Source organism: Rana temporaria, chromosome 2 (genome assembly GCF_905171775.1).
Source record: "Rana temporaria chromosome 2, aRanTem1.1, whole genome shotgun sequence".
In the NCBI taxonomy this organism is placed as follows: domain Eukaryota; kingdom Metazoa; phylum Chordata; class Amphibia; order Anura; family Ranidae; genus Rana; species Rana temporaria.
In genome coordinates, this window is record NC_053490.1 from 182004879 (window position 1) to 182524028 (window position 519150).

At 42.0% G+C, this 519150-nt stretch overlaps 2 protein-coding genes across 3 annotated transcripts; one reads left to right on the forward strand and one right to left on the reverse strand.

Annotated features, from left to right (window-relative positions):
• Nucleotides 1–53904: 53904 nt before the first annotated feature.
• ABCC4 (ATP binding cassette subfamily C member 4) lies at nucleotides 53905–398122 on the reverse strand. Its single transcript, XM_040336098.1, has 31 exons — nucleotides 397924–398122; nucleotides 334297–334407; nucleotides 323761–323881; nucleotides 317897–318118; nucleotides 314961–315050; nucleotides 310468–310631; nucleotides 306982–307107; nucleotides 304173–304422; nucleotides 298780–298887; nucleotides 288463–288552; nucleotides 273064–273255; nucleotides 267751–267845; nucleotides 264655–264741; nucleotides 251608–251704; nucleotides 248386–248589; nucleotides 247492–247632; nucleotides 237727–237764; nucleotides 234219–234322; nucleotides 228615–228761; nucleotides 188809–188888; nucleotides 146669–146819; nucleotides 139096–139215; nucleotides 137287–137397; nucleotides 133370–133470; nucleotides 127740–127931; nucleotides 123419–123574; nucleotides 93093–93182; nucleotides 89797–89969; nucleotides 80190–80295; nucleotides 62443–62577; nucleotides 53905–57171 (listed from the first exon to the last, which is right to left on the reverse strand). Exons 1-31 carry the CDS (start codon nucleotides 397989–397991, stop codon nucleotides 57082–57084), a joined length of 3960 nt encoding a protein of 1319 aa, XP_040192032.1. The 5' UTR covers nucleotides 397992–398122; the 3' UTR covers nucleotides 53905–57081.
• Nucleotides 398123–445135: 47013 nt separating this feature from the next.
• Nucleotides 445136–501723, forward strand: CLDN10 (claudin 10). 2 transcript variants are annotated; one of them, XM_040336099.1, is made up of 5 exons: nucleotides 445141–445528; nucleotides 476698–476859; nucleotides 480961–481042; nucleotides 485042–485149; nucleotides 501383–501723. In XM_040336099.1, exons 1-5 carry the CDS (start codon nucleotides 445315–445317, stop codon nucleotides 501507–501509), a joined length of 693 nt encoding a protein of 230 aa, XP_040192033.1. In that variant the 5' UTR covers nucleotides 445141–445314; the 3' UTR covers nucleotides 501510–501723. The 2 variants fall into 2 exon arrangements, with proteins under 2 accessions (XP_040192034.1, XP_040192033.1); XM_040336100.1 differs by lacking the exon at nucleotides 485042–485149 and having other exon boundaries at nucleotides 445136–445528.
• Nucleotides 501724–519150: the final 17427 nt, after the last annotated feature.

Sequence of the window (519150 nt, forward strand, 5' to 3'; positions counted from 1 at the left end):
CCATGGAGACTGGATGAAAATTAAATATAGAAGTAACTGTTGAACATTATTGTTTGACAAACTAAGGCTGTGCTGTTGTTGTCAGCTTAGGTACAGTGGGAAAAGGTCTGCTTTAAGAAAAATATGGTGCTGCCATTCCCAGTTTCACATTCTACAGAGGTACTGAATACTGACAAAGCTCTTCAATTTACTAGAATAAAGGTTCACGGCCACAAGTGAGCTATGCTTATTGTTATAAAGTTAACTAGTTTGAATAGACGCACACATAGGAAAATACTTCCAAGTGCAGCCTGATCAATTCTCTGGACACAATATTTATCATTTTGTAATTATAGCAGTGGATATCCTTAGTTTTAAGAAAATGAAAATCATCCAAAGCTTTTTTTTTTTTCAATCCCATTGTTAATTTTGATGTTGCTACCTCATATAATAAGACATTCCACTGGTAAAGGAGAACTCCAGAAATAAATACAGGCCCTCTAAACGATAGCCGGGGAAATACAAGTGCTTTAAATGGCAAACTCTAAAATACATACAGTAAAACCTTGGTTTGCGAGCATAATTCACTCCAGAAACATGCCTGTAATCTAAAGCTCTTGTATATCAAAGCATATTTTTTTACAGGGTATAAAAGAGAAGAGAGGCACCTCTAAATGTAGCAATAAGTTGCTAAATGTTGTACCTTCATTAATCGTAACCACATTGCTACACTTAGAGGCTCCTCTCTTCTTTTTTATACTCAGTTGTGATATGACGCTACTCTTATATCAAGACATCGCTTGTATATCAAAGCAAAAAGGAGCTGCGGTGGCTCAACGCGATTGGCACTGCGCTGACAAGCCATTCACCTCTGCAGCTAGGGGTTCGGATCCCGGTCTCGGCTACATGTGAATTGAGTTTGGTGGTCTCAGCCTGGCTCCCGGTGGGTGTGCTATGCGAGGTAAGCCTGCGCTTAGTACGCCCACCCCCCTCCCACAAAAACCACCACACTTACACATGCACTCGAAATTGGGTTAACATGCACACAATTTGACCACACGGTCTCTAAAAAGAGAGACGAAGGACTAACGGGGCTGGTTGAGCGGGCTAGATCCTCTCACTCCCTTATAGGGAGTCCCTCTGCCCCGTTGGGCTTCAAAGCGGAGCAGGTAGGGCGGGCTGTGTGGGAGGACCCCCTCACACACCCGCCATTGCCACCCGGGGCATGGAGAAAGGTGGCAGATTGCCTCTGGGGGAGGTCTGCCTACTCCCAACTCCTGCAGTCCGGCTCCTCTGTACATGCACAAAATACACTTTAAAAAAAAAAAGTATATCAAACATTAAAACAGTTTGCTTGTCTTGCAAAACGCTCTCAAACTAAGTTACTCTCAAACCAAGGTTTTGCTGTATTTTTTATCTGATCTCACATACAGTGGCTGATGTCAGATAATATGGTTAGGAGGGATTACAACTGCAGCCTGCTCAACAACTAGCCTAACACAGATAGAAATGTGCTTATTGCTAAGTAAAATTAGGAATGATAAAGGACCTGGGTTAGACGGCATCTGTTCTTGTGTGGGAAAAAATTAGGCTCAGTAACTGATGAACTGGAAGCAGATGCTGTATAAATAATAAAATCAACGCATAGTAACTTTGTACATTTTTAAAATGTATTTCTGTATAGTCAGAATAATACATTAAAAATAAAAATAAAATTTGTCAGTTAAATGTGACATTGATTTCTTGTTAAAAAAAAAAAAAACATATTGCATATGGATATTATGTATTCACCTATTCGGACAGCAGGTGAAATATTAATTAATATTCCAATGTTTCCATAGCATTTTTGATGTAAAAAGCCTCCTTTCTCCTCCTCCACTAAACCACTCACCATAAGGTTTCAATAAGAGACAACCTGCCACAAAAGAGATAACTGATGCTCTATTCTATCTTTAGAAACCCCATTGTGCTCTGTGAATTATGTATTATCATGTATTAAATTCAAATTTGTAAAAAGAAAAGAAAAAAATTTAAATAAAATTAACCACCCACCATAATAATTTACCTTTTAAGGAAGGTAACAAACTAGATGAGTACAAATGTGGGTCTCCATTGAAGATACAGGAAAAAGACACCTCTTTTCTTTTGCATCTATAGACACAAGCCTACTGTACCTAATTATAAACCCAGTCCCAAAAATAGGCCTAAGAGCATGGGTGATGTTATTTGGGCTGTAGGCCCATTACTTTGAAATTTCCTAACAATGGCCTGGGGTCAGTTAAAAAAAAAAAAATGCCATATGCGTAAGTGTTAATTGTTTTTATCAATTTGTCAGTTTTTCTTTTTTTTTGCTCATGGTTCCTAAATAGAACGCACTTTGGTGTTATATAGACACCACTACCAATGTGATTTGGAGGTGCCACTGTCACATAGAGAGCCATCACATTTAAGGTTAAAGTTTTTTTTTCTAAATTAATATACATTAACACATTTCTCAACCATGGGGTTCCACATGAGGTAGTCAGGGGTGCTGTGGTATCCGGGTTGAGAAAGGCTGTCAGATCAGATCAAGATCCCATTCCTCTGCTGAACTGTACATCCGCACAGCAGGAGCTCGGTCAGACAGTAACTGAAGAGCAGTGAAAGGGAGAGGCGTCTTCCTGAGTCCTGACCTCCTACAGGGCAGTACCTGCAGTGAAGTACCCAATGCAAGTGCAGGTACAGTACTGCAGTTTTATGTATACATGTGTACAGTATGTGTATACATGTGTGTATATGTATGCCTTTTTAGAGCTCATTCACATCAGCAGCAAGTTCTTTCACTCCTAGATAGGTGATATGTTGCCTCCTCACTGCCTGTTTTATGCCCCTAAATGCAGAATCACCATACTGCAACTGCCTGCAGGGAGCAGTGACTGTTAATCGGTTAGGGGGAAAATTCCAGCCATGGCCTCAACATGAGTATGATCTAGGGTGGGAGCAGTTTGTGGTTTTACCATCCCCCAACCTTACGTGTTCACAAGCCCTTGATTCACAACTGTGCTACATTTTAATGGGCTTCCCTTCCCACAGAAACACAGGAAAGGAAGTCCCCCCCTTTTTTTTAAGTCATGCTGCATCAAATACACACTGTGCTTGCCAAAGCATGGGGGTACCATTAAGAATTGTTGACACCCCTGTAAATTCTGCTAAAGCGCAGCACGTTTGCTCACGTGTCTGGAATATCCCACGTTTCTCAACACACAGTAATGTCAATCAGGCCTGGCCTATAGAGATGCTAAACAACACTGCTTTTGATTTATTTTATTTTTTTAAATGGTAAAAACTAAAAGGACTAAGAAAAGCCAGCAGCTTCAGTTTGGTTCTTGGGGACAGGAGCCTTCCTAATTTTTCTGAATGGATTGTGCAGTATCTATATCAACACTGGGCTCTCCTGACCACCAAATTAATGGGGTTGTGTGACATCACTGGCTGCTAGAGATGCAGCAGGTGCCAGCACCCACTGCTTCCTTAACAACCCTTGACAGGAAACTGCCATACACATTATAGTAGTAATATGAAAAAATTGTACAATACATAAATTGGCTCCCTCCAAACGAGTTACGAGTCCAATGTTCAAACAAACAGGCAATGTTTAGTTTGAACTTGTGTTCAGACCAAACCCAGAGTTTGCCCTTAATTATCAGCATCTTAGGGCTAAACAGGACAATATATTCGATATTCAGGGGACCTTTAAATGTTTATTGAAGTAGTAGCAGAATGCATCATTTATTAGGAATCAAGGCAATTTTTTTCAGTTTTCCCTTTATATTTTATAATAGATAAATGTTGTGATATCATATAAACAGCATGAAAGGCCCTTTAAATTAAATTACTTCTGTCAGGGGGAACTTTATATGCAAATAAGCCATAGGATATCCAAAATAGCCTTGAGTGTTGCATTAACCTATTACTGAAACACAGCTTAAAGTGATCCTTTAAACAAATCCACCTCTGATCCATCATTTATTTTCCTCAGTTGGAGATGATTTTAGACATGAATACTAATTTTCTGATACATAAGGAATTTTAAAGCTGGTGGGAACATTTGCATACACTGTCATAAACAGCTTTGATGACTAATCGCGTGGTGTTTGATGGTAAATCTTGTACTGTAACTGACATGTGTAATCAAACAGTACATCTTTCTCATGCACAGCAGATTTATGTACTGGGTCTTAACTTCAGAGGCTCACGTACTAATACAAGGCAGGTGTTTAATGGTAACTGTCATTTAATGTATAACTAAAGGCAAATCTTGTTTTTTTTAGATTTGAATACAGTGGTGTGGGGTTATTAAGACTAAGATTCCTATTGTGTCCTGTGTCCACATTAGGGAGAATATTGAAAATGTTGAGTTGCCACCAGAAAAGGAACAAAGAGGAAAACTTTAATTGGGAAACTAGTTCCTGTGACAACAGTCTTTGAGGGTATTTACCCGACATTGGAAAGATATCCTCTCACTTCCTGTTGAGTCTACAGCACAGGGAGTGAAGGGAAATATCTCTAATATTCCCCCCACCACTACTTTATCAAAAATATAAATAACGTTTTGGCTTCAGAAATACTAGACGATAGGATATCGCATTAAATATTTTTGCCAGGAAACTCTGGGGAAAAAATTACATTTTAAGTGCAAATGCATACAGTATAAGTTGTATTGCTGGTGCCACTGGTTTTAAGAATTCTGTTATTTTATTGGGTCCTAAGCGATATGGTTGATGGCAAACAAGCCAAGCCAGAAATGGTCATAGGGCAAATTGATGGAAAGACTCAGAACTCTGAGCTGCTGCCTTACTGATTACAACCTTATGGACCCCTTACAGTCTAGCTTCCACCCACAACACTCCAGAGAAACTGCCCTCCTTGAAATCACTAAGGACTTACTAACTGCTAAAACTGCTCTCCCTACTCCATACTCATGCTATTAGACCTTTATGCTGCCATTGATCCAATTATTACCCACTCCTTCTCAAAAAACTTCACTCCCTTGGGCTCCAAGACACTGCTGTTTCCTGATGCTCCTTCTACCCATCTAAGCACTCCTTCAGTGCCACCTACAATTCTTTTACTAAAGCCCCCCCAGTGCTCTATTCTCATACCCCTTTGTTTTACATATCTACACCATCACCTTTGGTCAGTTGATAACTTTCTGTAGTCTCGGTTCACATCTACATGCTTTAGCTGTGGTGTGTTGTATGCATGTTTATATGCTGTAAATATGAATTCTGGTGTGCATTTTGCTGAAAACCGCATCTAAGATGCAACTGGCAGGCTTTTTCTAATGCCCTGCACGTATATCACATATAAAAAATTGTAAATGTAAATGGTCCTAAGGGGTTTGAATATTTCTACATCATCATGCAGAAAGTAAAGTCACTGTACAGAGAGGCTGTATGCCACTTAATTAATTAAAGTTACATATTTTCATATTTGACTGGTTATCACCTTTGAACTACACCTGTGCCAAAACTATAGACAAGTATTTACATCTTCTTAAGAAACAGTAGAAGAACTTTAAAACAAGCTGTCATTGACCTCTCTTGTTGCTTGTACTGTGAGGTAATTAATCCTCAAATATTCCCAAAGATTACCACAATGACTCTAAAGTCAGTTTTAGTGGCTGTCAAAGAATTCACATGTACCTGAAATTTGTTTACATTGGAAAGGTGGCAGCTAAGATTGTATTATCATTAGAAAGGAAATAGGAAACAGGGCTGTCATTTAAATGACTTTTTTAATTTGAAGATTAGTTTCTCCACATCGTGCAAAGCTACAGAGGTAAATCAGTGCTTGTTTTAAAGTGCTTTTACTGCTCATTTGGAAGATATTGATAATTTAGTATGCATAGTCCAGGCACACTTTAATATTGCAACTATTTCTCTACTTTTTTTTCTTCCTTAGTAGATGTTATACTCTCTACACCAACTTTCAAACTATGACAGATGTTGCCCATTTTAAAGTTTTCATATTCTTTCAAGTTTGCCAACTGAGAATCAATCAGGAAGAGCAAAAGCTTAAATGCATTTTAAAATTTCATCTTGAAGAACTCTTTAAATTTGTTTTAAATGATCTTTTTCTATCTGAACCAAAAATAAAATGTTTGTAAATCAACTCACAGAACTATTGCTCCACAAGGATTCAAACTCCTGCAGCTATTCTAGAAGCTTTTTGTCACACATGTATGGGCAGCAGTGTGGTTGATATAGCCCAGCTGTAAATAAATAAGGAAGAAAAGGCGTTATGCTTCAGGAAGCATACTAAAGTGTTAATACGTATTTAACATTTATTAAATACTTATAGTGAACTTATTCATGCCTTTTCAGCATTATAGTACCTTTCCTTGGAGATCTGCACTGTAAGACCGGCTTGGCACCACACAGCCTCTGGTTAAAATCTCTAGAATTATTAAAATAAGTATCTCTTATGTGCATTTTACACTCTGTTTGGCAGGTGGGCTTTCCATTTATAAAATAAAGCAGAGGTGAGGTGCTACAACCCAATAAGATGAGGGAGTTTTCCAGAGGAAAGGCAGTCACACAGCTGCAATCGCAATCATGAAAAGAGATAGTCTGCAACTCCTTGCTTCTCTTTAAAATCGTCATAATTTATCGGTTCTCCATAAAAGGCAGTGTCTAGACAGCAAATGTAGATGCTTTTTAGCCTTGTGGGCCTTGTTTGCAACTGTTGAGAACAGGGCTTTCAATTTAAAAGTGAATAGAGGCTGTGGCACCACCAGAAGTGTGCTAAATATGCTCTTATGCCGTGTGACGTTTTTCAGGCTCTAGAAGAAACAACGTTTTTTTCAACTTGATCATTAAAACGGGCTTGCCTACACACGATCATGAATAAAAAATGCTCTAGCAAAGCACGGTGACGTACAACACGTACAACGGCACTATAAAGGGGAAGTTCCATGCGGATGGCACCACCTTTGGGCTGCTTTAGCCGATTCCGTGTTAGCAAAAGACGATTCACGCTTTTCTGTCTGTTACAGCGTGATGAATGTGCTTACTCCATTACGAATGGTAGTTTTACTAGAATGAGCGCTCCCCTCTCATAACTTGCTTCTGAGCATGCGCAAATTTTTCACGTCGTTAAAGCCCACACACGACCATTTTTTACAACCCAAAAAACGACAACGTTAAAAACGTTGTTAAAAAATAGAGTATGTTCGAACTTTGCCCATTTTTTAGAACCCGAAAAATGCTCTGAATCCCACACACGATAGTTTTTAATGACATTAAAAAAAACATAATTTTTTAGAACCTGAAAAACGATCGTGTGTACGCGGCATTATGCTTTACAGTAAGCTGAACTGAAACAGAATGGTGAGGTTTAACAAAAAAAGAGATGAAAAGTCAATCAAGTCCAACCTATGTGTCAGTATTACATTGTATATCCCTGTATGTTGTGGTCTTTCAGGTGCTTATCTAATAGTTTTTTAAAACCATCGATGCCCCCCGCTGAAACCACCGCCTGTGGAAGTGAACGTCCTCTTTTCTTCTAATCTTAATGAGTGACCACGTGTCTTAATAAACTCCCTTCCACAAAAAAGTTTTATATCTATTGTGGGATCACCAGTATGGTATTTGGAAATCATATCCCCTCTCAAACGTTTCTTCTCCAGAGAGAATAAGTTTAGTGCTCGTAATCTTTCTTCATAACTAATATCCTCCAGTCCCTTTATTAGCTTTGTTGCCCTTATTTGTACTCGCTCCATTTTCAGCACATCCTTCTTGAGGACTGGCGCCCAGAACTGGACAGCATACTCCAGGTGAGGCTGGACCAGTGTCTTGTAGAGTGGGAGAATTATCGTTTTATCTCTTGAGTTAATCCCCTTTTTAATGCATGCCAATATTCTGTTTGCTTTGTTAGCAGCAGCTACAGTTGTGCTCAAAATTATTCAACCCCCCAATGCTGTAAAGAGTTTTAGGGAATTTAGTGTACATTTGTAATTGTACTCAGAATGAAATCCTACAAGGACTTCTTAAAGAACCATATGCAACTAAAATGACATCAATTGGTTTTGTAATACAGTAGTAAATGTTTATTTTGTGAATTCTTAATTTACACAATTATTCAACCCCTTAAAGACTACCACTCTGAAGAACAGAGGTTTATTGAAGTGTTTTCAATCAGGTATTGAAAACACCTGTGGATGTCAGGGAGCAGCAATAAAGCCTAATAAGCACCAATCAGGCAGCTTTAAAATGACTGTGATACTCAGCTCCTTCTAGACATTTTCTGGTGCGGTTACAAACATGGTGAAGTCAAGAGAATGGTCCGGGAAGACAAGTGAAGAGGTGATTACTCTTCACAGGAAGGGCAATGGCTATAAGAAGATTGCAAAGATGTTAAACATACCAAGAGACACCATAGGAAGCATCATTCTCAAATTCAAGCCAAAGGGCACTGTTGAAACGCTACCTGGTCGTGGCAGAAAGAAGATGCTGACTTCGACTGCTGAGCGCTACCTGAAGCGTAGAGTGGAGAAAAGTCCCCTTGTGACTGCTGAGGAACTGACAAAAGATTTGTCAGATATGGGTACTGAAGTTTCTGCTCAGACAATACGGCGCACACTGTGTAATGAAGGCCTCCATGCCAGAACTCCCAGGCGCACCCCCTTGCTGTCTCCAAAGAATAAGAAGAGTCGACTGCAGTATGCAAAAATCATGTGGACAAACCACAGAAGTTTTGGGATTGTGTTCTGTGGACAGATGAAACAAAATTAGAAGTGTTTGGGCCCATGGATCAACGCTATGTTTGGAGGAGGAAGAACAAGGCCTATGATGAAAAGAACACCTTGCCTACTGTGAAGCATGGCGGGGTGTCAATCATGCTTTGGGGCTGTTTTGCTTCTGCAGGTACAGGGAAGCTTCAGCGTGTGCAAGGTACCATGAATTCTCTTCAGTACTAGGAGATAGTGGATAACAATGTGATGCTGTCCGTCACAAACCTGAGGCTTGGGAGACGTTGGACCTTTCAACAGGACAATGATCCCAAGCATACCTCCAAGTCCACTAGAGCATGGTTGCAGATTAAAGGCTGGAACATTTTGGAGTGGCCATCGCAGTCACCAGACTTAAATCCGATTGAGAACCTCTGGTGGGACTTAAAGAAAGCAGTTGCAGTGCGCAAGCCTAAGAATGTGACTGAACCGGAGGCTTTTGCCCATGACGAATGGGCGAAGATACCCGTAGATCGCTGCAAGACACTTGTGTCAAGCTATGCTTCAAGTTTAAAAGCTGTTATAACTGAAAAAGGATGTTGTACTAAGTACTAAGATTGAATGTCAATTGGGGGTTGAATAAAACTGATAATGATGTGAGCACAGAAAAGACATTGTGGTTAATTCATTATAAATGTTATGTTATATTTGTCTGACCTACACGTGCCTCTTTAATTTAATTGTAAGCAGGATGACAGGATGATCAAAATCAATGTCAAACTGGGCAAAAAAATCTATTTCAGTGGGGTTTGAATAATTTTGAATACAACTGTAGGTATTGCATGCCATTGCTGAGCCTATCATTTACTAGGACCCCCAGGTCCTCTTCCAGCCTTGATTCCCCCCAAATGCATTATTTTGTATTTTTTCACATTAACCACTTAATAACCCGGACCATTATGCAGGTAAAGGACCTGGCCCCTTTTTGCGATTCGGCACTGCGTCGCTTTATCTGACAAACGTGGCTCCCAAACAAAATTGACGTACATTTTTTCCCACAAATAGAACTTTCTTTTGGTGGTATTTGATCACCTCTGCGTTTTTTTTTGCACTAAAAACAAAAATAGAGCGTCAATTTTGAACAAAATCAATATTTTTTACTAATTGCTATAATAAATATCCCCCAAAAATATATGAAAAAACATATTTTTTCCTCAGTTTAGGCCGATACTTATTCTTCTACATATTTTTGGTAAAAAAAATCGCAATAAGCATTTATTGATTGGTTTGCGCAAAAGTTATAGCTATAGCGTTTACAAAATAGGGGATAGTTTTATGGCATTTTTATTAATATTTTTTTTTTTACTAGTAATCAGCGTTTTTTTTGTGACTGCAACATTATGGCGGACATATCGGACACTTTTGACACATTTTTGGGACCATTGTCATTTTCACAGCGAAAAGTGCTATAAAAATGCACTGATTACTGTGAAAATTACAATGGCCGTGAAGGGGTCAACCACTAGGGGGCGCTAAGGGGTTAAGTGTGCCCTAAGGGAGTGATTCTTACTGTAGGGGGGCAGGGCTGGACATGTGACGTCACTGATCTTCGTTCCTTATAACAGGGAATAGATGATCAGTGACAAGCCACAGAGAAGAACGGGGAAGATTTGTTTACACTCACCTCTCCCCGTTCTTCAGTCCCTTCTATTGATTTTGGCCTACTCCAGGTTTCTAAATTTGGTTGCTTTTGATGTTGTGATCTGAGTTACTATTAGAGGGTGGCTACATTCGTTCTCCATAGTGGTGCCACTGTAGGAACATAGCCACCCTCTCCTGTTTGCTCCCATGATGCACTAGGAACTTTAGATTTGTAGTGTACATAGTGCAGTGCACATGACTGCAGCTAAAGTGCACTGCTCATTTCAAATAAACAAGAGTAAGGGCAGGGTTTAGAAGCTCATGGAAAAAATTATAAGGAGGCACAATAACGCAGTAAGAAACAGTTTCACAAAGAAAAGTTTACAGAGCTATTAGGTAGTAGATGTGTATCGATTGCTTTTGGCAAATAAGAATTTTTTTTAGTTAATCCCTCAAAATCCGGCCATTGTAAATCTGTGTCCTAAATTCCTCTGCATTCTGTGCCAGGACATGTGTACACAACTACACATATGCACATTTACAGTGGAATGACCAGGCTTAGACTAACTTGGATAGACTTGTGCCTTTTTTCAGCCAGATTTACTATGTAACTTACTAAATATTGCCATAGGAGGAGCTGGGAGGAAAACATTTTGGATCCAAGCTGATGATCAATGTCAATTAGCAGTGATCATCAGACGAAGATGTAACAAGCATCATTACATGTGCATGAGAATAAAATGTAGTGATTAAATTAAAGTGGAGTTCTACCCAAAAGTGGAACTTCCACTCATTTGACTCCTCCCCCCTCCGATGCCACATTTGGCAGCTTTCGGGGGAGCAGAAACCTGTCTTCAACAGGTATCCTGTCTCCACTTGCTGGTGTCCGGGCCGTGGCGAATTACGTCAGTGGCTCGTCACCCACCTCCTCTTCTCTCCTACTTCCCCCTCCACCAGGCCAGTAGGAGAGCACAGTGGTGCCTCACGCATGCGCCATAAGGATCCGGAGTCAACCTGTAGTGCTGCACTGTAAAAAAGGTGTGATAAGCGCTACACACTGTGGTGAAACTGATAACAACCACAACAGCCTAACAATCTAGCAACAACTAGTAGATAGGCAATAACTTGTGATGAAGTGTCTCATAACATATAAACAAATAAATAGCTAGTGAAGCAATAAATAGCTAGTGAAACAATAGATGAATAAATGCAAAATTGTGAAAAAACACAGGTGACCCAATGAATAGAATGGAGATGTGCAAAGTCCTAAATGGGAGAAAATGTCCTTCAATCTAGGAAACAGATACTGGGCATCAATGGGTGATTTTCAAACGATGGCTATAAATGGATCACAGTACAGATGAAGGGGTATCCATAACTAGTCTCCCAAAACTCTCACCTTGATGTAATGAAATATGGGCATGTAGCATGAGTGTGAGCTTATCCAGGGATGAGCACCAAGATGTTTCCCAATGATGTCCTCTGTGATGAACTCTTGCCGCTTTGGCTGACTCTGATCCCAAAATATGTGGCAGATCTGTATGCTCAAGCATAAGGGAGAGAGAAAGAGAAAAAAAGCTGCTGTAGTGCTGCACTGCCGGGTTCCCTTACTGGCAATGGCGGCTGCAGCACCCGACAGCTGATGGAAACATCAGCTGTGGTGCTGACATCGCTGAACTCCAGGACAGGTAAATGTCCTATTATTAAAAGTCAGCAGATGCAGTATGTGTAGCTGCTGTCTTTTAATTTTTGCAGGGGTGGTTGGACATCCTCTTTAATTTTGCCTGGAATCTGGGTCACAAAGGCTGAAATGCACCTGTTATTTAAAATGATTGTAAGGCTTATTTTATTTTTTTAATAACAAACATGTCATACTTACCTTCACTGTGCAGTTCATTTTGCACAGAGTGGCCCTGATCCTCATTTTCTGGGGTCCCCCGGTGGTGCTGGTAGCTCCTCCCCACATCGTATAACCCCCTAGGAGAAGCACTCTCCCGGAGGGTTACCTTGCGGGCGTGCTACCGAGTCCAGAATTTGCGTCCATAGACACAGAATGCCGGACTCGGCCCCCTGGCGCCAGCATCAATGGATTTGATTGACAGCAGCGGGAGCCAATGGCTGCAATGCTATTAATCTATCCAAGCGTCAAAACAACGGGCAAAGGGTAAGAGCGCGTCTTCGGCGTGGGGATTTAGGACTCACTAGGTGAGTAAAACGGGGGGGCTGGTCAGTGACAGAAGTTTTTTCACCTTAATGCATAGGATGCATTAAGGTGAAAAATCATGAGGGTTTACAACCCCTTTAAGAAATGAAAGGGAAATTAAAGTACATATTTTTGCTGATATAGAATTAAGGTTAGTGTTACAATGTAGTTCAAAAGTTAACTCTAGGTGTATGCATTATAAATAACTCACAAAGCGAGTTATACAAAGTGCCCAAACCCAAGATTTTCCACCGTTGATTTTTTTTGTGACTGCTCTTTAACAATACATTCTTGCCCCAAAACGTGACATATTTTCTTTAATATTAATAATAAAAAAAACAATTCTACAGGATTAATTAACACTACTGAAAAAATATATGAAAAATGTAATGTACTGTCGACCTGTCAATTCAGGCAAAAAAGAGAGCAGAGGTTTTAAGGCAACTTTGGCCTTTTATGGTATAATAAAGACTCACATAAATGGTATGTACAAAAATATACAAAAAAAAAACAGAGTTAAAAGTAGTCCTTTAAAGCAAGGATACAGAATACATAGTTTTGAATCTCTAAAAATAGGAACTATTAGGGAATAATAAACACAGACGTCGAACCATCCGTGTAGGGGGGGGATCAGATGTTCTACATGTTTCACGGTATGACTGCTTCTTCAGGAGTGTATTTTCAAAGTTTATATGTATGGATATCTCTATAATGGATAAACATATAAATATAAATAAATACACTTAGAGCCGGTTCACACTGGGGCGACTTGGGATCCGACTTGAAGTCGCCTCAAGTCGTCCCAAGTCGTGCTGTCGAGAAAAACAATGCAAGTGAATGGGAGCGGTGTTAATACACACGACTCGAGTCGCTTCGACTTCAAAAGAAGTACCTGTACTACTTCAATCCGACGTAGGCGATTTGTACCCATTAATTTCAATGGAAGTCGCCTCCAAGTCTGATCACTGTCTTAACTGAAGCGACTTTCCAGGAAGATAACATACATTTCTCAGGCAAACCTCTCCCTCCCCCTCCCTCCCCTAGAGCTGATTGTTGTTTGATTGGCCACTGGAAAGTCTCCTGTCCTGGAGATGACTTCAAGTCGTGTTGCAAATCGCCCCAGATCGCCCTGTGGTTCATGCTCAAGTCGTGTCGGAGTCGCCTCTGAAAGTCACGCTGGAAGTCGTGTCGCCCTAGTGTGAACCGACTCTTAAACACAATGAAAAAGAGCAAATACATATATCATAACTAGATAGATTTCAGACAAAATATGGAGCCACAATATGTCTGCAACAGCTGTGAACCAAGTCAGAAAATCAATCAAATTTCATAAAATCTATGATAGAATTTCACCCCATACACATGTCAATTCTACAGGTTTAACAAACTAGTTGAGTCACAAAATGCAGGCCTTTTCGAGTTGTTCCCTTGGTAAATACTGTTGAATTACAAGATAAAATATATATGCTGCTACTGATTTAAAATTTCAGATTGTAGCCTTTTTTGGTAACTTTTTATATTTGCACATTTTGTAGTATGCCAAATTTTTATTTATCTTTTTTTTTTCTTTCAGGAATATTTTATCTGACTATTAAGCACTACCAGACAAGGTGTTCATTAACAGATTGGTGCTGCCTGTAAATCTTTAAAGCGCTATACAGAGGATTCATGATGTGCTTATTCAAAACCTGCTCCCTGGCAGCGGATGCCTTGGGGAAACATATATTGAAGAAGCCCATTTTAATCATGCATAATGTTTACAAGGCTGGCTACCAATAATAACAGGATTAATTATTATAATCTGCAAAGTCGAAGTTTATACATAAATCGTGGCTGAGTTTTTTTTTCTCCGAAGATAGCCAGGAGAAAATGAATTTCAGTCTTTAGGACCTATGAGACCCCGGAGCCCAGCTGCTGAGTTACTGTCCCTCCCCTCATCCTGGCCAGCAGCCCTGACATCCCTGCACAAAGTAATCACAGATCACAGCATTTAATCACTGAAAACAAGCACTCCAGAGGACAGCAGTGTCAATATCCTACTCTCTCATTATCTGTTTGGATTGCACATCCACACTGTCAGATAAACAGAGTGGAAAATTAAGATTAAAAATATGGTAATTTCATTTCAGGCAGCAGGCTCCACTCACTGCCCCTATTATGCTATTGATTACCTCTGAATTCAATTTTTCTTTCAATGCAAACTTTAATCTGTTTGCTACCCAGCAATTCAACTCCCTAAGGGCTATTTGAGAGTAAGTAACCATTTAATCTGATGCTAACTGAAAAATCACCGTCCTTAATGAATTGTGTAAATCATTCAGCTCAAAAGCACCTTTGACTTGCATTTCATTTTTTATTTTCTACTCAATATAGGCAGGGATCATCGTATGAATAATTACAAAGTAGCAAGTATTTTCAAATAGAGCAAATATGATAAAAACCCCATTATAGTAGGGCATGTGTAATGAACAGTACTTTTTAATTTGAAAATAGCTATTCATTAAAACAAGAATAGCAGATTAAAAAGAGAAGCTCAAAGCTCAAGGTAAAAGTTGATAGACATTGCAATTACATGGTTAATTTCAAAGATTTATATGCTGTTATGATTTAAAAGGAATTTTATGACCTGACATTTTCATTTGAGAAGAGTTTTTTTTATTTAAAATTAATCTTCTTGCTCCTATTCTTAATTATTTCTTGGCAGGCGATAAATGGGAATACAAAAAAATTGCCTTTTTATATTTAAACAGAATATATTAATACAAATTGGTGAACCTTAAGAGAGTAGTTCTATTTATTTTAATTATTTTGCATTGAGAGTCTTGTCTATAGCAAAACAGTGTACAAAAATCAAGTAATTTATATATTGATTTAAAATAACAGAAGGCTCATTTTTAATTACTACAGATAAGCTTTAAATAGATGTTTCAATGTTTCCTTACTTTCTTTCTGCTAAAAATGTTTTAATTAATTTAGCAAATGTATTGTCTTTCTTTTGTCTTATTATTATGACTTTTGATTGTCAGCTTGGAATAAAGTACATGTTTAAAAAAATTATTCACAATTTTTTTTTCATTGCCCGTGATTTTAAGTTTTCAATATACCAGTGTAGCATTTTTTGCAACTGGAGAAAAATTCTTACAAAAACACAGAGAATTCTAATGTTCACGTTATAACTTTAAATTGCATTAAAAGAGCCAAAATACAACTTTCCATTATCAATCTTGTTTCACACCTAACTAATTTGTATGTTTTAAAATGTCAAATACAGAGTACATGCTCATGATGTTACTATAGATAATATAACTCATCTCTGTAACAGAAATATAATAAATGTACGCATCATCGACTAGGCTACAACCGGCACCTGTTGGAACTCATAAGCTAAAGACTCCTCATACTTTATGGCAGAATTTTAAATTACAAAATCTGTATGGCAATCACAAGACAGGCAGAAGCACAGATTTCTTTTTTCCCCATTTAATGCATACTAAGTTTAGATAAGTTGCTAATAGATTAGTAAATCTGAACCAGAAACAAAAGCCCAGTTATTATCATTCAAATTAAGCTTTTTTTCGGTCTCTCTTGGGTAAACTGCGCTCTTATTCAGTATGATGTAGCGCATAACTCTTCAGCCAAAGGTACATGTAATCCAAGGGATCTTCGGTTGTTAAATATTATAATAAGCGTTTACACTTTTGATAAATAAAAAAATCATATATAAAAAACAATATTCATATTTTGCTTATTTCAGGACAATATAGGTTACTTTAAAAAGCATTAATGAAGAGAAAGTGACTTCCTGATAACAGGTATACAAGTCAAATATAACTGAACTTATACTATGAATGTTACTATATTATTGTTTCTATTCAATGAAGATATAGCAATATTACCTTGCCCCAGGTTTGTATCCTGCTTTGCTGTAAATACAATGGGCCAGATCCACGTACATCGGCGCATATCTAGACCAGCGTAATGCATCTCATTTACGTTACGAGAGGCAATTTAGAGAGGCAAGTACCGTATCCACAGAGTATTTGGGTCCAAATATGCGCCGGCGTAACGTAAATTACGAGGTGTAAGGCGGGGTAATTGAAAGTGGGAAGGAAGTGGGCGTGTTCCATTGAAATGAGCCGTGACCCCATGCAAATGAAGGGCCGGCCGGACTGCGCATGCGCGCATGACGCTGACTATGTTCAGCGCCTCTCTGCGCATGCTCAGAACTCGGCCCGGCGTAATCAGTGAGATATGAACTAGGCCCGGCGTAATTAGTGAGATACGCCCAGTGCATAAATAGGCCCAGACATACGCCCTTCCATTGCAAAAGTACATCCATTTGTTTCCCACCCTGAAGCAAGGTGCTTTTTTTCCGTTGTCTGTTGCTGTTTTGTGTCGGTGTGTTGTTGGAGAGTGTTATTGGAGAGTCTTATTGGAGGGTGTTATTGGAGATTGTTTTTGCTGTTTGTTTTTGCTGTTTGTTTTTGCTGTTTGTTTTTGGTGAGTGTTTTTGCTGTTTGTTTTTGGTGATTGTATTTGGTGAGTGTTTGTTGCAGAGATGACAACAAGGAAGAGGAAGTTGAACTTCTCTCTGCGGGAGAAGGAGATCATTGCCAGGGCCATGACCCAATATGATCGTTACCTCCATGGGCCTGAGAGTCGGGACACTACCGCGGCCAGGAGGAAGGAGATCCTGCAGATTATTGCAGACGATGTAAATGTATCGGGGTGTGAGACCAGGACCCCCAATGAGATCCTTAAAAAGATAAATGATCTCAGGCTCCTGGTGAAAGGTAAGCTGGCAAAGATCGTGGCTCATGCCAGGGGCACTGGAGGGGGACCACCATGCAATATCAGGCTCACTGCTGAGGAGCGGCTGGTGGCCCAGTGCCTCCACAGGCAGCAAGTGGAGGGGCTGCCTGGATTTGACTCCATTGAGGAGCTCGTGAGGACAGGTAAGTGTGTTTTTTTTCTATCTGGTGTGTAGCATGTGTGGGGGGGAAGGGAATATGTGACAAGTGTGTGGATCCTCCAACCTGTGTATGTTTTGTGTCATCCACAGATGTGCAGGAGGGTGCTGGGCCATCTGGCCAGTCCGCACCATCCCCCGGACATCAGGCTGATGCAAACCCCCAGGAAAGCCTGGAGTCCTCTGTGCAGGGGAGTGGCTCCAGCTCTCCTCATGAGGAGGTTGAGGAGGAGGAGGTTGAGGAGGAGGAGGCTGAGGAGGAGGAGGTGATGTCAGGGAATGTTGTCACGCTCCATTTGGAGGAGGCTCCCCCTAGGGCTGGCACCAGTCAGGCCTCCATCAGGGCTAGCCCCTCCTACTCCTCCCCCAACAGGGCTCCCCCCCAAGGGGCTCCCCTTCTCCCAGGCCACAAGCCTCATCTGGAGGCAGGAAGGCGACCCACAAGACCAGGGGGCTGGCAGAGCTTCTGCCGGGCAAATCTGCGGAGGGACCAGGCCCTTCAGACCCGCCATCTGGGTCAGGTCACCCAGACTTTGGGCCGGATGGAGGACAGCCTGGCCTCCATCAAGGAGTCAGTTCAGGACATGGGCTGCAACTCTCTGGAAATGATTAACTGCTACAATGACTTGCAGACCCCCACAACAGGCATGGGTCAGGAGGTGCGTGCCCTGACCCAGGCTGTCCAGGCCAATACGGCAGCCCTCAATGTGGGCCTCACACGGATTGCCCAGGCCTTGGAGGGCAGGCCACCAGGTGGACAGAGACCAGGGGATGCTCCTCCTTCCCCTGATTCCCCCCCCCCATGAGTCTCCCCTGCGGAGCCGGGGCCGTGGCCGTGGTCGGCCCAGGCGTGGGTCACGCCAGCGGTGTTAAGTTTTTCTCTTTTTTTGTTTTCAGTGTTTTATTTTTTTTATTATTTTTTTACTGTGATTATGATTTGTTTTATGTTTGTGAATGATGTATGATTGTGGGGGTGACGTTCCTGCCGGAAAAGGGGTGTCACCCTCAGTTGTGGTGGAGAAGGGATCCCCAGGACCAGGGAGAAGTGATCCCCAGGTCCGTGTGAATGGTATATGAATGTACAGTGACATAATTGGAGCCTTGGCGTGGCGTTGCTGCTCCCAAGTCCTGCATGGTGGGCTTGTGCTAATCCAATTTACGACCTCCTCCTCTGGAATGGCGGGTTGGCATGCAAAGATCGCAGGTTGCCGACCCGCCATACCACAGCATCAGTGTTGTGAATGAAGCTGGTGGTAGAGGAAGAAAGGGGCTGCGGAGCAGAGCCCCATAAGCCGATGCTTCCTTTACAGCGCCGGCTTTTGCCACAGGCGGAGTCTATGGCAAAGTTCAGCTAACCCCCGGGATAGACACAGATGGGTAAACCGCAGCACATCAGTGTGAAAGCAGTCTTAGGCCCTTTTCACACGATCAACCCAACCAAATGGGACCCTCAATTCACCCCTACAGAGCGACAGATGTCCGTTTTACGCCTGCCTATCTCCAATCCGAAAAACACTTGTCCCTTTCCATCTGGCCGGATCGAAGGGCCTATAGAATAGCCGTGACCTGTCATCCATCCGCTCCGCTCATTGTGGCCCGCGATTGGTTACCAAGTTGCTTAAGTGGCCCTCGCTCTTCAAAAGGTTGGCCACCCCTGCCATACACGTTCTGTTCAAATTCCATTGGGATGGGGCTTTGACGGTATATGTAGCTGTCATGGCTGGATCCTGGGTGTTTGGCACAGACGTGCCATATGAGGCATTGGGCATCGACTATCACCAGTACGTTGATGGAATGCCAATGCTTACGATTGCGGTATAGGTGCTCTGCCTCACGGGGGGGGGCTGTAGTGCCACATGTGTGCAATCAATGGCCCCCACAGTGCGTGGGAATTGTGCAATTCTGTAGAAATCACGCATTGCCTTCACCCGCAGGTCCTCCTGGGTGGGTCTGATGATTTGGTTGGCCATGCGTCTGAGGATTGCAGGGATAACCTGGTGCACACATCTGCTAATGGAGGATTGTGCCATCCCAGCCACGGCTCCACTTGTACGCTGAAAAGAGCCACTGGCAAGGAAATGGAGTGTTGCCAGTACCAGTGGCTGCACTGCATGTGAGCGATGTGTTGGGCTGGTGATGTCATCCTGCAGGGTTGTGGTTAATTCCATGATGGCAGTAGGGGTGAATCTGAAGATGCGATACACCTCAGAATCACACATGCCAAAGACGTCTATGCGGGTGCGGTATATCCTCTCCCGTGCCCTCCTTCTCCTCCTCCGTTCCCTCTTCCTTCTGCGCGCATCTAAAGCCAGTAGTATAGCTATGACCATGGATGCCCCTGGCATGTTGGCATACAGATTGTTGTCCTGCAAGTGTGGCAGCTCAGCTCATCCCTAATGGTGTTGCTTTAGCTGACCTGCACACGTCTGGTGCAAAGTTAAAGCTGCTTTTATAAGGGATAACTTTAGACCGGACGTACAGCTGATGCGCACAGCGCGTAGCCTGCGCCGGTCAAACGTACTTTTGTGGATCGCCGTATCTCCCTCATTTGCATATTTGAATAGCAAAACAATGGTGCGTCTAGCGTATTTTTGCGCCCACGATGCACCGGTGTAATCTTTTTACGTCGGTCGAAAAAATCTGGTTTTCAGGCGTATTTAGTTTTGGGGATATGGCGCATAGATACGCCGGCGCATATTTACACTTACGCCGCACATCTCGAGACACGCCGGCGTAAGTGCTTTGTGGATCTGGCCCAATGTCTCTAGCCACCACTGGGAGGTGCTGTGCAGAGACAGGAGACTAGTTGTTGTGTTGCTATGGCCATTTGAATAGTGACTTTATTGCAATAATATAGAGTTAGGTTATATTATTTGAGACCATATGTTTTGAAGCAAGGCCCCCCCCCCCCATTGATATGTAAATAACTGAGACAGGATGTTCTTTGCAGAAAGTTGGTGTATGCAGGAAATGGGTGGGAGGGGCTTGGGGAGCGTTTGGAAAGAAACATGTGTTTAGGAACAGATGTGTTTGGAAGGACAAAGAGGAAGACATGGATGTGAGGAGCTCGAGAACTTTGTGAGTTGGACTGAGCAAAAGACCATGAAGGACTTGACCCCTAAGTTGAGTACCTGTTTAGTTCACTTAATGTGTACATACAGTACATGCTTATATGTGTAGGCATATTTTTGTAAGCTTTAAGTTGTGTTGTATTGTGCATCCTAAAGTTGTATGTGCAGGCTTTTCCCTGTTTAGTAAAGCATTGATACACTACAGAAGTCTAAGCTACCTTGGTTTTACTGCAAGAACTTAATAGATAGACGCAAGCATTACAGTTGTATATTGGGCTGAATAAGAAGCCCAGCTCCCAGGAGCAACTTGTTCCCAGCAGTGTAGATTGTATTATAGGGCCAGGATGCTGCCACCAATATTAAAAACAAGAAAACTAGGTAACCATATTGGCATTTTTAAGGCTGCAGGGCCACATACAAATGTATAATTTATACTAATGGGGTAGTTATACTTGGAGGCGAACCCAAGATGTGTCCATTGGATGAGGACAACTCTACCATGTAAGAACAGCTTTATGGGCATAAAAGAATAGTAAACTGAAAAATTCCCATGTACGAGTATCTTGTAGCGTATATACATATTTACTGTGCCCAATAAACCAGTTTTACAGTAGCAAGGTGCGTAAAAGTCTAGCCTAGTTTGCAGGAAGGTATGAACCCTTTGAAAAGATATGAGAAAGCATAAAAAAGGTCTGCAGATGAATTCATCCATCTATTATGCTTCTAGCTATACTAGCCCCATTTTAAAGTATAGTAAGTATACTATCCTATAATATACTCGTTGGACTCACCAGATGCTGATTTGGTACCAGATCCTGCATACTGATCACAATGATGAAAAAAATATCCTGGGGCATGTCACAGATGCCAATAAGACGACTTAAAAACCCAACTTTGGTCCCTTTTTCCCAGCCACCAAAAGTTTACCTTTTCTTTTTTATACTTACCTTTTCCAGATGTCTCAAAGCGGTTCACTTGACGTGCAGGAGGTTTTTTCCTCTCCAGATTTTTTCCAGTGGTGGGCAGTCCCTAATGATGTAGCGAGTGTCGCTGATGTTATGACAAGTCTCTACATCACTGCATGTGAAAGCACAGTGTTGTAGTTACACACTTATAAAATATACTTAGGGCCAGATTCTCATAGAAACCGCGGCGGCGTAGCTTAAGCCATTTACACTACGCCGTCGCAAATTACTGGAGCAAGTGCCGTATTCTCCAAGCACTTGCTCCGTAATTTACGGCGGCGTAGTGTAAATGGACCGGCGTAAGGCCGCGTAATTCATAGGGGGCGGCTTGTATTTAAATTAAGTGCGCCCCCGTGCCGATCAAACTGCGCATGCGCCGGGCGTAAAAATAGCCCAGTGCGCATGCTCCAGCTCACGACGGAAAACGTCAATGACGCCGACGTGAGCGTCATTGACGTAAAGTCCTATTCGCGGACGAGTTAGGAAAACGACGTAAACGACGGAAAAAGACGACGCTGACCCGACGCCATACTTAACATGGCTTAACATGGTAAACTTACCCCTCATATAGCAGGGGCAAGTTTACGCTTACGGAAACGTCTTAAATTAACTGCGTCGACCGCGCGTACGTTCGGGAATCTGGCGTAAATAGCTAATTTGCATAGACGACGGGGAAAACGACGAGGCGACACCTAGCGGCGGGAAAAAAAATTGCATTTAAGATCTGACAGCAAAAGAGCCTTACGCCTGTCAGATCTAATGGATATCTATGCTTAACTGATTCTAAGAATCAGTCGCATAGATACGACGGCCCAGATTAGGACTTACGACGGCGCAAATGGTGTTGCGCCGTCGTAAGCCCTTTGAGAATCTGGGCCTTAGTCTTTTGGGTTGACTAAAGCCTAGTAAACACCACTAGCTTTTTTCATTTAACACAGCAGGTTGATCAAAAAAAAAACTCACAGCTCAAGTCGGAGCCACTGTACCAACAATCTGATGTTAGTACAGTGATCTCCCCTGCTGTGCAGGCCCCCCACCAGAATACTCCAGTCAGTGCTCTCAGTCATTGGCTGACAGTGCTGATCAGGAGCTGGTTGGCTGCTGGTTTTCCAGCATATTCGTCCAACAGAAAGCAGACTGGACTGGCTGCCATACACACGGGTTGAATGCCGGCTGGATATTATTGATCAGCTAATGTCGCCCAAAATTCAGCCTGTGTGTACTAGGATTGATTCTGGGCTCAAAGAGTGATTTAGAGAACCCGTATGGAAAAAAGAAAACCATTTTGTCAGACCTCTTACAGAAAGAATCTATGCAGAACCCCATACACAAAGAGTCATTCTCTGCAGTATGCTAGCATGCTGGCAGGGGACAGGCTGTTTTGCTCAGGCTGTGGGTGCTTTCTAAAGAATTTTTTTTTTTGGAAACATTGGAACATCTTTTTTTTAAATGCATCTGGAATGTATTTAGGTGATTTAAACTGATAGTGGAGCTTTAAACCTGCAGTTTCTAACAGACTTAGCTGGCATAAGAGAAGCAGTGGTGAAATACAGATGATATTTACAGCTCTCCCAACAGACACCCTCATTTAGGCTCGAGGACAATAACTTACTACCCAGCTCAACCATTTGCAGCTCTGTTATTAAGCGTCTTTCAAAACAGCTCATGACCTCTCTAATTACATTATAATAGGCACCTAGATGGAAAATGAGTCCTTTCTCATCAAAAATGTTGTGTGTTTGTATACTTTTCATGCTGTTACATAGTATTCAGCACTTTAGAGAGAAGTAATATAAGCACTAATTATATGCCATGGCTTGGCATCAAGGAGTGTCTTTCTGGCCGACTAATGTGTTCTGCTTCCCTTCAGGTGTAAACATCTCTTCTAAATGTTTCTGTTTTTTTTCTTAGTGAGCAGAACTATCAGGGAGTACTTTGCTGATTAGAATTAACAGGTTTATTTATAGCTGTGTGTGCCTATGCTTAAACACATTGTTTGCTATCCTTTATGTTTGCTATTATTACTATGTTATCAGCATTTGATTTAAAGCGGAGGTTCACCCTCAAATTCAACTTTGTATTTATCATTACAGCAGCCATAATAAGTGCCTAAACCGCTGTGTTTTTTTTCCAGGTCTCTAAGCTTACCTTTATTCTGATCGATTCAGCCTCACTTCCGGGTCTTGTTCCCTGCGGGAGTAGGCGAGTCGCTCCTTTTCCCCGATGCCTCAAGGCTGTGTGCAATGTCTTCTGGAAGTGACGTTGTAACACTCACAGGAGACCATCCGAAATAGCCAGGCGTGTATTCTCGCGCTAGCTCGAGTGTCATGTGACGCGGGTCACATGACTCGCAAAGTGTGTCATGTGACAAGGGCGGATCACCGCATCCCAGAAGGATTTGCTTGTGGGCTTCAGAGTGCCCACAAGCAAGATGGAATTGTCCTTCTCTTTTTTTTATAAAACATCTTTTCTTGCTGAATGCCAATGCTCACGGCTCGAATATTAGGACACGCGAGTACCGGAATAACAAAGGTAACAGCGCCAGAAGCATGTTAAAAAAAAAGAATACCCGCGGAACCCCCGCTTTAAGGGTCAGTTTACCAATAGTTATTTCAGGATAATGTATACATATCAAATAAATGGCCACTGCCCCGACCTATAACTGGCCTTTGCAGCAAGGAGCACAGGTAAGGGCGATGCATGTCGCACATGCATTATAATGGATAGGCAGAGGGCAGGTAAGCCTGGAGGGAGCCCACCTCTTCTTAAAGGTACAGGAGCACACTGGACAGTGAAGGTGTTAAAGTGGGAGTTCACCCATAAAACATTTTTTCCCCTTAGATGGATGCTAGTTTTGTCTAGGGGAATCGGCTAGTTGTTTTAAAATATGAGCTGCACTTACCGTTTTCGAGATGCATCTTCTCCGTCGCTTCCGGGTATGGGTCTTCGGGAGCGGGCGTTCCTTCTTGATTGACAGTCTTCCGAGAGGCTTCCGACGGTCGCATCCATTGCGTCACTAGTAGCCGAAAGAAGCCGAACGTCGGTGCGGCTCTATACTGCGCCTGCGCACCGACGTTCGGCTTCTTTCGGAAAATCGTGACGCGATGGATGCGACCGTCGGAAGCCTCTCGGAAGACTGTCAATCAAAATAGGAACGCCCAGTCCCGCAGCCCATAGCCGGAAGCGGCGGAGAAGATGCATCTCGTAAACGGTAAGTACAGCTCATATTTTTAAACAACTAGCCGATTCCCCTAGACAAAACGAGCATGAAGCTAAGGGAAAAAAGCATTATGTATGGGTGAACCCCCGCTTTAAGTGCATCCCCTCACCAGTATACCAACAGCACAAACAAATGGCCACTGCCCCCACCTATAACTGGCCTTTGCAGCAAGGAGCACATGGAAGGGTGATGCATGTCAAACAAAATCAAGGAAAATTCCCAGCTCAACTTACCGACCAGTCTGCAACCACCCAAATTATCCAATCTAACCATAAGCATTAAAAACAGGGCTTTAGTTTGCACACATTTGCAAATACATGCGTAAGCTGCAGAGCCACTTCGCGGAACCCCAGTATTATCTGAATGAATGAATAACTTGTATACTGCTACAAACGCAAACTAAATCGCCTCAAGGCGCTTTTGCAGCCTGTGTCCGCCTGTGTCTTCAGAAGAGATGGGTCTTGGGTATCTTCCTGAAGGCCAGATGGTTTTCTTCCAAGTGAATGTCCGTGGGTAGAGCGTTCCATAGCCTGGGTCCTTGGAACGCGAATCTTCGTTCGCCTTTTGATTTGTAGCAGGTCTTGGGAATGTGGAGGAGGTTCTGGTTAGTTGACCGGAGGGGGCGATTTGGGTTGTAGTGCTTTATTTTTTCACAGAGGTACTGCAGGGCTTTTCCTTGTGTACATTTGTAAATGAGGCAAAGGGTCTTTAACCACTTGAGACCCGCGCTATAGACAAAAGACGTCCACAGCGCGGCTCTCAAGTGCCAAGTGGACGTCATTTAAAGTGCATTACCCGCGCGCACCACTGGTGGGCACTCAGCGGGTAAACACTGTCCTGGCGCATCGCTGAAGAGCCGATGCGTGTACCTGGCGGCCGCGATGTCCGCCGGGTACACGCGATGAGCGGGAACACCGCAGGGACGTGGAGCTCTGTGTGTAAACACAGAGCTCCACGTGCTGTCAGAGGAGAGGAGACCGATCTGTGTCCCTTGTACATATGGACACAGCATCGGTCACCTCCCCCAGTCACCCCCCTCCCCCCACACAGTTAGAACACACCCAGGATACACCATTTAACCCCTTCCTCACCCCCTAGTGTTAACCCCTTCCCTGCCAGTCACATTTATACAGTAATTAGTGCATTTTTATAGCACTGATCGCTGTATAAATGTGAATGGTCCCAAATTTGTGTCAAAGGTGTCCGATATGTCCGCCGCAATATCGCAGTCCCAATAAAAATCGCAAGATCGCCGCCATTACTAGTAAAAAAAATAATAATAAAAATAAATCAATTCTGTTCCCCATTTTGTAGGCGCTATAACTTTTGCGCAAACCAGTCGCTTATTGCGATTTTTTTTTTTTTTTTTTACAACAATACGTCGAAAAATACGTATCGGCCTTAACTGAGAAAAAAATATTTTTTTAAAAAAAAATTGGGATATTTATTATAGCAACAAGTAAAAAATATATATATTTTTTTAAATTGTCGCTCTTTTTTTGTTTATAGCGCAAAAAATAAAAACCGCAGAGATGATCAAATACCACCAAAATAAAGCTCTATTTGTGGGGAAAAAAGGACATCAATTTTGTTTGGGAGCCACGTCGCAAGACCGCGCAAATGTCAGTTAAAGCGACGCAGTGCCGGAGGCTGAAATTTCGCCTGGGCACGAAGGGGGTTTATGTGCCCAGTAAGCAAGTGGTTAATGTAACCCGATCCTTCATGGCTAGCCAATAGAGGGTCCTCAGGGACGGGGTGATTGATTCCCATTTTTTTTTCAATTTACCAGTCTGGCTGCTGTGTTCTGGACAACTTGTAGGTGGGAAGTTTGGTATTTGGGAAGTCCTAGGTAGAGGGAGTTTGCGTAGTCGAGTGGGAATTGATGATTGCTCCAACTACTGCTGCTGTGTCTCCTTCGGGGTTGAAGGGGATGAGTCTATGCAACAGACGAAGAAGGTGGTGAGATCCGCTGACTACTGATCCTATTTGTGCATCCATTGTCATGTCTGAGTCAAAGATGACTGAGGCTTTTGGCTTTAGTTCTGAGTGTGGGCCCTATCGTTTTTTTATCCATCGGTGAAAAAAAACAAAACCTGTTTTAAATTTTTCTTATGGTTAAAAAAACCGAAGGACCATTCTCATCGGTTAACCAATGAAGCTGACTGATGGTCTGATGTGCCTACACACCATCAGTTAAAAAACCGATCGAGTACAACGCGGTGACGTAAAACACAACGACGTGCTGAGAAAACTGAAGTTCAATGCTTCCAAGCATGCGTCGAATTGATTCTGAGCATGCGCGGGTTTTTAACCGATGCTTTTGCATACTAACCGTCGGTTTTGACCTATCGGTTAGGCATCCATCGGTTCAATTTTAAAGCAAGTTCTAAAATTTTTGACCGAAGGATAACTGACCGATGGGGCCAACACACCATCAGTTTGGACCGATGAAACGGTCCTTCAGTCCGTTTTCATCGGTTTTGACCGACCGTGTGTACGCGGACTTAATGTGCTATCTGCCCACATATCATGGAGGTATGCATTGGGCCCAATTGGAGTCCTCCACTTAGAAGTTTACATGTTAATATGAAATGTCTATTGAACTCATGTGGCTGGAGGGGTGGTCACCACCTGTGAAAGCCTTACATATGTCTGAACAATTGCTGCCTGTTTAGGGTTCTAACAAAGGCCCAGGTCTGTTGGCAGCAGTGACTCCTGGAATTGTAATTAGGAAGCACATTCTCTGTATGCCAAGAGACAGTGAGAGGCTGACTAGAAGTAAAAATGGAGTGTAGTTGCCCATAGCAAAACCTGTGAGGTCAGGGATGCTCACTATGTGACAAAGATGGCTCCTACAAAGGATTGCAGCAAAACAAAGATGGCAGATCAAAGTGAAGAGAAGGAAATAAAGTGGTTCCAGATCCAGCACACTCAAATGAAGATAGCAATGCCTACTGTGGTGGTGGGTAAGACTATTAGTGAGTCAATGCTGGAACTGCATTGACTCATATGGGAACTGACAGCAAGACTGCTTACTGGGAGTGAAAGAGACCCACTGTTTATTTTGAGAGAGACTTGCCTCTGTACAACACGTATACTGGTGAGGCAAGAGTTAAAAATGCATTAGACAATGTGATGGAGATTACTGATGATAAAAATATCAATGTGACCTTTATTGCTGCTGGGAATGGACCCGTGTCATGCAGTTTAAATGATGAATAAAGAAGGGTGAGAATGACCACTGAGCGAGATGTTATCTCCTATAGCAATAGTGTCAGCAGAGATGCCCCTGGAAACCTCCAAGGAGCACCCTTCAAACACATCATATGTGTTTTAGACCAGTGGTCATCAACCCTGTCATCAGGGCCCACTAACACGCCATGTTTCCAAGATAACTGAAATACATTACAGGTGATATCATTTGCTGCTCAGTGATTGCAGTATTCTAGTCTGCATCTCCCCAAGGTAATACATAAAACCTGGCCTGTTAGTGGGCCCTGAGGACAGGGTTGATGACCACTGTTTTAGACCACTCCATGCTCTCTTTTCACCGACTATCCTAGCTCATCTTGGCACCCTGCATCTGGGCCAGGCCCCACCCATCTCCCCCCTGACATCCCTCCCCATTTTTCTGTTCTATGTTTCCCCAGTTCTCACTACCCACCTAGCACCCTCCTTCCCCTGCACTTTCTATTCTCTTCTTACCATAGTCGTTTCCTGGTTTCTTTTGTGTTGACCCACCTCCTTGGACTTTCTCCCCAGAATTTCATAGGGCACATACTTCTAGACATTTTTATTTTATTTTTGCTTTCATACCATCTTCTTGTTCAATTAAAAAAGTACACAAGTGGTACAGGGCATTTATTGATTACAAAATATGGCTCAAAATAATTAGCAACAGCATACATTGAAGATCAGAATAAAAGAAAAAATATCAACTCTTGTAATAAATACCAGATACAACTGATACTTATTACAAGGAACTGCAGTGGAAGAATAATCATTTTAAGTCATAGTAAATTCCCTTTTTAATGCATGCTAATATTCATGCATGCTAATATTCTGCTGGCTTTGGAAGCTGCAGCTTGACACTGCATGCTATTGCTCAGTCTGTCTTCTACTAGGACCCCTAGATCCTTCTCCATCCTGAAGCCTTTAGAGGTTTTCCCCCTAAAGAGTAACTTGCGTTTATATTTTTACTTACATTTACCAGTATTAAACTTAATTTGTATGTAGTAGCCCACTCCATTAATTTATTCAGGTCCTCTTGTAAAGTTTTGCTGTGTTGTTATTGCCCTACATATTTTTGTGTCATCAGCAAAAACTGAGATCAAGCTATTTATCCCATCCGCTAAATCATTACTAAATTAAACAGCATTGGTCCCCCACTAATCACTCTAGACCATTCTGAGTATACGTTATTTATCACAACCCTTTGGACACGCCCCCGTAGCCAGTTTTCTATCCGGGTACATACCCTGTGGTACATGCCTACAGACCTCAGCTTGTAGATTAAGCGTTTGTGGGGGACTGTATCAAATGCTTTTGCAAAATCCAGATACCCCACATACACTGGCCTACCTTTGTCCAGGTGGCAGCTCACTTCCTCGTAGAATGTTAATAGGTTGGTTTGGCAAGAGCAACCTTTCATAAACCCGGGCTGATTACTGCTAATTATACCGTTTTCATCAGCAAATTCTTGGATATAATCCCTTATCATCCCCTCAAATGGTTTGCAAACTACCAACATTAGACTGACCGACCTGTAGTTCCCAGGAATAGATCTGTCCTTTTTATAATATTGGTACCATGTGGGCTTTCCGCCAATCAGCTGGTACCAATCCTGTCAGTAAGCTGTCCATGCTATGTGCTAAAACCTTACAACATTCATGATATGTTAGGTATAGATAAATCAATTTAAAAAATACAATGACTTTCCAAAACATGAATGAGCTACTGTATATTTTTACGAAGGATGTTATTGCTGCAATAGAATATTTAATAGAATATATTGAATAGAATAACTACATATAAAAAAAGTTACAACTAGTCAAAATGAACAAGGTACTATATTTTTGGAATTGTCTTTATACATAATATTGTTTACTACATTTGTGTTTTGCACAGTCTGTGCAGTTATGATCTCAGAAAATAATCTGGGTACAATATTTAATGTCCATTTTAATTTTCACCATCATTAGGAGCTCCAAGTAAGCTTGGAGTAGGATTAACTAATACGAACTCTTAATTGCTGTTAGAATTTATTTATACATATACTGTATGTTGGTCTCCCATATCTATGTTCATGTTTGCTTCTTTCAAAGAATTTTTACTAAACGAGAAATGGTCCTCTTTTCTAGAGAGCCTGCTACTTGAGTCTTTTCTTCTTGAGGACTCTAAACCCACACATACTGTCATACCTCTATGACCTCATGTACATGGACATGAAGGCCTTGTTCACACGAGTGTACTTAAATGTACACCGGTGCTGGGGCCAGATTTGCCTGCACAGGATGTACAGGTGTTCCATGTACAGTGTATCCGCATGCAGTCAGTCCCAATCATGTCTATTTGAGCAGTGGCTGCATGGACACAGCTGCTACTTGAGCAGTGGCTGCATGGACACAGCTGCTACTCCCAGTCTGACAATTTCTGAGTGCGGGTGTGCATCTCTGAACACAGACAGTATGAGTTTGGAGACACGGACCCACACAAATGGGAAACGGAGAGCAACGGCTATGTCCATACAGCTGCTGCTCCCAATAAATATGATAGGAACTGTCAGCATGCAGATACATGGAACATCTGTGCCTCCCTTGTGGGCAAAAACTTCCATTCACACTGAATTAATTACACTTAAGTATTCCCTTGTGAACAAGGTCTTAGCAGCTCCTGTGTGCTGAGGCATAAAATCCCCAGCACTTTCTGGCAGCTTGGGAGCCACATGTTCCATGCACAGCCAACAATACAAGCGAATAGTTGCACCTGGCTGTACTCAAGTAAATGCCGATGGATTCTGCATCACCATTTACCTGCGCATGTGCATGTGCATATTGTGCTTTTCACCAATCATGAAAGTCGCAGTGCGGAAGCCATCAGCATTTATCTGAATGTGACGGTTTATACTCATTCACTATTTTCGGCTGTATGAAGCATGTGAGGCTCCCACGGCACAAAAAATATTTTACATCTTAGCACACAGGAACAGCTGCGTGCCCACATGTATGACACTCAAACTGCTTCTTCAAATCACTATTCCTCACAGGCCAGCCTATAAAATAAAGTAAAAAAAAACAGCTATACATTATTCTAGATCCCACAGACTGGGAAAAAGCCTTCTTCTCACACAAGCTCTCATCTCTAGCAGACAGCAAGAACGCAATTATAAGATTTAAACCAGGTGGAATTCCATAGACATTCATATTTTTGACTAAACAAACTGGATACTTGCTGGAGGCACCATAAAGCATGTCTTATATCTGGGATGAATGCTCTTTAATACAACTGGCATGGGATAAGAACCTTGCTATCTATAAACAAAAAAACAGATAACCAATGACTGCTTTTTAGTTACAGCCCAAGCCAACATCTCTAGATATTGGAGATCACCAGAACCCCCATCAGTGGCAGAGTAGGTTTGTGAAATGAACTTAAAGTGTAACTCCAGTTAAAAACCTAAGCTTAAATATACTCCCACCCCCATTCTCAGTTTATTCTATTTACCCTGTAAAAGGAAAGATGTGTATATTTACCTAATCTGAAGTTGCTTCAGTCTGGTCACATGATCTCTCCAGCTGCAGGGCCAGGACGGATGCCCCTCCTCTACACTAAAGCTGGTGCTGAAAGCTGGTCATGAAACAGGACCAGAGTGACTTCAGAATAGGTAAGTATTGACTTCTTTCTTTTTATAGGGTAGATAGAGTAGGGTTAGCATGGGGATGGGAGTAGACTTTAGCTTATTTAGGTTTTGACTGATATTACACTTTAATCACTCAACCTGAGACAATTATTTCCTGCCAAGAGGACAGATACAACCAATATCCAATGATCTGGTTGCCACCTTTCTATCCAACCTGTAATAGATATGGAGCCATACATGTCTGTTCATTCCCCTCCCCCTTATTACATTTTTTCCACTCCCTTTCGGCCTGTCCTTTTCCTTCTTGTCTATACTCTACCTGTACCAGCTGTGACTCTTGTACAATTGCTTGTCCTCTCCCCTCTCTCCCTACACTCTTTCTATTCTACTTACACCCTCTTCCCAGGTTACCCAGTAGAACATTTCCACTTTCATCTAAGTGGAATCTATGCCTGAGGGATCTATGTGTGAGATCTATGCATGTAGCTAGCTAATTACAATAACTACCGGATTAACCAACAAAAACTGCTTGATGTTATGGAATGATTTAAACTTTTTTGGATCATCTTTGTCCTTACATATTTGCTGACCCATAATAGCAGTTTCAAATATCTTCACATTTTAATGTTCATATAAATCTTTTGGATCCTGAAACTATAGTCTGTTACATATTTACAAATTATTAGCAAACCATGTAATGCTTTTTCCATAAAACAAAATTAAACTTGATAAAAAAAAGTAATAAAGGGGTGTGAGGAGTGAATGTGTGATAATTATAACCCTACACAGGTACCATTCCAAAAGAACATATACAAAACTAGAGCAAGATTGAATTGGACTTTGCATGTACCTTGTAGGGTTTAATTAAATACAAAAAACAAGGAAATGAAAAAGAAAATTAACACATTTTTTATTCTACATATTGAAATACCAAGATAAAAATTATACAAAAGTTAAAAGTTAATTGGTTAAAAACACCATTTCAGTTGTATTGTCCAGGGTGCTGTTATCCTGGCTGAGGAATCCGAATGATCGGCCACCATTGCATGTACCTTGCATTTATTAAACCCTACAAGATACATGCAAAGCCCCACTCAATCTTGCTGTAGTTTTGTTATATGATAAAAAAAGGAACTTTCAAACATTAACCAACCTTGTGATACCCCTATTGCATATATGTAAATAATCTGCAATGTGTTTTTGTCATGGTAGCCCACTCATGGGAGTAGACATGCCACAGAAGTGATTTTCTCAAATTACAGAATGTGATTATCTTGTTTTCATTGGCTAGGGTAAGAGATCTGATCATATTGAGAGAAAAATATCAATTGTACATATTTTAAGAGCTTGAAATGACAGGAGGATCATATAAAGGTGGAACAAACAGAGACAACAAGGGTTGGAGAGGGAAGATGAAGGGGGATACAGTATAAGCTAAGCTCACCCAAATAAAGTATTGTCATGAAAAGTCAAAAATGGTAATTTAGTGATTACATTTTTATACTTTGATTTAGGAATAATAACCAGGAAAACTGGGTTTATGTACAGTATATTACTGTAGTCTGTCACAACTCATTAAAACCTGTTTCCTTGGCAAATATATAGTCAGTACTCTTAAGCCAATCTTAGGCTGCTTTCCATTTTTATTGAGAGACTGTTGACCTTTTGAAACTTTTCAGCAAATCAGTACTTTGACTAGGGATTTTGTTTTTTTTGGGGGGGGGGGGGGGTCTATGATCCATAAAGGCAGATTTTGGTTGTGGAGTTATTCTGTCCTAACTTAAAATGTTAAATTACATTTTTAACAGTCCAAAGTTGAAGACCATTTTTTTTCTTTAGGAAACAGTTCCCTGGGTTATGGATAGGGTGGAATTTACCCTCATGGCTTAACTCGTTACTAGGAAAGGTAAAAACAAACTGAACTTGACTAGAACAAAATAGGAACAGTACACACAGGCCAAATATCGGCCGGTTCAATAGAAACTGATGACATTTGGCCCATGTACAGCAGCCTGACTGGCAGAAGTCGATCCAACAACCAGCCATTATAAAACGGCATGATTCAGTTGTCATACCTTCTACATTTTTTATTCAACCCTTATTAAAAACGCATACAGTTTCCCTTTCAGTACTTAAACATTGTGAAATTATCGATTCCCCGGTCTGTATTTATTGGTTTCATACTTCAAATTCCTTCACTCCCAGCACCTTAAACCTCTTAATTAGCAGAATGTTTTTCAGGTTTGGCAAATGTCATGGTTTTGTGCCAAATAACTTGTTGCATCTGTAATCTATCCTAATATTTAATTTTTTAAGGAGAGATAGGGCTTTCATTTTAGTGCCGAGGATTGGATACACCTAATAAGATTTTTCTACTTACTGTAAAATCGTATTCTTGAAGTCCGTTGAGGTATACAAATAGGTAATAAGGCTTAGACTTGAGTTATACTGTGGTCTTCAGGACATTTGGACACTGCCAAACATAAAACATGAATCCAGCCCCCGTAAAACCTCACCTACAATGCCTCAGTTTTGTGAGCAAGCAGTATACAAGGCCATAACAAACAGGCAGGACCCATGTCCCTCAAAGGACTTCAAGAAACAATTTCATGCTTTGTACAAAACAATTATTTAGCTTTTACGTTAATAAGGGAAACAGAATGGTAGTAATTTTTAGACACTTGGGACAGAAAGAAAGGCTTAAAAAGACTAAAGCATTACAAGGACTGCCAGTCAACTTATTTGGAGAGAAGTGTGTGATCAAATGGGGCAACACTCACAAGGACAGATTTCTACCAAAGGTATAATGTCTGATTCAGAGATCCCAAGTTGCAAGAAACTCACACATTCTTAAAAAAAAGCACAATGGGGTTCATTAATGCCAGGGGGCCAAACAAAGCAACAGAAAATTGCACTGCATCATGAACAGGAATGCAATAAAAAGGAAATTTCCAGGAACAACCAGCTGCTGATCTGCAGTGGAATAAAGGGTGAAATTATATCTGTAAGGGCCTTTCTGTTTTGAGTTTGGAATAAAATAGAATTTATTTTCTTACTGGTGAAATCCTTTTCTTGCAGTACATTATTGGACACAAGATAGTATTCTGAAACAATGGGACACCCAAAAGCAACCCTTCTGAGGAGTGGGTAATCAAAATAAGGAAAGGCATACAACAGGGATCCTCAAACTATTGTAGCGCACTGATATTCACAGACATGACTAGGCATGATGGGAATTGTAGTTCCTGAACAACTGGAGGGCCGTAGTTTGAAGACCCATGGATTACAAGTTCACAAGGAGCAAACCAACAGGCTAATGAGTGGCTCAAGGTAGACTATAGTGCCGCCTGAAGAACCTTACAACTAAAGGCAGCAACAACTGAGGCCTGTGAACAGCAGATGGCTGTTTTCAAATCTGAGAAACAGATACCTGATGCTAAAAAAGCCAGGCTAAGGCCTGATTCACACCTATGCATTTTTAGTGCTTTTTCCATTTTGCAGATTTGTACTAAAGTCCATTTAACATGGTTTCCAATGGACCACATTCTGTAGTGCAAATCTGCAAATTGCAAAAAGTACTAAAAATGCATAGGTGTGTCTCACCCAAGCTCTCAGACAGATTGACTCAAATTTACATTATCCATCAGGCATATCTCACCCCCTTTTGGGTGGCCAGATATAGAAACACCCAATCTACCCTTTGTCAGATGAGTGGGAGGGAGGTGGGTACATTCTTTCACTTACTGTGGTCATGTCCCAAGATACAGGGCCTGTGGGCGCAAGTAGTAACCTTCCTACACGACCACATGGGTTCTCCGGTCACCCTAGACCCAAAACCATGCCTACTTAGGGTGTTCCCAGATACCATAGACAAATACACAAAGACGTTCTCGCATGAGACATTATTCTCGGTGCGGAAGGTAATTGCCCGACAGTGGATGCGGCCCGAGCCCCCTGGGTTGGTGGAGGTCAATAATAATTTACTGTATAAAAAGGTTATATACATTAACAGGGAATGCCCAACCAAATATGACAAAATATGGTATCGTTGGCTACAAGACTCTGATTCTTGCACGTAGGGCACTCTGGGTCTGTATTGCCTGAAGAGTGGCCTGCCTCTAGCTGGGTATACTGTTATGGGCCAGGGCGACCCCCACAGATGGCCCCAGATACTGCTCTTTCTTCTGTTATTTTTTATTCTGGTTTTCACAGGTTTCTTTTTCATGACGCCAGCATGGTACTGTATGTATTCTGATTGTTGCACACCCTCATGTTATCAGTAACAATGTGGTTGTATTTAATGACATGTATGCACCTTTTGTTTTAATAAATCTGTTTTAAAAAAATGCATAGGTGCGATTCAGGCCTAATTGATCTCTTGCAGTGCATTTTGACCAGAACAAGGGGAAACTTGCTCTTGAGGTCTCAAACTTGAAAAGACTGCCCAGATCACTTTTATCAGATTGCCCTTTGCTGGCTCTAGAAGCCGGTACAAAGCTCACAGCTGCAGTAGGAATAAGAAGTCACACATGGCATAAAATCCTAAACAGAAAAATGCATTTACAAATGTCAGTGTCAGCATCGGCATAATGATTTAGCGATTAGATAACTTGAGTGTCCTCCTGCCTAGTTGTGGTCACTATCCCTACTGGCAGAAACAAGGAGAGCTTCTATCCAGCAAACGAGATGCCACTTTCGGCTAGTGCTTCATTGGACTTAGTTTTTCTCTTTTGGAGCCAATTCTTCTTTGGAAGTTCCCAGCCATTGCATCATGATATGGACCTTTTCCTTAGATCCTTACTGCTTGTATGACCTATCCGATATATTTTAGTATAGGTCAAATGTAGAAGGTGAGTGTCAGGGGAGTGGGACTACACAAGTTTTTTTCCTTCACTTTAAGAAATGGTGTGAACGGACATTTATACTCAGGGAGTTTTATTTCTATACTGGTTATTTTCTATTAAATGTTGTACATCGAATATGAACACAGCACTAAAATGTTTGATATTTTGTAGATGGTGGAGAGTATACGGTTTTATGCTGAATGGACACTACATTAGTTGTACAGAGGTGTCGCTTCCCTCTGGCCTTGAAGTGACATCAATTGTTTTTTAAAGTTGTTGATTATTAATCAAAGTCCTTCTATCCACCTCTTTCCTGTATGGGAAATATCTCACGCAAAATGGCATGCCATCACAGATCACGTGACTTCCTCAGGGAATATTAGTAACGTGGCTGTGAAGAAACACGTTGGGAGGAGCCAATGATGTCATGCCTGTAAACAGGAAATCAACAGACAGCCATCTTGCGTTAGACATTTCCTATTGACTTACATGTAAACTGTTGTGCACCAGACTTTGAGCGTTATACTTTTTTGTTGATTTGAAATAAGAAAAATTAACTAAGTGGAGAACACTATCTATACCTTTCTTTTTCAAGCATTCCACATAATAACTGAAGGATTAGTGAGGATGGAGGTGGATTGAAGGACACCACACCCAAGCAGAGGGGAACAGCACTCCTGGTTTACAATACCCTTCTGAAAGGGGAAAGCATTACGAGACCTGATGTTTATTGGAAAGTTGGTGAAGGGATTTGAAAACTATAAAGGTGGAAGATACGTGAAGTCAGAAAGACTTAAAATAGAAAGAAGAAATAAAATATAAACATCATGAGTAAATAAATTAGGGATGGACATTTACTTTATAATTGAAGAACTTTTATTAATATTATTTATGGACATGTTGTGTTATTTGAGAGTGTTTTCCAAAAATAGAGTCATGTTGTGTGTAGAATTTTGTTACATAATACTGCACGGTTTAATTTATTATATATATATATATATATATATATATATAAATAAAACTTTGGTTGATACATATGGGAACTATATGCGTATATTTTTTTGAAGTATTATAATTAATTGCACACATTTTGAATTTTTTTTTATCATTTCACTGGAGATGGCCAAGGTTACTAACACTGCAGTGATTGTGCTTAGGTTTTGTTGGCTTAATATTGATTGTTTATGAGGAGGTAGCGCTGCATGTATGAGGGAAAATTATTATTTGCACACTTATGCCACACACAAGATTGGAATTTCCGACAACAAATATTCAATGGGAGCTTGTTGTTGGAAATTCCAACCATGTGTAGGCTCCATCGAACATTTGCTGTCGGAATTTCCAACAACAAAAATTTGAGAGCTGGTTCTCAAATTTTCCAACGAGTTTTGTTGTCGGAAATTCCGATCGTGTGTACACAATTCCACGCATGCTCGGAATCCAGCAGAAGACCTGCCTATTGAACTTTATTTTTCTCGGCACGTCATACGTCTTGTACACCACTGCTTTCTTGACGTTTGGAATTTCCGACATTTGTGTGACTGTGTATGCAAGACAAGTTTGAGCCAACATCCATCGGAAAAAAAATCCACAGTTTTGTTGTCGGAATGTCCGATCGTCTGTACATGGCATTAGTGTTTAACTTTAAGGGCAGCTTCATCTGTATGGATTTTGAGCATGAAAGGAATTATCTATTTTTTTTTAGTTTAAGAAACCTATATAGACAAAGAGGCTTATTTATTTGATCATGCAAAAATTGTTGTGTTTAATAATCTCCCTTAAGCAACTGAAAAAAGTTGACCTCCATTGGTTACTGCAGACCAACTGAAATCCAATGGAAAAATAGTAAACGAGTAATAAAATCACAGAAACCAGATAATAAAAATAACAACAAAAGGTGGTGCCTTACTTCTATTTTCCTTATTTGTTGTTGTCAGTGCAAACGGATCAGTTCCTGAATTCCTCATGAAATTATACAGCCATGTTGGTACATTTTATCAGCTACATTTAACCAATCTGAGCACATATGAGAAGTGACTGATCATCCACAAGGCAGCCTAGGCAGAAACCTATAACCTGATGGATGTTAAAGCGGATCTCCACTCTAAAGTGGAGTCCCGCTGATCGGCACCCTCCCCCCCTCCGGTGTCACATTTGACACCTTTCAGGGGGGAGGGGGGTGCAGATACCTGTCTACAGACAGGTATCTGCACCCACTTCCGGCCCTACGATGCGGGAAAAAGACGGGTTTTTCCCTTGCTTCCCGTCCGTCCCCCGTTGTATGCTGGGAACACTCGGCTCCCAGCACACAGCGGGAGCCAATCGGCGGGCGCAGCGCGACTCGCGCATGCGCCGTAGGGAACCGGGCAGTGAAGCTGGAGCGCTTCACTTCCTGGTTCCCTCACCGTGGATGGAGGGGGGAGCAGCAGGGTGACGAGCGATCGGCTCGTCATCTGCTGCGATCGGCGCTGGACTCCAGGACAGGTAAGTGTCCTTATATTAAAAGTCAGCAGCTGCAGTATTTGTAACTGCTGGCTTTTAATATATATTTTTAGTGGCACATCCGCTTTAAGTGAGTCCTACAACCCATGCTCCAGCAGTAAACCGGAATGATAAAGCAGTTGGTAAAGGTTTTGCACCCATCTGTCACTTCACAATGAAAGATGTATACACAGGTAGTTAATGTCTGGTGAGGTGGGCCATGCTAGTACAGACAATAAAACATAGAATATCTTCACTGCCATTACTGTGATCCTTGTCAATGTTAAAGGGACAAGGGAATCAAAGCAATTTTCTTGCCCATGGCTCAATTCTAACATTCATCTCTGCATATCTGTTAAAACAATGATCAACATAATGTAGCAATCTACATCTGTGAGTTGTTAACAGAGGAGTGATGGGTATTTGCTTGCCCAGATGAATATTAGCAAACAAATGTTTAGTTTAACTACAGTGGCAAATCGATTTGATGCACATTCCAGAACATAAACAGCAAATAAATGTGCAAGACAAAGCAAACTTTACCTTATACCTGCTTTTTCCATAACTACTACATACTGTATTATGTGTGAACAACCCGAACATAAGCGACCCTCGTGTAAACAACAGAAGAAAAAAAAATGAATGAAGGGGAAAGAAAAACTCTAATCACCTTCTTAAAAGTACTTACAAAAAGCACCACTTATTGTCTAATGAATTTTAACTGTGTGAATCAATGAGAATGTCACACAAAATTAATTGCCTAGTTGATAGACACAGTTTAACAATTATGCGTCAGCTGTCATACCATTTGAAGGTAATCCGGCTTTAAATTTATGACATTGTGAATGAAAAGTATGACTGTGAATTATGTGAAGACACCTGGAAATGCTATAAACATACCACATCCAGTGACAAGGCTATATACTGCTTACTTCATTTATTTGATCTCAATGTTATTGTTCTCACTCATGAGCAGAGGTTAACTGATCTGGTCTTTTTGATTTATTCTGCATCATAAAAAGGAGCCTTATTATCACTTATAGGAGGAAACCAAATATCTTATACCTTCTGCTTACTTATGTGTTAGTTTTCATACAGATAAAATAGCATAGCCAACGTATCCCAAAAAAACAGATCACTAGGTATAAAGTAAAGTATACATTATGCATGATGTTTTTAATGATTATATTCTCTGACATCATCAGAATATCCTTAAGGCTCTGGAGGATAACTTAGGGAAGGGCAGAGGACTCCCCCTGCAAGAACAGATTACAGTTTGAAAAATATCTGTTACTGAGGTGTGACCCATGAAGGATAAATGTAATTCAGGTTAACCTAAAGCCATCAGTTTTTTTTTTCATTTTGCCAACTGTGTCTCAGTATAGTGATTACACTTTAGTTATTGAGCTGTAGATTTACCAGGAAAGTAAAAGGATATCTATCAATATGAGGAATTACCCTGTTAGAAATATGTCATGGGATCAAGTGTTCCCATTGTAAGATTATCCCTCTATTCCTGCACCGGTGGCAACTCAACATTTTGGATTTACCATCATTTTCATTCCCATTGACATTGGTGAGCAGGTCAATTAGAGAACAAATCACGCTAATGGACACAGACAGCAATAAAAACCTGACAAGGGTTCTATCCACTCACCAGTCTTTACATTTTGACTTACCTGTAAATAACAGTATATAGTACAGTGGTCATCATTGACAACCCTGTCCTCAGGGCCCACTAACAGGCCAGGCTTGCAAGATAACTGAAATACATCACAGGTGATGTTTAGTGATTGCTGTATTCTAGTCTGCATCTCCCCAAGGTAATACATAATAAAATCTGGCCTGTTAGTGGGCCCTGAGGAAAGGGTTGATGACAATTGGTATAGAACACAGGCTGTAAAATCATAGACCCTGGGTAATAGGCTCATACCTTCATGTAATTGGACACTGGCAAAGCTTTTGGACATTCCCCCTTTGACATGCACTTGTAACCCCACCTCACTCTGTGAGACCATGTTTTTTTAGAACGCAATGCATAGTAACACGGGAACAGAGGGAAGGGTGACCTGTGTCTTATTCTGTACTTCTGGATATGGAATTTACAGATACATCAAAATTAATTTTATCTTAATGATACTGTTCAGGACACAGGCTATATATTCAGGACCATGGGTCATTGAAGCAATGAATCAGAAGTGTGGACAACAAGGGTCAAGAACTCAACTCTTTATTTTACCACTGAAAGAATCTTGTGACCAAAAGCTGCATTGGCAGAGCCCTGGACATCCACTTAGTAGACTTGGAGAAGGTATGAACTTAAGACTAAGTGGGGACCTTACAAAGAAGAGGAAACGCAAACTAGAATGAAAAAAAAAAAAGAAGAAACGCCACTAATCTTGTTCTTGAGTGAGCATGTAAGGTCACTGGAGGTACTGGATTCCTTTGGCGCATAAGCTCTTACAGTGAGTTTTCTTATTCATCTAGCAATAGTGGACATGCAAGTAGGGTGTTCTTCTTGAAAGTCTGGTGACAAGAGAAAAAGAGTATTTATCGGATGGAGGCCATGGTATTCAATTAGGTTCTGATAGCTCCGACCACATCCAAACAATGGACTGCAATTTCCTTGAGATGCTCTGGAGCAGGGCACAAGAAAGGAAGAACAAAGTTTTCATTGAGGTGGAAGGCTCATACTACCTTATGGGTAGAGAAAGGAGGATATTGGACGTAAAACCACGCCTTTGTCCTTGTGAAGAATCAGGAAGGGCTTGTTCGACAGACATTATAGTCACAAAGAAAGTTGTTGCAGGAGAGATCACTCAAAGAGTTCCCTCATCGGTTCTAAAGGTGGTTTGACATCCCCCTAAAAAGTGCCATAACGGGGGGAGGTCTGAGCCATGAGACACCTTGAATGGAGGTTTGAATGGAGGTTTGAAAGTGAAGCTAAACGCTTGTGGAAAAGAATGGACAAAACCAAAACCCTTCTCTTAAGAGTATACTTGGAGTACATTTTTGGTCAAGTTTAGACTGCAGGAAGGCCAGAACGCAAACTACTGAGTAGTCATTCTGGGGTTGAGAGGCTTGTGTTCACACCAGACAAAAAAGGATTTCCAGGTACGATAGCTTTTTCTAGAAGTGACTTTTCTGGCTTTGAATGATATGGGAATGACAGAGTAAGATATTCCCCTGTACTTAAAGATTTGTGTTTCAACAGAAATTCTGTTAAAGCCAGTGACTGGGAAGCAGGACGAAGCAGGGGGCGGATTGTTATGGAGAGGACAGGGGTCATGCCTTCTAGAAGTTTGAGTATGTGTGTACCAGGCTCTTTTGGGCCAGTTTAATGCAATGAGAATCACGGATTATAGGAAAATAATATATTAAACTTAAACAAAGTCCAGGGAACAACCAAAGCATCTGATGCCATTGCTAGAAGATCCTTGGTCCTGGTCACAAACAGGGTAACTTGTTGAACCTGGAGGCCAGGATGTTCACATTTTGAGGCTGCTATTTCCTACATAGAAGGCTGAAGATGTAAGGATAAAAGGGACCACTACCCTTGGTCCAGGCAGTATTGGGGGCCCATGAAATGGGAGACCCAGTTGCGCAAACTTAATTTTAATGGTCTGAGCCTCAAGATGTTAATAGGAAGCATAGGAAAGTCCAGAGGAGTGTTTGTTCCAAGACATCATAATGTTGCGTTGGAGAGGCCTTGAGTGGAACTGAGTAAAGGGAACACCCTTAAATGAGGCTCAGGATTCTCATGGAGAATCTAACTGAGGGATGTCTCTTGGGTTCGAAGGTCTGAGATAACTTTTACCTGGGCCATGTCGTGAATGAGGCCTAAGTATTCCAGATAACAGGAAGGCTGGGGAGAAGACATTTGAAAATTGATTACCCAATCAGAAAGCTAAAGAATCTGAATAGCTCTTTGGACATTTTCAGACAGTTTTGAGAGGGATAAATCCTTAAGAAGAACATTCTCTAGGTACCCTGTAACCTGGATGTCCTGAGTTCTTAAGAAGGTGAGCAGGAATGCAAGGAACTTTGTGAAAACTCTGGGTCAAAGGATAGGCAAAATAGCAGTGTAAAAAATGGAGTTATACTTACCAGTAACGTCCTTTCCAGTAGTCTTTCAGGACAGCCACAAATAGAGAGATAGGCTCCTCCTCTTCCTTTAGGAAACACTGCACAGCCTTCAAATTCTCTCCTCCCCCTGCTAGACCTCAGTTTTTATACGAGCACCTCCGGTCCGCTGGGGAGACACAAGAACATGTTAGTAATCCATAGTTTAAACATCAATATCATACTATGTTCCTGGACTAAAAACCAATCTTCCAACTTTTCGGGTGGGTAACCAGGGCTGTCCTGAAAGAGTACTGGAAAGGACGTTACCGGTAAGTGTAACTCCATTTTTCCCTATCCGTCTTTCAGGACAGCCACAAATAGAGAGGATAATCGAGTACTTACAATTAGGGTGGGACTACGGCTTGCAAGACTTTTCTCCCAAAAGCTTGTTCGCCTGCTGACACCAAGTCTACTCTATAATGCTTGACGAAGGTGGCGTAGCTGGACCAAGTTGCGGCTCTGCATATTTGATCTGGCGTTGCTCCAGCCCTTTCAGCCTGAGAAGTAGCCACCGCTCGAGTAGAGTGTGCCTTTATTCCTGTAGGGACTTCCCTACCAGTCAAGGAGTAAGCCTGCCCAATAACTAATCTAAGCCATCTAGCAATTGTGCGTCGAGACGCTTTCTGTCCCTTTCTGGCTCCGGAAAACAAAACAAATAAAGAGTCTGACTTCCTAAAGTTTTGGGTCAGCTCCAAGTATTGTAGGATGCATCTCCTGACATCTAGTGTACTAAACTTGAATTCCCTTTCACCTGAGGGATTGGAACAAAACGAAGGCAATACAACCTCCTGGCTTCTATGAAATTTGGAAGCCACTTTAGGCAAAAAGGCCGGATCGGTTTTAAAAACAACCCGATCCGGAAAAATAACGCAAAAAGGAGGTCGAATGGACAGGGCTTCCAATTCGCTGACCCTCCTGGCAGTGGTCACTGCAACCAAAAAGACTGTTTTAAGTGTTAAATCTTTTAACAAACATTTGTCTAGGGGGTTCAAAAGGCAAACCTGTTAACACCTGTAAAACTAACGAAAGATCCCACTTGGGGAAGGGGGGACCCTGAGAAGGTTTCTGTCTGGACAAAGCCCTAAAGAACCTGATTACCCAAGGATTAGAGGCTAGAGGGGTCTATAGAAATACACTAAGGGCTGAGACCTGACTTTTAAGGGTACTCACTGATAAGCCCTTATCCGCTCCGCACTGCAGGAACTCTAGAACGGACGTGTGGCTTTGTGCTGAAAAGGAAAACTCTCGGGACCATGCATTAAAGCGAAGCCAGACTTTTCTATAAATAGAACGCGTCTCCTTCTTCCTACTGTTAAGTAGGGTGGTAGTCAGTTTGTCCGAAAAACCTCTGGATCTCAGTAAGGACTCTTCAGTAGCCACGCCGCAAGGTTCCACCTGTGTACCTGTGGGCATAGGACTGGTCCCTGCGAGAGGAGATCTTCTCGAAGTGGAAGGAAAAAGGGAGGTTCTACAGTCAGTTGTTTGAGAACTGAGAACCAAGCTCTCTTGGGCCAGTGGGGCGCCACTAGGATAAGTGAGGTGTTTTCCCACTGAAGCTTCCTTAGGACCAGTGGTAGAAGAACTGGGGGTGGGAAGGCGTAACAAAGTCCGAAACGCCAGCTCTGGGACAAGGCATCTATCCCTCTTGCTCCCTCTCCCCTGCCCCGAGAGAAAAAACGAAGGGTTTTTGTGTTCTGTCTGGACGCAAAGAGGTCTATCTCTGGAGACCCCCATCTCTTGACCAAGAGATGGAAGACCTCCTGATTGAGGGACCACTCGTCCTCCCTCAGCTGGCTTCGACTGAGGAAGTCTGCTGTACTGTTTTCTATACCCCTTATAAAGATTGCTGATAAGGACAGGGTGTTTGTCTCGGCCCAGCGAAACATTTCTGTTGTAATGGCCGACAGGGCTACGCACCTGGTGCCACCCTGTTTGTTCACATAGGCCACGGCCGAGGCGTTGTCCGACCTCACCTGGACGTGATGTCCTTGAAGCTTCTCCTGAAAGAAAATGAGGGCTAGTCCGATCGCCCTCAGCTCCTTCCAGTTGGAGGAATGTCTCTGCTCTGCCGCTTTCCAAACACCCTGTGCTGGAAGGACCCCCAGGTGAGCTCCCCAACCTCTGCCGCTTGCGTCTGTGGTAATCACTTGTGGAGACTGGATATGCCACAGTCGACCCTGCGACAAATTGGTGCTCTTCCTCCACCACCAGAGAGATCTCTTTACCTGGCTTGGGATTTGTACAAGGACGTCTAGGCGTTCTGAGCTGTGATCCCAGATTTTTAGTAGGAAAGCCTGTAGGACCCAAAAGTGAAACCCGGCCCACTGGACCGCCGGCAGGGTGGAGGTTAACAACCCCAGTACTGACATCAGGAACCTGATTGAAACCTGATGGCTGCCCTGGAGAGCAGCTACCGACTTGTCCAGTTTTAGAGCTTTCTCTAATGGGAGAAAGACCCTTAGAAGGGTGGAGTCCAGGATGTACCCTAAATAAGGAATGCGCTGTGATGGTACCAGGCTGGATTTTTCCAGGTTCAACAGCCACCCTAGGTCCATAAGGGTCCTCTTGGTTAATTCCAGGTCCCTGGATAACTGCTCCGGGGACGCTGCAAAAAGAAGCAGGTCGTCTAAGTATGCTATTATGCCTACTCCTTGAAGACGCAGAAGGGCTATAGGTTCCGCCAGGACCTTTGTGAACACGCGGGGTGAGGAGGATAGACCAAATGGCAAGGCCTGGAACTGCAGGTGCACCACCGATGTTCCCAAGTCTATTGCTAGCCGCAGAAACTCCTGAGACCCCCCTTTAATGGGTACGTGCAGGTACGCGTCCCTGAGGTCCAGGGAGACCATAAAGCAATTCTGTGGTAGGAGGGCCCTCACCGTAAAGATTGACTCCATACGGAATCTTTTGTATGCTACTGACTTGTTCAGTGGTTTTAGGTTTAAGATTAACCTGTACTTTCCGGAGGGTTTCCCTACCACGAATATATGGGAATAAAACCCTTTTTTCTCTTCCACTTTTGGGACTCTGAGAACCACATTTTGGTCCTCCAGATCCTTCAAGGCCCCTACTAGAGCTTCTGCTTTTTCTTTGTCTCTGGGGAGTTGAGTGACCAGGTACCTCTGGGGGGGAGGTGATGAGAACTCCAGGGAGTACCCCTTTCTTACGATCGCCAAGACGTACCTGTTTGGGGAGATAGACTCCCATTGTGGGAGGAAGGCCCCCAACCTTCCCCCCACCCTGATCTGGGAGTCATTGTTTCTTAGGGGGCTGGTCAGGAGGGCGAAAAATCGCTCCCCTTCCCCTACCCCTGGGTGTCCAGATCTTTTTCTGATTTTCTGGTTTAGGGACCCCTGTGTGCCTTTGGGGACGAAACCCCCTCCCTTTCAGTGGAGTTTTACGTTTGAACAGAAAAGATTTTTTCTTATCCGCCGTGCGGTCTAAGACTGACTCCAGACCGGGACCAAACAGAAGATCTCCTGTAAACGGAATCCCACATAATTTGGACTTGGAGGCAATGTCTCCTGACCAAGTCTTGAGCCAGAGAGCTCTTCTGGCGGAATTAGCCAGAGCTGCCGACCTAGCCGACATGCGAACGGATTCTGCCGAAGCATCAGCAATATAGGCCACCCCTTTTAAAATTGTAGGGAAGGAAGCCAAAATAGTCTCCTTATCCGTCTCAGCTTCAATGTGTTCTTGGATTTTTGAAAGCCAGTGCTCCAAATTACGGGCCACTACCATAACTGCCAATTCCGGCTTTAAATTCCCAATTATGGACTCCCAAGCTTTTTTTAAGAGAGAGTCCATCCTCTTATCCATGGCATCTTTCAGGGTCTTGCCACTCCTTCTTAACAGTATCTATCAGAAGTTCGTGAACCGGGAAGACCTTGCCCTTGTGTTCCCCCAGACCCCTGTACATCTGGTAATGGAGGCTAAGAGGTTTACTGTCTGTGTGAATGCCCAGGGTCGTGTAAATGGCACCTAGCAATTCCTCAACCTCATCAAGAGATAACTTATATCTAGAAGACTTTTTGGACTCACTGTCCTGGTCCTCTTCACCTGACTCTGCCTGAGAGTCAGATGCAACATTCTCCAAGCAGGGGTGTTGTACCTGAGAAGGGCCTGCAATATCAACTGCCTCAGCTGAAGGATCAGGAGAGACAGGTGCAATACCCTGATCATCAGGCTGGGTTGTAACCTGTGTGGGTACCAGGGGGGACTGCACCCTTTCAAACAAGGATTTAAAGGAGGAAAAAGTAGAGGCCAACTCTTTAACGGAGGCTGCTAAACTGTCTTCCTGTTCTGCATCCCTTTCCCTGACTAGAGAGTTTATGCAGTCTCTGCATAAAACTTTCGTCCAAGAATCAGGAAGAGAGTCCCTACAGGAGGCACATTTTTTTCTAGAACTATGTGTCCTTCATGTTTTTTCTTGGCTTTTTTCTAGGCTTTTCTGAAAAACAATAGAAGACAAAAAGAACCCCACACATTAAAACAAGCCAACTAGCACAGCAAATTGTTTTTTTTTTTAAAACATTATGGTTACAACCCTCTGGGAACACTAGACAGACACTACTGCTAAGTGCCCTGCTGCCATTTCCTCCTCTCCCCCAACCACCAAAGGGAACCAGAGGAGAAAAAAGACAGAGTCTAAGGTTTTGGGAATCCCTCCCCAGGAAACCCTTACCTTAGACTGGCTGGAGGGAGCGTCCTTGGTCGGGTCCCGATCCGGAGAGGTCACCGACATTGCGAGGTGGTTGCGCTGTGCCTAACTCTTCTCCACGAGTATCCGACTTATCCAGCAGCACGCGTGGGTCCCTATCAGCGCCGCGACCCGGAAGTCGCGGGTCAAAGGGAATCCTTTCCGAGGCGCACCGGAAATGACGTCGCCCGCCACTCGGCCCGCGATTTTCAAAGGGAAAAAAGCAAAAAGCAAATGCGGCCTGTAAACAGGGCGCCCAGATCAGAACTCCCCCGCCGCGGTCCTGTGGACACGATAGGGACCCCCCACAAGCCAGCTGCCACGCTCGACACGGGTTGGGGTGGCGTCTTTGGCGGTAAGTCTTCGCCTATCATCCTCTAGGAAGCCCCTGCTCCCCATGAAATTATTATGGCCTACAGTCCCCTGACTGCACTGCCCTGGTTCCTCAGCAGTGTCTCCCCACCGGAGGAAACACTAAGAACTGAGGTCTAGCAGGGGGAGGAGAGAATTTGAAGGCTGTGCAGTGTTTCCTAAAGGAAGAGGAGGAGCCTATCTCTCTATTTGTGGCTGTCCTGAAAGACGGATAGGGAAAAATGAGAAGCGTTTTTATCCTACTGTGAAGTTCAGAAGGCGCTGATGAGATGGGTTAATGGGAATATGGAGGCAGGCATTTTAAATGTCTATGAATGCCAACTATTCCCCTTATCTCTGAGATAATAATGAGAGCAATAACGGACCTTGAAATTTCATGCAAAACCTGAGAACAGGTTGGTGCTTGATTAAAGAGTAAAGACACCAGTCCATCCAGTTCAACCTGTGGTGTGTGAGTTTATGTCAATATTGAATCCTATATCCTTGTATGTTGCAATCATTAAGATGCCCATCTAAAAAAAATTTAAACTATTGACGCTCTCTGCTAATACCACTGCTTGTGGAAGGGAGTTCCACATCCTCACCACTGTGACAGTAAAGATTAAACCTAAATGCTTCTCTTCCAGTTTCAATGAATGGCCGCATTTCTTTTTAAACTCCCTCCCACCGAAAAAAAAATTCCCTATAGTAGGATTCATATTATATCTTCTCTCAAACATCTCTTCTCCAGGGAGAATACTTTAATGCTTGTAATCTTTCCCCATAACGGAGGTCCTCCAGTCCCTTTACTAGCTTTGTTGACCTTCTCTGGAATCTCCCCAGTTCCAGAACATCCTTCCTGAGGACTGGTGACCAGAACTGGATGGCATACTCAGAGTCTTGTGGCAGAATTATCATTTTTATCCCTTGAATAAATCCCCTTTTTAATGCATGTTAATATTCTGCTAGGTTTGCTTGCAGGAGATTGGCATTGCTGAGTCTGTCATCTACTAGGACCCTCAGATCTCTTGTCATCCTTGATTCCCCCAGTGTCTCTCCTCCTAGTAAGAATTCCACATCTTGTTGTGAAGTTATTGCTCTGCTTAGCTTTGTATCATCAGCAAACACAGAGACTGAGATATTTATGTCAACCTCTATCATTTCAGAATAAATTAAACAAAATTGGTCCAAGGACAGATTCTTGGGGGACCCCACTTACCACTGCAGCCCATTCTAAATGCTCGCTATTTATTACCACCCTTTGGACACACCCCTGTAACCATTTTCCTATCCAGACATATACCCTATGGTCCATGCTGACAGACCTTAGTTTGCCTTTGCAAAATCCAGATATACCACATGCACAGGCCTACCTTTATAAGATGGCAGCTCACTTCCTCATAGAATGTTAACAGTTTGGGCTGGCAAGAATGATCCTTCATGAATCCATGCCGATTTCTACTGATATCGCAAATTCTTGGATATAGTCCTTTAATATTCCCTACAAAAATTTACAAATTGTTGATGTTAAACTGACTGGCCTCTAGTTTTCAGGAATAGGTCTCTGCCCTTTTTTAAATATTAGTACCACACTGGCCTTTCTCCAATCAGCTAGTACCATTCCAGTCAGTAAACTGTCTATAATAATTAAGAACAACAGTCTAGCCAACACCTGACTGAGTTGCATAAGGGCTCTTGGGTGTAAGGGGGCCTGTAGCAAAGCCCACTATTACTTTCCTATTCGTTTCTTCCCTTTGGAGCCCCAACCACAAGGATTCCACCTCCTCCCTTGCTCCATTAGTAATGTTGTCCTTCACATTCACATAATTCTTGATGTACAGACATACCCCTCCCCCTTTCCTACAATATAGGGAATACCCCTTAACAGTTGCCAGCTAGTGATGTGAACTGTCAAAAAAAGTTTCTGAAATTCCCACAAAATCAAAATCTTCCCTGTAAATTAGCAGCTCCAGTTCTCCCATTTTATTAGCTAGACTAACATTTGTATACATGTCTCTTAATTTTGTCTGGCCACATATTTCCTTGATAGTTGTTATGATGCTGCAATTGGGATTTGCCAACCTACTTACCTTTTGTTTGGTATTCTAGTCACCCTACCACTAATGCCCCCAATATTACCCGCTGAACCTTGCTCATTGCTGGCTAACACTACATCTGGCCCCTCCCCCCCAACACCTAGTTTAAAAGTCACAAACTTTATGGCCCTCTTAAGGGACAGGATAGGACGAATACCCCTGTTGAGTGTTGGTCTAGTGAACAGGTTTTAATAGAATCCTTTGAACCTATCTTTTCAGGAGGGACTGGAACAACAGCTACCTGGGACAAGAGATGATGAATCTGACTGTTCTTGGGCATACTTTGCTTGATTTGAGAGTAGAAAACAATGGTAGATTTTTAAACTCTAAAGCCTCGTACACACGATCAGATATCTGATGGAATCGAATCCGATGGATTTTTTCGTCGGATATCCGATGAAGCCGACTTTCATCAGTCTTGCCTACACACCATCAGTCAAAAATCCGACCGTGCCAAAAAACACTATGAAGTTCTGAGAAAAATGAAGTTCAATGCTTCCGAGCATGCGTCGACTTGATTCTGAGCATGCATGGATTTTTGACTGATGGACTTTCACACAGACGATCGTTTTTTTTTATCCTTAGGAAAAATTTAGAACATGTTCTATTTTTTTTTCACTGATGGAAAACAAACCGATGGGACCCACACATGATCGGTTTGTCCGATGAAAACAGTCCATCGGTCTGTTTCCATCGGACAAGCTCGATCATGTGTACAGGGCTTATTTTGTATCTCTTTGAAACCACTAACTGAACCCATAGGCCTGACACGTCTGTGACCCAGAGGAATGCAAGCTGTAACAGACATCTCTTAGGTGTGAGGATGCTCCTTTATTGTGAAGAAGGCTTTGGGATAGACTTGGTGGATTTTGTGTTCCAAGTCTTGAGCCAAAATGAAGGGCTGAATTTTGGATTGGAAGATGAAGCCTGATATGTTAGAGAAACAGACATTTAATTATACATGTATAACAATCTAGTAAATGTTATGGAGTTTTGTTGGAGAACACAACTTATAAGGATCCAGCCTTCTGGCCAATAAAACACTTTCTAAACTTCAAGAAATGCTTCTCAGCAGTTAAATGTCACCTGACCTCTGCAGGGGAAACTAAGCTGCTTTCATTTCGTATTTACATGCCCATTTTAGCAACTAAAACTTGTTTTTGAATCAACCCCAAATTGTGCAAGGCATATGCGCTTTTTACAGCATGTTAAATCACAAAGCCATACTTTTGTGTTCTGCATTGCCCAAAAAAAAAAAGAAAAGAAAAGGGAAGTCAGTAAATAATGTTTAGTTAGACAAAGTTAGCATGTGTAAACCTATTTCACTCTTTGGTGAATTGAGACTAAAATGTGCTGTGTGACATACAGGAATTAATGGTGGTGGTGACAAGTCTGTATACAAAACAATGTTGGGAAACATACAAATGTGAAAACCACGGTATAAATTATTTTATGTATATACTGTATTAACACAAGTATACTGTATTTCTATTCGTGCTCCACAAAAGGAACCCGTTTCTGAAGAATGTGTCAAAATTGTGTATGCACGTTATAAAATCAGCTTATCTAAAATACACAGAAGAAAGTTCATTGAAAGACATAATAAAAGAAAAGATTGATTACTTTAATTGAATTAAGGCATGTTTAGACAATACTTTACTTTTTTTATTCAAAAGGCCTCAAGAAGTGCTTGTCAACAATACAAAACATGTCTGTTGTCACATTGTAAAATAATGCTTAAAATTAAATAATGTAGATCAAAGTTACAGTATACTGACAGGTTTTATATTTATTCTAATCTTGTAAAAGTGCATGGGGTTTAAACCCATATGAAAGAGTAACAAAACATTCATAAACTGGAATTATAAATTCAAAGTCATACACCTTTAACCAACACACAAAGTCAAAGGCTGTTTTTTATAGAAAGAAATTACTTTGTCCCCCAAACCTTGACTTAAACAAACCTTTGACCCCTGTCCTTGCCGGCACAGTAGAAACTCGTGAGGGCACTATGTGGCTGTTTAAAAAATAAGCTGCTTAGGAGATTGTATAATAAACGATTAGGGGCTTCACTGGGAAGGCATCAGCTGGGGGCCACAGTCATCCAATACAAGTAAATATACAGCTGGGGTAGGGGAGGAGGGGTTAGTTTGGTCAGGTGGTGGAGAGCAAAAATATACTTGAACCTTTTTAGAAAGAAGTGTTATATTTTAACCACTTGCTGACCGCCGCCTGTAGATATACGTTGGCAGAATGGCACGGCTGCACAAAGCAACGTACCTGAATTTGCAGATGCGTGCTCCCCTGCCGCGATCTCTGTGACCGTGCCCGTGGACTCGATGTCCGCCATTGTCCCGAGATCATGTCACAGAGCTGCAGAACAGGGAGATGCCTATATAAACAAGGCATTTCCCTGTTCTGCCTAGTGACAGGGCAGTGATCTACTGCTCTCTGTCATCAGGAGCAGTGATCACTGTCATGTCACTCATAGCCCAGCCTCCCCCAGTTAGAATCACTCCTTATGACACACTTAACCCCTTCCTCATCCCCTAGTGGTTAACCTCTTCCCTGTCAGTGTCATTTACACAGTAATCAGTGCATTATTATAGCACTGTTCGCTGTATAAATGACAATGGTCCCAAGTGTCCGCCATAATGTTGCAGTCACGATAAAAATCTCAGATCACAGCCATTACTGGTAAGAAAAAAAAAATATTAATAAAAATGCCATATACTTATCCCCTATTTTGTAGATGCTATAACTTTTGTGCAAACCAATCAATATACGCTTATTGTGATTTTCTTTTACCAAAAATATGTAGAAGAATACAAATCGGCCTAAACTGATATATATATTTTTTTATATATATATTTTTGGGGGATATTAAAGCAAAAAGTAAAAAATACTGCTTTTTCAAAATTGTCACTCTTTACAGCGCAAAAAATTAAAACCGCAGAGGTACCACCAAAAGAAAGCTCTATTTGTGGGAAAAAAAGGACGTAATTTTGTTTGGGTGCAACGTCGCACAACCGCGCAATTGTCAGTTAAAGCGATGCAGTGCTGAATCGTAAAAAATGGCCCGGTCTTTGGGCAGCCAAATCCTCTGGGGCTAAAGTGGTTAAAGCAATCCTACATTTTTCTTTTTACTAATACCAAATCTCCTACATCTTGTACTTCACTGACTGACACTAACACTCCTTTAAAATTGTAAACAGATTTGGGTTCCCTGTATTACCAACTTATGTGTTGCCTTCTGGTTGCAGCTTGGGAACAGGAAAGAATATGTATGATGCAAAGATACTGATTGTCTGCGGAGGAGACAGCTAGTAAGTACCTCTGCTTCATACTGATCTCATGCTGCATCATGGCTTTAATCAGGAAGAGATGAGGAAGCATTTTTGTCTTGTAATGGTGCAAAACCAAACATGCTGATGGTATTTACTGGGTAAGCAAAGAGGAAGAAAAATAAAATTAACAGAGTTTAGGCCCACTTTGAAAGTTTAGTCCATCTAAAACTGATATTTCATTAATGCTTGGATGGGTTTTGGGGACTTCAGTAGTGAGACCTCCTCGCTGCATTAATCAGCTCTGGGTGATGGTGGTGGGTGATTCAACCTGCCAGGTACCAATATGGAAATATTTGTAGGCAGAGTGACTTTTTTAAATCCCAAATATTCAGACATATATATATTTTTTTTACAGCATTTTTATTGTCATAAATACAGATTTAACAGATGTATTTAATGCAGTGGCACTTGTCTTGGTTTATGGCACAACATGCTGAGCTGTAAAAAAATCTGCATGCTGTACTTTTTTTTCTGGTGTGAACTGACAGCATATGAAACCAGGCATTTTGTCTTGTCTATTTGTGTATGCATCGGGCTGCACAACACCGCATCTGGTGTGATAAAAGTCCTACCTATTAGGGTTTCCTCTAGCTGTTGCATCTGGCACAGCATTTCTTTGTCTACATTAGGCCTCCACTTAGCACCGTATGTAAAAGAATACACTATTTACACAGCTACTGTGTATGGTAGACTCAACTGACAATACTACATTAAAAAGTTAATGTAGCATTCATAATTTTTTTAAATAACAGCAGAGCCACCATACATACTAGTAGCCATGGGTTCAGATCCATTTTTCAAGAATCAGGTTGTAGACATCTTTTACATTTCATCCTACTTTAATCAAACTATGAGTGAATAAACCTATTACAACATCCTAGTTTTCTGACAGTTCAGTGTTACCATTTGTACTTAGTAGTATCCCACTAGGCAATGAACGCCAAAAGGAAAAAAAGAATAAATTAAAAATTGAATGACATATTTGCTGTAATGCTGTGCTAAACTTAGACAGTTACCAATATATGAGAGTTGAAACCATAACTACTATCAAGTAAACTAGAGGGTAACATAAAGAACAAGGGTAAGCAACTGTTGATGTTCCAAATTAATTATAAAAAATTATATTTTGATAACAGCGTTAAACGCTTTTACGAAACATTACACATTTAATAAACTCTATGCAAATTCAAGATAATGTGTGTCTCCTTGTGAGGATCAAAGGGAGTTGAGAGCCACGTTGCAGGGTAATATTGGTCAAACTTTTTTTTATATCTTTTGAAGACTAGAGACAACAGAACATACAGCTTCCTTTGCCTAATAAAAAAAATGCACAGCTATCAAATAATATAATTCCACAATTACAATAATTAGAGTAAATGATAAAACAATGGCTTTCCCTTTAGTTAAAATGATAAACCTGTTTTTTAAATACAGCATTTTTTTTTAACACAAACTTACAAAAGAGACAAGAATAAGTCATTGTAGTGTACAGCAATCAAGAACAACAAAACAAACACAACTGACATAAGTGCATTAGAAGGCCTTGATGATCTGAACAGACTGAATGCATATACTTTCTGTGTGTCTTTGGGGTACAGATCATAATTACAAGCATTTATGAATTAAGTTCAACTGATATGTTAGCATTAATCACAGACCATGAATACTAATTGCATTAATAGCATTTAACTGATTGTTTCTTGAAATACAGCGTGAAAGTCAAAAAGACTGAGATGGAAACATTTGCTAGCTGAAAATCCAGATCCCTTTCACAAAGCAATTGGGATAATCTGTAGTAATGTGTGCATATGTAGGTCACTATTAAGGTATCGACAACATGAAACCAGTTCAAATCAGAACAAAAAAACCTTGGTGTAAACATTAACACAGTTTCAGGAAAGCTTAAGGCACATTTCGGTTTGGTAGGCAACAGAAATGTTTCTTCTGCAGCTGCAAGGAAAGGCTGGTAAGAGTAGAAATTACCCTGAGAAAATCTGTAAAAATTCAATATCCTGCAAATAGGTTGTTCACATAAAAAAGTGAATTTTCAATTTGCATGAGAATTTTACTTTAGCTAAGTGAATGAGGTAAAGCTCAATCATCCAATCAATTATATGCAAGCAAAAGTACATTTTTTTCTATTTTCCTTGCACGTTACTAAATATTCTTTGCGAACTTTCGCCACAGTCAGAACACGCTCTACTCTTTTAGTAAATCAGCAAGGTGTCTTCTATTAGTATACCTGGCCAACAATGAAATCATTGTGCATGAAATTAAAATGAAGGTTTTAGTTTCCATTTGGTTTTTAAAAATGTATAATACAAGGCCATGTAAACATACATTTGATTATTATGATCAAAGGCTTGAATTCCATGAAATTCCAAATTAAATTATAAATTGATTAAAAAAAAAGTGGAACTGCAGGCAATCACGAAATACACAGATGAAATACACATATGGTATTTTTTTCCTGCCAAATGGTTCTTCTGTCTTGGGATTCACCCTTGCCCCAATACAGTTAAATGACAACACAATTGCCTATTCAATATTCCTGTCACCTGCATACTCTGTATTTTGCCCAGTTGGAGGGCAAGATATTTTCCACTCACTTAGTTGCTGCTTTGTGTGACCAGCCGAAACAAAACGACCTCCATGCTTCCTCACAATGCAGGGCTTGGTGCCTGAGCAGCCAATTGGCAATTTCACTGGCCAATGCAATCAGAAGAGTCAGAAGAGTGATGTTACTAATTCACTGTAGAATATACAGGCAGGTGAAAGAGGGAGCTACAAAGCGCAAATAGGGATCAGCGGGGTTGATTTACTAAAACTGGAGTGTGTAAAATCTGGTGCTGCTCTGCATAGAAACCAATCAGCTTCCAAGGCTTTTTAGTCAAAGCTTAACTGAACAAGCTGAACCCGATTGGCTACCGTGTACAGCTGCTCTAGATTTTGCACTCTCCAGTTTAAGTAAATCAACCCCAGTGATTTGGCAGTGTTGTGTGACGAGAGTGCCTCAACAGAATTTTCGAACCCTTTGCTAAATATATGTATTGAACTGTGTTTCATCGGTTTGCCTGGAGTTCTGCTTTAAGGACTTATCACCTTTCATTTTACAAACTATAAAAAAAAAAGTCAGGGAGTAGTTGAACATATTTACTTCTCACTGGCTGACTGATACTGGCCAAAAAACAGTACAAAGGTTTGAAAACAAACTCACAACTAGAGGTGGATGGAAACTCTTAAGAGCAGCAGTTTGACCATATGGCACTGCTGTATCAAACTTCAAGTCATGTGGCTAAACCATAATCCAACATTTCCATGCTACAACAAAGTGTCTAACAAGTACAGCAGTGATTATTTCAATACTGCTATTAACAACAATAGGCATGAATGTATCAAGAACACTGGCTTTAGTAAGGCATCTAATAAACCAATGGATAGCCCCGCCAGCACACACTAGGTGCCAAGAGGCGACCATTAATGCTACCTGAATGCACTTTAAAAAAAAAAAAAAAATACTGTCAAAGAGCAGTTTCGAAAATTATAAATGGTTCAGATGGGTCCCTGGAAATATTTTTCTTGTTGGCTTGCTGAGTTCGGTTCAAAGACACCTGAAATAGAAAAAATAAAAAAAGTCAGTAATTATAAAAAAAAAATCTGATTGATAAATGTAATATTAAAACAATCATTAAAGCGGATGTGCCATGGGAAAATAATATTAAAAGCCAGCAGCTACAAATACTGCAGCTGCTGACTTTTAATATTAGGACACTTACCTGTCCTGGAGTCCAGCGCCGATCGCAGCAGAGGACGAGCGATCGCTCGTCTCTCTGCTGCTCCCCCCGCCATCCACGCTAAGGGAACCAGGAAGTGAAAAGCTGCGGCTTCACTGCCCGGTTCCCTACGGCGCATGCGCGAGTCGCGCCCGCCGATTGGCTCCCGCTGTGTGCTGGGAGCCGAGTGTTCCCAGCACACAACGGGGGGGCGACGGGATGTGACAGAATGCACGTCTTTTGCCCGAGAATGCCGGGCCGGAAGTGGGTGCAGATACCTGTCTTTAGACAGGTATCTGCACCCCCCTCCCCCTGAAAGGTGTCAAATGTGACACCGGAGGGGGGGGAGGGTTCCGATCAGCGGGACTCCACTTTAGGGTGGAGAACCGCTTTAAGCACTTGAACTACGGAAAGGTTTTACCTCCTTTATGACCATAGCATTTCTTGCAATTCAGCACTGTGCTACTTTAACTGGAAATTGCGCACACTGTACCCAAATACATTTTTTAATGCAAATGGGGCTCTCTTTTGGTGGTATTTAATCACCATTGGGTTGTTTTATTATTTAAATGAGAAAAGACCGAAAAGTTTGAAAAAATAACTCCCCAAAATGTTCTACTTTGTTATAAAACATATTCATAAATTATGGCCCACATCTATTCTGCTACATGTCTTTGGTAAAAAAAAATCCCAATAGGTGTATATTAATTGCTTTGTGTGAAAGTATATATATATATATATATATATATATATATATATATATATATATATATATATATATATATATATATATATATATATATATATCACACACACACACACACACACATACTATATTTGAAAATTCATCAATCCTGATGTACTGATATTTTTTGAGGACCTAAATTTCCAGGACAGTATAGATGCCTCTAAAAGTACCCCTTTTTGCAAAGCAGACAGTCTAAATTATTTGTTAAGCAGTATGGCGGGTTTTTTGAAGTTGTAATTTTTTGTCACAACTTTTTGGAAAATTAAGAAATTATCATATGACTGATGTAGCAGTGATCAGGTGTCTAGTGACAAGCTCAGCAAGTGGTTAAGGTTAACAGAAGATAAAGGGGGGCAAGAATCCTTTCACTGATCGAAAACTAAAAAAAAACAAAAAAAAAAACATTATTTTTGCTTGCACATAATAATTGGATAATGGAAGTCAACAGAGCTAATTGACTAAGCGAAGGGAAAATTCCCTTGCAATGTGAAAATCCCCTTAAAAAGTAAACAGCCCATTTGCCTTTAGTAAACCCAACCCCAAGGTGTTAGGATAATGTGGGAATTGCGCACAGCTAAAAAAGACAACAAATATGCTTTCATGAAGAGAACCCCAAATTATTGCTGCACTTAAATTAACACCATCTTAAAGGACACTTAAACAGGCTTAGCTAATATGGAACAATTACAAAAAAAAAAATATGGCTCTGTGTATGACTAACGTAACCTTACTATGAGCTATACTTCAACCGAAATGTTCTTAAGTAAATTGTGTTTACAGATCATGATTTACTTGACTTTACTTTGCTTAATATCTCTGCCCACAATCTTTATATGGGGGCTAAACCAATTGCTTTTTGGATTTGTTGGGAAGCGACAGTTTGTGAATATCTTCTGGTTTGACAAAGATGATTCCTACACTAAAAAAAAAACAGCTATTGACATAAAACAAACAGTTTAATCTGTAAAAATCAGGAAATACCCCAGTACATTATCTGAACAATGGGCTGAATTAATTGCCAATAAACCAAAATGATAGACTAGCTGTTATCCTGATGTGTATTGATGCAAAGCGTGGACACATTACATTGATAAGACCAAGTCACTTTATGAACTGAAAACACGAAGATAAATTAAACAGCGTGACAAAAGCACGAGGAAACTAGAGTCAGCAAAAAGGTTTCTCATTTTCACACATAAAACCAAAACACAATGGATTTGGATGTTAATATCAGCTTGTAATCCTGATATTTTACAAACTGTGATTGACAAGCATTGAAACTTCAAGGTACATATATTTGAAAGATCAGAGTGTTTAATTTGTAGCAGAGAGCAGTTACAAGGCCCATAGAAATGTGATCTGTGGATAGTATAGCACAATAATAAAATGGAAGGCTAAGGCTCTGACAAAGCCTCATCCAAGCAACTTCTTTAAAGCGTAAGATGATCCCAAGTAATAGAAGAGGCATTTTTTCTTCACACCATGCTTTTCAGCAGCTGAATCCTAGCGATTTCTAGCTGAACTAGACGAGATACAGGTTCCCTGATAAATGTATAATCAGAATATAAAAGGAATGAAATGCTGTCAAGTTTCACTGTTACACAATCGGCAGTTTTTAGGAGCTGTATGGTATCTCTGTGCTTTGACAGATGCGCATAACAAAATGAAATAATGTCAAGACTTGTGTGCTCTTATCTGCCACTGTGTATGTCGGAAAAAAGGGACTTCAAATGCAATTTTTTTCTTCTGCACAGCTGAATGTGAAAAGTTTTGTTTGAGCCTTTCAAAAGGCAAATGCAATCTTCAAACGTTGACATCTGTCACAAGCTGGGCCAAAAATAATGTACAGCGTCTTGGAATTATGTTTACAAAATACATAGAGAGGAACTGCCATAAACTGATGTTTGACAATAATAAGCTTTCCTGTATGGTTTAATATGATTTCTCTATGTGCTTTAAAGTATATATTTTAGACTGCTGAATAGAGACAGAAATGGCCGTACTATGCAGCTACTAAACTATACTGCAGTGACTTGCCTAAAGCTTGTATAATGCATTAAACATGGTCAAAATTGAGATGCACTAGCATATTGCTATGAGACCCTGCTAAGCTGCTCCAGGGCTGAAAAGTCATTTTAATATTAACTTGCCTGAACTGAAAAGGATATATACATGCACCTATTAGCTATATGTTTGTTATTATTGTAAAACCAACAATATTACAGTAAGTAAAGTCATTCTAAGGACAAAAAAAACGAATTTTCCATGTAAAAAAGGCAAACTAATATGTTTACCATACTACTCATAGTACACACATACCTAGTGAGGGCATGGCATTGTTAGGTCATGTAAATTTATCACTCTTGCTTCCAGTTTATATGAATTACTATATTAAAGAGTTTGGGGAATATACAGTGCCTTGAAAAACTATTCATGCCCCTTGAAATTTTCCAAATTTTGTCATGTTATAACTAAAAACTTAAATGTATTTTATTGGGATTGACATATTTTTATGAGGTTTAGTAAAGTGAATTCCAGCCATTTCAGTGTTTTTTTAAAGTCAGCAGCTACAAAAAGTGTAGCTGCTGACTTAACCACTTCCCGACCGCCGCATGTATATGTACGTCCACAGAATGGCACGTACAGGCAAATGGGCGTACAGGTACGTCCTTGCCTTTCCGCGGGTCGAGGGGTCCGATCGGGACCCCCCCGCTACATGCGGCGGTGGGATTCCCGCGGGGAGCGATCCGGGACGACGGCGCGGCTATTCGTTTATAGCCGCTCCGTCGCGATCGCTCCCCGGAACTGAAGAAAGGGGAGAGCCGTATGTAAACACGGCTTCCTCGCGCTTCACTGTGGCGGCTGCATCGATCGAGTCATCCCTTTTATAGGGAGACTCGATCGATGACGCCAGTCCTACAGCCACACCCCCCTACAGTTGTAAACACACACTAGGTGAACCCTAACTCCTACAGCACCCCCTGTGGTTAACTCCCAAACTGCAACTGTCATTTTCACAATAAACAATGCAATTTAAATGCATTTTTGCTGTGAAAAGGACAATGGTCCCAAAAATGTGTCAAAATTGTCCGAAGTGTCCGCCATAATGTCGCAGTCATGAAAAAAATCGCTGATCGCCGCCAATAGTAGTAAAAAAAAGATAATTAATAAAAATGCAATAAAACGATCCCCTATTTTGTAAACGCTATAAATTTTGCGTAAACCAACCGATAAACGCTTATTGCGATTTTTTTTACCAAAAATAGGTAGAAGAATACGTATGGGCCTAAACTGAGGAATTTTTTTTTTTTATATATATATGTTTTTGGGGGATATTTATTACAGCAAAAAGTAAAAAATATTGCATTTTTTTCAAAATTGTCGCTCTATTTTTGTTTATAGCGCAACAAATAAAAACCGCAGAGGTGATCAAATACCACCAAAAGAAGGCTCTATTTGTGGGAAAAAAAGGACGCCAATTTTGTTTGGGAGCCACGTCGCACATGCTCGCAATTGTCTGTTAAAGCGACGCAGTGCCGAATTGTAAAAACGCCTTTGGGCATTTAGCAGCATATTGGTCCGGGGCTTAAGTGGTTAACAGACACATACTTGCCACCCCACTTATCTAGTTCTTTTAGTGATTAAATGGATTGAAACCCAGTACTGAACTGCCTTCTCACAATGCAGCGGTGGTTCCTGAACAGCCAATTGCCAGGTTGGAGTGATGACACATTAGAAAAGGGGGGGGGATGGCACCTCCTGTGTAGCTTCCAACTCTGACACGTTAGAACATACACATTGCTTTTGCGTGAAGCTGCTGCAGATAAACTTAGAGGCAGGAAGAATGCTTGGAAGGTACCTACAGTAAAACCTTGGATTGTGAGCATAATTCGTTCCAGAAACATGCTTGAAATCCAAAGCACTTGTATATCAAAGCGTTTTTTTACAGGGTATAAAAGAGAAAAGAGGCACCTCTAAGGGTAGCAATACGTTGCTAAATGTTGTACCTTGATTAAATGTAGCCATTTTGCTACACTTGGAGGTGCCTCTCATTTGTTATACTCAGTTGTGACATGATGCTACTCTTATATCAAGACATCGCTTTTATATCAAGGCAAAATGTATAAAAACATGTTGCTTGTCTTGCAAAACGCTCTCAAACCAAGTTACTCTCAAACCAAGGTATGTGCCTGATACCTTCCCAATTATAAAGCAAACCTGTTACTTTGCGTGAGGTGGGCAATATACAGCTTACATTTAAGCTATGGATAGCGTTAAAACTGCTGATAGTGTTTGGAGGACTGTCAGCTGAAAAAAAGATGGATGGGGAAAACCTTGAGCATATAGAAAAAAACATTTACCTGTTTGGCTATTTCTGTAAGAGAAGAAGCTTCTGTCTTCCCAACCTGTTGCACCATTTTGTGGAAAAGGCTTTCTTTATTTTGCAGCAAGTTGTATGGTTCATCAAATTCTTTAACTCTTCCTGAATCAAGCACCTATAGAAACATAATGCCTACAGTTAAACTCACAGCAAAAGTGAATCATTTCAATACAGGTCACACAAGAACAATACAGAATTGCACATAAGAGGTTGTCTTTGCACACCAAGTATAGAAAGGAAAATGAAAAATGATATACATTGCATATGGAAATTTTAGTTATACATCACTTCATTATTTTGAATAGAGTATACTGTGGTCGCAGCACTATAAAGTTCCAAATTGTATTAATAAAAAAAAAATTGCCACATTTACAAAGTCAACATCATATGGCTAGCCTCTCCTTTAATCTTAGAGTGTTCTCTGCAGTTTTATAGCTGATCTCCAGGTAAAATAAAACAAACACAATTGAATGCAGAACAGTATTCATTTATACACCATTAAAGGCATGTATAATTTGCATGCAGTGCAAGTGCCTGAAATTTATCTGGTATAAGCCTCTTGCAAAAACCTGAACAGCACAGTTCAGACTGGAAGAGGGAGAGGCAGCAGAAGGAGCCCGTCAGTTGTGCTTAATTGCTTATGTGCTAATATAGAACAATCTGATGAAGTAAGCAGAATGACAGAGATGCGTTATCAGTCAGCTGCTTCTCCTTTCATTTAGTAACAGGCTCATGGAAGAAGACCTTTAAGTGTTGCTTACTGGAGCAAATAAAAATGTGGGACTGTGGGACTCTGCAAGCTCTACAATGGGACTACATTTTTTAAATTAGATGTGTAGCGCAGGCCACACTGTGGAGTAATACCATTGTGTCCAGCAAAGAATGGATGGGGTATTATTCTGGTTTTAACCACTTAAGACCCGGACCAAAATGCAGCTAAAGGACCCGGCCAGGTTTTGCGATCCGGCACTGCGTCGCTTTAACAGACAATTGCGCGGTCGTGCGACGTGGCTCCCAAACAAAATTGGCGTCCTTTTTTTTGGTGGTATTTGATCACCTCTGCGGTTTTTATTTTTTGCGCTATAAACAAAAATAGAGCGACAATTTTGAAAAAAATTCTATATTTTTTACTTTTTGCTACAATAAATATCCCCCAAAAATATATAAAAAAACATTTTTTTTCCCTCAGTTTAGGCAGATACGTAGTCTACCTATTTTTGATTAAAAAAAAAAATCGCAATAAGCGTTTATCGGTTGGTTTGCGCAAAATTTATAGCGTTTACAAAATAGGGGATAGTTTTATTGCATTTTTATAAAAAAAATACTTTACTACTTATGGCGGCGATCAGCGATTTTTTTCATGACTGCGACATTATGGCGGACACTTTGGAAAATTGACACATTTTTGGGACCATTGTCCTTTTCACAGCAAAAAATGCATTTAAAATGCATCGTTTATTGTGAAAATGACAGTTGCAGTTTGGGAGTTAACCACAGGGGGCGCTGATGGGATGTGTGACCTCATGTGTGTTTACAACTGTAGGGGGGTGTGGCTGCAGGTGTGACGTCATCTATTATGTATAAAAGGGATCACACGATCGATGACTTCGCCACAGTGAAGAACGGGGAAGCCGTGTTTACACACGGCTCTCCCCGTTCTTCAGCTCCGGGGACCGATCGCGGGACTGCAGCGGCAATCAGGTCCCGGAGCTTCGAACCGCGCCGCGCGCCCGCGACCCACGGCTGGACAATAGCACAGCATGTACCTGTACATACATGTGCCCAGCCGTGGCATTCTGCCTACGTAAATGTGCAGGAGGCGGTCCTTAAGTGGTTAAATTGGCTTGATGATCTGCCTTCCTATACATATTCAGGGGATGAACAAGGGAAAGATTAGGTAGAATGAGTTAGAAAAATGTTTATAATATGTAATATAAGTATTTTCTTTTACAAACCATATTCATATTTTTAGTACAACTTTGCTTAAACATTAAGAAGCAAAACTTCATCTAAAAATGGAAGTACTGCTTCATCCCCGGCTCTACTCCTCCTCTTTTTTTAGTCCCAGCGGAAATATTTTGTTGTTACATAAACAATTAGGGGGAAAAAAAAGAAATCTTGAGCGTGCATATATATTCACCCCCTTTGCTATAAAGCCCTGAATAATATGTGGTCAAACCTGTGTGCTATCAAAGTGCCACATGATCCGACACATGGGGGGAGATTTACTAAAACTGAAACACTCTCTGGTGCAGCTGTGCATGGTAGCCAACTTCAGCTTTTTCAGTTAAGCTTTGACACTAAATCCTGGAAGCTGATTGGTTTCTATGTAGAGCTGCACCAGATTTTGCATGCCCCAGTTTTAGTAAATCTCCCCCTGGTATCAGTATAAATACAATACTCATAGGTGTGCGCAGCGCATTGCATTAGAATGTGCACCCCAAAGCCCAAACACACACTGCCGATCACTCACATTGTTCATTCAGAAAGGGAAGGGGCCAGTAAATTACATATTTACTGGCCCCTTCCCCACTCCTAAAACATCCCAGCAGCAACAGCCGATAGGAGAGGAGGGAAGCGGTCAGCGCTGGAGGGGAAAAGATGTAAGCCAGATCAGTAGAGGGAATCTGTGCTGCACAGGGTGATTAGGGTGTGCCTGGGCACAGCTGGCACACCCTGTGCACACGCCTATGACAATACTCCTGTTCTGAAAGGCCCCTGGGTCTGCACCACCAACAAGCAAACAAAATGAAGACCTTCAAAACAGACCAGACCAAACACAGTTGAAGAAGAGAAGTACAGTTCAGGGTCCTAAATATAATACTCCAAAATTTGAACATCCCACAGAACACCATTAAATAAATAATAACAAAATGAAAGACTATGACGCCACTACAAATCTGACAAGAGAAGGATGCCTACCAAAACTCAGACAGGGCAAGATAAGCAATAATTAGAGATGAGGGCACCAGAAAACTGGTCAGGATGAAAGGACAGATGAATGGCACTTAATACAGGGTAAATTTTGATGTAAACCTGTATTAATCTCCCAGAGATTTGAGACTAGGACTGAGGTTCATCTTCCAACCAGACAATGAGCATAAACATACAGTAAAGCTACACTGAAGTGGTTTAAAAAGGGAACAATGTAGGCCCCATGCACACTGGAGGTTTTTAACGCTGCCGTTAGGGGCATCTAGATTTTATCCTGGCCAATAAAATAAATTAACGCCCAAGTGCTTGACATGCCTAAATGCTTTACACATTTACAAGTGTCCAGTGCTTTTTCTGCAAAAACGCTGCTGTCAGGAGGAAAGGTGTATAGGAGAGATGTGTACTAGGAAGTGCAGAGCTTGAATAAACTATGGTAAGTGACAAAACGTACACACTAAATAAACCAGTGTGTATAAATGTAAACTCACCACTCAGCATCTTTGACCCCGATGATGTGCTAGAGTGAGAAAAAATGTAGGCAGAGCAAGAGTGCTGATGCCATTGCTGCCGCATGGTTTGTATGTGGTGGCCATAGTTGTAAGTCCAGGACAGAGTTTGTTTTTGTTATATTCTGTCTGTCTTTAATACTTTAATACTAAAAAAATACTATGCTATAAGTCTTCAATTTGGCTCCGCTTTTGGTGGGCACTTGTTCCACACAGTCCTGCCATTTGCTTGGGCGCTGGTACGTGACACAATTTCTGGTTGGTGCTACATCAAGAAAATTCCCTCAAAACGAACCACTCGAGGGGTGGATTGCCATTGTGCCTGCTTGCTGTTAACATGGTGTCTGGTGAGTGCATTGGATTGTTGGTGGTGCACACTGTGGATCCTTGCATATACTGTAATTATACACCTCTTTTTAATACTATATTATGTTTTTATATTATCACATTTATTTCACATCTTTTTTCATCAATACTACACCATATATATATATATATATATATATATATATATATATATATATATATATATATATATATATATATATATATATATATATATATATATATATATATATATATATATATATATATATATATATATATAATTTTTACTTTTGGGGAGCACTTGTCCCTACTCCAGTCCCACCATCCATCTGCTGCTTCCACTGATGGAATAGTATGGTTGCTGCCATCTCCAAAGGGTTATCTCCTTAAAAAGATAGTTCGGAAGGATTCACTAGCCTTGGAGGATGTTATTGAGCCCAGATTGCTGACTAACATGCAGCATTTCTTTCTGGTGAGTGCATTTGGATTGATGGTGGGACACAATTATTGCTGGAGCATCTGGAAAAGACCGATACATCACTGAGGAGTGTTGCCATCTTATGAACTATAGATTTCCATATTTATGGACTATTTGTATACATTTATTTAGTATGTACATTTTGACACTTGCCATTCAATTGATGCACTTTCTAGTAGTTTTTTTTGCAAAGGTTTGGGCATATTAACCTTTTAGTGCCAGCAGCTGTTTCACTGCCACAAAGTGCCAGCTTTTTCGCTATATTTATTGTCTAGGAGAGATGATCAAACGTCTGGTGTGCAGGAGGCCTTACAGTGAATGTCTTGGAATGGCCTAGTCAAAGTCAAGACCTCTCTTTGCTGAGCTTCTACATAACTTAGAACAGCAGAACTAAAAATCTTGAGCACACATACTGTACCTCTGTGACACACGTGACAAAACATATCTTTATGATTTGTGGTAATTTGGAAGCCAACCCTAAAACAATTAAGGAAATAAAATACTATCTTCCCATCAACATGTCATTTTATTTATTGAATATAACAAGTCTTTGGTTGTCCAAATGACAAAAAGATGATGTTTGTGGGACAAAAAGCTTCAAAAGTCTTTTTGCAGCCAGGTAACTAAAACGTCAGTTGATTTTTTTTAAAAGCAAGCAACTGCATTATTTCCAGTTGTTTACAGCTGCTGAAGGGCAAGGAGGGAGCAAGATTCCATAACTGTGATTCATGTCTCTCACAATTTCATTTGCATTTTTACACTTGAAGAAAAAAAATAATGTTTTGTATGCCAGTGAGCTTAACAGCCTATCCTGACCTAGGTTAAAGTTGAAACTCACAGCAATCTGTAATTTTGGATTGTAAATCATAGTCAAAGCAATTTTCTTTAAAGCATTTAAAAGTAATTTGATCTTTTTTATCTGCCCACACAATAATTAAGACATCCTATAATTTGACATTCCAATTTAGCAGAGCTATAATGCGTAATTTTGTGTTGTTGCTTCTTTCTTTTTAGTAGATGACAGCAGTATGTCAGTACACACAGAGCAAATGACACTGGTCTTTCTATTTAAACTGAATCACATTAAAAAACTTGTTCTCTCCACATTTTAACTTGTATAGTGAGAGAAAAAACTGCCATGCAATTTTTTGGTGAAACCCTCATAACAACACTTTAACCACAAGGAATTATAAAAAGCGACTGTCTCAAAAAAAAAAAATAGATGCCACCTTTAAACAAGAAAGAATACACTAATGCCCTGTACACACGATCAGTTCATCCGATGAAAACTGTCTGATGGATTTTTTCATCAGATATCCGATGAAGCTGACTTTCATCAGTCGTGCCTACACACCATCGGTTAAAAAAACGATAGTTTCAGAACGCGGTGACGTAAAACACAACGACGTGCTGAGAAAAATGAAGTTCAATGCTTCCGAGCATGTGTCGACTTGATTCTGAGCATGCGTGGATTTAAAAAGGGATGGATAAATAACCGATGGGGCCCACACACGATCGGTTAGTCTGATGAAAACGGTCCATCAGACCGTTTTCATCAGACAAACCGATCGTGTGTACGCGGCATTACTTCTCCTACTGACCACTTCTGCTGGTCTTCTGCAGAAACCAAATATTCTGGGAGTGAAGATTTCCTGGTCCCCTGCAATGCTCTCCATTTCATCCTGTTGACCTCAAAGTCACTACAGAGCACAGCAGCGTTGGTTTCTGCAGAAGACTTCAAGCGAGGATTTCTCTGGATCAGTGCAAGCTGCAGGAGAGGTACAAATATGCTTTCCTCTTTACAAAAACAAATTATAAGCATTTTTATTTTCAAGACAGGGTTGCCTAAAGATATTTATATGATCAATATACTTACAAATAAAACAATTCTAAATCACTCAGGTCAAAAATACCCACTATCAGCCTTAGTAAATAAACAGCTCAAATCCTTAAATTGGACCTAGTGTCACAAAATGTTTATACACGTCAAATTCATAACTGCCAAGAGATTTAGGTCCCTTTCACACTGGGGCGGGAGGTGCGGTGGTGGTATAGCGCCGCCATTTTTAGCGTCGCTATACCGTCGGAATTGCGGCGGTATTCGGCCGCTAGCGGTGCGGTTTTAACCCCCACTAGCGGCCGAAAAAGGGTCAATACCGCCGGCAATGCGCTAAACCGCCTGAAAAACTCCTCAGTGTGAAAGGGGTCTTAGGTTGTGCAAGCATTTTATTGCTTCTATCTGATATCGCTATAGTCCTAACAATGCCTTAACCTGGCTCTCTCTAGAAGGTCAGTTGTTGGCTGAGTTGACAAGATATCCCACAGATCCGCTCCCTGCTGCAGCCTCCCATCTTGTGCCTTGCTACAAGGTTACAATGGTACAGTCCAAGTGCTCAGCGGGGAAAAGCAGACTGAAGAAATGCTTCTTCCTGCTTGCAGCAGCAGACTGATGACTCATTTTCCTCTGCAGCCAAGTCATTATAACTGGAATGAAGCTCAAAAATGTTTTTCAATGTAGAGATTTAAAAAAAAACTACACACAGTGCTCAGCATAAATGAGTACATCCAACACATTTGTCAGAAAACGGTTACTATCCTTTCAGAATCAACATTTCAATATCGAAGTAAAAAGGATATCTGGGAACTGGAGAAAGTGCAGAGAAGGCCAACCAAACTGATAAGAGGCATTTTTCATCGCAGAAAGTGATGGTGTGTACGCGGCATAAGAGTTATCTTAAACTCAACAGTTCCAAAACAGAACTTCTTATGTTTAACGCCAGTCGAAAGAGTCAACTGGCAACAACCTGGACACCGCCGCCCATTCTGGGCCAAATCATCACCCCTAGCTCCAAAGTCAAAAGTCTAGGAGTCATTTTCGACGCCTTCATGACAATGGACGCACAAATAGGGTCAGTAGTCAGCGGATCGCACCATCTGTTGCGCCTTCTACGCAGACTTATTCCATTTGTCCCCAAAGAAGACGTAGCAGTCGTGGTGGGAACAATCGTAAATTCCAGACTGGACTATGCAAATGCCCTTTACCTAGGACTCCCAAAGTACCAAATCTCTCGTCTGCAAGTGGTACAGAATACGGCCGCCAGACTTGTGACTGGGAAAAAACCATGGGAATCAATCTCACCTTCACCGAGAACCCTTCACTGGTTGCCAGTAAAAGACAGAATTGCATTTAAAGCACTCTGCCTGACACATAAGTGCATCCATGGGAAGGCTCCGCAATATCTTTGCGACAAGATAGAACCTCACAATTCCAATCGTGTTCTGCGATCCACCGACCAAAATCTGGTCAAGGTACCAAAAACCAAATACAAGTCCAAAGGAGAAAGAAGGTTTGCTTTTCAAGGTCCTAGACTATGGAACGCTTTACCAACCAGCATTCGAATGGAGGAAAACCACCTGACTTTCAGAAGATGGATTAAAACTCTGCTCTTTTGATGTCATTGAGACACGAACAACTAGCGCCCAGAGGCGATTCAGTTCGCATGTGCCGCGCTATATACGTTTTTCATTCATTCATATAAAACAGGAAAGGGATATAAAAAAATACCGAAGGAATTGAGAATGCCAATCAGCAGTGTTCAAACTAATCAATAAGTGGAAAATGGTCAGATAGACCAACTAAATATTCAGCCACAACTGCCAGGAAAATTGGGATGCAAAGAGAAACCCACAACTAACTTCAGGTGAAATACAGGACCTCTCTTGAAAACGTGGTGTGGTGACTTCAAGATGCACAATAAGGAGGCACTTGAAGAAAGATGGGCTGCATGGTCGAGTCACCAGAAGAAAGCCATTACTACGCAAATTCCACAAAGTATCCCGCATACAATACGCCAAACAGCACAGAGACAAGCCTCAGGCCTTCTGGCACAAAGTCATTTGGAGTGATTAGACCAAAATTTTGCTTTTTGGCCACAACCATAAACACTACATTTGGAGAGGAGTCAACAAGACCTATGATGAAAGGTACGGAGGTGGATTGCTGATGTTTTGGGATGTGTGAGCTACAAAGGCACAGGAAATTTGGTCAAAATTGTTGGCAAGATGAATGCAGTATTTTATCAAAAAATACTGAAAGAACATTTGCATTCATCAGCTAGGAAGCTGCGCATGGGAAGTACTTGGACATTCCAACATGACAATGATCCAAATCACAAGGCCAAGTCGACCTGTCATTGGCTACAGCAGAATAAAATGAAGGTTCTGGAGTGGTCATCTCAGTCTCCTGACCTCAATATCATTGAGCTAATCTGGGGAGATCTCAAATGTGCAGTTCATACAAGACAGCCCAAGAATTTACAGGAACTGGGAGGCTTTTTACCAAGAGGAATGGGCAGATTTACCTTCTGAGAAGACAAAAGAACCTCATCCACAAATACCACAAAAGACTTCAAGCTGTCATTGGGGCAATACACGTTATAAAGAACTGAGGTAAGTAAACTTTTTATCAGGGTCATTTGGGTAGTTTCTGTAGCCATTATGATTTAAAGAGAGTAAACAGTTGATCGATAAAAAATGGCTTCAGCCAAACACTGACCATGAGTGAAAGAAAAGTTTTTGTCCCGTCATTCATATTATCTGAAAAATGGCCAATAAATCGAATTCTGCCAGGGTATGTAAACTTATGAGCACAACTGTAGTAAAGGTTTTCTTTTGGGTTTAATACGGTTTTAAGGTTAGCCTGGTAAATGTGAAATGGTGATTAGTAATCTAACTGGTGGTTTGAAATAGTAAGAATTTAAGTAGTCTACTGAAACATTTCAGTTACTGGACAAAAAAAAAGCTGCCAAAGTTTAACAGTTTAAATAAAAGCACACAGTGTACATACAGGAACTGCACATGAGACCTGGCAGTTGATGTGCAAGGCTCAAAGATTTTTACAAAGATGCATTTCCATAAACATTTCCCTGGATAAATATTTCCAAATGGCTTGCATTAAGAGCTTATAAAAAAAAAAAAAGTCAAAACTATGTAAAAGAAAAAAAATCAACCTAATTGAAAATGGCTAAGGAAAAAGAAACATGACTGAGCTTAACTTCTTACAGAAAATTATGAATTAAAACTAGATGAATCCCTTTAGAAAACCAGCAAGTAAACAAGAGTCATAATAATGCTATTAATTATTTAACAGATGTTTCCATATATTTCTTTTGTTAGTCTTCATAATAATAAGCAACAAAAAATACATCCCAATTGTATTTATGGGGAGAAATAATCCAGGGGAGAACAATGAGCTTATAATGAGTTTAACAATAGTAATTAAGTGATGTTATGATGACAATGCTAATGCTGAACAGCTTTATTGGCAAATTGCTTACAGTACTTGACTAAAGAGAAGCTGGCTTTCTTAAGATCAAAGCAACAATTATGAGTTTTATCTTTGCTTTATAACTGCTCTGAATTACTGTACTGCACTTTAAACTTCTTGTCATTATTAACTGACAGAACAAAAATTACTGCATTTCAATCAAGTGCGTTTAATCTCTAAAAGGGTTGGAATTCGCAACTATAAATTGCATAACCTATAAAGTGCTGGTCATTATGCATGGAGTATATAAATACAGGGTAAGTTGTTGCCAATGAATTTCCTTCCAATTCAATTACACCATATTTGAATGCAAATAAACCACTTTCTAAGATAAAATAGGATTGTTGTATTCACTGCAAATCTTTTTCTTGGAGTGCAAAGGATAGTTTGCATGGCAGGGCTACCAACTAAAAGTGAAAGGGACCCACAAAAGCAAAGGAGTCCCTGATGTGCTGGAAAAATGGGGACATGAATGTATTTGTCTGGACTTCTGGAACGCAACGAAGACTTATGATCAAATAATGGGCGAATGCCCCCTTTTTATGATAGGGACTGTCAACAGATTGGAATAGAACCCCTGGAGCCATTCTTCTACAGGGCTGGGGCAATGACTCCCTGCTCCAGAACTCACAAGGCTGCAAAGACATCTGCTGATCTGTGTGGCGACATATGAAGGTTGGAATTAATGAACTGGGGGGGGGTTGGGAGCGAGCCTCTACCTTGTAGTCCCTGCAAATCACCTTCTGCAACCAAGCACCTGAAATGCAAGCTGTCGCAGTGTTTGCAAAGGCCAACATTTGCCCCACCCCCCCAGTTTAAACAGTGGGGGCACAACCTCACTCTTGCGAAAATTTCTCTAGGGTTTTGGGGAAATGGACTACGTGCCAGGCTTGGATTATAGACCTGGAGTTTGAGGCCATGGAGTAACAAATAGGAATTTTCTAGGCCTCGGTCAAGAGGTGTGATCCCAGACTGAGCCCTAGGCTTATTTTGCTTAAGATAAGTATTTTTACTACCAGTGGTATCCTTGCTAAAGGCATCTGGACAGCCCTGGATAAGTGTTGTGCCTTGAAGGTCATGTGGAGTAAATGATTTTTGAATTTGGACTGTGGGCCCAACACTTTAGCCAAAGACTCCTCCTTTTCTTCACAGACAGGAGGATTCATGTGGGTGACCAACGATTTATCAAAATTACAGGCATGAGTTCCAAACACTCTATGACTAAAGGATCAACTTCCATAGTAATCCAATCCATTCCATTAGGCTTTGGACCAGTCAGTTTGGGTTTGGCAGAATAAGGTAACAACCAAGACAGGTTTTAGTGCAGGACAAGCCAGGAGGAACAGATCTTTAGAAAGGGCTTTCAGCCGCATGTCAGTGGAGTTCTTACAAACAGGAGCAATATCCACTGGAATTGTTTGTTAAGATGGGGCACTACCAGATCCACAGAAGTGGCAGCCAAATGTTTAATAAAATCTTCCCCAAATGAGTACAAGGCTAACAGACGCTTAGGTGTATACAAACATCCTGCCAGGATTTGTCCAGTCTCCATAAAGGAAGTCTGCCAACAGTGGGTTACTAGAAAGGTCTGGCCAGTCTTAGGAGCCCTAAAGGAACACAGACTAAGGATAGAACTGGTAGAGGCCAGAGGGTGCTCTTTAAATTTTAAAGTTTGTGTACCACAAATAAGTATTTTTTCAGTTTAAGAATATGAGCAGAAGATTGCGATTCCTCATGCGCAGGTTCATCTATGAAGTACTAAGGCAACTCGGCATCAAGAGTATCAGTGACTAAGAACTTGGAAGCGATGGGCAGGTCAGGATTCTGCAGGCGAAGGCGTGGTAGCATGCTTATGGTCTCTGCGATGAGTTAGCCATTATTAGAGTCATTTTGTCCATAAAATCTTTGCTGACTGCAGTGAAATCCTCCTTGGATATAACAGAAGAGGCAGCCTCACCAATAGAGCTAGTATAGTCTGAAAATTGTATAGATTCTAGCAGAGAACAAAATTTAGACCTTCAGTGTCAAACACCTCAGGAGGCACACTGCTGGTAGCACCAGAACTGTGAGTGGAATGTGTTGGAGGCACCATAGTGGCTGAAGAGCTACAGAGACATCAGCATTCAGTCCCTCAGTGTCAAGGTACCTTGTTATGCAAATAGTTTGGTAGCTTCTGATGCTTCAGCACAAACAACCTTACCCAGCAGAGTGAGTATTCAGAGTCAGGGAAAACACTGTGGCAAGGTTTGCCCTGACACTCCCCAGCTCACTTGTATACAAAGAAAAGCACCCCAACGTGAAAACTGGTGCCCAAAGGTTACATTCCAGGCTAAATCCACCCCCCCCGCCAATTTCCAGTACAGTGCAGTCTGTGTACAGGACTCCCAAATCAAGATGATTAAAGTATGATGCAGATACCTGTATACAGAGATCAGCTCAGCAGCAACATAGCAGAAAACTTGATTCAAGAAAAAAATCAAAGGAAGGAAGATGGTAAAAAATCCTGCCCCTCGTCAGCCCAAATGAATATCAGCTGGTTCAGGCTTAACTGGTAGCCAATAAAAAGGTGTCTCATTACCATAGTGTCACATAAGAAATATCTCATGATTGGCAAAGAGCTCTCTCACTACCTTTGCAACCTTATTGTTGCAAAACATACCGATGGCATTGGTTACAGAAGGATTTCTAAACTTCTCAATGTTCCAGTGAGCACTGTTGGGGCCATAATACGGAAGTGGAAAAACATAATTTCACCATAAACCAGCCATGACCAAGTGCTCTTTGCAAGATTTCTCACAGGAGTGAAAAGAATTATCAGAAGAGTTGTCCAAGAGCCACTTGTGGAGAGCTTCAATAAGATCTGGAATTAGCCGGTACAATTGTTTAAAAGAAAACAATAAGCAATATGGCCTGTATGCACGCTCACCACACGACTCTGAAGAAAAGCATGTTGAAGCTTGTTTAACGTTTGCTGCACAATTAGACAAGCCTGTGAAATACTGGGAGAACATAGTCTGGTCAGATGAGACCAAAATTGAACTCTTGTGATGCCATAATACACAACCCAAAAACACCATACCAACAGTGAAGTTTGGAGGTGGAAACAGATGACTGGCTCAGCAATGGCATGCAATGCCAAACTGCTGCAAGCAAAGTAAACATAATATTGGCATGCATTAAAAAGGGGATTAATTCCAGAGATAAAACAATAATCCTCCCACTCTACAAGACTCTGGTCCAGCCGCACCTGGAGTATGCTGTCCAGTTCTGGGCACCAGTCCTCAGGAAGGATGTGCAGGACCTGGAGAGTCCAGACAAGGGCAAAAAAAAACTAATAAAGGGACTGGAGGACCTGAGTTAAGAGGATAGGTTACGAGCACTGAACTTGTTCTTTATGTAGAGGAGACGCGTGAGAGGGGATATGATTTCAATGTACAAATACCGTACTGGTGACCCCACAATAGGGATAAAACTTTTCTGTGAAAGGGAATTTAGTAAGACACGCGGCCATTCACCAAAACTAGAAGAAAAGCGGGTTAACCTTAAAGGGGTTGTAAAGACAAAAAAAATGTCCTCCTAAATTAAAGTCTGATAGTAGCTGATAAAGTAAAAGGTAATGTTTTGCATTATAACTAGTTTGATACCTGTTGAAATCGAGCTGTTTTATTCACCTCCGTCACTCCTGAATCATTATTTTCACTGACTTCCTGGTTTGTGGTGCGCATTCATTCTTGCTACATCACGGCCTAATGGGAACTACAGTTCCCATTAGGCTTAGCCTCCATGCCTGTGAGGGATAAGAGAGCATCTTCACGCAGGGATGTAGTCATAGGGAGGGGGTGAGCACATTCTGCTTTCCACCATGCAAAACAGCTCAGATGCTGGTGGAAAGCAAGAAGAGGAGAGACAGGAAATGGCATTTTCAAACCAGGATTACTGTATTTTGGAGGTCAAAAGGAAAAACGAGGTAAGTGATATTTAAATGCTCTAGCTTACAGCAATCAATTGATCTAATAAAAAACGAACCTTTAGTGTTCCTTTAAACTGCGTAGATGGTTCTTTACTGAAAGGGCAGTTAGGATGTGGAATTCTCTTCCACAGGCAGTGGTTTCAGCAGGGAGAATCGAAAAATTCACAAAACTATTAGATAAGCACCTGAATGACCACAACATACAGAAACATACAAAGTAATACTGAAATCACACACATAGGTTGGACTTGTGTATTTTTTCAACCTCGCCTACTGTGCGGAGCGGTGTGCATGAATTGTTACCAACATGTGGTGAAAATGTCATGTGAATAGCACCTTTAGAAATCTATTTACCTAGAAAAATTATAACGTGTTCAATACTTATTTTACCCTATGTATATTAGTAATGGCAGCGATCAGCGACTAATAGTGGGACTTTGATATTGCAGCAGACAGTCTGACACTAATAGACACTGTGGGAACCACTAACACAGTTATGTGTTATAAAAATAAAGCTGGAAGAGGTTAAACATCTAGGGCGATTAAAGGGATAACTGTGTGCCTAACCAGTGTTTGTGTTTACTAGGTGTACTGCTTTTAGAAGGGAAGTAATGGATTTTATTACCTGCTGATTGGCTTATGCTGTATCAAATCACACGCACGCCCCCTACCCAGAAGTGCTGGATCACATACTAGGTACGTGATCTGGCGCAGAGCGGGCGCCCTGCCATGATATATGTACGGTGGCTGGTCCACAAGCAGTTAAAGTAAAAGGAAACATGAAGTTCAGCTTGTGATAGAGTGAGCTCTGAGAAAATAATGTTCTTCTCTGGAAGGAGAACTTTTTTTGGGATGTATCCGAGACCAGACCCAAGTATTCCAGGTAAATACAAGGCTAGAAAATAGGAGGTTTTTGGAAATTGATCACCCAAAGCCGCTTATATCTGCTTTACTGCTCCTCTAACACAGAACCCAGATGCAGCTATCATGCAGGGAAGAATCAAACAGAAAAAATCTCATAGTGTATAGCAGGGATATGCAATTAGCGGACCTCCAGCTGTTGCAGAACTACAAGTCCCATGAAGCATAGCAAGACTCTGACAGCCACAAACATGACACCCAGGGGCAGAGGCATGATGGGACTTGTAGTTTTGCAACAGCTGGAGGTCCGCTAATTGCATATCACTGGTGTATAGCATCTTTATTTAAAATCTGTGAAAAACTACTAAAAACACGCTCACATTTTTGGGTGCCCATCCCAGCACCCAGGAATTATCTGCCAGATGTATGTGTATGAACCGCTGCTGTCACTCTGCTATGGAAGATAGTGTGCTGTCATTCACTGATCGGAGACCAGAAAGGATATGCTCGCCCCTACATGTACAGGTTTCGTCTCAACTTAGACATCATCAGGAGGCAAATTTTCTTGATCTTTTTTTACTTTATTGCAGATTTATAATTTTTTTGCCTATTATTTTTAGTTGTTCTAGAGCATCCACACAAAAGGGCAGACCAGGAGGTAATTACTGTGATTGCCCAGTTAAGGCACAGTCCTGGAATACGAAATTGTGTTGCTTGGTCATTGTTTTAGTCCAGTTAGTGGCAGTTTGACAGACAGTAATCACAGCGATAGCTGGTTGGAGAGCTTCTAAGTGTAAATCAAACTTCCTACCTATAGAATCTTTGAATGAATGTATTATATATCTTTAATTGGTACAGTGAGATTTTGTTTAAGACCGAGGTGGCAAGAACATGAACGAGATTTTTTTTTTAGATTTAGCAGGTCTCATTGTACTGAAATAGGCATGGTGAGACTAAGGAGATTCAGGAGCGAGAATGCAAGGCTTTTGCACACAGCAGAAGTGGATCTGCATTAGCATGCATATTGCTTGAAACTATAACTCTAGGTGTATAGGAGTCTGAGGGTGAGAAATGTGCCGCAGGCCTCCTCTAACACTGCCTCCAGGTCCTCTTCATTCCCTTCTATGCAAACCTCTTCTAAGCCAGGCATATCTGGATCCAACTGAGGTAGAGATGGAGGAGCTGGAGAAGTTCTCCCGCTGATTTGGAGAATAACAGGACAGATCTCACTTTTGTATCACGCAACACCTTCTGCGAACACTTACCACTAGCTTAACACTTATGCATGCTTTCACATACCCCCTAAAATGAACCATTAACTTACCAGAATACTTGAAGTGTACGTTACGCTAAAAATTCATATTACTGCACAGTACTGGAAGATGCCTTCACATGTATAGTGGGAGAGGCTAATTGGGTATTTTGGACACAGTGTGAAAAAGACCTTAGGAATGCAACTTATGCCCTGAAACATCAATGAACTACAGAGGATGTATACCATGTACAACTCCTGCTGGGAGTTGCTCTATTTTACAGCAGCAAAGAGAACCATTGTTCTTCCGAACACTGTTAGAAAGCTTCATTTAGAAATACAATGTAACACCAATGTTGTACTTACTTCACTCTATCATTCTTAAATCTACAGATCAGGGGTGAAGCATATCATGTAATTTAAAGCAACCCTACCAGTAAAATAAATATTTTTTTTAAATAAATGCCTTAAAGTGTAAGGTAAGGCTTGCGTTTAATAATCCCCCACAATCATTTAAGCATTGTAAGCCCATCTATATGTATAAAATTGTTTAAAGATGTTTGCTGGAACCTTTATTTCTTTATAAGGCACTGATTTCACGTGAGAAAAATGCCTGTCTGTTCATACTGGAAGGGTGGCTGGTGGGTGTGTCTCTTGTGGCATCACAGAAGTGACATGCCTGCTCCTCTGTAGCTGAATCATATTCCTGTCTAGGTCTTTAATGAGTAAGAGCGCTTGTGCGCCCTTTCACACTGAGGCGCTTTACAGGCGTTAAAAATAGCGCTTTTACACTGGGGCGGTGCGCTTGTGGGACGGGAAAATAAATCCTGCAAGCAGCATCTTTGGGGCAGTGTGGGAGCACAGTATATAGCGCTCCTACACCACCCCTGCCCATTAAAATTAATGGGTAGTGTTTCTGAAGCGCCTGAAAAGCGCCTTTCTAGTGGGGCGCTAGTGGGGGTTTAAAAGCGCCACTAAAACTAGCAGTGTTTTACTGGTAACAAACCCGCCCCCCCCCCGATGACTTTACAGATAAGGTGGGGCTGGGTGGTACAGGGGCGGTGACGGGCTGCAATGTGCTACTTGCACAGACACTGAAAATGGTACACAGTTGTCAGTGAAGCAGAGAAGGATTGCTGAATGTTTAGATTAGACTGTTTCTATTCAGACATTTAGCAATTTCAGTGATGCATAATATAAATGTTTATAATATTAATAGAAATAAAGTTTTTTTTTTTTTTTTAACCTGGGATTTTACTTAAATAAAACTAGACTACCTACATTATCAGCCCTATTCCTAACTTTCGTGAAAAGTATTGGCACACAAAGAATTTTATGCTGAGTAAAATAATGCCTGTATTAGAGTGCCCCCACTCTGGATTAATGAGCACAGATGGCACCTTTGGACAGTAGCACTGTCAGACTCGCGGGAGGCGAGTTATATGTACTAGCAGATTTAAAAACACTAAAAAATTTAAGCCAAACTCCAGCTAAAATTTTATAAGCAGTTACAGCAAACTTTTTTCCTATCGGGATAAACGTTTTACATAAATAAAAGCCGATCATTGTACGCACCCCTGCTAGTGTTAAATGATTTGTCTCATCTCCGTAAATGATACATTCTGTTGGAAAGCTTGTTCTTTTGAAAAACAACAGACTTACTGGATGAAAATAGAAAAAAGAAAAGCCTAGAAAAGAAAATGCAGCCATCACATCTATGAAACGGTAAGCTGCAATACAATAAAATGTCTGCTTTTGGTTGGATCTTATACCACTTTAAAAAAGGAAAGTATGATCTCAATATGGCCATGTACACAAGAATCTAAAACAAAACCTATATATATATATATATATATATATATATATATATATATATATATATATATATATATATATATATATATAAATAAATAAAACACATGCCAGCCTTTCCTTAGTAACACAAAAGCCTAGTAACGCTTTTCTGGAAGAGATTTCATGTTTTGTGTTATAAATGTAGGTAATGCATTAAGGAAAACATATTCCCTAATGATAAATTGCTGCATTCAGTATGTAAAAGGCATACATAAATACCATAATTTTATCACTGTCGATGATGGTGTTCAGCCTGTGTGCAATAGTTAGTACTGTGCACTCAGCAAACTTTTCCCGAATCGTCTTCTGAATCAGTTCATCTGTTCTGTAAAAGAAAAAAAAAAAGAAAAAAAAAATGAATGTAGAGCAGTGTTCATTGTACAGTGCATGTGCTAAAGAATTTAATAAACTACAAAAGTTAAAAAGGTTTGCTACCTATGTACCCCATTCTGTTTTCACCAAAAGGAATGGCAGTGCACTACGCAACTGTGTGGCAGTATGTCCACACTTTATTCCCCTACCCCTTGGGTAGTATTATTGTTTCCTAATAAGCAAGAAGCATACTTCTTCCTTAATAGATTGCAGATGTCATAGGGGGCAGTGATTCTAGCACCATTGTCTTAAAAACAAGATCTATGTGGTTTTGACAGAAGACTTGTGGTCATCCAGTGAGTGGAGAGGTCCTGTTAAACTTGCTGCAAGTTCTGGACATTAGTTGAGAACTTCATACCATATAATCGATGGAAAACACTATCAGCCAGTTCATAGATTTAGGTCTTTGATATGTCAATCTTTTTTTAAAACAGTGGAGCTCTTTAATCTCTGACCCTTGGGTTATAGTGCCACCCTCAGGAGAAATACACTAGGCTTAAAAACATAAACACTGTCTAAGAGCAGGTCCCGACAATGGCCTAACCTCCCAACTGCTGGAAACAGCTCAGTTCATCACAAAGCAGTACATAGAACAACAACTGATCAAAAACATGACAACCAGAGGGGTGGATGCTGTGTCTTTCAATGAACGAGAATTCTACTGCGAGTACAAAAAATCCTGTTTTCTCTTCCGTTTACAAGAACACAGCAGAGCTCTTAAATTTCTAATCCTTGGGAGAGCCCAAATCAGGATCTAATGAGGGGTGGGAATATCCGAGAAGAGACAGACTTTAGAACATAAAGAATGACAAAGATAAACCCGCAAATATTAACCATATCTAAAAAGTAACAAAACTATTTTGTAGGATGCACAGGAGCTAAAACAGTATGGGAGCACCATATCCCACATGAGGCAGGAAGTCTATACCACACCAGGAAAGAAGAAAGCTCTGGGCATCTATACCACTTTACCCCATGGTAGGAACATGACAAGACCGACAGTGCACAAAAACATGCCATGCAGGGGTAAGGCAACTTTAGAAGAAAGGGAGAGAGCAGGGTGTGGGTTATGTACGCCTGGGGGAGCCACGCCCCCTGGAAGGAGCGGCACGAAGGAAAGCTTTTAACTCTTTAAGTGCTGTTAAATTCTGCCTAAACTCTCCTGGAAGGAAGGTGCATAACCCTACTGTCAAAGAAGGCTGTGTCTGTCTATGAACGGAAGATTAATTACATTTTAAGCTTGCTTTGTATACGCACATTTAGGGCCCATCCACATCAACAGCTGTGCTACAAACCAGACACCAACTTTTTTTTTCTATCTAACTTTATTAAAATGTCACAAAGCGACTTTTCATTCAGTTCTAATCACTGCAGTAATATTGCAATATGGTGTACTGTGATGTAATCAGCTGTGGTGAAAAAAAGAAGAAGTGCATGTTGTACTTTTTTCAGCTTGCACCACTGCATATTTCTTTGTCTATAAGTCGGGCCTTGCACTTGGAAAAGCTGTCCAAGGCAGAACAACACACTTGGCGTAGCAAGGCTTTAATAACTGCATTCAGATGCTTAAAACATACATTGAAAAGACCATCTCTTGTCCTGAAACGGTGTCAGTCATTTATAAACTGTGCCCAATTAAACGCTGTAACCTAACAGCAACACATTTAAGCATGAATAACTTATATCAGACTAAAACATATAGAAAAACTTTTTCATGCTAACAATGAGAATACTTTGTGAAGGACAACTATTGTGAGCATTCTACAGAAATGAAGAGGTTAGCCTAATATAACCCAAGACTTCATTATCATTTGTAGCTACTTTCAATGGGCAGTAATTGAATGTGGGTAGCAAAACAATGAATTGCACTGTAATGCACAACAAGATAAACCTCATGTCCAAGGTTTTGGAACATTACACATTTGTATCTGCCTCTGTCTTTAAGGGTTGCTATCTATTCAAAGGTTAGACTATGGAAAGAGACATTTTACATGCCTGCATTCAATTCATATCTGCTGTAAAAATGGAAATGTATTAGATTATCCTCTCAAGAACAGAAAGGTATACAATAGGGGAACAAGAGAGAACAAATATATTTGTACAAATAGTTTGGTATGAAAAAACTTTTGCCACACAGAATTCAAGGTTTGGCTAATACAAAGGCAAGTGCTGCCTATTAAAGGTTCTGTCACAATCTACAGTATAACGATTGGAACTGCAAGTACTGCTATACAGCCCATGTTCACAATATAGTTGTCAAATGCTCTAACAGTATACGGTCAAACACAGTTTTTGCTCACAAAATAAAACAAATGTCTTATCTAAGCACAAAACAGCTGTTAATAAACCACCATTTAAATGTCAATCACATAGATTAATCTTCAAAAGAAATGTAAATTCCTCACAAAGTTTCTCATACGCCTCAATTAATGGAGATTTTAAGCTGTAATGCTTGAAGGAGAGTGATTCATGATTCCTAATGCAAATGTTGAGGATTAAATTCTACTTTTAGAAACAAAGTTTTTTTTTTTTTTTTAACTGTGCTTTAGTCTTCATGCGACTGTCATTTATTGTTTCATGCTTAGAAGAAAATGCCGAAATTGTGCGAGATTTACATTTGCAATTGTGATAGTTAATTTTTTCCTAAATACTTTTTGTAGAGAGATCGTGTCACTGTGCAAAAAAAGTTTAATATTTTCAACTTAGCTTTATATATAGTACAAATTGATAATTGAACATTGGTATCTATCTAGTAAAGATCTTTTATTCTGTAAATTAGTAATTATAAAGTCCTCTAATGAGAGGACTTTTTAATTACTAATTTACAGAATAAAACAATGGTTGCATACACACCAGCTGGCTGATTAAGACAAGCAACGATGTTCAGATTTTCTGCTTACGAGTGATTTTCTCGCTCTGCCTAAAGTAAAGAAAGACAGAGCAGGGCAAGTAACTACCCTCACTAACACCTGTGTAGCATTATTTAACCGACCTGCCAACCGTATAACTTCCATATATGGCAGCAAGGCGGCTCTGCTACACAGGATCACATACCTAGTACATTGATCCTGCTCTACTGGGTCTGGGGCGCACACGTGTGCCATCGGCGGGAGCAGACTAGTGGGTACTGGCCAATGCTTTGGTACAGAAGCAGAATGGGCGATCTGCTTATGTAAACAATGCAGATTGCCATTCTGTCAGTACAGAAGGCATGGATCCTGTGTTCCTGTAAAGCAGTAACACTGATCCATGCCTTCCACTAGTAAAAGCACCTTCCCATTACACTGAAACACCAGCTAGGCACACAGTTAACTATTTGATCGCCCCAGATGTCAACCCCTTCCCAGCCAGTGTCCTTAGTACAGTGACAGCGCAAAAATATGTAGCAGAATACATATTGGCCTAAATGAATATTGGCAACATTTTTCTTTTTGTTGTTTTTGTTTATAGTGCAAAAATGATAACCAAAGAGGTGATCCAATGCCACCAAAATAAAGCTCTATTTATTGGAAAAAAATAACAAATTGTATTTGGATACAGCATCGTTCAACAGCAAAATTGACAGTTAAAGTAATGCAGTGCCGTATCGCAAAAAATGGCCTGGTCATAAAGGAGGATAAATGGTCAAATGATTAATTTGTAAATGACCTGAGGTACTCTCTGCCCATCAGTGTTGCCTATCAGTGCCACCTATTAGTGCCCATCAGTGCTGCCTCAAAAAACAAGGATGAACAACTTAACTATGCATAAAAACACAGGAACTAGAAGAACAAGGAGGCTGGGAAGTGATTGTTTGAACCCACAGAGCCCTGATCTCAACATCATCAAGTCTGTCTGGAATTACATGAAGAGACAAAGGGATCTGAGGCAGGCTACATCCACAGAAGATCTGTAGCCAGTTCTTCAAGATGTTTAGAATAACCTACCTGCCGGGTTTCTTTAAAATCTCTGTGCAAGCGTACCAAGAAGAATTTATGCCGTTTTGAAGGCAAAGGGTGGTCACACCAAATATTAATTATTTGATTTGGATTTCTCTTCTGTTCATTCACTTTTCGTTTTGTAAAATTGCTAAAAAAAAATTACCACTTCTTTTTCTGAAAGCAGTCTTAATTTACAGCATTTTTTCACACCTGTCTAAAACTTTTGCACAGTAGTGTATGTAAAGTGGTGTGACATGTTGGGGAATTTGTAGCTCATTGATAGCGCCACACCAGAAGTACATTTCAGGGCTTTATCTGCCCGCTTTTATTTAAAACAAAGCAAAAAGTGACCATTAATGCAACAATACATAGAATTCAGCCTTGTGGCTCTCTTTGCAGTTTAACTGTTGAGATCTCATGCATTGGTCCTCCAGACCGACAAAGACAGTCCCAGTGCTCTTGCACAAAATGCTGTACCTTTGTCAGCTTGACTATTTCTCCTGCAGCTCCCAGCTGCTAAATCCTTGCAGGCTCAGGCCTTTGTCTGTCCTGACCTGGACAGTACATGGCAATGTGCACCTCACAGCTCCCTTTCACACACTGATCTCCAACTCTGGCTCTAACATGAATGTAGCACACACCTGCATCATCAGTGTGCTTGCTTCCCAGAAAGCCTGGCCCAGACTGCCATTTCAAACAGTGGCACAGGCTCAACCTGCCACAGTGGATTTTGGAAATGAACGATATATAATTTCATATGCATAATGATGCCCGCATTCATTTTTAAATTATCATTTTTTTTGTATATGTAATAAAGTACAATTGTATGAATTTATATGATCTCAGACTCTTACGTGGCACCTTTATAGTACCATCCTAATTAAGGGTGTAGATTTCCTTCATATCAAAATAATTTATATTAGCCTACAGAGGCACCTGAAGAACCCTAAGGCTGAAGCCAGCATCAGATGAGGCCTACAGGAACAAATCAGGAGTCAGACAGTCTAAAAGGAGCTCAGAGATAGAAGCGAACAGCATGTACCATATCCAAACAATAGGGGGAAATTTCCTTTGGGTACTTTGAATTAGGACATTAAAGCGGAGTTCCACCCAAAAGTGGAACATCTGCTTAATTGCTCCCCCCCCCCCCTCCGATGTCACATTTGGCACCTTTCAGGGGGGAGGGGACGACAGGTATCTGCTTTTGAAGTTCGGCCCCCTCTTCCTTCCTCCGCCGCTGGGCCAATCAGAAAGCGTAGCAAGCTTCACAGTAGGGAAACGGGCGTGAAGCCGAAAAGTCTTCACTGCCGGATTCCCTTACCTGGAATGGTGGTGGCTGCACCCAACAGTCGATCAGAAGATCGGCTAGGGTGCTGACATCATGGGCTCCCTGGACAGGTAAGTGCCCATAAAGTAAAAGTCAGCAGCTACAGTATTTGTAGCTGCTGACTTTTTTCCCCCCAATGTAGAACTCCACTTTAACTTTGTCCTGGTTAAAGCGGAACTAAAGTCCACACTTTTCCTTCAGTGGTTCAATCCCTCTTGATGTGGCTGATATCTTCTACCTGGTTTCTTTCAATTGCCAAGCTGCAGCCGTTGTAATTGGCTGGTGTAGGATGATATCATACCTGCACAGGCGCATGAGTTTAGTCATTCCGGCACACATAATCTGTGCCAGAATTTAAACTGAGCTCTGAATGTGCAACATGTGGTGTACATTCTAAAAAAGACTGCATGCAGGCAGGAATGTGTATTTTATTGCAGAAGAGTCATTGCATATCACAGTCTTTAAAATTGAGACTAGTTTCACTTTAGGGTGAAAGCAAGAAACCATTTTGGAAATAATATAGTACCAAAAAACTGTGCTATCCTAAACAAACAGAAAAAAGAAAAAGATAAGAAAGGCTGCAGTTAGGTGGGATAAACACAGAATATATAGACAGAAAAAACTGCGCCAGCAATATTAAATCAACAACCGGAAAAGTTGGGGTGATAAAATATAATAAATAATGTCCCAAAGTGCAATGGATAGGTCTCAATATGTATCCATAAACATGATGAATGCCACCACTGTGAATCTTGGAATACGTGAGAGCCCGCCACCTGCTGGAAAGCCGCTTACCAGAAGGGCAAGCTTAACCAGCGTTAACACAATGCCCGGCCGTGGTCTCTGTCCACAGGAATACAGGAACCCCAAACAGAACTTCTTTTGATAATGAGGGTGCTAGGCTCTTACATACATGCAGTCCATAGGTCATAGGCATATGAGAGGAAAGGAGACTATAGCATAATTCCATATAAAACGATTCATTAAAAGTAATGTACTTACAAAGGTCATCTTTAAAAAAAGCATGTAAACAATGCCGGCCAGCACTAAAGGAGCCCTTCCTCCTTCAAATTGACGCGGTGACGTCACTGTACGTGACGTCAGTGATGGAAAAAGGATCACTCCCTTATGTCGGTATTTTGTTGGCTCAACGTTTACTTTAATTACAGCCTTTCGGGGCTTATTTACTACAGGCAAATCCACTTTGCACTACAAGTGCACTTGAAAGTTCAGTCGCTGTTTATCTGAGGGGAAGATCTGAAATGAGGGGAAGCACTGCTGATTTTATCATCCAATCATGGGCACATTAAAATGCTGTTTTTTATTTTCCTTGCATGTCCTTCTCAGATCTACAGTAACTGCACTTCCAAGTGCACTTGTAGTGCAAAGTGGATTTGCCTTTAGTAAATTAACTCCTTAGTCTGTTGGGATATGTCTCTACTAACTTTGCACATCTAGACTTTGCAATATGTGTCCACTCTTCTTTGCTGAACTGCTCAAGTTCTGTTAAATGTAATGGTAACCATTTGTGGACTGCAGCCTTCAAGTCATTCCACAGATTTTCAATGGGGTTTACAGTGCCTTGAAAAAGTATTCATACCCTTTGAATTTTCCACATTTTGTCAAAAATGTAAATGTATTTTATTGGGATTTTATGTGACAGACCAACACAACGTGGAACATAATTGTGAAGTTTAGGGAAAATTATAAATGGTTTTAATTTTTTTACAAATAAATATCTGAAAAGTGTGTCATACATTTGTATTCAGCCCCCTTTACTCCGATACCCCTAAAATCTAGTGAAACCAATTGATTTCAGAGTCACCTAATTAGTAAATAGAGTCCACCTGCATGTAATTTAATCTCAGTAAAAATATAGCTGTTCTGTTAAGTCCTCAGAAGTTTTGTTAGAGAACCTTGGTGAACAAACAGCATCACGAAGGCCAAAATAACACACCAGACAGGTCAGGGATGAAGTTGTGGAAAAGTTTAAAGTAGGTTTGGGTTATAAAAAAAAATCCCAAGTTTTGAACATCTCACAGAGCACTGGTTAATCCATCATCTGAAAATGGAAAGAGTATGGCACAACTGCAAACCTACCAAGACATGGCCATCCACCATAACTAACATGCCAGGCAAGGAGAGCATTAATCAGAAAAGCAGCCAAGAGGCCCCTGGTCACTCTGGAGGAGCTGCAGAGATCCACAGCTCAGGTGGGAGAATCTGTCCACAGGACAACTATTAGTCGTGCACTCCACAAATCTGGCCTTTATGGAAGAGTGGCCAGAAGAAAGCCATTATTGAAAGAAAGCCATAAGAAGTTCAGTTTGCAATAAGCCATGTGGGAGACACGGCAAACATGTGGAAGAAGGTGCTCTGGTCAGATGAGACCAAAATTGTACTTTTTGGCATAAAAGCAAAAACGCTATGTTGTAGAAAACTAACACTGCACATAAACTTGAAACATGGTGGTGGCAGCATCATGTTGTGGGGATGCTTTTCTTCAGCAGGGACTGGGAATCTGGTCAGAGTTGATGTAAAAATGCATGGAGCAAAATACAGGGCAATCGTCAATGTGCATTTAAGGTGTCAGATGAGACTTGCATTGAATTACTTGGCCTCAACACCAAACCATATGTCTGGCAGAAATCCAAAGCAACAAAAGATATTTTAAAAGGGGGATGATTATTTTCTATATCCATTGTATACAATGTTTGGGGCTTTTAAGTAATTTTCTACCAAAAAAATGCTGATTTTTACATGTATGACAGAAATATCAGAATTGGCCCAGACTGGAAGTGGATAAAGAGAACCCGTTATTTTTTTTTTTACCAGCACCTTCATCTATATATGTGCGCTTATACAAGTATAAAACTGGTATAGACATTTCCATCTTTCTTTTCTCTGCCTGAGGGTATTCTGCCTTAACCACTTGCCCACCGGGTTAATTCTGGCACTTCTCTCCTTCATGTGAAAATCACAATTTTTTTGCTAGAAAATTAATCAGAACCCCCAAACATTATATATTTTTTTTTAGCAGACATCCTAGGGAATAAAATGGCAGTCATTGTAATACTTTTTGTCACACCGTATTTGCGCAGCGGTCTTACAAGCGCACTTTTTTTGGATAAAAATCACTTTTTTGAATTAAAAAATAAGACAATACATTTTGCCCAATTTTTTTATATATTGTGAAAGATAATGTTACGCCGAGTAAAATGATACCCAACATGTCACGCTTAAAAATTGCGCCCGCTCGTGGCATGGCGTCAAACTTTTACCCTTAAAAATCTCGATAGGCGACGTTTAAAAAATTCTAGAGATTGCATTTTTTGAGTTGCAGAGTAGGTCTAGGGCTAGAATTATTGCTCTCACTCTAACGATCGCGGCGATACCTCACTTGTGTGGTTTGAATACCGTTTTCATATGCGGGCGCTACTCGCGTATGCTTCTGCGCGCGAGCTCGTCGGGATGGGGCGCTTTAAAATTTTTTTTTGGGGTTTTCTTATTTATTTTTATTTAGTTTTATAATTTTTTACACTGAAATAATAAAAAAAAAAAATTGATCACTTTTATTCCTATTACAAGGAATGTAAACATCCCTTGTAATAGAAAAAAGCATGACAGGTCCTCTTAAATATGAGATCTGGGGTCAAAAAGACCTCAGATCTCATAATTAGACTTAAATGCAAAAAAATAAATAAAAAAAAAAAAAAGTCATTTTTTCAAATGACAAAAAAAAAAAATGTTTCTTTAAGAGGCTGGGCGGGACTGACGTTTTGACGTCACTTCCGCCCAGCAGAGCTATGAGGACGGGTGAAGGAGATTTCTCCTTCAGTCCCGTCCCCGCTCAGCTGCCGGACACATCCGATCCCCTCCGCCGCTACCGACGGCTCCGGTAAGCGGCGGAGGGCGCGGGAGAGCGGCGGGAGGGGCCCTCTCCCGCCACCGATAACGGCGATCTCGCGGCGAATCCGCCGCGGAGACCACCGTTATCGTGTACACCACCGCCCCCTGAAAAGATGAATATCTCGGTTGTGGCAGGAGCTGCTGCCGTTATCGAGATATTCAACTTTAAAAAGAGGACGTCTTTTTGACATGGGGCGGTGGTCAAGTGGTTAATGTGTGTATTTTACCGAAATAAAATAAGCAAAATTATTACTTTAAAATTGTCCCAGAAAGTCTCTCTAAATATATATTTACATACCTGGGGTCGACATTGGCTGTTGCTTCATCAATAATTAATATCCGATTCTTCCTCAAAATAGCTCGAGCAAGACAAACAAGCTGCCTCTGTCCTACACTGAAGTTGGACCCAGATTCAGCCAACTGAGTCTCTATTTTACCAGGCAACTCTTCAATGGCTTCCTTTAGCTGCACCTGGGACAAAACACATTCATTATTAACATTTTCAAAGCAACAATTATCCCTAAAATAAAAAATAAAGTCTCTGCTTTCACTTTAGGAGATGCATTTGATAAAATTGTCAAGGGTCTGATTATACATGCAACATGTCTACATTTTTGTTTGTCAAACAATAATATTCTTGTTTTGGGAAAGAACTTGAATGTGCTAACATATTGGGTTAAATAAAGTGTATTTACATCAGTTTTATTAGCTTTATTTAAAGTGGAACTCCACTCAAAAGGGTAAATTCCGCTTCAAGTCCTCCTCCTCCCCCACATTTGGCATGTAATTTTTTGGGGGGGCGCATCTAATTTTGATAAGTTCTACTCTCCCTCTCCGCAGTATTCTGGGACTAGTCACAGGTCCCAGAAGACTGCAGAGCCATTCACAAAGCACAGCGTGTCTTGCACATATGCAGTGGCCAGCTGGTTGTGATGCCGGCATCGGATACCTGAAGGCTAGTGAAGAATTAGCCCAGGTGAAGACAGTGCTGGTTTCCTGAACAGGCAAGTGTCCTTTTATTAACCCCTTCAATACATGGCTTTTATACCCACCTCCATACCGGGCCTATTCTGGCACTTCTTTCCTACATTTTTTTGTAAAATATGAAAGATGCTTTCACGCTTTAAAATTGCACACACTCATGGAATGGCGCCAAACTTCGTTACTTAAAAATCTCCATAGGCGATGCTTTGAAAACGTTTACAGGTTACCAGTTTAGAGTTACAGAGGCGGTCTAGTGCTAGAATTGTTGCACATGCTCCAACGCACGCGCCAATACCTCACACATGTGATTTAAATATCGTTTACATATGTGGGCGGCATTTGCGTGTGCGTTCGCTTCTGAGCGTGAGCTACCGGGGACAGAGGCGTTTTAAAAATTCTGCATTATTTATTTTACTTATTTATTTTTTTACACTTTTTTTATCCACTTGTATTCCTATTACAAGGAATGTAAACATCCCTTGTAATAGGAATAGTGTGACAGGTCCTCTTTATGTAGAGATGCGGGGTCAATAAGACCCCACATCTCTCCTCCAGGCTGGAAAGCATGAGATCGTGAAAAGAAATTCACCGATCTCATGCTTACAAGCCGCAATCACAGCTTTGTTTACTTCCGGGTACTCGGGCGTGACATCATATCGCGCCCGGGCCTCCGAAGGTCATAGAGATGACTGGTGACAACCCCACCAGCTCACTTTAGGTAGCAGAGAGGGTCAGATTTGTTTTTTGTAACAGGGCTTCCCATGGGCGAGGGAAATGTGCATCCAAAACTGTATCGCCTTGCGGCATGAGCACCATGTATGGAAAAGAGTACCGTGTTCCCTACAGCCCTGAAAGCACAATGGTGAGGCAGCAGGGACAAATTTAGAAATACGATCAGGGGTCATGTACCAGTGCGAGAAGACTTTGTAGGCGTTTTCTTGGGCCAAGATGTTGCAAGAACATTTTGAGGTAGAGAGCGAAAATTTGTTCCAGGTGCTTTGGTCTATGCAGGGAGGCAAGGTCTTTTTCAATTTTTTTTCAGCGTTGGGGAGCGGGCAAGAACTAAAAGTGTCTAGGAGGGAGGAGTAGACGTCAGAGAATGTAAACACACTGAAAGTCTGATCAAAATAGGGTCACAATAGTGTGAACATATACTAAAACAGCACCAAATCGTAAACAACCTGAAGTGTGCCCCTGGAAGTCTGTAAAGTTCCCTATACAATTTGATTGTAAGGCAGCCATTCAAAATCAATGGTCTGCCCTATGTGTGTCGCAAATAAAATAAGCCAAAAACCCCCACTACACTAGGTGTGAATGGGGCCTGAAAGTGAAATTGGTTTGTTTATGCAAGAAAAATGAGATTCCATTCATATCTGCCCGTCTCCAAATGCATAACAAACTGCACAGAAAGCGCATGCTTTGCACGTTAAACGTTAACGGCACCCAAAGCACGGGTAGCAGGCTTGGATCTGCTGTGCGACAAATGCAAAACATGCTTACTAAAAAGCACAGTAGAAAATGTGCCACGCTCCGCTCTGAAAAGTTCAGAGGCTTTTTGGGGCGTTTGCCACTTGGAAGTGCAGCCCATTCAAGTGAATGAGCTGCCCTATGCGTGAAAAGTGGAAACTCCTCAAAACACTAAATGTGAGTTCCCGCTGAGCATAGATGTGAACGGGGCATGACAGTGGAGTGTCTCTTTCCACTCCTTCCTATGTACGTTTATACTATGGCATACACTATGTACATACACTATGGCATCCGATTATACAATCTTCTTTAGATTTACCAAAACTATGGAATAGGGGGACCTACCTGAATAACCTATTGATTTTGTATCAAATCAGACAGGCCCTTGCACTACATTGCTGATGGAAGATCTAAGCAAGAATGTTTAATCAGATTGTAATGTGCATGGTCACCTTAAAGGAAGAAGTAGGAAAGTGGGTGGAAATAAAAAAGAGGTGGCACAGTACACGAGGGAGGTGTGGCAATTCAAACCCTATTCTGTAATGCACTAAGGCAGTGAGTGCATGATGGGATATGATCTACAGGAAGTGATGGAAGCAGAATTATTTTTTCAAAATGTCAAACTGAGAGGTAAGTGACAGATAAGCACACTGGGATGGCCTGGGCAGAAAAGACATGAGAAAAGACTTCTATTTATTATGAAAAGTGAAATTCTGCCCAGAAAGGTTTACTTAGCTCGTAAGGTACGAGGATGGGAAGTTTGTCTGAATCTAATCCAGATTGAGGCCCTCCTCTCTCTCACTGTCTGCCTAACCAAGGACTACCCACAAGTGATATCAGAACAAAGGCTGGGTACTGCTTTATACCACAATTATATCACTTACATTTTTAACATAGGAGCTTGAATTAGTATTCTTTTCACCCTAAATATTTTTTTTTTAAATGTTGCTTTTAAATACACATTTTTTTTAAGTACAAAAGAATACTGGGTATGGGGAGCAACTTAATGAATCCATTTATAATAAAACAGCCCTAGCATTAAAGCTGCATAAAACAACAGATAAAATGCATTAGGGAAAGACATACCGATTTTCTTTAAAATGTCTAAAAATAAAAAAGATACAGGTTTAATGTGTTCAATACCTCTTCTAAAGCATCCCACAGTTCCTCATCAGTATGCTCGTCAAAAGGATCAAGGTTTTTCCTCATTGTCCCGGTGAATAACACAGGCTCCTGTTATTTAAAAATAAAATGAAATATGTGAAAGAAATAAATCATACAAATAAATGATTGTATTATGGAAGAGAACGAAATAGCACGATCTTTCCTTTGTAAGGAAAATCTATTCTTTTTTGTTTGGTTCTGATGGTTTTCTACTGTCATGGTAATATTTTCCTATTCACAGTCTATTCATTTGTATTTGCACACATAATCTTGTAGAATAAATGTACTACTTAATTGCCTGCCGTGATATAATACACTGAACAGCGCCGGTCTGAAACAGGCCTGTTATCTTAGGTTAGGTATGTCTGTTTTTCAATCGATAAATATCCTGACTACATTTTTGCATGTGATTTTTTTTTTTTTCCAAAGGCTCAACTAAAAGCAGACTTTGAAGTTTTCAAGCACATAGCTTTACTACTTGGGGCTTTGACTCTGCATCTGGAAGGAAGTTGAAATCACAAACCCGATTTATAAATGTACTTTTGTGATGTTATACACTATCACATTGTTTCCATTTTTTATTTTAAATAATACATTTACAGATTTTATATAATAAACTAAATTTATTAAAAAGAAGTTTATGACAGCTGTTAACAGGCCTAATATGAAAATAATCTAATCATCCAAGTGCTATTATATATATTATACTACAAAGTGTCAAGCCAGCAGTATGGATAATTTGTATTAATTTACAAAATGCAAAGTGTGTGAACAGAAGAAAATACTAAATCAAACAATATTTGTTGTGAGTACCCTGTGGCTTCAAAGCAACATCAAGTCTTACACACTTGCAGGGATTTTGTAGTATTAGAGTCAGGTGTATGATTAACAAATTAGCAGGTGCTAATGATCATCAATTTCATATGTGGGTTGAAACACATTAACTGAAACAAACTGTGTAGGAGGCTTAAAACTGGATGAGGAACAGCTAAACTCTGCTACTAAGGTGAGGTTGTAGAAGACAGATCAATGTCACAGGCCATACACCATGGCAAGCCTGAGCACAGCAGCAAGACACAAAGTGGTTATAACGCACTAGCAAGGTTTCTCTTCTGCAAAGATTTCAAAGCAGACTGAGGTTCCAGGATGTGCTGTTCAAGCTCTTTTAAAAAAGCACAAAGAAATGGCCAATATATTGTGGAACGTCAGCCAAGTAAAATAATGCAGCAGATGTAAGACACATTATTCTCACATCCCTTCAATGTTGGAAGATGTTCAGAAGTGCCATCAACACAGAACTTGCTGAAACCAGTGGGACCCAGGTACACTCTACTACTATCCGAAGATGTCTGGCCAGAAGTGGTCTTTCATGGAAAATTGCAACAAAAAGCAATACTTCTGACATGGAAACAAGGCTAAGTAACTCAACTATGCACAAAAACAGACATTGGTGCAGAAAAATGACAGCAGGTGCTTTAATCTCGTGAGTCAAAATGTGAAATATTTGGGTTGGAGAGCGGTACAATGATTAGTGTCTGCAGGCAACAGTGAAGCATGCTGGAGGTTTTCCTTGCAAGTTTGGGGCTTCATTTCTGCATACGTAGTTTGGGATTTGGTCAGGATCAATGGTGTCTTCAATGCTGAGAAATACAGGCAGATACTTATCAATCATGTCATACCATCAGGGAGGCATGTAACTGGCCCCAATTTAGTGGAAACAAACTAAGGGAACTTCAAGTAATCTCAGGGGAAGCATGCAAAGTATCCCTGGCGGAAATAGTAATGCCACAATGCTGCAAGGCAAGAATACTGATTAGACACCATGCCGCTAACCTTCTGCTTCAACCACCCATCCAAGTATCTAGGCTTCCAGACATGGTTAACACTAAATGAAGTCTGCAGCAATATATTTTAACCCTTTCTGCAATAACACATTGTAACCCTATGAATTTGATTTATGCATCCATCCAAACAAGACTTTATGTTAACATTTGAGCCATGGTCCACTTTAACATTCATAAATGTTTAGCATTGTAAAAAAAAAAAAAAATCACAAGTATCTTTTTCAGGTCTCAATCTCTTTCCTCTACATTTTTTGTAATGTGATCTACCTGAAATGCAGCTATTGGACATTTTGAAATGCAGCTATTTGAAATTTTTTACCTCTGCAAAATCTTCCAAGTCCTTCTTTCCACCCAAGTTGAGAGCTTTCAGTGAGCTTTGTTGAAGCTTTTAAAGTACTATTCAGCTCCTAACACAGAACATATTGGGAGTGGCGATTATTGAAAGCGGCTAAAAGGCTTCAAATGTTCTTGAAACTTGTTGAAAGCCTATTAAGGCTTGCCATCAGCTTGTTTAAAGTGTCAGTCAACACTCCCATTAGGATCTGTGTTCAACATTTACAAACTGGAGCTGAATTGTACTTTAAAAAGCGCCAACAAAGCTTGCTGAAAGCTCTGCAAATGGTTTGTCAAAGCTTACTGTTTTCACGGCTCTTATACAAGCTGAAGCCCATGTTAAACAGATCGTAGAAAGTTTAAGTTGAAGATCCACTTTAAGGTTCTATATGTCGGTATTGCAGGATGGATACATAATTTCATAAGCTAAATTCACAAAACTGACATGGTGAGAAGCCTTTCAAAAAGTGAGAGTTATTTTAGTCAAATGAAATTTAAAAATGACAGTCACATGGCTAAAAATAAAGATTTGTATCCTCTTGTTAAGCAAGTAAATTGTGCCCCATGTATCACAAATGACAAACAACTCATGTATTTCTGGTGACAAAACATTAGCCTGTAAAAGGTAATACTGTATCAAGCAATAAAAAAATTCTGCACAAAATGCACCAGGTGTAAAATTGGCATTTTTCGATCATGCCTCTAGAACAGTAATGGCGAACCTTGGCATCCAAGATATTTTGGAACTACATTTCCCATGATGCTCAACTACACTGCAGAGTGTATGAGCCTCATGGAAAATGAAGTTCCAAAACATCTGGGGTGCCAAGGTTCGCCATCACTGCCCTAGAAGCATAACCCCAATAAAATAGAATTTTCTTAATTGGGGTATAAAACATTAAACACTTTAAAACTGCATCTCTAAAAAGGCTTGCAATTTTTTTGTAGATGACATAACCAATTGCTTTAAATTGAAAGTCGACAAATCAATTTGCTTTTGTTTGATATCATAATTGTGTTTATTATTTTCACATGTTAATTTGTACTTTTCAAACATGACATGTTTAAGCAATTTTCCTTATTAAGTAAAAATGTCATTTTTTAATTATGATATATTTTTAAATAAGACAAATATGTACATAGTTTTAATCTTGTAATTCACTGAAGTGTTTTCATATTGAATTAGAGGCATATTAAACACATTACAAAACATGCAAATGTTTTATTTCCTTTGTTGCAACATGCCACAGATTTAGTTCCAATGTTTTTCTTTTTTTTTTTTAATTAGTCTGACTTCAATCAAAACCTGTGTAGCAACAAATAAGCTTTTGCTGGTAAACACAATAATTTCCTAAAGGAAAGCATGTAAGCAATTTATTTAATAGACAACTTGCTTTTATGTACAGTATATTTTAAGTACTTTACTATGCTGTGCTTATACAAAAAAACGCAGACAGACAACCTGTGGCTCTTCAGAGAATAAGTTTGATGGGACTTGTAGCTCAGCAAAAAACTGTAAAATTGCAAAAGATGACACCAGACCAAGCTGGATTAAAAATATATAGAGAGAAGCAGATATAGTATGCGACTGTAAAAACTGTCTATCTTCATTAAGGTAGCAAAATGCATGCAATGCTTATGCAGCTTTTGACTGAATGTTGGGTACAAGAAGATATCCACATGGATCAGTTCCACACCATTGGCCATGTGACTCTTGCAAGTGATGCCTAAAGCAGATTTCAACAAAATTGTTAAAATCTTATATAATCTTATATAATCTTTAACAAATTATTGTAATTATAGATGTATTTTTAAATGTTTTAAATCTACAGAATTTAATAAAATAACACCTGAGGATCCTGGCATTAAGGACATTGTTTAGGCATTTCCTGTTATGGGATAACAGTCTCTCTGTACCTGTCTCCCTACTGTGTTCCTGCAAGCCACCCTGTCGCGTGCATTTCCAGCGAAAACAATAAGTGGCCTTACCAGTACTCATTGCACAGGCATGTTTTACTGTTGTCACTCTCAAGCCTCGTGCACATGCTCGGTTTACTCGGCAAGAACCAGCAAGAAAACTGCTGGCAGAGCTTTCTTGCCAAGTATACCATGTGTTTGTATGAGGCTTTCAGGTTTCTCGTCAAGAAAAATGCCTAAAGATTTCCTGCCGAGAAACCCGATAGTGTGTATACTTATCTGTCGCCGTGGAAACCCGCGTATGCTCAAAATGACTTTGACGCATGCGTGTTAGCTTCCTAGGCATAGGTAGGGTGCAGCAAGATGGCGGCGACGGCATTGAATGTGACAAAAGCATTCTCGTCATATGCAATGACGTCACTGCGTTCTTGCCATTCAAAAGAACCTTGTTTTGAATGGAGTATCTGTACACTCGGGCAGCAAGAGATTCTTGACAAGAATCTCGTCAGGAAAAACAAAGTTTTTTTTGTGACGAAATTCTGGCCCGTGTTTACAGGGCTGCAGGCCTGGCCTAAGAAATTAAGTGAGTCTATGTTGTAGCCCAGAAGAAAAAAAAAGGTGAACACAATATTTTCTAAGGAAAGAATCATACTTACAATATATGTAAACATACAACAGATTTAACCACTTAAGGACTGGAAGTGTTTACCCCCTCAATGACCAGACCATGTTTTTGCAATATGGCACTGCGTCGCTTTAACTGACAATTGGTCATGCAATGTTGTACACAAACAAGATTTATGTCCTTTCCCCCCCCCCCCCCCACAAATATGGCTTTCTTTTGGTGGTATTAGATCACCTCTGCGGTTTTTATTTTTTGCACTGTTAAAACAAAAACAGCGACAATTTAGAAAAAAATAAAAAAATAAATATTTTTTTACTTTATGCTATAATAATAATAATAATAATAATAATAATACAAAGTCTTCATCAGCTTAGGCCAATATGTATTCTACATAGTTTTGGTAATTTATTTTTTGCAATAAGCATATATTTATGCTCATTATGCACAGAGCAAAATTAAAAGAAAAATATGGCGTTTTTTTTAAATTGTAGAACCATACTTACCTAGGTGGATGCAGCATCCGCCGCGGAGACCACAGTTATCGTTTACAGGACCGCTCACAGTAAAGACGGATATCTCTGTTGTGGCAGCAGCTGCTGCCGTTACCGAGTTATCCATCTTTAAAAACAGGACGTATATAGTCGTGAGCAGGTCCTTAAGTGGTTAAAGTGCAAACAACGCTGCATATAAAGTGCTAACAGTCCATAAAGTGCAAACAGTGCTTTAACTACTTTAATACAAAGCCATAGTAATAGGACATCCACAGATGGGATTCTACCATCCTGGACGTCCCATTACAGTACCTGTCACCGAGAATGTGTTTCCAGCACGACGGCATCGCGCTGATTCTCGGCGACATGGTGCCGACATCTCGCACTCGCTGGAATAGGAAAAGCACATTCCAGCGAGCGCGTCATAGAAGCGACGGGGATCCGACTTGGATTCCTGCCAAATCTAGCCGCGGCGTTTGGTATGAATCATGAGGGGGAACTCCACGTCAAATTTTAAATAAAAAAAACGGCATGGATTCCCCCCCAGGGGCATACCAGGCCCTTAGGTCTGGTATGGATTGTAAGGAGAACCCCCTACGCCGAAAACATGGCGTGGGGTTTCCCCACAATCCATACCAGACCCGTATCCAAGCACGCCGCCCGACCGGTCAGGAAAGGAGCGGGGACGAACGAGCGCCCCCCTCCTGAAGCTGTACCAGGCCACATGCCCTCAACATGGGGGGGTTGGGTGCTCTGGGGCAGGGGGGCGCCCTGTGGCCCCCCCACCCCAAAGCACCCTGTCCCCATGTTGATAAGGACAGAGCCGACAGCGGAGAGCGAAGAAGATTCCCCAGAGAGTAGAGAAGACCCCCCCGGAGAGCGGAGAAGACCCCCTGGAGCTGACTAATAAATTACTTTAAAACCCTGTGTTGTGTGTTTATTTTATTTTACACTTTTCCTCCAGGTGAATGGGTAGGGGGACGATGTACCCCATATTCATTCACCTAGGGTGGGGGGCCGGTATCTGGGGGCCCCCTTATTAAAGGGGGCTCCCAGATTCCGATAAGCCCCCCGCCCGCAGACCCCGACAACCAACGGCCAGGGTTGTCGGGAAGAGGCCCTGTCCTTAACACGGGGACAGGGTGCTTTGGGGTGGGGGGGCCGCAGGGCGCCCCCTGCCCCAGAGCACCCAACCCCCCCATGTTGAGGGCATGCGGCCTGGTATGGCTCAGGAGGGGGGGTGCTCGCTCGTCCCCACTCCTTTCCTGACCGGCCGGTGTGCTTGGATACGGGTCTGGTATGGATTGTGGGGGAACCCCACGCCGTTTTTTCGATTTAAAAGTGATAAAAAAAAATGTAAAAAAAGTTAAATAAATTAACCACTTACCGCCCAAGGATGTCATATGATGTCCTGGACTTTCAGTGGGGATAGCTGAAAGATGCCTGCAGCTACAGGCATCATTCAGATATCCATCTCTTCAGCCGGCGATTCTGTACACCATAAGATCATAGCGGCAGTTCCACCGCTTGAAAGTTCTTATAGGCGGCGGGAGGGGACGTCCCCCCCTCCCGCCGCATCTCCGGCCTCTCCCATGCCATAGGAGACCCGGAGAAATGATCTGCCAGCGCCGGATGGGAGGCATAGAGATGACTGGTGACCAGATGGTCACCAGTCATCTCTATAATCGTCGGAGGCCCAGGCGCGATGTAAAAAAAATGTAAAAATTTAATAAAAATTAGGAAAAATAAAAAAAATAAAAACATTTTTTTTTTAAACGCCCCTATCCCCAGTAGCTCCGCTCAGAAGCGAACGCACACGTAAGTCCCGCCCACATATGTAAACGCCGTTCAAACCACACATGTGAGGTATCGCTGCGTGCGTTAGAGCACCAGCAACAATTCTCGCACTAGGCCTCCTCTGTAACTCTAAACTGGTAACCTGTGAAAAAATGTTTTTATTAACCTCTTTCCCACCGGGCTTGTTTTTCAGATTCGGTGTTTACGAGACTAAAACATTTTTTTTGCTAGAAAATTACTTAAAACCCCCAAACATTATATATTTTTTTTCTAACACCCTAGAGCGGGGATATGCAATTAGCGGACCTCCAGATGTTGCAGAACTACAAATCCCATGTGGCATAGCAAGACTCTGATAGCCACAAGCATAACACTCAGAGGCAGAAGCATGATGGGACTTGTAGTTTTGCAACAGCTGGAGGTCCGCTAATTGCACATCCCTGCCCTAGAGAATAAAATGGCAGTCATTGCAATACTTTTTGTCACACCGTATTTGCGCAGCGGTCTTACAAGCGCACTTTTTTTGGGAAAAAAAACACTTTTTTTAATTAAAAAATAATACAACAATAAATTTTGCCCAATTTTTTTATATATTGTGAAAGATAATGTTACGCCGAGTAAAATGATACCCAACATGTCACGCTTAAAAAATTGCGCCCGCTCGTGGCATGACGTCAAACTTTTACCCTTAAAAATCTCGATAGGCGACGTTTAAAAAATTCTACAGGTTGCATTTTTTGAGTTACAGAGGAGATACCTCACTTGTGTGGTTTGAACACCGTTTTCATATGCGGGGGATACTTGCGTATGCGTTCGCTTCTGTGTGCGAGCTCGTTGGGACGGGGCGCTTTAAAAAAATGTTTTTTTTGTTTTCTTATTTATTTTTATCTAGTTAATGATTTTTTACACTGAAATAAAAAAAAATTGATCACTTTTATTCCTATTACAAGGAATGTAAACATCCCTTGTAATAGAAAAAAGCATGACAGGTCCTCTTAAATATAAGATCTGCTGTCAAAAAGACCTCAGATCTTATATTTAGACTTAAATGCAAAAAAAAAAAAGAAAAAAAAAATTGAAACTGCCATTTTTTTCAAATGACAAAAAAAAAAAAGTTTCTTTAAGACGCTGGGCGGGACTGACGTTTTGACGTCACTTCCGCCCAGCAGAGCTATGGGGACGGGTGAAGGAAATTTTTCCTTCACTCGCAACCCCAGTCAGCAGCCGAGCGCACCCGATCTCCTCCGCCGCTACTGACGGCTCCGGTAAGTGGCGGAGGGCGCGGGAGAGCCCCTCTCCCGCCACCGATAACGGCAATCTCGCGGCGAATCCGCCGCAGAGACCGCCGTTATCGTGTACACCACTGCCCACTGAAGAGATGGATACCTCGGTTTTGGCAGAAGCTGCTGCCGTTACCGAGATATCCATCTTTAAAAACAGGATGTCTTTTGGACATGGGGCGGTGGTCAAGAGGTTAAGCGACGCCTATGGAGATTTTTAAGTACTGAAGTTTGGCACCATTCCATGAGTGTGCGCAATATTAAAGCGTTACATGTTGGGTATCTATTTACGTGGCGTAACTTCATCTTTCACATTATATAAAAAAAATTGGGCCGTTTTGTTATTTTTTCATTTATGAAACCGTTTTTTCCCCAAAAAAAGGCATTTGAAAAATGATTGCACAAATACGTGCAAGATAAAAAGTTGCAATGACCGCCATTTTATTCCCTAGGGCAGGGGTCTCAAACTGACGGCCCTCCAGCTGTTACAAAACTACAAGTCCCATCATGCCTCTGCCTGTGGGAGTAATGCTTGTAACTGTCAGCCTTGCAATGCCTCATGGGACTTGTAGTTCTGTAACAGCTGGAGGGCCACCAGTTTGAGACCCCTGCCCTAGGGTGTCTGCTAAAAAAACACATATAGTGTTTGGGGGTTCTGAGTAAATTTTCTAGCACAAAAAATGATGATTTTTGCATGTAGGATAGAAGTGACAAAATAGGCCCGGTATGGAAGTGGTTAAATAAATAATAAAAAATAATGTAAAACGCCCCTGTCCCCGGTAGCTCGGGCTCAGAAGCAAACACACGCAAGTCCCGCCCAAATATGTAAACGCCGTTCAAACCACATATGCATCGCTGCGTGCCTTAGAGCGAGAGCAATAGTTCTAGCACTAGACCTCCTCTAACTCTAAACTGGTAACCTGTAAAACATTTCAAAGCGTCGCCTATGGAGATTTTTAAGTACTGAAGTTTGGCGCCATTCCATGAGTGTGCGCCATTTTAAAAGTGTGACATGTTCGGTATCTATTTACTCGGCATAATATCATCCTTCATATTTTATGAAAAATTTAGGCTAACTTGCAAATACTGTGCAAGATAAAAAGTTGCAATGGCTGCCATTTTATTCCCTAGGGTGTCTGCTAAAAAAATATATACAATGTTTGGGGGTTCTGAGTAATCAAGAAAGATGATTTGTACATGTAGGAGAGAAGTGCCAGAAAAAGCCCTGTATTGAAGTGGTTAAATAAAGTTCCTCCTGATGACAGCCTTGTGACGAACTGCATAAATGGGCAGACGCACAGCACTATGTCACTTCCGCTAAGTGGAACACACACTGGCTCTGATGTACAATGGAGGAACAGAACAGCAGCGATGCAGTACAATTTGAGGGCAGATCAAATTGCCAGGGTAGGCACCAGACATTGAGTGTATTTATATTTTTTTAGCTTTTGGGGATGTTTTAATAAAACCGTATTATGCGATGAGAACTCTTCTGGTTCCTTTTATACATATATATGGAGCATTGCGTTACTGTGGATGGTGACCGAAGGTCATAAGAGCCTGACCAGAAATACCAACGCATTTTGACCTACCTCAGTGTAAACTCAGGAGGTCAAAAAACTTGTGATGAGTTTGGTCCTAGGAGGGTTTGGTCCTAGGAGGGCACTGAAGTAGTGATAGGACATGAAGATTATTGTTTTCAGCACGGAGCAGTGTCACATTTGGTCAAGAAATGCAGCACCTCTGTGCCGCAACTGCATGCATTACGTGTTATATTGCAGAGCAGTTGCTGAGTGACACCATTCACTTGAATAGGTCGCGTTCGTTAGTTGTACCGCCTACTGAATGTGATGGGGGGCATAATTTCTGCATTGGTTATGAAGCATGGCAATGCAGCTGTGGCATGTTTAGATTTGAAAATCCAAAGCAATGTCTATTTTTTATTTCTTCTCACCAAAATAAATAAAAACGACTAAGTCTTTAACAAAGAGTAGTGAATTATTTAACCATAGTCTGTTTCTAGGTGACTTGAACTTATTCATACTGTGTTAATCTGCTACATTTGTTGAATGGTAAAGGCAGCTCACGCAGGAATAGTGCACAAGCACATGTGGATCTAAGGAGTGAGTGATGTAATGGGAATACATGGCAAGGCACACATGTGGCAGATCCATGGGAAAAATGTTGTGTGTAATGTATTCCATGGAAAGACTTATCCTTACATGTGCTTTTTCTTAAACGTTAATAGGAAAAGGAAAATACAATTTAGACTTTTGATAGGTGCTAAAACAAAAATTTTAGGCACTAGCAAAAGAAACATGCTGTATGTCAAGCCTGTACGCATCATTTTTGTTTAGAAGGTGGTATCACAAATATTGCTATACTAGGAACCACACATTAGGATACACAGTAGACAATAAACTGGCAGTTGCATCAATCGCTGTCAGGTAACCAATTTTAAGGGCACTTCTTTAGCCAAAGTTTCAATATACTGTTGTGTCCACATGGCTCCCGTCTTCCTGCATATTTGTCTGTGCTATGAGCAAATGGACTCGTTACACCGGCAGAGGTGCTAAATTCTAGTTCATCAGTGAGGATTAACCTATTGATTCTACTTCTGAAAATTACAAGCTACCTCCGGAAGTAGTAACTTCAGTTCCCTTGCCGAGGGTAGGAATCATTAGACATAGCCATTCTCAGATCCAAATGCCCTTGCATTTCAGTGAGATGTAATAATAAACCCAGGTTACAATTCTTGGAACAGAAGTCGAATTACTACGAGCAAATCCTGGGATTTTGACATGCATATGCATTCCAATACGTATTCTTCTATCCTTCCTGGCTGCTCCAGGTGGCCAGGAGTAGAGGGGAGAGCCTGACTGATCACTTGGGAGTTAGCTGTTGCTAGGTTCAGTGCCCCTTTTCAAAAGCCAGCATCAATTCCCAAGTTGGTTAGAAAAGGCAGATGGCCATGTTTATTGTCAGTGGAGGGTGGTTCCGCTGCTAAAAGTATATATAAATGAAAAACTAAAAAAATTGTCTTTTGAAATGAGTAGTAAGCACTCATTCACATATTGGTGCTTACAACTTCACAAGCAGGAAGAATTTATTCACATATGTGCCACAAGTTAATAAAATAAGAGTTTACGTGAGAGAGCAATAAGAGAAAACAGGTAAAGGCAAGTGGTTTGAAGATAATGCATCTGTTAATATGGAAGACAGCTTTTAACTACCAGCATGTCAAGAGTTGCCTGTGCTTGGTCTTGGCTGTGACGTATTCAAGTCATGTCATTTTGAGATAATGTCCAGCGTTTTATTTCTAAATACCATATGTACATTCCAGCATAACACACACACACACTTGCCAAAAAGCCGCTTTTATTGTACGGCGGCAGGTGGGCTTGTTCCCGCAAATCACGGTCATTGTATGTCGGCTCGGGAACTCTATATTATCGCCGTGCGCACGGCGCCAAATGTCCATTCAGGCAGGGGAGATCACACAGATCCTGTCTTTCTGCTATGTCTGAAGACAGATCTGTGTGTTTCCCCAGGCAACCTATACAGTTAGAGAAAAAACCTGCAGGGAACACGTTTAACCCTTTGCTCGTCCCCGATGTTAAAGTGACACTAAAGGTTCGTAATTTTTTTTTAAACAACAAACATGTCATACTTACCTCCGCTGTGCAGCTAGTTTTGCACAGAGTGGCCCCAAACCTAGTCTTCTGGGGTCCCTTGGCAGCTGTCTCGGCTCCTCCCCACATCAGATAACCCCCTCTGGGAAGCGTTTTCCCAAAGTGGTTACCTTGCGGGCACGCTCCAATTTCCAGCATTTGCATCTATAGACACAAATGCCATTCTCTGCCCCACCACCACATCATTGGATTTGATTGACAGCAGCGGGAGCCAATGGCTGCGCTGCTCTCAATCTATCCAATGAAGAGCCGAGAAGACCGGGCCGAGAAAAGCGGAGAAGCCAGCGGGACTTTCCAGTGCTCAGGTAAGTAAACCGGGGGGCCAGTAATTAGTGGATGATCTATCCCCTATTTTGTAGACGCTATAACTTTTGCACAAACTAATCAAAATACAATTATTGCGATTTTTTTTTTTTTTCATATTTAAATTCTTTATTTTCTTTTGTTTAGGATCAGGGTTATACAAAATTAACATCACCTTTAGCCTGTACATATATTAAACATGGGGTTACATAGATATTGTCCCTTCGAAACTTCTAGTAAAAGGCTAATCAACCCTAGGGTTCTGAAGGAACCTTAAATAAAGGAGAGAAAGGAAAAAAAGGAACCCCAAAAATTAAGGGTTATCGTCCTTATCATTTATTATGGTCTTATTATATATATATATATATATATATTTTTTTTTTATACCCACCTCTTTTCTTTTGCCTCTTATAGTATTCCCCTAGGGCCCCTGTGTTCTCCCCCGGCTATGTCCCCCTCTAATCCCTAATCCTTTTATATTCCCTACCTACTCCCCCACCCCTCCCATATATTCAACACAACAAGAGATCCCCCATAATAAATAAAAAAAAAAAAAAAAAAAAAAAAAGGAAAAACAGCCCCGAGCTGGACTCCCATCTCTTCCCCCCTGCCCCGCAGCGGGGCACCCCCACCTTTTATTTCAACCACAAAACCCTCTTACACACTTCTGATCGCTTGGGCTCCCCTCTCTTCTCCCTACTCCTCCATTAGCCTCTTCCCTTCTTCCGTATTTATAAACGGATTCCATCCTATCCATGTTTCTACATACTGTTCCCTTTTATTCCTGGAGGAAAGGATCAAGTCCTCTATGGCTCCAATTTCTCTGACTCTATTAAGCCATCTTGCAATGGAAGGTGGTCTACTATCTCTCCACTGAAGGGTTATTCCCATTTTAGCTGCATTTATCAGGTGTCGTAACACCGACTTTTTATACTCCCCTAGTGGAATTTGAGAGCTATGGAGTAAGAATAAAGCTGGATCGTCCGGAATCTGAGACGTCGTAAATTTTTGAGCAATTCTCCGTACTTCCCTCCAATAACCTTTCACCTTTGCACAGACCCAAAAAACATGCAGCAAAGTACCCTGCTCCGAACCACATCTCCAGCAGTACTCTGAATTTTCTCTAGAAAGTTTGTGTAATTTTACTGGAGTATAGTACCACTGGGACAGTAATTTGTAGTTACATTCCTGTATCCGTGTAGATACTGAAGATTTTAGTGCTAGACACACTACATGTCTCCGTTGGGTCTGTGTAAAGTTTGTCTCCGTTGGGTCTGTGTAAAGTTTCTCCCCAGATCTCTTTCCCATTTAATAATTCCTGGGAGCACAAAATCGTCCTGAGGGGAATTTAGTATTTTATACATTTTTGAACTCGCTGTATTGGTTCCTCCTCATCGCAATATTTTTCAAATTTTGTTAACTGTCGCCGGAAGTCAGATGGTTGTCCCAAAGATCTTAAAAAATGTCTAATTTGTAACGCTTGCCAGAAACTTAACTCGTAATTTCCCCCTATCTTCATCAAATCCTCAATTGATGGCCACGTGTCTGTTTGTAAAAAATGGGATACCTGTACCCTGCGCCTCTCTTTTAATTTGTTGAATACTGCTCCCACCGTACCTGGTGTAAATCCTGGATTCCCTAATATAGGGAGTAGGGGTGAAGAGTTTGATGAGAATTTAGGGTTTTTACAGATTTTGGCTGCAATAGACAGTGTTGGCCCAATTATAGGATGTTTCTTCATCGTACTTGGTAATAATTTATAGCACCAGGGGGCCCTACTTAATGCTATTGGGCAGGTCTGCTGTTCTACCTCAACCCATCTTTTATATTGTCTGTTTCTACACCAATCTATCAGTCTCGTCAAGTGGGCTGCTTGATAATATTTGGCTATATCCGGAACTGCCATCCCTCCAAAGCTACGGAGGGGTAGAAAGTTTATTTTAAAGGTTTCTTTTATGTTTGCTGGAATTAGGGTACCCAAGAACTTTAGCGCGGCCCTCCATTTAAATCTCTAGTTTCGTTGTAAGATTTTCTGCATCTGAGGTGACACTGCCACACACATTGCTTCAGATTTTGCCTGGTTTATTTTTAGATTAGTAAATTCGCTGAATTTTGCAATTTCTTTGACCAGATTGGGGAGAGAAACATGTGGGTTGGATATAGCGAGCAGCAGATCGTCCGCAAATGCAATTACCTTGTGTCTGCCCTCACCTATTTGAATGCCCTGTATATCTGGGTTTTGGCGGATTTTGTTTAGTAGTGGTTCCAAAGATAGTACATAAAGTAACGAGGACAGGGGGCATCCCTGTCGTGTCCCATTAGTGATTGGAAATGTTTTAGAGAAAATCCCATTTACTCTCATCGCGGCCCGTGGGTCTGTATAAGCACTTCCAATCCATCTTATCATGTTCTCCCCCAGGCCCACGTGTCGCAGCACAGAGAACAGGTACTTCCAGTCAAAAGCCTTCTCGGCATCAGTATTTAGGAACATGGTTGCCTTTTTAGTTGCCCCTCCTTCCCCTTAATTTGTGGGATATACGTTAGTTGGTTCTTCTCTTTCAATTTCCCGGCTAATAGTTTACTGCACTTGTCCCCAAATTCATAGTTTGTTTTCTTTCCCCTTTGTATTATTGCTTTGGCCTTGTACCGTAGAATCTCTGTAATCTGCCTCCTCAGATGGCTCAGTTCTCTACCTGTTTGGGGGTATTGCGATTTTTTTTAACCAAAAATATGTAGAAGAATATATATCGATCTAAACGGAGGAAGAAATAGGATTTTTGTACCCACCGTAAAATCCTTTTTCTCTGACGTCCATAGCTCCTTAAATCTTTAACAGTGGGTTATGTTCCCTGTTTACAGGAGAGGACTAGGCAGAAACATGTTAGATAATTAAATACATGTTATTTTAACAGAGTTGAACAGCCCCACCCAGGGGACGGTCCCTCCAGACATAACCCTCCTCCCTGGAGTATGCAGCCTCATTTCGTAACAAGCAGTACAAACCTAAAAAAGGAGGGGAGGGTGCCGTGTCCGTCCATGGACGCCAGAGAAAAGGATTTTACAGTGAGTACAAAAAAATCCTATTTTCTCTTACAGTCCATGGAAGGACACAGCTCCATAAATCTTGACAAGTGGGACGTCCCCAAGCAGTGTCAAAAACGAGGGGTGAGAACAGTATCAGTAAAACGAATTAAACTTCACCCCAAAAACAAGTAGAGCTCCTCAACAGAGGAGTTGCAACCTTAAACAGCCGCCTGCAAAACCTTGCGTCCAAAAGCAGCATCAGAAGATGCCCTCACAACAACCTTGTAACATTTGGAAAAAGTGTGAACGGATGACCAAGTCGCCGCCTTGCACACCTGTGAGACAGACGCACGATGTCGGAAAACCCAGGAATCACCCATTGCCCTGGTCGAAAGCGCCGTGACCTGAAAGGGGGCGCCCACCCCCTAAGAACATAGGCCTGTATGATGGTCTGTCTGATCCACCATTAATGGTGGTTGACGAGACTGCCAGGCCCCCTTTTGTGGACCAGACACAAAAGGAGCGTCAGATGTCTAAAACGGAGCAGTAAAAGGCAGGTACACCCGCGAAGCGCGTACCACGCCTAAAGTATGAAACGCAACCCCCGTAGGATGCGCTGGCCGAGGACATAAGGATGGAAGAACAAAAAGTCCTCATTTAGGTGAAAGGCCGAAACCACCTTCAGAAGAAGGGAAGGTCGCGGGTGCACCATCTCCACCTAATCCTTATGAAGGATCAAGCATGGCGACTTGCAAGACAAGACCGCAAACTCAGAAACCCTTCTGACAGAAGTAATGGCCACTAAAAACTGCCACCTTCTGAGATAGTGTCAAGGGAAGAAGCTCTCTGATGTTTCCATAAGGAAGGTTCCTGAAGAACCGAGAGCACCAGAGACAAAACTCATGGGGAAAGAAGAGGGCCAAAAGGGGGAAGCATATGACAAACCCCCCTGCACAAAAAGGTACCCAACAGGGAAAGGGCCGCAAAAAGCCACTGAAAAAACACAGCCAAGCCTGAAATCTGCACCCAAACGGTACTTATGGCAATTTTTAGATCCACTCCAAGCTGTAAAAACAGCAGGACCCCGGACACCGAATACGTCTGTGGACGTCACCCCATCTCTTGGCACCAAGAGATGTAGGCCTTCCAGGTGCGATGGTAGATCCTCTGGGAAGACGACTACCGTGACCTCAGCATGGTGAGATGACCAAGACGGACAGACTCCAGTCTCTCAAAACCTGGCTTCCAATAGCCATGTCGTGCAAGCCAGTGACTGTACAACAGGAGGAAGTATGGGACCCCGAGACAGAAGGTCCTCCCGTCTTGGCAGCCGCCAGGGTACTTCCGCCACCAGGCGCCCAAAATCGGTGTATCAGGGACGCCAAGGCCAATCTGGAGCGATTAGAATCCACGGGATCCCCTGAGCAGTCGAGGAAGCAACTACAATGCTGGGAAGGTATAAAGTAGCCGATACTGACCCCACAGGGCCACCAACGTGACGGAGGCGTCTGTACAGGATCACTAGACCTGGCCACGAATTTCAACACCTGCGGGTGAGACCAGCGGCCAGGAGAACCATGCCTTGTGAGTTCCACCTCCTGCAAGGGAGCTGAAACACCTCCAAGTACAAAGACCAGTTGCTCTGGTCCAGCATCTGGCGACTCCTGTAGTCCACCTGCCAGTATACCTGATGGTAGACCGAAGCCACGGCTGTGGCGTTGTGCGGCTGAATCCAGATTGGACGACCTTGCAACCTCCTCGACCACGAGGAGAGGTATAGCCTGATTGCCCAAAGTACTAGGACAATGATCGGTAGACAGGATTTACAGCATCTGGTATTCCCAGGTGGTCTCCTATCCAAGTACTAACCAGGCCCGATCCTGGGTAGCTACTGAGATCAGACAAGAGTGGGTGCACTCAGGGTGGTGTGGCTGTAGGCCCCCTAGAGTCCAGCGACTCTGAGCCGACTGGACCCCCCAGGCGCTCCCCTCAACCCATGAGGCTGGCGTCCGTCGTAATCACCGTCCACTGGAAGGGAAGAAACGACTTCCCGGACCGAAGAGTCTGGGATCTCAGACATAAATTCAGAAAGACTCTGACCAGGTGGCACACCTGAATCTGAAGATCCAGAGATTTGTACCACTCGGACAGTATTTCCCTCAGGAAGACACGAGTGTGGAGCTGGGCATACGGTACTGCCACGAAGGCGGCTACCAACAGGCCCAAGACTCGCATGCAAAATGGAGAAAAGACTGATTGTGTGATGCCACTGTCTTCACTGCAGACTGAAGTCTGCAATTTCCACAGGGGAAGAAAGACATTCGCCAGCGAGGAGTCCGGGCAACCCTAGGTACTCCAAACGCTGAGTCGGACCAGGACCGACCCCAAAAATGTCTAATGCCCACCCAAATTCTCAGAGGGTCTGAATGGCTACAGACACATCCACCAATTCTGAGCCAGAAGCTGCACTCAGAAGGAAGTCGACTAAGTAACCCACAATGGCAAAACCTTGCAGTCCTAGCAAAGCTAGGATAAGTGCGAGCTCTCTGGTGAAAACTCTTGGTGCTGACGCCAGATCAAAAGGAAGGGCCACAAACTGACAGCGGTCCTCCCCCCTCGCAAAGCACAGAAACCTCTGAATTGCGCAAAATGGGACATGCATGTATGCGTCCTTGATGTCCAAGGACGCCAGAAAGACCCCCATAAGGGCATTTAGGGCTTGAGGCCCAAAATTGGACGGACCCCGTCCATCTTTGGGACCGAGAACAGTTTAGAATAGAAACCCTCAAACCTCTCATTCTGCAGGACAGGTAAACTTACCCCGCAACCAAGCAAGTCCCCCACTGCCCAGGGCAGACCGACGAGCTGGAAGGAGAGGGAGACGGGTGGGGGAAGGCTACATACATTGGCGGGTTTGGGTGCCGGCGTGATCGGCTTATGCACCCAGGGACGTTTTAGTTCCCCAACCGAGCCTTTGTCGGCCTGGGAGGGTTTGCCTGACTGACGAAAATACCACTTCGGCGTGGGAAAAGAAAGGACCCAGCCGACAGCGGGGCTCCTTCACCCTGGAGGACTGAGGGAGGAGAGTGCTCTTCCCTCCAGTGACATCCTTGATAAATGTCGTCCAGCGAAGACCCAAAAGGCCTCTCACCCTTGGAAGGTAAATCAGCCATGGCATAGGTTAGAGGTCTGGTCAGCAGACCAGCATTCCAACCAGAGGAAGCGGCATAAACCCATCTCTGAAACAAAAGCCCTGGATATTAAGGGCGCGGCATCCAGTGAAGCAACACAGACATAAACAAGACCCTGGACCAGCTGGTCCGCTAGCCTAAACTTTGGGAGAGAGCCGGTGCTCCTCCACAGTCTGGTGCAAAATGCTTACTCAGTGAGTGACAGACTCTAGAGTAGTAGCCACAATAGGCCGCAAGGCAGACCCCAGCATGTTAAACATGGAACGGGTCAGTGCTTTGGATCTCCTATCAGTCAGATCCATACAAGGAGGGGTTTCCGGAATAGGGAGTGGGTACCTTATAAACCCTGGCAACCGGAGGGTCCACCATCGGAGGAGAAGCTCACTTATTTTTTAAAGCCCCTTCTCAAAGGGGTACCAAACCGCCGGGCGGTGATGGACTACAAAGGCCTTCTGCGGCTTTTCCCATTCCGCATCTATGAAATTATCAAAGAAGGGCACAGAAGGAAAAACCTGCACAAAACGGTCTGATTTGTGTGACCCAAAAAAGACCGAGCCCTCAGCGGAAGCCCAGCTGCACTATCCAGCTCAAGGGAGTCCCTTACAGCAGTGAGAAGCGCACCCACAAGTGTCTTGTCATGCACCGACCCAGGTACCTGGTCCATGGCTCCATACAAAACAGGACCGGGATCCGCTAGGTCCCAGTCAGATACAGAGCATTCCCCAGGGGATAGCGGGGGCACTCTTAACCCCCGCATGTCCACCCCCAACCTGGCACAAAAGTGTCCAGGACTAACAGTAAAGCATCTGTGGGAATCCCAGGTGCAAACACCTGCTGCCACCACAAGCATGTTGGGGAAGGAACCCAGATACTGACTCCAAAACAAAACAGAAGCTCCTAGGGCCCTATTCAGGCAAGACTGAAACCCACCCTCTTGTTGCGCTAACCAGGGGGTACCCAGGGGACTCACCACAGGAGGAGACTGCACAGCGCCGCCGCCCTCCCTCAGTACACCGTGTGGAGAGGAAAAAAATGTGAGGCATCTTGTGAGGCATCTGAAGAGACCTGTGTGTGCCGTTGGATCCGGCACTAGAGGCCAGGATTCCTCAAAGATGGCCACCGAGCGTTCAGAACGCGGCCACAGGAAAATGGCCGACCGCAATGTAAGCTGCACCACAGCGCGGCAACGACAAAATGGCCGCCAATTGGAGTTTTTAATGTAATTGAAAACCCCCCAAAAAATTGCACCAGCGCCGCCAAAATGGTGGCAAAATGGCGTATTTAAACAGGGAAAGCCTATCTAAGGCTTAAAAGTGAAAAAAAAACTCACAGGGAAAGTACCCCCAGTACAAAAAAATGCAAGCCAGATGCACCACAGTCCCCTCAGTAAGGCCCCCCCCCCCCCCCCCCCCCCCGACAGCAGCAACATTAGCAATGCAGCATAGGGAAAAAGGAGTAGGGAAGGGAGGATAAGAGTATCCCCAACCCTCAGCCGTACCAACCCACCGAAGAGGGAGGGACTGTACTTACCCTTCCAAGCGAGGACTCGCTGACACATTCCTGACAGACCTACAACCGCAATGGAGGTAGCTGTCGGCCCGGTCCACTGTGAGTGAGACAACACCACAGCTCAGTCATATGTGGACCTTGGAGCGGAAATCTCACCGGCCACTCCAGGAGTCATGGGGTATGTCGTGGCAGACCCAGCCTCTTTGCAAAGGTGTGCTCACGCTCGCTGGCCGGACTGAGTAGACTACAAGGATCTATATATCCAGCCTGTCTCTCAGCCGACAGTTGATAGAAGATTCTTCAAGAAAAAAACTAAAAGAAAATGTCTCCTCAGGGCGCTGGGCCCAAAGGGAGCCATACATCCTTCTCCTTTGCTAGGCAGAACGAAACTGAGGCTGCATACTGCAGTGAGGAGGGTTATGTCTGGAGGGACTGCCCCCTGGGCGGGGCTGTTCAACTTAAAATAACATGTATTTAATTATCGAACATGTTTCTGCCCAGTCCTCTCCTGTAAACAGGGAACATAACTCACTTGTTAAGATTTGAGGAGCTGTGTCCATCCATGGTCGATAAGAGAACATTTTATTTTATTTGTTATAGCTAAAAGTAAAAAAATATTGCTGTTTTTTAAAATTGGTTATTTTTTTAATAGCACAAAAAAAAACAGGCAGAGGTGATCAAATACCACCAAAAAAAAGCCCTATTTGTGGGGAAAAAAAATTATATCACTTTAGTTTGGGTACATGCACGACCATGCGATTGTCAGTTAAAGCGATGCAGTGCCGCATCACAAAAATGGCCTGGCCATTAAGGGGGTACATCCTTCTGGTGCTTAGTGGTTAAAATTTTGATTTCATACATATAAAAGGATGTTGGCACTCACATGGCCACCACATGAACTCGATGTGGCGGCATGTAATCAGCACACAAGGCTCTGCCTAATGCGTTTTGTGCCACAGCACGTCCTCAGGGGTCAAAGGTGCTGACGTATCGCTGCCATAGTTAAATTGTGTACATAATTTCACCCTGCCTTGATTAAATGATACAGAAATTTTACTTTATCATTTACTCACTCATATAGCCGCGCTGCCATTTCATTACAGAATGATTTCTACCATAATGATCCAATGAAGTTTTAAGAAGATGACTTCATCTCTTATTGGACATATTAGTCTAGGTTCAGTAAAGAGAAATAATGAAATAATGCCAGGCAGTGTTCTCAGGAAATCCTGTCATGTATTAAATGGTTGCATATTAAACAAGGATTGTATAAAGATAGTAAAGCAAAAAATTAAATTACATTTTTACACCCATAGCCCTTATTCGCACTATGTAGAGTGTCATTTTTCTGTGATTTGCCCATAGGGAAGCCAATTTATTTGAATGGGCTACTCTACATGTGACAAATATGGCAAGGAACCTCAAGTATCTTTTTTGCGCATTGCACGTTTTTAAGCTGTGCGATTGCCCATGTTTATTGTGCATATAATCGCGTTCAGAAGAGGTACATCTAGGCAAAAAACGCAAACGTGACAAAATCACGTTACTGCTTTTTTGCCACGTTTAGCCTTTATCTGCTGTCAGGAGAGTTAGGTTTAGGGGTGGCCAGTGTGCATGTAGCCCTTGGAGCACCACGTCACTAGCCAGAGAATTACATCAAGTAGAGTGATAAAAGAAAGGACTGCCAATTTAAAAAATGTAAACGTTATGGTAATGTTACCTATAAGGCTGCAGTTTTTAATTTCAAATTTGCCACCATTCTGCTCGCGATTGTGAATGTGTGAATGACAAATCACGTGAATCACATTTGAGGTGCTATTTATTTGAATGACAACCAAAATCGAGATGCTGGTCTGCCGCGATAAATCGCACTGCAATCCCAGGAACCCGCATCACGGGAAGCATGTCACCCCAAAAAAGTTCAGGAGCTACTTTTGGGTGACATGCTTTCCGCTATGCGGGTTGCCGCGAGTGCAGCGCAATTTATTGCACGTCATTAGCGGCAATTCGTCATTCACACATCTGCGCTTTCAAATCACTTGCAGAATTGCGGCAAATCTGCCGTGATTCAAAATGTTGTGTGAAAAGTGTGAATGCAGCCTAAGTCTGCGGAAACCAAACAATAATAGTCAGGGAAAAAACACTAAAAGTGTAACCTGTTTCCTCAAAACCACCTTTGTGCCCAACACTGCAGTATGTCTTGTAGCATACAAGGATTTAGTGTAGTATCTACTACGGTTACATTGTTAGTGAGCCAAAAGGCAATAAGCAGTTAGATCTTCTCAGCAATGTCAGTCAAAGAAAGAAGGAAAATTTGGTGAAAAATAGAAAAACATCTTCATTGAATTGCCATGAATGGGTTGCATTCATAACAGCTGTGATTACTAGTGATACGTGTCTGGCTACAGCTAATCACATGGTACAGGGAGCTGTGATTGGCTCATATACCATGTGATAGCTGTGGGCCAATCACAGCATCACTGTATAGAAAGCACAGCTGTTATGAATGACATTCATTCATAACAGCTTTGTTGACATTGTGATCATGTGATCGAGTAGCAATCACATGATCCCAGGGCTACTCAAAGCAATTGGGTACCGGGAAGTGGACACTGCGGTTGCAGGAGCGGCTCGCTGTATGCCCCAGGCTGGATCATGTACATGTACATAATGCAGCCTGCTCGCACCACAATTATTAAATGTGGCTGCATATGTTTTCTTATTTAGGCATTTTTACTTTATTTTCACCTGATGATGCAGCCAGTGAGTCTGTTTTTCAATGTACGTTGTCCAGTCAAAGTAGAAGGAAAAGGGTTGAGACAAACCATTGGGTCAGCTTTTATTTACTTGTGTAAAACATTTATCCCCAAAAAACATATATGTAACGGTTTTCTGTAAGTGTTAGCTTGGGTTAAGCTTGAATTTATTAGTCAAGTCCACTGCCTGCTTTACTACATCATGCAGAATGCAGAGACTCTAAGACAGGAACTGTGTTACTGCCTGGATCATAAAGGGATAAAAATCCTAAGAAAGAAAACTAATGCAACCATTACATCTAAGGATTGGTAAGCTGCTATAAATTACACTTTTATTTTGGGGTTTAAAGTGATATTAAAGGCAAAAAACAAAACAATTTTTTTTTTATACTTGCCTACTCTGTGCTGTGGTTTTGCACAGAGCAGCCCCGAAATTGTTCTTCTCGTGTCCCCAGCCAGCTCTCCTGGCCCCCACAGCATGCAGCTAGCAATGATGGCACCCAAGCAGGCGCACCCCCGAGCCGCCGCTCTGTGCGTCCATACAGACATGAAGCTGCAGCTCAGCCCCGGCCCATCGCTCTCCTCATTGGCTGTCTGGCTGTGATTGACAGCAGTGGGAGCCAATGATTCCTGCTGCTGTCTTAGCCAAAGAGAAGGCAGAGTCCGGAGAGCAAGCTCTTATTCACATCGCTGGATCGAGATGGGGCTCAAACAAGTATAATGGGGGGGGGGGCTTCTGCACACAGAAGGCTACTTTTAATTTACTGAGCTAAGCCTGTACATGTATCTACTGGTCTCTAGTAACTCCGATATAAAAATTGGACTACAGAAAAGGGTGGCTTTCACTCATTTACAGTAACAGGTCCTGTTGTACAAGTTTTCAGCATACAATATAAATTTACAATACCATTTAGAATACAAATATAGAGGTATGTTCTAATGATTCACTTAAAAATTAATGTCAAATTAATTGAAATTGAATTTAAATTAAAATAAATGTGAACAATAGACACATGCATCCTGCTGGTGGTCCGTAATTAAAAACTCTACCAGTTACAGATGTGCTGAAATCTAAACAATGAAGCCAGAGGGTGATTAGGTTTTTCCATTTGTTACAATAACATGTGCATGGGCAATATTATTAGTGGCATGAACAGTTTGCAAAATAATCAGTTCTTTAATTGAGTCATATTAGCACAATGTGTTTGAAATGCTGGCCTCTCCCATTTTGATTTTGTTTTCATTTGATTTATTACCATTTTTATATGCAAAAACGTGTCATATAACAAAGAGCGATGCAATGCCTGCTTGGCATTCGTATATTTATGAATCATGACTTGAAACTGTCAAGTTAATAAATGGTTATAGGGCACAAAATCCTGATCAAACAAACTACTAGTACGTGTGCCTATGCCTCCATATATACATGTGATGGAAAGTTGCCCACAGAGCTTGATGGGGCAGAAAGAAAGAAAGAAAGAAAGAAAGAAAGAAAGAAAGAAAGAAAGAAAGAAAGAAAGAAAGAAAGAAAGAAAGAAAGAAAGAAAGAAAGAAAGAAAGAAAGAAAGAAAGAAAGAAAGAAAGAAAGAAAGACTGGTGTACAGAACCCAAGTGCCTTAAAGTGGAACTGTGACCAGGAAAGGACAATTCAGATAAATACATATTTTTACAAGCAGTTATTAAACTTTAAAACAAGCGGTCACAGACTTATGTACCTGTAGCCGCTGTGGAGTAATTCACCTTCAAACTTTTCAGCTGAAACCTTTTAGTTTCAGTTCCCCTTTGTCTCATTAAACCAACTCTTGTCAACAGTGATCTGGCAGCAGGCCATCTTTCCAATTGCTAATATAGGAAGGCGGCCAGAAAGAAGGGAGAGCGCCGAATACAGAGTCTCAACTTGAATGACATAGAGACTTATTTTAAAGTCTTTTTACTGCTTGTTAAAAAGGAGTTTCAGTTGTTTTTGTGTTTATTAAAAGTCAGCATCTAAAAAATTTGTAGCTACTGACTTAACACACACTTCCCTGTCCCACGGTCCGTCAATTTTGCCCCCCGAACCCTCGCTTCTCTCCCTCTCAACGCCAGCATCACAAGTGTGTGCAGCTGGCTGTGACAGCTTGCGGCTCCTCAATGGTCGGGCAATCTTCTGGGACCCGTGATTCTTTTTCTAGCGAAAGATCCAGTCCAATTAATGGAACACAGGATGATTCTGTTAACACCACAATAAGAGTATGGTTGGATGGTGAGACGCCTATCTCTAGTCCAGCAGATGATTTATCTGGATGTCCTATTCAACACAGAGGATTGAACAGTGTCTCTGCCACCTCAGAAGGTGATGACGAACATTCAGAAAATGAGGACTCGGTCTTACCCAACAGCCCCAAACTGTCTCACCTTAATAGGCATAAGGACTTCCTGTATCCCAATGGTCCCATGGACACATTCCTGAGTCAATGGAACAGACACCTGCTGTCCCAGTCCATACACCTGACAGATCCAATGCACGAGAGCCTGCCCTGGTAGACAAAGAGGGAGATGCTTTTAAAACCGCATCCATAGGGGCATGTCTCATGGACCTCAATTACTACAGACGCCAGTGCAAAGGGCTGGGGGGCACATTGTGAACAGGTGTCGGTTAAGGGAAGATGGCCAATCAGCACAGTGGGCATTGTCTCAGTAATCCTGGAAATTCTGGAGGCCTATTGACAGCCTTGGCCTCTCAGATCAAGGGCAACTCGGTTCCGATTCAGGTAAAGAACAGAGCCGCAGTGTCATACATTCAACAGCAAGGAGAAACCCACAGCAGTTCCTTGCTGAGGGAAATGGAACCCATCATCTAGGCAGAGAGGAATCTGAAGGACTTAAGAGCAGTCTACTTTTCAGGCCACTTAAACAAAAGGGCCAATCACCTATCCCGAAGACTCCTAGATACCAACAAGTCGTCTCTACACCTGAAGATATTCCATTGGATTGTGGACCAGTGGGGCCTTCCCAAGCTGGACCATTTTGCTACAGCAAGCAATACCAAGCTATGGAAGTTTATTTCATGTCTGCCACAACCTAGAAGTGACAGATGCCCTATCAAGCCCTTAGCTGTGCAATCTAGCCTATGCATTTCCCCCCGGCCTCATCTTGAGATTTCTCTTGAGACTTGCAATGGAAACAATAACAGGGATAGCAGTTTTGCCGTATTGGCCCATAGTTTCCTTTGGCAATAGTCTTCTGTCTTAAGGCTATCACACTCATCAACATACACAGCCATGTTTTGATAAAGTTGGTGAGCTTTTTTAATGCTTCATAATGCTTCATTTTCTGTATGTACCATTGTTTTTTTTTTATTAGGATGAAGATACTATATATATATATATATATATATATATATATATATATATATATATATATATATATATATATATATATATATAGTTATGATTGTAACAATGTTTTTCTTTCAATCTAACAATAACTAGATATATACTGAGTTTCCCTGAAGAATCGGAGGTACAGCTCTGCAAAACACATTGGATCACCATCAGTGAACTCAAATTATACACATGCTGGAAACAAGTACCAACTATCAAATCTAGCTCTGTGTTACTGTTTACACATTGCAACATGTTTTTATACTTTTCCAAGTAATTCTAATCATTTTTGTCCAAAAATAAATACAATGCTTAAAATTTTTATGACTTTGTGCTCACCTCAGTGACAACCACACACCCTCTAAAGTCATATTCTATATGGGAGTATATCTCCTTTCAATTTGTTTCTGTCAATAGCAGGATGTGGATGTGATGGCTGTCCATAGAACTGGATAACTATAGTTCAACTATAGAAAGCTATATCTGTCTAAAAAAAAATTATATATATATATATATATATATATATATATATATATATATATATATATATATATATATATATATATATATATATATATATATATATAATCATTTGGGTACAGTGTTACATGACTTCGTAATTGTAATTTAAAGTCTGACAGGGCTGAAAAACCTGGACAGGAAGGGGTGAAAGTGTCTGGTATTGACGTGATTAAATATGCCTTTACAGGTACTTTCCAGTCAAACATAGATATTACGTAAATTGACTGTATTCATATCCAGGACATATATTAGGTGCAGCTTTAAAATATAAACCTCTGTATTCTAAGCAAAGTAAGAAAGCATAATCATAATGGAACCAGCAGCACACAATATCTGTATAGACAGTAGCACATTATGTGCACATGTTCAACTCTGCACTAGTGAGATTGTGGATAAAAAAAATCTTGAAGGCCGTAACCTCTTCCAATAAGTGTTTTTCTTTCTTTTTCATGTAATTAACACTTCCAAATGACAAGTCCCATTTATGATTTCTAAACCGTCTGTCTGAATCTACGAACCTAAAGGGAAAGTAGCAGCGTTTATTCTCAGTAGAAAGGGGATATTGTTCACCAACAAAGGCTAAAGAATTTAAGTCTATGTAGGGTCTTCTTTGGAAATGAAAGGTCACTAGCTCTGGTGAGCAGCTGCACAGTGCATTAATGAAGCCTTTAGTATACGGAAACAAAGATCAGCATTAGGCTACCATCCATTTGTACTTATTTGCAAGTAACAGCATACCTATCTAACTCTGCCCATTGACTTATGTTCTTCCTATGCAAGACTGGGCTGGTAATTAATCAGCCAATATAAAAAGGGATTGTTTTTAACAAAATGCACATCACATCATATATCAAGCTTACATGAATAAAGACAGCATCCCAGAAAACACCTGCTTTACCTTCTTGAACAGTGCACTCCTACCAACATGTCTAAATACAATTACTTTTAAGTGACATGTATGTGAGTGCATTTGCCTCACAGTCAGAATTAGGGCTAATTGGAAATCCAGACATATTGTATATGGATTTTACGCTCCCCAACTTCTATCTGTTAATTTATCAGGAAAACTGGATTCATCTTATACACTTGTCAGTCATCAGTACTTCTTGTCTAAACAGGTCAATTTGGCTGATAAACTTCCTTTGCATGCACAGTTTGAGCATTGCCTGTGCAAAAGATTTTTTCAATAACAATTCATTTATTAATTTGTATGCATTAATGCACAAACACACAAATGTGCCTAAACACATCTAGCATCTATGTGCATGTGGCATTTTTCTGCTCAATAGCTCCTCTCCTAAACCTACATGAAAGAAGAAAGAAAAACACTTATTGGAAGAAGTTATGGCCTTCAAGATTTTTTTTTGTATCCACAATTTCACTAGTGTAGAGTTGAACATGATCTTTCTGAGCATAAATGCTTCTATTCAAATATGCCTGTAAAAGCTTATATGTCCATGGACACATATGCTAACAGAGATGGGCTTATAGGTAAAAAAAAAAAAAAAAACCCATCTGCATGAGCGCTTAGTCTAAAGAAGAAAAACCCTATCTAACTGGAGAACAAATGGACATAACTTGGAGGTGAGGTATAAGGAAACCTGCCAAGTGCTCCTAGCCTCTAGTACCCATCCAAAAGTTAGCCTGCTCATAGAGCTGGGCCAGCTCAAGAGGTTTAGCTGCAGAATGGGTTCCATTATGTATTTATGTATCATTTAATGATTCTCATGGAGATCAAAAGATATAAAAGATGTCAGTTATCTGCTTTAAGGGTAGGAGTACAACTCCAATTCCAAAAAATGTGAGGGTGGGGGGCTTTATAAACATCTACATAAAAACAGAATGCAATGATCTGCAAATCTCATAAATCCATATTTTATTCACAATAGAAAATAAGGTAATTTTGAAATTGATGGCAGCAACACGCCTCAAAAAAAGTTAGGATAGGGCAACAAAAAGCTGGCAAAGTAGTACTAACAAGGAACAGCTGGAAGAACATTTTGCAACTAAAAAAAGACCCCTTTCACACAAGCGAACCGATCAGGTGCGTCTGTCAATTTTTCAGGTGGACCTGATCAGACTCTTTATTCTCTTCTATGGAGTGGTGGGTATACACATACATGTGTCTACCTACACCTGGTGACATCCAATCCAATAAAAACATGGATGGGGATCCTCTTCTGTCTACCGGATTGGATTGTATTGGGTATAAACCGACTGCCGATAAAGGAAAGTAAGCTGTGTCCGCTCTGCATAAGTGGAGCGAACACAGACCAGCCATCCGCCTGCTCAGTGGGAATTCGTGGACAGATTCTAGCAGAGCCTGCTCGACTGGATACTAACTGAATAGATTTATTGGGTAGGTCCTTATATTACATAGCTTTACAGGGGAAACGATCTGCCTAGCTCAGAGAGAAAAGCTGAGTGTAATGAGACCTGAGCAGAGGAAAGGGACACCCTCCTCTATACAATCTCATATGGAAACAACTGAGGTTGTCAATCACATGTGTGTTGGAGTTCCTCTCCCCTGTCCCCTTCAATCCCTTGGAGTCAGCAAACTCTGTCAGATAGAGAAACCAGACTGCAGACAGAAATCAGACTCTGTGCTTTGGATTGATGCAAACACACACTATAGAAGAACATGCTTTGTTCTTTTTTCATGTTAGATGTTTACAACCACTTTATTCATTTTAGAATTTAAATAGTACAGACAAATATTTTATATTTTACACATCAGCAATCTGCCCATAAATAGGATTCTAGGGGGTCTAAACCTATGGGTATTTCAATGCATCATAAAGGCACAGTTTGACACAGTATATTTTACGAAGGGTTAATTTATGCTGGCACAAGTAGAATCAATATCACTAACCTACATGTTAGATTACCATGCAGACATAACCAAATATATCATTGAAGCACATGCTAAAGGTATAGATAGCCAGGAAAGTAATGCTTGTGTTTACCAAGGTGCACTAGAATGCTAGCTTACTCTATGGGGTTGATTTACTAAAAGAAAATAGACTTAAATTTGCAAAGGCAGCTGCAGTATGCAAGGCATTTTCCCTCCAGAGCTTAGTAAATATGGAGACATTTTACTTGAAAATTATTGGATGATGGAAGTCAACAGTGCTTAACCTCATTCACTAAGCACTTGGGAAAATTCCTATGTGAAGAGAACAAGAGCAACCTCAACTCTCTACAGGGATCAATACCAAATATCCTGCCCAAACTGATGCAGCACAAACTAAGTACACAGTGTCAGGCTGAGTCGCTTGTTCCGACTTGGATGCACATGTACATAAACCATTAAAAGAGTTTGGTCTGAATTAAAAGTGTAAACAGGCAATAAACTTAAAACAAAGCTAAACTCTTTAATCCTTTACAGCCAAGAAAGCTGCCATTTAAGCCTCTGTTTGATCCACAGTTGCCATGGTGCTGTACATGTAATCAGTTATGACAACAGCCATTTAATGGGTTGAAAGTTCAGTTAGGAGAACAAGAAACTGACCGTTATTATTCAGGGCATTTACCACAGGTAAATCAATTGGTTTAGTTTCACTTCCTAATAATGCAAACTACTTTTTTGGTGTTTGATATTAAGACCTAATCAGGACGAAGGCAAAAAAAAAAAGTACATACCCATAATTAAATCATACCTGGGGTATTATAGACATCTTCTGCCTCAAATCATGCAAACCAATTTCAGATGTTAAAATTTTATCAATCCAAATTTTTCCTTCAGGTTCAGCAAGACGAAAAAGAGCCGAGATAAGGGAACTCTTTCCAGCTCCCGTTCTTCCTACTATTCCAACCTGTAAATTAAACACATTGTTTTGGCAATCTACATCTTAACCCTCCAATTCATAAATATACAGTGCTGAGCATAAATGAGTATACCCCTTTTGAAAAGTAAGATTGTAATCAATCTCTCAATGAACACAATAACAATTTCCAAATTTTTGACAAAACTGAGTTTTTATAGAACATTTGTTTAGCTTATTACATGAAAGTAAGGTTAATAATATAACAGATTACAAAATCTTCAGTTTTACTCAAAATGAGTTGATGCAAAAATGAATACACCCCACAACAAAAACTACTACATCTGGTATTTTGTATGACCTCCATGATTTGCAAGGACAGCACCAAGTCTTCTACATAGTTAATCAGGTTGAAAAAAAAAGACAGTCCATCTAGTTCAACCATTAAAATAAATAAAAAAAGAATATCAAACAATCCCATATACACAATCCTATACCCCCACAGTTGATCCAGAGGATAGCGAAAACCCCCAGCAAAGCATGATCCAATTTTCTACAGCAGGGGAAAAAAATCCTTCCTGATCCCAGAGAGGCAATCGGATTTTTCCTGGATCAACTTTACCTATTAATGATAGTACCCAGTTATATTATGTACATTTAGGAAATAATCCAGGGCTTTCTTAAAGCATTCTACTGAGCTTGCCAGAACCACCTCTGGAGGGAAACTATTCCACATTTTCACAGCTCTTACTGTGAAGAAACCTTTTCCATATTTGGAGGTGAAATCTCTTTTCCTCTAGAGCAGCGGTCTCCAAACTGTGGCCCTTTGCTTGCCTCTATCCAGTCCTTGGGGCACTATTCCATCCACAACTGACACTAATGATGGGGCACTATTTCTGCCACTAAAACCGAAGGTGGGGCATCTGAGGCTGGTGCATTTTCTACTAGACACGTGCAATTAGTTTAGTTCCAAATTTTTTCTCAACGAAAAATTCAACATTCATTAATTTGGAAAGGTTCGAATAAACAAAAACCAGTTTAACAAATTTTTCGGATAATCCTAAAGAAGGAATAGCCAAAGCAACGAACATCCGAAAGAATGAGCGAATGTCTGAAAGAATGAATGAATATCCGAAAGAAAGAACAAAAACGCAAAACAACCGAAAATCCGAAAGAACAAAAATTTCAAAATCCTGAAAATTCAAAAGAATGAAAATCTGAAATTCAAAAATCTGAAAAGAACGGAAATCCGAACATTCAAAAGAATGAAAATCTGAAAAGAACAAAAAAGACACTATTAAATTATAAATGAGAATTTCCTTTCAAATTTGACTGTTAGTGAACGTAACGAATACAAATTTATCTGAAGTTACGAATTATCCGAAATAACGAATCTAAATGAATGGAACATAACAAATTAATAATAAATAATAATTTTTTATTATTATTTTGTTACGTTGCGTTCGTTATTTCAGATCATTCGTAACTTTGGTTAAATTCGTATTTGTCACGCTCACTAACAGCCAAATTTAAAAGGAAATTTCAATACCTATAATTTAATAGTTAGTTATTATTCGTTTGTTAGTTATTATTTCTGAATTTTTACAAATTATTAAAATCACAAATACTGCATCTAAATGAATGGAACTTGACAAATTCAAATGTTTCCAAAAAGTTATAAATCTATTCCAAATAACGAATTACGATCATAAAGAATTACCCGAAAATCGACAAAAAATTTTTTTAAGCAAAACACATTGCCTATTTTCTACTCCCACTGGCCTTATTCCGGCCCTCCTAATCTCTAAAAGGACAATAAACTGGCCCTTTATTTAGAAGGTTTGGAGGCCCCTGCTCTAGAGTAAAGAGTGCCCCCTTGTCCACTGTGTTGACCGTAAAGTGAATAACTCAACACCAAGTTTACTATATGGATGCCTTAAATATTTGTACATGCTGATCATATGCCCCCTTAACCTCCTCTTTTAAAGAGAGAAACAATTCAGTTCCTCTAATCTTTCCTCATAGCTGAGCTCCTCCATGCCTTTTATCAGTTTGGCTGCCCTTCTCTACACTTTCTCCAGTTCCCCTATATCCTTTTTTGGAAACTGGACAAAACTGAACTGCATCTTCCAGATGAGGTCTGACTAATGATTTGTACAGGGGAAAATGCAAAATGATCTCTGTCTCGAGAGTCCATACCTCCCTTAATATATAAGAAAAGAACCTTGCTTGCTTTGGAAACCGCAGCTTGGCATTGCATGATATTATTAAGCTTATGATCTACCAAAACCTCCAGATCCTTCTCCACTATGGATTCCCCCAGTTGTACTCCCCCTAGTATGTATGATGCATGCACATTCTTAGCCCCCAAGTGCATAACTTTACAATTATTCTAGGCACTGAATGAACAAGTTGGCGACATATTGCAACATCTATCTTTTTCCATTCATCAAGACCGACCTCTTTTAGAGCCTGGATGCTGGATGGAGATTGATGCTCAATGTATCTTCAGAATTTCCCATAGGTGTTCGATTGGGTTCAGATCAGGAGACATACTTGGTCACTGTGTGTTTTAGATCATTGTCATGTTGAAAAAGTGCATGACGACCAAGAACACAGAGTGATGGTAGCATATTTTCTTTCAAAATAGATCAGTACATCTGTGAATTCATGATAACATCAATGAAATGCAGCTCCCCAACAACAGCACTCATGCAGCCCTACAGAAGGACACTGCCACCAACATGTTACACTGTAGGCACCATGCATTTTCTTTGTATTCTTCACCTTTGCGACGCCATACAGTTTTGAAGCCGTCAGTTACAAAAACATTTATGTGGGTCTCATCACTCCAAAGTACAGAGTCCCAGTAATCGTCTTCTTTTTCAGCATGGGCCCTGGCAAATTCAAGGTGGGCTTTTTTGTGCATGGGCTTTTGGAGAGGCTTTCTTTGTGGATGACACCCATGCATGCCATTCCTCTGCAGTCTATGCCATATTGTACTTTACAGTACTGGTGCTAGTTAAATTTAGGGGTAGATCAGAGTAATTAAACTCTGATCCAGATTCTTAAATGCAAAACAGGGTTCTCTGTCTCAGCTTAGCTGTGCTGTGGGCTTATTCTGTTGTACTGGGGTGTTCTTCCAGCCCCGGTGCTGCAGGTGGCAGAAGTGGAGTCAAGGTTTGGGTGCTCTTTCCCAGCAGCCAGCTATGCATGCTGGGGAGGGGTATTTATGAGGCGGATGCCATTCGGTCTGGTTCTTCTTCGTCCCAAGCTGTACTGCTGTTCAGGGGGGGGGGGGGAGTCTGAGGAGCGCCATTGAGAGGCTGGCGATCCAAAAGGGCCTGAACGAGACCATAGGGGATCGAGGTAACCGGACACCGAGGGATTGATCACCTGTCAGTCGGTACCTGGGCGACAAGTTGAAGGAGATCCAGACGTAACTCATCCAAGGAGGGATACCTCAGAGAACTCAATCCAGAAGGGGGCTTGTGGCAAAAGTACCTTTCTGAGGCTCAACGAGGGGAGTTTGTGGTAGAGACTTTCTCCTCAAATTCAAGTTCACCAAGGAGGGTCTGTGGCAGAGACTTTATGCTACAATTGTCCGAGTGATACTCTGGCTGCCAGTTCAGTGAGAGAGGCCTGTCCAGGTATGCTAAGCCCATTCCGGCGGAGTGGCGCATAGAAGGGTTACTTTTGGGAGCAGGACTGTTTCCTATTATCACGCCTAAATCTGCTATTCCCCATTCTTCTTCAACTTTACTTTCCTCACCATAAGTTGCTGTTTTTACCTGGCTGGGTAATAAAAGCACTGCAAAGAGCACCTGTCGTGGACATTCCTTTACTTCTACTTTATACAATATGCAACATTAACCCCTAGGAATTTCGGAGGAGCCATGAGGCAATATGCAGCCCAAAAATCCAGCAGCTCCTCCAGGGGTAGTGCTACATTTGCTATAAGGTGAGCAGCAAGGATGCAAGCATTGTTATGTTAGCTTTAGTCCCAACAGTTCTGCTAGCTAATATAAGACATATATATGAAGGGTCCTTTTCGAATTTGGGCCTCATACATACTATGCTCAATGTACAGTAAAATATATAGCATAATAACTTTTTGTAGCAAGCAGGAGACATTTCAAAGACAAAGTTACAAATTAATTATCAATGCATAATTATTAGAATGGTCTCTCCCAGCATTAGGATGTTGACAAAATACCTTTTCCTTTGGTCGAATTAGGGCAGTTAAATGTCTCAGAACCAACGGGCCATCCAAACTGTAGGCGAAATTGACATTTTCAAATGCTATCATACCCTTGCTTGGCCAGTCAAATGGTGGACGTCTTTTAGATTCCCACTCAGCTTCCTTTTCCAACTGGGTATACTCCATGACTCGTTCGACTGAGATCATCTGCAATAAATAATGTACATTATATCAGGTTACAGCAGTATTACTATTATGGTTGAGTCTGTGTTAAGACCTTATGATCATTGCTATATTGCAATTCACCCTTAGCAGCCACCTTGAAGGCACTTCGTATGTGTGACCTGGTAGTTGGCTGTCCCTTAGAAATTTAAAGCCCAAGTGATTTCATAGAAATACTCAGACAGACACCATACTAACAGCCTCTATTATTATAGTGTAATCTCAACTCTCCTGGTACAACAAGCAACCATAACATTATGACTACTGACAGGTAAAGCGAATAACAATGATTAGCTCATTACAATGGCATCTGATAGTGGGTGGTGAGATGTATTTGACAGTAAGTGAATATGTTGTCCCTAAAGTTCATGTGTTGAAAGAATAAAAAAGGGCAAGCTTAGGGATTTGAGTGACTTTAACAAGGTCTAAATTGTAATGGCTAGATGACTGGTTTAGAGCTTCTCCAAGACTACAGCTCTTGTGGGATGGTCCCAGTTTGCCATGGTCAGGAGCCACCAAAAGTGGCCATAAGAAGGAAAACCAACAAACTGGTGACAGGATTATGAGCAGTCAGGGCTCACTGATGCCCATATGGAGCGAAAGCTGGTCCATGTATTCTGATCTAATAGAAGAGCCATTGTAGCTCAAATTGCTGAAAAGGGTAATGCTGGTTTTGGTAGAAATATATCAGATCACACAGTACACCACAGTTTTTTGTTTATGGGGTTTATTAGCTTGATGATAGTGCCAAAACAGAGAGTTTACTGCCCACCTTTGTTTAAAAGAAAGTCAAAAAATTCATACAGGTATGTCTTCCCACACAGGGTGTTCTCCCCATTACTATGAATCAAACAAAACATTCAGCCTCCTGGCTCTCTTGAGGCAGCTTTACTGCTCAGAATACCTCTTCAGGATTATCGACCATTAGTATATTTTTGGTCCTCCTGACTTCCTAGCTGCTGTGTCCCTCATGGACTCTCTCGCAGGCTCGGACCTTGCTCTGTCCTGCCCTAGACACCATGATTCACACCCGCACCACGGCTGCCTTCACACACGGACCCCCTCAAGTGCGTGGGGCTTTAAGCGCCAACTCTCATTTGAAGCCAATACACACCTGTGCCATTAGTGTGCCCATTTCTGACAAAATCTGGTATAAACCACCATTTAAAAAAATATGCACAATATATACAGTATCTCACAAAAGTGAGTACACCCCTCACATTTCTGTATATTTTTTATTATACCTTTTCATGTGACAACACTGAAGAAAGGTCACTTGGCTACAATGTAGCAAGTGTACCCAATTAGACATTTTCCCTCCCCGGTGTCATGTGACTTGTTAGTGTTACAGGGTCTCAGGTGTGAATGGGGAGCAGGTGTGTTAAATCTGGTGTTATCGCTCTCACTCAATCACACTGGTCACTAGAAGTTCAACATTGCACCTCATGGCAAAGAACTCTCTGAGAAAAATAATTGTTGCTGTACATAAAGATGGCCTAGGCTATAAGAAGATTGCCAAGACCCTGAAACCGAGTTGCAGCATAGTGGCCAAGACCATACAACAGTTTACCAGGACAGGTTCCACTCAGAACAGGCCTCGCCATGATCAACCAAAGAAGTTAAGTTCACATGCTCAGCGTCATATGCAGATGTTGTCTTTTTGGAAATAGATATATGAGTGCTGCCAGCATTGCTGCAGAGGTTTAAGGGGTGAGGAGTCAGCCTGTCAGTGCTCAGACCAGACACCACACACTGCATTAAATTGGTCTGCATGGCTGTTGTCCCAGAAGGAAGCCTCTTCTAAAGATGATGCACAAGAAAGTCCCCAAACAGTTTGCTGAAGACAAGCAGACTAAGGACATGGATTACTGGAACCATGTCCTGTGGTCTGATAAGACCAAGATAAACTATTTGGTTCTAATGGTGTCAAGTGTCTGTGGTGGCAACCAGATGAGGAGTACAAAGACAAGTGTGTCTTATCTACAGTCAAGCATGGTGGTGGGAGTGTCCCATGAATGCCAACGTGTACTGTGACATACTGAAACAGAGCATGATCCCCTTCTTTTTCAGAGACTGGGCCACAGGGCAGAATTCCAACATGATAACAACCCCAAACACACCTCCATGATGACCACTGTCATGCTAAAGAAGCTGAGGGTAAAGGTGATGGACTGACCAAGCAAGTCTCCAGACCTAAACCCTATTGAGCATCTGTGGGGCATTCTAAATACTGAAGGTGGAGAAGCGCAAGGTCTCCAACATCAACCAGCTGTGTGAAGTCATCATGGAGGCGTGGCAGAGGATTCCAGTGGCAACCTGTGAAGCTCTGGTGAACTCCATGCCGAAGAGGGTTAAAGTAGTGCAAGAAAATAATGATGGCCACACAAAATATTGACACTTTGGGCCCAATTAGGACATTTTCACTTAGGGGTGTACTCACTTTTGTTGCCAGCAGTTAAGACATTAATGGCTGTGTGTTGAGTTATTTTGAGTGGACAGCAAATTACACTGTTATACAAACTGCACATTCACTACCTTATATTGTAGCAAAATTTTATTTCTTCAGTGTTGTCACATGAAAAGATATAATAAAATATTTACAAAAATGTGAGGAGGGGTGTACTCACTTTTGTGATTATATACAATACACACAGATATTTATAATATTAAGTGAAATAATAACCAACTGAAAAAAAGTAAACGTGCACAGATGAATGTCAGGTCATTATATTCCAGCATCCCACACTCCTTGGCACTTAAGGCACTCTAATTCCATCTATCAAAATATAGCACATACGACTCCCCATTAGGAGAATTCATTTCTTTATCAGTGGCATTTTTGGAACACAATTATTTTGTTTTCAATGGGATATACTATCTGCAGTGCTGTTGGGCCTCGATAGGGGGGTGCATTTTCCCCATCGCTGGCCAACCTCTATAGGAGCTGGTGGGAGGAGTGCTTTCTTTTTTCATGTCGCAATCTATATGCTTCCCATATCTTTTGGTATGGGAGGTATATAGATGACCTGATCACGATCTGGAATCTCACACATGCTGCAATGTTCATTTGTGACGTATTTGAACGACAATACTCTCAACCTTGAATTTACATATGAGCATAGGAAGGACACCATAAACCTTTTAGACATCACACTTCGAGGCAGACAGGAAACAGATTATTGATACCAGAACTTTCCGCAAACCAAGTGCAGGAAATTCCCTACTCCTGCTACAAGCTGTCACCCCTCCCACACTATTTGGTCGATCCCAGTTGGGGAATTTATTAGGGCCAGGAGAAACTGCTCCACCTTGGATAGCTTCTAAAAAGAGTGTCAAAATATTTCTAAACTTCTTAGAAATCGTGGCTACCAACAGTGGAATATAGATAGAGCCATTGCCTCCAATAAGAATAGAGATGATTTAATCTCCAATAGAAGTAAATCCAAGACAAACTATACGAGAGGCAATGGCAATCACCCTGTAACATTTGTAACTACCTTCTCCAATCAAATTAAACAAATAGTTAATAAATATCTCCCTGTTTTAAATGCAGATGGTGATCTGGCAATGGCTGCAGATTTTCTTGCCGCCTGGCATGCACCCTGGACAATTCACTTTTCCCCAGCTATTATAGGTCAGCCTTACCTCCCAAAACCTGGCTTAGTACCACAGGCTCATACAGCTGTGGTCTGAACGCCTGTAGATACTGCAGTAAACATAATAAGTCCATTACTTCATATCACAATGGCAAAACATTTAAGGATTAAGGATTTTATTAATTGCAGTACAAAATATGTGATATATGTAATTGATTGCAGCTTCTGCAGGTTACAATATGTAGGATGCACTACAAGGTCTCGGTGGACTAGGATAAGTGAGCATTATAATGGTACTGCCTCAAGCAATATAAAAAAGATGTCTAATGTATCAAAATATTTTAAAACAATGCATGATGACAAAATGACCCAATTTTCCTTCTGGAAACAGGAACAGGAAGTGAATTACAGATGGGATGTGGACTTATTCCTTAAATAATGCAATCCCCTTCCCTCATTCCTTTCTGTCATTATGCTTTTCTGTCTCAGTTCCTAAATTTCTAGTCTTCACTAACTACATAGTATTTTTGACTTTTGGTGAAACATGTGGTACAAGGTCCTTTGTCTCTCGTCTTATACACAGTGGTTTAACATAATGTGATATAAACAATTACACATGGGCTACATGTACCAGCATACTGATTATTTTTTTCTTCTATGATTTATCATTATTGATTGTTTTTTGTGACCTGTGTGTGTAGAATGATCATGTATTTTATTCCACTGTGTTTTTATATCTTTTGAAACATGTCATGTGATGTATATCTGTTGTTTCAATCCTTTTCCTGCATTTTCGCACTTTGATATTAACCTCTTAATCGCTCAGTTAATTGCTTCAATTTACCATGCAAATAGATTTTGGGGTGGAGCTTATACAAGTATAAATGAATTATAATTTTTATATTCCACCTTTCCTATATAAGGCTGTTGCCGAAACGCATCAGCTGTTTGGCTTGTCAGTTTTTGTAGCCAACCATTAAAATCACTATATGGACTACAGAGTTGACGACTCAATCCTTTTAATTGTGCATTGATGAATGTCCAATAGAGAATGGGCTACAATAACTAATTAAAGGTGCTTTAGTATAACAAAGTGCTTCATTAATAAAGTGCTCTTATAAACTGTCCAGTGCTTCAAACACAAAGAGCTTAGTGCTATGCCTGTTATTATTCTTGTCCTCAATAGTAACAGGTGTTCCTCCCAAATCCTAAATTTATGTTGCTGCCATCAATTTCAAAATTAAATTTTCTTAGTACATTTTCCTATTTTGAATATTTTATATGTATTTCTATTGTGAGTAAAATATGGGTTTATGAGATTTGCAAATTATTGCATTCTGTTTATGTAGATTTTACACAGCATCCCAACTTTTTTGGGATTGTACATATGAGACACATAGTAAAACATCCAATAAAGAAATCCACTTTTTGTATCCATCTATCTTTGTTTGTATCTTAATATTGTCTCAATGTGGAGAGGGGATTTTTGCCAGGAATGGGCGATTTTATGCTGGTGAGGTTTCTGGGGCAGAGAGCTATTTGATGGAGCGATTACTGCTGTGGGGGTACTTGTGGGAGGAGCTTTTTTTCCCCAGGAGATTGCTCTTGATTTCTTAGGGCTTGAGTGGTTCTAATGGGAGGAGCTCTTTGCTGGAGTGAAGTTTCAAGTAGAAATGGGATTTAAACTGGAAAAATATAGCTTTTTATAACATTTTAAAAGTAGCATAGAAGGCATTTAGTGCAAACATCTGGATTTATACATCTTACATATTCAAAAGGCATAATAGTTGGCCAATATCTTCACACATTACATTTAAAAAAACTTACTAGATTTTCAACTTCTGCGCTTTGCCTTACTCCCCACTGGAAAGATCCCATAATTGTTATGGCGTAAGAGAGCGCCAAACCAACCTGTCCTGCTTCGAGAGCTGTAGGAATACAAATTTAAAATTTTAACATTTCACATTAAAGGCTAAGTTCACCTTTTTTTGGAACATATTACATGTTCTACCCATATTTATTATAACAAGCTTAGGGTAGGCCATAGAGAAGGAAATTTAATTAATTAGTATCGATATTCCCATCGCACACTTTCCTGGATAAAGCTATTAGGAGTAACGGGTGCTGTAGCAACAACCAGCTGGAACGGAAAACATCTCAGATCAAAAGCACATATTCACCAGCACACCATGAATGATTGTCAATTACGCCCAAATCTTTATTGAAGAATGATCACATCACAGAACACATAGTCAGGCCTGTGATATTCCAGTTTTACATACCTATCACAACCCAAAGTTATTCTGGTAACTGTGATTCCCACAAAAAAAACATGCTAACACAGTAAGAACATAGAAACCACATACAGATAGTAATCCAAGTAATCAAACTTAGGACTTATGACTACAAGGCAACAGTGCTAAATATTTAGCCATCATATGTGATACAATAGAAAGTAATAGCAATTACAACATATCACCAAGATAGGTCTGGCACAGCAGGCGGTGTGTCAGACTGCTGTAGAGATGACTACTCCACTCACAGAGTGAAGTTGTCCTCTGTTGCTGTTGCAGAGTAATAAGAGAAAATTACTTTTCTAAAGGGGAGAAGAGGGGTGATTTATCAACTTCCCCCCCCCCCCCCGCACCCAAAAAAAAAATGTGTGACATAATACTGCAACTATATTGTTGCCCACTGATTTAATTTATACTATTTGTACTGATACTTCAAATTGTGATTTAAAGATGTAAGCTCTGGCCAGCTAGCAGGGATTTACTTTTAACTTCTACTGTAATTCTTAATTAGACGCAGCAGAGCAGTTTTGCACATGAGACAGTGTCTAGGAAACCTCCATTCTTTTTGACCCAAAAGTACCTATCAGTCTCTTCACATCATCATATCCAAGAAAACCAAAAAGGTGCCAAAATCATATAAGTGCAAGCAGCAATATGTGTAGTGACTGTTAAAAAAAAGTGTAAAAAATAAATGTAAAATCCATAGAGGAACCAAGTTAAAAACAGCAGCTCTCAGTGTTTCAACGAACAGCAGAAACATCCAACAGCGAGGAAGTCTTCTCAAACCAAAGTGAGCGGTCAACAGAGAAGAGAAACCACCAAATACCAAGGCTCAGATGCACTACAACACCCAGGTGTTACAAGCAGGAGCTTACCAGAACAAATTGACCACTATGATATAGTTGGTTATAGCGTGAACATTTTTTTTTTCTTTTATATAGCCATATCCTACTTATTCCTGTTTTGAGAACTGGATTACACCAATGTTGTTGCTACAGGGGGGGTTCTAGGAATAGAAAGAACTACCTGTTGATAGCTTGCACCTCAACCGATATGGATGCTGCCTTGATTGCTTTAAGTGCTATACTATTAACAACTGGCTTTCTGTCTAAACTAAAAGGTTGCCTGAGTCAGGGTCTGCTTTAGGGCCAACAATTCTCTGAAGTTCTGAAACCCCAGAGCAAATAAATAATTTCCATGACTTGGCCAATGACTTACTCATCTATAGTTTTTAACATATATATAATGTTATAGTTTCTCACAGCCAAACTGGTTCTAAGCATTTTATCATAACCTCATTCTAGACAATTGTCATATATTAACAAAATTTATAAGCAACTCAAGTATCTGTTGAAAATTAGTTCCAATCATTGAAACACACACAATCATTTAATCACTTGAACTTGTCTTAAATAAACATTTGTGGAATTGATGGAGCACTCAACTAACAATATAAATATCCAAACTATCAATACTGATTATTCATTTGTTTTTGAACAGAAAAAGTTGAATTGCCTTCTGCTGTAGTACTAGAAAAACTGCAAAGAGGACTGAATGAATAGAAATCAATACTAAATTGATTAAACCGTGCTCCTTCCGTATTAGAGTGCAAACATGCAAAAGTGATTTCAACTGAGCACCAACATAATAGTATGATAATGTGTATAAAAAAATCCAAAACACAAAATAAGTTCATAAGGGCAAATAGTGAATATTCAAACAATGTATCAAAGTCTTCAGACAATGTATCAAATTCTTCAGATAGTGTACACAATCTTCAAATCCCTGCTGGACAGTAGGCAAATTTGACTGAAATATCTTCCACCACCATCACCTGTCACGCATCCTACTCACCAGACTTCCATGACCCTTAAGGGTCCTTTCACACGTGCGGACCGTTCGTCCGTTTTTTCATACGTCCGTTTACAGACTGCAATGCTTTCCAATGGGACAGCGTACGTTAGCGGATGAGCATCCGCTAACGTCCGTTAACATCCGTCTCCGTTAAGCTCCGTTTTTTTGAACGGAAGAAAACCCTATTTTTCCTTCCATCAAAAAAACGGAACGGACAAAAAACGGATGTTAGCGGACGATCCGTTTAACATCCGATCCGCTAACATCCGTTTTTCATCAAAATATGTAATAAAAATAAAGTTCTAACAACAAAAAAAAAAACGGATGAAAAAACGGATGAAGAAACGGATGAAGAAACGGATGAAGAAACGGATGAAGAAACCGATCAACTGATGATAAAAAACTGATCTAAAAAACGGTCCGCTCGTGTGAAAGGACCCTAATACAGGTAGTCATAAAGCACATATGGGTATGTATATCCAGCATGAGTTGTGCACGATCCCAATGATGATCCCAACGTTTAGCCGACCTCCAGGACCCACACACCAAAGTGAATCCAGATCGCTTGAGCACGTTCCCAGGAAAAAATAATTTGAAGGGAGTTGTCCAATGGTTAGTGGGAAAAATTAAAAAGAAAAGGCTTCCATAGTGAAGTATGCCACAGTTTTATTCCAAAAAAACAGGTAAAAACAAGATAAAAACAGCAAATTCTTGCAGCTTAAAAATCCATGTCCATGGAAACGCTGTGGTGCGTTCCAGCTGCGCTTTAAAAACAGGTTGACCCCTGAAGACGGTGTGCACCAACGAAACCAGTAGGGTGCTTGATTGTGATAAGTCATTTCCGCCATTTTTGAAGCGCAGCTGGAACGCACAGCGTTTCAATGCACATGGATATTTAAGCTGCAAGAATTTGCTGTTTTTATCTGTTTATTTTGGAATAAACTGTGGCATACGTTACTTCACTATGGAAGCCCTTTCTTTACGATTGAAATTTTTCCCACTAACCATTGGACAACTCCCTTCAAATCGTTTTTTCATGGGAACGTGCTCAGACGATTTGGATTCCCTTTGGTGTGTGTGTCCTGGAGGTCGGTTAAACGCTGGGATCATCATTGGGATCATGCACAAATTTTTTATATACATATTATCATACTATTATGTTGGTGCTCAGTTGAAATCACTTTTGCATGTTTGCACTTTTTTTACGGAAGGAGTGCAGTTTAATCAATTTAGTATTTCTATTCATTCATTTTCTTTTATACAACATGCTGCTCCTTACCAACATTCACCTGTTTAATTACTCTAGTTGTTGTTACTAATTATCCTTCCACTTTGCGCTGGTTCTGGGGTTTTTAACCCCTCATTAACATGTAGAGGACTGCCAAGGTTCTAGTTCTGACATCTAATTTTATAGTAAAATAAATTGACTGATCATAAGCTCCCAAGGCAGTAAACTGTTCCGTTAAATGTGGACAAACTGTCCTCTTTATAAGACGAGTATGAACTACAGTGCATCAATTTAAACAGAATTACCATTACTTAGAATATGTATTTAAAGAAAGGTTCGTGCCATAGTCCTTGCAAAACACAACTTACTTTTTGAAAGAATTAGTGAACCAAAGGCAATGGCTATAACAAACAAGGCGCATATGGCATCCAGACGCACTGCAAGCCAACGGGATGTCGTCAGGAATAAAAACCAGGCCTCTAAAGAGAAAGCAATGAGTGTGATATAATGTGCAAAACAGTGCTCAAAAAACAAATGTTTCATTGAAGCCAAAATATGTTTGACATTTTAGTTTTTTTCATTTACACTTGTGGCAGAAGATGCTTTGTAATTTAACAGATGAAATGGCACTGACGTGTACATAAAGCTATGCTGACAGCCTACAAAGAAATAGAGGGACTGAAATACCAACTTTTTGTAAGAAAATGCTGAATCACACAACTGAAGCCCTGGGCACTTGGTCACATCATTTTTGTCAAGTGCTTGGACCTTCAGACATCTGACCAACATTAAAGCATGCCTGGAGCAACATTTTCCTCAGAAAAATGTGTATATTCCAGTCCTTTTTGCAAACCCCCCAATAGGATGGGATATATGTTTGTTTATTATTCCATAAAACCCAGCCTTGTGGGTGTCTATTTATAGTTGTCTTTCTCTCTAGTTCAGAATCTCTGCAACTATGTTGTACTTCAGAAGAACAACTGACCTCCTAGTTACTTCTCTGACTAATGCTCTTCTTGCCATATCACTGAGATTTTGATATTGTGGTTGAGCAATATTCTTTCCATATTTTTAAAATGGATTTACTGTTGTTCTGAAAGATGTTAAAAGTTTGAGATGCATTTTTATAACGTGACCTTGATAGTGGCTTCCTCTGAACTTTATCCCAGATTAGTTTTGATGGCACCTTGGTCCTAATGATGCTGTTTATTCTAAGATCATGTGACACTATTTACACATAGGTGGATTTCTCTCAATTATGTGACTTTTCAAGACAACTGGATGCAACATCTAGGAATTTTACATAAAGGGTTGAAAATATGTAATTGGGATGTGCAGTTTTTTTTTTCATTTTCAAATAATTTTGAAAATGGTGGATTTTTTTTCCTCTCTTTGAAATTTTGGAATTATTTGTATATAACAATGACAGAGTGATAATTAAATAAATTTTAAATTACAGAAGTATCCTTATTTTTGAAAATAAATGTTTGCATTATCAGTGGTAAATTCTAAGGTAAACACAGGGTAGACAAGAGTTTTATAGATAACCTGATACTAAGCAGTGGCTCAGGCATGTTCAGATAATATCCTTTCCTGCTGGGCAACTGTCAAAGCTGACAGCAAGTCATTGGTGGCAGAGGCGTTTACCACACTGCCACCACATGTATGTATCTGTACATGCGGCTGCAGGACGGGGAATGCCAGCAGGTAAGCTCATGCAGGTTTGTACTAATGTCTAAACTCAAGTAGGAAATTCATTCCTACTCACAAGGTTCTTAGGGTTAGCTCCAATTCCTTGTTACAACCAAGGGAAATATGCTAAAAATATGAAAACCAATGATTATGTGTTATGCAGCGATATGAATATAAACACGTCCTGGACTAAGCTCAGCTCAGCTTTTGCTTTGATCAACTCCAATGTTGCTTGCAGTTAGGTTGCATACAAACGTTACGTTTACACTGAGCAGCCGTGCAAAGCAAAACTTAGCCTACTAAGTGGGCACTAATGTGACTGCTGTGATGATTGGGAGCCTGTCCTACTGGCTTCTAATCAGAAGACAGGATGTGAAGAGGACACAGCTGGAAAAGAAAACCCTTCCTTACTTTATACACTCTTCAGATCTAATTTAATTAGTACATTTATACAATACTGTAAAAATAATAGTCTTTGTACACACCAGAATGAAGGTCTTGCTGTGAATCAAATAAATGCTGAAATCGCTCCTCTGCTTTAAATGCCCTAATGGTCCAAAGTCCTTGGAGAGAAGAGGACAGATGGGAGAACACTGGACTTCGAGCTAGAAAAGTTGAATGTCACCTGTTAGTTTTATATCTCTTGTACAAAACATGACCCAAATACAAAGCAAAGGAAATTAGAAAGGAATCCACCACAGATTTGCCTAGTCTGTTTCATAATCCAAATATACACATCAGCTAGTATTTTTCTTACCTATAACCTTGGTTCACACTGACAGCGGGAAGGAAATGATTCCTGCATGTCAGTCCCGACTTCAGGGGTGATTTCAGAGACATCTGTGCCGGTTGCTGCACAGATGTCAATGGAATACACACTCCAAAAGTTGTACAGAAACTACTTTTGGGAATCAGTGCGGTGCCATAAATGAGGCGTTGCATTGATTCGGACAGTGCCATTGCTGGCAATTGCAACTGATTTGACATGTCAAATGGCATCGATGTGAACCAGGGCTTAGAGTAAGTCTAAGGAGGCTGCCAGTGCTGAACTTGAAAATTTTAGCTGACTGGTTGTCTCTGCCATCAATACTCTGAAATAATGTACTGAAATAAACATGCAGCTCAAGAAAATTTAAGTGAAATACCAACTTTGAATCTAGGTTAACGTAATAGAATATCATAAATGAATAGGATCAGGTCATCATAAAAACAAGGAAACTTGTATTTTCTGGAATGGTCAGCAAAGGCTGCCTCTTTACTCTGGATTTCCTTATATTGATTTTTATATTGATTCATATACAATGGGTTAAACCTACCTTTAAGTTATTGAACACTGGAAAAAGCTCTGATTGGATCCATACCCATCTCCCCCCCACCCCCATTATACCCCCTATGGGAACTCAAGGAATTAAAGATGCAGGGAGATCTCTGGGGAGAGTCTGTAGAGTGGTCATATAACTGAAGATGTTTGGTGAGAAGGGCAGGCAAGTGCTGAGTTACATACAGACCGCATTTGGAGGTGAAACAAGAAGATAAGAGGGGTACTTGTTACCAGAGGCAATAGCTCTTTCCAGTACTATGTGGGCAAAAGAAGTTGACCTGTGCCAAGGCCAGTTCTTTTTAAGGAGGTGAGAGCATAAGAACTGCTTAGCTTGTAAAACAGGAAACTCTACAGGAGATCATCCAGGGAGCTGGTCACTGCAGTAATTACAAAACAATTGTTTTTGGGAGCATGATGGAAATTCCATTGTTGAGTAGATAAGGGTCCATGTGCAGATAAAAAAGAAGAGAGGACAGCAATAGAGATTTGTCATGTACCTCTCTGAAAGACAAAGTGAAATAAGAGACCGGGACACGTTTGCAATTGTCAATCCCCCTTTCCTAAGGGGTGGGGGCAAATCTTTACTGCAAATAAGGTTTTTGAGGTCAGCTGGGATTAGCAGTGGATGCTCTGCCACAATGCAAAGGACCTGCTGTACATGAATTCCTGAGGAGGTGAACAGATCTCATCTGTATGGTAGAGGAGGCCCATTCAATAGGGAAGTGGAGGATAGTGGGGTAGGAACCTCCTTCTCCAATTAGCTGCCTCTATGTATTCCTCAAGGGAGTTTCCAAAGAGAAGCTCACATTCAAAGGGCAATGTGCAAAAGGCACCTTTCATAAGGGTGTTCTGCCAATTAAGCTTTAAGCCATAAGATTCTGAGAATACACATAGAAAATAAGGGCATTCTGGAATTGTGACAGATCACATTCTCCATAGTGTTTACCAAGAAGAGCAGTGTTCCTTCTTTAGAGCAGGTCATATCGGTAGTAACAAAATGAGAAAAGGGGGGGCTTTACTGCTCTAAATAGATTACTTTGATCCAAGAATGCACATTAGGCGCCATCACTACAATTGTGCACAACATAACCTAGACCTAAACCCTTTCTTTGAAAATAAGTGAATAAGGAGCTAGTCATAGATGATTCATTTTTTTTTTTCATTCAAGCAGCGGGTTGAACGGAAAAAAAAAAATGTGCCGATTCCCCCCATTCACAAATTTCATGTGAATGGGGGAATATCACTTATCTATAATGCCATACAGCAATAACCTCATAAGCAGATCTTTTAATCAATATGTTGGCATATCTGTCTCTTATCTTCGGAATTGGGGAGATATACAGCCATGGCCGAAAGATTTGAAAATTACACAAATATTAATTTTCACAAAGTCTGCTGCTTCAGTGTTTTTAGATCTTTTCGTCAACTGTTACTATGGAATACAAGCATTTCAGAATTGTCAAAGGCTTTTATTGACAATCACATTAAGTGTATGCAAAGCAGGGCTGTGGAGTCGGAGTCGAGGAGTCGGAGGAAATTTTGGGTACCTGGAGTCGGAGTCAGCAAACAATGCACCGACTCCGACTCCTACTAAATTTAGATTGGAATTAAAAAAAAAAAAAAGCAAGTTTAAATGTCCCAATTCACAAAAAGTTATAATTAATGACTTCTCTACTGTAAGAATAAAGACCAATGCATGCAGTTCCTCACGTAACCGCAAAACGAACACGTTAAGTGACCGTGAAGAAGCATGCTTTTCATGTGCTTCACTATATGGCACGCAACGCACAATTAGGAGCTGCAATACTTATACTTTCCATAGTGTTGTGTTCTGCTTTTACAGGGAACGCATGTTAGAGAACCAGTAAGTGTCCAAATAAAAAAATTCCAACAGAAGTTTTATAAAGCACTAAAAGAAGTTGAAAAGTATGATCGCTCATCAAAACTTACTGTTGAAGAAGCCATCCTTGTTTATCCAGAGATCAATAGTGATGTGGCCAGAATAGTTACTGCAATGCCACCCACCCAAGTCAGTGTCGAAAGATTATTTTCAGCCCTAAAAATAATAAAGTCTGACTTAAGAGCCTCTATGAAAGAGGATCTGGCAGAAGCAATTCTCTTCCTTAGAACTCTACATTGAATTGATTTGCATTTGCTAAGCCTATAACTACATTTCAAGATTAATATAAACCATTTCTAGGTTTTACAGATTTTGTTTTTGGTTCATTATAGATAAGCTTTGTTTTTGTTCTAAAACAACCAAATAATGTGGTTTGTATTTTTTAACTGGTAAAGATCCTGTTCCTGATGTTTATGCCTGCTGCTACTATCCAGCCACTTGATTGTTTTCACTGTGTTTGCCTTTTGCTTAAACTGTGCAATACAGTAGACTGTTGGCTTCCCAGCCAGTAGTCCTGTGGTAGGTTGCGTTTCTTTCCCTCAAGGAATGTATAAAATACATTTGCATATTAATACAGAGGAGTCGGAGTCGGGGAGTCGGAGGAGTCGGAGTCGGAACATTTATCTACCGACTCCACAGCCCTGATGCAAAGCGTCAATATTTGTATTGTTGACCCTTCTTTTTCAATTTTAATTTGCCCTGGCATGCTGTCAGTCAACTTTTTGGGCCACATCCTGACTGATAACAGCCCAATCATGCATAACTCACTCTTGGAGTTTGCCAGAATTTGTGTGTGTGTGTGGGGGGGGGGGGACCCACAAGCTCTCAATGGGATTAAGGTCTGGGCAATTTCCTGGTAATGGACCCAAAATGTTGAGGTTTTGTTTCCCAAGCCACTTAGTTATCACTGTTTCCTTATGACAAGGTGCTCCATCATGCTGGAAAAGGCATTGTTCATCACCAAACGGTTCTTGGACGGTTGGGAGACGTTGCTCTCTGAGGATGTTCTTAGGCAAAATTGTGAGTGATCCTACTCCCTTTTCTGAGAAGCAACCCCACACATGGATGCTTTACTGTTTGCATGACACAGGACTGACGGTAGCACTCACTTTTCCTTCTCTGGATAGTTTTTCCTAGGGCCCCAAAAAATCAGAAAGGGGATTCATTAGCGAAAATTACTTTAACCCGGTCCAATCCCTGTACCTTTTGCAGAGTATCAGTCTATCCCTAATATCCCTAGAGAGTTGTGGCTTCTTTGTTGCCCTTCTTGGCACCAGACTCCATCCTCCAAAAATCTTCTCCTTAATGTGCATGTAGATGCATTCTCACCTGCCTGCTCTCATTTCTGAGCAAGCTCTGCACTGGTGGTGCCCTGATCCCACAGCTGGATCAACTGCAGTAGATGGTCCTGGCACTTGCTGGACTTTCTTGGCTGCCCTGAAGCCTTCTTCACAAATGCAGTGGACATGTTTATGGGATTAAGTTAGTTTTCATGGCAAAGAAGGACTTTACAATTAATTGCAATTCATCTGATCACTCTTCATAACATTCTGGAGTATATCTAAATTTACATCATAAAAACTGAGGCAGCAGACTTTGAGAAAATGTATATTTGTGTCATTCGCAAAAACTTTTGGCCACAGCTGTACTAAAACTAGAGCACTCAGAATCTGGTGCAGCTGTGCATGGTAGTCAATCAGCTTCTAACTTCAGCTTGTTCAATTATGCTTTGACAATAAATCCTGAAAGCTGATTGGTTTCTTTGCAGAGCTGCACACTACTGTTTTAGTAAATAAACCCCTATATTCTTGCCAACCAAAACAATTTTCTATTTTTACACAGTCAGATGCTAAAAAAATCCATTAAAAACAATTATAGAAACAAATAACTTCCATTTACACACCAAAAATCAATGATGTTTAACAATATGTTACCAGCATGCTGCAAGGTTTATTCAGTTGTTTATACAGATACCATCCATTAAAATTCATACTAAAATATAGCATGGCATACTTGTAAGTCTAAACATGCACGGTTATCGATTTAAGTTGTAAGTAGCATTAGGACACAGGGGTAAACAAATTCAGAAAAGAAATAGCCTGGAGTTGGGGTTGATTCACTTAGTACAAAACATTACCTTTTAAAGCTCACCTCTGGGTCAAAAAAAAAAACCCTACCTCCCCACGCTCCCACCAACCTCTATCTGAATGCAAAAAAAAAAACACTTTCATAATACCCTCTCTACTTACCCAAACTATTCTACAAATGTATCATTTCTACAATTATCTGGTTGGGAACTGTTTGGGGCACCTTTAAACAACCACCACCTCTTTAAAAGGTCTATCCATTTGAGAGTGGGCTACACAGAGCCATTCCTTGCAAAGAAACAGGTGGCCTGAATTTGGGACATTCTCCGAACTCAGACCAGTTTGACTCATCCTTACAAAGAAAAGACAATGAAGGATGTGCCTTAAAAACCAGAGCTGAAAAGCTGCATGCTACATTTTGCTTAAAGCAGAGTGCCACCCTAAAGTGGAACTCCCACTGATCAGAACCCTCCCCCTCTCCGGTGTCACATTTGACACCTTTCAGGGGGGAGGGGGGTGCAGACACCTGTCTAAAGACAGGTATTTGCACCCACTTCCCGCCACACAGTCTCGGGCAGACTGGGGGCATGACGCCACCTCCCGTCCCCGTTGTGTTCTGGGAACATTCGGCTTCCAGTACACAGTGGCAGCCAATCGGCAGGAGTAGCGTGACTCGCGCTGTAGGGAACCGGGCAGTGAAGCCGGAGCGCTTCACTTCCTGGTTCCCTCACCGAGGATGGCGGGGGGGGGGGGCAGCAGAGTGAAGAGCGATCGATCCTCTGCTGCGGACGGCGCTGGACTCCAGGACAGGTAAGTGTCCTAATATTAAAAGTCAGCAGCTGCGGTATTTGTAGCTGCTGGCTTTTAATATTTTTTTTCAGCGGGCATCCGCTTTAAAGGATGTCTAAACCCAAAAACAAAAATATAATATACTACAGCCTTACCAGTTTATTGATGAAATAAAATATTAGGACAGGTTGTATTTGTCTTAGTTCATTTGATTTTAAAAAAAAGTATTTTACATGCATATAATTTGTAGAACTATTTTTTGGAAAGTTCAGCTCATATACAGTAAAAATGTAGTTACATATGGGCATGCTATTTATTGTTTATATAGAGAACACATTTTATAGTGGTGTAAATTTATGAGAGCAACAAGGACTAACAGTTTCTGTACATTTCCTTCAAGCATCATGACTGCGATGCTCACTTATTAATGGAATATAAAGTGACAGCAACCGGCTGTGCGTGTCAGCAGGTAAGACAGTTCTACAATGGAGGCATTATGAAGCTCTTTCATACTACAGTAGCTCCTTTTCTCTCTTCCTTTCACATTCTTTATTTTGCTTTTATTCAATGGTCACTTTCTCTATAAAAATAAATGTCACCTAACATGAACCAGACAACAGAAGGCATGTCAATCATTCCACTTTTGAAAAAATACAAACATTAGTTATTTATTTATTGTGAGAGCAGCTATGAAAGGCACTCTGATTAGCGTCTTCACACAACAGCTAAAAAAAAAATAGAATTGAAAAACCTATACAAGAACACATACAAACACACACACACACACACACACACATTAGACCACAGACAAATTGAAACCACCTTTTTAGGTACCCTTAAAGCAACTGTAAAGGCTAAAATATATTTTTTTCTAAAACAATGAACATGTTTTAACTTACCTGCTCCCTGTCGACACTCTTGGCTCCTCCTCTTGTGTGTGCCACCACAGCAAGCTGTATGCTATGGTGGCACACCTGTGGGCTCGCTCCCAAGCCAGGCTCTGTGCATCAATAGACACATACAGCGCGACTTGGCCCCCTGCTCCCCCCTCACAGGATTTGATTGAAAGCATCAGGAGCTAATAAATCCCACAGCTGCCTTTGTGTGCTGTGAAGGCAGGGAGAGAGGAGAGAGTCACTACAGATGGGAACAGTGCAGGACTAAGTAGAGGACTCAGTTAAGTATTTGGGATGGGAGGGATGCATACAAATACTGGGACATTTTTTACCTTAACCGCTTCCCACCCAGCCAACGTCATATGACATTGTCGATTATGAGCATTGATATCTGAATGATGCCTGCAGTTACAGGCATCATTTCTAGAATATGCCTGTATTCTAGAACCTAGAATATGAAATAGATTTTCAGTTGTTTCATACTTTTTTGTTATGTAGAATTCCACATGTGTTAATTCATAGTTTTGATGCCTTCAGTGTGAATCTACAATTTTCATAGTCATGAAAATAAAGAAAACTCTTTGATTGAGAAAGTGTGTCCAAACTTTTGGTCTGTACTATATATATATATATATATATATATATATATATATATATATATATATATATATATATATAGTATTTATTGGCGTATAACACTCACTGTTTTACCCTGAAAATGGAGGGTAAACTGTGCCTGCATGTTATACACAGGGGGCTGTGGGAAGTTTTTTTCCTGAAACTTCCATCTTCAAGTTAGGGTGCGTGGTATACGCAGATAAATATGGTATATATATATATATATACGTATATATGTGTATATATATATATATATATATATATATATATATATACACACACATACATACACACATACACACATACACACACACACATACACACACACACACATACACACAGTTTCTTTCAGGGGTTTAGCGCAAATATTCCATCCTGCCAAAAAAAAAATTCTTGCCTTTACAATCACTTAAAATTACTCACATTTCACAAATTTTTAAAACTTACTTGTTGATTCCAGTCGTTTAATATCACGTGACGTTTCGAGAAAATACCTCCTCAAGAAATAAAATGCAATAACAAGAGGAAGCAAGGGAATTAATATCCAAGGAATGACAGCGATGGCAACAGCAATTACACCTAAAATTTGAAGAAACACCTAAAAGAAAATAAATAAAAAATGAAAGATATCAGCAAGCTTTAGGAAAAAATTCATGTCAGTGGAGTAAACATGCAGTATGTGCTATTCTAAAAGCTGGTTTACACACACTCTAAGGCTGCCCACAGAGCAGTGGTGGCTGGTGCGCCAATTTTTTTTTGGGGGGGGTGGGGGGCGCAAACAAACTAAAAATGACTGAAAAAAACCCCATCAATTGCAGCCTCACTGTGCCCCATCAAATGCAGCCACTTGTGCCCCATCAAATGCAGCCACTTGTGCCCCATCAAATGCAGCCACTGTGACCCCTGCCCGCCGTATGCCAGGCACTTAACCCATCTTAGTGAAGGATCAGGCAGCAGGTAGAGGCGGCGAGCTGTGGGATGGCTCCTGTGTCCTCCATGCTGCCCCTCCTCTGCTGTTCTGTTTTGCTAGGCGTCTAATCGGAGTGCCTCTGCTCTTAGCCAATCGGGTAACAGGTATCAGACCCGCGCTACCCGATTGGTGGAGAGGCGGTTCAGTGTTAGAAAAGCAAATATTAATTTGCTTTTCTAACACATCTGGGTGGACTGCAAGCGCAATGCTCTGCGCCACGAGTCCACCTAATTTGAAGCCTATTAGAGCCTATGACCGAACGCCTGAATATGGGGTTGCAGCAGCAGTCATGAATAGATTTATGCAATGCATGAATCTATCCATTAGTCATAGAGGGGGTGGCTGGAAAGAGGGGGCGGCGCTCGTGTGCCCTTAATGAATGGGCCGCCCCTGCCATAGAGGATTCCATTTTTTTTCTGTTAAACTGATGGGTTGAACAAAAAAACTGACTTGATTCCCCCATCCACACATTCGAGGTGGATGAATCCTCCGTGCTGTGTCTTTGTATTCTGACAGTGGGGAGACGTCACAGCTCTCAGAATACACAGATCAGCAATGCAGGCTATAGCCTGCAGCACTGATCGAGTGGGAAAAAATCACACACAGGTGGTTGTACATAAGTCGATCAATACGTCTGTACAACCAAGGTGCCCATATATGGATTTAAATTAAATAACCCCTGCTGAACCGGCCAAATTTCAATACATGTATGGTCAGCTTAAGAAAATATTTTAAACATAAAATTAGGGTTGTCCCGATACCGATACTAGTATCGGGACCGATACTGAGCATCGGTATCGGGACCGATACTGAGCATTTGTACTTGTACTCGCGCAAATGCTCCCGATGCTTCTGCCGATACTTTTTTTTTTTTTTTTAGGTGACGAGCGGGCTGAGGGGGCGGAGAGCAGGGGTCTGAGAAGGGGCTGAGAGTGTGCTAAGAGTGAGCGGAGAGCAGGAGCCCCAGCAAGATCCCCACCGCGGAGTGCAGCTCCATCATCCGATCCTCCTCCATCCTCCCCACAGACACCTGTCATCCCCGGACTGTACAGTACATCCCCGGACATACCGCCAGTACAGACCAAGGAGGGGGCGGGGGCCACACAGACTGGAGAACTCCCGAATGTCAGAGGAGCGGGGCGTGTCTGAAAGAGGGAAATCCTGGCCAGCCAATTGGATGGACGAGAGGTATGCACTCACCAATTAGAAGTGTGGACTGGGCAAGGCATGTCCAGAACTACATTTCCCGTCATTCTCCTAGACATATGATGTCACGGCCCATAGGTGACCCTCCATGGACGCCTCAGATGGCAGCCAGGGAGAGGACACACACCGGCTCAGCAAGTTCCTCCTGTCCGCCTGGGTCGAGCTAGGTACTGGCACTGTGTGTAGCATGGGGAAGGGGGCGTGGCAGGTCTGGGCAGAGCTCTACACAAGTTTAGGGATTGCTGAGACTTTTAGTGCTGCACGATGGTAATGACAGACAGTGTGCAGGAGTTCTGTAGAGCTGGGAAAGTCGTAATAGAAGACCTCTGTAATCTATATACATGGGGGGAGGGACTGTGACTTAATGACCTCTAACCTCGCACTGACCGTAAAGTGACCCTATCGTTAAAGGAGAATCGCAGCCGAAGCAGTTTTTATTTCATATTAGAGTATCTTTTTAACCATTTCAGCCCTGGACCATTTGGCTGCCCAGTGACGGGCCATTTTTGGTGATTCGGCACTGCGCCGATTTAACTGACAATTGCGCGGTCGTGCAACGTGGCTCCCAAACAAAAGTGCTGCTTATCAGTGCCATCTAACAGTGCCAGCCACCTATCAGTGCCCATAACTGCCGCCTATCAGTGCCAGCCACCTGTCCGTGCCATCAGTGCCCATAACTGCCACCTGTCAGTGCTCATAGGTGCCACCTATCAGTGCCCGTCAGTCAGTGCCATCTATCAGTCCACATCAGTCGGTGCCACCTATCAGTGCCCATCAGTCGAACTGACACTTGGCATTAAAAAAAGTATCGGTAATCGGTATCGGCGAGTACATGAAAAATTATATCGGTACTTGTACTCGGTCCTAAAAAAGTGGTATCGGGACAACCCTACATAAAATGCATTTTCCTACAGTGCATTTTTTATATACATTATATTTATAACTAATAAATAGATGGATGTACACATGCGAATCTCGGGCATATAATTAATGCCACAAGGATACAATTTGGTTGTCTAAATACGATCAATGCACTGGTGTATGCATACAATGATCAGCAATGACATTATGGCCAAAAAAGTGAGACATCAGTTCTTAGCGGCAAAGAAGAAACAACAGCAGCTAGCACTAAAAAGGCCAACATGCCAAAACCTTCCCCGTAAACAACAAACTATGACATAAAAAATATAAATGAAAACACATGAGAAAAATTAAAACTAATGAACACTGTCCCCTTAAATAACATACAATTGTGTATGAATTTTACGTGATACTCAGTTCATCACAATATCATATTATCCGTGACAAGTCTGTAAACAAAAATAAAAGTGATTTAAAAATTGTTTTAGTGCGTCTCCTTTAAATGATATCCAGATGATTTGGATCCTCATACACCTTTCCACAGTGATGACCATTACCAATAGACTGCACTTACCCAAAAAATATGGCTGCTTAGACTATAGGCAGCATTTATGAATTTTGATCTCTCCCAAAAGAAATAGGTTACAACTTGTCCTCAGGAACGGTCCCTTTAAGTAAAGTAATCCTCTGCTAATGGCATCAGTAAAGCTGTCACCTCCCAGGGCCAGATGGTATATAGTGCAGCTGTGTGGATAAAGTGCTCACCACACAAGTAGTAATGTATTAAAAACAGGGCTTTAACAAGCATAGATTTTCAAAATGATATGCATCAGAACTCACAAAGATGTCCACCGCCATACAGACCAGGCGTGATGTCAGCACCTTAAGTGGCGGAGCTAACAGTGCTGATGTCACGCCACCACATGGTTTGTATGCAGCGGCTATATATGTGAGTTCTGTGCATGTCATTTTAAAAATTACAGTTTTTAATAAATTACTACACTATATGATTACGTCTGGCTCCTGTGGTGAGCATTTCTGCCACACAGCTTCATTATATACTGTACCTGCTGGCCCTGGGAAGTGACAGCCTTACTGATGCCATTACCAGAGGGTTACTCTCCTTAAAGAGACTGTTCCAGAGTACAATAAGTTTTGTATGTCATAGTTTCTGCTCACATGCCCATTGTAAGCGCTTTTGGCTGTGGACATGGGTCAGCTTGGGTACCCTGACCTGTTTCACACATTTGAACTACAGTAGCTCTTCTACTCTATTGGACTACATGGGCCAGCCTGTGATCCCAATGTGCATCAATGAGCCTTGGCTGCCCATGACCCTGTCATTAGTTCTTCCTTGGACCAGGTTTGGTAGGTCTTGACCACCACAGACTGGGAACCTCCCAAAAGGGCTGCAGTTTTGGAGTTGTTCTGACCCAGCCATCTAGCCCTACAATTCTGTCCTGCAAAGTTGCTCAAAACCTTACGTTTGTCCATTGTGTTTTTTGCTTTCAACACATCAACTTTAGGGACAACATGTTTACTTGCTGCCCAATATATCCTAAATATACCACTCACTTTCAGATGCCATGGTAATGTGATAATCAATCTTATTCACTTTAACTTATCTCAGTATATCAGGTCCTACAAGTTTTCACCACTTGTGGGCTGACATTCATTTTGGATAGAGTTATAGGGTTATAGCCCCTGTTAGTTTTTTCTTTCCATCTCCTGTCCCATTAGGGAGAATTCCTTTCACTTCCTGTTCCATGGTCAAAACAAAGTAACTCTAAAGTAAGGGAATCCCTGATTGTCACCGGAGTCACCAAAACAATACTTTGGAAGATTCCCCCTCTATTACTTTTCTGGAGAAAAATCCACTTTTGAAGATAACCAAAAACAGGACAAAATAGAAAGGGGGGCTTCTCTCTAACAGGGGCACAGACAGCAAAGATAAATAAAAAATAGGTGTTCTAACCCCTCTCCACGCTTAAACTAAAAAAAAATGTTGTCGTTCATTATACTATAAAGCACATTTTACTGGCGCTTAGCCTTCACTGTATTCCAGTGTATATATCTTTGACATGAGCAAACCTTTAAGGAGATTGAACGAGACCCTTCGAAACGTATCATTGCATCAAAAATTACAAGTTATGATTCATTGTCAACTCTATAGAACACGAATCACATTTTAGGCCAGGGGTGTCCAACTTGCAGCCCAAGACAGCTATAAATGCGGACCAACACAAAATCATAAACTTCTTTAAAAATGTAGATTTTTTGGGGAATCTTTTGTAAAAAGGTGTTTACATTCAGCGTACGCATACAAAGGAAAATTTGACAGCGTCTTTACTGGACTTTTAGAAGTTTTATCTCTCCAAAGAAAAAAATATCCCACTCTTCACAATCATGCCATAATTATGTGATCAGTTTGCGGCAGCATCTCTTTTCAAGGATGAAAATGTATGAAGAGCACCTTGAGAAATGCTACTACATCCATTGAACCAGATATTCGTGCGTTGCTTTCGTTTACCAAAAACAGTGTCAAATATTGTACTAGTTTTACGTGGCCCTCTTTTACTTTTAAAATGAAAACAAAGGAGTTTATTACCCAGATAGGTACATTATATAAATAAGTGATCATATACAGTGCCTTGAAAAAGTATTCATACTCCTTGAAAAGTTCCAAATTTTGTCATGTTACAAACAAAAATGAAAAAAACTTTTGATCAGGATCATTTGGGTAGTTTCTGTTGTCATGGTTTAAAAAGAGTAAACACAGTTGATTGATAATAAATGGCCAAACACCAACTATGAGTAAAAGAAATGTTTTTGTGTTATTCATATTCTCTGAAAAATGACCAAGAAATCAAATTCTGCCAAGGTATGTAAACTTATGAGCACAACTGTAAATACATTTATTCTGTGAAGCCCTCAGAGGTTTGTTAGAAAACCTTAGTGAACAAACCGCATCACGAAGGCCAAGGAACCCACCAGACAGGTCAGGGATACATTTCTGAAAACGTTTAAAGTAGGGTTAGGTTATACAAAAATATCCCAAGCTTTGAACATCTACTGAAGCACTGTTCAATCCCTCATCCAAGAAAATGGAAAAAGTATGGCACAACTGCAAACCTACCCAGACATGCCCGTCCACCTAAACTGGCAGGCCTGGCAAGGAGAGCATTAATCAGAGGCAAGAGGCCCATAATAACTCAGAAGGAGCCGCAGAGAAACACAGCTCAGGTGGGAGAATCGATCCACAAATCTGACCTTCAAGGAATGGTGGCAAGAAAAAAATCACTTGTTAAAAGAAATCCATAAGAAGTCCAGTTTGCAGTTCGTGATAAGCCATGAGGGGGACACAGCAAACGTGGAAGAACATGCTAAGGTCAGAAGAGATAACGTTTTGGCCCAAAAGTAAAATGCCATGTCTGGTGTAAAACCAACACTGCACATCACCCTAAACACACCATCCCCACCGTGAAACATGGTGGTGGCAACATCCTGTTGTGGGACTGCTTTTCTTCAGCAGGGACAGGGAAGCTGATCAGAGTTGATGGGAAGATGGATGGAGCCAAATACAGGGCCAATCTTGGAAGAAAATCTGTTAGAGTCTACAAAGAGACTTGAGACTGGGGCGGAGGTTCACCTGTCAGCCGGACAATGACCATAAACATACAGCCAGAGCTACAATGGGATGGTTTCGATTAAAGCATATTCATGTGCTAGAATGGCCCAGGCAAAGTCCAGACCTAAACCCAATTGAGAATCTGTGGCAAGACTTGAAAATTGCTGTTTACAGACACTCACCATTGAATTTGACCGAGCTTGAGCTATTTTGCAAAGAGGAATGGGTAAAAATATCACTGTAGATGTGCAAAGCTGGTAGAGACAGATGAAAAAAAGACTTGGAGCTGTAATTGATGCAAAAAGGTGGTTCTACAAAGTATTGACTCAGGGGGGCTGAATATAAATGCATGCAACACTTATGTGTATTTGTAAATAAAAATTGAAAACCATTTATACATTTTCCTTCCACTTCACAATTATGTGCCACTTTGTGTTGATCACATAAAATCCCAATAAAATACATTTACTTTTTTGGTTGTAACATGAGAAAATGTTGAAAATTTTAGGAGTATGAATATTTTTTCAAGGCACTGTACTTGTGGATCTGCCTGACTTTTTCTGCTCATCCGCTATCGGTTTATTGTTCGTGAACTTTATGTGTGGCCCAAGACAATCCCTCATCCAACGTGCGCCAGGAAGGTCAAAAAGTTGGGAACCCCTGTTTTAGGTTAATAATAATGTTTACAGTTTTAGTATTCCTGGTGCACATAGAAACTAATCAGATTCATATTTAAAGTGATTGTAAAGTCTCGTCTTTTTTTTGCTATAAAATTAACAAACATGTTATACTTATCTGCTCTGTTGCAGTGGATTTTTACAGAGCAGCCTGGAACCTCCTCTTCTCAAGTGCCTCTTCTGTGCTCCTGGCCCCTCCTTCCGGTTCAGTGCACCCCGCAGCAAGTAGCTTGCTATGGGGGCACCCAAGCTGAGTCATAGCTCACTGTGTCCATTCAGACAAGAAACCCCGACCTGGCCCCACCCTCTCTCCCCCATGATTGGCTAGCTCACTTTGATTGACAGCAGCAGGAGCCAATGGTGCAGCTGCTGTGTCTCAGCCAATCAGGAAGGAGAATCTGGGATGGCTGTGACACTCGTGGACTTCGCTGGACAGAGAGGGACCTCATGTAAGTATTAGGGGGGCTGCTGCACACAGAAGGTTTTTTATCCTAATAGAAAAAATGGAATTCATTAAGACAGGGGTGGCCAACCAGTGGCCCGCAGAGCCCTCTGAGGTGGCCCGCGACTACCCTGCCCTGGAATGGCGGGTTGGCAAGCACAGATCGCAGGTTGCCGACCCGCCATACCACAGCATCAGTGTTGTGAATGAAGCTGGTGGTAGAGGAAGAAAGTGGCTGCAGAGCAGAGCCCCATAAGCCAATGCTTCCTCTACAGCGCTGGCTTTTGCCACAGGCGGAGTCCCCTTCCATCGGGGCGGATCAGAGGACCTATAGAGTAGCTGTGACCTGTCATCGGCCCGCTCCACTCATTGTGGCCCGCGACTGATTACCAAGTTGCTTAAGTGGCCCTCGCTCTTCAAAAGGTTGGGCAGCCCTGCATTAAGATAAAAAACCTTCTGCCTGTATTTCCTTTTCAAACACGTTCTATACTGGAGACCTGTTGCTTTTGTTGCAATGGAAAATATTATTTTGCAGCTAAAAGGACATCCAGTATGTAAAAAATTAATAGTGATCAGCATCAAAATCATCCAATGATTTTATAACCTAATTAGCAATACATATTTTACAGTAAACCACATGGATAAAACTACTTTACTTACAAAGAGTCCACAATCATTTAACATTGTTTGATTTTATGTCACGCCTGCAAAAATATGTATAATTTGAGCACCAGAACAAATATTGCTAACAGCTAACTGGCAAGACACAGAGCAAGTTAAAACAATTCTTACAGTGAAAAGAATGTCCTTGCTACTGTAACTATAAATTAGTATTTACATCTCCTTATCAATCTCCCAGTCTTACACATACTATCAATCTTTCAATCTGACAGTTTGGAAAGATATTTAATTAAACAAAAGCCAAACCACCACCCAAATAACCTAGATTCTGCACGTCTAGAACAAAGGGAGCAGAGATGATAGCATTAAAATGATAGCCTTGTTTAGTCCCTGAGTGCTTCGATTAGCCTCTTGTTAACGTTTAATGGCACTATTGTCGCTCTCATGCTGAGAATGACAAATTAGGCCTTTGACTGCAAGCAGAGCAGGCGCGGAGGATTTCAAACTGATTAACTGCCGCTCTTCTCGCCTTTGTGGTTTTATTTTTGGGAAGTTTTTCAAACTAAAGCATCGGATTCAGATGCAACTGTTGATTTTTAAAGAAAAAGCAAAAAATGAAATTGTAAGGCAAATTACACAAACAAATCTTTGTAAACGTGATGTTTAAAAGAATGAATTAGTAATTTACTTTTCATCCACTCTTAGGCCAGGGTTTGACAAATTTTCTTGGAATCTAGGAGCCAGCTAAAAAAGTTAGGAGCCAGATACGCGCCCAGGTCCTGCCGAGCTCGCGCGCAGAAGCGAGCGCATATGTGAGTAGCGCCCGCATATGAAAGCGGTATTCAAACCACACATGTGAGGTATCGCCGGGATTGGTAGAGCGAGAGAAATAATTCTAGCCCTAGACTTCCTCTGCAACTCAAAACATGCAACCTGTAGATTTTTTTAAACGTCGCCTATGGAGATTTTTAAGGGTAAAGGTTTGTCGCCATTCCACGAGCAGACGCAATTTTGAAGCGTGACATGTTGGGTATCAATTTACTCGGCATAACATTTTTCACAATATAAAAAAAATTGGGCTTTACTGTTGTCTTATTTTTTAATTAAAAAAAGTGTATATTTCCCAAAAAAGTGCGCTTGTAAGACCGCTGCGCAAATACAGTGTGACAGAAAGTATTGCAACGACCACCATTTTATTCTCTAGGGTGTTCGAATAAAAATATGTATAAATGTTTGGGGGTTCTAATTAGAGGGAAGGAGATGGCAGTGAAAACACAGAGGAAGCTCCATTAGTCTGGTCATGCCAACAGCCACCACAAGATGGCGCCAGATCACAGAAGGAAGCATAGGCCTGCGGAGGGCCGCAAAGCCGCGGCCTCAATTACAGGCTGGCGCGATCGCGCGGCAGGGGAGATGTGGGCGCACGGAGACACAGGATGGGCTTTCTGCAGGCCTATGCTTCCTTCCCAATGCACCAGGTCGCTAATTCAAGTCGCAATTGCAACCTGGCGCTCGAAATTTCGTCGAGCCTTGTTTTAGGCCCCTTTCACACCAAGGCATATTTCAGGCGTTTTAGTGCTAAAAATAGCGCATAACCAACGCCTGAAATAATCCTGCCCCAGCATTCTCAATGTGAAAGCCCGAGGGCTTTCACACTGAGGCGATGTGCTGGCGGGAGGAAAAAAAATCTCCTGCAAGCAGCATCTTTGGAATGGTGTGTATACCGCTCCTTCCCATTGAAATCATAGGGACAGCGCGGCTATACCCTTTTTTAACCTTTTTGGCCGCTAGTGGGGGTTAAAATCGCACCGCTATCGGCGGTATATACGATGGTATAGAGGCGCTAAAAATCGCAACGCTATACCGCCACCGCACCTCCCGCACCCAGTGTGTAAGGGGCCTTACGAGTTGCTCTAATGCAGATATCCCCCTACCTGTTGAAACGCCAAGAAAACTAATAACTGGACAACACACCCAAGAATAATGGTTTCATTGTGCTAATGGGGGAGTTGGTAAAAAGCTATTAAAACTATTATTTCATAACTAAAATTTGCACCACAAGTCAATGAAAGTATCCAGCGTAACAGAACATATACGTTTGTTTTTAATTATTATTTCAGGGCAATAAGCAGGAAGCAGAGGTCCCCTTTTTGCAGAACCACAGGTCTGACTCAGGAGGGGGTGCGTGGGATAGATCACTGATTACACACACACACACACACACACACATACACACACACACACAGAAAGGGTTCTTCTCTGCAGCATGCTGGCAGTGGACAGACTTTTCCACTCATGCTGTGGCTGTTTTCCAAAGGAAATGAACTGTAAAGACTTGCAAGACTGTAGGGCTGATATACTAAAACTAGAGTGTGCAAAATCTGGTGCAACTGTGCAAAGAAACCAATCAGCTTCCAGGTTCCTGTGGCACAGAAGATTTTTTACCTTAATGCAAAGAATGCATTAAGGTACAAAAACCTTAAGCCCTGGTTCACACTGATGTGATGCAGAAAATGCACAATCTTCGCTGGGTTCCCCCGCATTACATCGCACTGCATAACAATCACACGGCATGCAATCTGCTGTGGGTTTCAATGTTAGATTAACGACACTCCCAAACAGATTGCAAAATGCAATGCGATTTGGGTGCAAAAAAAAGGTCCTGCACCATTTTGGTGTGGATGCGATTTGAGCAATACAAAAAAAAAACGTATGTCTCAAAATCGCATCGCAAAGACATAGCATTGGATGTGCACAGGAATGCGGTGTGATTTCTGTGCGAATCACATGCGGGGGTACCGCACGCACCAGTGTGAACCTAGGCTGAGGCTTTAGAAACCCTTTAATTAAACAAGTTGAAGTTAGAAGCTGATTGGCTACCATGCACAGCTGCACCAGATTTTGCCCTCTCCTGTTTATTAAATGAACCCCTGTAATGCTGCCCATATACGGTTAGAGAATCATAAAAAATAAAACGTTCAGATTTCTAAAGCTCTGTCGAACATGCGTACAAAAACGCTATCATTGTATGGATGGATATGCGTCACCCAATTACCAAATAATATTAATCGATAACAAACGGTCATTTTTTTTTGCTGATCGATTACACTACAGGGAGTGCAGAATTATTAGGCAAATGAGTATTTTGACCACATCATCCTCTTTATGCATGTTGTCTTACTCCAAGCTGTATAGGCTCGAAAGCCTACTACCAATTAAGCATATTAGGTGATGTGCATCTCTGTAATGAGAAGGGGTGTGGTCTAATGACATCAACACCCTATATCAGGTGTGCATAATTATTAGGCAACTTCCTTTCCTTTGGCAAAATGGGTCAAAAGAAGGACTTGACAGGCTCAGAAAAGTCAAAAATAGTGAGATATCTTGCAGAGGGATGCAACACTCTTAAAATTGCAAAGCTTCTGAAGCGTGATCATCGAACAATCAAGCGTTTCATTCAAAATAGTCAACAGGGTCGCAAGAAGCGTGTGGAAAAACCAAGGCGCAAAATAACTGCCCATGAACTGAGACAAGTCAAGCATGCAGCTGCCAAGATGCCACTTGCCACCAGTTTGGCCATATTTCAGAGCTGCAACATCCTGGAGTGCCCAAAAGCACAAGGTGTGCAATACTCAGAGACATGGCCAAGGTAAGAAAGGCTGAAAGACGACCACCACTGAACAAGACACACAAGCTGAAACGTCAAGACTGTGCCAAGAAATATCTCAAGAATGATTTTTCTAAGGTTTTATGGACTGCTGAAATGAGAGTGAGTCTTGATGGGCCAGATGGATGGGCCCGTGGCTGGATTGGTAAAGGGCAGAGAGCTCCAGTCCGACTCAGACGCCAGCAAGGTGGAGGTGGAGTACTGGTTTGGGCTGGTATCATCAAAGATGAGCTTGTGGGGCCTTTTCGGGTTGAGGATGGAGTCAAGCTCAACTCCCAGTCCTACTGCCAGTTTCTGGAAGACACCTTCTTCAAGCAGTGGTACAGGAAGGAGTCTGCATCCTTCAAGAAAAACATGATTTTCATGCAGGACAATGCTCCATCACACGCGTCCAAGTACTCCACAGCGTGGCTGGCAAGAAAGGGTATAAAAGAAGAAAAACTAATGACATGGCCTCCTTGTTCACCTGATCTGAACCCCATTGAGAACCTGTGGTCCATCATCAAATGTGAGATTTACAAGGAGGGAAAACAGTACACCTCTCTGAACAGTGTCTGGGAGGCTGTGGTTGCTGCTGCACGCAATGTTGATGGTGAACAGATCAAAACACTGACAGAATCCATGGATGTCAGGCTTTTGAGTGTCCTTGCAAAGAAAGGTGGCTATATTGGTCACTGATTTGTTTTTGTTTTGTTTTTGAATGTCAGAAATGTATATTTGTGAATGTTGAGATGTTATATTGGTTTCACTGGTAAAAATAAATAATTGAAATGGGTATATATTTTTTTTTTGTTAAGTTGCCTAATAATTATGCACAGTAATAGTCACCTGCACACACAGATATCCCCCTAAAACAGCTAAAACTAAAAACAAACTAAAAACTACTTCCAAAAATATTCAGCTTTGATATTAATGAGTTTTTTGGGTTCATTGAGAACATGGTTGTTGTTCAATAATAAAATTAATCCTCAAAAATACAACTTACCTAATAATTCTGCACTCCCTGTATTGGGGTTACATTTTATCACACGCATGCGCTGTAGATTTTTTTAGAGCGGTTTTCGAACGATTCCACTACTAATGTTTAGAAAAATTGATCGTTTATTAATAAATCGAACATACCTGTGTTTTTTTTACATAAAATGTTGCATTTCTATAATCCAAATTAGCCCAGTAACGTTTCGAAAGTCAAACAAACAATCGAGCATATCAAAAGTATTTTCGAAAGATTTTCTAACCCCGTATTGCCAGCATAAATCTATATTAGTAAATCTATATTTAGTTGATGTAAATTAAAAGATCAATGAGCTTTGAATTCCTGTACACTTCCTGGATTTACACAGACACACAGAAGCACACCTCCAGCTCTGCAGCTCTCATTGGCCCTCTTATGACTCATTCCCCTCCCTTCCTAACAAACTCACAAGAGTTAGAGAGCTGTGCATGATGTCATAAGCCTAGGCTTTTTACCAGACAAGAAACAGGAAGTGGGCTGTATAAGGTATTTACTGGAAGAAAAAAAATGTTTTATTATCCAACGTTAAAAGTGCAGAAGATTTAATAAATGGAAAGTTGAAAAAAATGACTGAAGGTGCACTTTAAGGTTTTCATGTACTTTTGGGCGGCTCAAAGCGGGGATCTGGTGTGTCCCCATTCACCGTTTCAGGTCCAATTTCAGCCCGGATTTTTGGCTGAATTTGGACCTGAAACGAACCAAAAGATACAATTGTACAATTGGCTCTGGAGCCGCTGCTGAGATGTGTGAACCAACTCGCAATAGTGTGAACCCAGCCGAAAGACACAACCGACAATGACTCTGCCAAAGCAATACAAATTTACAATGGACTGCTTTAGCCTCTTGCACACTGCAGCTTGAAAAATCCCAGTACAGTGTTTTTAAAAAAAATATGGGGTAGATTCATGTAGGAGATACGACAGCGTATCTCCATATACGCTGTCGTATCTCTGAGTGTGCGGCGTCGTATCTATGCGCCTGATTCATAGAATCAGTTACGCATAGGTTTGACTAAGATCCGACCGGCGTGAGTCTCTTACGCCGTCATATCTTAGTTGCAATTTTAGGCTGGCCGTTAGGTGGCGCTTCCGTATATTTACGCGTTGAATATGCAAATTAGGTAGATACGCCGATTCAGAAACGTACGTTTGCCCGGCGCATTTTTTTTACGTTGTTTATGTTAGGCTTTATCCGGCGTATAGTCACCCCTGCTATATGAGGCGTATCCTATGTTAAGTATGGACGTCGTTCCCGCGTCGAGTTTTGAAAATTTTACGTTGTTTGCATAAGTCGTTCGCGAATAGGGCTGGACGTAATTTACGTTCACGTCGAAAGCAATGACGATTTGCAATTTCACATTTGAATTACGCGGGCTTACGCCGGACCACATACGTTACGCCGCCGTAACATAGGGCGCAAGTTCTTTCTGAATACGGAACTTGCGCCCTAAATTACGGCGGCGTAACGTATCTGAGATACGTTACGCCACGCAGATAGATACTCCATTGTATCTGAATCCGGCCTTAGATCTTTTTTTTACTCTAAAATCCAGCCCCCTCGTTTACAATGTGTCTGCACACAAGGGGGTGTAAACAAGTGCTGTGTAACAAAAAATCGAATCTGCATTTTTCACTGGTACTCCGAAATATGTACATACGCAAGTATAGGCGTGAATACAACATTTTGAGAGCTAGAACTCGAGTATAATACGTGCATACAAATACACGAAGATGTGCACAATATGTTCAACATAAAAAGCCTGAAATGACATCCAAAAAGCATATCTAAAAAAACATTTTATTTTCTGACACCCAAAAAGCAGATGCTCAAACACCAGGACTGTGTGCAGTCGGTATACGGTATATGACGTTCAATAAGACCCCTTTCACCCCGCGGTGTTAGAAGGGGTTAAACACGCCCATGTTGCGGTGCTTCCGAATCGCTGCCAATTAATTTCAAAGGATAGGGCATTTTAAGAGCGCTAAATACAGCGCTCCCAAACTGCCCCAAAGATTCTGCTTGCAAAACTTTTTCCAACGTCCCGCAAGTGCACAACCCCAGTCTGAAAAGTCACACAAATGAATCGGAGGTGGTTTTCAGGCGCTTTACAGGCACTATTTCTAGCGCTAAAATGCCTGAAAACCACTTCAGTGTGAAAGGGGGTCTAAAGGCCCGTACACATGATCCGAAAATGGGAGGTAAAATTTTGTCCGATGAACCATCTGCCAATTTTCGGATCGTTAGTACGGTGCTTTCGACAGCCGGTTCCGTTTTTTCGTCAGACAAAAGCTGAATGTGCAGGTGCCATTTCACTAGCAGGTGCCATTTTCCCCTTTCACACTGTGGTGGTTTTCAGGCATTTTAGCACTAGAAATAGCACCTGGTTGCCAGGCGTTTTAAAAATGTTGTCTTACGTATATTCAACACCCGATTTTCGTTTAATCAATATGGTTATATACGAAAAAAAATCAAAAGAGCATGCTCAGAAACGAAAGAATGCATGCAAAACTAGTCAACACATTACACACTTCTGAAGTTGTATTCTGTCGTACGAGAATTTTCGCATTGGTGAGTAACCTCTTCATTTTCGACATGAGACTAGCATGCAACAAAAAACGGACGATCGGTCGTTCGAAAATCTGATCGTGTGTACGAGGCTTAAGACTACTGGTTTCACAAATGTTATACATACTATTTGTATTTTTTATTAATAAGGCTTTTCCAAAAAATGTCTACAAAAAACTGCAGACTAACTTTCCACGTACCAAAAAAAGAAAAAATAATCCAACAGTTTACCGGGAAAAAAAAAAAAAAAAAAAGACATTGTTAAAAGCAAATTCCTTCTACACACTTTCCCTGACATTTCCACACAAGAAAATGCAAGGGTCACTGGTAGAGAATCAAGGCACGGCAGTTCCAGTCTTTTGCTCTTATGAAAGTAAATGACCTCAGCTATTATTCCTGTCTTAGGCACTTTTTGTTCTCAGTGTCCAGATGCAAGGACTATTCTTTCAATGAAATAACTGTGGACAGCTCCTTCACATTTCCCTTTCCCTCAGTGTTTTCACTTCATAAAGCTGCAGTCAATGGATTTTGTGTGTGGTGAGGACGTGGAGGGAGGGGAATGGCACATTCACTGGTGGTCTCAGCCATACCCTTCATTGCTGGCTCAAGTAGTCCCAGGATTAGGCTTTTGTTTGTGATGAAAGCATCTGAAAAGTCAGTTATTTAAAATTAGTCAAGCTGTTGATTTTAAAATAAAAGGCTTTTTAGATCTGCTCTCTTTAATAAATCACTAGATGGATCTGAGGGCAGCTGTAGGATGTCTCACATATTCTCCATGAACGTCCTGCCAAGGCTTACCTTCTGCTCTCCCAAATCTTCATGTATTTTTTTATACAGGAACCAAAGTGAATCCAGCATTTTCCTCTGATTTTCAAAACCAACTATACAGATTTAAACAGATTTTTTCTGCCAATGGTAAACACACTGGGGTTGATTTACTAAGGCACATTACCAAGAGCAGAGCTAAATGTATTGTATGCTTGCACTGTGGGCCTGCATGAGCGTATGGATGTATGTGCGCAGCACAGTGGCAATCCCGGGTACTACATAGGTGATTATACACTGATGTTAAAAGTGCGTGGTCCTAGTTTGCTTTCCTTGATGAAAATTTGAATAATGCTGCTTTTGTGCACGAAGGTCCCTCTGGCACAGGCACCTCCGTTAAGCAGGACCCGCTTTGCCAGCGGGAGATCTCTCTGCTGATCCCCGCTGAGCAGGCGGATGACAGGTTCGGTATGCAGAGTGGACACGGATACAGCCCGCTCTCGTCTATGGGGCAATTGGATGGAAATGGACCGCATGTCTGTTTCCGTCCGATCCACCAGACAGATGGGATATAGGTCCCCCATCCGTCTTTTTGGCAGACAGGATCAGATGGAAGGGCAGCTCCATAAAAGGAGACTGGGGGGGGGGGGGTCCTATTAGGTCTGCCTGAAAAACTCACTGGCGGACCTGATCGGACCACCCATGTGAAAGGGGCCTAAGGCATGTGTGCAACATTTTGTGGACACAGGATTCAATCGACTGCCAAGCAAAGCAGCAGGTCTTTAAAAAGACAACTGTACAGTGTGCCATCAGACCAACAGTGACAGCGTATGTATGGGTATCACTGGGATCTCAAGCACCAGAATATGAAATCTTGCACACACAAAAGATATATGTTTATGTGTAGTACAATAACCCCTGCAAAGGTACAGTTCACTTTTCACATTTTTTTTATCTCCTTAAGTGATATGTGCGTGCACTGCATGCACTTTTACTCCTACAATGTAGCATGTTTAAAAATGTTAAGTAGACAGACCCAAACATTAACATTAAATATCACACGCTATATTTTAGATATGCCATGGCTTAGCCAGGGTACAATCAGGGCCATCTTAATAGCATCATGGGCCCCTGGGCAAAGTAATGTACTGGGGCTCCTACCTGTCTGCCCAAATTTATGCACCTACTCTAAAGAATTAAAGTATAAATAGTTGATCGAATTAAACATATATTTGTTAGTACTTTTAATAAAATACATTTCAAACAATAAAAAATGCCATGATTTAAAGACTTATCAACACAAAGGGCACAGTACGGGGGGAGGGAGGCAGGCACAGTACGGGGGGAGGGGGAAGGAAGGCACAATGCGGGAGGGGCGGGACTGGAGGGGTTCAGTGCAGGTTCTGTGACGCTGTCCGGGACTCATGGCTATCCTAGACCGATTTAGTAAAAAGCGTGACTGTCGCAGCAAATCCGGGACAGTTGGCATGTATGATGTGCCCATGTATTAAGAAGGCTATGGGTACAATGGCACACTGGAGCAAGCATTTCATAGCAAACTTTTATATACAGTTCACCGTATATACAATGTAGCCTGTGCACATGTGTATGAATGCATGAGGGATAGGATTCGACTATCCACACACTACTGAGACACTGGTACACACTCATTAATATTTAAAATATGAAAGCGGTATTAAACACAAAAACAAAAATGTAATATATAGCAGCTTACCAATCATTAGATGTGGTGGCTACAATGGCTGTCTTTTCTTAGACTCTCCCATCCCATCTGTTTTCACCTGGTGATCTGACCAGTAACACATCTCCTGTATTAGAGTGCCTCCACTTCAGATGAATAAGCACAGGGGGTACCGTATTTATCGGCATATACCGCGCACTATTTTTCCCTGAAAATCAGGGCAAAATCGTGGGTGTGCGCGGTATATGCCGATAACCGCTTTCCCGCCACGAGTTTGAATACTGCGCCGGCATATACCGAGCGCAGTACACTCGTGTATCTTCGGGCAGTCTCGGCGCCTCTCGCGCTGACGTCCTTACGCGTACAGGACGTCAGCGCGAGAGTTGCCGAGCCTGCCCGACGATACACGAGTGTACTGCGCTCGGTATATGTCGGCGCAGTATTCAAACTCGGCGCGGGAAACGAGCAGGGAGGAAGCGAGGACGCCGCAGAAGGATGCCGGACCCGACGAAGAGGACACCCGAAGCCGCAGAAGGACGCCGTACCCGACGAAGAGGACACCCGAAGCCGCAGACGGACGCCGCGCAAGACACCAAAACCGTAAGTACAAAAAAACTTTTTTTCCACAGGAATCGGGGCAACTTTAGGGGTGCGCGGTATACGCGGGAGCGCGTTATACCGCGATAAATACGGTAAGTTTGTAAAGCATACATTTTAGTCTGCGGAAAGGAGTAATGGACGTGCATTTTACTGAATGAAACTGATTCAGTCTGTTTTGTTGTGATTAGCTGTGATTGGATTCTTTAAAAGCCTCCTTTCTCCTGCTCAGTAGGTCCTATATTTGCTGCCCTCTTTCCGGTTTTCGAGTATCGCCTTGCCCTAGCAGGGTTCTATGGTGACACCCATAAGTGAGCATGCCCAATGTATGCCAGTCAGCTATAGTGGGCTAGACAGAGCATGCATGCGCAATAGTCTTATGCACTCCAGAGAAGGCTGGACAAGGTGCAGAAGCATTTTGGCGCCTGGCGTCTTGAAACATGTAGTCCTGAGAACAGCGAGTCAAGGGACTTTCAAGAAGTGCCGAGGGTGCACTTTTGGTTGGAAGTTCGTAAAAGTAGATCACACAAACCCAAAAGGCTGCAATAGTGATTATTCTATTCGTGTTTCTGGATTTTTGTATTCACATGCATTTATTGTCCAATGCTCAGCACCAGGCCTATTCTGACACTTTTTGTTTACAAGAAAAAAATCTATTTTTTTTGCTAGAAAATTATATAGAGCCCAGAAACGTTATATATTTTTGCAATATTTTTTATGTCACACAGTATTTGCGCAGCGGTTTTTGAAATGCATTTTGTTTTATTAAAATACACTTGAATGAATATTCATGCAAAAGAATTAAAAATTGTAAGCCAATTTGTTTGTAAAATATAAAAGATGATGTTACGCCGAGTAAATAGATACCCAAAATGTCACGCTTTAAAAATCGCACACACTCGTGGAATGGCGACAAACTAGAATACTTAAAAATCTCCATAGGCGAGGCTTTAAAAATGTTTACAGGTTATCAGTTTATAGTTAGAGGAGATCTAGCACTAGAATTATTGCTCTTATTGTAACGCATGTGACAATACCTCACATGTGTGGTTCCGAACACTGTTTAGATATGCGTGCAAGACCTACGAATGCGTTTGCGTCTGTGTGGGACAGGGGCATTTTTTTTATATTTATTTTATTACTTTTTTTTATTTTTTACACTGTCCCCTTAATTTTTTTATTATCACTTTTTATTCCTATCACAAGAAATGTAAACCTCCCTTGCGATAGGAATAAGGCATGCTGGGTCCTCTTTATGGAGACATCTGGGGTGTATAAGACCCCAGATCTCTCCTCTACTCTGGAAAGCATGAGATAAAAAAAATGGAAGTGTTTACATATTCCCTAACCGGAAGTGAAGTAATATCGTTGCTTCCGGTCTCCTAGACCATGGAGAAGGTCAGAGACCTCCAGTCCTTGGCCAGCTCTATGATAAGCCAAGAACTGCCGGATTAGACACCGGGAGAGCCCGGAGAGGCATAGGTAGGAGGGGATTTAAAAGCAATCCAGGGTCTAATCAGATGCTAGGATTGCTTTAAGATAAAAGAGCATCGCAGTCTGAAAAAATAAATACTGGGTTTATGGCATATAGCTGCAGCCATAAACACGGTATGACCACTTGAAGCCAATCATGTACATTAACATGTATGTGATTTGGTGGCTAATGGCCATATATGCAGCAAGGCTAAAACAAGAACAATGCAGCAACAATTATGTTTAGCAAACAAGGAAAACTTGGGAGCATTAGTTTCAACAACCCATTCTACTATAGTAGAAGTATTCGTAAATGCATCATGCTTTCACCTTTCATGTGTTTAGGTCACCACAGCAAAAGTCCAATAATGTAAAACCTCATGATTTCTTGCCTGCTAATATCTGGCCTGTTACCAGCTACTTGATGTCAGCAGAATAAAATAAAACTAAAAGCAACACATCTAAGCAAAAACTGTCTCATGTAAAGCATTAAAGTGACTAAAGTGAGAACTTTCGTTTCTTGGCTTAAATGTACATTTTCACAGAGCTAGTCTTTGAGGTTTAATGCTGAAATGTTGGGACAATGGCATACACCTACTAAAACTGTCAAGTTATTGTTAAAAAAAAAATAAGTTTTTTGATTTGCCAGCAATATTTGTACAGTAACCATGGGTTATATAAAGCTACCTACAGGTGACTGGGGAAAAAAAAAAAAAGGTGCAGGGACATCCCCTATATAACAATTCCCACACCCAACTAGCCTCAGTTTTCAAACAAGCAATAGGAAGATAAAAAAAAAAAAACACACACACAGGTGAGGGGTCCTGTATTATACTCCAAGAAAAGGATTTTACTGGTTAGTCAAGGTTCCTATTATCTGTGGGCAACACAGCAAACGAATGGCAACAAGCTCAACGAATAAAAAAGGCTAAGAATTGCGTAGCAGGCCCAGAGAGCTGGAAGAACAATTTTGCAGGTCAGTAACATCGAGTTGATTGGGTATAAAATCCTCTAACCCTTTAATTGGCTTGCGCTGCGGTCAATCAAATCCAATGACGCGGCACGTCGGGGGCGGGTCACACACTTGGCGGCTATGGCCGCCTACTGTATCACACGGGAGCGCCCCTGAAGGTAACCCCCTCGGGAGAGAGCTTCCCAGAAGGGGTTAGCTCTTGCGGGGAGAAGCCTCGAGAGCCACGTGGGACCCCAGGACAATCGGGGCCACTCTGTGCAAAACTAACTGCACAGTGGAGGCAAGTAGGACATGTTTGTTATTATAAAATAAAAATTCAAACCTTTAATATCACTTTGAACCAGGTATTGGCGCTTTTGGCAGTGTGGGAAGGTGCCAAGTCCTGCTAGAAAATGAAATCAGCATCTCCATAAAGCTGGTCAGCAGAGGGAAACATGAAGTGCTCTAGAATTTCCTGGTAGAGGGCTGCACTGACTTGATAAAACACAGTGGACCAATACCAGCAGATGGCATGGCTCCCCAAATCATCACTGTCGAAAGTTCACACTGTGCCTCTTCTCTTCCTCCAGACTCTGGGACCTTGATTTTCAAATCAAATGCAAAATGTTCTTATTACACCTTACACATAAGGTTTTCACTTTCGTGCTCGACTGTAGGGATGGTGTTCTTGGGGTCATAGTCAGCATTTTTTTCCCTCCAAATTCAGCAAGTCCCCCTCCTCAAGAAGGCACATGTACAGTCATGCCAATGAACATCTAAATGATTCAGAGTAGGATTGGGAGAAAGTGCTGTGGTCAGATGAAACCAAAATTGAGCTCTTTGGCATTTTTGGAGGAAGAAAAATACTGACTATGACCCTATGAACACCAGTCCTACAGTCAAGCATGGAGGTGGAAACATGATGCTTTGGGCGGTTTCTCTGCTAATGATACAGGCGGACTTTGTTGCATTGAGGGGCCAATGGACAAGGCCATGAATTGTAAAATCTTGGATGAGAACCTTCTTTCCTCCAAAACATTGAAGATGGGTCGTGAACGGGTCTCTTCCAGCATGACAATGACCCAAAACATACAGTCATGGCAACAAAGGAGTGGCTCAAAGAGAAGCACATTAAGGTCTGGAGTGGCTGGAGTTGCCAAGAGACAGCCAAAAAAAATTAATGATTGAGAAAAGACCTGTAAAGAAGAGTGGACTAAAATCCCTCCTGAGATGTGTGCAAACCTGGTCACCAACTTCAAGAAACATCTTACCCCTGTGCTTGCCAACAAGTCATGTTTTGCTTGGGGATCAAATACTTATTTTGCTCACTGAACTGCAACTTCATTTATAGCATTTGTATTATGTTTTTTTTTCTGGATTTTTTTTTTTTTTCTGAATTCTCTATCATTTAAAATACACCTAAGATAAAAATTGTAGACCCTTCATTTCTTTGTAAGTGGGCAAACTTAAAAAATCTGCAGGGGGATCAAATCATTTGTTTTCCCCACTGTAAAATGTAAATCAGGTGCAAACGTTAATATTACGTTAACGCAAAAAACATACCGTACATACACAATGTGCATAAAACATTCCTTTAGAAATGATAGCAAATCCTTTTAGGTATACCGAGTATACAGAGCACAAAGCCATTTCCAAGTACCTGAATCCTACACATAAGTTGTACCAGGGTGAAAACAAAGAAAAAAACTTTTAGCCAAAACAGGGAAGTTTCCAAAGGCTGAAAGTGACCCTAAATGTACCTCCACCAAAAACACTTCTTCAATGCAAATCCTCTCAAGAAATGCTCCAGTACAAAGAATGAGATGAACCAGTCACTGCATTGTTTATCAAGTTTCACTTGATTCCTCCTGACAACCATTTAAACAATGAATGTTGGGAAATATCCCTCAAAGAATCAGCAACAATGGCAAGGATCAGAGCCTTTATATTTACTTAATACTCTTTAAAAGAGAGAAACTATTTCTTCCTGAAGGGATTAGAGGTCGTCTTATAAAAGACACCTGCAAACAAAACAAGTGTCAAAAGATCTTTATCATAATTGATATTGCCCTTGTTGAAATGCAGATCTACAATGATAGCTGATACAGCATGTTACTTGACTTGGATGTAAAAATACCAGGTGAGTGCCAATATCCAACATCGTTGCTATTTGGCTGAGAAACAGAAGTAAAACATACTTCCATTGCTGACAAAAAATTTGCATGCACAGCTATACTTAATATTTTCTGTTAAAATATCTTCTCCAATTATCCCAGCAGTCTTGCACTATGTCAACCTTTTATATCTAAAGATCAACCAATTATTTAACGGTGTCATGTAAAAAACTATAAAAGTAATTGGGAGTAGGCCTGCCGAGGGAGCCGACAGCAAATCCTTTTTTATGAACATTTACACAAAGTTCTATTAAGTATTTAGGGCGTTAAGAGATGATTACAAACACTTATAATTATAGCCCATAAAATTTCTAACCAGTTATAGGTATATTGCTTGCAAAAAAGCCTGTTTGTTTACGTCTGATATTACACTGGTGCAAGTTAGGCAATGAAAGCCAACACCTGATTAAGGTGCTTTTATGTACCGATCCAGAGGAATTTACAACGTAGCTTCCTCAGTAACAAGTTTAATCTCAGATTTATTTAGCTCGGATAACGTTTAAAAAAAAAAGTTATATTAAAATATATTTAAGAAGCATAACCAAAGCCCATTAAAATAAACTGCACAGGTCTGACTTAAATGCATCTTTTTTTATTATTATTATTCAGATTGTAAGCATTTTGAAGCAGTTGTTTTCCCTCCCGTGATCTGGAGCTTAAAGCGTTTGTTAACCCCCCAAAAAAATTTAAATAAATGGATCCTGCTCATTTAAAGCATGGTATATGACATAGTGCTTGTCCTGTGTCATTTGGCCCCCTGTAACACCTAAAAAACCTTGCTGGTCCTGACAGCTTCTCCCCACCCCTCTGTAAACTGACCACAGCGTATCATGGCTTCTGAGTCCTGACGCCGTGGTCAGTTTACGTGCATCTGTCATCAGCAGCCTGCTATCCTCTCTGCTCCTGTGTCCTCCTCCCCCCCTCCCTGTCTGTGTGTGAGCTGCCCCTTCTGCTGCTCTCATAACACTAACCTGTATACACCATCAGCACTGCCTCCTATTACAGTGTTCCACTGTGAATGATTTATAAATATAAATGCTTTAAATACCCAATTTAAGGGCCGAGATTGTGATCACATGACGAGCCAGCTCTATCCTCCTCTCCTCCAGACTGACATCAGCAGGGGAATCTCAGAGGAGGAAAAGAGAAAACTTGCAATCTCGGTAGTGAAATTAGGTAGTTGCAAAATGTATTTTTAAAAAATCACACACAGAGGGGGTACTACAATAGGAGGCAGTGCTGATGGTGTATACAGGTTGGAGTGGCTTAACAACCACTTTAAGATGACCTGAATATACAGTATGCTTTGTTTTTGCTGTTATAATTGCTATTTTTGTTAAGGGGTGAATCACGATTTAAAGGTTGTTCTGGTTTCATAAAAGGAAAGTAATATGCATACCTCTTGAAGATTGCAATGTGTCCAAGTGAAAAGTTATTTGTTGCGAACTGGGGACTGTAAACACAACATAATGCTGCGATTACGTGAGTGTTTCTGAGCTGATATGAAGACAGCCGTGGAATGACTTCCATGGCATTTAAGTGGTTGTAAACCCTTAGGCCCCTTTCACACAGGCTTTCCGATCAGGTCCACCTGTCAGTTTTTAGGCAGACCTGATCGGAGCCTCTATTCACTCCTATGGAGCGGTGAATGTCATTAGTGACATGTCCGCTGACACCCGCTGCTATCTGATTTTATCCTGTCAGTGAAAGCCAGACAGATGGTGACCCAATTTTCCATCGGTCTTTCGGATGGGATCGAATGAAAACTGTTTTTATCTGATCTTCCCACAGAGGAGAGAAGGGCTCCGAAATGTCCGTCTCTGCATATTGAATGGATACGGACCTGTTGGCCGCCTGCTCAGCAGATCGATCCCCCGCTGAGCAAGCGGAGTCTGCCAAGCAGACCAGCCCGTGTGAAAGGACCCTTACATATACTATACCAAGCTAAGAGAGTAGCCTGAGGTAAGTAAGAGAGATGAAACATATCCTCCTAAGTAAGTTGTACCTGTGTCTGCAGTCTTGTCTTCTCTACATTGGTTTGAAGTACTGAAGTATAAAGCTTGTCTGATAGGTCACACAAAAAAAGGAGTGTAGAGATGAAATTACACACTGCAGAGCTCAGTGAGGAGAGGTCTGAGAGCTGATTGGAGGGTAGGGACACAGACCCCTTCACACAGCACACAGGAACAGAACCAAGGCTGTCAATCTGCTGGAGGTCCCTCCCCAGTAATTTTTTTCTTGGTGTCAGGAAAACGTGCAGACACTACTGCAGCACAAGGCCTATTGCCTTGTCTATGCATTGGACAAGGCTGCCCAATGTATATGGTGTGAATAGGTCCCAAACATTTCTAGTAAGGCAGAATGGATACTTGAAAAGCTTGTAAACTGAACTCTGGACAAATATTTTTTTTTTTAACACATTATGCCCTTAATGCTTTTCTGGGGTCCCCCGCCATGACTCCTGGCTCCTCTGCTGTCCCCCAAAAAAAACATAGAAATCCACTTTCTATGGGGGCATACGTGTGGGATCTGTCTGTGTCTATTGACAATCCCCCACACACCTTCATTGCAGTATTTGATTGACACAAAAGTTTTTTTTTTACCTTAATGCATAGAATGCATTAAGGTAAAAAACCTTTAGGCGTTAGAACCACTTTAATATGGCCAGGCCAATAAAAAATATTTTGGATGCTAGGAATTAAACATTCTTTGTCCCCACCCTCTTCATTACATATGTCCTGGGATACCTGGTAAAACGTATTTTACTAGTACATACACACATTTTATCTGTGGAACAAACTGTGCCAAATTGACTTGAAGAATGAAGGGTTGACATGGATGGACCTGTAGAAGCAGATCATTTGTCTATATATGCATCCGGCTTAACAGTTACCACCTTCCAGATTTTGCAGCATCACATGCTGATATAGATGTTGTTTAGTCATATTCTAACCCAATTATTGACAAACTAAATATATATAACTCTTCTCAAGATACAGATAAAGATGTTTCAGCCAGCCGGTTGAAAGGAAAAAAAATTTGAGATGGGGAAATCTTCCCAGCTTTGTCATTGTACTTGGACAGCGGAAATCCCCCGCTGATCGAGTGAAAATATACCAACAAGCCTGTTATATTGAATGATGACTCATGAACAGGAACAGCCATACATAGTTCGAAATTCAGATGGTTGTCGACCCAGCTGAATTTTAAAAGATGTATGGCCAGCTTTAATCCAAAAACATTCATTTATTAGGTGCCTCAGAAATTAACTGTTACAAAAAATTTGTACTGGTAATGAACATACAAGTTATATATTTATATAGAAGGGACATCTTCCATAGCCCACTAAAATAACGTGAACATAAAGCGTGAGAAGACAATGTCATTGGTGCTGTGTATTGTGATTTATGAGCTTTACTAAATTGCAAATGTAATAAATGAACATCCTCTCCACCTATTTAGTTCTTAAAGCATAACACCTTTGAAACCTATCACTCCTTAGAAGACGTAATTAGCAGTGGATTTACTGCACGCACACACAGCCCAACCCCGTGTATACTAGCTGCTACCCTTCACTTGCCACAGCGATCCAACTTGATGGTGGAGTACTGCCTTTGCCACAGGCAAGACTAAGGGGTTAACAGCAGTCATGATGAAGAGCTGTGTTTACAAGCCTATAGAGCTCCCATATTTACATTATGATTGTTATAAATCTAGTTGTACAGGTTAATGATACTTATGTCGTATACATAAAAGCTAGAACTGGAGCGGCAGCCAATAGCTTTATATTCTAATACCTTTGATCTCTTACAATCTTCTTGGCATATACATCTTTTGTGTCTTTGGAGATTATTATCTCAAGCTACAGTTTTTTCTTTTATTCCTATTAAGACATCATTATTTTTATTTATTATTGCTAATCTCTTCTTTCTTAACACATGACCACTCCTGGTTTTGTTCAGAAAGGTGCAGTAAACACAGGCTATGCAAAGCCAACACACATTTCAAATTTGCTTAATCTTTGTAATCGTTCCGTGAGAGCGGATTGTTTCTACAAGGCTCTGACATTTCACAATGCATCTCTTAGCTTGCCAGACTGCTGCAAGGCAATCCAGTAGAAAGCAAAGTGATAAAATGAGAGAAAAGATATGTAACTTGTACAGTCTACATTGAGATGTAATATCAGCCCCTAAGCAATTACTCCTATCTAGAAACCACAAGTCACACTGGCACTTTTATAGCAGATTTGTTGCTAGCAGTGACATCAAGCAATTACTATATCTAAGAACAACTCTAGCCAAACAATTAAATACAGATTTAAACACACATGTATGTTTTTTTGCAGTAATTGAACATAATCTGAGGTTTCTCCTCCCGTACAGCCACAAAAATGCATACCTTTCTCTTCCACCTGCCTACAGAAAAGGCATTTCCAGTGCAATTCTAAACTTTTAAAGATGGTATAACAATTTACCCAATTTCAAGGATTGCACCAATTTATTAGTGTTACTCCAGCCCAAACATATTTTGTATGGAGTGTTGTAGGATCCTAACCCCTGTCAGGTTCTTACTGCGATCCAGGACTTTGTTGAGCCTCATACACACGATCCAATTGTTGGCCAACCAAGCATCTGATTTTTGTCCAAAGGGCATGTGCCTGGATTTTGTCTTGCATTCCAACGGTACACAGTTTTTGGCCAACAAACACGAATGTAGTAATGTACTACAGGGAATTTTAGCTCTTGAGCGCCACCCTTTGGGCCCCTTCTGCTAATTTTGTGTTTGGTGAGCATTGATTCCGAGCATGCATGTTTGTACTTTCGATTTTTGTGTTATGGACTTATGTATTGATGATACGTAAATCAGACAACAGACTGTTGTCCATTGAAAATTTACCAGCCTGCCATCCAACATTTGTTGGCCAAAAGTTGGACAACAATTGTCAGAAGGTCAAACAGTCTGTCAACAAACATCGGATCGTGTGTACAAGGCTTTACAGATGTGACAGAACCCACTGTCACTGTGTGGTTTGGAAGGGACTGTGGTCTGGCCTCCTACCCACAGATTATGGCCCAGAAGAGACTGGAGACCTGGGAACAAGCTGGCATTGAGATAATGTAATGCTACATCCCTCCCCCCCCCCTTGTTGCTGTGTCTAATTGTGTTGGTAAATGGCACATAGACAATGGTCTGGACTGGAGACATCTCTCCACAGGGGATGTGTATTGAGAGGCTGCCTGCTTACCATAATCCCTTTATGTTTAACTGTAGTCTGTTTCAATGTACAAGTGTTCAGTTCCCATTGGTTGTTGCTTGTCCCCTACCCCCTCCCCTCTATAACAAAGCTAAGGGGAGTGTCCCTAACTGTGTGTAAAAGTGTATGTCTTGTATTTAACCACTTCAATACAGGGCTTTTATACACACCTCCATACCGGGCCTATTCTGGCACTTCTCTCCTACATGTACAAATCATAATTTTTTTGCTAGAAAATTACGCAGTACCCCCAAACATTATATATGTTTTTTTAGCAGACACCCTAGGGAATAAAACGACGGTCATTGCAACGTTTTATCTTGTACGGTATTTGCGCAATTATTTTTCAAACGCCTTTTTTGGGGAAAAAAATAGTTTCATGAATTAAAAAAATAACAAAACAGTAAAGTTAGCCCAATTTTTTTGTAAAATATGAAAGATTAGGTTACACCGAGTAAACAGATACCTAACATGTAACGCTTTAAAATTGCGCACACTCATGGAATGGCGCCAAACTTTGGTACTTAAAAATCTCCATAGGCAAGGCTTTGAATTTTTTTTACAGGTTACCAGTTTAGATTTACAGAGGAGATCTAGTGCTAGAATTATTGCTGCCACTCTAACGCACGCGGCGATACCTCACATATGTGGTTTAAACATATGTCGGCGGGACTTGCGTGTGCGTTCGCTTCTGCGCGCAAGCTACCGGGGACAGGGGCGTTTTAATATTTTTTATTATTATTTATTTATTTTACATATTTATTTTTTTACACTTTTTTTTTATTTTTGTATTACTTTTATTCCTATTACAAGGAATGTAAACATCCCTTGTAATAGGAATGTGTGTGACAGGTCCTCTTTATGGAGAGATGCGGGGGGGTCAATAAGACCCCACATCTCTCCTCCAGGCTGGAAACCATGAGATCTGTGAAAAAAATTCACTGATCTCATGAATAATGTGGCTTACAGCCGCTATCGCGGCTTTGTTTACTTACGGGACCCGGGCGTGACATCATCACATCGCGCCCGGGTCCTCTGACGGTCATAGAGAGGACTGGTGACCATCTGGTCACCAGTCATCTATATACTTCCTGCCAGCGCCGACGATTCTTTCTCCGGGCCCCCGATGACACGGGAGCCCGGAGAAGCACCAGATGGCGGCGGGAGGGGTGGATGTCCCCTCCCGCCGCCTGTAAAAACGATTTAGCGGCAAGACCGCCGCTATGATTGTTCTTCTGTTGTGCAGAATCGTCGGCACAAGAGGTAGATATCTGGATGATGCCTCTCGATGCAGGCATCATTCAGATATCCCCCTTCAACGTCCAGGACGTCATATGACGTCCACTCTGGATGGTAGAGACACTTTGTGGACGTCATATGACGGTGGCTGGTATTGAAGTGGTTAATAAACAGTTTATGCTCTGCATGTTTAACCCTCAACACCTGTGTGAATTGTCTCGTGATTGAGGGGTTAAGGGCTGGTTATGTTGAATCTGCAGGCGCATTTGGAGGACAGGAGACACAGGTCTGGCAGATGTGCCCACCTGGGGTATGCGAGATCCGTCACAACCGATATTTCTCACTTGCTGTCAGAGTGAGAACAGTTTTATCAAAGAGGAAGTGATTAAACAAAAACTGCAACTGGGACACAGAAAACAATAAAAGGTTGACCAGATCTATAGCCTTCCACTATCCTTCAATAAATACATAAATACATTTGTGATGGTGTTAAATGATTTTCCCTCACTTCACATCTGGTGAAATCATGGTCACTCGGACAAGAAGTGAACATTTAGCAGAGCTTTTTATTCTTTCCTTACTCTACTCAAAACTTTTGGTTGGACACACAGTTTAATAAAGACACATTTATTCATATACATTATTTTATAATTTGTAAAGGAACACCAAGAAATTTCACATTTAAGCCAGCTTTATAAGCAGATACATGCATTTATGGAGTTATGAGTTTGTAGACCTCAGAGGCATGGAATACATCATGGCCATTTTATTCTATCAAGCCTATCATATGTGTTCTGAGCATTCTAATTCAACCCACTAATCCAGCCAAGTGCTGCCAAGTGAAAACTAAAATACTAATACAAAATATCAGGTGTATTTCAAATGTAGTTATATCAGATGCTCTTTGCTCAATAAGTAAACATAGCTAAGAATCCAACACAAATTCCCAAGTCAGTATGACATTTTTATAAATTCAAACATTCGGAGATTGGATTTAATGGACTTACTAATTGAAATACTCACTAAATTCTGAAACATTCGCTGAAAACGTTATTTAAATACAACACTGTGGCATGCTATTACTCCGGCAAAAGAAGCTTTTCTGTGGATCCTGACGTAATCATTATTCATTTAAAGTTCTCTGCTTTACAGTTCTTTCTCTGATGAACTTGTGGGTATGAAGCCTGAAAGTTAAAGTATATTAAAAGCCAAACCTTTCTTCTATTTTGGAAAGACTTGGGTATATTACCACTTAAAGACCCGCTCATGTACATATACGTTGGTACGTTAAATATGGATATCTCGGTAACTGCAGCAGCTGCTGCCACAACCGAGATATCCATCTTTTTTTTGAGTGGTCCTGTAAACGAGAACGGTGGTCTCCTCTGCAGATCCTCTGCAGATTCGCATCCTCCGCCGTTTCGCGGAGCCGTCAGCAGCGGCGATCGGGTCCTTCACTCTGCTATGTGTAGATACGAGTGAGGGCAAGATGGCCCCAACCCATCTCCATAGCATAGCATTTTTTTTTTATTGCATTTTAGTCTAACTATGAGATCTGAAGTCTTTTTGACCCCAGATCTCATATTTAAGAGGACCTGTCATGTTTTTTTCTATTACAAGGGATGTTTACATTTCTTGTAATAGGAATAAAAGTGACCCATTTTTTTTAAAAAACATTTTTATAAAATGTATTAAAATAAATAAGACATTTTTTTATTTATTTTTAAAGCGCCCCGTCCCGACGAGCTTGTGCACAGAAGCGAACACATACGTGAGTAGCGCCTGCATATAAAAATGGTGTTCAAACCGTACAAGTGAAGTACCATCGCAATCGTTCGAGCAATAATTCTAGCCCTAGACCTCCTCTGTAACTAAAAAAATGCAACCTGTAGAATTTTTTAAACGTCGCCTATGGAGACTTGTAAGGGTAATAGTTTGACGCCATTCCACGAGCGGGCGCAATTTTGAAGCGTGACATATTGGGTATCATTTTACTCGGTGTAACATTATCTTTCACAATATATTAAAAAAAAAATGGGCTAACTTTACTGTTGTCTTATTTTATTAAAAAAAAGGGATTTTTTTTCCAAAAAAAGTGCACTTGCAAGACCGCTGCGCAAATACAGTGTGACAAAAAGTATTGCAATGACCGCCATTTTATTCTCTAGGGTTTTAGAAAAATATATATAATGTTTAGGGGTTCTAAATAATTTTCAAAAAAAAAACTGTTTTAATCTTGTAAACACCAAATCTGAAAAACAGGCAAGGTCCTTAAGTAGTTAAAACCTGTTAGTTTTTTTTTGCCAGGTTTAATAAGTCAAAGAGAGCACCAAATAAAAAATCCTTGGGAGTCCAAAGTCTTTATTGTTCAACTGTTTAAAACAAGCAGTGCAAAAGACAGCCAATGCATTTCAGTGGCCACAAAATCTCCTTTCATCAGGGCTAGAGAAAACGGTAAAATGTTAAATGAACTCAAAAGGCCTTTCCACTTCTACTGTGAACACCAGCATTGACTGTTTAGAACATTCTCCGTTTGTAGATCAGTCCACTTAGAAGTACTTTTGAGTACATTTAAGATTCTTGTAATAGGAATGGTGTGCGACAGGTCCTCTTTATGGAGAGATGCGGGGGTCAATAAGCCCCCACATCTCTCCTCCAGGCTGGAAAGCATGAGATTGTGAAAAAAAGTTCACTGATCTCATGCTTACTAGCCACAATCACAGCTTTGTTTACTTCTGGGAACACGGGCGTGACGTCATCACATCGCGCCCGGGCCTCCGACGTTCATAGAGATGACTGGTGACCATTTGGTCACCAGTCATCTCTATGCTTCCCATCTGGCGCCGGACAATTCTTTCTCCGGGCCCCCAATGGCATGGGAGAGCCCGGAGAAGCACCAGATGGCGGCGGGAGGGGGGGGATGTCCCCTCCCACCGCCTATAAGAACGATCAAGTGGTGAAACCGCCGCTATGATCATTCTTATGGTTGGCAGAATTCACCTCCGGCAAATAATGATATCTGAAAGATGCCTGTAGCTGCAGGCATTATTCAGATATCCCCTCACAAAGCCCAGGACGTCATACGACGTCCATCCAGGATGGGAGATCCCATCTGTGGACGTCATATGACTATGGGCCAGTATTGAAGTGGTTAAAATACACTCAGTACTTTAGATTATAGTCAACACACCCCTACTTCTGGATTCTCTTTTTCCAGCCCAAAAGCAACCTCTAAATTTTCTGTTGCCTGGGGACAACGCACTTCTGGGAACATTGTACTTTACTTTGTTATACGCAGCATTAATCACACAGCTAAACTCTCCCAATTAACATTAAAGTGAAGCTCCACTGGTTTTTACAGGTACCCACTCAAACTTCCGGCTCAGATCACCATGGCGATCTACGAAGATCTTCGGCTCCTCCTCCCTCCCCCTAATTCACACACAGGTCCCAGAAGACTGCAGAAGGCTTTACTGCTGCTTTCCCTTACCCAACACGCTGGCTCATGCACCTGAAGCCGACTAAAGACTTGGCTCGGGTGCCGACATCGCTGGATCCCTGGACAGGTAAGTGTCCTTATATTAAAAGTCAGCACCTACTTGTACTTGCTGATTTTTTTTTATTATTATTTGTCGAGACTGGAGCTCCTCTAAGTAATTTTTAATCCTTATGCTGGCAGCATTAGTAAATAGACAGGAAAGTATATTATCTTTGTTTTAAACTTTTTTTTTGTTTTACATTTCTTCAGTTGTTTCCTGGCCTAGACCAAAATTATATCCGACATCCCGGGAATGTTCATGGGTATGTTTTTTTTCCTATCATTTGGAGGAGAGGAGGAAGCGATTTCTCAGTTAAGCCTAACCTCCTACCGGCATGATTGATCTAAAGGCAGGTGGATTCCAGAAAGTAAAGATATATGAATCTCCTGCCTATACTCAAGATGGCCACAGCTAGAAATGTAGGGGTGTGTTGTTAAAAGTGATTTCTTAATAAAAAAAGCATGGAGACATGGATGTGGGCGTTTGCTTCGAATATTAAAAATGAATTAAATAGCGTTTTCAGTTTGCGCTGCTCAGATACAAATTTTGTTCTGCTTTAACCACTCAAGGACCGGAAGGACACTTTTTTGGGACAGCGATCAGAGCTAAAAAAAAAAAACACTAATTACATAAATGTCACCGGCAAAAAGGGGTTAACACTAGGGGGTGATCAAGGGGTTAAGTGTTCCCTAGAGAGGCATTTCTAACTGTGAGGGGAGCGGACTGGCTGGAGGAGGAGGAGAGAGATCGCTGTTCCTGATTAATAGAACAGCAGATTCCTCTCCACTCTCCTGTCAGAACAGGGATCTGTCTGTTTACATTGACAGATCCCCGCTCTGTCTCTCTGAGGAGCAACTGCAAGTGGCTGGCAAACATCGCGGCCACGCGCATCGGCAGCACGCACGTCCCCTATAGTGTCTTAAAGCACCCAACATATAATAACGGTGATTCGCACAGCCGTTATTATATGTTGGGTGCGACGGCTGGTCGGCAAGTACTTAATAGAAGAATGACTTGACAATGCTGATAACAGTGATCATGTGTGAACATTCTGTGGCATTTTTGGTTTTTGCACCATCGTATCCTGACAGGATAAATGTCCATGTGCAACTACACCCCACATCCCACTACATAGATATGTATACTCACATATGAGTGGGCATTGAATATACCTGTCGGGGCTAACAGGACCATTTGGATGTGCGATCAAGTACCGTAACTGAATTACCAGCTTTGGGAAATTGAAGCAGCAAGTAAAACTTTTTTTTAGAGCGTTTGGACAAAAAGATGAAAGTTATTTTCCCAAATGTAAAAACATTCATACACACATCAAAATGTAATTTAAAGCATCAAGTCTGCTGGGTGGCATCAGTGTTTTGCTTTTACCCCATAGACCAGGCCTCTGTTTAATTCTCTGTCTATTTGACGAGTTTTAAAACTCTTCATTAAAGGGATGTACACACAAGCAATCTGGGCTATCATTTACACAATACATCATGAACATGATTAGTTAACTAGAACTAACAGTTCCAGTCATTAGATGATGATATGCAAATTTATGGTAAATTATCAGTATAATCATTATATTCAGTCTAGATATTAGATGTTATAATGAGCTTTGTGCAAACCTGGTACCACAAATTGTTGCATTTGTTTTTATAATTTATTGAAGGTTATTCAGGTTTATAGCTCTCCCATTTGTACAAACAGGAACGACAGGCAGATAAAGCGGACTGCTTCAATAAAGATTCTCACATTAGTCAAAGCAGGTATATTTACTTTAGTAAATCCTGTCAAATAGACCGTTTACTTTGCAAGGGAAGTTGCCCCAGAGCTTAGTGAATGGTGTAAAGCTCTGCTGACCTCCATCATCCAATCATGTACAAGCAAAAATGTGGTTTTCTTTACTTTCCTTGCACGTGATTGGGCATACTTTGCAAAGTGAAACTTTACCACATTCACTAAACTCTGGAGCCATTGCACAGTGCAACTCCCTTGCAAAGTGGGGTTGATTTACCAATAGCATATAGACTATTCAAAGTGTCATTTTTATTTAGGTCTAGAATTTTAACCCATAAACATACCAATTGTTTCATACATTTTAAAATTTAACTGCAAAAACATAATTTATTCGATATATGTACCTATTAACTCTTTCGCTGCCAGGTCTGCAGTCACAAGGAATGTGGCTGCCAGATGGAAGCAGCATGATGTCTCTGTAGGGTGCTTGATTGCTTCCAAACACACACCCCCCCCCCCATGTTAACCGGGCTCCTCTTGCCCATCTGCGGGCCTAGTGGGTGCTCCTGGGTAGAGGAGTGCGAGATAAGCGGACATGCATTCACTCTCCTCCCCTTTTTGTTAATATGGAGAAAGTTGGCGGCACACCATGCTGTAGAGATGCCAAATCTTTATTCCATATGTTAATCGAAAAAACAATGCAATGATAGAGTGGCCAGAGCTATTACCGCATTTAACACGTATGCCTGTGCTTATTCATAACAAGTCTTTTAGACCCTGGATGTCCCATTAGAGAGAACAACTGTTCTGTTGTAAAAAATGTAATTTACACTTAAGCACATTAAATCCCCCCCCCCCCCCAAAAAAAATTTGAGGCCCTCCCCACATATGTAAGTACAAATGTGAACATACACATTGGGGGCACCTACGCACAAAAACATTGATTAAGACACGCATTACATATTGGCGCGCGGATATTTCTAGGACCAGACCTCCTCTAACACTGAACTGATGACCTATAGGATGCTTTTAAAGCAGTGCTTATGGATACCATATGGTACTGAAGTTTGTTGCAGTTTCACGGGAGCACACAAATTTAGTATAAGAAAATACAATCCACGCAAAAAGTATGCAGTAAAAAGCAGCTGGCCACTAATCTTTCACATAATTCCAAAAGGCAATGATATAAAAAGGAGTGCAGCGCATATCAGGGCTCAATAAAACATGAAAAATATGATAAAATATGATAAAAAATCCAAAGAAAATCAGAAGGTGGACCAACAGTCCCAGCAAGCACTGAAAAAATAATCCACGTGAGAAGACAAATCCAATGTAAGAGTGACTTTCCCTCCTCCTCAAGAGCACTCACTTCAACACATGTCCCATGTGGGTTAAACCTCCAGGACCTCCCACCGATGTCCCCAGGGATATGTATGGCAAGAAAAAAGCAAATACATCAAGTGCTCACTGATGTTGTTTTTCAAAGGCTTTATTAAATAAAACGGATACTCAGAAGGGCTTGGTTATAACAGCGCATAACAGAGCAGACACTGTGGTGTAGGATTCCAGGATGGCAGCGGGTGACATCAGGACTTGGCTCCTCCCCATACGTGTTATGTTCACAAGAACCTTGTCAGCAGGGTGGAGCCAACGAGTGTCACTCATCCTGTTAAAAGCAATCCTATAATCATGGAAACATGACGCACTCGGGAGCAGCGGTGTGAGACACTCCTCTCTCCCCCCCCCCCCAGGCTAAACCAGAGAAAAAGACACTGTGAAGCAGCATAACCACAGATAGTTGCAATCTTACATTGCTAAAAACCTAAAGACTGACCCCTACTGGCCACTTCAGAGAAGACATTATTCTTAACATTAAGATCAACATTCTATTCACAAACTACAGCACCCGCTACCATCCTGTATACCCGTACACCAAATTACAAGGTATTATTTACAATAAAGAACATTATAAAAAATATTATAAATAAAAAAGTATATAAAAAAAAATAAACTACTATCAGAAATTAAGCAATTCAAATCAAAATCAATATTTCAGGCTGTAAACCTTTGCCTCAAATTCTCTCTGGCTGAGGCAACGGACATAATTACCCCCCCTCCAATGTCTGTCGACCTTCTCTATGCCCCAAAACCCAAGACTCCTAGGGTCCCTATCATGACAGAAATGTTTAGAAACACTGTGGGATCTTAATTCCCTTTTGATCTTAATGTCCAATGCGTACGCTAAGAGGTCTGGACATTCTAATATACACTGAAGACCAAAATTGCACTCCAGCATATACACAACCCCTACTGTACTGCATTTAATCAAATTATTAATCAGATACTTACGATCAGTAGAGGTGGAAGTGAATTCTTTGCGTTTTTTGATATTATATTTACATTGCGTACATGCTACACATCTACCGTAAGCATAGAAGCCTGATAGGAAAGAAAACATTATATTTTCTCTAACAATGGGTGGTCCAATCACTCCAGGGGCAATGACGTCTCTTAGCATCGGGGCTCTTCTGTAAATAAATTGGGTTCAAACTTCCTATCCTTCTGTGTTGACCTGCTCGGTTTGGTACTCCTTTTGGAGAAATCTATTCGCCAAGACCAATGATTGCTCCTCATAATCAGAATCCAAGGCACAATTATGCTTCAGGCGAATAAATTGGCCCCTAAGGATGTTACACAGCCAAGTGTTATGACAACAGCTGTTTAGTGGGATATACCTATTTCTGTCTGTTGGTTTGAAATAATGACGGGTTCTATAATGATCCCATTCCTTGAAAATTTCCAAATTAAGGAACACCATACGCTCTGTGTCAATGTTTCAAGAGAGGGAAATATTTTTGGTGTTGTTCAGTCTGATCAAAAATGCTTCAAGGCTAGGCAAATCACCATCCCAGACCATGATCAAATCATTAATGTAGCATTTATAACATACTAATTATTGCCCAGGACAGTTATGGAAAATGGACTCCTCCCACAGGGCCATGAATAAATTTGCCATACTGGGGGAAAACTTGGCCCCCATGGCCAAGCCCATGATTTGGAGAGAAAACTGTCTATCATACCACCAGAAGTAGTTTTTGGTGAGGCAGAATTCTAAACACTGGAGAAGAAATTTCTTATGTGAACTACTGAAAACTGTTTTTTTTTTTAAGCCCATCTAACTGATACTATGGCCTCCCAGGGGGAAATTATAGTATATAGGGTACTGACATCAGCCGTAACTAATATGCTACCATAAGTACAAGGAAGGGCTTCAAAAATCTGTATAATGTGCTTAGTATCTCTAAGAAAAGCAAAAGTATCATACACTAGGGCAGTGCTGGCGAACCTTGGCACCCCAGATGTTTTGGAACTACATATCCCATGATCCTTAGCTATACTGCAGAGTGCATGAGCATCATGGGAAATGTAGTTCCAAAACATCTGGGGTGCCAAGGTTCGCCATCACTGCACTAGGGGTTTAAGAAAAAAACAATATATTGTCCAAGGCGTGAGGACACCGATTCAATGCCAATGCTTGTGAATTTTGGGCAGACAATATATGATCGGTGTCCTACACACACTTGGATCTAACTAATTGGCCTCCCTTGGTGAGAAGCTTACGCCTCAAAACATTTTGAACCGAAAGGGATAATTCCTCTTTGTACTGAAAAATCGCTCTCAAGTATTTGGTAGGTATTATGATCGCCTAACAGTCTGTGCATTTCATCCCTATAAAAGGATTTGCTCATTACAACTAAACCACCCCCCTTACCAGCAGGGCAGATCTCTACCTTCTTATTCTCCAAATCACCAATTATAATATTCCTAAACATATCTATATGTTTAGTATCCACATGGGGGGGGGGTTAAAAACTGAATTATTACCCAAATTGGAGTGTGTCCCACAGGGACTAAAGAAAACCTTTAGACAGTCTTGGACAGAAAGTACTTCCTTACTAACTTTTGGAGGTTGACATATGTATGAAACTTGCTAAATTTATGAACTGGGGCAAACTTGAGGTCTTTATCAAGGACTCCAAGTTCGTCCTCAGAAAAAACAGAACCACTTATATTGAAAATACTTATACCTAATGCGGCCTTTTCCTTTTTTGCTCTCCTTCCTGTTCGTCTTCCTCTCGGTTTATTATTTCCCTCCCAGTTGCTTTGTTGCACAATTGCAGCAAGTCCGCATTGCATGAATCTCAATCAACTTTATTTGTTACAAATTGACATGGGGAGGTGGAACTTGTGTGGGTGGAACTCCAAAGGGAAGAAACAAGTGGGAAATTAATAGTGGGGGTATGTTACATGCCTCCTAACCTGAAGGAAGTTTTATCTCCTATCACAGGTAGAAATGGCAGCAAGGCAGGGCAAGGTCATCATAATGAAGCACTTCAACTTTCCAGATATTGGATCATAAAAAACTCATACTCATTAAAGGCCTGTTATTTCTTAAACGTCTTACAGGACATGTCCCAATTGGTGGGTTCCCCAACTAGAAAGAATGTATTGCTAGACCTTTTAACTACAAATGACTCAGATTTGGTTGCAGATGTGGAAATATGGGACAACTTGGGAACTAGCGATCACAGGAAAATTATATTCCGCATAAATCATAGGAAAAGGAGGCACAAGAGTAGTACAAGGACACTAAATTCAAAAGAACCAAGTTTTCTAAACTGTGCTCCACACTACAAGATATTTAATGGGACTAAACCCTAGAAACATTGAACACTGAGGGGGAAAATGGGAGTGCTTTAGGATCATATTTAAGTTATTATCCAGTGTATTCTAATGGGCTGACTGACCACAGTGAAAGCCTATGGTTCCCTCTGCTGCTTGTGTCTCCTGCGAGACCAGGGAGTGGTGTTGCAGCTAAAACCGCACTGTATCGTGAGCAGGTAAGTCTTTAGGGGCAGGGGGCTAAGACAGGTAGTGGAGCTTTTTCTTTACCCTGATGCCTAGAATGCATCAAGGTAAAAATATATTTTGACTTTAGAACCAATTTAAACATCACCTGTTTGTTTTAGTTATGACCCTATAGGAAACAATGGAATATGTTACAAATGTTTTGGATAAGAAAAACAATTATAAAATTCCTGAAATCTCTGCAAATGTATGTCTGAGGCCTCATATTAATATTGTATCCAACTAAACAGTAATTGAACGAATCCATGTCTTTAAAAAACCGAGGGGCATATTTATAGATATAGATTTATATATTTTTAGAATAAAACAGGCTTAAGATACTGCTAGAGAGCAATACCCACTTTTTCACACTCAAAGAGATAAATCATTTGATACATAATCTGCACAGAGCAGGACAGCGGTGGAAGCGCTTGATAAAATATAAAAAAAGAAAAGACTGGTATGAGTAGTGTTTATGCATGCTGGGTTTCGGGTGTCTCAACTTTGAGTCTGTACCTTAACCACTGCAAGGTTTTTTTTCCCCCTTCGTGGCCAGGAAATGTTTTGCTATTCGGCACTGCGTTACTTTAACTGGCAGTTGCGCTACTTTAACTGGCAACGCTGAATGCCAATTAAATTTATGTCATTTTTTTTCACACAAATAGATTCGTTTTGGTGGTATTTGATCACCACTAGGGTTTTTATTTTGTAAAATATAAAAAATAAAAAAAAGGACTGAAAAACAAAAAAAATATATATTTTCTATTATAAAACATATCCAATAAAAAAAATAAAAAATTAGGCCATAATGTATCCTGCTACATGTCTTTGGAAAAAATAAATACTGTACTAATTACACTGGCTGGGAAGAAGTTACCATATAGGGGCAATCAAGGGGTTAACTGTTTGCCCAACAATGTGTAATATGTGCAATATGTGCTGCTTTTACAGCCAGTTTGCTGTTCACTGCACACAGAATTCTGTGTTTTTGTAAACACAGAACTCTGTCTGATTGGACACCGCTGAACAGCTGATTTCAGCTGAAATAATTGGCCGACATTTGCTGCTAAACTCATGCCGTGTCTGCATGAACGCGCGCCGAACTCGGAAGACAGACGGCGACTGTAAATCTACTGTGGGCAGGGGCAAGCAGTTAAAGCAGGTATCAGGTAACCCCTAGGTAAACTGGATTTTAATTCAGCCATAAAGCTCGATTTGTAAAGTGTGATTAGAAAGCACTCTTAAATCTGAGCTACACCCAAAAAGGGAAGCTCCGCTTGTTTGCTCCCCCCCTCTGGTGCCACATTTGGCACCTTTTGGGGGGAGCGGGGTACCTGGTTTTGACAGGTACCCGCTCCCACTTCCGAGAAGCGGCCCCTCTCCTGCTGCCCCAGCCGCTTTGCGTATGCGCAGAAGAGAGCCAGCTGAGAAGCTGCAAAGCTTCACTGCCAGTATCCCTTACAAGAAATTAAAGTGGCAGCACACGAGAGCCAAAAGAAAAATTGGTTGGGGAGAAGACACCACTGGATTTGTGGACAGGTAAGTGTCCTATTAAAAGTCAGCAGCCTGGAGCTCCTCTTTAATGATTCATGGCTTCTACTTTATGTTTGCAAAACTATAAGAGCCAGTTCACACCTGAATCCCACAGGAACACCGTGCACGTTCCTGTGCGGTGTGATTTTCAGCCCATTTATTTGAATAGGTTAGGGGCTCGTTCATACCGAAGCGCAGTGTGAGAAATCTGCGTTCTGCACATGTTCTGTGTGCTACAGGTGTCAATATAATCCAAACGGCACCCCCAAACATAGATGGCAAACGCAGTGCATTAACCTGCACCAGTACTGGGGTACCATGTGATCTGGTGCAGTGCATTTTTAAAAGGTAATACATGCACCACACTAAGCCACACAGGAACACGGACCACGATTCAGGTGTGAACTAGCCCTGAAATCATACAAGATCGCACCAGTGTGATCCGACTCTGAAATTGCACTGCGGTACCATGCGATCTGGTGCAGACAAAAGCACTACGTTTGCAATCAGCGTTTTTGGGTAGGATTAAATTGATAACTGCAGCAGATTGCACACTCTGTGCATTTCAAACATGGTGCAGGAACTGCAGTTTCCCGCATTGTGTTCTGGTGTGAAGGAGCCCTTATGCATTTTACTGGAGTGTTGGAGAGGCAGTACTGAGTACTCATCAGTACTCAGTACTGCTTGGACATTGAAGAAGGGGACATACCCGAAAGCTTGTCCTGATAAATTGTATATTAGTGCAAATAAAAAAGTATCACGGACAGTACTCAATTTTCTCTGTCACAATTACACCAATACGGCTACAATCACATCATGTACTGAAGTGTTAAAAAGCGAAGCAGGTTTTATGCAAGTCCTGTCTGCTAACCTGCAGAGCTGAACATGAGCAATATGTTTGTTTTATCCACCAGCAACAATTATGAGATTTCTGTTCCACTTATATTTATAACAAATTTAAAAAAAACATTAGTTACCAAGCATATGCGAATTATTTGAAAGTATCATTTTGGCACCGATAAATAAAAATATACAACAGAAGGGTCAGATAAAAAATACCTGCAAGAAGTCCAAAAATGTAAAAGGCAGCAAGTCATCCAGATGTCCAATATCTTTGGAGAATCGGTTCAGAATCCTTCCTGCAAAAAGAAAAAAAAAATGACATGTACATATTAAAAGCTTAAATGCCAAAGTTGAAACTCAATGCTTCCCATTCAGCAATGTTTTTTCTCTAACAACCAATGTATTAGGTTTCAATTCAGGAGTTAAACGAACAGAAAGCATTAGGGGCTCTTTGTGTACACTCCTAGAGAGTAAGCGAGTAAAAGAATCATCTAAAAAGGTACAAAAGTGAAAATAAACTGGAATTACACCTTCCTCTTTTTCATCTTACCACAACCTTTTAATCAATAGTCCTTTAGTTCAAAGCAGGACTGGGTACTGAAAGCATGTACGATGCACAATACCACAGAGTGTCCTTTGGTTGCTTATTTATCACCCGAGCAAAAAGTGTTAGAAGGTAAGTGCCACACACAAAATTTAAGAGGCCAATAGAAAACACTGGTAAGAGCTCACTTTATGAGTCTCTTCAGAAGGACATATAGTGTCACTATGCTTTTCCCTAAAATCTATCACATTTCATACTGTAAGACAGAGTTGTGAGGTAATAAACTTTGCAAACTCTATTTATTACCCATCATATTTATTTCTGTTAGTGCAGCCTCTGGAGGTACTGGAATCTCTCAGATGTTTTCCTAATAGTTAATATATTATATTTAGATAATATCATGTTTCCCTACACTTAAGCTGGGTGTACACAACCAGCAGCTTGAACGAAAAAAAAACTGACAGATCCCTACATCAACACAAGTGATGTGGAAGAAGGGATCTTCCCCCGCTGCGCTATTGTATCCTGACAACAAAATACACTGATCAGCACTTGCAGCCACTGACTTTCCAGCAAGACCATTCCACAGAAGCCGGTTGTTAAATCGACTTCTGTTGAACGGAGAAGATTACACACATACTATAAAGTGTTTTGGCATTTGTGTACACGACTTTACAAACAATTACGCATGAATGTATAACAATACATATTTAGATGAACACAATATGCAGGCAAGAAGAAAAGGGTTTGAAAGAAAATAGAAAAAGCACAAAACCTCCTGCGCTCTGGTGTTTCGCCAAACCGCGTACAGCAGTGTAGTCTAACGGCAAAAATCAGCAGTCTTGCAGCCCTCCACAGAACAAAGGGTGTTCATATGGCTAAAACGAAACAGAAAAGAAAAGGAGGGCGCACCGACCTTGTGCATTACCACTTAAATTTTTAATTAAAACAGGATAAAAAGCAATGGTCCTACTCACAAGACAATCGTAAGTATGCGCTTTTCAGACAACTGGGCCTCGCGGCACCTGCCAGTGGAACTTCAGACATCTGAACGGCTGACGCGTTTCTGGGGCGTACCCCCTTCTTCAAAGCCTGGATAGTCCGTGATACAGAGTGCAGAGTCCAGTTGTCTGAAAAGCGCATACTTACTTGTCTTGTGAGTAGGACCATTGCTTTTTATTCTGTTTTAATAAAAATTTTAATTGGTAATGCACAAGGTCGGTGCGCCCTCCTTTTCTGTTTGAAAAAAAATAAACATATATTGCATTTTAGAAAATAATTGGATTCTTTCTTTCACAGTTGCGTATTTCAGAAGAACTCAAAAATCACAGGCTGGGTCTGACTAGTTGCCATGAACCTGGACCACTCTGGTATGGAGAAACGCAAACCTTTTGGTTGGACTACATCTGAACACAATGCCCTGAAAATTACTGTGTTACAAGCTATTCGCTGTTTTTTTCACATTTCACATTTGTATTGTATTTTTTGGTAATATATTTGACTTCTTTAAAAAGCACAGACTATATATATTTTTTAGGGCTGTTACTGATCAAAATGTTTCTGTTCGATTAATCGTTTTTTTTTTTAAATCGATTAATCGACTAATTTCGATTAATTATAACGCACATACAGATCCAACTACTTTTAGCTGATCTCCTTGCAGGCTGATTCCCAGTGCAGCTACCAACCACTGGAAAAATGGATAGCAGGATACAAAAAACACACAAAAGGCAGCGCTCGATGGGAATAGCATTAAAACTTTTATAGTCTTCAAGTAGGTAACCAAATAAATATTGCACTGGAGATAAAATCGATGCAGCTACATAAACTGTAAAAATGGTGCGAGAAATACCAAACGGTAGCAAAAGCAGTCATGAAAACATGTAACCAAGTAGGATACTGGTATAAAAATGTGTACAACGATACCACTGCTGAATCCAGATAAGGAGAGGTTAACATCAGTCCGTCGGCATGTAGATGTCCCGTGAAGGGAACTATCACAACTCCCAGTGGATGGCTGTAAAATCCCAGTTTGATAGAGGGAAGTGTAACAGACCTTGCGTGTGGCAGATAGTAAGGTCCCGCCGGCATGCAGATATGAAGGCACAGCAAAGGAGCCCTTTAGATGGACACGGCAAGCCCCGCCGGTGTCCGTGACGTTGCTGGATCTCAGACGAAACTCCCTGAAGGTCCAGAGGCCAGCGGAGAGGCGAGTACCAATCAAAAGAATTTTAATCGATCAAAAAAATTCAAGATTAATCGATTAATTAAAAGTTAATTTGCACAGCCCTAATATTTATTTATTTCAGATACTTATATATGTCCGTGAATTTACACAGCACTTTACATATACATTGTACATTCACAACCGTCCCTACCCTTAAGGGGCTTACAACCCAAGGTCCCAAACACATTCATACATATACTAGGGGCAAATAAGGCAGGATCCAATTTACCTACAAGTCTGTCTTTTAGAGTGTGGGGGAGTATGCTGATCAAACAGAAATTTTCTAGCATACTTGTTCAAGGAGGAGTTGACAACTAGGACGAATCCTCTCAAAACGGGAATGGTCATGGTCATTGATCAAAATTTGTCTGATACCTTCTAAAGTGGCCAAAACTCGATCCATCTATGGTCAGCTTCAGAGCATGAAAGCTGAACATCTAGAAACCCAGTTTTAAATTCACATCTGAGTGCAAACTCACTTGTAACCCAAGGTCTATCACTCAAAAAAATAAATAAAAAAAGTACATGAGCTTTTTTTTTTTTCATGCCAAATCAACCTTTTTTCAGCACCACAAATGTGATGGTTTCATAGACTTCAATGGATCTAAAGTGTGTATTGAAAAATGCAAAATGCACCAGCAATATGCAAACTGCAACCAGCATAGGTGTGAACTAGGCCTTAAAGCATTCTAAACCCAAAAATAAAAAAATATTATTTTGCAGCCTACAAATCCTTGAATGTGGTGGTTGCATTGGTTTTCTTTATTTTTACCCAGTGATCAGGCCAGTAACACTCTCCCTGTGTGTTAGGGTGTCTTCACAGATGGAGGAGTAATGAGGACCCTCTTGGACCATAGCGCCTCACATCTAAATGAACTTAATAAAAGCTAAACACTTTTTAACCACTTTTGGGTCACTTTTATTCCCATTACAAGGAATGTAAACATCCCTTGTAATAGAAAAAAAAAGCATGGCAGATTCTCTTAAATATGAGACCTGGGGTCAAAAAGACCTCAGATCTCATATTTAGAATAAAATGCAATAAAAAATGTATGTTATTCTTAAAAAAATAAATAAAAAAATTTTGCTTTAAGAGCATTGGGCAGGAAGTGACATTTTGACGTTGCTTCCGCCCTGCAGTGGTAATAGAGATGGGTGGGGGGGCCATCTTCCCCTCACTCGTCTCCATACCCAGCTGGCAAGAGGACGTGATTGCCTCCGCCACTGCTGATGGCTCCAGTAAGCGGCAGAGGGCACCGGAGAGCCGCCGCCGATAAAAGCGATATTGCGGCGTATCTGCCGCAGAGACCACTGTTCGCTGAAAGAGGACCGCCCGCCCTTAAAGAGGGTACCCGAGTTATGGTAGCTAGCTGCTACCATAACAACGGTATTCCTCTTCAAAATATCGACGTATAACGATGGAGGGCGGCCCATAAGTGGTTAAGCAAGCAGAGAATTTCTTTTTTTTCTTTTTGTATAAAGTTTTTATATACATGAATAAAAGCTGACCCTTGTAAGCACCTCTGTGGTTTGTCTCAACCCGCTAAATATGACTTTTGCTGGACAGCCTGGTCTGTTAAAGGAGGCTGACAAATTACAGACTTACTGGCAGAATCATCAGGTGAAAATAAAAGAAAAAAGCCTGTCAAAATCTATGATAGTGGACGCTGCATAGATTTATTAAGGCATACAGTAAGGTGACCAGATTTTTAAAATGAAATCCGGGGACATATTTTTTCTTTACTAGTAATGGCAACAATCAGCGACTCTCTGCCCGTCGCCGCCCGCCTCACAGCCACCCAAGTTTTACTCTTCGAGGCCCCGGCTACTACTGGATGGGGAGCGGAGGAAGATCACTCCGCCAGGGAAGGCAAGGAGATAGGCAGGTGGCTAGCCAGGATTTAAGCCAAGGCAGAAGAACATGCGAGTGGAGCTGAATGGGAAATATTCCCTCCACTCCGACCAGCACATGATCATCAGAAGGGGGCACAGATAATAGGAAAAATACAACCCCCCTATGCTAGTAGGCACGGTGTGTGCGTAATTCTAATTTTTTTATTTTAATTCTGCACTGACTGTCTTTGAAATTGCCCCTGTCCCCTATTAAATCCAATCTGGGGACAAAACCAGGGACAGACTTGGTCCGGGGACAGTGTCCTCAATCAGGGGACTATCCCCTGAAACTGGGGATGTCTGGTCACCCTAGCATACAGCCCTAAATGTAAATACCACTTGATATAGTGTCTAGCTACCACATGTTTCAGCCTGTGATAAATTTGGACAGTCTGCTGGCAGCAAGATTGCACCCCTCCTAGGCGTGTGAAAACAGATTTGACACTGAGGGACCAAACTGCCTGTGTGCATGGGGCCTAAAAATGAAAACTAAAGTAGCCAACACATGCAAGGATTGCTAAACTACAACTTGGTACATTTTTTTCTTTTGTGTTGTATATATACATTGCCCAAATAGAGAACAAAAATGATGGGTACTTTAATGAGAGGCATAACTTACTCTGGCAATTGTGGGCCTTACAATAAGCTGAGTGACAATCAGGGAACCTTGGTATTTAAGGAAAATGGTTTGTAATGAGTTTTTAGGCTAGATAAGTGTCTAATAAAAAAAAAAAAAAAAAAAAGCAATTATTCAAGTTTGAGCATCCTTTTTAAAAAATGGGTTTACAGAGGCTTAGTAACAAGGACTACGATGATGGAAAATCTCTTTTAAACCAGTTGCCCCCAAAGAAAACTTCACTGTGATTTTACTGAAAACTGCATCTTTCCATCGATAGCGGATGAAGTAAACACACTTAGCTGCATAGAAATGTAACTAGTATACACAGACATGTACACATAGGTGCTCCTCCACGCTAAAAGTAGGACACAAAAGTGTGCTAGAATTGCTGAATTAAGCTCCATTTCAAGCACAAGCTCAGGTAGAAAGACCAAATCAGAACGAGATAAGGTTAATAAAAATCAAGAGTTGGATGGTGAGATTTCTTCGGGGCAGGGGAATTGCTAATTGAATGCCACAAACTTGAGGATGGAGCTTAAATCTTCAGAATGTAATTTACAGTTGTACCTATATCAGAAATGTTCTGGGATTAAAAAGGATAACCTCGGGGAAAGAGGACTCTTCTTAAAAGAACAACACAGAAATGTGATTAGGCCTTTAGAGCATTTAAACGTTATTTAAATGCTTATTAGACCCAAAATAAAGTTGCATTTGAGATATTTTTCATCTTTTGATAAGCAAAAGATCAAAAGGATTGTTACCAATTTGAGCTCTTCTAATGCTCAGAAAAAAATAAATTGCATGGATTAATGAATATTTAGATAATACAAAAAATCTACAGTAGGCCTTTAAATACTGCTCTTTCCTGCTGTTAGAGATGACAGTTCCCTTCTCTGCAGGCAAACACCACTGTTCTACGTGTGACACTACGCATAGCAAGGCCTTTACACGCGTCATACGTAATTAGGACCTGGATTACATTGCATTAGGAAAGATTATTTCACTGCACTAGCTTCAGTCAACTGGATGAAGCCCGATTAGAAGCTTCTTCAGCATCATGTGTATATTGCCTAACAAACCTGCCTTCACCACGTAAATACAAGCTGGCTTTCACAGAACACAATAATACCCTCAATGACTAGAATGCAATATCAGGTTTCACCAAGAGGTGGTGTGCAAGAAAAACATGAAATCTCAGATCTCGCTGAAGTAAACAATATAATAGGGGGGTTTAAAGCACAATTCATGGTTAAACCTAGTCCATTTTGTCATCTATATTTATTAAGGTTATCCTGCTCCTTTGTTACTGGTTAAAGGTTCACTACTCCTGTCAATGATTTTTAATTCAGTGTAACTGAGACCGAGTACAGGAAGCAGCTACATCTGGCTTATAAATTACAGTACTAAGAGATGTCTTGTGGCATCCTACATTGAAAATATGCCAGGCCAGGAGAAGAGTTGTTCCAGAGCTTACAACTGACGTGTGTGCGACATGCAACTTAGTCAGGACTTCATCTCCTGCTATGCATTTAAATACCTAGGGGTAATTATGGGGACAGAAGGAGCAGATTGAGCAAGATACCAATGACCCTGCCATCACTGGTTGCACAGGCACATTACGCAGTATTATTTGCTAGAGACAACACTAAAGTATGTGTTAAATTACACATCAGCATGCATGATCAAAGCAAACAATAGGGGATATTTACTAGAAACTGGTGAGTGCAAAATCTGGTGCAGCACTGCATAAAACCCAATCAGCTTCCAGGTTTTATTGTTAAAGCTTAATTAAACAAGCTGAAGTTAGAAGCCGATTGGCTACCTACCATGCATGGCTGCACCAGATTCTGATTGTTCCAGTAAATCACCCCCAATGTGTTGCATAAAGTTTCACTTAAAGCTGAACTCTAGGCAAAGAGAAAATTACACAGATAAAATACATGGCTGTTGCACTTACAAAAGGACTTGTATTTCTGTCTACCCAGTCTTGTGATATACACCACCCTGCCCCCTTTGTTGCAGTTAATAACACTTACGTGCGTTTCTCCCCAGCCTATGACTAGACATGAAGACGTTAAGCAGGATACTGTGGAGCTCATCTCTGTCCCTCTGCTCTCTACTCCTACCAGCACACTTCCTCTTGGTATATGAGCACAGCAACAGAGCTGAATGGCTGTAATTTGAGCCCTGCAAACGATTGCAAGAGACCGATACTAAACCTACAGTCACACTGAGGGCAGAACGCGCACCGATTTCAAACCGGCATTTCATTCCAACTTCGGGGCCGCTTTGACAGACATCTGTGCAGGTTCATACACAGATGTCTATTGAAATTGCCCCCGAAGTTGCCAAAAGTAGTGCAATAGGCTCAGATTTGGCATGCGATTTGACATGTCAAATAGGGCCAATGTCAACATGGGCTTTACCGCTTCAGCCCTAGAAAGTTTTACCCCCTTCCTGACCAGAGCACTTTTTACAATTTGGCACTGCAACACTTTAACTAGTAATTGGAGAGGAGACATTTTGCTGTTCCTACTTACTAAGAACAAACGACATGTATCCTCTCCTCTGACAGAACAGGGATTTGTGTTTTTACACACACAAATCCCTGTGCTGGCTCTCTTGCACGCTATCGTGCGTGGCCACGTGCATCGGGACCCCCGCTGTGCAGCGGGCACGCACCCTCTGGTGGCTCCTAAAGGACGGTGTTTCAGGCAGCTGTGCCATTGTGCCGCAGTATATGTGCATGAGCCAATTAATCAAAGTCAGAAACGTACACTGCTTGCATTAAGAATAAAAAATGCACAATGATTTATGAAGGTTTTCAGAGCTACATTATTTTTTGACTTTTATATCTGTCTTAGTTTAGTAAACCAGCAGTGTCATTAATAAAAGCGTGTGAAAAGTGCAGTTTCCTACCTGAGTAAGCTGTAAAATGTAACAACTGGATTGACTACAGGAAATTATACTGCATATTACCACTTTGTTCTGTATTATCTGTCCACAAAATCACGCAGTTGAAATGTTAATATTGACTGGTCAGCAAGTAAAACTCAATAAGCAATTGTATTCAATCATTTATTTTAGTCATTATGCATTATAGGTTCCTAAACAGCACACTTAAAGGCTGCAGTTCATTTACAAGCTAATAAATTATACTTTGACTTCATTGTAAATAGCTGTATATTTTATATTTTTCCTAGTCATTTTTACTTCCTAGTCTCCTACTTTAGGTTCAGTTAATCTCAATGAACCCAGGTGTGACAAGCACCTTTAGTACTGTAGGTAATATTCTATTGTCAAGAACAGCAATGTGTATCCTATAACATTAAAAAAAACTTAATCAGAATACACACTGTTCTTAGATTTCTCTTCGGGTAATTAAATAATCATTGAATGGCAATTAATCATGGTTAAATACAAGACCTGTGAAAGACGTGCTATGTCCACATCTAAGTCTACTTAATACTCAAATACTTTGACTATCTAAGTCAAACAATGATTCATTAAACCTCCCTTTCTACATAATGGCGAGGCTCAATCTGAAGTGAATAACTTGCAAATCTTTTGTTCCTTAATAAAAGACATCAAACCGCAGAGTGTATTATTCTTTCCATGCTAATGCTGAGAAATACTTTAATTGCGTGAACTGAAATGTGTTCAGGTGCTCGCTATCCATTTTTACCTTCACAGGTGTTTTCCGTCATTTGCAGTCAATTTGTTAAAATCTTTTGATCTAAGTGCGAAAATACTTGACATTGTACCACACCTGTGTGTTTTTGTACCAAGTTAAGCCTAGGCTTTGCTTTGTACTGTAGTCCAGAGCATGCTTAGAGTGATAGGCCGGTTTATGTGGTTTTTGCTTTTACGTATTATAATTTTAAGCTTATGTTTTGTTTTTGTTAAGTATTGCTCACAAAAGTTTTATTATATACATAGCAATACATACATTTATTTATTTTATTTAAATGCTTAGTTCCTTTCTTTTCACACATTTTAGTTTCTTTATTTTAATCACATATATGGTGCTTTTTTAAACCACTTTAATGGCCCGTACAAGAAAATCGGTCGAACATTTTCACCCGAGGAACGATCGTATCATTTTCTGATAGTGTGTATTATTTCGACAGCCGTTTCCGACAGGAACAAACATACAAAATATCCAATGGAACAAAAAACGGCAAAAATGTTCTCTTACGGAACAGACTGAATCATTTCCATTTAATGTTTACCATTTTTGCACGAGAAATAGTAGATACGAAAAACTGCGCCTGACCAAAAACAACAAATCACAAAGAATAAAAAAACAAAAAAAACACGCCTTTGTCGTAAGAGAATATTCACACATTTCAATCCTCGGTTTTGACTTGCTGTGATACATCGAGGAAAACCGGCCAATCGTTTGCCCGATTTTCTCATAGGGGTCTTAAGTCTGGACTGTGTAACCACCCTCCAGTCTAGGCTATTTTTCAGTTTTCAGCGCCGTTACATTTTTAATGACAATTACTCAGGCATGCAACATTGTACTCAAATTCATTTTATATTGCTTTTTGAGACAGATAGAGCTTTCTTTTGAAAAAGTGTTCAATTTGAAAATATATTTTACATACACAGCATGGGCATTTTTAAAATTACAACACAAAACACATTTTGCTACACCTCCGGAGTAAGGTCATACAACATGTGCGATACATTTTCACTGTTTGGACTCGTTATTTACAGACACTGTATCATGTGCTGTAATGGTAGCCTCTCTATAAAAAGGAATATAGCTTAGTGTAGTGTCACCTTTAAGCAAAGCAAGCCTAGCCTACTGCTACATGGCTCCCCCCAGGATTGCCACATATACTTCTCAGAAAGAACAGGAAGTTGAAGAAAGGTAGAACAAAAAACTTCCTGTGGTTCTAGGAGTGCAGTTGTCCGCAGGGGATGGCTGGGACGGGTGTCTCTCAATAACATATTTATTCAACCATCCTGAAAAGTCAGATCAGGCATCAGGCAGAGACATAGTCAGCAAACAGGCAAAGAATTGGCCCAAGTATAAACATGGTCAATAAACAGGCCAAGGTTAGTACAGGCTGCAGGCAGAGGCAACACTGCACTGGTGTGACAGCAATCAAGAATACTTTTTCTGGCTTACACCAGTCTAGCAACACTGGAGACTAGTGTGACAGAGGCAACACTGCAATGATGTGGCAGTGATCAGGAACATGGTTGCTGGCATACCCTGATCTGCCGACACCGGAACTGGTGTGACAGTGACCAGGAAAACTGTTGCTGGCTGCACTGGTCTGGCAATCAGGAACATGGTTTTTAGAAACAATAGTCTGGCAATTCTGTAACTGGTGTTGTGGTGATCAGGGATAGCCCCTGGTCCCCTGAAGACGTTCCCTGGTAACAAAACGCATCAAGCAGAGCTGATTTATGACATCATCACGCACATCGGCTTCTATGCAGAGGTACCGATATTGTGCTAGTCTTTGCTGCCAACGTTGTGAGTACATTAATGTGTTTTATTTTACAGGCCATCATCCATCATACTCAAAAGGTATTACACAATGTGGCTTGTTTGCTTTCTTTCTAGTGTTGCTACTTGTCGGCTATACTGAGGAGATATTGAGACCTAAAGCCATAGGGTGGGAGCCCCCTAGTGGTGGAAGGAGTTCTGTGCGTATCACAAACTGCTGGTATTGAGATTGTCGGTATCAATGAATGCTGTTATGACCTCCTATTACTTAGAGCAGTGTTTCTCAACTCCAGTCCTCAAGGCGCCCAACAGGTCATGTTTCAAGATTTTCCTCAGATGAAACAGCTGTGGTAACTACTAAGGCAGTGAAACTGATCAAATCACCTGTGCAAAATAATGGAAAGCCTGAAAACATGACCCGTTGGGTGTGTGCGTGTATATATGTACAGTGGGGATCGAAAGTTTGGGCACCCCAGGTAAAAATTCGTATTAATGTGCAGAACGAAGCCAAGGAAAGATGGAAAGATCTCCAAAAGGCATCAAATTACAGATTAGCCTTTCTTATAATATGTCAAAAAAAGTTCGATTTTTTTCCATCATTTACACTTTCAAAATGACAGAAAACAAAAAAATGGCGTCTGCAAAAGTTTGGGCACCCTGCAGAGTTAATATCTTGTAATGCCCCCTTTGGCAAGTATTACAACTTGTAAACGCTTTTCGTAGCCAGCCAAGAGTCTTTCAATTCTTGTTTGAGGTATCTTTGCCCATTCTTCCTTACAAAAGTCTTCCAGTTCTTTGAGATCTCTGGGCTGTCTGTCACGCACTGCTCTGTTGAGGTCTATCCATAGATTTTCAATTATGTTGAGGTCAGGAGATTGTGAAAGCCATGGCAAAACCTTCAGTTTACGCCTCTTGATGTAATCCCCCGTGGATTTTGAGGTGCGTTTAGGATCATTATCCATTTGTAGAAGCCATCCTCTCTTTAACTTCAGTTTTTTTTTACAGATGGCATCAAGTTACCATCCAGAATTTGCTGAAATTTTATTGAATCCATTTTTCCTTCTACTCGTGAAATGTTCCCTGTGCCACTGGCTGCAATATAACCCCAAAGCATGATTGATCCACCCCCATGCTTAACAGTTGGACAGAGGTTCTTTTCATGAAATTCTGTGCTCTTTCTTCTCCAAATGTACCTTTGCTCATTCCGGCCAAGAAGTTCTATTTTAACCTCATCGGTCCACAGAACTTGTTTCCAAAATGCATCAGGCTTGTCTATATGTTAATTTGCAAAGTTCAAACACTGATTTTTGTGGTGAGGACGTAGAAGAGGTTTTCTTCTGATGACTCTTCCATGAAGACAATATTTGTACAAGTATCTCTTTATAGTGGAATAGTGTACCACAACTCCAGTGTCTGCCAGATTTTTCTGGAGGGATCGTGCAGTCAAATGTGGGTTTTGAATTCCTTTTCTCACAATCCTGCGAGCTGTCTGTCTGATATTTTTCTTGGTCTTCCAGATCTTGCTTTAACTTCCACTGCTCCTGATGACTGCCATTTCTTAATTACATTCCGAACAGAGGATATTGACATCTGAAAACGCTTTGCTATCTTCTTATAGCCTTCTCCAGCTTTGTGAGCGTCAACTAATTTCAGTTTCAGTTTTCGAGACAACTGCTTAGAAGAACCCATGTGGCCGATTGTTGGGGCAAGGTCAGATGAGTCTAGGCATTTAAAACCTTTGAGATTGACATCACCTGGTCTCCCAGATGATGATTGAGAACAATCCATGACACTGGCAGGTCTCAGCTTTGCAAAGGGGCAGTGCATGCTATAAATTCTGCAGGGTGCCCAAACTTTTGCAGACGCCATTTTTTTGTTTTCTGTAACTCTGAAAGTGTAAATGATGGAAATAAAATCAAATTTTTTTGACATATTATAAGAATGTCTAATCTGTAATTTGATGCCTTTTGGAAATTTTTCCATCTTTCCTTGGCTTCGTTCTGCACATTAATACAAATTTTTACCTGGGGTGCCCAAACTTTCGATCCCCATTGTATGTAGTTGGAGTTTTTCCACTGTAAGGTTGTTAAAGCGAAGGTCCGCCAAATACTGCAGCTGCTGACTTTTAAAATAAGGGCACTTACCTGTCCAGGGCGATCGCGATGACGGCACCCAAAGCCGGTCTATCGCTCGGCTCTCGTGTTTTGCGGACGGCATCTTTCTGGTTCCCTACTGTGCACGCGTGACTTGTGCTGCGCTATCCCACTGGTCCCTGCTGTCTTCTGGGACCTGTCTCTCCCAGAAGACAGCGAGGGGACGGACGAAGGAAGTGGCATAGATACCCGCGGGTATCTATGCCCGGAAGTGGGAGCAAATACCTGTATTACAGAGGTATCTGCTCCACCCTGAAAGGTGCCAAATGTGACAACGGAGGGGGGGAGGTTACCGAAAAGCGGAAGTTCCATTTTTGGGTGGAACTCTACTTTAAAAGGGACAGCACACCTATTTTTTGATTTTTCTATTTCATGTATTTAGTATTCAAATATATGGATTCTGCAGTCTTAGAGCAACATGCATCTTTAGAGGCGTAGTGAAGCCATCTTAATATATGCCATTACATAGACTAGCCTGTAGTCCAGTTGTGGGCTGACATCTATTGTCAGTCTAGCCTCCAGTTCTCGGTTTGAGAAATTCTTACCTCTTTGCTGCAGTGGTTCCAATATATCTGTGATTCCATGTACATGTACTGCTGACTTCTGTGTTCACCTATGGACATCGCCTGCTCTACTGTAGATTTATAGCCCTTTCCCTTCTATCACTTCCAGACCCACTTCCCAGTCTGCTTATATATATATATATATATATATATATATATATATATATATATATATATATATATATATATATATACATACACACACACACACACACACACACATACACATACATGCTCAGTGCAGCTCAGGTTACCTTATTACCTTCCTAGTTTCTCTGTGCTCCTGGTTTGCCTTATTACTTGTATGTGCCCGACTATCCATGAACCAACCCTGGATTTGTCTACCATTTTCACTTGCCTGCCACTAGCCCTGACTTCAGCTCATCCAGGGATTCTCTCCCGTCTCCTGCCATCTGTATTCTGCACACACGAGTGCTCTCTGCATTGTCTGCATGGCCTGGGGGCTGTGACCTGGTTCCAGTTTGCTGCAAGTCCATCCTCACGGTCAGGTGTTCTGGGGAGGAATCATGCTGGAGCTTAGACTCCGTGGCCTGAGGGATTGGAGAAACCCGAGTTGGCTTTCTACAATGGCTCACTACCATAGAAACCTGACATCTTTACTGTAAAAATGTCTACTTACTATTGTGTAATCTGCACAAAGATCAAGAAACATTTTGGGTAATTTAATTTGAGCTTTAGAATAGAGATACAGAATCTGCCACTGACTTGTTTTTAAGGGTTCAAGCTCCAGGGCTGCCATCCTCATCCTTCCTTTATGACTCTACCTAAAGTGTATTTTACCTGAAATTAACATTCAACCATGAAAGTTTGAAATGTTTGAGCTCTTGTCCCGCAGTTATTCACTATATAGAAAGTGCAGGATAAGGATGATACCCACCATGGAGTCTTCACCTTTAAAAATATGTATATTCTCATGTTACCTTTAAGCCAAAGAGTTCATCCTGCTGACTCAAAGAGTATAGCTGCGGAAGTTGAGCAAACTGAATCTTTGGCTATGCTAGCCCCCATTGTACAGTACATGCATGCAACTACATGGATTTCAATATTTGCCCTCTGCCAACAGTACAGTCTATCTTATCTTTATGGTGCCCAATAGCTGGTGGGCTGCACACAGAGGTTCACATGCAGCCCACATGTTGGGCACCAAGGCACTAACACTTTCATTTTAAGATACTCACAGGCACAAGTGCAAACCTCAACGGGGAAATAAAAAAACCTCAACAGGGAAATAAAAAAAAACATTCAGGCATAGCTTGTAGTTCTCTGCACAGCAGAAAATACAACACTAATGGTAGAAAATTTTACTTTTTCCACTCTTATTGGGTGGATGCAGGAAAAAATAAAAGTACTGAATGCTCAAGAAAAGTCATTATTTTTACCATCATATTAGAAGGGTTGTTCAACAAACGAATAATGCCTGGAAGTCACAGAGCAAACACAGGTGTGAAAATTCAAGTCCTTGGTTAAATAAACAGCAAGTGATGATAATTATAAATGAAGTTAACAGTAAGAGCAAAAGATTAAGTTAGTACATAATATATCAAGTCACGTACCACAGATATCAAGTCATGTCACGTTCAATATATGACACAGCCAGAAAAGTTAGACGATATAGAAAATAGACAAAACGCAAAAATAGTTATTTACATTTACAGCTTTAAGAATAAATTAGTATGGATATGGAATAAGAAATCAGAAAAATTAAAAAAAGTCTAGGGTTTCACTGTAAAAATCCAAAAGTTGAATATAATAGGGGATAGGGTACTGTGTTTTTCCTTTGTTTCATTATTTAAATTTAAAAAGACCAACAAATTCCACAGCACTTTCCTGGGTACACAAACCATTGTCCCCAATGGTGTTTTGGGAGCACACCGGTAAACCTAGCAGTAGATTTCTGAGTTGCGAGAGGAAAATGGACGACTAGAGGAACACACAAAAACCTAATAGCACATTGTAAACCTATTTTAAAACCAACACTGCAAGACAATTCTAGTTGGGCCACTGTGCTACTTCTGTATGTAAAAAGGAATCAATCTGTGAAGTGGAGTGAGGTTAATTTGATGCAACAATCCAAGAATTGTTACAAGTTTTGCCAGTTTTTCTATGCTGTGCAACCTCTCTCTATTATATCTGTATTGATTTTTATTTTTGGTATTTATCAGATGGTATGAAGCAGCGACATAGTAATTTTATTTTCTGTATTAATGAAATGTGCAAAATAAAAAACTCCAAAAAAAAGTGAAGCGAGTGGAGTTTTACATTTTTTTTGGTCAGTAGCAGCATTTTCAGTATATGAAATTACAGGTGACTGGGGCATTGTCTACATTTAGGTGGCCTGAAGTACTCAACCAATATGAAAATCCAACATTAAAAGGTAGATTGGCTGTGTTCTGTTTATGCTCAAAATATTAATAAAGGGCTATAAGTTTATCTGGTGGAACTGGAGAAAAGTAATATGTATACAGTAAAATGGCGCAACCTGCTCTGACAATCATTTTGGCTGCAAAAAATAATAATGAGTACTAACAGAGAGATCAGATTTAGTATAGTGAGCCAACAAAAAAGGTTTCATGATTGGTTAAAAAAAAAAATTGCTTGCACTTTGTACACTGCTCACTCTTTTAGAAAAAATAAAGGCCATAAAAGCCACTATGGCATTTTATGTATTTTGCGCCATAAAACAGAAGTCATATTTCTGTTTCTTGGCCGAAATGGAAACCATATGCCTACCTATCCACTTCCATCTTTCCTGGGAATCTTTAGTCTATGCCTGGGTTAATATCCCTAAGCTTTCTAGTCTCTCTTCTTCCGGAGGATTTTGTAACACAGTGAGAAGCAATGAAGCAAGTTAAGCTGAACGCAAATTGTCGAGCAGTGAAAATATAGCCAAACAATGGCATATTGTAGTTCATCTGACCCAAAATCATGTGCCACAGCCTCTGGGATTTACCTTCACATTAGGTAAATTGTCCCGAGCATCTTACAACTCACATTTCTTGGAAGATACTCTTTTGAGCTCAGGAGGATGCAGTTACAGTAATCCTTTATCCAAGCCTGGACAAGTGCCATGTCATTTTTATTCGAACAATACGCCGCTAACAAACTGATTGAACTCTAGAATCTCTCTTTTGTCTGCCTTTTTCAAATTAATTACCTAAAAAGAGACACCAGAAAACACACTTCGTTTAGCTATCAGAAACTTTAGCACAGTGTTTATTAAGGTTCCCATAGCTTGTTACACAGGTTAGATCTTTGCTATAACTATATACAGGTAGAAAGAGAAAAACTGATATATTATATGGCGTCATTACTGGGTTATTAGCTTATATAGGTTATTAAGAAGAGTAAAAAAATCTCCTCGCAAAAGCCTTCCAGGTTTATTGTTACTTTAAAACAGTTTGTTGGGACCAAGCTGGGTCAAACAATTTGCTTTAGTAGCATACAGTATGTGTCCCCTGGGAATGCTGTATAAACTGTATTTAGCATCAGCTATATCAAGTATACAGCACTGTGTTTTGGCAGCGGGATGGGGACTTCCTGTCCCAGGCCAGAACAAAAACTAGTCAGTTTGGGCGAGGCTCAGCCATTCACAGGAAGCAATACAATCTTCTTCTGATTGGCTTAGATGGAGATTGTGACATAATTTGCCTGCCTCTCCATCTCAGCCAATCAAAGGGAGCCCTGTATTCATTGATGAAATACAAGGCTTTCTGTGAATGGCTGACCAAGCCAGAGATTTTGTTCTGGAAAATGAAAGTCTGCATCCCGCTGCTGGTGTATATTGCATGTAGCTGAGGCTAAATACAGTTTATACAGTGCTCCCAGTGGATGCATCGGTTAGTGAAGAAAGTAGTTTTTTTGGACCAGCTTGGTCCAAACGATCTATTTAATATCACAAGTAGTCAGAGAAAATGCCTCCTGTGCATGAATGTGGTAGCCTGGGTGCAAGTATTGGAGATAAATTCACATGACAGGGATATACTTCAAGCTTTGCTGCCCTTTAGGACTAGCGATGTCCCGAAGTCACTACAAGAAACAAACCTAGAAAGGGCACACCAGCCTAGTGCATTATCCCACAAAAGCATTTTATTAAAGAATAGTCATAAAATGTATTCGTAAACATACGAATAGAAAACGCTTATCGCGCATAGCTTAACAATCATAGATAGAGAGCACTCCAATCTACAGGGGGACCCTGCTGGGGCTCAATCTGGCTGAAGCGTTTCGAAGGTCAATCTACTTTGATGGCTTGGCGCTGTTGAAGAATATGCGACCTTCGAAATGCATCAGCCAGATTGAACCCCGGCAGGGCCTCTGTAGTTTGGAGTGCTCTCTATCCATGACTGTTAAGCTACGGAGGAGCAGCTTGATAAGCACTTTCTTTTCATACGTTTGCGAGTACATTTTACAACTATTCTTTGATGAAGTGTTTTTGTGGGATAATGCACTAAGCTGGTGCGCCATTCTATGTTTGTTTCTTGTAGTAAAGCCACAAGAAACCTGGAGTTAGGCTTTAAAAGTAGAAGTCCAGCCTGGGCTCATCCGGCTGGGCTTCACCTATGGGTCACAGGAGTGCAGTACGTCACCAGGATCAGCCCAGGCCCCGCGTCATCCCGACTTCAAAAGTCTGGATCCACCAAGTGCCTAGACTGATGGCAGTCTCAGCCTCTCAGTGAGCCACTGAGATGGCCGCTCTGTGTCCCTCCAGAGCCCAGCGTTCCAATGAGCGTGGAGGAGCAGAGCAGGAGAGATGCCGACTTACAGGCAGCAGCTCTCTGCTCAGGGAGGTGAGAGAACCGAGCCATCTGCGGTATTCGGTGGCTTGGTTCTCAGTGCAGAGGCCGTGGGGGACAGATACAGCATCAGTTCGATGCTGCATCCACCTAGGCAAGTATTATTATGGGATAAAAAAAATACAATAATTCTCTTACGCTCTCTCAGGAGGTCACATGCGGTAGTTCCAGTGCTATAGAAAGAAAAGGAAAAATGAAAGAAATGTGGGGTTGCCAAAAAAGGCTTACTGTATAGTCATACAGATCCTCTCACTCCAGTAGTTTGGGTCACTGACCAACAAGAAGCATGCATATAAAGCTTTGTCTCAGAATTCCTGCATACTTGTTCAGGTCAGTGAAGGAGAGTATATCTTCACCAGGACATGCCTTTGACTTCAGTGACTGGATGCTGCTCAGATTTTAATGTTTGTAACTGATTCAGGCCAGAGACTGTCTAGATTCTTATCAGCAAGCTCAAATAAAATCTTCATGGTGTCTCAATAGTGTGTCTGGTTCTCCTGTTTTATCTTGTACCTCTTGGATTTCTACCCTAAAGTGCCCCATTGAGACTAAGGCCCCTTTCACACGGGTACCTATGCTAAGCAGAATTCACTCGCTCAGCGGGGGATCTATCCACTGACCAGGTGGATAACAGGTCCGTGTCTGCTCTGCTATGCAGAGCAGACATCGACACAGTCCCGCTGCTCTCCTCTATGGTGTAATCGGATGGAAACAGACTGCCTCTGTCTGTTTCCATCAGATCTGATCTGTCATACAGATGAGGAATAGGACCACCATTCATCTGTTTTTGGCAGACAGAATCGATCGTATGGTGACAGGTGGCAGCGCTCCATAGAAGAGACTGGCGGGTCCGATCAGGACTGCCTGAAAAAAATGACAGGCAGACCTGACCGTATGAAAAGGGCCTTGAGGCGATTTAGTTCGCGTTTGTAGCGATATACAAGTTACTCATTCATCAAAGCAATTGAACACTTCAGTATGTTTTATATCTCGAGTGTGAGATTGATCTACATTTGGTTTGGATGCCTCCTATCTCCCATTTCTCACAAGGTATTTCTCACATAACAGGTTTACATTAAATCTGGTCCATCTGCTCACAAAACTGACTGGAAAGTATTCAAAGATCTGAGTCATTTTGTGAGTCAGGTCTTCTGAAGTAAGCAAGCATTCTAGGATTTCTAAGGCAAAAGGGAAGGTCAGAAAACAGAAAAAATTTTCATTTTGGATAGAGAACGGTAGTGTTATAACCCTGTCAAGTTCTTGCTTTCTTTCCTGCCATATGTGTTCCATTGGAGAGATTTCCATTCACTTCCAGTCAAATATCAAAACAAAAAGTAAGAGGAAATCCCTAGAAAGTGACTGAATCCCTGGTTGTCACCAGGGTCATCCATTTTGATATTTCCTTATCACGTTTACTCTGTGATAAAAGTAAACAGAACAAATTGTAAAATAAATCCCCTTTATTTGGGATGGGGGGGGGGATTAAAAAACTGACAGGTGTTCTAATCTCTCTTCACTCTATTTAACAAGTTTTTTCTTTAGTTATACTTTAAGCGGTAAAAAAATATACATGTATTTCAAGCCCAAATACACTCCTGCAGTATATGAAAGATGGATGGGGCATTGGTGTGGTGTATTAGTTCAAAAGGCACAAGTAGGTTAATCAGCTATGTAAAGTACATGTCATTTTTTCAAAAGTTTGTGAAAAAATATGTTGAAATATGACTGTTCTGAGCGACATTCTTGTCTGCATTCATCAGTGTATGTAAAGGGTGAACGTAGCCTTTAACTAAGGGAAAAAACATTTGCCATAAAACTTGATTCCTATAAAATATTAAATTGTAACCAATTCTTTACAGAATAGCCATGCAGAAGTCAGCTGGGAATGCACTGACATTATCATTCCTACTATAGAAAGAGTAGCTTTGGAAAGTGGTCATAGATGTGTGTACCGTAAAGGATAAACTCAACACAACTACAGCTGGTATCTATAAGTGGTTTAAGATATATTTTAAATGTTATTTCTACTTTGAGGAAGTGCCACCCATACAATGTATTGTATAAAATTGACAACTGTGCTCTTTTAGCTGACAAGCAAGTCAAGCGCTCGCTTTATTAACTTGAACCTTGCGTTAATGGTAGTGTGAGGCTTTTTTTTATTTATATATCTTTATTTTCTACACAAGGTAAAGTTAAGCCTGTAAATTTAGCTGGCAGTGCAATTTTAACTCCACTTACTACTATATATATGTGATTTTTCTCTCACTCGGTCAACCTTTCTTTTCCATTTTGCTTTTTTGACCCTGTGTGCATCTGAGTGCTTATCTGTGGAGGAAGAGTTGCATTCGCTTTTACACTATTGCCATTCAGTCAACAAGACATGAAGAATACGTAGAGCACATAGCTGAAATGCTGACACGGTACTCCCCCTAGTGTCTGTGCTTGTACTTGCAAGTGACATGACCTGTTGTATCATCAAGAGGTGTATGTACAAAACCAAGATTTATTCCCACACATTCTGGAATGAGATATGCTTTCTCCGGATTTTACCAGTAACATACATACATTAACAGAAAAAAATCTAATTGTTTCACCTGAGCGATTCCAGGTAACCTGTATGGATTTAACAAAATTGTCTAAAATTACAATTTTTTTTTTTTTTTATGTAAAAAATAAAGAACATTGCTATTGGAATAAACAAACAAGGCAAAGTAGGACAAAAAGTGATATATGCACAGGTAAGGGTAAAATACGGTTATAGTAAAAAAAAAAAGGGGTTTTCATTAATAATTTTGTTAATATTTGTAATAATTTACCTATTGATCTAGTATTTTGCAACCAGGATGACTACTATTTTACTGATGACACAATTGCATAGTAACTGTATTCCATTTGTATCATACATAATACAAGTTGCTGGGATTACAAGAAACAAGTTATGTGAATAGAACTGTTGGCCTGCACTGGTTCCCTGTGACTACAAAGTGACAGCAAAACAATTATCCGCTTTAACATGGCCATGCAAATAATTTCAAGTGGCTGCTAGAATAAATTAGAATGTACACAATCTAACTCTGAAAAATTGGGAAGGGGAGGGGACAAGTAATAGTAGGGAATTATAATCTGACATTTTCTGTCGGGAACTAGGCTTAGACCATTTCATTTAGCATGATACAAAATAATCTTTATAGAAGACATCTGAGCACTAGCATCACTATGCAAAAAGATATGTAAACTATAATGAGAGGCAGCCTCCTGGGAGTAAGAGCTAAACTGAGATTCTGGCTATTTCTGTAGGGAAAATAGGCAATCAGATGTTTTTTATTAAAAGCACCTACCTGGCTGTGCCACCTCAAGGCCTGGTTAAATGGACAAAAACAACTCACATCAAAGGAATATCATAATTACTTCAGTTAAATGGAAAATTGGAGTAACTGCATCTAAATGTTAAAATCTAGCCGACGTAAAACTATTTATCAGACCACTGTAACAAATATCAAAAAGATAATCGCAGCCTGTAAAATTTAAGACTTCTGTATGTACAGTGTTAACCTCCCTCCCTTCTAGTAGAGAAATCTAAAAAAAAAAAAAAAAAAGAAGGCCAATCGTTGTAAAAATATATATATATTCACTGATGGCAGCTGGAATGTTTTAAAGCTCCTGACATGAGAGAATTTAATACTAAGTATAAATCCCATTGAGGCGCGATGAATCATTGGGGAGGTTTAAATTAGATTAACAGCTCGGAGGAAGCACAATACAGAAGGTGATTGCCTATGAGGAAATAATTTATTGCCCCTAGTGGCAGATGCCTGAACTTTAAGAGATTTTAGACTAAGCTCTTTATCTAAGCCCTCATGACAGGAACCCAATAGAAGTGAAATGATTTCCCTAAAAGGACCCAACTTCAAGACATGCAAACATGGCAAGGCATTCTCAAACTTTAGAAGATAAAAACCGACTGTAAACTGTCCTGACTGTAAACTAAAGGGCACGAGAATACTCTGAATGGTCCAACTGCTCACTAGGGGCATTAAGGGTCTCATGTTCCTTAGGCCAATGCACGATCACTCAACTGTACAAATAAGAGGTTTTTATCCATATATTAATTGCATTCAAAATATCCATTCAATTAAAAATTTACTCTTTTTAAGAGTTCCCCGGAGCCACATTCAAAAACTTCCTACATACAAGACAGGCTCAACTTTCCAATATGTTTTGTCCCGCAGAATGCTTTGTGATAGCACCGTTGAACACTATGAAATATGTTGAAACGGCTTTTGCTTTTCCACGATTGCTTGCTGTTAATAAGTAAATAGAAAAAAAAAAAAGCACCTGCTTGACCATTTTACTCCTAAAGCCTCATACACACAGTACGATTGTTGGCCAACCGACCGTCAGATTTTTGTCAAAAGGGTGTGTGCCAGGATCTCGTCTTGCATATCAACGGAACACAATTGTCGTGCCATAAACACGAACATAGTGACGCACTACGAGGAATTTCAGCTCTTGAGCGCCACCCTTTGGGCCCCTTCTGCTAATTTCGTGTTTGGCGAACATCAATTCCAAGCATGCGTGTTTGTACTTTCAACTTTTGTTTGATGGATTTGTGTACTGACCAAACGAAAATTTTACGTCAAACCATTGTCCGCCGAAAATTTGCTAGCCTGTCATCCAACATTTGTTGGCAGAAAGTTGGACAACAATTGTCAAAAGGAGCGTGCTAATGGTCAGATTTTAGGACAACAGTCTGTCAACAGACAAGCCCCGGCCAACAATCTTATTGTGTGTACGAGGCTTAACTGACTGCATGCAGTATGTTCTCATCACTGCTTAGTGCCAGGAAACAGAGGACAATTATTGGCCATGCGCACATTAAAATTGGTTTGAAAATGACACTAACAAACAATAAACACTGGGCGCAGCACAATGCATATGGTGTTAATGTGCCTAAAGAAATTTTGTAGAAATAAATAACACCTGTGTTGTAAGGCCCCAATAGAAGCAGCCAACCCCTTACTCATGTGCCACATAAGGCCTCATGCACACTGGACGTGTGGCCAGCTTTCCTAGATGCCTTTCCTCCTGGTAGCAGCATTTTGGCAGAAAAAAATAAAACGCTTGACATCTGCAAACGCATGTAACATTATTGGCTGTACTTAGGAGTGTCAAGCACTTGGGCGTTAATTTATTTAATTGGGTAGAATAATAATTGAAATCTATTCATTAAACAGCAATATTGCGTACTTTCAGGCCTCAAGTATTTTTCCTGCCAAAACACTGCTGGTCCTGGAATCTGACAGTGGCATTTTTTATTTTTTTTTGTTTGCCTCTAAACGCCTATGTATGCATAAAAAGACAGGCTAACATACAGGGGCGTTTAGAGAAAATAGATAAATAAAATTCTGACACCCTTTACAGCAGCATCAAAAATGTCCAGTGTGCACAAGGCCTAATGCCGCATACATGATAATTTTTCGGGTTGTAAAAAACTAAGTTTTTCAGGCTATAGAAAAAATAATGTTTTTTTTTCCAACTTCATCATTAAAACGGCCTTGCCTACACACGATCGTGAAAAAAAATGCTCTAGCAAAGCGTGGTGACATACAACGGCACTATAAAGGGGAAGTTCCATTCGGATGACGCCACCCTTTGGGCTGCTTTAGCCGATTTTGTGTTAGTAAAAGACGATTCGCGCTTTTCAGTCTGTTACAGCGTGATGAATGTGCTTACTCCATTACGAACGCTAGTCTTACCAGAATCCCATCTCATAACTTGCTTCTGAGCATGCGCGGCTTTTTCACGTCGTTAAAGCCCACACGCGACCATTTTTTATAACCCGAAAAACGACAACGTTTAAAACGTTGTGAAAAAATAGAGCATGTTCGAGAAAAAAATTTGTCCGTTTTTCAGAACCCGAAAAATGCTGACGCTCACACACGATCATATAACATTTTTAAAAAACGTTTTTTACAACCCGAAAAATTATCGTGCGTACACAGCATTTTAGTTCTGAAGCAGTGAGGCTGCTGTATATGCACTGCACACTGTGTGTGTGTGTGTGTGTGTGTGTGTGTGTATATATATATATATATAATATAATATATATATGTACACACACACACACACACACACACACACACACACACACCCCGTATAAATGACTCTGTTGCTTACCAAGGTTGAAAACTTGATCCTAGGGCTTATCCATCCCAGATTTACAGTATACACACCTTGGAAGACAGTACAAATATTTACGTACACTTCAAATTTGACAAGCTAGACATGAACTGTCTCAATTTCTAACATAGATGAGTCAATAATAAGTAATTTTTTTTTTAAAGAAAACTGAAACTGGTATTTTTATTATTGCCTATTCAGAAAAAGTTTTTATGTGGTCCTGAATAATATTTACCAAGACACCTACAATCATGGAAGATGTCAAAACAGTTTCCTGGAAAAACACAATGGGTATCACAGGTTGTAAAATATTTTTCTTCATCAATGCATCCCCGAGCAATATTCTGTTTTACAGATAGAAGAGTCAATTATAGGATAAGGATGAGATCAGAATGAAAAGAGCAGCATAATGATGATTTGTTAAAAAGACAGGAAAGAAAATATTCATATTTCCTCAAGCAAAAGAGAATGAGACGCGATGTTCCTGAGGGCAGAGATTCATTTTTCTGTATTTGGTATGTATAACATACAGGCGATGGGTACAATTAAATTGTACTGTGTCCATTCTGAAATATTTTTTTTTTTAATTGTAATATTTTTACAACATTTTTAGCATGATTCAGCTCCAAATTAGATTGTAACTACGCACACCGGTAAACAATTGCCTTGCAATATCAAAAATGTGATACATAATCTCTTATGCTATTCAAGATGTGTCTCAACATGACATGTACTTTATTTTTTTCAACAGGCAACAGAAATTACTAAAAGATAAAATGATAGATAGACAGAGAGACAGATACATCAATTGCAGAATGAAGATACATAATTTTAAATATTTTGCCCTTAAAAGTACTGGAAGAAAAGTGAACTACCTAGTTTGACTTTACTACTTTATTTTTAATATTTTTTTTTACTGTACAGTCATTATCTATTCCACTGAAAAGAAAAAAACATTGCCATTCTAAAGAGGCAGTATTAGCCAGCCATGCACTGTTCTCGTAAGATTGTGCTGTGCCCACTTCACATGAATATTTAATTCATTTAGTTATTGAATCAGAAACGTCCATTTTAAATACATAATTGTCCTTAAAATGCTTTTTGAGGGTCAAAAGCTGCAGATAAATTAAAGCAGTATTAAACCTAAAACAATATATATTAATTAGACGCAACTCTGTAGGAATGAGCACAAGAGGGGCAGCAGACAGGCACAGCGGTTTCCTATGGGGGCACTCTGCGAGGGTTTAGGAGCCAGGAGCGCCAGGTGGGATACCCGGGTCGGAGTAGTATCTGGGCTGCTCTTTACAATCACAATAACTACTTCAGCGCAGGAAGGTTTTACCCATTTCCTGACCAGGCCATTTTTGCGATATGGCACTATGTTACTTTAACTGAACTAACTGTACATCGTGCAACACTGTACCCAAATAAAATTGATGTCCTTTTTTTTTTTTTATCACAAATAGAGCTTTCTTTTGGTTGCATTTGTTCACCTCTGCAGTTTTTATTTTTTGCACTATAAAACAACAAAAAAAACTGTCAAGTTTGAAAAATAAATAAATAATAATAATAATTTTTTTTACTTTCTGCTATAAAACATATCCAGTAAAAAATAATCTAATTTCGTCATCAGTTTAAGCCAATATGTATTTTGCTACATGTTTTTGGTAAAAAAAAATAATCCCAATAAGCGTATATTGGTTGGTTTGCCCAAAGTTATCAAGTCTACAAACTATGGGATATTTTAATGGCATTTTAATTTAGTTTTACTAGCAATGGCAGTGATCAGCGACAGTGACATTATTACAGTGAACATTGCTAAAGAATAAGCACTGTTCTTGTAGTAATGACACTAGCAGGGAAGGGGTTAACACCAGGGGCGATCAAAGGTGTTAAAGTGTGTCCCTAGGTGGTGCTTGCAAACTGTGTGGGGATGGACTCACTGGATGAACATAGAGATCAGTGTTCCTGCTTAGCAGGAACAGATGATCTCGGTGTCCATCTAAAGCTTGGCGATTTTCTCCCCAAAAAAAATCTGCGACCTCGCGGACTAGGCTGAAGCCGCGGCCTCACCTTAAAACTCCTGCCCGCAGCTCCTCAGGACCAGCGTGGTGTCAGCACTGGTCCTGGGGGGCTACGGGCAGGAGTTTTTAGGCTTCGGCCTAGTCCGCGGCATCTGGCCTCGCGGACTAGGCCGAAACCAGGGCCTCGCCTAAAAAAACTCCTGCCCGTAGCTCCCTAGGACTGGCGCGGTGTCAGCACCGGTCTTGGTGGAAAAAAAACCCGATTTGCTGAAAAACTGAATCAATTTGATCGCGCAACTCGTTTCACGATTCAAATCGATTTTTTCCCCAGTCCTTCCCTGTCAGAACAGGGGTATGCTTTGTTTACATATGCAGATTCCCGTTACACCTCTGTGGAGCAAGCATGGGATAGACAGCAGGTCTGCCAGACCCACCGATTGGCTCCCCCCATGCATCCTCACTGTCTATTGCATAAAATGACGTACAGAGCCGACCTGCCGCAGTATATGTACTGTGGCGGGTTGGCAAGTCGTTAAGGTAAAAAAAAAAATATTCTGCATTGATTGGCTCCCCCTCTGGACAATCAGCGTGAATGCACGTCCCCAATCCTCCCCCGCTGTCTATTGCATGAAATGATGTACAGGTACATTGTTTTAGGAAATAGAGCCGCCCTGCCACAGTATATTTACTGTGGCCAGTTGGCAAGTGGTTAAGGTAAGAAAATGTCTTGCCTTGATTAATTCCCCCACTGGCCAATCAGCATGTGTGCACGCCTTCAGTGGCGCACGTGCCCCCACTGTCCATTGCACAAAATGACGAGCCATACTGTGGCTGGCAGGCAAGTGGTTAAATGTAATTAGCACATAAGCTAAAGCCAAACTTTAACTCATACTTTATAAACAGTTACAGCAAACTGTTTTTTTTTTTTATTTCGGGGGAAAAGGTTATGCGTAAATAAATAAAAGTTGATCACTTTAATCACCCATGCCAGTGTTAAATGTTTTGTCTCGTCCATGTAAACTAAAACATTATGTTAAAGTGTTTGTTCTTTTGAAAAACAGCAGACTCGCTGGCTGGATCACCAGATGAAACGAAGAATGTCTAAAAAAGGAAAATGCAGCATCGCATCTAAGAATTGGTAAGCTGCATTATAATAAATGTTTGCTTTTGGGTTTAATATTGCTTTAATGATTTTGAAAAATACCTAAAGAATAAAGCAAATAAGTGGCAGTCATTATTTCTCTGGACTCCCATGTATAGAAGGTAACACGTTTCTGCTGTAGAGCCGAAGGAACGCTTCCTCATTTAAACACTCATTAGTTTCTGTAATCAGCTTATTGTCCATAATGATTGAAACAAAGCAACACAAATGTAGCAAGAATCATTGGGTTATCTTGGAAGATAAGCATGCAAACACGCCAATCTAGCAGGGTGTTGACACGACTAAAGCAATCAGTTTGTAAAAAGGTGAGCAGTGTGAATACAATGAGAATTCTAGTGTGTGCCACTGGAAGACTATTGAAAGGTAATAAGAGCCATTATGATACTACAAGGCGCAAATGGACAACGCCCGTTGAAATATTCAATAGCACACCCTGATAAGCACTGCGGTACACAGAGCTGCTTATGTAGGAAAACATTATGGTGTTTGTCAAACATGCTAAGTCATACAGCCTTTTCTTTGACACACCTACCAATGTTATTAGCTACTCCATTCAAACACCCAAAAATAATATTTAGGGTGTCATTTTGTGGCCACACAGAATGATTGTGACTGATGCAACCTTTTGTTCTGAAATCAGTCCGTCACTTGCAGTTATTAATACAAGCAGGCTTAGTAAGTATACGTGTGCAGCCACCAGGTAATGACCAATGATTATTCGAATGGCTGGCTCACCCTGCTGACAGTACAGCTCAAATTGCATAGGAAAAACAGCACCAAGTTGCCCATTTACACTGAACGGACATCTGCCAGAGAGGAAAATGACAGCGCTGTACCTGTCCCACAGCTGTCCGTTCTGACTGCGGTATGGGCAATGCGGTGGGTGATTTAGCACTTCACTTCAATGTTATACATTGAACTTTATTTGAAGTATATAGTATAAAAGTACACTTCATGTCACTGCGCAGCGGCGCGATGCGTTGTGCTTCTGTACAGACACATGCAATTTTGAATAGCCCGCTACAAGAAAATGTAGCATGTGTACATTTTAGCGCAGCTCCAGGCTGCGTTGCAGCGTGAATAGAACACACAGAAAACAATAGTTTTCTGTGTGTTCTTGCTCTAAATAGCATTTTCCAATACAGTAAAATGCCGTTCTCCACACATTCCCACCGGCTTGGCTTTATTACAGCACTGTCACTTCCTGAAACTGCTTCATCCACTTTGAAGACACACAAAGGCAGGCTTCTCCAGGCCTGTACACTCTGCCTACATACCCTCTCGGTAAGCCTGAGGCCCCGTACACACGTCCGAGGAACTCGACGTGCCAAACACATCGAGTTCCTCGTCAAGTTCAGTGTGGAAGCCGCCGAGATCTCGGCGGGCCGACTTTCCTCATTGAACAACGAGGAAATAGAGAACATGTTCTCTTTTCGGCCCGACGAGTTCCTCGTCGGCTTCCTCGCTGAAAAGTGTACACACGACCGAGTTTCTCGGCAGAATCCAGCTCCGACCGAGTTTCTGGCTGAATTCTGCCGAGAAACTCGGTCGTGTGTACGGGGCCTTAGAACTATGGGGTCCCCATATGCAAATTTGTGTATGCCAAGCTTTTGTCTATAGTATATGTTTTGTATGTCATATGAGTCCTGGATTATTTTTGGGGTGATGCACACTGGTTGAAGCAGGTATGCAATTGAATGCCGTGCATGGCATCGACATGCATGCATTTGCTATGCGTGACATCAATATGGTTACATGTGTGAACATATATCAGGCCTGCTGGGACTTTTGGTGGCTGCCACTGCTGTTTCATTCAGTGGTTCCCATACTAACCTCCTTATATGGGCATCTAGGTGTGCCATCCCCATGCTGTCTGGATGGATTCTACTGCTAGTTTTTAACTTTATTTGGCTGATGTACAAGTAATTTCACTCTGAATAGCATGCAAGTGCAAAAATAAAAATGGTTGTTTGCATTGTAACGATTTTGGTTGCTTATATATATTTTTACAGGATGTCTCCAATTTACAAACCAACCTCAATGCACTGTCTAATTGGGCAACTATGTGGCAGATGAGGTTTAATGTTGATAAATCAAAAGTTTTGCACTTGGGGGGGTAAGAATATGCATACATCATACATACTAGGGGAGCACAACTGGGGGGATCCGTAGTGGAGAAGGATCTGGGGGTTTTAGTAGATCATAAGCTTAATAATATCATGCAATGCCAAGCTGCGGTTTCCAAAGCGAGCAAAATCCTTTCTTGTATTAAGACAGGTATGGACTCCAGAGAGATAGAGAGAGTTTTGCCCCTGTACAAATCATTAGTAATACCTCATCAGGAACATGCAGTTCAGTTTTGGGCACCAGTTCTCAAAAAGGATATCGGGGGAGCTGGAAAAAGTGCAGAGAAGGGCAACCAAACTGATAAGAGGAATGGAGGAGCTCAGCTATGAGGAAAGATTAGAGGAACTGAATATATTATTTTTTTAAAAGGAGAATAAGGGGGATATGATCAACATGTACAAATATATAAGAGGTCCATATAGTGAAACTTGGTTTTGACTTATTCACTTTACGGTCAACACAAAAGACAAGGGGGCACTCTTTACGTCTAGAGGAAAAGAGATTTCATCTCCAAATTTTCTTCACAGTAAGAGCTTTGAAAATGTGGAACAGACTCCCTCCAGAGGTGGTTCTGGCAAGCTTAGTAATTTGCTTTAAGAAAGGCCTGGATACTTTCCTAAATGTACATAATATAACTGGGTACTAACATTTATAGGTAAAGTTGATCCAGTGAAAATCTGATTGCCTCTCGGGGGATCGGGGGATCAGGAAGGATCTTGATCCAGTGCTGTACCCAGGAGCAGTGTTTCTCTCTGCTCGCTCCCTCAGAGGGCAGAATGATAAAAGTGGGAGCCATTGGCTCCTGCTGCTGTCAATCAAATCCTGTGACGGGGGGGTAGGATCGAGCAGATCTGTGTGTGTCTAAAGATGTAGGCAACTCAACCTTGAATCCCGCCCACTTGAAGAATAGGTGTAGCCAGGAGTGCCTGCAGTGGACCCTAGAAGAGAAGGATCAGGGCTATTCTGTGCAGGACCACTGCACAGAGCAGGTAAGTATTACTTGCTTATTAAAAAAAAAAAAAAAACACACACACAAAAGGTTTACAATCACTTTAACTACTTCTGCTATCTGGGCATACATAATAGCCATGAGCCTGTAACTGCATCCTTTAGCCAGCTCCAGGCTTTAATGTAAAAGTGATCTAGCTGCTGGATCACTTTTACATCACTAGCAGTGTGCCTGAAAATATTGTAACTACCATCTATTTGATCTACGGGACCTCAGTGTTCAGAAAATAAGTCTTTAAGTAATTGTATAGCCAAAACTGCAGAATTTAACATGTGTATGAAAAAATTGGTCTAGAAAGTAACTGGTCAGAATATCCAATTGAAAAGAAAAAAAATGTTTTGGATGGGTTCCTATCCCTTTGCACATTAACATTGCTCGTTTCACTCCTTTGTTATTTTTGATAGAGATTATATATATATATATATATATATATATATATATATATATATATATATATATATATATATATATATATATAAAAATAATCACACACACACACACACAAAAGTGACAATAAGTGCTTTAGAGCCGGTTCACACAGAGGCGACTCAGCCGCCTGACAAGTCACGCTCTGCTCTGTTCAATGGAACCGTTCTAATAGGAGCGACTCGAATCGCTCCAACTTCTTGTTCTTGTGCGACTTTGGGGGCGACGTGCATGGACTTCAATACAGAAGTCATTTCAAAGCCTCCCAAGTCATCTTGAGATCGCGAGTCGCCCCCAAAGTCATGCCGCCCCTGTGTGAACCGGTTCTTAACATTTTAAGCTACAAAAGTAAATCTTTTTTTTTATTATTTATTTTTTTAGAAAGGCTAGGAATCCCTTCTAAATTAATAAAGCTAAATTAATGTTAGAGTTATTAAAATATAAAATGTACTGATATTATCCAAGCTTGCTGGAATTATGACAGTGCTGGAATCCTATTCAGAAAAACAGCTGCAACCTGTTTTAAACATCCCGAGAAGGAAAAACAATTAGCTAGACTCCACCTTGGGAAGGTAAAAACACTTCTGAAACATTGCAAAGTGACACCCCAAACAAATGAAATTGGACGTAGTTGTTTGGAAGTGTTGCAATGTTGTCATGGAGAAACAAAGCCAAAAGATCTGCATGCTTTATAAATGAACAGTGACATGAAGGCTGAATGTTGCTGCCCTCTTGTGACAGAAAACTTGGAATACAACGGAATTTATGTTGTAAAGCAGGACTGAAGTATACCAATATGGTAACAAGATTTGCTTTACTTGTTTAATGATATATCTATCTGAACTTATATCCAGCATTTTACATCCAAAAATTCTTAGTAAATAAACAATTCACAGGCTATCTGGTATGTCACTATCTTTAGAAATTCTCAGATAAAATTCTGTTAACACTTTCAGGATGCAGCCATCATGACATTTCTGGAGATATAATGAAGAAATATTTGTATTTTTATCCTAAAGTTAGAATAAAAAGTGCACACAATAATTTCAACAAATAAAAACAAAGGGGTTGTAAAACATTTCCGTTTTTCACCTTAATGCATTCTATGCATTAAAGCGGGGGTTCACCCAAAAAAAAAATTTTTTAACATGACATTCAGCCGAGTTATCAGAATGACAATCGGCTGTGTTTTTTTTTTTTTTGATTGACATCCTTCCGACCGGCGCATACAGCGTGTCACGAGTTGCCGAACGTCGATGCGCAGGCGCTGTATAGAGCCGACTCGCAGTCCGGCTTCTTTTGGCAACTCGTGACACGCTGTATGCGCTGGTCGGAAGGATGTCAATCAATTAGGAACGCCCAGCCCCGCAGATTACATACCCGGAAGCGGCGGTGAAAATACAGTATGTACGGCACTGAAATAAAAAAAAACACCCGATTGTCATTCTGACAACTCGGCTGAATGTCATGTTAAAAATTTTTTTTGGGTGAACCCCCGCTTTAACCACTTAAGCCCCGAGGCCTGTTTTTCAGACTCGGTGTTTACAAGTTAAAAACAAGTTTTTTTGCTAGAAAATTACTTTGAACCCCCAAACATTATATATTAAATAAGAGAATAAAATGGCGGTCATTGCAATACTTCTTGTCACACCGTATTTGCGCAGCGGTCTTACAAGCGCCATTTTTTTGGAAAAAAATCACTTGTTTTAATTAAAAAATAAGACAACAGTAAAGTTAGCTTAATTTTTTATTGTGTAATGTTATGCTGAGTAAATTGATACCCAACATGTCACGCTTTAAAATTGCGCCCGATCATGGAATGGCGTCAAACTTTTACCCTTAAAAATCTCCATAGGCGACGTTTAAAAATCTCTACAAGTTGCATCTTCTGAGTTACAAAGGAGAACTAGGGCTAGAATTATTGCTCTCGCTCTAACAATTGCGGCGATACCTCACGTGTGGTTTGGACACCGTTTTCATATTCGCTTCTGCGCGCGAGCTCGTCAGGACGCTTACAATTTTTATTTTTTGTTATCTTATTTATTGTACTTAATTTTATTTATTTTTACACCGTTTTAAAAAAACAAACAAAATGGGTCACTTTTATCTATATAATAAGGAATATAAATATCCCTTGTAATAGAAAAAAGCATGATGAGATTTGGGGTCAAATATACCTCAAATCTCATTTACACTAAAAGGCAATAAAAAATAAATGGTCATTTGAAATCGACAACAAAAAATGTGCCTTTAAGATGTATTGCGACGTTTTGATGTTGCTTCTGCCCTGCTATGGTATGGAGACGGGTGGGGGCCATCTTGTCCTAACTCGTATCCATGCCACAGAGGGAGAAGGACCCGATCGCCTCCGCCGCTACCAACCTTATACTTGCCTTGGCCCCATAATTCCCACGGGGGGAACGAACACACCAGCTTCGGCCGGTGTTCTGAGTCCCGATTGGATAGATTGATAACAGCGCTGCCATTGGCTCCCGCTGCTGTCAATCAAACCCAATGATACCGGTGCGGGGGGTGGAGCACAGTGCTGCCGTCTGTCTACAGACGCAACAGCAGGACAAAGGAGCGCGCCCAAAACGGTGTCCACAAAGGAGAGCGCTTCTCCTACATGGCACTCGAGAAGAGGAGGAGCCAGGAGCGCCACGGAGAGACCCCAGAAGAGGAGGATCGGGGCCACTCTGTACAAAACCGACTGCATAGCGGAGGCAAGTATGACAGGTTTTTTTTTTTTTTTTCTAAACAGAACCTTTACAACCACTTTAACAGAGCCACCCAATCACTGTACAATAACTGTATATCCCTAATAAAGTACTTCAAGTGGTTGTTAAGCCACTACAATCTATTCATCCCATTTCCTCTGTTATATGACAATGTGTCCTAGTGTCTGTGCTGTATAAAAAAGATGCAGATTGTACCTTATATCAGAGCGTGAATCCTCGGCTCTCTCCTTTCCCCCATCTAACAGCTATAGCAGGAGGGGCCGAGAACTCCCACTGATGTCAGAGGAGAGAGCATCGAGCGGTCACGTGAGCGCCAGGAGACGCTCTGATATAAGGTATAATCTGCATTATAACATGTAATGACATGTATATAAGGTAACGGCAACCCAAGTGCAGCAAATGCACCAAAAACTGTAGTAACGCACCATGTTCCATCCTAAAAAAAGTTCTGGAGCTTCTCTAGGCCGATTGTTGCATGTAGGGCAGCCGATTTAATTGAATAGGCTGCCCTACGCTTGACGAGTGAAAACACTCCAAAACACCCAAAACAAACACATGCAGGAATTTGATTTTTTGCTACATGGAAGATGTGAACATGCTCTGACAACTGTCTCCATCCACTCCCTCCTACAGTATGTTGTGTAAAGATGGCCAAACACTATGCACTCCGATTGTACAATCTCTGTACAATTCCCTTTAGATTTACCAGAACTGACCAATCCATTCAATCTATAGCAAATCAGACAGGCCCTTGTACTACATAACTGATTGGAGATCTAAAGGAGATTGTATAGGAAGTGGGTGGATGGTGGTATTGTAATGAGGGAGGTGTGGTCCAGAGTGGTGAACACGCCCTATGACACCCTCTTCTGAATCCACAAGGAAGTGAAGGCTTCTGGGAGATGACCCAACAGGAAGTGAAAGTAATGGAATCTGAAAATTATTATAAAAAAAAAAAAACCAGACAAGATTTTAAACCTCCTGTAAATAAGGTAAGAGAAAGGCACATTGGGATGGCTGGGCCAGAAATGGCATTATACAACGCTTTGATTTACTACGAAAACTGAAATTCTGCCTAAAAAGGTGAACTTATCCTTTAATATCTGTTACCCCATGATCATGCATCAAAACCTTTCCTGCTGTAACTGCTTTAAAAAGATTTATATTCATTTAAAAATATATATATATATATATATATATATATATATATATATATATACACAAAGCCAATAATAACAAAGCTACTAAACCTGCTTAAAGGATTCAATAACAAATCAGCTATATAATTATACTAATTGGAGAGAGCACAACACACAAAGCAGTTCCAGCAACGCCAAGAATGCTTTTTTGTGACCATAAAGGTAGTGTAATGATATTATGTGCTGTTCGTGTTGCTTGGTTATTGAAGTGGCCCATACAAAACAAAGGTCTGCCGTAAATATTCTTTATAATTCTCATTAGCCACAAAGTCAACATGTTAAAACAAGAAATAACTCCTGCTGCGTTTGTTGTCTATTTTTAACCTGTTTTACCCTGGAGGGGTTCAGGTGAGCTCCGTGACATGACGTCTGCGACTAAGCTGAGCAAAGAGAAGGAAAATAGAAGGGTCAGAGTGACAAAACTATTTTTGATATTCAATCCTGTTGGCATATTGGAACACAAAAGGGAGCATGTAAAGTAAATAGACCAATGAAAGGCATATTTACATGTTACACTCAGCGCAACAAAGACTTTCAAGCAAAGCGGAAAGAAAGTGAGGTTAATAATCAATCTGTACAAAAGGGCCAGGGATTCAAGGGACAATGAGAATTCTTTACTCTGGAGCCTTATAAGCAGAAAACACTTCACACCATTGAACCTGCAAAAAAAGGCCTTATGTATCAAAGTGTCTGTGCTTAGAAGTGTTATTAGTTCTCACAGTCACCAAACTCAACCATTCCACGCCTGAAAAGGACACAGTAGTTGGGAGAGAACTGAAAAGTTTTTCATCATGAAACATTCATACACTAGGCTCCTGGAGAGTTGCAGCATTCAAATAAGTGGTAAAATATACTGTATACTTACACTGGCCACACAATTAAACATTACAAGTTAATTACATAGAAATAATTAGACTTTTAGTTGTTTAATATACAGAACAGAAAATAAGAGTAACCAATCAGGTTTCCCTATTTATTTTATGGAAACAAAAAATTTCAATTGGTATTTACGGGCAACATTTTTTATTTAAATTCAGATTCTCTTTTTTTCACTGTATATAAATAAGCTCCTACAGTGTTAGTTTTAGTAGGTCACAAAGGCAGAAGAGGAGCTGAAATTCCTATACCACTGGAAAGATTTTTCCCCCCCAATTCCTGCCAGGACAGGAAGCAATGGAAAACCTCTCCAACATACATAATTACCTGTAATGTCCATAGTTTGGAGTACAGTATAGGATACAAGTTGGATGTTCATGGACCATGGGTAATAGACTGCTACCTTCAGATGACTGGACAATGGCAAAGCTTTTGGACATGTTCCCCTTGGGCATAACCCCCTTGCGGCAACCCTCGGAGCACATTCTTTGGCACAAAACACATTAGTGTTAATTTGTTGAACTAGATGGACTTGTGTCTTCTTTCAACCTAAGTGTGGGGCCTTAGCTGTGACATCATGACGCTGGTGAAGTCCAGCAGTGCGGTTTGTATTCTATGCCTCTATTACTACTGCGAGTATATTATGAACATTTTAATAAAATAATTTTAGCATACTACACTATGGGGTTCACTCTTCTCTTTCCTGAGATTGTTCCACATAGTGTTGAATATTCATTGAAGAACTTTACCCTCCATACTGCAAGAGGTTTTGAGTTATCAGACCAGATGATTTCATTGCAAGCTGTGAGCTTCTAAACCACCAGATCGGATGATTTTATTGCAAGCTTGATCAGACCTCTGAAATGTGGGGTCTTATTATTATTATAAAGGATTTATATAGCGCAAACAGTTTACGCAGCGCTTTACAATATAAAAGGAAGACAATACAGTTACAATACAATAAAATAAAATATAAGAGGATTAAGAGGGCCCTGCTCAGAAGAGCTTACAATCTAATATGCTTTGTGATACACAGCTTTTTCGAGCCATGATGGTGGTAATTTTGGATACACGCATCATCACTTTTTCACAAGTGGATTCATTATTTTGTATTGGACTTTATATGAGAACTTTTATTTTCTGACACAATAGTGTTTTGCACGTTTTAGGTAAGCATAACAGTGCAACACATTAGGTGTATATAATGCAGAGTAGTACAGAAACAGATTGAGGGAGGGGAGGGTGGTTTGAGCCCCGTTCCAAATTTTTATATATGGATTTACAGGCAAGTCAAAATTCCCTTTATTTTAATTGTAGAGGACATAGGCCAGAAATTCATAGGCCCTGGCAAATCCCCAATCAATGAACCATAGGGGTGGGAAACAATAAGGCAAACAGAACAGTGTCAATGGGCCCAACAAGGCAGATAAGAGTCAAGGACCCAACTCGAGGCCTGGACATCAACCTGGTAGAACTTAGGAGAATGTGAAACTGATGACTAGATGGCAGTCTTAAAAATTGTTAACCAATAGACTCTTAATGTTGGAATGCCCAGAAAAGAATGAGCCTGTCAGAATACTGGAGATTCTTTATCCTTTGGGGGAGGGGTGTCCAACTTAATTTCCTTGTGGGCCACATCAGCATTATGGTTGACCTCAAAGGGCTGGTTGTATCAGCACCTCACCCCCTTACAGATGTCAGGAGCCCCCCACCATCCCTTACATATGTGCACCCCTTGCCTTGTGCTGCTGCCAGGAGGGCTGAACAGAGAAGTGCAGGATATGGTGGAGGAGTCCTGTCCTCTGTTGAGACTAGTTGGGGGCGGAGATAAGGGGGCATATGGGCCACATGAAATGGCAAGGCAAAAAAGGAGAATACCTTATTTGGGTAGAGGCCAATGTCTACATTGAGGTTGAATGCTGATACCATCTTAGGGAGAAAGGAGGGTCTCAGACAAACGTCCGCTTCATCTTTGTGAAGAATTAGGCAAGGGCTCCTTACAAAAAGGCTTCCAACGCTGAAACATGTCTGACAGAAGTAAAAGTCATAGAGTAAACAACTTTGCAAAAGAGAACACCCAAAGGGAGTTTCCTAATGGATTCAAAGTGTGGTTTCTGCAGGACAGAAAGAAACAGATTGGGATCCCCATCCCAAGGAAGCACAAGGTGCTATAATGGGCATCTAATCTGTGTGATGCCATGAATAAAAATGTTTGTTTTTTCAAATGAGAGTGAAGCTAAAAGTTTTTGAAATGCCCCTGTTTAACCCAAACGAAAAAGGACGAATCTCCAGATACAATAATGGATTTTTTAAGGAATATGAAATGCTGGGTTTACATACTCTAATCCATATGATACAGTACCTAACAGTAAAGCACAAAAGATAATACTGAAGTGGCTTATTAAATAATGTGGAAACGACAGAGCCAGATATACCCCTGTCATACCCCTGTCATTCAACAGCCATAGTGTTAAAATCAGTTAATGAAAAGCAGAATGGTAGAGTGGGCCATGAGACAGCATGCCTGGTCTATTTTGAAGAGGTCAGTGGTCATCTCCTAGAAGATTTAGTTAGTCTGTGTACCAGGTAATTCTGGGCCAGTTTGGTGCAATGAGAATCACAACTTTCTTTTATCCTCTATTTTGCCAAGCAGTCTAGGAAGAATCCCCATTAGAGGGAAGGCATATTTTAACCTGAATGGAGCATCCTGTGCCCAAAGCAATATTACAGATAAAGGAAGCTATAACATTTCTATTGCTATCTAAGCTTTCCAGTTTCTGACTACCACACCCCTCAATGTCACAGGGACAGGAAGTGATGGAAAATGTCCCCAAAAGGGATCTGAGAAAGAAATAGAAACCACTTTTAAATCACCTGAACAGAAGCATTCAAACTGGGACAGGGAGGGACAGGGAGGGTCAACAATTGAGCCAATAAGGTGTGCTGCAAGTACAACAGCAGACAAGAAGCATGATCATAGGCTGGGCAGGGAGGAAACCTAGCTGTATGGTTTAACTGCAGGAAATATAGGATTTTTTGTACAGTTGACAGGAAGTCGAAGTCTTAAACCTTCCGTTAATACTGCAGTCAACAAAAGTATTAAACATTGCCAAAGAAAACACTGTAGGCAGGCCCAAGTAAACCACCAACAAAAGCAGTAGTAAAGTAGTATTGAGAGTATGGAAAAATATATAAGAGGAGTGGGCTCCGTGTCCCTAAATGGACTCCAAGTAAAGGATGTTATGGTGCATACAGAAAAAATATATATATATTTAGTTTCTGATTCATTCAGAAACATAGGAAGTCCTAAACTGTTGGGTATCTAACAAAAATCCAACTGCTGGGTGGGCAAAAGACTCAAGGAAACAGACAACCAGGGGCTGCCTGCAGTTCAAAGAGCCACCAAAGGATCTTATGCCCAAAGCTGCCATCAGATGAGGCCACAACGTCCACCTAGCAGAACTTAGAGAATGTGTGAGCAGAAGACCAGGAAACTTTGAAAATCTGGGAAACAGATGCTTGACACTGAAAAGGCCAACATGCACTGGCAGATCAAGTAGAGTGCGCCTTGAGTGATGGGCTGTTGGGTCACCTACAAATGGTGAAACACAAAGGGCACTCACATGGTCCAGCAGCAATGTAAACAATGTTGACAAAAGAAGAAAATCCCTCTCAAAAAAATAAATAAATAAGTGCTATAAAAAAAAAATTGTCTTCACACAACAGAGCTGAAGAGACAAAGTGTATCCTCTTAAGACAGAAGGAAAAACTAAGGCATGTTGGTAGTGGGAGGAGTTGTCCTGGGCTGGCCTAAAGGTTTTTTGTTGGCCAGTATCCCACATTATGAAGGCAACAATATAACCCGAAGGTATAAATCTTCCTGTGTCCCTCACTGAAGCAGAAAGACAATACAGTATATAGCTATGTATTTAGCAATTTGCCTAGAGTTAATTGTTGTTTACTGTACAGGTAAAAAAAAAAAAAACAGGGCACAAACTTACCAATTGGGTTCCTGTCGAAAAACAACACTGGTGCACGTAGGAGTGACTGGAACATTTGGTTGTGCAAAGCCTGAGCAGCAGAAACAAGGACTTGAAACACGAGTAAGCTACGGAGAATCCCAAATATGATGGTAGCCACAGTTAAACCTGAAAACATACACAAACATGTCATGTACTTCACACATTAGGAGCAACATGCTGCAATATGTGACATGCAAAATCTTTATTTAAAAAGCACACAGAGTTTATTAGTTTTATGTTCACTAATCTAATGCCTGGTGAAGGCAGCAACATCTCATGCGTTTGTTATTTAACTTATAACATGCACGTTTTAGCCTATGTGTTTTTGATTAGCATAAAATACAGCAAAATAGCAAGAGAAAGGGGATGGATGTGATCCTTGGCATAGAAACATATGACTTCAAACTCACTTAGAAAATACCAAACTGCATTTTTGTGCTGAAGATAAACTAAATATAAATTCTGCTGTATTAAAATGTATGGCAACATAATGCTCTCTGCCTTTAGAAAGACACATGGGGGGGGGGGGGGATTTACAAAAACTGAAGCACTCATAAACTGGTGTAGCTGTGCATGGTAGCCAATTGGATTGCAACTTCAGCTTGTTCATTTAAAGTGGATGTTAACCCACTCTCATCATTTCTAAATTACGTCCATAGTGCTGATCTATAAGGACATACATGCCTCCTGCATGTATCCTTACCTGTCAAATATCTCCCCTTTATCTGTTTGGAGCCCGGCAATACTCCGGATTCTGTGGGCAGGTCTGTTGTCCAGTGCTCGGTGGGTGGAGTCGTGAGGTCAGTAGACTCCACGCCCACCTATACACACCCCTTGGCCAGGCATCGATATTTCTTACACTGAACTTTTGCTGGTCTCGTGGATTATGCCCCATGATCACCAACATCCAGTCAAAACCCAGGAAAGTCACCACATGACTTCAGCATTCAGCATGAGGAGTGGAGCAGCCAATTCTGAGAGAGCTGGAGAAAAAAGGAGGAGGGATGTGTAGTACTCAGAATTCCTCTCCCACCACTAGTGTATGAGATAAGGAAATCACCTGTCACTCACAGCAAGGGGGAAGAAACAGACACCTATTTCTGTGTGTGTCTGTTTTTATCTTACTGAAGAAAGATAAGAGGATTGCTCAGAGCTGGATTAACTCTTTGTGGCAAAACTGAACACAGATGAAATTACATCCTCTGCTGTAACAAATGAGTCTTAATTAAAAAAAAAAATTTGTGCGTTTACATCCACTTTAAGCTTTGACAATAAAACAAAAAAGCCGATTAGTCTCTATGCAGAGCTGCACCAGACTTGTCACATTTCAGTTTTAGTAAATTTATGATATACAGTCATGGCCAAAAATATTGGCACCCTTGCACTTCTATCAGATATTGCACCACTTTGACCAGAAAGATGTTGCAATTACAAATGTTTAGGCATTCATGTTTATTTATTTTGTTTGTATTGGTATGACACAAAAAAGTGGAGAGAAAAAAAATATGAATCTGACACATTCCACGCAAAACTCCAAAAGTGACCCAAAAAAATTGTCACCCTCAATTTAAGATTTGGTAGCACACCCGCTAGAAAAAAAACTGAAATCAATCGCTTCCTGTAACCATCAATGAGTTTATTACACCTCACTGCTGGAATTTTGGAGAAACCCAACTTTCTGACATTGGGCCCTCCATTGCACCCCAGAGTTCTTTGGTCGTCTTCAGATTTCATAATTCCATACACATCGCCAAGACATCCAGTGCCTGTAGCAGGAAAGCATCAGTTAACCTCCACTATGTTTGACTGTAGGGACTGTATTCTTTTATTTAAAGGCCTCATTTATTTTTCTGAAAACAGTAGAATGATGGTCTTTGCCAAAACTTACCCGAGGAAGCCAAAATCCTTTTGGGGATTTTTGGTAAAGACATTTGCTGCCCCAACAGACTCACCCAGCATGATCGTAAGGCTCTGATGGAGCCTAGCAACAGGGTCTGACTTCTGTCTGATGCTCCATAGGTCATTGAGACCGCAAGGCCAATGTGATCTCACTGTAATCGGGAGGTATGATACTCCAGCGTAGACATCGTGCACTAACCCGGAGTGGGGAGAGCCTTTGGGTAGACCTTTACTTTTGATCTTGACAGTATCGGCGATACTGTCAGACATTGCTTGTATCTGCTTCACGACAGTGATATGCAGAGTTTGAAAATACAGACACACCTGCAGTGTATTGCATTCTTTGCCCTACAAACTTCATCATTGACCGATCCATGCTGTGGCTATTTAGCTACTAGCAGGCTCTCTTGCTTAAATATAGCTGCAGCATGAGTACTGGACTTTACCAAGTGCCGTGGCTCACTCCTGGATTACTGTCTAGGGTATACATAAACCTAGAGGAAAAATACCCGGACACTGCATAGCTGCTGTTCTGCTGTAATGTGCACAGAATGAAGATTGTCCATTACATTGAATAAGTGTGAATTTTACTATTGAAGGCCATTCATTTTGCAATACAGCTGTGCTAGACCGTGCCTAATTACTGAGTGAGCAAAACGACATGAAGAGGAGTGCCTTGCCTGTCCATTATTATACAGTCTAGCCATCTTTCATGCCCCATCCTGGCTAGAGCAAACTTGCCTTCCGGCCACACACACATGCTCAGGTGGATCTATAGGACTTCCTTGACCCTTATTAGTTAAGTTACAGGGATGCCATTTTAATCCGGCATCGACCCGAGCGTGGAATTTAGCCCTGTCTCACCTTGTGCTCCATATTGCTGTATGGGTTACCATCGGTTTGCATCTGTACAAGTCTGGGCCCTGTTGTGCGTTTTTATATTTGAGTGGCATCATCCACTTACTTTTAAATTGGTGTTTGGAGGGTGTATGGCCAATCTGGCTGCTCTTTTTGTAATAAATTGTAATCTAAAAAAAAGATTTTTTTTCTAATTAATAAACACTGTATTTGGTTCTTTGAGTGATCACTCTACAACTCCTCGTTTCTTTGTGGATATACTTTCCAGTTGTTGAGGTACCCCACCACACTGGTGAACCGGTGACTTATACTGGGATTTTCTTTTTCTCTATGGAGAAACCCCAAGCACCCTGCTGTTTTTTTATTTTTTTCATTCTAGTTTTGGCAAACTCCAATCTGGCTTTTTAACCGGCCATTAACCGCTTGCCGACCGCCGCACAAACTTATACGTCTGCAGAATAGCACGGTTGCCTAAAAGGACTTGTATATTTACATCCCCTTTAAATTGCCACCGTGTGGTCGCGAGCGCCGTGACTGTGCCGTGGGACCCGCGGACTCGATGTCCACCGGTGTCCTGCGATCATGTCACGGAGCTGAAGAACGGGGAGATGTTAGTGTAAACACATCTCCCCGTTCTGTCTAGTGACACGGTCACTGATCGCGTTCCCTGTCATCGGGAACAGTGATCAGTGACATGTCACGGCAAGCCACGCCCCCTAACAGTCACTCCCTAGGTCACACTTAACCCCTTCAGTGCCACCTACAGGTTAACCCCTTCACTGCCAATGTTCACCATTTTTACAGTATTCAGTGCATTTTTATAGCACTGATCGCTGTAAAAATGACAATGGTCCCAAAATGGTGTCAAAAGTGTCCGATGTGTCAGCCATAATGTCGCAGTCATGATAAAAATCGCTGATCGCCGCCATTACTAGTAAAAAAAAAAATAATAATAATAAAAATGCCATGACTCTATCCCCTATTTTGTTGACGCTATAACTTTTGCGCAAACCAAACACTTATTGCAATTTTTTTTACCAAAAATATGTAGAAGAAAAAGTTTCGGCCTAAACTGAGGAAAAAAAATATTTTTTTTTATAGATTTTTTTGGAGATATTGATTATAGCAAAAAAAAAATTTTTTTTCAAAACTGTCATTCTATTTTTATTTTTTGCGCTATAAACAAAAACCACAGAGGTGATCAAATACCACCAAAAGAAAGCTCTATTTGTGTGAAAAAAAAAGGGACGTCAAATTTTGTTTGGGAGCCACGTCGCAGGAACGCGCAATTGTCAGTTAAAGCGACGCAGTGCTGAATTACAAAAAGTGACCTGGTCTTTGACCAGCCAAATGGTCCAGGGGTGAAGTGGTTAAGATCTCTGGAGGTGGACTTGAGATTGCCCATGCTTTTCCACAATTTTTGTCCTCAAATCCTCAGACAATTCTTCGCTACTCTTTCTATTCTCCATGCGGCGCAAAGAGCCACACAACAGAAAGTGAGAGTACATTTTTCCCCATTTTTACAGTTTTTTGGTCTGATTTCTATTTTGTCAGCACCTATTAATTGATAAAGTAGAGTATATTTACAAACTTCAGGAGGCATCACAAACTTGGAATGTCAATTATTTCTTACAATTTTAAGAAGGTGGAAATATTTTTTTCCAGTTCATTTTTGGAATTTTGCATGGAATGTGCCAGATTTGGCTTTTTTTTTCTCCACATTTTTGTGTCTAACCAATACAAACAAAAGAAATAAACATGAGATTGACTAAAACATTTGTAACTGCAACAATTTTCTGGGCGAAGTGGTGTATTATCTGACAGAAATGCAGGGGTGCCAAATTTTTGGCGACGACTCGAGTGTGTGTGTGTGTGTGTGTGTGTGTGTGTTTATGTGTATGTGTATACATACATATACACACACACACACACACACACACAACTATATTATTATATATACACAGTGGGGAAAATAATTATTTGACCCCCCTGCAGATTTTGTAATTTGCCCATTTACAAAGTAATTGAGGGTCTATTTTTATCATAGGTGTATTTAAAAATGATAGAAACAGAATATCAACCAAAAAACACGATACAAATGTTATAAATTGAGTTGCAGTTCAGTGGAAGAAATACAAAATAGCCAGTGGCTTAGGGGACAACTCTGTTGAATGTCCTTAAGTGGACCAGCTAGAGCCAGATTTAAAACCTGATTGAACATCTCACGAGAGATCTGAAAATGGCTGTGCACTGACAGTCCCCATCCAACCTGATGGAGCTTGAGAGGTCCATGCAAAAGAAAAATGGAAGAAACTTCCCAGGTGGTGATAAGGTGCTTCAACAAAGTATTTAGCAAAGGCTCTGAATACGTATGGACATGTGATTTTTTTTTGTTTATAATTTTTAATAAATTTAAAAATATTTTAAACAAATTTCTTTCACGTTGTCATTATGGGGTATTGTTTGTAGAATTTTGAAGAACATTTTTTGGAATAAGGCTGTAACATAACAAAATGTGGAAAAAGTGAAGCGCTGGACTTTACGGATGCAAAATTGTATCCCATTCACTTCAATGCAAAAGAGACAGCTACTGTACATTAACTAACTTTAAAACATCATTTTTTAAAAACTGTCTGTTTCAGTTTTCAGCCAAGTGCATCCTGAATTTTTGGTTTCAACACTGGAATTCTCATTTCACCGCTAATATATACAAATTTGTACAGCTCCAGTTTATTTAATAATGTTATATTATTGCATGCATAAAAGTATGTATCATTCACGATCATATAAAAAAAAAAAAAAACACAAAAGCAGATAGTACATTACCTGCATAGACTCCTAGATAAAATGTATTATCTAACTTCTCTGTTTCGGTTACATTGGTTCCCTCAATGACATTGGTGACATTCAGCTTCTCTTGTTCTGATGCCCTAACACATAAAAACAGAATAATCTCATCAGAACTCTCATTGGAAACATGCCACCATCAATAGTATTTAGCACATGATAAAGGAGGCTACAGTGCGGTCAGCATTACTTTTAGTCTCCCTACACACTGCATTAAATGCATGTACCTTGCCAAAACTTAAAAAAAAAAAAAAAAAAAAAATATTCATATTTAAATAAAGACATATTCTAAACAAGCCGTAAGTAAGCCTTAAAGCAGAGCTCCACCCTAAAGTGGAACTCGCGCTGATTGGAACCCTCCGGTGTCACATTTGACACCTTTCAGGGGGGAGGGGGGTGCAGATACCTGTCTAAAGACAGGTATTTGCACCCACTTCCGGCCCGGCATTCACGGGCAAAATACGGGCATTGCATCACATCCCGTCGCCCCCCGTTGTGTGCTGGGAACACTCGGCTCCCAGCACACAGCGGGAGCCAATCGGCGGGCGCAGCGCGACTCACGCATGCGCCGTAGGGAACCAGGCAGTGAAGCCGGAGCGCTTCACTTCCTGGTTCCCTCACAGTGGATGGCGGGGGGGCAGCAGAGTGACGAGCGATCGCTCGTCCTCTGCTGCGGACGGCGCTGGACTCCAGGACAGGTAAGTGTCCTAATATTAAAAGTCAGCAGCTGCAGTATTTGTAGCTGCTGGCTTTTAATATTTTTTTTTGGCCGGACATCCGCTTTAAAACAGGTCTTCACTGACCTCTGTGCAGAGGCGTAGCTTGAAGCTTGTAGGCCCGATTCAACGTTGACCTGGGCCCGCCCACTACCACCCTCCACTTCCACCGTGGGTGCAGATACACTCACAGAATGGAAAGATACTCAAAGTTGCTTAAGAGTTTTGAGTGCCTCCTTACATCAGAGGACAGGGATCACCGCTGGAGAATCAGAGGACAGGAAATCACACCCCTGGCAAGTCACTTAGCAGAGCTTCTTTCCTATCCAAGCACTGTATACAGCTCTGTGTTTTTAGCCCTGCGGAGGAGGAGCAGTATAGAGTAATGTAATAAAAAAGTAGATCAGCAGCTGGGCATAGCATCCAGGGTGGAGGGGATGGTCAGGGGGCTTGGGGGGGGGGCAAAGCCATGTGACACAAAATCTGGAGCCTGCAGCCCCTCAGGAGGTGTTAAGGGATTTGTTTTAGCAATTTCTGAATGTTTCTCTGTTTCTCTGTCAGTGTTGGGGGAAGGTCATCTCCTGAGGGTGTGTGTCTTTTCCCCAGTTGTCAGGGAAGTGGTGTAAGCGGACATCCCTGGGTGGGGGATACAGGGAATACCAGCTGGTGACTAGTAGACAATGAGCAGTGTCTTACCTCACCAGTGACAGCAGTCCTATCGTGGCTACAGGACGGCACTCTCCTCCTCTTAAAGCGGGGGGTTCACCTTAAAAAAAATTCTAACATTACATCCAGTATACTAACGATATGTAAAGTATGCTGGTATTTTTTTTTTCTCCGTACATACCGTTTAATTGTTATTTTCGCCCAGGCTTCCGGGTTCTGATTCCCGCGGGACTGGGCGTTCCAATTGAAAGCTTAGCTGATTGACGTCTGGTGAAAATCTTACCATGGCGCATAAAGCCAGTCACCAGTTTTCCGTAAATAGACGACCTGCGAGTCGGGCTCTATAATTTTCACCAGACGTCAATCAGCTAAGCTTTCAATAGGAAGGCCCAGTCCCGCGGGAATCGGAAGCCTGGGCGAAAATAACAATTAAACGGTATGTACGGAGAAAAAAATAAATAAATACCAGCATACTTTACATGTCGTTAGTATGCTGGATGTAATGTTAGAATTTTTTTTAGGGTGAACCTCCACTTTAACTCACTGAGCTCGGTTACCATTCCATGTAACACACAGCACAGACACTTTCCCATGCAGGGCTGTTCTCACCCCGTGGACCTCTCCATTCAGGAAATGGTTCACAGCTTCTCCCCAGAAAATGAGATTAGAGAGGTGTGGACTGTGGAAGGCAAAGTGGAAGCCCAGTACTGGAGCATGGCTGTGGGGCCCTAGGGCAGTTTGGAGCTGGACTTTGTGGAGGATGAAATAATATCATCACAGGGGGGCTGCAGGGGCCCCCGGAGCTAGGGGCGGGGTTGCGATTGTGACCCCTGCAACCCCTTTTGCTAGCCCCAAGCCTCTGTGGCTGCGGACACTGTGGAGCAATTATTTTTGCAACAGAAGCACTGAAGTCTACCAGGTTGGCAGATGAGCTCACTTTGGCCCCAATTCACCTCCTCTGTATTAGAAGATTGAAAAGCTGAACTACATCAGTGCTAGGAGGGCTGCGGGTCTGAAGAAAGTGCACTGTGTGGTCCCAAAATGTTGCTTTTGTGGTCATACAAGAATAAAGAGTTTTGCAGTTTGAAATAAGCCTGTCAGCGTACTGGCATCATATTTCATCTACACTATGTTGTACACAGTGACCAGATGGGAGTTGTTGCAGCCACTTTTTAGTCACATGGTTGAATCCCATATGGTGTGCAAAAAGGATCTAAGCAATTCTGTTGTGAATTCTGAGAATGAATTGCACTAACGTGCATGTAGCTACAGAGGGCAATAAAGGGGCTGTTTAAAAGCAAATTAACTGTGTTTATTTAAATGTCCATAGCCTGGCCAGGGTTACATCTAGGGCTTGTTCACACAGCCGATTACTTCCACGTGGCTGCATGGACACAGCTGCTGTGTCCTAATGTTACATCAGTGCATGTGCATCCAGGGTGATTTCAGGGACACGCACCCACACGGATATCACATTGGCACACAGCAGTGTCCATGCAGCCACATGTTTTAATCTATGGGACTGCCTGGACAACAATGCACGCAACACCTGTGCATCCCTGTGCCTGTGCAGAACAGGCTCTGCATGGCACACAGAAGTAATCAGCAGGGTGAATAAGGCCTTAGGGCAGAGATATGCAATTAGCGGACCTCCAGCATTTGCAAAACTACAAGTCCCATCATGCCACTGGGTGTCATGCTTGTGGCTGTCAGAGACTTGCTGTGCCTCATAGGACTTGTAGTTCTGCGAAAGCTGGAGGACCACTAATTGCATATACATGCCTTAGGGCTTTGTTTCAATATAAGAAGCTAGGAGGATGTTTTAAAATGACATGTTTCATTACGTGCTTACTGCAATTTTTCTCATTGGGAATGCAAGAGCTGCTTCCTGTTTAGCAATGCTGCACACTAGTTGTACTTTGCTATCCTCTCTGCTTTACCATTTCCTGTTTTGGTGACACCTTGTGTATAAGGGGGGGGGAAAGTTAGGACAAAAAGTGAGGGGATATTTTTTAAATACAGGAATACCCATTTAAAGACTAAAAACAAGACATATTCAATTCTTTAATCAACATCTTTATCTATATAGTCTTTAGAAGTATTACCAGTAAGAAAGCCACCAGTCTTGCAAAACATAGGCCACCTGTATGAGCATAATAAATTAAGTTAGATTCAAACCTATACATTTTTCATAAATAAAGAAATGCCTCAGTCATGGTACTGGTCAATACATACTTTAACAAGTTTAAAAGTAAGTATACTTTAACACTTTAAAAAGTGGTAATTCTGAGTAAAGAAATTTTTTGTTACACACACACACACACACACACCCCATTGGTTTTTACAATTTCATTGTCTTATACGGCGCTAAAATAAGTGGTGGACCACCATAGTGTCTGATGTGAAAAAAAAAAAAAAAAATCGAATTTTTCTTTCACATACTGATAAATGGCAGACAAGGATAGCATTGCAAGATCATGCTTTAGGGGTCCCCTGCAGCAAGTAGAAATAATTGGCGTACAAAATGCACAGTCACTGATTGTTGAGGCTTTAGTGTACTGTTCCTCTTTGCGTTTATGCTCCACTAAAAAAAAAAAATTTGAAAAACACAAACCATCAGAACAACAATGAAGCCGAAATAAGAAAAAATTCAGTTCCCACTTTACTATATCCACCGTAAAATTGTATATTTTAATTGATTTACTAAAAATTATTTTTGCGCTGCTCAATAACTTTTATACCTCTAGAGTAGCATTCCCCCTTCTTTGTTCCATGACACATGTACAGTATGTGTTGCAGCCTTACATAGTATGCATTGCCTGGTTCTGCACTTTACACAGCACAGACCTCCCTATAAACAGCAACTACGGTGTAAGGAACATACTAATCCTTACTATTAAAAATATGACAATTTGTAAACATCTGACATAATCTTACTATTTACCCAATATTGTGTAAGGAACATGATAAGATTACAAATGGACCCCATGACCACCGAAGTTCTCCTCTTTACTAGTTTAGCTAGTGAGTAGCTGAACTAGTGAAGAAAAGTTTATCATAAACTCCATCAGCCATTTTGTAAGAATCGGTTTCCCAACTGGGTGTCCAGGCAGTTTGGGTTGTGCGTGCTCTCTAAAATGAGTGTGCAGTATCACAATAGTGACATAATGGGCTACATTCACAAAAACGGTATCTTACCCCATCTGAGTATGCGGTAATATACCGAACAGCGTTAAAAAAATAAAATAAAATGGCATTCACGAAAAAAACGCTAAAATACTACATGCGTTATTTTAGGGAGTCATGAGGTATTTTAGTAGTGATAGCCTGCAGGAAAATTACTGCTGGCAGTAGCCGCATCCTTAACAAACACTGTAAATAGCTGGTTGTTGAGGAGCAGGTGGTGGCTGGCATCCTTGGCAACCATGATTACTGAGCGGGTAGCCACCAAGTCTTTAACAACCGATGAGTCATCAGCTGTCAGTGGGGTTCCCGCTGACAGCAGATTGTAAAAAAAGAATCGGCAGCAATGAAAAATTGAGAAAAAAATAACAGTGTGGGGCACCCGCCAATCCATACCAGGCCCTTCAGATTTGTCTGTAGGCCTCCGAGACAGGATTGTATCGAGGCACAGAAAAATGTATGCAGCATTGAAGGTCCCAAAGAGCACAGTGCGCTCCATCATATGTAAATGGAAAAAGTTTGGAACCACCAAGACTCTTCCTAGAGTGGGCCGCCTGGCCAAACTGAGCGATCGGGGGAGGGGGGAAGGGTCTTATTTAGGGAGGTGACTAGGATCACGATAGTCACTCGGACAGAGCTCCAGCGTTTCTCTGTGGAGAGAGAACCTTCCAGAAAAAAAACAAACACTGCATCAATTAGGCCTGTATGGTAGAGTGGCCAGACATAAGCCATTCCTCAGTAAAAGGCCCATGACAGCCCTTCTGGAGCTTGCTAAAAGGCAGGTGAAGGACTCTCAAACCATGAGAAACTAAATTCTCTAGTCTGATGAAACAAAGATTGAACGCTTTAGTCTGAATGGCAAGCGTCATGTCTGGAGAAAACCAGGCACCCTCATCACCTGGCCAATACCATCCCTACAGTGAAGCATGGTGGTGGCAGCATCATGCTGTGGGGATGTTTTTCAGTGACAGGAACTGGGAGACTAGTCCGGATCGAGGGAAGGATGAATGCAGCAATGTACAGAGGCATCCTTGATGAAAATCTGCTCCAGAGTGCTCTGGACCTCAGACTGGGGCAAAGGTTCATCTTCCAACAGGATAATGGCCCTAAGCACACAGCCAAGATAACAAAGGAGTGGCTTAGGAGACAACTCTGTGAATGTCCTAAAGTGACTCAGCTAGAGCCAGTGGCGGTGCGTCTATAGAGGGAGCTGGAGCGCCGCCCCCTCTAGCTCTCGCACCGCCACTGATTACAATAACATAGATTCATGCATTGCATGAATCTATGTTATTGTTGCCGCTGCCGCGACTATTCAGTTGGCCGGATGGTGAGCGCCGGCCACCTGAATAACGGCAGCTGGTTGGCTGTAGTCGGCTTTCGGAAAAGTATCTAAGGGACGTACAGGGGGTGTGTTCCTTAAATAAGACTGACAGGTGTTCAGCCAATCAGGTTCACCAGTTCTGGTTACCGGTAACCTGATTGGCTGAAGCGTCATCGAGGGCGGGAGAAGACATCGAGGGACGTGGAAGGAGGATGGACGACCCTCAGAAAGGTAAGTGCCGGGCAGAGGCATTTTACAAGGCACAGCGGCGACAATGGGCACAGTGGTGACAACGGGCACCGTGGCTGCGTTTGATGGCATGGCACCGTGACTGCGTTTGATGGCATGGCACCGTGACTGCGTTTGATGGCATGGCACCGTGACTGCGTTTGATGGCATGGCACCGTGACTGCGTTTGATGGCATGGCACCGTGACTGCGTTTGATGGCATGGCACCGTGACTGCGTTTGATGGCATGGCACCGTGACTGCGTTTGATGGCATGGCACCGTGACTGCGTTTGATGGCATGGCACCGTGACTGCGTTTGATGGCATGGCACCGTGACTGCGTTTGATGGCATGGCACCGTGACTGCGTTTGATGGCATGGCACCGTGACTGCGTTTGATGGCATGGCACCGTGACTGCGTTTGATGGCATGGCACCGTGACTGCGTTTGATGGCATGGCACTGTGACTGCGTTTGATGGCATGGCACCGTGACTGCGTTTGATGGCATGGCACCGTGACTGCGTTTGATGGCATGGCACCGTGACTGCGTTTGATGGCATGGCACAGTGGCTGCGTTTGATGGCATGGCACAGTGGCTGCGTTTGATGGCATGGCACAGTGGCTGCGTTTGATGGCACAGTGGCTGCATTTGATGGCACAGTGGCTGCATTTGATGGCACAGTGGCTGCATTTGATGGCACAGTGGCTGCATTTGATGGCACAGTGGCTGCATTTGATGGCACAGTGGCTGCATTTGATGGCACAGTGGCTGCATTTGATGGCACAGTGGCTGCGTTTGATGGCATGGCACAGTGGTGACAATTGATGGCACAGTGGCTGTGTTTGATGGCATGGCACAGTGGTGACAATTGATGGCCACCACCTCTGACCCACAGTAAAAACAAAAAAAACAAGGGGTCCTGCTGTTTGCCAGCTCCACCGTTAAATAAACTAAGGGGCAGGGCCACTGGTGGCCCCTTCCCTTGTGATGCCACAGACCAGGGCATGCTGGCTCTGCCCTTTTGGTTATTTAGTGTTGGGAGGCAGCGGAGTGGTCAGATGATGGGAGCCTTCGCCGGGAGCGGAGATTTTTTTATCATATTTATTTGGGTCGGCGGTGGCAGCGAGCATCGTGATTGCTGATGGATCAACACAGGAGGAACATTTTTTTTATTTTAGTTTTTTAACCACTTGAAGACCAAGCCTTTTCTGGTATTTTTTGCTAGAAAATGACTTAACTTAATTACTGTAATTACTTATACGGTATGTGGTTTGAACATTGTTTACATATGCATGCGCAACCTATGTGTTCGCTTCTGCGGGATAGGGGCGCTTTACTTTTTTTTTTTTTACATGCCGAACCCCTTGTACAAATGTACTCACCAATGAATGAGTTGCCAAAGGTCGCTGAAAAAAGACAGCCAAGGCTGATATCTGCCCCTTAATGGTGCTTAAGGCAACTCTTTGATCCACTCCACGCTGTAAAAACAGCAGGATCCTGTAAACCAAATATGTACGCGGACGCCACCTCATCTCCTCACACATGGAGATGTAGGCCTTCCACGTGTGATGTTAAATCTTCTGAGAAGCTGACTTCCGCGCCCTCAGCATGGTGGAAATTACCGAATACGACAGACCTCGGTCCCTCAGCACCTGGATTTCAACAGCCATGCCCTTAAAGCCAGCGACTGTAAAGCAGGATGCAGTATAGGACCTTGCGACAGAAGGTCCTCTCGCATCGGCAGTTGCCAAGGAACATCCGCCACCTGTATCACAATGTCGGTGTACCAGGGACGCAGAGGCCAATCTGGGGCAAACAGAGCCCCCATGGAGCCACCAAAACGTCCGCTCAGGGATCCTTGGACCTGGCCACAAACCTCTGTACCTTTTGATTGAACCGAGACGCCAGGAGATCTACATCTGGCGTTCCCCATCTTTGGCAAAGGAGCTGAAAAACATCCGGGTGCAGAGACCATTCTCCTTGGTCCAGCATCTGGCGAATCAGGTAGTCCGCCTGCCAGTTTTCCACGCCCGGAATGTATATGGCCGACAAGGCTCCTTTCTGCCCAGGCTCCTTTCTGCCCACCTTAGGATGTGAGCGACTTCTGATGCTGCAGCCGAACTTCTTGTTCCCCCTTGATGGTTGACATATGCCACCGCCGTGGCGTTGTCCGACTGGATCCTGACTGGACGCCCTTGTAGCCTCTGAGACCATGTGGAGAGGCACAGCCTAATCGCCCGAAGTTCCAGGACATTGATCGGCAAGTGGGAATCCTCTGGAGACCAGCGACCCTGGGTCGACTGAACCCCCCTGATTCCCACCCAATCGGTAAGGCTGGTGTCCGTCGTGATGACTATCCAGTGATAAGGAAGGAACGACTTCCCGGACAGAAGTGCCGGTGAGGTCAGCCACCAACATAGGGAGGTCCTGACTAGGTGGCTCACCCGGATTTGATAATCCAAGGATGATGGGTACTTGTCCCTTCTGGACAGAATTTCCTTCTGTAGGACTCGCATGTGAGATTGCGCATATGGTACCGATTCGAAGGAGGCCACCATGAGGCCCAGGACACGCATGCAAAAGTGGAGTGACGACCATTTCTGGGATGTCAGCTGACGCACCGCAGCCCGGAGGGTCTGCAATTTTTCCACAGGGAAAAAACCTTTGCCTCTGAGGAATCTAGAATCAATCCCAGATATACTAGGCGTTGAGTCGGTACCATTACTGACTTCTGAATGTTCAGTACCCACCCAAAGTGTCTGAGGGTCTGACAGGTTATAGATATGCTCACCTCTAATTCTGAGGCTGAAGCAGCCCTCAGAAGCAGGTCGTCCAAGTAGCCCACAATATGGATGCCACGTTGTCTTAGTAGGGCAAGAATAGGGGCAAGCAACTTGGTGCCGATGCAAGGCCAAAGGGGAGAGCCACAAATTGATAGTGGTCTTCCCCGACCACAAAGCGCAGGTGTCTCTGATGTCTTGTGCATATGGGAACATGTAAGTAGGCGTCCATGATGTCCAGGGATGCCAGAAAGTCCCCTGGGTGGAGGGCAGTGACGACAGAGCGCATCGATTCCATCTGGAATCTTTGTACCTTCACAAAGCAAATGAGGGCCCGAGGTCCAGAATTGGACGAATGCCCTCCTTTTTTGGTACTAAGAACAGGTTGGAGTAAAACCCCTGAAACCGTTCCTGTACTGGGACAGGAATAACCACCCCGCATTCCAGCAGGCCCTGAACTGCCCCAAATAGGGCTTCCCGTCGAGTCAGTTGAAGCTGGAGGTTGGAGGGAAAAAATCTGTTTGGTGGGAAAGATGGAAATTCTATCTTGTACCCTGAAGAGACTACCTCGCAAATCCACCGGTCGGGGGCCTGAAATGTCCGCCGTGTCGCAAATTCGCGAAGACGTCCCCCCACCTGAGAAATGGGTGGGGGCAAACCTTCATCGGGAAACAGTCTTGTTTGCAGGTTTGTGAAACCAGGGACGTTTCTGTGCCTGAGCAGGCGCTTTAAATCGGCCTGAGGTCTTTTACCTGCAGCACCGGGCGGGCGAAAAAACGCTTGTGCGCGGTGAAGAAGGACCCTTGTCGCGTGGCGTGGCTCCTTCCCCTTTTTGGATTGTGGGAGCAGCGTGCTCCTACCTCCTGTGGCATCTTTAATAATATCATCCAGGGAAGCTCCAAAGAGTCTGTCGCCTCTTAAAGGGCAGGTCCATCAGGGCCTTTTTGGAAGATTGGTCCGCAGACCAAGTCTTTAACCAAAGTAGATGGCGTAACACCACCGCATGGCCCTGTACCAGCTGGTCAGCTAGGGCTATCTCGTCCGGGGAAGGAGGACGTGCCTCTAACCCATTGAGCAGCATCTTTGCCCAATCCGTGAGTGTCTGAGACACCAGGGCCCCAACTATGGTTGGGCGTACCGCCGAGCCTACTACCATGTATAGGTTTGCGGGTGATCGCCTCAGCCTTCTTGTCCGCAGGGTCTTTGAAGGCAGGAGCCCCTTCCACCGGTATGGTGGTTAGCTTGTTTAGTCTGGACAAAGGAGGTTCCACTATCGGGGGCGAGGTCCATTTCTTCAAGAAACTCTCCTCAAGAGGGTAACGCACCACCAGATTTCTAGGTCATGAAAAAGTCCTTTGTGGTTGTCCCACTCTTTGTATAACAGTTTTTCCAAGTAAGACACACATGGGAACACCTTAGTAGTGCGGGTCGCATTACGGAACCCAAAGGGGACCGGCGCTTCTGTTGCTTCTACAGACCCCTCTATCTTTAGGGTATCTTGCACTGCGGTGATAAGGTCAATCACCAGAGCCCTCTCGCGTGCTGACCTGGGTTGGAATTAGGGCAGAAACAACTAATCGATTAATCAACAACTAATCGATTAATCGACAACTAATCAATTATGAAATTAATCGATTACAATTTTCATAAACGATTAATCGGCCAGTAACATAATGGGGTTAAAAACACAAAAAATAGCCCTTTATAGCACAAAAAAGCAAATCGCTACTGTAAATATTACTTTCACTGTCCCACAGTAAAAAAATGAATCCCTTACAGTAGCAATTATTTGCTCTTTTTGTACTTATTTTTGTTTTTTTAACCCCATTATGTTACTAAACATCTCAGGCCTGGGTTCACACCTCTGTTTTTTGGTGCTTTTTGCAGAAACACGCTACAGTTCATTTACATGTTTTCCTATGGGACACGTTCACATCCATGATTTTTTTTCAGCTGCTGCGTATTTGGAAAGGGCAAGGACTTTTTAACGCAAAGCAGTGCCATTTTTTTTTTTTTTTGGTTCAATATACTTCAATGGAGAAGCTGCAGAAAAGCATGTAATCCGTTTTTGCTGCAATTTGTGTTTTGTAATCTGCCCAACAACAAATTGGCCCAAAAAAATTACAAAATTCAATTTTTTTTTTTAAGGCCATTACCTGATTAATCGAAATAATTGGCCAACTAATCGAAGATGAAAATAATCGTTAGTTGCAGCCCTAGTTGAAATCATCCTCAATGTCTGGCCAATCTAGAGCCAGGGTCCTGAGTCGTAGCTGGACCCGGCTCCGCATCGGTGTTGTCCACAGAAGATGGAGGGGGCACATTCTAGCCCCCGTTTTCCCACGCGCTGCTTCCACCTTGGCAACCAAAGCATCTAGGATTGCTGACATGGCGTCCACCTATACATCGGGTGCAGGGGCATCAATTGCCAGCTCAGGTGTCTCAGGGGAAAAAACATCTGTTTCTGACGCCCTGCTGCCCACACGCCTGACACAGGGACTCCCAAGCAAGGTACAGTAACCCACCCTCCTAGCTGCAGCAGAGATAAGGGGTTCCGCCCCAGAGGACTCACCACCCAGGAACCAGTAGTACGGTGCTGTTCTTTAGCTGAGCTGCTTCTTGTCCGCTGAACACTAGCAGAGATTGTGTCTGTCGGTCTGTGCTGTTTTAGTGATAGATGCTAATAGGGCTGCTGCTTTTGTCAGCTGCTTAGTTTGAATAGTCCGCAGCGTGTCTGTCTGACTGTGTTTAAATAATGAAGATGGCCGCCGCTCTGACACTAGAGGCCAACAGGCCCCAAAAGCATGGCCGCCAGTATTATGTATAATAGATAGTGGCTACAAAAATATGGCCGCAGAACGGCAGCTAGATTCCCCGACCTCGTGGCAAAAAGGCTGCAAGCAATGCCACTGCTATAGCGCCGTATTGGGGCATACTGCGCAGGCCGCCGAGCGACCGATAGACGTGGTACGGCCCTACAAACTATGGGCGCCGAGCGTGGATGCAAGATTGCCAAAATCCTATGAAAAATGGCCGCCGAGGTGGCCGCTAGAGGCAAAATACAGTGTGGCCACAAGAAGATGGCCACCAGTGCAAATGTAACACCAGGAAGTAAACATGCAGAAATACCAAAAGTATGGCCGCCGAGCGTCAATAGAGGCCAATACAATGCGGCTACAAGAAAATGCCCGCCAGTGCAAGTAAATAATACAACATGGATCACAGGGAAAATGGTCGTCGACAGCATGGAGCAGGACACAGATAAGCAATCTCTCTTGGCACTTTTACACCAATTAAATGAACGTACATGGTTCCCCCCAGGTGAAGCTCCCCAGGGGAAACCCCGCCCCAGCAGCTGGCTCAGGGAGCCTGGGGAGGAGGGAAGGAAGGGGGAGAAGGGAAACATAGAGCCCTTTACTCACCACTCCAGGAATGCCCAGCTCCGGTCTTCTTGCTGAAGCAAGGTAGTAACTACTTACCCTTCCTGTGGGTTAATGCTGGAAGCATCCTAGACAGAGCATCTCCCCGCATGGTAACGGAGGTGACTGTTGGCCCGGCTGCTGCGACTCGGCCCTCTAGACTGGTCATATGCAGCCCTGGAGCATATAGCTCATCGGCCACCCGGAGAGCGACGGGCATGTCGTGGATGACCCAGTGCGTAGTTATGGTCGGCACACGCTCGATGGCCGAAACTGGGGGGACTACAAGGATCTGGGATCCAGCCTGTCACCCAGTCGGCAGTTGATCGAAGATCACAGGAATGATTAAAAACTTAAATAAATAAAAATCCAAAAATAAATTTGAACTAAAAGCCTCCAGGCCTATGGGTCCAAAGGGAGCCATGTCTTCTCCTTAACTAGGCAGAAAAAAACGGAACCGCTTGTTGCAGGCTGAGGGGATATAGCCAGTAGGACCACCCCCTGGGACGGGGCTGTTCAGCTTTGAAGTTGTTAACACTTTCTGCCTAGTCACTCCTAAAGGAAAGCTATTTCAACTTTGTCAAGATTAAGGCTGTGTCCGTCCATGAACGAAAGAGAAATTTAGTATTGTATATAGAAAGCATAGCCGTGAAGAAGAGGTAGTATTGTGTAAAGCATAGGCCATGAAGAGGAAAGGGTAGTACTATGCACAGCCATCATTCTGGTGAATGGAATGAGGAAACGGCAGTATTACGCAGAGAGAGCATAGCAAAGAAGGAAAGAGCACTATTGTGCAAAAAATTGAGAGTGAGAGCATAGCGATAAAAGAACAAAGTTGCAGGAGAGCAAAATTTAGCAAAGAAGGCAGAAAGTGTATAGAATAGTAAAACAAACTTGTGAAAAACATGGAAGCTGCATTTAATCCTTACACACGTACCTGTGCTAGGATGTTTAGGAATAAAAAAATAAAAATCATCAGATAACTGGACCCAGACAGGAAGTATTTCTTGTAGACCTTGAAGCCCACAGTTCCCTCAGATCGGCTCTCCTCTGGAACTGCAGTCAGCACAGGTTCAGTCTGTTACAAAAAGACACAAGCACCACAAAAACATGTCACTAAACCCATAACCGTACCATTTCAATACCCGAAAAAGGATAATTTATCAAAACTGCCAGCTACGGCCCAATTGTATTATTTGTTTAATTTTCGCAAAAATGTGAGACCCATTGCTATGGTCAACCCTTCTAATCGTGTTTCCTATTTTATAAAAGCCATTTACTGTGCTTGATTATTTATATTTATATATATATATATATATATATATATATATATATATATATATATATATATATATATATATATATATATATATATATATATATATATATATATATATATATATATATATATATATATATATATATATATATATACATACACACATACACATACATACACATACACATACATACACATACACATACACACACATACACACACACACACACACACACACATATATACACACACATACATATACACACATACATACAAATTTACTTGTTGTATTAAAGTACATATGCAAGAGGCAGGCAACCATATTTAGGGTGGAACATGTAACATGTTCCAGCTCCTGCCTTCTCTCCCCCCGACCCCCCCCCCCTTTACAACTTTTGGGTTTAATAATGCTTTAAATTGTTTAAGCACAAGGGATATCACTTTGAAATTAATTTATTGGCTGTTTATTGTCTCCCCTCATACTATTACTGTGCAAGGACAAGTACAATTTGATGACCATGTTTTCCTATACATTAAGCTTCCTGAACTTACCGGTAGTGTGTCTGCGGCCCCCTCTTTCTGTGACTGTACAGAGGATTCTTGTGACCACACTGAAGACTGAGAAAAAGTCCGGATTCTGGAGGACTTTACCAGCTGCCCTTCAGGAAGCTCTTCGTCCCCACTTTTCAGGAGGGATGCAAAATCGACACCCGACTGCAGCAGTTCCGCAAATGTTCCCTTTCCTACCATCTGGCCCTTGAATTTCAGAGATTTTTTTTACATTTTACTAACTCGTTAAAAAAAAGAAAAATATATATGCAAAAAAAACATTAAAACATTTTGTCTACATTGTAACAAAGGACCCAGACAAATAATGGGCGTAATTATCATCCTGCACCCTTAGCACCTGGCTACCACTTAAGATAGTACACTTTCCCTCTCTGAGCCCAACGCATCCAGATTCAAACAATGTCGTAGTAGGTTGCAAGCCCTACACTCCACAAGCATGGGGGTATAGAAGAGGGGATGAACCCTTAACTGAGTGGAGTAAATGACTTTAGCACAGATACATACTGTATGTGGAATCATAAATAAAAGCAGCTGAGCGTTCAATTGAGACGGATTTACTAATAAGTGAATATTGCCTTTATTTATCCAATTATGTGAAAAGCAAATCAGTTTTTTTTTCTTATCTGCAAATGATTGGGCATTTAAAGTAAACAAGAATTCACATGAGTGAAGACTTTTACCAGCCTCATTATGTTTCCTGGAAATGTTCTGTAAATCTCTGTATTCATGATAACACAGGAGCTTAGAATATCGTCTTTGTACAGGCTCCTTTATTATAGGCTCTCAACAGAAGGATAACAAGTGGGAGGCCATGTGAAGGCAACATGGGCTCATCAGGGTTGATTTACTAAAACTGGAGAGTGAAAAATCGTGTGCAGCTGTAACGGGAGGACCTGTAGAACCCAGAAGCTCTTAGAAAGTATGAGCCAGAAAATAATGGACATTCAGAATATGTCTTGGATTGCTTTAAAATGGGTCTGTAATGTTTATACCCAATATCTCCCAGGAGTGACTCATTCTAGTGTGACTGCTCTGCATCTAATTGTGGCTTGTGCCAATTGCCCCTTTAATTGTGTGAAGGTGTATTTATGATAATATGTATTGTAAGTTAGCAGACAGCCATTCTGGGAAGCCTAAGACCCCTTTCACACTGAGGAGTTTTTCAGGCGGTACAGCGCTAAAAATAGCGCTGCTATACCGCCTGAAAAACTCCTGCACTGCATACTCAATGTGAAAGCCTGATGCGCTGGCGGGAGATAAAAAAATCTCCTGCCAGCAGCATCTTTGGAGCGGTGAGAGGAGCGGTGTGTATACCGCTCCTTCCCATTTAAAACAATGGGAAACTGCGGCAGAGGCGCATTGCGGGCGGTATTAACCCTTTGTCGGCCGCTAGTGGGGGTCAATACTGCACCGATAGCGGCCGAATCCCGCAGAAAATCCGACGGTATAGCGCCGCTATACTGCCACTGCGCCTCCCGCCCCAGTGTGAAAGGGTCCTTAAGGTCATGTGTCTGAGTCATCTGTGTAGTGTCGGTAGCTGCCTTATGTTCGGAAAGGGAATATCCTAAATGGCCTTAACCCCTTTTGCATTTGGGGTGCTGTTACAATAGCCAATCGGCTTCTAACTTCAGTTTGTTTAATTAAGCTTTGACGAAAAAAAACAAAAAACTGGAAGCTAATTAGTGTCAAAACTATCAGATTTTGCACTCTCCAGTGTTCGTAAATCAACAACATAATGTCATGCCTTACAAAATCAGTGGGTGAGGCATTCACTTACATACCTGCCATTTACTCTGATGAAAGTTATCCCTTTGGAAAGACTCTCAGGAAACTTTATCTAGTGTATTTCTACGGTTATTCTGAATTATTCAAAATATAAATTAAAGTGATTGTAAACCTCAGACATGAAATATGAACAAAGCATATCACTCTAAGGTGTGTGCTTGTATCAATTAAGAGCACCAAGTGTCACATCTCAGTGACTTATGTCAGTATGAGTCACATCTGATAAGTTTTCAGGACATCAAGAGAAAAATACAGACAGGGGAGGGAGCTCCAGCAGTTTGACAGCCTCAGCTCTGTTCCTGTTTGGAGGGGGTGTGTCCCTTCCCTCCAATCAACTCTCAGAGCTCTCCTCACTGAGCTTTGCAGAGTGCAACTTCAGATACCCCCCCCCCCCTTCCTGACAGCTCAGACAAGCTTTATAAATTCAGCAAATCACCCACCATCCCCCTGGTCGGTCGATATCGCCAACCCCCCCATCGCTCGTCCGTCCACCAGCCTCACATTTACCCCATCTAGGTTGTGTGCAGCTTTAGCCCCTTCCTACGTCTCCTCCTCCTCGGGGGGTTCACAACATCTTTCCCTGCGTCTCCTCCTTCTCGGTAGCTTGCTCCTCGGTGGCCAATACAGTTGCTTCTCCTCTCAGCCAAACACTTCCTGATTGGCCAGGAGGAGAATCAGGAAGACAATAGCGAATATTAGGGGTTAAAAAGGTTGTTTTTTATTTTCTAAATAGGTTCCTTTAAGCTAGTGCATTGTTGGTGTACTTACCTTTTCCTTCGATTTCCCTTATAAATGTTTTTTTCTTTGTCTGAATTTCTCACTTCCTGTTCCTCCTCAGTAATCTTGCCCCCATCATCCGAGCGGTGAACACAGCATCTCCCCACAGGGATGTAGTCGCAAGGGAGGGGGTGAGCAAGCCGACTAACCCCCAGCCAAAACGGCTCGGATCATGGGGGCAAGCTTACCGAGGAGGAACAGGAAGTGAGAAATTCAGACAAAGAAAAAAAACATTTAGAAGGGAAATCGAAGGAAAAGGTAAGTGAACCAACGCACTAGCTTAAAGAAACCTATTTAGAAAATAAAAACCGTTCAGAAACCTTTACAACCCCTTTAATTTGCTATGGTCACAACAACTGAGTGGGCTCAGGGCACAGTGCTCTGTACTCCGAGCCAAGCCTTTTTGAAGGCAATTAGAGCCTCCAGCGCTAATCATGTGCTTCGGAAGAAAAAAAAAACATTGGAATCAATGCGTCAGGTGCCCTGCATGTAGATTAGTGGCCGGGAGCATGTTTTATGGGGGTGGCACCCCTGAGCTCTTTATGCACTGGATCCATGTATGGTCAGCTTTAGTTCTCTTATTTGCAGAATTTGAGCCCAGTGAAAATGTCAGTTACAATGACCTTGAGAATAAAAGCATACCTCTTTAAGGATAAGAATGTGTTTGGCGGCAGTCAGGTACTGAAGCTGATGGGTCACCAAGATGCAGAGCTTCTTACGAAGAGCCTGGGAGATGCACCTTCCAAGAAGGAGACAACAATTAAGTACAGTGAAAATTCTAACCACACAAAAGCCCAAACTTTGGTCTAAATCAAACTAAAACAAGCTTCCATTATATACAAAGAAAATCATTACCAGTATTTGCTCCTGAAGATCATCATTCATGAAAATCACAATTTGAGAAAATAAACTCATAAGACTATAAAAATGTAAATATTAACTACAAACAAAATCTTAATTCTGCTGTACCCCTATGAGTAACCCGATTTCCTGCTACAAGCAAAAGAAAAATATTCTGATCTGGATCCACATGAAATGGAGCTAAAGCTAATCATTAGCAACAATGACTACAATGGAAAATTGATTTACAAAGACTGGAGAGTGCAAAATCTGGTGGAGCTGTACATGGTAGCTCATCAGCTTCTAACTAACTTCGGCTTGTTCAATAAAGCAAAAAAATGGAAGCGAATTGGTTTTTATGCAGAGCTGCACCAGATTTTGCAGTTTTAGTAAAGCACCTCTTACAGCAGGGGTGCCCAATTGTTGGCCCGCAGACCACATGTGGCCTGCCGTGCCCTTCTGCTATGGGATGGTGGGTCGACGAGCCCAGATAGTGGGTTCTCAACCCGCCATCCCGAGCATCAGTGTAAAGAACGGAGCCGTCGCTAGAGGAAGCAAGGCCGATGCTTCCTGTCACAGGCAGAGTATTACCAAATGCACTCTGCCTGGGACAGCAAACACCTGCAGTACCTGCCAGGCATACTAACCAAGGGGGGCAGCCAGTAGCAGCCACCAGGCATACCCACCTGGGGGACAGCAGCAGCCGCCAGCCGCAGCCGCCAGCCATACCAGCTTGGGGGACAGCAGAAGCCGTCAGCCATACCCACAGCCAGCAGCCGCCAGCCATAGCCTTCTTGGAGACAGCAGCAGCCACCAGCAATACCCGCCCTGAGGGACAGGAGCAGCCACACCCGCCTAGGGGACAACAGCAGCCAGTAATACCTGCAGGAATACTGAGGAAGAAGTGAAAATTGAGGTCAGTTTTTAATTAAAATCAAACAGAAATGGTCATATCTGTACTCTACACTGGTACATTAGCTACACTGGGCTGCTTTCAAACTAATTTGCAGGTGCAGTGCACCTGTGGATTACCTGCACTGAATCACAGACTTCGGTTATTACCTATGGGTTTGGTGCACTATCAGAAAGTGCACCACACCTGCAAGATATAGTAGAATTCTATGGCAAAGTGCAGCTAACCCACAGGAAAGTAACAGGTGCACTGCGCTGCACCTACTGTGTGGGTAAACTACAGTGCATTAGTGTGAAAGGCAGCCTTAGGACCCTTTCACGCCATCAGGCCGATCGGGTCCACCTGCCTGTTTTTCAGGCGAGCCCAATCGGACCCTTCATTTACCTCTATGAAGCGGCAGATGTAAATAGATTTGTGTCCCTTTACACCCGCCTACCTCCAATCCAATACACATAAAAAAATAAAAACAGAAGATCTGTTCCCTTCCGTCTGGCTGGATAGGATTGGAGGGGCCATAGAGGAGAGCGGGCTGTGTCTGTGTCCACTTCTGCATATGCGGAAGTGGACACGGACCTGTCATCCGCCTGCTCCGCTCATTGTGGCTGTGACAGGTTACCAAAGTTTCTCAAGTGGCCCTCTTTAACCACTTCCATACAGGGCACGTATACACCTTCCCGCCCAAGCCAATTTTCAGCTTTCAGCACTGTCGCACTTTGAATGGCAATTGCGCGGTCATGCTACACTGTACCCAAACAAAACTGGCGTCCTTTTTTCCCCACAAATAGAGCTTTCTTTTGGTGGTATTTGATCACCTCTGCGATTTTTTTTTTGTGCGCAACAACTAAAAAAAGACTGAAAATTTTGAAAAAAAATATGTTTTTATTTTTTTCTGTTAATTTTTTTGTAAATAAGTAAGTTTTCTTTCAATTACGGGCACTGATATGGCGGCACTGATGGGCACCGATGAGATGGCACTGATGGGCATCGATGAGGTAGTACTGACGGGCACAGATGAGGTGGCACTGATTGGCGGCGCTTGTATGTGGCACTGATGGGCACACATAGGCGGCACTGATGGGCACACATAGGCGGCACTGATGGGCACACATAGGCGGCACTGATGGGCACACATAGGCGGCACTGATGGGCACTCATGGGCGGCACTGATGGGCGGCACTGGGCACTCATAGGCGGCACAGATGGGCACTCATGGGCGGCACTTATGGGTGGCACTGATGGCTACTTATGGGTGGCACAGATGGGCACTGATAGGTGGGCACTGGGCATGGATGGGCACTGTGGGGTGGCACTGATGGACACTGTAGGGTGGCACTGATGGACAATGTGGGGTGTCACTGATGGACACTGGGGCAGCACTGATTTAGCTATGTGGTCCAGGGTGGGCTTCCCTGGTGGTCCATGTGGCGATCCGAGGGGGGGCTGCGCTGATAAACAATCAGCGCGAGCCCCCCCGTCAGGAGAGCCGCAGATCGGCTCTCCTCTACTCGCGTCTGTCAGACGCGAGTGAGGAAGAGCCGACAACGGCTTTTCCTGTTTACATCGTGATCAGCCGTGATTCGACACGGCTGATCACGTGGTAAAGAGTCTCCGTGAGAGACTCTTTACCGAGATCGGTGTTGCGGGGTGTCAGACTGACACCCCGCAACAACGATCGCCGCGATGCGCGCCCCCGGGGGCGCGCAGCGGCTCAGAATCCTGAGGACGTCATATGACGTCCGGTCAGGATCAGACAACCACTTTGCCGCCGTCAATATGTCATTGGCGGGCGGCAAGTGGTTAAAAAGGTTGGACACCCCTGTATTAAAGTATGCCTTTAGTGGTTTCCCTGGAGTTTCATTTTAATGCTCACCATTTAGAGAGATTTTCAACAAATAAATCCTTTGTTGAAGCCTTGCTAATTTACAGACAGCATTGGAAAATGGTTTTACAAACAGTACCATTGAAAAATGTATCCGTTGAAATGTCTGTCGGAACATGCAGATGACTCGCTGCAATTTGACTATAAAATAAAGGTTTACGCTGACGTTTTACAACTATATGAAGCTCGGCAAGAATAACACACAATCATCGTTAATAATGGTTCCTATTAATCGCAGATCAAGGCCTTCTCAACAAGCATACAGTAGACGCAATCTGAAGGACACCGAATTTCTATAGTTAATAAAAACGTCACTGACAACTGTATTGATACAAGTCCAAGGCCAGAATCCCCCTTCACACACACAGAGCCCACGTCAGGGCCACACACTTATTCTTTTAATAAAAACGTGTCGTTAAGAAGGACGGGTGTTTTAATTCCATTGTGCGGATGATTCAAAGCAGCGTTTTTGAAAACATTCAGCAAGAATACACTTCTATTGTACAGCGTACAACTGAAAAAAGAAGAATGTTCCGTTTCAAGAGGACTCTTGACAGATCGGAGATAGGGAACATTTTCAATCATTTCTCGTCTTACATTCTGAGTCGATAAATAATAAAAAAAAAAGACTGGGATAACAAGCTGCCATGCCTTAATTTAAGCGCTTTGTTTGACACATTTCATGTGCAAATTCTTACAGTATTGCTGAACTGATAAATGTTTTATGTCCCTGGGCCTCGGCAGCTAACAAACGCGATCTGTATAGTGAATATGTTTCACGGCATAATCAAGGCATTGAGCATCGGTTCACTTTGTGGGAATATGAGAGGGAGACGAATCATCAAAGTAACTCTCTGTGCATTGTCATACACTTCAGAAATCTTCTGTCTGTGTCAAGAAAACAAATGTCTGAATTTATTTAGATAACGCTGCTGTTTAGAGGAGAAAACAAAACATCAAAGACAGCAACAGAATTCGTGACCAGGGGGAAATACAAAGTTTGTGAAATAAACAGATGAGAGGATTATAGCGCACTGCACATAAAGAACAACAGATATTCGGCCAAGAAAACAATATTTCTACACACAAACACACTTATGCTGGCAATGTATCTGTAAAACCTTGCATACCAACTACTACGGGACTGGCGACAAGGAGAATCTTGTGTCTCGTATGCCATATATGACTAGGTGGATATCAAAGGAAACCTGGAATAGCCTCTCATTACTGGCCTTGCCTAGGGGTCATGCTGATCCAATGGCTTCAATACATTCTGCGTCACTGACCCATAACAAGCATGTAGATCAGGCGGACGTCTCCCTGACTTTACTTTCTGCAGGTTTGATCCAGGCCAGCAACACATACAAATACTAAAGCCAGTGGTGGACAGCCAACTAGCATTGTAAGAAAGTCGTCATCAACAACAGCTTATTTTCTCTCTAAAGGCTCGTTTTTATATAACAAACATTATACTTCCCGGCTCTGTGTAATGCTTTTGCAGAGAAGCCCCGATCCTCCTCTTCTCGGGTCCCCCGTCGACACTCCTGGCTCCTCTCTCCCACTGAGTGCCCCATAGCAAGCTGCTTACTATGGGGGTACTCATGCTTGCTCGCTCCCAAACCCTGATCCGTTTGTTAAGACACACAGAGTGGGGCTCAACCCTGCCTTATCCTCCCTTCTCATTGGCTGCGATTGACAGCAGTAATAACGAAAAAAAAAATGTTTTATCCAAAGCATAAAATGCATTAAAGCGGACCTTCAGTCATTTTTTCACCTTTCAATGTATTAAATCTTCTGCCCTGGTTGTTTTAACTTTGGATAGTAAAAACATTTTTGTGCCAAAAAATAACCTTATACAGCCCACATCCTGTTACTTGTCTGGTAAAAAGCCTAGGCTTATGACATCATGCACAGCTCTCTTTAACTCTCAATTGAGAGTTTGTCAGGAAGGGAGGGGGGATGAGTCATAAGATTGTCAATGAGAGCTGCAGAGCTGGAGGTGTGTGTCTGTGTAAATCCAGGAAGTGAAGAGGCAGCAGATCCAGCTGCTCACAGTTAAAATGGATGCAGCCAGACTTAGCGGATGGATATTTCTGAAGCATATTTGGAAAGTACAGAATCACAGTATATATAAAATAATATGCAAAGTGGTTGGAGGGAAGCTTCAGAATGGCAAAAAAGTTTTTTTTACAAATTATGTGAGCAGACTGCAGTTTCTCTTTAACCACTTGCAGATATACATATACAAACACACACACACACATACATACATATATACACACACATGATCTTACACGTCCGGTTGGCAGGCACAAATGTGTGCCACTGGTGGCTCACTACTGCTGTGATTGTACACAGCAGGATCCATTCAGCTGGTACCATGGACTTGATATCCACTGATCATACAGAGATTGTCGTTCCGTCAGTAGAGAAGGCATGGGCCCTGTGTTCCTGCAAAGCAAGGATAAGGATCCATGTCTTCCCCTATTAAAAGGGCCTCCCACACTATACAAAAACACAAGCTAGGCACACAGTTAACCTTTGATCGCCCCTGATGTTAACCCCTTCCCAACCAGTGTCAATGTAATGTAATGACAAAACTGCCTAATACTAGCAGGGAAGAAGAATTGTCAAAACTGCCATCTTGTGCCAGCTGTATATGGCATTATATAAAATACATTACAATATAATTAGTGATTGCATCACTAGATACAAAAAAAAAAAAAGCTTTCGATTCCGTAGAATGGGTATATCTTTTCCCGGCATTGACTAGGTTTGGTTTTGGATCTAGGTTTATCTTCTGGGTAAAGCTTTTATATTGTGAGCCTAGGGCTCACATTGAAATTAATAGGCTCATATTGAATGCTTTCACCATCTATAGGGGGAACCAGGCAGGGTTGCCCTCCATCGCCTCTCTTATTCGCACTGGCCATTGAGCCACTGGCTGCGAAGTTGAGAGAGGATGTAGACGTATAGGGCCTGCAAATATGGTTGCTTGAAGAATGCATACCCTTTTACGCAGACGATTTGCTATCATCTTTAAAAGATTCTCATACTTCATTGTCCAAGGCCATCTCGCTTATTCAGGAATTTGGGGATTATTCAGGCTTCAGAATAAACTGGGCTAAATTCGTTGTCCCCCCTGGATGGCCAAAAGACTATGCCGCCCATTAGCGGCTGTCCTCTGGCAGTGTTGGATAAGTTTAAGTATCTTGGTGTGATTTTATTAGAGTCCAAGGTCTCTTTCACACATGCGGACCGTATGTCGGCTTTTTCATCCATCCGTTTACAGATGAAAAAAAGGGACATATATTGATCCCTATGAGATTGCAGGTGTCAGCCGATGAACATCCGCTGACACCCGATCTCATCCGCTGACACCCGATTTCATCCGGGTCCGCAATCCTCCGATTCTGCAGACGGAGGAAAACACTATTTTTCCATCCATCTGCGGATTGGATGAACACGGACAGATGGTCCGTGTTAATCCGATCCCCCCATAGGGGAGAGCGGAGATCTGACAGGGCGGTCCCTGCACAGTGTGCGGGGGAAGCCTTGTCATCAGCCGGCTCAGCAGAGCGATCCCCGCTGAACAAGCGGAGGTTCACGGGGCGTATCATCAAGGTTCCGTCCCGTGTGAAAGAGCCCTAATATAGTTTTACAACTGCCGGTGACTAAGGGCTGGTTTGGCCTTACCCAACCTGCGTATGTAATATGTTGCTTCACAGTTAGTGTATGCACATTGGAGAATGTTTCCTCAGCTAAATAACACAGCCATGTTCGTGGAAGCAGCTGTAGCCACATCTTCTGAGACACTATTGAATTTATTTTACAGAGGAGAGGTATGGCTGTCTTGGCAGCCTCTAAACGGATTCTAGCAATATGTTTGCTTCATCTTGGTTTCCAAATGCCCCATTTTGGTATAATCCTAATCTAGGATAATTTTATAAGTTGAATGAGGGGTCGCGCTGTGCACAATATGGGGTGAAATATGCTCATCGCCTATACGAGGTCAGAAAGTTTAAACCCTTTTCTCAACTGCAAGCAGAATCCGGTATACCTTGTGGCATTTTCAGTATGTGCAACTTAAACATGCTGCACTGGCTTAGCATGATTCCGGTATGTGTCTTTTGTGAACACCAAGATAGAAGCCCTTTTACTGCAGCCAGAACACACTAAGCTGGTATCTGACTATTATTCAGTACTGGCTTTTGTAGGCAGTGTTATAAGGCACATGACTGACGGTTGAGTTTAATTTCCGATTTAACAGAGGAATTATGGGTAGATGTACTTGTGACTCACATTAGGCATTGTTATTTCTTCAAGGGACAAAATGATACAGATACATTACTTGCATTGAACGTATTATACACTGCAGCGTCTATTTAGAATGGATAAGTGAGAAACAGACATGTGCCATGAATGTCAAATCTGCAGGGGATCTTTTCTGCATATGGTTTGGGAGTGTCCTAAAGTTAGGCTTTGTGGTCAAAAGTTACAGAATTATTAGCTGACAGGTTTGATTTCCCAAATATATGTTTGCCTTTTTGGGGTGCTTAAAGATGAAGAGGGACACCGCTACTAAGCTTTTTTTTTTAAAGGGCTCCTGTTCTTTTATGCAATATAATTAATAGCAACTAGAAAATGCATTTCCTGCAGAAAATGAGTGGGAATGCTGAATAGTAGAATTGCTAAGCCCACACCAAAGCCATTCACTATAACCACTACACTATCTTTAGGACATACAAGCAGTACTTATAAAGCTTCTCTTTGATCATTAATCCCCACACCTAATGAGTGAGAGACAATGTGAGAGAACCCTTCAAGAAAACCTTAATAAATCCACAACAGTACATGCTATCGAAACAGCGACTTCACTGTTAGAGACACACGGCCTTTGTGAACCCATCGTATACAATTGATGTTGATAAACATAAAAATGTGGGCATGTCAGCGATTTAAAAAAAGAAGTTCACTGTGCGTTTCGCTGGGAAATCTGAAGAATTTTATACAGGACAGTCAATGGAAGATAGTGTGGAATTTTTGTCATTTGGAAGCTCAACCAGCCAAAAGTAAGAGACGTATCACAAAAGCACATTGCCTGAAACTAGACAAAAATACCTAAGTTTTGATGTATAAATTGTGTATGACAAGTAGATCTTGTGGGTGTGAGAGCAATTTATAGAGAAGGAACAAAGATAATTTTTTTAAAGCTCTGTGCTGTAGCGATTACATCATCCACTCTAAGCAACCCCATAGAAACTGTGTTAAAATCGATAACATTTCCTGAAATTATCACTAAACAGCTTTTTCACAAAAACTGTAAAAGATATCAAACTGAAAAGATATAGCTGGATAGCTGAATATTTTGTGAACATTTTAAATTGTGTTTGGCATCTGTAGGTGAAAGAATGAAGGAGCTGAAACTTTTGGAAGCGGAAAGAGATTTGAAGCATGCTCTCATTGACTTCAATGTAAAAAAAAAAAAAAAAAAGTGTTAAAAAGCTTAATATTTTAAAAAGTATAAATAGAAAAAAAGTTGAGGTCCCATCATTAGCTGAACATTTTAAAAGTTGAATGGGTTTAATAGCTGAAAGTATGCAGAAGTTACACAGAGCTAAAAAAACGTATGGAATAAAATTAAAGTTAAAATGAATAAGAATAATAAACTAATAACAAAACTGGGAATGCTATTGAGCATTCCCACTAATTAAAACTGGATACGTACTGATACTCTTGAACTGGCAGCCTGGAAAAAACTGGGTAATTCTGATCACTCTATGAGAGGACATATGAGGCTAGAAGGTGCCCAAATTGTTTTAGAAAATGTGGCACAGATGGGCGGATTCTTCTGCAACGGTAACTAATAACCCATAGAAATAGTAGAGGGGGACAGTGGCATAAACTCAGGTGGTTGGTAAGGTGTTCTGCATGTTGTATAATGTTACTTATTTGAAAGAGTTTTGAGACTATGAGGTGTTGTGCAACTCTGGATTTAGATGCAGGGATGGAGGGTGGGGTTCACTCCGGTAAGGTTGTGGGTTTTGTTCATTTTACCCTAGTATTAGGTTTGTTGGGATTGCCTAGAGGTTTGTTCGTTTTTTTTTTTTATATATAAATATTCACACTAAGAGCCGGTTCACACTGGGGCAACATGACTTCCAGCACAACTTTGGGAGGCAACTTGGACACGAGTTGAGTATGAATCATCAGGCAACTTACAAGGCAACTTCAAGTTGCCTCCAGGACAGTACAAGGCAACTTCAAGTCGCCTTCAGGACAGGAGGCTTTCCAGTGGCCAATCAAACAACAATCAGCTCTGTGGGAGGGAGGGGGAGGGAGGGGTTTGCCTGAGAAATGCATGTTATCTTCCTGTATTGTTGCTTCAGTTAAGACAGTGATCAGACTTCTGAGGCAACTTCCATTGAAATCAATGGGTACAAGTTGCCTAGAAGTCGGATTGAAGTAGTACAGGAACCTTTTCTGAAGTCGGAGAGACTTCAGTAGTGTGTATTAAGACGGCTCCATTCACTTCCATTGATTTTCTCAACCACACAACTTGGGACGACTTGGGGCAACTTGGGGCAACTTCAAGACTGATGCCAGGTCGCCCCAGTGTGAACCGGCTCTAAATGCTATATGTGAATAAGATGATTTGGTTGTTCTTTATGGGGTAGCAGCGCTCATAACGTAACCCTTTAGGATGGTCAGCTTGGGTGGAGTACACATACTGTGTAAAATTACTATGAGGTGTGCATTTGTCAGTGTTTTTTTTTTTTTTTTTTTTAATGTTCAAAGTATATTTGTTCTGTATTTTAAAATATACCATCTTCTGAATGTTCTATTGTATACCTATTCACATGCAGCAATAAAAATTGTTAAAAAATGTATGAATATTAAAATATAATGGACAAGATACACAGATTTACTACCCAGTTTTCTAACCAGATTTTACAGACCCTGTCACTATCAAAGCTCCAGAACTCCTTGTTCCCCCACTGCCTCTAAAGCAGGTCCTTCTGCTACTGTAGACATTCCTCTCCATTCCACCAATTCACCTGCTTTGTGCTTCATATGCGCAAAACGACAGCACAGATCAATCCCATAGAGTGACAACAAGGATGCACACCAATCAACAGGGTACCCAATGCGAAATAGGAGATCTAAAAGGCGAGTAGAGAGACTGGCAGAGGCCTTTTTTTACTTTGCCGATGTGGTTTTTACTCTTATTTTATGATGCCACTACTTTATAAATCTGTGTAAAAGTTGTTCACACATACAAACAACACATATAATATACAACCCAAGCCCAAAGTGTCTGCCTAACCATATACTTTTTTTAAAGAATATTTGTACCTTATATATTTTTGATAAAAATCCCATAAAGCCTGCTATTAGGAGACACAAACACCATATGAAAAAGAAATGTGAAATTGTAGTGCCATACACCTAGCGATGGCCCTGCGTGGTTGCTACGTGTTAAAGCATCCACACATTTCACCCTGCGGCCAGACATCCATTAGACACACTTCTCAGTCAATGAGCAGTTTCTTTCTTATTTTTTTGTTGTTTTTATAAGGGGATTAAACTTGGTTGGGAAAAAGGGACATGGGATGGCCATAGGATAAATTTATTCTACAAAGTAACTGCACCAAACTTCTCAGAACAAAATGGCTGACCCTAAACTTGACAGACTTAAGTCATAACACTTCTTCCAGCACGCTACTTCACTGTCCAACTTTAGTACTCCTCTCACACCATCAGCACATGACTAGGACTCACTCTGAATAGGACCCAGTGTCTTTACTTGATAGCCCTTTGTAGGCCGGGCCTGCAGTACTCTTTTGTGGTAGCAACCGATTTACTCAAGAATAAATATAGATGGACTACTGATTCCAGCAAGTTCTGACTTGCAAATCCTGCCCGCCCTCCTGGCTGCAGTGACTTGACACAAAACTCCCACAGTCTCTCCCTCTGCCCTCTGGTTCTACATCCAGCTCCCTTGGCATGTCTCTTCCAGAACTTTCCACTGTGCGTTCCACTCACCAACACAAAGACTTTACTCCGGACATGCTTACCAACCGTCCTTCCAGCTCCTGTTCCAGGACACCTCTCCATGACCGTTTAAGGAGAGGCTCCCGCCCAGCTCCCAAGCTCCCTGACTGAGATACACCCCCACCCCCCTCACTAAGGGGGTTCCCTCAGACATGACAATCCAACACCCCATCATCCAGTTCACCCTGCCATCAACAACTCCTCCAGAAGGCCGACCATGGGTATATATGTAGGAGGCCTGCACCCTGCCAATCCTAGTTGGGGGATTGGTCAGAGAGCCTCACATGTACCCCACATCACTCCAGCTCTTTGCCCTGCCCCTTTTCCAGAACATGTTTTCCAGAAACAGAGGAGGTGCCCAAGAGCTGAGGCACATGTCAGTCACCTACTTCTATACTAAACCACTCCCCTGCCCCCAGATCAAAACAAACAGGCCTAGATCACAGCATAGGCATGCTTAAATTTACCTGTGCTGGCAGCTTACACAAAAACCTACACTAGCACCTACCTGCTTAAGGTAGAGGGTGCTACATACATACACTGAATGGGGATTCAGAGGTTATGTACTTTATCTATTCATTTTTAAAACAGAATTAAGCCCGGGAACCCAACATTTTACTGTACAATTTCCATGGCAATGTAATTTTAAAAGTTATTTATACCCTTTAAACATTTTGCAGCTTTTATTGAATTAAAACCTAGTGAACCTGCCATGAAGGTCCTTATTAGGCCCTTCCTGTTAGGGGGTGGCAGTTGTCCCAAATTTGCTGCTGTGTTGTCACCTAGATATATGCACCTCTGAAGGTACCGTATTTGCCAATGTATAAGGCGACCGGGTGTATAAAAGACGACCCCCTAATTTTACAGTTGAAGATTTTTTGCCTGTACTCACCGTATAAGACGACCACCCTTCCGACTCTTTATATTTCTTCCTTCTGGAGCCATATTCTTCATTCTTGCTGGAGCCAATCACGGCGAGCGATGTATTCTATTAATGAATACAAAGCCTGCTTGGATTGGCAGAGGCTGGAACATCATCAGCCCACGCTTCTCTGACTCTCAAAGTCAATCCGAGCAGGCTACTGTATGTAGCCTGCTCGGATTGGCAGAGGTTGTTACTCCAATCCGAGCAGGCTCTGTACTCCATTTGAATAAATCGCTCACTGGGATTGGCTAAGCGGTATATACTGTATGTAGCCGAAGCTACATACAGTATTACCGCACATCCAGCAGGCATCCGAGCAGGTCACCCGGCGTATAAGACGACCCCTGCTTTTTGCCCATTTTTTTTAGGTGTAAAAGGTAGTCTTATGCGCCAGCAAATACAATAACTGGAACATTGAAGGGTGCACTGTTTTCACTATATGGAAGGCAGTCCTGAGCAAAAATGAAAAACTAAAATTCCTTTAAAGTTGAACTCCAGACAAAAAGTTTTTTTAAGTTTTGAAAGACTGAAGAAGGGTTAGAACCCCTTTAAAGGTTTTTAGTGATGTCTGTGTCATGAAACCAAAAGACATTTGCCAAATTATTGTTATTTTCAGCTCTCGTAGGAAATAATAGATTTAAGTTAAAGCAATTGTAAAGGTTCACTTCTGTTCAATGGTTTTGCACAGATCAGTCCCGATCCTCCTCTTCTGGGATCCCCGTTAGCGCTACTGGCTCCTCCTTGTCTTCTTTGTGTGCCTTCCATAGGAAGTTGCTTCCTATGGGGGCACACAATGGTTCGATTTTGAGGCAGGCTGTGTGCATCTATTGACACTGCATTTTCTCTCTATGCTAGAAGGGTATTTACAAATATTATATCTTTCCACAATTAAATCATTGGGGGTTATCAGTTCTAGGGATGCTCCACATATTTTTTTTACCACACCTTTTTTTATTGCATACCAATTGTAACTTATTCTTTCAACTATATAACTTGAATGTTTGTATTAATCTAATTAACTTGTAATGGAAAGGATACTTACAAAGACATACATCGAAAGCAATATAGTATACATACTTTTCAAACAAATGCCTCCCAACCTCAGCATCAACAGCACTCAGGGGATCATCCAAAAGATAAATGTCAGCATCTTGATAAACTGCCCTGTAGAACAAGAATAAGTTCATCAATGTTTATATAACACATTGGGCTTGATTTACTAAAGGAAAATCCACTTTGCACTACAAGTGCATTGCAAGTGCACTTGGAAGTGCAGTCTCTGTAGATCTGAGGGGGACATGCAAGGGGAAAAAAAAATGAATTTTTGCTTGCATATGATTGGATGATAAAATCAGCAGAGCTTCCCCTCATTTCAGATCCTTCTTATCAGATGTACAGTGACTGCACTTCCAAGTGCCCTTGTAGTGCACAGTGGATTTGCCTTTAGTAAATCAACCCCATTGTCAAGCTGTGCAGAGGATGGGGGGACAATCCTTTTTAAGACCAGCAAATTATCAACCTTCAGGGAACATGATCTGTATGCGAGTACTTGGATAGCAATATTCATTGGTAATGCTGCATTAAAAAAAAAAAAAAAAATTATATCTTTTGTTACCTACACAAAAATTCCACATTGCAGCCTAAAAGTCCAATATACTCCATCACAAAACTGATTAGATTTCAAATAGAACCTTGCAAGCTTAAGGTGTTACTAAACCCAGGACCCTGCATTCACTATATCTGGTTTCTCACAGAACATGGAAATGAAATAGTTTTGGTAAATATAAACTGCTAAATAATACCTTTTCTCATCAGCAGTATATAGCAGTCTTGTGACTTCTATCAGTGTCGCACTGGTTAAAGCTTGTAGGAGGTGTTTTCATTCTCCCCTCATTGTCCTATGAGGCTGCAGGACCCCTGACCCTCTGTCTGGACAGTGCCGATTGGCCCTGTAATGATCACATGCACTCTCCCAAGAAAAAAAACTCAAGCAATACACACCAAACTGAGAATGTGCAGCTTGCCCCCAAGGTTCCGTTTTTACATGAGATGGTTTGGGGACTGTGGAAGAAGTGGAGGATCAGAGAAGACCGGATCAAACCGCCTTTTTTCACAATGCAGAGGATTACCCCCTTAGGTTCCACAGTGAGTATAACAAGTATGCTTTACTGCATATGCATATACAGAGTGATTTTAGTGCTGTGGGTTTATTAACACTTTAAGCAAAAAAGCAATATAACCAGTAGTTCCACATCGTGCTTGTGACAACTGCTCAAATCATGTGGGGAATAAAGCAAATGGTCCAAGATGTACATACATACCCCAATGGGCAGCTCATACACATGCAAATCATTACAAGAAAACTTCTAAAATAAGTATTCTATGCAATAAATCTGAGAATGTATTGGCCCATCTTTCAGGTATCTTTCAGATACCCAAATACAGTTCAGTCAGATCAATGTAGACTATACAGTGGAACCTTGGATTGCGAGTAATGCGGTTAACGAGTGTTTCGCAATACGAGCATTGCATTTTTTAAAAGCCTAACTTGGTTTGCGAGTGTTTTCGCAAAACGAGCAGGATTCAAGCGGTGTGCAGTACTGCGTTTGTCCTGAGGTGGGGGGGCAGAGCCGAGCGGAGCCGTTTGGAAATGCTTGGAAACACTCGGAAATACTCAGTTCCAGAGCCTTTCCAAGGTTTTCTGAGGTCAGCCGAGTGCTCGGGCCTTTCCGTGTATTTACAAGGCTCTCCAGCACCCCACCACCTCTGGCCACATGCGGCATTTCATGCCATTGAAGTCAATGCGGAACAAATTATTTTAGTCAACATTGACTTCAATGGGGAAACTCGCTTTGATATGCGAGTTTCCCTGTAACTGGAATGGGTACGAGGTAGAGCAACATATTTCAAGCTTAAAGTGAATATATACAGTAGAACTGAAAACAGTGACTTTAGCCTGTTTATGAGCATTTACTGTATTTATTGGCGTATAACACTCACTTTTTTACCCTGAAAATAGAGGGTAAACTGTGCCTGCGTGTTATACGCAGGGGGCTGTGGAATTTTTTTTCCCTGAAACTTCCCTCTTAAAGCGGGGGTTCACCCTTAGAGGGCACTTTTCCCCCTTAGATTCCTGCTCGTTTTCTCTAGGGGAATCGGCTATTTATTTTAAAATATGTGCAGTACTTACCCGTTTACGAGATGCATCCTCTCCGTCGCTTCCGGGTATGGGCTTCGGGAATGGGCGTTCCTTCTTGATTGACAGGCTTCCAAGAGGCTTCCGACGGTCGCATCCATCGCGTCTCGATTTTTCGAAAGAAGCCGAACGTCGGTGCGCAGGCGCAGTATAGAGCCGCACCGACGTTCGGCTTCCTTCGGCTACTAGTGACGCGATGGATGCGACCGTCGGAAGCCTCTCGGAAGACTGTCAATCAAGAAGGAACGCCCGCTCCCGAAGACCCATACCCGGAAGCAACGGAAGAAGATGCAGCTCGAAAACGGGTAAGTACAGCTCATATTTTAATACAAATAGCCGATTCCCCTAGACCGAACGAGCAGGAAGCTAAGGGGAGAAAATTTTTTTTTTTACAAATGGGTGAACTCCCGCTTTAAGGTTAGGGTGCATGTTATATGCCTGTGGGTGTTATACGCCGATAAATACGGTATGTACTGTGGGTTCAGATTTTCTGCGTTTGCCCAATCTGGTCATACAGTATGTGTGGGTGAAAGAAGTATGGAGAGCTTTAAGTTTGCCACACTCTTTAAAATCCAATTGTACAATCTCCTTTAGATCTAACCAACAACTATGTAATGCAAGGGCCTTCCTCAATGGATATAAATGTATTTCATTGTTGCGGCAGGTCATTATATTACATTGTTTTGGCAAAATTAAAGTGTATTATGTACATTCAGATTGTGTACAGTGACTCTTCCACATTGGGAACAGTGAATTAAATTCTGCCAAAGTGGCGAGAGAGAGATAGGCAAATTTATTTTACACCATTTTTCAGTACTGCGTGTGTTAGCTTTAGTTAGAAGATGGTATGCTGTAAATATCCCATAGCCATTCTGAACTATGATCAAGCACCGCAAGCATGCACATGTTACATTGTTACCTATTATATCTGGCCAGCTTATACTACACTGTTACATATTACATAATAAGTGACCTACCTGGCTAGATTCACACGCGCTTTCTGTCCTCCACTTAGTGTAACACCACGATCTCCGATCATAGTCAGGTCACCGTCATCTAACTGCAGCATGTCCTGTGAGGGTTACAGCAACAATTTTGTAACTCAGTCTTAATACAACAAATCTATACACAAAAGTAAAATGCACAGTAAGGAAAAAAAAAAAAAAAAAAAAAAAAGAAGAAGAAGAACACCCTCCTCTGTGAAATATTAGATTCATAAACAAGGAAATCTTTTATTTCCACATTACACAGTATCTGCAACTTTCTGTGGGGTTTATCCAAAAATGTTACAACTTACAATTTGTTTTTAAGAAAAACGTTTAAATGTCTTCCTTCGGAAGCAGAATATACAGGGCTATGGGAATTGTTCGAGAAAAATAATCACACACACACATAGGTTGAACTGGAGGGACCTGTGCCTTTTTGTTCAACCTTATAATCTATGTAACCAATCAGAAATGGACATGTATACAAATCTTCACTCTTAAAACAAATTTGTGGTTGAATTGACTGCTGTCCTCCCCAACAATACAGACTTACTATACCTTGGCTTCCCTCTTGCTCCATTTGATTATCAAGGATAAAAGAGAAATATATGTTAATTCTAGGTATAAGTAAAGACAGCATGTTCAACGCACTCCTCTTACTTACAGCACTGGTGCTTGGTGATGGCCAGTCAGGCACCTAGCACTGTAAGATGGGGAACCAAGAGGGTCCAGAGCCTAAAGATTTCAGGAACTCAAACAAGACTCCATCCATCGCCTCCCAGTGGCAAAACTGGGTAATAGGGAAGCAAAAAAGGAAATTGCGTGCATCTTGGGACAGTGGCAGTTAAAGTGAAAGTGAAACTTAACTAAAAAACTATAAAGTTCCCCTCCTCCTTCTCCTCCTCAAGCGATGGCAACGCTCCACCATCAAGCGATGGCATCGCTCCACCATCAAGCTATGGCAACGCTCCTCCATCAAGCGATGGCAACGCTCCTCCATCAAGCGATGGCAACGCTCCTCCATCAAGCGATGGCAACGCTCCTCCATCAAGCGATGGCAACGCTCCTCCATCAAGCGATGGCAACGCTCCTCCATCAAGCGATGGCAACGCTCCTCCATCAAGCGATGGCAACGCTCCTCCATCAAGCGATGGCAACGCTCCTCCATCAAGCGATGGCAACGCTCCTCCATCAAGCGATGGCAACGCTCCTCCATCAAGCGATGGCAACGCTCCTCCATCAAGCGATGGCAACGCTCCTCCATCAAGCGATGGCAACGCTCCTCCATCAAGCGATGGCAACGCTCCTCCATCAAGCGATGGCAACGCTCCTCCATCAAGCGATGGCATCGGAGCAGCATATCTTTTTTTTTTAAGAGAGCAGGTACCTAGTTTTGTCAGGTACATGCTCCCTACTTCCACTGGAATTGCCCAAGTGATTCCAGTGGGAGTCCCCCCCTCTCTGCAACCTTATGGGATAAGTCACCGGTCCTAGGACGCTACGGAACCATTTACACAATGCAACGTAGCTTGCACAGTGGGGGGGGGCAAGTTGTAAAGCTGCTTCACAGCAGGCTTCCCACTCTCATCATGGTGCCCCGGGACCCGAATATCAGTGAAGAACAAGCCTGAGTACGGTGCTGGATACAGTGCTGGACAGGTAAATGTCAGCAGCTACAGTATAGATGTGTTCAGCCATGAGGATAACCAGAAGGTGTATCATATCAGACATTTTATTAACTGTGGTATCGCATGGGTCCTCTATATTCAATTCGGATCCACATCGGTGAACACCATGACAGTATTAGGAACAAGGATGATGATAGTCCAGTTGCACAACGCTTTGCGGCCTTCCTTGAAGTGAAAGGCTTTTAGGGCCAGATTCACATACATTTGCGGCGGCGTAACGCATGTCATTTACGTTACACCGCCGCAAGTTTTCAGCGCAAGTGCTTGATTCACAAAGCACTTGCCTGTAAACTTGCGGCGGCGTAGCGTAAAGCCGTCCGGCGCAAGCCCGCCTAATTCAAATTCTTGCCGTGCTTTGCGCGAAGTGACGTCGCACCAACGTAATTTTTTGAACGGCGATGTGCGTTACGTCCTTTCCTATTCCCGGACGTCTTACGCAAACAACGGCCATACTTTAACATGGGCTGTCTATTTTTACACCACCTAAATAGCAATCGCAACTTTACGACAGGAAAAGCCGACTAGCGACGACGTAAGAGAATGCGACGAACGCGCATACCTTCGTGGATCGCTGTAAACAGCAAATTAGCATACCCGACACGGAAAACGATGCGAACTCCACCCAGCGGGCGCCGAAGTATTGCATCCTAAGATCCGAAGGCGTACGAAGCCGTACGTCTGTCGGATCTTAGCCAAATGCCGTTGTATCTTTGTTTGAGAATTCAAAATAAAGATACGACGCGGCAAATTTGAAAGTACGCAGGAGTATCAGCATATACTCCGGCGTACTTTTTCTGTGAATCTGGCCCTTAGATCTTAAAATTATTCAGCCGCAGAGGAGACTTTAATACGGTCCTTCTGCATTAGGAGAAAAAAAAAATATGTTTAGGTTGGGTTCCCTAGTTTCCAAAGGGACTTTATAATAAAGAGGAGTCTGCAAGTGTTTCTGGACCCTTAGCGCTTTTCCTGTAATTTTCTCTGTGTGCTGAGCTTCTGGGATTACCCAATGGGACTTTATTGTATTATTGAAGCAATAGTTTAGAACAGTGGTCTCAAAACTGTGGCCCAGGGGCCGAATGTGGCTCTTTATCCGGCCCTTGGGGCACTTTTCTTCCCACTGATACAAGACCCTATTCCTCCCACTGACACCAACAATGGGGCAGAATTCCTGCTACTGACATTAAAGCAGGACTTCAGTCATTTTTTCATCTTTTCCTCTATTAAATCTTCTGCTCTTGTCGTTTTAACTTTGCATAGTAAAACATTTGTTTTCTGCCAGTAAATACCTTATACGGCCCACTTCCTGTTTCTTGTCTAGTAAAAAGCCTAGGCTTATGACATCATGCGCAGCCCTCTTACTCTTGTGAGAATTTGCCAGGTAGGGAGAGTGGATGAGTCATATGAGGGCCAATGAGAGCTGCAGAGCTGGAGGTGTGTGTGTGTCTGTCTGCAAATCCAGAAAGTGAACAGACAGCAGCTTCAGCTGCCCACAGTTAAAATGATTGCAGCCAGACTCCGTAGAGGGAGATCTCTGCAGCAGCATATTTGGCAAGTACAGAATGACAGTATATATAAAATAATATATATAAAATGGTTGGAGGGAAGCTTCAGAATTGAAAATATGTTTTTATTACAAATTATGTGAGCAGACTGCAGTTCCTTTAACAATAGGGCACCATTTCTCCCACTGATGCCAAAAATGGGGAACTTTTCCTCCTACTGATACCAATGATGGGACACTATTTCTCCTGCTGACACCAATGATGGGCACGATTCCTCTCACTGACACCAACAACGGGCTGCTATTCCTCCCCTTAACACCAAAGATGCTTTTTTAACTCCCACTGACACCAGGATAAATTTCTACCCGCAATTGCCACACTCAAGCCCCCCAAAAGTTTGAACGGTAGTAAACTGGCCCTTGGTTTAGAAAGTTTGGAGGCCCCTGGTTTAGAAGGTTCAATAGTCTGTAGGTGGTACTCTGGGTTGAAAGGTTAAAGGAAATAAGAGGGTTTATACCATCTAGGATCCATGAGGGACCAATCTACTCTTGCCTTTACTTTGCATTGAAATTGTTGATGGCTATCTTGTGGGATGGGAGTCCCTGCTAGGGGAAATGTTGTAAGTGCATCTGGGAGCCTTTAGACCAGCAGATCTAATGATGCTTTGTCCAGAGGAAGCTCACATGACCAGTGAGCGAAACAAGTTGGCATGATCATGTCACCACACCCGCACGCCAGGTTGCCTGTCCAACCTGCCATTCCACACTAATCGCAATACCCGAGAGGATGGATGCATGGCTAATGTGGCGGAAATGATCACAGAACAGCACTGACAGGAGATAAATCAGCTCCGATTTCTGGAGGATGATTGGTGCCAAAAGGAGTAGTGAGCTATATATACACACCAATGCTGTTCAGCAACGTCTTGGACCGAGCTATGTACCCCAGGACTGTCATGTTTTGCACTTGAGACTTGTATTGTGCAGACTGAAAATTGACACAGCTGTCAATGGCAGTTTGAGCTGTAATATGCAAGTTTCCTGGCTGTTCCTGTTTTGATTACTGCCAGTTATTTGCTACCACTCTGCTACTATCTTGCCAACTGTCTGCCACTTCCCTGCCTATTGTTTCTCTACTTTGCTGCTGCTGGACATTTAATTGCTTGCCGACTACTTTTTGTAAATTAATCAGTGGACTCTTATGCTGAACCATTAGTGCTACATACAGGATAGCCTGTCATTTATTAACTTCAAGTGGAGGACTAAGCTGAACCTTCTGATCAAATCAACTAGGATTTCTCTATGCCTGTCAACTTGCTATCCATAACGTCCATTTGGGATTATCAGTAATTAGCCTGTTAACTAAACGCTGGGTATTTGCTGTACTATCAATACAATTTTTTTTGTAATAATGCAAATTTTAGGCCCGATTCACACCTATGCATTTTTAGTGCATTTTGCACTACAGAACGTATTCCATAAGAAACCATGTTAAGTGGACTGCAGTGCAAATCTGCAAAATGCACTAAAAATGCATAGGTGGGAATCCATTGTTCTTTGATGGAACTACTTTGTATGGTTGACTGGTCTTGGTCTCCATTTGCTGTTTGGTATTGTAATCAGAACACAGGGCCGCGCCCGGCTTAGTGTTGTGGTAAGCTGCATAGTAACAAAAATAGTGCAATTCTGGTCCACTGAAGTGTGTCGACAGCCCACTTAAAAGAATGAGTGCCTTGATGCACAGCACAAGAACATACAAGATAACGAACATTATCACGCATGCATTGCATCAAACAGCACAAGTGTTTCGGTTTTCACAGCCTTACCCCTCAAGTGGTATGTGTGCTATTGTTAACAGGGGTGCATTTAGTGCTGTGATACATTACAGTGTAGTGTTCATTGTACAAATAAAAGCTCAATCTGGCAAACACTACTATAACCGCAGTCATGTGAAGCTCTGGTTTCCATGACACGCTCTAGGCAGTTCTGTTTAAGATATCTTTGAATCACAACTGCTCTGTCTGTTTCCAAGAAAAACTAAATCACAATCCTGATAAAATGCCTGAAACACCATTAGCACAAATCTGCAGCAAAACACCTTGTTTAGATAAATACCTTTTTCAGTGCACACACCCTCAGGACTCTTTCATATTTCTCTCGAATGTATTCCTTCCCAAATAATATGTTACTTCTGACAGTGCCTGAAAACACCCAGGGCTGCTGGGAGACATAGGCGATTCTTCCTCTGATGTCCACAAAGCCTTTATCTTTTGGTAATTCACCCAGAACTGCACTCAGAAGAGAAGACTGCGCAAAGGTAAAATAAAAGATATATTTGTCAATACAAATTAATAATTAGGTTTCACAGGATTTTTTTTTCCAACTGCATCATATCTGAGATGAAATATCATACCGACATTTGACTGAGCAGTCAAATATTCAATAAGTAAATATTTAGCTATTGTTTTCCTCTTTGTTGGAAACACAAATATAAAAGACTCCAAGGTGCATAGCTTTTCAATACAGAAAAGGTTCCATATTTGTACAATATTTTTATTTTAGAGAATTCTAAATGAAATGGCTGGTGAAAAGAATGCACTGATTTTTTTTCCTTACTGTATACAGCTCTGTTACGGTTCAAAAATATTTATCTGACCTTTTTCTATCGAATGGAATACTTTCTTCCTTTCTGTCAATTCCTATACTTCTTGGATGTGATGTTTTGTACCCCTGGATTAGCTATTTGGGTAATGATCTTCTGATGTGTTGAGGAAATATTACCATCAAGGCGGCGTAGAAGCAATGAACCTTTATATGTTATTTACTACTTTGAATTTAATGTTGGCTGATTATGCATGATAAACGGCTTTTTCAAAAATGTATATATGTTTTTTATGTACCGTTTAAATAAAAGTTATTGGAAACAAAAAATAATAATATTTACCCATGTAGATGCTTATGTACCTGTAAGTGTGTTAAAGTGTTACTTAAACCACAACCGTAAAATCAGTATGTATAGCATGCTTATTATATTCATTGTGGAACCTAAAGGGTTAATCCTCCATACTGTGTAAGGGCCCTTTCACACACACGGACAAACGGTCCGTTTATTACAAGTCCGTTTACGGACTTGTAATGTATCCCTATGGGATTGCAGACGTTAGCAGATGATGCATCCGCTAACGTCCGCAACCATCCGCAAAGATCCGCTTTTGCGGACGGAAGAAAACCCTATTTTTCTTCCGTCCGGCGGAAAGGATCGGATGAATACGGACACACGGTCCGTATTCATCCGATTCCCCATAGGGGAGAGCGGAGGAGAGACAGGGCGGTCTCTGCACTGTGTGCGGGGACCGCCCTGTCCGCCGACAGCTCAGCGGGGATTAACGGAGGAATCCCCGCTGAGCCAAACGGGCTAACGGAGCGGATCAATACGGATCCGCTCCGTGTGAAAGAGCCCTAAAAAGGTTGTTTGATCCGGCCTTCTCTGATCCTCCCTTTCTTCCACAGTCCCAAATCAATCTCCTGATTGTACAGAGCCTCGGGGGCACTCTGCTCAGTTTGGAGTGTATTGCTAGAAAGGGGGTCAGGGGTCATGCAGCCTCATAGGACAGAGGAGAAGTTTTAACCAGTGCTTGGCTGGACACTAATAGCAGTCACAAGACCGCTATAAGTTTATATATATAAGTTTATAGCTGATGAGAAAAGGTATTTAGCGGTTTATATTTATTAAAATAATTGCATTTGCATGCTGTGTCCTGTGGGAGATCAGATTTAGTGAATGTATAGTCCTGGGTTTAGTAAGACTTTAACCAGTTCCCGACCACCGCATGTACATATACGTCCACAATATGGCACGTACAGGCACATGGGCGTATAGGTACGTCCCCGCCTTACCTCGGTTCGGGGGTCCGATCGGGACCCCCTCCGGTACATGCGGCGGCCGGGAACGGTGTACGGGAGGTCCGGGAGGAGGGGGCGGCTATTGGTTTCCAGCCGTCCCCTCTCGATCTCCCTCAGCGAATGAGAATGCAGCAGAGCCCTCCCTGCCTGTGTAACTGTAAACACAGGCAGGGAGGAAGTGACGTTTTCTCCCCTCTGGCGGTCTTTTCGTTTGATTCCAGAGGAGAGAAGACGTCAGTACTGTGAGTTGCACCAACAGCACACTGACACAGCACACATAGGCACATAACCCCCCCCGATCACCCCCCCAGCACCCCCAGATCACCCCCTGTCACAGTGTCACTGATTGCAGTGATCATTTATTTTCTGATCACTGCTTTTAGTGTCAGTGTGACAGAAAAAAGTGTCAGGGCAGTTAGGTTTAGGCCCCTTTAGGTCCAGGGTAGCCCCCTACCCCCCCCCCAATAAAGGTTTAACCCCTGATTGCCCCTAAAGTTAACCCTTTCACCCCTATTGCCAGTGTCACTAAGCGATCGGTTTCTGATCGCTGCATTAGTGTCACTGTTGCCGCTAGGCAGTTAGTTTTTTTTGAGGTTCGCCGCCAGGTTTATATAGCGTTAGGTACCCCCATAAATAAAGGTTTTAACCCCTGATTGCCCCTAGAGTTAACCCTTTCACCCCTATTGCCAGTGTCACTAAGCGATCGGTTTCTGATCGCTGTATTAGTGTCACTGTTGCCGCTAGGCAGTTAGTTTTTTTTGAGGTTCGCCGCCAGGTTTATATAGCGTTAGGTACCCCCATAAATAAAGGTTTTAACCCCTGATTGCCCCTAGAGTTAACCCTTTCACCCCTATTGCCAGTGTCACTAAGCGATCGGTTTCTGATCGCTGTATTAGTGTCACTGTTGCCGCTAGGCAGTTAGTTTTTTTTGAGGTTCGCCGCCAGGTTTATATAGCGTTAGGTACCCCCATAAATAAAGGTTTTAACCCCTGATTGCCCCTAGAGTTAACCCTTTCACCACTGATCACTGTATAAGTGTCACTGGTGACGTGGTTAGCCAGTTAGTTATTTAGTTATTTTAGGTTCGCCACCAGGTTTTTAGAAAGCGTTAGGTACCCCCATATATTACCGAATAAAGGTTTTAACCCCCTGATTGCCCCCTAGTTAACCCTTTCACCAGTGATCACCGTATAAGTGTTACGGTTGACGCTGGTTGGTTAGTTTGCTGTTTATAGCATCAGAGCACCCGCCGTATATAACCCAATAGGTTTAACCCCCTGATCACCCGGCGGGTGATATAAATTTAATTTTAGCGCCAGTCAGGGTCTGCGTCACCCCAGGCAGCGTTAGGTTAGAGCCAGTACCGCTTACACCCACTCGCTAAGCATACACCCCCCTTAGTGGTATAGGATCTGAACGGATCGATACCTGATCTGATCAGATCTATACTAGCGTACCCAGCAGTTTAGGGTACCCAAAAACGCATTGTTAGCGGAATCAGCCCAGATACCCGCTAGCACCTGCGTTTTCCCCCTCTGCCCAGCCCAACCCACCCAAGTGCAGTATCGATCGATCACTGTCACTTACAAAACACAAGACACATAACTGCAGCGTTCGCAGAGACAGGCCTGATCCCTGCGATCGCTTACAGTTTTTTTTGAAGCGTTTTCTACATTTGCTTTTCTATAGTCAGGTGCTTTTTTTACCTGTGAATCCTTACCATTGTACCACTAAATTTAGAGTCCAAAATGGCAAACCGAAGGTACAATGATAAGCAGGCCTTTGAGTTCATGTGCATGTCAGATAGTGAAGAGGAGGAGGTCACGCATCTGACAGATTCTGGCTCAGAATATGAACCCATTTACGACAGCGGCTCCATGTCAGATAGCTCGCACGACGAAGTTGAGGTCCCTGCTAAGGCCAGGCGTACCCGATCCCATTCTGATGTTGTTGAGCAGCAAGAACCGCAGGACCCTCGTATGGAGCAGAGATCCAGTACTAGCGCCGCTATTCCTTCTGGTGAATTGGCAAGCACCAGCGGCCTAGTACACCCTGGTCGTTTATCCAGCACTGCAGTAACACTTGGTGACGTGGCGAGTCCCATAAGTGCAGTTGAAGCTGGCGATGTGGCAAGCACAAGTAGTGTCCCGCTGCCACCAAGAAAAAGACAGAGACAGGCCCGTCGTGCCCATAGTGCCCTTCCTGTAGAATTTGCCTATCCTGATTGGGTCCCCACCACTTCTACAGCACCTGTACTTCCCCCATTCACTGGCCAACCCGGTATTCAGGTGGATACAGCGAACTTTATGTCACTTGATTTTTATTCGCTGTATTTCACGGAAGATCTCTATAGATCTATTGTGGACCAGACCAATTTATATGCTGGTACTTACATCGCCGCTAACCCCCAGTCTCGCCTTGCCAAAGAATGGAAACCTCTCGAGGTTTCCGAATTTAAGACCTTTCTGGGCCTTACCCTCAACATGGGCATACACAAATTTCCGTCATTGCGGATGTATTGGTCCACACATCCCATTGACCATATGTACATTTTCTCTGCTCACATGGCCAGGAGACGATACGAGGCGATCCTGCGGTTCCTGCATTTCAGTGACAATGCACTTTGTCGTCCACGTGGAGACCCTGAATTTGACCGGCTCTACAAAATTCGGCCCCTCGTAAACCATTTCAACGAACGTTTTGCAGCCTTGTTTAATCCCCAGCAGGTTGTATGCGTTGATGAGTCCCTGATTAAATTTGCTGGCCGCTTGTCTTTCAAACAGTACCTTCCCAGCAAGCGTGCCAGATACGGGGTCAAGCTCTATAAGCTCTGTGACAGGGCCACAGGCTACACATGGAGCTTTAGGGTTTACGAGGGAAAAGATAGTCAGGTAGAGCCGGAAGGATGCCCAGATTACATGGGGAGCGCTGGCAAGATTGTTTGGGACTTGGTGTCACCCTTATTCGGAAAGGGGTACCATTTGTATGTGGACAATTTTTACAGCAGCGTGCCACTTTTTAGCCACTTATTTGATCAACAGATTGGAGCATGTGGCACCGTGCGACCTAATCGCCGGGGCTTCCCCCAGCGGCTTGTAGATGCCCGTGTTAGGCCGGGGGCGAGAGCCTGCTGCAGATGTAAAAATTTGCTCGCTGTGAAGTGGCGGGACAATAGGAATGTTTTCGTTCTTACCACCCTTCACGCAGACACGACAGTCCAAATTCGTACGGCGACTGGTGTTGTGGAGAAACCCCTCTGTGTCCACGAATATAACCTTAATATGGGAGGGGTGGACCTCAACGACCAGTTGATGGCGCCGTATCATATTGCCCGTAAGACGAGACGCTGGTACAAAAAAGTGTCTCTACATTTATTTCAATTGGCTCTACTGAATGCTCATGTCGTATACAGAGCTTCAGGACGGAATGAATCCTTCCTTCAATTCCAGAGGGATATCATCACAGAACTCCTGTATCCAGGCGGTATTGTACCTCACCATCTCCTACCAAATGCAGTAAGCCGACTGCATGAGAGGCATTTTTCTTATGTCCTCCCGAGTACCCCTACCCAACGAGCCCCCCAAAGAAAATGTCGTGTCTGTACCAAGCGCGGATTTAGGCGTGACACCCGTTATTTTTGTCCCAAATGTCCTGGCAATCCTGGTCTTTGTATTGGTGAATGTTTTGAACGCTTCCACACACACGTTAATTATTAGTGTAGGGTGAAACATTTCACAGGCTAGGCACACTCACACAGGGTCTCCCAAGATGCCATCGCATTTTGAGAGACCCAAACCTGGAACCGAAAAGTTGAAGTTACAGTTCACAGTTACAAAAAAAAGTGTTAAAAAAAAAAAAAAAAAAAGTAAAAAATAAAAACACACAAAAAAATATAAAATAAAAAAACCAAAAATAGTTGTCGTTTTATTGTTCTCTCCCTCTCTATTCTCTCTCTATTGTTCTGCTCTTTTTTACTGTATTCTATTCTGCAAAGTTTTATTGTTGTTATGTTTTTTCATGCTTGCTTTTCAGGTATGTAATTTATTTTACTGTTTTCAGGTACGCCATTCAGCTGTTGCGCGGACTTATTTATCTTGACAGCAACAGCGTTTGCTCCCACGATATATAAAGCCGCGACTCCAGTGCTGTAGGAGGTGATTTCACCACCACAGTTAAAAAAAAGAGCATATATGCCGAAGCATGCGGGCAGCAGGGGCGGAGGAGCGATTTTGCTCCTAATGCCGCGTACATACGGTTGACATTCCTACGGAGGCTTTCCCGTGGAAAAGTCTGACCATGTGTACACGGCATAGAAAAGTCCGACCGTGTGTACGCGGCATAGAAAAGTCCGACCGTACGCGGCATAACTTTTTTGCGGGAGGATGCCCCCATGCTTTGGCATATATATATATTTTAGGCACAGGTTGCGTTAAAAAATGTTTTATTTTTTACTATGTTTTTTTATAGGTATTTGCTTTGCAGGTATGGTATGATCTTACTGTTATACTGGAATGTTACTTTGTTTTAATGTTAACCATCATTTGCTTAGCAGGTACGCCATTCAGTTGCAGTGCGGATTTATTTAGCGTGACAGCAACAGCGTTTGCTCCCACGATATATAAAGCCGCGACTCCAATGCTGTAGGAGGTGATTTCACCACTACAGTTCAAAAAAGAGCATATATGCCGGAGCATGGGGGCATTAGGGGCGGAGGAGCGATTTTGCTCCTAATGCCGCGTACATACGGTTGACATTCCTACGGAGGCTTTCCTGTGGAAAAGTCTGACCATGTGTACACGGCATAGAAAAGTCCGACCGTGTGTACGCGGCATAGAAAAGTCCGACCGTACGCGGCATAACTTTTTTGCGGGAGGATGCCCCCATGCTTCGGCATATATAAATGGTGCATGTATGCCCATCATTAGAAGTGGGTGGATGAAGGGAGGTATTCTAATGGTGGGCATACCCACCGATCAATCTTTTTTTTGTTCAGCCAACAGACTGCATGAAAAAAAAAAAGATTACAATACATGTCCAACAAGAACCATCAACGTACTGGTATGTTGCAGGACTTTGAATGGTTATACCAGAATGATGCCTGCGGGTTTAGGCATCATCTTGGTATCATTCTTTTCAGCCAGCGGTCGGCTTTCATGTAAAAGCAGTCCTAGCGGCTAATTAGCCTCTAGACTGCTTTTACATTCAGTGGGAGGGAATGTCCCCCCCCCCAGATATAAACGGCGCCATTGAGAATATGGGAAAGCATTTTATCACACCGATCTTGGTGTGGTCAGATGCTTTGAGGGCAGAGGAAAGATCTAGGGTCTAATAGACCCCATTTAAAAAAAAAAAAGAGTACCTGTCACTAACTATTGCTATCATAAGGGATATTTACATTCCCTGAGATAACAATAAAAATGGTAAAAAAATAAATAAATGGAAGGAACAGTTAACAAATAAAATAAAAAAAGCGAAATAAATATATAAAAAAATAAAAAAATAAAAAAAAGCATCCCTGTCCCCCCCTGCTCTTGCGCAAAGACGAACGCAAGCGTCGGTCTGGAGTCATATGTAAACAGCAATTGCACCATGCATGTGAGGTATCACCGCGAAGGGCAGATCGAGGGCAGTCATTTTAGCAGTAGACCTACTCTGTAAATCTAATGTGGTAACCTGTAAAGGCTTTTAAAGGCTTTTAAAAATGTATGTAGTTTGTCGCCACTGCGCGTTTGTGCGCAATTTTAAAGTATGTCGTGTTTGGTATCCATGTACTCGGCCTAAGATCATAATTTTTATTTCATCAATAATTTGGGCAATATAGTGTGTTTTAGTGCTTTAAAATAAAAAAAAGTGTATTTTTTCCCCAAAAAATGCGTTTGAAAAAACGCTGCGCAAATACTGTGTGGAAATTTTTTTTGCAACACCTACCATTTTAATCTGTAGGGCCTTTGCTTTAAAAAAATATATAATGTTTGGGGGTTCAACTTTACTTTCTTGCAAAAAAATAATATGTTTTTATGTAAACAAACAGTGTCAGAAAGGGCTTTTTCTTCAAGTGGTTAGAAGAGTGGGTGATGTGTGACATAAGCTTCTAATTGTTGTGCATAAAATGCCAGGACAATTGAAAACCCCCCCAAATGACCCCATTTTGGAAAGTAGACACCCCAAGCTATTTGCTGAGAGGCATCTTAAGTCCATGGAATATTTTAGATTTTGACCCAAGTTGCGGGAAATATAAATATATATATATATATATATTTTTTTTTTGCGCAAAGTTGTCACTAAATGATATATTGCTCAAACATGCCATGGGCATATGTGGAATTACACCCCAAAATGCATTCTGCTGCTTCTCCTGAGTACGGGGATACCACATGTGTGAGACTTTTTGGGAGCCTAGCCGCGTACGGGACCCCAAAAACCAATCACCGCCTTCAGGCTTTCTAAGGGTGTAAATTTTTGATTTCACTCCTCACTACCTATCACAGTTTCGAAGGCCATAAAATGCCAAAATAGCACAAAAAAAACCCAAATGACCCCATTTTGGAAAGAAGACACCCCAAGGAAACTGCTGAGAGGCATGTTGAGTCCATTGATTTTTTTTTTTTTTGTCCAAAGTGATTGAATAATGAGAAAAAAAAAAAAAAAAGAAAAATGTGTCACTAAATGATATATTGCTCACACATGCCATGGTTATATGTGGAGTTGCACCCTAAAATACATTCTGCTGCTTCTCCTGAGTACGGGGATACCACATGTTTGGGACTTTTTGGGAGCCTAGCCGCGTACGGGACCCCGAAAACCAAGCACCGCCTTCAGCATTTCTAAGGGCGCAAATTTTTGATTTCACTCCTCACTACCTATCACAGTTTCGAAGGCCATAAAATGCCAAAATAGCACAAAAAACCCCCAAATGACCCCATTTTGGAAAGTAGACACCCCAAGCTATTTGCTGAGAGGCATGTTGAGTCCATGGAATATTTAATTTTTTTGCCCCAAGTGATTGAATCATGACCAAAAAAAATTAAAATAAAAAAATGTACAAAACATTGTCACTAAATGATATATTTCTCACACATGCCATGGTTATATGTGGAATTGCACCCCAAAATACATTCTGCTACTTCTCCTGAGTACGGGGATACCACATGTGTGGGACTTTTTGGGAGCCTAGCCGCGTATGAGACCCCGAAAACCAAGCACCGCCTTCAAGATTTCTAAGGACATAAATTTTTGATTTCACTCACACAAATCTTGAAGGCAGTGCTTGGTTTTCGGGGCCCCGTACGCGGCTAGGCTCCCAAAAAGTCCCACACATGTGGTATCCCCGTACTCAGGAGAAGCAGCAGAATGTATTTTGGGGTGCAATTCCACATATAACCGTGGCATGTGTGAGAAATATATCATTTAGTGACAACGTTTTGTATTTTTTTTTTTTTGGTCATTATTCAGTGACTTGGGGCAAAAAAATTAAATATTCCATGGACTCAACATGCCTCTCAGCAAATAGCTTGGGGTGTCTACTTTCCAAAATGGGGTCATTTGGGGGGGTTTTGTGCTGTTTTGGCATTTTATTGCCTTCGAAACTGTGATAGGTAGTGAGGAGTGAAATCAAAAATTTATGCCCTTAGAAATCCTGAAGGCGGTGATTGGTTTTCGGGGTCCCGTACGCGGCTAGGCTCCCAAAAAGTCCCACACATGTGGTATCCCCGTACTCAGGAGAAGCAGCAGAATGTATTTTGGGGTGCAATTCCACATATAACCGTGGCATGTGTGAGAAATATATCATTTAGTGACAACGTTTTGTATTTTTTTTTTTTTGGTCATTATTCAGTGACTTGGGGCAAAAAAATTAAATATTCCATGGACTCAACATGCCTCTCAGCAAATAGCTTGGGGTGTCTACTTTCCAAAATGGGGTCATTTGGGGGGGTTTTGTGCTGTTTTGGCATTTTATTGCCTTCGAAACTGTGATAGGTAGTGAGGAGTGAAATCAAAAATTTATGCCCTTAGAAATCCTGAAGGCGGTGATTGGTTTTCGGGGTCCCGTACGCGGCTAGGCTCCCAAAAAGTCCCACACATGTGGTATCCCCGTACTCAGGAGAAGCAGCAGAATGTATTTTGGGGTGCAATTCCACATATGCCCATGGCATATGTGAGAAATATATCATTTAGTGACAACGTTTTGTAAAAAATTTTTTTTTTTTTTTTTTTGGTCATTATTCAATCACTTGGGGCCATAAAATTAAATATTCCATGGACTCAACATGCCTCTCAGCAAATAGCTTGGGGTGTCTTCTTTCCAAAATGGGGTCATTTGGGGGGGTTGTGTGACATCTTGGCATTTTATGGCCTTCAAAACTGTGATAGGTAGTGATAGGTAGTGAGGAGTGAAATCAAAAATGTATGCCCTTAGAAATCTTGAAGGCGGTGCTTTGTTTTCGGGGCCCCGTACGTGGCTAGGCTCACAAAAAGTCCCACATATGTGGTATCCCCGTACTCGGGAGAAGCAGCAGAATGTCTTTTGGGGTGCAATTCCACATATAACTATGGCATGTGTGAGCAATATATCATTTAGTGACAACTTTGTGCAAAAAAAAATCAGTTTGTCATATTCCCGCAACTTGTGTCAAAATATAAAATATTCCATGGACTCGACATGCCTCTCAGCAAATAGCTTAGGGTGTCTACTTTCCAAAATGGGGTCATTTGGTTTTTTTTTTTGCTATTTTGGCATTTTATGGCCTTCGAAACCTTGATAGGTAGTGAGGAGTGAAATCAAAAATTTGTGCCCTTAGAAATGCTGAAGGCGGTGCTTGGGTTTTGGGGCCCCGTATGCGGCTAGGCTCCCAAAAAGTCCCACACATGTGGTATCCCCGTACTCAGGAGAAGCAGCAGAATGTATTTTGGGGTGCAATTCCACATATAACCATGGCATGTGTGAGAAATATATCATTTAGTGACAACTTTTTGTAAACATTTTTTTTTTTTTTTTTTTTTCGTCATTATTCAATCACTTGGGACAAAAAAATTAAATATTCAATGGACTCAACATGCCTCTCAGCAGTTTCCTTGGGGTGTCTACTTTCCAAAATGGGGTCATTTGGGGGGGTTTTGTACTGCCTTGCCATTTTAGCACCTCAAGAAATGAGATAGGCAGTCATAAAATAAAAGCTGTGTAAATTCCAGAAAATGTACCCTAGTTTGTAGACGCTATAACTTTTGCGAAAACCAATAAATATACGCTTATTGCGATTTTTTTTACTAAAGACATGTGGCTGAATACATTTTGGCCTAAATGTTTGACTAAAATTTAGTTTATTCGATTTTTTTTACTTTTTGTTATAAGAAAAATCATTTTTTTTCAAAATTTACGGTCTTTTTGCGTTTATATCGCAAAAAATAAAAATCGCAGAGGCGATCAAATACCATCAAAATAAAGCTCTATTTGTGGGAAGAAAAGGACGCAAGTTTCGTTTCGGTACAACATTGCATGACCGCGCAATTACCAGTTAAAGCAGCGCATTGCCAAATTGTAAAAACACCTCTGGTCTTTAGACAGCGTATTGGTCCGGAGCTTAAGTGGTTAAAAAGAAAAAATTTGCTGATAGCTACATGCATTTATATCCAATACTATTTCTTAAAAATAAACTGTCAAAAAGCATTTACAAATTGCAGGGTCCCCATTCATCTACAAGTAAGGTACATGTGGAAGAATTATAAATGAAGCCTTCTGTTTGGCCTTCTCAACATGGTATAGTTTAGCAGGTGTCGCCTTTCCTTCATTATCAAGGGAATTTGAATTATTTGGCATCTTAAGTAATTTTAAAATTAATGCTGCTAAATCATATTGCTTAGGATATATAACTTTCTACAAGCACCCAAGATTCTACCGCAGATACATTTCCTTTTCAGTGGGCAGAGCACTCTATCAAATACTTATGAGTCCAAATACATTCACAACTTCAAAAGCTGTACAAGCTTAATTTCTGCCCACTCTTGCAGCAGCGCATGGTCACCAATGCGTCATACTTGGCTGGGGCAAAAAATAAAAAATTCAATATTTTTTTTTTTTTAAGGCTATTATCCGATTAATCGAAACAATAATCGGCCAACTAATCGATTATGAAAATAATCGTTAGTTGCAGCCCTAAATACAATTATGTTAATTTTCCTTTTCTATACCAGAAATATGGGGTTTGGACAAGTAAATGAATTAAGTAATATACTATACTATTATTATCATTAGTCCTTTGTATTTATCCAGCCAGTTTTACCACTTGCACATAGAGGGTTTTGGTTGAGTTGAATAAGTCATAAGATCTTAAGGATCATAAGATCTTCAGGAAAAGGGCAGTCATTTCCTGATGAAGCTATGCAGCGAAATGCAGAGAGGTCGGATTGCCTTAGCTATTCCCGTGGACCGCTTGTCACGTCACGTCCGTTTGAGCAGTGAGACGCACGTCAGAATCTGGCGAGACAGGCGGCGTCTTTGTCTTACACTGTAACGGCATTATCCTTTGAATTAAAATGTTTATGCTGGTCCAGCTGGTGTCAGTCTGGGCACCCTGACATGTAAGCGTATATATCTGGGGATTGGTTTTAAAGGGGAACTTGTTGCATGATCACTGTGTTTATCTTCTTTCTTGGTGATTGGTGTATATCCTGCTGAGGAGAAGCAGCGTCTGAGATGTAGAACAGAAAACTTGGAACCCCATACTGGGAGATCATTTATTACACGCTTTGTGGTCCAGCGGGCCTTTTGGCTCTGGTGAGGGTTTAGCATGAAAATAAGCAAAAGTATGTGCGTTTGTGTGCTGTGGAGATATGAATGCAGCCCAAGACAGGAAGTGTGTTACTGGCTGGAAATAATGGAAAAAAAAAAAAAAAAAGAAGAAAAACAAATTCAGCCACCACAACTAAGGATTGGTAAGCTGCAACATATTACACCTGTTTTTTGCTTTATTACCGCTTTAAGTCAACACGATTTAGTGGAAGGAGTGGGCACAAACCCCTTACCTTGGGCATCCGTTACTGGGCAAGTCATTTATTTTTTACATTTATTACAGGTAATTGTATAGCACCGTCAATTTACGCAGCACTTTACATATATATTGTACAATCGCATCAGTCCCTACCCTCGTGGAGCTTACAAGGTCCCTTACTCACATACATACATACATACATACATACATACATACATACATACATACATACATATACTAGGACCAATTTAGACAGAAGCCAGTTAACTTATCAGCATGCCTTTGGAGTGTGGGAGGAAATGGGGAGATGCCTATGTAAACAAGGCAGTTCCCTGTTCTGCCTAGCAACATGACAGATCTACTGCTCCCTGTCATCGGAAGCAGTGATCTCTGTCGTGGTAGTGAGACCATCCCCCCTACAGTTAAGCCTCGTACACAATTGGATTTTTATTGGTCAAAGCGTAGGATTTTTGTCCGAAGGGTGTTGGCCAGGAACTTGTATATCATAGAAACGGCAAAGAATTGTCGGCCAACAAACACAAAACAACGTGGTTTTTCAGCTCTTAAGCGCCACTCTTTGGGCAACTTCTACTAATGTTGTGTTATGGTGAGCATTGCTTCCGTGCATGCGTGTTTGTACACAGACTTGTGTACACACGCTCTGAAAATGGCGGAAAATTTTTAAAGCATGCTATCCCACATTTGTCCACAGAAAATCCGACAACAATTGTCCGATGGAGCATACAAACGGTCGGATTTGCCAACAGCCTGTCATCACACATTTCCCGTCGGAAAATCCGATCCTATGTACGAGGCTTTAGAATCACTCCCTAGAACACACTTAACCCCTTGATCGATCCCTAGTGTTTAACCCCTTCCCTGCCAGTGTCATTTTCACAGTAATCAGTGCATTTGTATAGCACTGATCGCTGTATAAATGACAATGGTCCCAAAATAGTGTCAAAAGTGCCCGATGTGTCCGCTGCCATGTCGCAGTCACGATAAAAATTGCAGATTACCATTACTAATAAAAAATAATAATAAAAATGCCATAAATTTATCCCCTATTTTGTAGACACTATTAGCTAGATTCAGGTACAATGGAGCAAACTTGCGGCGGCGTAGCTTAGCGTGTTTAGGCTACGCCGCCGTAAGTCAGCTAGGCAAGTACATGATTCACAATGTACTTGCCTGCTATCTTACGGCGGCGTAGCCTAAAGCGGGCGCTTAATTCAAATGTGTTTGAGGGGGCGTGTTTTATGTTAATGAGGCTTGACCTCACGTTTTGTACGTTTTTTCGAACTGTGCATGCGCCGGGCGCCTACATTTCCCAGTGTGCATTGCGGCCAAGTACGCCGCACGGGCCTATTGATTTTGACGTGGACGTAAACAACGTAAATCCTGATTCACGGACGACTTATGCAAACGACGTAAAAAATTCGAATTTCGACGCGGGAACGGCGGCCATACTTGACATTACTATTCCAATAGGGCCTAGCTCTAACTTTACGCGGCCTATCTCTTACGCAAACGGCGCAAAAGTACTGCGTCGGCCGGGCGTACGTTCGTGAATCGGCGTATCTCCTCATTTACATATTCTACGCCGACCGCAATGGAAGCGCCACCTAGCGGCCATCCAAAATATTGCAATCTAAGATAGGACGGCGCAAGCCGTCGTATCTTAGATATGTTTAAGCGTATCTCTGTTTGAGCATACGCTTAAACATAAGTCAGCGTAGATTCTGAGTTAGGTCGGCTTATCTACTGATAAGTCGGCCTAACTCTTACTGAATCTGCCTATATAAACTTTTGCGCAAGCCAATCAATATACGCATATTGCAATTTGTTTTTTACCAAAAATATGAAGAATACATATCGGCCTAAACTGAGGAAAAATTTTATATATTTGTTGGGGGATATTTATTATAGCAAAAAGTAAAAAATGTTGTTTTTTTTAAAAAATGTCGCTCTTTTCTTGTTTATAGTGGAAAAAAAAAAAAAGAGGTGATCAAATACCACCAAAAGAAAAAGCTCTATTTGTGGGAGGGGGGGGGGGCGGGGGAAAGGACATCAATTTTGTTGGTGCCATATCGCAAAAGGTGCTCTGGTCAGGAAGGGGGTAAATCCTTTCGGGGCTGAAGTGGTTAAAACAGAAATCATCTTTGAAAATAATTCAATTTTAAGCACAATAAAATTGTATTGTGCATCTGTAATTGACATGAAATGACTCTCACAAAAGCATTAAACTTGTGTTCTATCCTTGTATCTATCATTTCATCAATCATTTCAGCCCACGCTAATGCACTATTTTCCCTTTCACTGGAAAACATCAAACAGCCAACATCCCATAAGAAAATACAATACATCAGGGTAAGGTAAACTAAGCGGACTATTGTGTCTTCACAAAGAAGTAACACCCCGAGCAGTTTTTGCTGGCATTTCATCACCCATTTGGAATGCATTGGGACAATCAATGTAAATACATGTTCTCTTTCACCATGAGCCCAATGACAGACTCTGAATGCAGCCTACAGAAAGTATCAGCACTTTCATTATGCTGGAAAATGACAGTTTAGCAGTATGTAGAGCGCGAGGAGAGAAAGAGGGAGAGAAAAATGATACTCACTTTCCCTGCTCCAACAGGTCCGATTACAGCCAGCAATTCCCCAGGTCTCACACTGCATGAGATATTCTGAAGGGTTGGCATTTCCAAGGTCTGCAAATAAAACAATATTTGATGTAACACCAATGTAGCCAAGCAAAAACTATTCAAACTTGTGCAATCTCTTACACTCTGAACTGACAAACAGAAATTGCATTTTATATACCAATAGACAGAATAATAATTGACAGCATCACTTTGTTTAATTAAAAAAAAAAAAAAAACCCAGATGGTTTCCCTTACAAGGAATGGCAGCGGTGGCAGCACCCGAGAGCCGACCCGAAAATTGGCTGGGGAGCCGACATTGCAGGAACAGGTAAGAGTCCCAATATTAAAAGTCAGCAGCTACAGTATTTGACGACTTTTATTTTTCTTTGTGACGGGGGTGAATCCTCTTTAATAGGGTTGATTTACTACAGGCAAATAGACTGTTCACTTTACAAGGGAAGTTGCACTTTGCAAGGGAATCATCAAAGCTTGGTGAAAGAGGTTGGGCTCTGCTGACTTCCATAATTCAATCATGATTGAACTCAATTCTTTAACATTGCAAAGTGGAATTGTACCACATACACCAAGCTCTGGAGAAAACTTATTTGTGGAGCGCAACTTCCCTTGCAAAGTAAACTCAGCAAACAGCCAGAGTAAATCAACCTCATTGAGTGTTTGGTGTAGAGCAGGGATAAGCAATTAGCGGACCTCCAGCTGTTGCAAAACTACAAGTCCCATCATGCCTCTGCCTCTGGGTGTCATGCTTGTGGCTGTCAGGAGTATTGCTATGCCTCATGGGACTTGTGGTTCTGGAACAGCTGGAGGTCCGCTAATTGCATATCCCTGGTGTAGAGTAATCAGTCAGCCTTTTTCCCACATAAAATGGAACATCGCATACTGAACATGCTGTATTCGAATACCGACTATGATACTATATAAAGTTCCGATTTTTTACCCAAAATCTCAATATTCACTTCAGTTATCCATAATGTGAAAAGTATCTGTACAATATTGGGTATTCAAGGAGAACAGGAGTTTTCTAGCACAAGATTGGATAAATTAAAGTGGTAGTATACTCTGTACTACCACTTTAACCTACAGGTAAGCCTATAGGACGGCTTACCTGTAGGTATAAAGAAAATCTCCTAAACCTGTAAGGTTTAGGAGATATTCCCCCTGCAATGCGCTGCTGACTTCAGCGGCGCATGCGCAGCGGAGATCCTTGACGGGGAGAAGCGACGACTTCGGGGGGATCCTTGACGACTTCGCCGCTCCAGCCAATCACAGCGCTGGAGCGGCGATACCCATAAGACACGCCGAGGAAAGATGACATCTCCCTCGGCGTGGACCAGGTAAGTTCCTCATCTCGTTCGGAGGCAAATATTTCATAATGAGCTAGTATGCGGTGCCTGGGATCACATAGAAGCGGTGCAGGAAACCACATTTGAGTCCGACAGGAATCGCCCTGCATTGCTGTTCAAATCACATGCAATTATTAGCAGTGCTATTTGAGCCCATTTGTTTTGTATGGGCTTAAATCACACGGCAAACGGTATAGATTTTAGGTATCGGAGTACAAGTACTTGTGCAAATGCTTAGTTTTGGCCCCCGATACCAGTATCAGTGCAACCCTATTAATAACTTTGTATTAAAAAACAAAGCTAAATCTGCACTATCATAGTAGTGAGCAGCCACAAACAGTCTGGTGAAACAAGAAAGCAATATGTAGTATACAAAGACATTTTTTGTAGCGCTAAAATAAAATTTTAAAAATAAAATAAAAAAAAAAGACACGAGAGTCTATCAACACTAAATAACAGTGTAATCAAAAGTAAGTCCATGTATGTGCATAAACTTGATAGATGAATGAACCATGTGCAGAAATTTATTCCAAACCCACAGTGATTCACGATAAACTTAACGTGTGAAAACAACCACCACCACCAAGAGGGGAGGCTTACCAGATATATTGAACCCAAGTGAGCATACGCTCAAAGGGTCAATAAGGCTGAATGTAGGTAGATGGAGGTCGCATCAGCAGGAACTAAGTATGCAATCGGCAGGATACACTGAAGACATCACTTGAACCAGGAAGGAGGGGGGGGGGTATCAACAACTTGGAGATGAGTGCATAGAGGAAATGAAAGGCACATAGTGTGATTCCGTAAAAACATGGAAGGTTTAATGACATTAAAAACACTTACAGTTGGAAGAGTAAAAAAGGACATCAATATAGAAATGTGCATGGCAGCAGTAGAGTCCCGATGCGTTTCGCAATATCTTGCATCATCTGGGGTTGTTTTCACACGTTAAGTTTATCGTGAATCACTGTGGGTTTGGAATACATTTCTGCACATGGTTCATTCATCTATCAAGTTTATGCACATACATGGACTTACATTTGATTACACTTATTTAGTGTTGATATAGACTTTTTATTTTTCAAATTTTATTTTACCGCTACAAAAAATTTCTTAATAACTTTGTATTGGATAATAGGGGGAGAAGCACCTACCCTAGGATTCGATTGCTGCCTTTGACCTCTTTAGGGAGGTTTTTTTACATACTTCCTATGTGGTGGCCAGGGAAAAAGGGGATTTTTTTCTCACAAGATACACAAAGCATTTAAAGGACTTATTTGTAGTTGAAGGGAAGGCATACAAATTCCGTCTGTGTCCCTATTGAGATGATGCCTTTGATTTCCCGTGTGGGCACAAGACAGGATAAAAAAAAAAAAAAAAAGAGGTACTCTTCCAAAGCATGTAGTAAGAAAAACCTAAGCCACACTCTATGCATAGCTTAAAAAGTAAAAAAATAAAAATAAATAGCTTTTGCTGAGATTTAAATACCAATGTTTATCTGGCTTACAAAGCTTGCAGCCAAATAAGGCTTGGTAATAAGTGACAATATAAACTATGCCAAAGCTAAAAAAGAAAAAGATGTTAGCTATCACCTTGTCAAAATACACTGGGGGGCAGGAAGGTGCTGTTGGTTGAGAAAACAGCAATAATGAGTAAGGAAGACAAACAGGGATTTGAGCTTGCAGTTAAAACATAGGCTATGTTCCAGCGCGTTCATATGAGACAGTTTGTCACAGTCCTGGCCCCAATATCTACAGGCAGATCATTCACCAGATAGAACTGAAAACATGATATGCGTGTGTTCTTAGAAATCTGCCAAGCACCAAGTAAAGAACATCATACATTGCTTTGCACTTACAAAATATTGTTTGGTCATGAGGTTTTCAGAACAAAATGTTGTCTATTTAAGCCTTAAAAAAATGTGACAAAAATATTTCACAAGAGATATTGTATACAAAACTAATTATAATGACTTTATAGTTCAATTGAAAATGGAAAAAATGACATGGCGTTTACTTTGAAGCAGAAAAGTAACACTGCATTTTAGTGTTCAATACAGAACATGCCCCCTGGCATTGGTTAAGAAATGAGTACTGGTTAAAAATTAGACCTTGTAAGAAAATGTATTGTGAAAAAAAACTATTAAAAAAATGCAATGCTCTGTACACACGATCGGAAATTTCAGAATGGCCTAAAATCCAATGGAATTTTTCATCTGACTTCCATCAGTCTTGCATACACACTGTCAGACAAAATTCCCACCGTCTAAAACGCGGTGACGTAAAACACTACAACGAGCCGAGAAAAATTAAGTTCAATGCTTCCGAGCATGCGTCGACTTGATTCTGAGAATGCATGTTTTTTCTCTGTCGGAGTTCCATACAGACGATCGGAATTTCCGCTAGGATGTTTTCTATCGTCCAACTTTCTATTTCTAAACACCAAGTCCGATGGGGCCCACACACGGTCGGAATATCTGGCGAAAAAATTCCGTCTGACTTTTTTCATCGGAAATTCCGATCTTGTGTACAGGGCATAAGACGTTTCCACTTCCAGGATTCCATCCAGGTATTTTTACACTCATCATAAGATGATCTCCTAGATACAATATACATTGTTCTAGACTACATAAAAACAATTCACAGATGTTTTAAAAGTTCTGCTAATGTAAAAACATCACCGATCAGTAGAAATAGCAATTACTTCCATGATCTTGGTGATATTTCTTTTACATTAATGTTAATAATTGCAAGACACATTTTCACACAGGCCATAAACTTAGGAGAGAATATTCAGAATGTATTCTACAAAAGTACCAGTAGGTGGCAGCAAGTCAACAAAAATAGATCAGGTAAACTGAAAAGTAAAAATCCTGTATAACAAGAGAACAAGATGATCAATATGATGCCTGCGACTGTTCAAGAACTGCTACATGCTGCATGCATGTTACTCAATAACCTTAAATATTATGGGGAGCTGGGGGGGGGGCAGGACACAACTTTAAACCCATAGTATTTGCCCAGACTAAAAAGTGCACATTAGAATACCAACCAAATATTACTCCTGTGAGTTTTTACACAAGTCCACGAATCAGACAGAAAAGCAAACTGGAACATTGCCAAGTGATATATTTTTTTTTACTAAGTGGATATTCCCTTGGACTTTATTTAATAACAGAATGGTATAACACATAGCAATCAATTATGTACCCACGTGTAGCAGTGTTCTGTTATCTACTGTACATAATGAACAACTAATTAGTTGCCATGAATATATGTTTGTGCCAGGTAAAAATAACACCTCTTTCAGACATCAATTAAATATCACAAGAAGCCAAGTGCTGTAAATATATCAACCAATTAGTGAAACATAATTTATTGACATGGATTTACACTCGGCACAGTTTTTTTTTTATTCTCTAGAAAATACATGTTTATGTGGACTTTTTGTATTCAAGGAGAATTAAACCCATCAATTTACCAGTTTCCATAAACAGTCAAGGTATATCATGAATGATAACCTTCACAGTTGCTTGTGCTCACAACAAAACTGTCCAGCCATGAAATGGCTGGTGCAATAACTGATCACATGTGCAGCATCATGGCAAATGCAGATCAAATAGAGGCTAAAATGGCAGCTTCTGTGACTGTAAAGGAGAGGAAGGTTTAGTTATACTTCAAGTAAAATATCAGATGCCCCTGCACGTCTGGGAAGTGGTTTCGTTACCCTGACTGGACGTCATCGCGGCGATCGGTGATGCGGTATGTCAGTCTGACACACCACTACACTGACCTTGGTAAAGAGCCCCCGGCAGAGGTTCTTTACCATGTGATCAGCCGTGTCCAATCACGGCTTATCACAATGTTAACTGGAAAAGCCGCAGATCGGCTTTTCCTCACTCGCGTCCCATAGACGCGAGCAGAGGAGAGCTGATCGACTGCTCTCCTGACAGGGGGGGTTTGTGCTGATAGTTTATTAGCGCAGCCCCCACTCGGATCACCGCACAGGACCACCAGCATGCCACCCAGGACCACCAGGGATGGGCATCCACACTGGACCACCAGGTATGCCCCCTAGACCACCAGGGAATGCCAATCGGTGCCAAGGTAGCTGCCAATCAATGCCCAGGCAGCTGCCAACCAGTGCCCATTCAAAATCCCTGCCAGTGCCACCAGGGATACCTATCAGTGCCATGTATCGATGCCACCCATAAGTACCCACCATTGCAGCCTTTCAGTGCCGCCTATCAGTGCCACCCATGAATGCCCATCAGTGCCGCCTATCAATGCCCATCAGTGCCGCCTATCAGTGCCACCCAACAGTGCAGCCTACCAGTGCCCATCAATGCCGCATTCTAGTGCCCATCGTCAGTGCCACCCCATTGGTCCTGCCATATCAGTGCCCATCAGTGAAGGAAAAAATTTACTTATTTACAAAATTTTAGAACAGAAAAAAAAAAGAAAAACTATTTTTTTTTTCGAAATTTCCGGTCTTTTTTTATTTGTATAGCAAACAATAACCACCAAAAAAAGCTCTATTTGTGGGAACAAAATGATAAAAATTCTGTTTGGGTACAGTGTAGCATGACCGCGCAATTGTCAAACAGCGACAGTGCAGAAAGCTGAAAATTGGCTTGGGCAGGAAGAGGGCGAAAGTGCCTGGTATGGAAGTGGTTAAAGGTAAATATTAAGGGGCCACTTAAGTGATTTGGCAACAGGTGGCGGGCCACAATGCAATATAAACGAGCCCTTTCTCTCCTAAGCCACCTATATGACCCCTTTCACATGGGGGTGGAATCTGCTTGCTCAGCAGGGGATCTGTCCGCTGCTCTATGGGCCCTCCAATCCTCTAGACTGAGAGGAATGAATTGCCTTCCTTTTTAAGCAAATCTGATTGGAGGTAGGCAGGATGAAATGGACACAAGGGGAATGGAAGGTCTGTTTGGGTTTGAAGGCGGACTTAATCATACGTATTGTGCGAAAGTGGCAGTGCACCTACGGCATTTCCTGGGGGTTAGCTGTTATCTTGGAGGTGTGGTGCATTGTCTAAAAGCGAACCAAAAATCCTGCCTTCAGTTGTTTGGGTGCACTTTCAGAAAGTGCACCAAACTTGCAGGATATAATAGAAGTCTATGGATCAGTGCAGCTAAGGCTGGGTTCACACTACGGTTTTCCCGTCCGTCAGCCGCATACGATTTCAGTATTGAAAACGTACGGGCACGGACGGGAAAACGTATAGATAGACAATGCATTGCAAATCGTATGCACTCAGATGCATCCGGGTGCGTACGATTTGCTGGCAAAACGTTTTTTAAACGTACGCAAAACCGTGTTCAACCACGGTTTTGCGGTCGTTTTTAAAACAGTATGGCAACCGCATACGTTTTCCTTTAACATTAATGTCAATGGAAAACGCACATATGTGCGGTTCCATACGTTCCCGTCTGTTTCAGCCGCATACGGTTTTTCATATAAATCGTATGCGGCTGACGCACGGGAAAACCGTAGTGTGAACCCAGCCTAACCCGAAGGAAAACCGCAGGTGCACTGAACTGCACCTGCAGATCACTGTAAAAGCAGCCTAATAACCCTTCTTTAAAAGTGCTAACATGCATATGTTATTTAATAATGCCAATGTTATTTAATAAATAATATGCCCATTGCAAAATTAACGGACCTTTTTCAGCTTCTGCCAGCATCACTAGGTTCCTGTTCCAGACAGAGTGATACCAAATGCAGTAGAAGCCGGCACTAGAGAGGAAGCATCGGCTTATATAGCTCTGCTCCTTCCGCAGTTACTTGTTACCCGTGTTCCTTCCACGCTGATGCGCAGGGATAGCAAGTCAGCATCTTACTGGTAACTGTTTTCACGACAGCTACATGAGAGATGATTGGCTCGGCTCTGCAGTGGTTACTAAACTACTTTCCAACGTCCATCTTACCACCTGCCCTCTGGACCCCGTTCCCTCGCAAATGCTACGTTCATCCTCCGGCTCTATTCTACACTCTCTAACCCATAACATCAGTCTCTCCCTCTTTTCTAACATCTTCCCCAACTCTCTAAAACATGCACTTGTCAGCCCCATACTTAAAAAGCCCTCACTGGACCAATCCAATCTTAACAACCTACACCCCATCTCCTTGCTCCCCTTCTTATTCAAACTCCTTGAACGTCTGGTCTACAACCGATTGAGCAACCACCTTGCTGATAATAGCCTTCTTGATCCCCTTCGATTTCGTCCTCAACACTCCACAGAAACTGCTCTCCTAAAACAACGGATCTACTAACGGCCAAAACCAATGGACACTATTCTGTACTCCTATTCCTGGACCTCTCTACTGCCTTTGATATGGTTGACCACCCCCCTGCTCCTCAAAAAAAACACACCTTTGTTCTCCGTGACTGTACTCGCTGGTTCTCTTCATACTTATCCAACCGCATCTTTAGTTTTGCTTACAATTCTACTCTCTGTTGGGGTCCTAGGTTCTGTTCTTGGACCTCTCCTATTTTTCAATCTACACCTCCTCCCTGAATCAGCCGATAACCTCCCATGGTTTCCAATAACGCCTTTATGCTGGCGATACCCAAATCTATTTCTCTACCCCTCAGCTCACTCCTTCAGTCTTCTCACGCATCACTAATTTACTATCAGATATATCAGTCTGGATGTCACACCACTTTTCTCAAACTTAAAGCGAGTGTTCACCCAAAAAAAAAAATTCTAACATTACATCCAGCATACGAACGACATTTACAGTATGCAGGTCTTTTTTTTCCGCCGTACATACCGATATAGTGTGATTTTCTCAAAATACTAACAACTACTTACAAAGCCATCCACAACTCTGCCCCCAGCTACATCACTGACCTAGTTTGGTTTTATCAAAGTGTAATTGATCAGTGAGTCTAGACTGCATTCTTACAAGAAAAGCATTGGCTGCAGAGGGGTCAGTGAGAAAAACCTATGTAAGAGATCTCAAACGTTCTTCCGTCTGTTGAAGTACAATCTTGGAGGAGGCCTTGTGCCTATTAATACATGAGGAAAGGATTGTGAGGGCATGTTGTGTAAAGGATTCCCACACCACCCTGACCGACGCAGACCCCTGATTGGTGTGAGAAAAGTAAACCTATTCTCGTTAGATACTCTCCAGGTCCGACATGGTGGTAAGCCAGAAAGGATTCGGCTTCCATATACAGACCGTGGGGGGAGCAGGCAAACGTAGTGAAGCCCAGTATGGGGAGTGGTCACTGGTCAGACTGTCTTTTTTTATTTATGGCGCAAAAAATTTAAACCGCAGAGGTGATCAAATACCACCAAAAAGAAAGCTCCAGTTGTGGGGAAAAAAAGGACATAAATTTTGTTGGGTCGCACGACCACGCAATTGTCGGTTAAAGCAACGCACTGCCGTATTGCAAAAAATGGCCTAGTCATTAAGGGGGTAAATCCTTCCGGGTGTGAAATGATTAAGGTATCAAAGTACGTGATACCAGCAGTATAAATGAATATAAATACGTGAATTATGCCACAGAGGTGATAATCTTTCAAAGGTGGCCAGTCTGTTGAGCATAAGCCATCATGCACTGTGTTAAGTCCAGGGTGCATACAAAAATAAATGTGTTTAATATATACATAAAAAAACATAAATTACTCTATGGAATAAAATGCATGGTGCCTACAATAGTCAAAAATATATCCTATGTGAGCATGAAAGAAAAAATAAAAAAAAACACAGTTCATAAATCCATAAATATATAAAGTCCTAAATAAGCCAGTGCTTATATATTGGTGCGGCATCCAAATGCTAACAGCATCCTCAGTTTAGGTACACTTGTCTCCCCCTCCTCTCATCGGTCTTCTGTCTCTGCAGGCTAATGCGCAAAGTAAGCGGACAAAGGCAAGCCTCACAGTGTAAATCCATGTGTGTTTTTTGTTTGTTTTTATTGAAAGCTTGAAAATTACACTTACATTTAGACAGTGTATAATAGATCAGTCATGCAATGCAATACATCCAGGACGCAACGTGTTCCACGAACTAAAACCGGAAGTGACATGGTTACGCCAGAAGCTTTGCCCTATGTGTTTCGTCAGAATGACAGGAGCGGCACCATCATGCTTCACCCTCTAGTGCTTAGAGTATGCGAATGTGCGTGTGACTTTTTTCATTAGCTTTTTTTAATCAGCTAATGCATTTGCAGTGTTCTAATAATGAAAGTTGCACTATCAGCACCCCTTCAAAATTAAGTAACCCTTTGGGAGTGAGTATCTTAACAAAAATTCGATTTTTGCTGCAGAGAAGACATAAAATCTGATTTGTATCTTAGTGCGGACTTCTGGGAAAATCAGCGATCCAATCACACAAGCAGGAAATTACATTTATGGGGACGCTACCTACACCAACTGTGTACAGAAGGCTTCAAGGTTGCCATATTTGCTTTGAAATTTATTTTATATACACAATTTTTTTATTTGCAATATTTTTTCCCACAAAAGTTTACTTTTAAGGCTGCAATCCAGGCAAACTGCTGGATATCAGATTTACAGGCTCACAATGGTCAAACTTTCTCAAGACGCTGTAAACTAATAGCATTCAATAAAAGGATTAAATGATGTGACTGTACTGAAGGCCATTCTTCAAAATGAAATCATACTGCAATTACACAAGAGATTTATCATTATAAACAGCATGTTCCAGCAAGAAACCAGCACCTGAAGCCTCACCCATCTAATTGCATCTATTATTGACATGCAGTGTATACTTCGTTCTCACTGTGACCTCCTTATAAGAAAACAGTACACACATTGCATCAGTCCCCACATTACAGGCCTCAAATAAAAGCTCTCACTACTTGTAACTTGAGATGAGAGATTTTCTCATTATATCTGGACAAATTTATTGTGAAAGGTACACATCAATGTTCTTTAAACTCTTACCTTGTCCCAGTAACAGGTTAGATCTTGAATTTGTACCAGCAGGTCTTCCTCATTTTCCTCTGGTTGGTATACAGCTGGTTTTGAAACCTCATCAAGCAACAAAAAGTTCTAAAAGTGAATGAACCAATAAAATTAGGGACCCACAGTAAATTATCCTATTTTAATAAAACAGAGGAACACAAATAATAAAGTTTCATTAAACCCATATGATTAAAAAATATGAATACTGTATTACATGCTGTTCATATTAACTCCGTCACTATGAGATTCACTTTCTGTATTCTGTAAAAAAAATCTGTTTGATTCTGCCGTTCTCTGCATCCCCCTGTCTATGCCCCTACTGCAATTCGGGATTTTGCAAAGCAGTGTTGGCAGCTAGTGTGCATGATTATTTTTCAGTGTGGTTCTATGCTAAACATTTTTCTCCTTTATCACATCTGAGCAGCCCGTGAGTCTATCCAGTCACACATGTGGGCATATACACAGTGGTAAAGGACAGCCCACTCCCTCCCTCCCTCCCTCATTCTCCATGCCCACTAACCAGCTAAACACAATAGGGTTGAAATATTACATCTTGATTGATGGAGGCTTCACCTCCCTTTTATTCAAAACACAGGCTGGAGCCGGTGACACAGCCTGTAATTGGCAGAAATCCACTCACATCATGGTATTGCCAAAAAATAATAAAGATTTGATTTCAAACATATATTTGCGAGACCATTTAAATTAGTTTATTCACTCTGTATTCCAAATGCAGATTTTTTTCGAATTTGAACATGAGACCAGCAGTAGAGAACTAGAAGCTCCTCCTACCAGTTTCCCTGCAGACAGACTGGGGAAGAGCTGGGATATGTGACAGCTGTGTGTCGATTAGGAAAGAAGGTACCTGAATTTGTTTATTACAAACAATTAGGCCGCGTACACACGATCAGTCTAAACCGATGAAAACGGACTGAAGGACCGTTTCATCGGTCCAAACCGACCGTGTGTGGGCCCCATCGGTCAGTTATCCTTCGGTCCAAAAATTTAGAACTTGCTTTAAAATTCAACCGATGGACGCCTAACCGATAGGTCAAAACCGATAGTTAGTACGCAAAAGCATCGGTTAAAAACACGCGCATGCTCAGAATCAAGTCGACGCATGCTTGGAAGCATTGAACTTCATTTTTCTCTGCACGTCGTTGTGTTTTACGTCACCGAGTTGGACTCGATCGTTTTTTTAACTGATGGTGTGTAGGCACATCAGACCATCAGTCAGCTTCATCGGTTAAGCGATGAAACGGTCCTTCAGTCCGTTCTCATCGGATGGACTGATCATGTGTACAGGGCTTTACATGGCCATCATCCATATACAGACATAGAAGGGACAATGTAAATCACATAGTATCACTTTAAGACAGCTAGCTAAATCTGCTATGAGAGAAACATGAAAACTACCACATAAACCCCCCTGTAAGTAGATCTGTTGCTGTCTGCGTCCTGTTCCTATCATGTCCTGGAGTCCTAACAAGAATTGAGAAGCAATCTTTACAAAGTGAGGGGAAGTTCCCTTCTAAACGGTTGTCATAAGAATGAAGGACTTCATTGGAAGCATTCCCCTCACCACTTGTCCTATTCAAATTCATTAATTATTTTATTGTATTAGATGACAGTAAAGAGATGATTTAAGAATCAAAAGTAAAATAAACCAGTTAGGCTACAAGATTTCTCTGTAAGGTATTTGCTGTCCATCTTAGGACACCAGCAAAAAACTGAGACTCAGAGTGGGGTAGGGTAAGCCAGTAAACCGCAGAGACAAATAATGGTCTGGCTGCCAGTTAAGATGTGGACCTATGGATGGAGGCTTTATCCCACCCAAAGCTCAAAAAAATCTCATGCCTCCAGGGCCCAGAATAGCACTTATTAGGATCTGAAAATACAAATTCTGTTTTCTCCATTACAGACACAAATCCTGGAGCCATGTGCCATCTGTAAGTGAAAAACCTGGGTGACAAATACACTGCTTACAACCCTGCCACTCAGTTTCCACATATAATTTTTACTTTTCTGCTGGTGTCTCCTCCAAGACAGCAAATCATTGCTTTGCACAGAATCACATGATCCCTCATCCGCCAATCGCTCATTAAACAGGCAGAACGGCAGTCTGCCTATGTAAACAAGGCAGACTGACGTTCTGTCAGTACAGAAGGCATAGATCCTGTGTTCCTGCAAAGCAGGGACATGGATCCACGTCTTCTCCCTGTAAAAGCACCTCCCACACAGTAGAAAAAACACAAGCTAGGAACATAGTTAACCCTTTAAACGTCCCTGATGTTAACCCCTTCCAAGCCAGTGTCAGTACAGTGAATTATTTTAGCACTGATCACTGTATTATTGTCACTGCTTCCCAAAAAAAGTGTCAATATAATAATAAATATATACAAATTCCATAAATATATTCTATAGTTTGCAGACACTATAAAACAGTACTGAGATTTTGTTTTACCAAAAATATAAAAATATGCAGCAGTATACATATTGGCCTAAATTGATTAAGACATTTATTTTTTATTTACATTTTGTTTATTGGATATGTTTTATAGCAGAAAGTAAAAAATTATGTTTTTTGTTTTTTTACATTGTCAGTCTTTTTTTGTTTATAGTTCAAAAAATAAAAACCACAGAAGTGATCTATTTGTGGGGAAAAAAAAAGGACATAAGTTGTATTGGGTACATCGTTGCATGACCACGCAATTTTCAGTTAAAATAATGCAGTGCTGTATCGCAAAGAATGGCCTGATCATAAAGGGGGGTAAATCTTCCAAAGCAGTTAATTTAAGGGAGGGGCGAGCACGACACTCCACACCAGGGAGAAAGCCTTGCATTACTGTGTGTAGTTACAGACAGAAGAACAGGAAGTGAGCATTTCTCAGACGAAATAAGGACATTTAAAAGCAAAATGGAAGGATGAGATAAGTGAAGGAGGACTGCACTAAGGTAAAGGAAGCTATTTAGGGAAAAAGTTTTTTTACCTTTACAACCCCTTTAAAGTATTTTAGTTTTACCATGGCAGAACCTCTTATTTTGTTAGAAATGTTTAACCTACATATGTCGATGCCCAATTCCAAAATGAGTAAAAAGGTTAATCTGGGACAGGCTCTTATAAATGTTTTATATATTACCTTGGCACATAAAAGAGATTAGTCAATTATTATTTTTATCACCTGAGCCTTGAAGTCACTAGATTCGTCTCTTTTGTGTATTAGTCTTACTTGGTGACTTTCTGAATTTCTGATATACGAATATTAGCATAGTATATTTTTCTGTACATGGACCACTTAAAGTGTAACTAAAGGCAAACAAAACTTTTTTATTAATTTTGGATAGAGTAAAGCCTAGTATACACTAGTAGTTTTTTCATTCAACCCAGCAGGGCTGAACAAAAAAAAAAAAAAAACCTGAGAGCTCAGCTTTTGCCTTTCGTTACACTTTACCAACTTACAATCATTTTTTATGTAGTTGTTCAGATGCATTGATCTTTTTCATCTATTTCTGGAAGGCTAGATTTTTTGCTATTTATACATGTCGTTTTTTGTTGTACTTTTATGGTTCTAGACACGGTGTTATGCTTTTACCATGTATGCATTGAAGATATTCTTAAGCCATGTATTTCAAATAAATTAAATAGTGCACCCTAATAAAATAAACCGTGTTTACCTAGTACCTCCTGAAATCAGTCACCCTTTATAGAGTACCCATCAAGTGTGTACTGCCAACAATAAAAATTGTGTTTAAATAAAATATATATTCAGGTTTGTTTTACAATTGGTTTATCATTTGTGAAAACTTAAAAACAGAAACTGAGGTGTAATGGGGTACACAAACTAGTATTGAAGGTCTACCACTAAAGTCAATGTCCGCTTGCGTTAAATAAAAAAAAAAAAAAAAAAACGACAATGCACACAACTAATTACAGGCAGCGAGACATTTCCCGGTTCACAGCTGCACAAACTGGGAAATGTCTCACTGCCTGTGATAGCCGTTTGCATTGTCGGCTTCCTGGCGGGATCAAGCACGTGGGATTTCGAACACGCCTGAGCCCATCTCTTGACCAGTAGCTGCACAGTGGGAACCTTGCTCTCTGTGGAGAAGTTATCTCTTGCCTCTGCATGAGTCAGAGAGAGAGCTTCCCAATCAGTGGGCTGTATGGGCTATGAGGATTGCAGAGCCATATGTTTTACTTAGTAGGTGTGTCAGACCTCTGCAATGAGATCGCGGTTTACCCAAAGAAAACAAGGGTCTCACTCTGCAGCATGCAAGCAGGACACAGGCTTTTCCCCTCTGGCTTGTTAAGTAAACAAATCGTCAGACTTTGCAAACCTTTTGAACCTGCACTGTATTTAGCAATTGAAAACTGAAATTGGCATTAACCACTTGCCTACTGGGCACTTTTACCCCCTTCCTGCCCAGGTCAATGTTCAACTTTCAGCGCCGTCATACTTTGAATGACAATTGCGCGGTCATGCAATACTGTACCTAAACAAAGTTTTTATATTTTTTTACACACAAATGGAGCTTTCTTTTGATGGTATTTAATCGCAGCTGGGTTTTTTATATTTTATTAAATTAAGGAATGAAGAGCAAAAAAAGAAAAACTTTAATAGTTTGATAAAAAATATAATGCCAACAGATAATTTCTCCTTTACGGATGTGCACTGATGAGGCTCGACTGATAGGCACCGATAGGCTGCATTGATAGGAACTTGAAAGATGGCACAGATGGGCAATGACAGGCAGCACTGGTAGGTGACACTGATGGGCACTGATAGGCAACACTGATCAGCGGCACCAATTGGCAGCACTGCACTGATAATCAGGACCCCGATTATCAGTGTAGATGTTCCTTTAAGAGAAGCCGGTTATCGGCTCTCTTCTCCTCATACTGTCAGCATGAGGAAGAGTGCGGATAACTGGCTTCTGTTGACATCCGTGGTCAGTTGTGACTGGACAGCCAGTCCCCAGCACAGAATGCTCCCTCTGTCGCTGTCATTAGTTGCTAGAACAGCTGGCATCCTAGCAACCAATGATGTCATGTGTGCCCTGCATCTTGTTTCACTTCCCAGCTCCCACCCTCTGCATGCTTGGCTATAGTTGGCCATACATTAAACCATTTTCTTATTCAATTTCCATTAGATTGACCTTCAAATATGAAGTAACAAGGCCTGCCTGATTGCATAAACGTGTTGAGGTTTGACCTCATATTACATTCTATTTAACGAAGGAGACATTTGCAGGCAACAGTAAGACAGCTGAGTCAGCATACAAAAAAAAAAAAAACTTTGTCCACCCAACTATATAGCAATGAAGGAAGTGAAGCCAAGAATTATACGTCTAAAAAATTTTCACACACATACCTTAATCCTCCTTATGCTGACTTTGGCCTCAGATACCCTCTCAATAGCTGAGGGGAAGAAGAGAGTGACAGTGAGTCTCACTGCACTATAAAGGGACACTGCAACAAACACTCGACTGGCTGTGATAACATTGCCAAGCAGAACATACGTGGTGAAAGTTACAAACACGATGATTTTGCTTGCAACAAAGAAAGAGGCCAAGTTGAGTCCACGCAGATAAGAGCTTAGAAGGACTTTGGAAATCTCCTTCCTATAATAAAATCAAGAAAAGCAAACAGAATACATTTAGAAACACGCACATCAATTAAGAGAAGAAAGCGTACCCTTTAAAAATACTCTAATAATATACCTTACTACATCAGATACATGATGGCAACATGAATCATACAGAAATTATCAAACTACAAAGAATAAAAAGAGGACAACAAATGTATGCGTTGCCCTTATGAACTATTAAGGAGCTCAATGTATAACAACCTCTGAAAAATGACAATTGTAAGCTGATTAGCTCCTACATGCAGCACAGATACCGGAACATGGAGCACATGCAGATTCCCTAGGTTATTTTTATGGTACAATGAAAATCAAAGATAACACCTGATTGGTGGCTTTAGACAATAAAGTCCCTCTAAAAATCACAGATTTAACCACTTAAGCCCGGACCATTTTGCTGGTCAAAGACCGGGCCACTTTTTGCGAATTCAGCACGGTGTCTCTAACTGACAATTGCGCGGTCTTGAGACGTGGCTTCCAAACAAAATTGATGTCCCTTTTTCCCCACAATTAGAGCTTTCTTTTGGTGGTATTTGATCACCTCTGGGGTTTTTATTTTTTGCGCTATAAACAAAAATAGGGCGACAATTTTGAAAAAAAAAATTCAATATTTTTTACTTTTTGCTATAATATCCCCCAAAAATATATAAAAATAATATTTTTTTTTCCTCAGTTTAGGCCGATACGTAGTCGACATATTTTTGTTAAAAAAAAAAAAAAAATTGCAATAAGCATTTATTGATTGGTTTGCACAAAAGTTATAGCGTTTACAAAATAGGGGATAGTTTTATGGCATTTTTATCAATAATTTTTTTATACTAGTAATGGCGGCGATCAGCGATTTTTATCGTAACTGCAACATTATGGCGGACACATTGGACACTTTTGACACATTTTTGGAACCATTGTCATTTTTACAGCGATCAGTGCTATAAAAATGCACTGATAACTGTGAAAATGACACTGGCAGTGAAGGGGTTAACCACTAGGTGGCGATGTAGGGGTTAAGTGTGCCCTAGTGAGTGCTTCTTACTGTAGGGGGGATGGGCTGTGTGTGACAAGATAGTGATCACCGCTTCCAAATACAGGAAGCAGTGATTACTGTCATTGTCACTAGGCAGAGCGGGGAGATGCTTGTTTACATGAGCATCTCCACGTTCTTCCTCACCGTGAGACGATCGCGGGTATCCCAGCAATGATCAAGTGCGCGGGACCTGCTTTTTGTCTCGCGGTGCGGGCGAGTCCGCAATGCTGCTTCCTTAACCATTTAAGACCCGGACCTTTATGCAGGTAAAGGACCTGGCCAGTTTTTGCGATTCAGCACTGCGTCACTTTAACTGACAATTGCGCGGTCGTGCGATGTGGCTACCAAACAAAATTGGCGTCCTTTTTTTCCCACAAATAGAGCTTTCTTTTGGTGGTATTTGATCACCTCTGCGGTTTTTATTTTTTGCGCTATAAACAAAAATAGAGCGACAATTTTGAAAAAAAAAAAAAAAAAAAAATTTTTTTTACTTTTTGCTATAATAAATATCCCCAAAAAAGATATCATTTTTTTTTTTCTCAGTTTAGGCCGATACGTATTCTTCTACCTATTTTTGGTAAAAAAAAAAATGTAAAAAAATCGCAATAAGCGTTTATCGATTGGCTTGTGCAAAATTTATAGCGTTTACAAAATAGGAGATCGTTTTATTGCATTTTTATTAATATTTTTTTTTTACTACGAATGGTGGCGATCAGCGATTTTTTCGTGACCGTGACATTATGGCGGACACATCGGACAATTTTGACACATTTTTGGGACCATTGTCATTTTCACAGCAAAAAATGCAATAAAAATGCATGGTTTACTGTGAAAATGACAATTGCAGTTTGGGAGTTAACCACTAGGGGGGCGCTGAAGGGGTTAAGTGTGACCTCATATGTGTTTCTAACTGTAGGGGGGCGGGGCTGGACGTGTGACGTCATTGATCGGGTTTCTCAATAACAGGAAACACACGATCAATGACAGCGCCACAGTGAAGAACGGGGACGCTGTGTTTACACAAAGCTCTCCTCGTTCTTCAGCTCCGGAGGACCGATCGCGGGACACTGGCAGCGATCGGGTCCGCGCGTACCCGCGGTCACGGAGTTTTGGTCTGGGTCGCGCGACCCCACGGCTGGGCTTAAAGGGCAACGTACAGGTAAGTGGATGTGCCCAGTCGTGCCATTCTGCTGGCGTGAAGGCGTCCTTAAGTGGTTAAAGGGGACGTACAGTTACATCCTTTTGCCCAGGAGTGCCATTCTGTCGACGTGTAAGTGCATGCGGTGGTCGGCAAGTGGTTAAATAAGAAATTGTGTCAGGCAAAGTGTAAAGAGACAAATGTATTTTGGACTTATAGATGATATAACTAACTTGAACAACGTGATCTATGACTCGGACAGAAGAAAAAAGGTAGAGCAGAAACAAAAGTAGAAAACCTGGTAACTAAAACACGACATAAAAATAAAAGTGAAGGTGCTATGAAATAATACTTTAAAGGTCAAAGTAACTTACTTTCTATTTTCATTTACAAGTTCTGTAAATGGCTGTTCCCAAGCATACATCTTAATTATTCTCATTCCAGATATTACTTCATTCATGGTTCGGATTCTGATGTCGGTGATGGCTGCTGTCTTGCCCCTGGGAATGGAGGTAGACAAGATGAAAAAGTAGTACAAGTCCATACAAAAGACCAACACCACACTTGTGAATGCTGTACTCTGTCTAAGCCTAAGCATAGCTTATTTAAAGTGGTTCTTAACCACTTGCTTACTGGGCACATATACCCCCCTCCTGCCCAGGTGAAATTTCAGCTTCCGGCACTGCGTTTTAACTGACAATTGCGCGGTCGTGCGACGTGGCTCCGAAACAAAATTGACGTCCTTTTTTCCCCACAAGTAGAGCTTTCTTTTGGTGGTATTTGATCGCCTGTGCGGTTTTTATTTTTTGCGCTATAAACCAAAAAGTGCGACAATTTTGAAAAAAAAATACAATATTTTTTACTTGTTGCTATAATAAATAGCCCAATAAAAAAAAAAAAACCCTTTTTTTTTTCTCAGTTTAAGCCGATACGTATTCTTCTACATATTTTTGGTAAAAAAAAAAAAAATCAAATCGCAATAAGCGCAAAAGTTATAGCACCTACAAAATAGGGGACAGAATTATTATTTTTTTTTTTACTAGAAATTGCGGCGATCTGCGATTTTTATTGGGACTGCGACGTTATGGCGGACACTTGACACATTTTTGGCGCCATTCACATTTATACTGCGATCAGTGCTATAAATATGCACCAATTACAGTATAAATGTGACTGGCATTGAAGGGGTTAACACTAGGGGGTGAGGAAGGGGTTAAATATGTTCCCTATATAGTGTTCTAACTGTAAGTGGGGGGGGTGACTGGGGTGTCCAAGGGACACGGCCAACACAGAAGTTCCCCACTGCGCGCTCTGGAGCGCGCGTGGGGAACGCCCAAAGGGGCAGACGTCAATTGACGTCTAGTTGGATTTTGAGATCCGCGCTGTAGCCGTCATTTGAATATTGCGCGGGTCTCAGGAGGTTAAGGCTAAAGTTTTTTTTACCATTCTCTGCATTAAGCTAAAAAACCTTCTGAGTGCAGCTCCTCCAGCACCCCCTTATACTTACCTGAGCCCGATTTTGATCCAGCAATTTGCATAAGAGCAGCGACTCTCTCAGCTTTCTCCCTCTCCACAGGCTCAGACACAGCAGTGGGAGCCAGTGGCAATCACAGCCAATGAAGAGAGAGCAGGGGCAGGGCCAAGTCACGCTCTGTCTGTGGAAATACAGAGCCGGCTCTGGAGCAAATCTGCACGAGTACCCCATAGTAAGTGGATTGCTATGGTAAAGACAAACCCTTATTTCAAACTGTTATGTCAATTAAATCATGGGTCTTCCAACTATGGCCCTCCAGTTGTTCAGGAACTACAATTCCCATCATGCCTAGTCATGTCTGTGAATGTCAGTGTGTTACAATGCCTCATGGGATGTGTAGTTCCGCAACAGCTGGAGGGCCGTAGTTTGAGGATCCCTGAATTAAATTATAAATACAAGGCAATACGTATTTAGTAAATTTGTCTACTAGATTTTTTTTTAAAAGCTCTAATGGTAAAATTCACACCAGATGCGGTGGGACTGCGTTGGGCGCTATTTCAGTGCAGTCCCACTGTATGAACAAGAATGCCTTGTGCCCAGTTCACCTCACTGCACTGTGTTGCATTGGTGTGCGGGCACGGTGTGCTGTGAAAAAGTTTTGCAGTACTTTTTATCAGCATAGTGCGAGGAAATCCACTTACACCACATGACTGACCATTGAAATGTATAAGATGTACAAGATGTCTGTGTGACATCCCATTAAAGTTAGTAAAAAAAAAAAAGTGCTTCATTACTGTACAGAGCTCAGTCGGATCGCACTGCACACCAGCCACTGTTCTACAATGTGGCGGCTGCTGTGAACCAGCCCTAAGGGAAGGAGGAGTAGAGATGGTTTATTTAGCAAAATGATTGTTCATTGAGCTTTTGAGATGCGTTTGTCATGCATTTACATAGACTTGTGAAAAGTAAATCACAAACCCAATCTAAATCTGGCCATATATGGAATGAAATTCGGCCATATTCGGCAGGAATTGGGCAAATTTCAATCCATCTCTAATCTTTCCCATTCTAACTTCTCATGAGAGATCCTGCTGGAAAATTTCCATTCGATCAGCGCTTCGATCAGTGTATTGTGACGGCAGGAGAGTCCTGCTGCCGGAACACATTGACAGAGAAATTAGGATTTCTGCATCCACATTGGGAGCAGACAAACTGTCTGACAGGTTTTAGCTGTTAGTGAAAAGCCTTGATAACAAAATACGTATTTGTGAAGAATCATCTACTGAAGAAAAGTATGGAGTGAAGGCAAGTAAAAATATAAAACCTTACATTACCTCTGTTGCTCAGACTAACCAAGCTTGAGCTTCCATGCATAGCTCATAGAGGTGGACATCAGTAAACAGTATGCCCTAATATACATGGGCGTACATTAGGGCATGCGGCTGTATATAGTACATTTTGCCTCTTGCTGCGGTCAGTGGTGTATTTAGGTTTTGTGCTGCCCTAGGCCTGACGAAACTCTTGCACCCCCTAATTTAAATCTGACCCACCCCTTCCCTGTCAAGGCCACACCCCCATTTAAGATCCGCCCTGACATTTTCCAGTGGGGACACTAGTTTTGAGGACCTAGGGGGGCACTAAAGTCCCTGAATTTGCAGGGATTTACTCTGACTTCCTGTTTTGCTATGGAGCCCGTCAGCTGACTTTTTGACAGTTTTTAGCTTCCCGACAAGGCATCCGTCTCTCTATAGCTGAGAACTCAGGTGGGAGATCCACTGTTATGATAGGACAGTCAAAACTAGAAGCGATGCAAAGCCCCCCCCCCCCCCGCCCCGAGTTGCGGAACACCGCCCGCCCACACAACAACCCATTGGTTGGGGTCTACCGCCCTAGCCTCCTCCATGTGTATGGGCTGTCCCTTCCCCCCAGATGGTGGCCCTGCCAGTATTATACCGGCAGTAGTGCGGCCGCTTTATGGGGGCACTAGACTGATTTGCCTCCAGGCCCAGTCCGCCCCAAGAGTGGCACTACACTAAAAGCATAGCGCAAGCCACTGGGACTCTTTTCGTGCTGCCCTAGGCCTGGGCCTTGTTGGCATAGGCCAGGATACAGCATTGGCTGCGGTGCCAAGTAACCACAGTTGCAGTGTAATTGTGCCCACCAACATAGATAATAGACTATGCTGTGTGAAGCTATACACACACACACATTCTATAACTGCTGGAAATTGCATTTATATGTACACAGTATGGGTATTTTTTTCAAATAGTAAGTTTTCAAAATTTACATATTTTACTCTACATGGTTATACACCCCAAATGTACGACGCATGTGCAAGAGCCCTAAAGATGACAACAAGCTTAAAAAAAAATAAAAAATATGTTACCTCAATGAAGTAAAGAGTTTTCCAAGACAAGTTTGCAGAGGCATCAGGATTATCAGCACTGCCATTCCAGCCATACAGGAGGGCCCAATCTCTAACCAAAGAAGAACTGTAACTGCAATGGCCTGCAAGGGTCCAGCCCATAAAAAGTGCAAGAATATGGTCACCTGCAAAATAATGATTGAAAAGTATGCAAATGGGATGTTCACATTATATTTCATAAAGAGGTTTTAACAAAACCCAAACCTCATATCAGTATGACAAGTTACTACTCAGTATAAGGACCTGTTCACACCTCTGTGTTGTATTAATGCACTGAAAAAAAGGCGTTTCAAAATACTCTTAGATGGGCATCTTAGCCAACACAATATACAGGGATATGGGAAATGGTAGAGACATGAACACACACCCAAACGTTGAACTTGTGTCTTTATTCAACCTTACCAACTATGTTTACTGTGTCTTGTTGCAAATGCACAGCAATGCATGTACTGCCATTTATTTTGAATAGAACTCCAAAACACTAGCACAACGCATAAAATGAAATGTACCACAGATGTGATCAATCTGTGCGGTATGGAGTGCCGCTTTAAGAAAGTGTTCCATACAGCATCTTTGGTGAAATACGGTCTCCTCAAAACAAATTAACTTCTTGTATCAGCCTGCCACCATGTACATAAAATAACTGAGTACTAAGATTTGTAGGTAAAGTTGATCCAGGGTAAATCCGATTGCCTCTCGGGGATCAGGAAGGAATTTTTTCCCCTGCTGTAGCAAATTGGATCATGCTCTGCTGGGGTTTTTTGCCTTCCTCTGGATCAACTGTGGGTATGGAGTTGGGTGTATGGGATTGTATTGTGTTTTTTATTTTGTTTGTTTATTTTTTTGAGGTTGAACTGGATGGACTTGTGTCTTTTTTCAACCTGACTAACTATGTAACTATGTAACTATGTAACTATATATACATAGACTTCCACATACAGTTCATTTTTTTAACATGTATGGTATACAAAACAGCTCTATCAGAAGGTGCACAACTATACACCTGCAAATAAAGCAGAGGATGTGAAAGCCTGCTTAGGACAGCATTGCCTTAGGACCTGATCATCTGCCTCATCATAAAACATCTTCTATACAAAATCTAACTAGAACATGTTTCTAACATTTAAAGTTGAACTCGACCAAATCTTTAGGACTTTTTTTATTTTTAGGAACTGTGGAGAAGGTTTGAAATCTGGGACAGGACGTGTTGGGAACCTCCATGACGGTGATACAGACAGCAATAAAAATCCTTTTAAATACTGTATATCAAGTCCGGGGGCCACTGTCTTGTTTTATCGACAACATATTTCAGGCCACACACAATATTTTTAAACCAGATTCTGTTAAAGAGGTTGCAAAAAAAAAAAAAAAAAAAAGTTTTAAAAGGACATTCACACTTATATCAAATTGCATATCACCATAGCAAATAAATAAATGAATAAATAAAATACATACATCTTCATTTAAAAATTCTAAAAGATACATTTTGAGATACGTCATTTCCGATCAGCTGGAACACAGGTGGAGTGCAAACCGGCGATTCCGATACAATACATGCTGATCCCTGTCTTCTTTGATGCAAGTGCAATACAACCTTCTTTTTTATTATTTGAAATACTGTACCACAAGTGTTCTTTCCTCTCCCTCTCTATATGGCAACACTGGAGCTTTTAATACGCTATCTATATATATAAATAAATATATATATATATAATGGATGGTAGCAGCGGTTTGAATTTATTCCTGTGACCTCATGTATGACATCTTGGATTTCCCCATATGAGTAATTTGACCCCCTGTAATAGTTAAGCCACTTTGTTGTCTCAACATAACTCTCTCCCCATGTACATGCTTTGCCCCTGTGTACATGCTTTATAAATATAATTCCGTTGTATATACCTTATTATAGAGCGCCTCTCGATGCTTATGTGACTGGCTGCCTCTCCCGATCTGACTGCTACAGGGGGAAGGACCGAGAATCCCCCACAGACATCATTCTCTACCTTATTAGAAAGGTCACTTTCTCTAATAAGGTAGAGAACAGAATTTTATTTATTTATAAAGCACACACTCTGGAGATTTTGTCAGATTTTGTCAGGGCTCAGTAGCCATGATAAACTGTGGTCAGTTTACAGGGAGGAGGGCAGAACCAGACAGGATCAGACAGGTATTTTAGGTGACAGAAAGGGCCAAATTACTCAGCACTATGGTGTATAACATGCTTTAAAGGAACGGGATCCATTTTTTTTTTTTTTTTTAGGGTAACAAACGCTTTAAAGTCTGATGACTGCATAGCACGTCTGTATGCTGGTGGAGAGGAATCTTTCCTATACTCACTGAGGACGTTATTCATGTGTGGGATCTATACATCGACTTAACAATTTTAATGTATCCATTATAATTTAAATGAAGATGTATTTATTTATTCACTATTGTGATATGAAAGTTATGATATAAATGCAGGGTTTCTTGGTTTCTTTTCATGTTATACGGTAGGTGTTTTTTACACTTTTTTGGGTTATTGATTTGCACGAGTTTGGAACCTATTGATTCCTAGGTGTTCTTTTAAAGTATATGGTCTATGATTTAATACAGAGAAATATTGATTTCTATGTTTTTTTTTTTTAAAGAATATGGACTTAAACCTCAAAGGCGCATTTACAAATATAGTGGAACCTCGGATTACAAACATAATCCGTTCCAGAAGAAAGCTCGTAACCAAAGCACTAGCATATCAAAGCGGGTTTCCCCATAGAAGTCAATCGAAACGAAAATAATAAGTTCCGCATTGACTTCAATGGCATGCAATACTGCATGCGGCCAGAGGTGGGGAGCTTCGGAAACGCCTGGAAAGGCTCGAGGACAGCTCGGCTGAACTCAGGAAACCTCGGAAAGGCTCGGGAACGGAGTATTTCCAAGGTTTTTCGAACGGCTCCGATCAGCTCAGGCGCCCCCCCCCCCCACCTCAGGCCAAACGTGGTACTGCACACCGCTTTGGCTTGAATCCTGCTCGTTTTGCTTTACAACACTCACAAACCGAGTCAGAATTTTTAAAAATACAGTGCTCGTATTGCGAAACGAGCGTTACTCACAATCCGAGGTTCCACTGTACCATCATTCAATAATCATTAGAAGGAGCTTTTTTCCCCCGCACATTAGACTCGGGTAGAAAACTGCTGCGGTCAAATCCTGCTAGGAGGAAGCAGGGGATGTGGCCAAGGCATGCTGTGTGCATCTTTGGACACACACAGTCCAGCTTGGGAGCGAGCTCGCACAGACACCTCTAAAGCACAGGACTTGATATGGCGACAACATTCTTGCACAGAGCAGACAAGTATAAACCTCTTATTTTTATTTATTTTTAAATGACCCTAAAGAATTACTTTAACTTATACTTTTGTAACTTGAAAGTATTATATTGACTTTTGTTATTACATGTCACTTCTGGTTGTGCAATTGTTCTTGTAACCATGTTGTACTCAAAGTATTGGCTGGAGTTTAGCTTGAATTTGTTTTGTGCATCTAAATCTGTTAGTCTCTCCCCCCACCCCCAACCCAGACCAACAATGCTGCTGTCCAAAGGCACCTCTATGCCGTTTCATCCAGACTGGGGGCAACCTAGTACTGGAGGTGTGTTACTGATCAGATCACCAGGTGAAAATAAAAATAAAAGACAGAAGAAAAAAAATAATGCAGTCACCACATCGAATAATTGGTAAGCTGCAATATATTACATTTTTGCTTTTGGTTTTATTACCAATGTAAGAAAAAGGACTGCAGAGCAGGCAAGTATTAAAAAGGAATTGCGCATGCATATGAGAGGTGCAAACAGGTTACTCTTTATTTTAGTGGAAAAGTAAAAAAGATAATTGTCTTACCCATAATTGTATTATGTAACGTGTATCGTTTAGGTAAAACATAATTTGTCAAATAACATGTAAAGTGTCTTATACTGCTTTGCACATGATTAATAATAAGGTTTATAAATAATCTATTTATTGGTAAAAGTAGCTAGTCTCCTAATCATCTTGTCCTTCACTGAAGACTGAAGACCTAGGCAGCCACAGATAATTTCATGTTGTTTTGTTCTACAAGATATATAAAAATCAGACAGGCGACAATATATCCAAAACAAATAAAAAATGACCAGATTAGATACTGTATGAAGGAAAATATTATAACCCATTGTGATTACTGGAGGCCAAGTGTCTGATAATAAATAAAGATGCCTTGAAAGCATTGCTATGGTTAGATTGGCACCATTTCATTAATCTGACTTGTCTGTAAACATTACTTCAGGGCAACTTTTAGATACCACTGAGGATATTTGATCCAAAAACAATAGAATTTATTGTACAGGTTTGTGACAAAAAAAATTAGCAGGGAGAAGACCTGGGAAAATGTTATACAGATTACAATGCAAGCTGAATGGGAGCGGATGTGAATAAAATTACCTGATCAAACTTATTGACATCATTTGACAAAAGATTGACAATTTGCCCTGTAGTTGTTTTTCCCATGGCTGTGTTACTGAGACGAAGGGCCTGAAAGAAGAAAAAAAGTATCAGTAAAGAAAGGAAACAAATAATTGACCTTGTGCACTGGTATTGCTGCTGGTGTGGTATCACCACAGGGCCAAGGGCAGATTGTAGAACTGCCAATCAGCCAGAGTTTTCCAATCATTGATGTATAACGGGTACTCATTTGCTAGTCCAAATATTGATTATGAACTTGTAGAAAATTACATTTAGGAGCAACTGGTAATGACATCCTATATAAGCTTAACCACTTCCAAACAGGGCACTTACGCACCTTCCCGCCCAGGCCAATTTTCAGCTTTCAGCCATGTCGCACTTTGAATGACAATTGCGTCCTTTTTTCCCCACAAATAGAGCTTTCTTTTGGTGGTATTTGATCACCTCTGCGATTTTTTTTTTTTGCACAAACTAAAAAAAGACTGAAAATTTTGAAAAAAAAAATAAAGTTTATTTTTTTCTGTTAATTTTTTTGTAAATAAGTAAGTTTTCTCTTTCAATTACGGGCACTGATATGGCGGCACTGATGGGCACCCATAAGGTAGTACTGATGGGCACCGATGAGGTGGCACTGATGGGCGCTGGTATGCGGCACTGATGGGCGCTGGTATGCGGCACTGAAGGGCACTCATAGGCGGCACATATGGGTGGCACTGATGGGTACTTATGGGTGGCACAGATGGGCACTGATAGGTGGGCACTGGGCATGGATTGGCATTGTGAGGTGGCACTGATGGATCCATGTTGCCAATCAGTGCCCATTTGTGGGCACTGATTGGCATTCTTTTTTTTACTGTCTTTTTTTTTTATTTATCTTTTTTTACTATTTTTTTTTTCCCATTTTTTTTTTTTTTTTAATTCCCTGGTGGTCCAGTGTGGCGATCCGAGGGGGGGCTGCGCTGATAAACAATTCATTGCTGTACTTAATTATAAAGTGTAAGCTGATGTTTAACTTCAATTAGTGTATTAAATAATTATTTTTAAATTATCTACTTTATCCAGAGTGTAGGCACACTAATACAGAAGGTGTGCTACTGGCCAGATCCCCAGGTAAAAACAGAGGGGGGGGGGGGGGGGAAGGAAAAAAAGAAAGCCTTCTCCTGTGTGCATGCCTGAGCTAAATACAGTTGGATTCCAGGAAGAAAACACTACATGAATCTGCCCTTACTCAAGATGGCTACTGCCAGAAATGATAGGGGGTGTTTTTCGCAAAAAAATAAATAAAGCGTAGAGACATGGATGGACGATTTAATTTTTTTTTAAATATTAAAAATAGCATTTTTGGTTTGTGGTGCTCAGATGAAGTGTGATTCCACTTTAAGCCTAGGTTCACATTGCTGCGGGTTAGAAAATTGCCAGCTGAACTTGCACGATTTCCACGCGGCAATACAGGAACTACTTTTGGGAACCGGTGCGGTGACGCAAAATCGCCGCCGCACTGATGTGGACGGTGCCATTGCCGGAAGTAGCCGCCGATCTGGCATGCGATTTGACATGTCAAATCGCATGCCAAATCGTACCAATGCGAACCTAGGCTAAAGCAGAGTCCCAGTCTCCTGTGGAAAAAAATAAGAGTCAGCAGATACAAAAACTGTAGCTGTTGACTTTTAAAAAAACAGCCACTCACCTGTTCCTTGATCCATCGGTGTGCTCACTGCAGTCGATCCCACCCACTGTCTTCTTTCCTTGACACCAACATCTTTACTATGGGCACCCGGGTGTGACAGCTTGGGGCTTCACAGCCGGGTGCACACTGCGCATGCGCGAGCAGCGCTGCCCATCGTGAATGGTGGATGCAGTCTTCTGGGACCTGTCACATGCCGAAGAAGACTGCAGGGGGAGGGAGAATTTCTGCTTCGATCGTCCGACGTTCAGAGTGAAAGTGGGAGCGAGTACCTGTCAAAATCTGGTACCCGTTCCTCAAAAGTGCCAATTGTTCAAGGGGAGCGGGGGACGAGCCCTTAAAGCGGAACTTCTCTTTTTGGGTGGAGCTCTGCTTTAAGCGAGAGCATTACCAAACCAAAGGACTGATTGCAGAGGAAACAAAAACGATATGAATAAAAATGAAAGAAGGGAATAAGTAAAAGATCCACATAGAGAGCAAAGAGTATTGCAGACAATTAAAGTGGATGTAAACCCACTCTCATCCTTTCTAAACTACTGCCATAGTGCTGATCTATAAGGATATACATGCCTCCTGCATGTATCCTTACCTGTCAAATGTCTCCCCTCTGTCCGTTATAAGAACTGAAAAACTGCAGATTCTGTGGGTGGATCTGTTGTCTGGAGCTCGGTGGGTGGAGTTGTGATGTCAGTAGACTCTCCACCCACCTCTACACTCCCCTTGTCAACATGCATTTTTTCCTGTGTATTACTTACACAAAATTCTGCCATGATCACCAACATCCAGTCAAAATCCATAAAAGTAACCACATGACTTCAGAAAAGGAGTGGGGGTGGGAATTAAAAAATAATGCCTGTCTGAAGCTAGTGCATGAGATTAGTAAATAACCTGTCACTCACAGCAAGGGGGCGGAACGGACCAAGGTTTTTCTCTGCAAGTCCGTTTTATTTTACTGAACAATAAAAAAGAGGATTGCTCAGAGCTGGATTAACTTTGTGTGACAAGACTGGGCACAGATTATAGGAAATCTTATACTGTACACTGACATAAAAAAAAATATACATTTCGGGTTTACATCCACTTTAAAGAGACAATATCATGAAATAAAGTAATAATGGCTGGATAGAACATTACATAATCTATAATATAGCTTGATATAAAAGAAGGCAATATTGGTTTATTTGTTGATATCATAATGCAGGGTATTACAGGCTCAGAAATAAACCCTCACCTTTCTATAGATCATATGACACATAGCAACACGGAGTTTCATGCCAGCTCGAAGAACATGATAGAAATAAATATGATGAAAGACTGCCAAAAGCAAAGTACAGACGGACAAGGCTGCAGCGTTTATGTAGGCACTAGCCAGGGCGGCATCACTGGGATTATCCATTTCAAAGTAACTCACAACATTTCCAAGGAAAATTGGCTGGATCACCTTGACACTTTCCTTGAGGAAAAGAAAAAACATAGGGTCATATTTTCATGTTTATTCAAATGAACTGAGAAAATAAAAACAAAAATAATTATCAAAGCATATGAGGATGTTACAATCTAATCAGTGTTACATTTCCAACGATATCAATTAATGCTTAAACCAGCCCATAACAAGCATGGAGGTTCAGAAATTATACCTTATAAAAGCTTACCCTCGTCTTCATTTTGATATTAAAAATATAAAAAAAAGGAGATTAAAATGTAGAAATAATAATAATAATAAAAAAAAATTAAACAGCCAAATAGGATGGACAGCAACATGTTTTCTTACCAGCAATCTCATAATAAAAAGATAAAATATTGCAGTTAGTCTTTATATTTTCTCAGTATAGGTTTCCTATAAGCCACAGACATTATTGAACCAATTGCTATGGGTTAAAGCAGGTATCCTCAAACTACGGCCCTCCAGCTGTTGTAGAACTACACATCCCATGAGGCCTTGTAATGCACTGACATTTACAGACATGACTAGGCATGATGGGAATTGTAGTTCCTGAACAACTGGAAGGCCGTAGTTTGAAGACCCATGGGTTAAAGCAATGTCAGCCCACTGTCCTTCAGACTTTTAAAGGTGCAGACTGTAGCCAGTGGGAGTAGAGAGCACTTTGGCCTCAGTGGTCAGCCATAGTGAACAATGCCCCAAGGGTTCAAAGGCAATGGGAGTAAAAAAGAACCTAGGACAGGTTTGTGGGAGTAAAACATGACCTGGGGTTGGTGGCGAGTGGGAGTGAAAATTACCTAGCAGCTGTAGCCAGTGGGAGGAGGAATAACATCCAATTTATAGTGTCAGTAGAATGGGCTGTGCTAGTGCAAGGAATAGTGAACAACATAGCAAAATTCCCCTATTGTTGATTTCAGTGTGTAAAGTGGCGCCCCATTGTTAGTTTCTGAAGGAGGAACTATGCTCCATCAATAATGCCAATTTTTGGGGTCATTGGGAAAAAATGTGCCCAATCAATGATGTCCATTGTTGGTAACCATGAAAGGAATAGTTACCCATCAATGATGTCAGTGGGAGGAATAGTGCCCCATTAATGGAGCATTTGGGAGGAATAGTACCCCATCAGTTGTTTTAGTGAGTAAAATTGATCAAAGTTACAGTTAAGGGAAAGGCGAGGCCACATTTGGGGACCACTAGTCTAGTGAAACGGTGGGGTAGATGGCGGGACAGATACATATTGATTTTTTTCTTACTGTGGGGATACTTTTTTTTTTAAATTATTATATTCTTTCAACCATTCCCTTTAATCCGTGTTCTCTGTTATCTACTGCACAGGCCCCCTCAGTGTCAGTGAAAGGGAAGTAGCAAAGTATTTACCAATACATGCGCTATGTAACTTCCAGCGTCTCCGATTTCCACATCACTTTCAAAATTGTAAAAACTGGGCTGAATTTGATTTGTGGCTTGTTAATATTAATTTTGTTTACATCAGGTTTTCTGTATGTGACAGGCAGCAAGGTGTATGTTCCAATATCACAAGCAGGTGTGCTCTAGCACCATCAGATTAAGCCGTCTATAACCTGGGACCACAGGTTGAATGAACAAAAACAAAAACAAAAAAAAAATCTACCAGTGTATGGCCAGTTTTACCAAAAAAAAAAAAAGAAGAAGTGTAAGGCAGCCTGGCATACTACACTAATGAAAACGAAAGTCTTGAAAGGTTAGGCTGTGCCCATTGGCTGCATCTTGGGGCATATGTTAAGTTGAGTTTAAGGTAGCAATAAAGGATATTTTTTTATTTTTATAACAAACCTTTTCTACCTACCTGCTCTGTGTACTGGTCTTGCATAGAGCAGCCCCGATCCTCCTCTTTTTGGGTCACCTGCCAGTGCTACTGGCTCCTCCACCTCAGCCAGCGCATCCAATAGCAAGCCACTTGCTTTGAGGGCACTGGTGCGTGCTCGCTCCCAAGTCCCGCTCTACGTGTTCACAAGACAGGCAGTGCCGCGGCTCCGCCCTGCCCCATGCTTTTTCCTCATTGGCTCACTGGCTGTGACTGAAAGCAGCAAGAGCCAGCCTATGAGGAATGAGAGACCCAGGAGAAGCTCAACTCTCATGCACATCGCTGGATTGAGACGGAGCACAGGTGAGTATTAGAGGGGGCTGGTAGGGACGCTGCGCACAGAAGATTGTTTTACCTTCATGCAAAGAATGCACGGTACAAAAAACCTTGAGCCTTTAAAACAACTTCAACCAAAACCAATAGGAAGGTTTAGAAAATGCTTGCGAGTAATGGAATGGGAATGGTCAGGCATTCTAAATATTCCACTAAAACTCCCTCACTTATGAGGCAGAATATGTGTTTACAGAAGAGCTACATTTATATGAACATTATAAAAGTCAACAGGAAAAACGTACTTTCAAGAAAGCCTTGCAATAAAACTGAGGGCACATGCCTACTGAAAAGGCACAATAGTCTCCAGTAAAAAGTATCACAAAATTATAGACTATACTCTGGACCACATTTTATTGCAACAATCATCCAAAATGTAAAACTGGTACACCAAGAAAAACAGACTACTGAAAGTATTTTGTAAATGTTCATTACAACACACCTTGAACAGTCCCTTTGTTATTTCACTTCCATGGATGTGCTTCTAAGCTGAATAGGCCATTGTTTTCATGAAAACCTCCAACAGCTTTGCCAGTTTTTCCTCAAGAACCCGTCAGAAAAGAAAGATGGGAGCTGCCGCTGATTGCTTGTTTTAAAAAGGTGTACTCTGTGGGGTAATTATGCTTGCTGGTAGGTCACTGACCTGGAACATGTAAATATATCGCAGGTACTGGGACAGTGATTCATAATGTAGTAAAAGAAGAATAAGAATAACAGCACCCGAGTATACACCTTCAAAAACAAGTCAGCAGTTGCATTTTCCATATTCGTTTGCTGACAAGTTAGCTGTAATTCCCTGTACACACAAATCGGATTTCGCGCCGGAATAAACTCCGGAATTTCATCGGAAAAACATGTCGCTCAAGCTGTCTTGCATACACACGGACACACCAAATTCCGGACACAATGCTTACGAGCATGCATGTTTTTTTCTCCGTCGGAATTCCATACAGACGAACGGAATTTCCAATCTCTTTTTTTCCGATGGAAAAAAATTCTAATTCTTTCTAAGTTGGATGGAATTTACGACTGAAGGTGTCCGATGGGGCATACACACGGTCGGAATATCCGATTCCATCTGACTTTTTCCATCGAAAATTCCAACCGTGTGTATGCGGCATAAGGGCCTGTTCACACCACATGCAGTGGAGTGCTTTTTTTCTAAATCAAAAATGCATGGAAAGTCAGTTGTATGGGTTCCAATGGCATAATTCATATCAGTGCAGTGCGTTCCAGAAAAAAAAGTGCAACGTGCTACTGTACTGAAACACATTGAAAAGAATACAAAATAACCTGTTTGCAGTTTGCGAGAAGCCATGTTGGGGACACAGCAAATATGTGGAAGAAGACGCTCTGGTCAGATTAGACCAAAATGTAACTTTTTGGCCTAAAAGCAAAACGCTATGTGTGGCAGAAAACTAAAGCCTCATACACACGATCGGATTTTCTAACGGGAATTGTGTGATGACAGGCTGTTGTCATGTACGCTCCATCAGACAATTGTTGTCGGATTTTCCGATAACAAATGTTGGATAGCATGCTTTAACGTTTTCCAACAACAAATGTGTGCTGTCGGATTATCCAATCGTTTATACAGAAGTCCTTTGGAGAAAATTCAAAGTACAAAACATGCATGCTCAGAAGCAATGCTAACCATAACACAACATTAGCAGAAGTTGCCCAAAGGGTGGTGCTAAAAAACATGTCGTTTCAGGTTTGTTGGCCGTCAATTCTTTGCCGTTTGTATGCAAGACAAGTTCATGGCCAAAAGTCCTATGCTTTGTCTGCGGAAAATCCGATTGTGTGTACCAGGCTTAACACTGCACATCACCATGAACGCAGCATTATGTTGTGGGATGCTTTTCTTCTTTACAGGACAGGAAAGCTGGTCGGAGTTGATGGAAAAATGGATGGAGACAAATACAGGGCAATCTTAGAAGAAAACCTGTTAGAGTCTGCAAAAGACTTGAGACTGGGGCGGAGGTTCACCTTCCATCAGGACAACGACCCTAAATATGCAGCCAGAGCTACAATGGAACGGTGCATATCAAAGCATATTCATGTGTTAGAATGGCCCAGTCAAAGATCAGACCTAAATCCAATTGAGAATCTGTGACTTGAAAATTGCTGTTCACAGAAACGCTCCATACAATCAGACAGAGCTTGAGCCATTTTGCGAAAAAGAATGGGTAAAAATGTCACTCTGTAGATGTGCAAAGCTGGTAAAAACATCCTCAAAAAAGACTTGCAGCTGTAATTGTATTGAAAGGTGGTTCTACAAAGTATTGAATACAAATGCAAAGCACACTTGACACATATTTGTAAAAAAAAAAAAAAATATTGAAAAACCATTTATCATTTTCCTTTCACTTCACAATCATTTGACCCTTTTGTTGGTCGATCACATAAAATCCCAATAAAATACATTTATGTTTTTTGGTTGCAACATGACAAAATGTGGAAATTTTAAGGGATACGAATACTTTTTCCAAGGCACTGTACATGCTTGATTTAAACATTGACCCAAAAAACTATATTTTTTTCCGAAAGCACAGGACCTAGAGAATAAAGAGATGGTAGCCTCAAATTTTAATGTCACACAGTATTTGTGCAAATGTTTATAATATCTATATGTTAAGTAAAAAAATACACTTCTTTAATAAATACACAATAATATGTAACTTTTCCATTAATTATAAAGGAAGAGATGATTTTGGCAATTTTAAATCCCGTAAATCGAGTTTTAAAATTGCATGCACTTGCAAAATTGCAAAAGATAGGATACTCAAAACTGAAAAATATCAGAATATTAAAAACCTTACTGTTCATTAGTTTAGTTTAGAGCTAAACTTATTTTTTATTTTAATTATTTTAAATATTTTTTTTGTTTACTTAAGTTTATTACTATGACAGAAAAGCTGACAACCCCCACGTTTCAGCGAAGAGGCAGTGACAGGTACTTTTTATAGATTAATCAGGGGTCTATTAGAGCCGGCAGCTCATGCGGACTGAGGGCACAGAATTCCTGAGCTGCAGCTTCAGCTGGCCAGTGCAGCCAGGATACTGATACTGTATATGTAGAAATGCTAAGAGTTGAACATTTCTAGGATTTACCAATCTGCTGTTGCTCTTCATTTTAAGTCCTGATCCAGTGGTCCAGGGCTCAGAGGGCACAGGTAGTGGGTCAGAAGCGTAAATTGCCACTTGTCAGCATGTTGAAAATATTAGGTGGCTTTACACTGCAGGCAAGTTGGCCATCAAATTTTAAAACAAGCCAATGTCTGCTGCGGTGGCCTGCATCAGTCACAGACTTTAACAACTATGGTGGTGACAGTAAATAGGCTAAAATATAAATCCAGAGTTTCTAAAAAGTCTGAGGTAACAATGAAAATGCCTGAAAATAGATTTTCTGCAGGTCGGGCAAAAAACACATGAATGAGCACTCAAAACAAAAGCTACTTTGGTACCGATAAATCCATACCTCAATTAGAGTAAAAAATCCTAGGACAGAGTAGGCCTTCCAATGGCATTGTATAATTGCTTTGGTTAAACGTGGGGCTCGGCCTTCCTTCTGTGCTTTTTGTAATTCTTCATCCCAGAACCTAAAAAAGAATGACATAGTATGAAATGTACAGTACTCAGAAATATTTTTCAGAAAATGTTCACATCAAAGGTGGGCTGTTTCCTGCAACCAAATACTTCATGCTATGTAGGCATACAGGGATGTGACATTTGTTGTCAATTGCCAGTCCCATGGGAGACAGTGCAGTCTAAAGATGGAAGGGAAGCAAAAAGAAAACAATCCCACAAGGGATCTCTCGCTTTACTATAGTAGTACTTGTTTTTTTTCCTCCTCCCAGACAGCAATGCTTCACTCAGCGCCTTTGAGCTGGAGAGAAGAGTTTGTATCTTTCCTTCATATGTAAAAGTTTGTTTTTTGCATAGGAGTTATATACGACGGTGAGCACTATGGTTTGATTTCTTTGGCTCCGAGTTTGAAAACCACCTGATACATATGAAAAGGCTGGGCTTTGTGGTTCCTCAAAACAATGTTTTTTTGGCAACACATGCAAGCAGGATTTAATGGAAGATGATTATGTCCTGCTTTTAATCCGAGAGGTGCTTGACATATATGCCAATTTGTAGTGAGGGTCAACAGTGGACATGAGAATTTGCCCTTTGGGGGACAGTAGAGCTTTTTTCTTTTGCAGCACATCTGATCACAGCAAAAGGAGTGGATTTTGCAAATGTTGGGACTGTTCACAATATTTTGGGACTTTTGTCCATTATATACAAATTAGTTCAATGTGTTTTTTTTTTTTTTTCAAAGTTTTTTTCAATGATTGTGTATACACATAATTGTAGACTATAACAGCATATTTTATGAATATGATATGGCAATTATAACTTTGTGCATTTGAGGACAAGTCAGTAGTGCAGCATGTTAGAAACCACACCAAAAAGATGCAATAATCAGGATAAAAACTGCAAAGTTTATTTCAATTGATAAGCGTGAACTGTGCCTTTCTCAGCAGGTACAAGTTCATAAAATGTCACAAAGCCAAACCGGGAGAAAATGCATGTGCCACTGGCTTTAATTTGCGATTGTTTTTTTCAAATATTTTTCATGAATGGGATGCACGGTTGACTTTATTGCAGCTGCCATGAAGTGCATTTAATATTATACAGCAGAGGAGTGGTATAAGCAACAATCAGAAAATCAGGAAGACAACCAGGTAAAGTTAATCTTTCCTGAGAGACACGTGGGGCTGCCATTGCTGGCCCCTTTTGAGGATGGAGAGCTCTCTGACTAGTACCCTAGCCTATTGAGTTCAATAATGTTTGATGAACTAATTCTCTGACCTACTGAGTTCAATAATGTTTCATGATGCTGTTAGATCTCTGGCTAGTACCCAGGCCTACCAAGTTCAATAATGTTTGATGATAATGCCCTTTCTCTGGATAGTACACGGGCCTACTGAATTCAATAATGTTTGATGATGATGCTAGCCAACTCTTTGGATAGTACACGGGCCTACTGAGTTCAATAATGTTTGATGAGGATAATGCACTCTCTGGATAGTACCCAGGCCTACCGAGTTCAATAATGTTTGATGATGCTAGCTAGCTCTCTGAATAGTAATTGGGCCTAGGAGTTCAATAATGTTTAATGATGATGCTAGTACCCTGACCTATTCAGTTAAGTAATGTTTATGATGATGCTAGTTCTCTAGCTAGTACCCTGACCTATTCAGTTCAGTAATGTTTGATGATGTTAGTTTTCTGGCTAGTACCCTGACCTACTGTTTAATAATGTCTAATGATGCCAGTTCTCTAGCTAGAATATGGACCTACTCAAGTAGGTTTACTTGAGTTCAGTCATTTTTGATTTATTTCATTTTTGATTCACTGACCCGAGACATGCATCTGTATAGTTAGAGTAACGTCAGACATCTTTAGTTGCATATTTGTTCCAGGTACAGTAAAAAAAATACACAAAGCAAGAGGATATTCATGACAGCCAGGAATCTAGCATTTGCAAAATGAGAAGTGTCAATAGCAGCTTCCCTGCTGTTCTCAGGAAAGGAGTCCTTTAAAGAGACCAGAATTGCACAAGCAGCGGACATGCATTTCAACACTCAAGGCTATAAATGTCATTACTTATTCCCATTATTTCTGTTTTATGATACACAAATCCTTTAACACTGAAATAATCTCTTCCTGAGTTTCCTAATGAAGGAAATGTGCTTCTGTGATAGTCATCTAACTGCAAAAATAAATAAATAAGTCAGATAATTAATCCAGACTTGTCAGTAAGTAAAACAGGAACTGTACGAGCTCTGTGACATGCTGTCAGCCCTTTATTCTTTAACAACCACAGATACCCTCCTCAGTGGTTAAGGGGCAGCAGGACCAAATGTTGGCCATTTTTTAACTGCCTGTTGTCTCGACATTTGGCTTGTGTGTACCCGGCTTTAGTGATTCTAGTCTCGTACTTGCCTTCTAGACTAAATCCTAATTAGATGCATCCGTAATTACTAGTACATACAATCAAAAAATTGATTTTGAAGCGATCATACAATAATCCGATCTCTAGCTTTGAAGTGCCGATCGCGACAGTTCATGCAAAATTATCCAGAAGGGACAAACACGAAAAATGTTCTTGTACGATACTAGAACGTACGACTTTTCTTTGCCAAGAAATGACAGAATACATTACGTCACTTTTAAAGTTGTACTCTGTCATATATCGAAAATGTAACTAGAAGTTACAGAAAATCTTATGAGACTAGCATGCAAAAATAAAAAACAGACAATCATTCGACCAATATTCTCACCCTGTGTACGATGTTTTAAAATCCAGCAGAGACCCTCATGAACCAAAAAAATAGCAACTGCACCAAAACTGAATTTTGTTTACTCACCCGTGTCTTTACCAACACAAAGCAGGTAATCAATGGGTAAAGGAAAAAGCAAAGCGTTCCTTTCGAGGAATGCAAGTCTTGTATTATACTTTGTATTACCTAAAATCTAAAGTAAAATATGATGCCAAACATACTGAAAAATAGATTTTGGGCTGGAATACACTAACAAATAAGACTGCAAAATATGCAACGCGCTAAATGCACTTGTAAGATAAATGTAACCTTGGTGGTTAGAAGTTATCTAAACAAAAAGAAAACAAATTATCTGTGAAAAAAGCTAAACTGATTAACAATTCCAATGCAGAATGTCATGTACCAAGTTGAAGTAAAGCTATTAGAATGTAAAGAATCTAACACCAAAACAATTTAGATAATATTATTAGAACTCCCTAGTACATCCACAGGAAACCGTGATATTAATGGACAGATTTCTATTGCTGCGGTAAGTAACTAGAGCTGAGAACTTACAGGGTGGCGATAAAGTCGGCTGCAGATATTGTTGCTTCAAAAACATCCATCCATATAAAAAGGTATACCACAAATAAGAATGAGTGTATACTCATTTGTGGTATACCTTTTATATGGATGGATGTCCTGGATGTTTTTGAAGCAACAATATCTGCAGCTGACTTTATCACCACCCTGTAATTTCTCAGATATAGCCGCTTACCTCAGCAATAGAAATCTGTCCATTGATATCACTGTTTCATGTGGATGTACTAGGGAGTGTTTCCAGAATCATCTGGCCAAAAATAGCGTGATTGAATTAGCCTTTTCTACTTATCCTCATATGGGATCTCCAATGGCTTCCAGGACAGCTCTTTTTGGCTGGCTTTAAATCTGCCTGATGGGGACAGACACGTTCATCTTTGGACTGTGTGTCCCCAAGCGTGTCAAGATCCTACGGAGTAAAATGACCGCACCAGCCGGGAAGACACTGGCTGCAAAAAGCACCTAGAGGCGATTCAGTTCGCATGTTTAGCGCTATACAAGTCATTCATTCATCTTACAAACGCACTGGTAGAAGATTTTAGTGATTCCGTGTTGGGGCTTCTTTTGGTATCTTTCTTGATTCAATCAACTACAGAGCACTTGCCCTCCTCCTAAAAGAACCCCTGAAGAAGCTTTCAGGCGAAACGCGTGGGGGTAGAGCTTTTTTATGTATTGGCATTGGTGCATGTCATGGATGTCCATGGCCACATATAAGCTATAATATAGAGATATTAGCCTATCTTGATAGGGGATGAATTTTAATACTTACACATACTGTTTGTTGGGGGATATTTGCTGTCATGTCTATTTTTCTGTTGTAGACTTTTATAATAAATTTCATACATTTTACATCACTTTGCCAGTATTATTCCACAAGGAGGTTTTGGCACCTTAAAAGTCCCACTATCCAACCAATTTTTTTTCAGGATGTGGTGTCATTTATCAACTGACATACTTTATTAATTTAAATTACATATCATGGAGTACAGCACAGGACTCAGGCAAAGTATACATAGCCCCTGGGTTATAGGCTCGTACCTTCAAGTGACCCGTCACTAGCAAAGCTTTCCCGGACACTCCCCCTGGGCACTCCCCCTGTAATCCTACTCCACTCTGAGTCCTTATTTTTGTAACCAAGAAAAGAAAGGAAGGGTGGCATGTGCCCTGTACTGTACTCCAATTATTTAAATTTACAGGCAAGTCAAGAATTCCTCTTATCTTAATCTTACAGTACAGGACACAGGCAAAGTACAGACCCTGGGACCTCCCCAAGCAATAAAGGCGAATAGGGGGCATTAACTAGGTAAACAAAACTGTGCCAACAAGTTAAAAAAAAAAAAAAAAGGGTCAACAGACTCGACTTCAGAATCCTGCTGCAAGAACCTTGCGATTAACTGTTGCATCTGCAGAAGTCTGGAAATTCACCTGGTAGAACATTAAAAACGTATGAACAGAGGATCAGGTGGGGACCTTAAAAAGCCCAGGAAACATTCTTATTGGTGTTGATGGTTGTGATTGATCGTAAAAATATGTATATCCGAATGCCTTGATTAAATAAAGAATGAATAAAACAAAGCCCAGAAAACTCCATTGATCTGGTAGAATGGGTGCATAACTCCTTCTTATACATCAATGATGGACTTGGAAGCAGGGTATCCCATGTGAGGTCCTAAGGACAGGGCAAAAAGGCACTTCATCTGTCTGATCAAAGCCATTACTTTGAGATGGATTATAATAGCTTGGACTACGTCCAGGCAATGAACAGAACATTCCTTTGGAAGCTTTGTAATAGGGAATAAAGATAGTTTGATTATGTTCTAACTGAAATTAAAGGCTGATAACACCTGAGAAAGAAAGGATGGTCATGGACATGTTTTAAAGCGGTGTTCCCTCTGATTTTTATCTTTTTTAGAGGGAGGCCACTATAACCAACATCTCCCATTATTAGTGAGGGAGTGAGGGTGCCCCTTCATTGTGAAGAGGGCCTTAGAGAAAATTAGTGGGTCAAGTCTCACACCAAAAGGAATGACTGAACTTGAAGCTGAAACCTGGGTAAAGCAGTTAGGTGCTCTGTACTCTTAGGTGCTCTGTATTTTGAGAAGGTAGAGGTCTCCTGAGGAGGGAGGCTTAAAAACCTTCTGCTGTGGAAGCAAAACCCTTTCTCCTGACGCCTTTGATAAAATGGTCACGTGCCTCCCCAAAAAGGACATCTGGCTTAAAAAGGGCTGATGTGAGAGGTGCTTTTTGCTGGCAGGTGTCAACTGTCCAGTCTTTAAGCCACAAGAGTCTGCGCATGTGAATGGAGATTAGAGCCATTGTGGAAATTTGTGTTATCACATGATCTAGGCTAGGGCATCCACAGAAAACGGTAGAAGAAAGTTGCTGTAATTGCTCAGTTAAAGCTTGGTCCTTGAATACAGGATCATGTTAGTTGTTCATTGCACTAGTCCAGTTTGCTGCAGTTTGACGCACTCAAATTGCAGCGAGAGCTCGTTGCAGGGTTGGGTTTGCAAGAGTAAAATTTAGGAGCATCTCAAATGTACTACCTACAGAATCACTGAATGAAGCAACATCCTCATTTGGTACAATTGGATTCAGTGCCCAAAGCAACATTACAGGTTTTACCCAAAGCCAGAGATGCCAATTACTGGTTTAATGATCATGGTATCACAGTGCTTGATTGGTCAGCAAACTTGCCTGACCTAAACCCCATAGAGAATCTGTGGGGTATTGTCAAGAGAAATCTGGGAGACACGAGACCCAACAATACAGATGAGCTGAAAGCCGCTATAAAAGCAACCTGGGCTTCCATAACACCTCAGCAGTGCCACAGGCTGATCGCCTCCATGCCACACCGCATTGATGCAGTAATTCCTGCAAAAGGAGTCCTGACCATGTATTGAGTGGATACTTTACTGTACATAGACATACTTTTCAGTATGGCTCTTTCTTTTCCCAGCAGGTTGGCGTGGCTATGGGGGCTAAGTTTGCCCCCAGCCTCGCCAACCTGTTTATGGCTGAGTGGGAGGACAGGCATGTTTTTCATAACCGGAGACCCCAATTATTATTTTATCGGAGGTTTATAGACGATATTTTATTTATATGGGAAGGATCACAACAAGAAGCACTCCAGTTCCTGGGAGAACTCAATAATAATTCCAATAATATTAAACTGGAATACACGATCAGTGGAAATACTGTCAATTTCTTGGATGTGACTATTCAAAGAGAAGGAAATAAATTAAAGACTAAAGTGTATTTTAAAACCACTGATCGGAACAGTTACCTGTCCATTAATAGTGGACACCATCCAGCGTGGATTAAAAATATCCCTAAGGGGCAATTTTTAAGAGTTCGACGCAACTGCTCAGATGTCACTGACTATCTCTCACAAGCACAAATACTCCAGAATAAATTTGTTCAAAAGGGATATGATGAGCCAGCTTTGAATACTATGATTGAAGACATTGCTGTTATCCCTAGAGATAAATGCTTGGAGAAGAAGGCAGAAGAGCCAAACAATAATTAACACCAATGCGGATTCCTGTCTGGGTTTCATGCCCAATATAGGGAGGTAGAGGCCATTTTTAAAAACCACTGGCACATCTTGGGTAAGGACAGACACCTTGCCGAAATTCTTCCGAGTCAACCACGATTCATCTACAGGAGGGCTCCTAATTTCGGTGATAAGGTGGTTCGTAAGATTTTAGATCCCCCAGACCAACAGGCCCTTAGAATAGATCTTAAAGGATTTTTCTCCTGTAGGAAATGCATCTGCTGTAGAACTGTACGAACAAGTAACAGGGGTAAACAACAGGTCATGAGTAGTGATGGGAAGAGTTTTTCTATTAAAGAATTTATTACGTGTAACTCTTCTTACGTAGTATACCTGATCTGGTGCCCCTGTGGGCTACTTTATGTAGGGAGAACCAAGCGGTTATTGCGGATTCGAGTGGCTGAACACCTTGCGAATATTAAGAAAGGCTTCGAGTATCATAGTGTGTCAGTCCACTTTAAAGAAAAACATAACCAAGACCCCTCGTTAGCTCAGTTCTGCGGTATTGACTGTGTGTACCCTTCGTGGAGAGGCTCAAATAGGGTGAGAGACCTGTCGCAGCGCGAAACTCAATGGATCTTCCTGTTAAAAAGCCATTTTCCGAGGGGACTAAACATAGAACTGGATGTGAATTGCTTCATTAGCAATGCCTAAATTATGAGCAATAGATTTGAGACATGTGTTTTTACATATATAGGATGATCATGAGCTATGTTTATATAAGGGGGCCAAACAACTGGGCTACCCGTCATGATCAGAGTTTTGATGAGTGCATGCATATGGGGATGATGTAGTACACCCACTTACGTCTAAACCAGAGCATTTATTTGTTTTACCAACGTATATTTATACACATGTCATTTACAGCTCATGGCCCAGTTTATTATCTTTTTCCAGTATTCATTTTAATATAATGTTTTTAAATAATTTTAACATTTTTAAAAATATATGTATTTTATATATATTGTTTATGCCTATTAATATCTTTTAACTTATATTTTTATGCATTTTTAATATGGATAACAATATCTGCAACTCTTTTATATACAATTTTTAAAATATCATTTATATTTTGTATATACACTTATTGTCTAGAGATGTGTTTGTAGATTTTAGAGTGCTATATAATATATATTTTATATATGTATACATGTCATTCATAACTATACACACCATTAATTGGCTGGCTCTTGTGCTTAAATAATGAGAGCCAATGTACTCTGTGTTTCTGAATTTATACTGCTATACTCTGTATGCATAGACCTAGAGGTAACTTGTGGTCATAGGGACATCCGAAAAGCTGACAGTCAGCAATATTTGGTTTTCATCCCTCCATTATGGAATACACTGCAGGCAGGTTGAGTGTCATACCCCAGTTTAACCATCGGGGTTAGACATTACATTCGATACTAGGCAGTGGGATGTGGTGCAATACACCGACGTCGCCACTGAGGGCCTCCACCACGTTGGAAGAATGCCAGCTACAGCGTCATGACGATGATGCTGCTCTGATTGGATGAGCGGATCAGCTGCATGTTAGCATGGCTGGGAGGAACGTAAGTCCACTCAGCTGCAGCTTGTTATCATCAGTAGGCACGCATCAACACAAGGGGGGAGGGAGGACCCTGGCAACTATATAAAGCGGCACTAGACAGCTGGTAAGTAACCCCATGAAGAAATCATTTCGATGAAACATGTCGGGGAGTGATTACTGAAGTCATAACCGCACACCTTAACTTTCTAAGCTTGAACGTGGAATGGTCTAATCTGCCACCAGCTCAATTACCTAAGCAGCGGCTCCAGTACACCTGCACAAGGGCTGTAACACTTGGGCTATTCGTTGGTCCGCTGTGACCACTAGTTCACCTGGAGGATATCTTTATTTTTTGTTTTACACCGTGTCAGTTTTTGGATTTATACACTGCTTGTAACAAGAGTTACCTTTGTGAGTGCATTCTTTGGGAGATTTGTAGTGTGTTATTAAAAGTTGTGTTACAGTATCACACTATTGTGCTCTCTTTTTCTTATTTGCATATGGCTGTTATCTTGGAGTTTTCTTTTTGCTTCGGATCTCCATCTGTTTAACTGAATGCTCCACTCTATATGAAAAGAAGGAGTTCTATCAACTAAACTGAGGGGGTCAGTTAACAAGCCTGTGTGCCTAAACACGAGAGTGTCAGGCCATTTGTTGCGGTGAGTTTGCATTTCTGATGGGTGGTGGAAGCACGCAGTCACTGTGGTGTGGTGAAAGCACTTATTGAAGATCGGGAAAGATTTTTTCTTTTCCTTTGCTCTCCATTTATGAACTATTTATATATATTTTTGTTCACTTAGACCAGGGATATGCAATTAGCGGACCTCCAGCTGTTGCAGAACTACAAGTCCCATGAGGCATAGCAGGACTCTAACAGCCACAAGCATGACACCCAAATGCAGAGGCATGATGGGACTTGTAGTTTTGCAACAGCTGGAGGTCCGCTAATTGCTTATCCCTGACTTAGACAGTTCATGGACTTTATTTGCCAACCTGGTATTTTTTGATGCGATTTTTGCACGGATTTTTGGACACTTATATATTGACTCACTTAGAGGGTGGATTATTTATTTATTTTTCACTATGTCACTGTACCAATATTATATTTGTTGATTTACATTTTCACCTATTTTTTTGAGCGCTGTTTAATATCACATTTGGCACCTTATTTATAATAGGTATCACTGTATTTGCATATTAACTATTTTGGATTCTATAATTTTTAAAGCAGCAGCTCTTGCATATTTATTAATTTATTCATTTATTTTATAAATATCACTAGTGTTCACATTTATTCTCCAGCTACGCGCAGTGAGGGTGGCTCACATTAGACGGCCCTTATCTCCACCCCTTTTTTCTATACTTTTCAGTAAGCCAACATTTCTGTATTAAAAAAATCTTTTATTTTTATTTTTTTATTATTGGTCTCATGTAATAATCTTATTTTCTGAAATACTGAATCTTGGGTTTTCATCAAAATTAAAACAAAAGAAATGCTTGAAATATATCACTCAATATTGGTTCTGCTATACAAAACATTTCAATATGTTTTTATTGTTACCAAAGAAAAAAGTGTTGGGGACAATAATGATAACCCATTTATAGTTAGTGCTGTAAAAATGTAATGCAGGCTTATGTTCTTGTTGTGAATTAAATCTGGCAGCACTATGGTCGTCGGTTAGAACCACTACATGCCTGGAGTTTGCATGTTCTCCCTGTACCCGTGTGGGTTTACTCCGGCTTCCTCCCACACTCCAAAAACATGTTGGTAGGTTCATCGACGCCTGCCTTATTAGGCCCCTAGTATGTGTATGGATGCGAGACAGGGTCCTTAGATTGTAAGCTCCGTGAGGGCAGAAACTAATGAGAATGTAATATATATATATATATATATATATATATAGCGCTAAGTAAAATTGATGAACCTGTAATGAATAAAAAAAAAAAAAAAAGAAAGAAAAGAAAGACTATATTTCAACATTCTAACACCAAAGAGAAGAAGCCTCTTACCACTGGAGTTCTTCTCCAAGTCTCTCTGAAGTGTCTTCTGGTAGCACGTTATACAAGTCATCTTCTTCGAGCTTCCGTTTGTGACCAATAAGAAATAAAGAATTCAACCAGCTTAAAAAAAAACAAAAACGTATTACTATATTTGCGCTATAAAATGCATATAATACACAAGAGACAAACAACTGTAAAAACAAATTTCCCAGTTTGTTGAAAGGCAATATCACTACTACAAGACAGTATATTAAGAAATTAGTGGGGCTGGTTACATTATAGGACTCATTTTAAAGTTGTCAAAGAATGTGAACATCTGGAAATAAATAGTTACTGCTTCACAATAAAATTTGTGCAAAAATACTAACATAGGAACCCTTTTAAATTCTGCTTAAAGTTTATTTTAGCATTTAATCTGTGCATGAGGTGAAAGAAACTGGCCAATAAATTAAGGCCTAAAACTAAGTGCTTCCATTGTGATCCGAGTGAAGAAGAAGTGTATATCACATGTAAAACAGCCCCAAATCTCAGATTTGACCATAGCCATATATGTGTCAAAAAGCTGGCTGCAATGGGACCACCTCCAGGTCCCCCTTCCCAAACACTACCCCTGAAAAAAGAAACAGCAATGTTTACATCTACTGGTACCGAAAGTGACGTCATGACGTTGCTTTTGGCCTCCGGGAGTCAGAGATGACCGGGCACCATCTCTTTAATGGGCAGCTGTATGGCAAGCCACCGGCAGATTCATTCTCCGGCTCCCTGATCGCACGGCAGAGACCGGAGCAGCACTGGAGGGTGTCGGGAGGGGGTTTGGGAACACCACTTGTAAAATCAATTAAGTGGCTAAAACAGCCACTATGATACGATGGCTTTTACAATGTAGGGAATCGCCAACTAAGAAAAAAAGCTATCTGGATGATGCCTGTAGCTGCAGGCATCATCCAGATATATTCACTCAAAATAAATGACGTCATATGACGTCTACCCGGGGGAAGTGGTTAAAATGTATTTATAACCATAACAATCCGTCATCAAGCAGTTAAACTGTATCAAACACGTAAAACGTATCAAAAATAGATAAAGGGCACATCCAATGTTCCACATCTTACCTAAACAGCCAAAGTAAGTAAAAGAAGCTTGCTTGCCATTTGATAAATATTTAGACTGCCGGTAACCTGATTTTGGGCATGCTAGCTGCCTGGCTAACGCTGATCCTCTGGCTTCAATGCTTTCTGAGACCCTGACCTGGAACCAGCTACAGACAGGGTAGTCAACTTGAAGATAGAGCTCTTATTTTGCATACTTGACCTGGGTCATTGTTGTGGGAAATATTGAAGTGCAATTAACACAGGACAGCCTGGCAGCTAGCATAATAATAGGCAACAACTCTGACTTGGCAACATACCCAACAATCATATTTAAAGTGCCCTGCCTTGCATGTTTCTCTCACAGAATCTGTAAAAAAACAAAGGATAATAGCAGTTGTCCTGAAGTATTTTTAACCACTTCAGCTCTCACCCAGGTACACTGCCTATAGGCCAGAGCAATTTTTACATTGCTGCTATGTGCCTATTGATTCAGTAATGAGTTTTCATTACTAGAGATAACAACGTAACACATATATTGTTTTACTTATGCTGCTAGCATTAGTAAATAGACAGTATATCATATTTACTTGACATTTGTTCTGTTACTTCCTAGTTTGCAGGCCTAGGCAAAGATGTCATACATCCTGAGTCTTCAGGAGGGCAGGATGGGTTTTCTCAGCTAAGCACACCTGAGCCAATGACAGATGGATTCCAAAAAGTAAATACTACATATAGCATCTGCCCTTACTCAAGATGGCTATGGCTATATATGTTGGGGGGCGTTTTTCAAAGTGATTTCTTAGCCAAATAAAGCACAGAGACATGAGTGGATGGGTGAGTTTGCTTTGAATATTAAAAATGAAATTAAAAATCAAATTCGATAGACTTTTTGGTTTGTGGTGCTCAGATGCAGTGTAGTTCCACTTTAATTAATCAGGCAGGCCATAGCACTACATACAGTAGCTGATGAGAAATCTAAATGGGATTGCACAGTCATACTGTATTGTGTATGGTAAACTTAAAGTAATACTAAACACATGCTGTTTCATTTACATTGTCCCCTCTATTTCGGAATTAGGATGATGGCACAAATTATTTTAATCTAAAAAAAAAAATCGAAGTACCTTTTGCCTAATCAATATACAGCTGTTACATGACCCCAATCTTTCCCAGCCTGTCTGCAGGGAAACATAAGCCCGAGGAGCTTCTAGTCCTCTGCTGCTAGCCACATGTTCAAAATAGAACTGTCTTTGGAACACAGAGTAAAAATGAATAATTATTATCAATAAATAGTTTTAAATTGTCATACAAATAGACACTTGAAATCAAATCTTCATTATTTTTTGGCAATAGGATGGTGTAGGTGGATTTCTGCCAGGCAACAGGCTGTGTCACACCCCTCCAGCCTGTATCATAGAATAAGAGGGAGGTGATTCCGCTGTTAATCTACATGCAATATCCCACCCCCATTGTATTTAGCTGGTTATTGGACATGGAGGAGGGAAGGAGTGGGCTGTCACTTACCACTGTGTATACGCCCACGTGTGCGACTATATAGTCACATAGGCTGCTCATATGATATGGAGGAAACGCTCAGCATAGAAGCTCACTGAAAACTGAGCATGTGCAGAGCCGACAACTCTGGAAGTAAAATGAAAAGAAAAAAAAAAAAAAACAGCACCACTAAGTGCAGAAGTAAAACGTTATATTTCCCAAAAGGGTTAAAAAAACATACAAAAGGGTGGATGGGCAGGAGCACAACATATGTGCTTCTACCCATCCATCCTTTTGCAAGTGTTTTTAACCCTTTTGGGAAATAAAGTTTTACCTCTGCACTTAGAGGTGCCTTTTTTTCCTTTTCATTTTACTTCCAGAGTTTGCTTCTCTCTTCAAGTGCTGCCACAAGTGCATGAAGATCTTCTTCTATTTCTACATAGACTGATATCTGCTTGGTCTGTTACTCAGAACGCCCTTATACACACACACTTATCTAGAGCTGCCAACGCTGCTCTGCAAAATCCCCAACTCCAGTGGGGACATGGACAGGAGGGGGGACATAGAACACCAGGATCAGCCAGTTTTTTTGCAGAATAACAAATCTCATAGTGACCGAGTATGAACAGCATGTAATACGCCATTTATTGATCATTTCTTATGATGTGCGCTTAGTGACACTTTAATGGTGGCCACATGTTTTTATGATAGTTCAGTCATTTAAATGTGGCTAACTGGTCCAACTGAAATCAAATTTCTAACCAAAAGAATTGTATTGGTTAGGTGAGCCATTAATCATTTTCAGCTCTGCCAAGTCAATCGGCCTTGGTAGAACTTTTCCAATAATTGTAATCAATCAAAAAATATCTGCATTTGTGTTGGTGAACCGGTCATAATATAGATCGATTAAATGCTTGTTTTAGTGGCCAGTTAGATCTTATTTTCATTCATATTTTCAAGCGATTACCAAAGTGTGAAATACTGCATGTATTAAAATGTTCAATATTTTAATTGTGTGTGTGTATATATAAAAAAAAAATGCAACAAAACTTCCCATACAGACACATGTAGCTTTACAAGATCCTTCAGTGAAGCTTCTCATCTGAAAGCTAAAGATTCAGTTTTAAGTACATGTGAAATAAAATAAACAACACTGGTTTTATTACTGCCATCACTTGCCTGTTCTGCAGCACATCAGACTGCCAAAGATGCCACTTTCCAATTGTTTTTTCGAAGTCATACAATCCGTAATATAACCATGGAAAAATCTACCAAATATCCTCTTAAAATGACAACTTGGCTTCTCATTTCTTTATCCGGAGTTAAACAGGATAATACATCTTGTAAATAAGGATATGACTTGCCTTGTTCCCAGAAGCTGAACATTTACAAACGTTTTGATGTAACTGTAAGCCTGCTGCTTTTCCTGAAAATTTGGGCTATTTTATGGAACACAATACTGGCTACAGAAAGAATGTTCACAGATCCCCAGGACACGGCTCCATTGTAAAAACATCTTTATTTCTGCTCCACCATAGCAGTCTTACTTTCTATGATGTACATAAACTAAAAGCGGTATTAAAACCAAAACCAAAATTGTAATATATTGCAGCCTACCGATCATTAGATATGGTGGCTGCATTCATTCCCCCCCCCCCCCCCCATTTAATAACTCAGGGTAACAAATGACATCAAATACAAGGTATGACAAAATTAATTCCGTATAGGAATTACAAGGCTAATGCCGCGTACACACGATCAGTCCATCCAATGAGAACGGACCGATGGACCGTTTTCATCGGTTAACCGATGAAGCTGACTGATGGTCCGTCGCGCCTACACACCATCGGTTAAAAAAAACGATCGCGTGAGAACGCGGTGACGTAAAACACAACGACGTGCTGAAAAAAACTAAGTTTAATGCTTCCAAGCATGCGTCGACTTGATTCTGAGCATGCGTGGATTTTTAACCAATGGTCGTGCCTACTAACGATCGGTTTTGTTCTATCGGTTAGGAATCCATCGGTTAAATTTAAAACAAGATGGTTAAATAACCCCTTGGTGCACACACACACGATCGGTTTTGACCGATGAAAATGGTCCATCAGACCATTCTCATCGGTTTAATCGATCGTGTGTTCGCGGCATAAGAAATACTAATAAAGTATGACAGGGAAAGGACACTTCCCCCCCCCCCCCCTTCTCGTCTCTTTTTGATGGGGGAGAGGGGGCGAGAGACCATGGGAACCTTAATAATGTCGTTGAATGTTAGGGGATTGCATACCCCCTCAAAAACGCTGCATGTTACTATAGGATCTTAGGAGACAACAGGTTGATATTGCCTTTATTCAAGAAACCCATTTTAGAGAAAATAATTTATCCTTACTTAGGAGTAGAGACTATTCAGAGGTGTACCGTGCAATTAATCCAGATGCCAAGACTAAGGGGGTATCTATCATGATATCTAATAGAGTGGCCTGGGATCATAGGGATACCCTGGTGGATGCAAGAGGAAGACATCTGTTTACTAAAGGAACAATTGGAGGGGTTAGAGTGACCCCGGCATCATATTATGCCCCTAATGTGCAACAAGACATATTTAAAAAAAACGGTGGGCAGCCTTATGGAGTTCACGGAGGGGCAGTTAATTTTGGGAGGAGATGCAAATGTTCCGTTAATACCTAGAGAAGACACCTCACTGGGGACATCATCAGTACCGCCTAATATAAGGAAGGGGATCACAATAGTGATGACAGAAGCAAAACTAGTGGATATATGGCGGTTGCTACATCCAAAAGGAAAAAGATTTTTCCTTTTCTCTAACCCCCATAGGTCATATTCACGTATTGATATTTTTTTAATCCCACACAAACAACTACACTCAGTAAAGGAAACTTCCATTGGTATATCACTTGGTCAGACCACGCACCAATTTTTTTAAAAATACAAATTAGTAGAGAGGAGCTATTCAGCTCCAACAATGTGTAAACTCAATGAAAGCCTCCTCCAGGACCCGGTGGTGATGGAGGATGTTCAGAAAGAAATTAAAATGTTTTTTTCATGAATGATAGTCCAGAAAGTAAATTGGGGACAATTTGGGAAACGCATAAAGCTGTAATACGAGGCGTATTGATTAAAACACGGGTCAAGGATTAAGAAGGAGAGGGAGGTTAAACTAACAGGGTTATTAGAGAAGATTCAGTCTCTAGAGGCACAACATGAGCAAGCCCAAACAACAGAAGTAGAACAAGAACTATTAAAAAACCGGAGACAAGTGACAGATCTACTACAATACAGGGCAAAGATGGCTTTACAGATAGGGTGTAAATGCAGCTACGAATCAGGTAATACGTGTGGTAGACAGTTGGCAAGAGCTCTAAGGGAAATACAGGCAAAGACATAAATACCCTCAGTTAAGAATAAGGAAGGAATAGAGGTCCACATGCCTGGACAAATTGTAGAAGGATTTGGGGATTTCTACTTCTCACTTTACAACCTGGGTATGGGGGAACCGGATCGAGCAGAGATGAAGGAATATCTAACATCAAGTGGAATGCCGTGCCTGCCAGAGGCTGTTGGGGAGTAGTTGGAATTACAATAACATTAGAAGAAGTTCAGAAGGTAATACAACTAGCAAAAAGTGGAAAAGCACCAGGACCAGATGGATTTACGGCTCAGTATTACAAGTCATTTAGCTCTGAGTTAGGGCTTGTTTTGGTTAAATTGTTCAACGAGATGGGGGACACATCTTTTCATTCAGAAACAGTGAAGGCCATAATAGCTGTGATACCAAAAGCGGGTAAAGACCCAAAGCAGTGCGGCAGCTATAGGCCAATATCATTGCTAAATGCGGATTTAAAAATATTTAGTAAGATACTGGCCCTTAGGCTGCAACAGCAACTCCCTTCCTTGATTCACCAAGACCAAGTGGGATTTATCCCAACAAGAGAGGCAAGGGATGATACCATCAAGGCCATGAATGTGATGCATATAGCCAATTTGACTAGGACTCCTTGCATCTTCCTTGGGACAGACACAGAAAAGGCTTTTGATCGGGTAGGGTGGGGGTTTATGTTTTCAGTCCTACAACATATAAAATTAGGAGAGAAAATGATTAGATGGATTGCTAGTATGTACAAAGGACCCACAGCCCAAGTGAAAGCAAACGGAGTAGTCTCTTCCCCCTTTAAAATATCAAATGGGACAAGACCAGGCTACCTACTATCACCTTTGATATTCGCATTAACTTTGGAACCCTTTTTATATAGAGTATGGCGGAATAAGGATATTAAAAGAGACTTTAAATAGGGGGAACACAACATAAAATTGCAGCATATGCAGACGATATGCTTTTCTCAACGACAAACCCGATAGTGTCATTACCAAATTTGATTAGAGAAATGGAGTGGTATGGTAGACTCTCGTACTTTAAAATAAATTGTAGTAAATCAAGAGGCCTTGATGGTATCAATCCAGAAGTAAATGTTGAAGTCAATAAGCCGAAGTTATAAATTTAAATGGGCAGACCAAGAATTGAAATACTTAAGTACAATCATTGCAGAGAGTTCCTTGAAAATGTATGAGCTAAATTTTGTGCCAATGTTAAACAAAATACGTGGACTGCTGGAGAAAAAATGGCATAGGGGGGATGTTCTCCTGGTTTGGAAGAAGTAATATAATCAAAATGAATATTCTACTAAAAAACCTATACCTTCTCCAGGCAGTACCAAGATTTTTTTTCTAAATGTGCAGGTAAACAACCAAGAATAAAGAGGACATTGCTTTCCTTACCAAAACAATATGGAGGACTGGCCGTTCCTGATATATTTAGGTACTATCAGGCAGTTCACTTAGGTCGACTGCTGGATTGGTGCGAACACAGGGACACAAATATGGCCAAACATAGAACAAGCTCTGTGTAAGGAACTATTAAGTAGAGCTCCTTGGTGCTACAGAGAGGTTACAGCTAATATTAAGATGCACCCAACAATAGGAACTACATTGCGGGTCTGTCATAATCTCTTTTCAAGGGGGCAAATATCTACTTATAATTCACCCTTGACGCCTATATTGGGCAATCCACAATTTATACCAGGTACACAGAAAGGACCCTCTGCAGCTCTAATTGAAAGAGGAATATACTAGACTTTGCATTTTAGGACTATGGATACCTGGCCAACAATACAGGATTTGATGAATAAAAATGGCCCTCATCAATTAGAGTTTTGGCAAGCAGCACAATTAATACATTTCTTAAAAACTAAAATAGTACCACACTATCAGGAGCATAAGCAGACAACATTTGAGAAACAGTGTATGGAAAAGGAGCCAAGTAAGCATACAATATCTAAAATGTATATCGCTATTAAACTATCAGTTACTTTTTTTTTTTTATAAATGGGAAATAGATCTGGGAAGGACTTTTATAGAAGCCCAAAAAAACAAAATGATACAAGCTATATTTGGGACAGCAACATGCACAAAAATACAGTAAAAAAAAAAACTATAAAATAATTTTACAATGGTATAGAACCCCAGAAAGGTTACATAGGTACTATCCAAACAGAACGAGTAATTGCTGGAGATGTCAAGTAGAACGGGGCACAATGGTACACATCTTCTGAGCTTGCCCCAAGGTTAAAGGGATTTTGGGGGAAATTCAGGGAGATCATCCAAAAATTTCGTGAGGTGGCAATACCGGAGGATCCAGCCATCTTCCCCCTGCATCTATCGAAGATACCGTGGAGAATATACAGGAACTCCATCTTGTGTCACCTAGTGAATGCTGCTAAAGCATGCATACCGCTTAAATGGAAGCAAGCACAATCTCCTACTGTGAGCATGTGGCTCAAAAAAGTGGAAGAAGTGAACAGGATAGAAGACCTAGTATGGACAAGTAGAAAAAGAAGAGAAGTTTATCAAAAAATTTGGTCACCCTAGAATATCCTCAGAGGAGGGTGGGAGGCTGACGGAGGAGAAGGGAGAGGAGATACTGTGGAGGGGAGGTTTTTTTTTGTTTGTTTTTTTTTGGGGGGGGGGAGCGGGGGGAAGGGTACAGGGAAAGGAATGGAACAAGACAAGGACCACAAGCATAGAGGTTGAGAGGGAGTGGGGTAAGGTATTAGCAATATGTAGGGTCTGGGGATAGCATCACCCCCATGACCAGACAATCTTTGTTTTATGTATTTTTCTTTATTTTCTACTGCTCCCTCTCTTATACCCGTTTAAGCACTGAGAATGAGGGGTTCACTACGTCGTCGCGACCCCGGTTACCTTGGACAGGGGGGAGTCGAGAGGATTGGGGTGAATCAATGGTGCTAATGTATCCTTTGATGAAATATAAGATGAGAGTTTATGTAAAGGTGATTGATTGATTATTGTTATTCTTATGTCAAGATTGATGTCATTCCCTTTTTTGTATAAATGAAAAGAAAACTGAAAAGAAAGAAATTGTAAAAAAAGAAGCCTACTAATGCAAACATTAGGGTTCTGAGTAATAATAAAGCAAAAAGCAAACCTTTTCACCCCTAGAGGAACGAAGTGTAAATAGGGCTGCTAGAAGAGGATGCTAGCTAATAAACTATTGAGACACAGGGAAGCGGATAATGTAATTAATGGGGGTAAGTAAGCAGCTCAATACAATAAGAAAAAATTCAGTATCGGAGAAATTGATTACAGTAATAAAAAGTAGAAGTACAGTTCTGTCAAAAATTTTAGAGGCTGTGTGGTAGTTGATCCATATATGCCAGCGTTTCTTAAAGTGGCTTATATCATAGTTTTTTATTCGGTAGTAAGGCAGAGAGATGTCAAAGGTCAATACTTAAAAAGGCCATGGCTGGTGAGATTTTTTCGGTTATCTGTAAGAGAGGCAATGAAGGTTGATACAGGGTTCCATAAGCTAGTCAAAATTCTTATAGCTCCTTAGGGCCAGATTCTCAAAGGCGTTACGACAGCGCAAAGCCATTTGCGCCATCGTAAGTCCTAATCTGGCCCGGCCTATATGCAACTGATTCTTAGAATCAGTTACGCATAGATATCCCTTAGATCTGACAAGCGTAAGGCTCTTACGCTGTCAGATCTTAAATGCATTTTTTTCCCGCCGCTAGGTGTCGCCGACGTCGTTTTCCCCGTCGCTTATGTAAATTAGCAATTTACGACGTTTCCCGAACGTACGCGCAACCGACGCAGAGAATTTACGACGTTTACGCAAGCGTAAACTTGCCCCTGCTAATATGAGGGGCAAGTTTACGTAGGTCCGTCGTATGCCATGTTAAGTATGGCGTCGGGTCAGCGTCGGCTTGTTCCGTCATTTTCCTAAGTCGTCCGCGAATACGACTTTACGTCAATGACGCCCACGTCGGGGTCATTGACGTTTTCCGTCGAGAACTGGAGCATGCGCACTGGGCTATTTTAAGCCCGGCGCATGGGCGCGCTTAATTTAAATACAAGCCGCCCCCTTTGAATTACGCGGCCTTACGCCGGGCCAATTACACTACGCCGACGCAAATTACGGAGCAAGTGCTTGGAGAATACGGCACTTGCTCCAGTAAGTTGCGGCGGCGTAGTGTAAATGGCTTACGCGACGACGACGCAGATTCTACAAGAATCTGGCCCATAGTGTGTGAGACAGGGACCCAATTTGGTCATTACAATGCCAGCATAATAGGGATGAAGTAGGAATTGTTTCTGCCAATTTAGACGCAAATCTGTTCAAAATCTTTTGGGAATTATCTCAATGTTCAATACAGGATGTGGCTGTGTTGTTGATTCTACCAACATTCCTCAGAGAATGATTGATCCAGATCTTTTTCCCCAGATAGTCATATTATGATGTTTCTCATACTGAGGATATTGAGAAAATGGCTCACAGAAAAAAGCTATACTCTTAGACTTCTCAATTTTGTGGATTGTGAAATGTTTCCATATAGAAGGATGGTATGTTAAAACCTTTATTTGGTCTAAAATATGTCAGATGATCGTACTTATGTAAGTTAGTGATTAATATGGGGGTTATTTACTAAAGGCAAATCCACTTTGCACTACAAGTACAAAAGTGCACTTGAAATTGCACTTTGAAGTGCAGTCGCTGTAGATCCGAAGGGGGACATGCAAGGAAAATAAACAGCATTTTAGCTTGCACATGATTGGATGATAAAATCAACAGAGCTTCCCCTGATTTCAGATCTACCCCTCAGATTCACAGGGACTGCACTTCCAAGTGCACTTTCAGTCCAATTTCAAGTGCACTTGTAGTGCAAAGTGGATTTGTCTTTCGTAAATAACCCCTATGTCTTTGTTTTCATTGGAGAGGTGATCAAAAAAATTACCCAAAGCCCTGGGTAATCCAATTCATCGAAAGGGCTCTGCAATACTCGAGGGCTCTCAGAGGGATAGGTATATTCTGTATTTCATCTAAAATATGACATTTTGAGATTAGAAATTTCCATGCTGTCAATGAAGCTTTAATGGATAGTAGTCTAGGTATTAGGAAACAGGGTATTGAATAGAGGCGTTCCGCCACTGAGTTTTAAAGCAGCAATAATATTACAACTTGTTAATTATATAAAAAGGTCTTTATTTAAGAAACAGTTAGAAACACTGGTAGACATTACAACATGAGCTCTGGTGATAAGGCTAAAATACATATACCAAAATACAGCGATAAGAGCAAAAACATAACATTACAGTGATGCACATTCTAGAAGCCCCGACAGGTTTCCTGTGCGTTCGGGTCCAGTTGCGGTGGCAATTCAGGGAAAAATTTGCACCTGAACCGATGAACACAAACACACAGGACACCAGACTGCAAACTGCAGCCGGACCCGTGTGAAGCCAGCCTTAAGTGGTTTGTCTCATACATGTAAACGGAGATATTCTGCTGGAGAGTTTGTGCTTTAAAAATATATATATTTATAGATCTATATATATATATATATATATATATAGATTTGCTGACTGGATCACCCAATGGAAATAGAAGAAATCCTAAAAAGGGAAACTAATTCAGCCATCGCATCTAAAAATTGGCAAGCTTCAACATAAGCGTTTGCCTTTAGGTTTAATACTGGTTTAAAGTGACACTACGTTCTGATTTAAAATCAAAAACCCGCTATTCAGGCGTATATTCTTAACCCAGAAAACAACTTTATAATTGATGTTAGAGGGTGGATAACTTTGTTCTCCCTAGTCTCACTCCTGAGATGGATTAGGAACTATGGACTACGGCACACGACTGCAACTAGCATGCACTGCTTGTGGTGAGGGGGGTAAATTAGTGGTTCAAGAGCTCATGGGAGGATGTTACAAGGAGGCATTAAAAACCGCAACAAACAATTAAACAAAAAATATACAGGAGCATTAAAGTGAGATTGTGAAGGTTTTTTTTTTTTTTTTTTACAAACATGCTATACTTACCTGCTCTTTGCACAGAGCAGCCCCAATCCTCCTCTTCTGGGGTGCCCCGGCGGCACTTCTGGCTACTCCTCTTCATCTGGTGCCCCCGCGAAGAGCCGATTTCCCTGGGGGGCACCATTGCAGGCGTGATCACTAGTCCCGCTGCTGCGTCCATTGACACAGACAGCAGAACTTGGCCCCGCCCCGACTCCTGTGTCACTGAATTTGTTTGACAGCAGCGGGAGCAGATGGTTCCTGCCGCTATCAATCTATCCAATGAGGATCCGAGACAGTAATTGGAGCTGCTGGGCTTGGGCTCGGGCTAGTCTCTGGTATGATCGGGTTCAGGTAAGAAAAAAGGGGGGCAGCTGAAGCACACAAGGTTTTTCACCTTAATGCATAGAATAGAATGATAGGAGATAGGGTCTCCTCCAGCCCCTCCCACTTCATTCTTTACCAGTCAGCTGACCTCTAGTCTCTGCCCCCCAGCCATGCCATGAACTGAATGGGTGGCTGTGAAGAGGCTGAGTGGGCGGCCGCAGGCTCCAGGGACAGCCCTGCTGGGCGACTGCAAAAAGACTAAGGCCCCATACACACGAGAGAATTTATCCGCGGATACGGTCCAGCGGACCGTTTCCACGGATAAATCCTCTCAAAGATTTCCGCAGATTTCTATGCGATGGAGTGTACACACCATCGCATTGAAATCCGCGCGGAAATCCTCTGGCGATGACGTGTCGCGCCGTCGCCGCGATTATGACGCGGCGACGGCGCGACGCTGTCATATAAGGAATTCCACGCATGCGTCAAATCATTACGACGCGTGCGGGGAATCCCTTTGGACGGATGGATCCGGTAAGTCTGTACAGACGAGCGGATCCATCCGTTGGAATGGATTCCAGCAGATGGATTTGTTGTGCATGTCAGCAAATATCCGATCTGCTGGAATCCATCCCAGAGGAGATTTCTCTGCGGAAACAGATCCGCTGGCGTGTACACACCATAGGATCTATCCGCAGAAACCCATTTGCTGGGATTTATCTGCGGATGGATTCTATCGTGTGTATGGGGCCTTAGAGAGCTGTGCGGGCTTCAGGAACAGCCCAGGATTCGGTGACCCCTGGCAAATTGTCATTTGACCCCCGAGGGTTGAGAACCACTGCTTTAAAAGGAGGTAAAGAGAAAAAAAAAAAAATTGAATGGGTGAGAAGTGTGACATATCTGGACTTATTTTTGTTATCTGCATTGATGTATTCTAAATTTCCCTAACACTGGCATTAGGGCTGCAACTAATGATTACTTTCATAATCGATTAGTTGGCCGATTGTTTCGATCAATTGGATAATGGGCTAAAAAAAAAAGTTTAGTAACATAATGGGGTTAAAAAAACAAAAAGAAGTACAAAAAGAGCAAATAATCGCTACTGTAAGGGGTTCATTTTTTACTGTGGGACAGTGAAAGTAATATTTACAGTAGCGATTTGCTTTTTTGTACTATAAAGGGCTAATTTTTGTTTTTTTTTAACCCCATTATGTTACTGGCCGATTAATCGATTATGAAAATTGTAATCGATTAATTTCATAATCAATTAGTTTCGGCCCAAATTCTGAAATGTACGTAGATGTGGTCACAGTGTGGGCAACGGGTGCAAAAAAAAAATACTCTGCACGGTACCGTAAGTATGTTTACACAATCAATTCAGGACAGCTGATATGACAGCACAAAAGAAATCTATTCTCAGCTCGTGAACAAACTCAATGAAACAAAATGTAAAAATAACATTTGCTTATACATAAAACTAGAGGATTCAGCAAGAGAAATGAACAGCAACTCTAATGTTTTATGAGATGACAGTCCACTTTACACGTATACGCCTAGTCAAACATAGACATATACAAAGTCATAAAATGTATACTCATTGGGTCTGTAGAGCGCAAACTTTGACTAGAATAGTGACTTGCTGGCACAGCTCACCAATACTCATATTTAAAGAACATAATATATTTTCATACCAAATGAGCCCACAACATGGGATTGTGATCGCCATATAGTTTATAACGTTTTTGTTCTGAATTTTGTCAATATTAAATAATAATAAAAAAAGAAGAGTTATTGTCACAGGGCTTTGAGCGGGAACAACGTGAGGGCACAGGTGGCTGGAGGTTATACGTATAAGTCACCTGTGTGACAGGATTCCTCACAGCAGCCCCTGAGGCAATTAGAATCGGAGCTCCTCTTCCCTCCCACCCTGTCGCTGGCACCATTATGTGGTTATGTCACCCTTGGATCAAGGGGGGACTTTGGTTTATCAATTTATTCATTATAGCTCGAGTCCTATGACTGAGCCGGTTTAGAATTTGTTTGAAAAGTTATATATATATATATATATATATATATATATATATATATATATATATATATATTTAAATTTATTATATATTTATATTTTCAATGATTGATATTTGAATAAAGATTTATTTATTTATTAATTACCAATAAAGGTGCCGCGGCCGTTTAAAACACTAATTTATTTGTCTTGCCTGTTATTTACTGGGTTTTATAGATAAGTGCGATCTACAATCCCATGCGATCTACAATCCCATGTTAAGACAAAATACTGTTACACTTTTGAAAGAATGTGGTGACTATGCAACTATGTAAATTTGTGTTATAAAAACATCTTTGCCATTCTGAAGCTTCCCTCCAACCACTTTGCATATTATTTTATATATACACTATGATTCTGTACTTGCCAAGTATGCTGCAGAAATCTCCCTCCACCGAGTCTGGCTGCAACCATTTTAACTGTGGGCAGCTGACGCTGCTGCCTGTTCACTTCCTGGATTTACACAGACACACACCTCCAGCTCTGCAGCTCCCATTGGCCCTCTTAGGATTAATTCCCTCTCCCTTCCTAGCAAACTCCCACGAGAGTGAGAAAGAGAGCTGTGAATGATGTCATAAGCCTAGGCCAACGACCAGACAAGAAACAGGAAGTGGGCTGCATTAGGTATTTACTGGCAGAAAAATAAGGTTTTACTACCCAAGGTTAAAGGGTTTGAAAACCCTAGTGTTTATGTCATGGCGATGGAAACAAATTACAAGGTCCCAACTCAGTGGTATCTTGTACCAGCCAGAGTGGCCAAATATGCACCTACACACTCAACTCTTTGTTTCAGGGGCTGCTCAGAAATAGGTACTCACTTGCACATCTGGTGGACATGCCCGATGGCACAATTCTTTGTAATGGCCTCTAAAAATGTTCCGACAGCAGATACAACCGGACCCATTTACAGCAAATATTTAACCTAAAACTGGACGGTTTAACATATTTTCAATTTAAACTTCTTATTCCACTCCTAACTGCTGCAAAGCAAACCATGGCTAAAGCTTGGAAAACACTGGTATTAGGGATAGCAGAAACAAAACATAGAATGAACATCACAATGTCACACGTCAAAATGATAGCCATAGATGGGGACCAAATCCCAAAATTCAAAAAACTATGGCTTCCATGGATAAAACACTATTTACCTCCGGATTTTAATGACACGGTCCTTCTGCCATTGTAGCCGATTAACGGTTTCAAAACAAATCATTACATGCCTATCTACTTACTGCATCATAAAAATCACGCACCGTACTGGTTCCTGGATCGACCTTGTGGACTTTCTCCCTGCCTTACCACCTTCTTTCTTCTCTTTACTCTCGCTTTTTCATTTTACTTATATCGTTTTTACCACAGTTTGTATGATCTGTTATATCACAATTCATGTGCATGTCCCAGTGGTAATTTAGTTAGAATCTATATCACTGAAGTTATGAATATAACACTGCCCACCAGCTGTTTAGATGGTGAAAGATCTCAATTTGTTTTTATCTGTAGTAATTATTAATGTAAGCTCTACCATCAGTATCATTGTATAGGAAATTAATGTACTTCTTTATTTAATGTGCAACCAATAAAAACTTTTGCCAAGGAAACCCTTAGTGGTTTTTCACCTTAATGCATCCCATGTTTGTCACACTTCATATATATTTCAGTGACTTATTTTGGGCTTTAAAGTACACCCATCGTGGGAGAAATATGAAGGGTGCAATTGCTTACTTCTCTAGCTAAAACAAACTGCCTAATGCAAAAAAAAAAAAAAAAAAAAAAGTGTTCAGCGTTGAATTCGCATTGAAAATCGCTACAATATGTTGCAAATTATATATATATATAAAAATGTGTGCTAAATAATGATTGCATGTATATAAAAACACACAATATGTGCAACCTAAAAGGACAAAAAAGGGTGGGTGGCCCACAAACTACACATGAAAAGCGGACACTGATGGTATAGCTTATATGGAGAGGGAACTTTGTCTATATACCAAAGACAAGAAGGGAGGGGAAAACAACGCAAACGCCATAGTGCATCTTTTATTAAAAAGACCAAGAGCTCTACTCAAAGGGTTAAAACATCAGGAATAGAACGACACCTCTAGGCACCTTGACCATAGATGTACAAAGGGATGGATGAACAGTGTCTGGACCTCTGTCATGTAATCGAGGCTGGTGTGGCCGCAGGGATCCTTCGCTCCGACCCCCCCCAATTGACATCACCACTGGAGTTTGGGGGCCAGTAGGTCAGAGTGAAGGTCATCTTTGGTTCATCCACCATCACACTTGGTTACATGACAGCAGTCCAGGTGCCGTTCATCCATCCCTCCCTCCCTACATCTATGATCAGGGTGCCTGGAGGTATCAACGATCCACCCCCCTCCATCACAGTTCCGGGTTTATTTACTAAAACTGGAGTGTGCAAAATCTGGTGCAGCTATGCATGATAGCGTCTGACTTCAGCTTTGGCAAAACCTGGAAGCCAATTTGTTTCTATGCAGGGCTGCATCAGTTTCCGTACTCTAGTTTTACTAAATCAATCCCAGTGTCTCTTCTGCATTAAAAATCTTGTCTGTTCGCAATCAATTTTTTTTAAAGCTAAAGTTCCACTTTTAAGCTCTACTGAAGTGAAAGAAATATAGTAGATATTATAGCGTCCGATATACATTCTACCAACAACCGCCATTTTTTTAGTCCTACCTTTACTTTTTTGTTGGGAAATGGTTTCAAGAGCACAGGAATAAAGGCTAGGTGAAAAGAGAGCTCCCTGTCTGTAAATCCTTTCTACTTACATTCTGCAAATTCAGGCAGGGGTTTTGGAGAACCTGGAGAATAAAACTTGAGGAGGAAATATAAAAAAAAGCTTTTATCTACTTTTCCAATATAAAAATGCTATTCATTTTCAAGCACGAATATTGCCTGAAGTGCTTTGGTCAAGCTTTAGTATTACACTTGATAATCCCACTTAATATTATATTTTAAAAGGGAATGTACAGTGACCCGTTCTATATTTTCTTTTATTATAGTCCTTTGTCAAGCAGATATGAAATATAAGTATTTTTAGGCTCCATTCACATCTAGGCATCCCAGATCGTGGGAAGAATTGCTGCGATTTTGCCCACGATCACAAATTACGGCAAATGACGGGACATCTGTGCTATCCCTGTTACCTGTGGACCTACTGAGTAGGAGGAAGGAAAACTTCTGAAAGAAATACAAGCAGCAGCTAATGCAAGTCATGACCTCTGCTGTAGGAAAAAAAATGAATTTAACCACTTAAGCCCCGGACCAAAATGCTGGTCAAAGACCAGAGCACTTTTTGCGATTCGGCACTGCGTTGTTTTAACTGGCGGACACTTCGGACACATTTTTGGGACCATTGGCATTTTTATAGCGATCAGTGCTATAAAAAATGCATTGATTACTACAAAAATGCCACTGGCAGGGAAGGGGTTAACACTAGGGGGCGGGGAAGGGGTCAAGTATGTTCCCTGGGTGTGTTCTAACTGTAGGGGGGTGGACTCACTAGGGGAAAGGACTGATCACTGTTCATACATTGTATGAACAGACGATAGGTCATTTCCCCCCCTGACAGGACCGGGAGCTGTGTGTTTATACACACAGCTCCCGGTTCTCGCTCTGTAACGAGCGAACGCGGGTGCCCAGCGGTGATCGCGATTCGTGACCACCGGGCACGTGCGCGGGAGTCAGGAGCGGGGGTGCTGGGAGAGAGGACGTAGATCTACGTGATCTCGCCCCGCAGAGCCGACCTGCCGCCGTAAAACTACGGCGGCTGGTCGGCAAGCAGTTAATATTTCTCTAAAAGCAATGAATGGAATAACTTCTGCTGAATGCTCTAGTTAGAAAGCCCATAGTTCTCGGAGATTCCTTTGTCACAGGCATAGCATGCATTCATTTTTTTTCTAAAACTGAATGTAATATTAAAGGCTTAAAGTTTTTTGTTTCTTTCTTTAATTAAAAAACATGTTATACTATACACTATACCATGGGTGCTCAACCTGTGGCTCTCCAGCTGTTGCAAAACTACAATTCCCATAATGCCTCAGCCTTTGGGAGACATGCTTGTACCTGTCAGCGGCTTGCAATGCCTCATGTTAATTGTAGTTCCGCAACAGCTGGAGAGCCACAGGTTGAGCACCCATGCACTATACCAGTGATGGCGAACCTTGGCACCCCAGATGTTTTGGAACTACATTTCCCATGATGCTCATGCACTCTACAGAGTAGCTGAGCATCATGGGAAATGTAGTTCCAAAACATCTGGGGTGCCAAGGTTCACCATCACTGCACTATACTATATTCTGTACAGTTTTTCACAGAGCGGCCCAGATCCTCCTCTTCTCATGTCCCCTGCCGACACTCCTGGCTCTTCCCCCTTAGCTTGCATTCTTGCTCCCAGATACACAGAGCGCGGCTCCCTCTAATGTGTCTCAGCCAATGAGGATGGAGAGACCCGAGAAAGCCACTGCTCTCGTGCACATCGCTGGATTGAAAGTATTATGGGGGGCTTGGGGGAATGCTGCAAACAGAAGGTTTTACACCTTCATACATAGAATGCATGAAGGTAAAAAACCTTCAGCCTCTACAACCACTTTAAAAACAAAAAAATAATAAAATAAAACTGAAGTAGAATTTCCATGCTACCTGGTGAATCAGGCCTATAGCAGTACAGAAAATCCATCATAAATCATAAACTGCTTATATAATGCTTAAAAAAAAAATTATATTGGCCCACAACAATACTCTTCTTTTGTTTAGCTTACAATTTTTAAAACTACATGGAAAAATTGGAAATAAAACATGATCAGAACACATAAGATAAGATAACTGGAGAATTACATAGAACATGGTATGTTTCCATGGCAGGTAAATGCAAACATCACTTATTTGACTAAATTTGAGCTTATGAAAGAAGAAGAAGAAAAAAAAAAAAAAACACTTTCCTAAGTACATTGGCAAGGTTTCTAACAGTAAGTATTTGCATGCTGTCCCATTGTTTGAGCAGAAGATCTTCCCCTGAAGAGGAAATAACATATCTAGAACTGAGTGCAAATAATTGTTCTGTCACTATCCCTTGAGATTCTGTAGTGCCAACACTTAAGCCGTCTAGACTTTGCTTCGAATGTAATGTAAAACCATACAGGTTTAAAAAAACAATTTTTTGCAAATGAAAAAATTCACTCTAAAGTGAACCTGTCTGACACTTTTAGAAGTAACAATTCTGGGAGATCAGAGTGTTTGCACCCTCTTCTGTACAGCTTCTGATAAATAGTATCACCTTATTACTTTATTGCATGGCTTCCTTTACTATGCCCTGCCAACAGCCAATGCCTTAAGGGGGTTGTAAAAGTTTGTTTTTTAATTTTCCAAATAGGTTCCTTTAAGCTCGTGCATTGTTGGTTCACTTACCTTTTCCTTTGATTTCCCTTCGAAATGTTTTTTTTCTTTGTCTGAATTTCTCAATTTCCGGTTCCTCCTCAGTAAGCTGTTCTGGATGACTAAACACCGCTCGTATGATGATGGCAAGCTTACTGAGGAGAAACAGGAAGTGAGAAATTTAGACAAAGAAAAAAAACATTTAGAGGGGAAATCGAAGGAAAAGGTAAGTGAACCAACAATGCACTAGCTTAAAGGAACCTATTTAGAAAATAAAAAACAAACCTTTACAACCCCTTTAAGTTTCCATACTATCCACTAAGGCCGAATCTCAACAGGTTCAGCAGGAAGTGGCCAAGATTTGAACAGTGTATGGGCAGGCTAAAATGTACCAGGTTGATCGATCAATTAACTTTAATACAACCAGCCTGCTGAATTCAGTTGCGATTATCGCTAGCAGCTTCCATAGCCTCTAGTAATAATCACAGACTTCTCCTGGGGGGGGTGGCTTCCCTGTCAGCATCGTCTTTGTTGATGGGCGAATCATGCAAATTTATTTCCTGCAACCTGTGGGGAAATAAAACTAAAACTCAACATGCCTCTCACTAAATACCTTGGACTGTCTACTTTCCAAAATTTCTTTTTTTCTATATTTGTACTGTCTTGACATGTTAGGGTCTCATGTTAGGCCGTCAGTACATCAGGTGTGACAAATTTTCAATGATTAGTACCACAGTTTGCAGACTCTCTAACTTTCGCACAGACCAAACAACATACACTGATTTGGGTTATTTTTACCAAAGATATGTAGCAGTGTAAATTCTGGTCAAAATTTATAAAGAAAAATTACTTTTTTGCAAAATTTTATAACAGAAACTAAGAAAAATTCATTTTTTTTCCCCACAATGTTTGGTCTGCTTTCATTTGTAGCGCAAAAGTGGTGATTAAATACCAACAAAAATTGGCATGGGCAGGAAGGGGGTAAAAGTACCCAGTATTGAGGTGGGTAAAGTGGTTCTTCAATCATTCTGCGAAAATTAAAAAAGTCAGCAACTACGAAAACTGTAGCTGCTGACTTTTATAAACAGACACTAAAATTGTCCAGGGATCCAGGGCTGTCCTCACCTGAGCCTGTTTCATCACTGGTCTTCAGTCCCCAGCGCTGGGATATTAACTATGGGCAGTCGGCTGTGACTCCATGTGGCTTCACAGCCAGCTGCCCACTGTGCATGCATGAGTCGTGCTGTGCTTTGTGAATGGTCCTGCAGCCTTTTGGGACCTGTAACATGTCACAGAAGACTGGAGGCTGGGGGGGGGGGGGGGACTTTCCCTGGGATCACCCAGGCAATGGTTTTGACAGGTACCGGTTTCACCTTTTGGGTGAAGTTTCTCTTTAACCACTTGCCGACCGCGCTATAGCAAAAATACTGCTACAGCGCGGTCGAGTTACTGTGACAGGACGTCCCTGGGACGTCCTCGTGCACTTCCGCGTTTGCGCGTCCCCTGGGGCGCGCTCGCGGAAGTGTCCGTGCTCGCCGGGTCTAGAAGACCCGGCGCATCACGGATCACGGTAAATTGACGCTGATCGCGGCCGTTTACCACGTGATCGCTCCGTCAAATGACGGAGCGATCACTTGTAAACAAACCGGCGTCATTTGATGACGCCGGTTCCTCCCTCTCCTCTCTGCACCGTTCGGTACAGTGCGAGAGGAGGGGGGGGGGGAAGGGGGAGCGGGTGTCAGCAGTTCTGTGGCTGGATCTGTGACAACTGCAGTCACAGATCCAGCCATCCATCCATCCAAGCTCAGCTGTCCCTGCGCAATACTCTGCAATACCCCGATACTCTGCAATACCCAAATACTCTGCAATACCCAAATACTCTGCAATACCCAAATACTCTGCAATACCCAAATACTCTGCAATACCCAAATACTCTGCAATACCCAAATACTCTGCAATACCCAAATACTCTGCAATACCCAAATACTCTGCAATACCCAAATACTCTGCAATACCCAAATACTCTGCAATACCCAAATACTCTGCAATACCCAAATACTCTGCAATACCCAAATACTCTGCAATACCCAAATACTCTGCAATACCCAAATACTCTGCAATACCCAAATACTCTGCAATACCCAAATACTCTGCAATACCCAAATACTCTGCAATACCCAAATACTCTGCAATACCCAAATACTCTGCAATACCCAAATACTCTGCAATACCCAAATACTCTGCAATACCCAAATACTCTGCAATACCCAAATACTCTGCAATACCCAAATACTCTGCAATACCCAAATACTCTGCATATATAATGTTTTGGGGTTCTATGTAATTTTCTAGCAAATAAATTGTGATTTTTACATGTAGGAGAGAAATGTCAGAATTGGCCTGGGTGCTCCAGAACGCCTGATGGCGCTCCCTGCATGTTGGGCCTCTGTATGTGGCCACGCCGTGTAAAAGTCGCACACATGGGGTATCGCCATACTCGGGAGGAATAGCAGAATGTGTTTTGGGGTGTAATTTGTGGTATGCATATGCTGTGTGTGAGAAATAACCTGCGAATATGACAGAAACAATTTTTTTTTTTTTTTTTTACAGAATTTTGTCGTTTTTCTTTTATAGCGCAAAAAATAAAAAACCCAGAGGTGATCAAATACCACCAAAAGAAAGCTCTATTTGTGTGGGAAAAAAAGGACAAAAATTTCAAATGGGTACAATGTTGTATGACTGAGTAATTGTCATTCAAATTGTGAGAGTATCGAAAGCTGAAAATTGGTCTGGTTAGGAAGGGGGTTTAAGTGCCCAGTGGTCAAGAGGTTAAATGAATGCGATGACAAATAGGTCACAGACCACCACGCATTCCCTGCATTAAGCTAAAAAAATGTTCCAGCATTTGTATCGCCAACCATCAATTCTAATTACTTACTCACTTGATCCAGTGCTGTGCCCAACTGTAGCAGATCTCTCCTTTCCCTGCGTCCACAGGACATAGGCAGCAGGATAGGCCATTGGCTCCTGCTGCTGACAAACAAATTCCTGTGAGGAGGAAGTGGGGGCAGGGTGGGGCCGAGCTGTGTTGTGGCCATCTATAGATGGATCGTGCATAAGATCAATATAATATTTGGTCTCTAATAAATCATAATTTCGTTCCATTAAATAACAGGTCAAATGGAAATATAGATGCATTTGGAAACATTGGTAGTAAGGATTTGTCCCCTAAAACATAATAAAATAATCTCCAAGACCCCTCAGAATGCCCCTTTGACCCTTCGATGCATGCTGGTTAATTGCCAACACTCATCATTCCACAGTGGCTCACCTGGTGATCATTTCCTGCTCGTCAGTCCTGCCAGCCACTTCTGGCTATTTAAACTACCTGGTTTCATTTCTTCTGTGCCTTCCCCTTGGTCAAACATATCTGGAGACGCTCTGTTGTGCTCCTGTTGAAGACTTGCCTGGCTGACATCCCTTCTGGTTCCTTTTTTCTGTCTGCTGCCTTCGACTAAGCGGATCTCTAGCTTCCTGATTTGCTGGCTTGTTCCGACTACCCTCTCTGGCTACCGTACCCTGGCTATGTTTTGACTACGTTTACCATTATATCGAAAAAAAAAAAAAAAAAGTGCAATTTTATACTCCATTTTCTGTCGGTCTGATTCTTGGTTCCTGAGAGCGGCACACCCTCAAGAGAGATTATATATATATATATATATATATATATATATATATATATATATATATAAACAAAAATCAGTTATTAGAATGCATTAAAAGGTGAAAGACCTTAATGCAGAAGGAAAAATATATATATATTTAATTTTATTAATTGTCAGTCTTTTTTGAATAAAATACATTTATATATATTTTTCTCTACTATAAAAACATATCCAGTAAAAAAAATAAAAAATAAACTCTTCATAAATTTAGGCCAATATGTATTCTGCTACATATTTTTGATACAAGTTATAGTGTCTACAAACTATTGGATATTTTTATTTATTAAAAATAAATACATTTACAATTTAATAAAAATAAATAAAAATTCCATAAATATATTGTATACCTTAATTTGTAGACACTACAACATTTGCGTAAACCAATCCATATACGCTTATTGGTAGTTTTTTTTTTTTTTTACCAAAAACATGTAGCAGAATACATTTTGGCCTAAATTTATGAAGAAATTTTTTATTTTTTGGGATATGTGTTTTATAGCAGAAAATAAAAACTATTTTTTTCTTATTTGTCTGTCTTTTTTGTTTACAGTGCAAAAAAAAAATGCAGTGGTGAAACGTCCATTTGTGCAGAAAAAAAAAATTCATACATTTTATTTGGGTACAGCTTTGCATGACCGCGCAACTGTCAGATAAAGCAACGCAGTGCCGTATTGCAAAAAGTGGCCTGGTCATGAAGGGGAGATAATCCTCCAGAGACCATGTGGTTAAGAAAACACTCAGTGTTACCCAATCAGCATTCTGTGAAATGCACTAAGGCTGAATTTCAGTGGGATTGTCTACTTCCTAAAGCCAGTGCACTGTATTTTCTCTCACTGCTTAAAGTGGAGTTCCACCCATAAATATAACATTACATCAGTAGTTTTAAAAAAAAATCATTAGTCCTTTACGAAAAAAAACATTTTTTTTTAGATACCTTCAAAGTGTTGTTGCTAGGCAGAATAGTTAATCTTCCCACTTTCTGCACCTAGGTGCTTAATGCTTCCTAACCTACACCGCACAGACTCCTGGGAATGTAGTGGGCGTAACTTTCCAGGAGTCTGTGCACTCCCCAGTCTCAAAGAATCTTGGACAGCACAGGTGCTGAACCCTGATCTGACACTGCTTGTGCAGCACTGAGCATGTGCGAGATCTGCAAGGCTGAAATGCAGGTCATACAGTCTGGCTTCATGATGCCCACACTTAAGATGTCCCCAGTCAATTTCTATTTTATATGTCCCCAATCAATTTCTATTTTATAAAGTGTCTAAATGCTGTAACAACCTAACAAAACGGACCTTAGTTTACAGACTAACTTTACTAGAATACATTAAGCTTGTGTATTACAGGGGTATTTATATTTAAAAAAGTGAAATTGTGGCCGGAACTCCGCTTTAAGCTGTTCCTCAAGCTTGTGGTTCACAGACAATTATTAGTGGCATATTCCTAAACATATTTTGCAGGATAAAATTCCATGCATGTGAAAGGCTTAGCCCAGATTTGCCCTTTTAATTACCTTTCAGCGGATTAAGGCAAATGAATTATAAAATAGGCAGAGTATCTTACTTTGTTCTAAAAAAAAAAAAAAAAAACTGAACTGTGTACCGGTAACAGATCAAACAATATAGTAAGGGGACAATTTGGCCCAGCTGTAGGTTTGTATTCAGCTTCTACTGTTTCAGCATCGGCAAACACTATATTTACAAATTACCAAAGTCCAAATATGAGATCTCTTGTCTTTTTTACCCCAGATCTCATATTTAAGAGGCCCTGTCATGCTTGTTTTCTATTACAAGGGATGTTTATATTTCTTGTAATAGGAATAAAAAAGTGACCCAAATTTGTATTATTTATTTTTTTAAAACCGTTTAAAAAAAAAGAATCAATAAAATAAAGTAAAATGAAGAAGAAAAAAAAAAAAAAAAAAAAAAAAGGATTTTTAAAGCGCCCCTTCCCGACCAGTTTACGCGCAGAAGCGAATGCATACGTGAGCAGCGTCCGCATATGAAAACGGTGTTCAAACCACACGTGAGGTATCGCTGCAATCGTTAGAGCGAGAGCAATAATTATAGCCATATATCTCCTCTGTAACTCAAAACTTTCAACCTGTAGAATTTTTTAAATGTCGCCTATGGAGATTTTTAAGAGTAAAAGTTTGACGCCATTCCGAAATTTTGAAGCGTGACCTGTTGGGTATCAATTTACTCGGCGCAACATTATCTTTCACAATAAAAATAAAAAATGGGCTAACTTTACTGTTGTCTTTTTTTTTTTATTAAAAAAGGTGAATTTCTTTCCAAAAAAAGTGTGCTTGTAAGACCGGTGCGCAAATATAGTGTGATAAAAAGTATTGCAATGACCGCCATTTTATTATTTATAAAAACAGAGTCTGAAAAACAGGTTCGGTCCGGTCCTTAAAAGGGGGTTGTAAAGCTTCCCGTTTTTCACCATAATGCATCCTATGCATTATAGTGAAAAAAACATCTGATGCCTATGCTTCAATGTTATGTCTGATGCATATATTGTTACGGGTTTGTCAATGAAGACCTCTATATATCTGTCTTGGAACTATGCAACTTGACAAACGTTTGTATTGTATCCTTGATTTTGCCTTAATAAAAACCTTTTGTGAAAAAAAAAAAAAAAAAAAAAACGATGCCTATAGGCCCCCCAGAGAAAGTTATCAGAAGCGGGGAGGAGCCGAGAAAGTCGCCAAGGGACTCCAGAAAACAAGGATCGGGGCCACTCTGTGAAAAACGAGCTGCACAGCAGAGACAAGTATGACATGTTTGTTATTTAATATAATTGAAGCTTTAGAATCACTTTAAGTGGTTAATACCTAATGGGAATGCAACAAATAGTAACTCATAGTATGGCAAACAAGCTTCACTGAACATGTTTTACCAGGGTCTGGTGCAGGGGTCTTCAAAACTTTCTAATCAAAAAGGGCAATTCATTGTCCTTTAGACTTTAGGGTGACCAAACTATAGTCAGTGGGAGTAGAAAATGACTCTGCAAAAAAAAAAAAGGTAAAAAATAGTGCCCCACCATTGCAGTCACCGGGAGAACTGAAGCTCCATTGTTGTCAAACAGTCTGTAGCTGGGCTCTGAAGAAGAAGGCCGGTCCTTCGAAACGTGTCAGTCAGCTGGGTCCTATTTAGTAACCCCTCCCTTGGCCGGGTAGTCTAAACATTGTGTGAGAGAGCAGCCATTCATGTGGTTTGTTGAGCGAGGTTGACGTCCACGTTTGTGAGTAGACATCTTTATGGTTTTAACATAATCTTAATAAATCTGTTGGATAATGCACTAGGCCAGTGTGCCCTCTTTTTTTTTTTTTACTTTTATTGAAAGGGTTGCAACATAAGAGTATAATGTAGTAGTTGTATATTATTATTTAGGTACTTGTATAGCGCCGTAAATTTACGCAGCACTTTACATATACAATGTACATTCACATCAGTCCCTGCCCTCAAGGAGCTTACAATCTAAGGTCCCTAACTCACATTCATATACTAGGGTCAATATAGGCAGAAGCCAAATAACCTACCAGCATGTCTTTGGAGTGTGGGAGGAAACTGGAGTACCCAGAGGAAACCCACACAGGCACAAGGAGAACATGCAAACTCCAGGCAGGTAGTGTCGTGGTTGGGATTCAAACCAGCAACCCTTTTAACTGCTGGGCGAGAGTGCTACCCACTACACCACTGTGACGATTTTTTTCATGACCCCCCTTCTTTCTTTTATTCTTTCAGCATGGGCAGGATAACCCCAGTCCTAGGTGGCAGCAAGGCATCTCAGGAATTATTCACTTTTTTTACCAGACATTACGGACACTCATGCGCAGGAGTATGTTTTATTTGTTGGCCACATAGTGTCAGTGGGAGGAATAGTACCTCCTATCAGTTAAGGGCCAGTTAAGGGCAAGCAAAAGGGCCAAAGTGTGGAGATGACTGGTCTAGTGGAATATGGACAGCATGGTCCTTAGAAACAGACATTTCATAAGCATAAATGTGCAGCACTGATAGGGACTTGTTTAGAAAGGCGATTAACCAAGTATGATCCAGATGTTTATCACCGGCCCTTCTAGGAGACTAGAAAACTACCAAAGCCAGGCCAAAGAAATGGCAGGTAAGTGCATCCTTTTACCAACCGGGTCACTTTAACTCGAAGCAGGCAGCTGTAAGACAATACTTACCACTAAAAGTACAAATCCAAGCCTTCTGCTGTTCAAGTATTCTTAAAATAAGGTTCATCTATTTGGCATTCAAAGAATTTCTGCTATTTGAACATATTGCAGCACTTGATATGGACTATGAAACCATACAAGCATTTGGAATTTCACATTTCCTTCAAAAATAATTATTTTAGCATTGTTTTTATTTGTATTGTAAGGAAAGCCTAAATATTCTAAAAAGCCCAAGCTGCTTTTTTAAAGTGGTAGTAAAAGTCAGCATTACCTGTAGGTACAGTAAATATATCCTTAAAGGCTAAGTTCACTTTTTTTTCTTCATAAAATCCAGCTCCCCTATGTATCAATATAACAATAATGTACCTCGGTTGCACAAAAATACAAGTTTTTTTTAAAACAAGGCCTTACCTTACCCATAGCTATGTTTTGCAGATCACCTCAGAAACGTCCTGGTATACATACAGGACAGAGAAGCCAGTAGGACACAGGAAGGAGTTTACCAGCTGACCTCATTTGCACACCTTCACCCATCAACTACGTTTTTACAGCACCCCCGGAATTTCCCCATGCGTGCATTTGCCTGATTTCCCCAGCATTTCTTCAGATGGGCTCAGGGTGCATGCTAAATTCCCTGGGGCCACATGCAGCCCATGCAACACCCCTGACGTAGTGCAAGAGCCTGCCTGATTGGATAGATGGTGTGTTCACCTATTATAGTGTTTTGGTAAATCTAAAAGAAGATTGTACAATCAGATTATATATTGCATGGGCACATTTATACACCTGAAATTACCTAGTTGCACTTCCAGTGTTAATGGCACACCAAACACACAATTGCCACATGAAAAAAAGGATGACAAATGCAGAAGAAAAAAAAATGTCCCACAAGCTACTTTGCCAGGTGTAGCACAGCCCATTGAAATCAACGGGCTGCCCTATGTGTGCCACTGGAAAAAAAGAGCCAAAAAAACATGCGTTCCCACTACTGTAGATATGAATGGGGCCTGAAAGTAAAATTGGTGAATTTCCACAAGAACAATGAGGCTCCATTCACATCTGCATTTCCAAATCCATGGCAAACTGCACCCAAAATGCATACTAGCACATTATGACAATATCCTGCAGGGGCCCATTTCTTTTTTTCCGGGTTTACTACCTTTTTAAATGTAGTTTAGGGACACAGAGTTTGAAATGTAGTTTACATGTCTATTTTACTTATCCTTTAGTAACCACTTCTGCGAGCCTCAATTTCGGGGAGCTTGAGTATGCAGATTTGGACCAGCTTTCAGACAATTAAGAAATGAAAGATTCAATATTATGCCATGCTGTTATCAAGCAATCCGGATTGCCACGGGTATAACTGTCTAAAGTAAATAAATTAAGCTATAAGAAAATATTTAAAAAAAAACAAACACATGGGACTATTTGCTACGAAGGCCTCGTGCACACTGGAAGCTTTGCCAACTCTCCTAAGAAGCCTTTTCTTCTGGCAGCAGCGTTTTGGCACCCAACGCTTGTAAAGTGTGCAACTCATTTAGCCCAGTTAACAGTCAGGGTAAAGTAAAAGCCTCCGTTTTATCTCTCCAGGATCCTAACTTTAAAGGGGTTGTGAAGGGAAAAAAAATTCTTTCCCTAAATAGCTTCCTTTACCTTAGTGCAGTCCTCCTTCACTTACCTCATCCTTCAATTTTGCTTTTAAATGTCCTTATTTCTTCTGAGAAATCCTCACTTCCTGTTCTTCCGTCTGTAACTCACCACCGTAATGCGAGGCTTTCTCCCTGGTGTGGAGAAAGCCTCTTGAGGGGGGAGGTGGCGAGCAGGCAAGTCAGGACACTCTCTACTTTGCAGATAGAGAAAGGAGCTGTGTGTTAGTCAGCGTCCTGACACTCCTGCTCGCCCCCTCAAGAGGCTTTCTCCACACCAGGAAGAAAGCCTCACATTACGGTGTTGTGTTACAGACAGAAAAACAGGAAGTGAGCATTTCTCAGAAGAAATAAGGAAATTTAAAAGCAAAATCAAAAGGATGAGGTAAGTGAAGGAGGACTGCTATTTAGGAAGAAGCTATTTTGGGAAAAAATAGTTTTCCTTTACAACCCCTTTAAGATTTCTTTCCTGAGGTATACAAGACAATCAGGAAATCCCTGGGAAGAGAGCTAGAAACTTGAGTCCCAAATGTATGCAACAAGATGATGGTTTGGTTAAACATGCTAGAATCCAACTTATACACTCCATCATAAATATATGTTAGTGGGTTACATTTCGAAAAGAGTAGGTTAAGGGCCGATTCACACTAGGAATCACACTGTGCATTCACATGCAGTTCTGTGCAGTGCAATTTATTCATTTTGAATGGGATAAAATATCACCGCACCAAATATAGTAAATGCACTACTTTTGGAAACTCGCTGCAACCAGATCACATGCACTGGGTTCAGGACCTGCATTTCAGGTGTTATTAACGGAAAGTTAACCCCTGCTGCAGACATGGTGGGGACTGGGCTTCAATCTTCAGTCTTGCACAGTTGTATAGGCTCCTCCACTGTACCAAGCTTTTCTCAGTTTCATAAACTGAAGCATAGTGCTGGGATGCCTGGCATTTTCCCTCAAGCTCTGTGCAGACTTCTTGGAATACTAATGACCCAATCGAAGGAGTATTGAAATTTATATGATATCCTGTGTGCACAAAACTAGATTTCGAAAATCATAACCAGCTGCAAATATAATAATTTTAAAGCGACTATGTTGCCTGTGCGACAATGCTAGGCCCTGCCACTGGGTGAGTATATGAAAAATCCACACAGGGTTTGCACTAATCCAGAGCGTGGGTCTCCTTAAAATGTTGTGCTTTAGCAGACAAAACTGGATATTCGGTTTTCTCCAGATTTTCTAATCCCAGATCAGGGTCTGGAGCTTAGACTTCAAAGCATCTTGGTTGGGACAAAGCCTTCAAACCCCTGTCCAGGTCTTACTGGAGACCTGTAGGTTGTGAAGGTGCAGGAGTGCACACTTGTTAAAGGCCAGACCTGGCCAAAGCTCAGTACTCCAGCCAGGAGGGAGGTGCGCCCCATCAGTAGACAGTACTCCATATTGGAGAGATTCCTTACCCACAGTACTGCAGATGTTTTGACAACTGAGCGAGTCTGGAAGACTGAGAAAGTTGAGTCAACTAGGCGAGACCAGGGGACTGGGGGGGGAGTCTGAGCATCTGTGAAGTGAGAGAACTTGGGGTGCCTGGAGATTCCAGATTGAGAGGCCAAAGTGGGCCTGTGCAGCTGGATGCTGTAACTACAGGCTGAGTAAGACAGGAGAACCCAGAGAACTGGGGTCATGGTCTGAGGGGACCTTTGATCAGAGCAGTGGATCTGCTGATGAGCAAGTCAGATGGCTTGGAATTTTCATTATTTATTGCATTACTGACCATCCCCTGAGTGGGCAACCCGATCTATGGAATTTAAACTTCCTTTTCAATAAAAGTGGGCCAGCGAGCTCTTAAAGCGGAGTTCCAACCAAAAGTGGAACTTGGGTCGATTTGTCTCCTCATCCCCTCCGGTGCAACATTTGGCACCTTTTGGGGGGGGGGGGGGGGAGCGGATATCTGTCTTTGACAGGTATCCTGCTCCCACTTCGAGAAGTCCGGGCCACTGCCAATGACGTCAGCACTCTGCTCCCTCTAGGAGCGGAGCCTCGCGCTTGCGCAGTAAGGTTCCAGGCGTGAAGCCGTAAGGCTATACAGCCGGGTCCCCTTACTCACAATGGCGACGGCATGCACCCGACAGCTGATGGAAACATGACATCGCTGGACTCCAGAGGACAGGTAAGTGTACCATTATTAAAAGCCAGCAGCCGCATTATGTGTAGCGGCTGGCTTGAAATTTTTGTAGCGGTGAGCAGAACACCGCTTTAACCACAGTTCTGATTCACATGGACTCACTACAAATGCACTGACCACCAAGTGAAACATCCCTAATATTACACCGGAAAATTATTTTTCTATGAAATAGTCCCTGCAAAAGGATATTTAATTATTTTTGTAGGTTTTCAAATAATAATAGCCTTGAATTCCAGTCTCAGTTATAACACATTGTACAAATGGTTTTGAACTTTATCATTTACCAGAACATGTACTCTAGACAAAAGCTGACCTTCTCCAGCACCAATTTTCACAACATATACGATATGTTGTTCTTTCTCTACACAAATGTAAACTCTAAGTACCGTATGTGACAAATGAAAAGCTGCTACTGTTACTACAAAAAAAAGGGAGACAGATTAATTTCCCACAATCCTTTCAGAAGACCTAGGGCAAGGATTACTCACCTAGGCACTAGACCCATAGAGACAGAGCAAGGTTATGTTAAAAGGACACTAATGCCTCGTTTCTCCTGAGCGGATCGGTTTGGTACGCCATTTTGAGTATTTCATTATGAAAGCGGCCCATACTGCACCATTTTGGGTCCTGCTTCAGATGTGGGGGCCATAGAAAATGGTACGGGTCGGTTAAGGTGGATCTAAAATACTGTATTTATTGGGGTATAGCGCGCACCCCTAAAGTTGCCCGAAATTCATGTGGAAAAAAGATTTTTTGTACTTACAGTTTTGGTGTCTTGCACGGGGTCCGGCGTCCTTCTGCGGCTTCGGGTGTCCTTTTCGTCGGGTCCGGCGTCCTTCTGCGGCTTCGGGTGTCCTCTTCGTCGGGTCCGGCGTCCTTCTGCGGCTTCGGGTGTCCTCTTCGTCGGGTCCGGCGTCCTTCTGCGGCTTCGGGTGTCCTCTTCGTCGGGTCCGGCGTCCTTCTGCGGCTTCGGGTGTCCTCTTCGTCGGGTCCGGCGTCCTTCTGCGGCTTCGGGTGTCCTCTTCGTCGGGTCCGGCGTCCTTCTGCGGCTTCGGGTGTCCTCTTCGTCGGGTCCGGCGTCCTTCTGCGGCTTCGGGTGTCCTCTTCGTCGGGTCCGGCGTCCTTCTGCGGCTTCGGGTGTCCTCTTCGTCGGGTCCGGCGTCCTTCTGCGGCTTCGGGTGTCCTCTTCGTCAGGTCCGGCGTCCTTCTGCGGCGTCCTCCCCGCTCGTTTCCCGCGCCGAGTTTGAATACTGCGCCGACATATACAGAGCGCAGTACACTCGTGTATGGTCGGGCAGGCTCGGCTACTCTCGCACTGACGTCCTGTACGTCCAGGACGTCAGCACGAGAGGAGCCGAGACTGGCCAACTATACACGAGTGTACTGCGCTCGGTATATGTCGGCGCAGTATTCAAACTTGGCGCGGGAAAGCGGGTATCGGCGTATATCGATTTTGGCCTGATTATCAGGGCAAAAAGGTGAGCGGTATACGCCGATAAATACAGTACATTCCACTGATTGGCGGACGCGCTAGGCATTTTTTCTAAACCATGTATGGCCCCTGACGGTCTGACCCTCAGTGGAAACGCTCACCTGAATAGGCCAGACCATTCTAACCCTTCCAAACTGTACCGACCCGAACCGTTCCGCTCAGTGGAAACGAGGCATAACTGAATGGTAAAAACTCCTGCCAAGGATGACTTTATTATTCAGTCTTTACCATGGCCACTGATGGCGTGGTTAGAACTTGTGTGGCAACCATCCCCTTCTAATAATTTCTTGCATGGCCTCACTGGTGTCAACTGGCAAACCAGGGATCTGAAGTGGAGTAAAGATGTTTGTTAGCAACCCAGTCTGCATTATTCCAAAAGCCAAATACCCAGAAGTCATTCTAACCAAGTAAAGTATCAATTCAGATACTGTGCCCAGGCTACTCAGATTCGAAAGGCAAAACATTGATGTAGATAGAAAAAAAAAAAAATCCCTGTTTTAGAAGTGATCACATACCCTCTAAGCTCCTTATGCAGCCGAGAACAGGTAGCTGGGGTAGGAGAAACAGCATACTGAACTTCCCAGTGTATGACTGGGGGGATTTGAGTATAAGTCTGGACATTGTAGAGGAGCACACGAGTTCTCAGCACAGCTGTTTTTACCAGGAGTACGATCGTATGCAGTCCGCATTCCCTCACGAATAGATAGCAAGTAGGGATGTATATAGTCTTGACTGACAGGCAACCATGCAGTCCAGCCAAAACCTCAATAAGAATAAAAAATTGCTAATTCAGCTTACAAAGACTATAACTGCCCTTTTGCAAGCCTTACATTAAAGATAAAGCCTGCAAAGAAAGAAAGAAAGACTGCTTACGTACGGGGCATCCCTCACGAAGCGCATGCTACCCTAAACATTTATACTGCTAGGTGCCACGTTTAGCACCATCCAGCTGTAAACAGCAGTTAGCCTCTCAGAGTTTGACAGGCTGCCTGGCGCCAGTGGCGTTGCTATGGAAGTGCCGGGGGTGCGGCCCGCACTGGGTGACACCCGCCAGAGGGGCGACACCAGGGCCACCGCTAAACACTGTACTTTATTGCTTGTAGTGGAGCGGTGCAAGCACAGCACTCAGCTGTGTGGGGGAGGCTGCCGGAGCTGGGGGTGTGGCTGCCTTCTCCACCCTCCCACAGACTTTCACTATTGCTGATCCCGCAGCTGAAAGAGATGAGGGGCGAGGACACAGCAGCCCCGCCCATCTGCAGGCATGAAGCATGCTGTAAGTAATTAATAACAAGGGGGTGTAATGGCGCTTGCAACAGGATCTAATTAAAACTAAATACCAATAACGATTTCCATAATGTGAATAAGTTGTCAGGAAAATGTGCTCCACTGGTTCCTGTGTAAAATGTGTTCCACTCTGAATAAAATCAGATACCCACCCAACATTAACTGGGTAATGTGGAGAGTAATAAGAGTGGATAAATGATGATAAAAAAGACAAATGTGCCAGTGACCCGCACAATATTAATAGCGAGTGATCTGGAATCGTTCAGATAAAATTAACAAGCGGTAGCTATCTTCATAAACATATAACATATATAGTGCAAATATGCAAATGAGCTCAAACCAATCCATAGTGCAATAAATGCATAATATCCATAAAAGTGAAAAAAACATCAAAAAGTGGAAGAAATATAAATAATTATTATTATTTATATTTCTTCCACTTTTTGATGTTTTTTTTTCACTTTTATGGATATTATGCATTTATTGCACTATGGATTGGTTTGAGCTCATTTGCATATTTGCACTATATATGTTATATGTTTATGAAGATAGCTACCGCTTGTTAATTTTATCTGAACGATTCCAGATCACTCGCTATTAATATTGTGCGGGTCACTGGCACATTTGTCTTTTTTATCATCATTTATCCACTCTTCTTACTCTCCACATTACCCAGTTAATGTTGGGTGGGTATCTGATTTTATTCAGAGTGGAACACATTTTACACAGGAACTAGTGGAGCACATTTTCCTGACAACTTATTCACATTATGGAAATCGTTATTGCTATTTAGTTTTAATTAGATCCTGTTGCAAGCGCCATTACACCCCCCCCCCTTGCTATTAATTGCTTTAAGTGTGTAAACAGTATTAGTCGTGGCAGCTGCATTATTAGTTTGATTTTCTTATTTTAGCTTTGTTGTGCCCTTGTTTAGGTTGGTTTTGCGCATTAGTCCCCCCCCCCCCCCCCCGTTTCCATGCTGTAAGTAAATGCAGTGCAGTGTCACTACATAGTGTCCCAACTTGCCCTATACCACCCCAACCCACCATATACCACCCCAACCTGCCCCTATGACACCCCATGCTACCCTAACCTGCCACTATACCACCCTATACCATCATTTACAGGGGTCGGTTTGAGGTGTGCCCCGTGACCGTGTGCTGCCTGCAGGGTGCTGGGCAGCCTAGATGGGAATGGGGAGGGCGACACCATGTTTTACCACACCAGGTGACACCAACCCTAGTGACGCCACTGCCTGGTGCAGGGCTGGTAGGTACACTTGTGCCCACTACCCCGAAACCAAATGCCAGAGCCCCATAAACTGGAGCCAAACACCCAGTGCACAGGGGGCCTTAGGATGTACCACTGGTTCACTCTAAAAGCTTGTCATGCAAGTCAAGATCTGACGGCCAATAGATCCAGCCTGCATAAAAAAAAAAAGTTATCAGTTTCCTACACAAATTATGCCCTTCTTTCAATTCGAATTTCAAGAAATTATAGAATAGCTGTTGCCATAAAATCTTAGTAAGCTAAAGAGTGTCTGTTATGGAACAGTGAATATTTTGCCGCCCTCACTGAACGCAAGTAAGATACACAGTAACTTGGAGATTACATTGGCTTCCAGCCATAAATAGCTCGCAGAGGTCACAGTATGGAGATGAACTCTTGTTGAGGTGAATTATACACTTTTACCTAGTTCTCTCTGTATACACTAGCAAATGGAAAGCAATAAAAAAGAGGAAGCATTATGTGAATTACAAAAAAAAAAGAAGAAGCATAAAACAGACTATTGTACAATAGATGAAAGCCTAGACAGCAAATTTTGATTACACAAAAAATAAAATTTCAGCCGATTCATCAGGAATCGGCCAACATTTGCTCAATGTATGGTCAGCTTTAGACTCCATTAAAGCTCCATATCTCTGGGCATAACAAACCCCATTAACTGAAAAGAAATTATGGACAGAAGGAAATCCATAGCATCGACAATAAGCAATTTAAGATTAAAGTGGGGTTCCAGGTAAAAATACAAATTGGTCTTGTTCAATAGACCCCACCCCATTTTTGGTTATTTTTTTTCTCTCCCCCCCTTTAGCTTTTCACTTGTTTTTCAATTTGACTTCCTCCCTACCTCGATAAGGCGAGGTACGTAATTTCCACAGCGGCATTGGCTCCTGGGATTGCCGTGTCTTCAATCCCAGGAGTCATTTGAATTTCCCCCCACTGCTAGCATTGCGTTATGGTAATGGTAAAACAGGAAATAATGAGATCGGCGAGACATTTTTGAAAAGGGAATGTATAGTGGCAGTGTTTTGTTGGCATTGTTCCTAAGAGGGCGTGCAAGTATCGGCAGCGGGTGGAAGGTGAAGTAGTAGGCACAACAAGATCAGCACTACTTATAAGAGGCGATTTCAATGCACTTTGGGAGGAAACTGATGGAGCACTGCACATGCAAGATATATATGCTGAGCAGCCAGCTCCTCCCAGTGGAAAGGAGGAGCCGCAGGGTGTGACAGGATACAAGAACCCCATGAAGCAAGATGGCTGCTAGCACATGTCAGTGATGAGAAGCCTGCAAAGAGGCAAGACCATGACACCATGCTGATCTAAATAAAACCAAGGAACTGGAAAAACCTCAGTGGCAGTATAAACTGGAATGAAGAGCATGTGTTGTTGGTGAGTTACCATACACAAAGAATCATTTACAAAACAAGTCTAATAAATCTTTTACTAACTGCCTAATAAACCAACACGCTGGTGAAGAATTATAGTGACAAATGTCATGGACGAAAGCTGATACTTGTAAGAAACACTGGCAGTTTGGAACTGAATTACTTATATTTAATTAATTCTGTTTATGCAAGTAATTGTGGAAAGTAATATTTCAGTTCTTAAAAAAAATAAAAAAAACACAATTTAGAATGTGTATCTTAAAAATTGGCCATTTGAAAATTAAACATTGATGTAAAAGTGCAAATTACACATTCTTCCTCAATTAAAAGGTATTTTATACAGGGCTAAATAATTAAGTAGCAATTTAAATACTGTTCATTTACTATAGTTCCTGCCCTTAAGGAGTTTACAATCTAAAAAAGGTACCTATCTCGCATGCATATTTATAAACACGCCACACACTTACTTGGGTCAATTAGGACAGAAGCCAATTGGCCTATGAACATATCTGTGGAGTATAGGAGGAAACTGGAGGACCAGAAACCCAGGCAAGCACAGGAAGGGCATGCAAACCCCCTACAGAAATACATTAATTCCACAAAACAAAGAAAACTGCTTTTGTCATGGTGTAATTGATAATATATATGCAATAACTAAATATTTTTTTTAATGGTGGCTTTGTTAACCCCTTTACGACAGAGGGTAATGTAATGCCCAAACACAGTTTTGCAACTTTGACATGAGTTACGAAAACTGTACATATCATATTTGCTGAAGCCATACATGGATCGAAATTTGACCACTTCGTCATGGAACCGTTTAGGGGCAGAGTAGTTTTACAGAAGTCAATCAATCGACTTCTGTGCAACCACCCTGTTGGGAAATGTCCACTTAATCAGCACCGCCAGCTATAGCCAACAGGACTGTTCAGGTTATTCTGAAGGCGGAAGCATCCCTGCTGTGAAAATACAAGGGCACAACAGGAAGAATCCCTCATTCATCTTGAATGTGTGTATAGGGGAAGCAAGTAGGGCCGTTACTGATTAAAATTTTCGTGTTCGATTAAAAATAAAAAATAAATAAAAAAATCGACTCATTCCGATTAATTATAACTGTAATGTCCTCATCTCCCCCCCCCACTGCAATATCCACATCTCCCCCCACTGTATATATAGGAATTGTCTGATCTTACCAGAATAGAAACTACAGCAGGCAGACCCGTCCATATACGACACAAGCAGGCGGATGATGATGACGTCAGCACGCCGCTATTAGACTGCCACCGGGTGTACCAAGATGGCTCCTGCTTCAGAGCTAGGCTGAAGCCGCGGCCTTTCCTAATGGACTTCCTGAAGACCTGGAAGCCGGCGGAGAGGTGACTACCAATCAAAATAATTTTGAAAGATCAAAAAAATTAACGATTAAATCGAGGAATGAATCGTTAATTTTCGCAGCCCTAGAAGCAAGTATTTTTTTTTTTCGTTCAACTCGCTGGTTGAATGAAAAAAGAATGCATCATCTATGTATCTATGTACCACTCTTCTTTGCAAAAACACTCCAAATCTGTCAGATTGTGAGGGCATCACCTGTGCACAGCCCTCTTCAGACCACCCCACAGATTTTCAATCAGATTCAGGTCTGGGCTCTGGCTAGGTCATTTCAAAACTTTAATCTTCTTCTGGTGAAGCCATTCCTTTGTTGATTTGGATGTATGCTTTGGGTCATTGTCATGCTGAAAGAGGAAGTTCCTCATCATGTTCAGCCTTCTAGCAGAAGCCTGAAGGTTTTGTTCCAATATTGACTGGTATTTGGAACTGTTCATAATTCCTTCTACCTTGACTAAGGCCCCTGCTCTAAACCCAACTGCCCAAAACTGCTGCCAACAGCCTATGTGTGCATGGACACATAGAATAACATGGAGAGTTTAATGACTGTAGAAAAAAAAATGTCTACAGACAAAAAACAGCTGCTGTGAAAACGCCCAATGTGCATGAGGCCTAAAGGTTCCAGAAAAAAGACACATTAAAATACTGTTTGAACGGTTTTGATGTGTGCTGATAGCTTTGTATTTTGGGATAATCTTGTTTTACAAGCGTTTCTGGCTCTAGGTTGCCGCTGAAAAGGTATTTAGGACCAGAGTGGAGGAGCTTTAGGCTGGGTTCACACTACTACACTACTTTCATCCTACTTTGCTCTGTGTTCAATGTTTCCCTATGAGAGCGTCTTGTAGCGTCCTACACAAGTCGGTCCGACTTTGAAAATGCTCCCTGTACTACTTTTGGTCCTACATTGATCCTACTTCAGGCCCATTGAATATCATTGAAGTCGGACCAAAGTAGTATCCTGTTCATGAAAGTAGGATGGATGTAGGACCAATGTAGCATAAATGTAGGACCAATGTAGCATAGCAAAGTAGGATGAAAGTAGTGTAGTAGTGTGAACCCAGCCTCAAGCCTGCATTAATGGACAAAGGCAACTTGCTTTCAGGTGCATGCCAAAATTGCAAATTGATTAACAAGTGTAACTCCAGAAAAAAAAAACTTTTCTTGGTAGAGTAGGGAAAAAAATGTAACCTCTGCAAAGATTGCATTAATGTCTGTATGGTATTTTTTAAATTCTCTTCATTTTCCATCTCCATCCAAAACACACCAAAAACAGGGTGGGTCCCTGAAACACGTTAATGCAGGCATGGCTCCATGCCATAGCACTACAAATCTCCAAAGACATTCCAGAGGACTCCGTCTTGGGTTTACCACTGGCCACAAATAAGAATTAAATCCCCTGCAGTACAGATTAGGGCAACTTGAGCAGCCTTTTGTAGGTGTAACAATCAGAAGTGTTGTACATGTAAAAGATTTTTTTCAGTATACCAGCACTCTTTTTTCTTAAGCGTTTTTCACCACTAAGCATTTGCAATGATTTTCTTAATCTGTTAAACATGTAACTTGCATTAAAAAAAAAACAATGAATTTTAACTGCATAATCTGTTGAAACATTACAACGACCTTGACAGTGGTTGTTCGTTCTAAGATTATGTGCTTCTTGATGCTATAGTGCCATATCAATGTTCCCGAAAACGTTTAGGGGTACGTTCTAGATTGTAGAAATAAATCCTGGATCCAAGCTGTGTTCTCTCTAGCTTATAACATTATCCAAAGAAACAAAGAGCACTGCCAGGGAATGCTAATAATAATCATACAGGATCAAGATGATCTTGGCATTATTCCTCCCAATGCCACACAGCATAAAACAAAGTAAACACTTGTAGTAAAGCACTCTTGTAGATTGAGCTTTCAGGTCAAACATTATTACTGTATTTGCTGGCGTATAAGACTACCTTTTACACTTAAAAAAACTGCCCAAAAAGCAGGGGTCGTCTTATACGCCGGGTCAGCTGCTTGGATGCCTGCTGGATGTGCGGTAATACTGTATGTAGCTTCGGCTACATACAGTATATACCGCTTAGCCAATCTCGAGCGGTGTATTCAAATGAATACAGAGCCTGCTCGGATTGGAGTAACAACCTCTGCCAATCCGAGCAGGCTACATACAGTAGCCTGCTTGGATTGGCTTTGAGAGTCAGAGAGGCGTGGGCTGATAATGTGACAGCGTCTACCAATCCAAGCAGGCTTTGTATTCATTAATAGAATACATTGCTCGATGTGATTGACTCCAGCAAAAATGAAGAAGAATATGGCTACAGAAGAAAGAAATATAAAGCGTCGGAAGCCTTGGAAGGGGGTCTTCTTATACAGTGAGTACAGGCAAAAAATCTTAAACTGTAAAATTAGGGGGTCATCTTATACGCCCAGTCGCCTTATACACCGACAAATACGGTATTTTTTCCAGGTTGCTACCGATACTAAGGACTGCATGTATGGCTACAAAGCTGCAAATAAAATTCTGATTTTGAAATAGCAATGCTACGCGTGTTGGTGTACTACAGTGCTATTCACTGTAAACAGCATTCCAACACACCTCCAAAACCCATATGAGATGCAACACACTGCAGTTCAGCACAATGCTGACTGGTGTGAAAAATGCAAGCAACACCTAATATGTCGCATGTTGGTGTATTGCAGCCAATTCATTTGAATAGATAGCTTATTGCAACGCACATCATCGGACAAAAGTGTGCACTGCAGAGCACTGCACTGTAGTGTAAATGGGCCCTGATTGGTGATCTGCAGGAAAAACAGCTTTTGGCTAGCATATTTTTAATACATGATGATAGATATATACACAGGCGATCCCCTACTTACAAACATCCGAGACAACAGGAAATCTACCCCTAGGAAGATAATTCTCTCCTGTTAGAGTTATTATGGGAAACAAGTGTCTCCACTCATGCTTTATCACCAATCCTTGTTTCCCTAACAACCCAAAATTTTCCAAATTCAATTGTCATTGGGACAGAAAGTGAGGTGAAATCTTCTGAACAGGGGCTCAGACCGCAAAAAAAAGGGTGATAACCCTTCCCTATGCTACCCAAAAAGCTTAAAATATATTTTTTTGGGCTGGAGCTACACTTAAAAAAAATGTACCTGTTCCAAATTCAACTTAAAGCGGAGGTTCACCCTAAAAACATGTATATAAAACATTACATTCTGCATACTTCTAACATTTACAGTATGCTGTTTGTTTTTTGCTGTACATACCGTATTATTGCTATTTTCCACCTGGCTTCCGGGTGCTCACTCCTGCGTTCCTATGCAGAGGCGCAGTGTCATGTGGGACTTCTCCCAGAGGATTGACGTCTTGCGAAAAACTTCCCCCCCGGCGGATAAGGCGCGTCACGAGTTTCCGAAAGTAGCCGAACTGCGAGTCGGCTCTATACGGCGCCTGCGCAATCAGCTCTACACTGCTCCTAGTTGGTGCGCAGGCGCCGTATAGAGCCGACTCGCAGTTCGGCTACTTTCGGAAACTTGTGATGCGCCGTATCAGACGGGGGGGGGGGTTTCTCAATACGTCAAATCATCTGGGCGAAGTCCCACATGACACTGCGCCTCTGCATAGGAACGCCTACTCCCGCAGGAGTGAGCACCCGGAAGCCGAGTGGAATATAGCAATAATACGGTATGTACAGCAAAAGAACAAACTGCATACTGTAAATGTTGGAAGTATGCAGAATGTAATGTTATATACATGTTGTTAGGGTGAACCTCCACTTTAAGAACAAACCTACAGTCCCTATCTTGTTTGTAAAGTATACAAGAATGAACAAGGAGGAAAATGTTCTTGCTTTTAAATTGAAATAAGGTCAGTCTTTCTTGGAATAAAAGAACATTGTTTTATTTATCTTTGGAATCTATCCTCCAGTGAAATACTACGCCCAGAACGGCAGCAATCTTAAGTAATAGTATGCAACAGTTGAAACACTGTTGAATATTTAAAATGACATGTGCAAAATGTAATGGCACTGAAAGACAATTAATTTTCCCTTAGGGGCTTTTTTAACGTTCAAATTACAGTTTTGTAGAGTGGTACATAGAATACCAAAATTCTATGAGCAATTTAAACAAATACAAAACACCTATTCCTAATGGTCTAGTTTGGGGGTCAAAAACCTACCGATTGCGATCTACCAGTGAAGGGGCTCATGCAGCAGAGGAATTCCCCTCCTATGATTGACTGTCAGCTTTGACAGATTCCTCGCAGGACCCGTGTCCGAACCCACCTGAGCGCATTCCCCACCTAATAACACTTGTCGGCAAGGCATCAGTGTTCCTTCCTCACCTGCATAGTGGCAGAGGGAAGTGGTATTCCTGAAGCAAATTTTGCTGATCCCTGCTGGTCCTCCTCTCTTGTACATCCCGGGCACTTGTATGAGAAATAATATAGGATGGGCAAGAGAAGGGCAGGCAGGATCTACGTACCAGAGGAATGTGTTACTGCCACTTCTCTGCTCGGCATATGGGTGAAATCGCTGCCCTACTGACCTCTGCCCTCCACCCTGTTGACCCCTGTACATTGACCTACCTGACCCCTGTTCTCCACCCTGCTGACCCCTGTATGCTGTCCTACATCCTGCTGACCTCTGCCTTGTTGACCCCTGTACACTGCCCTTCTGGGCTCTGTCCCTCACCCTGCTGACCCCTGTACACTGTCCTACGGACCCGTGTACCCTGCACTACTGTCCTCCACCCTGCTGACCTCTGTCCTACTCCTTGCTGACCTCCGTCCTCTCTGTACACTGCTTTAATTGACCTCTGCCCCCTGTCCTGCTGACCCCTGTACACTGTCCAATCCCCTGCCTTCCTGACCTCTGTCCTACTCCCTGCTGACCCATGTACACTGCCCTACTGGCCACTGTACATTGCCCTACTGGGCTCTGCCCTGCTAACCCCTGTACACTGCCCTACCGACCTCCAACCTGCTGATCTTTATACACTGGAGAAAATATATAGAACGGTGAAGCACAATATAGATAAGTCCATACACTTTGCAATAAAAGATGTAGAGAAGCAATGTCAGATAAAAACGCCACGGGATAATAAAAGGATCTAAAGCTGATGCTGAGTATTCAAAGTGACAAATCCTCCACCGTCAAAAGTATACACTCTTACCAGATGGGATGGACCACTGAATGAACAGATGCTCAAACACGCTTGTTACCACACATGGGGTAGAAACGATGAGTCAATCCAGCAGTGTAGCAAACGGGTTACAATCATGTAGATGAAAGGCATGTGCAGGAATAAAAAAAATGAACACGATCCAAGTGCAAACTTGTAAGATTGTTTAATGGAAAAAATATGGCTTGATACTATAAAAGCCAGACAGTAGGCATAAAGCCGTATAAGCAATAAAAAACAGCGGTGTGTGGACCGCAGTCCGCAAACAAGCAGATGGACTGCGGGTGACGTCAACAAAAAGACAGCTCCTCCCCCCGTACGCACGTTGCGTCCTGTATGACTTAGTCAGCGGTTGGTGGAGCCATCGCGTCACCCGATATCGTTGTATAGGGGCGCAGTAACCATGGAGAGCGTAGGATAAACAGGAAATGCCACGACCAGAAATCCGGAGGCAGAGCAATCCTGTGCATACAATACGCCACCTTCTCCTATGGGGACACAAGATGTTTTTTCACCTTAATGCATAGGATGCATTAAGGTGAAAAACATGAACCTTTACAACCCCTTTAAGTTTACTTATAAAATACATATGTTTTTTTTTTAAATCAGCACAAGTGATAATACTTACCTTGTGCTGCTGTGTCCTGGTTTACCAGAAATCTTTCTCCTCTGATGCCAAGGGACACATCACATTGAAGCTGAACATAAATAATATCTCTTGCGTTTTTTTTTTTCTCCTCTTCTTTTTAAGTAAAACGTAGGCTTTGCAATAAAGCCATTATTCTTTTGATTCCAGGGAAGCACACAAAAGAAAATAGGATTATGATTATTAAGCAGCAGCTGGTGTGCGGGAATAAACAATAACTCCACTGACAGCATGTCTGCATGCAACAGCAAAAAAGTCACAAAGGCAGCATGCTGAATGACTTCATATACATAACATCGTACCATTCCACACATGGACATTTACTGTATACAGGAAAGATTGCTCCATTTCAAATACAGCCTGTTTACAGTATGGTTACTTTCACCCCGAAGTGAGGGGGGAGTCGGTGGTAAAGCATCGCTATTTTTAGCAGAGTTTTACTGTCTTTTTTGCAGCGCTTTTCTGGCACTAGCGAGGCCCTTTAAGCCTTTGCTAGCGGCCGAAAAAGGGTTAAAATTAGGGTTGTCCCGATACCGATACCAGTATTGGTATCGGGACCGATACCGAGTATTTGCGGGAGTACTTAGAATACTTGCTCCCCCCCGCCGCCGTCGTCGTATATCGCAAAGCAGCCGCCGCTGCCGCGTTAATCACCGCGCGGGGAACATTACAGTCAGCTTTCGTTTGAATAGCTGTTTTCCCCGCCGCGCATAGACACTCCCCCTTGCTCGGGATTGGACGGATCTGTCCAATCGCAAGCAAGGGGGAGTGTCTCTATACACAGCGCGGCAGGGAAAACAGCTTATTCAAACGAAAGCTGACTCTAATGTTCCCCGCGCGATGATTAACGCGGCGGCATCATTAAGGTATGGGGGACATGGCTGCAATACGTTTGGAGACATGGCTGCAATACGTTTGGAGACATGGCTGCAATACGTTTGGAGACATGGCTGCAATACGTTTGGAGACATGGCTGCAATACGTTTGGAGACATGGCTGCAATACGTTTGGAGACATGGCTGCAATACGTTTGGAGACATGGCTGCAATACGTTTGGAGACATGGCTGCAATACGTTTGGAGACATGGCTGCAATACGTTTGGAGACATGGCTGCAATACGTTTGGAGACATGGCTGCAATACGTTTGGAGACATGGCTGCAATACGTTTGGAGACATGGCTGCAATACGTTTGGAGACATGGCTGCAATACGTTTGGAGACATGGCTGCAATACGTTTGGAGACATGGCTGCAATACGTTTGGAGACATGGCTGCAATACGTTTGGAGACATGGCTGCAATACGTTTGGAGACATGGCTGCAATACGTTTGGAGACATGGCTGCAATACGTTTGGAGACATGGCTGCAATACGTTTGGAGACACGGCTGCAATACGTTTGGAGACACGGCTGCAATACGTTTGGAGACACGGCTGCAATACGTTTGGAGACACGGCTGCAATACGTTTGGAGACACGGCTGCAATACGTTTGGAGACACGGCTGCAATACGTTTGGAGACACGGCTGCAATACGTTTGGAGACACGGCTGCAATACGTTTGGAGACACGGCTGCAATACGTTTGGGGACACGGCTGCAATACGTTTGGGGACACGGCTGCAATACGTTTGGGGACACATTTAAAAAAAAAGTATCGGTACTTGTACTCAGTCCTAAAAAAGTGGTATTGGGACAACCCTAGTTAAAATCGCCCGCAAAGTGTCGCTGCAGCAACACTTTGCCGACACAGCCCATTGGTTTAAATGGGCAGGGGCGTTTTAGGCGCGGTGCTTGCAGGACTTTTACCATCCTGGCAGGGCACCTCTCCAGTGTGAAAGCCCTCAGGCTTTCACATTGGACAAGAGAGGCTCTTTACAGGCGCCATTTTTAGCACTATAGCGCCTGTAAAGCGCCTCAGTGTGAAAGCAGCCTAAATTGCAATTTAAGTATAATCAACCTTGACCAAGTTACTCAACTTTGTCAAATGCTTACTTGCTCATATCATAATTTAATGGAGTAAATTTGACACAGTTAGCGTTGGTTTAGCCCAACAAATGTTACGTGGCAAATTTTACTTTTGGACAGAGTAAGACCCCTTTCACATTGAGGAGTTTTTCAGGCGGTACATCGCTAAAAATAGCGCTGCTATACCGCCTGAAAAACTCCTGCCCAGCTACCTCAATGTGAAAGCCGGAGGCGATGCGCTGGCGGGAGACAAAAAAAGTCTCCTGTCAGCAGCATCTTTGGAGCGGTGAGAGGAGCAGCGTGTATATCGCTCCTTCACCGCTCCTTCAATTGAAAACAATGGGAAACTGCGGCAATACCGCTCGCAATGAGCCTCTATAGAGGTGCATTGCGGGCGGTATTAACCCTTTATCGGCCGCTAGCGGGAGTTAATACCGCAGCGCTATCGCCCGATTCCCGCGGCTACAGGTCCAATGTGAAAGGGGCCTACTATAAACTTATCAGGGATTCACTGCAAGGATGCAATGATATATACTCAGCTGAAAATTATTGGCCGAAAATAGGGTCATCAGCCTTTTGACGATAGAAAGTGCCGATCGGTGCCCAAAAAAACCCTACGATTTTGCCACTATTTTACTATGTTTGCAGTGCGTTTTTCATAGGTCATGTGACGGTTTTGTACCGTGCTTTCAATGCATTTCAATGGGGAGGTGTGTTGTTTTTTAACTGACCAAATCTGCACCAAAAATGCTGCAAGCAGGGTTTTTAACATCACAAAGGAAGCACATTAAATTCATGATATGAACTAAAAAGTCGAATAGAATACAATTGCCTTGCAAAAGTATTCATCCCCCTTGGCTTTTTACATATTTTGTTACATTACAGCCTTTGGTTCAATGTTTTTTTAATCTGAAATACATATGTGATGGATCAGAATACAATAGTCTAAATTGGTGAAGTAAAATTAGAAAAATAGTTTAATGTATATATTTTTCAGAAATAAAAAACTGATAATTGCCATGTGCGTATGTAGGGTTGTCCTGAGTCCCAATACCACTTTTTTAGGACCGAGTACAAGTACCGATTTTTTTTTAAGTACTCGCCGATACCGAATACCGATACTTTTTTTTAAATGTGTCCCCAAATGCAGCCATGTCCCCCCACAGATGCAGCCATGTCCCCCCCATATATGCAGCCATGTCCCCCCCATAGATGCAGCCATGTCCCCCCCACAGATGCAGCCATGTCCCCCCCACAGATGCAGCCATGTCCCCCCCATATATGCAGCCATGTCCCCCCCATATATGCAGCCATGTCCCCCCCATATATGCAGCCATGTCCCCCCCATATATGCAGCCATGTCCCCCCCCCCATATCCAGCCATGCCCCCCCCCATATCCAGCCATGTCCCCCCCCCATATCCAGCCATGTCCCCCCCCCATATCCAGCCATGTTCCCCCCCCATATCCAGCCATGTCCCCCCCATATATGCAGCCATGTCCCCCCCCATATATGAAGCCATGTCCCCCCCCATATATGCAGCCATGTCCCCCCCCATATATGCAGCCATGTCCTCCCCCATATCCAGCCATGTCCCCCCCCCCCCATATATGCAGGCATGTCCCCCTTACCTGCATGCTTCCGCGCCGCCGCTTGGTTAATACGGGCGGGGAACATTACAGCTTTCATTTGAAGAACTGTAGTGTTTCGCGCCGCGCTGCGTATAGACACTCCCCCTTGCTCGGGATTGGACAGTTGACCAGAGCAAGGGAGAGTGTCTATACGCGGCACGGCGGGAAACACTACAGCTATTCAAATGAAAGCTGTAATGTTCCCCGCCCGTATTAACCAAGCGGCGGCGGCAGCGGGGATGCGGCGTGGCAGCGGGATCGAGTATCGGATCTGGAATCGGGGGTATTTGCGGGAGTACAAGTACTCCCGCAAATACTCGGAATCGGTCCCGATACCGATACTAGTATCGGTATCGGGACAACCCTATGCGTATGCATTCACCCCCTTTGTTATAAAGCCCATAAAAAGCTCTGGTGCAACCAATTACCTTCAGAAGTCAAATAATAAAAAAGGCCTCAGAGGCTGCAACACTCAAGCAAGAGGCACCACTAAACAAGCACTGCCATGAAGACCAAAGAACTCTCCAAACAAGGGACAATGTTGTCGAGAAGTACAAGTCAGGGTTAGGTTATAAAAAATATCAAAATCGTTAAATGATCCCTAGGAGCACCATCAAATCTATCATAACCAAATGGAAAGAACGTGGCACAATAGCAAACCTGCCAAAAGACGGACGCACACCAAAACTCACAGACCGGGCAAAGAGGGCATTAATCAGAGAGGCAGCACAGAGACCTAAGGTAACCCTGGAGGAGCGGCAGAGTTACACAGCAGAAAGTGGAGTATCTGTACATAGGACGACAGTAAGCCGTACGCTCCATAGAGTTGGGATTTATGGCGGAGTGGCCAGAGGAAAGCCATCACTTTCAGCAAAAAACGGCACATTTTGAGTTTGTGAAAAGACATGTGGGAGACTCCCAAAATGTATGGAATAAGGTGCTCTGGTCTGATGAGACTAAAATTGAACTTTTTGGCCAAAGATAACACTATGTCTGGCGCAAACCCCAAACATCACATCACATCACCCAAAGAACACCATTTTTAGCAGTCAGGACTGGGAAACTGGTCAAAGTTGAGGGAAAGATGGATGGTGCTAAATACAGGGATATTCTTGAGAAAACCCTGTACTACTCTGTGTGTGATTTGAGGCTAGGGCGGAGGTTCACTTTCCAGCAGGACAATAACCCCAAACACACTACTAAAGCAACACTTGAGTGGTTTCAGGGGAAACATGTCACAGCCCAGACCTCAATCCAATGGAAAATCTGTGGTTAGACTTAAAGATTGCTGTTCACAAGTGCAAACCATCCAACTTGAAGGAGCTGGAGCCGTTTTGCAAGGAGGAATGGGCAAAAATCCCAGTGGCAAGCTCATAAAGACTTATCCAAAGCGACTTAGAGCTGTGATAACCGCAAAAGGTGGCTCTACAAAGTATTGACTTTAGGGGGGTGAATAGTTATGCACATTGACTTTTCCTGTTTTGTCCTATTTGTTGTTTGCTTCACAATAAAATAAAAAAACATCTTCAAAGTTGTGGGCATGTTCTGTAAATTAAATGATGCAAATCCTCCAAAAAAAAAAAAAAAAAATCTATGTTAATTCCTGGTTGTGAGGCAACAAAACACAAAAAATGCGAAGGGGGGTGAATACTTTTGCAAGGCACTGTGTGTGTGTAATATATATATATAAAAAACTGTCCATTTCGGTTTTCGGCCAAGTGCATCCTGAATTTTAATTTTGATGTACCACAAGTTCACTGGTGTCTTAGGCTGCATTCACAGCCAAGCATTTTCAGCTCATAAACCACCAGAAAATAATGCCCAACAAGCAAAATCCCATTCATTTAAATAGCCCCCCGTTTACATCTGAGCTTTTGTAGCCTGAAGCAAAACACCTGAAACTCAAAAAAGTACATGTATTTGGGCAGATTATAGGAGTTTTTCTGCCTTTTACATTGGTGACCTTCTGACATGTGAAAATCGTGGCAAAAATGCCAGTAAAAACGCGCATTGTTCTGCCCAAACAGTAAAAGAGCTTCTAATGGGGACACTCTTTCTGGTGACAACCAAGGATTCCCTCACTTTGGAGGGATTTCCACTCACTTCCTGCTCTGGGACAGGAAGTGAAGGGAAATCTCTCCAATAAGAAACAGATGACAAAAGGAAAAAAAAAAACCCTGACAGGGGTTATAAGCCACCCTTACTCAAACCAAAATGAAAAAAAAAAAAAGTTTGCCTTTAGGTCTACTTTAAAGGAGAAGTAGGGCCAAGGTCTCTTGGCCCTACTTCTCCTGAGGATCACAGGAGTGTACTGTATTCAGTTGACAGCGAGCTAAAGACTGCTGTTGGCCGACATCACTCAGCTGTTCTAGAGAGATCTTGACTTTAGTGTTGGGATCCACCTAGATGTCTGGACTGGTTCAGCCAGCCTCTCCTGACCCCCTTCACAGCCCAGTGCTCCAGTGAGCTCTGGAGGGGCACTGACCAGCTCTATGCTCACTGAAGACAGAGAACTGAGTGATCAGCGCTCTTTGATCACTCAGTTCTTTGTGTAGAGATAGCGGGGGGACAGATGCAGCATCAGATCGATGCTGCATCCACCCAAGTGAGTATATGTGTTTGTTTTCTAATCCTGCACTTCTCTTTTAAAAGCGATAGTAAAGTCTACATTTGATTTTTACCTACAGGTAAGCCGATAATAAAGCTTACCGGTAGGGAAAAGGAATATCTGACAAATGCACACCGTTTAGAAGATATTCTAGCGAGTAGCAGCTGGTGACGTCACTGGCACATGCACTCTAAAAGAATGGCATACCTGTGTCATTCCTTCAGAGCAGTGTGCTGTAGCCGAGACTCCCACAGGCATGCGCAGGAGTGAAAAGACCGGGTGAAAATGGAAGCCTCTGTAGCAGTGATAGCTACACTTGAGGGCTTAATTTCATGGTAAATCTTTCATAATGTGCTAGTTTGCAGTGCATACTAGCACATTATGATATTGCCTTGCAGTTGGAAACTTTTTTTAATTTTTAAATGTTTACTACCACTTTAAGCAGGCCTGTTAAAACAAATGGTGAATGCAGAAAGTATAATGCAGCTACATACATATTTAGAAAATACGTATGTGGGTAAAAGTAAGAGATCTTTCATAGTATATGAAACACTTTTCAATGCATGAAGAACAAACTTACACACAAAACCCATAAAATGTACATAAATTCGCACAAAATGAAGATATTTTACTGCATACGCATAAGTGTGAGGTGACCCCAGTCTACTTACTCCATATTAGATCAATTCTATCTGCTGTTACATATGGCAAAGTGCTAACATTTCTTCCAGGCTGTTATTTCTTTTAGTGACCCCATTGATGAGATTATCCCCCACTTCTTGTTTCTCAAAGAAATAGGAGGGAGCAGTTATGTGAAGGAATCAACAACAATTAGATGTTCTAACACTTTGCCATTCTAAGAATATATGTTTTGTCTTCGTCTCCCCTGGGGAGTGAAGAGGAATCAAACCTACATGGATGGGTATCCGGACCTGCATTCACAGGCTGTGTGTTAGGGCCTGTGCAAGTCCATACAGCCAATACAGTTCCATTCCCTAGTATAGGCTGCAAATACCCAAACATAAACACGCAGCTCTTCTCACTATGGGGAGCTGAGGGCCTATGGGAATGGGTCTTAAATCTCAACTCTAGTCACATTAAAAATAAAACTAAAATCGCTACCCCAAACCAGTGGAAAATATATTCTTGTTTTAAATAGTGGATGAACGAACACACAACACACTCACCTTACTCATGCCAGTCGCTGGTCAATCATGTTGCCTTTCCTCCAGGGAATGTCTTCATGCCTGCCCAGTTGCAGGAGTAGCAGCCATGTTATCAGGATGGGACACAGGATGGAGTAAGGTCAACATTACTGTATGCCAATCCAGCCACTTATGCCGCGTACACACGGTCAGACTTTTGACCAGGCAAAACTCCTGCTCTCTAAGTCCATTGGAAATTCCATGGAAAAAGTCAGATGGGGCATACACACGGTCGGAATATTCGATGAAAATCTTTCATTGGACTTTCCATTGGAAATTCCAACCGTGTGTACGCGGCTTTACATTTTCCTTACTTTTTAGGCTGAATTTACACTGTGACTGATGTGTGGTGACCAGCGTTTTATTGCATTGTAAGATGATGGTCACTACAAACAATTGTGGTCTTTTACGTGTCCCATTCATACTGCAACACAGTCTGGAGCTTGCAGCGGGTCCCTGTTTTTGGAGAGGTACCTGTCCCCACTTCCGGGAGATCCCTCTAAAGTTCGGCCTCCCTCCTCATTCCCCCCACCCCCGAGCCATTCAGAAGGTGCAGCGTGCTTTGCGCAAGCACAGCAGGGAGCCGTAAGGCTTCACTGCTGGGTTCACTTACTATGAATGGCAGAAGCAGCAACCAGGCTCCGATGGAAACATCGGCTGGGGTGCCGCTGGATTCCAGGACAGGCAAGTGTCCCAATATTAAACGTCAGCAGCTACAGCATGCATAGCTGCTAAAGTTTAATTTTTTTGCTGGGGGGGGGGGGTGGAACTCAGTTTTATTTTTGGAGTAAAAAAAAAATTCTGTAACTCTCATACAAAATTTCACTAGGTTTTGTCTTTTTAAAGACAATCAAAACACAGAAAAACACCTGTCGATCCAGTGGAAATCCAACAAGTTCCTATCTTTGTGTAGTGATCGGACGCTACCAGGCATGTCTAGTTCTCCCCTGCTGGACTACAAAACACATCCCCCTTAAAGAAGAACTAAACCCACCTATCCTTTATAGCCAAGGAAGCTTCCATGTTAGCCTCTGTTTGATCTGCTGTTGCCATGGTGCTGCACATGTAATGAGTTACAGCCATTTGATGGTGTGACAATTCGCTTGCGAGCACAAGCAACTGTGACAGTTATCATTCACAGCATGTCTCGAGTGAAAAGGTTTTGGGCAACAGTTAAATCAATCGGTTTAGTTCCACTTTAAGCCCTGATTCACACCAGTTTTGAAATCAAGCTACTTCAGCACAATTTCAAAGCCGCTGATCAGTGAGATTTGTACCTCCGATTTATCACTGAGGCTTAACAGAAGTCCATGCAAGTTGCAATGAAATTGGAAAAAAGGTAGCACAGGAACCTATCAAAGTCGCTGCAACATGAGTCATGGCAATTTGAACAATTCCATTGCCGACAATGGGGTGTGACTTGTCGTGTGATTTGGAACTGTTGAATCGCATATCAAATTGCACGGGTGTGAATCAGGGCTAAGTTTTGAAGATGACAAAAGGGAAGATGTCACAAGCCAAGAATAAAACTAAAAACTATTTGTCAGAAGAAATAAAAGGCAAAAGGCAAAATTTAGATTTTTAGGGCACTGCTTAGGCAAAATTAACATTTCTTTATATTGCCTATAAGGCAGCAAATCTTGGCGTTTTAAAAATAGGGCTATTTTAATGTCTTTTTTACAGGAATTGTCGGTAGTTTTTGATCTACAGCATTTAATTAACCACTTAGGGACCAGAAGGATTCCCCCCCTTAATGACCAGGCCATTTTTTGCAATACGGCACTGTGTCAATTTAACTGAAAATTGTGCGACGTTGTCCCCAAACAATATTTATGTCCTTATTTCCCCCCACAAATATACCTTTCTTTTGGAGGCAATTGATAACTCTGTGGTTTTTATTTTTTGTGTAAAAAAAAAAAAAAAAAAAAATGCACTTGACCACTATCTTTTACACGAACCGACGTACAGCTATGGCGATTTGCGCAATAAAGCCAACCTGCCGTAGTATAATGGCTGGTCGGCAAGTGGTTAAATAAAACCTTGTTCTCCTGCCATGAAGATCCTTCCTCAGGCACTTCCTGTTATGGGGTGACAAAGTTCTGTCTCTCCTGCGTTGTCACCTTGTCACTTGCCTTTCCAGTGGAGACAATAAGCAGTTTGGCCATAGCCGTGTTGTTACTGTCAAGGAGGACTGCAAAGAGGCTACAGGAGATCAGCAGCACCGAGATGCAACAAAAACTAAAAAAGGTGAAAACAGCATTTTTTAAAGAATAAAGCCCTGCCAATTATTTATGATACAAAAGCTACACAGTGTTAGCAAAGTAAATGTTATCCAACTTGGGATCACCTCTAATTTATTGCTTTTTGAGTCATTGACCTGGAGCAAGTATGTAGATCATGAAGTTCTGACATTAGTTTTTTTCATGCCAAGAAGTAGAAAAATAAAATTAAATAAATAAATAAATAAAACACAAACACAAAACAGCCAAGAACTTCAGAAGGAAGCAATCAATGGCAGTCTACATCGGGGCTTGACACATTTTCATTGAAATCTAGGAGCCAGCTAAAAAAGTTAGGAGACATTTTTTAACTAACAAAGCTTTAATTTTCTGTTCAGATGTGATAGACCAACAAAGTGGCACATTATTGTAAGATGGAAGGAAAATGATAAATGGCTTTCAATTTTTTTTACAAGTAAACATCTGAAAAGTGTGGTGTGCATTTGTATTCAGCCCCCTTTACTCCGATACCCCTAATTAAAATCTAATGAAACCAATTGCCTTCACAAGTCGCCTACTTAGTAAAAAGAGTCTGCCTGTGTGTAATTTAAGCTCAGTATAAATGCAGCTGTTCTGTGAAGCCCTCAGAGGTTTGTTAGAGAACCTTCGTGAACAATCAGCAACATAAAGGCCAAGGAACACAGCAGACAGGTCAGGGACAAGGACAAGTTTAGAGCAGGGTTAGGCTATAACAATATATCCTAAGCTTTGAACATCTCCACAACTCAGGTGGGATAATCTGTCCACAGGACAACTATTTGTCATGCACTTCACAAATCTGTAATTTATGGAATAGTGGAAAGAAGAAAGCCATAAGAATACCCATTAGCAATTTGCGAGAAGCCTTATGGGGGACACAACAAACATGTGGAAGAAGGTGCTCTGGTGAAACATGGTGGTGACAGCATCATGTTGCGGGGATGCTTTTCTTTAGCAGGGACAGGGATGCCGATCAGAGTTGATGGCAAGATGTATGGAGACAAATATGGCGCAATCTTAGAATAAAACCTGCAAAAGACTTGAAACTGGGGCAGAGGTTCACCTTCCATCAGGACAACAACCCTAAACATACAGCCAGAGCTACAATGGAATGGTTTAGATAAAAGCATATTCATGTGTTAGAATGGCCCACCCAAAGTCCAGACCTAAATCCAATTGAGAATCTGTGGCAAGACTTGAAAATTGCTGTTAACAGATGCTCTCCATCTAATCTGACAGAGCTTGAACTATTTTGCACAGAAGAATGGGAAAAAATGTCACTCTATAGGATGTGCAAAGCTGGTAGAGACATCCCCAAAAAGATTTGAAGCTGTAATTGCAACAAAATCGTGGTTCTACAAAGTATTGACTCAGGGGGGCCCAAATACAAATGCCACTCGTTTCACATATTTGTAAAACATTTTGAATTTTTTTTATCATTTTCCTTCCACTTCACAATTGTGTGCCACTTCGTGTTGGTCTATCACATAAAATACATTTATGTTCGTGGCTGTAACATGACAAAAACGTGGAAAATTTCAAGGGGTATGAATACTTTTTTAAGCCACTATAGTCCCTGGTTGGGTATTCAGATAGCCGCAGGTGCCATAGCTGTCTGACTACAACAGGGAGCGAAGGAGATGTTTCCAAGTTCCATCTTCGCTGTTTAGCATGGATGTGGAAAACTATTGCCCTCATGGCTGAACAAGAGAAATCAAAGTGTATATAGCTAGCCTTAAAGGTGTTGTAGAGGTAAATGTTTTTTCACCTTAAGGTGAAAAAACATCCAACGGTACCGCCCCCCCCCCCCCCCCGAACCCCCGTTTTACTTACCTGACCCCTCGAAAGTCCCGCGCACGTCCACATGATCCTCTTCGATTCAAAGCCTGGCAGTTTATTGGCTAGGCTGGACGGATTGATAGCAGCGCAGCCATTGGCTGGCGCTGCTGTCAATCATAGCGGATGACGTGGCGGGGCTGAGTGATACAGCAGCGGGAAAAGCTGCCGTCTGTATCACGGGAGCGCGTTCGGAAAAAGCTTTCCACCATGCGAGATCGCTCGCATGAAGGTGGAAAGCTTTCGCGAGGAGGAGCCAAGACAGCCGTCGAGGGACCCCAGAAGACAGGGTTAGGGGACACTCGGTGCAAAACGAGCTGCACAGTGGAGGCAAGTATAACATGTTTGGTTTTTGTTTTTTTGTTTTTTTTAAATAAAAGTTTGCCTTTAGTGTTCCTTTAACCTCCCTGTTTCCCAACATTAACAGATTATTGCAATTTTTTTCCAATCCTACAGGATTTGTTCATGCTACAGCTATTCATGGATACTTGGAAATAAAAAGTTTACAATATTTCTCGATTGCTGACCTTCAGCAGTGCAAAGGCTCCCATAGAGCCATTTCTCACGTGCAGGCGGTATGTCTGTATTTCATCCATCCGTTTTCGGATGGAATACAGACATACATATATCCCTATGGGATATCGGGTGTCAGCGCATGAACATCCGCTGACACCCGATCTCATCGGTCCCCGCTATGGTCCGTTTCTGCAGACGGAGGAAAATCCTATTTTTTCATCCGCCTGTGGATTGGATCAGGTGAACACATGTTCATCCGATCCCCCCATAGAGGAAAGCAGAGATCTGCACCGTAAGCAGGGACCGCCCTGTCATCTGCCAGCTCAGCGAGGATCAATGGAGCGATCCCCGCTGAGCAAGCGGATATTAAAGGAACGGATCCTCACGGGATCCGCAAGTGTGAAAGGGCCCATAATGTTTAATAACTATGTTTTATAACTATAATGTGTAATAACTAGGTTAGGAGAGAAAAGGTTTTCCTAGTTCGTCTTATGTAATCTTTGAACTCATCAACAAAGATAATAAACAAACTATTAACCATTAACCAATACAGTAAAACCTTGGATTGAGATTAGCTTGTCTTGCAAAACAAATTTTTTCATAAATGTTGCCTTGATACACAAGCGATGTCTTGATATAAGAGTAGCGTCATGTCACAACTGAGTATAAAAGAGAAGAGAGTCGCCTCCAAGTGTAGAAATATGATTACATTTAATGAAGGTACAACATTTAGCAACTCACATGGTTGATGATTAAAACAGGTGCATGCAAGTATGCATGGATCCGGGGTAATGATGTTCATCTACATCAGGGGTGCCCAACCTTTTGAAGAGCGAGGGCCACTTAAGCAACTTGGTAACCAGTCGAGGGCCACAATGAGTGGAGCGGGTGGATGACAGGTCACGGCTACTCTATAGGCCCTCCGATCCACCCAGATGAAAGGAGACAAATTCAATTTGGTTTTTCGCGGGTGCAGCGTAGTGCACCTGTGTCTATCCTGCGGGTTAGCTGAATTTTGCCATAGACTCCACCTGTGGCAAAAGCCAGCGCTGTAGAGGAAGCATCAGCTTATGGGGCTCTACTCCGCAGCCGCTTTCTTCCTCTACCACTAGCTTCATTCACAACACTGATGCTGAGGTATGGCGGGATGCCAACCTGCGATCTGGGCTTGCCAACCCACCATTACAGAGCAGGAGGTCGCGGGCCACATCAGAGGGCTTGGCGGGCCACTGGTTGGCCACCCCTGATCTACATAGACCGTTCTCCTCATCGCTTTCAGATTGCTCTTCTGCAGGGTAGTTTTCCTGGTCACGAATGCAGACAGCTTTACCCAGATGCCTGCATACTTAGATGTGCCTCTTTTAATCATCAACCATGTGAGTTGCTAAATGTTGTACCTACATTAAATGTAACCATATTTCTACACTTAGGGCTCTTTCACACTGAGCGCCCGTACAGGTCCGTCTTTCAGTTTTTTTTGCGGACCTGTACGGGCGCTCCAAGCTCCTCTATGGAGCCGCGGATGTCAGCGGCGACATGCCCGCTGACATGCGACCCGCTCTGATCCGCCAAAGTGTGACAGAGGAAAAACCTACTTTTCCTTCCGTCTGGCGGATCGGATGAACACGGACATACGGAGCGGAGAAAAGACAGGGCGGTCCCTGCACAGTGTGCGGGGACCGCCCTGTCATCCGCCGGCTCAGCGGGGATCAACGGAGCGATCCCCGCTGAGCAAGCGGAGGTGCACGGGGCGGATCAATCCTGATCCGCCCAGTGTGAAAGAGGCCTTAGAGGCGCCTCTCTTCTCTTTTATACGCTGTAGCTCCTGCTGGATTTTACTTCTAATCCTCGTGTGGAGTAGACTGCGATTTGTGGATGGAAATTTTATGGTTATACAATCTGGTCACATTGCTATAATGTTTTTATATTGACTATAAACTGAAGGACTTATGAATGGTTGTGAAACAAATCATTTGAGTTTCCATTATTTCTTATGGGGATTTTTTTTTTAATATACAAGTGCTTTGGATTACAAGCATGGTTCCGGAACAAATTATGCTCGCAATCCAAGGTTTTACTGTAATAAGCAAAACACAACATGCATCATGTCAAGTTCAAAAAAGTTAGTGTCCTTATCCACCAAGGCACTACTTTGATACAATTTTATAGAATGTAAATTTTTAGCTTGCTACAAATGTATGTACCAAACTGAAAAAACAAGATCAGCAAAGCTTTACTTATCAGTCAGAATACTGGAGCAAAAGTGATACAAAAATTTAACAAATTTAGCTGCAACCATCTCACAGAATTTAACACCTCGACAGGAGCGTCTTCTGATGAAAAGGGTTGAAGAAAATCGCCATGCAAGTTAGCTAAAGAAGTGGAAAGCCAAACTGGGGTGATTGTTTCCCGTTACACAATACAGCGTACACTGCAGAGAAATGGCATGCATGGGTGTCGTCCACGAAGAACGCCTCTCCTAAACCCCATGGACAAAAAAAAAAAAACGCCTAGAATTTGGCAGAGCCCATGCTGAAAAAGAAGAAGACTGCTGGGAATCTGTACTGTACTCTGTACCCTGGAGTGATGAGCACAAAAATAATTGTGTTTGGAACTGCTGTCTACAAAACTGTATGGCGTCGCAAAGGTAAGGAGTAGAAAGAAAAATGCATGGTGCCTACAGTGAAACATGGTGGTGGCAGTGCCCTTCTGTGGGGCTGCTGGTGTCAGGGAGCTGCATTTCACTGATGGGGTCATGAATTCACAGATGTACTGCTCTATATTGAAAGAGAAGAAGATGCTACCATCACTCCGTGTTCTTTTCCAACATGACAATTAGGGTTGTCCCGATACCACTTTTTTAGGACCGAGTACAAGTACCGATACTTTTTTTCAAGTAGTCGCCGATACCGAATACCGATACTTTTTTTAAATGTGTCCCCAAATGCAGCCACGTCCCCCCCAGATGCAGCCATGTCCCCCACATATGCAGCCATGTCCCCCACATATGCAGCCATGTCCCCCACATATGCAGCCATGTCCCTCTAGCCATGTCCCTCACATATGCAGCCATGTCCCTCTAGCCATGTCCCTCACATATGCAGCAATGTCCCTCTAGCCATGTCCCTCACATATGCAGCCATGTCCCTCACATATGCAGCCATGTCCCTCTAGCCATGTCCCTCACATATGCAGCAATGTCCCTCTAGCCATGTCCCTCACATATGCAGCCATGTCCCTCACATATGCAGCAATGTCCCTCTAGCCATGTCCCTCACATATGCAGCCATGTCCCTCACATATGCAGCAATGTCCCTCTAGCCATGTCTCTCACATATGCAGCCATGTCCCTCACATATGCAGCAATGTCCCTCTAGCCATGTCTCTCACATATGCAGCCATGTCCCTCACATATGCAGCAATGTCCCTCTAGCCATGTCCCTCACATATGCAGCCATGTCCCTCACATATGCAGCAATGTCCCTCTAGCCATGTCCCTCACATATGCAGCCATGTCCCTCACATATGCAGCAATGTCCCTCTAGCCATGTCTCTCACATATGCAGCCATGTCCCTCACATATGCAGCAATGTCCCTCACATATGCAGCAATGTCCCTCTAGCCATGTCCCTCACATATGCAGCAATGTCCCTCTAGCCATGTCCCTCACATATGCAGCAATGTCCCTCTAGCCATGTCCCTCGATGCGGCGGCACGATGCAGCAGGAGCGGCGGGCGGGGGGGAAAGGGGGGGGGGGGGAGTATTCTATTTAGGTATCGGGGGTATTTGCGCGAGTACGAGTACTCCCGCAAATACTCGGTATCGGTCCCGATACCGATACTGGTATCGGTATCTGGACAACCCTAATGACAATGATCCAAAACACACATCTAAGGCCACTGTTGCATTTCTGAAGAAGAACAGGGTGAAAGTGATTCTGTGGCCAAAGTACGTCTCCTGATCTGATCCCAAATCTAACAGTAGTGCCCTTTAGGGGCACTCGGCAGGAAGGATGGGCCAGAAGCGCCAGAGGGGGACCGAAAAAAGGAGCATCAGGGCTGCGCCGTGCAAAACCAGCATACAGAGCGGGTAAGTATAATATGTTTGTTATTTTTATTTTTTTAAGTCCAAGAACTATTTTCATTGTAAAAAGAACAATGAGTCCTAGAACTGGTGGTTTGGCCACTGCAAAGCCCTGATCTCAACATCATTTAGTCTGTCTAGGATTATATGGAGATAAGGAAGGATACGAGGCAGTCTACATCCACAGAAGGTCTTTGGTTAGTTCTCCTAAATGTTTGGAACAACCTAAATGCCAAGTTCCTTCAAAAACTGTGTGCAAGTGTACCTAGAAGAATTATTGCTGATTTGAAGTCAAGTAGGGTAGTCACACTAAGGCCCCTTTTACCCTGGGGCGGGAGGTGCGGTGTCGGTATAGCGCCGCTATTTATAATACCGTCGGAATTGCCGTGGTATTCCGCCACTAGCTGTGCGGTTTTGACCCCCGCTAGTGCCCGAAAAACAATTAATACCACCCGCAATGCGCCTCTACAGAGGCGCATTACTGTTTCCCATTGATTTCAATGGGAAGGAGTGGTGTAGGAGCAGTAAACACCCCACTCCTATAGCGCTCCAAAAGATGCAGCTAGCAGGACTTTTGGGTTTTCACACTGAAGACTGCAGGGCATGATTTTTTCCATCGGTATAGCAGCGCTGTTTTTAGCGCTAAACCTCCTGAAAAATGTGTCAGTGTTAAAAGGGGCATTAATAGTGATTTGGTTTACATTTCCCTTTGGGCCTCTCGCTTTCCATTTTATAAATTGATCAAAAACAATTAAAAAAATATATTTTTGAGGGCATTCTTACTTTACAGCATTTTTTCATACCTGCACAGTACTATACATCACCCGTTACCAGGGAACCCGAAATCACACATCACCCGTTACCAGGGAACCCGAAATCACACATCACCCGTTACCAAGGAACCCGAAATCACACATCACCCGTTACCAAGGAACCCGAAATCACACATCACCCGTTACCAGGGAACCCGAAATCACACATCACCCGTTACCAGGGAACCCGAAATCACACATCACCCGTTACCAAGGAACCCGAAATCACACATCACCCGTTACCAGGGAACCCGAAATCACACATCACCCGTTACCAGGGAACCCGAAATCACACATCACCCGTTACCAGGGAACCCGAAATCACACATCACCCGTTACCAAGGAACCCGAAATCACACATCACCCGTTACCAAGGAACCCGAAATCACACATCACCCGTTACCAGGGAACCCGAAATCACACATCACCCGTTACCAGGGAACCCGAAATCACACCTCACCCGTTACCAGGGAACCCGAAATCACACCTCACCCGTTACCAGGGAACCCGAAATCACACCTCACCCGTTACCAGGGAACCCGAAATCACACATCACCCGTTACCAGGGAACCCGAAATCACCAGTTAACAGGGAACCTGAGATCACATGTCACCAAGTACCAGGGAAACCCCAAATCATACAAATCGCCAAGAACAGGTAATAAGCCATCAAACATTATCCAGTACAGGGAGCAAACATAACTCACTACTTTGATTGAGCCATCAAACATCACCCAGTAGAGGGAATGAGCCAAACATCACAAGGTACAGAGAACAAACCATCAAACATCACCCAGAAGGTAGAATAAGCCATCAAACATCACCCTGTACATGGAATAAGCCATCAAACATCACCCTGTACGTGGAATAAGCAATCAAACATCACCGTGTACGTAGAATAAGCCATCAAACGTCACCCTGTACGTGGAATAAGCCATCAAACGTCACCCTGTACGTGGAATAAGCCATCAAACGTCACCCTGTACGTGGAATAAGCCATCAAACGTCACCCTGTACGTGGAATAAGCCATCAAACGTCACCCTGTACGTGGAATAAGCCATCAAACGTCACCCTGTACGTGGAATAAGCCATCAAACGTCACCCTGTACGTGGAATAAGCCATCAAACGTCACCCTGTACGTGGAATAAGCCATCAAACGTCACCCTGTACGTGGAATAAGCCATCAAACGTCACCCTGTACGTGGAATAAGCCATCAAACGTCACCGTGTACGTGGAATAAGCCATCAAACGTCACCGTGTACGTGGAATAAGCCATCAAACGTCACCGTGTACGTGGAATAAGCCATCAAACGTCACCGTGTACGTGGAATAAGCCATCAAACGTCACCCTGTACGTGGAATAAGCCATCAAACGTCACCGTGTACGTGGAATAAGCCATCAAACGTCACCGTGTACGTGGAATAAGCCATCAAACGTCACCCTGTACGTGGAATAAGCCATCAAACGTCACCGTGTACGTGGAATAAGCCATCAAACGTCACCCCGTATGTGGAATAAGCCATCAAACGTCACCCCGTACGTGGAATAAGCCATCAAACGTCACCCCGTACGTGGAATAAGCCATCAAACGTCACCCCGTACGTGGAATAAGCCATCAAACATCACCCTGTACGTGGAATAAGCCATCAATCACCCTGTACGTGGAATAAGCCATCAATCACCCTGTACGTGGAATAAGCCATCAATCACCCTGTACGTGGAATAAGCCATCAAACGTCACCCTGTACGTGGAATAAGCCATCAAACGTCACCCTGTACGTGGAATAAGCCATCAAACATCACCGTGTACGTGGAATAAGCCATCAAACGTCACCCCGTATGTGGAATAAGCCATCAAACGTCACCCCGTACGTGGAATAAGCCATCAAACGTCACCCCGTACGTGGAATAAGCCATCAAACGTCACCCCGTACGTGGAATAAGCCATCAAACGTCACCCCGTACGTGGAATAAGCCATCAAACGTCACCCTGTACGTGGAATAAGCCATCAAACGTCACCCTGTACGTGGAATAAGCCATCAAACGTCACCCTGTACGTGGAATAAGCCATCAAACGTCACCCTGTACGTGGAATAAGCCATCAAACGTCACCCTGTACGTGGAATAAGCCATCAAACGTCACCCTGTACGTGGAATAAGCCATCAAACGTCACCCTGTACGTGGAATAAGCCATCAAACATCGCCCTGTACGTGGAATAAGCCATCAAACATCGCCCTGTACGTGGAATAAGCCATCAAACATCGCCCAGACTCATCCAGTACAGAGAAGGAGCCATCAAACCTCATCCAGTACTGGGAAGAAACCAATAACAGCTTTATCAGTCAGGACATGCAGGTGACAGAGAATACAAAAGGGACAGTAGCTCTGGGTGAATGCAGGAGGTAATGGAACGAACACTGATCTGAGAACTACAAGTAATACATCAGCATGGCCACCTGAAACACTGACATGTGTAAATGGTTTTTGGCAAGGTCCACGACACAAGCCCACACTGTCCTCTGTATACACTGGTATAGAAGCACTCACCAGAAGAAGAGTTTGGAGCAGAAGTTAGCTCTCTCCAGTGGGTTCGGCTTGCCTTCCTTGTGCTCCATGCTCAGCACACCCGGGTCACCGGGACAGCCCCGGGCTGGAGGACTGAACAAAGTGCACAGCGCAGCACTCTGCTACAGCTACCGCTTCTACCACACAGCCCGGCACCAGCACAATGCAACGCCCACCGCTGGAATAACAGCCTGCTATTGGACGGAGGCTGAGAGCGACAGAGCGGGAGGGAGGAGGCGTCACATAAGAAGGATAAGGGGGGAGCCGCTGGTGCGGAGATTGTTGTGTGTGTGTTCTGCGGTGAGGTGGTAGGGAAGGGTACAGGCCTGAGAGGCCGCGAGCGCTCTGATTACCTCAGCGCAGCGTCACCCTAATGTCGGCTCGGAGGCAGCCAGCAGGCCGTGTGCTTCTAGGAAAAATAAATGGCTGTGAGTAAAAACTTCCCCAACACAAAGCTAGAGTCGGCCGCATCGGTTAGCAACTAACCTACTTCCTTGGCTGATATGAGGAAGTGTAGACACAGGACTGTCCTAGTATAGGTATACAGTAAAACCTTGGTTTGAGAGTAACTTGGTTTGAGAGCGTTTTGCAAGACAAGCAAAATGTTTTAATACATTTTGCCTTGATATACAAGCGATGTCTTGATATACAAGTAGCGTCATATCACAACTGAGTATAAAAGAGAAGAGAGGAGCCTCTGTGTAGCAATATGGTTACAATTAATGAAGGTACACCATTTAGCAAAACGTATTGCTACATTTAGAGGTACTTCTCTTCTCTTTTATACCCTGTAAAAAAAATGCTTTGATATACAAGTGCTTTGCATTACAAGCATGTTTCTGGAACAAATTATGCTCGCAAACCAAGGTTTTACTGTATACTTGTTATAGGCCAGTCACCTATAATTAAGCGCCAGCGGGGAGATATGAAATGAGGGTATTCGGGGTACTCCACCATTACAATTTTTTTTTTTAAAGGAGATTTTTCCGTAAAAATGCATTTACATTTAGCAAATGCATGAAGCCAAAGCAAAATGTGACGTGTGTCTCTTTACTGAGCTTTTGTATTCCCAAAGAAAAATATCTCATTCTTCACAATCACACCCTATACGTGTCATCGGTTTTCGGCAGCACCTATATTTGTGAGCGACTAGTTTCGTGGATGAAGCACATGAAGGCCAAAACTAGAACCAAAATATCTGATGAGCACCTTGGGAATTCATTGAGAATTGCTTCGACGTCCATCCAATCAGAACACAAGCCCAAATCATGTGAGAACCGGCCCTTAGGCCCCTTTCACATTGGACCCGGAGCCACGGTGAAGGAATATCGCCGCCGGGATTACCGCGGGAATCGGCTGCTAGCGGTGCGGTATTAACTCCCGCTAGCGGCCAATAAAGGGTTAATACCGCAGAGGCGCATTGCGGGCGGTATTGCCGCGGTTTCCCATTGTTTTAAATGGGAAGGAGCGGTATACACGCCGCTCCTCTCACCACTCCAAAGATGCTGCGGACAGGAGATTTTTTTGTCTCCTGCCAGCGCATCGCATTAGTGTGAAAGCCCTCCGGCTTTCACATTGAGGTAGCTGGGCAGGAGTTTTTCAGGCAGTATAGCAGCGCTAGTTTTTTGACTTGCGATTTTCTGAGTTTTTACCGTGATTTGCGTTTTTTTTTTCCATCAATTAAATTTTTTTTACATTTCCTTTAACAACCAGCTATAAACAGGTAAAAAAAAATCACAAATCGCAGCAAAAACGCGCTACTTGCGTTTTGGATGCGGGTCCATTGAATTCTATTACATGCAAAACACTGCTTTTTGCAGGAAAAAAAAGTCCCCGACCCTTTCCAAAAACGCAGAGGCACAAAACAGCATTGATGTGAACATGTTCCATAGGAACCCATGTTAAAAAATTTCCCTGCTTTTCTGCAAAATGCACCAAAAAAAGTGCATTAGTGTGAATCGAGCCTAAAGCAGGGGTCCTGACCTCAACCCGATTGAGATGCTGTGGCATGACCTCAAGAAAGCGATTCACATCAGACATCCCAAGAATTTTGCTGAACTGATACAGATCTGTAGAGAGTAATGGGGTCAGTGACAGTAGTACGGGCCCTGGTGTATTAGATTGATCAGCTAATCAATCAAATAATTAATTACGGTGGACTCCTGTGCACGTCTGATCTGCAACTACAGGAAAGGTTTGGTTGAAGTTATTGCTGCCAAAGGAGGTTCAACCAGTTATTAAATCCAGGGGTTCACATACTTTTCCACCTGCACTGTGAATGTTTACATGGTGTGTTCAATAAAAACATGGTAACATTTAATTCTTTGTGTGTTATTAGTTTAAGCAGACTGTGATTGTCTATTGTTGTGACTTAGATGAACATCAGATCACATCTTATGACCAATTGGTGCAGAAATCCATATCATTCCAAAAGGGTTCACATACTTTGTCTTGCAACTGTATTTCCATAACTCAACTTCATCACCATATGCAGATAACTTTGCATTTGCACCCGATGTGTGTGGGTACATTTCCTAGATGCGTATTCATAGAAGATAATGGGCCTGAATTCGCACCTGAGCTGCACCGCAATGCCTAGAAAACGCACAAGTTTTTCCGGCAATGCACAGTGCGAATGCATCGCACATATGTGAACCAGCCTCATTGAAATCAATGTAGTTTATAATGTTATGCGAATTGGATGCAGTTTAAGTTTTTCTTTGTTCCTGTTAATTTTTTTGTAAGTTTTCTTCTTCAATGACGGGCACTGATAAGGGCACTGATAAGGCGGTACCGATGAGGTGGCACTGATGATGGGCACTGATAGGTGGCATGGATGCGCACTGATGGTCACTGATAGGTGGGCACTGATGGACACTGATGGGTGGCACTGATGACACTGGGTGGCATTGCTGGGCATCACTGAATTTGTTTCATAATGGTGCCAATCAGTGACCATTTGTGGGCACTGATTGGCACATATTTGGCATGTATTTGCATATGTGGATGGCTATGGGGGATGTACCTGGCCATCCACATGCTAGGGGCTTCCCTGGTGGTCCAGTGTGGGCATCCGTGGGGGGGCTGTGCTGATAAACAACGCAGACCCTCCCTGTCAGGAGAGACACCGATCGGCTCTCCTTTACTCGTGTCTGTCAGACATGAGTAAGGAAAAGCCGATCAACGGCTCTTCCTGTTTACGTCGTGATCAGCCATGATTGGACACTGTTGGAGGCGAGCGGCGGCTGTTATTCTGCTGGACATCATATGGAAGGAGCAATTTATTATGTATATTGAGTTGTACATGTTATAATTAATTATTCGATATGCTGATCAAATACACCAGCGCCCCCTACCACTGTCACTAATCACTGGGGCACATTGGAAGAAGAATTGTCTTGGGCCACACACAAAATACAAAGATAGCTGATGAGCAGAAAAAGTTGGGCAGATCACAAGTTAACGATCATCGATATAGATAATGGGCCGGATTCACAGAGATTCGCCTATATTTAGGTTGGCGTAGCGTATCTCAGATACACTACACCACCGTAAGTCTGAGCAGCAAGTTGTGTATTCACATAAAAGTTGCGCTAAAACTTACGGCGGCGCAGTGTAACTGGGCCGGCATAAGCCCGCCTAATTCTAAATAGGTTGGTTGGGGGCATGTACTATGTAAAATAGTAGTGACTCCACGTCTTTGACGTTTTTAACGAAGGCCGCATGCGCCGTCCGTGGACGTATCCCAGTGCGCATGCTCCAAATGACGTCGGCAAATCATCATGCTTTCGACGTGAACGTAAATAGCCTCCAGCCCTATTCGCAAACGACGTAAAAAATTCAAATTTCGTCGCGGAAACGACGGCCATACTTAACATTGGCTGCACCTCATAGACCCAGGGGTAACTTTACGCCGGAAAAAGCCTAACGTAAACGACGTAAAAAAATGCGCCGGGCGGACGTACGTTTGTGAATTGGCGTATCTACCTAATTTGCATATTCCTCGCTGAAATCGACGGAAGCGCCAACTAGCGGCCAGCGTAAATATGCAGCCTAAGATACGACGGTGTAAGAGACTTACGCCGGTCGGATCTTAGGGAAATCTATGCGTAACTGATTCTAAGAATCAGGCGCATATATACAACGGCGCCCAATCGGACTTATGACGGCGTATCGTGAGATACGCCGTTGTAAGTCTCTGTGAATCCGGCCTAAAACATAATTTTATATTAATGCGTTTATCAAAAACAGTGTCAAATATATCACTAGTTTTATGTCGCCCTCTTTTACTTATAATAGAAAATATTACAAAAAAATGAAGTTTTATTACTCAAATAGGTACATTATCATTTTTGTCACATTGCTGTGTAGCAGCTCACTTTGTTCAGATAAGCGCAGTATTTTTTCCTTTTTACATTATATATATCGATGATCGTTAACTTGTGATCTGCCCAACTTTTTCTGCTCATCAGCTATCCTTAGGCCCCATACACACGACGGGATCGATCCGCTGGGATTGATCCGCGGATCAGTTCCAGCAGATAGATCCGGTCGTGTGTACGACCTAGCGGACATTTTCAGGCGGATAAAAATCCAGCCGACGGATTCCCAGCGGATAAAAATTTCTTAGCATGCTAAGAAATCTATCCGCTGGAATCCAGTCCAGCGGACTGATCCGGTCGTCTGTACAGACTCACCGGATCAGTCCGTCCGCTCCCATCCCTTGCATGCGTCGTAATGATTCGACGCATGCGTGGAAGTTTTTACCTTCCAGGGTCGCACACGTCGCCGCGTCATTTTGCAGCGACGGCGCGGCCACGTCACCGCGGATGTATTCCGCGGGGATTTTGATCTGATGGTGTGTACATCCATCAGATCAAAATCCGCCAGAGGATTTATCCGCTGTAAACGGTCCGGCGGACCGTTTCCAGCGGAAATCCTCTCGTGTGTACAAGGCCTGAGTGTATTTTATGTGTGGCCCAAGACAATTCCTCTTCTTCCAATGTGCCTCTGGAAGGTCAAAAGGTTGGACACCCCTGGTTTTGGGTCTGTCCTCACATGATTTGGGCTTGTGTTGATGACAACATGTTGGCAATTCTGAGATCATTCAGCATTTATTGACTGCTGCGTTTGACCCCTAGTCCACATCATTCTCCCATCATCTTGGGACAAACCATCACCCCAAGCACGAAAGTAAAAAGCTTAGGAGTTATCTTTGACTCAGACATGTCTATGGACGCAAAAATAGGATCAGTGGTCAGCGGATCTCACTATCTTCTCCGCTTGCTGCATAGACTCATCCCCTTTATCCCGGCAGCAGTAGTAGTGGGAACACTCATCAACTCCAGACTCGACTATGCAAATTCCCTCTACCTAGGACTACCCAAATACCAGATGTCTCATCTACACGTTGTCCAGAACACTGCAGCCAGACTGATAACAGTATTGGGAATCTCCCCGGTCTTGCGGTCCCTCCACTGGCTAGCCGTAAAAGATCGGGTGACATTCAAGACCCTCTGCCTCACCCACAAATGCACACAAGGAATCGCGCCACAATACTTATGTGAGAAAATAAAACACTACACTCCAAATCGGGCCCTACGATCAACTAATCAGAACCTCCTCCGCATCCCAAAGTCCCGCTACAAATCTAAAGGGTAACGAAGATTCGCAGTCCAAGGACCGCGGCTATGGAATGCTCTACCTACAGACATTCGGATGGAAGTGAACCATCGGGCCTTCAGAAAAAAAACTTAAGACACATCTATTCTGAAGCGTGGCTGGACGGCGACATTGGATACAGCGCCTTGAGCCAATTTAGTTCTCATTTGTAGCGCTATACAAGTTACTCACTCACTCATTCTGACCTGCTGAAATCGGGTTTTGCATTCCTATAAATTTGTATGGGAAACTAAACCTGCCTGGAGTACATCAAAGCCTGTCAACATAGACCCTTAACCACTTTCCGCTCATTGACCTCATATGACATTGTGGACTTTAAGTGGGGATATCTAAATGATGCCTGCAGCCAGGGGCGGACTGACCATTGAGTCACTCGGGCACTGCCTGAGGGCCCCATGCCACTAGGGGGCCCCATCAGGGTTGCCAGGCTTAGTAAAACCAGGGACAGTATGTAAAAATCTATGTTTTTTTTTAGATCTGTCCCTGATATGTCCACAACCAACATGCTTTTGATGTGAAAATCCAGAGATTTTAGCTGCACTGCCTCCTGGCGTGGTGGCCATCTGTAAGCCCAGGGGCCCCATAATCTTTTATTCCCCGGGGGCCCCATGAGTTGTCAGTCTGCCCCTGCCTGCAGCTGCAGGCATCATTTAGATTTATTTTTCTGGCGGCGATTCCCTGCACCGTGAAAACAATCAAGCAGCTGTTCAGCCGATTGATTGTTTTTACAGGCGGTGGGAGGAAACAGAGAATACTATGGACCAGATGATCCCCTATGACAGCCATCACTAATAGGCAGTCCGCGGTCCGAACACGGACCGAGCAATGCTCGTGTCTGGACCGTCAGGCCGCCAGTGTACAGCGCCACATTCCTACGGCTCCGTTTAGCAGTCATTGGTTGCCTGGACCACGGGCGCCCTGCAACCATTGTGCCCATCAGCGTCCCCCTTAACAATAAATGCCCCTTAACATAAAACATGCTCATCAGAGTGCCCCTTAACATAAAATGTGCCCATCAGAGTGCTCCTTAACATAAAATGTGCCCAGCAGAGTGTCCCTTAACATAAAATGTGCCCCTTAACATAAAATGTGCCCATCAGAGTTCCCCTTAACATTAAATATGTCCATCAGCATGCCCCTTATTTTATGTTAAAGAAAAATGCTGATGGGCACATATGTTAGTGGGGGCAGAGTGATGGGCACATATTATGTTAAAGGGGCATGATGATAGGCACATATTATGTTAATGGGGCACGCTGATGGGGACACCTGATGTAAAGGGGCACTCTGATGGGGACACCTGATGTAAAGAGGCACTCTGGTGGGGCACCTGATGTAAAGAGGCACTCTGTTGGGGCACCTGATGTAAAGAGGCACTCTGATGGGGCACCTGATGTAAAGAGGCACTCTGATGGGGCACCTGATGTAAAGAGGCACTCTGATGGGAACACCTGATGTAAAGGGGCACTCTAATGGGGACACATGATGTAAATCAGAACTCTGCTGAGCACACCTAATGTAAAGGAGCTCTCTGATGGGCACAACTGATGTGATGGAGACACCTGGTGTAAAGGGGCACTCTGATGATGGTACATAAAGTAAGGGGGACTCTGATGGGGACAAATAATGTAAGGGGGCACACTAATGGGAAACATCAGATGTAAGGGGGCCTCCTGATGGGGAGACCTGATATAAGGGAATACTCTGACGGTGGCAACTGACTTATGGGGGCACCCAATGTAATGAATTACTTTGGTAGGGGTGCCTGATGTAAGGGGGAACACTAATGGGGACATTTACAGTGAGGGTGTGGAGGAAACAGTAAGAAAAGTGCCAGAGAGTGTGGCTTGTGCCAAAAAAGGAAAGTAGACACGTACAATCTTTCATGGCACAGACTTGTGATTCGGACCTCGGATAATTTTTTTTTTAGTTATCGGACCTCCTTGAATATTAATTCACTACCCCTGCCCTATGACCTTCAAAGGCCAGGCATGCCGTTATGACGTCACATCCAGCCTCGGCAGATGTAAACACCATTTCTTCAGGTGGTAAGCCATGATTGTTTTTTTTTTTTTCATCTCAGGCTTTCCAGCCTAGAGGCAAGATGTCACTGTAAAGAGGAACTGTCATGCCCTATTCTGTTTACATTCCTTGTAATAGAAATAAAAGTGATCAAAAAGAAAATGTAAAAATGTCAAAATATAAAAATAAAAGTAAAATAGATAATATATATATATTTTTTAAAGTGCCCCTGTCCCCGCGTGCTCACATGCAGAAGTGAACGCATATGTACGTCGTAGCCGCATATGTAAACGGTGTTTCGTGAAGTATCACTGCGAACGTTAGCGCAAGAGCAATAACTGTAGCCCAATACCTCCTCTGTAACCAGGTAACCTGTAAATTTTTTTAAAGCATCGCCTATGGAGATTTTTAAGTACCAATGTTTGGCGCCATTCCACAAGTGTGCACAATTTTAAAGCATGACATGTTGGTTATCTATGTACTCGGCGTAACATTATCTTTCACATTATGCAAACAAATCAGGCTAACTTTCCTGTTTTGTTTTGTTTTAATTAATAAAACGTTAAAAACATTGCTGCGTAAATATCGTGCAACATAAAAAGTTGCAATAACCAAAATTGTATTCCCTAGAGTCTCTGCTAAACTATATATATATATATATATATATATATATATATATATATATAGATAGATAGATAGATAGATAGATAGATAGATAGATAGATAGATAGAGATATATATATATATATATATATATATATATATATATATATATATATATATATCTCTATGTTTGGGGGTTCTGAGTAAGAACATGATGATTTTTACATGTAGGAGAGAAGTGTCAGAATTGGCTTGGGAGGCAAGGGGTTAAAATGATATTAAAGGGGTTGTAAAGGCATTTTTTTTTTGTTAAAATAATAAACATGTCATACCTTCTCTGTGCAAGGGTTTTGCACAAAGGAACCCCCGATCCTCCTCTTCTGGGGTCCCCCAGCAGTGCTCCTGGCTACTCCTCTTCTCGAATAGACCCACATTCCCCAGGGGCACTCATGCGGGCGCACTCCCGAGTCCTGCTGCTGCGTCCATTGATACAGACAGCAAGACTTGGCCCCCGACCCAGCTTCTGTGTCACTGGCTTTGATTGACATCAGTGTGAGCCAATGGCTCCTGCTGCTATCAATTCAGCCAATAAAGACTGGAGACAGTGGCTGGAGCTGCTCTGTTCATTCCCGTCACTGGAACGATCGGGTTCAGGTAAGTAAAGGGGGCTCTGGGGGGCTGCTGCACTACAAAAGGTTTTTCACCTTAATGCATAGAATGCATTAAAGTGGATGTAAACCCGATTTAATTAAGGCTTGTACCTTGCAGAGTATAGGATTTCATATCATCTGTCCCCAGTCTTGCCACAAAGAGTTAATCCAGCTCTGAGCAATCCTCTTATCTTTTTTTCAGTAAGATAAAAATGGACACAGAGAAATAGGTGTCTGTTTCTTCCCCCTTGCTGTGCCTGACAGGTGATTTACGTATCTCATGCAGGAGCCTGAGAGATATATAACATGATTAAGCAATTTGGTACGTAAAACATGTTAACCTTTCTGCTATAGTCCTGTTGTATCGCAGAAGAGGCTTTACCATGGTTTTCCTCTTTTCTTGGAAACCGATCACAAACAGTGAAACTGGGATCTTTCACGTCGGAAAAACGCACGGTGCCATGTGGGGTCCCCCAAGGATCCCCCCTATCACCGGTGCTGTTCAATATCTATCTTCGTCCTCTCTTTGATATTATCAGTAGCCAAGAACTACTCTATCACTCTTATGCAGACGACACACAACTGTATTTTCGCATCTGCAACAAAAAGGATCATCATCTCAGATTAGAGAAATGTCTCTCTTCAATAGAAAACTGGATGACTAAGAGTTATCTTAAGCTCTAAAACAGAACTCTTTATGTTTAACGCCAGTCGGAAGAGTCAACTGGCAACAAACTGGACACCATCGCCCATTCTGGGACAAATCATCTCCCCTAGCTCCAAAGTCAAAAGTCTAGGAGTCACTTTTGACACCTTCATGACAATGGACGCACAAATAGGGTCAGTAGTCAGCGGGTCGCACCATTTGATGCGCCTACTACGCAGACTTATTCCATTTATCCCCAAAGAAGACGTAGCAGTCGTGGTGGGAACAATCGTGAATTCCAGACTGGACTATGCAAATGCCCTTTACCTCGGGCTCCCCAAGTACCAAATCGCTCGTCTACAAGTCGTACAGAATACGGCCGCAAGACTGGTGACTGGGAAAAAATCTTGGGAATCAATCTCACCTTCACTGAGATCCCTTCACTGGTTGCCAGTGAAAGACAGAATTGCATTCAAAGCACTCTGCCTGACACATAAGTGCATCCATGGGAAGGCTCCAAGATATCTATGCGACAAGATCAAACCTCACAATTCCAACCGCATTCTGCGATCCACCGACCAAAATCTGGTCAAGGTTCCAAAAACCAAATACAAGTCCAAAGGAGAAAGAAGGTTTGCTTTCCAAGGTCCCAGGCTATGGAATGCTTTACCAACCAGCATTCGGTTGGAGCAAAACCACCTGTCTTTCAGAAAGCAGATCAAAACCCTGCTCTTCTGATGGCATGAGACACTAACAACCAGCGCCCAGAAGCAATTCAGTTCGCATGTGCCGCGCTATATAAGTTTTTCATTCATTCATTCATTCATGGTCCGTCGCGCCTACACACAATCGGTTAAAAAAACGATTGTGTCAGAACGCTGTGACGTAAAACACAACGACGTGCTGAAAAAAACAAAGTTCAATGCTTCCAAGCATGAGTCGACTTGATTCTGAGAATGCGTGGATTTTTAACCAATGGTTGTGCCTACTAACGATCGGTTTTGATCAGTTAGGAATCCATAGGTTAAATTTAAAGCAAGTTGACTTTTTTTTAACCAATGGTTAAATAACCTATGGGGCCCATACACGATTTTGACCGATGAAAACGGTCCATCAGACCGTTGTCCTCTGTTTAACCTATCGTGTGTACGAGGCCTAAGGTTCACAGGAATGCAGTTCATTCTACACTACACTAAAAAAACGATCGTGTCAGAACTTGGTGATGTAAAACACAACGACATGCTGAAAAAAATGAAGTTCAATGCTTCCAATCATGCGTCGACTTGATTCTGAGCATGCGTGAATTTTTAACCAATGGACGTGCCTACAGACGATCGTTTTTTTCTATAGGTTTTTTATCCATCAGATAATTCTAAAACAAGTTCCTAATTTTTTAACCGATTGATAAATAACCGATGGGGCCCACACACGATCGGTTTAGTTCCGTCAGACCGTTTCCATCAGACAAACCGATTGTGTGTACGCGGCATTAGTATTAGCTCATAAGAAGAGCAAAAATAAAGCAACACAAATAAAAAAAATAGTAAAAGTAGTAAATTCAAGTGTAAAGGATACCATCGGTATCAAGGAGTTCCAGAGAGGTTTCCCACAACGATCGGGGTACCCCCTAGGCCCCTCAAGAGGTGGTGCAATGTACAGCCAAAATTGAACTAACAAAGATAGTAGGGGCAGAGTACAGAAGAAATTTAGTCAAACAGGAGAATCTGAAGAGGGGCAGGAAGCTCACCTACTTAGTAAGGAGCTAGAGGAGGGATAGGGGAGTCCAGGAAAGAAAAGAAAGACCAGAAGGATGGGCAAAAGGAGAGGGCTGGGGGCAGGGTAGGAAAGGCATATGACATCCATGGTTCCCAAATTTTGAGGAACTTGAGTGTCCCTGCAGATGCTTGACATCTGTTTGTTCTGTCCACCAGATGTATATGTTGATTATCTGTATCTGTGTTAAAATTATATGTAAGATTTGTAATTTACATAAGACAATCTTATGTGGAGTGCAGGCTCCATCTAGTGTTCTTTTTTGGTGTTGCTGCACTTGTTCTGTTTATTTGATTACTGTATGTGTAGTTAAGGAAGTTGTTAGTAAGCAGGGAATTCTGGGTAGAATCTTCACAGTAAATGATGCAGCCACCATTCTTTGAGAAGATACTGCAGGAAGCAAGACATGTATTTCTCAATTTATCGCCATCACCCCTTAGAGAACTTAAAAAGTAAATTTTTACTATCTTATCCTATATTGTAGATTGTTGTTTCTGTAATGTATGCAATATTGTACTTATTGAGGTCTATTTCTGTTATTTTGAAGTTTCATCTGGCTTGTTCTTATAAAACTGAGATGAAAGAAATATGGTATTTGAAGTTTATGGGACAAGGAGGTTTAGCTATCTGTCCTAGAGACAGAACACTGTTCATTTAGCATCAACGCTGTCATGCGATCATTCAGGACAGGTGGCTTTTTCCAGGCTTGGGCAATAGTTCTTTTGGCTGACAGAAATAGGTAGGAGGTGAGTTTCCACTCATAAGAAAACCTCTTTTGGAAGGCCACTTTCCCGAGACCAGAAGCCAATTAGTCTAGGACATTTCCACCATATATGTATAACATTCCCCCGATGGCCACAACCCCAGAAACAGCGGTCACTGTAGGATGGATTGGCATGGGCAATGCGAGCAGGGACCCAATACCAGTGTAGGAGCACCTTATATGCTGCCTCCAAGGTGGCTGTATTAAACAAGCATTTGGCCACAGAAGACAAGGCCCCACTCCAGGCCGCCAAGTCCATTTCGGTCACCAAATCTCATTCCCACTAAGCTACATAAGTGAGAGAGGTATGAGATGAATGATTATTCAGAGAAGCATAGAAAACAATGCACTGCAAAGCATTAAAAACCACCTATAAACTGCAGCACAACCCAACACAAGACAGTATATGCTCATGCTTAACACTAGCATTGTGTTGTGAATTGGGCCCATAGGGAAATCAAATTTTTACAGTATGTTACCAGCTTAGCCTTCTGTATTATTATCAACAGTGAATTTATGAATAGTTGTAACTCATAGGATGACTTTGGCACTTCTCAGTGAAACTTATCAACAATGGCTCATACAAACAATGAAGATCATGCCTTGTCATGTACCTGGGTGTATTTGAACCGGGATCTTCCTGGTCCCACAGCTGCAGCCTTACCTGTTGTGCTACGGAGGAGTTATGGAGATGTCCTCTCAGTATTACGCATTACCTTGGACTCACTAGCCCCATCTGCTGCCAGCTGTGGACAATTTACAATCAAAGCAGCCAATAAATAGCAGCACTTCCTATCTCTCAGCGCCCATTTGTGTGGACTAGCTCCCTGTGTGTTTTGACTGCTTTGTGACCTTGATTATTGTGTCGAACTTCTGCCTGAATTCCTGACTACTTTCTAGCCTGCTGATTTTGTACTTCACCACCAGCTCGTGTATGACCTTTGCCTGCCTATCCACTCTCTGGATTTCGATCGTGTACCGCTTTTCCTGATCTGTTGCCAAAATAATCTGCCTGACAAAGTTTTCGCCTGAATCCTCAGCACACAAGCTCCACTTGGGACACTACTTTTCACAGGTATTTTAAAACTGATCCCAAATAAAACACTAGTACATGATATTGCAAAGCGGTAGAAGGCTACACAATTTACATCATGTAAATTTAAAACCAAGAGACAAGCAAATTAAAACAGCATATACAATAAAATGGCAGAATCAGAATATACTATATGTAAGCAAGCCATTACAAGTATATAGTATGTTTCAGAATTGGTCAGCTTACATTTTAGTCTGAATAATTGTTGCTATTGATTACTATATTTTGCACATCTTGCTTGCTCTTTGCAGCAGGGTGCTAAAACGCCCATTTGTGTGCCAATGTGTAGTTGCCTGTTATTCATATTTTATATGTTTAAATAATTGATGAGTTTTCATTAAATGGATTGCTCTGTGTAGAAACAAATGTTAACAGCTGTTTGAAGCATGTTTGTGAGTTTTCACTGATGTCCTATAAGAAGAACTTGCTTATTAACGGTATTTTAGATAACAGTTCTTACATGCAAAAAGTCATACCTACAAATTTGAACAAATCACAATCATGTTTGTGTGTTTCAGTTTATATTAAAATCTTACTAAACCTAGGACCCTGCATTCACTTTATCTGGCCTCCCACAGTGAACCGAACATGGAAATGTAATTATTTTAGTAAATATAAACTGCTCAATACCTTTTCTCATCAGCATTTAGAGCAATCTTTTGACTTCTAGCAGTGTCTGTCCAGCCAAGCACTAGCTAAAGCTTGTAGAAGGAGTTTTCATATAGCACTGAGCTGTCCTATCAGGATCCAGGACCTCTGACTCTGTGTGGACAGAACTGAGCATGTACAGCCTGGCTTTATAGGCTTTGTGTTATTAGGAAATTATTGGGGGGATAGTGGAAGGAGGGGGAGGATCTGCGCATACAAGATCAAACAGCTTTTTTACACAATGCAGAGCATTAACCACTTAGGTTCCACCGTGAGTATAACAAGCATATGTTTTACTGCATATACAGACTGATTTTACCGTTGTGGGTTTGGTAACACTTTAACCACAGATTAGCAGACATTGCATAACAATATAATAAGAAAAATGAGACGACATGAACATTTTCAAAACTGCAGAAGGAAACTGTTTACTTATGTAAATCTTGTCACATGAGTTAAAGTTATCAGTTGTAGTAGTGTGGTACCCCAAAAGCGTAATGACCCAGGATTCTCAACCAGGCAGGTTGAGGGGCTCCAGGGTATGTTCTGGGTTGGGAGGAAACTGGCTTTTCAGTTTCCTCTGTATTTACTAAAATCCACTTTGGGACCTGGAGCCCGGGGATTTAGTAGAGGTCCGGGTGGGATGAAATCCCCAGTCCAGGAAATGGCTGCAGCCAGAAACTTTGTCCAGACCAAAAATTTTGGAGCGAGTAGTCATGGACAAATTTATTAGGTCTCTTCCTAACACCCTGCAGAAATTGGTGAGCCATGGTGGTCCGGAAACCGCAGACAAACTAGTAGACCTGGTCGAAAGGTACCCAACAACAGAAAATTTGTCCCCTTTCCCCAGAGACGCACAGACTTTCCACCCCAAGACCAGACCCTCCCCACCTATAGGTAAGACTGCATCAAGGGATGGGGGTGGAGAGAGGGACCAAAGAACAACTAGAGGTATTATCGGGACCACTGCTAGTGGTTGGCGAGAGCGGCCTGGAAGATCCATCCCCCAAGAGAGGACCAGAAGGTTGATTGGTTACCTTTGCCGGGAAGAGGGACATGTAGCAGCGGTTTGCCCAGCGGTTGATGAACCAATGCAGTGTGACTTTCTGACAGAGAGACAACCGTCCCTTTTTGCAACCAAAAGGGGAATGAGAAACCCTTATGTAGAATGTGGCTAGATGGTAAAGATGTTGTGGTATTGTTGGATTCAGGTAGCCTGGTCACCTTAGTGAAAAGTGATCTAGTGGTGGGAAAAACCTTACATCCTAGGAAAATGGCTGTAGTTTGTGTACATGGGGACACTCGAGAATATCCGGTGACTACGGTTTCCTTTGAAACCTCCCTCAGTAACTTGTGTCACCAAGTGGGTCTAGTTCCCCGACTGCCACATGACGCCATTGTAGGAAGGGATTTCCCAAAGTTCTGGGAACTCTGGGATTGCCCAGGTTCCCCAGTAAGTGGTTCTTCTGAGCCTGAACCATCTACTCCAGAATCCTCTAACTGTGAGGATTCTCCTGAGTTTCAGTTTTCAGTCTTAGCAGGGGAAACACCAGTCCCTAGGGAGGAGCCGGCTACCTCAGAAGAGGAACTACGGCTGATAGGGTTTGATGACCTCGAGGTGCACAGAGAAAATTTTATCAATGAGAAATTGAGGGAACCAACATTGCTAAGAGCCCGGGAGAATGTAGTGAAGATAGATGGGGAGTTAGTTAACCCAGACGAGAGGGTTGCCCTCCCTTACTTCATTATTGAAAGGGACCTGTTATATCGAGTGTCATAGAGGACACCATTGAGCAACTGGTAGTGCCTAAACCGTACCGCAAGATGGTGTTGGAACTGGCCCATGGGCACATTCTTGGGGGACATTTGGGAGCAGAAAAAACCCGGGAGAGAATCACCCAGAGGTTTTATTGGCCTGGGATCACTAAGGAAGTGGAAGTGTACTGCTCTTCCTGTCCAGTGTGTCAGATTACTGCACCCATGCCACATTTCCGCAGTCTGTTGGTACCCCTGCCCATTATTGAGGTCCCTTTTGAGAGGATCGCAATGGACTTGGTTGGCCCCTTACTGAAGTCCACTAGAGGGCACCAGCACATCTTGGTAATAATGGACTATGCCACCCATTACCCAGAAGTGATTCCTCTCAGAAACACCTCTGCTAAAACCATTGCTAAAGAGTTATTTCAGGTTTTCAGCCGTGTGGGTCTCCCTAAGGAAGTCTAGGGTGACTAGAGAACTTTGTAAACTCCTGAAAGTGACCCAATTACGTACATCAGTATATCACCCTCAAACAGATGGGTTAGTGTAAAGGTTTAATAAAACCTTAAAACAAATGTTGAGAAAGGTGGTGGAAAAAGACAGAAAGAATTGAGATTATCTGCTCCCTTATCTGATGTTTGCCATAAGAGAGGTTCCCCAATCGTCCACAGGGTTCTCTCCGTTTGAGTTATTGTATGGGAGGCACCCTACTGGACATTGCCAGGGAAACATGGGAGAGTGAGAGTTCCCCTCATTGAAGTGTGATTGAACATGTGGCACAAATGCAAGATAGAATTGCCCAAGTGATGCCGATTGTGAAGGTACATTTAGCCGAAGCCCAGTTGGCTCAACAAAGGATTTACAATCGTGGGGCCCAGGTCCGTTCCTTTGCACCTGGTGAGAGGGTGTTGGTGCTGGTCCCCACGGTCGAAAGTAAATTCCTAGCCAAATGGCAGGGTCCCTATGAAGTGTTGGAGAAAATGGGGGTGGTGAATTATAAAATTAGCCAACCGGGAAGACGAAAACCTGAGCAACTCTAACACGTGAACTTGTTGAAACTATGGAAGGATAGAGAGTCCTTGGTCGCTAAGACTACCCGATCTTCTGCTTCGTTTAGCCTGGCTGTCCCTGAAGTTGGGATAGCGGAGACTCTGTCCAAAACTCAGCAACAGGAGGCTAAAGAGTTTGTGCTCCGAAATAGGGAGAAGTTTTCAGACTTGTCAGGTTGGGTCTCCGGAGTTGAACATGACATTATCACCACACCATAAGGTCAAGTTGAAGAATTCACCAGGAACTAAAAAAAATGCTTGAGCTAGGGGTGATAGAAGAGTCAAATAGTGATTGGTCCAGTCCCATTGTTTTAGTACCCAAACCAGATGGAAGTTGGCGGTTTTGTAATGATATTTGCCGCCTGAATAAAATCACTAAGTTTGACACCTATCCTATGCCCCGCATAGATGAACTGATTGAGCGCCTAGGCACTGCCCGGTACATGACGACGTTAGACCTGACCAAGGGTTATTGGCAAATTCCTCTTGCGGAGTCGGCCAGGGAAAAAACAGCATTTGTAACTCCAGAAGGATCTTTCCAATATCGGAGGATGCCCTTTGGGTTACAGAATGCTCCCGCCGCGTTTCAACGCACCATGGATAAGACCCTTCGGCCTCATCGAGCCTATGCTGCTGCATACTTTGATGATGTGGTCATCCACAGTGAGGATTGGGACTCACACTTACCAAAAGTTCAGGCTGTGTTGGATTCCATCTGGGAAGCCGGGTTTACAGCCAATCCAAAAAAATGTACCCTTGGGTTAGAAGAGGCGAAGTATCTGGGGTATACCAGTGGAAGAGGTCTAATCAAGCCCCAGATAAACAAAGTTGAGGCTATTCAGGATTGGCCACGTCCCGCCAATAAGAAACAGGTTTGTGCATTTTTGGGGATCGCGGGTTATTATCACCGTTTTATCCCCCATTTTGCCTCACAGGCTGCTCCCCTGACCAATTAGACCAAAGGGAAGGAGTCTGTCATGACCAAATGGACTCCCGAAGCAGAAACAGCTTTTCAGGCTTTAAAACAGGCCTTATGTAGTCAGCCAGTTTTAAATTCGCCTGATTTTTCACGGGACTTTGTGGTTCAGACAGATGCGTCAAATGTGGGGTCAGGAGCTGTGCTGTCCCAGATTATCAAGGGGGAGGAACACCCTGTTCTTTACCTTAGCCGAAAGTTGAAGGCCCATGAGGAGAATTATGCCACCATTGAGTAAGAGTGTTTGGCGGTGAAATGGGCTTTGGATTCTCTCCGGTACTACCTCGTGGGTAGACAGTTTGAACTGGTGACAAATCATGCCCCATTGAAGTGGATGGCACAAAACAAGGAGACCAATAGGAGAATAAATAGGTGGTTCCTGGCCCTTCAGGAATTTAGTTTTGTGGTAACGCATCGCCCCGGTGTTAAAATGGGGAATGCCGATGGTTTGTCCCGAGTAAATGCGTGCCTGGCAACCTGTGTCCCAACCCTAAGGTTGAAACAAGAGGGGGGTATATGACAGGAAGTCAGGTAAATCTGGGGGTGTTGTCACAGACGAAAAAGACTGACAATTTAAAAAAAAAAAAACTTTTTGCTATACTAAATATCCCAATTTAAAATATATATATATATATATATATATATATATATATATATATAACATTTTTTTTCTTATTTCATGCCGATACGTATTCCTCTGCATATTTTTGGTAAAAAAAAAAAATCGCAATAAGCTGTGACAGGAAGTCAGGTAATCTGGGGGTGTTGTCACAGACGGGAGATACATTTCTGCCTTGTTTAGAAAATTCACCAATTACTATCAGGTGTTGGCTGCAGAGGTAGCCAGAAAGGTTTAAGGACGTTGGATAGCTTCAGCTGTTCAGAATGAGAAAACTAAGGCCTCTAAAAGTTGTCCAGAGGATTACTACTGAATGCTGCATCCTGAGGCTTGTTGAGTTAAGGAGAGCAGTGAGCTAAGGAAGACTTCTGAGGGTGAAGTAGTTGTTGATATTTTTGCTGTGTGATAAGAAAATCAAAAAGACTATTGTTTTTCTGCTGGAAGACCAGCAGTGTCTGCCCAGCAGTAGGCTGTGCCAGACTCCATAGGTAGGTTCCTGTGTTGTGAAGGTAGACGGCCCAAGTGGCCAGGGTTTATTTTATGTTTTGTTTATGCTGTTTGGATGCTTGCACTTGTTTCCAGCAATATGGAAGAATAAACCATAACCCTTGTTTTTTCAACCACCCACGGCTGCCTCTCTGTATAATTCAGTGTGTAGTGAACCCACTCAGGAGGTCACACACCCCCGCTACCGAGCTAACCCCTTACACAGCGTATAGTGATTGGTTTGCGCAAAAGTTATAGCACCTACAAAATAGGGGATAGAATTAGGAATTTTTTTTCTATTTTTTTTTTACTAGTAATGGCGGTTATCTGCGATTTTTGTCAGGACTGCGATATTACGGCGGACCCATCGGACACTTTTGACACATTTTTGGGATCATTCACATTTATACAGCGAACAGTGCTATAAATATACACTGGTTACTGTATAAATGTGACTGGCAGGGAAGGGGTTAACACTAGGAGTGATTCTTATTGTGGGGGGAGGGGACTGACTGGGAGAGGTGACCGATGGTTATCCCTATGTACAAGGGACACACCATCGGTCTCCTCTCCCTGGCTCTGTAACTGCCAATCGCGGGTGCCTAGTCATCGTGGCCGCCAGGCACGCGCATCGGCACCTGAGTGACGTGGCGGGAGCGCGTGTGCGCCCCCAGCGGTGAAAGGCCAGAGGCCATCAATAGACAGCCTCCCAGCATTGTAAAGCCACCGTGTGGCCGTCAAACTACAGTGGCCCGGATACGAAGTGGTTAATAAAGGACTTGTCCCAAGCTGTGTAATGTTTTTTTTTTGTGAAATAGTAGGGGTACAATATACCCCATTACCAATTCACATAGGGGGAGTCGTGATCTGGAGGTCCCCATTGTTAAAAGGGGCTTCCAGATTCCGATAAGCTTCCCGCCCGCAGACCCCCACAACCACCGGGCAATGGATATGGGTAGGGTTGTCCCGATACCACTTTTTTTAGACAGAGTACAAGTACCGATACTTTTTAAGTACTCGACAATACCGATTACCGATACCTATTTTAATGTCATGTGCCATTTTTTTTTTCATTTTCTATTATTTTATTATTTTTTACAGTTTCTTTATTGCAATTTTTTTTTTTTACAATGTTTTCTTTTTAGGGGTGGTGGACGTGTCAGTGTGTTTTTTGTTAAAATTGTAATTATTTTTTCCAATTCATTTTTTTATTATTTATTGCAATTTTTTATTTTTATCAGCCCTGTTGGGAATTACAAGCACCGATCACCCTGTATAGATTTCACTAAAGCAGCTGAAGGGAGGGGAGAAGCGGCTATCAGGCTTTATTGAAATCTATACAGGGTGATCAGTGCCTGTAACTCCCCCCCACCGCACCGATCACCGCTGACTGTCCAGGTATCGGGTGAAGCATCGGAGCATTTGCCCGAGTACATGTACTCAGGCAAATGCTCAGTATCCTTACTGATACTAGTATCGGAATTGGGACTAGTGATGAGCCGAACACCCCCCCCCCCCCCGTTCGGTTCGCACCAGAACCTCCTAATATGCAAGTTATTGTTGTAAAACGTCTTTGAGAACCCGGGTCTTGCCCCAGGGAACATGTATCAATGGAAAAAAAGTTTTAAAACCGGTCTTTTTTACTGGAGCAGTGATTTTAATGATGCTTAAATAAAAAAAATAAAAAAATGAAAAATTCCTTTAAATATCTTACCTGCTGGGTGTCTATAGTATGCCTGTGAAAATGTCTTTGAGAACCCGGGTCTTGCCCCAGGGAACATGTATCAATGGAAAAAAAGTTTTAAAAACGGTCGTTTTTTCTGGAGCAGTGATTTTAATCATGCTTAAATAAAAAAAATTAAAAAATTAAAAATTCCTTTAAATATCGTACCTGCTGGGTGTCTATAGTATGCCTGTGAAGTGGCACGTGTTTAGAACTGTCCCTGAACAAAATGAGATTACTATAAGAAAAAAGTAATTTAAAACTGCTTGCGGCTTTAATGTAATGTCTGGTCCCTGCAATATGGATGAAAATCATTGAGAAAAAAAGCACAGACACAGACAGTACACACACCACATAGCTTTAGGTGCACACTGCAGAGGACATGGGCAGTACACACCAAGTAGCTTTAGGTGCAAACTGCAGAGGACACGGGCAGTACACACCAAGTAGCTTTAGGTGCAAACTACAGAGGACAAAGGCAGTACACCCACCATGTAGCTTTATGGTGCACACTGCAGAGGATACAGCATGGATACACCACGTGAGAATACTGCAGCTAGCACAATCACCTGCCTGCCAGTAAATTAGGAAGAGCTGATCTAGCTAAACTATACAGTGTATAAATATATATACAACACCTGGGATGCATATATATCCTCTACACACTGTGGGCCAGATTCATCAAGAGATACGATGGCGGATCTCCTGATCCTTGATAATAGGGAGGGTAGTGCTGCGCTAATGGGTGGTGGGTGGGTGGGTATATGGACAAGTGGGGGAGGGAATAGAGGATGGTATAACTGAAAGTGGGAACAGTGTAACCAAAATAGCATAAACAAAAAAACTGATCAGTGAACAATAATGGTGCAAATCATATAACTCCACACATTTCTCTTAATGTGATAAAATCAAACAAGGTATTGGATAGTGCAAAAAACAGTAATTAGTGTATAACACAACACCCGAATAACTGTGATGGGTAACAGTATTAAACTGGTGGTAAAAAGTCCATAGACAAGGCTTGAGCTGTGTCAGCCAAAATATATATGGATAATAATTAAACAGTCCAAAAAAAGAAAAGAAAAAAATGCTGGTGTAGGTCCGCAGTGTGAGGTGGAAGAAGGATAGGTATCCAGTGATCCTTTTAAGGTGAATAAGGGTGTCCCCTTACCTTACTGCTGTAAGGTAACAGCATATAGATCCAACCACATTAGGTGGTTAACCAGATGGGCTTTTATCCAGAAACGATAGATCCTCCTTGGAAATCTCGTCCCGGATTGATGAATATCACACCCCAAAGAAAATAAAGCATCGATAGTGTGATATCATTTAAAATTTTAATTCTCGTAAAAAGTATAAACAAGGGTACTCACATTGTTAAAAATACAATAAGGCATGTAAGAAAGGAGAGCAGTCTGTCGCCAACGTCACCTCCGATACCTCTCAGTGGGCTCATGCGCATTCGTCACTATCATGTGACTTCCTCAGGAGTAATGAGAGGCATAGGGGAGATACCTTATATAGGTGACTTGTTAGGTGGGCTGTCAGTAAAATCAGCTGTTTGTCATACAGGGAATGTGGCCGCAGCCATTTTCCCGTAGCCTGCTGGTATCCAATAAAAATAGAGATACTAATATCCCACCCAGCATATATTTGGCTAAATGGCAAAAAAAGTTGAGTGATGGGCATGCCATCTCATTTGTATAATTGATTTTTTGAAAACTTGGAGCAAGGAAACAAAAAAAAAGCAAAGAAAGCAAAAAATTATCAAAGGAATCACATTATATCCCCATGACATTGTGTGCTGACATTCTAAGCACGTTCCGCCGGAAGTCCGGCAGCCGCCATTTTGTTGAAGCTCAGGAGGCGTCCCCAGCGTTTCACAGGGCGCTGGGTGTCCGTCTCTCCCATTGAGCCATCTTTTCTGTTGTCTAGTTAGGAGCCAGCACGGGGCCCCCCGATCTCGGCCAGCATTACAGGCCCAGTAGCCGACATGTAGCGGCGGCGTCCGTCCAAACGAGCGCCGCCGGAAGTGGAGCCGCGGCTGTTTTGCAGCCACCGGAAGTGGAGCTGCGGCCATTTTTCCGGAGCCAATGGCTATTTCAATGATAATGGGCAACATCCTCAAAGAGGGAGATTAAAAACATTTAAAACCTGAGTAGAAGAATATTTAATACCTCGTAATGTACCTAAGAGAGTTAGAATTCAATTAATACCACATATAAGGGATATTGGAAACTAAAATAAAATTGTTTGTTAAAAAATATAAAAAAATGTTTTTAAGAAGATATGTCGACATATAAATATATTAATTTTTGCATTGAATAAATATGCCACATAAGGTTAAAATCGTAGATGACGTGTGCGAATAGATCTATATATAAATATTAAACAATCTGCGTCATCAATATTGGGTAGCAAGGAGGTGAGAGGGGAACAGAGAAAATAAGTGCAGCGAAATATTAAAATAAATTAAAAATATATTCTTAACGGTCACTTAAAAAACAATTAAGATCAAAGTCTATGTTAAGACCTCGAGGGGCAAAAGTATCCAAAGTAAATATCCAGCGAGATTCTAACTGGCTCAATGTTCTAACTTTATGGCTGCCTCGCCAGTGTCTCACATAGGGCTCTATGCCCCAAAATCTGAGATGTGTCGGATCTTTATTATGGTGAGTGAGAAAATGTCTGGATACGCTATGTTTATCAAAACCCTTAAGGATGTTTTGAACATGTTCTTTTATACGCACACGTAGTGCTCTTTTGGTCCGACCTTGTCTATGGACTTTTTACCACCAGTTTAATACTGTTACCCATCACAGTTATTCGGGTATTGTGTTATACACTAATTACTGTTTTTTGCACTATCCAATACCTTGTTTGATTTTATCACATTAAGAGAAATGTGTGGAGTTATATGATTTGCACCATTATTGTTCACTGATCAGTTTTTTTGTTTATGCTATTTTGGTTACACTGTTCCCACTTTCAGTTATACCATCCTCTATTCCCTCCCCCACTTGTCCATATACCCACCCACCCACCACCCATTAGCGCAGCACTACCCTCCCTATTATCAAGTATTTATGGTTTGATACACCTTTCAGTGCCGCAGCTGTACCCTTACCCCTCCCCACCTCCCTCCCCCCCCTCTTCCCCTCTCCCCTGATAAGCGCGGTAATATTCACTTTTTTCATTATCTACCACTGTTTCACACTCATTACCGCAGCTATCATGGATGTCTTCTCATTTCTTGATAAGAGGCAGGTTAATCTTGAAGATGTCTTTAATGCTTCTGCACCTGTTAAGAAAAACAGTGACCTAGAGAGCCTCATGAGGAAGTTAGGGCATAATATGGAAAAAAAGATCAGTTTATGGTGGGACATAGTCACCTTTGAACGCTATATTAAGGATAGCATTGTCCCACGGCGTCTACGATGGGATATAACCCCCAATGATGGCCTAATAGACCAGGCTTCAATAGATGAATGGTTTAAATTTTTTAATACCAAGGGGTTAGAACTATTGATGTTCCTACTAGACAGGAAAAAGAGAAAGTTGAAACTGATCGAACAGATCATTTTAGAGGTTAAGGAAGATTTAGAAGCATATAAAGATTCAGGAGATCTCGTAAGATATACAACACAACTGAATACAGACCTAACAAAGAAAGACAAGGAAGTACAACACAGGAAAAGCAAAAAATACAGTCGTGATATAAATGACCTTAAAACGAATCACACGTTTAAATGGCAAAGCCAATCGGGCCGCTCAGACCCTATTTCAACCTATTCCACACCAGAGAGAAATGTGAGGGTCTACTTACCCCCGAGAGTGATTAATTATATTGGACCCACCCAAGAAACACATGATAGGAATAGGTATGAATCGCCCCGGCAATATAGACATGAAGAGAGACAGGGCAACTATAATCAACATACTCCCTACCAAAATGAGAGAAGACCGCCCCAAAATGAGTGGACACCTCAGAATGGCTGGAAGAAACCCTTCTGGAAAAAACGTAGAAATAATAACAATGGCAATAATTATGGACATAGACCGCCACAGGATCAGAGGGACAATAGACCTCAACCTCAAAACCAACGAGATAATAGAGGTGGAGGCTATGATAATAGAGGCCGGCCACACGAAACCAACCATTACCAGGGACGTCCAAATGAATACCAAGAGAACAGAGGATATACATATGAACAGAGAAGAAGAAGCCCTGTTCGCTCAAATGATCGAAGAGAGGGAGATCGAAGTTATTACACTCATCACCCACAGGATAGGAGTCCAATTCCTACACGGAACTACTATGCACCCTTAGAACAGAGAACAGTGGATGACAGAGTGGAGAGACACCAAAACCTCAATACCTCCTCTTTTTTAGAGAGGGGCCAAGAATACCATCCGCCTCGACATATAGAGGAAACAAGAGCCTACAGAAGAACCCCAGAAAGAAACGGGGAAAACGAGGAGGAAAGAGAACACAAAAGAAAAAGAACAGAAAGGGAGAGGGAATCTTCAACCTAAGTGGACTTCCACTTACACATGAAGAGATTGGCGTCCTAGATAAGGGTCTCAAATACGCACCAGTAAAAAATCTGGACAAATTCCAGACATACATAGGAATTCAAAAATATATAAGGAAATTAAATATCCAAAAGTATATGATCAGTAACCCTTATAAAACTAGGACTACCGATCCGGATGAAGAAATTAGGCATAGTACTCTGAAGAATAAATCTATCTTTAATCCGCCTGTGAAAGATAATAAATGTGTAGAAGTCTTTAAAAGATTGGTCACAGGAGAACTAATGGACCTGAAAGTGAAAAAACAAGAGGAACCTAAACATATTAGGAGTGGAATACGCAAATTGATGAAAAGAAAGGATCTAGTAGTCCGACCAGCCGACAAAGGCGGTGGTATTGTGGTACTTTCCAAGGAACAGTATAAAATGAGCATGGAACAAATGCTAGGAGATACCAATACCTACAACCGCCTTTTGAGTAATCCTATGTTTAAATGCAGAAAAGCTTTGGAACAGATTGTACATCTAGGACTAAAAAGAGGAATTCTGGATAAGAAAGAAGCACAATATTTGATTCCTACATCATGTCGTACACCTATTGTATACTCACTCCCCAAGATACATAAAGACAGCATAAATCCACCGCCCAGACCGATAGTAAATGGAATCGACTCCTTAACTGCAAGAATGGGGCAATACATTGATTTCTACTTACAGCCAGTAGTTCAGAGTACAAAAGCGTATCTCAGAGACACAAAACAGATGTTACAATGCCTGGATGATATACCAAGAGATGATGGACCCTTCTGGCTAGCAACGGCAGATGTATCGTCGTTATATACGATCATACTACACCATCAAGCATGTGAAGCAGTCAAATGGGGCCTCAGGAAATACTCCCAGTTGCCCTGCATTCAACGTAAATATCTGGTAAAAAGTTTGGACTTTTGTCTAAAAAATAGCTATTTCTGGTATGGCGGCAACTATTTTTTTCAGAAAACCGGCGTAGCCATGGGGGCAAAATTTGCCCCTAGTGTAGCTGGGCTTTTTATGGCCCAATGGGAAGAAGGGAAAATCTTTTCCGAACCACCTGATGATCTGTACATATATAAAAGATATATTGACGATATCTTTATACTGTGGAAGGGCGAGAAAGAAACATTGGCAGATTTTCTACAAGATTTGAATACCAATGACAGAAATATTAAACTCTCTTGGGAAATCAGCAACAAAAAGATCACTTTTTTAGACCTAGAGGTGGAACAAGAAAACAATAAACTCTGATCTAAAACTCATTTTAAAAATGTGGATCGTAATAGCTACTTGCCGCTTGAAAGTTGCCATCATAGAAATTGGCTTTTTAACATTCCAAAAGGGCAACTAATGCGCCTAAGACGAAATTGTACAGACCAAGATATTTTCCTTGCCCAAGCAAAAGATATGGGAGAAAGGTTCAAACAAAAAGGATATGACAATTCCTTTATTGACCAGAAAATTGCAGAAGTGGCAACAATGGATAGACGGACCCTTATGAATGATAAGCCTAAACAAAAAACACACAAAGACCTGATGCCCATCATCTTTGATTACAGTATACAACATAAACGCATTGAAAAAGTCATCAGACGCCATTGGAATATATTACTGGCTGACAAAGAACTAGGGAGTATCCTTCCATCGATTCCAAAATTTGTATACAAAAGGGCACCTACTATTAGGGACAAAATTGTAAAAAATGTGCCTGATCCGCCTAAAAATAAAAATAACTTCCTCTCCTTTTTCACTGGTAAAGGTTTCTTTCCATGCAAGAGATGCTACGCATGCTTGAGAACACATAAACCGAACCAGAAGAGGAAAGATTTTACTGCAACGAGTACAGGAGATGTATATGAAATAAAAGAATTTATTTGCTGTAATACAGAGGGAGTCGTATACGCACTGGAATGTAGCTGCGGACTACAATATATAGGTCGGACCAAAAGAGCACTACGTGTGCGTATAAAAGAACATGTTCAAAACATCCTTAAGGGTTTTGATAAACATAGCGTATCCAGACATTTTCTCACTCACCATAATAAAGATCCGACACATCTCAGATTTTGGGGCATAGAGCCCTATGTGAGGCAGCCATAAAGTTAGAACATTGAGCCAGTTAGAATCTCGCTGGATATTTACTTTGGATACTTTTGCCCCTCGAGGTCTTAACATAGACTTTGATCTTAATTGTTTTTTAAGTGACCGTTAAGAATATATTTTTAATTTATTTTAATATTTCGCTGCACTTATTTTCTCTGTTCCCCTCTCACCTCCTTGCTACCCAATATTGATGACGCAGATTGTTTAATATTTATATATAGATCTATTCGCACACGTCATCTACGATTTTAACCTTATGTGGCATATTTATTCAATGCAAAAATTAATATATTTATATGTCGACATATCTTCTTAAAAACATTTTTTTATATTTTTTAACAAACAATTTTATTTTAGTTTCCAATATCCCTTATATGTGGTATTAATTGAATTCTAACTCTCTTAGGTACATTACGAGGTATTAAATATTCTTCTACTCAGGTTTTAAATGTTTTTAATCTCCCTCTTTGAGGATGTTGCCCATTATCATTGAAATAGCCATTGGCTCCGGAAAAATGGCCGCAGCTCCACTTCCGGTGGCTGCAAAACAGCCGCGGCTCCACTTCCGGCGGCGCTCGTTTGGACGGACGCCGCCGCTACATGTCGGCTACTGGGCCTGTAATGCTGGCCGAGATCGGGGGGCCCCGTGCTGGCTCCTAACTAGACAACAGAAAAGATGGCTCAATGGGAGAGACGGACACCCAGCGCCCTGTGAAACGCTGGGGACGCCTCCTGAGCTTCAACAAAATGGCGGCTGCCGGACTTCCGGCGGAACGTGCTTAGAATGTCAGCACACAATGTCATGGGGATATAATGTGATTCCTTTGATAATTTTTTGCTTTCTTTGCTTTTTTTTTGTTTCCTTGCTCCAAGTTTTCAAAAAATCAATTATACAAATGAGATGGCATGCCCATCACTCAACTTTTTTTGCCATTTAGCCAAATATATGCTGGGTGGGATATTAGTATCTCTATTTTTATTGGATACCAGCAGGCTACGGGAAAATGGCTGCGGCCACATTCCCTGTATGACAAACAGCTGATTTTACTGACAGCCCACCTAACAAGTCACCTATATAAGGTATCTCCCCTATGCCTCTCATTACTCCTGAGGAAGTCACATGATAGTGACGAATGCGCATGAGCCCACTGAGAGGTATCGGAGGTGACGTTGGCGACAGACTGCTCTCCTTTCTTACATGCCTTATTGTATTTTTAACAATGTGAGTACCCTTGTTTATACTTTTTACGAGAATTAAAATTTTAAACGATATCACACTATCGATGCTTTATTTTCTTTGGGGTGTGATATTCATCAATCCGGGACGAGATTTCCAAGGAGGATCTATCGTTTCTGGATAAAAGCCCATCTGGTTAACCACCTAATGTGGTTGGATCTATATGCTGTTACCTTACAGCAGTAAGGTAAGGGGACACCCTTATTCACCTTAAAAGGATCACTGGATACCTATCCTTCTTCCACCTCACACTGCGGACCTACACCAGCATTTTTTTCTTTTCTTTTTTTGGACTGTTTAATTATTATCCATATATATTTTGGCTGACACAGCTCAAGCCTTGTCTATGGACTTTTTACCACCAGTTTAATACTGTTACCCATCACAGTTATTCGGGTGTTGTGTTATACACTAATTACTGTTTTTTGCACTATCCAATACCTTGTTTGATTTTATCACATTAAGAGAAATGTGTGGAGTTATATGATTTGCACCATTATTGTTCACTGATCAGTTTTTTTGTTTATGCTATTTTGGTTACACTGTTCCCACTTTCAGTTATACCATCCTCTATTCCCTCCCCCACTTGTCCATATACCCACCCACCCACCACCCATTAGCGCAGCACTACCCTCCCTATTATCAAGTATTTATGGTTTGATACACCTTTCAGTGCCGCAGCTGTACCCTTACCCCTCCCCACCTCCCTCCCCCCCTCTTCCCCTCTCCCCTGATAAGCGCGGTAATATTCACTTTTTTCAGGATCTCCCGATCCGCCGTCGTATCTCTGCGATCCGACGGTCGGATCTATGCGACTGATTCATAAGAATCAGTTACGCATAGATATCCCTTAGATCCGACTGGTGTAAGTGACTTACACCAGTCGGATCTTAGGCTGCAATCTCCCGCCGGCCGCTAGGTGTCGCCTCGGGTTTTTTACGCGTCGGATAAGCAAATGAGGAGAACCGCCGATTCAGTAACGAACGCCCGCCCGTCGCTTTTTTTTCACGTCGTTTGCGTTCGGCTTTTTCCGGCGGATAGTTACCCCTGCTATAGCAGGGGTAACTGTGGCGTTTCCTATGTTAAGTATGGCCGTCGTTCCCGCGCCGAGTTTCAAATTTTTACGTCGTTTGCGTAAGTCGGTCTGGAATACGGATGGCCGCAATTTACGTTGCCGCCGAAAACAATGACGTCCTAGCGACGTCATTTGGAGCATGCGCACTGGGAAATTTCGCCGGCGGCGCATGCACAGTTAAATCGGCACGGGAACGCGTCTGATTTAAATTGTACACTCCCCCTAGCCGCGGAATTTGAATTCCCCTGGGGGAGTTACGATCTGCCGGTGCAAGTTTCGAGGTAAGTGCTTTGTGAATACTGCACTAGCCTCGCAAAATTGCACCGGCGGATCGTAAATCACATAGATTACGCAGATCTAAAGATCCGCTAATCTATGTGAATCTAGCCCTGTAACTTTAACTGATTAGCCTGCCTGCTCTATCTACCTACTAAAAATGACACTCTCTCTCTCTCTCTCTCTGTCTTCTCTCTTTTAACCACTTAAGCCCCGGACCAATATGCTGCTAAATGCCCAAAGGCGTTTTTACAATTCAGCACTGCGTCGCTTTAACAGACAATTGCGCGCTCGTACGACATGGCTCCCAAACAAAATTGACGTCCTTTTTTCCCCACAAATAGAGCTTTCTTTTGGTGGTATTTGATCACCTCTGCGGTTTTTATTTTTTGCGCTATAAACAAAAATAGAGCGACAATTTTGAAAAAAATTCAATATTTTTTACTCTTTGCTGTAATAAATATCCCCCAAAAACATATATAAATTTATTTTTTTCCTCAGTTTAGGCCGATACGTATTCTTCTACCTATTTTTGGTAAAAAAAAATCGCAATAAGCGTTTATCGATTGGTTTGCGCAAAATTTATAGCGTTTACAAAATAGGGGATATTTTTATTGCATTTTTTTTAAAAAAATTTTTTTTACTACTAATGCGATCAGCGATCAGCGATTTTTTTTTTTTTTTTTGTGACTGCGACATTATGGCGGACAGTTCGGACAATTTTGACACATTTTTGGGACCATTGTAATTTTCACAGCAAAAAATGCATTTAAATTGCATTCTTTATTGTGAAAATGACAGTTGCAGTTTGGGAGTTAACCACAGGGGGCGCTGAACGTGTTGGGCTTCACCTAGTGTGTGTTTACAACAGTAGGGGGGTGTGGCTGTAGGTCTGACGTCATCGATTGTGTCTCCCCTATAAAGGGGATGACACGATCGATGCGGGGAAGCCGTGTTTACATATGGCTCTCCCCGTTCTTCAGCTCCGGGGAGCGATCGCGACGGAGCGGCTATAAACGAATAGCCGCGCCGTCGTCCCGGATCGCTCCCCGAGGGAATCCGCCCGCCACACGCAGCGGGGGGGGGTCCTGATCAGACCCCCGACCCGCGGAAAGGCAAGAACGTATATATACGTCCTTCTGCCTGTCTGTGCCATTGTGCAGACGTAAATAGTCGTGCGGCGGGCGTTAAGGGGTTAACCACCGCAACACTACACAAGGCCGACCTGCAGGCGGCCTTTTATTGTGTGGGGTGTGTACTAAACCCCCTAAACCAGGGATATGCAATTAGCGGACCTCCAGCTGTTGCAGAACTACAAGTCCCATGAGGCATAGCAAGACTCTGACAGCCACAAGCATGACACCCAGAGGCAGAGGCATGATGGGACTTGTAGTTTTGCAACAGCTGGAGGTCCGCTAATTGCATATCTCTGCCCTAAACCATAATTGGCCAAAGTCACCCTGACTTTGGCCAATTATGGCTCTCCGTTTTTTGCAAGCTGTGATTGGCCAAGCATGTGGGTCATAGTGCATGCTTGGCCAATCATCAGCCAGCAATACACTGCGATGCCGCAGTGAATTATGGGCCGTGAAACACAACTCCAATTTGGTGCATGAGTTCAACTCCAGTACGAAGCTCATCCATAATTGGGACAACCCTAGTTGTGGGGATGAGGCCCTTGTCCCCATCAACATGGGGACATCCTCTCCAGGTTGAGGGCATGTCAGGTTGTGTGCTCTGATAAGGGTCTGGTATAGATTTTGGGGGGGAACCCCACACCATTTTTTTAAAAATTTGGTGCGGGGTTCCCCTTAAAATCCATATTCATACCAGACCCAAGGTCCTGGTAATGGACTGGGTGGGGGGAACCCATGTCGTTTTTTTTAAAACCACTAGGGGCGGCCCCCCTAGTGGCCGGGAATGCAAGGACGTCATATGACGTCAACTCTGAAGGAGGAAAGGTTGCCGCCGACGTCATTTTACAATGACTCGGCAGGGAAGTGGTTAAATTACTTTTTTCCTTTAGAAATGTCATTTTGTGTAGGGACTGTTCTAAACATGCGCAAGGGGCGCTTCCATTGATTTACGCGTCGAATATGCAAATGACTGGGATACGCCGATTCACGAATGTACTTGCGCCCGTCGCTGTAATCTACGCCGTTTATGTAAGGCGTACGTCCGGCATTAAGTTATTTCACCATATAGGAGGCGCAAGCCATGCAAAGGTATGGACGACGGAACAGCCGTCGTATTTTACATCGTTTACGTAAGTCGTACGTGAATGGGGCTGGGCGTAGGTTACGTTCACGTCGTAGGCATTGAGCCGTCGTATCTTAGGGAGTATGTTCGACGTGATTCTGAGCATGCGCGCGCATGCGCCGTTCGTTCGGACCATCATTTGCATGGGGTCACGGTTCATTTAAATGAATCACGCCCACCTACTTTGAATTAGGCGGGCTTACGCCAAATGATTTACGTTACGCTGGCGCAATGTAGGCAGTGAGTGCTTTGTGAATACTCTGCTTGCCTCTCTGGGATACCACGGCGTAGCGCATATGAGATGCGATACGCCGGAACAAAGATGCACCGATCTACCTGAATCTGGCCCCATATGTATAAGGTCTCCCGTACTTTGACACCTAGGGCATTTGTCATCCGGTTTCCTTCCAAATGTATATAACCTCTTTGGGGTGTAATAAACTCTGTGAACTAAAAATAGATGGGATACTCTTTGTGACGGGGCGAGTGACACCGTTGTCCCTAGCTCCAGTATCCGATCCCATTGTTAATTTGTAATGAGGCCTACATCCTCCTCCCACCTTTGTTTATTTTTTTCCAATCTCCCTCCCCCTTTGGACCCATCATTAATCTGCTCATATAGTTCTGAGATAAGGCCTTTAGAAGTCCCTAACTTAATGAAACTTTGAAGGTGGGGAATTTTTTGCCATCTCACCGGATGCGCCTTGAATTGGGCTTGAAGGGCGTGTCTAATCTACAGGTACGTGTAAAACAAAGATGTAATGAAGAAGTTAGATTAATTCCTAAATAGGGGAGGGCCACGTGAGGGTGGTAATGGGCATGGAGATCATCAGTAAGATATCGTTCGCGAAAAATACAGTTTTGTGTTTCCTATCGCCACATTCTATGACCTTTATATCTGTACACTAGCAGATTTTGATAACTAACGGTTCTATGGCCTGTACAAAAAATAAGGGTGACAGTGGGCAGCCTTGCGAGTCCCCTGTTGGATTGGAAAGAGTGTGGACGAGTAGCCATTAATCATTAGGGATGCTGCAGGGGAGCTATACAGGGATTTTAGAGTTGACAAAAACTGCAGACCAAATTTATATTGTGATAAGACATATGCCGCGTACACATGGTCATTTTTCGGCATGAAAAAAAATGACATTTTCAAAAACGTAATTTAAAATCACCGTGTGTGGGCTTCACATCATTTTTCGCTTCTGAAAAATAACAAAAAAAAAATTCGAACATGCATTTTTAATGTCGTTTTTTTAAAATGTCATTTTTCTGGTTGTAAAAAATGATCATGTGTGGGCTAAAACAACGTTTTAAACCCGCGCATGCCCATGAGCGAGTTATGAGACGGGAGCGCTCGTTCTGGTAAAACTACCATTCATAATGGAGTAAGCACATTCATCACGCTGTAACAGACAAAAAAGCACAAATCGTCTTTTACTAACAAGGAATCAGCTAAAAGCAGCCCAGCAGGCGAATAGAACTTCCCCTTCAGAGTGCCGTCGTACGTGTTGTACGTAACCGCGCTTTGTTCATCATTTTTCAAAAACGATGGTGTGTGGGCAACATCGTTTTTAATGATGAAGTTGGAAAAACATAGTTTTTTGGACATGCTGAAAAATTTCATTTTTTTTCATGCCGAAAAACGACCGTGTGTACGCGGCAATAGAATAGGTAGTCCCATGACAGGGAATCGAAGGCCTTATGAATATCTAAAGAAAGTAACATAGCTTGTCTAGGCCCTCTCCCATCCCAATCTGATCAAATAGCTGAGATAATATCTATTATTCTTCTGGTCTGGTCAGACGCTTGGCAGCCAGGAATGAATCCTGCTTGATCAGGGTGTACATAACGTGCAAGAAAAGTGTTTAGTCTACAGGCCAATATTTTGGACAGAATTTTCAAGTCCACATTTATCAAGGATATTGGACGGTAATTGGAGCAAGCTCCATGGTCTTTCCCCCGGTTTCGGTATATATGCTGTGTTTTCATGGGCTGGGATGCTATAACCCTTGCGGGTGTCATTGAATTACGCGCATAAGGGGGGGTTTGAGAATTTCTTGGTATTTTCGGTAGTAGTAAACCGAAAAGCCATGTGGGCCAGGGGTCTTAAATGGGTGTAAGGATTTAATGGTCATTTTAATTTCTGGCTCTGAGAATTCTCCTTCCATATGCTCAGTATGAGCTTGTTGGATCTGTGGTAAAGGAACATTTTGAAAAAATTTGTCTGCACTCTCTATCAAGAATTGGGCCTGTTGGCGGTACAATGTCGAGAAAAAGTCTTGGAATTCTTGTGTTATCAATTATACTGTATGTACAGTATTTTAACAATTGCCTTGTTACTTGCATATTGTCTTGATTGCATGTTTATTGTCACAATTGTCTGCTACCCATGTATTGTTAAAATTGCCCGTTTGTTGCTTGGCGCTCAGAAAGTAAACAAGCTTTTTTGTAGTTGTGTCATGTTTTTGCATGTGTTTTCGCACCTGAACAACTCTTCTCCTCTGCTCTTATTCTCCTCTCCTCATGCCCAAAAGCTTGCATGCACATGCACAAACACTTGCAAAAGACTTTAACCACTTGCTTACTGGGCACATATACCCCCTTCCTGCCCAGGCGAAATTTCAGCTTTCGGCACTGTCACGCTTTAAATGACAATTGCGCGGTCGTGCCACATTGCTCCCAAACAAAATTGAAGTCCTTTTTTTCCCCACAAATAGAGCTTTCTTTTGGTGGTAGTTGATCACCTGTGTGTTTTTTTATTTTTTGCGCTATAAACAAAAATAGATCGACAATTTTGAAAACAAACACAATATTTTTTATTTTTTGCTATAATAAATCTCCCATAAAAAAAAATTCAGTTTAGTCCGATACGTATTCTACATATTTTTGGTAAAAAAAATCGCAATAAGCATATAATAATTGGTTTGCGCAAACGTTATAACGCCTACAAAATAGGGGATAGAATTATTACTTTTTTAAAAAGATTTTTTACTAGAATTGACAGTGATCTGCGATTTTTGTCACGACTGCAATTTTACGGCGGACACATCGGACACTTTTGACACATTTTTGGGACCATTCACATTCATACAGCGAACAGTGCTATAAATATGCACTGGTTACTGTATAAATGTGACTCACACAGATCCACGTCCCTGGCTCTGTGACTGCCGATCGCGGGTGCTTGGCCGACATCGCGGCAGCCAGGCACGCGCATCCCCAGTGGCGCGCGACCGGAGGCCGTATATAGACGGCCTCCCAACAGATTAGAGCCACCTTGCGGCCGTAAATAGTCGGCCGCCGGGTGGCTAGTGGTTAAAATACATGCATACCATGCATACACACCTGCAAATATGCTCAAAACTAAAACTGCTAACAAAAAAAACACACACCTGTATAAAGGCTTACATAAGCACTTATTAGATGTGATTGCTGGCTAAAAACTGTGCCAAGCTATTACAGTCAGATGACATCTTTATGCAAGCATGATATTGATTACATAGAAGCTTTTACAAGTTATCATCATATTAGTATCTGTTTAGATCCCTCAGTCATCTTATTTCCATAGATGGATTGAAATTCATCCAGTTCACCAGGGATCGGCTAATTTTCAATCAATGTGTGGACCCTGTGATTGAACAGAAGTTGATCTACTGGCCACTTTTTGTACAACCATCCTGCTGCAAAGTTTTATCTCGATCAACACTGCAGGCTAATCGGTGTATTCTGATGGCGGGGAAGTCTCTTTACTGTCAGAATACAAATATTACAGGTATGCTGTAAATTTATAGGAAGGGTGGTACTGCCCACCTCCCTGAAACAGACAGACTATCTAAATTTTAAATGGATACAGATACGCAGTAATGGAACTGCAATGGGTGCAATTAAATCAAAGAAACACACAGAGATAATGCATACAACAAGAGAAACCACTATCTCTGTTCTGGTGACAATACACAATGGAGTGTACCCAACGAGTTTCGAGTTATAGCGTAAATCCTCTTTGTCAGGGGTAAGTGGTTATGAATACAGTATGAACATCAAGTATACTGACCATGTGCTTATATTAAAACATTAGAATTGCATCACTTTTGAAAAGCAAGAAATCATTGCTGCCATGGACCCATAGGGAAATCCTGGGAGAGACGTGCATGGCAATTCTGGCCAGAATCATCCACAAAGGGCACTCAGCCCAACTCCCAGGAGCACCACCACAGACTGATAGAACTAATTGGATCTATAGAAAAATATGACATACAATGGTTTACAAAAAAAGAACGAAAATATACATGGAAAAAAAGGGGGGGGGGGTTTACATAGTAGGCTCTCTATTGGGTAGTCCACGGCTCAGTATTATACATACTGTGATATTGGGGGTTGTTTATGCGGAGATACTACAGGAGAGCGTCAGACTGCAGACATACTACAGGAGCACGTCAGAGACTGCAGACATATTACAGGAGAGAGTCAGACTGTGAACATACCACAGGAGAGCATCAGAGACTGCAGACATTCTACAGGAGATGGTCAGAGACTGCAGACATGGCAAAGGAGATAGTCAGAGACTGTAGACATACAACAGGAGAGCCTAAGGAACTGCAGACATACTACAGGAGAGCGTCAGAGACTGGACAGAGAACAGGAGAGCGTCAGAGACTGCAGACAGAGTACAAGAGAACATCAGAGACTGCGTACAGAGTACAGGAGAACATCAGAGACTGTGTATATACTACAGGAGAGTGTCAGAACTTTCAGCAATGCACACCTTTACAGTTGAAAAACACAGCTCAGATTTCCGAATTGCATTCAGGCATTCTATGGGTGAAAGGACATACCTGGCCAGCTGGGCTCACCATACAATTTCAGAGGCAAAGGCTGCCACTCCGATCACTACAGTACAAATAACCCACATATGACCCCTTTTTGGACATCCACCCAGGATGAGAGGGCTCATGCTTGGTCCCCATTTGACAATAGGCCAGGCAGGAGGCAGTTAATGGAAACTGATACATAGGATTATTTTATTGTAACTATAAGACAACCACATTAAGATCTAAGGCTAGGTTCACACTTATGCAGGTGTTAGGGTACAGGACATCACGTAAATAGCACCTGTTCCTGCACTCACAGCCAAAATATGCTGCTCTTTTGTGGACATACGGGGCTGCCATTTATTCTTAATGGCCCCTCCACACATCTGAAAACACAACACTTTTTGGTTACGTAAAATCATATGGTGCAAAAGCACCATGCACTTTCCCTATGGTTGTATTTTTAAAAAGGTGCAGGAACCTCTTTTCCTGCATGAAAATGCAGGCACTGCAACAAATTTGAATGAATAGGCTACTGTGATCATGCAATCACGGCTCCCAGATCCAAATGGATGTGACCCTAGCCTAAGACCCCTCTCACACTGGCACTGCTCCGTGTTAGCGGTTAAGCTAGTTTAAGCAGCGATTTACCGTTGTTTTAGTGGCGCTTTTTGCCCTCTAGTGGGACACTTTAAACCCCTGCTAAGTGGCCCAAGAATGGGTTAAATGCGCTCACAAAGTGCCGTTGCCGAAGCCATGCCAATTAATTTCAATGGGCAGGGCCAGTGGAGGAGTGATGTATACTGCTCCTAAACCGCTCAAAAGATGCTGCTTGTAGGACTTTTTCTAATGTCCTGCAAGCACACCACTCCAGTGTAAAAGCACTCGGGCTCTCACACTGGGGCTGCAGGGGAGGCATTTTACAGGCACTGGCCCAGATTCAGGTAGGGGCCCGCACTGATACGGCGGTCGCAGCGTATGGTTTTTACGCTACGCCTCTGTAAATTACTTGAGCAACGCTGCATTCACGAAGCATTTGCTCCGTAATTTGCGGCGGCGTTTCGTAAAATGGGCCGGCGTAAGCGTGCGTAATTTAAATGATCCCGTAGGGGGCGTGGATCATTTAAATTAGGCTCATTCCCGCGCCGAACGTACTGCGCATGCTTCGTCTGGAAAATTTCCCGACGTGCATTGCGGTAAATGACGTCGCAAGGACGTTATTGGCTTCGACGTGAACGTAAATGGCGTCCAGCACCATTCACAAACGAGTTACGCAAACGACGCAAATTTTGAAAATCGCGAAGCGGGAACGACGTCCATACTTACCATTGGCTGCGCCTCCTAATAGCAGGAGCAGCCTTACGGCGAAAACGACGTACGCAAACAACGTAAAAAACGAGTGCCGGCTGTGCGTACGTTTGTGAATCGGCGTTAGTATGCAATTTGCATACTCTACGCTGACAACTACGGGTGCGCCACCTAGCGGCCAGCGTCAGAATGCACCCTAAGATACGACGGCATAAGAGACTTATGCCAGTTGTATCTTAGGCTACAGTCGGCGTATCTAGCTTTCTGAATACAGAAAGTAGATACGCCGGCGTAACTTAGCAATTACGCTGCGTATCTATGGATACGCAGGCGTAATTGCTTGCTGAATCTACCCCACTATTTTTAGCCCTTTAGCGCCTGAAAAATGCCTCCTGCGTAAATTTAGACATGCTACAAAACAAAAAAAAAACTAATTATGCTACTGTCCACTCACTGTCAAAAGGACACGGGTCTCTATGGCAAAAAGGCATAAAAAATATAGACTATACCAGAGAGGGGATAGTCAATAGGGCCATATACTGTATAGTAGCCATTGGGAAATAGTATTCAACAATTCAAAACAAAAAAATACTTGAGAGGCATGTGACTCAATATAATCAGTGGCAACTTTACGTATCCAGGTGTCCATAGGAGAGCTGCATGGATCGTTGATCACTAAAATTTGCCATGCTCTTGCAGCATTATGGACTATTTTCAACTGTCTGGTAGCATGATGTTCAATTGATCCTGCCACAGTTTGCAGCTCTTCAGTCATTCCAACCTCCTATTGCCATTAGTTGCTACGTACTGGCTTTTTGTTAATGATAGAGCAGCCACCCTGTTAACACATACAGCTTAATTTTTGCCTCTATATTTCATAGTGATAGTTATGATTCGATATGACATGATGTGTGGAAGTGTGTATGCGCGGATGACATCTAGGCGGTTTTAGACATTGACAACTTTGTCATTTTAGATGGTGGAAGGTGGAGGAATATGATACTTTTTTATGATACTTTTTGTGTTACTTTTTTTTTTTTTTTCTTCCGCTCAGTCAATAACTTTCTTGGTGACTTTCTCATTGAAGATGGTCCCCCCATCGTCTCCGAAGAAGTTTTAGCATCATCTGCGGATGTATGATTCCTTATTTTGGTTTTTCATGCTAAATTTTTTTTTTTTTTTTTTTAATATATTATCTATTTTTGTAGAAAGTAAATTGAATTTTTCAATCAGAGAAGAAAATAAGGGAATACATATATTGAACCCACCAATCCTCCCCTCCCCCCCCCCCCCCCCCCCCCCCCCCCCCCCCCCCCCCCCCCCCCCCCCCCCCCCCCCCCCCCCCCCCTCCTGAACCCCACCCCACCATCTTGTGACTCCACTTTGCTAATTTGTCCCTGATGCTACCTTAACTTTCTATATCTCCCTCAGATTTTCCATGTATCCCCTAGTTTTTTTAAACTCAAACCAATTTGCCCATTTACCCCTGTGGTCGGCATTTTCCTCGTCCATCCCGTCCTTCCACTCCTCCCTCCTGTAGGTCTCCTCCACTGACTCCATCCACTCCCACACTTGTGGGCTTTCTACTTCCCTCCACTTTTTTGGTATCAGGCGTTTGGCTGCGTTGAGTAGATGGGGAGTCAACGATCTTTTATATTCTTTTATACTCTCTTCCCCCCCATGAAACAGAACTACCCATGGGTCTTCTATTATCTCTTTCTTGGTAATTACCTTAATCAGTGGCAGAATTTTTTTCCAATAGTTTTTTATTACCGGACAGTCCCACCATAGGTGGGCCATTGTCCCCCTTTCTGTACACCCTCTCCAGCAATCTGCTGACTGCCCTTCTTTATATTTGGTGGTTTTATCTGGGGTAGCGTACCACCCCGTTAAACATTTGAAATTCATCTCAGCAGTCCTTACATCTATTGCAGAGGTATGGATCATTTTTATTATTCTAGTTACAGACGTGTTTCCTCTAGGTGCATCCAGTTCTCTTTCCCATTTTAGAATGTATTTTGGGATCTCCAACTCCTCCCTTTTAAACAAAAACCTATAGATTTTGGAGATGTTACCTTTTGAACTATCGGAAATGCATAATTTTTCAATCGATGTGTATTCCTCACGTGGTCGGAGAGGTAGCGGGAGACACTTGATGAAAAGCGCCAACTGCATATATCGCCATTCATCCAGCCTCATGGATTCTATCTTGACTTTAATCTCTTGGTGTGTCAAAATCTTACCCTTGTGTATTATATACCTAACCTGAGTTCTATTTTTAATCCAATTCCCTCCCACCTGTGTTACTTTTTTGATTACTATTTCCCAGTGGCTCCTATAGGAGCCATTGGGAAATAGTAATCAAAAAAGTATTGACTGTCCCCTCTCTTGTATAGTCTACATTTTTTAAATTTAGACATGCGTCTAAATCTTCCTATCCTCTGCAGCATGATCCACATTCAAACCGTGCTTCACGCTTCAGGGAGGCATATGCTTCAATGTTGCTAATGCAGGTGCAAGCATGTGTGGTTCCTTGGGAAGTTTGGGAAGTTATTCATTCCAAGGTGGTATTACTACCATTACTAAGTGAATGAAATAAAGGGATATTGCCTGACCACACTACAGTAAAAAATACGGTACTTCTTTATTGGTACAATTCCATATAAATGGGAAAAGTGAGACATTTCACACTATAGAGCACTTAATCCTTTTGCTACATATGTAGTGCTGGATATGCAACCAGTAGTATGCACCCAAGTTGTCGCATATAGAAAACAAAGGGATAATACATTGCGCAATACTGTATTTTATGTAAAATCATACATAAAAACGGTGCCTGCTTACATTTGTTGGTGCCTTTGCCTGGCACTGAGGATAGCTTGCAGAAATTGATATGTGAAAGCCGCTTGCCGCCGAGCTCACTATTGCGTCTTTGTTTTCTATATGGGACAACATGGTGGAAAGGAGGTTGCAGTATAGAAGATCCATCCATTAACCAAGGGTATCTAATTAGGATTTCCCAACAGCGAATTAGACTTTCTTTTTAGGTAAAGAGGTCATATCCATCTGGTGAGCAGTTTTCATTTCTGAGTATATCTTCATTACAAACGGTGAAGGAATTCTCCCCTTTTTTTCGGTGTGGGTCTACTATCCAGACACAATATTGAATGTCTTAGACTTTATAATTGATATATCAATCAATTTTGTTTGTCACAAATAGTTATTAATTGTTGCACTTTTATGCACATGTTCACTTTATTCCATGTCATATGGTCTCATATAAGAAATTTAATAGAATAATTGTGGCACTTTATGCACATGTTCACCTTTCCATGTTATATGGTTGTATATAAGGAATTTAATAGAATCACTCAGCGCCCCCTAGCACCCATTTGTCAAATATCCTGCAAGCTGAACTGAGCAGTTATACCACAGCCATGCAGAACAAACAGTACTGCATTGTACATCAGGGCGGCAAGGGCCTGCTCACCACCGGAGTGCTGGAAGAGAAGAGAATAATGTTGTTGGCCAGGGGAGCGAAGAATAACTAGACCAGTGGTGGGTAATCTCGGCCCTTCAGCTGTTTTGAAACTACAAGTCCCATGAGACATTGCAAAACCCTGACAATCACAGGCATGACTCCTAGAGGCAAAGGCATGATGGGATTTGTAGTTTCACCACAGCTGGAGTACCAAGGTTGCCTACCCCTGCCCTAGGCTTTTTTAACCCCGGTAGTGTGGGTGGGAATTGAAACAAACAAAAAAAAAAGACAGAAATGGAAACGCAACAATCTTGCACAATAAAACACTTTATTTGGTGATTATAAAAAAATAAAATAATGCACCCACATGTTTTTTGGAAGGAATAAACCTTATACTGTATGTAGCCTAGGAGCCTGAAGAAATCACACCAAATCACTGCAGAGCATGAAAAATGAATGGCCATTCGTGAAAGGATCACCTGAAGCCCTACCACCATAGTAAGACAGTATCAGCCAGAAGGAACTCACAGTAAGGGTATTTTTTTTATTTTTTTATAAATCCCAGACTTTGGCTGCTGAGGTACTTCAGGAGCCGTCACACATCAGTATAGTACATATGGAGTTTCCAGTCATTGAACTTCTTACAGTAGCCTTTGATCAACAAACTCCTGACTTAAAGTGGGAGTAAGCTCCCATCTTTGACTTTTACCTACAGGTAAACTTATAATAAGGCTTACCTATAGTTACTGAAAATATCTCCTAAACGTGCACCGTTCATAAAATATTTACTATACATGCAGCGGGGTAATGTCACCAATGCATGCACTCTAAAGGAACAGCCACCTGGGCCGTTCCTTCAAAGTCTTGTGCCGTAAACGATGGCTCCTACACGCATGCATGGAAGTGCCGTCATTGCAGCTCTGGCCAGTCACACAGCCAGAGTCCATGGACCCAGAAAGAAGACCGGGTGAAAATAGAAGAGCCTTCAGTGGTGACAGCTCGGCACTGGAAGGCCTGGTTTTCAGGTAAGTTTAACATAATGTGCTAGTATGCAATTCATACAAGCATATTATGACATTACCTTACAGGTTATATTTAAAAAAACACCCAGAGGTTTACTATTGCTTTAAGGAATATACAGATTACTTTCTACATGGGCAGTTAACTATGTTATGCATTGCGGTAATGTTTGCAAAAACATGCCTTTTACTGTGCATTACCATAATGTTTGGTAACGCATGAAAAAAGGGAAGTGCACTGCAGTGCCTATCATTTTCAATGCGCCTAGCCAATAGACAACAATGCATGTGCACCTTACAACACTGATGTGAATCATCATTGTGATGTAATGCATCAGAAAAATAATTCAGGTTCTTAAAACCTACTTTTTCATACATCAGCTGTCCATTTACAGCGAACAATAATGTACTGTATATGCAGCAATGCGCAGAAACGGCTTGAAAAATGTGGATATTAAAGATTAAACTGATACTGTATGACCATACAATAGTTTTTAAGTTGCACCTAATCCATGGCTGTTGCACTCCCTAAAATACCCATTATATAACATTTTGATTTCTTATCACCTTTGTAGAAAACTTTATTTTTGCCTTTATTTGGTCCTACTATGCAGCCCAGGAATTAAAGGGGTTGTAAACCTTTATGTTTTTTCACCTTAATGCATCCTATGCATTAAGGTGAAAAAACACCTTAGGCCCCCGTACACACGGCCGAGGAACTCGACGTGCTTGGCACGTCGAGTTCCTCGTCGAGTTCTGGGATGAAGCCGTCGAGGAGCTCGGCGGGCCGCCTTCTCCCATAGAACAACGAGAAAATAGAGAACATGTTCTCTATTTTCTCGTCGAGCTCCTCGGCGGATCCATCGAGCCAAAACTGTACAGACGACAGAGTTTCTCGGCAGAATCCGGGTTTTGACCGAGTTTCTCGGTGAATTCTGCCGAGAAACTCTGTCGTGTGTACGGGGCCTCACAGTGTCCGGCCCCCCTCTTTTGCTTACCTGAGCCCTGAATTTCCATGTACGCTCTTCTCCACGGGTTCTCGGCTCTTCATTGGTTAGATTGATAGCAGCGCAGCCATTGGCTCCTGCTGCTGTCAATCAAATCCAATGAGGTGGGCGCCAGGGCGGAGTCATACACTCGGCGCCTATGGGCGCCGAGTGTATGACTCGGGAGCACGCTCGCAAGGTAACCCACTTGGGGGAGAGCTTTCCAGAGGGGGTTATCGGATGCGGGGAGAGGCCCCAGAAAATGGCGTTCGGGCCACTCTGTGCAAATCGAGCTGCACAGTGGAGGTAAGTATGACATGTTATTTAAAAAAAGGAAAAACTAACCTATAGTGTCACTTTAAGGAATTATTTGGTGAACAGTAAATATTGGGGCCAAGTGAGTGTAATCTGGACAGTAGGAGGTTGATAACAACGCCATATTTTAAAGCTGAACTCCAGCTTTTGATAAACATAGTTTGTTTCTGGAGGTGCTGTATGAACACTATATAGCTGAGCATAACGCAATACAGCAATACAGCATAACGCACTGTGTTTCGGGTTCAAGCCGAGACTTCCTGTCTCATCCTCTTAACAAAATATAGTCTATCTGATCGGCACTCAGCCATTCAGAGTAAGCAATGAATTCTAGCAATGAGTTCAAAGCTTCCTCTGATTGGCTGAGTCAGAGGTTGTGACATTATCAGCCTGCCTCTCTGAGATGAAGCTACATACAGTTTATACAGCACATCCAGTGGCCTCACATTTTATCCCGAAAGAGGACATTGCAGTCGTGGTGGGAACAATCATCAATTCCAGACTAGACTACGCAAATGCCCTCTATCTAGGACTCCCCAAATACCAAATCACTCGTCTGCAAGTCGTTCAAAACACAGCCGCTCGATTAGTGACTGCCAAAAAACCATGGGAATCAATCTCACCTTCGCTGAGATCCCTTCATTGGCTGCCAGTAAAAGACAGAATCACGTTCAAGGCACTCTGCCTAACGCATAAGTGTATTCACGGAAACGCCCCCCAATATCAATGCGAAAAAATAAAAGCCCATAACCCAAATCGCATTCTGCGATCCACAAATCATAACCTACTCCAAATACCCAAAGCCAAATACAAGTCCAAAGGAGATCGAAGATTTGCAGTCCAAGGCTGTGGAATGCGCTACCAACTACCATCCGACTGGAGTCGGACCACTTGGCCTTCAGGAGAAGGATTAAAACCCATCTCTTCTGAGGTCAAATAGGGTTCCTTTCCCATGGAATGGAAACAGCGCCCAGAGGCGATTCAGTTCGCATGTGCTGCGCTTTACAAGTTTTTCACTCACTCACTCATGTCATTGAGGGAAATCGTTTTTTGGGCCAGCTGGCGCAATCAAAAAGCTGGAGTTCAGCTTTAATGGTGACAGGTTTTGGAATCTTGGCAACATTTTTATATGTAGTTTTTTCCAATAGATTTTTTTATACTGCATACATCCTATAATTAACCTCTTTTGTGCCGCTCCTTTGTGGATTTAATTTCATATACATTTTGATATGACCCTAAGTGGGTTATTTACTAAAAGTGGAGAGTGCAAAATCTGGTGCAGTTGTGAATGGTAGCCAAACAGCCTCTAACAAAAAATATGGAAGTTTTCTGTACACCAGATTTTGCACTTTAGTTTTAGTAAATCAACCCCTTAGACCCCTCTCACACTGGGGCGTTTTTCAGGCGCTTTGGTGTTAAAAAAAGTGCATGAAAGAAGCCTCATCTGCAATCCCAATATGAAAGTCTGAGTGCTTTCAGAGCCCTTTCCCACTGCCAGCGCCCAAAAAACACTGGTAAAGCTCCGCTAAGACCCCTTTTACACTGGAGCGTTTTTCTGGTGCTTTGGCGTTAAAAAAGCGCCTCAATAGGAAGGGGCGATTTAGGAGCGGTGTATTCACCGCTCCTAAAGCAATGCAAAGAAGCTGCTTGCAGGACTTTTTTTGACGCTTTGCCAGCGCAGCGCCTCAGTGTGAAAGCATTTGGGCTTTCACATTGGGATTGCAGATTAGGCTTCTTTTAGGCGCTTTACAGGTGCTTTTTTTTAATGCTAAGACCCCTTTCACACTGGGGCTTTTTCAGGTGCTTTAATGTGAAAGCACTCAGGCTTTCACATTGGGATTGCAGTTGCAGCTTCTTTCAGGCGCTTTTTTTAACGCTAAAGCGCCTGATAAACGCCCCAGTATGAAAGGGGTCTGAGAGTCTACACAGATGGACTGATTTACAAAATAATATACACATACACCAGCAAACCAAATTGTAACTTATCTGTATTTCTACATACATGCAAGAGTAATAGTAGAAAATATGTATATATGATAATATATATATATATATATATATATATATATATATATATATATATATAGTGCATAATTTGCATCATGATTAGCATGCAAAAATAATTTATATACATTACCTTATTACAGGTTCCCATCAATGCAGTATTTTTCTATTCACTTATCATACTGGATCTTCTATGGAGACAACCACTTTTAGACATATAGGGGCAGATCCACATACATCTGCGCCGGGCGCAGTGTATGTAAGATGCGCTACGCTGCTGTAACTTGCTTTGCTTTGGTTTGAATCCTCAACGAATTTGCGCTGTAAGTTACGGCGGCGTAGTGTATCTCTCGCGGCGTAAGGGCGCGGAATTCAAATGGATCTAATAGGGGCGTGTTTTATGTTAATATGTCGTGACCCAACGTAAACAAAGTTTTTTTGGAACTGCGCATGCGCCGTCCCTGGGGGTATCCCAGTGCGCATGCTCGAAATTAAACCGGAACCCGCCAATGCTTATGACGGTGACGTCATTCTACGCAAATTCCTATTCGCGAACGACTTATCCAAACGACGTAAAAAATTCAAAATTGTACGTGGGAAGGACGGCCATACTTAACATTGAGTACGCCTCAGTATAGCAGCTTTAACTATACGCCGGAAAAAGCCGAACGCAAACGATGGATAAAAAAGCGACGGGCCGACGTACGTTTGTGGATCGCCGTAAATAGCTCATTTGCATACTCGACGCGGATTACAAACGGGAACGCCACCTAGCGGCCGCTGAAAAATTGCATCTTAGATCCGACGGCGTATGAAGACGTACGCCTGTCGGATCTAGCCGAGATGCCGTTGTATCTTGTTTTGAGGATTCAAAACCGATACGACGCAGGAATTTTGAAATTACGCCGGCGTATCAATAGATACGCCGGCGTAATTTCTTTGTGGATCTAGCCCATAATCTGTGTCCTTATATGGACCACGATGGCTGAAAACCACACAATTATTCATTAGATTTTGCTCTAAAGGCTGTCTTGGTTTTCATATTTATTTATTGAAAGACAAATTCTTAATGGTAAAGCCACATGCGTACACACAATGTAAAAATATATGATTTATAATCTCACAGCTATAAACCTAATTGAATATATTATTATATGATCAGCTTATTACTAATATTGGTTAAGTCATTAATTAATTTTTAATAGTGTTAGCCTGTATCGGCTAGGTGAAACACCCCCCACTTGGATGTACTTTGCTCTTCTGCATGGCTGGCTACCTCTAGCAAAGAAAACTATGTTTTACAAGCATCTGATGTTTTTGTAGCAGGTGTAATTTTATCAAGTTGCTTATAATGCAGAGCACCTGCTTTTTACCTTTACCTATTCATGCAATATTGCTGTTTAAGGCTTATTTGATATAAGTTCAAAAAGATTAATTATGTCTGGAATGCAGATTTTTGCTTTGATATTTTGCATTTCCGGCACTGGGGCTGTAATTGGGGCAGTTGTGTCTAATGAATGGAAAGTGACCAGCAGAGCTAGCTCGGTGATTACAGCCACTTGGGTTTTCCAGGGGTTGTGGATGAATTGTGCAGGGAATGCCCTTGGTTCATACCACTGCCGACCTCACCTAACCATCTTCCGGGTAGAAGGTAAGCAGAGCTTCTTGATTTCCATTTCTTTCTTTTTGGTTAATGTGGTTCTTTGTTACATGTCTAATATTTTGCTTATAGTCCATTTTTTTATTTTTACCTTTAACTGCATGTAAATATTAAACCAAATCCAACATATACTGCATGTAACAATTTTGTAGAAAAGGGTAAAGCAATGCAAAAGTCTGCCGATGCCTTCCCTTTTCTTTTGGTAACACTATAGTAAAAAGTTGTGTATAGATAGCAACTCTTTATGCTACTCTGTGTTTGGACAATGAAAATAAATAAAAGTGATTGCACAAAGAATAAATAATATTTTTTATATTGCATTATAATAAGTTAGAACCTAAAACCAAGCACTGGAGGACTTTAGTGGAAACATGCTATTAAATTCAGAGAATTGCTAAATGTGTACATGCCAAAGTTCCATTAGATATTTCACTTGAAAAGTATGTTGAATTACAGTTAAATCCTATATGATTCTTTCAGTTTACATCTGTCTAGAATGGCTAAGAAAAGCAAGAAATTTACATAAAATATGAAATATTTTGTGGAGTTGAGAAAAAACACAGTAAACTTTATAATCTAAGGGCCAGATTCACGTACAGCGGGCGCAGCGTAACGTAACCGATTTACGTTACACCGCCGCAATTTTTCCGATTTAGTGCCCGATCCACAAAGCACTTACCTGGAAATTTGCGGCGGTGTATCGTAAACAGGTCCGGCGCAAGGCGGTCCAATTCAAATGGGGCGGGTACCATTTAAATTAGGCGCGCTCCCCCGCCGGACGTACTGCGCATGCTCCCGTCGCAAATTTCCCGACGTGCTTTGCGCGAAATTACGACGCGCCAACGTTTTGTGAATCGCGGCGTGAAAAAAGATTTACGCCGGGAAAAAATGAAAGATTTTTAAAAAATTCAAAAGCGACGCGGGAAAGACAGGCATACTTTAACATGGTGGAGTACGTTTACACCATGTTAAAGGTGCACTATCTTTGCGACACCGTAACGACGGGAAAAATCTTTGTGGATCGCCGTAACTCCTAATTTGCATACCCGACGCTGGTTTACGACGCAAACTCCCCCCAGCGGCGGCCGCGGTACTGCATCCTAAGATCCGACAGTGTAAAACAATTACACCTGTCGGAACTTCTGGCTATCTATGCGTAACTGATTCTATGAATCAGTCGCATAGATAGAAACAGAGATACGACGGCGTATCAGGAGAAACGCCGTCGTATCTCTTTGGTGAATCTGGCCCATAGTCGTGTGTTCAAAAATGAGGATACCTTTTTAATTAAACATTTTATTGATTCATTCAGATTATATATTTATAAAATAAACCTTTGAACTGGTATATCACTAAGTGTCGTCTTACCTAACTACTTTTAAAATAACATATCAAAAGATTTTTTTTTTTTTAGTTAACCAAACATGGTTTGGTGAAATCTCAGTGTTCAGAATATTCTTTCAACATTTCAACATATTTATTAAATTCATAGTAGTTTGTGCCATGCTGAATTAGTATACGCAATATTAGTAAGCTAAAGTAAAGCAGCATTGAGTATCCTGCATCCAAACAGTTTTTATGAAGCTTTCTACCAAGAGATTTAAAGACTGTTTGTTGATTTAAAAAATGAAAGAGCCAATTACCGTAGCAATTTTGAAAGTATCTAGTTTTTCACTACAAAGCTGTGATCTTGCATGCCATGTAAGTAGAAGATATATATTTGTATATGCTACACATATACTACTGCGCTGATTCAGTGCACAATTTACTTTTAACCCCTATAGATATAACACTTCCAATCTCTTTTCAAACATAAATCATTAAAAACTTTTAAATATGCAATAACACCAACGTGCTCAAAAACGTGCCCCGCGATATGCAATCACGGGTAATTAAACCAATATAAACATGCACAAAAAAAGTCCAATGTTGCAAAGTTCCAAAAAACGTATTTTCCAAAAACAACTTTTCCAAGAAAAAATATATATAGTGCCAATATTCTTGACTGAAATTCCGTGACTTTTTCACCATCTGTGTGTTACCACCTCCTCTTATGTGCTAAACTCTCACCAGATAAGGGTCGGTATATAGCCTGTAATGAGTATCCAGGTGTGTGTCTCCTCAATACTGTGGCCGTATTTCTGGTCGTGAAGAAATTTCCCATAGGCCTCTGGGAAATGTCTTCACGACCGGAAATGCGTCACGCGTCACCTCCACGGCACTTCCGCGTACTGAACAGCGCACAACCGAGGCGTGGAACGCACGCCGAAGAACCATAGCAGTAACGCTGAACAGACTAGTGTCGGTTAGGCACTTGGAAATGTGAGTGAAAAATCTTTTATCTTTTATGTTTATAAATAAAACTGCCATACTTTTACATACTACACCATATGGAGTTTTCTTTCTTTGGAGCAAGAAAAGTAGTTGGAGGCTGGAGTGGATGCAAACGTTTTTTCTGCATGTTGATCTAACATACATCTCGAAGGAGAGACGGAAATATTGCCACAGTATTGAGGAGACACACACCTGGATACTCATTACAGGCTATATACCGACCCTTATCTGGTGAGAGTTTAGCACATAAGAGGTGGTGGTAACACACAGATGGTGAAAAGTCACGGAATTTCAGTCAAGAATATTGGCACTATATATATATTTTCTTGGAAAAGTTGTTTTTGGAAAGAAAGTTTTTTGGAACTTTGCAACATTGGACTTTTTTTGTGCATGTTTATATTGGTTTAATTACCCGTGATTGCATATCGCGGGGCACGTTTTTGAGCACGTTGGTGTTATTGCATATTTAAAAGTTTTAAATGATTTATGTTTGAAAAGAGATTGGAAGTGTTATATCTATAGGGGTTAAAAGTAAATTGTGCACTGAATCAGCGCAGTAGTATATGTGTAGCATATACAAATATATATCTTCTATATTATTACACCTCCTGGAGGTGTTCACAGTAACTGCAGCAGATATAGTAATTTGATAAGAATCAAAATTTTTGCGCCGTGACATCACACACACATGCCATGTAAGTAGTTCACTTCACATTTAGATCCTCACCACCCTTTTTCTGTGTATTTATTTTTAATTTTTTTATATTGGAGTTTACAACACAAGTACAAAACTGATTTTATATAGATAGGCTTATATTATTTCCACTTGTAGGTTAAACGTTTTACTTTTCTTCTTTCTTTCTTTTTTGGAATATGCAGTCAGGGTCCTTGTCCCCTTTTTTATTTTCCTTTTCTGGTGCTCTGCATTGATCATAATTAAGTATGCATGTTGCTTAGAAAGCAGACACTGACATTTTACGTTTCATTGCACCAGATATTGTTGACTCTTAATCCCTTTTCAATGCATTGGCAGCAAAAAAGTGAATGTTTTACAAATGTAAACATTACAAATGCCACCCTGATAAAACTTTCTACTTTAGCTTCCCATTTTTGAGAATAAGAGATCCGCTTTTTCAGAAGTAAAAACAAATGATGTGTCAAAATTACCTGTTTAAATAACTAAATCCTTTAAGAAAATAGATCCTCCATCTTTCCCTGTAGTCTATCCTATACAACCCCTACTTTCCACTGGAATTCGAAAACCCATAAGGCTTGGTTTACTAATAGTATCATCCAATTACATAATCTTTGCACGGGCATGGGGCCCGAGCGCTTCACTACCCTTCAAAAGCAATTTAAACTTCCTTGTTCAGAAATTTTCAGATACCTCCAAGTGAAAAATTATCTTATGCATGAGCACGCTCTGATAATCTTTAATTCATTGTACTGGACTTTTCTCGGTATTACTTGTATTTAACTGTTATAACCTCAAAACTTATTGAATTGAAAATTGATCTTGCTGTGATAATGAGGTCACAAAAAACAGTGCAACACAAGAGGAAACAAATAGTGACTGCTTTTTATAATAGGTGCAACATTGAAGTTCTAGTAAAACTGTAGTATAATGTTGGTTTCTATATGCTCATTTTAATAATGGCTGATCCGCCCTATAGGCTCACTATGCAAGCCACTTAGGGCCCCGCAAAGCTGCAGAGGGCCCCCCAAATTACTAGAGGCCCCGCCTGGTGGGAAGTAATTTTCAGCCTCTCGCCCCGCTTCTCAACTCGCTGGCTGCATGGGATTAGAGGTAAGAAGTCAGCACCCCCGCTTCTCACTTTAATGTAAGATGTAATTTCCGACGGCAGAACACCCCCTCCCCCCGCCTCTCAACTTTAATCTTTTAATCTTTAATGTGACATGTCACTGTCGGCAGCGCCCCCCACACTTCTCAACTTTAATGTTGTGACATGTCATTTTGCTTAGGGCCCCAGGGAGGTCAGGATCGGCACTGAGTAAAGTAAATGTAACAGTTTCTTTACTCCAAGTGTATATACTGTTTATTGGAATGACAATATTAGGGCACTGCCCTTTGGGAAGATTACATTTTAAATCTGGAGGAGCAAAAATCAATACAGAAAAAAACTGATATCCTTGAGGACTGTCACCTGCTTAGTGAGCTGGCAGTTACAGGGTAGTTGTTACCTGCTTGGTGAGCTGACAGTGGGGTAGTTATGGTGGGCAGAGCAATATCTGGTGATAATCAGGTCGTTGTTGAGTTAATAATGACAAATGAACCTTAGAAAAAGGAAGACCCTGCATCCAAACAAATTTACCAAGTTGAGTGAAGATGGCAAAAACATTAAAGACAGGTCTAGATTTTACTGCTCCTTCTACTATAAAGGAGGGCAGCCCATCCCATACAAATAAGGGTTGTAATGCAGCAAGACCTAGACAGGGGGTGGCAATTAAGGATTCTATGAACTGGGAAGGAGTGTCAAATATTTTTTTCTTGAGAACTGTCAAAATGTAAAAATTCTGTCTTCCTGTAGGATACCTGTGATTGGTAGTGTCCAAAGTGGAACTTGTGTGCTGAGGATTCATGCGAAGCGTAGTCAGGCAGATTAGGTTGGCAACAAATCAGGCAAAGTGGTACACGATAAAAATCCAGAGAGTGGTCAGGCAGGCAAAGGTCATACACGAGCTGGTGGTGAAGTACAAAATCAGTAGGCTAGAGAGTAGTCAGGGATTCAGGCAGAAGTTCAAGACGACAATCAAGATCACAAGCAGTCACAACACCCAGGGAGCTAATCCACATAAACAGGCGCTGAGTGATAGCATCACTTCCTATTTATGGGCTGCATTGATTGAAAATTGTCCACAGCTGGCAGCAGGTGGGGTTAGTGAGTCCAAGGTAATGCTTAATACTGCAAGGACATTTACAAAAGTCCAGATCTTCTCTGTAGCACAACAGATAAGCCTGCAGCTGTGGGACCAGGAAGATCCTGGTTCAAATATACCCCGGTACATGACAGAGCCCCCTCCCCAGTGGACCCCTCCGGGGGCCTAGCGGGGCTTAGTGGGAAAGGAGGCATGGAAGTCTTAAATATGAGAAGGGCCATGCAGATCTTTGGCTGGAACTCAGGAACGGTCTGTGAAGAGATATCCTTTCCAATGAACCAGATACCGAAGGCCACGACCCTGTCTTCTAGAATCAAGATTCTTGGAGACTTCAAACTCATTTTGTCCATCAACAAGAACAGGAGGAGGTAGCTGTTGCGTTCTGGAGTATGGATTAAAAATTGCTTTTTTGAGAAGGGAAACGTGGAACACGGGATGTATCTGGAGAGAGGAGGGTAATTTCAACCGATCGGAGACTGGCCCGACTCGAGCAATAATTCTGTAAGGACCAATAATTCTGTAAAGACCAATTTGGTAGAAGGTTGTTTCAGCCTCACATATTTGGATAACAGCCAAACTCTGTCCCCCACCACATATGGAGGTATATGGCGTCTTTGTTGTAAAAAAGCACATACTTGCCTGCTGACTTCCTTTAGTAATGAGCAAATCTTTTTCCAATGTAGTAGAATATTTTTCACCCGCTGATCTGCTGCTGGTACACCAGAAGAAGGCTGAAGTAGGGGAAAAGTCTGAGGGTGATAGCCTAGGGCTGCGTAGAATGGTGTGGTATGAAGAGCACTGTGCCAACGGGAATTAAGGGCGAACTCAGCTAAAGGCAAATACTCAGACCAGTTGGAGCGTAAGGCATTGACATAATGTCGAAGATAGATTTCTAGGGTCTGGTTCATGCGTTCGGTTTGACCATCTGTTTGAGGGTGATGTGAGGTAGAGAGTGAGAGCGTTACTCCCAGTTTCTTGCAGAATGCTCTCCAGAATCGGTAGGTAATCCCGGGAGCGGCACAAAATGAGACATTTTGGAAAAGCGATCCACTATGACCGATATAGCAGTCATGCCCTTAGACTTGGGTAAGTCTGTAATGAAGCCCATAGTCAAATGGGTCCAAGGCTGGCGAGGTGCCGGAAGTGGTTGTACCAGTCCAGTAGGCAATGCGCGGGGTACTTTATTAGCAGCACAAGTTGGACAGGCAGCCACATAGTCAGTAACATCCCTTTTCATATGAGGCCACCAGACATGACGCTGCAAGGTCTTATGAGTGATGGCGACACCAGTATGAGCGGATAACACACCATCATGTGTCCAGCAGAGTACAGGTTTTCTGAGGCTAGGGGCTACGTACAGGCGACCTGGTGGTATCTTCAAGCCTTGGGGAACACGATTCTGGGTTTCTTGTAACTGTTGGGAAAGAGCTGTAGAGATCTGTGCGACAATTTTGTGAGGTGGGATTAGAATATAATCGGTAGGTTGATCTTCAGAGGTAGCGAACTCTCTGGAAAGAGCATCGGCTTTCTTGTTTCTATGCCCAGGAACATAAGAAAGAACAAAATTAAAACGGGAGAAAAACAGAGCCCATCGAGCCTGACGTGAGTTCAGACGTCTTGCAGTCTGAAGATACAGTAGGTTTTTATGGATAGAAAAAGGCTTGGGAACCCCTTCCAGAAGATGTCGCCATTAAGACAATGCCAATTTGATGGCCAGTAGTTCTCGATTCCCAACATCATAATTCATCTCCGCTGGAGAAAACTTTCTAGAAAAAAATGCTACTGGATGAATTCTCCCGAACTTAGGCTGTCTCTGGGAGAGCACGGCACCTGTTCCTACCTGAGAGGCATCAACCTCAACTATGTACTGGAGATCGGGATTTGGATGCTGAAGAATTGGAGCTTTGCTGAACATGTCTTTTAATTGCTGGAAAGCTGATTCTGCTTCTGAGGACCACACCTTGCAATTTGTACCCTTCTTAGTCATAGCAGTAAGGGGATAGGTCCTTCCTTTGGGATGAGGTGCTCCAGGAATCAATTTAATTGCACAGTCAAAAGAATGATGTGTAGGTAAAACCTCTGCCTTTTGCTTTCAAAATACGTCTGCAAACTCATGGTATTCACGATTTAAGGTAGGTGGGATGGTCACTGGAGAAAAGTGAATACCCTGCGCTGCCAATAATGCGGTAATGGTAGCTGCTAACACAGCTTATTTAAAAAAGCAAAGTGACAAAAAGATATATAAGTGTAGCGCTTAAAGTGATATAGTAAATATCAAAATACCATAGTCTATGTAATAAAAAAATACACAGATATTAATAAATGTAAAACATAAATCAAAACAGTATGTACAACCCTTTAAATGAAAGAGGTGCCAATTAAATGAATGGTCTAGTACACTTGATGTGATATCAAGTGAAGTGCAAAGTCCAACAAAACTTAGTGTTCAGGATAATTGATAATGTTGAAGTTCATATTTTCCACATGTCATTCAAGTGAGTGAATAAATGAAAAGATACGTGACTTCTAAAATGAAACAATCCCACCACCGATAAGAGTGCAGGCTTACCGGAACTAGTTGACCACTGATGGCGTATGCCAAAAGAGGTCGATCAAGGCTTTGTATGACAGATGTCAAAAAAACGATCCTTGGCCGGGAAGTGTAGACCCAATTGGATGATGTATCCTTGGATGGAATAGGTCCCCAGGGACAGACTGGAAATTGTACTGGTGTAGGACTCCCAAAACTTTGTATACAACACGTGTCAATTAGTCCAGGGTTTCCATTAAATACATTTTCACAGATGTCTCCTTTCTCAACATGTTTCACATATCCAGCTTCATCAGGAGAAAAGGGAGAAGGATATTCAAACTTCAGTTCTAGATATTACAGTTTCTTCTCATGCATGGAATAGATCCAGTTCACCTCCTTAATGATAACCAAGGTGTCCCACCAATCCTGGGGTCTGACTGTTAGTCACGCATTGGGATGGTCACGGGAGCCAACTTACAAGCAGAAAGTCTTTTGGGTTGAGACAAACAGTTTGGATGACAGAACGACCCCCAAGAGGTTAGTTCTCAATTTTCCCAATCAAAAGAAGGGTTATGTGGTTGTAACCATGGGTAACCAAGGATAACGGGCAGAAGTGGAGAATCAATAAGAGACAAGACAACTTCCTCTTTGTGGAATACGCCTACCAAAAGGGTGATTTTCGTAGTCTCAAATTTTACAATGCCATGTCCCAAGGGTTGTCCATTCAGGGGTCTAGACTTTGGAACAAATGGGATGTTATTTTCTTTAGCAAAAGTGTAGTCCAAAAATATGCCAGCAGCTTCAGAATCCACAAAAGGCTCACAGGAGACAAGTTTAAAGGGTAAATGGATAATTGCAGGAACGGTCATCTTGGTCTTGGAGGATATACCTGTAAGGTCTAAGCCAGCTCCTCCAACACTGGTTAGACCCTGCCTTTTACTGGACGGGAAGGGCAGACAGATAATAGATGTCCTTTAAGTCCACAGTACAGGCATAGGCCCAATGCATGCCTCATTTGTTTCTCTGACTCAGTTAGGTGGAGACGTCTTATATCCATGGGTTCCACTGGTGCCTGGGGTTCAACTGAGATTTCAAGTTCTGGCTGAGGTGGTGCTTGGAAGTTAGGGGCTAAAAGGAAAACTGGCCTAGGAAACTTGTGAGTTCTAAGTCTCTCTTGGCACCTTTCATGGTACCGGACATCCAGACGAACACACAGCTCTATGAATTTCTCAAGGTCTTCTGGGGAATCCTTGTAGACTAATTCGTCCTTGATGGGATCTGCAAGACCTTTTCGGAAGGCTGCACGTAATGCCCTTGAGTCCCAATTAGTCTCAGAAGCAAGGGTACGGAACTCGATAGCATATTGTGCCACAGACCTGGTGCCTTGTTGCATGTCCAAGAGTGAGTACTCAGCTGCAGAAGCTCTATCTGGCTTGTCAAAAATAGTCTGGAGAGAAGCCAGAAATTTGTCAGCATCTTGCAGCACAGGATCATTGCGTTCCAGATAAGGAGAGACCCAGGCCAGGGCCTTCCCCTTTAACAAGGAAATTACAAAAGTTACTTTTGCAGACGAAGTGCTAAAAGTCCCAGGGTTGTTGCGGAAATGCAAACGGCAAACATTTAAAAAGCCTCTGCAGTCCTCAGTATCACCACCAAACTTGTCAGGCAAGGGAAGTTTGGGTGGTACAGAAGAGGCAGGTTAGATCGTAGCAGGAGTAGGATCCAGAGTCTGGACCGTTGCAGAGGAACCAGACAAACAAGATTTAAGCATAGTACAAAGTTCATCTAACTTGGCGTCCAGGGAAGAAAGATGCTGTTCATGAGCGCCAATCAATTGTCCTTGATGTGAAATCGCCTTAACAATCTCAGCAGGGTCCATTGCCATTGTGGCCCATTTATAATGTAAGGTACCTGTGATTGGTAGTGTCCGAAGTGGAACTTGTGTGCTGAGAATTCAGGCGAAACGTAGTCAGGCAGATTAGGTTGGCAACAAATCAGGCAAAGCGGTTTCAATTGTATATGCTATATTATTATTTTTTTATTTGCTTATCTTTATATTTTAGGACGCTCTATATGTTGCAGATAGAGAAAGGAGCTGTGAGTTAGTGTGTTAGTGGGCGTCCTGACTCTCCTGCTCGCCCCCTCCCCCTCAAGGGAGGGGGCGAGCACGGCACTCCACACCAGGGAGCAAGCCTTGCACTACTGTGTGGAGTTACAGACAGAACAACAGGAACCCTATGTTACAAAAAAATGAGGCTTAAATGGTACTGCACAGTATATTTCAACTCTATATGCAAAAAGTAATGGGTGTTTAAAGGGGTCTGTTCTCAAATGAAAGAGGTCTGGCAAACCAAACTATAGAGACCCTAGTTCCCTAGTTTTGGGGCTGGAAGAACATTGTGATTTCATTGGTATTTCATGAGCTGTTAATATAGATATGCTCTCTCACATAGAGAAATGGTAAACAGAAATGTTGGTAGGGTCTTTTTGAAAAGTGATATAAAATTGAGTTTAAACAAAGATTGTGTCCAATGGATAGTTTGATGGTGCTAAGGAATTATGGGTAGAGTTACCTATGGGTGTAAGAAAAACATTTGGTTCAACTCAACACATCTGCACCTCATCCCAATAAGACTTAGAAAACAACAAAAAGAAAAGTGAATAGGATTGTTAATGGTGCTGAACCCCTCCCAAGAGTAAATGTCAAGAAGTAATAGCTTTAAAATCAAGGATTATATTATAATATATATAATAAATATATATATATATATAATAAAATACTTTGGGGAATTTTCATGATCAATTGTAATACAATCCTTGATTTTAAAGCTATGACTTCTTGAAATTTTCCCTCGGGAAAGGTACAGCACCATTAACCGCTTGCCGACTACCTCCTGCACATATATGTTGGCAGAATGGCACGGCTGCGCAAAGCAATGTATACTACCGCAAGCTCAGTGACTGTGCCCGCGGGACCCACGGACTCAATGTCTGCCGGTGTCACGCGATCGGGTCACAGATCGACAGAACGGGGAGAGGCCAGTGTAAACAAGGCATTTTCCTGTTCTGCCTAGTGACAGGACACCGATCGTCTGCTCCCCCTCATCGGGAGCAGCAATCAGTGTCCTGTCACAGTAATCCCCGCCCCCACACAGTTAGAATCACTCCCTAGGACACACTTAACCCCTTCCTAGCCCCCTAGTGGTTAACCCCTTCCCTGCCAATCACAATTATACAGTAATCAGTGCATTTTTATAGCTGTATAAATGTGAATGGTCCCAAACTGGAGTCAAAAGTGTCCGATGTGTCCACCATAATGTCGCAGTCACAATAATAAAAATGCCATAAAACTATACCCTATTTTGTAGACACTATAACTTTTGTGCAAACCAATCAATAAACGCTTATTGCAATTTTTGGTATTTTTTTTACCGAAAATATGTAGAAGAATACGTATCGGCCAAAACTGAGGAAAAATGTAGTTTTTTTATATATTTTTGGGGATATTTATTATAGCAAAAAGTAAAAAATATTTATTTATTTTTTCAAAATTGTTGCTCTATTTTTGTTTATAGTGCAAAAAATAAAAACCGCAGAGGTGATCAAATACCACCAAAAGAAAGTTCTGTTTGTGGGAAAAAAAGAACGTAAATTTTGTTTGTAAACCATGTCACACGATCACGCAATTGTCAGTTAAAGCGACGCCGTGCCAAATCGCAAAAAGTGGCCCGGTCATTTGGCAGCCAAATCCTCCGGGGCTGAAGTGGTTAACCATCCCATTATTTTTTTTTTGTTGTTTACTTATGGGTGTACATACTGATAAATTACTGGAGTATATTATAAAACCTCCAATGTTTATGAGGCAGTAGGGGCAATTCTAAAGTACTGCACTGCCTAGGCTAGTGGAAATCACTGAGAATTTAAACTATCGTGAAGTTGACTGCTGAAATGTCACTTCTGGAACAGCAAAAAAGGTGAAAACAACTGAACAACTTATTATAAATATGAATTTAAATGTAAATTTGGGTTAGAACATGTATAACACTGTTAACAACTTCAGATCCTACATCATTACTTCCCCTATGGACCAGGGCAATTTTAAATTACTGCTATGGGGCTGTTTATTCTGCAATAACTGTTTTAGTTAACATCAAAGTAATGCATATGTTGTTTTTTTTAGTGTCTGGCCAGCCCACCCGGGCAGATTCGAACACAGCAAACAACTGATTACTTCCAGTTAGAACACAGCATGGTTCAAAGACAGTTCAGGTAGAGGCAGCCTGAGTTCAGGGGATAATCCAGTATCTGTTCCAGGTAGAAGGGCCAGCTGAGTTCAGGGGATAATCCAGTCCAATTCGGGTCAAACACAGGGGATCCAACAACAAACAATGCAGACTAACAGGGGGCTTGGTCTAGAACAATACAGGTAAATCTGTCTCTATCACAAGCGAGGGATAGAGTGTTCAGTTTGCTTCTATCAGGTGACTGACCAAATCAATCAGTCAACAGGTTAACACAGACAGGGAGGAAAAGCAACAGCCAACACCCGGGTGCTGGAATGAGGAACAGGGGCACTAAGCGATCATTACATAGACAAAAACATTCCAAAACTAAAAAAACTAAAAAAAAATTCGACAAATTCTGAGCTGTGCACTTTTATATCTAATCTTCTATGATCTGTATGGATGTATTTAGAATATATTATATCAGAGTTTTCTACCTATTTTTTCTTACTTATATCTAATCTTCTATGATCTGTATGGATGTATTTAGAATATATTGTATCAGTTTTCTACCTATTTTTTCTTACTTTATTATACAGATGAAACTCCGTCCTTCTTATAGATTTTTCTTTCAAGTGTTTCGTAATTGTTATTGGAGAGATTCTCAAAGCCAATGATAACACAAGAGGCATGGTGATATTGTCTTTGTATATGACATTAAAAATCACAAATTTCACCTAACTTATTGAATTTTTTATATTCCACACCTAATTTTGGTATATTTCAGAATTCTAAAATATACTTAAAGTGACTGTAAAGTCTAGTTTTTATTTTATTTCCCGGGTCCCTCTTCTATGCTCGTGGCCCCTTCCTCCTTTCTAGTGCCCCCACAGCAAGCAGTTTGCTATGGGGGCACCCAAGCTGAGTCACCGTTCCCTGTGTCCACTCAGGCCCTGCCCCCTCTCTCTCCTGATTGGCTAACTGACTTTGATTAAAAGCAGCGGGAGCCAATGGCGCCACTGCTGTGTCTCAGCCAATTAGGAGGAAGAGTCTCGGATGGCACTCATAGACATCGCTGGACAGAGATGGGGCTCTGGTAAGTATAAGGGGGTGCTGGGACGGCTGCTGCACACAGAAGCTTTTTATCTTAATGCATAGAATGCATTAAGATAAAAGAATAGTCTGACTTTACAACTCCTTTAACAGTTTTTTTGGATACCTGTAACTCATAAGAATTTTTCGGAAAAGTTAAATTAATCTACCAAACCTACGTTTTCAGTATGCTGTGATATGAAATCACAGTGAAATAAAATGTTTGTTACTGTCTAAATTAATTTATAAAAAAATATCATGTTTAGTTCCGATATCTGATTTAGCCACAAAGGTGTCCATAGAAAAAATTACGTCCAGCCCTATTCACGGACGACTTACGCAAACAACGTAAAATTTACAAATTTCGACGCGGGAACGACGGCCATACTTAACATTACTATTCCAGCTATTTGATGGAATAACTTTAGGCCTGAAAATGCGTTACGTAAACGGCGTATCTTTACTGTGTCGGGCAAGTGTACGTTCGTGAATCGGCATAACTACTTATTTACATATTCTAGGCCGACCACAATGGAAGCGCCACCTAGCGGTCAGCCCAACAATTACACTTTAGGATACGACGGTGTAAGACACTCATGCCGCTCGTATCTGAGCCTAATTTAAGCGTATCTGGTTTCCAGAATATGCTTAAATTTGTGTCGGCGCAGATTCTGACTTAGGCCGGCGTATCTACTGATACGCCGGCCTAAATCTTTCTGAATCTGCCTAATAGTTTGTCATCTAAAGCCACACTGACCTTTCCTCCTAACTCATGTGATGGCTTGTTAGTTAACTCATTCCAGTTAACTCATTCCAGTGAAAGGAGAATGCTTGAAGGCTTAGTCATTAAGATAATTATTAATCATTCTATATATTATAGTATATATGGGTTTACTTTTTTATTACTGTGTACAGCAGAACTTTTGCAATTTACAATGGAGATGTTGTAGTTGGTAACAAGTAGTATAAATATCTATATTTAAAGAATAAGTTCACTACCACCTTGTGCCCAGGGTAATTTAGATTTTTTTTTAACACATACAGTATATACAAATCTGCATTTTTTTGCTAGAAAATTACTGGTAATTAAAATCCCCAAATATTATTTATTTTCTGCAAATAAGCCCTAGAGAATACAATTGTTGCTGTTGAAATTTTTTTATATCACACAATATTTGCACAGCCTTTTATCAAATGCAAACTTTTGGTAACTTTTGGTAAAACATAAAATATTATGCTGCATTGAGTAAATAGATGCCAAATATATACTTTAAATAAAGTATGCCCATGAAACTCGAACAAAATACGGTACTCAAAAATCTTCATAGGCGATATTTCAAAAACCTTTACAGGTTAACAGTAAGGCCGCGTACACACGATCGGTCCATCCGATGAGAACGGTCTGAGAACGGTCTGATGGATTTTTCCATCGGTTAACCGATGAAGCTGACTGATGGTCAGTCGCGCCTACACACCATCGGTTAAAAAAACTATCGTGTCAGAACGCGGTCACGTAAACCACGTACGACGGCACTATAAAGGGGAAGTTCAAATCCAATGACGCCCTTGGGGCTGCTTTAGCTGATTTTGTGTTAGTAAAAGACGTTTCGCGCTTTTCTGTCTGTTACAGCGTGATGAACGTGCTATCTCCATAAGGAACGCTAGTTTTACCAGAACGAGCGCTCCCGTCCCCTAATTTAGTCTGAGCATGCGTGGATTTTTAACATGTCATATAACATGCTTTAAAGGCGCAGGATCCATTTATTTAATTTTTTTTGGGCTAACAAACGCTTTAACAGAGGTTTTAACACTTCCCCATTCTGAAATCAAAAAAAATATTTTTTGATGGAGATCTTTAATGCTACATGTAGTTTGGGCCTACATTCAGGATAAACAGGAGAAAATATGTTGGTGTAAATCTGTGCAGTAATATCAGCTATTAAATTGACTAATGTGCAGTGTGACTGAAAATCTCATCCGTTGTAAAAAAAAAAAAAAAACATTGGCTATACAATACTATAAATATAGTAACTAATATTACTATGTAAAACATTAAAGCGGAGGTCCACTCTAAAAAAAAAGAAAAACAATTGCCAAAAAGGCTACAAAATTTATTTTTTATATATATATATATATATATATACATACACATACATACATACACATATACATATATAGTACTTACCAGAAATGGCTGTTGCTAGACAGATCGTCCTAATCTGCCACTTCCTCTTCCGCGGTGGTCTTCTCTCTTCTCCTCCTCGTGCTGCCTCCTGGGAAATGGGGAGCGATATCTTCTGGGACCTTGTGTGTGTCCCAGGAGAAAGCCGCCCATTTACAAAGCGACTCGCGCATGCGCAGCAGGAAACGGGCAATGAAGCCGCAATGGTTTCACTGCCTGTTTCCCTTAGTGAGGATGGCAGCGTCAGGACCCAGTCGGAGGGACGGATCAGCCTCGGGCAGCCGACATCGCGGGCAACCTGGACAGGTAAGTGTGCTTATTAAAAGTCAGCAGCTACAGTGTTTGTAGCTGCTGACTTTTATTTATTTATTTTTTACCGCCAGACCTCCGCTTTAATACATAAGATACTGTCAAGTTACCTAAAAATAAAAAGGCCTTGAAAATCCTTTGTGGACAGAAAGAAGATAAACTTTAAAAATCCTTCTGTAAACTCTATTAGCAAATTAATGTGGGAGAAAATCTTTCTGCTCATTTCAGTTTGCTGAGTCACTGTGCATGAAGCATTGTCAGACTAACATACAGGAATTTGTTTTGATAATGTATTAACCAGCTTAAAGTCAATGTTCATAGGCTAGCTTCAGGCCCCATACACACGGGAGTATTTATCCGCGGATACGGTCCAGCGGACCGTTTCCGCGGATAAATCCTCTCGAGGATTTCAGCAGATTTTAATGCGATGGAGTGTACTCACCATCGCATTGAAATCCGCGCCGAAATCCTCTGGCGATGACGTGTCGCGCCGTCGCCGCGATTATGACGCGGCGACGTGCGCGACGCTGTCATATAAGGAATTCCACGCATGCGTTGAATCATTATGACGCATGCGGGGGATCCCTTCGGACGGATGGATTCGGTGAGTCTATACAGACCAGCGGATCCATCCGTTGGGATGGATTCCAGCAGATGGATTTGTTCTGCATGTCAGCGAATATCCGATCTGCTGGAATCCATCCCAGGGGAAAAATATCCGCGGATAAAGATCCGCTGGCGTGTACACACCATAGGATCTATCCGCTGAAACCCATTTGCTGGGATTTATCTGCGGATGGATTCTATGGTGTGTATGGGGCCTCAGAGTTACAAGTAATCACCTATACTGTCGTTAATAGCAGTGTTAGGGTAAGTCATACATGCCAACAGTCTAATTTTCCCGGGACATTTACGAAATTTAGACCCTTGTCCCATTTTTGTGTTGTCCTGGGAAAATTCATGGGAGAATCGCCAGAGCTGCCTTAATCGCCAGTGCCGGGGCCGGCACTGGCGATGGTCACCGCCGTAATTTTACAGAAGACCAGCTCTTGTGAAGCCTGGTCACTCGCCGAGGCAACAAACAAGAGGCAGAGCCAACCCGGTGGCTACCAATAGAAATGGATCTGCCGCCAACCCCCCAACTGCTGCCAGTCTATGACGTGTTGTATATAGGAAAAAATACTGCGCAGGTCTGTGTAAATAGGTAGTATTGATGATCAAATATTACGCATATAGTGAATTAGCTGCTGCAGCAAAATATGTCAGATAAACATAAATATGATAACTAAAAGAAAAGGTAAGCTGCGCTGCAAGTATATAATGTGAGAACAAAATATCACAACCATCCCTGAAATGGTATATGACTAGTGTCCACAGAAATAGCAAAATAGTGACAGCAATGTGCATGAATAACAAAATTAAACTAAAACACAATTGAACGTGAATACAAAGTCCAAATATTCGTGACATTCACAGCTGCAACACTTGTGGATATCTCATTCGGATCAAAAATGCACCCTATGACGTGTTGTGCTCCATTTCTATTGGCAGATACCCGGCCGGCTCCGCCTCTAATTTGTTACCCTCGACAGGCGACCTGTTACACGAGAGCTGGTCTTCTGTAGTGGGGCAGAGACCCCTGCTGGGGACACCTGATGTAAGGCGGGACTCTGGGGACACCTGATGTAAAGAGGGACTCCGCTAGGGACATCTGATGTAAGGAGTGAGTCTTCTAGGGACACCTGTTGTAAGGAGGGACTCTGCTGGGGGCATCTGATCTAAGGAGATACATTCGCTGGGGACACCTGATGTAAGGAGGGATTCTGCTGTGGGCACCTGATGTAAGGAGGAACTCTGCTGGGGACACTTGATGTAAGGAGGAACTCTGCTGGGGACACTTGATGTAAGGAGGAACTCTGCTGGGGGTAACTGATGTAAGGGGGAACTCTGCTGGGGGCACCTGATGTAAGGAGGGGCTCTGCTGGGAATGTCTGGTGTAAGAAGGGACTCTGCAGGGGACACCTGATGTAAGAATGGACTCTGCTGGGAATGCCTGGTGTAAGGAGGGACTCTGCTGGCAATGCCTGGTGTAAGGAGGGACTCTGCTGGCAATGCCTGGTGTAAGGAGGGACTCTGCTGGGAATGCCTGGTGTAAGGAGGGACTCTGCTGGGAATGCCTGGTGTAAGGAGGGACTCTGCTGGGAATGCCTGGTGTAAGGAGGGACTCTGCTGGGGACACCTGATGGCATCTGGTGGCAGGTGACAGTGGCAAGTAAAAAGCTCAGGGCTCTCACTGATTCTGCATTATGGTTGAACTATTTCATTTTATATTACAATGTAATATAAATAATGCACTTCAATCATACTGACACCATACCAACCATGGTGCCGGGATGTTTTACGCCACGGCGCACTTCGGGCGCCGCATTTTTCCCCCCGCTATATTACGCCTACAAACGAATGCCTTGCCCCCTAATTATAATAAGACTCTGCCTACAGACAAAGTGTCCCTATAAAATTTTTTACAATGTTGGTAACTATGGTATGTGTGTACCCCGGGGCTGCTTCTGACAGGACAAAGAGTATGTCTGCTTCCCTCATTGCGAAAGATGCATGATATCTGTTAGAGACTTTGCACTTGTAAATTTCCAAATAAGAAGCCCAATTATTATTTATTGCATCCATTAAGGGTGTATGCACAGCTTTGGGTTTGCGAAATAAGACAGAAGTATCTGGGCAAGTGTTATGCAGCCAGGTAAGCAAGAACTACCACACTGAGCACGGGTGCCCCACAGGGATGTGTGCTCAGCCCGCTGCTCTTCACACTGCTGACCCACGACTTTACTGCCAAGTTCAGCTCCAACCATATCGTCAAGTTTATGGATGACACAGCTGTAGTATGTCCCGTCAGTAACAATGATGAAACACTCTACAGAGAGGAAGTGGCACAACTGGTTAAATGGTGTAGTACAAACAACCTGTTCCTTAAAGCGGAGGTCCACACAAAAAGTGAACCTACGCTTTTCTGAACCCTCCCTTACTCCAGTGTCACATTTGGCTCCTTTCAGGGGGGAGGGGGGTGAAGATACCTGTATAATACAGGTATTTGCACCCACTTCCGGGAATAGACTCCCGCGGGAGTCACGCCCCTTTGCGTCACCCCCGCTGTCTTCTGGGAAACACACTGGTCCCAGGAGACAACTGGGACAAGTAATGATGCACTGCGCAACTCGCGCATGTGCAGTAGGGATGGAGGTGGGGGCAGCCGAGAGACGAGCGTTTTCTTGGCCTCAGCTGCCAACATCACGGGCACGCTGCACAGGTAAGTGTCCATTTATTAAAAGTCTGCAGCTGCAGTATTTGTAGCTGCTGGCTTTTAAAACAAAAAATTTGGATGGACCTTCCGCTTTAATGTAAGCAAAACAAAGGAGGTTGTGATGGATTTCAGGAGGAATTCTGTTGATCGTCCCCCACTGACCATTGACAGCTTGACTGTGGGGAGAGTAAGCAGTATTCAGTTCTTGGGAGTGCACATCTCTTACCTGAACAACCAACATCACGTCACTAACCAAGAAGGCACAACAGCGCCTATATTTTCTCTGCCGCCTTAAAAAAGCCTCCCTCCACCTATTTTTACTACATTCTATCGGGGAACTATTGAAAGCGTGCTGGCCAGCTGCATTATTGTCTGGTATGGGAATTGCAGTTCTGCTGACCGCAAAACCTTGCAGCGGCTACTGAAGATAGCTGAAAAGAACATTGGTGTCTTTCTGCCCTCCATCCTGGATATTTTCCATACACAATGCTCTAGCAAAGCTACCAGTATCGTGAGGGATCCTACCCATCCCTCCCACAGTCTCTTCCAGCTCTTACCATCAAGTAGAAGGTACCAGAGTATCAAAGCCAGGACTGTCAGACTGCTCAACAGTTTTTCCCCCAGGCTGTGAGAGCCCTCAACTCCAATCCTCTTTGAAACCTCTTCTACAAGCGGCTCTGAACTGTCAAAATTGACCCGTGCAATGGAAAGCCCAGGCACTGTGGGGAGCCCCTCCCCAATGGCTAGCTGAGTGCTCCAGTTCCATTGGGGTGGTCCTTTGTCCTTGGACCCCCTCCAACTGTTCACCTGTTTTACCAGAGCTACCTTAGGCTGTATTAAGGGGGAAGCTGTTCCTGTGAATAACCACAAGTAGCTGTTTCTCTCCTGAACTGTTTTACTCAATTAGTGGTTGTCAGCTAGGCTCTGTTTTTTAGTATTTTATGTGCTATGCAGTCATATGTTACCTTGATTGAGCTATAAAGACATTGATGTGAAGAGTCCATGTTCATGCAGCTTTCATATCTTTGGCAGCTTTTATCATTCTGCAATGTATGCTTCCTCTTTGCCATCTTAAGCCTGTTTCACATTATTGTTTCTAACATTGCACCTGTTTAGTAAACTACCAGTCACAGTTACTCTCTGTAAAAGTTGATTTCTGACTTATTTCAAACTCAATGGGTTTTCCCTGCACATGTTCAAAACAAACATATGCCTAACCTTAAAGAAGTATAGCTAATATGCCCAGTAGTGCTTCTGGTATATACAGGACTTGTAACTTTCTCGGAGAATATGCATAGTGACTTACAACCCTTGGACAGCTCTAATTATTTACCTTCCTTCCACAGGTCATATGTTTATGCTGAATAGCAGGGAAGGAGAGATTTTTTCTCTGATTAATGTGATAGTGGTTTTTGTCCAGGGTTTGCATCATAGGCCTCCCCCCCCACCCCTCTCCAGCTTTCCAGGTTATAACAACCTACCCTGGGTCACGTATCTACCTCTCCCTGTCTCGATACCCTCATCAGGGCAGAGTATCTAATAACCCAATCATCATACATGCTCATCCACTGAGTGAGGTGTGACAACCCCACTAACCACCTTCCTATAGGAATGTGTCATTCTATAACTTGACAAGATTAGACTAATCTCCTATTGCTCATACATGATATAGCTGATTTAAAGTAGAACATGTAATAATCTATAACTTAGAGGCATATCTATACTTCCTTCTTAACAGCTCATATGTTTATGATTATGCATACAAACTCCATGCACCAAGCTAACTAAATATATTATTATATATGTTTATTTTTTCTGCATTTTATTGTTCCAAGGACCGGGGGCATCTGCTGTTGCTGGATTGACCCCACTCCTGCTCAGAGACTCGTCTGCTGCACATCAGACTCTGCAGCACCCGAGTCTACCGCAGGAAATGGACCCCTTTTTGGTCCTTCACACGTTATTGTGTTCTTTACAGGTTTATTTTGACAGACTTTCCCCTGTCCCACTGATGCTAGTATGCTTCAGCATTGTTTACCTTTACATAGCAATCTTTGAATATAAATATGCAATCTCATTGGTTCCTAATGATATGTATGCTCCTACAGATTTGTGTCCATACTACTTGATTTATGGTAATATCACCAGACTTCCCTCACACATTGAGGAAATCACCTTTACACCCCTTTTTATACCTATATGCGATTTTGTCTCTAGACACAGAAGGGTGCCATTCCCTCATTGTAGGGTTATAATAGGAATAGTTTTGTACGATATTCAGTCGATAGTTCTAGGAAAGATACAATATGGGCCTTAAAATAATATCCCACAACACAAATGGCTTTAACTCCCCTAATAAACGCAAAAAAGCATTCCAACAATATAAAAAGCTAGGAGCTGATATAATACTGCTCCAAGAAACACATTTCGCCACCTCAGCTCATCCTAAATATTTTCACAGATCTTACAATCAGGCATATTTCACCACCTTCACTAATAAAACCAGAGGAGTGGCGATATTTATTCGCAACTCAATAATCTTTGACATCCACCACACTTTTAAAGATCCCGAAAGTAGATACATCATCCTTAAAGGAAAAATAAATAACAGAGATATCACAATTGCATCCGTATATGCCCCAAATGACACCCATACATCCTTTTTCACGAAATTCTTCGACTCCATAGACAAATACCACTCTCCACATTTGGTGATTGGAGGGGATTTCAATCTGGCTGCTCACCCGGTTCTAGATAGGAGTAAGATCTCCCCCCACACTAAATCTTTCACTAAGACAATCAGTAGACTTATTAATAAGATGCAACTAATTGACTCTTGGAGGGCCCACAACACAGGAGTGAAAGCATATACTCATTACTCGCATCCACACGATTGCTACGCAAGGCTTGACTATATATACTGCACCCCAACCCTCATGGCAAACTCCGCCCAAGCACAAATCCACCCCTGCTCGTGGTCAGACCACAGCATCACCTCCTTTGACATCTCTTATATTGGCCTTGCCCCTTCCACTTTTAACTGGCGTCTTAATGACTCTTTACTTACAGACCCTACAATCATTGCGAAAATCTCCAACCATATTGACAATTATTTCACTGAAAACATAAATGACGAAACTGCGCCTACCTCAATATGGGTTGCCCATAAAGCGGTCCTGAGAGGACATATAATTAATATAGCTTCCACCAAAAACAAAGAAAGACAAGCGGACATTAGGAGACTCACTAGAGACCTACACCACCTATATAACAAGCTACAACACTCTACCACACCACTTATTACCCAACAGATTCAGGAAAAAAGGCAGGCCCTTGACCTGATATTATCATCTAATGCAGAGAAATCCCTTAGATTCTCCAGGGCCAAGTTCATGCTTTACAGCAACACTACCTCGGCGATGTTTGCCAGGAAACTAAATCAGGACTGTAAACCCACTCATATTTATAAATTAAGGAACAGTAAGGGAGACTTGGTCACCCACCCACAAAAGGTTCTTGAAATTTTTAGTTCCTTCTATAAAGAGCTCATGGCAGGCCCTGATGGAGATTCGGGAGACGCGTCCAAATTGTGGTTGGAGTCTCTTTCGGTCCCCTCCTTAACGCAACAACAAACTGACTACCTCAACTCCCCCTGCACAGTCGAAGAAATAACAAATATCATCAAATCCCTCAAAACCTCTACGGCCCCTGGCCCGGACGGTTTTACATCGTCATATTACAAAAAGTTTGCTCCTCTCCTAGCCCCCAATCTTGTGAGGTTGTTTAACCACATACTCGAAGGTAACAACTTTCCTAACGAGATGCTTTTGGCAAATTTATCTCTCATTCCCAAACCAGACAAAGACCATACCCTCCCACAAAATTTCAGACCAATATCAGTATTAAACAATGACCTTAAATTATTTGGACGGATTCTTGCGGATAGGCTAGCTAAGGTGATCTCCCCACTAATACATATTGACCAATCAGGCTTCATCCCCCATAGACAGATAACCGATAATATTAGACTAGTGACCAACATTTTACAGGACGCCAACTTACATTCGCGCCAAGCATGCCTACTCAGCCTAGACATACATAAGGCCTTTGATAGTGTCAGTTGGGCATACTTGAACAATCTCCTACCTAGATTTGGAATCTCAGGCCAATTCCTGCAAGGCTTTAACGCTCTATACCATGCCCCACAAACCCGCATTAGGATCCCGGGTTATAATTCGGATTTCTTCCCTCTTGGTAGAGGCACCAGACAGGGCTGCCCCCTATCCCCACTCCTTTTTGCTCTGGCCATTGAACCCCTTGCACAAGCCATAAGAGCTAATCCTGATATTAGGGGATACTCTAAAGATCAATCGGAATATAAAGTCAGCCTCTATGCTGACGATGCATTATTATATATCACAGACCCCCATATCTCTATCCCGGTCCTCCTAAAAGAACTAAACATGTTTCATGACATTTCAGGTCTCAAAATAAATCTAAATAAATGTTCAGCCTTGCCCATTAACATCCCACAAAACACCCTCTCCCTACTTCAAGCCAACTTCCCTTTTTCTTGGAACTCACGCTCTGTGAGATACTTAGGGGTCAATATTACTCCTAATCATAATGACTTATACAAACTTAATTACGTTCCCCTCTTTAACCATATTAGCTCCCTCCTAGACACCTGGTCCACTTACAACATTTCTTTCCTTGGAAGAATTTGTGCTATTAAAATGAACATTATACCCAAAATGTTATACTTTTTCCGTACCCTTCCTATCAACATCCCCAAATCCAAATTAGAATCCATTCAAAGACTTATTAATAAATTCATATTCTCCAACAAAAAACCCAGATATAGTTACGCCCTATTACACAGAACCCTCTCCAATGGTGGACTAGGCCTCCCTAACCTTTGGAAGTATTTTCTGGCTGCCAGACTCTCACAAATTTCACAATGGTTCTCCCCCTCTCAGGATATCCCCTGGATTAGATTTGAAACATCCTCCATCCTCCCTTATCATCTCCAGGGGATATTATGGTCCGACCTAGTCCTATACAGTAAACTCCGCAAATGTAATATGATAGTGGCACATATGCTTCAACTATGGCTTAAAGTTAAGGACACATTCGGACTATCCTCCCCCATCTCGCCACTCACATCCTTCCTTGGAGACCCCAGATTAGTTTCAGCACTTGACGATAGATCCACATTCTCATGCTGGATAAACTCCAATAAGACCACACTAGGATCTCTTCAACACAAATGGCAATTCAAGTCCTTCGACGCTCTCCAGAGAGTTGACGGATTCCCCCTAGTCGAACATGAAAGGTATCTTATGATAAAAGAATTCTTCTCCTCCCACTTCTCCCTCTCCACCCAACCTACAAACACACTATTTGAGAGAATTTGCCTCTCCACTTCTAGAGACAAAGGGATGATCTCAAGAATTTATCAACACCTCAATGACATCTCCACTCCTGACAAATCACAACCAATGTTGCTCTGGGAGGCGGATATAGGGTCGAACCTTACCCCTGATACCTGGAAATCGATGTCTGAAAACCTCCGGAAAAGTAATAGAGGCGGCCTCCTTTAGAGAGACCCCGATTAAACTTTTTTGCAGATGGTATCTAACTCCCTCCAAAATTCATAAGTATTATCCCTCAGTCTCCCCTAATTGTTTTAGGGGCTGCCCTACAGAGGGCACATTATTGCATATCTTCTGGAGCTGCCCCCACCTAACTCCAATCTGGAAAGCCGCACTACACAGATTTGAAAGTTCCTCTAAACAAAAACTTAATCTTACCCCACAAATATGTCTATTGTATTTTAGTATCCCTGATGTTCCTCCCCCATGTAGCAGATTGTTTCATTCTCTCTGTAGCTCCATCCAATGGATGATAGCTCTCAACTGGAGGTCAAATACCCTACAATGGTCACAGGTTCTAGATAGGATGGAATTGCTAAAACTCTCTGAAAAGATCTACCACACACTAAATGATACCCTACACACATTTGATGATAAATGGTCATACTGGTCTATAACACAATAATCTCAATCTCACTCACTAGTTTCTATATGACCAAAATATTAATTCCTCTCTTTCCTTATTCATTATTTCCTCTCCAACGGACTCACTAAATTACTGTACCTCGTGTAAGATCTGCATACAATGTTAATTGGATGTTTATTTTTTTTTTTGTGTACCTCTTGAGACGTTTTCATACTTATTGACTATGTTTGTATTCATACTAATCTATACAATAAAACTTTTGTAAACAAAAATAAAGAAGTATAGCTAAAGCTATTTTGGCTATACTTCTCCTGTAGGTCACATCACAGGAGTGCAGTTTATTCTGCATTCCTTCGACCTGTTTTCATAAGACAGCAAGCTAAAGTCTGCTGTCGGCTGATGTCATTTAGCCGTTCCAGACTCCAGAAAGATCCCAGCCATAAGGTCAGGATCCACCCAGATACCTGGACTGACACCTGGTTTAGCCTCTCATCGGTCTCCTCCATGGCCCAACTCTCCAGTGAGCACTGAAAGGGGCAAAACCGAGAGAAGGTGACTGACAGTCACAGCTCTCTCTACTCAGAGTGGAGGGAGAGAACTGCTCAAATTGTGGTGTCTGATCACTCAGTTCTCAATGCAGAGCTGGTAGGTGACAAATGCAGCATCAGGTCGATGCTGCATCCAGCCAGATGAGCATAAATGTTTGTTTTTTACATACTTTTAAGATAAAGTGCATGTAAATAATTTGTTGATTTAACAACGGTACATTTTGAAGGTACAGTATTTCCCAGTTCCTACCTCTTATTTGGTGTTTATGAAATACTCTGTGAAAACATAAATGCAAAGTGTCTATTAATGCAAATAAAGTCCACATCCTCTGTAACCCATTGTTTGCAGTCTCTGAAAAACTTCTTGATACCACTGCTGTGACTTGTTTAAGAAAGTGCAGCCCCCACTACGTCCACATCACCCTTAAGCCTCGTACACACGATCAGTCCATCCGATGAGAACGGTCTGAAGGACCGTTGTCATCGGTTAACCGATTAAGCTGACTGATGTTCCGTCATGCCTACACACCATCGGTTAAAAAAACGATCGTGTCAGAACGCGGTGATGTAAAAACGAAGTTCAATGCTTCCAAGCATGCGTCGACTTGATTCTGAGCATGCATGGATTTTTAACCGATGGTTGTGCCTACTAACGATCGTTTTTTTACCTATCGGTTAGGAATCTATCGGTTAAATTTAAAGCAAGTTGGCTTTTTTTTAACCGATGGTTAAATAACCTATGGGGCCCACACACGATCGGTTTTGACCGATGAAAACGGTCCATCAGACCGCTGTCCTCTGGTTAACCTATCGTATGTACGAGGCCTGAAAGTGCCTGATCTCAGAGGCCAAGCAGGGTTGGGCCTGGTTAGAACCTGGATGGGAGACCGCCTGGGAATACCAGGTGCTGTAGACTTAAAAAAGAAAGTGCAGCCCCCTACCAACTCTCGGACATACACTCACCAGCTAGTAATGCCCAAAGTGAAGCAAATTGGGCTCAAACAGAATGAGATTTTACATTGATGGACGGATCAATGGATGAACAGAAGGCTCACAGCCTCTCCCACTTCAGCCTTCGCTCCAGGTATCTCACTGTGCCAACTCAATCTTGAACATCCGTAAATGCCCTAATGAATATTAAAAGCCACATCTCTTTTTGAAAAAAATAGAGGCTATCTTTAAAAAGAACGCTGGCCAATATTGAAAAAGGATAAATACCTAAAGTTGATAATTCCAGACAAACCCAAAAACTCAAGTTTGTATACAAAAAAGTACACACCCTGAGGGATAATCTGGTCAGAAACATATTATATCCCCACCACAGAGGCCGTTTTACATTATTTAAGGCTCAGTTCACACTGTGCACCGCATGTGAATTGTACAGGAACAACACCACATTCCAGTGCAATTTACATGTGATTCATGGCAGTGAAATTTGAGCTTGTTCATTTTGACTGGGCTTAAATCTCACCACATCACACTAAAGACGTCCATGCACCTTTTTTGGAGCTGCTCCACAACTGGATCACATGGCCATTTTGTCCTATGAAATCCGGTGCAGACAAACACACTGCACTTGCGACTTGCGTTTGGGGTATCATTAACTTTGTATTAACACCAGCAGAAGATCGCAAGGGCAGTGCGATTGGAATTCGGTGAGGGAAACTCACATGGATTGCAGTGTTTTCCACACCGTATAAGTGTCAACCTAGCCTAATGAAGTAGGTTTTTATGCCTGTGGGCATTGTTATAGCTGTTGCAGTGTAAAAAATAATGTGAAAAAAATTATTATTATATCACATGTTATAAAGTCATGTATTTTTATAACTTTTTTGTATCATGTTCCATAGAGGGGATCCATCTATGTGATACAATCCCCCTGTGAATTACAATTTGTGGGGCGCACAAAGAAAACTTCACAGGAGCACATAAAAGAACACATATAACATTAGTATAGGTTTTAAAATACATCATACTGTATATCTAAGCAATTTTCACAATTTCTTAAAAAGGATCCTGGTGAAATTAAAGAGCTCAGTAAATAAGAATTAAAATTTATATATCAGCTACAAACCCTCACCCCTCACGTTCTTAATATAGACTTTGATTTACTTTGTTTTAGCAATCATTTTTGACAGGTTTTATGCAATAGAGACTCTAGGGGGTAGCATACAAGGAATACGTTTACATTTTTGGAAGGTTTTATATAATTATTATGGTTATCAATTTGAATAAGTTTTAAAGCAATTTGTATGTTTTAATAATTTACTAATATAATAATGACTTTGATAATTAAATCATGCATAGATTGGTAGATGGTAGATTGTGGATTATACAGTTTAGAATAATATTTTATATATACACCGGTACTTAATATGAATTTGTGAGGTTAATGAGAATGATAATTTATGGATTAAAAATATATATAGACATTGATAATTTGTAGGGGACTGGGCCCATTTGGTATTTAAGTCTTTGGAAAATGGTGTAGGGCTAAGAGATTCCTGAAAAATGGCACAATATAATAACCCCCAATAGAATGATGTAGGAGGTTAGAGACAATAATGAGAAATATCTATTAGAAAACGGTGCCAAGGGTTGTGAATACAAATAAATTGTAAGTACGCATAAAATGGCACAGGTAGATAGAGGAACAAGCAGTCTTCAACAAAATATCGCTAGTAGTCAAGGCTATAAAAAAGAGATTGAATTGTCATCCAATAGTATTCCCCTGAGGAAGTTGTATGTGTTGGTGACGAAATACGCCGGGTTGGAGCTTTTGGATGATGGCAGTACATTTTACCTGGAAGTCCAGCATCTATTATCAGCCAAGTATCAGCAATAAAATGTGAGGCTGTAATAAGTATGCTTATGCACATTGAAATTTGAGTGTACTGTATGTGAAGTGGGCTTGAATAAATTGTTTTTAGAAAGTAAAAGCACTTCTTTGTTTTCTTTCTTGGGGTGATCCCTTAATATTCTGGAGGAACAGAGAAGTAAGATGCCTGCTGGAGGACAGAGGCTTGTATTTAAAGGGAGCAGATAGCTCTTACAGTGAGAAGGAAGAAATTAAGTTGGATTATAAAGGATCCCATTTAAAAGGGACAAAGGCCAAATTTAAGGTGAAAGAACAACCGGTGGAGGGTTTTTGTCACTGGTGTGCATGTACACTTTGTTTTGATTTTAGGTTATCATTTTGGGATAAATTGTGTGATTACAGTGCTACACCTATTTGGTTTGAAAGGTTGATACACATGTGAGCTATGGTATAGGTGTTGGCAGATGTAATTGATTGAGTGGATGTTTGGATTCACATTGATTATTGAAATACCAGTGCAGAGGGAAGTTTAAGTACTAAACCAAAATTGTGGTACTGGTAACATCAGAATTGCTGCACTAAATGGCAAAGAAGTTTAAATTATAAATATCCAAAGACAAATTACCTCGGATACAAACTGATCAGTATTAAACAATTAAATAGTGCTATATAATATATTGCATATACTGGTATTGATACTGTTATAGCAACAAACTCAATGGCACTGGAAGGCCGTGCAGACTATTCAAATTACTGTCATGCAATGTTCTGATAAATGTGAAAAGAATGAGGAGGAGAACTATTACAGCCAAAACAGCCAACAGTGCCAGAGGGAGGATCATTCTCTAGACCATGGGTGCTCAATCCGTGGCCCTCCAGCTGTTGCAAATCCCATCATGCCTCTGCCTTTGGTTGTCAGGCTTGTAACTTTCAGCGGCCTGCAATGTCTCATGGGACTTGTAGTTCTGCAACATATGGAGGACCACAGGTTGAGCACCCGGCTCTAGACCTTTGAAAGCATCAGTTCCAGCTTGTATGGCTGACCACTAATTACCAGAAAGACACATTTTTTTTTATTAATTTGGTCATACTGAGAAAGCTCAAATATTTTTGCTGTAATACATTTAAAATAGCAAATCTGGTGACCATTAACATGGCGATCCTACCTAAACTCCTCTATCTTTTTGAGACCCTTCCTATCCCTATCCCAGCCGCGCACTTTAGATCCCTTCAGGGCGACTTACTCAGGTTTTTTTGGAATTACAAGAGACACAGGCCAAGGCGTTCTTGCCTTTCCCAACATAGCCAAGTACTACCTGGCAGCTCAGTTGCGCTCGGTGGCTTCTTGGTGTACCCTTCACGCATACAATAGATGGATGCAAATTGAGAAGCTGTGGCTGGCTCCCACCCACCCCAACTCCATGCTGTGGAGTACAGATGTGCCTCTTGGTAGGTCCCAACTACTAGGGCCGATGGCGCTCTTACGGACGTTATGGCGATGCGCCAAATTGACATATTCGCTCACCTCCGCCGCCTCCTTGGTCACCTCCTTTCTATTTACTCCCAATGTCCCAGATAGCCTGACCTCGCAGATGTCCCACTTTTGGATGAGTAAGGCCTTGTTTCGGTACGGTAAATTGGTGGATACTAGAACCAGACTCCTGAAGTCCTTTCAGGATCTGAAAGATGCCTTCGATTTACCTAGACAGGCTTTCTTTAGCTACCTTCGAATTCGCCATTTTGCGCAGTCTCTGGCGCCAAATTTACAATTTCCCCCCCCTAACCGAGTTCGAGAAAATCTGCTTAGAGGGTTCGTCCCCTAGGGGTATGATATCGCGCACCTACCAAATCCTGGTTATGGATATGTCACCAATTGGCCCTCGGCATGCTTATATGCGCAAGTGGGAGCAGGCCCTGGGTGAAGATGTACCCTTAAAGACGTGGCAAATAATATAGTCACAGGCTCCTAGGAGTTCTATTTGTACACTTTACCAAGAAAACAAATACAAAATTTGACTTCATTGGTATCAAACTCCTGACCTGCTCCATTCCATATACCCCTGGGGACGTTGTATCATACCTATTGGGCTTGCCCCCTCATTGTTCCCTACTGGCAGACGATTCACTCTCTTCTCCACTCCATCTTCGGCACTTGGGTGCCATTCGACCCTAAATTGTTCCTCTTAGGTCTTCCTCCCGCTTCTTTTTCTAAAACTTCGAAAAAACTCCTGGCCCAGGTACTAACAGCCGGGAGATGCCTGGTAGCCCTGAAATGGAAAAGGAAGGATGTTAAGTGGATGGAATATATGACAGCCTCCCTGAATAATTCCCTTGATAATCACAACGAAATATGGGAACTGTGGGACAAACTGGAAGCCCCTAATGCCGGCTGATGCATGGTTGGCACCCCCAGACGGCGCGGAAGCCCTGTGTCAGGTGGTTTCCATCTCTTCTTCCCTCCAACCTCCTCTGCTCTTCCCCCTCCTACTTCTTGGCTCTTTCTAGCTTTTCTTTGCCCTTTTTCCTGCTAACATTATTGATATGTTCCTCTACTAAGTCAAACATACCGTAGTGGTAATATTGGAGCCTTGTTGTTAATCTCATTGCCCGGTTCTGAGCATCCTCGGCTTAATGCGTATTTGTTTTCTATACATCAGCCCTGTCTACTATTTCATTCCACATTGTATCTGGATTGGCTCACCTGATGCTCACCACTTTTTACAAAGAGTGCTTTTTATTTTTATTTTATTTTTGTATTTTATCTGTATATTTTGTTGTTTTTTTCCTGTTGGAAAATTTGCAAACTCAATAAAAATTGTCAGTTTTCAAAAAAAAAAAAGAATAGCAAATATATTTTAATAAATGTTTTTTGTTTTTGCCTTATAGGATTTTTGCAAGCATGTAGAGCACTTATGATCACATCCATTTGTCTGGGATTCTTTGGGACCATATGTGCATTTGCTGGCATGAAATGTACAAGAATTGGTGGGAATAACTACATGAAAGCTAAAATTGTCTGCTTAGCAGGAATCCTTTCGATACTTTCAGGTAAGATCCATTCTAGTGTGCAATTCTACAGGAGGGAGGGATAAATAAGAATTCAACCCAAAATCTGTGTTCCCACGATTAACGGGCCCTAATTTTATTTGAAATAGGCAGTTATTACAAACCAACAGACTCACATAGCTTTCCCTCTCCTCTGACACCCATCATAAGCCATCCACATTTTACCTCTGGGACTCACAGATACAGTGTTCAGATCCTGGGCTGCTTTTGAGCTTTCAAACTCCTGAGCTCTTAGAAGTGGAAGAACATTAAAGATGTACACTCATTTTTCATGACTCAGAATTTGGGAATTAGGAGAACCCAACAAGTCACATTTTTTCTCTGATCACTGCCCAGTCTGTTTTTCAAAGACAGCTTACTCCATTTCAGGACCCTGCTGCCCACAGTTAAAATGGATGCAGCCAGACTCAAAGGAGAGAGATTTCTGCAGCAGATTTGACAAATACAGAATCACAGTATATATAGAATAATATGCAAAGTGGTTGGAGGGAAGCTTCAGAATGGCAAAGATGTTTTTATTACAAATTATGTGAGAAGACTGCAGTTCCTCTTTAAGAAGATCTCACATATTTAGCCAAAGGGGAAAGCAACCCGAAGTCCACATTTATGAATAGTCAACAGGACAAAATTCTATTCTTCAGTCATAAAGTCTCAATCAGTGTCACAGTTTAACCTGCAGCTTGCTGCTTGTAAAATTCTTACCTCTTTGCTGCATTAGTTCTGCTTGACCTGTGGTTCTACTCACATGTGCTGCTGCCTTCTGTGTTCACCTATGGGCTTCACCTGCGATACTGGGAATTAATTTCCCTTTGCACTCTATCACTTCACTCACTGGTCCGCTTCCTCACCTGCTTATATATATATAATATATTCTGTCTATGACTTCTCATGTACCAACCCGGCTTCATCTACCGTTTTTGACTCCACACCCTGGGAAACCCAGAGTTGGTCTTCTACAAGGGCTCACTACCATAAGAACCTTACAGTTTGCTCAGGTCATAAGCTCCTCGGAGGCACCATAGCCTCTACATGAACAACTTCAGTGTTTGGTGCAGAGAGTTTTACAGCACGCCTATCAAGAACGGATCATAAAATGTTTACAGGAAATGTCCTCCCATTTAGACCAGCTGCAAGTGGCCACCTCATCTTCTTCTACTGTTCCTACTCCTGCTCTGGTTCCTGCTGCTCCAGTCCCCACTGTTCCTCCTGTATTGGATGGTTCCTTAAAACTCCAGCTGCCTTTGCCCCTTCACTTTTCTGGTCCAAAAGCAAGTTGAGGCTTCATCAACCAGTGTTCAATCCATTTTAAACTAGTGGCCCACCATTATCCTAACTGGCCACTCCAAGAAGGCATATCGGATATCAGTTCTTGCCAGTGATGCCCTGGCCTGAGCCTCGCCACTGTGGGAGTACCAAGCTCCTACAATTTCCAATCTTACCACCTTCTTGGAAGCTCTCCATAGACCTTTGTGTGCCAGGCAGGGCCACATCTGCTGCCGGAGCACTTCTTGACTGTTGGGCAATATGTGGTTCAGTTTTGCACCGTGGCCTCGGAATTTGTGTGCAATAATGAGGCCCTTACTGTAGCGTTTTGGCAGGGCTTAGCAGATCATATTAGAGATGAATTAGCTGTCAGGACCATACCATCCACCCTGGATGACTTAGTTGCCCTTATCGTCCAAGTCGATGTCCGCTTCCAGAAATGAGATTTGGAGAGGACGACTTCTCCACATCACCCTAGGTTATTTAGCACATGTGTTTCAGAAAGCTCTTGAGCAACCCACTTCAGCTACTATTTTGGCATCAGAAGAACCCATGCAATTAGGGCAAACATGACTCACACCACAAAAGCGATCTTGTTGCCTGAAACTTGGCCTATGCCTTTACTGCAGGGCCAATGGTCACGTAATAACCACTTCCCTACTGAGGTATAGTAATGACGGCTGCAGGAACCCTCTGTCCCTCCGGGCCGCCGTCATATGACGTATTTGGCTTCCTGGTTCTCTAGGGGGCGCACCGCATCACTCGCAAGCCGAATGCGTGTGTCCGGCAGCCGAGGTGTCCGCCGGGCACCCGCAATTGCCTGTCACACAGCAGGGACGTGGATCTGTGTGTGTAAACATGTCCTGTCAGGTAAAAGAAGACTGATGGTGTGTTCCCAGTACAGAGGAACACTGATCGGTCTCCTCCCCTTGTGAGTCCCCTTCCCCTACAGTTAGAATCACTCCCTAAGTAACACAAGTAACCCCTTGATCACCCCTAGGGTTAACCCATTCCCTGCCAGTGACATTTACATAGTAATCAGTGCATTTTTATAGCGCTGATCGCTGTATAAATGTGAACGGTCCTAAAATAGTGTCAAAAGTGTCCGATATGTCCGCTGCAATGTCACAGTCATGATAAAAATCGCCGATATTACTAGTAAAAAAAATAACAATAAAAATGCCATAAATCTATCCCCTATTTTGTAGGCGCTATAACTTTTGCGTTTTTTTTTTACCAAAAATATGTTGAAGAATACATATCGGCCTAAACTGAGGAAGTAGGTGGCACTGGTGGGTACTGATAGGTGGCACTGGTGGGCACAGATGAGGCAGCCGCGGCTCTGTGTGAGGGACCGATGACAGAAGCAGGTGATACCAATTGCCAATCTTCTGTTTACATCACATGATCAGCTCTCATTGGCTGACAGCTGATCACATGGTAACGGGCCGGGATCGACCCCTTACTCCGAACTGTGATCAGCCGGGTCTCATAGACTTGGTGATCACAGAGCGTGCCACGCATGACCCGCAGGGACATGCAGACAGGGCATGCTCGGGAGAACATCTATGGACGCAATTAAGGCCTACGCTGTAGCCATCTTTTGGCTATAGCATGGGTGGCAAGAAGTTAAGAGCACTAAGTGCCACTTTTGTCTGCTGCTTTGTTCCTCTGCTTTCAGCATGAATTGCTTCTGACAGAATTTCCTGACAACAAAAGAAAAATGGTGACGAGGGAGGGATCTCCAGCTGATTAGTCTTAACTCTGTTCCTGTGTGCTGTGTGGAGGGGGTGTGTCCCTTCCCTCCAATCAGCTCTCAGAGCTCTCCTCACTGAGCTCTGCAGAGTGTAACTTCAGCTCTCTGCCCAGTTTTTTTCTGAACTCTCAGACAAGCTTTATATGTCTGGACTTTTAACAGATGTAGAAAATAAATGGCTACAGATAGATAGGTACAACTTATGTAGGAGGATTTATTTAATCTCTATGTATCACCTGAGGTCAATTACTTCACTGGGTATATGGAAGGGTTTACAGACACTGGATTTTGCAATGCATCTGTTTGGCTAACTGAAGTAAACAACAGCTTCATTGGCTTAAAGCGGAGGTTCACCCTAAAACAATTATATACCATCCCATCCAGCATACTGCCGACATGTACAGTATGCTGTTTTTTTATTTATTTTTTCGCTGTACTTACCGTTTAATCGTTCATTTTCTTTTCTTCCTCCCGCGGGGAATAGGCGTTCCTATGAAGAGGCGTAGATGATTGACGTGCGGCTAAGGCGCGTCACGCGTTCCGAAAATAGCCGAACTAGGCTGCGCAGTCATCTCCTAGTCTGTGCGCAGGCGCCGTATAGCGCCGCGAAGAGCCGAGTCCTAGTCCGGCTATTTTCGGAACGCGTGACACGCCTTAGCCGCACGTCAATCATCTACGCCTCTTCATAGGAACGCCTATTCCCCGTGGGAGGAAGAAAAGAAAATGAACTATATAACGGTATGTACAGCGATAAAAAATAAAATAAAAAATACCAGCATACTATAGCTGACGCAAGTATGCTGCATGTAATGGTACATAGATGTTTTTTAGGGTGAACCTCCGCTTTAAGTGAACATCCTTTAATAAATCACTTTAATAAAAAGTGAATTTTATTCAACAAGGTGAAGCTGTGTTGTGAATCTAAATTATGGTCCAGATAATTTAGAAAAATAAAAAATTCCAGCATGAACAGCCTCTACTCTTTTAGTCAATAAATTCCAGGGCTGGTAACTCTCTAAATGCTCCCTTCCAGGCTCTAGTGTCACTATTCTCATGTGTTTCAGGTACTTGCTCCTTGGCTGGTTGCTCTCTGTATGCTCATAAGACCACTTCTGAATACTTTGACCCTACCATTGTAACCGCAAAGTAAGTTCTGTTTTCTGGCATAAAATAGAAATAGATAAAACAATAAGTGACCAGTGCTGATACTTGTACTTATACAGTATATTCTGTATTTACAGTTGTGCTCATAAGTTTACATACCCTGGCAGAATTTATGATTTCTTGGCAATTTTTTTTAGAGAATATGAAGGATAACACAAAAACCTTTCTTTCACTCATGTTAGGGTTTGGCTGAAGCCATTTATTATCAATCAACTGTGGTTACTCTTGTTAAATCGTAATGAGAAAATAAACTACCCAAATGACCCTGATTAAAAGTTTACATACCCCAGTTCTCAATACTGTGTATTGCCCCTTTTAATATTAATGATAGCTTGAAGTCTTTTGTGGCATTTGTGAATGAGGCTCTTTATTTTCTCAGATGGTAAAGCTGCCCATTCCTCTTGGCAAAAAGCCTCCAGCTCCTGTAAATTCTTGGGTTGTCTTGCATGAACTGCACATTTTGAGATCTCCCCAGAGTGGCTCAATAATATTGAGGTCAGGAGACTGAGATGACCACTTCAGAACCTTCACTTTATTCTGCTGTAGCCAATGACAGGTCAACTTGGCCTTGTGTTTTGGATCATTGTCATGTTGGAATGCCCAAGTACGTCCCATGCGCAGCTTCCTGGCTGATGAATGCAAATATTCCTCCAGTATTTTTTGATAACATACTGCATTCATCTTGCCATCAATTTTGACCAAATTTCCTGTGCCTTTGTAGCTCACACATCCCCAAAACATCAACGATCCACCTCGGTGTTTCACAGTAGGAAACATCATAGGCCTTGTTGATGCCTCTCCAAATGTAGCATTTATGGTTGTGGCCAAAAAGGTAAATTTTGGTCTCATCACTCCATAGTAATAGCCATAGTAATGGCTTTTTTCTGGCGACTCGATCATGCAGCCCATCTTTCTTCAAGTGCCTCCTTATTGTGCATCTTGAAACTGCCACACACACACACATGTTTTCAGAGAGTCCTGTATTTCACCTGAAGTTATTTGTGGGGTTTTCTTTGCATCCCAAACAATTTTCCTGGCAGTTGTGGCTGAAATATTACTTGGTCTACATGACCGTAGTTTGGTTTTAACAGAACCCCTCATTTCCACTTCTTGATTAGAGTTTAAACACTGCTGATTGGCATTCTCAATTCCTTGGATATCTTTTTTATATCCCTTTCCTGTTTTGTACAGTTCAACTACCTTTTCCCGCAGATCCTTTGACAGTTCTTTTGCTTTCCTCATGACTCAGAATCCAGAAACGGATGAAAGATGCAAGGGTCTGTCATGAGTCCAGAAACTCATTGACCTTTTTATACACACACACACACACTAATTACATGCAGACAGATCACAGATGAGGATGGTTACCTTTAATAGCCATTCAACCCCCTTTGTGTCAACTTGTGTTTTTGTGTTATCATTCATATTCTCTGAAAAATGGCCAAGAAATCATAAATTTTTGCCAGGGTATGTAAACATATGAGCACAACTGTATATGTCAATATTAAAGGAATCTTGTAGTGAGAAAAGAGGATGAAAGCTACTATCATTGACATCCTTCTGAAAATGCTAGTTGCCAGGCTAATAATTTCAGACCTGAAAATAACATGTAAAAAGTGAAGGTCACTGATCCAAAACAAGCATGTAGCAAGTGAAGTCACAATTATGCCAGAACTCCTAACCTGCATACTTGTTCTGGGATAGTGACTTGGATGTATTGAAGCCACTGACGTTGAATTGTTATTGTTACCTTTCTAAAGAAACTCAGCTTTATTACCTTCAATCATTCAGTCATCTGCAAATTGCTTTTATTTTAAAATTCCTCTGCAGATAATCAAAGCTGAGGTGCTTTACAGGCGCTATATCGCTAAAACAAGCGCCTGCAAAGCGGCTCTCCTGTCACTCCAGTGTGAAAGCCTGAATATTTTATTGTGTTTTCATAAAGCATAACAGAGGTCATAAGAATAATACCATTCACATTAGTACAATACAATGAAAATAATAAAATGCAAAAAAGCAGTTATAACTATGCTTCTCTCATGAAGTATATAGAACCAAATGTAAGGAGTATTCCTTAGTGTAACATTTCAGTTATCATAACAATTTAGTGATGTTGTTCTAGCTATCATCAATAACAATCATATATAATCAAGATAGGAGAATATAAAAGGTAATACTTAGTTATAGGGGTGCAACGGATCGTCACCGATCCGTGATCCGAACAGGCCACCCCGTTCGGATCGGCACACCCCGCGATCCGCGGAGCGCTCCGGAGCCTAGGCCTAGGAAAGTCCCCGGCTTCGGCCTAGCTCCGGAGCGGCGGCCAGTCTGCTGCCAGAGCCCAGCGTGACACGCCTCCCCGGGGAGGCGTGTCACGCTGTGCACTGGGCTCTGGCAAGCCGACATGGAGAGGGAATATTAGCAGAGAAGCACTGGTGTGAGAGGAGGGGGGGGGGGAAGAGCACATTTCAGGGGTGGATTAAAGAGGAAGCAGGTGAGGCTGTTTGGGACTTGTTAAAAGTACAATCCTGATGTTTTTACAGAAAATTATATATATATATATATATATATATATATATATATATAGCTGTAAAAACATCAAGATTGTACTTTTAACAAGTCCCAAACAGCCTCACCTGCTTCCTCTTTAATCCACCCCTGAAATGTATGTGTGTATATATATATATATATATATATATATATATATATATATATATATATATATATATATATATATATATATACACACACACACACATTTTTTTTTTTGGACCAATGAAAACACCTTTTTTTTTTTTTTGCGCTGACCCGAAAATGATCCGATCCGTGACTCCTGATCCGAGGATCGATCCGATCCGTGAGTTTTTTGATCCGTTGCACCCCTACTTAGTTATAGGGAAAATAGAAGAAGATATCGTTTGCTCGATATAGCGGGTCAAAATAGCCTAAAATAGGAGAAATTAATGAACTTTTCCAGGGCCAAGTTCCTGCTAATTGGCTTGGCGATGTCTGGAGATTAAGTTATAGTCCTAACTATTTCAGATGACACTTGTTTTGATTGGTTAAACTTGTATAACCAAAGTAAAACTAAACCAGTTTGAGGAATGACAGAGCGGAGAATGAGGAATATTTCCAGAGAGGATATTTATAGGGCAAACTCCCTCATAGAGACAACAATGTTTTATCAAAACCCAGAGGTAGGAAATGCCTAAACCACGGTCTCCACAAGGCTTCATATTTGGATATATTGTCAAGAAAGATTGCTTCCGTTTCTGCATGAATCATGGATTGAGTAATCCCGTTTTTGACTGATAAAATACATAGTGAGTCAGATTTCTATGCTGTCGCAATAGTCTGCTTTGCTGCTGTGGTTACGAAGAGCATTAGTTTAAATTGACCATGTGAGAGTGTGGGGTTTACTGTTCAGGAGTGATGTAAGCCCGAGGGATTTCACACTGGAGCAGTGTGCTTGCGGGAAGTAAAAAAAAGTCCTGCAAGCAGCATCTTTGCAACACTTTAGGAGCAGTGTATACAATTCAATGGGCAGCGGTGCCGAAGTGAGCAGGGGCTTTTAACCCCTTTTCAGCCGCTAGCGGGGGTTAAAAGCACCGGGCTAGCGGCCGAAAAGAGTCGGTAAAGTATCGCTAAAAATAGCGCCGTTTTGCCGCCAACGCCCCCAAGTGCCCTAAGTAAAAATCTACTCCTGTAGTAACTCACCCTCACAAATAAGTATTGAAGCCAGGCAACAAGCATCTTAAAAGGAAATCAAAAATGGCAGCCCACATATTACTGATAGTACAGATTTCCTTTAATGTATACCTTTACCAAGTCAGAGGAAGCCCTGTAGCTGATGCTACATACAGTTTATACAATGCTCCCAATCAGTGTATCTGTGAAGCCAATAGTTTGTTTGAACCAGCTTGGTTTAAAGAAACATGAAGTTAGGCTATAATGACATGTCCTATTTACGTCTTCTTGCAGGTATGAGCTGGGGACAGCTCTGTTTATTGGTTGGGCTGGATCTGTCCTTTGCCTAGTTGGAGGATTGATTTTTTGCTGTACATTTCCATTTGAAAATGTTACCCAAAGGTATGATCTAAAAGTTTATTCAATAAAATAATACACAGTGTAGCACCTGCAGAAATGACCCTGAATGTATTCTATACTTACTAATCTGGCTTCAGTAAAAGTATGTCTGACTAATTTCTATGGGTCACTGCACTCTCTACTGTGAGCTTTGTTGCTTGCACTAGTTAATAAATGGGCTTTAATTGTATATGAACTTTTAAATAATGCATCCTTTTACATGAACTAGAACAGGGGTCTCCAAAGTTTTCAAACAAAGGGCCACTTTATTGCCCTTCAGACTTTAGGAGGGCCGGATTGGGGCCAGCAAGGGAAGAAAATTTCACAGGCCCGGCATCTGTGAGAACAAATATGGCCTCAGGGTTGGTGGTCAATAGGAAGAGGAGTATTCCCCCTATTAGTAGGAGGAATAGTATCTCATCATTGGTATCAATGGATAATATAGTGCCCCATTGTTGGGGTCAATGGGAGGAATAGTGCCTCATGTCAGTGGGAGGAATTGTGCCCCAAGGGCCAGATAAAGGCTAGCAAAGGGCCACATCTGGCCTCGGGCCGCAGTTTGGAGACCCCTGAACTAGAATATGATCCATGAACACTTTAAATTGTTTGTAAAGGCTTAGATTTATAAATAAACAAAAAAAAAACATGTTATACTTACCTGCTCTGTGTAGTGATTTTACACAGAATAGCCCCGATCCTCCTCTTTTTGGGTCCCCTGCCGACGCTTCTGGACCCTCTGTGCTGCTGAGTGCATACACAGCAAGCTTCTTACTCTGGAGGCACTCTCATGTATGCTCACTCCTAAGCCACCTCTGTGTCTATGGGACACACAGAGTGTGTCTCAGTCCCCCCCCTCCTCAATGGCCGTGATTAACAGCAGTGTCTCAGTCAATGAGGAGGAAGAGACCCAAGAGAGCTTATACTCTCATGCACATAACTGGATCCGGATCAGTCTCAGATGAATATAAGGGGGGGGGGCCTGAGGGGGAGCTGCACACTGAAGGTGTTTGTACCTTGATGCATAGAATGCATGAAAGTAAAAAAAAAAACAAACATTCAGTCTTTAGAACCATTATGGTTCTAAAGGCTAAAGTTTTATTTTTTACCTTAATGCACTTTCTGCATTATGGTAAAATGTCCACTGTCTGTCCCCACCCTCCCCCTCTCTAATACTTACCTGACTCCTATATCAATGGAGTACGCTGCCCAGCTTCATCCAGGGCTGCCGATAGGGGGTACCACCGGTCTTCCTGAAGGGGGCCTTGACACACAGGGGGGCCTGGACAGCAGGGGAAATTGCATGCGGACAACAGCACAGGGAGGATGATCAGTGTGTCAGAGGGGGTAGGGATAGAGGAAAGTAATGCCCTGTGTGCCTCTCCCTGTGACAGCTGAAAGCCAGCTACTGAAAGGAGAGACCACGCAAGCCTGTAGTGCTGTATAAAAAGTTGAAAAGGTTTAAAAGGTTAAAAAGCTTTATTAAAACACCAATAGTTCTACTCACACACAAGAGCATAATCAGAGCACTACAACGAGACAGATGAGTTAGTGCTGGAGCTGCGAAACTCAGAATCCAGGAGGGGAAGAGGATTGGTGGACAGCTTTCGAACTGCTGTCATACACTGACCTGGGCGGAAGAACCCCCACAAACACCTCTCTGAAGCTGCCCACAATTTGGTGGGGTCCCAGGGCATTATGGGAACTCTAGCGTGCAGGGAGACATCTATTTAACTAGTATGTGACAGGCAGGGCTTTTTTTCCAGGGGGAACTTGGGGGAACTGAGTTCCACCACCTTTGGCTCAGACCCTTTGGTGCCTAATCACCACAATCAATTGCAAACACAGAAGTCTGGTTTCTGTGTTTACAAATGACAGCTATGCACTCTGTGTGTAACCCCCCTGAACTCTGCACTCTGTATGTAATACAATCCTGGTATTTAATGCCCCATTAAGACCCTTCTACTGTTTGTGAAATATGAACGGGGTCGTGGTTGAGTTCCTGCACCTATTTTCTGAGAAAAAAAGCTCTGGTGACAGGAATAGCAAGTAAGAACCTCCCAGAGATTAGCAGAATTCAGAGGAGATTTGCATGTTTATCATCATGTGACTTGTTTTAATAAAATGATTTTCCTACATTTTGAAAAATATGCATTCCTTATTCTTAGGCGGTAAGTTGCAGATCATCATAAACAAATCATACAGTATGTATATTTTATTACAGCTTCATTTGCCCAATAATACATTCCATTTTTTTTTTTTATGCCGCGTACACACGATCGTTTTTCGGCATGAAAAAAACCAACGTTTTTAAAAACGTCATTTAAAATGATCGTGTGTGGGCTTCACATAGTTTTTCGGCTTCTGAAAAACGAAAAAAAAAAATTCCGAACATGCTGCTTTTTTTCACAGCGTTTTTTAAAATGTCGTTTTTCGTGTTGTTAAAAATGATCGTGTGTGGGCTAAAACTACGTTTTAAACCCGCGCATGCCCAGAAGCAAGTTATGAGACGGGAGCGCTCGTTCAGGTAAAACTACCATTCATAATGGAGTAAGCACATTCATCACGCTGTAACAGACAAAAAAGCGTGAATCGTCTTTTACTAACAAGGGCGAATAGAACTTCCCCTTCAGAGTGCCGTCATACGCGTTGTACGTCACCGCGCTTTGTTCATCATTTTTCAAAAACGATGGTGTGTGGGCAACATCGTTTTTAATGATGAAGTTGGAAAAACTTAGTTTTTTGGACATGCTGAAAAACAATGTTTTTTTTAATGCCGAAAAACGATCGTGTGTACGCGGCATAAGTGTTTGTATTGCATAGAGAAGATAGAAGTTTTTTTATCAATGTTATAGGCTCAATCCCCAAACTAAACAGACCAACATAAGGATCACAATTTAACCACTTCTGCCCCGGAAGAATTGGCTGCCCAATGACCGGGCCATTTTTTACGAATTGCTTTAACTGACAATTGCGCAGTCGTGCGACGTTGCACCCAAACAGAATTAACGTTCCTTTTTCCCCATAAATAGAGCTTTCTTTTGGTGGTATTTGATCACCTCTGCGGTTTTTATTTTTAGCGCTATAAACAAAAAAGAGCGACAATTTAGAAAAAAAAGCTATGTTTTTAACTATTTGCTATAATAAATACCCCCCAAAAATATATAGTTTAGGCCGATATGTATTCTTCTACATATTTTTGGTAAAAGCGTCTACAAAATAGGGGATAGTTTTATGGCATTTTTATTAGTATTTTTTTTTTTTTTTACTAGTAATGGCGGCGATCTGAAATTTTTATCATGACGTGCGGCATTGCAGCGGACACATCGGACACTTTTGACACTATTTTGGGACCATTGTCACTTATACAGCGATCAGTGCTATAAAAATACACTGATTACTGTGTAAATGACACTGGCAGTGAAGGGGTTAACCAGTAGGGGGCGAGGAAGGGGTTAAGTGTGTCCTCGGGAGTGATTCTAACTGTGAGGGGGCTGGACTAACAGTGATACTACTCCCGATCACAGGGAGCAGTAGATCACTGTCCTGTCACTAGGCAGAACAGGGAAATGCCTTGTTTACAAAGGCATGTCCCCGTTCTGACGCTCCGTGACATGATCGCGGGACACCGGCAGACATTGAGTCCCCGGGTCCCGTGGGCACAGTCACAGAGCCCATGGCGGGCGCATGTCCGCTAGGTGGCAGATTCAAAGCAACATACCTGTACGTTGCTTTGTCTACCCGTGCCAATCTGCTGACGTTTATCTACGTTAGACAGTCGGCAAGTGGTTAAAAAACGTACCAATATTTTTAGTCCAATGAGATTTCAATATTACAGTCCTATGGCTAAAACAAAGATCCTTATTCTTGCGTTAAAGCTTTGTGAATTCAGCCATGTATATTACAGTATGGTAGTTTTGGCACTTTGCTTACAAGAGACAAGATATAATGACCTGTAGTATAACTAATGGCAAAATGTTTTTTGTTTTTGTTTTAGAGAGATGGGTTAGAACACCTGTCAGATTTGTATTACTGTCTGTGCCCCCTGTTCGGGAGATTGCTCTCTCTATTTTCTGTTTACCGTTATTACCAAAAGTGAAAGAAAATCCCACATTTTGGGTTGTCCCCAGAATGGGAATAGAGGGGAAATCTTCCAATGGAGAAAAAAAAGTGTTAAAAAGTGTCTTTAGCTCTACTTTAAAGCAGAACAAAACCTAAATCCTATCCTTAAAGCTGAAAATGTCACACCTTAGATCAGGGGTGCCCAACCTTTTGAAGCGCGAGGGCCGCTTAAGCGACTTGGTAACTGGTCACGGGCTACAATCAGCGGAGCGGGTGGATGGCAGGTCCGTATCCGCTCTGCATATGCAGAGCGGACACGGACACAGCCTGATCAGTTTGGAGGTAAGACACAAGTTGGTTTACATCTGCCATTCCTTAGGAGTGAATGGAGGGTCCAATTGGGTTGGACTGACCATGTGAAAGGGGCCCATGGTTGCTTTTACACTAATGCGATGCAGTTTACCCGCACCGCTGGTGCAATGCAGTGTACCTTTGGCTTTTCTTCACTTTGCAATTGACTTCTATTATATTCTGCAGGTTTCGTGCACTTTCAGAAAGCTCACCAAACTCCCAGATAATAACAGAAGTCTCTGGCTCAGTGCAGGTAACCCGCAGGTGCACTGCTCTGCATTTGCGGATTCGTTTGAAAGCAGCCCAGTAACCACTGCAGAACAGATATTCCCATATATACACTGTGATTTTAGTAATAAACTGACCTTTAATAACAGTATTCTATTCCATCCCAGAGCAGGAGGTCGCGGGCCACATAAGAGGGCTCTGTGGGCCACATGTGGCCCCCGGGCCACTGGTTGGGCAGCCCTGCCTTAGACTGTACTTAGAACTGAGGTTGTCATGGTGCTGCACATGTGACCAGCTACAACACCAGCCACTTGAGGGCTCAAAAGTTTGTTTAGAGCTGACATGAGCACACAGACAACTGTGATAGTTTTTACTACAGGTATACTTTGAATGTAAATGTTTTGGGAAAGAATTACCTTATCTGTGGGTTTAGTTCTACTTTAAGTACATTTTGAAACAAGACAAGTTGGAGCTGTCAATAGTTGAGGTTGCGTAACCCAGTAATACAGTATGTATGTAGCACTGGGCTATTTTTTAGTCTAACTGCAAGGGCCAGTTATATTTGCAATACAAATGTCAAATTATATGATATTGGTCCCTCCAATGCACTGCTTTCTGTCACATAACTCGCCCATGGCTAGCTTGGGAAATTATTGAAATACCAATGTTAAAACTGCTTCAGCAGGCTTGAAGGCAGGCTTGAAAAAGCAATTAAGGTGAACACTCCTGCTAATAGCAATCTTCCAATTTTCCCCAAGATACTCTCCCGACAGCCTTATTTGTGAATCGAATACTGCTTTTAATCTTCTTTTACTATTTTACTGGATTTGTTGACTGTTCGCTTACCAGGGCCTAGCAAATCATCCACTTTTATTGCAGTCACACTGAAAGCTAGCCCTCTGTTAGTGTGGACTGATATTGGTTTATTCACCATAATGCAGAATTGTTAAGTCTGCTTATATCTTTATTATCCTTACATACCTTAGTTACTGCTTGGAGTCCAGAGGTTGGGCCAGGATATTTTACCACTATCTAATACTCAAAAAATAGTTTTCAAATTGACTGGCTCTTCATACTCCTCTATAATAGCTGGAACCTCACTTTATTTCCATTTTTTACATATTCATTCTTCTTGGCCCTGGTGTCACCTCTTGTTGTCTATTCATTATAAACACTGCTTGTCTGTGTTACTAGCTTAATGCCTTTCTAATGTAAGAATAGTAGTATGTTTGGCGCTTTCTTCCACAAGCTGAAACCCCCCTCCCACCTATCCATCCATTCCTTTTTCCCTTTCCTCTTCCCTTCCTCCTCATTTTCCATATTTCTTTTTTTCTTCCTCTTTCTCCTCTTTAATTAACGTGGATGGGCTTCCTTGCATTGAACAGCATGCCACCAGGCTTTTTGTTAATATTACCTTTATCTACCAAGTGATTCTAATCACACGGGTAGTAGTCACTGCATCCCCACTTATTCCTTCTCTCGAGCATCATGCATAGCCTTGGGTATGGAATGGTCTCTCTCTCTCTCTCTCTCTCTCTCTCTTAAACTAAACAGCCTACTGGCATTCCACAACTGACGTTAAAGACCCTAAAGGTCGCTATAATATTCTTGTGGGTCATCTACAGGATGTTGATGACCCAGACTCCAATTCGTTGAGGTACTCCAATCCTTTGTGGAGACTCTAATCAAATGATACACCCTCAGCTTGATAAGTCCCTGTATAACCCTGCCTTTTACAATACTTTTGTGGCTTTTGGTACTCTCCTACAATGAGCATCCCTCATTGACACATTGCGTGAATGCTACCCAGTGCAACGTAATAACAACCATTATCCTCATCCCCACAATTTATTCACAAAAACTGATCATATATTACTCCAGGTAGCCTCCATCCCTCTGCTACTACTTTAGCGGTTATAACCACTTTGTCTTCTCTGATATCCAAAACTACAGACACATTATGTACTTTGAATGGATCCCATTTGACTAATAAATCCTTCTGTTTTGATATCCAAATAGCCCTGCATGAAAATCTTTTATACAACGCATCCCAAGATGTGTCCCCTGTGACACTCTGGGGTAGCACACAAGCCTGTAATTAAGGGCACATGTATTAAAATAGCTACTCAACTCAAGCAGGTGAATTTGCCCGAGCAACAACTAGAACAAGACTTCCAGACTCATTTCCAGTCACAACCTACTTCTTACATTAAATTCCAACCGAAAATATCTCACATTGAGTTAAATCTGTTATTAGCGGAGGCTGATGAGAAATCAATTAGAAGAATCTTGATGTAAAACTTTTGGCTAACATTCTCATGCTACTCCTGAATCCTATTATTGACTCTTTGATTAAAAATGACTAGGCAGGCTTCATTCCACATTAGCATGCAGCTGACAATGTAGGTAGAGTCTTCCTTCTGGCTTACACAGTGCATTGTCGCCGGATAACAGTGTACTTTCTTTCTTTAAATGTGCAGAAAGCTTTTGATACACTGTCATGGCGATATTTGCGTTATATCCTTGAAAAGTAGGGTTTCTCACCTAATTTCTTATGAAGGATACTTTTAGTTCACAAGAAACCTCAGGCTTCCAAAAATAATATGTGGGCTATTAATCAGCTCTATTTGAGATAGCACTAGGAATGAGACAGGGTTGCCCCCTGTATCCTCTCCTCTTTGCGTTAATAGAACTTCTGGCGGTCCTTATACACACCGACCCCAATATACTGTACGTGACATTGATGTGTAAGGGGTTAGCTCAGTAGCGGGGTGTGTGATCCCTTGGATGGGTTCACCACACACTGAATTTATACAGACTGGCAGTCGAAGACGGTTGAAAACAAAAGTTCTTGGTTTATTTTTCCATCTTGCTGGAAAACAATTGCAAGCATCCAAACAGCATAAACAAAATCAAACATAAAATAAACCCTAGCCACTCTGGGCGTCTACCTTCCACACAGGAACCTATCTATGGAGTCTGACTCAGCCTAGCGCTGGGCAGACAGTGCTGGTCATACAGCACAAAACAATAGTCTTTTGATTTTTATCACACAGAAAAATCAATCCTCTCCTTACCTCCACACAAGACTTTCAGTACTGATCTCCTTCCTCACAAAGCTTCAGGATGCAGCAAATTAGTGGTAATCCTTTGGACTACTTATAGAAGCCTTAATTGCCTCATTCTGAACAGCTGAAGTTTTTCAACGGCCTCAAACCTTTCCTGGCTACGTTTGTAGCCGACGCCTGATAATGATTGGTGTATTGTCCAAACAAGGCAGAAATGTATCTCCCGTCTGTGACAACACCCACAGATTTACCTGACTTCCTGTCACACAGGCTGATTATATATTACCATTCCTTACTGCACCTCTCCCCTCAACACACCAATTTACAGATTGTTATACAACGCATCCCAAGATGTGTCCCCTGTGACACTCTGGGGTAGCACACAAGCCTGTAATTAAGGGCACACGTATTGATTATCAATGAACTGTTTACTCTTTTGTAATCATAATCACAACAGAAACTATCCAAATGACCTGATCAAAAGTTTAAATACCGCATTTCATAATACCATGTTTCCCCCCCCCCCCTTAACATCAATGACAGCTTGAAGTCTTTTGTGGTATTTGTGGATGAGGCTCTTTATCTTCTCCGATGGTAAAGCTGCCCATTCCTCTTGGCAAAAAGCCTCCAGTTACTTTAAATTCTTGGACTGTGTCATGGTCTTACCTCTCTCCTGTCTCCTTCGTTTGACATGTGCTGGCGGCCATCTTGGTTTCTAGGTCTCTTGTAGCCTCCCACCCTGCGGCTCCTCCTTCCCACTGGGAGGAGCTGGATGCCTGGCTCACATATATAGGAGGTCTGTGACTTCAGTTCCTTGCTTGGTCCTCCTGTGTGCACATGCTTCTAAGACTGCTGCTGCTTCTGGTTCTGATCCTGGCTTCGTCTGACTTCTCTGCTGGTTCTCGATCCTGGCCTCGTCTGACTTCCCTGCTGGTTCCTGATCCTGGCTTCGTCTGACTTCCCTGCTGGTTCCTGATCCTGGCTTCGTCTGACTACCCTTCTGGTTCCTGACCTCTGGTTTCACCATCCGTTGGACTTTTGCTTTACAGCTTGATTTTCAATAAAGCCTTCTTATTTTCACTTATCTCTTGTTGTACGTCTGGTTCATGGTTCCGTAACATTAGGACCAAGCCATGAATTTTGACGGTACAGAGCCACCCTCGCTACCCACGCTGGTTGCCAGACTTGATCAGCTGGAGTCCCTGTTGGGTCAGTTCGCCGTGGCGTTGCAAACCCTGCTTGAACGCACGGTTCATGTCGCTCCCGTTGCCGATGGGTCGGTTGTCGCTCCTGGGCCCGCTCCTACTGCCGCTCCGGTTGTTGCGCCAGAGTCTACCCCGACACCTGTTGTTGCGCCTGCGGTGTTTCGGGGTATGTCCGGTTCTGCCCCCCTTCCACAACGATTTGGGGGAGAGCCAACTCAGTGCCGAGGTTTCCTTAACCAAGTGGGCATTTATTTCGAGTTGCTGCCACATGCCTTTCCCACTGAGAGATCAAAGGTGGGCTTCTTGATCTCGCTGCTCTCGGACAAGGCCTTGGCCTGGGCCAGCCCTTTATGGGAGAACAACAATCCGGTGGTTGCCGAGTTTTCCGGTTTTGTTGCTTCTCTTCGGAAGGTATTCGATGTGCCGGCTCGCGCCGCCTCTGCTGCGAAGCTCCTTATGTCCGTCAGACAGGGTTCACGATCCGTAGCCGAATACGCCATTGAGTTTCGTACCCTGGCAGCAGAGGTAGGTTGGAATAATGAGGCTCTGGTCGCTGCTTTCTCTCATGGTCTCTCGGATGCCTTGAAGGATGAGGTTGCAGCTAAGGACCTACCAGTGGAGCTCGAGGCTCTTATTTCTTTCCTGATTTTGATTGACACCAGACTCAGGGAGAGACCTTCCTTTAAGGAGCGCCTGCGGAGGCCTCCTAACAGTTTGGCGCCTACTTTTGCTGTCCCACCCGTGCCTCCCTCTCCTCCCACGCCTCCTGGTGTTGACTTGTCTGGGGGTGAACCCATGCAGCTGGGGTTTGCTCGCCTGTCCGAGGGGGAGAGGGTACTCCGGAGACGCGAGGGCCGATGCATGTACTGTGGTCTCGGTGGGCATTTTCGGTTGGCATGCCCGAACCGTCCGGGAAACGCTCGCACCTGAGATCCTGTCGGGGGCAGATCTTGGGTGGAGTCTCCTCGTCCCCGGTTTCCCGTGTTGATAAACCACTGATCACTGTTGTCCTCTCCTGGGTCGGGGGCTCGGTGACGACCCAGGCGTTGGTGGACTCTGGTGCTGGTGGTTTTTTCATTGATAGTGAGTTCGCTGCCGCCAATTCCATTCCTCTACAGGCTCGAGGTTCCCCGCTGGCTCTAGAGGCGATAGACGGCAGACCCCTCCAGCCGTCACACGTGACTCATGAGACCCTTCCAGTGGGGATAGCCATTGGTGTCGCTCACAGAGAGTCGGTCTGCTTCCAAGTTATTTCGTCTCCACACTACTCGGTGGTCTTGGGGTACCCCTGGCTCCAGAAGCATAATCCGACTTTCGACTGGAGATCGGCCGAGATCCTCTCATGGTCACCACAGTGTGGGGCTAAGTGCATCCATGGGCCTGTCAAGTTGCTGTGTACTTCCTCGGACTCTCTGTTGCCTCCTGAATACGAGGAGTACCGGGATGTATTCGATAAGGTACGCGCAGTTGCCCTACCTCCGCACCGCCCCTATGATTGTGCCATAGAGTTACAACCTGGTGCCATTCCTCCTCGCGGCAGGGTCTATCCACTGTCGGTTGCGGAGAATGAGGCCATGGAGGAGTACGTGATGGAGGCGCTGTCCCGTGGTCACATTCGCAAATCCTCGTCCCCGGCAGGGGCTGGATTTTTCTTTGTGAAAAAGAAGGGCGGTGAGTTGAGGCCTTGCATCGATTACAGGGGTCTCAATCGCATCACGATCAAGAACGCTTACCCGATACCCTTGATTTCTGAGCTGTTCGATCGCCTGAAAGGGGCCACGGTCTTTACCAAACTCGACCTGAGGGCGGCATATAACCTGGTAAGGATCAAGGCGGGCGATGAGTGGAAGACCGCGTTTAACACCAGGACCGGTCATTATGAATCCTTGGTTATGCCCTTTGGGTTGTGCAATGCGCCCGCAGTCTTTCAGGAATTCATCAACGATGTTTTCCGTGACCTGTTGCAGCAGTGTGTGGTGGTCTATTTGGATGACATCTTGGTATATTCTGAATCCATGGAGGCCCACATTCTGGATGTCAAACGAGTGTTGCAACGGTTACGAGAGAACAAGCTGTTCGGTAAGCTTGAGAAATGCGAATTTCACCGATCCCAGGTAACCTTCCTAGGTTACATCATTTCTGCTGAGGGGTTCTCCATGGATCCCGAGAAGGTCTCGGCTGTCTTACAGTGGCCCCAGCCCAGTGGTCTTCGTTCCCTGCAGCGCTTTTTGGGCTTCGCCAATTATTATCGGAAGTTCATCAGGGACTTTTCCATGCTGGCCAAGCCTCTCACGGATCTGACCAGGAAGGGCAGTAATTCCCAGGTCTGGCCGCTCGAGGCCATCCGAGCTTTTGAGGCCCTAAAGTCCGCCTTTGTGTCGGCTCCGATTCTGTCGCATCCCAACCCTGGGTTGCCCTTTGTCCTCGAGGTGGACGCGTCTGAGACGGGAGTAGGCGCTCTTCTGTCTCAGCGTAGAACACCAGAGGGTCCTCTGCTTCCTTGTGGGTTTTACTCCCGGAAACTGTCTCCCGCGGAATGCAACTATCAGATTGGTGACAGGGAGTTATTGGCCATCGTGCAGGCCCTTAAGGAATGGAGGCACTTGCTCGAGGGCTCGGTGGTTCCGGTTCTCATCCTGACGGACCACAAGAATCTGACCTACCTTTCTGAGGCCAAGAGATTGACACCACGTCAGGCCAGATGGGCTCTGTTCCTGTCACGTTTTAATTACGTGGTCTCCTACCTACCCGGTTCCAAGAACATCAGGGCGGATGCCTTATCACGGCAGTACTCCGAGCTGTCCAGGGAGGAATCGATTCCGACTTCGGTCATACCTCCGAATCAGATCCTGGCCGCCATTCGCACCAGCCTGACCTCTCCCCTGGGTGAGCAGATTTTGGCGGCTCAATCTGGTGCTCCCTCTGGGAGACCCTACGGCAGATGTTTTGTGCCTGAGGAGTTGCGCACTCGGTTGTTGCGAACCTACCATAACTCCAAGACCGCGGGGCATCCTGGAAAGAATCAGCTGTCCTGGGCTGTTTCACGTCTGTTCTGGTGGCCTTCCCTACGTTCCGACATCGCCGCATATGTAGCGGCATGCTCCGTTTGTGCCCAGAGTAAGTCCCCTCGGCACCTTCCGTTGGGCCTTCTGCAACCCATAGCCACCGGGGACCGTCCATGGTCACACCTGGGGATGGATTTCATCGTGGACCTCCCTGCATCCCGAGGCCATACGGTCATTCTCATGATTGTGGATCGGTTTTCCAAAATGTGCCACTGTGTTCCTCTCAAGAAGTTACCCTCTGCACAAGAGTTGGCCACGATTTTTGCCTGGGAGGTCTTCCGGTTGCACGGTTTGCCCAAGGAGATTGTGTCGGATCGGGGGAGTCAGTTTGTGTCCAGGTTCTGGCGCGCCTTTTGCTCCCAGTTGGGGATTCATCTCTCCTTCTCCTCGGCCTACCACCCTCAGTCCAATGGGGCCGCAGAACGATCCAATCAGGCCTTGGAGCAATTCCTTCGTTGCTATGTTTCCGATCACCAAGACAACTGGGTTGACCTCCTGCCTTGGGCTGAGTTTGCCAGGAACGCGGCGGTGAACTCTTCCTCTGGGACGTCTCTCTTCATGGCCAATTATGGGTTCCAACCTGCCGTGTTACCGGAGGCATTCTCTCCCCAGGATATTCCGGCTGTGGAGGATCACCTTTCCGTCCTACGTGCTTCTTGGGTACAGATCCAGAAGTCCCTTGAGGTCTCTGCGCAACGCCAGAAACTCCAGGCTGATCGCAGACGAGCGCCTGCTCCTTCCTACCAGGTCGGAGACCGTGTATGGTTGTCCACCCGCAACCTCAACCTTCGAGTGCCCACTCCCAAGCTGGCTCCTCGCTTTGTTGGTCCCTTCCGAGTGCTTCGCAGGGTAAACCCGGTAGCCTATGCCCTTGCGCTTCCACCTGGCATGCGGATCTCCAACGTGTTTCATGTCTCCCTGTTGAAGCCACTGGTGTGCAATCGCTTCACTTCCTCGGTTCCTCGGCCTCGTCCGGTCCAAGTGGGCAATCACGAGGAGTATGAGGTGAGCAATATCCTGGACTCACGCCTGGTCCGCGGTCGGGTGCAGTTTTTGGTCCACTGGCGTGGTTATGGCCCTGAGGAGCGTTCCTGGGTTCCCTCCGCAGATGTCCATGCTCCTGCCTTGCTCCGAGCCTTCCATGCACGCTTCCCTCAGAAACCGTTTTTTGCACCGCGGAGGAGGGGCCCTTGAGGGGGAGGTACTGTCATGGTCTTACCTCTCTCCTGTCTCCTTCGTTTGACATGTGCTGGCGGCCATCTTGGTTTCTAGGTCTCTTGTAGCCTCCCACCCTGCGGCTCCTCCTTCCCACTGGGAGGAGCTGGATGCCTGGCTCACATATATAGGAGGTCTGTGACTTCAGTTCCTTGCTTGGTCCTCCTGTGTGCACATGCTTCTAAGACTGCTGCTGCTTCTGGTTCTGATCCTGGCTTCGTCTGACTTCTCTGCTGGTTCTCGATCCTGGCCTCGTCTGACTTCCCTGCTGGTTCCTGATCCTGGCTTCGTCTGACTTCCCTGCTGGTTCCTGATCCTGGCTTCGTCTGACTACCCTTCTGGTTCCTGACCTCTGGTTTCACCATCCGTTGGACTTTTGCTTTACAGCTTGATTTTCAATAAAGCCTTCTTATTTTCACTTATCTCTTGTTGTACGTCTGGTTCATGGTTCCGTAACAGACTGTCTTGCATGAACTGCACTTTTGAGCTCTGCCCAGAGTGGCTCAATGATATTGAGGTCAGGAGACTAAGATGGCTACTTCAGAACCTTCACTTTTTTCTGCTGTAGCCAATGACAGGTCAACTTGGCCTTGTGTTTTGGATCATTGTCATGTTGGAATGTCCAAGTACGCCCCATGCGCAGCTTCCTGGCTCATGAATGCAAACGTCCCTCCAGTATTTTTTGATAACATAACTGCATTCATCTTGCCATCAATTTTGACCAAACTTCCTGTGCCTTTGTAGCTCACACATCCCCAAAACATTAATGATCCACCTCCGCGTTTCACAGTAGGAATGGTGTACCTTTCATCATAGGTCTTTTTGACTCCTCTCCAAATGAAGCGTTTATGGTTGTGGCCAAAAAGCTTAATTTTGGTCTCATCACTCCAAATTACTTTGTGCCAGAAGGTTTGAGGCTTGTCTCTGTGCTGTTTCACCTGAAGTTATTTGTGAGGTTTTCTTTGCATCCCAAACAATTTTCCTGGCAGTTGTGGCTGAAATCTTAGTTGGTCTACCTGACCGTGGTTTGGTTTCAACAGAACCCCCCCATTTTCCACTTCTTGATTAGAGTTTGAACACTGCTGATTGGCATTCTCAATTCCTTTGATATCTTTTTATACCCCTTTTCTGTTTTATACAGTTCAACTACCTTTTCCCACATATCCTTTGAAATTAATTTTGCTTTCCCCATGACTCAGAATCCAGAAAAGTCAGTGCAGCACTGGATGAAAGATGCAAGGGTCTATCAGGAGTCCAGTAACTCATTGACCTTTTATACACACACACACACACACACACACACACACACACACACACACAAATTACAAATAAACAGATTACAGGTGAGGACGGTTACCTTTAATAGCCATTCAAACCCCTTTGTGTTAACTTGTTTGCATGTTATCAGTCCAAAATCACCAGGGTATGTACATTTTTGATCAGGGTAATTTGGGTAGATTCTGTTGTTATTATTTAAAAAGAGTAAACACAGTTGATTGATAATAAATGGTTTCAGCCAAACACTAACCATGAGTAAAAGAAAAGTTTGTGTTATCATTCATATTCTCTGAAAAATGGCAAAGAAACCATAAATTCAGCCAGAGTATGTAATCTCATGAGCACAACTGTATTTAACTTCAACTTCTAATTCTACCCTCTTATGCTGGCTATTGGGCCAGTGACCTGGGCATCCCATGGGACCCAGAAGAACTGGGCCAAAATATGGCAATCGACTAAGTTCTCCACTATAAACATATTAGCTTTGGAGGTAAATTACAAAGTCCTCACTGGGTGATACCCAGTTCCTGTGAGAATTGCTAAAATACTCCTGTCTTACCCCTCACAGTGTTTCCAGGTGTAAGGGCTTACCTTGGCAGGAGTCCATATTGTTGAGTTGTATGCTCACCCTTACAAATACACACAGCCCACAGTAACGAAGTAAGAAGCTACCTGGGCTGTGAGTCTGTGCACGGGGGCTTGACAGGGATTTGCCAAAGGATGGTCAAAGTTAAGCCGTGGTCAGGGATTCCAGAATTCAGAGTACACGATGAACATAGCCAGGGTCAGAAGCCGGAGTCAGTCTTGTAGCTGAAACAAAGCACAGGAATACAGGAACCTTTGGCAATGACAGGACAATCACAATGAACTGACAACTCCCTCAGAGTGAGGCAGTGTTTTATACCCTAGTTAATTGGGTAACCTGCCTCAGCTGGACCAGGAGAGACAGGTACAGATTGCAAGGAGATCAGCACATCATTCAGAACCACCTTAGCTGGAAAGCAAGCAGAATACCAAACTGAGGAGTGGCTCAGAGGTAAAGAACCGAAGCAGCAACAGAGAGGTCCCAGGTTCAATACCATCCAGAGCCACTTGGGGCACGACCACACCTCGCTATCTGCTTGGCACGGTAATAACCGTGACACCAGGGCTGTGATGCATACTGGACTGAGGCGATCCGGATGGTATCTAAACTGATACCTGATCTTGCCACAGGCTTATAAAATAAACACCCACCTTATTTGACCTCTGCACAATTCAAACTTCTCGTATATGTTATCACTGTGTCAAAACAAACTATCTCTATGGCCTGGAAATAACCGAATCTAAGCCTTGTTGAGAGAAAGCATAGAATAACCCAATTTATGATCCATAATAAAATAGAAACTACGGTGCTATCACAAGTGTGCCTGGGTATATCCCAGGTAGTTGTCCAGTGGATCTCCCAACATCCTCCTTTTCTTTTCTACTTTCTCTTACATACAGCATGGCTTGTACATGGCTTCACTTATTTAAGTTATTACAAATTTTGAACAAGAAAAAGCATTTGTGGAAACAAATACTAAGACAGATGTGATATATTTAAGTACTTTACCCAAGTGTGTGTATATCTATATACTGTATATATCTATATATTATTCTTTTTTTTCTATTTTGACCTAGAAACAACATATCTAATTTAAAATATATAACAATCAGTCTCTTGCAAATATACCTGTTCTGGTTGAATACAAAAGAATGACGGACTTTAAATATTTTTTCTTCTAGGTCAGGTTATCGATATGCCACAGCTTCAGCCAATTCCATCCACTCACTGACAAAAATAAAAGCACCATCAAAACTCATGCATCGTGATGAACTGTCACAAACCTATAACAAAAATTCTTATGTATAAATGTAAAAGCGGCTACTTCCAGCAGTACAAACTTCTAGAAAACAATGGTATTATTGTTTTATGTCAGTACCAGCACATCTATTTCTTTGCTGATAATGCCTCACTCCAGTAAATTTTTAGCATTGTCTGCCTTCTGGATGGTTATGTGTGTGTGTGTGTGTGTGTATATATATATATAAAAAAATTAATGTGTGAAAATAAGATTGTATTGACATAAATAACTTATATGCCAGTGGGTTATCAGATGGAGTAGTAATAAAACTCATAGGGCCAGATTCACGTAGAATTCCGGCGGCGTAACGTATTGCATTTACGTTACACCGCCGCAAGTTTTATGGGCAAGTGCTTGATTCACAAAGCACTTGCCTGTAAACTTGCAGCGGCGTAGCGTAAATCCGTCCGGCGCAAGCCCGCCTAATTCAAATGGGGCGTGTATCATTTAAATTAGGCGCGTTCCAGCGCCGAACGTACTGTGCATGCTCCGTTGTGAAATTTCCCGCCGTGCTTTGCGCGAAATGACGTCGCACCAACGTAATTTGTTGAACGTCGACGTGAGTTACGTCCTTTCCTATTCACGGACTTGCGCCAAAAAAATTTGAATTTCGACGCGGGAATGACGGCCATACTTTAACATGGCACGTCTATCTATACGCCTTAGAATAGCAGCTTTAACTATACCCCGGGAAAAGCCGACTAGCGACGACGTAAGAGAATGCGACGGCCGCGCGTACCTTCGTGAATCGCCGAAAAAAGCTAATTAGCATACCCGACGCGGAAAACAACGCGAATTTCACCCAGCGGGCGCCAAAGTATTACACCTACGATCCGAAGGCGTACGATGCCGTACGCCTGTCGGATCGAAGCCAGAAGCCGCCGTATCTTGGTTTGAGGATTCAAAATAAAGATACGCCGCAGCAAATTTGAAAGTACGCCGGAGTATAAGCAGATACTCCGGCGTACTTCTTCTCTGAATCTGGCCCATAATGTATACAATGTTTGTTATTATATATTCCTCTAAAAGAAAAGTTTATCAGTCTACCATTCACTTAATTGGGGACTGCCTTTCTTTGTTACAAGAGTATGTGGAAAGGTGATCAGATTCCCCAAAAAATATCTGTATTAGAAGCAGCACTAAAACAGAGTGCCGAAAGAACAGATCAATATGGTGATCAGATATAAAAGAATTGTTCTTTATATGGAAATGCGGTTAGCACTGAAGAGGTGAGAAATCTGCGTGATACCCTTGTCTTTCCACCCTCTAAGACTAACATTGGGGATTGCGCTTTCTAAGACGTCAATAGGGACCGGAACCTCCACCAGCGCGTCGCGGGGATCGGTCCTGTTCCCAAGGTCCCTCCAGGCCTCCAGTGAGGCCCGAAGAGACAAGGGCAACCTATGTAGAGGAAAAGGTTTCCACCTGTCCAGATACAGCAAGGAGACCAAGTCCTTGGTGGGACTCAAGGATCTCTCAATACTGCACCAGGGGGTCGCCTGGGGGTTTGTGAACCACACCTTGAGCTGGTTTAGAAGGGAGGCACGGTAGTAGTCTCTTATGTCCGTTAGGCCCATACCCCCGACTGACCTGTGTCTGGTTAAGAGTGTCTTAGAGCATCTGGGCTTATGTGAACCCCAGACATGGGACCTAAGGATAGAGTTTAATGAACGGAGATGGTGGGCTTTTAAGGGAATAGGGAGTGTGCGAAAAATGTACAGGATCTGGGGAAGTAGCAACATCTTAAAGGAGGCAAGACGCCCAACCCAGGAGAGTTCTATTTTGGAAAGGCGCATCGACTCCCTATTGAGTTTCGCTATTAGCGCTGGGTAGTTAGCATCTGCCAGTCCGTAGGGGTCTGCTGTGATCTGAAGACCTAGGTATGATATGCTCTTCTTGGCCCACGAGTAGGGGAAGGTTTTTTCCAGATACGCTTGGGTGGGGGTTGGTAGGTGCATAGGTAAGATAGTTGATTTGGAGGCGTTCACCTTATAGTAAGAAATATTGCTGAAGGAGTGCAAAACCTCCTGAACATGGGGGAGTGATGATGACGGAGATGTTATGGACAGGATGATATCATCAGCAAACAAATTAATTTTATGGGACATACCTTGGATAGAGAACCCAGTGATATGGGGATGGGCCCTAATTTTTTCTGCTAAAGGTTCGATTAGGAGGTTAAAAATGGAGGGAGAAAGAGGGCATCCCTGTCGCGTCCCGTTGGATATGTGGAAGGGTCTTGAGAGGCAATTGGATGTGAAAACCTGGGCTGAAGGGTGTGAGTAGAGGGCCAGAATAGCAGACATAATGGGGCCTTGGAACCCGAATTTAGTTAGGGTATGGGACATATAGTTCCAATGGACCCTGTCGAACGCCTTCTCCGCGTCCAGAGAGAGGAGCAGAGAAGGCGTCCGAGAGGTCCAAGCACACTGTACAACCCCTATGATCCTGCGGGTGGCATCTGAAGCCTGTCTTCCCGCAGTAAAGCCAGACTGGTCAGGATTAACTAGGGAAGGGATGACAGTCAGAAGTCTCTGGGCTAGAATTTTGGCATATAGCTTAACGTCTGTGTTCAATAATGAAATGGGGCGGAAGTTTGAGGGAACATCGGGAGGCTTACCAGGTTTGGGGATTGTGACAATATAAGCGGAAAGCATCTCAGGAGGGAGACTAGCAGAAACCATGGCTTGTGAAAAGACTGAACACAGTGAGGGTGCCAGGATCTCACCAAACGTTCTATAGTAGTCATTAGATAGGCCATCAGGGCCAGGGGATTTACCTAGGGGCATCTTGGATATGATTTTCTGGATCTCTGCAGATGTGATGGGAGCATTAAGTGCATTGAGTTGTGTAGGTGACAGGGCGGGGAGGGATATGTCAGCTAGAAAGTTCTGTATGTCTTGATCTGAGGGTTGTGGGGTGGAGCTATCCTCTTTAATGTTATACAGGGCGGAGTAGTAGTCTGCGAAAGAGTTGGCAATGTCTCTCGGGTCATACAGTTTGCTATTGTTAAGTGGGCTGCGGATGTAAGGAATTTTCGTACGAGTTCTCTGGTCCTTCAGGCGACGTGCCAGAAATTTGCCAGCCTTATTCCCAGAGGAGTAGCACGTTAGTTTCAGGGCGTTAACAAATTTGTTATGAGATTCTAGGAGTGATCGCCGAAGGTCGCACCTAAGGCCGACCAGTTTGTTTGACAGGGCTAGAGTTGGCGAGGCCCTATTTTGCACCTCCAAAGATCTGATTTCCTTCAAAAGAAGGTCTATCTTCAGATTTCTCTGGCGTTTTAGTCTAGCGCTAATTTGGAGGAGAATCCCTCTGATGAAGGCCTTGTGGGCGCACCACAAGACTGACGGGTCAGATACTGACCCCTCATTCACCTCAAAGAATTCTTTCAGTTGCTTGGTGATAGCATTCACCTGGGCCTGAGTTTGGAATACCCCTGCGTTTGCTCTCCAGATGTAAGCAGGACTAGGGGTCATCCCCTCCGCCAGCGAAATGGAGACAGGTGCGTGGTCAGACCACGAGATGTCGTGGATGGCGGAGGAGGTGACCGCCCTGAGAAGAGTTTTGTCGACGAGGACCATGTCAATACGGGAGTAGGTATTGTGTCTGGTCGAGTGGAAGGAATAGTCCCGTTCACTAGAGTGCTGACACCTCCAAACATCGTAGTAGTCTTCTCTGAGAAGAGCAGGGTGTAGGGAGGGAAGAGGGCGTTTGGATTTAGATGTGGTGTCAACACTGTAGTCAACCGTCATATTATAGTCACCACATACAATAACATTACCTTTTTTAACATCACTTATTTTCTTAAAGACCTTGTTGACAAACCTGACCTGATTGGCATTGGGGGCGTAAAGGTTAGCAATAGTGTACATGTGGTTGTTAAACTCCCCCACAAGAATCACAAACCGGCCCGCTGGGTCGGAGACCACCTCTTCTAGTTTAAACAAAACAGAGTCCCTTATGGCCGTGACGACTCCTCTATGCTTCTTATTGGGGGCTGAGGCGCAAAACACATGGGGAAAGTTTTTGTGTTTGAGGCAAGGGGGGTTGGAGGATAAAAAGTGGGATTCCTGTATGCACAAGATGTCCGCCTGTAATTTCTGAGCCTCTTTCCACAGAGCAGTTCTTTTAGCAGGGTGGTTCAGCCCATGCACATTAAAGGATATTACGTTAAGAACCATAGCAACGTGGGGTGAAGATGTAACAGTACCTCTGGTTGAAGAAGCTGGTGTAGCAGGGATGAAAGCCAAGGTGTTGTTTTCGGAGGCGAGGATCTCGACAAGTCCTGGTCCATGGGGTGAAGTCCATCTCTAGGTAGGGGGTGGGGAAGAACAAAAAAGAAAAGAGAAAAGAAAAACAAAACAATGCCACATGGGTTAGTGGTCTTTAAACAGCAAAGAAGTTCGATCAGAACCAAGTCAAACGGTAAAAAGGGAGATTCTTTTGAGAATCTGAGAGCAGGGGGTCTGCTCATTTAACACGGGGGGGAAAATAACAAAGTTAGTAGGGAAGCATGTAGTATCAAACTGTTGAAGTAACCGAGGCACTTAAGAGAGACGTTTCTTGTTCTTCTTCTTGTGGGTCACCTTGTGCCATGAGTCCTGGGTAGAAACCTTTGAGGCAGAGGGCTGGTCTCCATCAACCTGCGCCGGCACGATATCCCAAGAGCGTAGGAGGGCCAAGCCCTCTGTGAGGTTGTTGACCACAGATGAGTGGTTGTCTCTCGTGACGGTGAGTTTGGCTGGATAGCCCCATCTGTAGACGATGTCATGGTTGCGTAGAGCTTTGGTGACCGGAAGAAGAGCCCTGCGTCTTTGCATTGTGTATTGTGAGAGGTCGGCGAACAATTGAACAGAATCATATTGGGGAAGCGGGTTTTTGTTCTTCCTGAAGGACATCATGAAGCGCTCCTTTATTTGGAAAAAATGTACCCGCATTAAGACGTCTCTGGGTATGTTCTCGGGGAGGTAGGACGGCTTAGGCAAGCGGTGTATTCTGTCAATAGCCAGATCAGCGTCTGACAGGTCGGGGACCAGCAACCTCATAAGGTCCTGTGCATACTGTTGCAGTTGGTGGGGGAGGACAGATTCAGGGACACCACGGATCTTAACATTGTTCCTCCTGGATCTGTCCTCCAGGTCCGAGACCTTTGTTTTGAGCCAAGCCAGTTCATCCTCCTGGTCGTTATGGGCATCCACCAGTGAGTTGAAAGATGAGGCAAATTCCCCCATCTTCTGTTCCACATGATCCACTCTGCCCCCCAACTCCTGCACATCAGCTTTAAAACCCCTCATGCACTCCATCATGTCCGCATGGAGGGAGCTGCGGAGGGACACCAGCATGTCTTTCAACATGGTGTCTGAGAGCGGCTTGTCAGCAGTGGGGAAAGAGTTAATGGGTGCCGCCAGCTCCCTGGTGTCATTCAATGAGTCCTGCAGTATGTCCGCCCTCCCACCGGAGCTTTCAGGGGAAAGCCGCGGCTTGGATTTCGCTGGGCTGCGCACCAGGGGTGAGGAGATCTCGGGGGACCTATGTGCCTCACCTGGAAGTGGGTTAGGACTCGTTGGGGCCGAACCGGAGCCGCTGGAGGAGGACGGCGAGGCGCCGCCGGCGCCATCTTGGACTAGGCCGCGGGACGCCGGGGAGAAGAAGTGGGACAGCTTCTGTACCTGCGGAGCTGTTTTCCTCTTGCGAGCCATCCCGGGATGCTGGGCGATCTGGTGGAGCGATCTGGAGGGGATGGAGCCTCGGTAAGTTGATTTCCCTACGATTGGCGCGGAGCTCTCTGCCTACACGTCCATGCAGAAAGCCCGGTAGCCACGCCCCCCCTCAATTGTTCTTTATATAAAGTCTATAGCCAAATAAAAAATACTCTTTTATACCCGATTGTAATAATATTTTTTTTCTGGGCTCAGTTGTACTTCAAGCCTTTAATCAAGGTTAAAAAAAACAATATCACAGATCCAGCACCACTCAATTTGCTAAAAAGAGAATCTTTGGAAAGTTGTCTTAAAAGACGTAGTCAAACTCATGACAGATGAAGAACAATTTTCATTTGCCTATGCTGTTGTGCTTTTCTTTTAAGAAAAGGCGATGTCTCAGCATACTAATGTATAACATGACATACACTGTTGCCACTAGGTAATCTGCCTGGCACCCACGGTATGGTGCACTGCAAGACTACAACTTTACCCAGCTGGAAATTCAAAATTTGCATGAAATAAAAGCCCAGCACAATAATGGATAATTCTACAATCGCTGGAGAATGATTTTTAGCATTAATAACATATATCAGCTGTAGTGTTGGAGCACCTTGATGTGTTTTACACAGTAGTGCCTAATCAAAATCACTTGTAATTAAAGTGGTATTAAACCCAAAAACAAAAATGTTATATATTGCAGCTTACTAATCCTTGGATATGGTGGCTACATTCGATTTCTTTTTTTTTAGGCTTTTTCTCCTTGTTTCACCCTGTGATCCTGTCAGTAACACACTTCCTGTCTTAGGCCTTGTTCACATGGGGTGTACTAAAGGATATGCCTATGGAGGGTCACATATACTCACATAGGGATGCACAGGAAGTCCTTATTACGTCAATTGGGATGCAGTGGCTGCATAGGCACAGCCGCTGCTTCAAATTTGACATCCGTGTGGGTTTGTGTCCCAGACATCACACAGTGTATGTATGGGTACATGCACCTGCACCTACACAGATGTCAAATTGGAAACAGCGGCTGTATCTGTACTGCTATTACTGACATTTATGGGACTGCCTGCACAGGGATGCATGGAACATCTGAGCTTCCCCTTGCAAGTAAACACGCGTTTTAGTACATCCCGTGTAGGGTTTCTGCATGTTGGATAAAGTAGTAAAGCAGACACCTTTGGACAACAACATTGTCAGTCTGGGGAGAGGGTAGGGTAAACTTGGGATTACACATACTGAAAATCGGCCAGTGCAGCAGGAACTGTGTGAATTTCGGTCTGCTTGTACTGCTGTCTGTCTAACAGAAGCCAGTCAACGAACAGTCATGCTTGCAGCTGGAATTAGGAATACAAATAGAAACAGGAGAAACACAGAAATAGAAGTGGACTTTTAGGCAAGGCTGTATTTATCATCAGGGCACTGGGAGGCACCAAATCTCCAAATTCACCATTGTAATAACTTTTACTTTTATTTATTTTTTCTTTCTCCCTCTTTAGACTTATCTAGAGATATGTGGCTAAATTCAGCAAGAGAACTGTATAAGTAAGGGGTGCAGTGGATGATCTAATGCTGACCTGTCATTGGGTCTATTGAACATATTAGGCTGCATTCACACCTGAGCGACAAAACGCCCGACGCCGGATGCTTCTGGCGCTAGAGGGGAGAATTCCCATTGCTGTCTATGGAGATGGTTCACATCTCATAGACGCCGAACGCCTGTCGCCTGAAAAAAAGTCCCGGACCCTTTTTTTCAGGCGACATTGGCGTTTGCCCATTGACAGCAATGGGAAGACTTTGAAAAAAAAAAAAAATTGAAAGTTTCACACTCGCGGCAAAATACGCCGCTACCGCCGAACGCGGCTGTCGCTCAGGTGTGAATAGAGTCTTATTAGTTGCTTGCATATCAATACCAATGTAACAATATGAATTATATAATATTACAACGCTAGTTCCTCAGCTGAAGATAACATCAGAGGTAATTCTGATTTAGTTTAACAAATCAGTCCAGGAAACTCCAAATTAAAATCCAGGAAACTTCAAGATTAAACAGATGTCGCCACACAAGGAAAATATGTGACAAATAAAGATTCTTGTTCTCTTTCGAGACTAGTTATTGAAGTAGAAAATGTTCACGGTTTATCATCAAGGATTTCCTTTTAAAATCAACTCTGTCATATGAGTAATTTACTATTTATTTTTTTCTCTAAAGAGGCATTTTGATTTATGTGTGACTTAGGAAAGGGAGTAATGTCACGTACACACGATCATTTTTTCGGCTTGTAAAAAACGCAGTTTTTTAAAAATGTCATTTAAAATGATCGTGTGTGGACTTCACAGCATTTTTAGGGGTTCTGAAAAACGACAAAAACAAAAATTCGAACATGCTGCATTTTTTAACGACGTTTTAAACAATGTAGTTTTTCGGGTTGTAAAAAATTATCGCGTGGGGGCTTTAACGACTTTAAAAACCTGCGCATGCTCAGAAGCAAGTTATGAAACGGGAGCGCTCGTTCTGGTAAAACTACTGTTCGTAATGGAGTAAGCACATTGATCTGTAACAGACAGAAAAGCGCAAATCATCTTTTAATAACACGAAATCAGCTAAAGCAGCCCCAAGGGTGGCGTCATCCGCATGGAACTTCCCTTTTATAATGCCGTTGTACGTCACCGTGCTTTGCTAGAGCTTTTCTTTTTCACTATCGTGTGTGTGGGAAACGTCGTTTTAATGATGAAGTTGAAAAAACTTTGTTTTTTCTAGAGGCTGAAAAACTTAGTTTTTTTACAAGCCGAAAAATGATTGTGTGTACGCGGCATAATAGTACACATTCAACTGCAAAAGAACTGTGCTAATCGGGATATCACCTCAAATTAAACAAAGTGCTATGTAAAAAAAAACAGCTTGCGCAAGGTGAATGATAATATTTGAGTCACTGCTGCTCTCAATGGTCTATGATCCCATACACCACACAATAAAGATTGGTTTATATATATATATATAGCTGTGCCTACTCTATAAACACAAATATATAATGCAAATAACAAAAGCAAATACATAAACTGTACATCCACTGCAAAAGGAATGAAATAGTGACTTTCTAAATCACATACAAATAGTGCTTCAATAAATAAAGTGCAATATTCAAACAAAGTGCACTTAAAATACAAACATTACGGTACATAAGAAAGTCTATTCAAAGTGCTCCAAGAGAATCTTCAAATTGTATATGTGCACAGAATACTCTTATGACAGCTCGTTTAGGAAAAGTTTAGCAGGGGCTAAACACAGCAGTCCACCTTTTGCACTCCCACCAGGTTTACACTCACCTGCAGGGGTTGACTCTTGAGTATATACTAAGGTAGGTCACACTGGGCTCCATTCACAAAGCAATATCTTACCGCATCCGAGTTTGAGTTATTTTATGAAGTCATGTGGTTATTAGTAGTGAAAGTCTGCGGTGTCCTTAACCACTTTAATACCATGCACTTACACCCCCTTCCTGCCCAAGCCAATTTTCAGCTTTCTGCGCTGTCGCTGTTTAAATGACAATTGCGCGGCCATGCTTCAAACCGAATTTTTATTTTTTTGCTATACAAATATAAAAAGACTGAAAATTTGGAAAAAAAATTAAGTTTTTCTTTTTTTTCTGTTATAAAATTTTGTAAACATGTACGTTTTCTCCTTCACTGATGGGCACTGATAAGGTGGCACTGATAAGGCGGTGCCAATGAGGTGGCACTGACGGCCACTGATATGCAGCACTGGTAGGTGGCACTGATGGGTGGCACTGATATGCAGCACTGATGGGCATTGATAGGTGGCACTGGTGGGCACTGATAGGCAACACTGATGGGCACTGAAAGGCTGCAATGATGGATACTTATGGGTGGCACTGATAGGCGGCACTGCTGGGCACTGATAGGCAGCACTGCTGGGCACTGATACCTGGCACTGATATGCATCCCTGGTGGCACTGGTAGGAATTTTGGGTGGGCACTGATTGCAGGTGCCTGGGCATTGATTGGCAGCTGCCTTGGCACAGATTGGCATTTCTCTGGTGGTCTAGGGGGCATACCTGGTGGTCCAGTGTGGATGCCCATCCCTGGTGGTCCTGGGGAGCATACGGGTGGTCCTTGGCGGGATCTGAGGGGGGCTGCACTGATAAACTATCAGCACAGACCCCCCCTGTCAGGAGAGCAGCCGATCGACCCTCCTCAACTTGCGTCTGTCAGACGCTAGTGAGGAAAAGCTGATCAACGGCTTTTCCTGTTTACATTGTGATCAGCAGCGATTGGACAAGGCTGATCATGTGGTAAAGAGCCTTTGTTGGAGGCTCTTTACCGAGATCAGTGTAGCGGTGTGACACAAACTGACACACTGCACCACCAATGATCGCCGCGATGCGCGCCCCCATTGGCGCGCGCCGGGTGTTATCCTGTCATATGATGTCCAGTCAGGATAACTGAACTACCGCCCGGCAGTGCTTATGCTATAGGCCGGGCGGGAATTGGTAACATTACCATGTGATCAGCTGTCAGCCAATGACAGCTGATCACTTTATGTAAACAAAAGCCGGTAATCGTTTTTTTTTCTCCTCACACTGACAGCTGAAAAAAAAAGCCGATCACTAGCTTATGTGAAAGGGACATCGGTCCCGAAGAGGAAGGAGGCACATCTGCCTCATCTGTGCCCACAATTACCACCTGCCAGTCCCCCCTGCTAATGCCACCTGAAAGTGCCCACAGCGCCCACCAGTGCAACCTATCAATGCCCATGAGTGCCACCTATCAATGCCCACAAGTGCCACCTATCAATGCCCACCAGTGCCACCTATCAATGCCTCATCAGTGCCACCTAGCAGTGCTGCCTATCAGTGCCCATTACTGCCACCCATCAGTGCTCATCACTGCCACCCATCAGTGCCCATCACTGTCAGCTATCAGTGCCACCTATCAATGCCACCCTTTAGTGCCACTTCTCAGTGCCCACCAGTGCCACCTATCAATGCCCTTCAGTGCCACCCTTCAGTGCCCACCAGTGCCACCTATCAGTGCCCACCAGTGCCGCCTTATTGGTGCCCATCAGTGCAGCCCATCAGTGTACATCAATGAAGGAGCAAAATTACCCGTTTGCAAAATTTTATAACAAAATATAAAAAATATATTTTCTTTTTTTAAAAATCTGTATTTTTTTTTTAAACAAAAAAGAAAAAAATGCTGAGGTAATCAAATAACACCAAAAGAAAGCTCTATTTGTGGGAAAAAAATTATAACAATTTTATTTGGGTACAGTGTTTTATGTAATTGTCATTTAAAGTGCGTCAGCGCTGTAAGCTGAATATTGGTCTGGGCAGGAGGGGGGGTTTAAGTGCCCAGTAGGCAAGTGGTTAAATAGCTGGTTGTCAAGGAGCATCCTTAACAACCGATGAGTCATCAGTTGTCAGGGGTTCCCCGCTGACAGATGAATATGAAACGAAAAGCTGGAAATTAAGAAATTAATAAAAAATATGGTGTCCCCCCCCCCATCCATACCAGGCCCTTCAGGTCTGGTATTGATGGTGTATGATGAAGTCACCGAGTGGCACTGCCCCTTAGTTAGTTCACAAATGTCAGTTGGTGGAAACTGTCAGAGTGGGCAGACAGAGCCTTCATTGGGAGTGGATAGTTTCTATTTTAGGTCAGCGCTGGCCATGGGCATCTTGATTGACAATGAATCTACATTGGGGGGACATTTTTGTTTTATTTTTTAAATAAAGGACTTATCAAAAACTGCCCGCCGTTTGAGGGGGCTTCCATATTCCGATATGCCCCCCCCCCCCCGCCCTGCAGACCCCCACAACCACCAACCAGGGCTGTGCAGAAGAGGCTCTTGTTCTCATCAACATAGAGACAAGGTGATTTTGCGGTGCAGCGCAGCAATCTGTGGTGCGGTGAGTCTTTACGTAGGCTCTTTGCCATGTGAAGAGAATTTTGCCAACTAGCTGTATACACTGTTTAGGTCCACATGCCCAATACTTAGAATGAACAGAACATTTCCTCAAAAAGTGGGATTTTAACAGGCTGAAAACAGTGATGAAATTATAAAAATACACAATGTATTAATAAAACATACAGACAATATATGTAAAAAGATGAATCACATGTAACAAACACATGGGGGGTTGTTTACTAAAGGCAAATCCACTTTGCACTACAAGTGCACTTGGAAGTGCAGTCGCTGTAGATCCGAGGGGGACGTGCAAGGAAAATAAAAAACAGCATTTTAGTTTGCACATGATTGGATGATAAAATCAGCAGAGCTTCCCCTCATTTCAGATCTTCCCCTCAGGTCTACAGCGACTGTACTTCCAAGTGCACTTGCAGTGCAGAGTGGATTTGCCTTTCGTAAATCAACCCCATAGTATATAAAACAGCATCAAATCATTAGAATAACCTAGAGATCAACTGTCCAAAGTGGGACAGAGGAAATCCACCGCGTTTCTACAGACATAATTGAAGTCTTCTTCAGGGTCGGTAGGTTATTGAATTCCAGATTTTGCAATGTTAAAGGGTCACTAAAGGAAATTTTTTTTTTTGCTGAAATGACTGTTTACAGGGTATAGAGACATAAAAGTTAACTGATTCCTTTTAAAAATGATAAAAAATTGAATTTAATCTATCATATAATGTGCCTCTAGTTTCACGTTCGGTTTAGGTACATACATGAAGTTCCGGGTGAGAGGTGAGTCGGGAAGACTCACAGAACAAAAACAACAAATCCAGGGCAGTGTTTTGTTTTTAAAATGAATCTGATTGGTTCTGAGGAGTTTTAGACACACAGTAATGACAGCTTAGACCACCGTGAGAAATCTCCCAGTACGATGGTTATAAGGAAACAGGCAACCAGGAAGTGTGGAGATCACAGCAGAATTACAGCTACTTCAAAGCAAAAACGAACAATGAGGACATGAAACCAGTACTGCAGTAAGGTAAAGGAAGTTATTTAGCTAAAAAAAAAAATTCCTTTAGTGACCCTTTAATCTATAATCATAAACAGACGATTACAAACAAACACAATTAGGTGATATATACACAAATCATATACGGAAATCATATTGTATATAAGAAAAGAATCATGTCCAATCACAGCTGATCACAGTGTAAATAGGAAATGCAGGTTATCGGCATCCCTCTCCTCACGCTGACAGCACGTGAGGATAGGAAAGCAGATAAGGGTCTTTCTTCAGTGGGGACATCTGCCCTGATTATCAGATGTCCCATCAGTGATGCCAATCAGTGCTGCTTATCGGTGCACATTAGTGCTGCATATTAGTGCCTCCTCATCAGTGCAGTCTATCAATGCCCATCAGTGCAGCCTCATTAGTGAAGAAGAAAAAATACGTATGTACAACCTTTTATAACAGAAACTAAGAAAAACGTATTTTTTTCAAAAGCAAAAAATGAAAAACCCAGTGGTGATTAAATACTATAAAGCTCTATCTGTGTCAAAAAAATTATGTAAATGTTGTTTGGGTACAGTGTTGCATGACCGCACAATTGTCTTTCAAAGTGCAAAAGCACTAAAGGCTCAAAATCGGCCTGGGCAGGAAGGGGGTGAAAGTGCCCTGTATTAAAGTGGTTAAGGAAGTGGCATCCGCCCGTTCCTTAACAACCATTAAATTTACTGGTCGTTAAGAATACTGTGGCTGCTGGTTCCTTAAATATGGCCTCCCGGGACCACTACTTATTTACCACATGCATTTTTTTTCTTGACTTGAATTGGCTTTCACTTCTGTTTTATGTGTGTCGTTTTTGCTTTATGCGGTAAATAACACATGGCATGGATTGGAGGGGGGTGGAAGAACCCATGCCCCTGCTGACAGCACTGGTTGTTAAGGACGTGGCTGGTGCCAGCTACTTAACGCCCAACTATTAACTGTTTGCGAAGGACACCTGCGGGTGGCAGCTCCTCCATTTCATATATTCCTTAAATATCGCACGCCTGGACCACTACTTATTTACACCATGCATTTATTCATTTACTTTTGTGAATTACCTATTAATTGCTGTTTTATGTGGTATTTACCAAGCACCTTTGCTTTTTGAGGTAAATATTGCATAAAGGGAATCTACATTTTGGTATTGCATGCAATAAAAAATGTTGTGTGACTCAAACATCGCATGTGATCTCCTTTCGTAAATTGAGCACTATGTCCCTTATAACCCTTCCTTATATTACCCTGTTCAGTATCTCACAGAAGTGAGTACACCCCTCACATTTTGATAAATATTTTATTACATCTTTTCATGTGACCACACTGAAGAAATTACACTTTGCTACAATGTAAAGAAGTGAGTGTACAGCTTGTATAACAGTCCCCTCTAAACTGCTGGCAACATAAGTGAGTACACACCTAGGTGAAAAAGTCAAAATTTTGCCCAATTAGCCTCCCCGGTGTAATGTGACTCGTTAGTGTTACAAGGTCTCAGGTGTGAATGGGGAGTAGTTGTGCTAAATGTGGTGTTATTGCTCTCACTCTCTCATACTGGTCACTGAAAGTTCAACATGGCACCTCATGGCAAAGAATTCTCTAAAGATCTGAAAAAAATAATTGTTTCTCTACATGGCCTAGGCTATAAGAAGATTTCCAAGACTCTGAAACTAAGCTGCAGCACAGTGGCCAAGACCATACAGTGGTTTAACAGGACAGGTTCCACTCAGAACAGGTCCCGCCATGGTCGACCAAAGAAGTTGAGTGCACATGCTCAGTGTCATATCTAAAGGTTGTCTTTGGGAAATAGACGTATGAGTGCTGCCAGCATTGCTTCAGAGGTTGAAGTGGTGGGGAGTCAGGCTGTCAGTGCATGGTGGTGGGGGTGTCATGGTCTAGGGCTGCACGAGTGCTGCCGGAACTGGGCAACTACAGCTCATTGAGGGAACCATAAATGCCAACATGTACTGTGACATACTGAAGCAGAGCATGATCCCATCCCTTCGGAAACTGGGCTACAGGGCAGTATTCCAACATAACGACCCAAAACACACCTCCAAGTCGACCACTGCCTTGCTAAAGAAGCTTAGGGTAAAGGTGATGGATTGGCCAAGCATGTCTCCAGACCTAAACCCTATTGAGCATCTTTGGGGCATCCTCAAACGCAAGGTCTCTAATATCCACCAGTTCCGTGATGTTGTCATGGAGGAGTGGACGAGCACTCCAATGGCAACCTGTGATGCTCTGGTGAACTCCATGCCCAATGAGGTTAAGGCAGTGCTGGAAAATAATGGTGGCCACACAAAATATTGACACTTTGGGCCCAATTTGGACATTTTTACTTAGGGGTGTACTCGCTTTTGTTGCCAGAGGTTTAGACATTAATGGCTGTGTGTTGAGTTACTTTTAGGGGACAGCAAATTTGCACCGTTATACAAGCTGCACACTTACTACTTTACATTGTAGCAAAGTGTAATTTTTTCAGTGTTGTCACATGAAAAGATATAATAAAATATTTTCAAAAATGGAAGGAGTGTACTCACTTTTGTGAGATACTGTATATTCATTCAACCGAACACTCAAAGTCTTTGTAGTCCTTCCAACATATTGCCGGCCACAAGGGCACTGTGATAGAAAGACGACATTAGTAGAAGCACAGGTAATTCAAGGTTTTTATGGAAAATGTCCGAGAGGTGGAAGTAGATGTGAAGGTACACATTTTTCTATTACTCATAGCACACATTGCATTTTCAATGCTGAGTTTAAGTGAGCAAAGCTATTAAGGATACCAAGAGCTGGTATCCTGTGAAACAGGCATGACCAGAAATGTGTGGACTTGCACAGAGAACATCAGGCACAAGTATGAGATAAATCATGTGACTTAATAGATAAACTGAATAAATCAACAAAATAAACCCACATCCAGTATACCAAAACCCCACAAACCAAACCTAGTGAATCTAATGAGTGACAGTGCTAGCAAACTACCTAAGCCAACAAAATAATTATGTACAGACTGGACGATATGGCCGAGAAGTGTCAGAGCCAGGGTAATGCACAGGAGATCAAATAGAGGGAGCAAGGAGGAAGAAGGACAAGATCAGCATTGAAAGTGGTAACGTTCTCTGATTTTATCCTATGGAAGCATTTATTTACATCTATGCTCAAGGTCAACTATGATGAGTTTGGAAGTGACAGAGATGATGGTCACCCTAATCCTAACACGTAACCCCAATGTAAGCCCTTTATATTTACAGTAATCTTAAACTTAACCAACCCCCTAGAAATGAATGTAAAACTCTCTAATCCCTGAGCCTAAACATAACCTAGGGTAGCCACTAATCTAACACAAAACAAAGCCCTTTACTCACCTTATCCCTGCGCCCCCACCAATCAAATCCTAGTATCATAGTTAATGAAGTTGAAAAAAGACATGGGTCCATCCAAGAGCATAGAGCGTATGTCAATCCACTGTTAATCAGTATGGTAGACACTGCCCCTTTCATGTCTGCCCTCACATCCTAGAAACAGCCATCTCACAGGAGCTCCCCACACCAATCAACTCACAGAACTCTCAACCACCTCCCAACTGTTACCCTTAAACCCCCTCTAACCTTCTCCCTGCAGACACCATCTCTCTCACAGTTCCCAGCAGATATCTAGCAGCAGACAGGGGACACTTCACTATTCCTCCATGACTCCAGAAGACCCTTATCGTTGCACCAACCCCTATCTTACTGCAGGCAACCAGGCATACATACAACCCTTCCACACCCCTTAAAGAAATACAGCAGCCTCTTTTATTTATCCACCAGACAGGGGACACTCCAATACTTCTCCATGACTCAAAAAGGCTCCTATCTTTACACTAGCTCCTATCTTACTGCAGCCAGCCAGTCATACATACAACCTTTCCACACCTTCTGAATAAATACAGCAGATCCTACCTCTCACAGTAATACAGAGGAGGGGGTCCCTCTTGGTGCAGGCTCCATTTCCTTGCTGTTCTCCTGGTAATTCTCTGGTCAAAGCTGCCAACCAACCCACATCATCCTAACTCAACTCACTCAGAGTTCCCACTGTCACACTGACTCTCGTCTGCAGCACGTCAAATCTCCACCCTATGATGTGCTCTCTGTTGTACTCCTCTGGAATGCTGAACACTACTTGTGCCTATTTGTAGGCACCAAGAACATCAGATTTGGGATTCTACGTATGTAAAAAGGTGAAGCAAGATATCCATAGGGTGCAGGTCTGAGTTTTACCTAATCCATAGTTAAGGCAAAGGTCTTGATACTGGCTGTTTCACTCCTTTGCATTGTTAAGAATAGTAAGAATATTTATTAACTGTTTCACCCACAGGTATTTGTCTAAAGAAGTTGTACACGTGTGGAAATAATTTATGACGTTATCACCTTAATGAATGATTTTATTGACAAACATACATTTAGAGTAACAATACCATACATAATAATCAATCAACAACCATATAAGGCATGTTTACTTTAATGTCGTTTTTGATATTATATATAAATGTAATGTATACCACGTTCTCATGTTTTCAAAAATACTTTAAAACCAAAAGTTCAGATCTGGGTTAGAACCAGATTTAACACTGTCTTTTGTGTGCTACATACAATACTGATTAAAGAAATGTGAGATTTAAAATACAATGAACATAGCAAGGTTTACAGAGTTTGTGCAATGTTTAAGAACAAAACATTTTTTATTTAAAGATATTTTTGTTATTAATTACATTTCTTATTACATTTATTCTTATTATTAAGCTGAATATTTACAAATAGAGTATCTACAAATAAGTATTTAGGGTTATTATATGCAGGCTAGCCTCAGGTGACCGGAAACAGGGAAAAAGTGGCCTCCCCTGGAGAATACTCAAATAACTTCACCCACTCTGTGAGACTCCAGTTTTTAGCAAGCAAAAAGGAGTCATCAAGACACAGAAGGGA

Coding starts and splice junctions, on each gene's coding strand:
- CLDN10 (XM_040336099.1), top strand. CDS start 445,315: ATGTCTGGAATGCAGATTTTTGCTTTGATATTTTGCATTTCCGGCACT. Junction 476,860..480,960: donor AATCCTTTCGATACTTTCAG/GTAAGATCCATT, acceptor CATGTGTTTCAG/GTACTTGCTCCTTGGCTGGT. Junction 481,043..485,041: donor CCTACCATTGTAACCGCAAA/GTAAGTTCTGTT, acceptor GTCTTCTTGCAG/GTATGAGCTGGGGACAGCTC.
- ABCC4 (XM_040336098.1), bottom strand. CDS start 397,991: ATGGAGCACAAGGAAGGCAAGCCGAACCCACTGGAGAGAGCTAACTTC. Junction 315,051..317,896: donor GTCATATGATCTATAGAAAG/GTGAGGGTTTAT, acceptor TTCTTCTTTCAG/GCCCTTCGTCTCAGTAACAC. Junction 57,172..62,442: donor TTACAGAAATAGCCAAACAG/GTAAATGTTTTT, acceptor TTTCTATTTCAG/GTGTCTTTGAACCGAACTCA.